At 34.2% G+C, this 442,223-nt stretch overlaps 15 protein-coding genes and 1 long non-coding RNA gene across 19 annotated transcripts; 7 read left to right on the top strand and 9 right to left on the bottom strand.

Moving 5' to 3' along the window:
* Positions 1–2,999: 2,999 nt before the first annotated feature.
* Positions 3,000–5,850, top strand: ppan (Brix domain-containing protein peter pan). Its single transcript, XM_077432723.1, has 7 exons — positions 3,000–3,911; positions 3,985–4,308; positions 4,378–4,562; positions 4,640–4,894; positions 4,980–5,108; positions 5,182–5,288; positions 5,371–5,850. The coding sequence occupies exons 1-7, from the start codon at positions 3,717–3,719 to the stop codon at positions 5,784–5,786; spliced, it is 1,611 nt and encodes a 536-aa protein (XP_077288849.1). The 5' UTR covers positions 3,000–3,716; the 3' UTR covers positions 5,787–5,850.
* A 3,942-nt stretch (positions 5,851–9,792) lies between these two features.
* On the top strand, positions 9,793–14,306 carry LOC143913873 (tRNA (guanine(10)-N(2))-methyltransferase TRMT11). Its single transcript, XM_077433911.1, has 8 exons — positions 9,793–9,971; positions 11,003–11,380; positions 11,489–11,623; positions 11,706–11,895; positions 11,966–12,039; positions 12,114–12,252; positions 13,285–13,483; positions 13,562–14,306. The coding sequence occupies exons 1-8, from the start codon at positions 9,861–9,863 to the stop codon at positions 13,881–13,883; spliced, it is 1,548 nt and encodes a 515-aa protein (XP_077290037.1). The 5' UTR covers positions 9,793–9,860; the 3' UTR covers positions 13,884–14,306.
* Positions 13,814–17,161, bottom strand: LOC143913874 (ER membrane protein complex subunit 2-like). The gene is made up of 7 exons (XM_077433912.1): positions 17,029–17,161; positions 15,729–15,842; positions 15,500–15,650; positions 15,281–15,424; positions 15,051–15,207; positions 14,865–14,960; positions 13,814–14,787 (listed from the first exon to the last, which is right to left on the bottom strand). The coding sequence occupies exons 1-7, from the start codon at positions 17,060–17,062 to the stop codon at positions 14,575–14,577; spliced, it is 909 nt and encodes a 302-aa protein (XP_077290038.1). The 5' UTR covers positions 17,063–17,161; the 3' UTR covers positions 13,814–14,574.
* A 5,770-nt stretch (positions 17,162–22,931) lies between these two features.
* On the top strand, positions 22,932–31,397 carry LOC143913888 (uncharacterized). 3 transcript variants are annotated; one of them, XM_077433932.1, is made up of 5 exons: positions 22,932–23,076; positions 23,416–25,732; positions 25,802–25,929; positions 26,912–27,463; positions 30,355–31,343. In XM_077433932.1, exons 2-5 carry the CDS (start codon positions 23,636–23,638, stop codon positions 31,253–31,255), a joined length of 3,678 nt encoding a protein of 1,225 aa, XP_077290058.1. In that variant the 5' UTR covers positions 22,932–23,076; positions 23,416–23,635; the 3' UTR covers positions 31,256–31,343. The 3 variants fall into 3 exon arrangements, with proteins under 3 accessions (XP_077290058.1, XP_077290057.1, XP_077290059.1); XM_077433931.1 differs by having other exon boundaries at positions 22,935–23,076; positions 23,440–25,732; XM_077433933.1 differs by having other exon boundaries at positions 22,938–25,732; positions 30,355–31,397.
* Positions 31,398–38,201: 6,804 nt separating this feature from the next.
* On the bottom strand, positions 38,202–44,096 carry Mcm3 (minichromosome maintenance 3). Its single transcript, XM_077432252.1, has 12 exons — positions 43,913–44,096; positions 43,164–43,441; positions 42,909–43,083; positions 41,589–41,827; positions 41,276–41,509; positions 41,023–41,187; positions 40,751–40,949; positions 39,547–39,695; positions 39,162–39,468; positions 38,833–39,090; positions 38,607–38,764; positions 38,202–38,533 (listed from the first exon to the last, which is right to left on the bottom strand). The coding sequence occupies exons 1-12, from the start codon at positions 43,982–43,984 to the stop codon at positions 38,332–38,334; spliced, it is 2,436 nt and encodes an 811-aa protein (XP_077288378.1). The 5' UTR covers positions 43,985–44,096; the 3' UTR covers positions 38,202–38,331.
* A 5,684-nt stretch (positions 44,097–49,780) lies between these two features.
* LOC143912842 (uncharacterized) lies at positions 49,781–64,299 on the top strand. Of its 2 annotated transcripts, XM_077432271.1 has the most exons (7): positions 49,781–50,115; positions 50,216–51,942; positions 52,061–52,165; positions 52,289–52,766; positions 52,842–53,030; positions 53,109–54,112; positions 59,780–64,299. In XM_077432271.1, the coding sequence occupies exons 4-7, from the start codon at positions 52,477–52,479 to the stop codon at positions 60,106–60,108; spliced, it is 1,812 nt and encodes a 603-aa protein (XP_077288397.1). In that variant the 5' UTR covers positions 49,781–50,115; positions 50,216–51,942; positions 52,061–52,165; positions 52,289–52,476; the 3' UTR covers positions 60,109–64,299. The 2 variants fall into 2 exon arrangements, with proteins under 2 accessions (XP_077288397.1, XP_077288398.1); XM_077432272.1 differs by lacking the exon at positions 52,061–52,165 and having other exon boundaries at positions 50,216–50,378.
* A 2,271-nt stretch (positions 64,300–66,570) lies between these two features.
* Positions 66,571–67,573, bottom strand: LOC143913161 (tetratricopeptide repeat protein 36). The gene is made up of 4 exons (XM_077432798.1): positions 67,382–67,573; positions 67,137–67,319; positions 66,895–67,067; positions 66,571–66,821 (listed from the first exon to the last, which is right to left on the bottom strand). The coding sequence occupies exons 1-4, from the start codon at positions 67,497–67,499 to the stop codon at positions 66,750–66,752; spliced, it is 546 nt and encodes a 181-aa protein (XP_077288924.1). The 5' UTR covers positions 67,500–67,573; the 3' UTR covers positions 66,571–66,749.
* A 9,505-nt stretch (positions 67,574–77,078) lies between these two features.
* LOC143912848 (uncharacterized) lies at positions 77,079–82,023 on the bottom strand. Its single transcript, XM_077432280.1, has 3 exons — positions 81,851–82,023; positions 81,361–81,722; positions 77,079–77,353 (listed from the first exon to the last, which is right to left on the bottom strand). Exons 1-3 carry the CDS (start codon positions 81,950–81,952, stop codon positions 77,140–77,142), a joined length of 678 nt encoding a protein of 225 aa, XP_077288406.1. The 5' UTR covers positions 81,953–82,023; the 3' UTR covers positions 77,079–77,139.
* A 5,820-nt stretch (positions 82,024–87,843) lies between these two features.
* Positions 87,844–92,809, bottom strand: 128up (GTP-binding protein 128up). The gene is made up of 7 exons (XM_077432278.1): positions 92,578–92,809; positions 91,864–91,984; positions 91,608–91,783; positions 91,292–91,531; positions 88,913–89,081; positions 88,576–88,828; positions 87,844–88,495 (listed from the first exon to the last, which is right to left on the bottom strand). The coding sequence occupies exons 1-7, from the start codon at positions 92,617–92,619 to the stop codon at positions 88,393–88,395; spliced, it is 1,104 nt and encodes a 367-aa protein (XP_077288404.1). The 5' UTR covers positions 92,620–92,809; the 3' UTR covers positions 87,844–88,392.
* Positions 92,810–97,451: 4,642 nt separating this feature from the next.
* On the top strand, positions 97,452–379,606 carry LOC143912683 (uncharacterized). The gene is made up of 6 exons (XM_077431979.1): positions 97,452–97,638; positions 302,161–302,322; positions 343,971–344,146; positions 374,329–374,587; positions 376,303–376,504; positions 379,108–379,606. Exons 1-6 carry the CDS (start codon positions 97,452–97,454, stop codon positions 379,604–379,606), a joined length of 1,485 nt encoding a protein of 494 aa, XP_077288105.1.
* LOC143913688 (ectoderm-neural cortex protein 1-like) lies at positions 131,428–132,935 on the bottom strand. The gene is made up of 3 exons (XM_077433649.1): positions 132,482–132,935; positions 131,756–131,936; positions 131,428–131,680 (listed from the first exon to the last, which is right to left on the bottom strand). Exons 1-3 carry the CDS (start codon positions 132,704–132,706, stop codon positions 131,541–131,543), a joined length of 546 nt encoding a protein of 181 aa, XP_077289775.1. The 5' UTR covers positions 132,707–132,935; the 3' UTR covers positions 131,428–131,540.
* On the bottom strand, positions 132,771–134,423 carry LOC143913759 (kelch-like protein 28). The gene is made up of 8 exons (XM_077433744.1): positions 134,397–134,423; positions 134,175–134,321; positions 133,962–134,101; positions 133,719–133,897; positions 133,450–133,644; positions 133,228–133,383; positions 133,010–133,153; positions 132,771–132,935 (listed from the first exon to the last, which is right to left on the bottom strand). The coding sequence occupies exons 2-8, from the start codon at positions 134,288–134,290 to the stop codon at positions 132,771–132,773; spliced, it is 1,095 nt and encodes a 364-aa protein (XP_077289870.1). The 5' UTR covers positions 134,291–134,321; positions 134,397–134,423.
* Positions 172,049–177,598, bottom strand: LOC143913758 (kelch-like protein 25). Its single transcript, XM_077433743.1, has 11 exons — positions 177,576–177,598; positions 177,350–177,504; positions 177,137–177,276; positions 175,695–175,873; positions 175,424–175,621; positions 175,188–175,343; positions 173,789–173,944; positions 173,556–173,716; positions 173,258–173,480; positions 172,282–172,486; positions 172,049–172,191 (listed from the first exon to the last, which is right to left on the bottom strand). The coding sequence occupies exons 2-11, from the start codon at positions 177,472–177,474 to the stop codon at positions 172,049–172,051; spliced, it is 1,686 nt and encodes a 561-aa protein (XP_077289869.1). The 5' UTR covers positions 177,475–177,504; positions 177,576–177,598.
* Positions 374,238–389,562, bottom strand: LOC143912850 (uncharacterized). Its single transcript, XR_013260662.1, has 2 exons — positions 388,497–389,562; positions 374,238–374,598 (listed from the first exon to the last, which is right to left on the bottom strand). It is a non-coding gene; the product is annotated as an uncharacterized LOC143912850 (long non-coding RNA).
* LOC143912682 (uncharacterized) lies at positions 388,562–389,242 on the top strand. The gene has a single exon (XM_077431978.1). It carries the CDS (start codon positions 388,562–388,564, stop codon positions 389,240–389,242), a length of 681 nt encoding a protein of 226 aa, XP_077288104.1.
* An 8,720-nt stretch (positions 389,563–398,282) lies between the features above and the next one.
* On the top strand, positions 398,283–399,566 carry LOC143912830 (uncharacterized). Its single transcript, XM_077432251.1, has one exon. The coding sequence runs from the start codon at positions 398,346–398,348 to the stop codon at positions 399,021–399,023; it is 678 nt and encodes a 225-aa protein (XP_077288377.1). The 5' UTR covers positions 398,283–398,345; the 3' UTR covers positions 399,024–399,566.
* Positions 399,567–442,223: the final 42,657 nt, after the last annotated feature.

Raw genomic sequence — 442,223 nt, 5'->3', positions numbered from 1 at the left:
AATTGAGCTCATGATGGCATTATCAGAACAATGAAATATATCCAGGACCTGATGTTTTATATTGTACAGAAATTTCACAATAAATAAATTTATAAATATTAATCACAATCAACAAAAAAAAACCACAAACTGGTCAAGTTTTACCTACCCCATCATGGAAATAGCTGAAATGACGTCCCTGTACAAATTTCGTGCAAATAGTTATTCAAATAAACAACTGTTGCTGGTGACAACTTCACAACTTCAACGATCCAGAATCGAGGACGGTGATATTGCAGAACCTGATGATGCAATCGAACTGCTTGCATTTTATGGGGTTGTGGATGAGGTTACAGATCTCGATTCGGGATCGTTGAAGTTGGGTTATACTCTTGAGTAAATCATTTTTCTGCTTTATTTATTTCAGAAAGCAAAAAAAATGTTTAAAGCTGCTGATAAAATTACATCATCCATAACTTAATAACTTAAATTGCAACTTGGCCGTTATTGTAATAGCGTAATTCATTTTAATAAAGAGAACACTAAAAATATTTTAATGCATTTATATTTGACGTATTATTTTGTCGTCCAGTTTTCTGACAACCCTATTTGAGTCCCATGATGTAGGGTTGTCAGATTTCATGCAGACCGTTCAAACTAGTCATAATTTATATTAAATAATAATAATTAATATTATTATTTTATTCCTATTTAAAGGTTCTAACAACGCTCGTGAACATATTGTCAAAAATACCGAGTTTGACCATTGCATTAAAAAAATTTAAATCAATGAACATTAACACAATACAAACTTACGTATTACTTTTTGACAATATGCACACAAACGTTGTTAGACACCTTAATCAAAAGTGATCATACATATATTATGCTCAAAAAGACAAATTCTACCAACAATATATTCGAATCTGTAATTAACCTTTTTCGATTTCGGCTATTATTTATGAGATTATTTTTAATTTTCGACTTTTTCCAGTTTTGATTGTCACCCTATCAATTTTTTTTTAATTTCGACATTTTCCAATCTTTGCGGGAGAACTTTATCCATATTTTTCATTCTGTAGAAAAGTGTATTAGAAAGAGAAAAGTACATCGCTGCAGTTCGCAACAACTGGTTTCAAATTATTTTGAAAAAAATATATATATACATAATATATTATATTTACATTTTTTTTCGTCCAAGACACTATTACATGAAAGTTCGTTAAATTTTCAAGATTTGTATAGTTTTTGAAAAAAATTATATATATTAGAATAATTTTTAGATTAAATAACGGGTTTCCGGAAACCCATGGAAACCATTAAGGTGACACCATTGCAGACACCGACAGTTTATCAATACACAATTCATGTGTATTGATAAACTAGGAATTGCAAATTTCATGTACCAGTAAACTGTAAAAGTTTTTACATACATACAGTTATGAAAAATTCTTAACTGTATGTAGGTAAAAAGTAAAAAAAATACTCGGAGGGTTAAAAGTGCGGGGAGTATTGGATTTTTTTTTATACTTTTGAAGTATCTATACATTATACATTGACTAGTGTTGTGTCCGATGAAATATCATCGCATGGGCTATGGTATTGTTACGTACGCCGCGGATTGAGCGAATTGCACTTAGACCAACGGATATCTGTTATCGGATTAACTAAGTGCTTGCACTTACTTCCAAGGATTATATCTGGACTTTAAGTGCATTTAGGCTAAACAATGACCGTTATTAGTTATTTCTCAGAATCGGTACGGGGAGACCCAATGTCGTGGAAATACATATCCAAATACGTGACTATACAACAGGTTAACAGATTAGGCGTCCTGAGAGATCTACCCTTTATAAGGCGGTACGTAGGCGATATCATGTCATTCTGGACTGATCACTGACAGTGCGTGTATCTCCTTAATCATCAATAAATGCTGGGAAACGACTGTTGGCCTTTTACTTGGATCCTCCACCCACCCCTACGCAACAGTATATTAAGTTATTAAATAAAAAAATAGTAAAAGAAATGTGTCAGCCCTTTGTTCGATCCGCACGCGGTCGTATTTTTTTCAAATACCTTTGAAATAGATTTAATTTAATATTTATATTTAATTGTTTCATATGAAATAAAATGATAAAAACTACCTACCTATCTACATACATATGTATAAAAACATAAAACACCAATAGAAAAATTAATTAATTAAATAAATATTCAATAGATGGTGCTAAATGCCCAGAGTCTTATTGCCCTAGAGGAAAAATTGGTAGCAAACAGTATATATAGAAGTATTTTGTTGACCTGTATGTTCGTATTATAATCGGGTTTGCTACAGCTGTATGTTCATTTCGATTGAATTTTAACTGTTTGAATTTCAGCATGTGCAAAAGACGAAATATTCATGGGGTTGCGCAGATGACATTTCGATGTACATTGATGATTGGCAATTCTTAAAATTAAGTTGGATCTTTCTGGCAAGTTTAAAATGGCAAAAGCCGAGACAAAAGTATGAAATGAGCATGCAGCGAAATAAGCATGCGCCCGCTAGTTTTGCAATCGTTTGTAGCGCAGGGATTATAATTGTACGTTTAAAGGTCTGTTCATACTTAACAGCACTGCACGACTCCGTTTCAAATATGTCATTTTATTATATTTCTATTCATATCTACCTACACGTCACGTCACGTTCACAGCACTTTGGCCGAGTGCAAAGCAAAATCGGCTTACTTATACATTACAGGCCATGACGATACGGCGCAATATTGCTTACGTCGTATTGTCGAGTACTTACAATATGAATGCATACACGTGCATTCGTAGCTACGCGTCAGAATACAAGTCAGCAAAAATGTTTCGACGTTTATCGAACAAAAAATTATGTATAATCGCGCTGTTGTTGGAAGAAGAAGCTCAAGAAGGCAATAAAAAAGCACGGAGGCGTTTTGATGTGCATCCCATGTTAAAAAATAGAAAAACCGAAGGAGAGTTTTGGACACTGTATAAGGAGCTTGTGGATGATGGACAAATTTTTTTTAAATATTTCCGTAAAAAATTAAAAACAATTTTAAATATTTGCGCCAAAACCATATCGAAAGATTGAACAGCTGTCAACTGTCACTATCGATAATTGGTCCAAAACAGCAAAGCGGCAGACTCATGGCACGTAATTCGCGTGTATATTTCCACGATGGCCAAAAAAACGGATCGATACGTTGACGGATGTTGCTGTAAGGTATGAACAGGAAATGTTGGGTACTGCTGTAAGCCTGCCGTGGCGTAAACGTGACGGTTGGTATGAATATACCCATACAAAATGTACCAAAGAATACTTTTCGTACGGCCGGATACCTGCTGAAGTCGGTACGTGCCGACTAGGTATAAACATACCTTTATTGGCAGTGTTTTAGCTATGAAGTAGATAATATTTCGAATCAAAACGACTATTATAGTACGGCGATCGTTATCGCACACAAATAGACACACAGAATATCGCTGTTATATATGTATATGATACAGGGTAATTGGATTATTATTATGAGTCACATCACGATCGTCCAAAAGAAAATTATAATTTGTGTCTGTAATCGTCAAATTTGAAGGCTTAGCTTAGGCGTGATTGTATCGTGTTATGGCCGCGTCGCTCTGACTGACAGTTGACGCACGTGGTTCGCCACAACGCGGCTTTGATATCGAGAAGTTTGTTTTTGCTAATATTCGCGTCCACATCACCCAGGAAAATGGGACGTCGTAAAGGTGGCACTGGTCGATGCTCCAGAAAAAATCGAGCCGCCAAAGCAGCTCCAGAACCGGAAAATATCACCAAAGCTCCTCACTCCTTCGTCATACACCGAGGATTACCATCCAAACATACCACAGAACTCACCAGAGACTTCAGACAACTGATGGAACCCTTTACGGCTTCCCAACTCAAAGTACGTATACATCCTATTTTAGTTATCAGTTTCCCGTAGCTTTATATAAATAATAATGCTCGACGTGTTGCAGGAAAGAAAAAACAACAGTATCAAAGATTTTGTCTCCGTTGCTGGATACCTACACGTGTCTCATATGTGTGTGTTCAGCATGACGAAGCTAGGCTTATATTTGAAAATTTCGAGGATGCCAAGAGGTCCCACATTGACGTTCAAAGTTCACAATTTCTCCTTCTCGCGAGACGTTATATCTAGTTTGAAAAAGCAGTACTTTTTGAAAAGAGCCTTTCACAGTTCGCCACTTATCGTGATGAACAGTTTTTCCGGCGAAGGAATGCACTTGAAGTTGATGGCTAACATGTTTCAAAATATGTTCCCAACAATAAACGTTTCTAATGTAAGTACGAGGGGTTAGTTATAAAAAAGTTGCAGTGAACTTTTAATCATTTTTCATTGATTGTTTCAGATTAAACTTAAAACTATACGAAGGTGTGTTTTGTTGAATTACAATCCAGACACAAAACTCGTCGATTTTCGACATTATTATGTTAAGATGTCGCCCGTCGGATTAACTCGGGGCACTAAAAAGATTGTCCAAGGAAAAGTGCCGAATTTAAGTCGATGTGCTGATATGGCAGAATTTTTCGAAAAGTATACTTGTTGATATATAAGTACTATGTGTATTGTGTTTGATATGTTGGGTTTTCATATTTCTTATTGATTTGTAGGGCTGGAATGTTATCGGAGAGTGAACAAGAGGATGATCCGAGTGCTCAGGTAGTTCTGCCTCAAACTTTGAGCTCTAGAGGGGCTAGAGCTGATGGTCAATCTGCAGTGAGACTGTCAGAGCTTGGACCAAGATTGACGATGCAACTAGTGAAGATCGAGGATGGATTAATGGATGGTGAAGTTTTGTTCCACGAATTCATTAACAAAACTGAAGATGAAAAAGAAGAAATACGAAAGAAAAGAGAAGCTAAACGGTTATTATTTATTATATATTGTTTATAAATATGTATGTATATTTGAATTTGATAATATTACAATATTTTACATTTCAATTTAAAGGAAATTGAAAGAAAATCGCAAAAAAGTACAAAATGAAAATGTCAAACAAAAGGAAGTTATGAAAGAAGAACATAAGAAAAAATCATTAGATGGTATTAAAAAGAAGAAAGAGAAAACTGAAACTCAACGGTATTTTTTTGATATATTTTAATTTGAAGTTTGTTTATTGAATTTTTTATTATGTATGTATCTGTTTTATTAGACTTATGGAAATGGCCGCAGCAGAGTCTCTCAGAGAATCTGGTGGTATGGAAGAAGACGACGATGCCGAATATTATAGACAGGAAGTTGGCGAAGAGCCAGAATACGGTAATTTTGGTTTATTTTGTGTAAACATGTTCAAATGGGAAACAAAACCCAGTCAAATATTATGTTATAATTTTTGTTACAGATTTATTCACAAAGAAGTCCGATAATAGAAAGCGACGACAGCCAAGTGACGATACCAAATTACGGGTGCCTAAGAAAAAAGTTAAATTTGACGAATCTGTCAAAAAAGAATATCGCTCTGCCGGTTCTTCTAAAGATAATCGAAATTCGGGCAAGTTTAAAAAACGCAACGATTCGACAAAACCAGACAGGGACGGTAAGAAATGGAAAGGCGGACGTTCTGGACATCCTAAATATGGTTGGAAAGCGCGAAATGCAGAAGATGAACAAGACAACAAAAGTAGTAAAAACGATCGTGGCCCGAAATTTGGAAAATCTAAGGGGTCGTTTAAAAATAATGATAAGAAACCTGGCAAGGGAAGGAAAGTGCTCGGTTCAAAGGTTCAGAAATTCAAAAAAGGATTTAAGAAGAGATAATTTATGTTACATGTGTTTATTAATTTAATAATGCTAATGTTGTAAAATATAATTATTAATCACAACTGTTTTTATTATGCAAAAAAAAATACACCCTTCCAATTATACATACATATATTTATCAAAATATGAGACTGAAAAAACATGATTGAATAGGGGAACATGCCTATGTAGAAATATACATACGTACACATCTATTATTTTGAATTATATTAAAAAATTCTGGCTATACTTCAAAATTGCTAGGCGTCCGGATTTCAGCAGGAATATCCCGATTAAATCATTGTAGTCTGGTGTCCCGATATGCAGTCTGTGATTCCTGATTTGCTTTTTAATGAAATTTTTTAAATCGAACTAAAGAGACATTAATATAAGGGTAGACGGATTATTCCGCAAAAAGCAAATTCGCGTTAGTCACTAAAATCTCGATCACTCGAGTTCTCGTTAGTACAATATTTCGCGTGGCAAGTAATGAAAACGTAACCAATTTATATAAAATAAGATCCCTAAATTTTTCCCCACTCAAATGCAACATCAGAAATATTTTTAACCTTTCCCTTACGGTGCTAAAAAATTACGCGTGCAGCGGTGATGTCGACTCAGTCGTTCTAGAAATTCGTGATTTTAAAGTCTGATAAATATTAATATTTAACCATTTTTCCTTCTATTCATGACTATAGTAATAGTCCGTATCTATATAAATGAATATATATGTATCAATATTGGTAATATACTGCTAAAAACGATCTAAAAAGCATGAAATTGAAGACGCGTGAACGACAATCCAAGAGGGCCGCCCATCTCCAAGTGAGGACGAACACTAGGCCCCCACTCCGCGACTCGCTGATCAGTGATCACGCCACATCCGCCAGAATTACGCGATGATTCAAAACCTATGCGTAAAAATATATTCAATTTTTTCATCAAATAAAATAAAATATGTTTATATGTACTTTTCATGTATTTATTTTCACAATAATAATTTTAATACACAAATACATAAATTGATAAAAAAAATGAGAAGTAAACGTAAATAAAAAAAATATAAGACAATAAGAAAACGTTGAAAATTAATTGATAAATATAAGTATTCATCCTTGCTATAATACAAGTAGACAATTACAAAAATTACAAAATTCACATGAATGATAAAAATATAAATTGTATGTAAATGTAAGTAAAGAACAATAGCATGAAAAATGTACGAAAACCGAATAACAATAAAATTAAATATTTGTGTCCATTACATAACAATCAGAGCATGAAATAATTTTTTGTTCAATTCTGTGCGTTATACAAACAGGCTTTTGACAAATATGGCACAATAGCCGAGTTATTTTTTTTATCATTGGATAAGGGCAGAATCTACAGTTTCTCGTTTGCACTCTAGAAATGGTAGATGTATTCTCCGATATGCCTTCTTGCGGAATGTTAGTGGAATGTGCTTCTAGTGATTGTCGATCATACTGCGATATAACCATATCAATAGCATCCTGTTGTTGTTTATGGAATTTTACTGTACTTTTTTTTCTCCTTACAATATTGGGCATAGCTAATTCCAAACTAAGTTCTCTAATAAATAATTTTCGTCGACTTCTGTTATTCGCTTTCCATTCTGGATATTTCTGCGCCCATAGCAAATATGCATTTAGCGCAGCTATATCCAGCATCTCCATAAACACTCTAAAAGGCCATCTTCTTGTTGATCTTGCACAAGAATACTCACTTGTCATTTTATCGCCGGTATCTACTGCGCCTTTTGTTTTATTATAAAACATTATTATTTCCGGCTTCTTTTCTTCATGACTACTCACTTCACTGTCATGAAATTGAGTAGACAATAGCAAAACTGCTTTATTTTTTTTTGGCACATACGAAACTAATGTCTTGGTTGATGTAAAACCAAACAAGCTACTGTGTAAAAGTCTATGTTTCGATGGTAAAAATTCTTTGGGAATTTCCCGTTTATTTTTACGTAGGGTACCAGTTAGAGTTAGCCCTTTATCTAAAAGGCTATCAGCTAATGCCACCGAAGTAAAAAAGTTGTCCGTTGTTACACCTCTATTGGTGCCATATTGCGGTTGAACTAAATCCATCACTACACGATTCCCTTGATTTATCTCTCGGCAATTATTAACCATACCTGTATAAACCTGTATATTTAATATATATGCTGTTGAAGAGTCAGCCGATACCCACATTTTTATTCCATATCTACCGGGTTTCGACTTCATATACACGCGGAATGGGCAATTGCCTCTATAGGTAGCCAAACGTTCATCCACAGTAATGTTGCAACTTGGAGAATAATTACGTTTACATTCTTCTACAAATTCATTAAAAATTGTCCTGATAGGTTCTAATTTATCAGACGACACGTGTATTCTTTCTTGTCTGGTTTCTTTGTCGTCAAAACGAATTTGACTGAATATTGTGATGAACCTATCCCGAGACATAGATGCCGTAAAAATGGTTGGCAAAAAGCGCTGTCATTAGTCCACAATTCATTTAAGCTTAATTTTCGGGTCCTGTTTCTGCCAGACGCAAGCATTATTCCAATGAATGCAAGCAATTCTTCTGCCAATATCGGCTCGATAATTTTCGTGGATGTACGATGTAACTGACGATTCGTTTGTTCACATATTTCTCTCACCATATTTGAATTTATAAACAAAGAGAACATTTCTCTAATAGTATTTACAGTAGTGCTACCATTTATAAGTCCTGAATTTTCGGTAACAATATTGCACTCTCTACGTCTTGAGGATGATGGTGGTAATGAATTCCATTGGAATCCATGATTCGATGTATACACTTCTTCGTCTTCATTTTCACTGGCCTCTAATTCCGAATCTGTATCTTCCATATCTTCAATAAAATCTTCCGTATCAGTAAAATTATCATTTATTTCAAAATCGAGATCGCTATCATATTCCTCTTCATTCATCAAATTTCTTTCAGACATTTTTTTCTTTTGTCTTTGAAAATATAAATATAATATACAATGTAGCATAGCAAATTAAAAAAAAATAACATTAAATAATTATTACCGTATTTACTATATAATAATCAAGAAACACAAATAAAGTGCTGGTCCACACGGTACAAAAAAGCTCCGAAACGAAAAAAACAACACGCGCGCACCGAGAACGGGACACGACTGAAAGAAAAAACGTAATAACACACACTGCATTTGCGCATTATGCCCGATTCTTCGATAAAATATTTTTTTCTGTTGCGTCAGATAAATACGTGTATATTATAATAATTCTATCTAATACATTAATGTATTGCTGAGGAATACCCAAAATATGAACTCTGTATTTAGTATATTTACAGAGATATTCACACAATTAGAGTAAATGTCGACTATGTTTCTATCACCGGTAAGGAAAGGTTAATATAATGACGACGGCTTGGCGGAAAGAATCAAATCATCTGTTGCTGAATAGCTCGGAAGTTGAGTAAAAGAAAATTTTATGAAGTTTCGTGAACTTTAAAAGACTCAAAATATGGTTCGGTGATTACTGGTCACAAAGTCACTAAAATCTCTATAACGGAACATCTGGCAGCCGAAAAGTCCTTCATACTAACAAGAACTTGAGTGCCAAATATTGTGTATTCGCGATTTTCATGGCAAAAATTGTCTTTGTGACCACCGCAATGTGACGAAGAGTCCCAATTACCCCAAAATATATATGTTGAAAAATGCAGCAGCATGCAAATTTTTTTCTGGGTTTCATTAAGGAAAATAAACATTTTATGGAAAGTTAGCGTTTGGTGTGAAAGGATTTAAAAATAATGATGATAAAATCCCGACATTATTCTTTGAAAATCTAGCAAACCTGCTACGGACCTAATGTCAAAATCGTTAAAAAAAATATTGCATATATATTTCAGTGACTGAAATTACTTAAGTGTGTATCAATTCATTGAATAAATATTGTTTAACTGAATTTAAAACTTTACTTCTTACCAATTGAAATTGCATTACACGAAATGTCAAAGTAGGCCGAATAAGCAGGTGTTTGGAGTGAATGTTGTGTATTGGGGTCAGTGACGTTTGGCGACCACATGACATTAGTTCGATGTGTCAAATGGTTCAGTACTACAATAACATCAGTCAAGATGCCCAAAAGATATCTGCTGTGGTTTGCTCATGAACATCTTGAGTTTCGTCGTCCTGTTAGAAACTTTTCACATACTATTTTACATTCCATATTTTCTAACCTAAAACATTGCTCATTGCATTCGTAAGCCAGTGGCTCTTCAATATGTGAATCTATTTGGGGTATCAGAACACCAGTAATCGATCATTCAAACCTTCCAATCAAAAACTATTCTCATTCATAGCATATTGATATTAAGGTTAAGATAAATATTGAAATGAAAAAGTTAAATACTCAATCTTAACTTCTCAACATTGTCGTAGTATATTTGATTTGATTTTTAAATGCTTTTTATTATTACTAAATTATGTTCACAATACATCTTATATATATTTTAATAGCTACTGATCATTTTCTATTTTACAATTTTAATTTAATTTTGTTAGTAATCATAATATTATAATGTTAATATATACAGCGTAATAGGAAAAAGAGCTCAAAAACCTATTTACAATCCTTATAAATGTTCATAATACATCTAATACATAATATTAATTAAAGACTGTCTAAAGTCGATGATCTAAAGCAGATTGTGTTTAGGTAATCTGTGTGTTATACCTGAAGGGTATAGACATTTTGTTGTAATCACCGAGACTCTTCACAAGTGTGTTAGTATGGTTATTAGTGATTCTGTCATAGAATCTACTGGTTAGGCAGTTAGTAATGTCTGTAACAAACGGAATATTATATATGGCATGCAGTTTTTTCAAGTTAGTATATATGGGTGTATTATAAATTATTTTGTATTACTTTGAGCTTGGAAAGGTTAGTATTCGAGGCGTTATTCCATACAGGTGAAGCATAGGTCAATAGTAGTATATTTGAAGTATCTACATATATATGTACTTGGACACTTTTACTATAATTATTGATAAGCCTAATAACGTGCTTCACTTTCAAATTAAAATAACATTCTTATAATGAAAAACTCACTAATCATAATCATTCCAATTAAGAGCCATTGGTATTAACTAACCAATCAATACATTCACATTTGGTAAATGATCCAAAATTCTCATTGGATTTCATCATTTAACTCTTTTAAAGGAAATCGACTCAATAATATCACTTTTTGATATAAAATTAAAATTCCTCGAAGAGCCTTTGAACGATGTGCTATATTGGATCGTAGAACTGGAATCTGAAGATTTGGCTAAGAAGATCGCCTCCAGGTCCATCTCGTTACGATGGTGCATCGAATTATGGGGCAGGGCAAAGACCTCGGATGAAATGCATAAAGTTTTGAACGAATCCATCGTGAACAAAACCCAAGATTGGATCTCTTCCGGAGACGAGTTGAATTCTTGCTTAGCGTGTCCGAGGCGTATAATGGAGCCGCACTTTTCGTCCGAAAACACATTTAGATTCACCGTCGAAACCTTCTGCAAACATTTCCAGAGCGAGGACAAAATTAAGAAAATAGAGGTTACTTTTTTATATAAAACAAACTTTTGAATGTAGTAAACTATTTTTTATTCATATAAAAGTGTACATCATATATAAATATTTTTAAATTACTCATAATTTTTATAGAATTTCAATTACATGCCATTCAAAGGATCCGTGTCACTGAAAAACCCCGAGGTGGATATCATGTTCTTAGAATATTACGGATTAGATCCGAATAACATTCCAGAAACACCTCACGACGTGTTTGTCGGTAGACGTGTAAGTTTCGCATACAACTATACACCTTGCAAGAGACAATCTTTAGTTGAATTTAAATTTAAATCGATCATTATTTATGTAGATAGCTGAAGGCCAACGAAATCTTATATCGAAACTGTCGTTAAAACATCGCAAGTTCATCGGGAATACAAGCATGGACGCTCAACTCTCCGTGCTGATGGCCAACCAAGCTCAGGTCAAGTACGGAGACACGGTGATCGACCCTTTCGTAGGTAGCGGGTCACTTTTGGTTGCCGCTGCTGAATTCGGAGGTTGGTTTCATCAATTTGAAGGCATTCACATTCACATTCAATTTTAAAAACCTGTTTTTTTTCCTCAAAGGCTACGTTTGGGGTACAGATATGGACTTTCTAATGCTTCACGCGAGATCAAGACCCACGAGAATAAAACAAAAGGTTAAACATTAATGTTCTAAAATTAAAAAAAGTATTCAAGTCTAACTGTTTTCTAACCGTCGATCCTGTTGCAGATTAGAGAGAAGGACGAAAGTATCAGAGCCAATATGCAGCAGTATAAAAGGCAACATCAGTATTTAGACGTTGTCGTTAGTGATTTTTCAATGCCTTTATGGAGAACTTCGTTGAAATTTGACGCTATTATTACAGATCGTAAGTTATACACTGCACGGAAAATACTATACAGCACCACTCTCATGCTTGTTTTGGACGAGTGCAAGGCAAAATCGATTTACATTTATATAATACAGAAAGCGTCAAGTTGTTATTGTCATAATATGACGTTTCCGAACATTTTCTTGAGTACGGGTGCACTCGCCACCATACGTGAATATTTCCACAATAGCCAAAGTAAATCGATTTTGCTTGGTACGTTTCGGTGACATTCACTGCTGTATAATATGAATGAATCGTGTCGGTTTCGGATACACACTGCGGAACATGAACGTGTCCATGTAGAATGTACTAAAGAATATTTTTCGTATTGATTGTATGAACATTTAACCCATTGCTGCCAAACAACTATATGTATGTATCGGTTCGGTGATTATTCCGCACTAAACGAACTAAAATCTCGATCATGGAACATCTGGCACCCGAAAATTCCATCCCTCGAGAGACACACATGCGAACTATCATACTAATGAAAACTCGAGTGCCAGACATTCCGTATTCGCGATCGTAATGTGCGCAATAATCCGTTTACCGTATGTATCATTGTTTTCAACTTAGTCCAAGATTGCCAAGAGTATCGTTGGTGACGTCACAACTACGAGAAGTATAAGAAAGGTTCTTTAACTGACGCTTTCTAAGAAATAAATACAACTTGATGGGTATTGCTAGTGTGGGATTTAGTTTTATAACCTAGAAGATTGCATGTATGAATGATTAAGTTGGCATGAATGATGAGGTTGGTAACGTGTAATGTGTCGGAACAGTTTAGATCGTTGCGGCGCTCTAGTCAACAATTTTTTAAACCGTTTAACCGGTCTCATTTCACTCCACTGTCTATGTCTCCTGTCAACCGGATCCTACACTTTTACATATCGAGATTTTTTACCCAGATTAAATGCGTCGGTAAGTTTGGCAATCTTGGACAGGCAAGCAAAGGTTTCGACTCGTTTAACGAATACAGTTTTAACATTATTATTGATAAAATTAACTAATGTGTTGTTTTTTCCTTAGCGCCGTACGGAATTAGGGAGTCGACTGAAAGAATAGGAATCGAGCGTCAAAATTACTCACTTTCTCCAGAACATTTAGTGAATCACATTCCCTCCAAAATAGACTACAATTTGCCTGAAATATTTGAAGACTTGTTAAATTTTGCAGCGTTGCATTTATGTATAGGGAAAAAATTGGTTTTTTGGTATCCGTGCTACAGGTAAATTTTTCACAATCAATTTGCGTTAATTTATCATACATTGAATGTTTAATACTGTATGTAATTTGTTTTCTTTAGGGGGGATTACGACGTTAATAAACTGCCACGTCATCCATGCCTTAAATTAAATGCCAATTCAGAACAAATTCTCAGTAAGCTGACTTCTCGACGACTATTGACGTACGAAAAGACAATGGATCTGTCGAATAATAATTTGTACAGCTCCGAGAAGACATTCGATACAAACGGCATTTCCGAAGATGACTTTCGAACAAAATACTTTAACTCACAGGATCAAACTAGGAAAGAAAGAAAAGAAGAGAGCAGAAGAAAGTTGGAAGAAAGTATGAAATATATTAAAATAAGGAATGAACTGTCCAAAAACAACGAAACCCCTTAACTTACATGTAATAAAAAAATAAATACATATTCCACAAATATTGACAGGAAATTCATATATTTTTAAATACACTAATGTGACAAAATGATAACATATTTAAACGATTTTATTCATAACAAACTAGAATGAAAATATATGGTACATAAGGTAACGGTACCACTCACTGTCACGACCCAATCCTTGACATGTTTTCATTAAAATGTGAATAAAACTACACTTTCGACTTTGAAATAATGTTCAAAATGCTGTTTAATACCACCGCTTACTGCAATGCAAGATTAAAAATGAAGACCGGAAGCTAAAATGTTGATATTTGAGATAATTAAAAATGAAAGCAGAGAAAATTTAGTATTTTAACACTTTTAATCAACAAGTTTTTAATCAACGACATCTTTAACTGGATATATACTTCATATATAAATGATAAAATATGTCACACCCGGTTTTTTTTTTCAATCTTTCCAGTGTTTCTTCCGATTTCACTCCAAAATGAAATCCAGATGTAATTTTTCGTATGTTAATGAAAAAGAAAATTCCAAAGATTGGATCGTGTTGTTGAATGGTATCATTTGCTTATAGATAATACAGTTCGGACATAAAAAAAAGCAACGTTTGATCCTTCGGTTGAATCAAATTGTTCCATTTAAGTCCATTCCGTATATAAAATTGCACTACATGAAATTAGAATATATTAACCCATAGTTATAGCTGCGAATGAATCGATTAGATCTTTGACTTGATCTTTTTGTTTATCTTGCCCTTTAGGACCTACCAATACTGGAACGTTTTCTCCGGCCGCTGCGTACAATATTGATATCTGATTCAAAGCCCACAGCGACAACTGCCAAGCCTTCTTTTTGTTGCTTCCACTGCTCTTATATAGAGACGCTAGATTATTACAAACCTGAAAGAAAGGACACAATTTGTACACAAATTCTTCGAATTTAAATAAAATCACACATCACAGCTCAATGATATTACCAAATAAAGTCCGAGCAAAGCGCGCATGTTCTTCGGATTCAATTGTATCGCCTGCCAATAGTACGTTTTTGACAATTCCATGTTCTCAATTCCACCCTATAAGTTAAATCAACAACGATAGTAATGAATTTCACATAGTGTAAATCTTTTATCCAGTTTTCAAGACAATATTTGTAAAGTACGCACCATTGTGTAGCGAATATCGGCGACTCGTTGATGGAAAAGATGCGAGTGGGGTTGATGTAAGAGCAATTCCTCGGCGCAGAAGACGGCCTTCGAATAGTCGGCTTGGCTTAAATACAAATCGCACAACTCCTGCCATGCTTCCACATCCGACATGAACCTACAATGATTTCAATACTCGTCAATGTGAACCGTTCTCCGACAGTCGGTCGACATTATACGAGCGTGCATACTTTTTCAGATATTCCGTCAGCTCTTTGATCGCTTCCAGGATGCGTCCTCTGGCTTTGAAGATGGCCACTCGCCGCTTCCGGGGTGCGGCGTTCGTCTCGTCGCGTTTAATAAGCGAGTCCAAGAATTCCAAAGCCTCATCATACCTATGAATATAAGAAAAAGGAATAATCCATCTACGTATGTAGGCGGTAGGCTGAAACATGCGCAATTGCTATTACTTTTCCATGGCTTCCAGCTTCATCGCTTGGTAGCGATGCACTCTCAAACTTCCCGGAAACTGTGCCGATAGTATGCCGATGCATTCTTCGGCTATGTCAAACATATGACAGTCCAAAGATGCAAATATCATTTGTTCCAATACGACGTGTTCTGGAAACATACGTACATACATACAATGTAATAAGATTTTCGATTTAAAAAAATTAGACACTCGGCGAATGTACACACTTTCTTTTCCCAATTTGTTTGTGTTGTTTTTGATGTGCAACTCCCATATCTCGACAATGTCTTCACTTCTCCGATAGTTATTCTCTCTCCAGCCGCGTAGCAGTGTTTGTATTTCTAATTGAAAATTAAAAAGAAATATATATTGTAATGTGAGAACACGGGAGAGAGTATCCGCTGTCTAAGGGTATTCGGGGGCGAACAATGGACACCCCTGAATTGTAAGTAAGTAGTCACTGGAATTCTCAGAATCCGGGAAAAAGCGTGAGACTCACTTAAAACTGTACGTGTCTAGACTTGAGGTTCTTAACCTTGTTGGAGGTACTGAACACCTTCAATTTCATTTGCGCATTCACCGAACCCTTCTTAATTGGAAAAATAAAATATGATTTTTTTCAAAATCAAAACATAGGTATATATTTTACTGGTGCACAAAATGAACATCACTGTGTTCAAAGAACAAAACCATTAAAACATGATTTTCACACAAATACAAAAACATAATAATGAATATTTACTGTAAATCAGTGTGACTTCTGCTGTTGCCTTTCAGAGACCAGTTCAGAAACCTTGGCAAGTGCCACTCTCATGTCATTTTCGCAACAAAGTCTGTTCCTTTTCTTCGTTTTTATGTCCAGCATCCTCGAAAAGGATTGCTCGCAAAGATATGTATGAAAATATCTAGAGCTTTCTTAGCAATAACAGGTTACGTTACCATTTGTTGACACCAAAACGTTGAGAGCTTTGTTGTTCTGAAGAGTTGCTGTTGAATTTCCGCCGAACCCCTGAGACTGACTCACCAAACCCCTGAGGTTCGATCGAACCAAAGTTAAGAACCACTGGTCTAGACAATAGATATATAAATTTAACCTCAGTATAAAGGAGCAACTTGTCCTTTATATAGAGGTACATATGCCATATCAGATTATTCCGGAGCGAGTGCTAGCTACGTGTGGACCTCCTGAATCATTCAATAAATACTGTGAAGCGACTTTGGCCTTTCATTTAGATCCTGAACTCACCCGTACGCAACAATATCAAGTAACTAATGAAATATTTTCACTGGAGAGTACCTTCTCCATTGTTTTGGGTTTAGAATTATTATTCGAAATGGTTATCAAAGTCGAATGACTTGCTAGAAAGGTGTGGAAGGGTAAGGTCTGTTGTCTCACGACAATTGAGGCTAGCGCATAATTAATCAATTGTCAATCATGAGTATACAAAATATTACAAGTATGAAAAAACGAGACAATGGGGAAAATAGTCTGAAATATGGTTCACGTTTATAAATAATGATTATTACCGGTCAGACCCATCGATTCAAAGTCGTAGGACATTTTGAACCAGAGTTTTCGATCTCCAGTCGTTTCAATCTCCACACGTCAAACGGACTGACCCCATGTTGGTCTTAGCAGGTCAAAGTACAGCTAAAAGAAACACTAAACTCGTACTGAGTATTAAAGGGTGTGCCTCCATTATTTATTTCATTACAACGCTTCCGTAGCCATTTTTTGATTTTCTTCGAAAGTAAATACTAACAACAAGGGTTCCACAACCGATCAGCACAACTAAAAGTACTCACGTAACTGTATGCTGTTCGGCCGCCTGTGTGCAAAGCATACATGTATAATACATAGATCCGCCCTCACGCTTTATACTGGTCTCCCTTTTGGCGCATGCAAAATACGGTTTGGTGATTACTGGTCACAAATTACTCGTCACAAAGTCACTAAAATCTCTATAACGGAACATCTGGCAGCCGAAAAGTCCATCATACTAACGAGAACTTGAGTGCCAAATATTGTGTATTCGCGATTTTCATGGCAAAAATTGTCTTTGTGACCACCCCAATGTGACGAATAGTCCAATTACCGCAAAATACATGGCGCATGCACACTTTCTCTCAGTAGGTAGGTAGGTACCGCTGCGTCGTAGGGAAAAAAACCTTTTTTTTTTCCAACTTCCCCGCTAGTTAAACCCCCCGCACCCCTCAGTTAGTGAAGACAAAATCTCCGACCAAAATCACACGTCAGGGTCCATCTATGTGTATTATATATCTATGGTGCAAACTTAAATCTCATTAAATTAAAGGTCATTATTTATACTAAACGGCCAGTATCCATCGTTCAGTATACAAGTGGTCAGTATAAATAATAAAAGTTCAGTATTTATATTAAATGATCAGTATTAATCAGCCAGCAGCATAGCTCGGTCGTTAAGCTTCTGCTTAGCGTCGAGAGGCGCCGGGTTCGGTCCCATGAGCTGACCTCGATTGAAATGAATTTTTCTGGGTATATCTGTAGTGCTGCTGGTCAGACCTGGATATTTGTGACTCCAGGTCCATCGTTTCCTATCAGAACTTGCCAATTTTATTTGATTTCATTGTTGAAACGGTTCCTGGTAAAATTGGCTAAATATCCTTCCTACCTACTATGTCACCACTATTTGAGATTGATTAATGTTCAATAAAATTTATGTACAATTCATTCTCAATGTCTCGTTAATTTGCGAGTTTGTCAGTGTAACTCAGCGACTTGTATAATAAAAAAAAATGCTGCAATGTTTGTAATTGGCCAGGAAGGGGTTACTTGTAAGGCCTTCCTGGTATATATGTAAAAAATATAATAAATAAATGGTAAGTTTTATTTTGACGAATGGCCGAATATTTATAATGACATTTAATATTATAATACTGACGATTTTGTTTATAAAATACTGATTTATATACTTACCGAAATTGATTAAAATATAGGCACTACTTACTGATGTGAGAATTTGCATAAACTTACATACACACTTTCAATCACGTTTGCGCAAGCATTGTTTGTACAAGTATGCAAATGAAACTTCAATTAAGTATTAACGCGCTTGTACAAACAAAATACTTGCGTAAAATAATAGTACAGACGTTTAAGCATGCTTGTACAAAATGATTGATCATGTAACATGATCTGGAGTTCAGAATGTAAACGATCAATGCATTCAAACATCGCCTTCCTGATTTAATCTTGTAAAGTGAGTTCAGCGTCCCTTGTTTCCACTCCTGCCAACCTCTTTTTAGTCCCAGATCTTGTCTTTATTGTGATTTTATGATCATCTGATTTTATTTATATATATTTATTTATTTTAAAAGCACCTGTTCAATTGCAAACTCCAATAGGTAACCACGCTTCTCTAGTTATCTTCTAGCTAATGATAATAATTGCACCTCACCAATGCCCTTTCATTTAATTATCTTTTTGTATTATGTTGGAGATATTTCTACGAAATTCATGACAATAATCTTATCTACAGACGAACGAATCGTTTCGGCTGTGCATAAATTCCAGGGTTCGTGATTATATCCCAAATGTGAACCACTAACAGGTTTGCTCAAATTTCGTAAAAAAAGCATTTTCTGACCAATATTTGTGCAGTTTTCTGTACGGCAATTTTCCTGTGCGACGAATTTTCGAGTGACTGGAGATCCGCATGAGTGATTTTCGTAGCGGCTGTTATCCTGTTAGCGATTCACATTTGGGATGTAACCCTTTTACCAAATTCCAGTGCAAAAAATATTCCAGTTTGAAGTGTCATTCGTCACTGTTTTCTTAGTGTAGGTAGTGTTTATAGTGTTTATAATCTGCTTGTGGTTACCTCTCGTAGATATTAATGTTCGCTTTCGATCTCCCGATAATTTATACGGTGATCGGATAAATGTATTCAAGAAAGCCGCACTCTCAAGATATCCAAACTTTCAAAGATGCTCAAGAAGAACTAACGCAATAGAATTCCACAAAAAAAAAAGCGTAAAGGGGTATTTGTCAGTGACGGCTCGTCCAAATAGGCTGCAGAGTTGCAGATCTCTCAGTATAGTACATATGCATGCTATTTTTGTTATCTTTTAATAAACGGTATGGCCAACGAGCTACTACAGCCCGATTAATCTCTGCAGCCCCCCCCCCCCCCCCCACTATGAATTCTCACGAGCTGCTACTGGTATTTGTACATGGTAAACGGATTATTGCGCAAATTTCGATCGCGCAAATGACAATCGTTGCCACAAAAATCGCGAATACGGAATATTTATTTTATTTTATTTATATATATTTTAGCTATCAAGCTAATTTAAAAATACATCTTAATTATTATGTACTGTCCCTCACAGAGGTGTCTCTTCGCACCTCGCAGGAATGCATCCATGTTTTTAGCAGACCTGATGCACTCAGGGAGGGCATTATACATGAGCACACCCCTGTGAAAAACACCCCCAGCCGTTTTATTCTTTCTTACTCTACTTACAACTAGTTTGTCCTTATTTCTAGTATAAAAACTATGTTTATCTCTATTCCTTATTATATAATCATCAAAATACTTAGGTAATAACTTATGATCTAACTTATAAACAAAAGACAATGTACTAATATTTAGACTAATTCTAATACTCATCCATCCTAATTCATCTAACATACTTCCAATACTCTTAAATCTACTCACATTCAAAATACCTCTCATAGCTTTATTCTGTATTTTTTGCATTTTTTCTAAATCTTGGCCACTAAACAAATTAAGCACAGTGGCACAATAAACCACATGTGGCAAGACAATTGAATTAAACACTAAAATTTTACTTAAAATATTTCTTAATCTACATAATATACCAACTTTTCTAGCCATTTTTTTTATTATATTGTGGCGGCTCGCTTATACGACATGGTCGAGTTTGGTTGCCTTCCTGCGAGTGGGGACCAACTCGGCTGGGTTCGGAGAGCCGCTACTCACTCTGCCTTTAGCTGTCATATAATAAACACGTGCATTAACATGCCAGTCGTCTCATTTGTTCGTCCCCCATAACTGGTGACCCCCGACATCGAGCCACGCAGCCTCGATCAATTTCAACATGCCGCTCATCCCTGCCTCACCGAGCCAGGCGGGAAAGCTACCCGCCGCGCCGCCATAAACACAGCACGTCGCGGCTCGCGGGTGACAATAAACGAGCAGACACGGCTACCTACCTACCTACCGACTGGAGTCCAGCCACAACGTCGATGACAGGTGCTTAAAAAAATGGGGGAGCGAATGAGACGACGATCTTGACAGCTGGATGTGGAGTCATGCGCGATCCAGTACACATAGAACGGTCATCCAGCACCACAAGATTCATCACACACCACCTCAGCACCATCATCATCATCAAGGCCCCGTACGTCCCCACGAGCGTCGTCACGCCGAGACGGGCGGTAGCGCTACAACACCTCCACGAGCCACAACGACTCACGGTCCAGCTCGGAGTATCATCAACCACATCGATGCCCCTGCCGCCCCCGCCGCCCCACCAACCGACATCAGCCTCGGAAGAGCGGCGCCGGCGCAGCATCGCATCGGCGCGACCATCGGACCAGCCACCGTCCTGCTCGCGACGTCACCGCCCTCGAATGTACCGACCATTCAGGGCGGTACACCTACACAGCGTATGACCCACGTCAACAATTTTTTTCTCCCCACTCAATAATTTTTTTCTTTTGTAAAATTTGTTTCTTTGTAATTTTTGTATCGCTGATGATGGGGGGGGGAGTGATGTGGCGGCTCGCTTATACGACATGGTCGAGTTTGGTTGCCTTCCTGCAAGTGGGGACCAACTCGGCTGGGTTCGGAGAGCCGCTACTCACTCTGCCTTTAGCTGTCATATAATAAACACGTGCATTAACATGCCAGTCGTCTCATTCGTTCATCCCCATAATACCAACTTTTCTAGCCATTTTTTTTATTATATTGTGGCGGCTCGCTTATAAGACATGGTCGAGTTTGGTTGCCTTCCTGCGAGTGGGGACCAACTCGGCTGGGTTCGGGGAGCCGCTACTCACTCTGCCTTCAGCTGTCATATAATAAACACGTGCATTAACATGCCAGTCGTCTCGTTCGTTCATCCCCCATAATATAGTCAGCGTGCATTTTAAAATTTAGTCCTGAATCTATGTATACACCTAAGTATTTTATATTTTCAACTTTTTCAATTAACCCTTTGACTGCTACAACAACGATAAATCGTTGTTTTGAAATCGGCGAAGATTGCTACGACGATCGTTGTTGACGTCATTAATTGTCGTATTTCAATACTTTCTTTGAGCCACCAGCACATCAGTGGCACGAAACATTTTTTTTATATACGTATTTATATTTATTTTTCAATCAAGCTTTATAAATATTTATCAATTTTTTAAATAAAAGCTCTTCAATTTCGGGTTCATCATCAAAGTAAATTTCGGGTTCGTTGTCAATGTCATATAAGGAGTTATTACTTGGGAATTGATTATTATCGATAAATTCATTTTCAGAATCAGTAGAGCTGCTGATTTGTCGAGTTCTTCGGCGAGGAGCTATTATTTCGCTTTCATCACTTTCACTGTCCGATATCATTTTGCAGAGTTAAAATAAATGGCAAAAAACAATAGAAATCCGCTTTCAATTATATAGGTCACGAGACGTCACGAATTCATGCAATCAATCAAATGCAACTGAAATGCATACAAAATGTTTATGATACATGTTGAAAAATTATTTGATTATTAGAAACTTCGCATCCTTGTGTGTCTCGCTCATACGTACACAATTAAAACCAAGAAAGAAAGAGAGAGAGACCGCTACCTGTTTCGAATATATCGCATGTTGTAAGGATACATCGATATCTAAAAATAGATTATTGAAAAGAATAAAGCCTCGGAAAACAATCGTCAAAACTTATTTAGTGTATATATGTAGGTATCTCTTTCGCACGCACGCATGTAAAAGCAAGACAGAAAGAGAGAGCACGAGTCCACGAATGCTTCTTAAAAATATATAAAGTATTATAAAAATTACGAGTGTTCGGCGAAGTAAGTATGTAAAAAAAAATATTATATTTTTTTTTTTTCAAAATAATTACAAATGTTAGCATTTTTCGCTTGGACATTGAAAAACCTCGTAGCAGCCAAAGGGTTAACTTATCATCAATTCTAATTTCATTCAATATATTTTTATTTTTACCATTCTTTTTATTTGGCACTCAAGCTCTCGTTAAAATATATCTCGAGCTATAGATTAAAATAAATCTCACGACGAAGCGAAATGCAAATAATAAATAATTAAAACAGCGACACGTCGAGCGAGGAATTTAAAATACGAAGAAGAATCGAAGAGTGGCAGTGGAGTCGCCGAGTCGGCCATTGGTCATAATGTGTTGGCCACAGAACCAGTGAGTATAATAGTATCGATGTGTAAACATAGGTACGATATAGAGTGTAGATGAGCAGGTGATTGGTGACTGGTGGCTGGTGACAGGTGCCTGGCGATCGCTGACTGCTGACTGCTGACTGGAGATCGCTGACCCCAGCTGGTGGGGGAGCGGCTGCTAGCCTCGGACTATGTCACGCCGACCGCAGCTCCTCGCCCTCACCCTCACCCTCACCCTCATCCACGTCCTCCCGAACGTCTAGACTCGCACTCGCACAAACACACACACACACACACACCCACCCTCACTCGCCATCACCATGGAGTTCAGCGTGCAGTGCCCCGTCTGCACCCTCTACCTGCACGATGGCATGAAGCTGGACGTGCACCTTGACACGCACCCCAAGGACCAGGTGATCAAAGCCCTCTGTGCCCTGTCGGCTTCCTCCAACAACAGACCCTCGAGTAGGGCCTCCAGTCGTGCCTCCAGCCGCCCCCCCAGCCGATCCTCCAGCCGCGCCCCCAGTCGCACCCCCAGCAGGGCCCCCAGCAACTACAGCAGTCGCACCCGCAGCAGATCCAGATCTCCATGCTTCACCAACACCAACTGTCACTGCCCCACCACCTTCCCCACACCCATACCCACGCCCCTGCCCACCTCTCACCCCACGTTCCAACAGCAATTCGCCTCCATAGCTCCTCGTCTCCCCAACCCATCTCCGATGCCCATGCAGCACAACCCGTCTATCCGCTACATGACCCCCGTCAGCTTCGTAGTGCCCGGCTCGCAGTCATCTTTCAACGACCCCACCAAAAAGAACATCCTCATAACGTCCCTCCCCATTACCCAAGACCCCACCAACAAGCTGATGACTCCCGTGTTCAACAAATTCCCGACGCATCAAACCGGACCTTTCCAACCCATGTTCAATCCCACACCTCAAATCATATACCAGAAGATAAACGATTCCGTAAACGGCAACGAGCCCAAGTACCAGAACGTGATGGTGTTCCAACCGTATTCGAAGCCCGACTCGAACAATCTGATGCAAGATTCCGGCTTCCAAAAGAAAGTGCCGGACAACAACGCCAATAGACTGCCCGGATTGAAGATTCTGAGCGACATTAAACTGGAGAATCCGATCGCTAACACTTTGCCGATGCTGTCGGAAGTCATCGATCTCACTTTGCACAATGTCGTGCAGGATAAGATCAAGACGGAGCCGAACTTGCTCGACTCGTATTCGCCGACTCACTTCTCGAACGACTCCGATCGGAGCTATTTGAGTCCGGCGGTGACCGTCGAGACGACCCTGTCGACGCCGAGCGCGATGAGTTCCACATGCGTCAATACTTTCTCTGTGATTAAGAACATCGGGAATCCGAACACGTACAAGTCGATGACTCCGGCTGCAGAGTCGTCGAATCGGTTGAATTTTATCATCCCGGAGATAACGTTGAGGGAGAAACCGGTTCCGTCGCCGAAGGCCAACTCTAATTCTAATTCCAATTCCGTCGAGGACTCTATCGAAATATCGTCGAATTTTATCATGCCCGATATAACTTTGAAGGAGAAAGCAATGCCTTCGACGCCTCCGATGATAAACGACGAATGTGTCGCAAATACTGCAAATATCGTTCCTGATATTACACTCGAAGAGAAGTCGTATGATGAACCTGTCAATGACGTACCCTCTCCGCAGTACGAGTGTCCAAAGACGGCCACCACGGAAATCTTGACCATGCTACCGATCAAAAGAAACATCTATACAAAGAAGACGAAGAAGATTTTGCCTCTGAAAAGCTTGAAGGATAGGATTAAAGTTGCGAATCCGTCGAAGCAAGACGCATCGTCGACTATATCGAGTCAACAGGCGGCGATAGACGACAGAGAGAACTTCCACCCGACCAACTTCATGAAGGACTTCGATGAGATGAAACTGGATAAGAATGCCGAGTCGCCGAAACCTCACACGTCTCAATCGGAATTGGAAGTAGTAAATAATAATTCAAATAATAGCAATGTCTCCGATAAAGACAGTCAAATATTCGCCGAGCTGTCGTCGTCGTCGTCGCATCCTATATACTCCAGTGATAAGAATTTAGAAAATAATTTAGATAATGTTCCTATGACGTGCGACGTCGGCGACGCTAGAAATTTTTTTCCCAGCATAGAAAATATGAAGAATGAAATCGCCGAAGAGCCGTTCTCGAAGCTAGAAGCCATGAGGCCCGGAAACGTGATAACCTTCGGCAACGTGGCCATGCCCACGCCCATCGTCGCGAATCTCAAAGACCTCTCTTCGTTCCCCGACTTCCCGAAGTCGTCCACGTCCGAGGTCGAATCAAAAACCAACGAAAACAACAAACAGATCCTCTCCTTGATGGACAACTCGTACATCAACGAGAACTCCTATTCGGCGACGTTCTCGAACGAAAAGTCGTTCGACACGCCGGAAAATCTACAGAAAGTCGAGTCTCACAATCGGGACGAATGGAACGGCGTCGCTCAGAAGGAAGAGTTTGCGTTCACAAACTTCATGCAGTACAGCCAGAACCTGTACGAAAAGATCGACGACTGCTTGGACGAAGCCGGCCAAGCCAACGTCTTGAATAAGGATTACACCGAGCTGTTGTGTCCTCCCGATAATTATACAGCGCACGCGGACAAGAGCTCTTTCTTCAACTCGCTCGGCAAGGAAAAATGTACTATGAGTGCTGCCGAAGCTTTGAACATTCAGACCGACGAGCAGATGCCGCCCAGAGGGGAACTGTCCGAGCAGGAGAGCAGCGGCGATATGGACGCTCCGTGGGCAGGGGTAAGCCTCTCCTCGACACACTCCGTAATGCGATTTAACGACGATGTTCACGTTTGTTTTATTTTGCAGATGTACCGAGATCCGTCGACGTTCTCCGACATGGTCGGATCCACTTCGTATAATTTGCTGGCGAGAGAAACGTGGCCTTCGGACGGATCCGATGCTGAAATGCCTCCTAGTCCTCATGAAAGTTTATTGTTAGTATTGTACAAATGTAATCTATGTTTACAATGCCATATATAAACGGCGTGCATTTAATTGATCAGTAATTTATTCAGAGCTTTTGATCAACGAAAATAACTAAATTGTCAGTAAATATTTCGAAACTATTGTTGCATAGGGATGGGTGGAGGATCCAAGTAAAAGACCTAAGTCGTTTCACAGCATTTATTGGTGATTAAGGAGATACACACACTGGCAGTGCTCCATCCAGAATGTCTTGATATCGCCTAAGTACCGCCTTATAACGGATCGGTCGCTCAGGGCATCTTCGATGTTTATTGTTTAGGCATGTACCCGGGATATGTATTCCCACGACACTCAGTCCCACGGTATCGTTCACTTCTGAGAAGGGACCAATAGCGGCCAATTTGGTGGCCATTAAAATCGCGAATACGCAATATTTGGCACTCAAGTTCTCGTTAGTATGATAGTGTTACGTAGGGGTGGGTGGAGGATCCAAGTAAAAGGCCAAAGTCGTGTCACAGCATTTCTTGATGATTAAGGAGATACACACACTGGCAGTGCTCAGTCCAGAATGTCTTGATATCGCCCAAGTACCGCCTTATAAGGGGCAGGTCTCTCAGGACATCTTCGACGTCTGATTTGTTTACCTATTGTTATGGTCACGTACTCGGATATGTCTTCCCACGACATTCGATCCCACGGTACCATGGTATAGGTCACTTCCGAGAAGGGACCAAATAGCAGCCATTGTTTAGCCTACTTGCACTTAGTCTAGAGATAATCCTTGAAACCAATTATAACGGTCACACAGTCTCTGGGATGCTACTCGGCCTAATCCTATTGCACTCGGCGGTGTACGTAACACTGTCATTCATTTTTTTACTGACCACTTTTATAAACTAACCTAATAATTTGTTGCCAATATAAACACCCAGATGGTATTTCATCAGGAATATATGTAGACTAGTTGTAATAATATTGAATGTTTTTCAGGACTGAAATTTATTCTGAAAATGTGACGATCGTCGAATCGGTGAAGCTTCCCGAGAAGAAGTACAAGTGTGGAACGTGCGGCATGGGGTTCAACTGTCCGAAGGAGAGACGCGTCCACCGAACGAAAGAGCATTCTGTCATGTCCACGGAGAAAAAAACCGTCAAGAAGAAAAGCGTCGCTCCGTTGAAGATAAAGGTGGAAAAGTCTTCGGAGGCCGAGCCCGTCACTCCGATGCTCATAGACACGGGTCTGATGGTGACCGAGTTAGAGTTCGCCAGCAAGGCTGACATCAAGCCGGTCAATACGATCGAGCCCGAGTTCGTGAGCTGCGGTGATTTGAACCCCAAGGTGGAGTCGATCAAGGTGGAGTCGGAGAAGAAGAAGCCCGACCTGGTGTGCGCCACGTGCAAGGTCGAGTTCCCCGATAATTTTCACTACACGGAGCATCTGAAGATCCACCCGCTCGAGTGTCTGACGTGCGGCAAGTTTTTCAACCGACGCCCCAATCTGCAGCTTCACATCAAACGCCACTTTGGAATCAAAGACTATAAGTATGTCGTTGTGTCGATACTTTGACTTGTCGCCGCTGCTGATCAGCTTGCGGCGCATTTATTTTTGTTATTTAATTCAATTGAAATTGGTTAGTCATTTTCACATTGAATTCACAGAAATCAGGGAATGTTCTATAGAAAGGTTGTTGTTATGAAATAATAATTTTATGGCTTAACCAATTTCAAAAGGTATGTTTACTGTTTTTATATAAAAAAAAATTGGTGCTACTTTAGTATGCGGTCTACCTTCACGTTTTTACTTTAATATGCGGTCTCAGTTCTCGTGTGTGACAGTGAGACTGAATAATACCGACCCTAATAACCCAATCTTAAAAGAATAGGGCCAACCCTAACTTAACGTAACCGAACCTGACCCTTAAATAAATAGGTGTTGAAAATATTGATGAAATAAAACTTAAAACATATCTTAGCAGCCAACACCTATTTATTTAAGGGTCAGGTCAAGTTGGGGTTGGCCCAATTAATTTAAAATTTGGTTGTTAGGGTCGGTATTTTCTTCTTCGAAATGCTTCGACAACATTATGGGGCGGCTGGAAAAAACAAAAATTATAATAAACAGGTCGTTGCTACGGTACAAATAAATAAAAAAATAGTCGACTCAGAGGTATTCAAAGGTAGATCGCATGCTGAGGTCGACTGCATACTAAGTAGCACTAAAAAATTGAACAAAGAAAAATTGAGATAGCCATCAAATATTTATCTATTTATAAGTGTGGACCATTTTGGCATCGGTTCGCTCAAGAGTGCAGTCGATCGTTTGCTCGCAGGTTTAAAAGGTGGAAGCAATTGCTAGTAAGTAATTTGTTCGATCACAAGTAATTATGCTTAATTAGTACTACACAAATAACACTGAGCAACAAAAAATCACGTTTTTTACTTACCGGAGTGTAGATAAGTCAATCTAAACTTATTTGACCCACTGAATTCGAAAATGGAAATATTTTTTGTTGGCTTACTCTCGTTGAAGAGATATGAGCGCTTACAAATATGTGCAATTTTTTACGGATTTTTGGCTTTTGCAGTAATTAATTCAAAATCTAGTATTGCTGTGCCAAAAGTCAGTATTGCTTTCAATAGTCGGATGTTTTTTCTATTGATTGTGATTTTTTATTGTTTTAAAATACCTATAATTAATTGGCTATCGAATTTTAAAAGTGAAAATATACTTTTTTCTGTAAGGTTTTGAGCTTATTTTGCGAATATGTCACTTAACCGCATTTATATGCATTTTTTATTATTATCTAAACGCTCAAGTTCAAGCGGTAAATGATTTTAAATTGAGTTAAAGAGTGAGGTTGTTTAGAAGGTATGCGTATGTCCAGAGCGAGATAAAGAATGGACAGCGCATCACTCCATCTCACTCGCTCACGTTCGCACGTTGGCTTTTGCAGTAATTAATTCTAAATCTAGTATTGTTGTGCCAAAAATGAGTATTGGAATCCATAGTCAGATGTTTTTTTATTGATTGTTGTTTTTAATTATTTTAAAATACGTATAATTAATTATCTAGGGAATTTTAAATGTCAAAAATATTTTTTTTCCGTAATACTATGAACTAACTTCTCTAATTTTTCAATTTCAATATTTTTTTATTTTATTTGAACTTACTAATTCGAGCACCTTTAGAGTAAAAAAATTGCACATTTTCTCAATCGCTCATACATATATAACCAGCAGCGTGGACTAGTGGTCAGCATATATGCTTTCGAACATAGTGATCACGGGTTCGAGTCCTACTGGTTGCTGTTGGCCAGACCTTGGTTTGTGACTCCAGGTCGATCGTTTCCTATCAGAGTTTGTCAATTTATCTGATTTTCATTGAAACGGTTCCAATAAATTGGGCAACCTTTAACCATTTCTCGCAAATTTCGAGTTTTTCACCATCACGAAATTTGACGATTTATATAAAAAAAAAAATGTATATCGTTTGTAATTGGCCGGAAAGGCGCATTGGGGTTTACCTGTTAGGCTTCTTGGTATATATTTATATATGTATGTATGTAAAATATCTCATAAATAAGAGCAATCCAACAAAAATCAATTTCATATTCGAATTCAGTGGGTCAAACTTAATATAGATTGATAATTTCCCTTCCGGTTATGTTTTTTGTTATTATTTGTGTCCGATCTGCCCAACTATTTACTACATAAATAATGACTTGAATAAACTCTAGAGCAGACATGTATAATACATAACAAAAAAATAGTAGCAAAAGTTCAAACAATAATAGAAGTAGTCACAAAACATAGTTAAATTTAAGGAGAAAAATTAAAAATGTCCTTCATCAACAGTCGGCACCAATATATACATGTACAAGAACCAGCCGTACATACAAAACATCCCCACGAGGCCCAAATAGAAGAGACTAGATCAAAATTCACTCGTACATTAACATGCAATTATTAAAATAATAATGAGCGCAGGCTATCAGTCAAATAGGCTAAAATATGAAAAATTTCTGTTCAAAATGACACATATATAATAATATACATACAAATAATATATGGGTGCATATTATAATACAGAAGATCAATATTTCGAATTGTAAAAAAAGCGAATATTCTACGTTTTGCACAATTCGAAATATTGAAATTGTATATTTTTAAATGTTCAAGTTCAATAAGCTTGAATTTAAATGCTTTTTTAGATTATAATATGATATAAATCTCAACTTTCAAACTAACTTTCAAAGGTGCTCAAGAAGAACTTGTGCACTAGAATTCCACACAATAGCTTCAAGTGGGTATTTGTAGGTTATCCGAGGGTGCTGATCCTTTATTGTGGAAGTTGTTCTTGAGTGCCTTTGAAAATTAGTATTTCTCGAGAGTGAATGGTACACGGTGTTAATTTGCTCGCCCGAACGTTTCAGATGCTCGGCGTGCGACAAACGCTTCATCACCAAACAGAAGATGATCGAGCACTACAACATCCACACGGGGAAGACGCCGGTGAAGTGCAGCCTGTGCGACCTGTACTTCAGACGGCACTCGAACATGGTCCAGCACCGCAACCGCCACCACTTTCAGATCAAGAAGAAGCTGCGCGACTACGTGTGCTTCTGCGGCGAGGTGTTCCACTCGAAGAAGAAGCTCGCGTGGCACAAGGAGATCCACGACGACCGACCCAAGGCGTGCCTGCACTGCAACGAGAAGTTCATCCACACGGCGTCGCTGACCCGACACATACGCCGCACCCACAACAAGTACTTCGTGCCGGACGAGAAGCGGAAGAGCGAGAACGTCGAGTGCACCGAGTGCAACAACGTCTACCTGAAGTCGTCGATCGAGATGCACATGAAGACGCACACGGGCGGCAAGCCGCACTCGTGCGTCATCTGCAACAAGAACTTCACCACCAAGTGGAACCTGAAGCTGCACAAGTGGACGCACGCCAACCGCTCCAGCAAGCCGTTCAAGTGCGCCCTCTGCAAGGGGGCCTTCATCCGCCAGGCCGACTACGTGTCGCACATGAACGCGCACAAGTCGGTGCGTCCGTACACGTGCAACTACTGCGGCTGCCAGTTCATCCGCAAGTACAACTGCCAGCGTCACGTCAAGGAGCACGAGAACGAGAAGAAGTTCGTGTGCGACGTGCCCGACTGCGGCAAGTCCTTCCACCGCAGCTACTACCTCACCGAGCATCTGACCGTGCACTCGGGCGTGAGGCCCTTCTCCTGCAACATCTGCGGCAAGGCGTCCAGCACCAAGTCCAATCACAACAAGCACATCAAAATCCACCACGCGAGGGAGCCCGTCACCACCGAAGGATAGATCCTTTCATTAACATATTATAAATATAGGTTTATTTAAAAAAAAAAAAAAATTATAACAATGTGATTTTAGTATATCAATATGTGTGTGTGTGTGTATGTGTGTGTGTTTGAAACAATGATCTCAACACACAGCAACATTTAAAAAAAATCAATAGTTAATTGAAAACTTATATATATATATATATATATATATATATACACATTATTTTTAATTAGTTAATAATGATTTTTAACAGTGCAATTAATATATTCATTATCATTGTGTAATTTTTAAAAATACTTCAGTGTGTCGTATGCCGAGCTGCATCATTGTGAATTTTGTCGAGGCCGACCCGCATGATGATGCAAAATAGTACAATTGAAATGACGTTGCAAGCGCCATTTTCTTGATCCCTTCGTGGACGCCGAGAATACTCGGCTGCTTTAAAAGTATCTTGGGATGTACTGTATGTATTGTATTATACAATGCCCAAAGTTATGAATTTTTTGCAATTATTTGTCCACGAAACGGTTAGTTTTGCTACAAAATTTAAATGTGTGTATAGAATAAAAATATATATATATATATATATATGTATATGTCATCGTTTTACATAGTATTGTTTGTTCTTTGGTTTTTATTCTATTCTTGTGTATTGTTTTATTTGAGATATTTGCAATGATACTTCACCGGTGAGGGTTGCGACTTATTTAAGATATTATATCACAAGGAATTTATCGGCGCTTGCAACGTCATTATTCTTCTTTCTTCCGTTTGATCAGTATGTTGTTGTTTCGAGGCTCTATTTTTGTTTGTTGTTATATTTTGTGTTACATTGTTGATCGATCTTTAGCTATGTCTCCACTTGATCGTCTTCGCCATCAACGTTCGCTTTCAATTTACGATACGGCGCTGGTCGCCACGCGAGCTATACTTGGGCGTAGTTCGTTTTTTCAGGATTTTCTGTAGATGCAGTTGACAGGGGTTTTCAATATAAATATTGTCGAGTAAGGGTGGGTTCACGGTCCAAATGAGAGGGCAAAGTCGATTCACAGCATTTATTCAATGATTCTAGAGGTGCACACGAAACTATCGAGAATAATCAGATGTGTGTACTTGCTTATAAAGGACAAGTTGCACACCACAGCTTCCCCGACCTATTTATGTATCTATTGTCTAGGCGCGTAAAGGTCTATTGTTTACGCACGCACTCGCCCAAGTATGTGAGAACTCCAGCGTATCCTTTGGTTCGGGCGCTTACTGAGTCCCGTTAGCCTAATCCGGGGTCTCTATTGTTCACCTATGAATGCACTCAGACAGTGGATACTCTCTCTCTCTCATGTTCCCACGTTACAATATAATATGTATTGTAATAAAATAAATCAATAACAATGTAAATATTTTAGCTAGAATCTGTCGTTTCCTTTTTTTCTCTGTCGGGGAGGTTTATACCTACTTTTGTATTGAGGCTTGTTCTTACATTTAACCATTCGTCTCCTAGAAAAAAGTACTTAGTTAACAGTAATTTCATACAAAAATAGTCTCAATAAACGGGCAGAGCCGGTACTAAAATGCCACAAATATTCATTGCAGTTATTTCCTTTCAAAGGATGCGAGAAGAATATCAATGTCTTGACTGGCGTTCGTCCTTCATCAGTCGAAAAAAAAGGTTCTCGCCCAAAATATAATATAAACTACGACCCAAAACAGCTCACTGCCTTACGGCGTATGCGTTGACGCATGCAATCAACTGTCCACACTTGTTCAACACCATTGACTGTGCCACTCTTTTAGTTTACTCTTCACTTCTTCAGAGGTTATATTATATTTTGTTTCCAAAACTTAAAGCGTCATTTATATATATTTTTTTTAGTATAGTAGCGGAAAATTTCAATAATATTCTATAAAATATATTATTTCTTCCGATTTGAGTGTTAGACGTGTCGTGAAAGACACGACATGGCGCACGAAAAGTTGCAAGAATACCATAATACGGTTCAGGAGTGCGTGCAATCCGTCGAAACGCGCCCATTCAACTGTAAAGCGCATGCCTTCGCGCATGCGCTACGTCCAACAAGCGCATGCGCTTAAGTTGCACGATAACTGATCAAGTGGGGACATTTTTGTCGCACTCGTTATTTAAGGGAATCTGTTCGGTCTGGCAAAAATTTCACAACGACGCTGATAATATTAGAAAATTACATACATTATTAGCGAGCTATGCTTAAGTAAATGAATAATCAATCTGTATAAATTTCTATTTGGTAAATATTTTTATTTCTGTCAAAGATCAATCTTGTATGATTTGTAGATGACTTTGTATATGTCTTACTTACATAGGTATATTTGTTGTCACAAAGTGTTCCATTTTTATTTGAACTTTTCACTATGAATTGTTTTTTTTTTTTTATTGATATGATTTTACATGTACATAAATATATATATATACAATTTTTTTAATGATAAGTATTATATTTCAAAAAGATAAAAATTGGTTTTGTTTTAAATGTATTGTTATTTATGTATTTTAAAAAAAAAATTGGTTGAGTATATATATATATCATAAATAGTATCTACGCAGAATTCGGCCAGTATGATTTTATACCTATCGCAGTCATGTTATGATTTTATTTTTTATTATATATGTAATGTACATATACTCCGAGTGCTCTTTAAATACGCCGTGTCGAGTATTCCTCTTGTGAATGCATTTTTTCTTTCTTTGTCAACGTAATTCTATCATGTCTAAGTAAATCGGAGAGCGACGCTTATGAAAGCGGACGTTTGTATTTTTTGATACATCCAATTATTGTCGAATCTAAGCTGTTTGTGTTTAAAGTTTGAGCTAAATGCTGCGCTGTCCCGAAAGTGTGTGATATGGCCGCCGTCGATTGATTGTAAAACTCTTTTGATGAGCACTCTTCAATCAGCTTTGATTGTGCAAAAGATTTTATATATCGAAGGTGGCTGTACTTTGTTTTTGTTTTCATACAATTAATAATAAGGCGAAAAGCGGCCAAAGAATGTAATTGTACTTAATTTTAACTACTGTTAAAAGTATGTGTGTATTCGTGTCCGATACCAAGCTTATGCGGCAGATCGTACTCGAACCCTCGGCCGATTGGTGCAATTTCAAGTTATGAACTTAATGTGTAATCAGTCGGCGGCTTGAGTTCGATTTCGATCATGTATGTGTGCTTTGAACTGACTAAAATGAACCCTTTCCACTCGCAAAACTCGCATTAGGTCTGGGTTAGTATGGCAGGTCGTGAGGCTAACCCAGTTCGCCATTTTGTTTGTTGGAATGTAACGCCAATTTTTGTACATTTCCCCCGTCGACGTTTGACATTGGGGATTTTACAGCTTTAAATATTATTTGACGTTTTTATATGATATATATGTGCATACTTTTAATCACTCCATTGCGCCAAAATCGACGCAAATAACCCGGATAGTAATTGATGTGCAATTTTTGAACATTTGTGCCACTCGGGCATCACACCTATCATACATGTGTTCATGATATTCGTAATATGTAATGTAAGTGTTGCTGATTAATTGCATCGTCGGCATTGAATGTCCAGCCTTTATTGTGATTGTATAGTTGTTTGATTTGTTTGCACATCATAGATTTTTTTGGCACGCATCCCTAGTGGCGGATTTACATTTACAAATTTCTGGGGGGGTGCTTTATATTATATATACAGTGGCGGTTTATCATACATTAAAATTAAGCGCCTTTTCTACCAAAATTTACAACTTACAAAATATTATCATTGTTCACATATACATATATAATTTCGAAAGAGAATATTTGTAAGGTTTAATGTAAGTAACTATGTAAGGTTTGGGTTGTAGAATCCGTGATGTTAAATTTAATTAAAAAGAAAATGAATATATTCAAATAAATTTAAATAGAATAAAACTATTTAATAAAATGTTTCAGCGGTTTATATTAAAAATACCGAGCGAAGCCGGGTAAAACCACTAGTAGTAAATAAATAATAATAATAAAAAAGGTTTTGTAAAATCCTAATGAAAAACTATATACTGAAAAGCATGGTAAAAAACGATGATAGCATTTTTTTTTACTGAAGTAGGGGCCTCAAATTCCAAATGCGTTTGGGGCCCCTCATTTACTTGATCCGCCACTGTATATATTATATACAAATATACAGCCCCCCACATTACACATACAATATGTGGAAATTAAACGCTGTTGAATCGAATGTATGATTAAAATAAACGATTTTCAACAGTCGCTTGATGACTAAATATGTGTGTCGGTTACCGAATGAAGAAGAAAGCCGTATTTGATGCGTTTTCGGAAATGCGTACGTGCGCGCATAAACGTAACTCCGCCACTGCGCATCCCCACATTTTGTATGAGCTCTGTGTCTTTTTAAAAGGTGATATAATTTGATGGTTTGTGTTGTATTTCAATTTTAGGCTTCTTGATATAAAAGGTACTGTATATATGAACTTGTTTTACAAAACGCGGTCGACTTAAATTTTGATGAATTTAAAAGAGCCAGAATTGACTCGAGTAGAAAGGGTTAAACAATTGCTTTGACGGGAGTCGTTGATTAGGTTTAAAATAAATTTACGACTCCGATTGTATTATATATCATAATAAAAGTATTAGTGCTAAAATATAAGGTGAAAATTGATCTTGACACAAAAAAAAAATAATACATATTTTGTTGTACATATATAGCTTCATGGTACAAATTACGTGACATAAAAATTCCCTTCATTATTTTATTATTAAATAATAATTATTTACTATACCGAGATTGTTGGAGCATTTTCAATAATGTATTAAATAATAAAAAAAAATATTTTTAAATATACACATACATATTAATTTCTATGTAAAAAGTCTGTGTCCGAAAATGAATTTTCCCCGTTTGTTTTTTGTGCCTTTTCGAGTCAACGATAGCGCAAATTTTGTCTAGTATTGCAAATATTTGTCGTATTGCTCGAGATTTTATATTATTAAAAAAAAATTGAAGCAATACAAAATATGGCAATCAGTTGAATTAAATATTTAATTCTGATCTCATAAAATTCAGTACCTGATGATATATTCTGATAAAAATCGAAATTGGTTATTTTGTGAAATTTTTTCATAGTTTAAATTTAATAAAATTAAAAAAATATCCAAATTGATTACCGTGTTTTTGATAGTAATAAAATAAAGTACTGAATTTAAATATCTACATATTGTATATTTACAATAGTTGATTGTTTCCCAAGTGAATTTATACTTTTTTTTTTGTTGTTTTGCTTTCGTATTGCCAATTTACGTTCGGCTCTTGCATTATGTAAAGGTCCCATTCACGCCGAGATCTGTATCGATACATATCAGTATCAGTATCAGTAGCGCGATACAAATCTCAATCGGTATCGATACAGATCTCGACGTGTATGAAATTTGATCGGTGTTGTCATTGTACGTGATGGGAATGCATGCCACTTTCAATTTTAAAAGATATTCGTACCCATTTTTATTTCCATGTTGTGATGAGTGACTCGGGGACAAAAGCAGCATTTTATCAATACGTGTTTCGTCAACAACTCCGTACTTTTAAAATGACAAAACAACTTTTACTAAGGTTAATATAAATTGTTTGAATTGCTACGCGTGTGAAATGGTTGTTTGCCATTGCACGCGTGTAGATATGTATCGTATACGTTAAGACCAGCCCTTGATTATTTTTACATTACGAAGAAATGTGTAAGATTACAATTCTGTGTAACTATTTTGTGCAATAGTTCAATAATTTTATAAAAATTAAAAAGAAAGTTTTATCCAATGTTGTTTTTGTTTTATTATGAGTATAGAGTGGGTTTTGATTAGGGCCATGACAGTTACAATACACGCTCCAACAGTGTTGAGTGCAAAAGAGCAAAAAAAATCTCCAAAGTTAACAAGAGCCATAGCGCCCCAAAATAATAATATGGGTTCAGGATCCAAATGAAAGGCCAGTCGCTTCACAACATTTATTTAATGATTCCTGAAGTCCACACAAAACCGTCGCTCGCTCCAGAATATCTGCTCTACCGCATGTGCATACCTCCTTATAAAGGACAGGTTGCACAGCACAGCTTCCCCGATCCGTTAGTGTGTCTATTGTCTAGGCACGTAAAGGTCTATCATGGCGAGTCTATTGTTTACGCATAAACTTGCCCAGGTCTGTGAGAATTCCAACGTATCCTTTGTTCAGGCACTTAATGAGTTCGTAATATTTTCATTCTTCATTTTGAAGAATTTCTCAAGAATAACATAATCAGAGCATAAAACATGATAAAAAAAACTGGCACCACTCCGCGTAAACGTTTACCGCCATTATGAAAATTTAATATAAGAAAACTATTCTAATCTCTATTATGTAGATTTTATAGAAATCTGTTTATGAAAAAAAAAAGCATTGAAATTTTTACCATTTTCATACAATCTTTTTCAGAAATTTTAACACCTGAAATGCCGATTACTCCCACAAAGTCCAGGAATTGAAGCTTTGATATATAAATTATTTCAAATTGAAAACGATTAGCTTTTATTCGCATTTAAAAGAATAGGTGACAGGGATCCAGATTCCCGTTTCAGTTCGTTATTCAGTTCCGGTTCTTGATTACTGTTTCAGTTTCGGATTCCAATTTTTTTTTCAGTTCCGGTTCCCGATTCCTTTTTCAGTTCCTGATCTGGATCTGGATTCCTGTTTCAGTTCCGGTTCCCTATTCCATTTTCAGTTCTAAATTCCGATTTCTATTTCAGTCCCAGATCCTGATTCCTATTTCTACTCCAATTCCCGTATATAAAAAAAAAAAACATTCGTTTCTGTCGATGAATATTTTTTTTTTTCGATCAAATAAATTTAATAAAAAAAACAAGTGAATGTTAACTATTGAATTAGAAATGTTTAAGCAGTTTAAAACCACTAGTTAAATAAATATTAATAAATAAAGTGACCATTTTGCAATTGGATTTTTTTTATTAAAAATCGTGAGATTACAGAAAATTTCGATACAAAATAAGGTACACGGTATAAAAATAGACGAAATTTGATTTTCAAGTTGATGATTGAAACTTAAATCAAAAATACAATCTCATCAGCCACCATCACATGGTTGTCTTCGGTCATTTTGTGCAGGGCGGATCCGACTTCGGAATGACCAAACTCATCGTGAGAGTACTGCGCGTTCACATACTCTTTAACCCGTGCAACGGGAAGTGACTGAGTCCGCTCTTCTTTGAACAGTTTAAACAGGGAGCTTTTGAACAACTGCAACCTATCAAATGATAAAACAAAATAAGCAATCCATTAAAAATTAACAAACGAAATCTTTTATATGTTTTCAATACCTTTCAGGAGTGATCGGTCCGATCTCTTGAATAGACGATCCGCTCGGCACTTGCTGATCGGCCACACTAGCAGTAGGAAGTTGTGCTTCGACCGTATCGACTACAGTTTCTTCAGAATCCATAGGATATTCGTAAGGATCGTCAGCGTTAACAGGCCCCTTCAAATTCAAATAATTATAATCGAGTCGAAACAATTGAAAGTGAGCGTACTCGGCGTAAAACTTACATCTTGCCTCGTGCGTTTCGTTTTGGGACGATCGGGAACTTCAGTATCGGAATCAGCCTCTGAATTTTCCCCATCGGAAGACTCTCTTCGCCTCTTCTTCTTCTCTTTTGCTAATACTTTTTTGAAATATGCAAATTGAACGAGTTCAATAGCAGCGTGAGCGTCTACGTTGGTAACTTTAACGCTGAGCCGACACTTTGCATGAGCTGTTGATAAACGGATGAGCGTTTCCAACGTCCTAGCCGTTACAGGTTGGGTCTGAAATTAGTTTGGGTTTATTTCAATGAAAGTTACTTTGTATATAGTGTGAACAAATCGATTCAATTTACCCTCGCTATGTCGCTATCCATCATATCCTGGCTGCGCAGCTTTGAATATTCATCGGCGATCACTTCCGAAGCTTCCGCTGTGAGTTTTGGCTTCACGCCTTTGGCGAGATGTATATATTTTTTCATAAAGTTCATAGACACGATCTGATCCTTTTTGGATCTCGTACTGCCGTGAAGAAGGTCATCGTACTTTTCAAACACGGGCGAATTGTTTTCTTCAGTGTCGTCTTGGTCTGGATTGTTCGTCGATAACATATCGACGGAAGATCCCATCGGCAAAACTTCCCCATCTTGCTCTTTTGGATTTCTAACAGTAACCATCATAAAGATAAACACTCAACTAAATATATATGTATCATAAAACATTGTATAGTGAAGTATTTACCTATATCTATGCATTCTTACGACATGCTCTGAAATCATTTGGTCGTGATCGCTTTCAATCATATCGAGCATTACGAACAGAAGATCGAAACGTGACAGGAGAGAGTCTTGCAAGCCGATATTTTCCATTGGAGTTTTGTATTGATCGTACTGTAAAAATATTAATAAAAAAAATTACAATTGCGACATCTATGGAAAATCATCAATTTTATAATGATATACGGAAAATTTGTGAGAAATACATTATTGCAGGTAGCATTTTATAAGATTCAACAGTCGAGATGCTAATAACTAGTCACCGGACCCAGAAGGTGCCGCGTATTGTTCAATGGTTGAAAATGCATTGTTAAAGGTTTGCCGAACCTTTTTTACAACAATGGATAGCACTGTGACTATCCTACCGCTACTAATAACACTGTTCGACAAATGACGACTTTTTTTTTGGTTCAGAGACGAGATATGACTTTTCTTATAGATCTATGCCCAGTGAACAAGAATCTGGCAATAAAAAATGTTGATTGGCTCGAGATTTGGAGATATGTATTTTTTAAATCGCGCGATTTTTCTATATCTTGGTTTTGTTCGGTCGATGTCTCAAAATCTGTCAATTTCCAGTTCAAAATAAATATTGGAATCTATAGTCGGGTATTTTATCTTTCATTTGTAGCACTTTTCAGCTTTCAAATCTCTCTTAAGTAGTCGTCCAGTTCAAATCAAAAGTCAAAAGTACGTATTTTCACTTGGGATTTTTTCCCACTGTTAATACTATTTTATATTGAGTTTTTTCTATTGAAACATGTTTATTGGGATAGTGTTCTGGCCACACTATTTTTCGTTTTCGTTTAAAAAGGTTAATTGGAAGTGTGCTTAATTTTAAATCGGTAAAATTACGAGCTAAAAGCTCGTACTAGTATTTACACGAATCTGAATTGAATTAATAGGGATAATATATTAAATTGTCTTTATATGAGAATTAAATAAAATTCCACTTAATTAATAAAATAAATGAATTTGGCCGGGACTCGAACCCACAACCTTTCTACTGGTATGCAATAGCCCAACCAGTGCACTAAACTTTGTAATATAATAAAATTATCATCATTGAAAAGATATTTCTTAATACTGGAACATTTTTTTTGTTATATATACTACTAAATACAATCTCAAAGACTTATTTTTGATGTTTCCTAATGTGCAACACTCACTCTTCCATATACAGGATTGGCCGCAGCCAAGACAGAGCAGCGAGCATTCAAACTGGCGTGTATTCCAGCCTTGGCGATAGTCACTCGTCCCTGTTCCATTACTTCGTGAATGGCCGTACGATCTATGTCTGACATTTTATCGAATTCATCGATGCATACAACGCCCCGATCAGCTAAAACCATAGCACCAGCTTCTAATCTGAAGATTGAATGATATTATAATTAATATTGCTGTATTTAGTAATATTTTGTATCAGGTTTTATCAATAGACCTTCGTTCTCCAGTTTCTTGATCGGTTGTAACGGCAGCGGTTAAACCGACACCGCTGGATCCTCGGCCCGTTGTCGGAATCGCTCTCGGCGCCGTTAGTAATACATATCGTAGCAGTTGTGACTTTGCAACTGAAGGATCGCCGATTAACAATACGTTTATATCGCTGAAATAAATACACAGAATGATTTAGTGCTCGGTGGGTTTAAATTAGTAAAAAATGTTGACTTGATGATAGTTTCAAAATTTAGTACCCTCTCAATCTTGTACCGTTAGTTAAAATCTTTTCAACGCCGCCCAATAAAAGACAAAGAATAGCCTTTTTGATGTATTCATGACCGTGTATGGACGGAGCTAAAGATTTGCCGAGCAGATCGAATATATCTTTACGCTTGGCTAGTTTTTTGCACATAGCTATATCTGCCTGGGATATTGTGAGGTTTGAATCTTTGCTCAGCTGTCGGATATTGTTCGCTATCAGTATAGTTCTGCAGCAGAAAGAAATGCAATACAATTTATGTATATATATATATGTATGATGGAAATAAAAATGAAAATTGTTTTTACCTAAAAGTTCCGGCCGTGAAGCTTCCCTGCTTCGCTGGAAGACATCGATAATTGCCGACGATTTGGACTCGGTCTCCTGGTTTACACTTATCGACCAAGTCGTCGTCGCATATCACGTCTACACTCCGTGGGAGTTGACCGGCTGGAGCTTTCTCTGGCATTTCTTGTATGCTGATGGTTTGGTGGTCTTTGTAGTGTGATAATCCGTATTCAGTCTCCAATAAATTACCGTCATCGTCCTAGGAATAAAAAGCGTTGGATGAAAGTCAGTCGAATTTTTACTTTATCTATGTACGTAGTAACGATAGATGAAGTTTTGTGATCATGAGAAAATTCGAACCCGAGATTTTGACTGATTCGAACTTGGAATCGATCACTGATCACGTTTTCAGTGTAGTTTGGGGATTTTTTGAACACCGTTAGTCCTATAGAACTGAAACATAGTATCGGTTACTGAAATTCTAATCGATATGACGTAATTTTTTTTCATATTTTTAATTTGACCGGAAATGGTACCTCTCCTTATAGGTTTCCTCTTTCTTTTTTGAAGTTTTTGAATTCAATTATCTTCCAAACCGCTAACCGAATCAGACTGAATTTTTTTTAAATGTAATAGAAATTATAAATTTTATACCTTAATATTTTTTTAATACTTTTACCTGAACCGGAAGTAGTGCTTTTACTCTAGAGGATCGAAGTTTTTTATATTTTTCTCAGAAACCTTTTGGTTTATTGAGCTGAAGTTTCATATCTAGAAGTTTAAGCTTAATATCAAGTTATGTATAAAATTTGGTAAGCATCCGTCAACCGGAAGTTGCAGTTTAATCTTGTTCGATATTTCTTCCACTATTTTTTTCGACCCTTTAAACATGTGTGCTCTTCACGAAAAAAGTCAAGTGTAATTTTTGAAAAATCACTTAATTGAATAATCCGGAAGTGTGATCTTTTCCTCTTAGAAAAATTAAAATATGTTGTGACCACACGATTTTTTCCACACCCATGAACGTATCAAGCTGAAAATTTATATTTGTATTCTTTGTGTACTAACTTAGAGCTGAAAAGGTTTTGATCAGAATTCGTAAACCGGAAGTAGTACTTTTTTTTAAAACAATATTGAATTATTTTATTTTGACCTTTTAAATTATTTGTATTTTCTTGATATTTAATGTGTATAACAATTATAGTAATTTTAAGTAATAAAAAAATTTCGTATAAAATCCGACAACCGGAAGGAGAACTTTTGTCTTGTGTAAGTTTCCCTACATTCCTCAAATACATAGATAAAGTCATGGGTTGGTCACATGCGAATTTTTTTAATACCTTTGTAGGATAGACAACGCTCGACGGGAAGGCATCAAACGATGTTAGATCAGTGTAGCGCCTCTCCATGATTTTCTTGGTTGCAGCACAATAGTGTACACTCCTTACAACCTTTGGTCTGACTAAAGATACTCTTGTGACTATTCCTTCGACGCATATTAAATTTCCGAGATACCTAAGAGAAGCATAGACGTTATGAAAGGTATACATATATTGGATAGAACCGTAGAATATATTCGGTGGTGTTAAGTTTACCTCGATGTGAGACTTCGGGGGGTTACATGTTTGTTTCCGAAGCTGCCTTCGAATGCGATGAAGAAATCCTCTTGCTCTTTGGCAAAAGTTGGGTCGACGGAAGCTACGTACTCTTTAAGAGCGGCTTGAAATGCGACTTGTTCTTCGAAAGCGTTATTTAATAAGCTCAACGTTCTTACGGGATTCTTTCTTCTTAAGTCATTGACGTTGACAACGAGACGTGACGATTTGTCACCGATCATTATTTTCACCTTTTGCATGTATATCCCTTGATCTTCCTATGTTGTTAAAAATAAAACGAGTTAATATAGTAACAAAGAATGTCATTTAGTTTGACATTATATTGAGAAACAATAAGAGAAAACAAATGTTCCAAGGATGTAAATATTGATGGTGGACGATCCAGGGGCTTATCGTTCAGTCTAATAAAAAAGTTATTGAAGGTCTTCATTCATTCAGACAACCGTGAGCTTCGATCTCAGTTAGTTGAGGTCAAGAAAGAAATCTTGGTCTCAGGCATGCAAGGGACGATAAAGGACCAAAACAAATATAAATTGACAGTGAGAAAGTCACAATCAACGACATCAAAGCTCGTCAAAATAGCCTTGAAACTAAGTCACGAAACAACAATATCAAATTGTAGGCTGTTTCTTAGTCGAGTGTGCAACAGGCATGCTTTGTCACAATTCTGCAATACAATTTTGAGTAGGGCAAAGAAAAAGGATGGCTAAATTGGCAAGATGTATCACCTCATCGTCGAGGAAGTCAAGGTAATCCCTCTGCAAGTCACGAAGTCGCTGATCGCCAGCCGCTGCGTCCATTTTACGCGGGAGATTATGACAACCAGTGCTGTCAACGTGCGAAACTGCGAATGCACTGCTTTAACAGCCGCTGTTAAATTTCTCACTGTCACAGCACGACATCGTGAATTCACTGTCCGAATAAATTATTCACAATTGTGTGCGACAATATTAGGTAAATCGCACTTGAACGACTTGAAATTATGTCGCTATTACGGACGCTATTAAGGTCTGACCGCACTAAGGTCTGTTCATACCTAGTCGGCACGTACCGACTTCAGCAGGTATCCGGCCGTATGAAAAGTATTCTTTGGTACATTTTGTATGGGTATGTTCATTTCAACCGTCACGTTTACGCCACGGCAGGCTTACAGCAGTACCCGACATTTCCTGTTCATACCTTACAGCAACATCCGTCTTTTTGGCCATCGTAGAGATACACACGCGAATTACGTGCGCTTAGACCTTTATAGTATCTTTGATATGCGAGGAAGAAGAACAGTCGAGAAAAGCCAAAAGATTATGGCTACATGCTATTTCAAAGTCACGATATGAAAAAGGAGAATAATTGTAGTAAGGCAACCCAATCCGTCACGTTGCGAACGACATCTTGCGTCAAAGTTGGTCGGAAAGTCAACTTTGTCGCACGGTGTCGTTATACGTCATGCGGTCGTCGCGCAGTGCGTTATGTTTCATACGATTTCATACAAACAATATTTGGTCGCGTACTGTTGTGTCGCGTCATATCGTTCGATTGCGCATAGTGCGGTCAGACCTTAAAACCACTTCTATTATTATAACATTTCTCTGCTAAAGCTACTTCTATTATTATAACTAGACTGCGGATAGAGACAGTGCTTTCTCCAGGAATCGGGGTGGTTTGGCTATATTTACAAAGCTAGATTACAAAAAAAAGGTTGGGCGAACCTTTTACAACAATTGAACAATAGCATTGTAGGCATATAGTACAACTCACACGATCTCATCATCGATCCTGTCCAAACACGCATAAACTCAAGGGCAACGATCCCTGTGACCGTGCCCGAGGAACAAAGGAAGAACACGCGTCTGTAAAGTCATTAACGCAGGGCACACGCTCGCGTCGTAAAAAGGTCGACACGTGCTTCTATACACGTGTCTTGGAAACAAAGGAAGAACACACTGAACCCATAAAACCACGAACCACGTCCAGGCGTATGAACTCATAAAGGTCTGTTCATACCTAGTCAGCACGTACCGACTTCAGCAGGTATCCGGCCATACGAAAAGTATTCTTTGGTACATTTTGTATGGGTATATTCATACCAACCGTCACGTTTACGTCACGGCAGGCTTACAGCAGTATCTAACATTTCCTGTTCATACCTTACAGCAACATCCGTCAACGTATCGTATCCGTTTTTTTGGCCATCGTGGAAATATACACGCGAATTACGTGCCATGAGTCTGCCGCTTTGCTGTTTTGGACCAATTATCGATAGTGACAGTTGACAGCTGTTCAATCTTTCGACATGGTTTTGGCGCAAATATTTAAAAAAAAATTAAATTTTTTACGGAAATATTTGAAAAATTTTTGTCCATCATCCACAAGCTCCTTATACAGTGTCCAAAACTCTCCTTCGGTTTTTCTATTTTTACTTTATCTATGTACGTAGTAACAATAGATGAAGTTTTGTGATCATGCGAAAATTCGAACTCGAGATTTTGACTGATTCGAACTCAGAATCGATCACTGATCACGTTTTCATGATCTAGAAAAAATGTGTGTGTGTGTGTGTATTTTGGGGATATTTTTAACACCGTTAGTCCTATCAAACTGAAACTTAGTATCGGTTAATGAAATTCTTATCGACACGTCGTTATTTTTTTTTCAAATTTTTAAGTTGGCCGGAAATGGTACCTCCCCTTATAGGTGTCCACTTTTTTTTAAGTTTTTGAATTCAATTATCTTCCAAACCACTAACTGAATCAGACTGAATTTTTTTTAAATATGATAGAAATAATAATTTTTTAAACCTAATATTTTTTAAATATTTCTATCTGAACCGGAAGTAGTACTTTTACTCTAGAGAATCGAGGTTTTTTATGTTTTTCTCAGAAACCTTTTGGTTTATTGAACTGAAATTTCATATCTAAAAGTTTAAGCTTAATACCAAGTTATATATAAAATTTAGTAAGTCTCTGTCAACCGGAAGTGGCAGTTTACTCTTGTTTAATTTTTCTTCCACTATTTTTTTCGACCCCTTAAACATGTGTGTTCGTCACAAAAAAATTCAAGTATAATTATTGTAGCAATGTGATGAAAATAAAAAAAAAATATTAAATTTTATAAACCGGAAGTGGGATTTTTTTCACTTAGAAAGGTTGAAAATGTTGTGCCCACTACTCTGTCCACACCCCTGAACGTATTAAGCTGAAAATTTATATTTCTATCCTTTATGTACTAACTAAGAGCTGGTAGGGCTTTGGTCAGAATTTGTAAACCGGAAGTAGTATTTTTTTTAAAAACAATATTTCATTATTTTTTTTTGACCTTTTAAATTGTTTTAAGCTTCTTGATATTTATTGTGTATAATAAAAATAGTAATTTTAAGTAAAAATAAAAAAAAATTACTTAATTTAATGAACCGGAAGTGGGATTTTTTTCCTCGTAGAAAGGTCAAAAATGTTGTGCCCACTACTCTGTCCGCACCCCTGAGCATATTAAGCTGAAAATTTATATTTCTATCCTTTATGTACTAACTTAGAGGTGGTAGGGTTTTGGTCAGAATTCGTAAACCGGAAGTAGTTTTTTTTTTTAAAACAATATTTCATTATTTTATTTTGACCTTTAAAATTATTTTTATTTTCTTTATATTTAATGAGTATGATACTGATAGTGATTTTTAGTAATAAAAAAAATTTGAACAAAATCAGACAACCGGAAGTAGAACTTTTGTTTTGTGCAAGTTTCCATACATTTGCGCTCAATTTGTATCGCTATCATAGCCATCAGTTCAATATCGAATTTTGTTTTGTAACCTTCTTATATTCCTCAAATACATAGATAAAGTCATGGGTTGGTCACACCCGAATTTTTTAACATGGGATGCACATCAAAACGCCTCCGTATTTTTTTATTGCCTTCTTGAGCTTCTTCTTCCAACAACAACGCGATTATACATAATTTTTCGTTCGATAAACGCCGAAACATTTTTGCTGACTTGTATTCTGACGCGTAGCTACGAATGCACGTGTATGCATTCATATTGTAAGTACTCGACAATACGACGTAAGCAATATTGCGCCGTATCGTCATGGCCTGTAATGTATAAGTAAGCCGATTTTGCCTTGCGCTCGGCCAAAGTGATGTAAGCTTGACGTGACCGCGACGTGTAGGTAGATATGAATAGAAATGTTATAAAATGACATATTTGAAACGGAGTCGTGCAGTGGTGAAACCGTGCAGTGCTGTTAAGTATGAACAGACCTTAACTAGGTCAGCGCGAGTACCCAAGAACAAAGGAAAATGCACACGACACACTTCAAGCCAGAAGGTATATAAACCAACGCAGCAACTTCCACTGGCAGAGTGAGCCTCTCACTCTGGGCAACAACCTTTACAAAATGATTGCTGCCAACATCACCCCACACTCAATACGATCTATCGCATCCTTCCCAAGAGAAAGGAAATTTCAGGTCAAACTCAAGGACCACATATCAACCCAGCGAGGCATCTCCGCTGGGGTACCCCAAGGCTCCATTCTCGGCCCCACGCTATTCAACCTGTACACACACAACATACCCACTCCTACACATAGGTACACAAACATCGCACAGTATGCCGATGACACTGCCATCTTAGCGAGCTCCGTCAGCCCCAAGGGAGTCTCGCTCGCCCTCCAGAAGTACTCGGGCCAACTGGTAGCGTGGTACTATAAATGGCTGATGAAAATCAACCCGGACAAAAGTCAGGCAATATTCTTCTCCAGACGTAAAAATCGGTGCAAACCAGCCAAGCCAGTAATTATAAACGACCAACCAGTCAACTGGACCACGTCTACCCGCTACCTGGGGGTAATAATCGATAGCAAATTAACCAGGAAACCCCACATCACTAACGCGGTGCGTAGAGCTAGGGCAGTTGCGTCAAAGCTTTACCCACTATGCAAACCAAACAGCAAACTCTCGCTTAAAAACAAGTGCTTGCTGTATAAATCCATCATCCGCCCACAAATCACGTACGCGAGCCCCGTGTGGGCTCACACTACCATCTCCAACAGATCTATACTCAGACTACAGACAGTACAAAACAAATTCTTGCGTGCCACGGGCAACTACGACTGGTATACAAGAAACACTATAATTCACAATGACCTAAACATTGACTACCTTGACAAACACGTACACAAACTTGCCGTAAACTACTTCAAGTCTCTCGGAAAGGTAGACAGTCCCTTAATAAATTCCCTCAGCAAGACTAAACTAATAATTAACCAAAGGCCCATCGACATTCTGAAGATGGGTATAGGCTAAAATTAGCATCCATTTAACTAACCAGACTCAACCACCTCCAAACGGTCCATAACCGTTAACCACCCACTAACACACTAACCCCGACAGTATCCCACAGATGTTGCACTAATTTTGCTTAGTGTTCCAGATCGACAAACACTCCACAAGCGAGCAGCCGCCAGCCCGCACCACAAACATCACCGAGAGTCCGATCCCATACAACACGTTCGATAGATAGGTTAAGGGAGTGTCACTACCCTATAAACTATCGATAAAACGCAGCCACAAAGAAGAGTGAGTGAGCCTCTAGAGTTCAGCTAGATCACATCTCCGAAGAAACCTCTTCGTACATACAATAACCATTGTACTAATTGAACGAAAATAAACGATCCTCTTTCAAACTACACAACATGTGTTTCGTTAGACCGGGATACGGTCAACATACCTTCCCTGTCTTACAGCATTTACAACAATTGAACGTTAGCTGCAGGAGCTGTACTGTGTGTATATGTATGGGTGACCAGTGGCTGTGTGTGTGTGTCGTCGTCTCTCGTTCAGCTCGCTCTGGAGCACGTGCTGGAACAGGGCCGGGTGGGGAATTAGACACGTCAAGTCGGTTTATCCTTATTTATTAAGGAGTAGATGGCGAGCCGGGGAGTTTCTCGGCGCCTCTCGCCTCTCGCTTGTGCCCCTTTATGGCGGGGGCTCTGGATGAGTACGCTGGCCAGGCAAGGTAGACCAGCCACGCCAAGACCGTCTCGGCCGGCGGATGGCGGGCGTCTGAGAGCTCGAGGCTTGGGTCGAACACGTGGTCGAGCATAGTCGGTGAGGCACGACTATGGAAGAAGCCATACTCCTCGGAGGGCTTCTATGATGCCAATGAGCGCTCGCCGTGATCGCTTGGGTGGATCACGGGGCCAGAGTTCGGGGCTTAGTTCGAGGCCGGCTTTTACGAGGGACGCTGCATCTGGCGGTCCGCGCCGGACCCACGGGAGAATCTAGAGCGACTGACAGATGGTCGGTGTAAAAAAAGAGAAAACAAAAGCCGAAGCCGTAAGAGGACAACCAACGGCCATGAGGGTTTTTGGCTCGGACAACAATTGAACAATAAACGGCGCGCTGTGGATCCGGCCATTAATTATAACATTTCTCTGGCACACACACAGTACAGTACTCGATGGCTATAAAAGCTTTGGTCGAAGTAATTGTGGAAGGTTCGTCGTCTTTTGTTTTCACGAAAAGACGGAAAGTTTTATTTAGCAATCTGGCAACCCTGCGACATCCTTCATATATGCGTCCTACTGAAGGATATCACGTGTACGCATGCCGTCGATGCGCATTTCAGATGCGAGATTACTTTTCAGATTTGCAGAATGGAAATAGGAAAAGGAATAGGAGATGGGAAGGAATTCAGAGCGCAGAATGCAGAAATGTAGAAGTGTAGAAGTGTAGAAGTGTAGAAGTGTAGAAGTGTAGGGGTGTAGGAGCGTAGAAGTGTCAGATTGTCGGAAGAAGTGTAGGAGAGAGTGCGAGCGGGGCGGGCGGGCGACGCTGCCGCCATGGAGACCCCCCCCGGGCCGTTGGCGCCCCCCCCTCGCCCCCCGGCGCCCCCCAGGGCCGGCGCCTCCGCCCCCTAACCACCAGCTCGCGAGCAACAGGTCTTGCACGCCGCCTCTCGCTGCGCACATAACCTCCAAACGCCTATTTACACTATATGGTCTACTTCATACACTCTCTATTTACATTTGCGCATTTCAGATGCATGCTTGCAGGCCGCCACCTCCGCCCCTCAGCCTCAGCCTCAGCCTCAGCCACTTTTCAGCCCTCACGATGCTCCAAAACATGCAACATGGTCCATCCCGTTTTATCTGTTTATCTGCCGGTTGGATCTGAAAAGAGGGCTTTCTGGAACTTTTGAAATGTTAGTACCTGCCCGCTCAGCCGACGGTATCATTCACCCTTTACCTTTAATTCTAATACGAATACAATTTTGGTGGTGTATTTTAACCCTTTGCCCGCGGCAATAAATATAGCGAACAAACCCTGTACGCGGCGGCGCCTTTTTCGCGAATTTGGCAATCAAGTTTTCGACCTTAAATACAGATTTTAATATTCACTCAAGTAACCAGATATGTTAATTAACACATAAAGTATTATTTTAAACAATAAAATACATAATATATCTCGTAGTTTTGGCTTAATTGTCAAATAATCATTCTTCATACAATTGAGACGTATCGTCGCCATTGTTCAACAGACGTGACGTCACATAAACGAGGTTTCAGTATGGTTCCACAAAACCACTAATTTTGACTGGTATATATTCATTTTAAGCAAATCGAATAGATGGCATTCAACTCTCAGTAATATATTCGATCAATTTTGAACCTTGAAACAGTTGAAATAGGCGCATATAAGGCTCAAAATCCCGTGCAAAGTTCAGAAATTCTATGGAAGACAGCCGCGCAAACGACAGACTTGTCGCGCAAAGCTTCCATAGAAGACGACCGCGGGCAAACGGTTAAATACGGAGTACAATCTGAATTCCGGAGACTCGATAAAAGCATTCTTGGAATTGGGCACAATAAATAATCCAAATGGCTTCCGGATTCCCACAGCTTGGACACACTGCTATTCATACGTCTTTTATTGGATTTTTTAGTTCGTTTTGAATTTATTTTTATTTTTGTTAGTACGTTATGGTGACAATATTTTTCAAAATTTACAATAGTCGAGCCGGCACGACCAATATATCACTGTTATAGACGACAAGTAGATAAATGCAATCAATTGTACTTCCTTCGTCTATTCCTATACATGTGAAAATAATCTCACGAAAAAAAAGTATATTTAATATGAATAGTGGAATTGTCATTCTCATCTTCAGTACGTAACTGTTGTACTGAAGATGAGAATCTACATATAAAATAGAACTATTCAAAATGAATGAAATCGATTTAAAACTGTTTTATCAATAATAGTACTCGGATCTTTCTATATATCAATAATTTTCGATTTTATAATCTTGCGAGGTACATGAGAAGAATCCCAAGGCATTTTTCGAAGTCTTTATTTTATTATTTATCTCAGCTAATTACAACCTATATATTAATACTACAAAATAGTATAATATGTAGTATTCATATATAGGTTGTAGAGCATATAATTAATGAATACAAAAGTTAAGCTATCAAAATAATAATTTTTGAGTTTGAATTAATTATATTTATTAATATTGTCTACTATAAACTGCTCTTGTTGGTCGCGACCCCCGCAACCGAGGAAGCGGTGCAGCGAATGAAAAGAGATATGGCAAATGTCAATGGCACCATCCAGTGAATTTAAGAAATGGAGGCCTCGAGGAATGGGAGAATTAAAATAATAAATAAATAATAATATTACTGTAAGCTTTGCTGCCATAACATGACGTTGACAATTACTTTTATCGTCTAAAAGATATAAATCTCCTTCAATATAAAATATAGGTATACGTTTTTCCATAAATAAATTAATAATATCAACAACTTACTTTTTTTATATTAAAATTTTATTAATGTAATTATTTCAAAATACCAAACACAAACTCATTAATAAAAAATAAAGATCAAATTCTACCTATGGCTATATGCACGAACAATACAATGCGAAACTGAAACGAATTGTAATTGGCTAATTGTGGGTCGAGTGGAGGATAAAATGTACATTTACGTAAGTTTAATGCTAGATCGTTCCGATTATAGAATTAAAAAGTAAAAATTGAATAAAAATATTTCTATTTCCATTTTAATGAAAAAAAATTCAGTGCCTTTTAACATTTAAATCTTTTTCTAGGTGAAAAAAAAAATTTCAAAAAAAAATGCCTGCACAATCCAAAAATCCAATAAATTACTACGCATAAACAAAAGACCATACAATGAAATAAAATTCATACAAAAAAAAAAAACAAACCAAGAAACAAAAATCCAAGACAAAACCCCTATTAGGACGCAAAATTTCAAACGAGTTGATGCAAACATATAATGGTCAACTTTTCTGACGACGACAAAGAAAAATCTCCACAAATGGGCGACAACGCAAATTCCGCTTTCGGCGAACCGAAACAAAACACCAATTGGCAAAAATCGTGCGGCATCCTATGCAGGACATGCAACAAAATTTATACCAAACAATACTCATACTTCAGACACTACAAAGAAAAACATCCCGGATGCAAAGTCATCTTCACCTGCACGCTGTGCCGTAAGGACTTCGAAGATTACAACAAATTCCGCAATCACTGCTATCGCCACGTCATCGGTGGCAGATACAAGTAAGCCCGACAAACCTCGAATATATATACACACACCATTTCATCGTGTTTAACATGCTTCAAATTTCTCCGCAGATGTAATATATGCAACAAGGGATTCTCTCAACAAAGTCAACTGAGCAGTCATGTAAACATCACCCATGGGAATCCCTTGTCGTGTAAAATCTGTAACAAAGTATACCATTCAGTATCCAACCTAAACAGACACATCGGCTCTTGTCACAACGGCAATATCCAACACTCCTGCAATGAATGCGGCAAGACGTAGGCCACTTTACATGCTTTTTATACTTGTGTTGTAGTATTTACATGGTTGTTGGTATTGAATTTTGATTTTTTTAGATTACAATCGGCCACCGGTCTCCGTATGCACATGCTGAAGCACAAAGTCGGCCAGTATCTGATGTGCGCTACGTGCGGGAAGAAGTTCACGCAGCAAGCCAATCTCAAAATTCACATGGAGAGTCACGTCAACAGCAATCCATACCTTTGCGAATTCTGTCCGAGAACATTCACCAACAAATCGAAACTCGAGAGCCATCTCGTGGCGCACTCAAACGACAGACAATTCTTGTGCCAGATATGCAACAAGTCGTACAAGACGCGACGGTACCTCAGCGACCACCACAAACTGCACACCGAAGCCGCCACTCTATTCTGTAAAGTCTGCAACAAGGGCTTCTTCAATTCGCTGAAGCTGAAAGATCACATGAACGTACACACCGGAGAGAAGCCATACGCTTGCAAATACTGCACTAGGCTGTTCGCCAACTATCCCAACTGGCTTAAACACGTGCGCCGAGTGCACAAGGTCGACCACAAGACGGGAAAACCGCTGACTTCGGTGGGTCTGGTCAACGCCTCTGTGAAGAAACCTCACGATGAATATCCGCTACCCAACGACACCTTCAACAACAACGACGTCGGAAAGACTGGTAATCTCATTGAGGATGTGTCGTTGGACGACTTAGATCTGAACACGATGTGTGTGGATCTCGGCTTGATCGATCAGAACGAATCTCTCCACAATCTGATCTCCACTTATTCGTGCGGCAGCGAGGACGATAAAGAGCACACCGGAGCTGACCACTGCTCCCCGTTGGACGTTGGTAAATCGGAGCTGGACGGCTCCGTGTATCGGAACGCGTACAGCGACGGTGAGACGTACGACGGCCAGGATCTGCTAGAGTCGTCGGTGGCGGAAGAGCTCATCGAACTGGAGCTGGCGATGAGCGACAACTACGAGAAGGATCCGATTGATTCCTTCGATATAGCTCCAGACATGCCCGATGTCAACGTGCCGTCGCTCATCAACTCGCTCGACGATGATTTATTATATTCCAACGGTGTGTATAATTTCATGTTTTAATAATTTCATATATAAAAGTTTCATGAGAGTGCTTCGAAAAAACAATTATTTAGTTAATTCCTACTAACTATGTAATTACAATATTATTAATTATCAGCACAGTTTTTGGATCGTATAAGTATACAATCATTTCGAACCTTTTTCTCATATGCTATTTCAAAGTCGTAAAATTTAAATGGCACGATAATATACTGCAGCCTCACTTTACTACTATATACGATAATTTAATGTACAAATCGCAACTTCATATATGTACATAAGTACTTGAGGAGATGTTACTGCTTATGTTACATTGCGTTATATGATCATTTATTTTTATTTTGCATCACCTGTCGATACATTCTCTCTCGTCTGCGTCTCGTCGTCCCGCAGCGCCAATTAAAAACATTAAACATAACAAATAAGCAGTGCCCTTCCCTCCCTTAATTTGTATTTTACCCTGGCTCTGAAGTGTGCATAAAGAAGGCACTTTATTGAGCGTGATAGTTGAACGCGCATAACTGAGCGAACCTCGCGCTCTGCGGATTAAAACCACCTCGTAACTTGTACGAATTAGTGTGATGCGACTAACGATCTTCAAAGCGAGATTTTCCCCATTGCGAATGTTTCAATTGGAATCAACATAACTTTTCCGGGATTTTCCTTTGAAATCTTATGAGAATCTGACACATTTTCTTTCCAAATGAAGCATTCATATGTACTTACTACATACATATAATTTCGATAACCGTTTGAAATATTGTTAGCTCAAGTTAGTATAATATTTGTTGTAGACAATTGATAGTTATCTTTTGTATAACTTATCGTTCCCATTTAATCGACCTTTGTATGTCATTATAAATTAATCAATTAATTGTAAAGATAAAAATTTACGTCTTTATCGCTTGTGATCGATTCCACATGCAAATTGATAGTTTGTAAGAGGCAGCGCAGCGCACACATTGTTTAAGGTATGTTTTAATAATTTTAATGTTTTGGCTGGCAGGAAAGTCATGATCTTGGGTGATTTTAATCCTAATGAATTAATTTTTATGTCAGAACTATTTAATATGAGTCAATTGAACTCAATAACTAATTGTAATAATAATTTATTAGATTTAATTTTCACTAATTTAAATTTTATTTCTTGCAATGTATCTAGAAGCCTATTTCCTTTGCTGCCTGAGGATCCATACCATCCGGCGCTTGAGTTAGAAGTAAATACACTTGTTTCGGCTTCCTCTCATTTTCATTCTGTTAATATACCGGCTCCGGGTGGATGGTTGTTTGATGGTGTTGATTTCGTGATCCTCAATAGTATGTTTTTTGCTTGTAATTGGGATAAACTATATGAGTGCGTTGATGTTAATTCTGCCGTTGATTCCTTTTATAGTATCGTTAACTCTGTATTTGATAAATGTTTTATGAGAAAGCGTCAAATTAATGAAGCAAGGGTTTACCCAAAGTGGTATAATTCCCGAATAATTTCATTAATGCACATAAAATATGGAAAAAATATAAAGATCCTACATTTTGTATTGATTTCTGCAACTTGCGTACTCTTTTTAAGCGGATCTCGACTTCCGCTTACGAGGAATACATTACTAATTGTGAAAATTCAATTGCTCAGAATCCGAAAAATTTTTGGAGCTTCATCAACAGCAAACGAATTATAGATTCAAAACTTACGAAAATGCACGATATGGATGAGGACTTTATTGGTCATGACAGCATCGCAAATGCCTTTGCTAACTATTTTCATTCGGTTTTTGATTCGACTACTGTTATGACTTCCCCTAGTTTAGATTCCTCCATGTTTCCATTATTGTCTGTTGACAAGTTCCATATATCTGATTTACGCTACGGTTTTGGTAAAATTAAAAATATTAAATCTTTTGGACCAGATTTCATTCCAGATTTCATTTTAAAGGGTAGTGAGCCTGGACTCTCGTCTCCATTGATTTTTATTTTTAATCTAATGCTGAAGACTTCAGTTTTTCCTGTATCATGGAAGTGTTCGAAAGTAACTCCGATCCATAAAAAAGGAGATAAGTATTCCATTAGAAACTATCGCCTGGTTGCTATAATATCCTCTTCTGCAAAACTTTTTGAAATTATACTTCATAGGTATATTTTCAATCATTGCCAGAGTATGATTATTGATCAGCAACATGGATTTCGTCCACAACGTTCAACGACCACAAATTTTATTTATTTATTTAATATACTTGGGGGAGGCGGCAAAGCCGATAGGCCCAAGGGGTTTGAATAAACATATTTTACAAATTATACATATATGCAATAAAAAAATGAGAAAAATTAAAATACATTAAAAAAACAATATTAAAATAAAATAAAATAAGAGAAGAAAAAAAATATAAAATATATAAACAAAAAAGATAAAAATACAGAAATATGATTATGGGAAAGAAGAATCACAAAAATCCTTTGGTTTTAAAAAAAGTATCAAGTTTATTCTTAAAAATATTAATATTAATAGAGGTTACTAAATCGTTGGGAAGACTATTCCAAACTGAAACCACTCTGTTAGAAAAGAATGTATCTCTGATCAATTTATTAGATTTATCTTTTTGGAGTCTAAGCGAGTGACCTCTGAGGTGAGTGTTTGTTTTTGTCATTTGTTTGTCATTTTCTGTTTGTCAAATTTGTTGTCATTTTCTGGTTTTGTAACAGGTTCCTTGGATGCTAATATTCAAACAGATACTGTTTACACGGATTTCGAAAAGGCTTTCGACAAAGTAAATCACTCCATCCTTATCAATAAACTAATTGGTTATGGTGTCTCATATGGTCTCTCTCAGTTATTCACAAATTATCTCAAGGATCGACGTCAGTTTGTAAAATATGGAATTTATTCTTCTGTTGAATACCCAACCTGCTCTGGTGTTCCACAGGGTTCTAATCTCGGCCCCTTACTATTCATTTTATTTGTTAATGATATTAGGGAAATATTCCACAACTGCAACTTCTTATTATATGCAGATGATCTAAAACTTTTTAGGTGCGTTGAATCTTCTTCCGATGCTCTACTGCTACAGAGCGATTTAGATTCACTCGTTATTTGTTCACACTCAAATTGTCTTCCGATAAGCGTTGACAAGTGTCACATTGTCTCTTTTTCCAGATCTCGATCATCAATTGAATTTGGTTACAATATTGATGGCTCTATTCTTGCCCGTCACACACATATCAAGGATTTGGGAATTACTTTTTCAAATATCTGGAATTTTTATTCTCATATCCAAGATGTGTGCAATAGGGCTACAAAAACTTCGTCATCAGAAACTCACGCGCCTTTAATAGCACCAGAGTGACGCGTTTACTGTATACTACATTGGTGCGCAGTTGGCTTGAATCTGGCTCGGCCATATGGAGTCCTAATCATTTAAGGTACACGCTAATGTTAGAGAGGGTGCAAAGAAAATTTCTTCACTATCTCTACATGAGAGAGTTTGGGCGCTATCCCTACTTATTTCCCAGTAAGTTTGTCATGGGCTCCTTCGGCTTTGACTCCTTAGCTTCACGTAGAAACAATCATCTTGGTAAGCTTTTTCTAAAAATTCTAAGGGGTGAATGTCATCTTCCTGAAGTTCTGTGTAATCTTAAACTTAGAGTACCTGAGAAACTGAGAGAATCTCGCTCCAGAACTCTATTCCTGCCTATTCGGGCCAGAACTAATGTGCTTGATGACTCACCCCTTTCAAGAGCCATTCGACTATTTAACCTGCTTTCTGGGAGTCTTGATGTTTTTACTTCATCATACAGTTCTGTCAGGCAGCATATTTTAAATGACTTCTAGCTACATACATATTTACACATGTTGTTTTCATTTTGTAATTTTATTATTTAGCATAATGTGTATGTATGTTGGTTTTATCTTTATTTATATATGTATGCTATTTTTTATTTTTATATATATATGAGTAATTTAGCTTTATTTATGTGTTTATGTGTATATGCATGTATAATGTTTGTATGTTTATGGATGTATGTAATGTATGTGTATATGTATATTTATATGTGTATGTATGTATATGTGAATATATATATATATATATATATATATATATATATATATATATATATATATATATATATATATATATATATATATATATATATATATATATATATATATATATATATATATATATATATATATATATATATATATATATATATATATATATATATGTGTGTAGGTGTGTATGTATGTATATGTATATATGTGTATTTTATATTTATGTATGTATGTATGTGTATTTGTGTATACGTGTAAGTATTTGTGTATATATGGATGGTGTACATATATGTTTATATAATTGTCTTTGGCCAGGAAGGTGTATTGGGTTTACCTGTTTGGCCTTCTTGGTGTAAATTAAATAAAAAAATAAAATAAAATAAAAATAAAATAAAATGTCAAGTTGAGGTAACCATCAAAAATAAAATTGATCAATATTGAGTATATGTATATCGAAATATTTTCACGATAAAACTCAGCAACAAAAAGTCACGTTTGACCCATTGAATTCGAATATGACAATAATTTTTGTTGGCTTACTTATTTGGGATATGAGCGTTTAAAAATATGTGTGATTTTTACAGATTTTTGGTTCATGCAGTCTTTAATTCAAAATCAAGTATTGCTGTGCCAAAAGTGAGTATTGGTATCGATAGTCAGATGATTTTCCTATTGATTGTGGTTTTTTATTGCTTTAAAATACGTATAATTAATTATCTAGCGAATTTTAAGTCAAAAATATATTTTTTTTCCGTAATACTGATGCGTAGGGGTGGGTTCAGGATTCAAATGAAAGACCAAATTCACTTGACACCATTTATTCAACGATTCGAGAGGTCCACGCGGAACCACCGTTCACTCCATAATATCTGCTCTACCGCGTGTAACTCCTTATAAAGGACAAGTTGCACAGCACAGTTTCCCTGATCCAATAATGTGTCTATTGTCTCGGCACGTAGTCTACCCTGGGGAGTCGCACGCACTCGCCTAGGTCTGTGAGACCTCCAGCGTATACTTTGTCCGAGCACTTAGAGTCCCGTTAGCCTAATCCGGGGTATCTATTCTTCACCCACAAATGCGCTTAGACAGTGGATACTCTCTCTCATGTTTTCACGTTACAATACTATGAGCTAATTTTGTGAAGTTTTCACTTTAATACTAACAAGCGAGATTAAGACTGCGTTAGAAAGTCTTTCTAACGCAATTACTGCTTGAGTTAGTACGTTTTAATGTCAAAAAAATATTGAGATAGAAAATCAATCTTTATGAACGTGGTGAAATAAAAACTGGCAAAATAGCACGGAGAAAAAATCCGTAAAAAAAAATTAATTTTTGACTTAAAATTCGCTATTATCAGTATTTTAAAACAACAAAAATCACAATCAATAGAAAAAACTTCTGACTATTGATTCTAATACTCAATTTTGGCACAGCAACACTAGATTTTGAATTACAAACTGCAAAAGCCAAAAATCTGTAAAAATTGCCAATATTTTTAAACAGTCGTATCTCTTCAACGAGAGGAAGCCAGCAAAAATCATTGTCGGTGATTAGTTTCCGCTCCGGTAGATATTTTTGGTTGCTTGGTGTAATGAAATTAAAAAATATGGATTGATGTTTCAGAAGCCAAGGCTTCCGAGCGAGGATTCCAACCGCCGCTGATGCTCTCGATGTCCACCGCTGCCAGATCGGAAGCGCCGTCGACCCCGCCAATACCCACTGCCGACCTCATCGGACTGACGCTGCTCTCTTCCGATCTGCCGCCGAAGAACAATCTGCGCGATTACATAAAAAGTTTCATTCCGAGTCTCGTCGATCACTCTACAGTCGATGGCAACTTCGCTATCTCACACGTTGATTCTGCGAATGCGGCGAGCGCGGGCTCAACGAGTACAACAGTTTTGCCTAATTGTTTTTTTGATACATTGGGAAATATTTATTATGTTAAATAATAATCATATTACGTTTTCCAAATACTGTCTATTTACACGCCCGGCGGGCTCAACCCCGTCGGCAGATTATATTTTAACGATCGATTTTTCCGAGCAATCGATATATTTTTTTACGATGACGTACTGCAAATTATATTATCCTAATGTGTAATGCCAAAAATATATATGTAATTTGATGGAATATATTTAAGGAATCATCATATATAATTTCGAACGAAACTATGAACACACAGCCGAACGGTACACACTCGACGTTTACGTACGTGAGGTTAAAACAGATTTCTGCTTTATCTGCTATGATTTTTTCGAACAATTTTATAAGATAGAAAACAAATGCATGTCATTGCAATCCCTCACACCCCATATATACAAGTTTTTATATTGATTAAATATTCAAAATGCTCTATTTACAATCTAAAAATACAAAATAACTAATCTCATACGATAAAAATGCTTTCTATGCAGCGACTACTTTGCATATGCCCTCGTTGGGATTGAAAAGAACTTGTAAACGAGGATTGGGGGATACAAATGGATGATTAGTGCAAAATACATTGTTTATATATACACAGGTCTGTTACTGAAAGTTGGCGCGAACAAATGCGCTTGTGCTGTCACACTGCATAATATATATATAAAAACGGACGCGATGTGTATGTGGGTATGTATGTGGCGGACGCGTGGACAAGCCAATCATGGTCCACGTGGACTAAAACCTTTGACCGATAAGAGGAACGTATCGTCATTCTGACCGATGGGTGCATTTTAAGCATCCGCTATAGGTATGTGGCGTGCGATCGTGTCGAGGAGACGTCTGACGAAGGGTGTAGAGCGTCTGGCATGTGCTCCTGATATCGAGCGACGGGTCACATCAGCGTCAGATGCGCCTAAACATGCGCGGTAGCGTACACACACACACGTTCATTCATAATTTCGAACGGGTTGAATGGGTTGGATCGACGAGCGTGTAATGCGTGCACGTGCACCTATTAATTACCTTACATTATATTTATATATAACAACTTTATTTCAGTTCGTTTATCAATTCCTTTGCGAAACCACCCGTTGAATTCAACGGGCACAACACTAGTATAATAATATATATAAAAACGGACGCGATGTGTGTATGTGGATATCAGCCAGCCAATCAGCGTTTGACATGTGTGACGTCAGGCCGAGCGACATCTGACACATACACACATCAACGTAGACACACACACACATTCATTCATCATTTCGAACGGGTTGGATTTAAATCCTTTTCCGAAATCAACGGGCACAACACTAGTTCAATCATAAAAAAAGACGATCTGTCTCTTTCGCGCGCTTCTGTGTGAGTATGAGAGCGCGCCAACTTTCAGTAACAGACCTGTACGTACTGGTCGTTCTATTTTTGAAGGCCTACCCCCTCCACTTGGATAAGGTGCGCAAAGGCAACTCTCAGTATATGATCTTGGCGTGCGCATCTTTTGCGTGCAGTGGTGTGGGTCTTTATAAATTGGCCGACTCTACAGCCATCTTCAATGTTTTTGACCTGTACTTAAATATTCAATTTGCAAATGGCTTACGTTGCAGTCGATGTGTGCAGATGGATAGTTTGTCTATAATAATATTATAGAAATTGGAAGATTAGTAGTGATTTGTAAAACACTTGTCAAAACCTCATAAATTAGTACTACTCTTTATTATTGTCGAAACTTGAATTAATCTGGTCACGTCAGTTATATAAGTATATAGTGTTGTAAATGTGAAAGTACAAATATATTAGAAGTCTTGTCTAAAAAGTAAAATGTAATACATCCTGTACGTATATGTTGACACGGCGAATGCATATACATATATTTACAAAGTGTATTATTGATTAATGTTTAAGTGGGATGAGAAGAAATTGAATACTGTATACGAGTGTATAAATTTATCTAATAAAAGTAAGAAATGCTTAATTATAACGTGCCTAAATGTGGTAATGAATGTTGGGACGACGCACATTCAGATCTGGACGACGGTCGGACTCCGATCGTGGACTTATGTTCATTTTTTCACCGTTACACGAGTCATATACAAAATATATGCATGGAAGACACGACTGTGTCGGCCGCGAGAGTTCATCGCAGACTCAGAACCGGGTGCGGAACGCTAATGTGATATTTTTTGATAGGATGTATGAGTTCGAGGATCTGACGGATCGACGAGCGTCGTTTGCTCTCGCGGTTTTGAATTATATAATGTTGACGTTGAAAATTACACTGATTTTTTTTTTTAATGTACGTATTTTTTTTTTGTAGATTTGTCCTTTTATTTTACAATTTCAAAAAAAGCTTCGATTTTTTTTTTTTAAATATGTTTCACACTTTTTCGCTTTACTATTTTTAGACTTTAATTTAATTAACACTTTGCGAGCGAAAGGGGGGACGTCTCACGGAAAACTAGATCTGGATTTCATTTGGGTGCGATTCAACTGTATGTACATTGAGAAAAATACTTTGTATCTTAAAAAAAATTTTTGTGCATTAAAAATTTGCATTATTTTCGGTGCATTTAAATAATCTCGTATTGTGCATCGAATACAATATTTTGGCATTATAAAGTTATTATTAAAAAATATGAAACGATCATTCGAAAAATAGAATAGACAACTTGACAACTGTCCAAAGAGTCGAAGCCAAGGTCATTCAACTGTACATTGAGAAAAATACTTTGTATCTTAAAAGAAATGTTTGTGCATTGTTTTCGGTGCATTAAACAATCTCGTATTGTGCATCGAATACAATATTTTGGCATTATAAAGTTATTATTAAAAAATATGAAACGATCATTCGAAATAATTGATTTCAGACAACTTGACAACTGTCAAAAGTGTTTACTTTTGCTTACGTATTACGTATGAATGTCAATGATGATGTCAGTCCGTAGAGTCGAAGCCAAGGTTGCAAGCCGAAGAGTAAATAAATAGAAGGAATCCAGTAGAGAGAAGCGTCGGTCGTTGTCGGTTCGTATTTTGGTATTCGCGACGTTGCTGACACAGTTCATCTGTCATTTTAATACACTTTTTAAGTGGCAAATATGTTTTTCAATGATCAAAGCAAAGTTTCTAATGCTATTTGTATCCGTCATTTAAAAAATGCACACAATTTTTTTGTAATAGAAACACGGGATAGATAGATAGATGTTACGACTTGAAATGGTTCTACGAGCGAAAATATACATATAGAACAGATTCTTATTTTTTATTATAAGGCTTTTTCATTTATATATGAAATGTATATCCAGTTATAGAGATGTCGTTGGTTAAAAATATTATTTAAGAATACGAGAATTCTTGTGACCCGCTTGCAAAGTGTTAACCGTGCACAGGCACCGTATTAGACGTTACTGAATTAATTACATATGATCATTTGAATTATTAATTTAAGGTTATGTAGATGAAAAACTATTCAATAGTGATTTAAAAAAAAAACAAAAAAAACTTTAACGCATAACAGTTCCATTTGAACAGATATATAGAACTTTAAGTATTATAATTTTAAGTTGCAAAAATATTTTCATTGAAAAGTTACCAATTATAAATGATACCTGAAATATTTGTAGTTCTTGAAAAAATGTATACATTTATTATTTTTTTTTAAATGCACGTTACATTTTATTTTATCATATACATATAAATATTTTTATTCATTGTTCTTTACCGATGTATAATTGTCCTCGCCCCCCACAATATAACATTGTTGCTGTTTTATTACATTATAAACTCATATTAAATATTAAATATTCTGCTATTTACAATATTGAATTATTATCGTAACGTAATGATATACTATTTTTATCATGTTAATAAATGAATAGTTGATTGAGAAGTATGCCCTTGGTACGGAGAAGTGGGACCAATTTTGAATTAGGAGATTGCTTAAATAATTACGACGTCTCACACAAATTCCACTTCCGCTTGTAACGCAGGCTCGATAAATAAAAAATTAAATAACAGGGCAAACTTTACGTTGCTCAGTTCATCTACCTCTTAAAGATAGTAACTCTAGCTAGTAAGAATGATACATACATACATACTTGTTAATTACTGAATGTTAAATTAGGTATTCTTATTTGAAAAATGTTAGATTTATATTTTGATAATCGCTTCCTCGGATAAAGTCAAAAGCATGTTTGTATTTTGTATACATATAAATATAAAGTAAAGAGTATTATGCTGATCTTTTTTTTTTTGTTTCGATATTTTTTGATCATTAATTATTCAGTGTAATTTATATACTAATAATAAAAACTTCACATTTATCCCTTCGTTTCTTTTATCCTCCTTCGAGAACGTCGGCTTTATCGACGGCTGCTCTAAATATTGCAGCATTTTTTATATATAAATCGCTGTATTTCCAGAGGCTGAAGAACACGAAAGGTAAAATTCGATTCAATAAAAACAATAATTATAAATAAAATGTTATGTTAGCTCGTTTCCATATCTCTTTTTTTTATTTGTTGATATAATTGGATAGTATGATGTAGTTTTAGCATATGAAAATATCTAGTATGCACAGTTCATGTATACAAAAGCTAGAGGTCAGCACCGTAATAGACAATGTCTTACAGCTAAGTTAGGTTAGGTTTGTAAAATATAACAACAGGCGTTGCTCGGGAAAGATAACTCTTCACACGGCTCCGACCACTTTCTAAACCCATCTACAGTATAAATTAGGTAACCATGAGATAATACATCAAACTGTAGACTTACATAACGGGGAAACATACAATCATCGGTGCTACTTTAGTATGCGGTCTACTTTCACATATCTACTTTAGTATGCGATCTACCTGCACGTTTTTACTTTAATATGCGGTCTCACTGTCTCAGTTCTCGCGTTTGACACTGAGACTGAATAATACCGACCCTAACAGCCTAATCTTAAATGAATAAGGCCAACCTAACTTAACCTAACCTAACCTGACCCTTAAATAAATAGGTGTTGGCTGCTAATTTTTTTTTTTTTTCAAGTTTAACTTCATCAATATTTTCACTAAAACAACATATCTTAGCAGCCAACACCTATTTATTTAAGGGTCAGGTTAGGTTAGGTTAAGTTAGGGTTGGCCCTATTCATTTAAGATTAGGTTGTTAGGGTTGGTATTATTCAGTCTCAGTGTCACACGCGAGAACTGTGACAGTGAGGCCGCATATTAAAGTAAAAACGTGAAGGTAGATCGCATACTAGAGTGGATATGTGAAGGTAGACCGCATACTAAAGTAGCACCGATGATTGTATGTGTCCTCGTTATGTAAGGCTATGTACAGTTTGATATATTATATCATGGTTACCTAATTTATACTGTATATGGGTTTAGAAAGTGGTCGGAGCCGTGTGAAGAGCTATTTTTCCCGAGCAACGCCTGCTGTTATATTTTAAAAACCTAACCTAACATAGCTGGAAGCCATTATCTATTACGTTGCTGACCTCTAGCGGGTGTATACATGAACTGTGCTTACTAGATATTTTCATATGCTAAAATGACATCATACTATTTAATTTAATCAACGACAAGAAAATGAAAGACAGATTTAACAGATAGAAATCAGATAAATTGGCAAACTGTGATAGGAAACGATCGACCTGGAGTCACAAATCCAAGGTTTGGCCAGCAGAAACCAGTAGGATTTGAACCTGTGACCACTTTTTTCAAAGCATTATATGCTAACCACTATGTAGTATATTCTGCTGGTTAAAAATTATAAAATATACTTGAATTTGTAGGAATATAGCACGACTTGTGCTATTACGAATCAAAACCAGTGATCTCATCATCGATCCTGTACAAACTCAAGGGCAACGTCCCCTTCGACCATTCCAGAAGAAAGAGTTCATCGCTCGATCGTAAAACGAACGAAACCCAACAGTGATGTCATCAGGCAACCGCGACACATGTCCTGAAAAGTAGTTTACGCTTGGCACACGACCCCATTCTCAAACGAACGACGTCCTGGAGCTGACCTCATAGCTATAAACCACACGTGTACCGAAGACACGTGCGTCGAAAACAGGTCAACACGTGTCCTGGAAACGAAGACAAAGCATCTGCACACTTCAAGCCAGAACGTATATAAAGCGACGCACCAGCTCCCAACACCAGAGTGAACCTCTGGAGTTCAACCAGCTCACTTCTCCGAAGCTCAACCTCTTCGTACATACAATAACCATTGTAACAATTGAACGAAAATAAACGATCCTCTTTCGAACTCAACTGAGTTTCCATAGGCTGGGAAACGGTCGAAACCTTTAGCCCGTCCTATAAATTCAACAATTGAAGACAGCTTTCTTACCTAACATCATGCAGTTGAAGATAAATTCACCGCAAGTACTATTTACTACTCGGTAAGTTCTCCAGTTCGAGGATATTCTGAGGGGAATCTTAATGATGGAAATCTTCATTGTGAGAATGTATGTATATAATGAAAATTCAAATTAACAAATGAAAAATTTATTTACTTTACTTTAAAAAATGTATATAAAAATATATATCCTTATATCTTTTACCTTGTTTTATTCATTTTCTATTGGTCGATGAGCTTTCTTATGAGCCTCTGACTATGTGGTTCCAAAAACACCTCAATTGACTAATTACAGTCATGACTAAGTTTTATTTTAATCAAGTTTATGCATGACTTGGCTCAGCATCTGATTGCAAAGGGCCGCATACGGATTAAGCTCGGTCAACTAGAAATATGGTTACATCACTTGTAATGCGTTTGTAATTTGCACAACGTGCACTTTTGTAATTATAAACTACCTGTTGTTTGGCAAAGGGACTGCCCAACTTGGCAGCCTCTTGGAAGTCTCGCCGAGCTTCATCATCACGGCCGAGCTTCCTGTGCAATAAGCCTCTCTGGCACAAAGCTTGTTTGTACGCCTTTCCATTTTTATCGGAAAACTTCAACGCCTCAGTCAAATCCGAGAAAGCAGCTGTAAATTGTTACATTCAACGTTACAAGCGAAAATATGGTATAAATAAAACAAAAGGACTTCTCAAACCGTCGATGTTTCCCATCAATCGGTAGACTTGAGCTCGGTTGTTGTACGCTGCCGGTCTATTCGGAGACAAAACCATCACTTGTTCTAGAACGTTCAGCGATTTTTCATACTCTTTATTCTCGGCGAATCGAACGGCTTGTATTTCCAACTGTTTTAGATCATCGTCTTGTTCGGAATCGTCGTCTGAAAGGTGCGTCGAATTTGAACAAGATTTAGTGTGTCAATTCGATGATGTTTAAACGTACCTGAATCATCGTTTGATATTTCGTTTTCGTATACATCTTCTCCGAGACTCAACGACGGGTTGAAAATACTGTTGAGTACGGCTCGATCCCGCTCGCTCAGTTTCGATTGGAACGACATTTTGCTTTAGAATTCGCTCTAGGATTAATCTGCGTAATAAGAACCTGCTTATGCTTTCTATTGGAACACGGTTTCCCAATCTATGAGTCACAAGAGGCTACTTTCATGAGTGTACATACGAAGAAGCTATACTAATACAAAACCCACTTGCTTCTCTGAATTTGGTCAGCATTCCTTATAAGTATTGTACGAATTCTTGAATTTGCAGAATGTTTAATTCAACTTTTGAAAATGTTTTAAATATGTAAATGTGACCGTGGGCTTTGATAAAAGGGGGTCACAATTCGAAAAAGGTTGAGAGGCCGTGTGTAGAATTAATAAAATTTGCATAGTTGATATAACCGAGTTTAGAATTCAAGGCTAGGTACATCTGGGATGAAGCAAGCGGTCTCCGCTTTAATAAATGAAAACCTAAGCGTTTTGAGGAAAAATATTTATATTTTTTCAAATAAATTTACTAATAATAATAATGTGCTTACACAAGTAAAAACAAAGCGTCACATAAAATGATTTATAATGAATTATAATTTATCATAACATTGATTACAAATACAATACATATGTATATATATAAAATATCACAGCCTTATTTAATGAATCGTTTGAATATATTTGCTACGCGGGCGATGCTGTATATAATGAAATATTTAAATCAAAACGTTCATTAAATTTTAAAGCCATGTTTAAGTCAATTTAAATACTGAAAGCTTGGCCCAGACTGAAAATATTATATTATTTTTAAATAGACAATTGAATAAAATAGAAAAAATAATACATATTGTAATAAGAATGCCAAATCTGTCTTTCCTTTTTTGTTGTTGATTAAATTGAATAGTATGATGTAATTTTAACATATGAAAATATCTAGTGAGCAAAGTTCATATATAAAACCGATAGAGGTCAGCACCGTAATAGACAATGTCTTTCAGCTAAGTTAGGTTAGGTTTTTATAATATAACAGGCGTTGCTCGGGAAAAATATCTCTTCACACGGCTCCGACCCCTTTCTAAATCCATATACAGTATAAATTAGGTAACCATGAGATAATACATCAAACTTTAGACTTACATAACGGGGAAACATACAATTGTAGGAATCTCGTCGTCGTCATCGTCATCGAAACATTCAAGAATATTCCGCAACAACAAACTACATTCCCGAAACCCAGACGACATGCACCTGTAGTCGTTATATTAAACTCAGGCGGAACGCCCCTACCAGTCGAGTGGAACCAAAACGGTCGAAACACGCCGCCACCATTAAAATACATCGAGCGGAAAGGCGCCAAGCATTCCAGAAAATTCGACGCCTCGACGAAAACAAAATTCCTCTCGTACGCGTCAATAACCACTTCCATCAAGCATTCCAGAAAATTCGACGCCTCGACGAAAACAAAATTCCTTTCGTACGCGTCAATAACCACTTCCACCAAGCATTCCAGAAACCATATAAAAGGAGGTACAACCCAAACAACGACAGTCGACCCAGAGCAGCAAGCGTCGACACACAGCAGCAGACCAGTCAACATACAGCTCCTGACCAGCCACCACTACACTACGCGGACTTGGAAGATCAACCAGCCGGACGAGCCAGCAACACACTGCCGTATCCAGAGACCTTCCGTACATAGCTGAATGCTGAGCCAGCGACACTCTACCATATCCAGAGACCGCTGAACGACATACTTTTGCCCACAAATACCATACCTTTGTACAACCATAGGCAAACAATAAAACTTTATAAAACTAGCACAACAGTGTTTCGTTAGGCCGGGATACGGTCAACACACATGTAACCCGCCTACATTGGTACTACTCCGACGTGATCTACGCAACCTTCTGATCATCCAACAGCGCTGTCAACACATCGCTACCCCGCCTACATTGGTGACCCCATCTTTGAACCACACAACAGTGTTTCGTTAGGCCGGGATACGGTCAACACATCGTACCCCGCCTACATTGGTGACCCCATCTTAGAACTACGCAGCCTTCATAGCAGTCAACAGCGCAGTCAACACGGCAGCCCACAGTGCAGCCCTCACAACAACCAACAGCCGCCACGACAGCAGTCAACAGCGCAGCCTACATAGCAGCCCATATCGCAGCCTACATAGCAGCCCACATCGCAGCCTACATAGCAGCCCACATCGCAGCCTACAAAGCAGCCGACAAACGCCACGACAAGGCAACAGCCAGAAGCCTTCACGCAACCGCAAGCTTCGAGCAACCACAAGCTTCACGCAACCGCAAGCTTCATGCAACCGCAGACTTCACGCAACCGCAGCCTTCAACGCAGTCTACAACGCAACCCTCAACGCAGACTTCAAACGCAGTCCGCTACATGTTCCCACAACTAGTGACCATGTCAAACAACTCCGCAGCTTTCGCCACAACAAGACGCAACCCGGAGACAACAACCAAATGGATCCACTACTGTTGATCCGCCAGCACCGCTCATCACACCTTCGATGATTCATCACCTCGATGAGCCCATGCAGGACGCCGCATCCTGCACAACAGCACCGTCCAGACCACCAACCTTGACTATCAACGTAGCCTAGACAGAATAAGCAACATGGTAGAAAAGAACAACTCGGACTGGTACGTCACGCAAGATCCGCTGTCGAGACAACTAACTCCAGCACAACCAACGAAGACCAGCACTCAACGCACTTCGTCAACCAACGTTCTTCACGCAAGATCCGCTGTCGAGACAACTAACTCCAGCACAACCAACGAAGACCAGCACTCAACGCACTTCGTCAACCAACGTTCTTCACGCAAGATCCGCTGTCGAGACAACTAACTCCAGCACAACCAACGAAGACCAGCACTCAACGCACTTCGTCAACCAACGTTCTTCACGCAAGATCCGCTGTCGAGACAACTAACTCCAGCACAACCAACGAAGACCAGCACTCAACGCACTTCGTCAACCAACGTTCTTCACGCAAGATCCGCTGTCGAGACAACTAACTCCAGCACAACCAACGAAGACCAGCACTCAACGCACTTCGTCAACCAACGTTCTTCACGCAAGATCCGCTGTCGAGACAACTAACTCCAGCACAACCAACGAAGACCAGCACTCAACGCACTTCGTCAACCAACGTTCTTCACGCAAGATCCGCTGTCGAGACAACTAACTCCAGCACAACCAACGAAGACCAGCACTCAACGCACTTCGTCAACCAACGTTCTTCACGCAAGACCCGCTGCCGAGTCAACTAACTCCAGCACAACCAGCAAAACAGTCACGCGAATGACTCCACGCAGAACACAGCAGCCTGCACAACAGCACCATCCAAGCCATCACAAACCTTCACTACCAACGCAGCTCGCCCAAAATAAGCAACCTGGTAGAGAACAAGACTTGGACCGGCATGCAACACAAGACCCGCTGTTGAGACAACTTTCTCCAGCACAACCGGACAAACAACGACGCCATCGAGTCAATAGACTCCAACACATCAAGATTCCCACAAAATCACACACATCGTTAACACTCACCGGAGAGCCATGTAGGAATCTCGTCGTCGTCATCGTCATCGAAACATTCAAGAATATTCCGCAACAACAAACTACATTCCCGAAACCCAGACGACATGCACCTGTAGTCGTTATATTAAACTCAGGCGGAACGCCCCTACCAGTCGAGTGGAACCAAAACGGTCGAAACACGCCGCCACCATTAAAATACATCGAGCGGAAAGGCGCCAAGCATTCCAGAAAATTCGACGCCTCGACGAAAACAAAATTCCTCTCGTACGCGTCAATAACCACTTCCATCAAGCATTCCAGAAAATTCGACGCCTCGACGAAAACAAAATTCCTTTCGTACGCGTCAATAACCACTTCCACCAAGCATTCCAGAAACCATATAAAAGGAGGTACAACCCAAACAACGACAGTCGACCCAGAGCAGCAAGCGTCGACACACAGCAGCAGACCAGTCAACATACAGCTCCTGACCAGCCACCACTACACTACGCGGACTTGGAAGATCAACCAGCCGGACGAGCCAGCAACACACTGCCGTATCCAGAGACCTTCCGTACATAGCTGAATGCTGAGCCAGCGACACTCTACCATATCCAGAGACCGCTGAACGACATACTTTTGCCCACAAATACCACACCTTTGTACAACCATAGGCAAACAATAAAACTTTATAAAACTAGCACAACAGTGTTTCGTTAGGCCGGGATACGGTCAACACACATGTAACCCGCCTACATTGGTACTACTCCGACGTGATCTACGCAACCTTCTGATCATCCAACAGCGCTGTCAACACATCGCTACCCCGCCTACATTGGTGACCCCATCTTTGAACCACACAACAGTGTTTCGTTAGGCCGGGATACGGTCAACACATCGTACCCCGCCTACACAATCATCGGTGCTACTTTAGTATGTGGTCTACCTTCACATATCCACTCTAGTATGCGATCTACCTTCACGTTTTTACTTTAATATGCGGTCTCACTGTCTCAGTTCTCGCGTGTGACACTGAGACTGAATAAATACCGACCCTAACAGCCTAATCTTAAATAGGGCCAACCTTAACTTAACCTAAACTAACCTGACCCTTAAATAAATAGGTGTTGGCTGCTAAGATATCTTTTTTTAAGTTTTATTTCATCAATATTTTCATAAACAAAAACATATCTTAGCAGCCAACACCTATTTATTTAAGGGTCAGGATAGGTTAGGTTAAGTTAAGGATGGCCCTATTCATTTACGATTTGTTTAAAATATATGTATCTGCTGACGATATTTTGATAGAAATGCTTCGACAACATTATGGGGCGGCAGGAAAAAACAATAATTGCCATAAATATTTCGTTGCTACGATACAAATAAAAAAATAGTCTAATGCGATTCAAAGGTAGACCGCATACTAAAGTAGCACCCTATCAAATCTTAATTAAATATACAGACAGATTAAACACTGATACATGTATAATGTAGTCGCCAGGAATTGAGTAGACAGGTGCTGTCCATTGCTGATTAATGAACAGTGACTTGCTCAGGATAGGAATCGGTGAAGATGTAAACTAAACAGGCCTTTCTTAATTGTCTGTACTGTATATACATATTTGTAAATTTAAATGTATGCGAATGTAGTCTTCTGTATAGAAAACGTTGTCATATGCCTCATCTCAGTCGAATTGGCAGTATATAAGAAGAAACTTATGCGATTCTTACTGGTCAGCTGAAATGTTCTGACTGGTATGAATTGAATATTAGTTTAGCCATTGTCAAGAAAATTGAAATGGGGCATAAATCGGTACTTATTTATTAAATGGGCGCAACCGAGCAATGAGTGTACACACTTACTCCAACAATCACACAGTAGTTGAATGAATGACGTCTAGGTGTCGCAAACAGTTTTAGTAAAGTGACAGTACGCATTTAGTGATTGTTGTTATATCGAACAATATATTGAACTAGAGTTGTATCCGATGAAATATCATTGCATGGCATATTAAGTTATTAAATAAAAAAAATTAAAAGAAATGTGTCTGCACGTGGTTGAATTTTTTTCAAATACATACCTTTTAAATATATTTAATTGTTTAATATGAAAAAAATATGGTAAAAACTACCTATCTACTTACAAATTAATAATATAAAACACCAATAGAAAAATTAATTAAATAAACTTTCAATAGATGGCGTTAAATTCAGAGACTTGTCCAGAGGAAACATTAGTAGCAAACAGTATATATAGAAGTTTTTTTCTTTTGCTATTGTATTCGTACGTTTTGTTCGCATTGTTTTATCTGTGACGTACATATGTATGTATGTCGAATAAACTACTATTATAGTATGGCGAGCGTTATCGCAGATACACATAATAGCGATATTATATATATGATTAAACAATGACATTAAGTTATTTGGAAAAACCGGAATTGGTTTTCACGATTGCAATTTTTAGCGTTGTCCAGGGCTGTGGAGTAGGATCAGAATTTATTGACTCCGGCTCCAACTTGAACGATTGTAATAAGATGGACTTTTCTTGCCAACGTATAACATTAGCAGTAATAATTAATTGTCTCTCTCCTGCAACCCCCCCCCCCCTCCCCCTATACCCAGGACTTCCTACATTATTTTTAATAAAAATACCACTATTTTATTTTTCTACCGCCATCTATGTTAAAAACTAATAAACAAACAGTGGATAGACGTCAACGACTATCTCGCCGGGCAGATTTAAAACGCGTCTTACACGATATTTTTGCACCATTAAAATGGCGGAGGATCCATTTACTTATATTGATGACCAAAATGAGCAATATGGCAAAGTACAAAAACGATCGGATAAGAGGCAAACTTTTTCCTGAATTGTAATCGTAAGTGAAACGTAAAGGAGGTATGTAAAAATGATAGCGATTTTCAAAATATAAAAAATTAAAGGAATTACTAAAGAAATCACTAAAATTTGACTTTTAACCCAATTTATTGAATTATTGGTAATAAAATAGGTATAAATAAAAGGTAATTACATTCATAGTATATGTATATGAATTTCATAACAAACAAATCAATTTAATAAAAAAAAAGTATGAGACGGAGGAAACATCAGCTTTGGCCAGAACACATTAAAATATGTGCAATTCAACCATTTTATTTATAATGTAAATTTAATTCACGATTTTTATAAAGAAATGAATAAATTTCAATATGTTAGTCGATTTACTTTAATAAAATTAGAGTCCAGTTGACGCATTCCGTAATATTAAGAAATAAACCTTATATAAAGCCTTGTGAAAATAATAAAAATAAGTCAATATAAAAATAACTTGATTTTTTACGACTCTGACTCTGACTTCATAGTCCTGGTAAAAACTATAACGCAGTTGTCAGTAACCTTTTTAAGGAATAGACAAATTTTGACTCAATATAAATAAAATATGGAGCTGATGGACAGAAAATCAATCAATCTCACAATATTACAGAAAATAATATACTCCGACTGTTGGCCGCTTACAAAGTTCATGTATATGTTTATGTTTGTTCCCGGAAAGATGCACTGAATAGTAGCGCAGTTTCGAGAAGTTATAATTTTCAAAGGCGCTTAAAAAGAACTTTTTAAGCGCCTTTGAAACTCGGTTAACATCCAAATACCCCTTGCCACTTTTGTATGGAATTCTATTGCGTTAGTTCTCCTTTAACATCTTTGAAAGTTTTGATGGCACCGTTTGTGTTAGTGAGTATACTGAATTCTCGATGGAGCCCATATAACAGACAAGTACCTGTAAATCATTAACTTAGTAATTATATTGAGTCGCTTTATGACTCATGTTGGCGTCTTAATGTATCTTCATGATATTCCACAACCATTATGAATAATAGCGCGACATTTACACCATATTGGAATAAATATAAATCGAAAATGTACAGCAAGATGTCCTCCATGCGTGATTTTGGTGAGTTTTTCAATTAATGCGCCACTCGAGTGGTTGTAAGTCACATATGTACATTTGTATAGGATACAATAGTTATACAACGGGACGAATTCAGCATTCGGTGAATCAAATTAGGGGGGGTTGGAAGAAAATTGTACGTAGATTGTGTTAACAAATTGTATGTTTTTATTTTCTTTACAAAAATTTAATAAAATGCCTATAAGTATACATATATATTAAACCTTTGAGACAGTTCACGCAGATAGAATACACATAGGAGAGAGAGAGAGACACCTTTATATTTTTTCTCAATAAATACATACAACGTGAACAACGCCGAGTACAATATAAATATATAATAGTATAATTTACAATTGTTTAAATAGTAATTTTAAAATAAACTTAAAATTAAAATTTATGTGATTCAGTCCGTCATTTACGTACATATATATATATATATACATACATACATATATATACATATATATATATATATATATATATATATATATATATATATAATAAAATCGGTCGGCAGAGCTCCACTATTCAAGAATAGTCTGACTCCGACGCATAATGCTATATCAAAATCCATAAGTATATTAATCATACATGAAAAAATGTCTTACGACTATCATACATTTTACATCGATGTCAGGCTTTTTGCATACATTTAACCAGAAGCCTGCTAACGATACGAATTAAACGAAAACGTTACACGCTGAAGATACAATGACATATATCAGCGTTGTTCCCAACCTATTTGGCTCGCATACATTTGCACTCCTCATATTAGAATTGTCTTATATAGTCGATATTTCAAACGATATCAAAACGTTTGATGAAGAGTTTCTAAGAGGTGATACAGCGAGTCGGCATTGGAAGTCGCCCCATGCAAAGTTTGGTCAGAAAGGACGAAAACAAACAAACTATCGCAGTATTTCTCCTAACATATTAAGTTTTAAGCGACTTCCAACGTGCCACCGGTTGGGAATGACCGAATTACACGAATTTAAATGATTGTGAGACACAATATAATGATTAAATATATACAGTTATATTATATATATTATATTAAACGGTTTCTCAAGACTGTTGTGAAAAGCTCATGATACAATCATTCAAGTTACATATAATATAAAATAATAATAGAAAAAATTAGACAATCTATACATCATCATATCATATAATAAATAACGAGGGATCAACAACTTAAGTAAAATATATTATGCTATAGTCACACATTTTAAAAATAATGCAACAGTATTACAAACTTAATTAAAATTAAACACTAAGCTAATAATATTAAGAATATGATAATATAAGCAGCAAAATATATATTGGTGCATACATATTTTTACATATAAATGTAGACAAAGTATAAAGAGATTTTCTATAAATATGCATACATATATATATTTATATATAGGTTTTTCATTCCAAATTGACCCTTTTTCAATTCAAATTGACCATTTTTCATTTCAAATTGACCATTTTTCATTTCAAAATAAACCTTTTTCGTTTCAAATTGACATTGACATTGAAAAGGAGTCAATTTGAAATGAAATCGGATTCATCCGAATTGAAAAAGGCTCAATTTGAAATGAAAATGGGTCAATTTGGAATGAAAAACCTGTAATATACGATATGTGACACGCACAAGTGAAACTTCAACTAAATAATTAATTAATCGTATTTAAATTACGTCGATTTGTTGTCTTTTAAAAGCGTTCATATTTAATCAAAAACATTTCAAATGTTTCATTGTCAAACTGAAAAGGTGTATAAAAACGATTTTGATATCCGAATTGTTGGATATTTCACAAAATTTAGGTCACTTGGTGAGTTTTTTCATTTCTAAAAATATCCATAAGAAACATCACACAATACAGATTCCGTTAGATACGATAGAAAGTAATATACATATCAGAAGCTGTGAAAGTAAAGTGTGTAATACGAGGGTCATTTATTAAGTAAGAATCGTTTACATGTTCCGATAATGCAAGTTGACGCTTTAGAATGCGACCTGGTCAGAAACTATCAGTTAGTCGTGAATGTCTCGGACTTCAGTAGCATTTTATTGATTGTGTCAATGTTTTGCTGATTGTCATCAGACAGAGCGATTCTTATTTAAAAAAATACCCTCGCAGAAGGCGGCGAGGAGTTTGCAACGAAACCAATACGTTTGATGATGATGCATATCGTTGTCGTGAAATTCCGCTATCTTCTCAGATTGAAACCTCTGGAGTTGTCGGGTCCTTTGGGTGTGCGTAGAAGACTGATGCCGTTGGTTTGATTCTGATTCACTATCCTAGGCTGGACTGATACTATGTTGTTGTGGAGCAGTGTTGGCATTTGTTCGTTTTGCTTCTCTTTCGGCTTATTTACATTTACCAGTCGGTTATTGTCAATCTTTATTTGTACAGTGGGCGCCCTGGAACAAATAAAACAATGTTTTACAATAACATTAGAGAACACACAACGGCAATAATTTGCAATTCGACAACCCCCCCGTATCATATTTATTTATAAATATTTATCAATTAAATAAGTAAAAGTTTGATTTTCTATTTGAAAGTTTAGTTCAATATGAAGTATTCAATTTATGAACGATGAACGTGTTGCGTAGAACGTGTAAATGTCATTGGACGACATAGATCTGAACACAATGTGTGTGGATCTCGGATTGATCGATCAGAACGAATCTCTCTTGAATCTTTTATTATACTTATGTTGTAGTATTTACATAGATTTTTTTAGATTACAATCGACCACCGGTCTCCGTATGCACATGCTGAAGCACAAACTCGGCCAGTGCCTGATGTGCGATACGTGTGGAATGAAGTTCACGCAGAAAGCCAATCTAAAAATTCACATGAAGAATCACGTCAACAACAGTCCCTACCCTTGCGAATTCTGTCCGAAGACATTCACCAACGAATCGAAACTCCAGGACCATCTCGTGGCGCACTCAAACGACAGACGATTCGTGTGCCAGATATGCAACAAGTCGAACAAGACGCGACGGTACCTCAGCGACCACCACAAACTGCACACCGAAGCCGCCACTCTATTCTGTAAAGTCTGCAACAAGGGCTTCTTCAATTCGCTGAAGCTGAAAGATCACATGAACGTACACACCGGAGAGAAGCCATACGCTTGCAAATACTGCACCAAGCCGTTCACCAACTATCTCAACTGGCTTAAACACGTGCGCCGATGGCACAAGGTCGACCACAAGACGGAAAAGCCGCTGACTTCGGCAGGTCTGGTCAACGCCTCTGTGAAGAAACCTCACGATGAATATCCGTTACCCAACGACACCTTTAACAACAACGACGTTGGAAAGACTGGTAATCTCATCGAGGACATGTCGTTGGACGACATAGATCTGAACACGATGTGGATCTCGGCTTGATCGATCAGAACGAATCTCTCCACAATCTGATCTCCACTTATTCGTACGGCAGAGAGGACGATAAAGAGCACACCGGAGCTGACTGCTGCTCCCCGTTGGACGTTGGTTAATCGGAGCTGGACGGCTCCGTGTATCGGAACGCGTCCAGCGACGGAGAGACGTACGACGTGCAGGATCTGCTCGAGTCGTCGGTGGCGAAAGAGCTCATCGAACTGGAGCTGGCGATGAGCGACAACTAAGAGAAGGATCAGATTGATTCCTTCGATCTAGCACCAGACATGCCCGATGTCAATGTGCCGTCGCTCGACGATGATTTACTATATTCCAACAGTGTGTATAATTTCATGTCAAGTTGAGGTAACCATTAAAAATAAAATTGATCAATATTGAGTATACATATATCGAATTATTTTCACAAAAAACCACTGAATTTGAATGTGACATTAATTTTTGTTGGCTTACTTAATTGGGATATGAGCGTTTAAAAAAACGTGCGATTTTTACAGATTTTCGATTTTTGCAGTCTTTAATTCAAAATCAAATATCGTTGTGCCAAAAGTGAGTATTGCAATCAATAGTCAGATGATTTTCCTATTGATTGTGATTTTTTATTGCTTTGAAATACGTATAATTAATGATCTAGCGAATTTTAAAGGCAAAAATATATTTTTTTTCCGTAATACTGTTTTGTAGGGTTCAGGATCCAAATGGAAGGCCAAAGTCACTTCGTAGCATTTATTCAACGATTCAGGAGATCCACCGCTCACTCCAGAATAATCTGATCTACCGTGTGTACTTCCTTATAAAGGACAAGTTGCACAGCACAGCTTCCCCGATCCATTAGTGTGTCTATTGTCTAGACACGTAAAGGTCTACCCTGGCGAGTCTATTGTTTACGCGCACACTCGCCTAAGTCTGTAAGAACTCCAGCGTATCCTTTGCACTAAGACAGTGGATACTCTTTCTCATGTTCCCACATTACAATAGTGAGAACGAGCAGAAACACGTTTACAGCTTAATAAAGTGAAAAAATTCCGAATGGAATCAATTTCACTGTGATAGTTCGTCTTTTTCCAAGGCTCTTTTTTTAAGACTTGCTTTACTGTTCTAAAAAAAACCGCTAGCTACTATACTGGACGCCAGACGTCTAGTTAACCGTTTGCCCGCGGCCGTCTCCTATGGAAGCTTTGAGCGACAAGTCTGTAGCGCGGCTGTCTTCCATAGAATTTCTGAACTTTGTACGGGATTTTGAGCCTTATATGCGCCTATTTCAACTGTTTTAAGGTTCAAAATTGGTTGAATATATTACTGAGAGTTGAATGCCATCTATTCAATATGCTTAAAATGAATATATACCAGTCAAAATTAGTTTTTTGTGGAACCATAGTGAAACCTCGTTTATGTGACGTCACGTCTGTTGAACAATGGCGACGATACGTCTCAATTGTATGAAGAATGATTATTTGACAATTAAGCCAAAACTACGAGATATATTATGTATTTTATTGTTTAAAATAAAACTTTGTGTTAATTAACATATCTGGTTACTTGAGTAAATATAAAAAAGCGGGCAAAGGGTTAATAATGTGTGTCGTAATCATAAAGCACACAACGTGCCGTTCTTCCCTGTGTGATTTCGAACTCACTTTGTGAGACATGTGTATAAGAGGCTACTCGTGAAAATAATTATTTCTGTTGATATTGATCAATGTTTTTGTTTCGTAATGACATAATTCGAGTCATAGAGGTTTTGACGACGAATACATAAAATGTATGAAGAATTTGCATTCAGTATATTTGGAGAAATAAAATAAAATATAAGTCCTGGTCAATCGCTATTAGTGTTCTTAGTTATTCGTAGAGGAAAAAATGACTACTTATACTATAGCTCAAACTTACAATTTTTTATATTCGAGATGAATGAAATCTGATTTAGCTAACCCTTTGGATGCTGACCAACGCCGATTGGCGTTTTAACAACAAGCCGGTGGGCCTGAAAAAAGCCCATAGACATTGAGTATATAAAAAAATAAACAAGAATACAACCAGCCAAGCTTTTCCAGGTAGCATTGAAAAAAAAAAATGCATTGAACATGGGTCGTGTAATCCAGAGCATCGTAACCTTTGCACCGCGGTAATATGTGTTCTCTGAACAGCACTTTGGCCCAATGCATGCGAGTGAGGGAGAAAACCGATGTTAGTTAGTGTTTTGTCCCTATGCATATATACGGAATAACTGCCGATGAAGTACATATGTATGTACGTAGTTGACAAACTCTACAAGTCGTAAACAATATGTGCCACGAATATCCAAAGGTTACGATACTCTGGTGTAATCTGTGTCATTCATTTGTTAACGTTTATAAAGATTCGTTTACACCGGAATCTCTAAATTTATAACCATAGTAAAATTTTCCGATGGAAATCCCTAACTGCCGAGTATTTTAGATTGTGAGCATTACATTTTAACAACAATGAAAAAGATGGAACTAGTTTTGGAAAAATACATTCATCAATAGACTTCTTTCGTTTATTTTATATTGTTGCAAGATAGATTAGAAAGTCTAAGCACACCTTTACAAAACTCGAAACCCTTGTTGTTTGGATAAGCTACAATTTTGTATACCTGTTTCTAAATAATTCTACTTGGAAATGTAGGCGGGCTTTCAACAGAAAAGACATCAGCACTCGAAGGGTTAAAAAAAAGCATCTAAAGAGGCTTGTAAAAAAAGAACAACACGTCCTACTCTGTGTTTTCGCCTCAATACTTTGCCAATAGTTCCATTTCAAATGATTAAGACAGGCTTCGTTTATGTTTAGATTAAAAACTCAAGATATTGCAGTGCGATTCGAATCATCAAATTCCTGATTATGTTCAACTCATCCCAGACTTATATAAACACAACGTTCACTGACAGTACGAGGTCGGTCGTCATGTAACTTTCATTTCGCTAGATGTCATTGGCTGGAATAAATAAAAAAATGATCAGAAGGTGTGGTTGTGAAGTGGTGGTAATACTCACGTGTGTTCGGTGTCGTCGGGGCAGCGCGCCTGTCCCAGGATGCGGAGTCTCGCAGCTTCGTACTCCTGCTGGCGCTGCTGCAGAGTCCGGACGGGGCGGTTGCGCGACTCCACGGGGGGCTCGCCGGGAGCGGGGCCTCCGCCCCCGGGGGAGGGGCGCGCCCCGCCGGCTCCGGGCCTCTTCAGGATGCGGACGGCGGGGGCTGGAACGGCGCCGGCCATGGAGAAGAGCTGCTCCGACATGGGCAGAGGCAGGGGCAGCGGCAGGGGCGCGTGGGCTTGCGGTAGCGGCAGCGGCAGGGCCAGGGGAAGGGCGGGAGCGGCGGAGGGGGGCGCGGCCGCTCGACTCCAAACGCGCTCCAGCTGAAACGAGAGCGAGTGACAGGGGTTAGGTTAGGTTAGGTTGACAGTGACGGCGACGGCAACGGCGTGGTAGCGAGAGAAAGGAGAGAGAGAGAGAGAGAGATTGGTGATTGGCGAGTGGTGTGTACTTGAGAGTCGTCGACCTCTTCCCAGTTGTCGAGGACGTCCAGCTCGTTGACGTTGACGTTGACGGCCGTCATGTTAGGCGGCCGTCGCAGCTGCAGCCGCATTCCACGCCCCTCCACTCAGCCGCACGCGCGCTCCGTTCTGTCACGACTCGCCCGCACCCACACCCACACTCGCACTCGCACTGCTCGAGAACCGCACTCTCGCCTCTGACAGACAGGTGCGCCACACGTCACCGTCACCGTCACCGTCACGGGTCACGGCTGCAACTGTCGAATGTTGAGCGCGCGCTTTTGAGACATCTATCGAAGCGGCCCACACTATTGAGCCAAGCGCTATTTTATTTTATATAAATAAAATAGCGCTTGTTATAAATAAAATATTTTGTGTCATCTGCGCCCTACTTCTAAAAAGATCATCATTGGTGGTGATCTTAATTCTGACTCCCCACTTTGGGATCCTTGCCCCACAAATGATAGTAGGAGATGCGTTTGGGGTAGCGCCCTTGAAGACTTTATCTGTCAAAACGATCTATATATCTGTAAGATCGCCAATTTAGTAGTCGGCGGTCATCAGTGTAAGACAGGTAGTGCTGGCTGCGGCGAAGTTGCGACGTTCGTTGAGGGGGTCACCAGTGTAGAACAGGTGAGGGGGTCACCAGTGTAAGACAGGGAAGGTATGTTGACCGTATCCCGGTCTAACGAAACACGTGTTGTGTAGTTTGAAAGAGGATCGTTTATTTGCGTTCAATTGGTACAATGGTTATTGTATGTACGAAGAGGTTTCTTCGGAGATGTGATCTAGTTGAACTCTAGAGGCTCACTCTGCCGGTGGAGGTTGCTGCGTTGCTTTATAAACGTTTTGGGTTGAAGTGTGTCGTGTGCACATCTTTTGTTCTTGGTACTCGCGAGCGTGGTTTTATGGGTTCATACGCCTGGACGTAGTTCGTGGTTTTTATGGGTTCAGTGAGTTCTTCCTTTGTTTCCAAGACACGTGTATAGAAACACGTGTCGACCTTTTGACGAGGCGAGCGTGTGCCATGCGTTAATGACTTTCCTGGATATGTGTCGCAGTGACATGATGAGATCATTTCAGTTGTACTATATGCCTACATATCCACAACAACAGAGATGATATTCCGACGTTTGAAAGTCCTGCTGGCTCTTCTTATATTGATGTCACTTTGTCTTTGGGTTTAAATGCAGGTGATATGGAAGATTGGAGGGTTCATTCGGGAGAAACTCTGAGTGACCATAACTTAATTACTTTTGACGTAAACTTTGATAGTCCTATTAATTTTGTGTCTGGTTTGCCCTTACCTTTTCGTAACGGCACCGATCTATCTTGGATAAATTTCAAAACTCGTCTCTGTAATTTCTTTGACATATATTCTGCTGCAAACAGTTGCCCTGATTTTTGTGCTCCCGATTTGTGTGCTTCTGCAATTAACCTTGCCACTATTAATATAGCACAAGACGTCTTTGGTAGAGTTGGTGCTGTAGGTAGGCGCTCTACTCCTTGGTGGAATGACTACCTGGCATCCCTTAAATCCTTAGTCAAAAGGGCTATACGTAAATTACGCTCGGCTAAGCGTCGTGGTGTTGGTCCAGATTTGTTAATGCCCCTTGGTATCGAGGTTAGAAGAGCTTCTGCACTTTTTAAGCGTCAAATTTTGGTGTCCAAAAAAAAAGTCTTGGGAGAATTTTGTTAGCTCGCAAGCAGGGTCGGGACCTTGGGGACCAGCGTATAAGGCCATCACTAGGGACCCCGCTTTTATTATGTGTGGAGTTCGTAGTCCTCTTGATGGTCACCTTGCTTTATCTAGTAGTGAAGCGGTTAATAATCTTGTGAATACATTTATCCCTGTTGATCACTTTAACAATGATCTACCTGCTCACGTTCTTATCCGTAATATTGCTTCTTATGTTACTGAACTTAGTTGCTATGAAGACCTTCCGACTTCGGAGGAAGTTAGTGCGATTTTTAATAACATGGCTAGGGGTAAGGCTCCTGGAGTTGATATGATAGGCGGAGATATCGCCAGAGTTGTTTGGTCGGTGGGTAATTTTGAACTTCTCAATGTTTATAGGAATTGTTTTAAATTTGGAACCTTCCCTAGTTGCTGGAAGGTCGGAAAATTGTTTGTCATTAAAAAGCATAATACTGATAGACTGGCTAAGTGACCCTAAGGCTTATCGCCCAATCAGTTTGTTGCCTATTCTTGGGAAGGTCCTAGAGAGGTTAATTTCGAGTCGGCTCAATAGTTTCCTTGACGATAACTCTGTTTTATCCGGTGGTCAATTTGGATTTAGATCGGGAAAGTCTACTGTTGATGCAATTCGCTGTGTCTTAAGGGAGTCTTCGGACTCTCCATCCAAGTATGTAGTTGCTGTTTTGTTGGACGTTGCTGGAGCGTTTGATAATGCCTGGTGGCCCATGCTATTGATCAAGTTGCGTCTGCTGGGACTGCATCCGAATTAACTATGCTTACTGCAGAGTTACTTGTCGGATAGGAAATTGGTTTTCGAACTCGGAGGATAGGTTGGTTTCAGGGATCTCTCTATTGGATGTCCACAGGGCTCCGTTTTGGGACCTATCCTTTGGAACATTCTCGTCAATGACCTCTTTACAATCAATTTGCCGGAGGGTTGCAGGTTGGTTGCGTATGCTGATGACATCGTGTTGTTAACGCACGCAAAGTCCCGTGTTGAGATGGAATGTAGAGCTACTGCGGCACTTCACCATCTAGACGATTGGGCCATAATTAACAAACTTTCTTTCTCGCCCTCTAAGTCCAAGTGCTTACTATTAAAGGGTTCTCTTGTTAGAGCCCCTAATATCAAACTCGGAGACTGTAAGATCAAATTTGTCAACGAGTACACGTATTTAGGTGTTGTTCTCGATGTCAGGCTTACATTCAATGGTCATATTGGGAGAGCATTAGATAAAGCTAAGATTTCCTTTGGTCGTATTGGTCGCCTTTGTGGTCGCTCTTGGGGTTTGGGTTTCCATGAAAAACGCTTGGTATACGATGCTGTGTTTGTGAACTCTTTGACGTATGCATCTAGCATTTGGGGTCATCGTGTCGAATTAAAGACGGTCCGTCCTACATTAAATAGTGGTCAGCGTTTTCCTCTGATCGCTCTTACCCAGGCTTATCGCACTGCGTCTACAGACTCACTACAGATTATTTCGGGTACATTGCCACTTGACTTGGTCGTCCAAATAAGAGCTGCTCGAGAAAAACTTCGTGGTGGGTTAGATGTTTCCGTCTCAGGCGTCCTTTTCCGTGCTCCTAATCAGTCACAGTGCGATGATCCTCGATTCTGGCGAAGTTTGAAGTCTGTTGTTTTAAATTGTGCTATTTCGGCTTGGCAACTTAGATGGGATTGTTCCTCTAAAGGTAGACAAACCTATTTGTTTTTTTCCGAGGGTCACTTCGCGCCTTGAGCGTGATTGGCTGTCGCCTAGTTTTTGGACCAGTCAATTTTTAACTGGTCATGGCCACTTTAACGGCAAGCTCGCATCTATGGGCTTGGTATCTGAGTCCTTTTGTCCGTGTTCTTTTCCGGAGCAGGATGCAGATCATATTCTGTGGTCCTGTCCTGGGATGGAGGCTGAGAGGAGGGTTCTGCTGGACAGCGTCAGGGGTTCTCTCATTGGCCCCCTACATCATGGGGATCTAATAATGAGTAAAGCATAGTTTAGAGCTTTCGAAAAGTTCGCGGAATGCTTTGGGAAGCTGTGTTCCCCTGGATGCTACTACTCCATTTAATTGCAAAAGCATTTATGTGTTGATTTATTATTTCGGTTCGAGACACACACACACAGACATTCATTTTTATATATATATGTATTGTGGCGGCTCGCTATACGACATGGTCGAGTTTGGTCACCTTCCTGCGAGTGGGGACCAACTCGATTATGTTCGGAGCTAGCCACCTCACTCTACTTTCGGCTGTCATAAATAAAACACGTGCATTAACATGCCAGTCGTCTCATTCGTTCATCCCCCATAGTATATAGACTAGCTCAGCCCCGGCATGGGTTGCAATGCCATAATAACGCATGCAATTCCCGTTCCCGTTCCCATTTGTCGGAAAAACGCAGGTTTGAAACAAAAACAAAAACATTTGAAATTATTGCGTCGCAATGACACTCATTCCAATTTTTCCCGTTTCCGTTCCCGTTTTTTATTTCACAGTAATCTTCCCGGACATGCACACAACAAATCCTGAGAGTTTCATCGTAATCGGTTCAGTGGTTTAGCAGCTTATTCGAGACACACACACACACATACATTCATTTTTAATTTTTGGGTGTGACCGATTTTCGGGTGTGACCAGTTTTCTCGTGACCAGTTTTAGGGTGTGACGGGTGATCACGTGTGACCAATCTAGAGCGACCGGTTCACATTTGACTAGTAATCACCGAACCGTTGACCATATCCCGGCCGATCGAAATACAGTTGTGTTTGTCAGAAGCTTCTTTTTATTGTTAACTAGTGTTGTGCCCGTTGAACGGGTGGTTTCGAAAAGGAATTAAAACACAAATAAAAATAAAGTAACATGTTATATATAAGTATAATGGGTGACCGTAAAAAAGTCGAAAATGTTCGTGGCAATTATCAATTAACAATTAGGCAATTAACGTGGAAAAATTATCAGTGGCGTGTGGTAAAACTCTCTCTCCCCCCGTCGTACATCCTCACATAATTTGCGCGAGCAGGATACAACAGGAACAAGAGGAACAGGCTTTTCCTCCCGTATCCTGCGCGCGCACATTAAACAAGCGCGTATGACAAAAAGAGAGATAATTTCACCGCATGCCACTCATATATAATATATTATATATACATAGTACCGTTTACCATGCACCCTTTTTTTTTGATCTTTCGATTTTCGACCTTTTCACTTTCGGTGCCGTGAGGTAGACCCAAATATAATGTAAGGTAATTCGAGGGGCTCGGCAGTAAATAATGGTAAGCGAAATATGTCAATTTTTGAGATAGTGAGAAAGAAACGTTTTAAAAAAATATGTTTTCGTTATTTGCGGCTATAAATGATGGTAGGAATAATTTGAGATTTCACTGCCATGAGAGAATTTGGAACAATTTACGAATATATGTTGTAAAAGTCTCATTATCATTTTTACACTAAAAATTAAATTAAAAAAATTTTGGCGTTTACCATTATTTACTGCTGAGCCCCTAATTTATAGGCGCAGCGCACGTAATAAAAAGTGGCACATTATACACTTAGCAATGCAACCCGTTCGAAATGATGAATGAATGTGTGTGTGTGTGTACCTCTAGAATCCAGAATCGAAAACGACTAGTTTCGGAAAGAAATTGATGCACGAATTACGAAGTGATACGTTTTGTGCATCACCGGCTCCCCGGAGGCTTCGCCCCCCACGCTTCCAGCATCCCAGTGCCTCCAACGCCCCCAACGCTTCGGAGAATTTGTTCTGTACTGTCTGTAGTCTGAATATGGAACTGTTGGAGATGGTAGTGTGAGCCCACACGGGGCTCGCATACGTGAGTTGTGGGCGGATGATGGATTTATACAGCAAGCACTTGTTTTAAGCGAGAGCGTACTGTTTGGTTTGCATAATGGGTAAAGCTTTGACGCAACTGCCCTAGCTCTACGCACCGCGTTAGTGATGTAGGGGTTTTGTTGAGTCCACTGTGGGGGGTTTATATACATAGGTCCAAATGTCCTCTGGATAGGTCGCGTCCTGTACGTAGACGGCTTCTGGCTGTTGTGTAAACAGCGGAGCTCCAGGAACTGTACAGCTACTACTGGGCTCAAACCGCGCTTGGATGTTGGAATATTGGGCAGATGTGATCTCGAGACGGCCACAGGTGAAGTCTGGAGGGAAAACCATCTCCGAAGGCAGTCTCTTCTCACGTGCGTCCGGGGAGTGGGGGTAGCAGGATGCCAACTTAACCATTGGTATTGCGGAAAAAAATTAAGTTTAAAATATATTTTTTAAATAAAATTCCATTGACTATTTTAATAATGATTTTATTTTATTAACCAGTCAGTAATAAATTGTAGGAGCCCTATAATATGATTTAATAAATATACAGGTTCAAATATATAATTTTGAAAGAGACTACGTTTTGGCGTTTTTGTTTGTAATCAAAAAAATCTATTTTTTTATGACAATGATTCTTGATTCCTATATCAGTTCCGATTATGACAATTATTGTTGTTTTATATTATTATTGTGCATATAACTTTATTTTAATGCATACATCGATTATTTTTCTGAAATCACCCGTTGATATATCAACGGGCATAGCACTAGTTTCATATAATTGAAATTCGTTTATAATTTTTGAACAATATATATTTCGTTATTACAATTTGTTTTTCACAAAATAATATGAAGTGGAAAACAATTAATATAATCAATTTTGGAACAAACAAGAAAAGTTAAAAATATAATTGCGTAAAATAAATACGTATATGTATATTTATTCCAAAATCAACGCTTCAAAAATTAAAAAATGTAACAAAAAACCAAATGAAAAGAATCAAACTTTCTTCACAATTTGCACAACGTCTTCATCATTTAAAACATGTTCAATTCCGACTTTTTGAGGCTGATGTTTCACAGATGAACCCCATACGAGCGCACTAAAAAAAAAAGGAAATATGAAAAATAGTAATGTACATATAAAGAACATTATATTACAAAAGAGAAAAGTACAGCATACATTTTGAATTCTTTAACTATGGATCTGTGAAGACGATTGCAGAAATCTTCAACAGTCGTATGTTCACTGTGCAAAACGACCGGAGAGTTATAATCGGGAAGTTGTCCTTTCGGTTTAGTATAAATTCGCACCAATTTCAAATACTCCCACATTTTTTCCAGCAAATCGTCGAAATTCCATCGGTGGTGAGCGGAAATAGGCACACAATGTGGTATCTTATAAATAACGTCTAATTCTTCAATTGATATCTGGTCTAAAAGAACACAACAAATACTATGAACAACATTCACATATGTAGGCGTAAAATCAAATTGAACTGTGATGTAATATACAATACCAATTTTATTAAGTAAGTAAATGCAAGGTATGTAAATGCGATTTCCTTCTATGGCGTCAATCAAATCATCACTGGTCGCATCGAAGCGAAGAGTTATATCGGCATTGTGAATCTTATACTCGGATAAAATGGATTTCACCAGGTCAGAGTCTAATTCAGTTTGAGGACACTATAAAAATTCAAGAATAAAAAAATGTATAATAAATATTATATAGGTATCTGATAAATCAGATGTACATAGATAATAAAATGTTGCATACAATTTAATGAACTCTAAGAAAACATGTCACAATACTTAATAAAAGTATTGTGTATACCCGAGAGATTGCAAGAGGATGCAAGGAAGGACACAAGTGGGGTAGGAATACGGGAGAAGTTCTTGAATGGTATACAAGTAGTTGCAAAAGGACATAACGAAGGCCATAAGTGAGTGGTTAGACAAGATAAGTGCTTGAATGGTACCCAATATATTGCAAGGTAGGTAGGTCACAAGTGGGGTAGGTATACGGGAGAAGTTCTTAAATGATACCTAAAATGTTGCAAAAGGACATAATGATGACCATAAGTGAGTAGTTAGACAAGATAAGTGGTTGAATAGTACCCAAGAGATTGCAAAGTAAGGTCCCAAGTAGGGTAGGTATACAGAAGTTCTCAAATGGTGCCCAAAATGTTGCAAAATAATATAACGAAGACCATAAGTGAGTGGTTAGACAAGATAAGTGCTTGAATGGTACTCAAGAGATTGGAAATAAGGCCACAAGTAGGGTAAGTATACGGGAGAAGTTCTTAAATGTTGCAAAAGGACATAACGAAGACCATAAGTGAGTGGTTATGGTCTTCACAAGTACTTGAATGGAGAAGTACCACAAGTACTTGAATTGTACCCAAGAGATTGCAAGGAAAGCCTAGTGGGGTAGGTATACAGAAGTTCTTGAATGGTACACAAGAAGTTAAAAAAGGACGTAACGAAGACCATAAGTGAGAAGTTAGAAAATGTAAATACTTGAATGATACCCGAGAGATTGCAAAAGGATTCAAGAAAGGCCACAAGTTGGTGGGTGGATGAAGTAAGAAAAAAATGTCTAGGGCTTTTAACCCTTTGGCTGCTACGAGGTTTTTCAATGTCCAAGCGAAAAATGCTAACATTTGTAATTACTTTATAAAAAAATAAATATAATATATTTTTTTACATACTTGCTTCGCCGAACGCGCGTAATTTTTTTAATACTTTATATACATTTTTAAGAAGCAGTTGTGGACTCGCGCTCTCTCTTTCTGTCTTGCTTTTACATGCGTGCGTGCGAAAGAGATACCTACATATATACACTAAATAAGTTTTGACGATTGTTTCCGACGCATTATTTTTTTCAATAATCTATTTTTAGACATCGATGTATTTGTCGTTGTTAAAACATGCGATACATTTGAAACAGGTAGCGGTCTTTCTCTATTTCTTTCTTGGTTTTAATTGTGTATGTGTGAGCGAGACACACAAGGATGCGAAGTTTCTAATAATCAAATAATTTTTCAACATGTATCATAAACATTTTGTATGCATTTCAGTTGCATTTGATTGATTGCACGAATTCGTGACGTCTCGTGACCTATATAATTGAAAGCGGATTTCTACTGTTTTTTGCCATTTATTTTAACTCTGCAAAATGATATCGGACAGTGAAAGTGACGAAAGCGAAATAATAGCTCCTCGCCGAGGAACTCGACAAATCAGCAGCTCTACTGATTCTGAAAATGAATTTATCGACAATAATCAATTCCCAAGTAATAACTCCTTATATGACTTTGACAACGAACCCGAAATTTACTTTGATGATGAACCCGAAATTGAAGAGCTTTTAAAAAATTGATAAATATTTATAAAGCTTGATTGAAAAATAAATATGAATACGTATATAAAAAAAATGTTTCGTGCCACTGATGCGCGGGCAAAGAAAGTAATGAAATACGACAATTAATGACGTCAACAACGATCGTCGTAGCAATCTTCGCCGATTTCAAAACAACGATTTATCGTTGTTGTAGCAGTCAAAGGGTTAAACAATGTTCTGTAAAACTTTAGTGATTAGAGTTTGCTACGAAAGTTCTAGTTTGAAAGAAAAAACTCATCAAACTCTCAGCAAATCAGATAATCACTCAGTGCAAACCAAAAACGACATACTCTTTGATAGATTTATGGTGGTGATTTGGCATTCTCAATATTATAACATTGTAAGTGCTTGAATTGTAACCAAGACTTGTAAAGATGTGTCGAGTTAGATGGATTATATCAGAGGATGGAAGGGTGTTGGAGAGGTCTTCATGGAAGGCTGTAAAAGATGATGGTAAATATAAGTAGCAAATTCAATTTTATATAATACATACGGTAGTATTGAGATTTATCCCGCCTTTGTCCTTTTTCCGATAAGCTATATTAGGCGGCTGTTTGTTTAATCTTAATCCGAAGCCTTCCAATTCATGCTCCAGGAGCTTTTTGTGCTGAAGTGGTTTCAATACGTCCAGAACGATGAATATCAAACTGCACGTCCTCGCAACGGCTATAACTTGCCTACCTCGACCTTTGCCATCTTTGGCGCCTTCTATGATACCAGGCAAGTCAAGCAACTGTCAAGAAGCATTATTATAAAGAACTTAAGATATAACATTACAGTATATTCAGAAAATGTATACAACAACTCACTTGGATTTTAGCCCCTTTATATTTAATACAGCCGGGAACCGTTGTGAGCGTTGTGAACTCATACGCCGCTACTTCAGAATATACTCCGGCGAGGGTAGTCAGTAGCGTCGACTTCCCCACCGATGGAAATCCGACGAAGCCTATTCTAGCGTCGCCAGTTTTCGCCACATCAAAACCTACAATGAGATAGACTCGTGAGCAATTTTAACGGACTCTGTGGATCTTGGGGCTGGTTTCTGACGGCGTCTTACATTACCTTCACCCGTGGCCCCGCCGCCTCCTTTCGGCGTGATCAGCTCCCTACGGAGCTTGGCCAGCCGCGCTTTGAGCAGACCCAAATGCCCGGCTGTGGCTTTGTTCTTTTGAGTCCTGGCCATCTGGAAAATGAAAAGCAGCATGAGTAAGTATTTGCCTGCTAAACGACGGTCAAACAGTTTAGACTGCTGAACGCATCATTGATGTAAGTATGAGAATTTGTCTAATTATTATTCATTTATATCTCTTTTGCCAAACGTTGCATGGAATGGTTTCCCTTGATATCCAATATAAAATTAAGTGAAAAAAAAGGGAAATATATGCTACTTTTTTTATTATTTTTTATTTTGTTCATATTTTTTTTTATTCTCCTTTATATATTTTCAATGTGTGTATGTATTTTATATTTTTATCGTACTGTTTATTAAATTATAAAAAAATTTAATATGAGGGGTATAATTTTTTTTAGTAATGGGCGGCAAAATGGGGGGGGAGAGGTGCAAGTAAAAAAAAAAAGGTTGAGAGTCGCTATTGTAAAATGCCTGTGCAAAAAAGGGTTAAATGCATATTGTGCAGTCTAGATTTTGTGCAATTTTGAAATGTTGTAAAATGACAAGAGTATGAAAAAGTATGGTCGAGTTTTTTTCGTCCTGGTTGGTGTGGGTTGGTGAGCCTGCGTCGGATCCGACGTGCTACATAACCTCTCCTGTCTCACCTCGGACTCGATGGCCGCAATCTTTTCCAGTATCGTACTCATCGTGGCGAATGTGGATTATTCGCGACGGGAAATGTCAAATGTGGCGATTTTAATAAATGAAACGCGGTTAAAATGCCCGCAATGTCGACTACCAGAGACTACTACATGGCTGACGGCAGACACATGTCGCCACGGCGCGGGCCGATAAGGAAGCGAGTTGCTTTACCGACCGGCGTAAAGCTTTCGCCACGCCATTTTCGGCCATCTAATCTATTTTTGCACAATTACTGTATTTTAATTTTATTGTTAAATTTGTGTAGTCGGTCGTTGGACATGCTATTGTTGTAAGCCATTTGGATTTGAAAGTTTAAAAATGAGACTCTTGACATCACTGAATATATTATGTGCCTCTTGTTCACTTCTTCTTGTTAATGCCTTGTCCGCATCCGGACGTTGGCGACCACCTCGTCGATTATTTGAATATATCCGCATCGGTCTTCAGCGGCTCGGAACAGCTCTTCGGCACTCATATCGGTCCACATGCGCATGCTTCGAAGCCAAGATAACTTTTTCCTGCCAATCCATTTTTTTCCTTCTATTTTCGAGAAATTCGTATTTTGGACCCCGTATCATGTGTCCGAGGTACTCCATCTTTCTCCGCTTGATGACAGAAACAAGTTCCCTGCCTCTCCCCATCATGCCGAGGACAGCTTCGTTTGATATCTTTTTGGTCCACGGAATCTTCAGCATACGCCTATAGATCCACATCTCAAAAGCTTCAATGCGGCTGATCATCTTGGTTTTCAGAGTCCACGTCTCACATCCGTGTAGTAATACTGTCCAGACGGAGCTCTTCGCGAATCTCAACCGCGTATGAAGATTGAGATGCTTGTTTGTAAGCGCCGCCTTCATTTTTACAAATGCTGTTCTAGCCATCTCGATGCGGATTCTTAGATCTTCATCTGGGTCCATCTCTTCATTCAGCCAGGTACCCAGGTATTTGAATTTTTTTACTCTTTCTATCACCTCTCCATCCAAGGTTAGATTCCCGGTGTCTGTTTGCATTCTTGTTCACTACTAACCTATAAAAACAAAATCGTGGGAAGAGTGGGGAGGGAGAGGGCAGTGCTGTCATCCAGGGTTTGGTGATTATTGGTCACAAAGCCCTTGCCCAAAATTCACTAAAATCTCTATAACGGAACGTCTGGCAGTCGAAAAGTCCATCATACTAACGATAACTATCGTACTAACGAGAACTCGAGTGCCAAATATTCCGTATTCGCGATTTTTATGGCAAAAATTGTCTTTTGGGCGATCGTGATGTAACTAATAATCCAATAGTGGGCTTCCGAGAATTTTCAGAAACCCATTGTTAAAAATCCGAAGTTTCTAGAAACCCATTGTTCTAATTGGAAAATTTCATTACAGCTTCCTAAAATGCAGTATAGCGTTCAAAAAATCTATAGTTGAGATTAGTTAGATTTACAATTGATAGAGTAGCAGGTAGTAAATGAAATATACACTAATGAACTAGGGTTTCTAGAAAATAAAACCATTTCTTAACGTTACTCACAAAGAGAAGTATTTTTCTTTAAAAAAAAAAAAATAGAAGATGTAGATTTATATCGAATAATAAATTTACTGTTTATTTTATATTTTAATATTTTTGTGTATTTATAGAAATATAGATGCATGATATATATGTATATAGTTCATTGTGCTTTAGTTCCGAGATTTAAAAACTACGAGTTCCTTGGATGACTTACGAGCACTTAAGTGATCAAATATGTGACAATAGTATCAAATGCCCGTGCCACACATGTGAACACTTATTTGATCACTTCTTTGAACTCATGTCTGGCACCGGCTTAATGGCAACCAACATCTAGCCCCGCTTTTCCTGTCGAGCGTTCTCACTTTTACCAATTATTTTTTAATATATTATTTATATCCACCATAGGCATGTTTCTATTTTTTTGATTAATCAAGAAATCAATTAATCAAAAAAAATAAAAACTTGCCTATGGTGGATATCCATAGCAAATTAAAAAATAATTGCTCTAGTGCAGTGGTTCTCAAGTGCGGCCACTAGTGGATTTTACTGCGGCCACTAGCGACTTAATAGTAAATAATACTAATATTTAAAAAAAAAAAAAATTTATTTTAAAAACTATAAAAAAGTAACTTAACAATAATAGAAACCATGCTCATCATTGACAAACTAAAAAATATAGCGAAAAGCCTTGTGACAGAAGTTGAAAATGTCAATTTTTCAATTTTATCTTCTGTTAGTGATTTGATAGATAAGATGACAGGCACAACTTCAAAATTAAAATTAAGACTTAAAATAAGAGTGCTTTAAATCTCTGAATCTGGAACTTGATAAAAGGTTCGAAGAATTGAATTTTTACTATAGTATTAAGTTTTAATATAGTACTAAAAATAGATTAAAATCATTTTCAGTATTGAGATTAATTAACTGGGCTAACGTAAAATATTTATTATTAGAAATTAGTCATGATCAAGTACTTAATAACCATTTTAATAATATTTCGGTTCAAAAATTTTGGTCGGAAATATACGTTGAGAATGAAACAAACCAATATAAAGATTTGGCAACAATTGCTTTATTCATATTGTCTATTTTTCCCACTACCGTATATTGCGAAAGATCATTCAGTATTATGCACTTTATTAAAAACAAATTTAGAAACCAGCTGACAGACGCAAACTTAGAAGCAGCAATGCGGCTTGCATTGGAAGAAAGGAGTATTGAGTATTTCCATTATTATTAAATAAATAGATACCAAAATGTTAAAATTTCTTTTATTTTATGAATAAATTGATCCACTTTTTTTGTAATTTTAATTTATTTGATTAAATTTGGTGCGGCCACCAGACATTTCCATGAGACCACTATTATCACCTGTGCAGCCACGGTAAAATTTCGCCTGAGAACCACTGCAGTCTAGTGCCATAATTGAGGAAGGGAGAAGTCTAATAGGTTTATATGGACAAGGCACTGGGGTCCAGCCTTATTAAAGGTGGTATCCACATTGTAACAGTTTAGTCAAGATCAATTATTTGAGACATATCACGTAAAATATTGTCGAATTATGACAGCGATTTTAATATTTTAAAGGGGATAGTATCATTTTTGGTTAAATTTGGTTTTGCTTTCGGAGGCTTTTGATAAATATTTTGCGAACGACGCCTAGATGGCAGTGAGGAGGTGTGTGGGGGTGGCTTGGAAAAGCACGTGGAGGCTGTGCGAATGGGGTGGGAGGGTGTAAGTTCGACAGGGGTTGATATTTGTTGAGGGTGTAGTTTCAGTTTGCTCGCGCGCGCACTTGCGAGAGCTGCCTCGCACCGAGGCTCCTCCTCACGTTATCACCTTTAAACCACAAAGTACGATATTCATCAATTTGAAACTACGCAACATAACCTAACCTTGCGAATACTCTCTCTTGAGAAAATTTCAATTCTGATTTTTAAATTGCTCGACTTAAAAAAAGTTTAACCATACGAGTAAAAGTTGTTGTATTTTATGGAGTCTTACTAAAATCTATTTAAATGTAATAAATGATACATTTTTTTAAAGAAATTAAATTGGATCGACGTCACAGAATTGAAGCATCATATTCTGCGCTTATAATTTTAGTATTGTGATCACGTTTCGGTTTTGTCGACTTTGATTAAAGTTCGTCGTCATTCTTGACGAAACTTGCAAAGTTTTCTTTGTCTACATAGTTTTATCTAGTTCCGATCTAATGATCATAGTTTGATGGTTAAATATAGACCCACTAGCTAAAAGAAAACGTAAGTACATACTTGAACGATGAAGATAATTATAGTTTGGCTCAAAAAAAAAAAATTGGAATATTATCTTCATCATTATTATCTATGAACGTACTAATAAAAATGCCTCAAATAACTTTTGTAATTATATTAATTTGAACGGCTGTCGTGCAAAAATACGACCTTGAAATACTTTTTATATTGCAGAGTTAAAAATATTAATTTTAATGATTCAATACGATGTATATTGAATTATATACCAATTTCTCTACATGTACAATGCGTAATAGTGTACGTTCGATTTCCAGCAACAGTTAAACGTAAACCTATTGCTGTTTTGCTTAATTTCGCTTAAGTCCTTGCGACAATAGGCTTATCCTTGCATTTGCAAAGTGCGTGAGTTGTAGTAGTTAGTATACACAAAATTATAAAGTACTACACAGTTTGGTGATAAGTGAATCTATCTATATATATAGCCTGCTAATGCTTTTACTTGGCAAAAGCCAAAAAGGAACCGTTTTAACGGACCAAACTGTTCGACAAAGGATTTTACGAGACCTTTAGTATGTAAATTTCCCCCAAAGTGTTGTCGCTTCTTCGGTATTAAACTTTAATTAATTAGATCAGCACAAAGATACACACTGGATGTGGTACCCAAGAGATGGGCAAATTTTTAGACGCAATCGTATCAGTCGCTGTGTATAAATTCCAGATATGAAACTAGGCTCAGAAGCACAGCGAAGAAATTTCAACTATCCCTTTTGGTGGTAGTGCGCCTTCGGGAATTGATTGTAATAGTTAAACAATTTATCTCGGAACCCATCCCCTTCCTAGAGAGTTGAGCCCTGATAATCTAGCTGTATATTATACGAAATTATATCTATGTATACTACATGTAGGACAAAGTCTTTGATGTTTACAATTCGATGATAATAATTTGTTAATTGAATCAAGACGAACCGGTCGTTTTAAATTGACAAGCAGCCTTGCTAATATGATGTGTTAGAAGTGACTGAGGATTTGTTGAGTAAAATGGATGAGTTGAAGTTTTGAAGTGTATATTGTCTGATGATAGTGTCGTACCAGTCGAAAGCATGCCAGGGGGTGGACTATGTCTGAGAGCCCTTTGCTCTCAGAGTGGTCTTCTGGCTGCTGTTGTGTGTTATGTTCTGCTGGGTGCTCTGCTCTTCCATCATTTGGAGTCAGGACCTGAACAGCAGAGGAAGGCCAGCGTCCAGGCTTCGAGGGATGATTGTCTTAGAGAGCTGTGGCTGATTACAGGTAAGACATTTTAGTTCTAACATGAATCCTTAGTTGCGGAATAGTATGCTGCCCGTTGAAAATTAACGGTTTTTTTTATTCATTTTGTTCTTAAATAAACGGTAATCATCGGTTAAAGTAAACAAATCTTAAAAAAAATTGTACAGTCTAAGTTAAAGTACCATGAAATATTAAAGAGAAAGATTTAAACCGTAGATTTGTATAGTGGACCGACATTTATCTATATATACATATGTATCTGCATAATTATAATATCAAAACATTAGCTTCTGGGAATAATTTCTAAATTGCAACAAATAATGGGCAGTGAGACGATGTACATAGTTGAGATTTGACGTTGCAAAAATGACGATGTGTTAAATATGAATTCCCCAATTTGAAATGTCAATTAATTTACTTAATAAAGCAATATGTGTATTCAAGTGCGGTCGCTAGACGATTTTGTTTTGCTTAATTTAAAAAAATAGGTCTATGTGTATTACAAGGCTATTCTATATTTCACTTCGCTGATGATTCAGGCGAAATTCCTACATTCTTCTGATTGGTTTGAAACTTTGCCATTTTGCGCGGTTTGGTCACCGATAGAAATTTAAATCTAGATTCTGATAGTTCGATGGTGAAAAATAATCGTAATAAGCACGTCTCAGATGGCAAAATTTTTAGAGATCTTGAAATTTAGTGGTCAGTACCTTTATATGTTTGACTTTCCGCCACCCACTCATGTTGTCAGATTTTAATTGTTTAAACGCCTATAACTTTATCATTTTCACACTATATCTTATAAAATTTAAATTATAGGCTAACATTATCTCTCATATTATATGTATTTTTACTTCACTAATAGGTTATATAACTATTTTGTTTCTTTTCTGTTATATTTTTGACCATTGTGCGCATTAGGAATTCCTGTAATGCCACAATGGTCCAAACTTTAAATAAATAAATAAATATAATGAATGTTAAAATGTTTATATTATTATTCTTTATTGTACTTAAATACATACATATGTTTGTAGGTATATATTTGTCAATATTTTTTTTGAATAATTAAAATATCCCACGTAAAAAAATATTTTAATTAAAAATTAACTTTATTTGAAATTTTGCTTGAGGCACAGGTTGTTTTTTAATATTAATAATATCTTTAATTTATATAAAAAAAGTTTTTGCCTGCGGTGTACGCTTTTTATTTCATAATTATAAAACTTACATATTTAAAGGGGAATATTTAATTTTTGAAATATTAAAATAGTCCTCTTCCATATCAAAAAATAGCTTTAATTTTAATTCACACTGAAAAAAATGCGGCCACAGAACATTTCTATAAGACCGTTGATGCTGGTAAAATTTTACACGAAAATCACTTTAATATTTGAAATAATTTTAAACAAAAGTTGAAAATGCTTGAAATATGTCTAATTCACGAATTAAAAGTAACTGTATAAATGAAACGAATGTGGCAAAAGTATTTTTTCAGTATTGATCGAGATATTTATGGATGTAAAATGTTAAAAAGGTCAGGTTGAATTCGATCTATCTTTAGTCAGATAGAACTGAAATATCACACAATGACTGAAATATAGAAAAAAATCAATTTATTTATTATATATTTATAAGTAGCTTGATTTTGATACACGGTTGCTTTTTAAAATGAATGCCTGTACGCCGAGTATGCATGCTTATGTAAATATATTAAAAGTTGAGCGTTTCCGAGGAAATTAATAATAATTGATATAATATATTTATTTTTACAGTGTTTTCGATGCCGCTTACGTTATTATATGCCTGTTTAATTATTTTAAATTAAATTCGGTTGAATATTGAGAATTTTGAGTTCGTTAACGAGTCGAGTGGTGTAATTTTACTGACCCAAATAAACATTATTAAACGTGTACATAGACTTTATACGAAATCGTGCCGTATTTTTAATAGAAAATGTAGGCAATTAAGCGATACAACTTATGCAACGGTAAATGCGAATAATTTCGACGTCAAATTCTGAGAACTCAATTTAGAATTATTTTTTTCAGTTGAAATTAACCGAAAGAGGGGCGTCCCGTGAATCATATTCATTGAGACCGGAAGTGTTTAAATCGTATTGTGTGTTTTTTTGTCGGGAAATTTTACTCACTACTCTCGCCATTTTCTTTTGTGGAAGTTCTTCGTCTTTTTTTGCGCACTTTACGCGTTTTGTAATTGAGGAAATAAGATAACTGTGAAATTTCTCGGGAATTTTTCTCGCCCACTCAAACTCGCCGACTTTCAATTCAAGGTTTCAATTATCTCTCTTGCTAAATTTTTCGCTTATAAATATTGACCGTGCTCTTCAAGAAGTAATGAAAAAATATCGTCTTTTTAATAATAATAATACAAGAAAATTTTTGTGAAAAAATCGCGTGCGTGACAATCGGAAAAATCTCACGAGGCCAACAAATAACTTTTCCGAATCCAAATAAAATAGTCCACAAATAAAATATTTTAATTAAATTCACAAGCAATCAATACGCATTCAAAGTAATATGTGGTTGATTTGAAAGCAATTCAAGGTCATCAAAATGGTCTTCTTCTTGGCGACCACCTCGTTGATTATTTGAAGATACGTTGATTATTTGAAGATACAGCCAGCAGTTTGGCTTAGTGGTAGCGTATATATTTAGCACCACTGAGGTCAAAGGTTCGAGTCCTCGTCATCTGCTGGTTAGATTTGGGGGTTTTGTGACTCCAAATCGATCGTTTCTCTATCAGAGTTTGCCAATTTTATCTGATCATTGCTGAAACGGTTCCTGAAAATTGGTAAAATCTATTCCTGTTGTCACAAAAAATCTATATATAGTGTATAATTTGTAATAATGATACACAGTAATCTGAAATCTATAGATATCTCTGTAGACATCTCTATAATTTCGTATTTATTATACGTATAAAAATTGTACACAAAAAAAATCTAAAAATAATCCATAGATGTTTCTATGATTATTATTTCTGATTAATTGTCATATGCTATATATTCTGATTGTATATGTATTACTGTATTTCTGATTTCTGATTGTTTATGTATTCTGTATTTCGTTAACGTACACCCGTCACATTGGAGCAAATCTGTAATGACGAGTGTATATTGATTTGTAATAATAAAATAAAATAAAAAAATAAAAATATCCGCATCGGTCTTCAGCGGCTCGAAACAGATATTCGGCGCTCATATCGGTCCACATGCGCATGTGTCGAAGCCAAGACTAATTTTTCCTGCCAATCCATTCTTACCTTCTATTTTCCCCATGGTTATCAAACGAAGTTCGTATTTTGGACCCCGTATCATGTGTCCGAGGTACTCCATCTTTCTCCTCTTGATGACAGAAACAAGTTCCCTGATTCTCCCTCTCATGTCGAGGACAGCTTCATTTGATATTTTTTTGGTCCACGGGATCTTCAGTATACGCCTATAGACCCACATCTCAAAAGCTTCGATGCGGCTGATCATCCTGGTCCTAATAGTCCACATTTCACATGAAGTAACACTGTCCAGACGTAGCTTTTCACGAATCTCAAACCTGTACGAAGATTGAAATGCTTTTTGTAAGCCTTCATTTTGATAAATGCTGTTCTAGCCATCTTAAATCTTCATCTGGGTCCATCTCTTCATATAACCAAGTACCCAGGTCTTTAAATCTTTTGATTCTTTCTAATACCTCTTGATCTCGATGCAGATTCTTAGATCTTCATCTGGGTCCATCTCTTCATTCAGCCAGGTACACAGGTATTTGGTACCCAAGTATCAAAATGATACAGTTGTAAATAATTTGACCTTGAAGTCTCAGCCAAGCATTACAGTTGACTTTGAGCTTGATTCTTCGATATTTAAGCTGATTACAAGTCATGTAAGTATAGTGCGTCGTATAAGTGAGGAAAGTACCTGTATAAATTAATTATTTAAATACGCCGAGGGTAAGTGGAAATGGCACTTACGAGTTTCGTTGTTTGGCTGAATTTATGTCCGAAATAAAACAATATTTTTATGTTTATTTTTCACGTCGTAAAATTTATGTGTGTGCAGTAAGGTACATATATACATATGTACATATATTATGTGTAGGTTTGCATCGTAAAAGTGTAGGGTGACTTTTCTCGCCGAATTAACACGTCACGAAACTATGTATGTTGGTATTACTATATGTATGTACGTATGTATTTATGATGGGTAAAAGGTTACAAATATCGTACATATGTATTACATATATTTAATGTCGATTGTGTATCGGATTGTTTATACCTCGGCTATTAGTCATTCCTCGTTTTTACCTCGGCCATTTTGCAGAATTTTTTACGCAACCGGCGAACCTTGAGACGCTGAACAACTAGAGAAATTGGGGAGGGAATGACAATTTTTATGAAATTTTATGAAATTTCAATGAAAATCAGAAAAAAATGAAATGGCAAACTCCGATGAGAAACGATCGACCTCGAGTAACAGGCCAAGGTCTGGCCAACAAAGAGACTCTAGTGAGAATTTAACATGTGATACTCTGCTCGAAAGCATAAGATGCTAACCACTAGTCCACGCCGCTGGTTATATTTTATTTTTACATAGATATATACCAGGAAGGCTTGACAGGAAGACCCCAATGCGCCTTCCTGGACAATTAATTACAAAAACAATGCAGAATTTTATTATTACATAAATCACTGTATTTCCAGATGCTGAACAACACGAAATAACAATTAATTAATTAATTAATTATATAATTAATCTATTGAGACATCTATGGATTTAGATTTTGTTCATATTTTTTACAAATTATACACACAATAAATACAGAAGAGTTTTTTGCCAATTTTGAGGAACCGTTTTAACAATGATCAGATAAAAATTGGCAAACTCTGATAAGAAACGATCGATTTGGAGTCACAAATACCCCCAAATCTAACCAGCGGTATAGCGGATTGAACCCACTGATCACTTGGTGCTAAATATACACGCTACCATTGAGCCATACTGCTGGCTGGCTACTGCTACATATGTTTATATACTTAGGGATATTAACTATACTAATAGCTGGGATTAGTGCCAATATAGAATATGATTTAAAGAAAATTATTGCGCTATCTACTTTAAGTCAGTTGGGGTTAATAATAAGAATATTATGTTTAGGATTAAGAAATTTAGCTTTTTTCCATTTGCATCATTGGAAAACTAGGCTAGTCCCCTAAAATATGAAAATATCAACAACTCAATTATAATAAATTCAAATCGTTGTCCATATTGATATTGTTCACTTGGACTAGTGAATTTTAGAAACAGAATCGGCCCTATCTGAGTAATGATAGTGGATTGTTATGGTATGGTCCACTGCAACGTTCGCTTGCACGGACTCGCGAATTATTATGTATGTATAGGCGTTCTGATGAAGAATTTTTTTTTAATTTACTCCTCGCTTCTATCATTTATGGAATTTTTACGAAGAATATTTTGATTTTTGTCTATCAAACATCATTTTTTTTTGTTAAAATAACACGTATTTAAACATAACTCATTGAGTACAAAATGCCAAGGAACTCGGCTCACGAAATGATTTCCCCATAACAAATCAGTGCAGAGCGCACGGAAAAATACAACGAGGTCTTGGAATGCTGCATTCTCGATCGATTGTTCGACAAATCATCCAGAAGATTAAGTTTTGAAGACAAACAAGATGTTATTTAAGAAAGGTAGGCTTCTTGGGATATTTCTGTTAGTACGCTACGGCATGTCACTGATATGTATCATTTAATTCGTAAAGAGACACGCGGTCAAGGTGGTCAATTAGACTCGTACGTAGCATACCAACTTAAACATGTATACTCGAGCCAAGTATGCCAACTTAATCATTTATACATGCGCTCATCTGAAAATTAAATCCTACACGTATGTATGTATTGATACATTTTGAAAGTATTGTAACAACACTGATTATTACTTATCGATCAAACCTGAAGCGTGCATATTTTCCCGTTATTTTACATGTTGAACGAAGTCGACGAGGGCGAGTTTCCCTCGAAAATTTCCCGATTGAATTATTCATGCGATTTTCCACCACGCAATAACGTCGCTACGTTGACAACAGTTTGACAACGATCCGCACTCGTCGTTTTCTATTTCCGCTAATTTTCCCCGCCGAATGTTTCAAGGTCGCACATTTTCTTGCCGAAATGCAATGTTGCGTATGTATTGTGCATGTTTTTCCTTTCGCATAGTGACACACATATAAAACGTGAGACGTTATCGAAAATTGCCCACGTAATAATTTTCCAGAGGACCGTTAAAAACCGCACACTTAAAATACAAGGACACTCGTGAGCTCGAGATTTTCCCCCGACAAATAAAAGAAGGGAGGAAAAAAGAAAACTCATTTCGGTGTCGCTTTTCTTCGACGATTTTTCACCCACCTCGAGGAAGTCACGTACACACCTTTCACTTTAATATTTATACGTAACTTATATAAAAAAAATTCAACTATGTATAGGTATGTGAAAATCGTAGGATCTATTACTGATTTATTCCAGTATTGCTGAAGTAATAATTTCATACTATAACATAGTGTTTAGTTCAAATTAGGATACAAGACGCATATGTGTTCCATCATCTACACAACCAAGCACGAGGTGCACATTGACAAACATCGACACACAAAACACCCACCAATGGCCGCTATCTGCGGATGTGGATGGAACTTCTTGTGTCTTCGTGTTCCTCTTTGTACCTCCTTGTGACAAACATGGACATTCAAGGCGTGCACTGACGAACAATAAGCTATTGACAAACGGACAAATACCATCACCTACGGATGTCGATAGAACGTTTTGTGTCTCCGTGTTTGTTGGTGCGTGCCTTTTGCATCCGTGCACGTCTTGTGCTCTTATATTATTCATTATGTATGCAGCTTTGTGTACAGATGCAAGAAATAGTATTTTGACCATTGATATACATACGTCAGCATCATAGATTTGAATGCTTTCGATTGTGTGATCATGGGTTTTATCCCTGGCTTTGTTACTGGCCAGACCTTGGATATGTGACTAGAGTCGATCGTTTCCTTTCAGAGTTTGCCAATTAATCAGATTTCATTGGAAATGGTTCCAAAAAATTGAAAACCGGTCCTATTTTGCAAAATTTTAGTTTATAGCATCTCATGATTTGTTGATATTTAAAAATCTTTAAAACTTTGTCGTCATAACGACAAAGGGCATGCTTAGTTCGTCAAATGACAATTTTATAAACGGTGCTCACTTTTTAGTAAGGTGTACATAGGATCAGACATACATATGTAGGTGGTAGAGTGAAATGAGACTTATAGAGACGTTTAAAATGTTGCTTATTCGGCGGAGCGCCACTACGATCAAAATCGTTCGACGCGTTGCATGTAGAAGATGACAACTCAACCATTCTTCAACTCATGCATGCCAACTTAATCAATGAAACATGCATTATTCTAGCCCTTTGGCTGCTACGAGGTTTTTCAATGTCCAAGCGAAAAATGCTAACATTTGTAATTATTTTGAAAAAAAATAAATATAATATTTTTTTTACATACTTACTTCGCCGAACGCTCGTAATTTTTATAATACTTTATATACATTTTTAAGAAGCAGTGCTCTCTCTTTCTGTCTTGCTTTTACATGCGTGCGTGCGAAAGAGATACCTACATATATACACTAAATAAGTTTTGACGATTGTTTTCCGACGCTCTATTTTTTTCAACAATCTATTTTTAGACATCGATGAATCCTTACAACATGCGATATATTCGAAACAGGTAGCGGTCTTTCTCTCTTTCTTTCTTGGTTTTAATTGTGTACGTGTGAGCGAGACACACAAGGATGCGAAGTTTCTAATAATCAAATAATTTTTCAACATGTATCATAAACATTTTGTATGCATTTCAGTTGCATTTGATTGATTGCACGAATTCGTGACGTCTCGTGACCTATATAATTGAAAGCGGATTTCTAATGTTTTTTGCCATTTATTTTAACTCTGCAAAATGATATTGGACAGTGAAAGTGATGAAAGCGAAATAATAGCTCCTCGCCGAGGAACTCGACAAATCAGCAGCTCTACTGATTCTGAAAATTAATTTATCGACAATAATCAATTCCCAAGTAATAACTCCTTATATGACATTGACAACGAACCCGAAATTTACTTTGATGATGAACCCGAAATTGAAGAGCTTTTATTTAAAAAATTGATAAATATTTATAAAGCATGATTGAAAAATAAATATAAATACGTATATAAAAAAAATGTTTCTTGCCACTGATGCGCTGGCGACTCAAAGAAAGTATTGAAATACGACAATTAATGACAACAACAACGATCGTCGTAGCAATCTTCGCCTATTTCAAAACAACGATTTATCGTTGTTGTAGCAGTCAAAGGGCTAGGCAAGCAAACTAAATCCCACACTAGTATTACATACAATATTTGAATTCGATAAGTTGACGAAAAAGAAAAACAAATAAGTTACATATAAGCATTGTACGAGTGGTTTCGAATATGTTCGCGAACGCGCTCATGTTCGCGAACGAGAATGCGTAAATGGTGTTCGATGTATGACGTTAATGCTTGCCGCATGTCAAACAGACATGTAACATTACTAGTGTTGTGCCCGTTGATTTCAACGGGTCACTTTGGAAAGTAATTGATACATGAATTAAAATAAAGTTATATATTATATATGTACCTATATAAATATATAAATGATGAATGAATGTGTGTGTGTGTGTGTGTGTGTGTGTGTGTGTGTGTGTGTGTGTGTGTGTGTGTGTGTGTGTGTGTGTGTATGTATCACCTGTCGCTCAGCCTAACGTCGCACATGCCTGTCATCGCTCGGTGTGACGTCACATGACGCTTCCAACCTCCACCACACTTCTCGGCGTCTCCTCGACCACATCACTCTGATTGGCTGTGTGTTGACGGTCTGGCACAAACACACATACCCACACATATCGCGTTCGTTTTTTTATATATTTTTTATTATATTATACACTAGTATTGTGTCCGTTGACATCAATGGCTGGCTATGGAAAGGAATTGATACACGAATTAAAATAAAGTTATATGTTATGTATAAATATATGTATGTAGTGTAAGTAAAAAGTAGAAATGATGAATGAATGTGTGTGGCTTCGTGGATGTGTCTATGTGTGTACGCTACCACGCAGCGCATCTGACGTTGAAGTCACCTATTCCAAGTTAGGTGCTCAATATCAGGAGCACATTCCAGACGCTCCACCTTCACTTCTCTGCTTCCCCGCGTCTCCTCGACACGACCGGTCGTCACGCTACATCCCTATGCATAGCGTATACTCATGGTATTCTAAAATTTGTTGTTTTGAAATCTCCATACTTGTCCACGCTTCCGCCACATACATCCGTTTTCATATATATTATATTGCTCGTTTAATAGTATATGATTAAATTTTATAATACGAATATATATTTCCACGGGTCACTCGGCACGGGTCGTTGAAGGATCCCAGACAATTTTCTATTACTATTATAATATGAAATATTATATGAAGTGTGTGAAATCGCGTGCTTTCGACCGTTTGACGTGTCCTAAGCCTGGGGTACATTGCGTGGAGAAAGAAAAAATTCAATATGGAGCACAATCAAGCATTCACATTATTATCGAAGATAAAAGAATCTCGCAGGGCGAACGGAATAACCGATTTCCATCTTGAAGTTGAATTCTTCCGACATTATTGATGGAATATTGAGCCGCAGATATACACAGTCTATTGTTTCCCTTGCGGAATATTTCCCCTGCAATAATAATAAGGAGATTATATTGGAGAAATTCGCGCTATACATTCATAATGAGGCCGGCTTAATTCCTCGCACCCGAATTTGCTCGCACTTACGACGTTCTGCCGCCAAGACGCAATGTAATCTAGTTAGTGCGGCTGAAGATTCGCCGGTTGAAAATTTATAATTTATACTAAGGTGTCTTTTCGAATCGGGTTGCGTCGCGTCGCGTCGGTCCTCTATGTGCGCTGATTGTTGCTGAAGTTACGTTTTTGCGAAATGATGAGTTTAATGGAATCCGAACGAGTTTTCAAGTATTGTATGTATGTGTGGCGACTTACCTATGTATAGGTAACAAGTTCGCTAACTGTCTGTCGACGGGGAACAAAAGTTGTTAGCGCTTAACAACTTGTAATGGAATAGGTAACAACGTATCCCACTTACCTAACACCTAGCTTTAATGCAATTCGCATGAATAACATTCCATATACGGCTTCTAAGCAATCTCCAAAATATTCTATTTGATTCAATACGACGTTTTGAATCTCCGTAAGTAGCTTTGAAGAGTAAAATTCGCGAGTACAGTAGCGGTCATTGATTTGGATAAATTTGAATAACATTTTTTCAATCTTATATGCATGTTTTGTTATTAGTTTCAAAAAGACAACAAGCAAATTAAATCTTTTTTAAAATTAATCATACGCATTGTACATTTTATATATATTTGTACATACATATATAAATGAGTATTTGTTTGTTTGATCACTATTTACCATACATGCTATGGTCAGTGAGTTCGATTGGTTGCTGCTGGCCAGACCATGTTTATTTTTTTATTTTTATTGTTACAAATCAATATACACTTGTCATTACAGATCGCTCCAATGCGACGGGTTTACGTTAACGAAATACAGAATACATAAACAATCAGAAATCAGAAATACAGTAATACATATACAATCAGAATATATAGCATATAACAATTATTCAGAAATAATAATCATAGAGACATCTATGGATAATTTTTAGATTTTTTTTGTGTAAAATTTTTATACATATAATAAATACGGAATTATAGAGATGTCTATAGAGATATCTATGGATTTCAGATTACTGTGCATAAATATTACAAATTATACACAGGCAGATTTTTGTGACAACATGGATAGATCTAATACCAATTTTCAGGAACCGTTTCAGCAATGATCAGATAAAATTGGCAAACTCTGATAGAGAAACGATCGATTTGGAGTCACAAAACCCCCAAATCTAACCAGCAGTTTGACGAGGACTCGAACCTTCGACCTCAGTGGTGCTAAATATATACGCTACCATTAAGCCAAACTGCTGGCTAAACTAGGTCGGTCGTTTCTAACAGAGTTTGCCAATTTTTATGTTTTTCATTGAAACGATTCCAGCAAAATTGGCTTTCCTTCTCCATTTCTTTCGCGAAATCTTGAGTTATTGTGTTATATCTCAGATTTCACCAGGGTTGCCAGATGTTTATTGTATATAAATTCATATTTTTACATGAACATGTTATTGATTGTATTGTATACGATGTTTATTGATCGTATTCTATACGATGCTTGCAATGTCTGACCATAGATGTCATGCATGAGCTTAGATCTCAGTAATAATTATGTATTAAATATGCATACTTTCTTGAGTTTTAATCTATTTAGTACACTCGTTACTTTGGAGCAATCTGTTAGGCGAGTATGCATGATTTATTATAAAAAAAATAAATAAAAAAATAAATAAACTCAAATTCACCAAATTTGGTTAACTATTATATAGTATGTATCTTAATTTGGGTTTTTGAAAGAGCAAGAGTCCTTGAAAGGGTATTTATTATAAAAATAGGCGATTGAGCTCAAAAATGAATGTTTGTTTGTTTGATATGAAACTCGATTGTTTTAAATTCAGAACCATAAAATTGACCATACTTAAATTTGGATCAATGACTTAAATTTTTTCTGGAACAAAAACGCCATGTAATAATTCGGTTAATAATATACATAAAATTTAATGTTTTGTACAAAATATGGTACACTATTGTACATATTTAAAACCGTACTGTATACCGTGGATATTTTTAAGCTTTTTTTTGTTTCCAATTTCCACCCGCTTAATTGCAATATTATGATTGATACTGTATAGTACATAATAAATACTTAATACGTAGATTTTGTAAAGGTTTCGTGATTCGCCGAGCATTTAATATTACCTTATGAAATGATTCAACTCAATCGGATGTTTTCTCATTATATCCCCCCCCCCCACAACTCTTCCTTCTTTCTCGATTCCAAAATATGAGAATTTTGATGAAATTTATCTAGAAATTGCATGCGACGGACCAATTTCACGTTGTGAATGCGCGAATATAGCTCGATATGTTTTTATATTGTATATTACGTATAATGATAAAGCTTTCGGCTTAATCGTATTGTATTATTGTTATTATGTCGTTGCATACAGATTTGTATTGTAAATATGTACATACATATGTACGTAGAATCATGATAAATATAAATGCATAAATTTTATATCGGTAAATAGTGTCCATACTTCATTTAAATACGAATAAAACGATCTACTGTCAACTATTATTAAAGCTATTGAATCTGAAGTCAGAAATGAAAAGTAGAGAAATGTCTGCCAATTTTTCAGTAGACGAATATTTCGATAGTGGGCAGCTTCGGAATACACATTTTTCAATATATGTATTTATATAACCAGAAGAATAGACTAATGGTTAGCATGTAATGGTTTGAATATATAGATATAGGCCTCAGGTTCAAATGTCACTGGTTTCTGTTGGACGGACCTTGGATTTGTGACTCCAGATCGATCGTTTCCTATCAGAGTTTGCCAATTTATCTGATTTTCATTGAAACGGTTCCAACAAATCGGCAACCTTATCCACTTTCTCACAAAATCTCGAGTTTTCACCAATCTCGAATTTTGCTGAATTGTTTAAAATGCTGCAAATTTACAAATTTGACCATATGTGAATATTAATTAATATGTATTTATGTACTTTGTGCAATACTAATAATATTTGTATCAAATGTACAATGTTTCTGGCCAGAAAAGCGCAATAGGATTACCTGTTCGGCTTTCCTAGTATAAATTAAATATTAAAATAAACAAATGGCGTATCATGAGATACTATATCAAATTAAGTAGCCCTAAATTGAAATAAAAAAAATGTCTATAGACAAACAAACAAAAGTTTTGTAATTGAATCGAGCTTTATTAGTTGAGTGAGAGTTTTATAGGTTGAGTGATCATTATTTAAATCCGAGCATTATGTAATATTACGAGAATTTGATATGAAGCTATATTGAGAGGTACAATTTGGATCTACCTCACGGGCCGGAATGTGAAATTACCGAAAACGCAAATATCGGAAGGCAAAGATCGAAAATCGAAAGATCTTAAGTCGAAATATCAAAAATAAAGGGTGCATGGTAAACGGTACATACTCACTTAATTTGCGCGAGCACGACACAACAGGAACAAGAGGAACAGGCTTTATTAATGTGCGCGCGCAGAATACGGGAGGAAAAGCCTGTTCCTCTTGTTTCTGTTATATCCTGCTCGCGCAAATTAAGTGAGTATGTACCGTTTACCATGCACCCTTTTTTTTTTGATCTTTCGACTTAAGATCTTTCGATTTTCGATCTTTGCCTTCCGATATTTGCGTTTTCGGTAATTTCACATTCCGGCCCGTCACGGAGACCGGTACAATTTATCTATATCTATATATACATATCAATCAATATCTGTGGATATTAATTGATATGTATTTATGTACTTTGTATAATACTAATAATATTTGTATCGAATGTACAATGTTTCTGGCCAGGAAGGCGCATTCAGGTTACCTGTTAGGCATTCCTGGTATAAATTAAAAATAAAATAAAAAATTGATGGGTGGGGGGGGGGGGGGTTTCCAGTAGTGCAGTCGCTCTATTTTAGTAAAAGCCAGTTCCAAAACCAAAGAGAGACAGCTGGCAAAGTCATCATTGTTTGAAAACGAGGGCGCATGTACAAGTGGACGATTTTTCTAGAGCTTGAATGTCGAGTGTGTGCCGACCTCGAAAGTGGCGCTGAAGAAAAAAAAACTTGGGTTGGGTTCGTGTAAATCTTCGAAGGTGTACAGTGGATTCTGGATAGTGGATGGGTGCAAGGGATGGGGTTGTGGAATCACGTGAGTTGCCCGAGGCTATCGTGACCCGGTTTGGGTCACTTCACCTGCTCAATTGTCCCCCTTCACGTAACTCGCGTAACGGAGGCCTTCAATTAAAGAAACCCCAGACTAAGGGGTTTCTCTTTCAGGTTTCACCCGAGTCGGTGCGAACTTGAGCGTGACGCTGGCAATTAAAATGCGACTTCTAATTTAATGTTTTTTTTTTTTTATATTTTTGGGTCAGTGTGTTTGCTTATTTAGCTTGTATTCAACGTGGGTTGCTTTTATCTTCCGTGCTATAATTGTGTTATTTTTTTTTAGTGTATAATATGAGTAAATGTATAAAATGAAACAAACTGGTTGATTACCTGCACTATTGATAGTCTGGTGGCAGCGAATCATTAAATTTGATCACAAGTCAACCGCATAGTAGTTTTATATCGTGTGATTTGTTATGTGGATGCGTAACTTTTATTTTATTTTACATAGATATATATTAGGAAGGCCTATTAGATATATAACAGGTAGACCCCAATGCTAGAAATTCCTAGACAATTAATTTGCAGAATTTTTACTACATAAATCACTGTATTTCGAGAGGCTGAAGAACACGAAATTAACAATTGATTAATCCATTGAGACATCTATAGATTTAGACTTGTACATAATTTTTTTTACATATTGTAAATAAATCAAATTCAGATATTTGTGACAATAGGTAGGATGATTTTTGCCAATTGTCTAGTGGTAAGTATTTATTTTCATTTCCGCCACCCTTTTGCTATGTCAGATTTGAATTGTTTAAACGCCTATAACTTTTTCCTTTTCATACTTTATCTTTTAAAATTTTTATTATAAGTTCTCATTATTTCTCATATATAATTTTACTTCACTCATAGGTTATATATAGCCAGCAGTATGGCTCAATGGTAGCGTGTATGTTTAACACTAAGTGATCAGTGGGTTTGATCCGCTATATGGTTAGATTTGGGGGTATTTGTGACTCAAAATCGATCGCTTCTTATCAGAGTTTTTCAATTTTATCTGATCATTGTTGAAACGGTTTTTCAAAATTGGCTAAAATCATCTTTTCTGTTGTCACAAATCTTCTGTATTTATTGTGTGTATAATTTGTAAAAAATATGTACAAAATCTAAATCCATAGATGTTTCAATGGATTAATTAATTAATTAATTGTTATTTCGTATTGTTCAGCTTCTGGAAATACAGTGATATATGTAATAATAAAATGCTGCATTGTTTGTAATTAACTGTCCAGGAAGGTGCATTGGGGTCTTCATGTCAAGCCTTCCTGGTATATTATTTTTATTTATTTTTATTTTTACATATATACCAGGAAGGCCTTACAGGTAAATCCCAATGCGCCTTCCTGGCCAATTACAAATACAAATACAGCATTTTTATTATAAGTCGTTGAATTGCGAGACACTGAAAAAACTCGCAAATTAACGAGACATCTATGAATTGTACATAAATTTTTATTGTACATCAATCAAATTTTTCAAATAGTGGTGACATAGTAGGTAGGAAGGATTTTTAGCCAATTTTTTTTCCGGGAACCGTTTCAACAATGAAATCAGAGAAAATTGGCAAACTCTGATAGGAAACGATCAACCTGGAGCACAAATCCAGGTCTGACCAACAGCATACTCTAAAAAATTCATTTTCATTCAGGGATAGAACCCGGCACCTTCTTGACGGTAAGCAGAAGCTTAACGTCCGAGCTATGCTGCTGGCTATATATATATATCTATGTAAAGTAAAATATGATGAATGTTAAAATGTTTATATTATAATGGTGATTCGATATGCTTGTTATGGCCAAATACGTCAGTCTCAAATATTATTGTGACATTTGTGAAAGTGACATCTTGCTGTACAAATCGGATTGAATCATTCTGTTGTTGTTTTCATTTACACTATACATATTTTATAAAATTTGCATTATAGGCTCTCATTATCTCTCATATGTATATATGTATATATATTTTAACGTCACTAATAGACTATTTATAAATATATTTTTTCATTTCAAAGGAAAATTTTCTAGTTCATATAACTTTTCAGAAGAAGTTCAAAGTACGAGTATGTAAAAGATCTTCATTATCGAATTGTTTTCATATAAAGTGAAGGGTTGCGTTGCAATTTGATCGTAAGTCGGTGGCCTGGCGTCTAAAGTTAAACCTCCTATCCCGGCCCAACTAATTTTATGGATATTAATGGAAATATTTGATTAATAATGTAACTAAAACATGTTTTCACCCCCTTCCCCGTCGCCTTTGATGAAATTAATCTGTTGCCGACCTTCATTACGGTCAACGGAAGATCAATTTCGGAGGATTTAACTAATTAATTTTGGATAAGGTCGACCGAGAATTGAGTCTTTATACCTACCGTCGAATATTTATTACACTTGCGGTTTTATATTACTGCCGATCTGATCGTCGCAATAATAATTAATTGCCGTTAGTAAAAATTATGTTGCGTGTTGTTGATCGTAATTTACGCACTGTGTCAAATGTCCAATTAACCCCGACAATAACTAGTGAAGTTTCACGCAATTTTTCTTTCGCATTTCGTTTCGCGTATCGAAATAATTTATTATTAGTAAGTTGAGTAATTAGTTGCATGTCGACATTTCAAAGTGAGCAAATTCACGAATTCGCTTGATACGATCGCTGTGCTAATGTATGGACGTACTTAAAAAATGCATGTATATAATGCTTGGTTCTATGTATATATTTTTTTAAATTTTTTTACATATATACCAGGAAGGCCTTACAGGTAAATCCCAATGCGCCTTCCTGGCCAATTACAAATACAAATGCAGCATTTTTATTACAAGTCGTTGAATTGCGAGACACTGAAAAAACTCGCAAATTAACGAGACATCTATGAATTGTACATAAATTTTTATTGTACATCAATCAAATTTCAAATAGTGGTGACATAGTAGGTAGGAAGGATTTTTAGCCAATTTTTTTTCCGGGAACCGTTTCAACAATGAAATCAGAGAAAATTGGCAAACTCTGATAGGAAACGATTAACCTGGAGTCACAAATCCAGGTCTAACTAACAGCATACTCTGAAAAATTCATTTTCATTCAGGGATAGAACCCGGCACCTTCTTAACGGTAAGCAGAAGCTTAACGTCCGAGCTATGCTGCTGGCTAATGTATATATTGTTACGTAGGGGTGGGTGGAGGATCCAAGTAAAAGGCCAAAGTCGTGTCACAGCATTTATTGATGATTAAGGAGATACACACACTGGCAGTGCTCCGTCTAGAATGCTTTGACATCGCCTAAGTACCGCCTTTATAACGGGTCGGTCGCTCAAGGCATCTTCAACGTCCGGTTTATTTACCTATTATTATGGTCACGTACTCGGATATGTATTCCCACGACATTCAGTCCCACGGCACCATGGTATCGGTCACTTCTGAGAAGGGACCAATAACGGCCAACTCGGTGGCCATTGTTTAGCCTACATGCACTTAGTAATCCTTGAAACCAATTATAACGGTCACATAGTCTCTGGGATGCTACTAGGCCTAATCCGATTGCAACTACTCGGCGGTGTACGTAACAGTATCATATAATATTGTAACGTGGACGTGTAGAAGAGTTTTCGAGATTGGAGTGAAATACGCAGCAGTGTGGTAGAGGTAGTTTTTTGTTCTTGACCCGTCAACCTGCCAGCTCCAAATCAAGCACGGACCAAATAGTAATACCCAGAATTTCTTAGTTTTATTTCTCTTTCATTTATTTTTGATTACGTGATTATGATATACCTGATTTTTTGTCTGATCCAAAATTGACATAGACAAGCATCCCCGTTGAAGGGCCGAAGCCGCATCAAGCTCATATCGCCATAGATGCTGAAGTTCTCTACAAATCGTTTACGCATGCGCACAAATGAGCTCTCACTCTTGCGTATGCGCATGAGTGAGACGACTCTATAGCCGTTTCGCTCGCGCAACAAGAAGCAAAATCTCCTTTTGCGTATGTATGGACATTTCGCTTGATTCGTTGATTGATATTTCGTACGTTACGTCCTAAGTTATTTACTTTTATTATTTTATTGTAATTCATTACGTCCTAAATTATTATTTATTATGGCCCTAAATATACAAAGATAGCCAAAGTAACAATGCAAGTGGATTTATCTCCGTTGTTAATTATAATTGCAATTGTTTAATTAAAAATATAGTAAAAAGGACATTTGCTTCTCTACCATATAATGAAAAAAAGATTATTGTTAAGAGCCCAAAACCCACACCAATATTGAATATTCATTCAAAAACGAAAACATATCAAAGACATTTTAATAAATATAAATATGACAAAGTATCTAATAATAAAATAAAACTCATCGGTTTTTGGACAGCATCCTCTGGTTGAAAAGTCACCGCACGCCACTGATTTGTATGTATGTTTTTTTTTATATGAACGGAGATTTAAAAAAAATAAATATGAAAATTATCAGAAGCTAATATGAATGTAGGGGATGCATGCCATGAACACTGACAAGAGCACACATGCTTGAAGGTACATACATACATACACATGCTCATTTGTACGTGGACGGTCAGGTGGGTTGTGGGAGTGCAGGAGATTGCGATACACATGGTCGCTAACATTAAGCCAGCAGTTTGGCTTAATGCTAGCGTATATATTTAGCACCACTGAGGTCGAAGGTTCGAGTCCTCGTCAAACTGCTGGTTAGGTTTGGGGGTTTTGTGACTCCAAATCGATCGTTTCTCTATCAGAGTTTGCCAATTTTATCTGATCATTGTTGAAACGATTCCTGAAAATTGGTATTAGATCATTTCCTGTTGTCACAAAATCTGTGTGTATAATTTGTAAAAATTATGCACAGTAATCTGAAATCTATAGATATCTCTATAGACATCTCTATAATTTCGTATTTATTTTTTGTATAAAAATTGTATACAAAAAAAAAAATCTATAAATAATCCATAGATGTCTCTATGATTATTATTACTGATTAATTGTTATATGCTATATATTCTGATTGTATATGTATGTATTACTGTATTTCTGATTTCTGATTGTTTATGTATTCTGTATTTCGTTAACGTACACCCGTCGCATTGGAGCAAATCTGTAATGGCGAGTGTATATTGATTTGTAACAATAAAAAATAAAAATAAATAAAATAAATTACGAGACACTGAAAACTTGAAACTAACGAGACATCTATGAATTCTAATTTGTATATTAATCACAATCAAATAGTGGTGACATAGTAGGTAGGCATGTTTTTAGCCAATTTAATCGAGTAACCGTTTCAACAATGAAATTAGAAAAATTGGTAAACTTTGATAGGAAACGATCGACCTGGAGCACAAATATTTAAGTCTGACCAGCAGCATTGCAGATGTGTTTATACATTTCGTGTTTATTATATGTATAAAAATTGTAATAATAATTGTACACAAAAATCTAAAAATAATCCATGGATGTCTCTATGATTATTATTTCTGTACTTATTAATTGTTATATGCTATGTATTCTGATTGTATATGTATTATTGTATATCTGACCGTTATCGTACACTCGTCGCATCGGAGCGATCTGTAATGACGAGTGTATATTGATTGTAACAATAAAATAAATAAAATAAAATTTGTGCATGATGCATGCTAACCATGAACCATTAGCGGCAATAGCCTCGGATGTGGTTCATGTATCAATTCCTTTGCAAAACCATCCGTTGAAATATCAACGGGCACAACACTAGCATTCCCACGGTAATAAAATACAATTAGAAAAAATTGAGTTCGAAATTAGTTTGTTACATACATATAATCGTAGTTTACATAATTGAAGTTCTTCGGCACATCTAGGGTCGGTATCAAAACTTCCGACTGCCGCACACAAAATCGAATCACACTTCTGTGGTCGTCGGTGATTTAAAGCACATCGATTAGCAAATGGGGGAATATTGGGAAGGGAGAGGAGTAGTACAGAACACACAAACATACATACATACATATACATTATAGGGATATATGTATATTATATATAGGGATTCGGCACCGTTTTGACATGAGCTATCGCTGGAGGCGCGCTTTATGGCCAACTCATAAAATGGCGCAATCCATATCCGTCACGAACTGTGCGCGCGGTGCATTGCCGTTTTGTTCCTGACCGTCTCCTGATTTATTTCCCATCCTCCCTTGATTCGCTTTGTGATTGTGGGGGTTGGGGTCCATTTGTACGTTGATTGGAACAGGTATGTGCTGCAATTTTTATTGCATTGTTGTTTTTCTGCATGTTATCATAGCCGCGCCTAGCCAGTGTGCAATGCAGCACACGCTCTTTTGATTTATAGGTTAAAAATAACTTTGTTTGTATGTAGATATATATCTATTCTATCTAATATATAATTTCGAAAGTGACTTTGTATATATATGTATGTATGTATGTAAGTATTTTTGGTTGGAAACATCGAAAAAAAGTCAAAGTTTCTATGACGATGATTCGATTGGTTGAATATTATTTTTTTTCGATTCAGAAAAATTTAATAAAAAAACAAATGAATATTTACTATTAGATTCGTCATGTTTAAGATGTTTATATTACAAATGCTGAGCGAAGCCGGGTAAAACAATTAGTGTAATACAAAAATGAAAAGAAAATTAAATTCATTTTAAAAAATTCGTATGTGACCAACCCACGACTTTATCTGTGTATTTGAGGAATATAAGAAGGATAAAAAAAATCGATAACGAAACATACATACACGTTCGCATATACATATACATATGTAGATACATTGCTATGGGAGCATTTTCGATACAAATTTAATCTTACACAAGACAAAAGTGCTACATACTTCCGGTTGTCGGATTTTAAAAATATAATTTATATATAAAATCATTATTTATATTATACACATTAAATATCAAGAATAAAAATAATTTAAAAGATCAAAATCAAATAATGATATATTGTTTAAAAAAAAATTACTTTCTGACCAAAACCTTATCATTAGTACATAAAGAATATAAATTTGATATGTTAGGGGTGTGGAGAAAATCGTCTAGGTACAAAATTTTTGACTTTTCTAATAGGAAGAAATCCCAGTACCGGTTTATTAAATTTAATGATTTTTTTTATTTTCATCACATTGATACAATAATTATATTTGAATTTAACGTGAAGAGCACACATGTTTAAGGGGGCGAAAAAAATTGTAGAACAAAATCAAATAAGAGTAAACTGCCACGTCCGGTTGATGGGTGCTCATCAAATTTTATATATAACTTGGTATTAAACCTAAACTTATATATATATATATATATATATATATATATATATATATATATATATATATATATATATATATTAAATTTATATTCAATAAACCAAAAGGTATCTGAGAGAAACATAAACTTCGATTGTTTTTTCTTCTTCAACTGATTGTTGGAAGCATACGTTTGCTTGCGGTTTGTAATCAGCCATAGCGTAGCTCACTCTAGATAAGTTGAGGATTCAAATACCGGCCGTAATTTTTTCGATGATTATGAGTACGTCTGTCGTTGCTGGCAAGATCTGGGTGATTATTAAATCCAAGTCGGTCGCATTTATCTAACTTTATTAAATAGGAAAATACTTTATTAAAGGGAGGGGAGGGGGGGGGGGGGGCAGAGACCAAAATGGGAAGCGATGTAAGTGAAGCCTGCAAATTTCCGTGTGCCCAAAATTAAAAGTACTTATAACTAATTGTTAATTTTAATTATTTATTACTTTATGGCTTTTAGTTTACGGCTATCGCTGTTGGTAAGATTTTGGTGGTAATTAAATCTCGTATTAGATTTTGCCGATTTATTTAACGATATTGTTGTGATGGATTAAAAAAAAATTGGCATTCTCTCGTCTTTCATGAATTCAGTTAGTCCGAATTTGTTGATTGTTGCAAGTAATACACATTCTTGTCGTTTGAGTAAATATGTGTATATACATATGTATATATGAAAATAAATAAAATTCACATGGCACCGTGAGCGTGCGCGGATGTTCGGCTGTATGTATGTGATGCACACAAGGTGTACAGCTGGGACTAAATTACATATTTGCCGTCTTATGATATTTTTTAAATTAAATGAAAATGAATGGACGTAAATGATACCTTGAAAAAAGTGAATTAATTCGTTGGTTTCTGTTCAGATTTGATTAAGTCCGCAGTCCAACTTGTCATATCGCGGTTAATGAATTATTTCAGTGACGCGACGTTACCTGTGTCAAAGCAAAAAAGGGGAGACGTCGTGCAAACGAAACGGCAAGATTTAATTTCCATTAATTAAAGGCAAACATGGCGATGAGGAGAATGGGATGAGGGATGGAGAGGAAGGGGTGGTCCTCTCGAATTCGACCCGGCCACCGCACACTTCGGATTAATTACATCTCGTAGGGGGCGATACGAATAAAAAGTTAACCTCATAATGATGCTTAAAGGGGGGAGCTGGTAATTTAAAAAAAGAAAGTCTAAAACACGCAGGTAAAAAGATTGGAAGTATAAAAGAGAAAGTATATTAAAACATGCAGGTAAAAAACTGGAAGTATGGCAATCTACGCACGATGGAAGTGTGAATTTGAACGTTCGAATGCAAGGACGGGTACGAAGACCTCTTACTTGATTCAGTAATGAATTTGAACCACATTCATTGGTGTATCTCTAGGAATATGAATTAGTCTGCAAATCCAGATGGCGTTGTCTTATTTATCCAGCTGTTGTTCGAACAAGTTAATTGGAGTGGCTGAAGCTTGTAGTGCAATCGGTGCATGCCACATATTCTGCAACCAATTACTATGACGTGAACATGTATGTATGTATAAATACACTTAGAAAATGGCGTCAGTGTTTCCAAAATGTTTGCGACTCTGTCTACGTCAGAGATATTCAACCTGGTGCCGGTAAGGTTTTGACTTTTGAAGAATGTTCTTAGAAGAAAATAAATAATCGCACCCACTTAGGGTTAAAGCAAAGTTTTAATTTTTTTATGCTTATTCTACTTTCCTAAAAAGAAAAATCAGACCATGAGAATTTTATCAATAAGGTTGTTCTTATTGGAAAAACGAAAACGTGAAAAGCTTTCGACATAGTGAGGATTATATACTCTGGTATAGATAAGTATTATATAAATAATTACATTGCAAAACATTTTTTGAGTAAATATTGTTGCGTAGGGGTGGGTGGAGGATCCAAGTAAAAGGCCAACAGTCGTTTCACAGCATTTATTGGTGATTAAGGAGATACACGCACTCGCAGTGCTCAGTCCAGAATGACATGATATTGCCTACGTACCGCCTTATAAAGGGTCGATCTCTCAGGACGTCTAATCTGTTTACCTGTTGTATAGTCACGTATTCGGATATGTATTTCCACGACATTGGGTCTCCCCTTACCGATTCTGAGAAAAGCCTAATAACGGTCATTGTTTAGCCTAAATGCAGTTAGAGTCCAGATATAATCCTGGAAGTAAGTGCAAGCACTTAGTTAATCCGTTAACAGATATCCGTTGGTCCTAAGTGCAAGCACTTAGTTAATCCGATAACAGATAACCCTTGAACGGTCACATAGTCTCTGGGATTCTATTTGCTTAATCCGCGGCGTACGTAACAATATGTTTAAAGTTTAATTTTTATCTTTGTTCTGAGTATAATTAATTAATATACAACATATGTAAGTATGTAACAATAACTTTTATAAGGGGGGGGGGGTTAATTAAAGTTTTGATAGAATATTGTATTTTTATCGAAAATCCGTATGTATGTATGCAAAGCTTCAAAAAATTGTACATATTTACAGGGCTGAGGAGTCGGTGTCAGAGTCATAAGAAATCAATCGACTCCGACTCTTTTAATTTATTTATTTAATTAATAGTAGGCGTCAACTATTGTCTCTAATTTTATCGAAGTAAATTAACCAATAAATTGAATTTTAAAAATTTCTTTATAAAAATTATAAATTAAAATTGTATTATGAACGAAATCGTTAAATTGCACATATTTTGATGTGTTATGGCCAAAATCGATGGTTCCTCCGTCTCATATTTTTTTATTCCCATTTTTATATTAAAATTAGTGGTGCTACCCGCCTTCGCTCGGTAAATGGAAATTAAATGTTTTTTATTAAATTTATTTGAATCGAAAAAAAATTATATTTTTTACCGACTGACCGACTGACAAACTTCTTTGACCAATCCAGCCAATCAGAAACGACTTTGACGACAGCCAATCAGAAATGCATTACAGACAAAAATTATATTACATATATAAGATTCATACACATATACTATGAATGTATTTACATTTAGTTCATACCTATTTCATTACCATAAATTTACTAAATTGGGTTACTTGTCAATTTTTAGTGATTTTGAAAATCGATATAATTTTTAGTACTAACAATTTTATATATTGGCAAGAAAAGTCCATCTTATTAAAATCATTCAAGTGGGAGTCGGAGTTTGGAGTCAGAGTTGGAGTCAAATCAAGAAATAAAGCTCGAGTCAGAGTCGTTAAATATCAATCCAACTCCACAACCCCGCAAATTTATTTAAGTAGGACAAAAATTGATCGCAAGAATCCAACCACGTTCAAACAATTGTCAAGTTGATGTAAGATTTAGTTTTATAACCTAGAAGAATTCATGTTAGCCATCAGTTTGGCTTAGTGGTAGCGTATATATTTAGCACCACTGGGGTCAAAGGTTCGAGTCCTCGCCACTGCTGGTTAGATTTGGGGGTTTTGTGACTCCAAATCGATCGTTTCTCTATCAGAGTTTGCCAATTTTATCTGATCATTGCTGAAACGGTTCCTGAAAATTGGTATTAGATCTAATCCTGTTGTCACAAAATCTGCCTGTGTATAATTTGTAATAATTATACACAGTTATCTTAAATCTATAGATATCTCTATAGACATCTCTATAATTTCGTATTTATTATATGTATAAAAATTGTATACAAAAAAAAATCTAAAAAAAATCCATAGATGTCTCTATGATTATTATTTCTGATTAATTGTTATATGCTATATATTCTGATTGTATATGTATGTATTACTGTATTTCTGATTGTTTATGTATTCTGTATTTCGTTAACGTACACCCATCGCATTGAAGCAAATCTGTAATGGCGAGTGTATATTGATTTGTAACAATAAAATAAAATAAAATAAAATGTATGAATGATTAGGTTGGCATGCATGAGTTGATTGCATAATGAGGTTGGTAACATGAAATGTGATAAACATATCGTTGTTGTTTTAATTTGATTTTATTGAAATACGATTTATTTACAATTTATATATCAAAACTGGTGGCCTGATGCACGCTTTTATGCATTTGAATCCGCAGATGTGCATTTTTTTGACACTTTTATACAATAACTTGTAACCTTGTGCACGTATTCGTGTTCGTATTCGCATAAAATTGGTTGCATTGAAATAAGTAGTATGGGTAGTGAGATTAATCTATATTTCGGGTTTCAAAGATTACGATACGTTAAAAATGGTTTTATTTATAAGATAATTTAAAGTTATGGAAACACTTTTGTTTTTCCTTTGGAGAGATAATCCAGCTCTTCGAAAGTTTTCACGTTTAAAAAGGAGGTTGAGTACCACCGAACTATGTGATTATTCTTTTTCCACCAAATCTGAATTGCAAAGCGCGCCAAATTTAATAGTCGTGTCGGACAGACAGTATATTTTATAATATAATTTATAGAACTGTGAAAGTAAAGTTTCGCCTCTGATTGTTTTATCAACTCTATTATTCTGCGAGTGACGCGTGCTCTTTTGTGCTCGTGAACGATTTAAATTAATGAATTTTTAACGGCCATACCCCTTTTACACCGGCTCGTTAAAGTGGAAATCTCCCTTCAGGAGTAGGTATATATTCTAGGTGATTTTTTTTTTGTTTGAAACATTCGAAATAACCACCCCACCCCCACCATTTATAGAAAAAAAAGAAAAATGCAAAGAAAAGACTTTAGACAGTCGACCGGCTCATCTCATTTCCGGGATGTTAAAACAGACCTAGGGGTGGAGATGAGGGGGTTGGAAAAATCATCAGGGAGTAGGATAGGAGAGTATCCTTCATTTAATTAAAAAAATCAACGGGCCATGACCGTTATTCAGTCTAAGGGGAACTGACAAAATATATGTTTAGTATTTTTTGATTTTTTTTATTATTTTTCTGGTTGACATTTGAAGTATTATCTTATTTTAATGTTAGTATATACAAAATACTAGAAAATCATATTTAGAATTTAATAAGAACATACATAAGTATGGATATATTAGAATGTGGTGGAAGTCCAATTTTCAGTGCCGAAAACACTATTTCTGTTTGACTTAATTCACAAATTGATATCACATCATTTAATTCGATATTATTATTATTTTATATCAATCGAACATGTACACTCGCCTTTACAGATCGCTCCAAAGCGAAGAGTGTACTAAATCAGATACAATACAATAATACAAACAATACAAGCATTTTATACAATGTGAATGTACATCATCCACAGTGACATCTATGGAGAAATTTTTGCAGCATTTTATTATATAGAAATTGGCGAAACTTAAGAGGGCTGGACAGCAGCGCCTTGTCCATACAAACGTACTATACTTCTCCCTTCCTCAATTATGGCACTAGAGAAATTATTTTTTAATATGCTATGGATATCCACCATTGGGGTGCATCTATCGTTTTATTTTTTTGATTAATTATTTTTTATAGGAGCTAGGAGCCGCCAAACATCTATAAAATCGTCCTTTTTTTACACCCACGAAACGAGTACAGCGTGCTTATTTAACGGTCGATTTAAAAAAAAATACGCCGATAGATGCACAGAAAGTATCTTTCTCATACCGATGATGAAATTTTTTTAAAAATTGGTCCAGTTTTGGAGAAGAAAATAGGAGAATACGAAACCTCGATTTTGTCAATTTAAAATACGTTTTATCTGGTCGAAGCGCAACTGTCGCATTCACTCAATATATATATATATTGATATATATTGTCGCATTCACTCAATATATACATACACTCAATATATATATTGAAGAAAGGAACGGTAACAAAATTAAGGTTTCGGGTGTATAGCCCTCTTAAGGCGCTGAATAGCTTGAGATTTGCAAGATAGATTGGAAAGGAGATGTTAGTTTCAATGAAAATTAGAAAAATTGGCAGACTCTGATTGAAAACGATCGAGCTGGAGTGACAAATCAACGTCTGGCCAACAGCTACTAGTGGGAATCGAACCGTGACCACTCCGATCGAAAGCATAGTATGCTAATTACATAGTACGATTTTCGGAAAAACAGAATAAATGTATTACAGGTCACCACTATTTTTAAATATTGTTAAGCCTAAATCATTATATTTAATGTTTTGCTAGATATTTTTCGAAACGAAGAAAAGTGGACTTTTCAAATATACTTTCAAATATACATTTTAAAAACAATTAATCATCCATTATATATATATTTATATACATATATGTATAGGAGTTCAAAACTATTAGCTAAACATACAAGAGGATCAAAGTAAAAGCTTATCAAATTTTATTTCGATGAATTTAAAAAATAATGAATTAATAATAATAAAAATAAACAATATATAATATTCAATGAAAAAAAAATTAAAACAGGTGAAATTTTTGAACATTGAACGACTTACAACTTTTATTCTAGCTTAATATTTCATTTATTTATTTTGTTCTTGTATTATCGTTTATTTATGATTATATTTATCATTTTTTAACAATGCTGTAAATTTTAGAAAAATAAATAATAAGTATAAATTTCAAAATTAAAACCAGGTCTAAGGTAAATATTTTTCTGCTCTTAAAAGTCGAGTTCAAGGTCGCAGTTTAATTTCAAAAGATAAGAGTGGAGGCTTGCGAACCGGAAGTTATTAAATTAAATTAAATTTGATCTCAATAAAACTGAATTATTACAGAAAGTTCGCCGAGCAATTTATATTATGCCAAATTTGTGGAATTGATAATGAAAAATTTCAATTAAATAATGATGTTCATCCGTCGGTAACATTTTCCAGTCATAGTTTGTTTGCTTTATCACTATTTAAATTGAATTTAACATTTTTAAATATACCCACATAAATATGACTGGATGCATGTATGTATGTAGCAAATTTGTAAGGTATCTACGCAGTGGAAAAGGGTGATGATTTATTTATACGTTCACTTTATCAGATTTTTTTTCGGCAACGAAAAAGAACGGTCTCGGTCAATGTGTAAGATTTATTTCGGTATTTACTATAATCGACTAGGAAAATTCCGTCGAGGATTTTCCTACGGGTTCGCGTAATAAATAACCGGGCAATTTGAAACAGAGCCTCGCTAAACACACGTGTACAATATAATATATACAATTACAATATTATATATGTATGTATGTGTATTAAGATTGGATTCGTGCGGGCCCAGTTTGAGAAGCAATTTCGCGTTGAAAAATGGGCGAATTTTCCAGCGCGGAGTCAGTACTATCGACCGGTTCGTCTGATTTACAACTATCGTTAAAATAAAATTAACTTCTGCCCCCCTGTCGGCGAGTTTCGAAAGCTCGACAAGAGAGAAGCAAATTATTTTTCGCAACAGAGCCTATTTCGCCGGAGGAAAATTCGGTCGGGGCGAAGATTAAGCTCGGAAGGAAAATTGGGCGCGCGATTTTACATAGCTCGAGCTAAGCTATAGCGGCCGTCAAATTTTAAGGCTCCAGCTCAATAATCAAGAAAGTGTGCTATACCCATTATAACTATATGGCACGTAAGCCTACTTTGACACCGTTAGCTTAAGGCTTAAGCGTTGATTCGTCGTCTGCGTCAATTTTGATGAAATTTTCTTGAATGCTGCTGCGATTTTTCAAATATGGTTCATTTCATAATGTACATCTGTACACACACACACACATACATTTTTATATTGATATAATATTTTTAATTATTTTTATTTTACATACATATACAACAGGAAGACTTTACTAGAAGACCCCAATGCGCCTTCTTAGACAATTAATTACAAATAATGCAGCATTTTATTATTACATAAATCACTGTATTTCCAGAAGCTGAAGAACACGAAATAACAATTAATTAAATAATTATTTACATAATTAATCCATTGAGACATCTATGGATATACAAATCCATAGATGTATATCTATGGATATACATCTATGGATTTGTACATAATTTTTACAAATTATACACACAATAAATACAGAAGATTTGTGACAATAGGAAAAATGATTTTTTTCCAATTTTGAGGAACCGTTTCAACAATGATCAGATAAAATTGAAAAACTATGGCGGATCGAATCCACTGATCACTTGGTGCTAAACATACACGCTACCATTAAGCCATACTTCTGGTTATATGTATAGACAAATGGGTAGATACATTTTTAGCAATCTATCCATCGTAGTTGTCTTGTCTGCTAACAACTTCATTCACAATTCAATATAATCAGCCAGTCCCAAAATAAAATTCCACTATGCGAAAAAAAAAAAATGATAGCACGCCTAATCTATGCCATCGCGATCCTTGGAAAAACTCACCCCCTGTAGTGTTTTCGGTGATATTTTATCCTTGTATTGACATGGGTTTGACATCGATTCCTACATTTGAAGACATGTAGGAGAAACTTGTCGAAATAATAAGATCGAAGGAGTTCCAAATAATAAGATCGAAGAATCACGCCCATCACAGCTGGAGTCTACCTAAGCATGCCGTGCCATACGTATGAGTGTGTTCTTACCATACAGTTTCAGTGATTACAGAAAGATTGTCTTAGCTTTGAGGCATAGACGCTTATTATCGAAACATTATTTGTTTCAACCGTCGACACTAATTGAAATCTCTATCGGGGGCCAAACTTCGCAAATGGTTTTGAAGCGATCGGAATAGTTTTAGGAAAGGAATATGTACTTATCGTTATACAATTGTAACTAAGAAAAACTTTATAAAAAATAGCTGTTATCACATTTGAAGTGAGTTGCGAAGGTGCGGTAGTGAAGCCTTGTTGGATAGCTAGCTGTCATCGCTTCGAACTGGAACATGCTGATGTAATTTTTAATGAGTTAGTTAATGATTAATATCTAGCTTCATGTCGGGGATATTAGGTTACTTCAATGTTAGCTAACCCTTTGAATACTGACCAAAGCCGATCGGCGTTTTGCCAACAAGTCCATTAGCCTAAAATACGCCGATCAGTATGTAAACAATAAACAAGAATACTACCCGCTAAGCCTTTCCAGGTAGCATTGAAAACAAATGTTTTGAGCATGGGTCGTGTACTCCAAGTCAATGTTTATAAAGACTGGTTTACACCGTAATTTCTGAATATATAACCATAGCAGAATGTCTCGATAGAAATCCCTAACTGCTGAGTATTTTAGATTGTGGCTTGGCATTTAGATTGTGGGCACTATATTTTAACAACAATGAAGAAGATGAAACTTGTTTTAGAAAAATACATTCATTAATAGACTTTTTTTGTTTATTTTATATTGTTGCAAGTATATTAGAGAGTTTAAACACACCTCTACAAAACTCGAAATCCTCAGCGGTAGCGGTTGTTTGGAGTAGCTACAATTTTTATACCTGCTTTCTATTGGATTTCTAAATAATTCTAGTTGGAAATGTTGACGAAATTTTCAGCGTGGCAGGCTTTCAACAGAAAATACGTCAGCACTCAAAGGGCTGACGTATTTTCCGTATAGGGCTCCGTATGTTGGTAAAATATCAATGCGATCTAAAGAGTGGAATTTCATGGAACCGAGTGGATTTAAAAAAAAAAGCTTGTAAAATGGCTGATATTTAGTAAATTGCTCAGTCTTCATAGTCCTATATATACTTGAGTAAAATCTCACTTGCAGAAGGTAAGTAAAGATCTATTAAAAACATTCAAACCGATTAATGAATTGGAATTGTTTGCAAACTGTTGCGGATACGGCGTCTAAGTAATTCGCGATAATCGCCGCTAGAGCCACAAGTGGCGCTAGCGTCAACGTCGGATAAAGTGTCGTCGTGCAAACATTTGGGTATCGGTGTCGCAGTATCGCAAACAAAATCGACCAAGTGGGTGGATGCTGGGTAGGCTCCATCTCGTATTTGTTTTTGGCCTTACGATACTGTTCCACTCCTCATACTCCTTTCTCTGCTGCTTACCCTTCATTCCCCTCCACTAGGTAGGTATGTACGTGTTTTGTTTGCCTAACAAGGCGAACCTACACATGTACCGACGAATTTCTTAGTCCCACTTGACGTCGATCCTCGTTCCTTATGCCGAGCAAATGTATAGGCACATTAAACGCAGATGAACTCGTGTCGTGTCAATGGTTTTATTTTTGAGAGTGCTCAAGCATTCGGCCTTCAGTTTTGACTAGCATGCGAGACTACCAAAGCACGTGCAAGCCTGATGTCTTACTCACGAAACTGACTAAATAATTGCTGATTGTGTGAAATAGGCAATGTTATATATATAAAAACGGACGCTATGTATGTATTGTCTCGTTCCAATGAAAGATTAATAAATTTTAGTGTACTCATCCCAACGCTGCCACCAAAATTATCACTGCAGCGTTCCGGTGAAAGATTAATACATTTTTAAAACTACTTGGTTAACTAACCAAGATTTATTTATTATTATTATTACGTTACATTTCTCTTATTTTTACAAAGCTCCTTTACGTTTACTTACGATTACAATTCAGAAAAAAATTTGCCTCTAATTCGATCGTTTTCATAATTTGCCATATTGCTCATTTTGGTCATCAATATAAGTAAATGGATCCTCCGCCATTACGATGGAGATAAAATATTGTTACGTACGCCGTGGATTGAGCGAATTGTACTTAGACCAACGGATATCTGTTATCGGCTAACTAAATGCATGCACTTACTTCCAAAGATTACATCTGGACTCTAAGTGCATTTAGGCTAAACAATGACCGTTATTAGTTAGTTCTCAGAATCGGTACGGGAAGACCCAATGTCTTGGAAATACATATCCGAATACGTGACTATACAACAGGTAAACAGATTAGGCGTCCTGAGAGATCTACCCTTTATAAGGCGGTACGTAGCCGATATAATTCATTCTGGACTGAACACTGGCAATACGTGTATCTCCTGAATCATCAATAAATGCTGTGAAACGACTGTTGGCCTTTTACTTGGATCCTCCACCCACCCCGTACGCAACAATATGATATACATATATACATGGCGGTAGTAAAATAAAATTATTGGTATTTTTATTCAAAATAATAATTTATATATCTTAATATTATATACAAAACTAAAAAAGAGTGTTTTTAAAAAACTATTTTTTATAAGGCTATTTAGATATAATAGAAAAACGAATGATTTAATTATGGAACGGAGAATTTAAATCAGATACGTAGAACTTTGTTTCACTATTTAGCTTTTTAACTTTGTTCTGCTGCTGATGTGTTGACTTCCGGGGTCGATATTAATGACTGACTATACGGAGTCGATGGTAATGACTAGTCACCGGAGCCTGAGGGGGCCGTGTATTGTTCAAAGGTTGTAAATGCATTGTTAAAGGTTTGCCGAACAATGGATAGCACTGTGACTATCCTACCTCTAGTAATGACTGTCTCTTTCATAGTCGATGGTGATGACTAAAGCCCGGACCCAGAGGGTGCCACGTATTGTTCAAATGTTGTAAATGCATTGTTAAAGGTTTGCCGAACCTTTTTTACAAAGGATTTACAACAATGGAACAATGAGCGGCACCTTGGCTATCTTACCTCTAGTGATGACTGCCTATATAGAGTCGATGGTAATGACTGTCACTCTCGTAGTAGATGGTAATGACTGCCTATACGGAGTCGATGGTAATGGTTACTATTCTCGGAGGCTTGATGGTGATGACTGTTACTCTCGGAGTCGATGGTAATGACTCTCACTCTCGGAGTCGATGGTAATGACTGACTAATTCTAATAGTAATGAGTTTATATACTCTTCTTTAAAACAACGAAGTGTTGAAGAAACGTGTCGTCCAATTTCGGTTAGTCAGTAAATTAGGTGTGCCATTAATCAATAGTTCTACTTAGTAAATTTGGTGTGCCACACATCAATGGTGTTACTTGTTAAATTAGGTGTGTCACAAATCAATGGTGTATCCCTACTGGTTAGACGACTACATTGATAAGCGAGGTACATAACACTGGGTTGAGCAAACTCTGGCACTCCTGTCATTGATAAACGAGGTAAAATCAGAAAAATTGGCAAACTCTGATAATACACGATCGACTTGGGGTCGCAAACCAAGGTTTGGCCAGCAGCGGGACTCTAGTGGGGCTCGAACCCGTAACCACCACTGCTCGACAGCATAATGTTCCAACTACTAGTCCACGTTGCTAAATAAATATGTTTAAAAAACTATGTAGTGTGGATGTGTAGAGAGTGAATGAGATGAATTTAAATAACCGAAAGTACACATTTTAATGTTTTGATTGCTTTTGTGAGTGTATAAATTAAAAATATTCAAATTTGAAATTATTCACCTCGTTGCGTTGATCAGAATAAGAAAAAGATATTTAAAGCAGAATAGGGACGACTTTAATTACGGTTTATAATAAGCTCGTAATTTGACCGGAAGTGGTGCTTTTTCAAAATCGCGAGTTGTAAGTTTGATTGCTATTAAATTGAAAAATTTTTTTTTTTCTTATTAATATTGTTTTTTTTTATAATATGAGATGCTTATAATTAAATGTACGAATAAATATAATGTGTTATGAAACAAACAGTAATATGTGTTGCTCAAAGAATTGTTTAAAATTACATTTCACATGACAACAGTCAAATAATGGAATGATACGGTATGACAAGTGCGTTTGCTAAATATCTTTTTTTGCTGAGATTTTTCAAAGCTTTCCAAGCACTGTTTATATCGTCGTATTCCCAAACATTGTTTATTTTATCTTTTCCATTATATCCACCTGAAAATTAAAAAAAAACTATGTATATAGACATTAAAAATAGCTTGACCAAATATATTTAAATAAAATATTCACCCATGCAAAGTAATTTATTTCGGAAAAAGCAGAGACTTGGCGAATATGTAGGACTTGGCAGATTACAATAAGCTGTCCACAGATTGGCATCGAGATTGTAGCTTTCAACCCTGTCTAAATTTGAATCTGTTTCTCTAAAAAAACCTCCAGCAACATATAGCATACCTTTGATCTCGATGCTCTAAAAACCGTTGAATATATTATACTTGGGTTAATTTTCAATAATTTCTGGAAACGTATAGTATTGACCGATAGTCATTAATGGAAACCTAATATTCCGTTAGTTACAGACATTATTAACAAACTAACCAATAGATTCTATGACAGAATCACTAATAACCATACTAACACACTTGTGAAGAGTCTCGGTGATTGCAACAAAATTTCTATACACTTCAGGTTTAAACACAGATTACCTAAACACAATCTGCTTTAGATCGTCGACTTTAGAGAATCTTTAATTAATATTATGTATCAGATGTATTATGAGCATTTACAATAATTGAAAATAGGTTGTAATTATTATGCTGTACATTAACATTAGAATAATATAATACTATGATTACCAACAAAAGTAAATTAAAATTTTAAAATAGAAAATGATTAGTAGATCAGTGGCTATTAAAATAGATATAAGATATATTGTGAACATAATTCGGTAATAATAAAAGCATTTAAAAATCAAAATTAATGGAAACCCGTCTATAGTAATCAATAAACGTTCACCGAATGATCTTCTCTCTTCTGAACCATCGGAGCAGCATAAGACCAGGAATTGGACTCCACTGAGTAAACTTGCACTTCATTGATGGATTTATATTTTCCGTCTTTGTTTATACGTCCACCTGTCACATAGATTCTGTCGTTGATGACAGCAGCACTATGAAAATCAACAGCCTTCAACAATGAAGCTACGTTCGTGTCCCAGAACTTTGTCTTGCTGTTCCACATATTCGCAATCAATTTAATAAGTTTAATATCAACGTTAAGTAAGAATTTTTATCGTATTTTTTAATCACCTTTCCACCGATGAAAAATATTCATCGAAATCATAGCCACCGATGACGTAAACATCAGTAGACGAATCATTACGAAGTGTCACTGCTGAGAAGAAGCAACGGCCCTGATTTAACGGCTCCAATGGATGCTTCTGACCGTCTTTCAAATCGATGTAGTCCACCTGAGATTTAGTCAGTTTATTGGAATCAAAGTAGTCGAAGGGATTACTTCTAAGGGTTAAGAAAAATTGATTACTTTATCTAAAGAATAGAATCCGCCGATGATTAAGATCCAGTCATCGACAAGAACTGACACAAAGCTGCTTCTGTTGAAATTGAAATCTTTACTTAAGGACCAACTGTTAGTTTTTTCATCATAAATATCGATACTGCTTGCAAACTGAAAATACAATATGTAATAAAATAATTAAATTTATAATATAATAAAATGCTTGTGGCTTAAAAGTTGCATACATCTGCGTTATAATCTCCGACGAGTGCTATTTTGTAACTTTTTCTGTTTTGATTTGTACGTTGATAATTTGGTAAAATTGTCAACATCGTTTGCTTAAGAATTCCAATACACTCGGGATAAGATGCACAGAATGTCATAACTTCCATGACGAGAAACTGAAAGTATGTAGTACGTATTTTATATGATATAATGAGATTTTAATTAATATTGATCTTTAATACCTCTATCGATAGTGACGTCAAATTTACAAGACTTAACAGCTCTACTGATTCACTTCGACGGTTTGTTTCATCATAGCTTATCCATAATTTCACCGAATGAAAAACTTCTTCAGCTAAACTGTTTAAGTTATCCGACTTCAGGATCTCGGCTAAAGCGGAAGCCGGCAGGTTGAGAAAGTCTGGAGTTTTGTGCAACTAAAACAGAAATTAAAATGTTACAAACTCAAGGTATCCTAATACGTTTTTATATTCATATAATAAACACTTACAATCTTAAAGTTGCAGGGAGTCAAACTCATAGCCTTTTCTCTCGACTTTGGGTCATCCGAGAGGCGCAAAACTTCCAAACAATTCCCTTGATGGATTGTTTTGTGTTGAAGATCAATAATATTGATTTGTAGCTTTTTAGCCAACTCCATGAATTGTTCGAAGTGCTCCTTTTTGATATCTGAAAGTGTATTTAAAATTTAAAACTTAAGAATTTAATGCTAAATAATGAAAGCGACTCTTACGTATCTCTCCCAGGTAGCAATAGATTAACATTGCATCGACAACTGGTTCACGGAAATCAGAAAAAATGGCATCCAAGTTGTTTTTGTTTTTCTGGAAAAATTCACTGCACGAAGCTAGCACTATCATATGTGCGAAAAAGCTGCAATTGTGAAGAATGACCGTTATATTTGACATTTTGGATTTATATTATTTTGAAAAATGATTGAATATACCTCCGATTGCCAACATTAAAATGAACATCAGTGAATTGATCTTTTCTCATGGCATTGTACAAATATTTGAGTTGTTCTGTTGCAAAATCTGGTTTTGCCTTCACTTCTATCATCATCTTTGTTTTAGTCTATTTCGAAAATTATCTCCTAAAAATGAAGCAAAATGCAAGTTGAATGTAAAAAAAAGTAATTGAATATAAAATATAATGTGGTAAGACTTACTAGTTGGACAGAATCTCAGCGTTAACTGATTTGTAGTATAAAAATCCTTTGGTTTCTATTCGGTTTATCTATAGATAAGCTTATCTTGACTCATTATCTGCTGGGTTCAATTTGTTATTGTACATTTACAACTGAGTAGCAATCGACAACAGCGTAATGAATTATTAATTTATTTAAATATATATTCTCCATCTAGGATCCAATAAATAAAATATTACTTGTAATTTAGATTCTAATTTAGTTAATACAGTTGAATCTGATCTTGGAGTGATTTAAAATAGTCAACACATTAAATTATATCATAAAATTGCTATTATTTTCTATATATTATTAAACGTGTAGCTAATTATCTTAATGCAAAACTTTTGTTTGAAATTTATAAAACATATATTAGTCTACAACTTGAATTTCCATATTCCATTTGGAACCCCTATTTTAAAAAAGATGTTGTATGTTTAGAAAGAGTCCAACGAAGAATTATAAAAATGCCTTTCGAACTTAAACCTCTATGAGATTGAAAATAATGAATCTTGGAAACAAGAAGAATGAGAGGCGATCTAATTGAAGTTTATAAAATTATAAATAACCATTACAATTGTTCTATGATAAACCTCATTACTTTTAACAGTAACACTTATCTGAGAGGTCATAAAAATATTTATTACAAAATAATAAGAGAATCCTTCTTTTCAAATAGAGTGGTTAGAGTTTGGAATAGTTTATCCAATGAATTGTAACTTAAACCTTTCTTTAAAAGTAAACTTAACGTTTTCCTTAAAATATATGGGTTCTTTCAGATCTTTCTTTTTTATAAAGTTTATTTTTTGTATTTTCTCTTGTTTGTTTTATTTTCGTCTATTTTGAGTGGTTAATATTTTATTTTCGGTGTTCTTTGTTTTTGATTTTTATTTTTCTTTATTTATGTTTTCATTATCTTATTTAATATTTGTATTTATAGGTACATATGTACTACTGTATGATTATCAAACTCATTGGGTCTATCGGCTTTGTCGCCTTAAATAAATCCAAGTATTCTTAAATAAATACGTATATGTACATATGTATGTATATGAAGTGTCAATAGATGAAGTGTTGTTGTGAGAAAATTTGACTTTGAGTTTCATATGATTTGAATATAAAAATAACATTTATCTCATACGCCGTTGAAACGTCGACACGAATATCACCGAACGAAAGTTTTTCACATTTTCCGTATTCGTGTTGCATGAAAATTAAAATTACTCGCTGTATATTGTACATGTATTAGTATTTTCGTACAAAACGTACATAACATTAATTATTTTTTAGCATTATTTTTAGCAGCTGTTAAACTTTTCATCCGACACGATTTATTATTACAAACGAGAAAGCAGCACGTCCGTCAAATCCAAAAAGAAAATGCAACGTAATATAATAATAAAAACGGCTCTTGCTTTACGTATTATTTGTAATAAAGGGAAATTTCAGAGGCGAGATGAATCAGCTGTAATTATTTTTTAATGTGACGTCTCGTTTTGTACAAATGGACAGGAATGGGCACTCTATAAATATAATTTATTATTCAGATAAAGATTGCCGCTACTTCTAGATGATTGATATTAAAGACAATTTTAAAGATATTTATTTATATATAAAGTCCAATGAACTAAAAGAAGTATGGAACGCTGTACGCTTGGCATTAAGAGGAAATATAGGAAGCGGAGTACGTGAGTGAGAAGTATGACAAGGGTGGGGTGGACATAGTAGATAAAGATATTGAAATGGCAATGGGTAGAAGAATGGAAGAAAGGTGGACAATAGAAGTGCTAGAATGGTACCCGAGAGAATACAAACGGGTAAAAGGAAGACCGCAGGGAAGATGGGTAAACAAATTAGGAAAATGTGTTGGGTGAGATGGATGAGAGTTGTTGAAAGCAGAGATGAGTGGAAGCGTGTTGGAAAGGCCTTCATCCAGCTGTGGATGGTGAGCGGCTGTAGATGATGATGACGATGATGATATATGTGCCTACGATTGTGAGAGTGGCCTAAGTCAGGAAAAAAATCTCTAGAGTAAAAGTACTACTTCCGGTTGAGGTAAAAATATTAGGGTATAAAGTTTGTAATTTCTATTACATGTAAAAAATTTCACCCTGATTCGTAGATAAAAATCGGGTGTGACGAACCCATGACTTTATCTATGTATGTATTTGAGGAATATAAGAAAGTTACAACACAAAATTCGATATTAAACCGTACAGACAGATTATGAAATACTAATAACTATGACAGCGATACGAATTGAGCGCAAACGTATGGAAACTTGAACAAGACAAAAGTTCTATTTCCGGTTGTTGGATTTTTTTCAATATTTAAAATCACTATCAGTATTATACACATTAAATATCAAGAAAATAAAAATAATTTAAAACGTCAAAATAAAATAATGAAATATTGTTTAAAAAAAAAATACTACTTCCGGTTTACGAATTTTGACTAAAACCTTATCATCTCTAAGTTAGTACATACAAAATACAAATGTAAATTTTCAGCTTGATACGTTCAGGGGTATGGACACGATGTGGGCACAGCATTTTTGAACTTTCTAAGAAGAAAAAAAGGTGAAACCTATAAGGTACTGTTACGTACGCCGCGGATTGAGCGAATTGCACTTAGACCAACGGATATCTGTTATCGGGTTAACTAAGTGCTCGCACTTACTTCCAAGGATTATATCTGGACTCTAAGTGCATTTAGGCTAAACAATGACCGTTATTAGTTATTTCTCAGAATCGGTACGGGGAGACCCAATGTCGTGGAAATACATACCCGAATACGTGACTATACAACAGGTAAACAGATTAGGCGTCCTGAGAGATCTACCCTTTATAAGGCGGTACGTAGGCGATATCAGGTCATTCTGGACTGAGCAGTGACAGTGCGTGTATCTCCTTAATCATCAATAAATGCTGTAAAACGACTGTTGGCCTTTTACTTGGATCCTCCACCCACCCCTACGCAACACGTACCATTTCAGTCAACTTAAAAATTTGAAAAAAAAAATACGTAGTGTTGATAGCAATTTCAGTAACCGATGCTAAGTTTCCGTTTGATAGGACGAACGGTGTTAAAAAAATCCCCAAAATACAAAGACACACATTTTTTCTAGATCATCAAATCGTGACCAGTGATCGATTCTGAGTTCGAATCAGTCAAAATATCGAGTTCGAATTTTCGCATGATCACAAAACTTTATATATTGTTACTACGTACATACATAGATGAAGTAAAAAAACCATAATATACAATTTTTCAAAGGATTTTTTAATATCAACCGTCGTACGGCGGGTTAACCACACGATAAACAGATACTTTATATATTGTTTGCGGTTTTTCCTTGAACGTATGTTTTAACAGTCACTGCACGGCACTGGCGGATACATACATATATTATGTACGTACAACATGATAATTCTCTTCGTTTCTTCGCGAGCTCTTAAAGCACACGTCCTCGGAAAATTTTCACATTTAATAAACGGAAACTTCAGAGCGTCTCTATGTCTTCACAATTTCGGCGGCTGATTAATGGCGGCGGATGATTGAAGACAGGCACCACCTCTGACGCGGGATTACGGCATTTGCATATAAATTCGGATATTTATCTCGAAACGGAATTCTAGATTCAAAGATGAAATGTTTATAAGTGTCGTCGCGGCCTGTTGCCGCGGCTAGAACACCCGCCCACCCTCTCCCCACGAGGGGCGCAAAACCCGCCCTCTTCGCAGAACCTTCCGCGGATATAAATTGTCGCCCCCACACCATCCGACACAATAACAATGATGGCCGTTAATAATTTATAAAAGAGGCGCGAAAACGCAAAACATCACTCCGCTTTTAATATGAATGTCACGTATGTATGTACGTTCAAAGGGGTTCCCCCTATCGTAATACGTTCCGCAAACATGGGCTTTTATTAACGACGTGTCATTTGATCGCGGTTCTGCTGCGGTTGCACACGTTCGAGTGTGTTTCGCTCGAATTGAGCTGTCGTTTCTGATGATTAGGCCTCGGGAAATAGGATTCCGTAAATGACGTCATGAAACGATTGATTCTGCTGGTTTGGTCTATAAATCTGTGTTTAATATTGAATAAACGCGTGATGTTTTATAGCGAGTGGGGTTTATCGTTGACGCTATATGGCGTGAGCGGCTCGTAGCCGTTGGTCAGCGTCACGCGTCGTTTGATGTGACCGGCTCGTAAAGTGTCGAGGAAAATTTTTTGTTTTTAGTCATTTTGAAATATGTATGTATTTAGTTTTACATTACGTTTTTTAGGCTTTTTCGTGATAAATATTTGTATCAATAACATGTGACGTTTTACAAATCGTGTTTAACTTGGAAATTGTTTACATATTATATCGAATTGGGTTATAATTTGAGTGTAAAATTGTCGTTGAATCTTTTTTATATACAAAAATTATATTTAATATAATGTTTTCTTTTTCATGCATAAAATTTCTTGTTATTTTTACATTTTTAGTAAATGTGACAGAATATCTAAAAGTTTCCGACGAGAAAATATCCAGAATCATCTGGGAATAAAGTTTGGCCTTTAAAAGATTTATCAGTGATTACAATATACATACCTATATGTATAAGAATCTATGAATAATAGAATATGTGTACTTTTACTTATACGTATAATTGTATATGTAATTCAGGACTGCAATCAGTTTAGTCTTGATGGATTGATTGAATTCTCTATCCAATTATATTATATCACTTTATGCTTTATTTATAATTATGTTTTGTCCTATTTAGTCGTATTTTAGTTTTTATTCTTTTAATTTTCATTTGTCTATATGTACTATATATATTATGTATTTTGTATAAATCTATAATTGGGCTCCGATGTTATTTTGTTATTTATTCTTCATTTTTATGAATTTCCATATCTGAGGCCTGTTGATTTTTCAATAAATAAATAAATAATGTTCTTTGATACATAACTTCCTGACCAAACTTTGTATATTTAGACTCCAAATATTCTGTAAAGGAGTTTAAAAGATTCTGTAAATAATTTATAGCTAATGGCTAAGTTACAAGAATTGTAATAATTGGGCTATTTATATTCTAGAAGTACGTGAATTCTCTTAAGGATTAAATAACGAGTTAATATAATATAAAAATATTGTGTTTTCAACTTTGAAAGAAACGATATTTGAATTAATATATTAACTTTGGTTTAGTAAAAATGTTTCTGCTTTAAATCTAATATGATGTAATTTATATGTGTGTACCTATTTATGCATATGTATAATGGCAATGGAAATGATGTAAATTAAATTCGACATAAAGAATTACACCGAACGACTCACTGGGGGATAAAATGAAGTAAGGGGAGATAAGAAAAATGCTCTAAAGGTATTTTGAATGCAAGTCGTGTTTTTTGAATGCAGTAAATGCACAAAAGAACGGGGAAAGACATTATTTGATAATAGAAAAATTATTCTGCCTATTTTTTTATAGTATTTCATGTATACAATTGCATTACAAATAAATTATTATACATACATATATTTTAGGTACAATCTAGTGGCTTACCATTTCAGAATTTATTCATGATTTACGTAATTCCTTTTCAATTTAAAAACCATCAAATATCAACGGGCAAAGCTCTATAATCAATATCTTTAATTGATAAATATGGTTGTATGATAAAACCAAATTAAAAAATTATGTATGCGAAAAATCGCAATTTCGGTATCCGGTTTTTTCTGAATACAATTTTCGGTTTTTTCGTGAATGTTTTTAACAGATCACTTAAATACATATTAAATATTTGATCAGAAATCATTCGATCATTGTTTCTTCTCCTGTATTTATGCTAAAATTCAATAAAGTGATTTTTAGATTTTTTAATGTTTTTTATTATTACTAAATTAAGTTCACAATACATCTTATATCTATTTTATAGCTACTGACCTACTGCTCATTTTCTATTTTACAATTTTAATTTAATTTTGTTAGTAATCGTAGTAGTATATTATTATAATGTTAATGTACAGCATAATAGGAAAAAGAGTTCAAAAACATATTTACAATTTTAAATAATACATCTAATGCATAATATTAATTAAAGATTCTCTTAAGTCGACGATTTAAAGCAGATTGTATTTAGGTAAATTGTGTTTATACCTGAAGGGTATAGACATTTATTTGAAATCACCGAAACTCTTTACAAGTGTGTTAGTATGGTTATTAGTGATTCTGTCATAGAATCTATTGGTTAGTTTGTTAATAATGTCTGTAACTAACATTAGGTTTCCATTAATGACTATCGTCAATACTATACGTGTCCAGAAATTATTATTATAAGTGGTATTGATTCTTGATTCGAATTTTATGGTTCCACTTTGTCTACTTTTGCGCGGAAGGTTCCATACGTCTGAAAGGAATTCAATCCAAATTAAATATCTAGCATTAATTGGATTCCAGACTTTTTCTCCATTTCCTTCCACCTAAAAAAAAAAAAAATTCCAACCGGATATTGAAATGCCTCACCTCAATATCTCTTTATTGACAGTTGGAATTGATTAAAAATCTTGTCTACCTTTTCATTTTTCATTTATCTAATAGACGGCTCGCATTATTGGAATCCGGACGATTCTTCGAATTCGGTATTGAATTAAATATACATATATATATATTTTCTGCATTGGATTTTATTCCGTTTCGCAAACAGTTCAGTGGCGGCGAAAGCGAGAGAATTTATCTAACAATAGAATCCGAACAGCTAGTTCCTTTGAACGGTTTATCTTTATTGCGCATTCTTCATGCGCGACGCACTGAAAAACTATTTTTCCTGTCTCGGGCAAGCGCTCGGAAAATTTATCGATCGGAAAATGCGTTTCGCGCGAGTTTTCACACCGGAAGTGTTGACGCACGGCTAGACGTTTCGTGCGTGAATTTATTATTCGACGAGCTTTATCGATACACGTCCGTTTCCGGTCGCGTCGTTAGCGCCAAAAAAACGAAGTCGCGTTCATATTTTCCCGGAAAATCATGCCACGTGTACATACGAGTATATCTTTATGCGTGTGTGACTCTTAGATCTTTATTACCGTCGCAGGCGGAGATATAAGTCATAATTTATTACGTTATCCGAGATTTGTAAGGTTGCTTTGTAGAGGAACTGCTGTACACTTACAGGTCACTGCTCATTTGAGTTATCCTAATAAATCCATGTCCACGTAGATATATACGTAAAACCACGTATGTATCTACGATGTTCAAAATGTATTACAACTATGTGTTACGATTTCTTTTTAGAAAAATATCTTGAATTTACATTGAAGTATTTTGTGAAAAACTAGCTGAACTCCGGTATGCGTTGCAATGCCATAGTAACGCATGCACTTCCCGTTCCCGTTTCCGTTCTCGTCCCCGCTTACCGTTCTCGTTTCCGTTCCCGTTTTCGTTCCCGTTCCCGTCCCCGTTCTCGTTCTCATTCTCGTTCCCGTTCCCATTTGTCGAAAAACCGCAGGCAGCGAACACATTTGAAATTATTGCGTTGCAATGACACTCATTCCCATTTTTTCCCGTTTTTCCCATTTATATACGAGTATATTTTTTATTTTATTTTATTTTAATATAAAAGTATGCCACAGTGTCTTTACAGGTAACCCCAATATGACCATGTCACGACATAAGGTCCAAAGCTATAAGATCCAACGACAAGGGCACCACGAAAGAAGATCCACCCGTTAGAATGCTCACCTGCTAAGTGATCCAGATAATAAAAAGCCCAGATGATAAAACGTCCAATCAAAAATGGTCCACCCTGTTAAAGGTCCAGCCACAAAAAGTCCGAAAACAAAATATAAAACATAGATAAAGTAAGTTTTTGGGGAAAAAATCGAAAACCAAAGAATCTCTGAACCTTAATGTTTTATTATCAAATGGTCCACCCTGTTAAAGGTCCAGCCACAAAAAGTCCGAAAACAAAATATAAAACGTAGATAAAGTAAGTTTTTGGGGAAAAAATCGAAAACCAAAGAATCTCTGAACCTTAATGTTTTATTATCAAATGCATGCGATTTGGATTGCTAAAAATAACTATTTGAAAAAAAAATTGCTGCCCGGTTTAGAAACCCTGCTTAAAAATAAATGTTTGCGGTCTTAGTTGAGAATCCCTGCTTGCGTAATATTTCAAGGCACAAAGAGTATCAAATAAATTTATTCGAATTTATGAAATTATCATGTAGATATGGCCGACAATTTCAATACAGTAATTATTTTTGAAAACGCATTTAAAACTTATTGAAAAAATTGATTTTGCGCTGAATTGTCGTTGCGCTGAATAGATTGGCAGCACCTGACTCGATGACAGGTGCTGCAATGATTTAATCCAAAATTATTATTATATTCGGAAATTAATTAAAAAAATTTAAACCCGCGGAGTATTCAATCTAGTATCGAGTCAAATTGACTTGATATCCGATTTATGTAAATATGGAGGGTTTTATTAAATATTATTACTTTGTCTATGTTTTATATTTTGTTTTCGGACTTTTTGTGGCTGGACCTTTTACAGGGTGGACGATTTTCGGTTGGACGTTTTATCATCTGGGCTTTTTATTGTCTGGATCACTTAGCAGGTGGGCATTCTAACGGGTGGACCTTCTTTCGTGGTGCCCTTGTCGTTGGATCTTATAGCTTTGGACCTTATGTCGTAGAACCAAATATGACACTATGGCCAGACAATACATAAAAGATCAAAAACATAAGAAAAAATAAAGCAACAATAATAGAAAAACAAATAAAATAAAACATTAAAAAAAATGTATAGATAGATTAACCACACACAGGGACTTGAACCCACGACTTTTCTACTGGTATGCAATAGATCTACTAATACACTATGCTATTAGAAAGTCATTGACCATGTAGGTCTATTATTCAATAATGGGTTTATTAATGGGTTGTGAATAAAAGTTTTACGAAAAATATATCGGTAGAGACATGTCTGCCAATTTATCAGTAGACAAATATTTTCGATAGTGGGCAGTTTCGGAATTTTCATGTATTTATATAACCAGCAGAATAGTGGTAACTAGTGGTTAGCATATAATGTTTTGAACAGAGTGGTCACGTGTTCAAATCCTACTGGATTCTACCGGCCAGACCTTGGATTTGTGACTCCAGATCGATCGATTCCTATCAGAGTTTGCCAAGTTATCTGATTTTCATTGAAAGTTAAAGTTACCAACGAATTGGCAACTTTACCCATTTTCTCGCAAATCTCGGGTTTTTAGCAGTCTTAAAATTTTGCTGAATTGTTTAAAATGCTGCAAATTTACCACAAATGTGTCTGTTAATTGATACGCATTTACTGAATTTCGCTGAAAAATTTACATACATATCAATTAACAGCCACAGAGATATCTATGGTCAAATTTATAAATTTGCAGCATTTTATAAAATATTTGTATCAAATTTCTGTACAATGTTTCTGGCCAGGAAGGCGTATTGGGGTTACCTGTTAGGACTTCTTGGTATAAATTGAAGATAAAATAAAATAAAAAAAAAACAAATTAGGAAAAATCATTGACCGTTTACCGGTTTATGAAATTTGACGGTAAATTGCAATCTCTAGATGAAACGCTCCGAAGAAGTTTATATTTATTTTAAAACCAACAAGCTATCATCTGGATATTATTATTTTAAATTAAAAACTTTAAAATTACAATTGATTCATATTGGGAATTTACTAAATATAAATTTATTATCAAAAATATGTACAAACTTTTATATTTGAAATTCAGCAAAATGCTACGCGAAAGCTTTCAGCGTTGTGTAAATAAAATTCAAACATTTTGTAGTTTCACATCAAACGGTAAATATTTTTAAATTGCTGTCGAAATATGCGAAATATGAAAAATTCAAATACGCTAGCTGGTTATATCAAATTTCGTTTCGTAAATTAACATGATTTAATAACGCGATCTTATTTCGTAATTTATCTCAATTTTTCGGTTTCGCTCTACGTGTGGAGTGCCGTTTGCCTAAACTCGATACATTAGCAGTTTAATCTGCAGAAAGATTCGAATCATCTGTATTTATATCTGGAGAGTGCTTAAAGAGCGCGGATGTTATCTGTCGAGTCGTAAAATAAAACGGGAGATATATTCGGCCATTAAAGATTAAGTATACTTTGTTTAGGACGCTCGAACATATAATTTTTATGCCATCAAAACGGTCATTATTTCAGTAATTTAGATCGTTACTGAGGATTAAGTGAAAGGGGAAGTTGGGGGTGAAAAATGAAATAAAAACGAGAACGGGGAACGAAAACACTTTTCGACATAAATTTTCTTGAACGGAAATTGATTGCGTTAAAGAAATGCAACGCTCGTTTAGGGAACGTGAGAAATATTTGAATCGATTACGAGAAAAATAACAAGAATCATTTTATGAACGATTTTAATAGTTAATTTATACTTATTTATTTATTTTCGAATACATATTCTGCTACCATTAAGCCAGCAGTATGGTTTAATGGTAGCGTGTATGTTTAGCACCAAGTGATCGGTGGTTCGATCCGCCATACTGCCGGTTAGATTTGGGGGTATTTGTGACTCCAAATCGATCGTTTCTTATCAGGGTTTGCCAATTTTATCTGATCATTGTTGAAACGGTTCCTCAAAATTGGCAAAAAATTATCTTTCCTGTTGTTACAAATCTTCTGTATTTATTGTGTGTATAATTTGTAAAAAATATATACAAAATCTAAATCCATAGAGGTCTCGATGGATTAATTCTGTAATTAATTAATTAATTAATTGTTATTTCGTTTTCTCCAGCTTCTGGAAATACAGTGATTTATGTAATAATAAAATGTTACATTGTTTGTAATTAATTGTCCAGGAAGGCGTATTGGGGTCTTCCTGTCAAGCTTCCTGGTATCTATGTAAAAATAAAATAAAATAAAAAATATGTATATATGTACATATATACAAGGAAGGCCTAACTGTTAAACCCTAATGCGCATTCCTGGCCAATTAAAAACATATAAAAACTTTAGAAAATTTTTAACAAAGCATCATAGAGACATCTATGGATAATTTTTTCGATAAACTTACATTTTCGGAGCATTTTTTTATATTTAAATCGTCAAATTTCAAAGCTAATTTGTGGGATGTCTTACAAATGTTTATGGACAAAGTTGTAGCATTGTTTAATCAGAAAATCATATAAATTGGCAAACTTTGATAGGAAACGATCAACCTGGAGTGGAACTCAAACCCGTGACCACTATGTTCGAAAGCATGTATGCTAACCACTAGCCTATACAACATTCTTTTAAATTAGAGCCCCTTTACCTTTTTTATTATTATGTCAGAATCGTTTGCGATTTTAAATATAAATGGTATCTGTTTACTTTGTTACTTTATCAATGTTTCATTATTATTAAAGTGGATATATTTATAAATACATATATTGTTTGAAAAACACAATACATATTGTGTTTTTCAAATATTTGATGGAATGAAATTAATCTTTATAAATATCAGTTAGAGTACTTTTATTTGTGCGGATACGGCTTTCTTTCCACAAAACAAATATTTATTTACATTTTATTATTAATATTGATTTTTTTTTTATAAATACTCATCACACTGACTTGTACATTGTAAATAAATATGTATGTTGATATTATATTAAATGAAATTTAAATATTTATAATATAAATTCAGTTTTAAGTTTGACATAAGGTAAACATTTTATACTTTAGCTAATATGATTAAATAGACAAACACGTGAACCGTTTATGAAAAAGGAATACAGATACTATTATATCTGTAATAATATTGAAGTCTTTACTTATAATCAGATTTTTTTTATTGTAATAAATAAATATAAAGAAAATAAGCCAAAACATATAGAAAAAAAACTTCAGATTATATACATATATTTACAGAAATATGAAAAGCACTTAAAAAATACTGTTTTCTGAAATTTATTTACTCATTTTATATTTATAATATTTATTTATTTTTATTTTATATTGTAGTATCCATTTATTTATATTTATTAACATCTATGTTTTGTCAACATTGTACATAAGTATTATTCAAGGCCAATTACAAACATTCATCGTCAAACATTACAATCATCATAGAGACATGTATGGATAATTTTTAGAAATATTTTTATAAATACGACAAGATTGCCAATTTGTTGGAAACGTTTCCAATGAAATCAGATAAATTGGCAAACTCTGAAAGGGTTTCCATTTCGACATTGGAGTCACATATTCAATGTCTGGCCAGCAATAAAGCCAGGGATAGAACACGTGACCCCACAAGCGAAAGCATTAAAGCATTAATTAATGTTTTTCAAATTTTTTAATTTTCTCATATTTATTTATTTTACATATTAGCACAGTGACATTACAGAATACTCTAACACGTCACTGTGACCAGACATATAAGCAAAATACAAATACTATATATATAAGAAAATTAGCGAGACATCTATGTTATTATTATTATTATTTTTATACATAGATAAATACCAGGAAGGCTTGACAGGAAGACCCCAATGCGCTTTCCTGGATAATTAATTACTAACAATGCAGCATTTTATTATTAATTAAATCACTGTATTTCCAGAAGTTGAAGAACACGAAATAACAATTAATTAATTAATTAATTACAGAATTAATCCATTGAGACATCTATGGATTTAGATTTTGTACATATTTTTTACAAATTATACACACAATAAATACAGAAGATTTGGGACACCACAAAAGATGGTTTTTTGCCAATTTTTAGGAACCGTTTCAACAATGATCAGATAAAATTGTCAAACTCTGATAAGAAACGATCGATTTGGAGTCACAAATACCCCCAAATCTAACCAGAAGTATGGCGGATCGAACCCACTGATCACTTGGTGCTAAACATACACGCTATCATTAAGCCATACTGCTGGCTAAAGTTATAGATAATCAACTTGGAAACAAATATCTAAGTGTAACCAACGGCATTAAAGATTATACTTTAAGATTGCCAATTTGTTGGAGGAACCGCTACAACAATGAAATCAGAAAAATTGGCAAACTCTGATAGGAAACGATTGAAACGGAATCACAAATATACAGCTGTCTAACCAGCCGCATTAAAGATTATTATAAAGTCTGTTCAATCGCGGTCAGCTCATGGGATCAAACCCGGTAACCTATCGGTGCTTAGTATCAACGCAACCACCGATCCACGCTGCTGGCTAATGTATAAATACATACTTACACCCAATGGCGCTCTGGGGCAATTTTTTCATAACACCCTTAGAAAAAATCTCACCTTGGGCACTCTTATCTAAAATTTTGTATGGATTTTGGCGCTCTAATTTTAAATTTTAAAGCGCCTTTGACGCATCGAGCGGCGCCCTAAATTATTTGGCGCCCTTGGGTGCCGCCCGACCCAGCCCCCCCCTAAAACCGGCACTGTTCGTACCTGAAGCAAAATGAAACCTATCTTTGGGCTTTAAATAATGAAAAAATATACAAGTTGTATTAGATCAAACAAAAATGTATATTCTTGCGTCTAAGTTGAAAAGTTCGTGAAAATTGACTTGGAACGTATCAAATTTGAAATTTGATTCCTCGGCTACCTTGTCGAATTCAAAAACTAATTCTGAAAAATTAGATTTAAGGGGTGAATCCCTTTTGATCTTGTCGGATCGGCTCTTTTTATTCAAGCAACGCACTTTTCAGGTATGTGCGTATGTATGAATGTATACGCTCGCGTGGAAAAAGTTCATCTATTGATCTTTTTTATGAAATTAAATAATGAAAAAAATTCGATACAGGCTTTTTTTTATACATTCGGAATATATTCTAGAATCCTCCCTATTTAATAATAATAATAATCAATATTATCCGTCGGAGTTTCTTTATTCTCTTTTCGAATAATAGAAACGTTGACGTATTCAAACGAGAGGGTATCCATATTTTTTTTGCGTTATCGTTAACGTCAACGTGAATCGATCTTTTTCGGATTTTTTTTTTATTATTTATTTTATTTGCCTTCGCTTGAAAAACTCTCGTATTTATAAGCTTCGGTCTAAATAGAGTACGTTTCGATTCGTCGTTATTTAATGCGAACATATTCTTTGTTCTCGTGCGAGTGCTTTCGCCTCGTGTTATTTTAATATTTCCTAGTGCGGATTTTTTTTGCATTTTTTTTTATTTTACTCCCATCAGGAGCTCTTTCGATAATTTCTTGGATGAACGGTCAAGTTAGGTATACGTCGAACCTTTTTTTTTCTCCTTCTTAAATGGTCTCTTGTGGGTCTCTCTGGCTTATTTGATATATCAAACGAGAGTGTCTCTTTTTCTTCGACGAGTGTTCGTCATCGGTTCCGGGGAGACGTTTCGATTCAATTCAATTGCTTTTTTTGCCGCTTTTTTTTGACGCCAAAAGGTAGGCATGACGTCTGTCCGTCGATGTGGACTTTTATTCTGCTCGTGATACCTTTATTTTCATTTGGAACAACCCTCGGCGTGTCAAATGTGAACAGTTTTTGACGTGTATCTGATAGAATTGTATCGCACCCTATTTCTATACGCTTCTATATCTGATTGGGTACTTTTATGTTATTGTTTCGTCCCTCTGTTCAAATTCTTCAATTGTTACCACTTTTAAGTATATATACACGTGTAGTATATATTTGCATCAATTCTATATAAAATATACAATACTAGTGGTTTTACCCGGCTTCGCTCGGTATTTGTAATTTAAACCTCTTAAACATGACTAATCTTATAGTAAACATTTTATTAAATTTATTTGAATAGCTTTATTTATTTTATTTTTTTACACATACATATACCAGGTAACCTCAATGAGCCTTTCAGGTAGCCCCAATGGGCCTTTCTGGAAAATTACAAACATTGCAGCATTTTTTTTTATTATACAAGTCGCTGAATTACGAGACACTGAAAAACTCGCAAATTAACGAGACCTCTATGAATTGTATATAAATTTTATTGTACATTAATCAACCTCAAATAGTGGTGACATAGAAGGTAGGAAGGATATTTAGCCAATTTTACCGGGAACCGTTTCAACAATGAAATCAGAGATAAGCTTATTGTAAAAAACTAAATGTATGTAAGCTTATTGTAAATCATATTAACAATTAGATACAACATAACTTATTATTGAATACTTATCTCGCAGATAAAACTCCGTGAAGAGATATACTTTAAGCCGTGAAATGTCAGATTTGACATATTTGGCCATAAATCAATATATATCGTGTATTACCCTACAAGAAGCTACACGCCAAATTTGAAATTTATTTATACATATGTGAGTTAAAACTATAAATATTCATATATTAGAGATAACGAGAACCAATAGAGCAAATTTCATAAAATATAGAGTGAATTATAGGCGTTTAAACAATTAAAATCTTATATCGCCATATCAAGGCGAACAGGTTGGAAGATACGGGACGAATGCTTATTAAACGTCAGGGAGATTTACTTTCCGCGTGTTTAAAACGCGTTGTATACGATATTTTATCTCCAACGTAATGGCAGACAATACATTAACGTGTATTGATGACCAAAATGAGCAATATGGCAAAGTATGAAAACGATCGGATAAGAGATAAAAATGACCACTGACACGAAAGCCACGTGAAACGTAAAGGAGGTATGTAATAAAAAATGGGCAAACTCTGATAGGAAACGATCAACCTGGAGTCACAAATATCCAGGTCTGAAGCTTAACTACCGAGCTATGCTGCTGGCTATTTTATATAAATTTATTTGAATATTCATTTGTTTTTTTTTTATTAAATTGACTGTCAAGAACAAACAAACATATATACTAAGTCTCATTCGAAATTATATGTATACCAGAATCCAGCGCCTGCGCCCTTGTAGCATATTTCAATATATTTTCACCAGTGAAAATATATTGAAATATGCTTTCACTGTAACATATATGGCTTAATGGTAGCGTGTATGTTTAGCACCAAGTGATCAGTGGGTTCAATCCGCCATACTGCTGGTTAGATTTGGAGGTATTTTTGACTCCAAATCGATCGTTTCTTATCAGAGTTTGACAATTTTATCTAATCATTGTTGAAACGGTTCCTCAAAATTGTCAAAAATCATCTTTCCAGTTGTCACAAATCTTCTGTATTTATTGTGTGTATAATTTGTAAAAATTATGTATAAAATCTAAATCCATAGATGTCTCAATGGATAAATTAATTAATTAATTGTTATTTCGTGTTCTTCAGCTTCTGGAAATACAGTGATTTATATAATAATAAAATACTGCATTGTTTGTAAATTAATTGTCCAGGAAGGCGCATTGGGGTCTTCCTGTAAAGCCTTCCTGGTATATATCTATGTAAAAATAAAAATAAAATATATAAAAATATAAAAAGATTAGAAGCAATTTTTCGGCGGCAGAAATTTTATTAAACTAACAAAGCGAAGCTAATAAAAAGCTTGTGATAAAACGTCATCAGGGATCGATGTTGAATACAAATCAGATAAAATCTCGAAAGCGAATTTTCTTACGATCACAAATCATCATCTATTGTGATACTATAAAGATAAAGTTCAAGTAAAATCGGCCGTTTCAGTAATGTATGTATGCACATTTATTTTATTCTTCAAACGCAAACAAACCTACTTTCGCAATTGGGCATATTTTCCGAAACCCAAAACAATTCAGACACTATCAGAATTTTATCGGATATCTTTACGACGATAACACTCATGCATATATTCAGTTATACGCCAGAAGCTTTCCCGAGGATTTTGAATATCTCAGATGGAACGATGTAATTGAAATAACGAGGGGGGGTGGGGGGGGGGACAATTTTTTTGCTACAGGCTGACTTTTTCGCTTTCGTGTCGCCATTTCAGGGGTTCCGAGCTACTATCGTCCGAGATGAAGACCTTTGGGAAATCTCAGCGGACCAGTTAGGCAAAATGGCAAGAATTTCCCCTCCAGTTTTCCCCGACATCGATACACCCACACACACACACACACACCTAAACACCAATGGTCTAAAGCCAATCGAGGATCAAACGGAGGGATATTTACTCGCATTTGGGATCACATGGTCTTTCACCTGCAAAACACTCATCAAAACTTTCACAGGCTGCAAAACACTCATCAAACGTCATCTGCAAAACGATGTTTAAACGAGGGTGGGTTGCATTTGATTGCTTAGGACACTGATCCTTAACCTATCGCAGATCTCATCCCATCGTGGATTCGAAGGGTGTTTGGTATTATTTACTAGAGTACGTCTGAGTGTTTTGCTTATTTTGGATCAAAGAAAACAACACAAATTAGACACGAATCTATAAATAAGTACGTATTAATGTTCCAAACTATGATAAGTATTAAGTATATTAAGTATTAAGAGGACTGTATACCCGAAACCTTAATTTTTTTGCCGTTCCTTTCTTCGATATATATGTATGTTATACCGAATCCGTGAAATTGTCTATGACACGCATTCGACAAGAGAATTGCCGAATGCGTGAAAAATGCAAGCACGGTGCCCAGTTCACGGATTCGGCCTCATTCATTCCTAAAAATTGCAAAATATCATCCTAATTGCTATTACAAATCTTCTGTATTTAATGTGTCCAATTTGTAAAAAAATATGTACAAGTCTAAATAACCAGCTAGTGGTGAGTGTTGTATTGTTTCGTGCTTGATGTCACGGGTTCGATTCCCACTAAGAGTCTCGTTGTTGGCCAGACCGTGGTTTGTCGAGGGTGATTGTTTCTTATCAGAATTTGTCAATTTTTCTGATTTTAATTGAAACGGTTTCTGTAAAATTGGCTTTTCCTCTCCAATTTTCTACTGCAAACCTCGAGTTATTATTATATCTCAGGTTTCGCCAGATTTCTCTCTATAGATGTCTCTGTGGATGTTAATTGAATGTAAAAATTCGTATTGTTACATGAAAAATGTTATTGATCGTATATGATGTTTGTAATGTGTGACGATAGATGTCAGGTATTGTTTCGATTTACATGTACATATGTAATAATTATGTATTTAATATATGTAATATATAATTTCTCGAGTCTTAATCTGTTTAGCACAATCGCCGCTTTGGAGCAAATTAATCATGCACACTCTGTTAGGCGAGTGTGCATGATTAATTTAAAAATAAAATAAAATAAATCCACAGATGTCTCAATGTATTCATTTTAATTTCGTGTTCTTCAGCCTCTCGAAATACAGTGATTTATGTAATAATAAAATGCTGGATTGTTTGTAATTAATTAATTGTCTAAGAAAGCGCATTGGGGTCTTCCTGTCAAGCCTTCCTGGTATATATATATATATATATATATATATATATATATATATATATATATATATATATATATACATATATATATATATATATATATATATATATATATATATATATATATATATATATATATCTATGTAAAAATAAAATAATATAACATGTGTTGGGAAATTCGTTTTTTTAAATGATAATTTCTCATTTGAGATTTGTTCAAATTAACGAAACGTTGACAGGTAGATACTTATGCACATATTGTGTTGTATTAAGCACTAAGCATGTAACAAAATATCTGATGGGAGAGCTTCTTATCCGGGGAAGCCTTGAAAGTTGTGTAACTTGAGTATATGTATTATACCTTACATTATTGTATATGTATATTATTAGAAACTTTCCTTAAAAATACCTTTTTCTAGGTGTGTCGATGTTTTCGTGACAAATTTCGATATATGCACAATTTTCAAAGTTAAGAACTCTGATGTATTATATAAATATATCCAGTACTGTTATTTCACGAAGGTGTATTTTACAAATTCCAATTGGTCAACTTTAAATGTAAAAACAAATAAAAATATGTACATTAAAACCGTAATAGTGACCCCTTGTACGTGATGTAAAATACGTCGTCGTGAGATAAAATCTTTGTACATGTTAATTATATACAAAGTATAAATATAGGAGCTTAAATTGTTTTTTGCGTGTTTTTTTTTACGTTTTAAATATATGCTCGCCGGACCAAATTTGCCAATGTAATATTATAATATATACAAAAATTGATCGGTCGAGACGCACGCGACAAAAAAGAAGTGAATAGAATAGGGATGGAACGAAAGAATGGATGAGTAAATAATGGATATTATCGTGGGATTTGAAGGAGAAGCCGCCAGGCATTCCATTTAACTTTTTTTTTACTGTTATATTCTCGTGGAATTCCCTGGCGGGTCGGAATCTTTGTGGTTTAAAACATTTTTCAGATCGAATAGAAATTCACACAAATCACTTTCACGAGCGACGCGACACGACACAACTGACTTTAATCGACTTCAATCGTGCATTTTTACCAGCAACATAGCTCAGTGGTAAGCGTTTAATGTAGAGCGTTCAATCCCTGGCTCAGTGTTGCTGGTCAGACCTCGGGTATATGTGATTCCAGGTCGATTGTTTCCTATGTCGATCCGGAAGATGCTTACATAAATAAATCAGCTGATAAAACTATTACTGTTTGATCTGTGTACATACATATATTAAGCCTGCATTGGTTAGAAAGTTTGTTTTGGAGGGAGAAACAACTGAAATTTGAGGTTATGGGTCAAATGCGGCCCAGCTTTGTTTGTTGGTGGAAATCTTATTGAAAAATGATATTAACAATTATGTAGATACAACATAACTTCTTATTGAATACTTATCCCGCAGATAACGCTCAGTGAAGAGATGTAGTTCTAGCTGTGAAATGTCAAATCCGACATATTTGGCCGTAAATCGATATATAGCGGCTGTATGCCATTACACGAAGCTATACGCCAACTTTGAAATTTATATATAAAAATGAGAGTTAAAAATATAAATATTTATATATTAGAGATAATGAGAATCTATAAAGCAAATTTTATAAAAATATAGACTGAAAAAAGAAAAAGTGATAGGCGTTTAAACAATTTAAATCTGACATGGCGAAAAGTGAGAATAGTCTAAACAAACGCTGGATAAACGTCAAGCACTTTTTCATGGGAGCGTTTTCAAACGCGTCTTACACGTTATTTTTGCACCATCGTAATGGCGGAGGATCCATTTATTTATATTGATGACCAAAATGAGCAATATATATAAGTATGAAAACGATCGGATAAGAGGCAAATTTTTTCCTGAATTGTAATCGTAAGTGAAACGTAAAGGAGGTTTGTAATAAAATCTGATAGTTTAAAAAAATATTTTCAAACCAATTTTCTAAAATCTTAAAAATATCGGTATGCCTTAAAAACATTTGAAAAATTCCAATGAATGAGTTATATATTATTTTTAAGGAAGGCTTGACAGGAAGACTCCAATGCGCCTTCCTGGACAATTAAATACAAACAATGCAGCATTTTATTATTACATAAATCACTGTATTTAAAGAAGTTGAAGAACACGAAATAACAATTAATTAATTAATTAATTACAGAATTAATCCATTGAGACATCTATGGATACGTATTTTGTACATAATTTTTACAAATTATACACACAATAAATACAGAAGATTTGTGACAGCAGGAAAGATGATTTTTTGCCAATTTTGAGGAACCATTTCACCAATGATCAGATAAAATTGGCAAACTCTTATAAGGAACGATCGATTTGGAGTCACAAATACCCCCAAATCTAACCAGCAGTATTGCATATCGAACCCACTTATGACTTGGTGCTAAAGATACACGCTACCATTAAGCCGTACTGCTGGCTAAATTATATTATATATGTAAAGTTGAATACGACACGACACGGTGTGCAGTTAGAATCAATTTTAAATGTCCGCGAAACGAGTGGACGTGCACAATGGGTTGAAAAGGAGGCGGGATGGGGTTGACGACAGACATATTTCTGTCCTTAAGTCGTTTTTGTTCGAACGGTAAATTCAATTCGCTCGATTGATTCTCGTTTCGTTCGCCGTTATACGAAAATTGTAACATTATTACGTGGAACGAGATAATGGATACATATAATATGTATAGGTATACAGTGGCGGACTGGCCATACAAGCGAACATGCCCGATGGCATGTGGGCCCCACTATCCGTTAGAAAATATGGGCCCTCAGTAAAATTAAATAACTTTTTAATTTAACTATTTCACGTGTGTAAAAATTTATAGGATATTGCACTTTGGGATCTAGAGTTTGGGTATTTCAACAAAACAAATTTCTTACGATATACACAAACAACTAATGCCTGCTTTAACAGCCCAAGGATAGGTTAACTTTTTTTACTAGGCTCGAAATGTAAGTTTCAACATTTGCGTGGGCCCTTTTACCGGGCCCATTTCCAACCTCAATATTATGCATATACCAATACCTATGTAATAACTACCTACTGAAATAAATATGGGAATAAACAAATTTCCCTGAATAATATAAACTGAATTGCTTAAAACAATTTTGATAGGACGATTCATCATCAACCAGCGATTTAAATTTACTTCATACATACTATGGAGGATGAACGAATGAGACGACTGGCATGTTAATGCACGTGTTTATTATATGACAGCTGAAGACAGAGTGAGTAGCAGCTGTCCGAACCCAGCCGGGTTGGTCCCCACTCGCAGGAAGGCAACCAAACTCGACCATGTCGTATAAGCGAGCCGCCACATCACTCCCCCCCCAGCATCAGCGATACCAAAATTACAAAGAAACAAATTTTACAAAAGAAAAAAAGTTATTGTTACACAAAAAGCAAAAAAATTATTGAGTGGGGAGAAAAAAATTATGTTGACGTGGGTCATCCGCTGTGTACATAGGTGTACCGCCCTGAATGGTCGGTAGATTCGAGGGCGGTGACGTCGCGAGCAGGACGGTGGGTGGTCCGATGGTCGCGCGATGCGATGCTGCGGCGGCGGCGCTCTTCCGAGGCTGATGTCGGTTGGTGGGGCGGCGGGGGCGGCAGGGGCATCGATGTGGTTGATGATACTCCGAGCTGGACTGTGAGTCGTTGTGGCTCGTGGAGGTGTTGTAGCGCTACCGCCCGTCTCGGCGTGACGACGCTCGTGGGGACGGACGGGGCCTTGATGATGATGATGATGATGATGGTGCTGAGGTGGTGTGTGATGAATCTTGTGGTGCTGGATGACCGTTCTATGTGTAGTGGATCGCGCATGACTCCACATCCAGCTGTCAAGATCGTCGTCTCATTCGCTCCCCCATTTTTTAAAGCACCTGTCATCGACGTTGGCTGGACGTCGGTAGGTAGGTAGGTAGGTAGGTAGCCGTGTCTGCTCGTTTATTGTCACCCGCGGGCCGCGACGCGCTCTGTTGATGGCGATGGGGGCGCGGCGGGTAGCTTCTCCCGCCTGACTCGGCGAGGCAGGGATGAGCGGCATGTTGAAATTGATCGAGGCTGCGTGGCTCGATGTCGGGGGTCACCAGTATGGAGGATGAACGAATGAGACGACTGGCATGTTAATGCACGTGTTTATTATATGACAGCTGAAGACAGAGTGAGTAGCAGCTGTCCGAACCCAGCAGGGTTGGTCCCCACTCGCAGGAAGGCAACCAAACTCGACCATGTCGTATAAGCGAGCCGCCACAATACTTTCAAAATAACATTTGATTATACTTCGACGATATAGTAAGATTTAAATACACAATTTTAAACAGTTTTCGAATATTAAATCTATTCCTAATCTAGACAAATCCATGTATATAGAAACATAGGATAGGGGCCTCCCCAAAATCCTGATTTTCGATTAACATTAATTGAAAATATTATGCATTTTTTGTTTTCAGGGACGTAATTTGGGGGGGCACTCGCCCCCCTAAATTAAGGAATAGTGTGAATTTAGAAAATATTATGGATTTAATGATTAATGAGATACTATGGATCTATGAATGCTGCGTTTATTTCTTATGTACATATGTTACTTTTGGGTAACTAATAAAATAATCGCTGCTATGTGCTTTGAAAAAAAAGATTTTATTATTTGTATGCCATTAGTAACATTCTAAGAAATTGTTCATCCCATGGAGCGAATCGTTAGAAAGGTCCCCTTAACTTTATTTTGTCTCAAAAACAGATGTGTATCGTTTATTTTTCCGAATGTTCGTATATTTTTTGATATAGTGATACATTTTGATGGTCGATTTTTGTTAACCATGTGAAGATTTTTGGAAAAAAATTTTCGCCTGCGGCGCTTTTTTAGCTTTTTACTTTATTATTTTTTCAAAAATAAACTTAATTTTTTCATATTTTATATTTTCCATTTTTATTCCGATATAAAAAAGATTTTTTGAAAAAAAATCCAATTTGACCAATCTTTGCCTGCCCCCCCAAGAAAAAGCTGAAATGACGTCCCTGATTGTTTTCTACCGAAAGTGAAAGCCGCTTTTATGCCGCATTCTTTTATGATGCATTATATGACAAGGATTAAAACGAAATATACAATGTAATTTATGGATCTATTTTGCTTTTGCCATTTTTCTTGTACCTAAATTTGTTTTTTCCCATTTTTGAAAATTTTATTTATTTTTTGCCCTTGATTTTTAGCGTGATGGAAAGAAGAAAATTTTGTTATATGGGGGGGGGGGATTAATTTTTTTAACCCTGGGTGGGGGCCCCCTTTGACTCCTGGCATGCACTGATTTCAGTCCCAGTCCGCCACTGTAGGTATATATTTACACGTTTTTAGAACTCTGCATACTTTTGTATACCCATGAATAAAGAAATATTTTCCGAATAAAACAAAGTTTCGATTGAATATGTATGTAGGTACAAATTATTACAAGGTTTTTATTACTTTCATTTCATCAATCGGTCCAACAAACTTCCTACACTCTTCTGATCGCTTTGAAATTTTGCCATTTTGTGAGGTTTGTCCGCCGATAGAGATTTCAATTGGGTCGGCTAAGTCAACGGTGAAATATAATAATAATAAACTCAAAAAATTTGGAGAAGGTGACAGCGCACCCTTTACCAATAACCAGTAGCCTTGTTTGTTTGAATTTCCACCCCTCACTCCCTTTGTCAGATTTTGATTGTTTAAGCGCCTATAACTTTATCACACTATATCTTATAACATTTGCAATATAGGCTCTCATATATTTTATTTTTCAATTATTCATGCACACTCGCCTAAGATTGCTCCAAAGCGGCGAATGTGCTAAACAGATTAAGAATCGATAAATTATATAATACATATATTATTAAATACATAATTAAACAAATTGAAACAAGACCTGCCATCTATATTTCAGACATTATAAACATCGTAAACAATACGAATAACAACATTATTTATTATGTAACAATACGAAATATTTATATTTCAATAATCATCCATAGAGACATATATGGAGAAAATCTGGCGAAACCTAAGAGATAATAATAACTCAAGGTTTTTGCAATAGAAAATTGGATAATAAAGCCAATTTTACAGAAATCGTTTCAAATCAGAAAACCTGACAAATTCTGATAAGAAACGACCGACCTCGACAATCCAAGGTCTGGCCAGCAACGAGACTCCAGTGGGAAGCGAACTCATGACTCCTAGCACGAGAGAATACAACACTTACCACTAGACCACGCTGCTGGTTATATATTTTATATATATTTTCTTCACTAATTTGTTATATATATAAAGGCGAGTGTGCTTAGTGATAGCGTATATATTTAGCATCACTGAGGTCATAGGTTCGTGTCCTCGCCACTGCTGGTTAGATTTGGGGGTTTTGTGACTCCAAATCGATCGTTTCTCTATCAGAGTTTGCCAATTTTATCTGATCATTGCTGAAACGGTTCCTGAAAATTGGTATTAAAAAATCTAATCCTGTTGTCACAAAAATCTGCCTGTGTATAATTTGTATTAATTATACACAGTAATCTGAAATCCATAGATGTCACTATGATTATTATTTCTGATTAATTATTATATTCTATATATATTCTGATTGTATATGTATGTATTACTGTATTTCTGATTTCTGATTGTTTATGTATTTCATTAACGTTCACCCGTCGCATTGGAGCAAATCTGTAATGGCGAGTGTGTATTGATTTGTAACAATAAAATAAATAAAATAAATAATGAATGTTAGAAAGTTTATATAATAGTGTTGATAATTCGATATGCGTGCTATGGCCAAACGCTAACGGTAACTTTTTGATATTTTGTTTCAACTCTCTGATTTTGGACTGAGAGCAGACATTCGCAACTGCGATATGTTACGAACTTTATATTATACTATTTTTTTTATAAGCCACGTGAAGATTATTTAAGGATATAAGTATATAAGTGTGACATTTTCATACTATATCTTATAAAATTTGCATTATAGGCTCTTATTATCTGTCACATATATTTTTTCTTCACTAATAGGTTATATAAAAGGTTTTTATTAGTTTTCCTTGAGCAACGATAAGTGTTCCCTTCCTAAAACTCTTCGATCGCTTAGAAACTTTGTCATTTTGCGAGGTTTGGCCCCCGATAGAGATTTAAATTTCATCCGCCAAGTCGATAGTGATAGTACGCTCTTTGCTTAAAGCCCATAGCCTTGTTTATTCGACTTTCTGCCACCCACTCGTTTTTCCAGATTTTATTATGGTGACAAAATGGATTTAAAAATAATAAAATGGATTAAAAAAAAATTGTAAAAGATCTCAATTTTTAATTTATCTATGTACGTAGTAACAATAGACGAAGTTTTCTGATCATGCAAAAATTCGAAACCGAGATTTTGACTGATTCGAACTCAGAATCAATCAATGATCACGTTTTCATGATCTAGAAAGAATGTGTGTAGCTGTGTGTTTATGTATTTTGGGGATTTTTTGAACACCGTCAGTCCTATTGAACTGAAACTTAGTATCGGTTACTGAAATTCTTATCGATATGACGTAAATTTGTAAGTTGACCGGAAATGGTACCTGCCCTTATAGGTGTCCTCTTTTTTTTATTAAATATTAAAATATATTTTGTAAAACATTTGTTCAAAATTTACGATATATACATATGTATATACGCATTCTGAATATAGATTAATTGACCAAGGTAACCAAGTTGACATACATATATCATTTATCCAATATGACATGAGGGGTCAATTAAAATTTTAGTAGTGTGCAAAATGTTATGCAAATTCGACAGGGGTCACAGGCTTTTTGGCCACTACAAAAGGGGCCTAAGAATTCGTGGATTAGATAATGAAATTCTCAGAGAGTTACCGCGGATCGCACTTTGAGAATCAGAGGATACATCTCGAATGGACTTACTGATCTCGAATTGGACCAACAGGTGATCGCCGTTGAATGGGTCGAGGTTTTTGAAAGCCTTCCCGTGTATATTTATTATTGTGGGTGACCTGCGAGTTTCTGGCATTCGAAGTCTCTCGATTTTCTGTGGCTTTTCATCGCATTTCGTTTCGCACACAATGATGTATACTTACATATAATATAATATATATTATGTGTATATAACCCCTAGAGCGCGCCAAAACATTATGTGTATGAGACGAAGAATGTGTGGGCTTTTTACAGCACTCAACGGGTGGTCGTTGTGTTTTTTTTTCTTTCTGTGAAAAAAAGGAAAATTTTGACATCATTTTCTTATTATGTTCAAGTGAAAGCGTCGTATATCATACGCTCTGCTTTGAGTTCGTCTCGGGTTGAAATAATATGCTGTGTTTTGATTGTATCGTAATTTTATTTTCGGATCGAATTGGGAATTAATGGTAGTCGAATCATAATAATAAACTCGATTTTCAACTTTTCGTTTGTAATTTTTGAATAATTAGAAGTTATTTGGTTGAATTATTGATATATTTTATCTTAAAATTGACTATATTTTGAATGGAATTACTCATACAATCATCTTGATTTTTGATTTTTAAATGCTTTTTATTATTAGGAAATTATGTTCACAATACATCTTATATCTACATATATTAATAGATACTGATTTACTGATCATTTTCTATTTTACATTAATTTTAATTTAATTTGGTTAGTAATCATAGTATTACATTATTCTAATGTTAATGTAAAGCATACTCGGAAAAATAGCTCAAAAACCTATTTACAATTCTTATAAATGCTCATAATACATTTAATACATAATATTAATTAAAGACTATCTAAAGTCGATGACCTAAAGCAGATTGTGTTTAGGTAATCTGTGTATATACCTGAAGGGTATAGACATTTTGTTGTAATCACCGAAACTCTTCACAAGAGTGTTAGTATGGTTACCAAAATACCATTGAAATAGGTCGATGCCTTGAAAAAACTGGTTTTAATTATTGAAGCTGAAGTGCATTCGACAGCTGTATTTAAATATAGAGCTATAGACGACATTGCTTAAGATTTTTTGTGGAAATCAAACAAAAATTTTAGAAATTGCAAATTTCTTTGTGAACATCCTTGGAATTAGCAAAAGTTTCAGTTATTATGTTAATTTTTTGCATAAGTTTGACGTAACACGTAAATGATCAGGCCAATTGATTGGCACTGTCGTATATAAGCAGTAGTATAGATCAATGGCTAGCGTGTAATGCTTTCAATTGTGTGGTCACGGGTTCAATCCCTGGCTGTGCTGCTGGCCAGACCTTGGATTTGTGACTCCAAGGTCGATCGGTAACCTATCAGAGTTTGCCAATTTATCTGATTTAATTGAAATGGTTCCAACAAATTGGCAAACTTACCCATTTTCCGGCAAATCTCGAATTTCGATGAATTATCATTGATATGTATTTACTGAATTTCGTTGAATTGTATAAAATGCTGCAAATTTACAAATTTGACCATAGATGTCTCTTGTGGATATTAACTTATATGTATTTATGTGCTTTGTTTAATACTGTTGCGTAGGGGTGGGTGGAGGATCCACGTAAAAGGCCAAAGTCGATTTCACAGCATTTATTGATGATTAAGGAGATACACGCACTGGCAGTGCTCAGTCCAGAATGACATGATATCGCCTACGTACCGCCTTATAAAGGGTAGATCTCACGTATAGAGATATAGTCACGTATTCGGATATGTATTCCCACGACATTAGGTCTCCCGGTACCGATTCTGAGAAAGGACTAATAACGGTCATTGTTTAGCCTAAATGCACTTAGAGTCCAGATATAATCCTGGAAGTAAGTGCAAGCACTTTGTTAATCCGTTAACAGATATCCGTTGATCCTAAGTGCAAGCACTTAGTTAATCCGTTAACAGATAACCCTTGAACGGTCACATAGTCTCTGGGATTCTATTTGCTTAATCCGCGGCGTACGTAACAATACTAATAATATTTTTAGCGAATGTATGATGTTTCTGGCCAGGAAAGCGCATTGAAGTTACCTGCAAGGCCTTCTTGGTATATGTAGATTAAAGAAATAGTACAGCTCAGCCAAGGTCGTGCCTATTGTCTGGATACGCACTATACTTCGTCTCGCCATGCAGGTGCAGACATATCTCGAAATGTTCAAACATAATATGTGCACATTTTCATGTCACATCTACAGCGAATGCCTTTCGTAGTTATGTATGTGTCAACAAATCTAGTTGATTTTCTCCTGTTGGATTTTGTTATATGTACGTGACCATTACCGAACAGGTGCGTATTTCAATCCAGGACTTGAGGCTTATCTTAAAGACGCTATATAAAGGTAAGCATACCCTGCACGATATACTAAGTATACACGTACGACTAGCGGGAATTCTTTAGCGCCTAGGTGGCCGTTGGTATGTATGTCGCGCTCGGCAGATAGCTAATCTCGGGATTACTTTATTGTCTGGAAAAAGCGGGACGCCGACAAACTCATTGTTTCCCGGGTAGCTAAATCCCTCCGAGCACGTATGGACAGGAAGATGGATAAGGCGGTGGGGGCGAGGGATGGTGAGGGGGAGGGATGTAGGCACGATCCTGCCAGGTGTGTTCTTCGGATCAAATTAATTATTGGAATCCACGTGTCCCGAACCTCGTCCTGAATAAGAAAGATTCGGCCCAGGATGAGTTTGGCCGTTCTCGAATCAAACGTTGCCCCCCCCCCTATCCCTCTCCATTTCTTAACGAAGGTGAAAAAAAAAGAATCTATTTCCCACGGGTCATAAAACTTTCCAGTTCACGGAAGCGGGAACGAATCGCGCGTCGAAGATTTTCCGTGCTTATTATTTACTAGGCGGCTGGCCTGTCGTGCGACGATCTGTGCGCACATTTATGAAAATACGATTTTTAAAATTCCAACTATTATTTTATATATATACTTTGGAAATGGTGTTTATATTTATAATGTTTATATTTAAAAATAATTTAATTTATAATTTTGGAAATGGTGTTTATATTTTATATTTATACTTTGGAAATGGTGTTAATATTATAGTTATGGTATTTATACTTTGGTGGCATAGGCGATGGACCCAATTTTATATTTTTCTATGATGCCGTTATCGGGTTGCTCCTGAGCAACATAAATTTATCTGTATATATATATATATATATATATATATATATATATATATATATATATATATATATATATATATATATATATATATATATATATATATATATATTTATTTATTTATTTAATAGTTTTGGACCATTGTGGCATTACAGGAAGAACCTAATGCGCCACAATGGCCTACATTTGAAAAATATATAAAAACATGATATAAAAACAAGTAAACTGTAAATAAAGGAAAAAAGCAAAAGCAGAAAACATGGTAAAATAAAATAATAAAAAAAAAGTAACAAAAGGAAAATAATACATCATTCAGAGAGAAAAAAAAATAACAAAAGTGTAAAAATTAAAAATAAAATCCATAAATCCCATTCTTTGTTTACACTGAACAAAATTAAAATAGTATATAAAAATATACAAAGGAGAAAGAAAAAGTAAAAAAGTAAAATAAAACAAAATATGAATAAAAAATAAAATCACAGCGAGGCCCAAATGGAAGAGAGTAGATTAAGATTCCACTCATTCATCACATTCAAATTAAGAAAGTAATGATGAGCGCAGGTTACCAGATAAATATGTTAAGATAATATCCGATAATCTACGCTCCCCAAGGTGGAAAATATCACATTCAGGGACAGCAGCAACGATTTCATTGAGAAGTCGAATAGCTCTTGGAATAGGAGCCATTCGAAAAAGAAGTGTGCGAGCAGCAGGTACAACCATCAAATGATGATGTCTACCACGCACATAATTATTAGGGACATAAAGTCCCAACTGTTCCAGCAACAACGGGCATGACGTATTACCACGCAATAGCTGGAGAACGAAACGAAATAACGAGAAGTTTCTCCGAAGTTCAAGGGAATTAAACCCAAGCATGCCCAAAAGGAAAGGAGTAGGATAGAGATATGGGTAGTACCCATACTCTTTCTTATAAAGAAAACGAAGAAATGCTTTTTGCATATATATATATATATATATATATATATATATATATATATATATATATATATATATATATATATATATATATATATATATATATAAAATTGAATGTCTCTTTGTTTGTCTGTCTGTCTCGTATAGGCTCCTAAAGCAATCAATCGATTACAATGGATCTTTCAGGATTTGTTGTATGCATGTCTGGGTAGCTTATTGTGAAAAATAAACGGGAAAAAAACTCTCAATAATAATATTCATAATTACGATTTTACCGAAGCGAAAGTTTGACTCGCCATTGTGTAGTTAAGGAAATGTGTACGTTGATAACCAACTTGCGCGCACGCATGCCAACGCTTACATTACGTAACACTCATACCAACCTTACATTACGTACCACTCATAACAATCCTACATATATAATTTCAAATGTGTCCACTGCCAGCGTTTTTCCGACAAATGGGAACGGCAACGAGAACGGGAACGGGTGTGGGAACGAGAACGGGAACGGGAATTGCATGCGTTTTTGTGGCATTACTGCTATTGCTGCTTTCTTGAAGGGTGTTAATGGATACCTTTGTGGAAGATGATTTATAATTTTTTGTTGTTATTTTGTTATTTTGTGGTATATGTATTAGCAGTTTTGCTATTTAAATAAATAAATAAATAAATAAATTACAACGCATGCCGGGTTCAGCTAGTCTATATATATATATATATATATATATATATATATATATATATATATATATATATATATATATATATATATATATATATATATATATATATATATATATATATATATATATATATATATATATATATATATATATATATATATATATATATATATATATGTAGAGTTCGAAGATATAGGGAGGATTGCGGGAGAGATAATCAAAGACGATGTTGGTCCATCAATGTACGTTTATTGTACATTAAGTATACACACGTGCGCGTACGCACCTACCGGTGTTTGTACATCACTCCTCAACATTACTCATTACATAATTCACTCACACACATAAAATCCCACATATATATATATATATATATATATATATATATATATATATATATATATATATATATATATATATATAAATATATATATATATATATATATATATATATATATATATATATATATATATATATATATATATATATATATATATATATAAAATTGAACGTCTGTTTGTTTGTCTATCTCGTATAGGCTCCTAAGCCACTCAATCATTACGATGAAACTTTCATTACGATGAAACTAATTATGATGAAACTTTCAGGATTTGTTGTATATGTACATGTACGGGAAGCTTACTGTGAAAAATAAACAGGAAAAAACCTCTTAATAATAATATTCTTAATTACGATTTTACCGACGTGAAAGTTTGAAGCGCCATTGTGTAGCCAAGGAAGTGTGTTCGTTGGTAACCATATTACCAGTTGGTTTATGACGATACGGCGTTGAAGAGACATTATTAGAGCTTCAACCATCACTTGAAACGGGAACGGGAATTGTATGCGTTATTGTGGCATTGCAACGCATACAGGGTTCAGCGAGTGCATACATAAAATCAACTTAGTATATATTATTCATATAATATAACATTTATATTATAGGAATAATATATACGGTTTATGACGACGTTGTTGAGTTCGAACCATCACTTGAAAAGGGAACGGAAACGGGAACGGGAATTGCATGCCTTATTCTGACATTGCAATGCAAGCCGGGTTCAGCTAGTGATTTATAATTCGCTGCACTTTTTTTGCATGTGCGGATTTTCATCAGATACATAGCTACATATGTATGTAATAGCACTCGTCATATACCGGCCGACATTTTAGCTTTCTACCTGCCATGGGACAGGTTTCAATACGGGGGATTAGTGGTGTTGAATAATTGAACGAGACTTGTGTATTATTTGAAACGGTGGATGTATGTACATGGATCTGGGATGCCTAGATGAACAAATGATTGCCACTTGTGACAGGGGAAACAAAAAATAAATGCGGCGACGGTCGGGTAAGGGAATTTTGACAGACTTTCAGTAATCAGGTTTTCCCTACACAAAGGAGATAATAATAATAAAAAAAAGAAGTAGCCGGAGAAAACAAAGCAAAGTAAAAAAAAAACCGAAAACAATTCTTGAGAGCTTTCGCGGTGCTTTTTCGGCTCGAGATTTAGTCCGAGTGGGCTCTGCTCGGTTTGGAATATTCACTTTTGTATTAAGCGTTGAAACGGTGACTTTTTTTGCAGATTAACGTTTCAGATTTATGCGTTCTCGTTCGTATATTTTATACTGGGTGGTAAAACCGTTATGCGACGTTTGGTGTACGAACATTTTACGCCCGTTCGAAAGTATTATCCTAATACATACATATATTATAACTCAATTTTAAATTTTCCACTTTGAGGCGAATATTGCGTAGATTTTTTTACTAAAAACATGTCTGCCGTAGCGGTTTCTCATAAACCAATAACGTGTCTTTCAGCAGAAGGGATTTCATCAATCATCACAATAATATGGTACCCGGCGTTTGCGCGACAGACAAAAGCGCCTGACATAGCCTTCCCGACAAAACCGCGCACCGACAAACCCGCTGAGCACGTGGGATGGTTTTTGATAATTTGATGAATAGCCGTTTCAATAATGAAATCAGATAAATTGGAAAACCCTGATTGGAAACAATCGACACGGAGTCACAAATATCCAAGTCTGACCAGCAGCATTACAGATAATACTCGGAATAAATTCTTTACGATCAAGGTCAACCCTGAGCTTGAACCCATGAACCACTCAGTGGTTAGCATTAACGCAACCACCTATAGCTATACTGCTGGCTAAATATGATTACATAATGAATGCCCATTACAATCATAAGTAGAGGTAGGACCGGAAGCGTGCCGTTTATTGTTCAATTGTTGTAAATCCTTTGTAAAAAAGGTTCGGTAAACCTTTAACAATGCATTTACAACATTTGAACAATATACAGCCCCCTCAGGGTCCGGGCTTTAATCATAAGTTTCTTTACAATGAGGTTTATGTTTTTTTTTATTAATGTATGTATGCCTATGTAGGTACATATATAAATAAATACCTTTTATTTGAAGTAAAGGGAGGGGGTGGCATGGGAAAGAGGCAGGGTGGGAATTGAGGGAGGAGATGAGTTTAAAGCAATTAATTACACTAAATAAAATCAACAGTTTTTTTTAATGTATTATCTTAACTCAATACTTAATGTTTATTTTGGTGCCTAGAGTCGAAGGGCTTATAGACATAAGCGCATGGGTAACGCTGGGCAAGTTTGTTAGTCTACTATACAATTATACAGATTTTAAAATACATACATATATTAGCCAACAGCTTGCTTCGGTGGTTGTGTTGTGTTGAGAGGTCACCTGGTTCGATCCCGTGAAAAGAATTTCTTCTGAGTATATTCTTTAATGCTGCTGGCTAGACTTGGATATTTGTGACTCCATGTGAATCGTTGTCAATTAGAGTTTGCCAATTTATCTGATTGTTGAAACGGTTATTCATCAATTTGGCAAAAACCACCCTACCTAATATGTCACCACTATTTAAAAATGATTTCAAAAATTTACTATCTATAACATATGTAGATGTCTCGCAAATTTTATTAAATTATAATGTAGTATTTTTATTATGCTTATATTATATGTCTGGTCACAGTGACGCGTTCTGTAATGTCACTGCGCCTAATATGTAAATAAATAAATATATAGAAGAGCCAAATTTGGCACACTCGCTCACTTAGACCGCAGATGGTCTTTGGAACGGGTTCGATTATTTTGATGGAACCAAATTCCTTTCACCGGGAAACATTGGGTAAATTTGTGAAGGAACACCTTCAATACTTAACAGTTTTTAATATACATTTAATATATAGTCAAATTTGGCATACCATCTCATGTATTATAGCTTAGACCGTAGACAAACTTTGAAAGGGGTTGCAATCCTTTGAAGGTCCCCTTACCAACTAGTAACGCTTCGTTACTATCAAAGCCATACTCTACCGTTCCTAGAGAAGTTACACTTTATAAATATATGTTTATACGTCTATTTGCTACTACACAAACTAACTGTTTTTAGCTTTTGGTATACAATCTTAACTTAAGACTCTTACTTGGCTAAGTTTGGAGCTTAAAATCGAAGGGTTTCCATTAAAAAACGCCTGGGATTATTTTGTCCAGTATGCAATTCTACGGTTTTCGATATACAATAACCAAATTTGGAATTTTATCTTATTGTGGTTTAACCATAGATCAATTTTGGAAGGGGTTTCCCCTCCCATCCAACTTTCATCCACCCACACAGCCTTGCCTTGTCGATAAATAAATTTCCTACCAATGTAAGATATGTGTAAGTTATATTTACAATACGTATGAATATATATTTATTTTTTACAATTTCGCCATAGTGACATTACAGACTAGCTCCAGATCGTCACTATGGCTAATTAACGAGACAACTAAATACATAATTATTACCTACATACACATGCAAATCGAAACAATACCTGACATCTATGGTCAGATATTATAAGCATCGTATAAATTCTATTAATAACATTTTTCATGTAACAATACGAATTTTTACATTCGATAAACAACTACAGAGACATCTATGGTGCGAAATCTGAGATATAGCAATAACTCGAGGTTTTTGCAACAGAAAATTGGGAATGAAAAGCCAATTTTACAGGAACTGTTTAAATGAAAATCAGAAAAATTGGCAAACTCTGATCGATCGACCTCGACAAACCAAGGTCTGGTTAACAATGAGACTCTTAGTGGGAATCGAACCCGTGACATCAAGCGCGATATAATTCAATACTCACCACTAGACCACGCTGCTGGTTATGCTTATATGTGAGATATGATATTACATTTGGGGTTTTCTTCTGATGAGTGTATCTGAGTATGGGTGGGTAGACGATGCTGTCAGTGTAAATTGCTTACGATTCTCCAGTGGGGAAGATGTGAAAGTTTTCCCGTGTTAACACGACCGGAATTGAAAATGCAATAATAAAATGAACAGGTCGGATGGGGTATGACAAGGGGGTCGTGTGGGTATTATATTATATGCGGAGGAGCGAAATAAAAGCAAAGATATGTCGGATCCTTTTCTCGCCTGTTCTGGGAATTCAGCGTATTACCAATTCCCGCGACTTCTTAAAATTTCATCATCGATTTGCTTACATACCAATTTCGTATCACCGACACGCGGGAAGTCTCCCTTACACAATGGCGCAGAGCAAATTTATCCTCGAGTATTTTTTTTAAATTTCAAATTAATAGTATTGAATAATTTAATATTGTAGCGTGGACGTGTAGACGGGTTTCTGGGATCAGTAGTAGCAGAAGTAGTTTATTGTTCTTGATCTGTCAGCCGGCCAGCTCCGAATGAAGCATGGAACAGATCCGCCTAGTATTTATACCGCTGGGCCTTACGACAGTTGATGAAGACTCGAAAAATGAACTTGAAATAAAATTTATTATTAACACTTTGAGTGAACTAAAAATATATATGAGAGATAATGAGAACCTATAAAGCAAATTTTATAAATTATAGAGTGAAAAAAGAAATAGTTATAGGCGTTTAAACAATTAAAATTTGGAAAAAAAGAAGAGGCTAAAACGAACAAACTGGACAAACAGTCTGAACGATCAATTTGGATGATAGACGTCAGTTAGAAATATGATGGAGTATTTTCAAATGTGTCTATTACGATTATTTTTCACCATCGTAATGGCGGACGTCATTTCCACTTATATTGATAACAAATCGAGCAAAATGGCAAAGTTTGAAAACGATCGGATAAGAGCCCAAATTTATTCACACGACCAAATCGTTTCTGAAGTAAGAAGAGGTTTGTAAAAAATTAACTCGTACCAAAGCAATAAGATTCAGAGTGGGGGTAGACGGTAGACTACCACATGATTTTTTCCAAACCAATGAACGTATCAAGCTGATAATTTATATTGGTATTTTTTATGTACTAACTTAGAGTTGATTAGGTTTTGGTTAGAACTCGTAAGCCGGAAGTAGTAATTTTTCTTTAAAACAATATTTTATTATTTTATTTTGACCTTTTAAATTATCTTCTTGATATTTAATGTATAAGGTATAATAGTTATAGTGATTTTAAGTAATTAACCTTCGGACGGAGCGTAGAGACCGAACGAGTGTCCTGAACCGGGGTCGAGTAAGACCCCAGTATTTTTTACAAACCTCCTCTACTTTTCACTTACTATTACAATTCAGAGGACTTTTTATCTCTTATTCGATCGTTTTTAATCAAAATACAGCTTTTATCAATACAAATGGGTTCTATATATATTTTATTGATCATTTTATACATCAAAATAAAAAGTTTTAGCCTATACCATGTTTTTGACTATTAAAAAATAACGACAAGCATCAAAACGCAAACGCACATAGGTTAGGCCAACAGGTGACTGCATGACTCAATAGCCAAGCGCCAAAAGCGACGGAAAGAATAGCTTACGAAAATATAGCTGTTTCTTTCTCTCGCATTGATTCATCGATCAACAAGAATTTGCAAGCCTACAGTCAAAAACATGACTTATCGCTACCGCCTTTAAATCATATTTTGGAACGTAGAGATGTATAAATGTATTTTTTTACGATGTACCCTTTTTCTAAATCACATAATATCTATTAAAAAAAATTTCTTGTAGTTCATTCTAGGAATACAAGAAATATATGGGTATGGATTTGAAAACCACATATTTATTACGAAAAACGTAAAAATTGGGGCATACTCCACTTCGGTGAGGGAGGGTTAAAATAATTTTAACAAAATCCGACAACTGGAAAGAGAACTTTTGTCGGAAAGTTTCCCTGCATTTGCGCTCAATTTGTATAGAAAATGCTCTCATAGCTGGTATGTGTGACCGTGAATGTATGTTTCACTATCAAATTTTGATTATTATACTTCTTATATTCCTCAAATATATACTGAAGTCACACCCGATTTTTTTTTATTTTTTTATTGATTTTATTTAACATAATAATAGTAATAATCCTCTTCTAACGCTAAATCTGTATTCGGACATAGGCGACTACCATGGAAAGACATTGTTTATAGCAATAATAAAAATAATTTATACCATATTAATTATGATGAAATAAACAAGTATTTATTTAAGTAATTTTAAAATATTACACATCAAATGACGGAATCATATGGTATGACAAATGCAACTGCCTCAGTTCTTCCATTGCTGAGACTTTTTGAAGCTTTCAAACTACCCAAACTTACAATATCGTATTCCCAAACATTTCCCGAAGTAGTCGTTCCATCTTCTCCACCTAGAAATTTAAAAAAAAATGTTTACAGTAAAAATTCGAGAAATTTTCGAAGACGTATTAATTCAAACATTGTTACGAAGAAATACTCGCCCATTAAAAGAAGCATGTTTTGAACAAAACACAGGCTGATTCCACGTCCAGGTTTTGGCAACATGCTATAATATATCCACAGATTTGTATCGGGAGCGTAGCTCTCAATCTTGTCTGAATAAATACCTGTTCTCCATACATTCTTAGAACGCGTTTCCAAAATATAACCACCAACGATAAAAAGTTTTCCTTTGATTACGACACTCTAAAATTTAAAAAACTCATGATGGTCAATGATAAGAATCGAAGCCAGATGGCGCAAAATGCTACTAATTGGCATTGGTTACTCATTAACCTTTGAAGTACGGAGCGTCGAGATCGAACGAGTGTCCCGAACAGGGGTCGAGTAAGACCCCAATATTTTTTAATCAAAATACAGCTTTTCTCAATACAAATAGGTTCAATATATATCTTATTAATCATTTCATACATCAACATAAAAAAAGTTTTAGTCGTATAGCATGTTTTTGACTATTTTTGTATTAAAAAATAATGACAAGCATCGACATGCAAACGCAAATAGGCAAGGCCAACAGGCGACTGCATGACTCAATAGCCACGCGCCAAAAGCGACGGAAACAATAGCTTACGAAAATATAGCTGTCTCTTTCTCTCGCATTGATTCATCGATCAACAAGAATATGCAAGCGAACAGTCAAAAACATGACTTATCGCTACCGCCTTTAAATCATACTTTGAAACGTAGAAATATATAGATGTATTTTTTTACGAAGTACCCCTTTTCTAAATCATACAAAATCTATTAAAATAAATTTATTCTAGTTCATTCTAGAAATAAAAGAAATATAGGTTGTATTAGCTTTGAAAACCACATAGTTATTACAAAAAACGTAAAAATTGGGGCACTTGCATACCCCACTTCGGTGAGGGAGGGTTAAATAAAATAAACACTATCTGAAGGACAGTGGACACATAAAAGACGATCTTTAATCGATAAATGACAGTAGATACTCACCGAATGACCATCTCTTTCCTGAATCATCGGAGCACGATATGACCAAGAGTTGGATTCCGATGAGTACATTTGCACTTGTTTGATGGTCTTCCATTTTCCATTTTTCCATGTCCTCCCACCTGTCACATAAATATTACCGTCGATGACAGAAGCACTAAAATAACACACAGCCAGCAACAATGGAGCGACATTCATCTCCCAGGACTTTTTATTGCTGTTCCATCTATTCAAAATCAATTTAACAATAAGTTAAGTATAAGTCAAAATACAATATCTCAGTCTCTTATTTCAAGATCACCTCTCTACTGATGATAAAGATTTTTTGTTATCAGAACCACCGATGGCATACACATCTGTGAACGATTCATGACGAAGTGTCACTGCTGAGAATTGGAAACGAGCTTGATTTAATGGCTTCAATGGATGTTTCTGACCGTCTTTTAAATCGATGTAGTGCACCTGAAAAGGGTAAAATGTATTATAATATTAAAAAAATGATGAAAATCTTAAAAAAAATCATTCAAATGTTACCAAATTGACTGCTTTATGTGAAGAATCCTTGCCGCCGATAATCATGATCCAGTTGTTGACGAGAGCTGATGCAAACCATCTTCTGTTAAATTGAAAATTTTTACTTAAAGTCCAACTTTTATTTCTTCCATTGTAGATATCAATGATATTTGCAACCTTAAAATATAATAATAATAATATATATATATATATATATATATATATATATATATATATATATATATATATATATATATATATATATATATATATATGTAAAAACGGATGCGATACATGTATATATGTATGTAGGTATGTGAGTATGTGGCGGACACGTTGATCAGTATGGAGATTTCAAAACCAAATTTTAGAATTTCAAGAGTATTTTTGTACCTAGAGATATTTAATAAAATAAATACACGCGAACGAGGGGCACAACCAACCAGCGTGAACTGGTCCACGTGGACTAAAACGATTGACCAATTAGAGCAATGAAGATACATTCTGACCAATGGGTGCATTTTAGGGATGTGGCGTGACGACCGATTGTGTCAAGGAGACTCGGGGAATCGGGGTGAAGGGGGGGGGGGGTTTAGAGGTCTGATATGTGCTCCTGATATTGATCACCTGACTTTGAATGGGTGACGTGAGCGTCAGATGCGCTGCGCGGGAGCGTACACACATACATTCATTCATCATTTCGAACGGGTGAACGGGTTGGATTGGCGAGCGTGTAATGCGCGCACTCAACATTTTACTATTAATACGTGCTCGTCCCTATATATTACTTTACATTATATTTATTTTATTTTATTTTATTATACATCAACTAATCAAGCATACTCGTCTAACAGATTGCTCCAATGCGACGAGTGTGCTAAAAAGATTAAGAAAGGATAAAAGGAAAAAAGTACATGAAATACAAGTAAAAATACATAAATAAAGAAAAGAAAAATAAATAAACATGACTAATTTTATTTTAATTCGTGTATCAATTCTTTTCCGAAACCATCTGTTGAAATCAACAGACACAACATTAGTATGTATGTATGTAATAAAATGAATTAACTTATTTTAATATTATATTAATTTCAATTAATGTTTACATATACATATTTTTGCTTGCATTCTTTGAGCTCTAGTTCGAAAGGCTTCTGTACCAAATCATTTTCAGCTGAAAACTGAAAACACATACTTCAGTTTTGGGCCCACTGTTCTACATATATTTATTTCATATAGCCCCAACTTAGAACCAGAATGAGTTTTGGAAGGGTTTTGTGCCCTAAATTGAAAAACGTGAGCGAAATTTCATAGTTTTCAATATGGTATGGGTTTCTCATATCTTGGAAGGCCTTATTGTATAACTTTTATCCATCTGAGGTACGCCGGTTAACTCAACTAGTAGTAAAATGAAACTCACATCAAGATTTAAATCCCCGACAAGTGCTATTTTGTATCTATTTCTGTGACCACTCATGCTTTGACAATATGAAAAAATTGATTCCATCTCTAGTTGAAGAATTGCAATAGATTTTGGAGATGAAAAATACAAATCCATAGCTTCCGTGACGACAAACTGAAAGTATCTTAGCCTACATTATTCGAAGAAATATCAGATTTGATTCAATAATATGTTATATATGCATATTAAATAACCTCCATTGAGAGTAACGGCAACTTTACAATACGCAAAAGATCTTCTAATTCACTTTGACGGTTTGTAAGATCAAAATTCACCCACAATTTCACAGCATTGAAGACATCTTCTTCCGAATGTACGTTTATATCATCTGATTTAAGAATTTCGACCAGATCAGAGACTGGCACGCTTAGGAAGTCTTGGGTTTTGTACAACTGAAACAATAATCAAACAGTACTGTAACATATTCAATCAAACCATAATGCTTTTTACACGAGCAACCTTTACAGTGTTGAAGTTGTCTACAGTTGATTTCATAGCTGTCCTTTTTGAAATTTTATCGTCTGAGAGTCGCAAAACTTCTAAACAATTTGTTCGATCCACTGTTAAAAATTGAGGGGCAATGCTTTCGATCTTTAGCTTTTCGGCTAACTCCTTAAACTTCTCATAATGCTTTTCTTCGATATCTGAAAGTGTATTTAAGCTATTGAATTAAAAAAATATACATACGTATATATGTATAGTCGAACCAAGTATTCAGTCGGTTCAATCCGAAATATGTACGTAACTGCCAACACTGGCAATAAAACGTACGAATGTAATAACAGATCAAGAAAAAACTTCTATATATACTGTGTGCTACAGAGAAATGTTATATTAATAGAAGTGGCTTTAGGCGTCATATTGTTGTCAAGTGACGATTGTCCGCAGACAATCCTAAATAATTTTAGCATCAGTCGTATTTGATGCTTGTTGCTAGACGTACATATGTCCGATAAAAAGTTTTCTATTTGTTTATATTACTCACAAGATGGGCAAGTGCATCGTTAAAAATTGCACGATGCATTCAAAAACACACAATAAATAACACGGGATACATTTTTATAAGTAAATTGATCATTTAAGTAACATATTATTCAATTAACATCGTAGTTTGGCAGTTTTTAAAAGTGTCATGGTGATTGCCCGCATTCTACATAAAATTTCAGGGGTGGCACCAGAGAAATGTAAAAATTATTTTTAAATAAATTTAAAAACATTTCTCTTGGTGGCGCCGAATACTCAATTATTTAAGTTTAATTAATATATACATCGTTCATTTTATATTATACATATTTTTGTTGAAACTATACATTACACGTTAATTTAAGAGTTCTCAAGGACAGACAAATACAAAAAAGTGGATAAAAATAATCCGCCAACTGAGAAAATAAACGGATTGGCCACCAACGTCCAACACCACCATATTCTCAAATTGTAAATAAATCTATATCAAAATAAAACTTTAATTTCTGCAGTTGATATGTGATGACCCTGATTAAATTCCGTGCGTTGTAGCGTAGTTATGGAGACGTACCGCGTATTATTGACACAATTTATTTATTCGTAAAGGCACTTCTATTATTAAAACATTTCTCTGGTTTGCTAACAATGTTTGTGAACATTTAGCGCCATCTATTGAAAATTTAATTATTTAATTGGGAGTTTTTACAATTTTTTTTATACTAAACAATCTAATATATAAATTTGTATGCATGTAGCTATCGTTGGTTCATAGAATCTGTGACTTTAAATTTAATACAAATACAAATGAATATTAACTATTCAAATAATTTAAATAAAATGTTCACTATTAGATTAGCCATGTTTTAGCGGTTTATATTACATGCTTGGTTATCGGAAGTCTCATCTTATCATCGGATTGACTATAAATAATAAAAGGAACTTACGTATCTCTCCAAGGTAACAATACTTCAACATTGCATCGATAATTGGATATTGAAAATCAGAAAAAATGGCACTCAAGTTGTCGCTATTTTTCGTGAAAATTGCACTGCACGAAGATAGCACTATCATGTGTGCGAAAAAACTGCACTTGTAAACAATGACCATTATAGTTGATACTTTGGATATATATAATCTTCAAAATGGAATAAAAATACCTCTGTTTGCCGACAGTGAAATTAACATCGGTGAATTTTTCTCCTCTCATGGCATCATATGAATGTTCGAGTCGTTTTGTTGCAAAATCTGGTTTTGCTTTCACTTCTATCATTTTGCTTTTCATCTTTTTTTAATTTTCCTTGAAAGTTTTTCCCTGAAAGTGCATCGAATTGAAAGATTGTATTAATAAGTAATTAATGTGAAATATAATATGGCAAAACCTACCTGTTGTACAGAACTTCAGCGATGACTGATGTGTGGTTTTGTGCAAACGTCCTTTGGTTTCTATATTGAATATGTATTATATGTATATTATCATATGTAGATAAGCTTATCTTTGGTTTTGGCGGTTTCAATTTGTTATTATACATTTTTAAGTGAATTAAAAGCGATAGCAATTTGTTTTTATTGGATTAACGTGTATTCATTTGCAAGCAAACAAATTTTTCAAAGAGTGTAGAGTAAGTAAGTATTAATGCAAACAATACATGAAAACAAATTCGTTTTTGTAAATAGGTTTTTGAGCCCTTTTTCTTATTATGCTGTACATTAACATTAGAATAATATAATACTATGATTACTAGCAAAATTAAATTAAAATTGTAAAATAGAAAATGATCAATAGATCAGTAGCTATTAACTCTCCCTCACCGAAGTGGGGTGTGCAAGTGCCCCAATTTTTACGTTTTTCGTAATAACTATGTGGTTTTCAAAGCTATATTTCTTGTATTCCTAGAATGAACTGCAATAAATTTATTTTAATAGATTTTGTATGATTTAGAAAAGGGGTACATTGTAAAAAAATACATTTATACATTTCTACGTTCCAAAGTATAATTTAAAGGCGGTAGCGATAAGTCATGTATTTGACTGTTCGCTTGCATATTCTTTTTGATCGATGAATCAATGCGAGAGAATGAGACAGCTATATTTTCGTAAGCTATTGTTTTCGTCGCTTTTGGCACGTGGCTATTGAGTCATGCAGTCGCCTGTTGTGCGTTTGCGTGTTATTTTTTAATACAAAAATAGTCAAAAATATTGCTATAGGACTAAAACTTTTTTATGTTGATGTATAAAATGATTAATTAGATATATATTGAACCCATTTGTATTAAGAAAAGCTGTATTTTGATTAAAAAAATACTGGGGTCTTACTCGACCCCGGTTCGGGACACTCGTTCGATCTCGACGCTCCGTCCTTCAAAGGTTAAAATAGATATAAGATGAATTGTGAACATAATTTAGTAATAATAAAAAGCATTTAAAAACCGAATACATGAAAACAAAATTCAAAATTTTAATTTAATTCTTCGATTGATTTATTTTATTCGAATTCAGTCTACATCATAGTGTTGAATCGTGTGCCCGTTTTCGACGTTTCGAATCATCGTCAAATGTGATGATTATTATATAATAACAATCAATTCTCTCAAACCGGTCGCGAATGAACCGAGAGATTGTGGCGGAAATTAATCTCGATGCTAATTTCACATGTCGAAAACATTATCTTCGGCGAATCTGTTCTTCAAACGCAGCATCCGGGGATTTCGAATCGGATAAATCATCAGATTTGATTTTCACCACATACGATTGGATACAATTTCGATTCAAAGTGATTCTAGTGTTTGTTCTAGCGCGTCATAGTTTTCTATAATGGCTGACGCCATTTTTTTTTGTACTCCAATTTAAATTCATTTGTTTCTAATGGAAAGATATTTTAAAATCAATTTATGGTCTTCATATAATCAGTGTTGTTTAATTTTCGTGGAATCAATATCGAAGAAATACTTTTGCCAAGGAGACTACATGTAATTGGTGAGTTTTAAAAGTACATACATATAAACATATGTACATATGAATTGCCATATAATTGTACTGAAATTTTTGCCTTATTATCTGTTTAAAATAAAATATATGGGAAATCAAGTTTTGCTTGGTAAATTTATTTGATCTAATTTATGTAATATACGTAAATATTTTTTGGGTGAAAAAAAAAACTGGACTACGATAGGGCTGCCATACGTTCCCGTTGACAGGGACATGTCCCAGTTTCGAGGTCTGTGTCCCGGTGTCCCAGTTCGAGAGTCATTTGTCCCCGTCAATTTCAAAATTTAGACATTTAAAAAAATTATTCAATTATTTTTTAATATCTATCGAACAAGACCTTTTGAACCAAGAAATCTCAGGATGCACTCTCTATACTGTGGTCCAAAAAGGAAAGACGTTTACACGTCAAAAATTGTACCCACATAATATCTAATATGGATACGCGCGCGCATATTGGCAACACCGACAACGAGAGCGGCGGATGCCCACTGCCCAATTTTGCCAGCTGGCAACACCGACAATGACACTGACAAGTACGAAGCGCGCGCAGTTCGTTTACTGTCTGCTGATAATATCCGTTTGTTCTGTTTGTTTCTGATCGAAGAGGACTGATATTTTGATGTACGTTTTTCAATACATAGTAAATAGAATAGTAAATATCTAGGTATTCAAGCAACCCAGGCATACAATAAACTGAAAAAACACATGGACATTACGACGACACAAGTAGCAGCATTTGAAAAAGATGTAGAGAATTTTTACAACGTTAGAATTAATTATTTGGCAAAGTGGTCAGTTCCACTGGCGAAATATGATGTTTTTTCATGGATGCTTCTCCATGAAGTACCCGAATGGGAACATGTTGAAAAAACTATTGCTTATTTAAGTGAAATGGGAATATTGTTCACGGATTCAATCTATGAGGAAGTAAAGTATATGTCATTTATCGAAAATAAAAAAGCCGAAGAATGGAAAACGAAAGATGTGCATGATAAATGGTTATACTATTTCAAAAAAACTGAAGAGACAGAAAGAAAAGCTAATCTACTGAAAATGTGCCAATACTTGTTCGCCATCCCACCGCACAATGCACATGTTGAACGTGTGTTGTCATTAATTAAAAATCAATAGACAGATGAGCGCAATTCGCTTTCTATTGACACAGTAAAAAGCATAATTCAATGTACTTTAAATTATAAAATGTCATGCATTGAATTCTATAATTATATAAAAGGGGAAAAAGAGTTACTTCAAAAAACGAAAACATCGGAAAAATATGATTGGGCAAAGAAGAGCGATGATAATGAAGTCACGGAAATCAGAGAAGAGTGAAGGCGATAGAAGAATAGGTTACTGTACATGAAATAAAATATTAATGTAAGGTTTCATTTAGTTAAATTTATTTGAATCGTCCAATTATCTATATTTATTTATTTTAGATTTGGTACAGACGCTTCCACAAAAAAAACCTATTATCAATCTTTAAATTTTTCTTTCAATTCAATTTTTGTTTAGTTCCAATTACTTGTGTTGAAATGTTGTATGTATTGCAGCCCTTGACTACGATGCTATTATCTCGATACGTTCGGACAGTTTCGACACGTCCAGACTCATGTCTACTCGTCTAGAAGTTAGATTATGTTACTACATGGCTCTTGTATTAACGTGGGCGTGATTTTTTAAGGTTTTTCTTAGTTTTACTTGTGAAACAATAAGTGTTCTCTTCCTATAACACTTCCGATCGCTTTGAATTTTTGCTATTTTGTGAGGTTTGGCCCCTGATAGAGGTTTCAATTGTGTCCCGAGTCGATAGTGAAATATAATTGCAATTAATGTGTTTAAGATTTCTATAACTTAGACTTTCTTTCTCTCTAATAATTAACAATAATAAAAATAGAAAACTTTCTATATATAAGTAAAGGTAAAAATGGTAGCTTTATACCAAGAAGGCCTATCAGGTAATCCCCAATGCGCCTTCTGGCTAATTCCAAACATTGAAATACAAATTTTTAAATAATTTTAACTTACATACAATAATTATTATAGAGACATCCGTTGATAAATTTTTGAATAAACTTACATTTCGGGAGCATTTTTTTAAATATGAATTTAAAGATGCCGAAAAGCTCAAAATTTGCAAAACATTTATGGACAAATTTGCAGCATTTTTTACGAATCAGCGAAATTCTAAATGCCGAAAACTCGAAATTTACATGACATTTATGGATAAATTTGCAGCATTTTTTTTATCCGAAATGCTGAAAACTCAAAAATTGGGAAGAATGGGTTGACAATTTTTTGGAACCGTTTCAATGAAAATCAAATGGGAAAAACATTATCCAAGGTCTGGCCAGCATCAACCAGTGGGACTCGAACCCGTGACCACTATGTTTGATAGCATATGTATATGCTAACTACTAGTCCACGCTGCTTGTTAAAATGGTTCTGGATTTGAAATCTTTTATGAATATTATCGATAAATTCATTGGAAAAAAAGTCGAGCTTTAACCATTTATTAATCGATGCATTGGATTGAAACAGGCAGGTGTGATATTTATGAATGGAAGCTCTAAATTAAATATATTAAATAATATTTTTTTTGTATGAAGTTTGAATGATTTAAAACACACACACATGCTGCGTTGACGGGCTTTGAATGAAGTTTTATTAAAAACACCGCATGTGTTTATGACCCATAGTGAGTTAGTATGCTTTTTTCATAGATTTTATTAGTAAAACATTTTTCGATTTTTTCGTATGAATATAAATTTGAATGCACCACATGATATAATATTTCGTAGAGCCTATAATCTAATATATATGCAATTTCAAAAGAGACTTTGTAAAGTTTAAAGGTTTGTTGGGAGCATCGAAAACAAATCAAACTTTCTATGAGGACGATATAGATTCCGCTTTCGATTCCGAATCCTTTTTCAGTTCCGGATTCTGGATTCCTGTTACAGTTCTGGATCCGGATTCTTTTTTTATTTCCTGTTCCGGATTTTTTATTCTGATCCAGTTCCGGATTATTTTTTCATTTACAGTTCCCGATTATTTTTCAGTTTCGGATTCTGATTCCTTACTCAGTTCCGGATCTGGATTCCTGTTTCAGTTCCGGATCCCGATTCCTTTTTCAGTTCCGGATCAGGATTTCTCATACATATGTCACAGTGAAATTATATTTCAAGTGAAATATATGTTCACTGACGTTTCAGTGAAATCATGATCAGTTACTTGTTCAGGGTTGGTTTTATTAATTTAAGTTAAGTTTGGTATTATTTAAGGGTTAGAATAGGTTACGTTAAGTAAGGGTTGGCCCTATTCATTTAAGATTGGGTTGTTAGGGCTAAAATTATAGAGTTAAACGTTGTAAATTCATTGTTTGATACATTTTCACTGCTTGAATTGGTGAAAATATATTTTCAGTAGTGAAAATATATTTTAAGTACTGAAAATATATTTTCAGTAGTGAAAATATATTTTCACTTGAAATAAGCTTTCACTGTAACATATAAAAAAAAACTATTCGTTGTGTGTGTGTGTGTGTGTGTGTGTGTGTGTGTGTGTGTGTGTGTGTGTGTGTGTGTGTGTGTGTGTGTGTGTGTGTTATTTCTGATTGGCCGTCAATAAATATTTTTTCGATTCAAATCAATTTAATAGAAAACAAATTAATGTTTACTATTAGATTAGTCATGTTTAAGCGGTTTTTTTTAATTTAATTTAATTTTATTTATTGAAAAATCAACAGACAACAGGATGTACATAGATATGTATAAAAAACAGTAAATATATAATAGTAAATATATAATATATGTAGCATCCGAGTCCAATAACAGATTTTTACAAAGATTATAAAAAAAAGAAAAAGATAAAGATAAAAGATGTTATAAATACCGAGCAAAGCCGGGTAAAACCACTAGTTAGTTAATAACTATTAAATAAACTCAATATGTTTTTTTTTATTAAATGCCGTAATTAAAAAGGAATTCAAAAGTAGAGTTATATATTTTTGAATTGATTGGATATTCGAAAGCGATTTTCGAATCATTAACGTAGTATAAGTACGTCAAGTAAGGCGCGTAGCGAAAATTAAAGTTGGCGCGTTGCGGTTAGCCGCAGCGATTGGATTAATGCAAATTAAACCGGATGCTGATATTTAAGGAGGCCCGAGCTGATTATGGAAAACCCCCGATGATCCTGACGACGGCGAATTTCCAGGATTTTGCTGAACACGACACGACGCGACGACCGTATTAACCTTAACGTGTCGAAATTCGCGGTCACGCGGCAGCTAATTGACATATTTTATGTATGCATGCACATATGCTAATATTTTAGTCGGTTATTCTATTATATGTATGTATGTACAAAGGTTGAAGCTAAAACATTTTTTAATCGATCTTTATTAAAAAAAAAAATAGAGGAAAACTTTGAATATTTGATCCTTTTCGAGGAAAGTGATTGAACATCAGCCGTCGTATGACGAGCTTACTGCAAATCATATATATAAAGACGGTAATCTGTGTGTGTGTGTCCTGACGCTCGCCGAACATAATGAATGAATCGATAAAAATCGACAAATTCATTTTTCAACGAGACGACTTTGCTGCGAGTCGAACCTGCGATCTCAAAAAGCCTCATATAGGTCTAATTGAGTTTCACGGTCTCAACCACGACACCAAAGCCGCTTCTTGATTTTGCCCTTTTTTTTTTTAAACATTAATTGAAATATTCCTTCTCGCCATATAAAAATACGTAATTATGATAATTTTATTTAGCGAGGTTTTGAACCATTTTTTTTTCTTTTCATATAAAACAATTAAATATATATTTTTAATTGAAATTGTTGAAATTAATTTATATTTTAACGAAATTTGAAAAAAATTGATTTTACGAAAATACGGGCGGGCGCCGGGAATCGAGCCTCGGACCTCTGATTCCAAACGCGATGTGCTCACGGGCCCGCTCCGCACGCCATATCCTCGCCCAGGATATGTGTTGTAAATACACATCATATGAATATGTACTTAATTTGTTATGTGTAATAATAATATTCAACGCTACGAGGTCAATGACCGTTTGTGTATAATCGGAAAATTTTACATTTCGTTAACTTTTATTAACATTTTGTTAACGTTTACTTTAAGAATTGAAACATATTACAAATAAAGAATTGAAAACTATCTATGAGAGTCTACGAAAATAACGGTTCCGGCTCCGGATTTTTTTTTATTAATATTTTATACCCATGCGATGATGTTTCATCGGGCTATTCACTAGTTTTAGTATATTTATGTATGTCAGAGTGATATTCTGGAGTGTGCTCAGGTATGTATTTGTCGAGTGCGAGTCGCGTAGTTCCAGTACCAGTGAGTGTATATCTTTCACCCGTTGGAAGTTTTCCGAGCGTGCGTTTCCTTTTCCGGTCGAGTGCATCATCCACAACGGGGGCGATACGCGTCCGGAAAAACCGGGCGTTTTTCCGGACGCGACTCGATGAGGCGTTCCCGTCTGCTTTTCACGGCAGATAAATAATACAAAAATAACGAGCGACTCTGCTCTCTCTCTTTCTCTGCCTTTTTCTACGACGGCCTCACCCTACAACAGTGTTGAGAGTTTATAGCTTCGACCTTGATCTTTAAACGTCGTGTTTATGATACGTTTTCAATATGGAAATCATCGTCAGCGTTTTGCCATTTTCTAGAATGTTGTCTGTTTTGAGCAATTTTCATCGCGAATACCCACAAGAAATCTTAAGTCTTTAGTTTTACGTTTAATTACAACTGTTGGATCCACTTCGGCTCTGATAACACTGGAGGGAAAAAAAATCACATTTTTTACGTACTGGAGTGAAGACTAATCAATCTTGTTTGACCCATTGAATGTGAATATGAAAATAACTTTTTTTGGCTTGCTCTTGTTTAAAAGATATGTACATACGTATAAGCGTTTATCAATTATTTTAGTATGGATTTTGGATTTTGCAGTTTATGTTTTTTCTATTGATTGTGATTTTTTGTTATAATTATTTATGTACCGAATTTTAAAAGTACATTTATTTAGCCAGAAACATGGCTCGGTGGTTGCTTTGATCCCGTGAGCTGGCGCGATTGAAATATATATATATATATATATATATATATATATATATATATATATATATATATATATATATATAATATATATAGATATACACATATAAATATGTATGTTTATACAATACATATAAACATACAGCCAGCAGCATAGCTCGGTCGTTAAGCTTCTGCTTAGCGTTGAGAGGCGGCGGGTTCGATCCCTGGGCCCGAGCCTCGAATGAAAATGGATTTTTCAGAGTATGCTGTTGGTTAGACCTGAATTTGTGACTTCAGGTTGATCGTTTCCTATCAGAGTTTGCCAATTTTCTCTGATTTCATTGTTGAAACGGTTCCCGGAAAAAAAAATGGCTAAAAATTATCCCTCCTATACGATATGTCACCTATAATTTGTTATTAATTAATGTACAATAAATAAGTTTGTGTACAAATTAATAGATGTCTCATTGATTTACGAGTTTTACAGTGTCTCGTAAATCAGTGATTTATATAAAAAAAAAGCTGAATTGTAATTTGTAAATTTGTAATTGGCCAGGAAGGCGCATTGGGGTTTACCCGTAAGGCCTTCCTGGTATATACATATGTAAAATAAAATAAAAATAAAAATAAAATATATACATATGTATATATTTATATACAAGATTAGCTCGCTTAACAACATACAGCCAGCAGCGTGGCTCAGTGGTTGTATTGATACTTAGCGCCGAGAGTTCGCCGGGTTCGATCCCAAAAGCTAGCTGCGATTGATTAGAATTTATTCTGAGTATAATTTTTAATAATGATGGCTGGATCAGAGTTTGCTAATTTATCTGATTTCATTGTTGAAGCGGTTCCTCCATCAAATTGGCGAAAACCATCCTACCCACTGTGTCACCACTATTTGAATATGATTTCAAAAATATATTATCTTTAACATATGTAGATGTCTCGCTAATTTTTTTATACAATATGTAGTATTTGTATTATGCTTATATATATATATATATATATATATATATATATATATATATATATATATATATATATATATATATATATATATATATGTTTGGTTATAGTGATGCGTTAGAGTATTCTGTAATGTCATTGTCGCTAATATTTAAATAAATGAATACATACACACTTTTTTTCCGTAAAACCATATTTATAAGGGTTGGTTTTCAATTTCAATATTTTTTTTAATTTTGTCTGAACGTACTACGTCGAGCAGTAAATAATTTGAAATTACAATATGAAATTTTCTAGGCAATGCACTAGTTGCTTGAAAGTTAGCGTGAGCGAGTGAGATGGAGTGATGCGCTCTCTATACATCATCTCGCTCTTGAATTATCCCATAAAACAACATTGTCAAAATCATTGTCCTACTCGAATTCAGTGGGTCAAACTTAGTTAGGCTTGATTAATATCCGCCCTGGTATTTTTTTTTGTTGCTCAGTATTATTATACCTCTAGTTTTTTCAAAGTCGACATCTACACCATGTTTGTTGCAGAAAGGGGTAGAATGGGTTATTTGAATAAAATCGTTCGGTAAATTTACAATAATACGAGTAAAATAACAATTTCAAAAATTATATTATTATATATTATAACGTGGCTACGATTCTATTTTGAAATTTTAGTTAGGAATTATTCATACGAGGTATTCCGCGTATTGCGTTAAATGAAAATATATATAATATATAATATCATGATTGAAATATTAATATATTATTCAGCACGTATGAAGCAGGTATGGAATTACACACGGTCGAAGTGAAAACGTGAAAATTTACGAGTCAGCAGTGTAGAGGCCTTTGGAAAACTCGTGAAAAACTTTAGCAAAACGATATTTGAAATCGTATTTCTCCGTATGCGTATACTTTGTAAGAGTTTTCCACATTTTCACGTAGAAATGAGAAGCTGTAAAAAGTTTCTGTTTTTTTTTTTTGTTCCCCTTCTGTTAACCGCAAGTGAGGATCGATCGTTACTAAAGATGAACACATACACGCACTTATATATGTATTTATGTGTATATTTGTGTAGTAACATATTCCGGTTAAACGATAATATAATGCTAGTCTAAAAAAAAGCAATAATATAATACGGATGCTGCTTCATTACGAGCCATATTGAGTTTGTGCTTATTTGGAGCGGAACTAATGTGATTTTTTTTTGACACGTTTAATGTATTTTCTTGGCTAAAACTATTATATTATAAATAAATATGAAATAATGAACCTATTAATTTTATATAATCTTCGTTTTTTTTTACGCTTCAAAGGATAATCAATAAATAATACGCGGAAATGTATACGTAGATGTTTTTTATGAGACCGTAAATTGCAAGCCGATTGAAATATCGTCGGTTTTTTTTTTAGATTCGTGTAATATATTGGCTCGATTACGGATTTATTGATTTTTGGATTATTTTCGTATTAATTAAAATTTAAAGGCTGTCAGTATCGGAAGCATTGGCTTTAAAGCTGTGTTTGTCTCTATGCTCTCATTTTCTTACTATCCTCTTTTATTAAAAATGTATTTAAATTACGTCATGTGTATGTGCCACATTTGGTAAGATTATTTTTATAACTAAGAACTTTTAGAGTTTTTAGAATATAACAGGACATAGAAAACAAAACAACATATGTATATGGACATTAGCTAGCAGTTAACATGGTGGTTGCGTTTATGTTTAGGACCGAGAGGCTACCGGGTTCGATCCCGTGCTAATTTTTGCAATACTGTTGGCCAGATCTTGGTTTGTGACTCCAGGTCGATCGTTTCCTATCAGAGTTTGCCAATTTTTACACATGGTTTTTGTGTTAGTGGTCATTTTTTATATCTCTTATCTCTTATCCGATCGTTTTCATACTTTGCCATATTGCTCATTTTGGTCATCAATATACGTTAATGTATCGTCTGCCATTACGTTGCGTGATACCAATGCGTATCAAATATCCACAATTTTGGGTACGGTGACGTCTATGACGGTGACGGCAAGCTACTAAAATCTTCAACCTTTTCGCCGTGATATGGCCATATCAGATTTTAATTGTTTAAACGCCTATAATTCACTCTATATTTTATAAAATTTGCTCTATACATATGTTCTCGTTATCTCTAATATATAAATATTTATAGTTTTAACTCTCATATGTATATATATATATATATATTTCAAATTTGGCGTCTAGCTTCATGTAATGTAATACACGATATATATAGCCAGCAGTTTGGCTTAGTGATAGCGTATATATTTAGCATCACTGAGGTCATAGGTTCGTGTCCTCGCCACTGCTGGTTAGATTTGGGGGTTTTGTGACTCCAAATCGATCGTTTCTCTATCAGAGTTTGCCAATTTTATCTGATCATTGCTGAAACGGTTCCTGAAAATTGGTATTAACAAAAATCTGGCTGTGTATAATTTGTATTAATTATACACAGTAATCTGAAATCCATAGATGTCACTATGATTATTATTTCTGATTTGTTTATGTATTTCATTATTGTTATATTCTATATATTCTGATTGTATATGTATGTATTACTGTATTTCTGATTTCTGATTGTTTATGTATTTCATTAACGTACACCCGTCGCATTGGAGCAAATCTGTAATGGCGAGTGTGTATTGATTTGTGACAATAAAATAAAATAAAATAAAATAAAATATTGATTTTTGGCCAAATATGTCAGATCTGACATTTCACTAATGAAAGTATATCTCTTCAGTGAGTTTTATCTGCGAGATAAGTATTCTATAAGAAGTTATGTTGTATCCAATTGTTAATATGATTTACAATAAGCTTACATACATTTAGTTTTTTACAATAAGCTTACATACATACATATATCACATACAATTAGTTCAACAGCTACCCATAACCTCAAATTTCATTGTTTATTTCTCCAAAACAAACTTTCTAACCAATACAAGCTTAATATATGTACACAGATCAAACAGTGATAGTTTTATTTTTCGTTATCAGCTGATTTATTCTAATTCTCACTGAAACGCGTCCTGAAAATTGGCATCTGCTTTCCAATTTCTCTGGAAAATCTCAAGTTATTCAGCGCTTTAATGTTCGCCAATTTCTATTTAGTAAAATGCTGCAAGAATGTCTTCATAGATATCACTGTGGATGATGTTTGTGTGAATTCGCATTGTATACAAATTAATTGTATTATTTTAATGCATTTATATTAATACACCTGTCGTAGTACTTTTACATTCGATAAAACTTGAACATCAATGATCGCTTCTTATAAATGTATGAAGTATGATTTACAGCGCTCTTTCCATCAGAACTTTTTGAGGAAGATTTAATTAATACTTTCCAACAGTCAAACTTTCGCTAAGCCGACTCCGCGTTTGAACTCTCGAACTATTCAAGTGTTTTATTAAAAGGAAACTAAAGAAGCAACAAGTGTATGTTCCACATAGATATACGTACATATGTACATACGAAACCGTGATCGATGAAAACGTTGACGTTTATTATGATTTATTGCGACAGACATTATGGGAACAGACATATTCAAAATCGATACGATATTTTGTTTGCCTTTCGTCAACTCGGATTCGACGTCGGAATTATGGACGTTTTTTTTTTTCGTGTTATTTTATTTTATTGGATAATCAACGATAAAACATACCCACTCACCCACCCACCCACCCACCCACCCCGCTTGAATAAATTACGGGAAGATACTATCGGTCAATATTACATGTACGAGTACGATTCGAATGATGATTGATGGCGGGCATTTGAAACGTTCAATTCGAATGGAGACATTTATTCGAATTGAGATTACGCAATTGTTTGGATCTATCGAGTGTGTGTGTGTGTGTGTGTGTTTTAGATCGCTATTTTCATTTATTGAGTAATTTATTTATGTAGTTGTATAATATAGTGTGTGAAAATGGAGTCAATAATGGGAAATTTATGGGAGACGCGTCATCCATAGGAAACGAAACACGAGGCCAGGTCGAAACCGGAAACCGAGATGTGTCGTGCAAAGTTCGACACACTTTAGGAGCCTTTCTGTGTTCATGTTTAATGGACTATTTTCATGATTCGAATCCCGAATTGAAATCATTGTCGAAAAATGAATCGTGAAAATGTTATATTATAGGAATAATATATACTAAGTTTATTTTATGTACGTGTACTAACTAGCCGAACCCTGTATGCGTTGCAATGCCACAATAACGTATGAAATTCCCGTTCCCGTTTCAAGTGATGGTTGGAGCTCTAATAACGTCTCTTCAAAGCCGTGTCGTCATAAACCAACTGGTAACGTGGTTACCAACGAACACATTTCCTTGACTACTCAATGGCGCTTCAAACGCTCGCGTCGGTAAAATCTTAATTACGAATAATATTAAGAGGTTTTTTCCCATTTTTTTTCACAGTAAGCTTCTCGGATATGTATAAAACAAATCCTGAAAGTTCCATCGTAATCGGTTGAGTGGTTTAGGAGCCTATACGAGACAGACAGACAAACAAATATATAACCAGTAGCGTGGTCTAGTGGTGAATGTTGAATTATTTATTTATTTATTCTAAACAGACCATTGTGGCATAACAGGAATTCCTAAAGCGCCACAATGGTCAAAAAATATAACACAAAAAAAAAAACAAAATAACAATTAAACATAAACATAAATACATCCATACATAAACATAAAAAATAGCATTTAATAATAACAGATAAAGTAAAAATATCAAATAAAATATAGCATAAGGAATGCCTTGCACCTACAGCCAGTTTCAATAAATATGTAAGAAACAACTACAAATACAAAACATCCCTGTAAGGCCCAAATGGAAGATAGTTAATCAAAATTTCACTCATAAATCACAATCAATCAATTATCTCGTACTTGATGTTACGAGTTCGATTCCCGCTAAGTCTCGCTGTTGGCCAGACCTTGATTTGTCTAGGTCGATCGTTTCTTATCAGAATTTGCCAATTTTTCTGATTTTCATTGAAACGATTCCTGTAAAATTGGCGTTTCCTTCCAAATTTTCTGTTGCGAACCTTTAGTTATTGTTATATCTTAGATTTCGCCATATTGCTCACCGTAGATGTCTCTGTGGTCGTTATATCGAATATAAAATTCGTATCATTACATGAAAGTTATTCATCGTTATTTATCGTATTAATACGATGCTTGTAATATCTGACCATAGATGTCAGATATTGTTTAGATTTACATGTATCTATGTAATAATTATGTGGACCAGGAAGGCGCATTTGGGGTTAAGCCTTCCTGGTATATTTGTATATATGTATGTAAAAATAAAATAAATATATATTCAATTTTATATATATGTACATATATACATATGTATATACATATATATAGATTTGGAAACATATGGGTAAATCAAAATCAACTCACAAAATGTCAAACCCCTTCTAACAAGCAAGCTTAAAAAAATCGATTTCTTTCTGAATTCAGACCCATGACCTTTTAAACCTTAAAAAATTGAAAGCCTCAAAAGCTCTTATTAAAACCTATAAATCGTACGAAGGAATAAATATTCAATGGCAATATTTCGATGCGGTGCGTCTATATGTAATGGTGAAGATCAAAAGCTTTTCTTACAAATGTAAGAAGAGAGCACATAAAAAAATCAAGTAAAAATTGATTGCAACGTTTGGGAAACAAGTAGCAAGATACATACATATGTACGTATGTATGCATGTATTATATGTATAAGACAACGGCAAAGTACAGAGCACGCTCTCGGAGGAAAATTGAATTCAATTGAATTTCAGCTTTGTGCCTTTGATTCGCCGATCACTTATATCTTTCATATTCAAATAACAATTTCGCGAAGCGTAATGTAATTTGTACTATCTAAGTGAATTTATCTCTGTCGAGTTTTGATAGCCGCAAAGGAAGTGTGCATACATACTCGTACATATTCTCGTAGGTATTCCGGGAGAAAGATGGCTCTCGCTGCACGGCTCCCGTTTTTGATATACACATACCTATATAATGTACGGTGTATTATTATTATTATACAGGTTGAATTTACGGCTCGATATATAATAAAATTTAATGTTATTTAAACGCTCCCGTATACGGAGTGAGTTAGTTTGCCCGCGCTGGAACAATAAGTCTAGTGGAGTTTGTCGGGCTCGAGTTAGAGAGTGTGTCATGTGCAGTGGGGTTATTGTCTTTCTTTATCACTTCGTCTAGTGGTTGGTTGCTTGCTGCTTACTTATCCTACTTACTTATACTCGAGTATATATCGTGGAGGCTTCTGCGCCTAAACGCTCCGTATAATTTCGCATCATCTGTCTTCTATGTATTATACAAAGTACTGTCACGTTCCAATGAAAGGTTAAATAATTTTTCGTTTTTAAAACTACATCTTATTATTTTTATTTATATATATTTTAGCTATCAAGCTAATTTAAAAAAAATACATCTTAATTATTATACTTAACTCTAAAATTTATAATTAACTTATATGTACTGTCCCTCACAGAGGTGTCTCTTCGCACCTCGCAGGAATGCATCCATGTTTTTAGCAGACCTGACGCACTCAGGGAGGGCATTATACATGAGCACACACCCCTGTGAAAAACACCCCCAGCCGTCTTATTCTTTCTTACTCTACTAACAACTAGTTTGTCCTTATTTCTAGTATAAAAACTATGTTTATCTCTATTCCTTATTATATAATCATCAAAATACTTAGGTAATAACTTATGATCTAACTTATAAACAAAAGACAATGTACTAATATTTAGACTAATTCTAATACTCATCCATCCTAATTCATCTAACATACTTCCAATACTCTTAAATCTACTCACATTCAAAATAGCTCTCATAGCTTTATTCTGTATTTTTTGCATTTTTTCTAAATCTTGGCCACTAAACAAATTAAGCACAGTGGCACAATAAACCACATGTGGCAAGACAATTAAACACTAAAATTTTACTTTTTTTACTTAAAATATTTCTTAATCTACATAATACACCAACTTTTCTAGCCATTTTTTTTTATTATATAGTCAGCGTGCATTTTAAAATTTAGTCCTGAATCTATGTATACACCTAAGTATTTTATATTTTCAACTTTTTCAATTAACTTATCATCAATTCTAATTTCATTCAATATATTTTTATTTTTACCATTCAACCACATCATTTTTGTTTTATTCACATTCAACTTTAATTTATTTTCACACAACCAGTCATTCACATAATTTAATTCTATATTTAAAATCTCAGACATTACATCAACATTCTTTCCAATTATATATATCAATGTATCATCTGCAAACAAATGTATTTTACACATCTTAATTACCTTAACAATATCGTTTATATATAATATAAATAATAAGGGTCCCAATTTGGACCCTTGCGGCACTCCATGAGGTGTTACAAATTCAGAGGATAACACCTTATCAATTTTTACTATTTGCCTTCTATTATTCAAGTATGATTGAAGCCACTTTAATACTATACCATTTATTCCTAACTTATATAATTTTTGTAATAAAATACTATTGGTAGGATTTGATTATGGAACGGAGAATTTAAATGAGGTACGTAGAACTGTTTCACTTTAACTTTGCTTCTGCTGCTGATGTGTTGACTGCTACTCTCGGAGTCTCGATGGTATCGACTACCACTCCCGGAGTCTTGATGGTGATGACTAGAGGTCGGAATTTGAAGGGGCCGAAAACGTGCCGCCTATTGTTCCATTGTTGTAAATCCTTTGTAAAAAAGGTTCGGCAAACCTTTAACAATGCATTTACAATATTTGAACAATAAACAGCCCCTTCAGATTCCGGGCTCTAGTGACGACTACCACTCTCAGAGTCTCAATGGTGATGACTAAAGGGCGGATAGGAAGCGTGATTTTTCCAGGAATCAGGGCGTTTTGGGTCTATTTGCAAAGCTAGAGTGCAAAAAAAAGGTTATTCATAAAATTAAAAAAAGCACAGCGAACAATCAACAATGAACGGCACGCTTCCGGTCCTATCTCTAGTGATGACTACTTAAATTCTAACATTCTTAACTTTGTTCTGCTGCTGATGTGTTGACTGTCACTATCGGAGTCGATGGTGATGACTGCCTATACGGAGTCGATGGTATTGACTGTCACTCTCGGAGTCGATGGTAATTTTATTTATTTATTTATTTAATAGTTTTGGACCATTGTGGCATTACAGGAAGAACCTAATGCGCCACAATGGCCTACAATTGAAAAATATATAAAAACATGATATAAAAACAAGGAAACTGTAAATAAAGGAAAAAAGCAAAAGCAGAAAACATGGTAAAATAAAATAATAAAAAAAAGTAACAAAAGGAAAATAATAAATCATTCAGAGAGGAAAAAAGTAATAACTGCCTATACGGAGTCGATGGTATTGACTGTCACTCTCGGAGTCGATGGTAATAACTAAAGAGCGGACCCAGAGCGCGTTGTTCATTGTTCAGATGTTGTAAATGCATTGTTAAAGGTTTGCCGAACCTTTTTTACAAAGCATTTACAATAATGGAACAATAGACGTCGCGCTTCCGGTCCTACCTCTAGTAATAACTGCCTATACGGAGTTGATGGTAATGAGTGCCTATACGGAGTCGATGGTAATGCCTACCATTCTCGGAGTCTTGATGGTGATGACTATCACTCTCGGATTCGCTGGTAATGACTGTCACTCTCGGAGTCAATGGTAATGACTGATTAATTCTAACAGTAATGAGTTTATATACTCTTCCTTAAAACAATTAAGTGTTGAAGACACGTGTCGTACAATTTTGGTTAGTCAGTGTTTTAAGCTGTGCTTTAAATCAATGGTGTGAATTATTAAATTAGGTGTGCCACAATCCACTTTTACAGGAACCATTTCAATGAAAATCAGAAAAATTGAGAAACTCGATCCAGAGTCATAAACCAAGATCTGACCAACAGCGGGACTCTAATGGAACTCGAACCCATGACCACTCTGATCGAAAGCATAATATGCTAGCCGCAAGTCCACACCGCTGGTTATATTATATTGTATGTATACATATACATAGTATATATATATAACCACCGAATTTGGTACAATTTCTTCGAGTAGATTTTGGATGGACTCGAAGCCCAGAGTGACGATCATACAAAAACGCCCGAGCAACGCCGAGCAAGTGTACTGTTACGTACGGGTGGGTGGAGGATCCAAGTAAAAGGTCAAAAGTCGTTTCACAGCATTTATTGATGATTCAGGAGATACACGCATTGCCAGTGCTAAGTCCAGAATGACCTGATATCGCTTACGTACCGCCTTATAAGGGGTAGATCTCTCAGGACGTCTAATCTGTTTACCTACTGTATAGTCACGTATTCGGATATGTATTCCCACGGTATGAGAAGTGCAATCATTGTTTAGCTTTCATGCACTTAGCTTGTCGCTAATCCTTAACCCCTTATACCAGTCGCACGGTATGCATTTAGTTAATCCGTTAACAGATATCCGTTACAGATAATCCTTGAACGGTCACACAGTCTCTGGGATTCTATTCGCTTAATCCGCGGCGTACGTAACAGTACTTTCCATTTTTTTTTCTTCTTTCATCCGACTTTTATCTGGTTTTTCCTTCTTTCATCCGAATTTTATCCGGTTTTTTTTTACTTCTTTCATCAAAACTTTCATCCGACGGGTGAAGCTCAGAAATGCTTGGTTTAGCCGAGCAACGCCGTCTGGTATTATATATCATACGTAATATCGTTTGACGTGGAGCTCGTCCTCATGTGAAAGTTTGCCATGACGTATCCGGTGTTGGATATATGTACGTAAGTCCGTGGTCGAATCTGTCTGTGATGAAGTTTCAAGGTCATATATGTGTATAGGTGATTGGTATTATGTGGTGTTTGTGCTTCGATATGTGTGAGGATATTGCTGAAGCTCAACTTGCCGAGAGCTTTTCTAAAGCTTCTACGGATTTCTCAGTGGATTCGTTGAAATTTCATTTTATTTCTTATGGATATATGTATGTATTGCGATTGATGTTTTTATCCGATCAATCTATGTATATATGTATATATATATATATATATATATATATATATATATATATATATATATATATATATATATATATATATATATATATATATATATATATATATATATATATATATATATATATATGTATGTGTATATATATATGATATAAAGTATTCAGAATCGACCCCTGATAATGATTTTAAAGTGGAACCTAACCTAAATAATTTATTTCTCCTAAGCCGTTGAATGGATTGAGACTTTGTACAAATAGTTTTCAGTTCCAAAAGTACTATTTCTGTTTGACTTAATTCACAAATTGTGATCACTTCTTTTAGTTCGATATTTATTTATTTTTTACAATTTCGCCATAGTGACATTACAGATTAGCTCCAGGTCGTCACTATGGCTAATTTATTACAAGATATTGAAAACTCATAATTAGCGAGACAACTACATAATTATTATATACATACACATGTAAATCGAAACAATATCTGACATCTATGGTCATATATTACAAACATCGTATAAATACGATTAATAACATTTTTCATGTATCAATACGAATTTTTACATTCGATAAATAACCACAGAGACATCTATCGTGATAGATCTGGCGAAACCTGAGATATAACAATAGCTCAAGGTTTGCAACAGAAAATTGGGAAAGCCAATTTTACAGGAACCGTTTCAATGAAAATCAGAAAAATTGGAAAATTCTGATAAGAAACGATCGACCTCGACAAACCAAGGTCTGGCCATTCTTGGCCACATAATTATAGGACTGTTAGTGGGAATTAAGCACGAAAAAATTCAATACTCACCACTATGTAGATCACGCTGCTGGTTAATATGATATGTCCATAATCTCGGAAAAGCAGAATAAACGTATAAGAGGCCACCATTATTATTTTAAATATTCTTAAATGCAAGACATTATATTTAATATGTTGCGAAATATTTCTCAAATTAAGAAAAGTGGATTTATGCCACTTTTTAATATAACGGCTTATATGCATATGAAAAAAAAAAAACAATTCTTCCACGTTAAGCAAAACTTGTATTTAAATTGTACATTTTTCATATCGTCTATGTACTTATCATCATTGGAAAACATTGACTAAGCCTACCAATTAAACTCTATCCTAATTTCAAGGGACGCACATTAGCGTTTGAATCCTAAGTAGTTCTAAGTACATACATATAAAGGACTAACTTTCTTTGTCGATTCTGCCTCGATATAAAGTTCATCTTTGTTAGAATGGAAAATTATAAAAAAAAATTTCCGCACGGATGTATTTTAAGAGGATATTTTTTATAACACCCGAGTTATAAAAATATCATCGTTAAAATCAAATGTGGCAGTTCTATATTGAAACCTGTGAAATTTCATAGTGGAAAATTACTTATTAATAAATCAATATAATAGTTCTTCGTTAGGATACATACATTGAGCTTACATGCATACATCTAAATTTTTCTTTCGGTTTGCTAAGAAAATTTTAAATTTCTTTACATTTTCATTTCTCTAGCTAGCTTAGAATGTCCGATTTTGGGTTTTTTGGAAAAAACCTGATCGTTATAATGAGATCTTGACACAGTGTTCTTTTCCTTCTTCTTCTTCCCGTTTTTGATTGCTTTTTTAGAGAACCAATCTTACTGTATCCTTTTAATGTCGTTTGGACCGTACATTGCAATCATTTAATTTGCTTAGAATTTTTTTATACATATATATCATCACCCTTGAAATTGTATTAAAATATTCTGAACCCTATTCCTTTCATTCGGTTCCCGTATTTTTGACATTTATCAATAAAAGTAAATGCACTTAATTTAAAAAGACTAAAAAAAAAAAAACAACAGAAGTGCAAACGATAAAAACTCTCGAAACACCGATTTGCGTAAAATGGACAACTTCTAATTTTTTTTTATAAATAAAAAGCAACCCATGGTAGAAAAAGTAAGGTCAAACAATAAATATATTATATAATTCTATTCAGATACGATGCAGGTAGAGACTTCTTCAAATATAAAATATATATTTTCAGCCTACAGCATTTTTAACAAGTGACCTAATTTTATTTTTACATAAAGATATATACCAGGAAGGCCTGACAGGCAAACCCCAATGCGCCCTCCTGGTCAGTTACAAACATCAATGTACATACATTTTTTTTAAGAATAATTATGATAAAGCATCATAAAGACATGTAAAGTTAAATTTTTTGATAAACTTACATTTTCGGAGCATTTTTACTTTATCTATGTATGTACGTAGTAACAATAGATGAAGTTCTGTGATCATGCGAGTTTTGTGATCACAGTAATATTATTATTTATTTATTATTTTAATTCTCCCATTCCGTGAGGTCTCCATTTCTTAAATTCACTGGATGGTGCCATTGACATTTGACATATCTCTTTTCATTCGCTGCACCGCTTCCTCGGTTACGGGGGTCGCCACCAACAAGAGTTTATAGTAGACAATTTTAATTTTTAACTGTTGATTTGGCTCTTATATTTACTTTATCTATGTACGTAGTAACAATAGATGAAGTTTTGTGATCATGCGAAAATTCAAACTCAAGATTTTGACTAATTCGAACTCGGAATCGATCATTGATCACGTTTTCATGATCTAGAAAAAAATTGTGTCTATGTATTTTGGGGATTTTTTTATATATAGCGTAAAATTTTGAGATTCTGAAAATTCGAAAAGTGCGAGAAATGGGTAGAGGATGTCAATTTGTTGGAACCGTTTCAATTAAAATATAAAATGATAAATTGTCAAACTCACAAACCAAGGTCTAGCCAGCATCAACTAGTGAGACTCGAACCCATGTTATGTTCGAAAGCGTATATGCTAATCATTAGTCTGTATATGTACATACATATATTACTTCTTTGCCCATTGATATTTCAATGTGTGGTTTTGGAGAGAAATTGATGCGTGTTTTGTAAAGTTAAAACTTTGTGCATTGTATCTATTGACAAAAAAATAGGATATTATATATGTATTTATAAAAGCTTTCGATGTGTTCTTTTTGGTGGAGTATAAAAATGAATTAATAATTAAATTGTGGATTTATCAACTTTGCGCATTAGAGACCCGATTATTTTATTTTATTTTTACATAGAAATATACCAGGAAGGCTTGACAGGAAGACCCCAATGCGCCTTCCTGGACAATTAATTACAAACATTGCAGCATTTTATTATTACACAAATCACTGTATTTCCAGAGGCTGAAGAACTCGAAATAACAATTAATTCATTAATTAATTACAGAATTAATCCATTGAGACTTATATGGATTTAGATTTTGTACATAATTTTTACAAATTATACACACAATAAATACAGAAGATTTGTGACAACAGGAAAGATGATTTTTTGCCAATTTTGAGGAACCGTTTCAACAATGATCCGATAAAATTGGCAAACTCTGATAAGAAACGATCTATTTGGAGTCACAAATACCCCCAAATCTAACCAGCAGTATGGCGGATCGAACCCACGGATCACTTGGTGCTAAACATACACGCTACCATTCTGCTAGCTAAAATATGTACGTTAATAAGGAATGTTGTTTAAAAAGTGCTTGAAGGACAAAAACAATGAGTTAAAATTGCCGTAGAAAGGTTTCCTGAAAAGCTTCGGCCGCTGAAAAGGTGAATGATGTCACAGCGGTGTGAAGATAATGTCCTCTTGCTTCGGATTTAGTTCCGTTCTAGCTATGAAAACTTGTTCCGTTCTATGGCTTATCTTAATGGATTATTATCTCCAGATTATAGATCAAAGTTAACAATTGGCTTCGGGGGAAAACGAGCCGACAGTTTAGATTAGGACGAAGTAGGGGTTTCGCTTTTAATTCGATCTGAACAAAAACGACTATCTATTGCATACATCTTTATGCAAATTAATCACTCCTTGTGTGTGCCTAATAATATTACACGGGAAATTATAAAGGTGAGGCCGAGTTATTATCCGTTTAATGGTTTAAAGTGGTTTAATTGTTGGAAAGTTGGACGTGATGTGGATTTTGTCGCATGATTGTATATGTATGTATGTACATGGTAAGTAATAAACTTGCCTTTGAAATGTTGAGTGGTTCTAAGCGTGACGATTGTGTTTGATTGTAGTTTAAATTATTACAAATTATATTTTAGTATTGCGTTATTTGAAAGTTTAACGAGCTTAATTATAAATAACTGCCTCAACTTTCTTTGAGCTTTGTTGGCTAGTTTTAACGCTCTCGTATTGTATGTGTGTTTGTTTACTACGAAAATGGTGGATTTTATGCCAACATAAAGTGAAATTTATGGTTATGTTAATTTAAATAAATGTTAAAGAAGACGTAGTTTTATATGCTGTTAATAAAACTTTATAACTGTTTGTGATAAATTTTTGAAAATATTGAATTTCAAAGAATTTAAATGAAAAATAAAATATTGCTTAATATGAAATTACTAGTGTTGTATAAATTACTTATATTTATACATAACATATAAAATAAAGTTATATGTTATGTATAAATATAATGTAAGGTAATTATAAAGTATTAAACGTGAAAAGTTGAGTGCGCGCATTACACGCTCGCCGATCCAATCCGTTCACCCGTTCGAAACGATGAATGAATGTGTGTGTGTGTGTGTGTTCGTAGATGTGTGTACAAACCCGTCGCTCGGCCTGACGTCGCACATGTCAAACGCTCCACACCCCCACTTCCCCGCATCTCTTCGACACGATTGGTCGACGCGTCCGCCACATATCTACAAACACACATACATCGCGTCCGTTTTTATATATTATATAGTCATTGTCGAATAAAAATTTCCACTTGAGTGACGCCAGGTGTATACATATACTCTTGTTGATTAATCTACCTTTATATTTTTTATTAATATATGCATTTACGTATATTTGTCAATTTTTTTTTGAGAAAACAATTGACAAACTGACAATTTTGTCAATATTTTTCATTTCCTTAATATTTGAGCTAAATTTTGTAAAGTAATGGGTCTGCTAATTTGTCAAATCTTCATCTCAATGTCCGACCTAACTGATCTTAGGGATTATATAGATGGATAATGATTGAGGAAGTGCAAAAATTATTTCATCGTTCCCTATATAGGAATGAGTATGGGTATAATCCATGTATGTATCTACCCTACTCATTTCCTTTTCGGCATGCTTGGGTATAATTCCCTAGAACTTCGGAGAAACTTGTCATTAATTTGTTTTGTTCTCCAGCTTCTATGTGGTAATACGTTATGCCCGTCGTTGCAGGAACAGTTGGGACTTGTCCCTAATAATTATGTTCGTGGTAGACATCATCATATTTTGTACCTCCTGCTCGCACAGTTCTTTATCGAATGGCTCCTATTCCAAAAACTATCCGACTTCTTAATGAAATCGTTGCTGATAAGCCTGAGTGTGACATTTTCCACCTCAGTGAGAGTAGTTTATCGGAGATTATTTTAAACTATTTTTCTGGTAGCCTGCGCTCATTATTTTCATAATTGAATGTGACGTATGAGTGGAATTTTGATCTTCTCTCATCCATTTGGGCCTCGTAGGGATGTTTTGTATTTGCGGCTGGTTCTTATATATTGGTGCTAGCTATATGTAGGTGCAAGACATTCCCATTTTTACTTATTCACCATCGTACTGACGGAATTGATTTGAATATAAATTGTTGATCAAACTGCGCAAAATGACAAAGTTTCAAAATGATCGGAAATATGTAGGATATAATATTATAATATGTTGTCAGACCAATAAGCGAAGTGAAACATGGAAAAGCATGAAAAAATATTGTAAAAACATAAAATAAAATAAAACCCTGATCTACTGAAAGATAAGGGTTTCTAAGAAACTATTTTTGGTTTCTAAAAACCCGCTAGTTGATAACTGGCTTACCTCGATAAAATAAACGAATTTTTGTTATTAATCCACAAGAATAGTGGAAATATGTTTTTTCTAAGTGCAATTTTATTTAATTCTCATATAAAGATAATTTAATATATTATCCCTGTTAATTCAATTCAGATTCGTGTAAATATGAGTAAATACTAGTACGAGCTTTTTGCTCGAAATTTTACCGATTTAAAGTTCAGCACACTTCCAATTAACCCTTTTAAACGAACACAAAAAATAGTGTGGCCAGAACACTACCTCAATAAACATGTTTCAATAGGAAAAACTCAATATAAAATAGTATTAACAGTGGGAAAAAATCCCAAGTGAAAATACGTACTTTTGACTTTTGATTTGAACTAGACGACTACTTACAGAAATTTGAAAGCCGAAAAGTAGTACAAATGAAAGATAAAATACCTGACTATAGATTCCAATATTCATTTTGAAAAGGAAATTGACAGATTTTGAGACATTGACCGAACAACACCAAGATATAGAAAAATCGCGCGATTTATAAAACACATATATCTCCGAATCTCAAGCCAATCAAAATTTTTTATTACCAGATTCATATTCACTGGCCATAATTCTATAAGAAAAGTCATATCTCATCTCTGAACCAAAAAAAAAGTCGTCATTCGTCGAACAGTGTAATCAAGGATTTTTCGTAATAAATGTTTTTCAATATCAAAGCATCGATTTTTTAAATTTGTTTTAATTTATTTTATATTTTTTCCCTGTAGACTTAGCTTAGTGTGCCGTTGATGGATGCAAACTGATAGGTCTCAGCTGTTCGTGGCTTCGACGAATCAAATTTAGAAACGACGCTGGGGCTGATTTAACCAAAATTTTCCAGACACATCCGCTCTCGCACCGGATTGATTGCTTCGAGACGTATAAATTGTATCGGATCGCGCATCCACTCGACTTTGTCACTGTTTCGCTTTAATTTTCCACGAAAATTTTCATAGATTTTCATGAAAAACGAGCAGTCAAATCTAGCGTGCTCTTTCAAACGAATACAGAATAATCTCTTATAGTCAAATTTAAATATTGACTTTGTCACTAGTAACCAGTTGCACGATAAAATTCGAGAGCTGTTAAAACAAGTTTGATTACAAAATATGTGGATGCACTTTCTATTTTTCATTATTTCAACAATGAAGTTATGACAGTGTTCTAATCTTCGACGTGTGGGAATACAAAAACGAAGTTGGACGTTGACTTGTATTCGAATATTAATGGCCTAAAACGTCAGTTGGCATATATTACAACTGAAAACACACTTTAACACTGTAACATTTATTTATTTATTTATAATAATAATAATAGTAAAATGACCAGTGTGATCTGAGAGGTTGCCCCAAAGCGTCACACCAGTTTTACTAAACAAAAGAAAGAAAATAATAAAATAAAAACAATAACAAATTGGCAATCATTCATCTCATTCAAATAGTCTCAAAAAACTAACCAGCTCATCAACATGACATTTGAAGAGGTTCAAATGCCCATCAATCAAATTGAGGAACCGGATAGCCTTAACGAGTTATTGAAAGCAGTCGTTTTCGCAGGAATAGGTTGGAAAAGTAAATGATGAAGCAAAGCTCTACCGCATTCAGGCGCCGAAAATTTAAATTCCAATAAAATCGAAGGGTTATCGATTTTTCCCTTTAATTCTCCAAAGAAATATTTATAAATGGCAATAATTCTTCTCGAAGATAGTGAGTCAAAGCCTAGCATACCTTGTAAAAAGGCAGTGGGATGTATATTTCTTCATATAAAGGCATATAAGAATTTTTTTTTGATCTCTTTCTATCAAGAGAGAGAATTTAATTTCAGTGGGACTCCAAATTACAGACCCAAGCTCCAATGTGCTCCGGACAAGCGAACAATAAAGTAACACCATTATACTTGGATCTTGGAAGTAGTGAGAATTGTGCAAAACCGATCCAAGCATTTTGGTAGCCCTACAGCACATATCATAAAATATGAGTCGAAATTTTGAAGTCACTCCTAAACAGTATACCAAGATCAACAGTTGAGTCAGTTCGCGTTAACTGATAGTTCCGAAGGCTATAAGGAAACTCAATAGGGGAAAGAGACCTTGAGAAGGAAATAACATGGCATTTAATCAAGCTGAATGGTAGATTATTATTTAAAGACCATTCAGATAGTAATTCTAAGTCATCCTGCAATCCCACACAGTCGGAATGACAACCGATCGCTCTAAAAATCTTCAAGTCATCTGCAAAAAGGGGAAATCCAGAGCGACTAATCGACAAACCAATATCATTAACATATGTACATCTGTCATACAAATGTAATACGTCACAAAAAATCAGCAATTGAAAGCGCGTCCCGTGCATTCATCACATTTTCCGAGTAATTAGCAGTGTTCGTCAACCTTTTCATCGACCGTATATTATATTGTGGATGTGAAATATGTGAGAGAAGCCGTATTTTCAGAACATCGGTATGGAGTAATCCGCGTCTGCGGTTGACATGGCCGATAACAATATCACACCAGCCGACCACTTCACAAGCCTTCAACTAGGCCACTCCACACCTTACCACCCCCCCCCCCCACCCACCCTTCCACCCCCTAGTGATTGTCAAACGGTGGTGCACATCTCTCAAAATATCAAATTCAACGTCTGTTAATCTTCTAGCGAGGTATGAGCAGAATGGAACCGAACACTCCACATATTTAGTTCGAATGTGTGCAATTTTTACAAACCTCCTCTTAGTTCAGAATCGATTTTGCCGTCTGACCAAGTTTGGGTTCTTATCCGATCGTTTTCAAACTTTGCCATTTTGCTCGGTTTAGTCATCAATATAAGTGGAAATGGGAGAGTATGGGCGCTATCCCTACTTATTTCCCAGTAAGTTTGTCATGGGCTCCTTGGGCTTTGACTCCTTAGCTTCACGTAGAAACAATCATCTTGGTAAGCTTTTTCTAAAAATTCTAAGGGGTGAATGTCATCTTCCTGAAGTTCTGTGTAATCTTAAACTTAGAGTACCTGAGAAACTGAGAGAATCTCGCTCCAGAACTCTATTCCTGCCTATTCGGGCCAGAACTAATGTGCTTGATGACTCACCCCTTTCAAGAGCCATTCGACTATTTAACCTGCTTTCTGGGAGCCTTGATGTTTTTACTTCATCATACAGTTCTGCATTTTAAATGACTTCTAGCTACATACATATTTACACATGTTGTTTTCATTTTGTAATTTTATTATTTAGCATAATGTGTATGTATGTTGGTTTTATCTTTATTTATATATGTATGCTATTTTTTATTTATATATATATATATATATATATATATATATATATATATATATATATGAGTAATTTATCTTTATTTATGTGTATTTATGTGTTTATGTGTATATGCATGTATAATGTTTGTATGTTTATGGATGTATGTAATGTATGTGTATATGTATATGTATATGTGTATGTATGTATATGTGAATATATATATATATATATATATATATATATATATATATATATATATATATATATATATATATATATATATATATATATATATATATGTGTAGGTGTGTATGTATGTATATGTACATATATATGTGTATTTTTATATTTATGTATGTATGTATGTGTATTTGTGTATACGTCTAAGTATTTGTGTATATATGGATGGTGTACATATATGTTTATATAATTGTCTTTGGCCAGGAAGGCGCATTGGATTTACCTGTTAGGCCTTATTGGTGTAAATTAAATAAAAAATAAAAATAAAAATAAAATAAAAATAAAGTATACGGTGACACGACAACTCGTTCACAGATTTTCCGTAAACCGAGGATGCGCTCCAGGCATTACGTATACGGCCATCTCTTTCTCAGACCGTCTGTTATCGGTGAACAGACGGTCTGTGAAAGAGGTGGCTGCATACGTTATGGCATAGTAAACGAGATCTTGGTGAACAGACGGAGTGAGAAAGAGATGGCCGTATACGTAATGCCTGGAGCGCATCCTCGGTTTACGGAAAATCTGTGAACGAGTTGTCAGGTAACCGGTGAAAAATAATCGTAATAGACACGTTTGAAAATACTGCATCTTCATATACTAACCAAATAATTATATAAAGTATGTGAATTAGTATACACATGTATGCAATTTTGTTGGTTTGTTTGCGTTGGTAATGCTATTAGTTGCATTATAAGTGGGGTGACCATACGTCTCGTTTAGGCCGGGACAACTCCCTTTTTACAAACCTCTTTTATGTTTCACTAATTACTAGCCTTTTCATAGCTTGCTTTCGATTTTTTATTAACCTCTTCTTAGTTCAGAATCGATTTTGCCGTCTGACCAATTTTGGGTTCTTATCCGATCGTTTTCAAACGTTGCCATTTGGCTCGGTTTGGTCATCAATATGAGTGAAAATGACGTCCGCCATTACCATAGTCAAAAATAATCGCAATAGACACGTTTAAAAATACTGCATCTTCCTTCACGGTGACGTCTATCGTTGACGGTGACGTCTATCGTCCACACTGTCCCATTTGTCCACACTTTTCTGATCGTTTTTCCCTTTTCGCCCCCTTCTCGCTATGGCAGATTGAGGTCTTTACCATACTCATGATCAAAGTTTACGGAGGGAATTGGTGATTTCTTAATTGGTGGTTTTTTTATATATTGTCTTAATTTTATAAACAAAATATAGAAGAGGTTAGTTTTTAAAAAAACATTTTTTTTATTTCTTGTTATTACTAATAAGTAAATAGATTTTTATTATTTAATAATTCTATTTTGTAATGATCTGAGATGATTCAATATTGGGTATATTTATTTATTTTATTTAAATTGGCACACGTACAGAATAATATATAAACAAGAAAGCAGTAAAGTGAGACAAAAAAATAAAATAAATACAAATAAAAATATAATATTCCATGTACAGTGAGCACCACATGGTAATATAAGAAAAAAAAAAAGAAAAATTACAAAAACATATCAAAAGGGAAAAAAAAACAATGAAGGTGAATAAGCAAATCAACCACAGATTAGCTTCTTCACCATAGCCCTAATAAATCAATATATATCGTGTATTACATTACATTAAGCTAGACGCCAAATTTGAAATTTATATATACATATGAGAGTTAAAACTATAAATATTTAAATATTAGAGATAACGAGAACCTATAGAGCAAATTTTATAACATATAGAGTGAATTATAGGCGTTTAAACAATTAAAATCTGATATCGCCATATCAAGGCGAAAAGGATGAAGATAGATTTTGGTAGCTTGCCGTACCGTCATAGACGTCACCGTATCCGAGATTCTGGATATTTGATACGCATTGTATACGATATTTTATCTCCAACGTAATTTATTTATTTATTTTTATTTTTTTTTATTTAATGGCAGACGATACATTAACGTATATTGATGACCAAAATGAGCAATATGGCAAAGTATGAAAACGATCGGATAAGAGATAAGAGATATAAAAAATGACCACTAACACGAAAACCATGTGAACTTAATAAGAGGCAAGTAAAAATACTGAAAGAGTCAGCAAAAAGACCGGGACAATCATCTAAACCATCACAAAGACGGCATATACGTGCGATTGCACTATTAAAAGAAGTGTTATTGGTAGACAAATTGGTGGATAAAAAAGCTTTTTACATCTGGTGAATCGGGCATTAACGTTAAAATTAATTTCGTTCAATACAGATGTGTCAAGGATACCATTAGAAATCCTGTATAAAATTAACAAATCAGAGACCCTTCTGCGCTGAGACAAACAATTGCGATCTTGAAAAAGAGAGAGTCTGTCATTATAAGATGGTAACAATATCATGCATCGCCTATAAATATCAGTACATATATAAAGTTTGCAAGCAAAATAAAATTCTAATCTTGTATGTGAATTAATTATGCACTTTTTTCGAATAACAAATTTCGTAATCAGCTAATGAGACGATCGACGATAAACAACTACATGAATTAACAATGATTCGCGAACGGGTTACAATCGATCAGCGTCCGGTTATTTCGCTAGGTCAGTAAGCATATACATACATAGTTGCTAATGATAACCAGCTACAATACAGCTGGTTATAATTAGCTGAAACCTCAATTATTATTTACTAGTATTATATACATAGTAAGCTATGTGGGGCGCGTTAACACTGCAATGGAAATTATAATTAGTGGGATTTGATTAAGTTTAAAACTGAACGGTTCGTTGTGACGCAGTGTATCATATTTCGTGTCGGTTAACCCTTTTCATTCGGGATTAGGCGGTGCATTAAAAATGAATGTCTTGTGTATAAAGTACGTATATACGGGGTGCTTAACCTGGGGTTATATTCGCCCAGGATTAGCGGATACGGTTAGTAATCCTGTATCAGTAGTGAGTTGCGGCCGTGTAGTTACAGCTTTATCGCCATTCCACCTGACTGGGTCTCTCCGAACTGGATTTGACTGCAAATATAGCTACACGCTCGCCATAAAGTGTCAAACTAATTTATTTATATTAATTCGATAGGTATGAAGAGTGGTTTTGCGAGATAAGATGATAAAAATTGTCTATAGTGAAAAGTATGTCGACACTCAAAATAGGGTGATTGATTATGGTCCGTCTAGAAGATGCGTATTTTGTATTGAGAGAATTATTATTTATAGATATTTTGTTTATTATATGATAATGTATTTTATGCTCTTAAATGTGCTAATCTTGTATAGTTGTATATATGTACTATATACATATGAATAAGTGTGTATCTATGTATACACACTTTTACAATATTGTCATGTACGGATGTATGTATGTATATAAATTCGTAACAAAAAATGAATTTTATTTTTTATTTATGGCCAATCATATTTATTTATTTAAAGTTTAGACTATTTGAAAGTTTCGATCATAATTGAAACAATCGTTTTATTACAAAATCCTAATCCTACTAAATCATCCTACAAAAGCAATCTGAATTCAGTAAAAGTTTCGCAAAAAATTATTATAAAAGTAATACTTAAAAAAAACTCTACTTTCTCGATAAAATCGCTTTTTAAACTATTTCCAGTACCAAATATCGATGACATATTTAAGCAAGCTTCCATTATGAAAATGTGTAAAGAAAAAAATAACAAAGAATATCAAGAATTTTATAAACTAATGAGAAATGGAAACCAATTTATCACACCAAATTTTAAAACAACACAAATGCAAAACCATTATATTTTCCAAGCCATAAATAACTATAATAATCTCCCTTCTGAATTGCGCTGTATTGTTAACCAAACAGAACAAGTGAAAAAAAATTAAACACTTCTTCAAAAAAAACTTGCACTGAAAAATTTTAATGTAATTTTTATATAAAAAATATTATAATAGATTTTAAGAATTTATAATAGAATCGTAGCTCCCTTATCAGGCACAAGAGCTACTCTTATCTGATAAGGAATACATGTCCAACTTTGAAATAAACATTATATCCTGTAAATATATGTATATGAATAAATAAAAAAAAAAAAAAAAAAAAAATTACAATTTGGTTGGTCTGTGTTGCCAGTAAGTTTATCAATTTAAAATGGCCTCATTTAATACTGAAAATAAACAAATTTCAAAAAACCTAATCAACAATACGCCATTTGCATCGATTTTTAATGCAATATTGTGCAATTAAATGCATGTATATTTACATAATTCGAAATAAAATAATTTCCGGTAGTTTTAAAATGGGTTTGGTGCATCCGCTCTAAAATCGCCAGATTAACACAACGGCAGCTTTAAACGTAATTCTCGTTTTCTCGAATGATAGATTGCACATCAGATGACGAGTAACCTTTCGATGTGCACAGATGCAATTATTAAAATTGAGTTGGATCTTTCTGGCGAGTGTAAGAGATTCGGAACTTATCGAATCTTCCCTTATTAAACTCGCCTGAAAGATCCAACTCAATTTTAATAATTGCATCGAAAGGTTACCCGTCATCTGATGTGCAATCTATCATTCGAGAAGACGAGAATTGCATTTAAAGCAGCCGTCCGTTAATCTGTCGTTCAATTTGTCTGGCGATTTTAGAGCGGATGCACCGCATCCTTTTAAAATTTACCGGTGTTTACCCATGGTGAAATTTTCTCGATTTACCGGTTAACCAGTATATCGGTAAACCGAGAAGTATGAACATATAATATAGAAATGTATATATATAACTGGTTGTTTTACCCGGCTTCGCTCAGTATTTGTAATATAAACAGCTTAAACATGGCTAATCTAATAGTAAATTTTCATTTATTTTTTTATTCAATTTATTTGAATCGAAAAAAATGTATATCTAATCGTCGTTATAGAAACTTTGTTTTGTTTTCGAAGTTCCCAACCAAAAATACTTACACACATGCATACAAAGTCTCTTTCGAAATTATATATGAGATATATAAATTTGAAGTCATAATCAAACAGTGGTAGCTAATTTGTAAGTAAATGTTTCAACAATTAAATCAGATAAGTTGATAAAGTTGTAAAGAAACGATAGACCGAATTTTCAGATCTGACAGTAATTCATAAATATTTCAAATCATATATGTATATATATGATATTTTTCAATCAAGGACTACACAGGGATCGAACCTGGGACCTTTCACACAATTGTCTAAAAATTACAGAATAATTGGATTTAATTTTGCTTAAAAACTCATTTCAAAGGTTAAATGAACTTTTATACTTTTTCGAATTGCTTTGAAGCTTTTGACGTGACCGCAGCATCTCGACTCGCAGCAAATGTCAAAAGATTTTGCATCAGTGTTTTAATTATGTGATCGGTTCATTTTGATGGTCGTTTAGATAATCTGTTAGCGATTTGTTAGGGTTTTGTTCATTTTTGTGCGAAGCGTGTCGTCTCACGTCCCTCCACGGAAAACTTACAAATTCGCATGGATTCGAATACATTATGGATACGTAAATCACACGAAAAGACCTTGATTTATTGAGATTGCCCAAAATACAAAAGGAAATTCGACACTTTTGAACTTTGGCGATGATCTTAAATAGAAAAAGTTGCGAAGTTTCGCGATCTTGAAGCTCTTCGGCGATGTTTGTGACTCTCAAGTTTTATTAAAAAGAAAAAAATCAAACAATCCCATAGTACTTTTCGATATTCATGTATGTATGTAAATATATACCTAAATATACGATTTAATACTGATTTATGATTTTTGAACGATGAGATTGTTATATTTAAAAGGAACGTATTGTGTTTATACGATCGAATGTGATTAAAAATGAACATTTGGCAAAATTTTCACGTGCGAATTTTCCGACACGACAAATTGTGCTGCTTTTCCGGATCAGCGGGGGTGTGAATTATGTTCAGGTTTTTAGATTTTCACGTGATATTTACACAGCTCTATCCGAACGGAAATTAATCTTGATTTGCTTATGAGAAGGCTCGGAGTCTTAAAAAGCGGAAAATGCTCTAGTGGAAAATTTTCAACGTAAAGATTTTTTCCAACAATGCGTATGGCTTTTATCCCTTATTATAAATAATGGAAGTATCTACATATTAAGCTGCGTCCATATTAAGATACAAAATGAGCACGGAAAAACACTGCGCGTTCGTGTGCGTCTGTGTTTGGCTGGGAGCTAGTTGTGTGTTCGTGCGCGTTCGTCTAGTCTGAACGCGGCTTTACATGTGATGTTTTAATTCGGAGTTGAAAATCGCCAGGTCTTCGCGGGTCGAATTAAAATAGCTTTTAGTAAAGCCGATTTACTGGTAAATAGCAATCTGCACACGTGAAGGTTTTCTAATCCGCAATGTGATTAATTTTAAATTTAAAAATGTTTCAAAAGAGTCTTTTGAGTGATTTCACAACCAGCAGCGTGAAATCTAGTGGTTGAGTTTTGTATTATTTCGTGCAGGGTGTCACGAGTTTGATCCCCACTAGAGTCTCGTTGTTGGCCAGACCTTGTTTTGTAGACGTTGATCGTTTCTTATCAGAATTTGCTAATTTTTCTGATTTTCATTGAAACGGTTCCTGTAGAATCCTTTTCCTCTCCGATTTTCTATTGCAACACCTTGAGTTATTGTTATGTCTTAGGTTTCGCCAAATTTTTCTCCATAAACATACGTCTCTGTGCATGTTTATTGAGTATGAAAATTCGTATTGTTACATGAAAAATGTTATTAATCGTATTGTATACGAAGTTTGTAATGTCTGACATAGATATCATGTATTTGTTTCGATTTATGTATTAATTATGTATTTAATCTATATATATATATATATATATATATATATATATATATATATATATATATATATATATTTATTTTATTTATTGTCACAAATCAATACACACTCGCCATTACAGATTTGCTCCAATGCGACGGGTGTACGTTAATGAAATACATAAACAATCAGAAATCAGAAATACAGTAATACATACATATACAATCAGAATATATAGAATATAACAATTAATCAGAAATAATAATCATAGTGACATCTATGGATTTCAGATTACTGTGTATAATTAATACAAATTATACACAGGCTGATTTTTGTGACAACAGGATTAGATTTAATACCAATTTTAAGGAACCGTTTCAGCAATGATCAGATAAAATTGGCAAACTCTGATAGAGAAACGATCGATTTGGAGTCACAAAACCCCCAAATCTAACCAGCAGTGGCGAGGACACGAACCTATGACCTCAGTGATGCTAAATATATACGCTATCACTAAGCCAAACTGCTGGCTTAAATTGCTGAAATTGTATATATACATATATATATACATATATGTATATATACAATTTCTTGAGTCTTAATCTGTTTAGCATACTCGCCGCTTTGGAGCAATCTGTTAGACGAGTGTGCATGTATAATTGAAAATAAAAAATAAATAAAAATTTATAATTTTGAAAAGTGTGAGAGGGTGAAAAAAAATCAATAAGCACGGAGTTCGTTAGGCTGAAGTTTTTAACGATTGCAACAGGTTTTTTTTCTTTCAAGATCTGATCTTTAATTATTAACTTGCTGAGAGCACAAAGGATGTAAACTTTCGACTTTTTTCGACTTGGAGGCAAACTTCGTTTTTTTCCCCGATTGACTTCGTTATTCCAATAATAAGAATAAAAATTATATGATAATTTCTTAATATAAGTCATAAGAAAATATTGTACCCATAATAATATTGATTTTTTTGTTTGTTTCAGGTATGGAGTTTTATTGTTGAATTTGGTACGTAATTTATTTAATTATTATATTTCAAGATTTAAGTGATAAAACAGGGTTGGATATTTTTATGTTAACAAAACTTCTTCTATGCATATAAAATATCAAACAAATTAATATTTCCACTTTTATCTACATATATACATATATACAAATGTTTGTCTATCCATCTGTCTTTCACGTATGCGTTCCTTTACCATTCAACCGATTGCGATGAAACTTACATAAGCTATTGTGTGTTTGCCCGCGATGGTTTCTGTAAAAAAAAATCCCCCAAAAACGGGAACGGGAACGGGAAAACAGGAATGAGTGGCTTTGCAATGCAATAATTTCAAATGTGTTAGCGTTGCCACCTGCGCTGTTAGGGTAAAATAAACAAACAATTTAATAATTTCAAATGTGTATATCGAAATTCAAATATCGAGTTGTTTAGCGATAATTTATGTAAATGGATTTCTTAAGGGTACACGAGTCAAATATGGTTGGTAAATACATACATACGTACATTGTATATTGTTTCTAACTTAGGCCATTGTCATTATCACTGACTTAAATACGACAATAAAATCAGGTTGATTGAATATAAAAATGTCAATTATTTAAGTATTCTCCAGTAAACTCATTTCAAATGTAATTTTCATTTATTACTACAGTCATGATGTCACGTGAGATTTATGAGAACCGAGCATGCTGTCGCATTCATACAACATGTTGTATTATTAAATGATAAAAAAAAAATTTAAATTATTTCTTATTTAATTATATAATATTATTAGAATATATGTAATTCAATGCTACATAAGTCTTTAATAATCTTACTGTAAATTTTGCTGTCCATAACATGACGTTGACATTTATTATTATCGTCTAAAAAATGGAAATTTTCGTTAATATAAAATATATACGTATTCCACAAATTAATAAATAATATCAACAACTTCCGTATTTTATATTAAAATTTTATTAATGTAAATATATTAACACTAGTGGTTTTACCTGGCTTAGCTCGGTATTTGTAATATTATATAAGCCGCTTAAATATGACTAATGTAATAGTAAACATTTTATTAAATTTATTTGAATAGTTTTATTTTATATAAATTTATTTGAATGCTCTTTTGTTTTTTTATTAAATTGACTGTTACGAACAAACAAAAATACTAAGCACACTTTAAAGGTCAATGAATTTGACCCTTAAAGCCCTCAACATGAGGCCACCACCCCCCCCAACGATTTCAGTCTAAGAACGAAAATTACATTCGTCGGAGAACGAGACGGTTGTTCATGAATATCGCACAAGAACAACCGCACATCACTGTTCTTATAAAAAAAACCACACTTTACATAACCAAACAAACATGTATACCAAGTCTCTTTCGAAATTATATGTATACCAGAATCCGGCACCTGCGCCTCCGACACCTACGCCCCCGGGGACTTCAAATTCTTTGAATCGAAAAAAATATGAATCTGCACCTATGAATCGAAAAAGAAATAAATCGAATGTGTTGTGTACGAACCAACGAACGAAGGTTACATATATGCAAAGTCTCTTTGGAAATTATATATTAGATACGAAACACGAACTCAAAACTAACAAAAAATAAAAGTAAAATTCTACCGACCGCTATGCGCACGAAAAATGTTGTATTTCTTGACAAAATTGCAATAAGAAACTGAAACGAAATGTAATTGGCCATCGCGAGTCGAGTTGAATGCGATAGCATGTACAGTTTAAGTATCATGTTAGATCGGTTCCACTACAGTGTTGTGTCCGTTGACGTTACAACGTGTGGTTTTGAAAAGGAATTGAGATGAGATTTGTCGCTTGTATGATATTGTTACGTACGTCGCGGATTAAGCGAATAGAATCCCAGAGACTATGTGACCGTTCAAGGGTTATCTGTTAACGGATTAACTAAGTGCTTGCACTTACTTCCAGGATTATATCTGGACTCTAAGTGCATTTAGGCTAAATAATGACCGTTATTAGTCCATTCTTAGAATCGGTACGGGGAGACCTAATGTTGTGGGAATACATATCTGAATACGTGACTATACAATAGGTAAACAGATTAGACGTCCTAAGAGATCTACCCTTTATAAGGCGGTACGTAGGCGATATCAGGTCATTCTGGACTGAGCACTGCCAGTGCGTGTATCTCCTTAATCATCAATAAATGCTGTGAAATCGACTTTGGCCTTTTACTTGGATCCTCCACCCACCCCTACGCAACAGTATTATACAAAGTACATACATAAATACATATAAGTTAATATCCACAAGAGACATCTATGGTCAAATTTGTACATTTGCAGCATTTTATACAATTCAACGAAATTCAGTAAATACATATCAATGATACTACAAGTATTATACAAAGTATGTAAATACATATCAATAAACATTCACAGATACATTAATGGACAAATTTGAAAAATTTGCAGCATTTTATACAATTCATCGAAATTCGAGATTTGCCGAAAAATGGGTAAGTTTGCCAATTTGTTGGAACCATTTCAATTAAATCAGATAAATTGGCAAACTCTGATAGGTTACCGATCGACCTTGGAGTCACAAATCCAAGGTCTGGCCAGCAGCACAGCCAGGGATTGAACCCGTGACTATACAATAGCTAAACAGATTAGACGTCCTGAGAGATCTACCCTTTACAAGGCGGTACGTAGGCGATATCAGGTCATTCTGGACTGAGCACTGCCAGTGCGTGTATCTCCTTAATCATCAATAAATGCCGTGAAACGACTTTGGCCTTTAACTTGGATCCTCCACCCACCCTTACGCAACAATATATAGGTAAAAAATAAGTTGCATTAAGAATTGAATTTACTCGAATCGTAGATTTATCACCATCGGCAGGACACAGTATGTAGGTCCTTATATGTATGTATATATTTTCTGCTATATTCCTTTTCAATAAGGTGAAGGTCGTATCGGGGGCGTATCCGGTCGTGGGGGGGGAGGGGGAAGGGTGCGGGATAAATGAGTGAACCTTCTTCCCCGGATCCGGATATCCGTATAAATCAAGATTTTTAATCAGGGTGACGTTTCGCCGTGACGTTAAATTCATTAGTTCGGGGGACTCCCCGGGAAGAAAGGGATCAATTACAACGTGACAAGCGTGCCCCCCCCCCCCGTTGGGCCGAAATTAGCGCTAAAACGAAACCCACCACTCAAAATCGAACCTTTACATTTCGTGTATGTTCATATAATTATATTTTATTGTATAACATTACATATTATGTACGTTGACTTATTTATACTGCACCTGTATGGAATAATGCCTCATATACTAACCAAATAATTATTTAAAGTATGTGAATAAGTATACATATGTATGCAAAGTATCAATTCTGTTTGTGGTAATGCTATTAAATGCATTATATGTATTTAGGGTGACCATACGTCCCGTTTTGGCCGGGACAATCCCGTTTTTAATAGCCTCTTCTTAGCTTGCTTTCGATTTTTTACTAACCTCTTCTTAGTTCAGAATCGATTTTGTCGTCTGACGAAATTTGGGTTTTTATCCGATCGTTTTCAAACTTTGCCATTTTGCTCGGTTTGAAAAATAATCGTAATATACACGTTTGAAAATACTGCATCTTCACATACTAACCAAATAATTATATATAGTATGTGAATGAGTATACACATGTATGCAATTATGTTGGTTTGTTTGTGTTGGTAACGCTATTAGTTGCATTATAAGTAGGGTGACCATACGTCCCGTTTTGGCCGGGACAACTCTCTTTTAACAAACCTTTTTTATGTTCCACTTATTACTAACCTCTTCTTAGCTTACTTTCGATTTTTTACTAACCTCTTCTTAGTTCAGAATCGATTTTGTCGTCTGACGAAGTTTGGGTTTTTATCCGATCGTTTTCAAACTTTGCCATTTTGCTCGGTTTGGTCATCAATATAAGTGGAAATGACGTCCACCATTACCATGGTGAAAAATAATCGAAATAGACACGTTTGAAAATACTGCATTTTCGTTCACGGTGACGTCTCTCGTCCACAATGTCCCATTTGTTCACACTGTTCTGATCGTTTTTTTCCTTTTTCGCCCCTCTCTCGCTATGGCAGATTGAGCACTTTGCCTTACTCATGATCAAAGTTTACGAAGAGAATTGGTGATTTCTTAATTAGGTTTTTTATATTTATTTTTTATTTTACAAAATCAATTAATCAAGCACACTCGTTGCTTCAACAGATTGCTCCAAAGTGACAAGTGTGCTAAAAAGATTAAGAAGTACAAAAGGAAATAATATAAGTTAAATAAACAAATTATATATACAAATTACATAAGGAAAAGATAACTAAATAAAACATGAAATCATAATAAAAAACTAACTCAACCTTTCTAAATGGTCGCGACCTCCATAACTTGGGAAGTGGTGCAGAGAATGAAGAGAGACGTGACAAATGTCAATGGCACCATCCAGTGAATTTTAGAAACGGAGGCCACGAGGAATGGGAGAATAACTAAAAGCCACAGTTCTAGCCAAAGGAGTGTGAAAAAGGGGACGATGGCGGGTCCATATCACACTCTCTGGAGCATGAAGGCCCAACTCAGCCAGGATAGACGGACAGGAGATACAGCCTCTTAATATTGAAAACAAGAACTTGATGAGGGCAACACTTTTCCTGTGGTCAAGAGAAGTGTAGCCGACCATACCCACGACGAATTTTGAAGGAAATAAGTATGGGTAAATCCCATATTGCTCCTTATAAAGCAGTCTGAGAAATCGTCTTTGGACAAGTTCAAGCTTCACAGATAGAGACTTAGTGTAAGGATTCCAGATCATAGAGGCGTATTCCAAGATACTCCTAACTAGACCATTGTAGAGCAATCTCAAAACAGCGGGATTATGGTAGTGTCGACAATTACGAAAGACAAACCCAAGCATTCGTGAGGTAGAGCAACACACAGAGTCGATATGAACAGAGAAATTTAGGTCACTCTGGAATGCAACCCCAAGATCAACAGTTGAATCGACCCAGTTCAATAAAAAGTTACCAACAAGATATGGAAAGGTACAATCGGGGGTGGATCTGGATCTGGAGTAACAAATAACCTTGCACTTGGAGACATTAAGAGGCAAACAGTTGCTTAAAGACCAATCATGAAGAGCATTAAGATCATCTTGTAAAAGCTCACAAGAACGTTCAGAATCGAGACTCAAATAGAGCTTTAAATCATCAGCGTATAGTGAAAAACGACAATTGACCATTTTATTACTAATATCATTTACAAATAAATTGAATAACAAGGTATAATATTTATTGTTTTAATTTTATAAACAAAATGTAGAAGAGTTTAGTTTTTAAAAAACTTTTTTTTTATTTCGTATGATGAAATTTGGGTTCTTATCCACACTCATATACGAACAAATATAAGCTTTTAAAAATCTGACGGAATAGTATCGTGTTTTACGTAAAACTAGACTTAAAAATCTTAAACTCTCTGCAGTAACTAAATTAATGAATAGGTAACTACCTATATAATGCTCAGTCGGTTTATTGATTTAGTCAGTCAGTCGTCAATATTAAGTCAAAGTGATGTGAAAAAAATGTCGGAAATGAAGCGCGTTTGAAAAAAAATGGCGTCACGGCCGCAGGACAAAACAGCGAAAATAACGACCATCCGGGTATTCAAATTCTAGTCGTCTATTTGAGCGTGATTGCCAGCTCACGTCGTTTGATCCTTACCGCTTTTACCGGTTGCCATAAAATATACCTGTATTGAACACGTATACGGATTTCGAAGGGGAACTGTAAATTACATACGTTCTATAAGTATGTATATATGTAGTACATACGTATGCTTATACATATGTATCTATTTCATTCTCAAAACGTTCTATATAATGTTTGTATTTTATTTTGACAATGAAAATTGATAACAATGTCAATTTGGCACTACCTTGTCATAAAACTATGTACATACCTATGTTAAAATAAAATATTGTAACGTATGCGATATGAGCCGTCGTTTTAATTGGTTTTGAGGATTAACTCCAAAGGTAAAGGCTCCAGAGGCTTAAATGCAAGTCGACTAACAATGGAGACCCCCGTATTGACTAAGTGGTTGGTAACAGCACTCGGTCGCTTCCCACTAGATTTCTCAGAACTGACACGTGGAACTGAGGACCGTGGGACTGCATATCCGTGTACGTGTCTAAGCAATGGGGAAGTAAACGGACGTCGAAGATGCAGTGAGTGACCTGCCCTTTATAAGCAGGTACTTGAGCCATATGAAGGCATTCTGGACGGAGCACTGGCAGTGCGTGGATCTCCTTAATCACACAATAATTGCTGCGAAGCGACTTTTGCCTTTTATTTGGATCCTCCACCCACCCCTACACAACAATATTATAAAAAAATTGAATTATTTTCTAAAAGCATGAAATTTCAACTAGCAAAATATTATATCAGTAGAAAATAAAAGTTAAACAAACTTTTATTTGAGTGAATTATGAAAAATTCTTATTTTTTTATTGTATTACAGAACGTATAGTGTTCTATATTTTATTTTTGCCATACTAAGTTTGAAAGTTAGAGTTTGGCAATTGGAACCAAGTGCACCAGATGCTTGTAAAGAGTTCTTCTATTTGTTTAAATGAAATTCGTTGGAATGAAAATTTCATTAGAAAAACTACAAAAACTTTAGATAAGCATCTAGTGCACTTGATACCGATTGTCAAAAATCGGTATTTTTGCCGTTTTGGATAATTACAGAGAAATTTGGACGCAATTAGAATAACTTCTATTGTGTATATAGTTTTTTATATATATTTCATACGGTTTTCCAATAAAATCGAGGGGACAAAGTCGCTTGGACGAAACCACGCAGCGACAAAATTGCGCAATGTATATATTAAGAAATATAAATATTACATAGGTTTAATGTATAAGACAAATCCAATCAAATTACGGGATCCGATTTCTATGTTCATTGAATTCTCTCAAAGTATTGTTAGCTTTTGCATATAAAATAAAGTATTTATTCAATTCAGATGTAAGGTGTTCGACTGTATTTCAATTATAATAATTTGATCTTGATTTTATGTACATATATATATATATATGATTGCTGTTGATAAAGTTTAATTTAATTGTAAAAAAAAGGTTTTTTATTCACATTTTATTGAAACTTGAAAAGCAAGAATTGAACAAGAAGGATCAGCACAAATTCAGTCAGTTAGTCTGACAAACTTCCTACACTCTTCCGATCGCTTTGAAACTTTGCCATTGTGCGAGGTTTGGCCACCGATAGATATTTCAATTGGGTCCGCTAAGTTTAAGTTTTAATAAACACGTTTAAGAATCCAAAATATTTAGCTCAGGAAACTAATTTATTAATTTATTTATTGAAAAATCAACAGAAAACAAACAAAAATAAAGAGTTAAATGTAAAAATTAACATTTGAGCACAATTATAGATTTTTGCAAATTACATAATATAATATACATAAAGAAAGACATACTTTTATATACCTATATAAAAATAACAAATATACAATACAATGCTATCAATATTGTTAAAATTATTGTAAATCATATTAACAATTAGATACAACATAACTTATTATTGAATACTTATCTCGCAGATAAAACCCAGTGAAGAGATATACTTTTAGCCGTGAAATGTCAAATCTGACATATTTGGCCAAAAATCAATATATATCGTGTATTACCCTTCAAGAAGCTACACGCCAAATTTGAAATTTATATATACATATGAGAGTAAAAACTATAAATATTTATATATTAGAGATAACGAGAACCAATAGAGCAAATTTCATAAAATATAGAGTCAATTATAGGCGTTTAAACAATTAAAATCTGATAATGCCGTGTCATGGCGAACAGTTTACGGCTTGTTAAACAACGCTTGTTAAACGTCAGGAAGATTAACTTTCTCCGTTTTAAAAACGCGTTGTATACGATATTTTATCTCCAACGTAATGGCAGACGATACATTAACGTGTATTGATGACCAAAATGAGCAATATGGCAAAGTATGAAAACGATCGGATAAGAGATAAAAACGACCACTGACACGAAAGCCATGTGAAACGTAAAGGAGGTTTGTAATAAAAAGAGAGAAAGAATAGAATAATTATCATTAATATTATAGTCTAAGCTTGTATGTATGAAGGTTCCATGAGTTTCTAGAACATGATTAAATAGAACAGTGCATGACTAAACATAAATGATATGAATAAAAGTAAAATTATGAGATAGAAATATAAGCGGATCAATCAAACAAAACTCGTTTAATTAATATGTATAGTTATTTTATTGTGTACATATGTATGTACATATATGCGTTGCGCAATTTTGGTTAGCTTTTGAATCATCTTATTATTCGAATTTGGTATCAATTCCGAGATTTCCATTCAGGACGTTTATAGTATTATAAGACAAGAAATTTATGCTTAAAATTCATATATTTGTGTAAAATGTTCGCAAGCTGTCAAATTAAAAATAAGTGTATTTTCAAACTCGTTACAGCGTTTCGATATTTAAAATCTTACACGAAGTTTTCGCCGTAATACAATTATCGGAAAACGATTGCTATAACGTTCGTAAATTAATTAAGCAAAAAAAGTCTTCGAATTACAAGTCGATTCATTTCGATACTCGAATTATGAATATTTTATGTTACGGCATCGAACGAAAAGCTGCTATTATTAAGATTGTTCTTTTATGCAAAGTTGGGCGGCTGAAACTTATTGGAAATTCCACGTTGAAAAGTCACATAATTGTCATGGGAAAATATGTACATATATCAGTACGCTTCAGAAGAACGTCTGCTGTAAAATGTTTCATTTTTTTTCAATGGTAATTATTTCATAATAATATTCAATGGTCATATCGTGCGTCAATGGTGTATCTAAGGTCACCCCACGTTTCGTTTTGGTCATCCCAAATGTTGAAGATTAGAACTGTCAAAACTTTGTTGTTCAAATAGTGAAATAGAAAGTGCATCCATACATTTCGTAATAAAACTGGCAAGGTATGTACAAAAAAATGTTATCCAAACCAGACCCATATATTATTTTTAGTATTTTATTTATTTATTTTTTATTTATTTTTTTATTTTTACATACATATGTATATACAAATACACTAGGAAGGCTTAACAGGTAAACCCCAAATGCGCCTTCCTGGTCCACATAATTATTACATAGATACATGTAAATCTAAATATCTGACATCTATGGTCAGTATACATATATTACAAACATCGTATTAATACGATAAATAACGATGAATAACTTTCATGTAACAATACTAATTTTATATTCGATAAACAACCACAGAGACATCTATGGTGAGCAATATGGCGAAACCTAAGATATAACAATAACTAAAGGTTCGCAACAGAAAATTGGGAAGGAAACGCCAATTTTACAGGAATCGTTTCAATGAAAATCAGAAAAATCGGCAAATTCTGATAAGAAACGATCGACCTAGACAAATCAAGGTCAGGCCAACAACGAGACTTAGCGGGGAATCGAACTCGTAACATCAAGTACGAAATAATTCAACATTCACCACTAGACCACGCTGCTGATTTCGTTTGACAGTCATCGGCGAATACACACATAACCTCAAATTTATAAATCGATCTGTTTCTTCAGTTTCTGATTGCTTTGATCAGTTTCAATTTTCTCCAGCATATTAACACATTGCTTTGACCCACAAATTAGTTTTATTATCAAAGTATTTTTAGTATCTATATGTAGGTATTTATATAAAATTGAATGTCTGTCTGTCTGGTATAAGCTCCTAAACCACTGAACCGATTACGATGGAACTTTCAGGATTTGTTGTATGCATGTCCCGGAAGCTTAATGTGAAAAAAAAACCTCTTAATAATAATATTCGTAATTACGATTTTACCGACGCGAAAGTTTGAAGCGTCATTGTGTAGTCAAGGAAATGTGTTCGTTAGTAACCACGTTACCAGTTGGTTTATGATGACACGGCGTTGAAGAGACGTTAGTTGAGCTCCAACCATCACTTGATACGGGAACGGGAACGGAAATTGCATGCCTTATTCTGGCATTGCAACGCCTGCCGGGTTCAGCTAGTTAAAGATAAAAAAAAAACTGTAGTAAAAAAAAAGTTTTTTTCAATTATTTCAACAATGTTATAGTTTGTTCTGAATTTTGAGCGACACACGCAGAACGAATACGCTTCGAAACGTCAGAAGCCCCACTAAACGGTCAAACTTTTGAAATAAATCAACAGGTGTCGCCAGTGTGACTTTCCAGGCGTTTCGTTTCACTTTCGGTATATATTTAGTTACTCCACTCGCTAAATAAGTCAGAACTTTGAAAATTTAAGCCAATAACAAATCGACTTATTACCATTGCCCTCTGAGTACATGATATTTATCTATGTATGTACTTTTCAATTGAAGTGCTGATTTTCAATTAATGTCTCCGCTATGCTATATTCGATATGGATTGATTAAAATTATATTCGGCCGTTTGGGTATTGAAGTCGAGTCTCAACACTAGAATCGCTTGGAGTCTGGAAAAAACGCAATAGAGTCCTGAGCCCCTCGTCCCGGTCGGAAAAATGAGTTATTTTCCACACTCAATTAAACATTCACCGCGAATATTCCCTTTTTTTTCCTTCTGTGGAAAATTTCGCCCAACGCTTTTTGTCCTTTTGTGTTCGGCATTGCCTCCTCCTCTAACCCCTCTAACCTACCCCTCCGATCCGCCCTCTCTTTCGCCGAAATTGAGCATCGTAATTTCGGTGGGATTTGAAAGGGCGGGCGATTTTGTGACTACTATGTGAATTGTTCCCGAGTGTGTGTATATTTCATAATAATATGATGAAATCGTTTGTATTATTTTGTGCGCGTCTCGTGTGTGTTTTGATTTTTTTTCCGGATGGATGCGACGCGGTGTTGGCACGTAGTGTGGCTATTTTAGAATGCGGAAAAACCGGGAAAATCTATGCGAATATTGACGCGGTTTTCCCACAGGATGCAGTCGAAGCGTTGTGGCATACAAAATATGTATTATACGTATGTGTGTAGCTACTCAATATACTATGTATGTGCGATTCACAGCTCAAAATGAGACTATATGTAGATAGGAATAAACATATGGGGTTCGGTTTCAGAAGATCTCAAATACGTATGTATGTATGTTTAGATTTAGAGATAAAAACGTGTGAAATATACATTTGATAATTTTCATTTTTTTAAATCTTGCGCTATTTTGTGTTTAATAAAATGAGTACGGTTTTATTAAATTGTGAATTATAATTATAGTGCTACGATAATTTCCGAGTCAAATATATGTCTAAATACTTAATATAATAATAATTACAATAATACAAATGTCATATGTCCAATCTCATTACATTCACGGAAAACACTCACCTCAGAGGTCACTCGCTTAGACTCCAAAAAGAAAAATCTAATAAATTGATCAGAGCTTCCTTCTTTTCAAACAGAGTGGTTTCAGTTTGGAATAGTCTTCCCAATGATATTGTAATTTCCGATAACCTGAAAATGTTTAAGAATAAGCTTGATTTATTTTTTTAAACTTAAAGGATTTCTGTAGTTCTTCTTTCCCAGTATCTTATTTCTGTTTCTTGTTTACTTTTTTATTTATTTATTATGTGTTTTTACTTTTTTCTCATTTAATTTATATATATATATATATATATATATATATATATATATATATATATATATATATATATATATATATTCATATTATATATATATATATATATATATATATATATATATATATATATATATATATATATATATATATATATTCATATTATATATATATATATATATATATATATATATATATATATATATATATATATATATATATATATATATATATATATATATATATATATATATATATGTATATATATAATAAAAAATAAAAATAAATTTAGAAAATTTAAATCATACATAGTTATAAATTTTAAATTCACAGTAAACTTTTGGTCTGTTTTTTATTTGTCACTAGTTTTTGGTGTTTTTGTCAACTAATGATTTATTATAATTGCATATATAAAATTATCATAAAATAAAACAAAATGGTCAGTACATTCGTGTCCGTAGAAAAACGGTTAATAATTATAATCAATGGCTATTTATGTATATGTATATATGTATGTATGTATGTATATGGTAACCCAACTTTTGCGCGACAGACAAAAGCGCCCCGACATAACCACGCGGCGACAAAACCGCGCCAAATTTAATGAAAAAATTAAAATGTCAATTTCGATTTTGGCTTTCGTGGGAATGTTCAAAATAAAATCTTTCTTTGAATAAATAGTGCCCCCAATATACATTTATGTACATTGATTTCATATATTTTACGTGATTTTTTTCATCATATTAAAACTGTGAACTCAATAAAAATAAATATGTTTGTATTACACATCTTAAAATTTTAAGGATTAAGAAATTATTTATTATAAATATATATCAGCTTATATGTTTGTACGTGTGTTTTAAATATTATCAGAACTACGTTTCAGAAATTAGTTCCATTTTTGATGTATCGAATTTCACACGTTGAAATTTTTTAACGAATAAAATACATACACGTATATTTTTATGTACATACGTATGTATGTATGTATGTACTTTCAAACAAAATATTTCGAGTTATGAATTTGTAGTAATTTAATATTTTTCCCTTCGATTACAAATGACTTTTCATGACGCGACCTTATATTATATTGCATACACGTTATTTTTTCATTTTTTTGTGCAAGTCACGTTATTAAATGCGACGTTGAGAAAAACCATTATGCGAGGAAAATTGCGTCCGATGACAAAGAAAATTGATCGACGATATTGCATTACAGAAATAAATTAACGTTGTCGTTTTTTTTTTTTTTTTATTTTGCAACCGTGCAAATGACGGTATGTGCTTTACATGTAATTTATGCATAGGTATTGTGGGAGTTTTAAAATCCAATTTATATATGTATATATTTTTTATATCTGCAGTGCTCACGGACGAGAAGAGTTTCGGTCTAATCGAAAAATTTTTATTTTTAAAAAGAATCGTTAAAAAACGCGTAAAATTCTATTTCCCCGGTTTTCGTAACAGATGCGTCTTTATTATCCAAACAAATTGTGTATAGTTTATCTTGCCGAAGGTATTCAAATAAAAGCTCCAGAAGGGATGGGCGGGTGGGTGTTTTAACCCTCAAACGACGACCACGAAGGATAAAGAATAAAAATGCATAAATTTTGCAGTAGAATTTTTTGCGTGCTGAATTAGTAAGAGCGCATTTTTTATACGTACAAAACCTGACCTAAAAAAATCATTGTAAATACTGTAAAAACCAAGCTTAAAAAAGGTTAAAAAAATTTTATATGAAAATCGATTGTGTATTTTAAATCATACACTATAAAAGTGAAACTTTCTTACGCAAGATCATATAAAAGGAGTTAAATTTTTATTCCAGACGATAAGGAGAATAGTGAAATCCCCATCGTTCATATAAATAATATTTAGATAACACAAGTGAATGATAAAATACATAAATATAATATAATTGCATAATAATAACATATGTACTGTTACATATGTACCTCGCTTATCAATGACAGGAGTGTCGGACTTTGCCCAACCCAGTGTTACATACCTTGCCTATCAATTTAGTTGACTAACCAGTAGGGACACCATTGCTGTGTGGCACACTTAATTTACTAAGTAGCACCATTGATTTGTGGCACACCCAATTTACTGACTAACCGAAATTGTACGACACGTGTCTTCAATACTTCATTGTTTTAAAGAAAAGTATATAAACTCATTACTGATAGAGTTCAATTCAGTCATTATCATTGACTCCGCAGATGACAGTCGTCAGTCATCATCAAGACTCTGAGAGCGTTAGTCATTACCACCGACTCCGTATAGCCAGTCATCACCATCAAGACTCCGAGAATGGCAATCATTGCCATTCTCGGAGACATTGACAGTCAACACATCAGCAGCTGAACAAAGTGAAGCAAAGTTAAAGTGAAATAGTTTTACGTACCTCATTTAAAGTCTCCGTAACATATTACAATCATTCGTTTTTCGACTATATCTAACAATAAGATAAATGTAACTTAATAATAATAATAATAAAGAAATCTTGGTAAGTTAACCAAGTAGTTTTAAAAAATTATTAATCTTTCATTGAAACGCTGCAGTGATATTTTTGGTGGCAGCAGTGGGATGAGTAAGCTAAAATTTATTAATCTTTCATTGGAACGTGATAGTACATATAATAATAATATTAAATAATAATTAATTAAATAAATTCTATGTACATAGCCAGCAGTTTGGCTTAGTGGTAGCGTATATATTTAGCACCACTGAGGTCAAAGGTTCGAGTCCTCGCCACTGCTGGTTAGATTTGGGGGTTTTGTGACTCCAAATCGATCGTTTCTCTATCAGAGTTTGCCAATTTTATCTGATCATTGCTGAAACGGTTCCTGAAAATTGGTATTATATCTAATCCTGTTGTCACAAAATCTGCCTGTGTATAATTTGTAATAATTATACACAGTAATCTGAAATCTATAGATATCTCTATAGACATCTCTATAATTTCATATTTATTATATGTATAAAAATTGTATACAAAAAAAATCTAAAAATAATCCATAGATGTCTCTGTGATTATTATTTCTGATTAATTGTTATATGCTATATATTCTGATTGTATATGTATGTATTACTGTATTTCTGATTGTTTATGTATTCTGTATTTCGTTAATGTACACCCGTCGCATTGGAGCAAATCTGTAATGGCGAGTGTATATTGATTTGTAACAATAAAATAAAATAAAAATAAAATAAAACATGTACATACAAACATATATTAATTTATTTAAAAAAAAAATCAAGAAAAAAAAATATGTAGGTCCTATTTGGATAATACAACTTTTAAACATAAATGAATTTAAAGAATAATTTATATATTAATAATTTAAAGAATAAAATTACATGATAAATATTAGAAATCCCCTATTAAATCGTACGTTGTAAAAAATCAACGGGCAAAATACTAGTCGCTAATGAAAATTCGAAAAAATGTCACTGGAACCGTTATTTTTAAAGTCATCGGCTATCGTCGTTTTAAATTGTATTGTCTGTCCTCGATTCTAATACAATGCAATAATTCTACTTACACACAAACATAAATACACTTATTTCACGCCTTTTCCCCCTTGCACAGTGGCGTACCGTATTTTCGAATGAAAATAAAAAGAGTAAACCAGAATTTTGTATTATTAAATTGTAAGCGATCGTAAAATGTGAATTCAAAAGGAAGAAGAACAATGTTCGTATATATTATAATATGATATATTACATGTATTTCAGTCGTATACACACGTATACAGGTCGCGTGGGTGTTGTTATATATGAAATACCGCTAAATGTAATACGCTACGAGTTAGCTTTTTACGTTCGAAGCTTACATTATATTGTGTGTATGTGTATTTCAAAACTTTTGGTATATTGCTGTCGATGGTGCATTTATATATAAACCATAATAGCATTTATATATAAACCAGCAGCGTGGACTAGTATGCTCATATTATGCTTTCGATCGGAGTGGCACGGTTCGATTCCCACTAGTAGCTGTTGGCCAGACCTTGGTTTGTGACTCCAATTCAGTCGTTTCCTTACAGAGTTTGCCAATGTTTCTGATTTTCATTGAAAAGGTTCCTGTAAATTGGCATTTTCTATCTTGCAATCTTATTCAGCGTCTTGAGGTTTGTCAATTTCTATAATGAAATGCTGCAAAAATTTCTCCATATACTCACTGTGGATGATGTTTGTATGAATTCGCATTGTATAAAATGCTTGTATTAATTGCGTTATTGTATTTTATCTGTATTAGTACACTCGTCGCTTTGGAGCGATCTGTAAAGGCGAGTGTACATGTTCGATTGAAATAAATAAAGTATTAAAATACCTGGAAGACTGAGCTTTGATCGATAAAGTTTAATTTGTGTGTTTTCAATCTCAGGCAACGTCCTGTTTTCGTTTTATAACTTAATTGTTATTTTATTTTATTTAACATAGTTTTATTTTACATAGCCAGCAGTTTGGCTTAGTGGTAGCGTATATATGTATTTAGCACCACTGAGGTCAAAGGTTCGAGTCCTCGCAATCTGCTGGTTAGATTTGGGAGTTTTGTGACTCCAAATCGATCGTTTCTCTATCATAGTTTGCCAATTTTATCTAATTATTGCTGAAACGGTTCCTGAAAATTGGTATTAGATCTAATCCTGTTGTCACAAAAATCTGCCTGTGTATAATTTCTAATAATTATACACAGTAATCTGAAATCTATAGATATCTCTATAGACATCTCTATAATTTCGTATTTATTATATGTATAAATATTGTACACAAAAATCTAAAAATAATCCATAGATGTCTCTATGATTATTATTTCTGATTAATTGTTATATGCTATTTATTCTGATTGTATATGTTTTACTGTATTTCTAATTTCTGATTGTTTATGTATACTGTATTTCGTTAACGTACACCAGTCGCATTGGAGCAAATCTGTAATGACGAGTGTATATTGATTTGTAACAATAAAATAAAATAAAATAAAATAGATATATACTAGGAAGGCTTGACATAAATACCCCAATGCGCCTTCCTGGACAATTAATTACAAACAATGCAGCATTTTATTATTACATAAATCACTGTATTTCCAGAAGCTGAAGAACAGGAAATAAGAATTAATTAATTAATGAATTATAGAATTATTCCATTGAGACATCTATGGATTTAGATTTTGTGCATAATTTTTACAAATTATACACACAATAAATACAGAAGATTTGTGACAACAGGAAAGATGATTTTTCACCAATTTTGAGGAACCGTTTCAACAATTATTAGATAAAATTGGCAAAGTCTGATAAGAAACGATCGATTTGGAGTCACAAATACCTCCAAATCTAACCAGCAGTATGGTGGATCGAACCCACTGATCACTTGGTGCTAAACATAAACGCTACCATTAAACCACACTGCTGGCTTAATATGAACAAGGAGAGGCAGTCAGGATGCTCTTACCCAAAAAAATGGGTTCACTATTGTCAATTTCTATTGTCGATCTTTTTTGCTCTCTAGCTTTGTAGGACAATAGTAATTGACAGTAGTTATAGTTAATAGTTTTTCTTGGGAAATGGAAACTTCACCGTCGAAGACTAGTTATGACGGTTCCAATATATTAAAGATTAAAATGTATTAAAAGTCTTTGCATTTTTCTCGTGCAGTACTGACTTTCTCAGCTAAGATTGTGTGGATAAAAAGAAATTTTCTCCGTTTAAAATTCTTTTGTTCGTCATATTGTGGAGACAAAAGGCACTGTCGTTTTGCTGCATTCTGTTGAAAAAGGAGTCCAACCCCTTTCGCAGACATAATACATAGATAGATAGCGTCAGGCATAAATATTTTTTTTATATCTTGAGCCGACAAAACAAAAGATAATAATGGTTCTGTTTGTCTTTGGCGTATTTGTCGATTGCTTTTCTCGTAAGGTTACAGAAAAATAATTTTTTCTTTGTGTTCGTATATAATATAACGATTTTAACTTCATATAAATATATTGGACTTTAGTTTTTATAAATTTTGTGGGGAAAAATTCGCCTTCATGATGAATTTTATAAATAAACGCAGTGGTTATTTAAGCTTTGCTCCCTTTCTTTACCTTATTAATTATAAAAAGATTTTTTTTTAATTTTGTGAGGCTATCGAGGCCAACTTGTATCAGATAATAAATGAAAAAAATATTAATATATTTTTTTAAATATTAATATTTTTTAAAAATTTTTTATGTGTCAAACGGTTGCTGAAAATTGTGCATTGTTTATTTTAACATCGGTTATTTTTAAAGGAATGTTGCTCTACATACATATATACAAACGCAAGAATTAAAAATAAAACGATTTTTACATTTTATTATTTACCTTCATATCCAAAAAAAGTGAAAAGGTTTCATATGATTAAAACAAATCGGCAGTCATATCTAGCAATTTTCTACCGACGAGAAATTTGTCAGCTTTAGACCACTACACACTAAAAATCAATATGTATGTATATTAGTGCTTCCAATCCCGGAAGGTTACTTCAGCACCGGGATTGCGGTGCTGGGAATTTCCGATCCCGGGATCCCGGTGCCAGCACCGGGATTTCAAATGTATAAGAACAAAAAGTTCAATTGCATGTTTTCATATTTCAAAAACGTTCAATTGCATTTTGCAAACTCTCCCGATGTTTCAAGCAAAAAATACTCCCATATTGGCGTACTAATTTTGAGAGTTTGGCTACATTCTGTAAATTTTCGGTTCGCATCCATAAATTTCTAAGATTAAATAAAACACATCCGAAAATGTAATAAAATAAAGTAAAAAACATCGCTTTGATTCATTGATTTGTTTTTTACAAATAGTTGAAATAATCCACCTAATATTAAAAAAAACTCCAATTCCAAGTAAATTTGAAAAAAAATTTCGGTGTATCGATAAAAAATTTAGTAACCTATACTAAGTTTCAGTTCAATAGGACGAACAGTGTTCAAAAAATCCCCAAAATACACTGACACACAATAAACATACAGACACTCACACAGAAACACAGACACACACACATTTTTTCTAGATCACGAAAACATGATCAGTGGTCGATTTTGAGTTCGAATCAGTTAAAATATACTTCAAATATAATTGCGGTTGAGCACAATATCTGCGACAAAATACAGGCCGTTCATACCATTTCGTGGAAACGGCAAGCCGGCGTCGAAACGGGTGGAAAAAACGGGTAGCAAACAAATGGACTATGACTGTCATTGCTCATCCCACCATTGTTCATTATATAATGTTGTTTTATGTTTTTTTCCATATTATTTTTGTAAAAATAATATTTTTAAAGAAATTTCTACCAGCACCGTAATCCCGGATTCACGGTGCCAGAAAACACCGGGATCCCGGGATTGGAAGCCTTAATGTATATATATATATATATATATATATATATATATATATATATATATATACATTAAGGCTTCCAATCCCGGGATCCCGGTGTTATATATATATATATATATATATATATATATATATATATATATATATATATATATATATATATATATGTATATATATTTTTTTTACACATGTAAATGTATGTTCATATATACCCAATGCGCCTTCCTGGCCAGAAACATTTTTCTAATTTCGTCTACCCATCTTCCCTGTGGTCTTCTTTTTACCCTTTTGCATACTCTCGGGTGCCATTCTACCACTTATTTTGTTCACCTTTCGTCCATTCTTCTAGCCACGTATCGCGCCCATTGCCATTTCAATCTCTTCACCCTTTCCACTATATCTACTACTCTTGTTATTCTTCTACATACGTATTCCGTTTCCTATATTTTCTCGTTATGCCATACATACAACGTTCCATACTTCTTTGATAGCATTGGACTTTGTGTAGCATCTTGGCATTCAGTGTCCAAGTTTGACATCCATACGTCATCAATGGCAAAACGCATTGATCGAAGATCTTTTTCTTCAGGTAGAGTGGCATTTTTGATTTAAAAACATTATTCATTCGTCCAAATGAACTCCATCCTAATTTCACACGTCTCTTTATCTCTTCATCTTTACTACTGGACATGTCAATTAATTTAACTAAATATAAATAATTATTTATTACTTCTACTAGAGTACATGTACATATGTATATGTATTATACAGTTAATAGCTGAACTTCTAATTTGCGGCTCATTGTAATTTTTTAATTGAGGCGAAAGTTTTCGACGCCACCTTTTCTTGCCGACCTATCTATGTATAATAAAATAAATTAAAATGTCAAATTGTAACTACGAGAGACTTGTTTGTGGATAAAGTGATAATTAAACACTTGTTCTAAAAGGAGATCTAATAAAAAAAAACAGTATTTTATAAAGCAAATAGCGTATATATTATATTATATATCGTATATACAAAGGTATTGCGGTCAAGGCATCAAAAGAAAGTCGGAAATCTAATATGGAATTCTTTCAGTTTCAGTATTTGGTCTGTGAAGGGGAGGAGAGGGCTTGTTTGTATAAAAACGCGACGGGAGCAGAACAAATAGAGGAGAAAGGGGGCGTCACGATCGATATTAACTTTTGTCAAAGGAAAAAACACCCCCACCCGCTTACCCCATCGTTCGATTATATTATTTATTATTCCGATCACTCCGACAATAATCCGAACGAAAGGTTTGCTTTAATAATTTGCGATTGTTTCGCCGAGCCGATCACGTATTGCGTTATCGAACAATAGACAAATTTCGCACGCCACCCACCCACCCACCCCACAAATTAAATGACGAACGCCATTCTCGTGTCACGTATAATTTACACGTGCTTATGACACTTATACACATACTATATTTATGTGTGTTTAATATGCGCGAAGCTCGGGTATGTTTCCGCATACGTCGCGGCGGTTTCGTGGCGTAAACTTGACGCTCGGAATGCAGATCTTCGAATTTCGCAATTTGATCCGCCATTGCGATTGGTGTGTTTGTGTATTCTGGGCGTGGGGAATTTTGATTGGTTTATGTACATAATGTTTGTTTTGTTTTTGGTGTAAAAACTTCTTTAAAGACGGTAGAGTGAATTGCAAGTATGCAAAGTTGCAATGTTGAGTTTGCTCACGCACACTTTGCTCAAGGAATTAATGTAAAAAAATACGCGGTTCATAGATTATGTAATTGGTGTTCGTTGACCGTTGGTTTACTATCACTAATCGCCTGATAGCGCGTTCGCGCCAAAAAGGCCTCGGCGAATAAACGTGCCGTTTACAACAACCAATAAGGGCTCGCGACACATCGACCAATGATCTCTCTGTGCGGAGAGTACCCGATGGGATTTTTTGTCCGTGCTTCGTTCAGAGCTGGTGGGCTGACGAATCAAGAACAATATACTACCTCTCCAATACTGCTGCGTTTTTATTTACTCCTATCTTGTAAGTCCTTCTACTCGCCCAAGCTACAATATTTTGTTCTATATTAAGATGAATGTTTGTTTGACTAATAAGTAAATGAACAGTTTTCAATTTAGAATACGGAACTTTTTCAACAACATTTTATGGTATATGAAATATATTTATTTAATTTATTATTTATAATAATAATAAAAATAAAATGACCAGTGTGACCTGACAGGTTGCCTCAAAGTGTCACACTAGTTTTACAAAACAAAAAAAAGAAAATCCAATCATTCATCTCATTCAAATAGTCTCGTGTTGAATCTTACGAACCTAGCCAGCTCATCAACATGACAATTGAACAGGTCCAAATGCTCATCAATCACAATAAGGAACCGTATAGCCTTTACAAGAGACGAGTTATTGAAAGCAGACGTTTAGGCAGCAATAGGTTTGAAAAGTAAACCATGACGCAAAGCTCTACCGCATTCAGGCACCGAAAATTTTAATTCAAATAAAATCAAAGGGTTGTTGATTCTTCCCTTTAATATTCCAAAGAAATATTTGGAAATGGCAATAATTCTTCTCGAAGATAGTGAGTCAAATCAAAAAAGGCAGTGGGAAATAAATAGGGGCAATATTTATATTTCTTCATATAAAGGCATCTAAGAATTTTTTTTGAACTGTTTCTATCAAGAGAGAGAATTTAATTTCATAAATACAAAATAAATCCCTTAAAATAATTTATAATACACCCATATATACTAACCTGAAAAAACTGCATGCTATATATAATATTCCGTTTGTTACAGACATTACTAACAAACTAACCAGTAGATTCTATGAAAGAATCACTAATAACCATACTAACATACTTGTGAAGAGTCTCGGTGATTACAACAAAATGTCTATACCCTTCAGGTATAAACACAGATTACCTAAACACAATCTGCTTTAGGTCATCGACTTTAGATAGTCTTTAATTAATATTATGTATTAGATGTATTATGAACATTTATAAGGATTGTAAATAGGTTTTTGAGCTCTTTTTCCTATTATGCTTTAGATTAACATTAGAATAATATAATACGGTGATTACTAACCAAATTAAATTAAAATTGTAAAATAGAAAATGATCAGTAGATCAGTAGCTATTAAAATAGATATAAGATGTATTGTGAACATAATTTCGTAATAATAAAAAGCATTTAAAAATCAAAATAAAATTTCAGTGGGATTAATTAATTAATCTATCAATGTACCATGAGATACCCGGAGATACATCAATGTACATGTTTTGATGATTTTGCAATGGATTGAAAACTGTAGATTTGTATTGTGGACAGACAGTCAAACAAACGTTCCAATCTTTTTAAAAAATTGATTCCATCTTTAATAAAGTTTATCTTTTAATGTGATGTAATTACGGTTTGCTTTGAGTGATGCTTATGGTATTCTACTCGTACATATATAAGTTTTTGAAATCATTTTCAAATAGTGAGAAATCATATAACCAGCAGCGTGGACTAGTAGTTATCATATTATTCTTTCGAGTGGTGTGGTCACAGTTCGATTCCTACTAGTAGCTGCTGGCCAGACATTGGTTTGTGACTCCAGTTCGATCGTTTTCTTTCGGTGTTTGCAAATTTTTCTAATTTTCACTGAAACAGTTTCTGTAAATTGGCATCTTCTTTCCAATCTCTCTTGCATATCTCGAGTTAGTCAGCGTTTTGATGTTCGCTAATTTCTATAAAATAAAATTCTGCAAAATTTCTCCATAGACGTCACTGTGGATGATGTTTGTGTGAATTCGCATTTTATAAAATTGGTTGAATGTATTGATTGTATCTACATATATAATAATACACTTGTTTGCTTTGGAGTGATATATGTACTCCAACTCCAGTATGAAACAATCGACTTGTCAATATACAAGTCTGACCAGCAGAACTCCAGAACCATTCGGAATAAATTCATCGAAATCAAAGTCAATCTAAGGATCGAAATTCTAGCAAATCCAACTCTAGGTGGTTAACATTAATGAGCTATATTGCTGGCTATATTAAAAAAATGATTCGTTTCATTGTAATAAATAAGATTTATTCAGAACTGACTTCGTTATTTTCGCATGTAAAATTATTATAATCAGTCGGATTTTTTTCTTCGAACTTTCTTTAATACAATATTAAAAAATCGGAGCCGCTTTTGATTGCCTACATCACACTTTTTTTTGTCTCGGTCTTGTTTTTTTATTAATGTTTTTATTATTTTTTAATTTTTTCGCAGCGAACTCCGCGGGCAATTTTGAACTTTTCAACCGGGCCGAAACAAAAGGCTGCGAAGGACGGATTGTTCGCTTAAATAAATTAGTAGGTGTTGTTGTTTGCTCTCCCTTCAAGTAATTATGCAGTGAAACGTCCTGAAAAATCGGACGACGACCGTAATTTGTATTCATTAAGCGCCATAACCGGCGATGAGACCGAGGTAAAAAAAGCGTGACGAACACAATTAGAAACGCTCCCTTCGATCAAACTAACCCTTTTTTAACCATTTCCTTTGCGATCGTAAAAAAACATATAAAGCTGCACCCGAATTAGGACACAAAGCGTGCATAGACACACATGGCGCGCGCTGACGAACACTGATAAAAAATCACAGCCTTGTGTGACGGCTTTTATCTGCGCACTGTGTCTCCATCAACGTCCAATATGGGCACAGCTTAATGTCGCAGACACATTAAATCATACGGCACGCCATGCTTAGGTAGACTCCAGCTGTGAGGGGCGTATTCTCATGGGATGCGGTGCATCCGCTCTAAAATCGCCAGACAAATTGAACGACAGATTAACGGACGGCTGCTTTAAATGCAATTCTCATCTTCTCGAATGATAGATTGCACATCAGATGACGGGTAACCTTTCGATGTGCACAGATGCAAATATTAAATACTTTAATAAGGCAAGATTCGATAAGTTCCGAATCTTGCCTTATTAAACTCGCCAGAAAGATCCAACTCAATTTTAATAATTGCATCTGTGCACATCGAAAGGTTACTCGTCATTTGATGTGCAATCTTATCATTCGAGAAAACGAGAATTACGTTTAAAGCTGCCATTCTGTTAATCTGGCGATTTTAGAGCGGATGCACCAAACCCATTCTCATGTTATTGTTTCGACAAATGACTTCTACATTTCAACAAATATGAGACCTCAAAATTTTCGAATCTTTAATTATATTAATTCCGATTATATTTCACTATCGACGTAGCGGACATAATTGAAATCTCTATCGAGGGTCAAACCTCACGAAATGGCAAGTTTTAAAGCGATTGGAAGAGTTTTAGGAAGGGAACATTCGTTGCACAGGTGAAACTAATGAAAACCTTGTAATAATAACTTTTGGTCGAAACACGCGAATATGTCAACCATATCGAATCTAACATTTAAATGTTTTAACATTATATAACGTATGAGTTAAGTAAAAATTATATATGACAGATAATGAGAGTCTATAATGCTTAGAGATAATGAGAGCCATAATTTTATAAGATATAGGTGTGAAAATGAAAAAGTTATAGGCGCTTAAACAATTAAAATCTGACAAAGCACGAGACGAGATATTCATGGGGTTGCGCAGATGACATTTCGATGTACATTGATGATTGGCAATTCTTAAAATTGAGTTGGATCTTTCTGGCAAGTTTAAAATGACAAAATCCGAGACAAAAGTATGAAATGAGCATGCGGCCACGTGGTTTGCAACCATTTGTAACTTAGCGTACCAATTAGACGTCAAGAAGATTGAAATTGTGCATTTTTACAAACCTCCTTTACGTTTTACTTACGATTACAATTCAGGAAAAAATTTGCCTCTTATCCGATCTTTTTAATACTTTGCCATGTTGCTCATTTTGGTCATCAATATAAGTAAATGGATCCTCCGCCATTACGGTAAAGATAAAATATCGTTTAAGCCGCGTTTGAAGTTTGTAAATTTGAAATCTGGGTGACGTCTATGTAGTCTTTAGTTTTATACATAGATGGCGGTAGTAAAATAAAATTATTGGTATTTTTATTCAAAATAATAATTTAAACGTGTCTATTACGATTATTTTTCATCATTGTACTGGCGGATTTGATTTGTATATATACTGTTGACCAAACCGAGCAAAATGGCAAAGTTTGAAAACAGTCAGAAGAGTGTGGATATAATAAATTAAATCAGCTGATAACTAAAAATAATTGTATGTACATATGTAAGCTTATTGTAAAAAACTAAATGTATGTAAGCTTATTGTAAATCATATTAAAAATTAGATACAACATAACTTCTTATTGAATACTTATCTCACAGATAAAACTCCGTGAAGAGATATACTTTAAGCCGTGAAATGTCAGATTTGACACATTTGGCCATAAATCAATATATATCGTGTATTACCCTACAAGAAGCTACACGCCAAATTTGAAATTTATATATACATATGAGAGTTAAAACTATAAATATTTATATATTAGAGATAGCGAGAACCAATAGAGCAAATTTTATAAAATATAGAGTGAATTATAGGCGTTTAAACAATTAAAATCTTATATCGCCATATCAAGGCGAACAGGTTGGAAGATACGGGACGAACGCTTATTAAACGTCAGGGAGATTTACTTTCCGCGTGTTTAAAACGCGTTGTATACGATATTTTATCTCAAACGTAATGGCAGACGATACATTAACGTGTATTGATGACCAAAATGAGCAATATGGCAAAGTATGAAAACGATCGGATAAGAGATAAAAATGACCACTGACACGAAAGCCATGTGAAACGTAAAGGAGGTATGTAAAAAGATCAACAATCAGACGAAAAATCGAAAGCAACCTGATATAAAATCTAAGTGGCTCATTGCTCGAAATAAATTCGTCAATGATAATACCTAGACTGGGGGGGGGGAGGGAGGGGAGAGAATTTGCGAATTACGTTGATTGTTTATTTTATTATTATTATTAATAGAATCAATATATTTATGATTGTCGTTAAAATTCACGATATTATTGACATGCGAGGTACACGTCCGAAAGTCACGCATATGTTATAAATCGACGCGAGAACAATATGCTAATGTCGACGGTTACGATCAGAGAATAGTTTTACTCGAAAGTTGGACAGCTTGATGTGCCTTCTGAATTCGTTGTCATGTATTATGTAAGTGAATGGCGAACTTTGTCGTTTGATATAAACAGGTATGTTTATCATATGGTATCCAAAATGAAGACGTGTCCTCCTTTTCGAATTGGACCTAATATTTTAAAAACGATCCCTTTTTATCATATATTTAAAGTTGATTTCATACGAAAAAATAAATACGCCTTGTAATACGCCTTGGTAGGCAAGCTACGGCATGAGCAACTAAGCCCTTTGGATGGGACATTTTTTTATTATTTTATTTTATCTTAAAAATCAATGTTACAGTGACTTGATATATAGCCCAATGTATCACTGTGGTTATAATACAAATATATAATACAATAATGACAAAATTAAAAATTAAATCAGCTGATAACTAAAAATAAAACTATCACTGTTTGATCTGTGTACATGTGTATGTAACTTGTATTTGTTAGAAAGTTTGTTTTGGAGGATTAAACAATTAAATTTGAGGTTATGAGTTGCAGCCGGAGATACATATGTATACTCGTTTATGCAGTTAAGAATAGGTTATTACTACTAAGATTGCTTTAATGATTTGCTTTAAGAATAGATTATCAATGAGTGATTGTCCATAAATGAGTTTATGTATTTACAGAAATGAACTTTTCAATCATCAGATAAATTAAATCAGCTGATAACTAAAAACAATTGTATGTGATGTATGTATGTAAGCTTATTGTAAAAAACTAAATGTATGTAAGCTTATTGTAAATCATATTAACAATTAGATACAACATAACTTCTTATTGAATACTTATCTCGCAGATAAAACCGACTGAGGAGATATACAGTGAAATGTCAGATTTGACATATTTGGCCAAAAATCAATATATATATCGTGTATTACATTACATGAAGCTAGACGCCAAATTTGAAATTTATATATACATATGAGAGTTAAAACTATAAATATTTAAATATTAGAGATAACGAGAACCTATAGAGCAAATTTTATAAAATATAGAGTGAATTATAGGCGTTTAAACAATTAAAATCTGAAATAGCATATCAAGGCGAAAAGGTTGAAGATAGATTATGGTAGCCTTACGTACCGTCATAAACGTCACCGTATCCAAGATTCTGGATATTTGTTACGCTTTGTATACGATATTTTATCTCCAACGTAATGGCAGACGATACATTTACGTACATATATTGATGACCAAAATGAGCAATATGGCAAAGTATGAAAACGATCGGATAAGAGATAAAAATGACCACTGACACGAAAGCCATGTGAAACGTAAATGAGGTATGTAATAAAAATATATAAAGCATGTAAGGCATGTATAATAAAAAAACAAATAAATAATAATAATAATGATATATATCGTGATACGTAAGTAGGATGTGTTCAACCAACTAAAGATTACTGGCATAGAAGAGCGAAGGAATTTGCCAGTAGGTTAAGGAGTCGAACAGCTCTCGAGAGGGGCGAGTTCATGAGCATGTTTGTTCTAGCCCTAATGGGCAACAAGATCTCATATTTTCGTAAAACCCTATGATTTTCCGGGGCCAACAATTTTATCTTCTCCAGGTTAGCCGGGGGGTTGTGAATCTCTCCCTTAAATAATTTTATGTAATTCTTCCCAAGAAATAAATCTCTTTTCTTTGCCATGGAGTTGAACCCCAAAGATCCCAAGACAAAGGTACTAGTGAACAGGTATGGAAAAAATCCAATTAATGTCTTCAGATATAAATATCTGATGATTTTTTTTTTGGAATCGTTTCAACATTAGCCAGCAGTTTGGCTTAGTGGTAGCTTATATTTTTAGCACCACTGAGGTCAAAGGTTCGAGTCCTCGCCACTGCTGCTTAGATTTGGGGGTTTTGTGACTCCAAATCGATCGTTTCTCTATCAGAGTTTGCCAATTTTATCTGATCATTGCTGAAACGGTTCCTGAAAATTGGTATTAGATCTAATCCTGTTGTCACAAAAATCTGCCTGTGTATAATTTGTAATAATTATACACAGTAATCTGAAATCTATAGATATATCTATAGACATCTCTATAATTTCGTATTTATTATATGTATAAAAATTGTATACAAAAAAAAAATCTAAAAATAATCCATAGATGTCTCTATGATTATTATTTCTGATTAATTGTTATATGCTATATATTCTGATTGTATATGTATTTATTACTGTATTTCTGATTGCTTATGTATTCTGTATTTCGTTAACGTACACCCGTCGCATTGGAGCAAATCTGTAATGGCGAGTGTATATTGATTTGTAACAATAAAATAAAATAAAATAAACATTAGGGCGTAACGATCTTGATAGGGTGACCATATAATAGAGCCAGACTCAAGTAAACTGCGAACTAATGTATAATATAATAGACGAATAACAGTGAGCCCTTGATCTGTTGAATTACAGATCACGAATCCAAGGATTTTTTTGCCCTATCACAAATATTCCTAATGAGGATGTTGAAACTTCAACTGTTTTCGAAAACCATTCCCAGATCTGATATAAACAATTGTCTATTTAAATATCTGATATAAATTTCGAGCTGCTGTGCATGTGCTGTTGAATTTTTTTGAAGTGGTTTTAAAAATAACCCACCATGCATTCTAGGTATTAAAAAAAGTGGGACACATTTAATACCACTATGCCCCAAAGAGTAAAAAGAAGATAATCATGAAATTTGTACGGATACTCAATAGGAGATCGTGAACGAGAGTAAAAAATGACCCGACGAGTATATTGACATTAGCCCATTCAAAAATAGAATTAAAACCATCTTGCAAATAAAGAGCGTCAGGTAAATCAATAGTTCTCCTATAAATTTTTAGGTCATCCGCATATAATAAAAATTTAGAATGGCGAATAGATAAATGAATATCTTTAATTAATAATAGTGTTGCGTAGGGGTGGGTGGAGGATCCGAGTAAAAGGCCAACAGTCGTTTCACATCATTTATTGATGATTAAGGAGATACACGCACTGGCAGTGCTCAGTCCAGAATGACATGATATCGCCTACGTACCGCCTTATAAAGGGTAGATCTCTCAGGACGTCTAATCTGTTTACCTATTGTATAGTCACGTATTCGGATATGTATTCCCACGACATTAGGTCTCCCCGTACCGATTCTAAGAATGGACTAATAACGGTCATTATTAAGCCTAAATGCACTTAGAGTCCAGATATAATCCTGGAAGTAAGTGCAAGCACTTAGTTAATCCGTATCGCCTTATAAGGGATAGATCTCTCAGGACATCTTCGACGTCTAATTTGTTTACCTATTGTTATGGTCACGTACGGATATGTCTTCCCACGACATTCGCTCCCACGGTACGGGTCAACTCTGAGAAAGGACCAATACCAGCCAACTCGGTCGCCATTATTTAGCCTACGTGCACTTAGCCTGTCGCTAATCCTTGACACCACTTATACCGGTCACACGGTCTCTCAGGACGCTACCCGGCCTAATCCAATCGCAATTACTCGGCGGCTCTTTTTAGTATACGTAACAATAGGAATAATAAAGTGCCAAGATTTGAACCTTGGGGAATCCCAGAAGTGGCAAAATGTGGCGATGACGATGGAATGAGACTTAACTATTTAAGTTCATGTTCATTGACATAAGCATTAGTATTTAGAATAATTTCCGACACATTTTTCAATACTTAAATACATATACGGTTGATTTTATCCCAAACGGGACTGGTTGTTTTCGCTATATGGACTTGAAGTGTCGCCAATATTTTCGATTAAGGCACTTCGGTCGTTCGAATACGAGTATCATTGTACGAAATGCGAACCCTCTGAAGAAGTGACCCTCGGAATTAAACGAACTGTTACGTTTTTTATGTAACGCCGTTTGCGTAACAATAAAGGACATTATTGCTTTTGATATAAATAAAATATCTATCGCCGTAGTTTCGTTCCGGGGATTCGACACAACACTCTCGTAAAGTAACCAATGTTTTTATTTTTCGAGTCGAATTTATTCTCCACTCATCTCTTCCCTCCATCACGTACTTGAAATTTCCAGAAAAACGACGGAAGGCCTCTCGAAACTTCAACGGCGACATTTAAAACTTTCTTTTTGAAAAAAAAATTACATACATACAGGTACGTTTATACGAAATAAATAGCCTTCGTCAAATTGAGTACGACGACGTAAATAAAAATTTATATTTTATATTTCGCAGTCCATTACTCCGTATTGGAATTTCGTTTTAATGCGAAAAACACTATATGTATATATATATGAGTGGAGTGGGGGTATATTTAAGATTCTAACGAGTTCGTGTCGTGGAAAAATATCGTGATATGTAAAAATATTTCGGTGAAACACTAAAGCACGTAAAATTTTATATTTTGTCTGTGTATTTCGTGTTTCGCTCGAACGATTTATGATTTCCTTGACTTTTCATTGCCTTGAGAATTGAAAACGGTCGTAAAATTCTCCAGGGAACGTTTAGGTTTGATTTTAACGAGCTATTGGTTCAAAAGTTCATATTTAATACAGTATATGACAGTAATGTCGGTAATGCCCGGCTTTGCATGGGTTCATTTCAAAGTAGGTGTATTTTTGAAGATTTTTTTAAATAAATATTAAAACTAACCATCGACTGAAATTAATTTGACTTTACACGACTGAAATTAATTTGATTCAAATCGTTACGATAGATTTTTTTTTTAATATGTCAAATCATATGAACTATTACAATGTAATACACGAATTTCCATTTACGATTGAATTAAAATTATGCTACAAACATAAATAACTTGACGTTTAATTGAATCGTAAATAGCACGAGAATTCGAAGAACGAATTTGACTCGTAAATGGAATGACGTTCCATTTGCACGAAGATTGCTTAATTTATTTACTCAATAGTTGTAAAGTTTGAATGCAAACGAAAAATATGCCCCTTCAGTTATTCGAATCGATTTGAAGTTATATTCATAACATACATATGTATTTATAATATATGCATATAATTCAAATTCCGTGTCGAAAATTGAAAATAAACTAGACGGTCGACATTGCCATAAAAGCAATGCAGGATTTCTGCCTTGAAGGGTTTTCGGGGACCTTTTTTGCCGAAATGGAATAGGACCTTTTGAATTTGGCGACTAAATCAAATATTTCAATTGATTCCCGGTCCATTGTTATTTACACGACGTTTGATATTATGTATAACATAATAAAGGGTACAACGCGCATCTTAATAAGGGTCGGCAAGAAAAGGTCGCGTCAAAAACTTTCGCCTCAATTAAACAATTTCAATGAGCCGCAAATCAGACGTTCAGCTATTAATTGTATATTACATATACATATGTACACATATGTATGGAAAGAAGTATGGAACTTTGTATGCTTGGCATAACGAGGAAAGGCAGGAAACGTAATACAAGGGTGAGTATGACAAGAGTAGTTGATTTATAGTGGGAAGAGTGAAGATATTGAAATGGCAATGGTCGGACCACGTGGCTAGAAGAATGGACGAAAGTATGCAAAAGGGTAAAAATAAATTAGGAAAATGTGCGAGGTGAGATGGATGACAGTTGCGCAAAACAGAGACTTGTGGAAGCTTGTTGGCGAGGCCTTCATCCAGCAGTGGATGGTGAATGGCTATATATACCGTTATCCAACAGTATGGCTTAAGGGTAGCGTATACATATATATTTACCACCAAGTGATCAGTAGGTTTGATCCGCTATACTGCTGTTTAGATTTGGGGATTTTGTGACTCGAAATCGATCGTTTCTTACCAGAGTTTGTCAATTTTATCTGATCTCTCATTTTCCTGTTGTCACAAATCTTCTATTTATTGTATGTACAATTTGTAAAAATTATGTACATAATTTAAATCCACATATTTCTCAAGGATTAATTCTGTAATTGACTAATTAATTTTTATTTCGTGTTCTTCAACTTCTGGAAATACAGTGATTTATGTAATAATAAAATGCTGCATTATTTATAATTAATTGTTCAGGAAGGCGCATTGGGGTCTTCCTGTCAAGCCTTCCTGGTATATATCTATGTAAATAATAAAAAATATGAAATATGTTATTTCATTTTATTTTACATAGATATGTATATACCAGAAAGGCCTGACAAGTAGATACAATGCGCCTTCCTAGACAATTAATTAGAATCATTGCAGCATTTTTACAACCTATACATATGTAAATCGATGTTTTTCAAGAGTCTAAAGAACACGAAATTAACAATTAATTAATTAATCTATAGATACATCTATGGATTTTGACTTGTATATATTTTTACTTTATCTATGTACGTAGTAACAATAGATGAAGTTTTGTGATCATGCGAAAATTCGAACTCGAGATTTTGACTGATTCGAACTCAGAATCGATTACTGATCACGTTTTAATGATCTAGAAAAAATGTGTGTGTGTCTGTGTGTGTGTCTGTGTGTGTGTCTGTGTGTGTGTCTGTGTGTGTGTCTGTGTGTGTGTCTGTGTACTTTGGGGATTTTTTCAACACCGTTAGTCCTATCGAACCGAAACTTAGTATCGGTTAATGAAATTCTTATAGACACTACGTAATTTTTTTTACATATTGTACATAAATCAAATTCAGATATTTGTGGCATAAGCGGGTAAGTTGATTTTTGCCAATTTGATGGAGGAACGAAATCAGATAAATTGGCAAACTCTGATAAGAAACGTCATTAATATCCAAAATATACATATGTAATATCGTAATCGATACAAATTATCATTTGAATTTATCTGTAAGAGTGATATTTCTTTCATTCAAACAATCCGGCAGATTTTTGCTTGAAATACATACGAATGAAAAGGGTTTTTGTTTTTAGCTCGATTTCAATACACATTTACAACATGTATATGTATGTAAATACGAGTCTAGTTTGCGAGTAATATGATTTTTGAAGTGTCAAGGTTTATATACATATTCGTTTTAATTTGGATTAACTAAAAACACTCGTTTATTAATAAGAGGAAACTTTTTAGCCTTCAGCGTCGACTCGGAGTGGCACAGATAAGCGTCCACGTGAGCTTTCACACCTCATGAAACTTTCAATTTTCATCATAATCCGGGGCTAGCCCACTCTAACCCTCGACAGAGTAAAAAGCTGCAATTAACCAGAGTGGGAGATGGGTGGGTGTATGGGGTGGGGGGATGAGGGAGTGCTTCCATCTGCCGTTTATTTGTGTTCATTACGTTAATCCGGGTGACAGACAGGTGTGTTGCGGATTTCGAGTGCCAAAAAAATAAAGAAATAAAACCGCAGGGTATGCGGGATGAAAGGCGGGGCATAAGGGGAGGGTCACGTATACTTTTCTATAAAAAAAAAACCAAAAAAAAGTGAATAAAACACCGCAAGTGGTAAATTTTTCGGGTCGCGTTCTGGTAAGTGGTGCGAATTATTCTCGGGTCAAAGATCATAGGTAACGTTCTACGCGCCACTCTAGCTGTATTAAAAACGATACTTGAATCCGAAAAAATGTAAGTTTGTCTTCTTAAAATAAATAAGACATCTTCTGTTTGTTTATTTTCGTTTGCGGTTAAGTGTTCGAGCTTGTTTATCATTCGTATTTGGTGGAACGTTGAAAAAATATTCAATAATCTATTTGAAGTTATGGGTAGTGTTTTTTTTATATTATATATATGTACATATGTACATATATAGTTGGAGTGAATCGCAAAGGTCGTAGTTCGATATAAAATTGGAGAGCTTTCGACACAACAAATCATATCGGATGTTATTTTAGTATTATATAATATTATAAAAACATATACAATATATTGGTTTTTAGTGCTTGTATGATTTTATTCGTAAATGCTAATTTTGAATATACAATGTATTGTATTTTCATTTATTGGTACGTAATTTTATATTTCATTTATTGGTACGAAAGCTTAAATTAATTATATGGAAATATATTTGTATAAAATTTTTGCTGAATGTACCGATAAATTCATCGAAACTTTATTCAAATTGAGATATTAATTGAAATTTAGACTAATTAAATCAGAATTTATAGTTAAAGTTTATTATGGATAAATTTTTGTACTGTTTTATTAGGCTAATATATTTCTGTTGTGGGTTAAATATTATAATCCATTTTTGACGCACTTGCAGGTTTTATTGAAATTTCGCACATGTATGGATTTCCAAATTTGATCTGTATATAATTGGTGAGTAAAGTTTAATGTTTTTGGCGGACTGCTTATAATAAATGGCGGATAATTAAAATAAATGATCCGTAAATAAAACAAACGGTCAGTAAAATTTGAGTCAGTATTCAATGTGTCAATTATTATAATAAATTGTCTATTATGAACTTTTGGTTCAATTTATTTCGATAGTTCGTTCGTGATTTGACGTATAGACATGAGGGTAGTTATTTCATATAAATAATCGTTTAAATATATAAATTTATTATACATACATATATGAATATATATCGGTTAATATTTTAATATAATTATCAGCTTATTTGATAGTTAATTCTTAATTTGACAAGTTCAATTCTTTTGGTTTAGTAACTACATACATATTCAGTACATTCGCATAAATAGACAAAAGAACATTAATTATGATAATATTTATTTGTCCATTTTTATTTATAAGTTAGCACTTTAATTAAATAATCATATTTTGACAGTCAGTTTGAAATTTTGATATAATTATTTTTTAAATGCTTTTTATTATTCGTATGTTTACAATGCATATTAGGTCAATTTCATAATAATGGCTACTAATCCAGTGATCACTATCTATTTTTTCTTGATTGTGTTTATAATTTCATTTTTTAATGTGGGGGTATACCAAATAGGGAAAAACAAGCTCAAAAACCTATACGTATTTTTTTTTACTTGGAGTTGTAGCCCAAAACCGTGTGAGTAGGGATTGCAATACCGGTATACCGGTTTTCCGGCAAAACGGTGAAATTTCGCCATTTAAACTAAACTATTTTATCGAGAATTCAGTACATTTACAGGCATATTATTGCATAATATTGAAAATCAATAATTATAATTATAAAAAAATATATACATAAAAAAAAGTTTTTTAAAAACATACCTCTCCTATAATTTGTATATAAAATTATTATTTTGAATAAAAACAATAATTTTATTTTACTACCGCCATCTATGTTTAAAACTAATAAACAAACTAATAAAAACGTCAACGACTATCTCGCCGGGCAGATTTCAAACGCGTCTTACACGATATTTTTGCACCATCGTAATGGCGGAGGATCCATTTACTTATATTGATGACCAAAATGAGCAATATGGCAAAGTATAAAAACGATCGAATAAGAGGCAAAATTTTTCCTGAATTGTAATCGTAAGTGAAACGTAAAGGCGGTATGGAAAAATGGTGCATTGTGGAATTTGTCTGTCAGGAATTTGTTAATTTTCAATATCAAATGTGGCCATTTTTAATTGCACAGACCAACCAAATTATAATAAATGTGATCAGATGTTGGTTTCAATTATTATCAAAACTTTAAATAAGCTTATTGTAAAAAACTAAATGTATGTCAGCTTATTGTAAATCATATTAACAATTGGATACAACATAACTTCTTATTGAATACTTATCTCACAGATAAAACTCACTGAAGAGATATACGGTGAAATGTCAGATCTCACATATTTGGCCAAAAACCAATATATATCGTGTATTACATTACATGAAGCTAGACGCCAAATTTGAAATTTATATATACATATGAGAGTTAAAACTATAAATATTTAAATATTAGAGATAACGAGAACCTATAGAGCAAATTTTATAAAATATAGAGTGAATTATAGGCGTTTAAACAATTAAAATCTGATATGACCATATCATGGCGAAAAGTTTGAAGATATATTATAGTAGCTTGCCGTCACCGTCATAGACGTCACCGTATCCGAAATTGTGGATATTTGATACGCATTGTATACGATATTTTATCTCCAACGTAATGGCAGACGACATTAACGTATATTGATGACCAAAATGAGCAATATGGCAAAGTATGAAAACGATCGGATAAGAGATAAGAGATATAAAAATTACCACTAACACGAAAATCATGTGAAATGCAAAGGAGGTATGTAATAAATAAATATGATTGGTTATAAATAAAAAAAAACATAGATTTATTATTACGAATTTATTAAATACATTTATATGATTTAATAAATTCGTAATTTAACATTATTTACCCGAGGTTCATTTTTAATTATACATATACGATTCAATCAAGGTTAACGTTTTTGAGAAATAATTGGAAACAATTCTAATCCACGTATTCTGGAAATACAGTGATTTATGTAATAATATGCATTATTTATAATTAATTGTCCAGGAAGGCGTATGGGGTCTTTCTTTCAAGCCTTCCTGGTATATATCTATATATCTATGTAAAATAACAGTCAAGGAAACAACGAGTTTCATAAAATCGTATAACTTCGAGTTTCTACATGGAAGTGAGCCTCGCATTCCATTGTCTTAGCATCTGCCATATTTTACAGAGCTTATGATATTGAAGTCTACCAAAAAATGAAAATTGCGAGTGCATCACTTCATTCGTATATAAACAGGACGGGCGAGAGGGGCGATCGTTTTATCTGCATGCACCGAAGTCGTTTTCCAGTGAACAAAAACGAAGTAAAGAACCGCTAAAAAGCGTCAAAAAAAGAAACGCAAGAAATATTTTGTATGAGAAAGCGTTTCGTTATTCAAATTTTCCGCTCCGTCTCGGAAAATCGTAACAAAAACTCGTACGTATCTATCTGTACGGTTATGCGCTCACGTAGAATACATTTTCCGTTTCGCCTCTGCGAATGCAAATGTTCGTGTAGCGGCGCCTTTAGTCTCTTTTATGTCTCTCGAATTATTCTTTAAATAGTAAAGGACCTAAAAAGGTCTAAAACCCCAACCCCCCGCCCCCCAAAAATAAATAAAGTAAAAAACCCGGAGACCTCGTAAACAAATTACGAGGTATATCCCACTTCGGATCAAGTGCCGAGAGACTCGGCTCTCAGTAAACTTTTTTCCGTTTTGTTTTGCCTGTGTTAGGGACACTATTGCTTTTATTTGGAGAAGTTTCACCGGAGAAAGAAGAGCATTTAAGGCTTTCTTGTGAAGCGTGTTTATTCGTTTATTTATGTGTGTTTTCGAAAATGTGTAAAGCCTCCCGCGGAAAAGTTTTCGGCCCCGGCGCGCCTAATTAATTAATTTCGATTTGATTGATCATAAACAAAAGTAAATATCGGTTTTGTTGAATGTGTATGCGGGAGTTTTGCCGAATTAATTTCTCACTTGGGTGAGTTAATCCAACGCCAATTATTAATATTTTATGATATGCAGTTTGGGTATTATTCGGTAACGCTATTGATATTCTCATTATATCGTTCGAACGATAATGCGAAATGTTTTTTAATTGAAAATTAATCGGATTTTTACACACATCCTTTACGTTTCACTTACGATTACAATTCGGGAAAAAGTTTGCATCTTATCGGATACTTTGCCATATTGCTCATTTTGGTCATCAATATAAGTAAATGGATCCTCTGCCATTACGATAGAGATACAATATCGTTTAAGAAGCGTTTCAAGATCGAAAATTTTTAATCTCGGTGACGTCTCGTAGTCATTAATTTTATACATAGATGGCGGTAGTAAAATAAAATTATTGGTATTTTTATTCAAAATAATAATTTTATATACAAATTATAGAAGAGGTATGTTTTTAAAAAACTTTTTTTTACTATTGCGTGATTAAATTATTATTATTTATACCTTGAAAGATTTTCCTAAATCAAGGTTATCCAACCTTTTTGAGGTTGGGAGTCTTGTAAGAATTTTTATGTTGTTGCTTTTTTACTAACCTCTTTTTAGTTCGGAAACGATTTTGTCGTGTGACGAAGTTTGGGTTTTTATCCACACTCATTTTGAAACTTTGCCTTTTTGCTCGGTTTGGTCAACAATATATGTATATTCAAATCAAATCCGCCAGTACGATGGTGGTACGATTTCGATCTTTGCCTTCCGATATTTGCGTTTTCTGTAAATTAACATTCTGTCTCGTCACGGAGACCGTTATTTTTTACATACCTCCTTTACGTTTCACATGGCTTTCTTGTCGGTGGTCATTTTTATCTCTTATTCGATCGTTTTCATACTTTGCCATATTGCTCATTTTGGTCATCAATACACGTTAATGTATCGTCTGCCATTACGTTGGAGATAAAATATCGTATACAACGCGTTTTTAAAACGGAGAAAGTAAATCTTCCTGACGTTTAACAAGCGTTGTTTAACAAGGCGTAAACTGTTCGCCATGACACGGCATTATCAGATTTTAATTGTTTAAACGCCTATAATTCACTCTATATTTTATGAAATTTGCTCTATTGGTTCTCGTTATCTCTAATATATAAATATTTATAGTTTTAACTCTCATATGTATGTATATATAAATTTCAAATTTGGCGTGTAGCTTCTTGTAGGGTAATACACGATATATATTGATTTTTGGCCAAATATGTCAGATTTGACATTTCACGGCTAAAAGTATATCTCTTCACTGGGTTTTATCTGCGAGATAAGTATTCAATAATAAGTTATGTTGTATCTAATTGTTAATATGATTTACAATAAGCTTACATACATTTGAATGAGATGAATGATTGGAATTTTTATTGCTTTTTCTTTGTTATTTTCTTTATATTTTTCTTTTTTTTTTGGAAGAACGGTGTGACGCTTTGGGGTAACCTGTCAGGTCACACTGGTCATTTTATTGTTGTTATTATTTTAAAATAATAAATAAAATAAATAAATAAATTTAGTTTTTTACAATAAGCTTACATACATACATCATATACAATTATTTTTAGTTATCAGCTGATTTAATTTATTATATATTTTAATATTATTTATTGTTGTTTATTCTGTGTTTATTGTTTATTGTTTATTCTGTGTTTTTGAATGTATTGTGCAATTTTTACCGATGCTTGCCCATCTTGCAAGTAATATAAACAAACAGAGAAGTTTTTATCGGATATACGTCGAGCACCAAGCGTCAAATACGACTGATGCTAAAATTATTTAGATCTGTCCGTGGACAGAATGACAACAACAGAACACCTAAAGCCACTTCTTTTAATATTACATTTCTCTGCTTCCTGGTATATATTATGTAAAAATAAATAAATAAACTAAATATACATATGTCTAACATATCACGATTGTATTATTTGTACATGATGTAAATATTTATAGTATTTCGTTTGAAAAATATTCACATTTATTATAAAAAAATAAGCATATGTACACATGTATATTTAAAACGATGTATTTATTTAGTGTCAACGTTGAAGGATCGAGTTTAACAACGTGTTGTTTTTGTAATTCGGTAAACGTTGAAACATCTTTGGGTAAACGAACGGACGCGGATGGGGCGTTCAATCAATAGCGATTGGGGTATTGACGTCGTATCTCGGCAGGGAAACGCCTAGGAGCCGAAGCTGATTGAAGGTAAACAGACAAGGATCATATTCAATTTATTGGCATAATTGGTAGAAATTGGATCTGCCATTTTGCATGGTAATTTGACGCGTTCCAATCGAAGCCCGTCTCCGGTCCTCGCCATTGTGACGCGCAGATTTCATCCTCCTCGTCTATTATAAAATGTCATCACGACACATTATCTAATCACGTGTCTGTTTATTATCATCAGATAGCATAGAATGTGAGTCGAGCGTGATCATTTAAACGATTACCGTTCGCTTTCGTGATCGAAGTTGGCGCTTAAGTCAAATTGGCGTTAATGGATTCGAGTTTGGTTTTTGTCGGCTTGACGTAAATTTGGTCTGTTTTTTTTAAGTGGGGTACGCAAGTGCCCCAATTTTTACGTTTTTCGTAATAACTATGTGGCTTTCAAAGCTATACACTCTATATCTCTTGTATTAATAGAAAAAAACTACAAGAAATTTATTTTAATAGATTTTGTATAATTTAGAAAAGGGGTGCATCGTAAAAAAATACATTTATACATGTCTACGTTCCCAAGTATAGCTTTAAAGGCGGTAGCGATAAGTCATGTTTTTGACTGTTCGCTTGCATATTCTAGTTGATCGATGAATCAATGCGAGAGAAAGAGACGGCTCTATTTTCGTAAGCTATTTTTTTCGTCGCTTTTGGCACGTGGCTATTGATTCATGCAGTCGCCTGTTGGCCTTACCTATGTACGTTTGCATGTTGATGTTTGTCGTTATTTTTTAATTAAAAAATAGTCAAAAACATGTTATAAGACTAAAACTTTTTTATGTTGATGTATAAAATGATTAATAACATATATATTGAACCCATTTGTATTGAGAAAAGCTGTATTTTGATTAAAAAATACTGGGGTCTTACTCGACCTCGGTTCGGGACACTCGTTCGATTTTGACGCTCCGTCCTTCAAAGACGCAAATAATAAATAAATCAAAACCTATTTTAAATTTCTCCCCGGCGTATTCAACAGCTACCGCTTTTATTGATGTATCCCCTGTTATGTATTAAATAACAATTGCCTATTTTAATTTATTTTTTTGTTACCTTCTTTATTCATTGCGATAGTACATATAGACGTTGCCGCAATATAAAAAGTGTTTTCCCACAGGAATATATTGTCCTTAAACGAACCCTAAATGCACCTCTCGCATTAACCAATATGTCGCAATGTTTTACCTATTTTAAAATATAAATAAAAATAAATCAACAGAACCATTTAATGATCCTTATGTACTTAAATAACTTTATTTTTCCCTTGTAAGGTCTTACCTTGAATTTGCGTCAATTGTCTGGTCACCTTTTTATTTATCCCATTTTAATTGTATTGATAAATTCCAACTAAAATTTATTAAATCCTTACCGTTTTCCAACCTACGCCCAATTTACTGTTCCCGATATTTTAAAAATCCTATCCTTTGACAATCTTTCTTTCAGGCGACGACTCACTGATGCTACATTATTTTTTAAGCTATTATTATTATTTTTTTATAAAGCTAGCAGTTTGGCTTATACAACAACCAATAAGGTGACGCGACCAATTGACCAATGATCTCTCTGTGCTGAGAGTATATACGTGCCGTGTATGAATATGTTCCGTGAATATATCGGCGAATATGTTCCGTGCTTCTTTTGCAGCTGGCTGGTCGACGGATCAACAACACTAAACTACCTCTACCACTCTTCTATAATCTCGGAACCCATATCCTCAATATACCCAATATTTAATCGCCATGGTTCTTTATCAACTCAAAATTAAATAAAATTATATCGAGCGCTCATATTACCATTATTAACCTATGCTTCAACTGTATGGAATAACGTCTCGAATACTAACCTTTCCAAGCTCCAAGTAATACAAAATAAATCCTTAAAAATAATTTATAATACACCCATATATACTGACTTGAAAAAACTGCATGTCATATGTAATATTCCGTTCGTTACAGACATTACTAACAAACTAACCAGTAGATTCTATGACAGAATCACTAATAACCATACTAACATATGCACTTGTGAAGAGTTTCGGTGATTACAGCAAAATGTAATTACCCTTCAGGTATAAACACAGATTACCTAAACACAATCTGCTTTAGGTCATCGACTTTAGAGAGTCTTTAATTAGTATTATGTATTAGATGTATTATGAGAATTTATATGAATTGTAAATAGGTTTTTGAGCTCTTTTTCCTATTACATATGCTGTACATTAACATTAGAATAATAAAATACTATGATTACTAACCAAATTAAATTAAAATTGTAAAATAGAAAATGATCAGTAGATCAGTAGCTATTGAAATAGATATAAGATATATTGTGAACATAGTTTCGTAATAATAAAAAGCATTTAAAAATAAAAAATAATAATCTCGGAACCCCTCTACACATTCACGTTACAGTCTCTTAAATGAATTTTGTAAAAGATAAAATACATCATATGTATAAAATTATGAATCTAATTTCAAATTCGAATAGTATTTGTCAATCGAAAGCATCACAGGTGAGAAATTCGATCAAACCTGTCCGTTCCGAACGAAATATGCCACTAGTCGGTTGTTTCGAGGTGTTCTTTATTCTTTTGTCCCTTCAAACATTACAGGACACCGGTCAGTGTTTCCCGTGGGAGGCGGAAAAGCCCTTCGGGATTTACCTTATCACTTAACGGAGCCGTTATCGTGACCCACCGTTTTTCCACCCGGAAAGATTCGACCGTCGTATAAAGATGATCCTAACGAAGTCGCCGTATAATATTGACCGTGCGGTCGGTTTTTCCCCTCCTACACGCTGTTGACTCAATTTCGAGTCAATATTTCTTATATAAACCGCAAATATTATGTACACACACGTACCTATTTTCTTAAATCTTGGCCAAATTCAAAAACAAAACTCTTGATGGCAATCAAATTTATATCTTTGTGTAGGAATATATATATATATATATATATATATATATATATATATATATATATATATATATATATATATATATATATATATATATATATATTATATTATTATACCAGTGAAATTTGAAATTATTTATTTAATTTATTATTTATAATAATAATAACAATAAACTGACCAGTGTGACCTGACAGGTTGCCCCAAAGCGTCACACTAGTTTTACAAAATAAAAGAAAGAAAATAACAAAATAAAAACAATAAAAATTCCAATCATTCATCTCATTCAAATAGTCTGTGTTGAATCTTAAGAAACTAACCAGCTCATCAAAATGACAATTGAACAGGTCCAAATGCTCATCAATCACATTAAGGAACCGGATAGCTTTTACAAGATTTATTGAAAGTAGACGATTTCGCAGGAATAGGTTGGAAAAGTAAATGATGACGCAAAGCTCTACCGCATTCAGGCGCCGAAAATTTAAAATCCAATAAAATCGAAGGGTTGTCGATTCTTCCCTTTAATACTCCAAAGAAATATTTGGAAATGGCAATAATTCTTCTCGAAGATAGTGAGTCAAAGTCTAGCATACCTATGGCTATGGTTCGTAGTTTTATTTTTAAACACAGTGGACAAATCAATTTTGTGTTATTTAAGATTTAAAATAAATATATCCCTCACCATATAAAAATTTTGAGTGAAAAAAGAAAAAGTTGTAGGCGTTTAAGCAATTAAAATCTGACATAGCGAAAGGGTGGTGAAAAGGGAAAAAACTATCGGAACAGTGTGGATAAATGCGACAACGCGGATAAATACGGCAAATAGACGTCACCTAGAGTGGTAATGGAGTATTTTCAAACGTGTCTATTACGATTATTTTTCACCATCGTAATGGCGGATTTGATTTACACATATATTGATGACCAAACCGAGCAAAATGGCAAAGTTTGAAAACGATCGGATAAGAACCAAAATTTCAAAGAGGATAGTAAAAAGATGATTTATGAATTATCTTTAACATAGATTTCTCGCTAATTCTTATATACATATAGTATTTGAATTATGTTTATATGTCTGTAAATTCTGGAAGGAAATATATGGTAAATTCTGATAGGAAACGACCGACCTTGGAGTCACATATCCAAAGGTCTGACCAGCAGCACATACCAGGGATATAAACCGTGACCATACAATTGAAAGCATTGATCTATGATGCTGTATATTTACATAGTTAAATTGCTGAGTACTGTTCGTCTGCTTTTTAGTTGATTTACTTCTGATAGTTCTGATATTTGACTTACTTATGTATATATTTTTGCCCCAGATTTTATTGCAAAAGAATCCCTCATGTATATATCTGTGTATTTAAGACTATTCGAAAATGATGAAACTTACTGATGTTGGATTTAAGCAGAGCTAAAGTCAAATATGGAAATCCTGATCTGTATTCGAAAAAATTGGTCGATTTTGATGATCTACATATGTGCATATGTGTGTCGATGTTCTGTTTTGTGTTTCTTTGATGTGTTTCTCATTATTTCGTACAAGTCAAAGTAACCAGATGCTGTATAATTTTTTCAGAACATTCTCCCTTTACTCTTATAATATATTTTTGAACCGTATAACACGCTTTAATTAATCATGTTCCGTATAGAGAGAGGGAAACACGCATATTAGGCATTAGGCGTAAGCATGTCGTTTGGCGAAATAAATCACGCGTATTTAGACGTTAAAAATACGGGTGACAGGTGTGACCGAGGCCTTAGGAATGTGTGGGTAGGTTTGGTGACATATAATGGTCGAGTTATTGGGAATAGTGCGGTTTCACATTTCAGTTCAATTAAGGCCATATACGCAAAACATGACCCGTTTCCGCTCCAACGCGACTGTTCGTGTTTTAATCATTTCGATTAAATTCGTTTCACTACACGTCATTTTTATGAAATCGCTGAATCGAAAAGTATTGTATGACCAAGCTTTCATTTCGTTTTGTACTTTGTTTCACTCGATTCATCTATTAATATTACTATGAAAGTACATATGTGCAACTTTATATACATAAACGGAAGGGGTGTGTGGGTTATATGTGTATACACATACATGCTTATTTACAAGTGGATGGCCGGACAAATGTGCAAGGATGGAATGAGGTGTGGTTTATTTATCAACTGCTATTCAAAACCACCCGTTGTAATCAACGGGCACAACACTTGTTTGTTACAAAGTAGTCCATTGGCTGAAAGATTTGTCTGTAGACGACAGGGCTGTGGAGTCGGAGTCGGAGTCGTAAAAAAATAACCGAGTCCGACTCCTTTTTATTACATACCTCCTTTTTCCATACCTCCTTTGCATTTCGTGTCAGTGGTCATTTTTATCTCTTATCCGATCGTTTTCATACTTAGCCATATTGCTCATTTTGGTCATCAATATACGTTAATGTATCGTCTGCCATTACGTTGGAGATAAAATATCGTATACAACGCGTTTTAAAAACGGGGCCCGTAGACCTTCCTGACGTTTAACAAGCGTTGTCACTTGTATTGTAACCTGTTCACCATGATACGGCCATATCAGATTTTAATTGTTTAAACGTCTATAATTCACTCTATATTTTATAAAATTTGATCTATAGGTTCTCGTTATCTCTAATATTTAAATATTTATAGTTTTAACTCTCATATGTATGTATATATAAATTTCAAATTTGGCGTCTAGCTTCATGTAATGTAATACACGATATATATATGTGCGTGTAGACATCATCATAAGACACTATAGATATAAGACACTATGTGCGTGGTAGACATCATCATTTGCTGGCTGTACCTCCTGCCCGCACAGTCCTTTTTCGAATGGCTCCTATTCCAAGAGCTATTCGACTTCTTAATGAAATCGTTGCTGCCGAGACTGAATGTGATATTTTCCACCTTAGTGAGCGTAAATTGTCGGAAATTACTCTAACCCATTTATCTGGTAGTCTGCGCTCATCATTGTTTTCATAATTGATTGTGATTTATGAGTGAAATTTTGATTAACTCTCTTCCATTTGGGCCTTACAGGGATGTTTTGTATTTGTAGTTGTTTCTTACATATTTATTGAAACTGGCTGTAGGTGCAAGGCATTCCTTATGCTATATTTTTTATTTGATATTTTTACTTTATCTGTTATTATTAAATGCTATTTTTTATGTTTATGTATGGATGTATTTATGTTTATGTTCAAATGTATTTTTTATGTATAATTGATGAGTACATTATTTTCGTTATGTATTAATTTATGTTTAATTGTTATTTTGTTTTTTTTGTGTTATATTTTTTGACCATTGTGGCGCTTTAGGAATTCTTGTTATGCCACAATGGTCTGTTTAGACTAAATAAATATTGATTTTTGGCCAAATATGTCGGATCTGACATTTCACTGCTAAAAGTATATCTCTTCAGTGAGTTTTATCTGCGAGATAAGTATTCAATAAGAAGTTATGTTGTATCTAATTGTTATTATTATTACTTACTTCGCCTTACGATTACTATTAAGGAAAATGTTTGCCTCTTATCCGATCGTTTTCATACTTTGCCATATTGCTCATTTTGGTCATCAATATAAGTAAATGTATCCTCCGCCATTACGATGGTGAAAAAATATCGTTTTAGACGCGTTTGAAATTTGAATTTCTGAAAAGTGCCTGACGTTTATCCAGTTTTTAGTTTTAAATATAGATGGCGGTAGTAAAATAAATTTATTGGTATTTTTATTCCAAATAATAATTTTATATACATATTATAGAACAGGTATGTTTTTAAAAAACTTTTTTTACATACCTCTTCTTATTTCGCCTAACGATTTCTATTAGGGAAAAATTTTGCCTCTTATCCGATCGTTTTCATAATTTGCCATATTGCTCATTTTGTTCATCAATATAAGTTAAGGTATCATCCGCCATTACGATGTTGAAAAAATATCGTATCATGCTGCGTACGGACCAAACCAACGACGATTTTGGTCCAACGTTTTAACCAGCAGGATAAAACCAGTAGCGTACACAATATCGAAATAAAAATTAAATTTAAAAATTGAAATTAAATATCAAAATTAAAAATATTAATATTATATTAAAATTAAATTCAAATATCAAAATAAAATTATAATTAATATATTAAAATTAAAATTAAATATTGAAAGTTAAAACAGAACATGCCCAATTTAAATAAATTTTCGAGATTGACCTAAAATTAGATCATCAACAATCACATACAGGTAATCCTCGACTTTTGTTTGTCAAAGATGTTTTGACTTACGAAGATACGCACTAAGATCGAAAAAAAAAATCAAAGAATTATTATTTTTACTTCCCTGTAATGCGCAGTTACTGAGAATATCTCATGTATAAGTATGGGTGACCGAGCGATGGTCCTAACCCGCTACGTTGTCGGTTTATCAAACGAAATATTTTTTAGTCTTCAATTGTTTCTCTCGTCGAAATAAATCAATTAATTAAATCATTTCAGAGGTAAATATTATCGGATAATGTGTGGTTATTAATTTTATTTCGACGAAAGAAAAAAAACCCTTTGACAAATCACCGACATCCGACACCGCGTTTTTTTATGAATTGTTTTTTTTTATCGATCGTCGACGGTAGAAATACAGTAACATCTCGTGACGACTTAAACAATATTTTTTTTTCGCTCGTAAGCAGAGAAATTATAATATTTCTCTGGTTTTAAATGCGTATCGTCGTAATTCAAAACATTGTTGTAATTCAAAACATCAACGATGATCTAATTTTAGCTCAATCTCGCTCTTTAGCTTGATTTTGATATTTAATTTCAATTTTAAAATTTAATTTTTATTTCGATATTGTGTACGCTACTGCTGGTTAAAAAGTTGGCCCAAAATCGTCGTTGGTTTAGTCCATAAGCACCATTAGACACGTTTGAAAATTCTCCCACTAAGATCTTCCTGACGTTAAATCGCCCGAAATGTTCGGTCGCATTGTTCGCCTACTGCGATCGCTTTGGCGTCTTCTTGCTATTCGCCGACCTCTATAGGTTGTATAGATATACGTATAGGTGGATTGAAAATCATATTTTTGATTTTATATAATACAATAGTGAAATAAATGTCTGTTGAAAAGTTAAGCTTTTGTGTTTTATATAGGTATATAATGTCTTAGAAGTATTTCTTAGTAACAATTGTGTTCAATTTGTCGTCATAGCATCTATAGAAATAAATTCTATTCAATAGGATTTAATGAACAATTCAAAGAAGACAGTTTTTTTTGAAAAATTTATATTTTTTCATCGAATAAATTAAATATATTTTCGTCACAAAAATAAAATAGATTTATATACCATTATATAATGTAAATTATGTAGTTGTAATGGGAAAGTAATATTGTAAAAATCACATCATATGTGTGTACTTTATATTTTTGCGATACATGTTATCGTTTTGATATTTTACATTTACATGATAAAATATTATCATAAATTTCAATGAAAATGATTATATACTATTTCCTACATTGTACGCACATAAAAAAAAATCGCAAAAGAAACGTGATCTGTTATATCACATGTATATTTTCCGGGTAGCTTTGGATAGCATAAATCAGACGTTGCTACTTTGGTATATCCGAACATTTTTCAGACACCTTTCTCCATTTTCATATTTCCGATTGATGTTTTTTCACATTCAATACTTTCCCAGTTCTTTCGTCGGTATATGTACAAGTGAATATTTCACTATAGAGCTAAACTATTATATATATAATATGTAGAGGGTGATCCAGTGGTTATGTTAGAAGTTTATCTGAATAAATCACATCGAATGTCTTTATTGTAACTAAAAGTTTAGTAGTTGACAACTATGTAGATGTGGGAAATAATATCATTCATATTAGAAAGCTAAGATTCTGTTGCTTTTCATATTAAATGTTGATCAATGGTACCTATAGGTATATCTGACAGATACAGTGTTATATTTCAATTGTTGAAGTGTTTGATCACTTTGAAACATTGCCATTTTGCGATAATGATTTAAATTGTGTCCGCTAAGTCGATAGTGAAATATAATCGTAAGTAACATGTTTAAAAATTCGAAAATTTTGGAGTCGGTGACATCTCAGTCTTTGCATTTTATTTGTTTGACTTTCCGCCACTCACTCGTTTTGTCAGATTTTGATTGTTTAAATGCATATAATTTTTACAATATATCGTATAAAATTTGTATGATAGGTTCTCATTATCTTTAATATACATTTTTACTTCACTAATGGCTTATAGTGTTGTGTCATCGATTTCGTTTGACAGTCATTCAAATCTGTTTCTATAGTTTTTGATTGCTTTGATCAATTTAAATTTTCTCCAGCATATTTACATGCTGCGTTGACTTAGAAATTAGTTTTATTATTAAAGTATTGTTGCGTAGGGGTATATTCAGGGTCCAAATGAAAGGCCAAAGTCGCTTCACAGCATTTATTGAATGATTAAGGAGGTCCACACGTAAGCAGCGCTCTCTCCAAAATAATCTGATATGGCGTATGTGCCTCCTTATAAAGGACAAGTTGTTAAGAAAGTGTTTAAAATTTAATACTACTATATTTTCAGTGTAGTATTTCATCCATATTAGGTGTATTAATGAGTCACGTACTATTTGGAAAAGAGGCGAATGGTCCAGAAGTTCGTAAAGTGTTCGAAAGATTGTTCGCGTTAAAAATTCAAAGTGTTCCGACAGAATTATTTAGACGTAGCAGTGTAAAATTTTTCTCCGGAAAAAAGAAAAGGCTTCTCCCCTCTTTGCCTCCCCTCTACCTCTTTCCGTCTTCTGTGTGTATTCTTTTATTTAAACATCGCCAATACAAAATTCGTTCCGTAATTTGCGTGAAAATTTAGTCAAATTTTTTCGCGCTTTCCAACCCCTCTTTTTATGTATTTTTTTTTGTTCGACTAGACTGAAACCCCCTCACTTTTTGCTCGAAGAGATTGTAAAGTTAAATAAACGGCGGGTAATTGAATTACCAAACTTTGAGATTATTCTATAAATGTCTTTCTTTGAAAGACTATCACAATAAATCACGAGAATAAATTGTTTTTCTTTTTTTTTCGTCATTGAAATTCGAAAATTCACCTTCGCCTTTTCTTCTGCGAAACTACGATTCTTGTAACGATATGTAAATTTTAACAATAATTCTTTATATTTTATTGAATTTATACATCACTGAATTGTAATTGAAAATATACATTATAAAATAAAAAATAGTTTCAAATTTGTTCATTTTAAATACATAAAGAAGCAAGTAATAATTTGAACGAAACTCGTTGAATTAACATTTAAGAAATTTCAATTTGAATACATATTTGTCTACTATTTCAATGCCGCTCACTTTTTCAAGTATAGAAAAAAATGAAGTTTCAATCTTATACTATTTATTAAACAAGATCTTTTATATATGAATGCATTTTTATATACATTATATGTACGTAAAAATTTGTCAATATTTACATGATGAAGTTATGTGACCGTGAGAAAATTCGACTCAATAGATTCAACAAAATAGATTTTGACTTATTTAAACCAATCAATGAACACATTTTTATATTATTTTGAATACTTGTAGTTGTGTCTGTATATTTCAGAACAAACACCACAAATCTTTTGAAACTGAAACTTAGTATCGGTAATGAAATGCGTATCGCTAAGTCGTAATTTTATTTCAAATTTTTATATCAACCGGAAGCCGTATCTTTTTCTATAGGTTTCGTCCTTTTTATATATTGGATTTTTGTTGAAATTGTTATAGGTCTTTCAGTTGACGAAGTCTTATCTATTAATAGCATGTGTACGTATTGGAAATAAGTACGTGTAAATTGTATACCGCTAGAAACATCATTTGGCCAGCAGCAAATATTGTTTAGTTATATTTCATGGTACACATTTATTTGTTTTATTTATTTACATACCTCTTATGCATTTCACATGGTTTTCGTGTAAGTGGTAATTTTTTATATCTCTTATTTCATAGATATAAACCAGGAAGGCTTGACAGGAAGACCTCAACGCGCCTTCCTGGACAATTAATTACAAACAATCCAGCATTTTTTATTATTACATAAATCACTGTATTTCCAGAAGTTGAAGAACACGAAATAACAATTAATTAATTACAGAATCGATCCATTGAGACATCTGTGTATTTTGATTTTGTACATAATTTTTACAAATTATACACAGAACAAATACAGAAGATTTTTTGCCAATTTTGACGAACCTTTTCAAAAATGGCAAACTCTGCTAAGAAACGATCGATTTGGAGTCACAAATACCTACAAATATAACCAGCAGTATGGCGGATCAAACCCACATCGATCGAACATGTAGGCATAACATAATAAAAACTACAATTCATTAATTAATTACTTTATATTTTGATATAATGAATTATATATTTTTTATTATATGCCTACATGAGTACCATAAAATAAAACTGATGGCTAAACGATTTTTCTGCCGGTATACAATTTATACGCATTTGTTTCCAATACATACACAAGTTATGAATAGATAACACTTCATGAAATGAGAGGTATATACATATGTAACTCACTTGCATGTATGAAAGCAAGACGCCTTGACGCAAGATGTGACAGCCTTGTTGATTTTTAAACCACAATCTCAACCACAGATCATTATATACATAAATCATGCTCTCTCTCTAATCACCTCTTTACCGAGAAAATCTTTATACTTTTATTTAACCTTATAATCAATCAGTTTCATTAAATTTTGCACGCATACGGATATACATATACTATTGTAGCGTAGACGTATAGAGTGGTTTCTGAGATCGGAGTAAAAGGTGCAGCGAATAGTGGTAAATGTAGTTGATTGTTGTTTCGTCGACGATCCAGCTCCGAATTTATTTATTTATTACATTTTATACCAAGAAAGCCTTACAGGTAAACCCTAATGCACCTTCCTGGCCAATTACAAACAATACAGCATTTTTTATTATACAGGTCACTGAATTACGAGACACTGAAAACTCGCAAATTAACGAGACATCATACATTAATCATACTCAAATAGTGGTAACATAGTAGGTAGGAAGGATTTTAGCCAATTTTTAATCGGGAACCATTTCAACAATGAAATCAGAGAAAATTGACAAACTCTGAAAGTAAACGATCGACCTGGAGTCACAAATATCTAGGTCTGACCAGCAGCATTACATATATAGCCAGCAGCATAGCTCGGTCGTTAAGTTTCTGCTTAGCGTCGAGAGGTGCCGGGTTCGATCCCAGGGCCGGGCCTCGAGTGAAAATGAATTTTTCAGAGTATGCTGTTGGTCAGACCTGGATTTGTGACTTCAGGTTGATCGTTTCCTATCAGAGTTTGCCAATTTTCTCTGATTTCATTGTTGAAACGGTTCCCGGAAAAAATTGGATACAATCCTTCCCATACAATAATGTTACCTATAATTTGTAATTGATAAATGTGCAATAAATAAGTTTGTGTACAATTTGATAGATGTCTCATTGATTTGCGAGTTTTTCAGTGTCTCGTAATTCAGTGACTTACATATATAAAAAAAAATGCTGCATTGTAATTGTAATTTGTAATTGGCCAGGAAGGCGCATTGGAGTTTACCTGTAAAGCCTTCCTGGTATATATGTAAAAAATAAATAAAATAAATATATGTACATATATGATTAATATGATTTATATAGACGATATGGATTGCCCCACCATTTTCATAGCTTGGGAAAAAAAATGTGAATAATACTCGACGATGAAGCTGTTCTAATTCTGAAAAATTCTTTCCAATCGAGGTCAGCTCATGGGATCGAACCCGGCTCCTCTCGGTGTTAGGCAGAAGCTTAACGACCGAGCTATGCTGCTGGCTGGCGAATGAATCATGGAGTAGGTTCGCGCGAATATTTATACACAGCGTGTAATTTCCGCACAGAGATATCATTGGTCGATGAGTTGAGAGATCTTATTGGTTGTTATATGCGGTTTATTCATAGAGCGAGGCCTTTTTGGCGCGAACGCGCGATCAGCTGATTAATGATAGTAAACCATTGGTCAACGAGCACCAATCACCCAATCTCTACATTGCATTATGATGACAATTTTGTATTCTATCAAAATTTATTTCATATGAATCTTTGAATCATCCGAATTCTATCCAGATTAAACCAAATATAACTACCTTTGAAATATCGTGGTCATCGTGCTATTGTTTGTCTGGTATGAACGGGTCTTTAGATAGTGTTTGCATTATAAAATAATAATGTTTTATCAGAAAAAACTAAAAAAGTGCTTTAGTGCGATTTCCAACATCATAATTGATTCAGTACATAATTGATTCACGTAATATAATATCAAAATGTGGGCATTCAATTGAGAAACACTCGATAATTATTATAGCTTATCAACGTCAAGATACACTCGTCAAATTAGCGAAAGCAATATTCAATAGTGTACGGTGAACAAAGGTAGGGAACAAATTTAAATTTCACTATTCAAAATATTATACGCAAATATGTACCTGCATAAGTAATTCAATATAGTTTATATTAACTTCATTATGGATTGATGCGAGCGTTGAAAGCTATTAACTACGATTAAGTTCGAGTACGGTATTGATTTTAGAGCTTAATTGAAGCGTGGATAACTACTATTATATAATATATATGTATGTATGTAAGTATGTATATAATACATAAATCTATTTTGATGAGATTTTGCGGTTTTTCAATATCAGAGAGTGGCTGTATCGCATTTGGGGCATTCAACTTGGGGCAATGTGGTCTTCTGAGGGCCACAGGTGCAAAATGGACTGCTTAGGGGAAATTTCAGAGTGAACTTTGTCTCATTTTTCATTTGAAAATGCATAAAATGTGATACTAAGTAAGCTTTTATATTCGAACCGATCTAGCATGAGTCTAACGTAAAATATACATGCTATCGCATTTACCCCCACTCGACTCGCAATGACCAATTACATTTCGTTTCAGTTTCGCATTGCATTTTGGTCAAGAGGTGCAACATTGTTCGTACGTCTATATTGCGGTCGGTAGAATTTGACTTATTTTTTGCTAGTTTTGATTTCGAGTTTCATTTTTTGAAATTTTTACATTAAAAAAAATTTAATTTTAAATACGTATGTTGTTGATATTATTAATTTATTTATGGAAAATGAACATATTTCATATTAATGAAGATTTATATTTTTTAGACGGTAAAAGTAATTGTCAACGTCATTTTATGGACAGTAAAACTTAAAGTATTATTTTTAAAGACCTTGCATTGAACTTTATTGTAATAATATTATAAAGTTAGATAATAAATAATAAAAAAAAAAATAATGAAATTATTTTACGTCCTTACAATGTTACAACACATTGCACGAATGCGACAGTATGCTCGGTTCTCGTGCAACATCAGATCTATAAAAAACTTATTTTTCTATATCTATTCGATGTGCGTAGATTGAATATGATATATGTAAGAATCTATTATTATTATATATGTGAATTGAGCAAAACATACTTTATATATAAAGCATCAATATATATTTTAATATTATTACTTAAAATTGGCTTGGGATCTAAAATTACATACCAATAAACAAATTTATTGAAGTACACCAATCAGAACGGTTAAGTAGCCGACGCCAGTCTCTATGATCGTTGAGTTAACCATTTATCTGCCATTGTTTCGACCCGTCCGGGTAGTTTTCGACACATCTAGACATATCTTGATTTTCCAGACATCACAGTATTGCAATGTAGAGATTAGTTGATTGGTGCTCGCCGAAAACTGGTTTAATACTGCTGATCTACTGATCTCGCGTTTACGGCAAAAACGCCTCGACGTATGAACAAGCTGTATACAACAGCCAATTAGGTCTCACCACCCATCGACCAATGATATATCTGTGTTGAGTTTATACGCTGGGGTATAAATATTACGGCGGTTTTGGTCTGTGCTCATTCGGAGCTGGCAGGCCAACGGATCGAGAACAATAAACTACATCTACGACTGCTGTACATCTTTCATCTCGTTCTCCAAAACCCTTTTACATGTCGGCGCTACAGTATTATGATGGAAAAGAAACTGCTCTAAATTTCTCACAAAATTAAGCTCTACTCTTTAACCTTTGAAGGATGGAGCGTCGAGATTGAACGAGTGCCCCGAACAGGGGTCGCGTAAGACCCCAGTGTTTTGTAATCAAAATACAGCTTTTCTCAATACAAATGGGTTCAATATATATCTTATTAGTCATTTTATACATCAACATAAAAAAGTTTTAGTTATATAGCATGTTTTTGACTATTTTTGTATTAAAAAATAACGACAAGCATCGACATATGTATGTATGTTCGCGCGGGTCTACGTGACGAGCCAAAATGTTAAATTACAGAAAACACAAATATCGGAAGGCAAAGATCAAAAATTGAAAGATCTTAAGTCGAAAGATAAAAAATAGGGTGCATGGTAAACGGTACATTCTCACGTACATACTCACTTAATTTACGCAAGCAGGGTACAACAGGAACAAGAGGAACAGACTTTCCCTCCCGTATTCTGCGCGCGCACATTAATACGGGATGAAAAGCCTGTTCCTCTTGTTCCTGTTGTATCCTGCTCGAGCAAATTAAGTGAGTATGTACCGTTTACGATGCACCTTTTTTGTTTTGATCTTTCGACTTAAGATCTTTCGATTTTCGATCTTTGCCTTCCGATATTTGCGTTTTCTGTAATTTAACATTCTGGCTCGTCACGGAGACCGGTTCGCGCATAGGTAAGGCCCACGGGTGACTGAAGTCATGCGCCCAAAGCGACGAAAGCAATAGCTTACAAAAATATAACTGTCTCTTTCTCTTGCAGTGATTCATCGATCAACAAGAATATGCAAGCGAACAGTCAAAAACATGACTTATCGCTACCACCTTTAAATCATACTTTGGAACGTAGAAATGTATAAATGTATTTTTTACGATGTACCCCTTTTCTAAATCATACAAAATCTAACAAAATAAATTTCTTATAGTTCATTCTAGGAATACAAGAAATATAGGGTACATAGCTTTGAAAACCACATAGTTATTACGAAAAACGTAAAAATTGGGGCACTTGCATACCTCACATCGGCGAGGCATTATTACGGCGAGGCAGGGTTAATATATTTATTTATTTATTTAACATATTAGCCAAAGTGACATTACAGAGATCTCCAACGCGTCACTGTGGCCGGTCATTCAGTAAAAATAACATCATAACAGTAATAATAACTTATAAAAATAACAATATTGACACAACATCATTAAAATCATAAAATCATAAAAAAAAAAAACATAGATAAAGTAATAACAATCATTCATATTTAATAGGCAAAATCAACCACTGGCATTCCTCAACAACCACTCAACCAGATTAGTATATTTTATATTGAAGAGGTCAATTTCACCAGAAATCCGGTTGAGCAGATATATAGCCCTAGATATAGGAGTCGTTGTCAACATATTTGTGCGAGCCACAGGAGGAACAAACAAATCACGATATCTCAAGTCCCTGAATTTGCTAGGTGCATTAAACCTAAATTCATTTAGAACCTGAGGATTGTGAATTATCCCATTCAACAGCTTAAAAAAGTGCCTTCCCAGTAACATATTCCGACGAGACTCCAATGAGTTGAAACCTAACGCCCCTAATAGGAATGCACTAGGATATAGCCAAGGATAATAACCATACTGTTTCAAATAAAGATATCTGAGAAACCGTTTTTGGATTCTCTCAATCTTCAATGAATGAGTTATATGGGTAGGATTCCATATAATAGAAGAAAATTCTAGAATACTACGTACTAAAGATTCATAAAGAATTTTAAGCACCAACGTACTCTGGAAAGGTTTGCTAACTCTTAGTAAGAATCCCAGCATTTTTGTGGCTCGCAAACAAATATTGTCTATGTGTCGTTTAAATTGAAAATTATTCGAGAACAAGACCCCCAAATCACAATATTCATCCACAAACTTTAATTCAACACCACTTAGGCGATATGGATAAATCAAGCGATTTGAAGATCTTGCCACATTGAGAACACCGCATTTTTGAATGCTAAAAAATAATTTATTATCGACAGACCAACTTGACAGCGCATCTAAGTCCAATTGGAGAAGGGCTGCGTCACTATGAGACTTAACTGTCATAAAAATCTTAAGGTCATCGGCGAATAAAAGATAGTCTGAATACTTGATTATTTTTGAGATGTCATTAATGTAAATTAAAAAGAATAATGTCCCTAAGTTGGACCCTTGAGGTACCCCAGAATGTGAAATAAACTCATTTGAGGAATTAGGGTGAAAATAGACAAATTGCCTCCGATTTTCAAAGTAATTTTGTATAAGTTGCATCAAGCCATTTGATAACCCAAAATTTCTTAACTTCACAAACAAAACATTATGGTCTACCATATCAAAGGCCTTCATGAAATCGGTATATACTACATCAACTTGGTTTCCCGCATCAACCGATTTGGTTACATAATTGGAAAAACATAATAAATTAGTAACTGTTGAACGAGAACTTCTAAATCCATGTTGTTGATCGATCAAATATGGTTCACAGTGATTGTAGATATACCGATGTAAAATTGCCTCGAACACCTTGGCAGGAGCAGAAAGTAGCGCAACCGGTCTATAATTTGTAATCGATAAAATGTCACCTTTTTTAAAAATGGGAACAATTTTTGTGATTTTCCAAAAATCAGGAAAAATTCCCGAATTTAATGACAAATTGAAGATAAAGCATAGTGGTTGCGTTAAAGGAGCTTTGCAAGCTTTCAACACATACGCAGGAATGAGATCTGGACCAGCCGACAGTTTTGGTTTCAGTCTGTTAAAACCATAAATTAAGTCATTTTGATTGCAGCAATCTAGGTTTAGAAAAGGGAACCAGCCATTGTCTGATATACTGTTAGACTGACCTTGTACAGATTGACAACTCCGCACAATATTGCTAAAATGTTCACCAAACTTATCAGCAATATTTTGGGAACCATGTACCTCACAGTTTTCATAAATCATAGTGCCAGGCATATTTTTAGTAAAACGTTTAGAATTAATAAGTGACCAGAAAGCAGAAGGCTCCTTAGATAGTGCAATTTCACAATTTAAAATATATTTTTTACGGCATTCATCCATAGTTGATTTTACTAATTTACGCAGATATACAAAATCAGCACGTGCTATGCAACATTTCGTTGTTTTCCAAATTTTATGGACGTAAATTTTTCTTTGAATAATCTTAATTAAATCTTTTGAAAACCATTTAGGATACTTATAATTGTTGGATAACTGGGCAAATTTCTTTTTATTAAAAATGCCATTACATTCATTATATACAATATTATAGAAGGTGGAAACAGCTATATTTACATCACAACACTTATACAACTCATTCCAATTACAATTGGCCAGACTATTTCCTAATTTAACCAGCTTATCTCCATATTCAAATTTCCATCCAGGTATCATTTTTCCATCAGAACACAACATATTATTAATATTAACTTTAGCTGAATTAAAAATAATATCAACATCAAGTGCTGGATGAAAAATATCCTCTGTAACTAAAGGATTAGACGCTCTTGATACAGATATATTAACACAATCAATATTAGTGAAGATTAAATCTAAAATAGAACCATTATAATTGTTTTTAATAAAATTGATTTGACTTAAATCTAACAAAGATAAAACAAAATTAAGATCCTCACTCGAACAGTTCGAGGAGATTAAATTAAAATCCCCAATCAAAATTACACGCCCCTTGGATAAATCTAAAACATTTGAGACAATCAAATTAAAAAAATCCCTATAAGATTCAGGCGTTGATCTAGGCGGAAAGTAAACAACACATATATATATAATAAGAATGGAATACAATACAGTTTCAACTTAAGCCACACACATTCACTTCCTTTCTCTAAACGATCAAGTCTCTCTATTGTAACATACTTGTTGCGTTTCACTGCTAACAAAACTCCTCCACCTCTCGTAGGTCTGTCCTTGCGGAAGATTGAGTAAGTTCCGTCCAGCAATTCCGCATTATGCACAGAGTCGTCAAGCCAGGTTTCCGTTAGTACCAGGATATCAGCACATTGTATAGCCGAGTTAGAACCTAATTCATCCAGTTTAGACTTAAGGCCTCGTACATTTTGATAAAAAATGGATGTGCTTATATTATTGCCGATCAATTGAGACTTTCTCGGAAGAGGACGTGGGCATCTTTGTACTTCTCCGAAAAAACCACTCCCTTATACCGGTTCCCTCTGGCCAAAATTCGGACACATTAATTAATTTAAAATTATCCACATCCACTGTAATTTTAAAAGATGTACTGTACGTAAAAGAAGTCTTTCGTAATTGATCTACTGAAACGTTATCATGGCCCAGTTTTTTTGATACATATTCCTTAACTGCTTCCACAGTACAATCGTTCGTTAGGTGGAAAATATGTAGATATTTTCTAATTTTCGTCACCTGAAGATTGGCATGTGGTGCTCCTGAACCACGCATAAACGGTCTAGTAGAACGAGGTAGCGAGGGCCGCAAGGGTTGAGATGTCGCCAAAGGATCAGTAGAAGGCTGGTCGACATCGTGAGTGGATGGCACTGAAGCAGGAACAGACACAGGTTCTGAGCGTGGTAGCGAGGGCTGCGAGGGTCGTAATATGTACAACGTATGATTATATGTACAACGTATGATCCAAAATGTTAATAATTTTTGTTTATTATATATTAAGTATTCTCAGAATATTCTCGACACGTCAATGAATGCTTATCATCTATCAACAAAGTTTTGTGAAGTGTTTGACCTAGTAATTATAGCAAACGTGTGCTAAAAAGCAGTACTCGACCATTACCGCCTATTAACGCGTACGTTCATAGTTCAAAAATACATACATACAGAGTTGTGCTTTGAAAGCTCTCGTTATTAAATTGAATCGACGTTGAACTTTTTTTTAATTTGTTTATCAAATAAAGTGGTCGTGCTTGAACTTCGACGGCAGGAGTTTATGCACTTCCTGTTTGTATTACTGGTAAATTCAACGCTCCTATAACCAGACAAGATTTTTCCACTCCAGGGGGGGGAAGTTGTACAGTTGGAAAATTAGATTCGAAAAATATTGTATGTTCAATAGCGACCTCGACATAATATTGTATTATTTTTACGGACGCTTTATTTTTAATGGCACAGTCGGTAATTGATATTGTGTATTTATTTACATGTATACGTACGTAGTCGAGGCATAGTCTTTTAACGAAGCTGTTTATTTACATAGCTTTGCTTTTGTAATCCGATTTACAATGAGGACTTCTATCGTCTGCTTGGAAAGATAGACGTTTCGAGTGGTTTCTATTGTATAGTATAATGTAATATAATGATGCACTTTCTGCGACATCGGATATAATGGCGAGGTTAAATGTCATGGAAGAGCTCTAATTATCGTGTTCAGTGTAATGGCAAGATTCAAATGTATAGATTATATGCACGTACGTATTAAGTGTTTTTTTTACGTCTGTGTAAACTTTGTGCAATTTAACGATTGAAATTTAATTAATATTAACGTACTTGGGAACGTGTTTTTACAAGCTTTTTATTAGCTTCAAAAATTCTTGATATGATTTTGAACCACTTCCATACTATACATCGCTTTAATATTTTACCAACATAGGGGAGTTATCCAACATTGAAGTAAGCTTATGTTTCCGAAATGAAGCTAGAGGAATTTAATCATCAACGAACATTATACTGGATTCTTGTGTCAGTTCATTGCGATGACAGCTAGCTACTAAAACGCGGCTTTCTACCGCCCCTTCACAACTAAATTAAACAGCAGAAAAAGTTTCTTTTTTCACTCTCATTTACGTTCATTTTATATTTATTGATTTGGTTAATTTTTTTTATTCGACACGATCCAATTCAGATATTTTATATATTTTGACTCATTTTAAATGAGACACTTTATGTATTAATTTTAATTTTAAATCACATATAAATTTCTCTTCAAAAAATACGCGATGAATGTCATCGGGTAAAATTCTGGTTATGTATATGCATTGGAAAATATGTACATACAATTATTTTGATAATGACTTTATAATAACAAATTTTTAAAAATACGTATAATTGTATAATTTATTGCATAAACAATTTCATAAATAAATATTTTCAGTATTATAGACTTGTTAATATTTTTATCAATTAGTGGTGTGTTGCAAATAGTTGAACAATTTATTTCAACGATTTATGTCACTAGTAAGTAGTATGTACATGTATGGCAGGGTTTTCAAATACATACATATAGCCAGCAGCATGGCTCGGTGGTTGCATTGATTCTAAGTACCGTAATGTCACCGGGTTCGATTCCGTGAGCTGACCATAGTTTATTCCGAGTATAATCTTTAATTCTGCTGATCAGACTTGGATATTTGTGACTCCAAGTCGATTGTTTCCCACCAGAGTTTGTCAATTTATCTAATGTCATTGTTGCAGCGGTTCCTCCATCAAATTGGCAAAAAACATCCTACCCACTATGTCACCACTGTTTGAATATGATTTCAAAAATTTATTATCTATAGCATAGATGTCTCGCTATTTTTTTATATATAAAGTATTTGTATTATGCTTATATGTCTGGTCGTTAGAGTATTCTGTAAAATCACTGTGGCTAATATGTAAATAAATATATATTTAAAATGTAATTAATTAATGCACCAGGATTTTATTACTTTAAATATATTTTTGACGACGATTCTTTGGATAAATTTGCATAAGTACATATTTATTAATCGGAGTATGTCGCAGTTTAATTTTTACTAGGCTCTTCTTCGATTTTTTCGTCTAACAAATTTTGGGTTCTTATCCGATCGTTTTCAAACTTTGCCATTTTGCTCGGTTTGGTCATCAATATATGTGGAAATCAAATCCGCCATTACGATGGTGAAAAATAATCGCAATAGACACGTTTGAAAATACTCCATTATCGTTCTCGGTGACGTTTATTACCCACATTGCCGTATTTATCCACACTTAGTTTTTACCCGATAGTTTTTATCCTTTTCGCCATATAACTTTTACTTTTTTCACTCTATATTTTATAAAATTTGGTTTATTTTTTTCAAAATATGTATTTAAGTCTTGTTCGGGTCCGGTATGAATGACCATGTTCGGGCTTGTATCAGGATTGTGTTCGGGATCCAGAATGATGTAATGAAATGCTTGCTCCTCTCTTTGTCATACATTTATTTGTAATTTAAAAGTACACTTTCCATTGTTGCTCCATAAGGTGCGTGCCAACGACTGTTGTGTGTATGATCTGGTCTTGAGTGACTTCTTTAACGTGTTTATGCTTCCGACCTGCTCAGTATAGTTTGTCTAAGAGGAGTGTATCGGTTGATCACCTCCACGTGTCTGGTCGACTGTGCGTGAGCATTGCACCTTATAGAGCATTACACTGAATGGAGGGGGAAATAGGTCGTAACAGCCATGAATGCAAGTCTGTCCAAGTCTAATGAAATATTCCAAAAAGTTGGATGATTTATATGATCTCAATTTGGTATAGAAAGCAGTTCAATCTTACACCTATCTTACACTAAATCTGGCACTAAAAAGTGTCGATCGTTCTACGAAAACTATCAGAATGAAGCCAATTTCAATAATACCAATATTATTAGTATTATAATATTATTAGTAGTTTATAGCTTACAGGTGAAAAAAATCTATTCTCCAAAATAAAATCATAAGAATACACGTTGCCGAATTCGATCAACTTTTTCTTTCTAAATAAATGTGTCTATATGTATGTATGTATGTAGCACATATGGGAAGACGAAACAGGTCGTTGTGTATCCCTTCAGAACTTTTTCGCGTGCCAAAATCTCATAGGTATCAAAAGTTCCTAGAGAGAGAGAAAGAGAAATCGAGATCGTCCAACGTTATTAATACCCTTAGAAGGATAGTTGTTGAAAAAATAGTATTTTTTTTTTGGCCCTTTGGAGTTGGCGATTTTCCTAGTGTAGTTTTCATGTCATACGAACCTCAAATAAAACGTGACCCTCGTAAAGCGCCGTGTTTATGTGCTGTTTTTACTGTTTCCACGCTGTTGAGCTTTTGAAAGCTCCAGCGGTCAGGACTACCAATGGGTTCACATCAAATGCAGGCACCCTCCCTTACATTTTACCCCTTGATTTCGATACAGGTAGCTCAATGCAATTCTTTAATGTGTATTTCCCCTATCAAAATGTTTCTATATTTGTTTTGTATGTAGGTTGTATTTTTGTTTGACACAAATTCTGCATACTGTGTATTTCATATGAACTTAACTTATCACCAGAGGCAAGCTTTGGAAGGAAGGAGATTAAGGAGCATACAAACAATCTGTGCAATCTGAGCCAATTGCCACCAAGTATGGTAAATTGTCTTGTAGTAACTTGGCTAATGACTTATAACCAAGGTAATACCGTTAAGCCAGCAGTATGGCTAAACGGTAGCGTACATATATGTTTAGCACCAAGTGATCAGTGGGTTCGATCCGCTATACTGCTGGTTAGATTTGGGGGTTTTGTGACTCCAAATCGATCGTTTCATATCAGAGTTTGCCAATTTTATCTGATCATTGTTGAAGCGGTTCCTTAAAATTGGTAAAAAATCATCTTTCCTAGTGTCACAAATCTTCTGTATTTATTGTATGTACAATTTGTAAAAATTATGTAAAAAATTTAAATCCATAGATGTCTCAATGGATTAATTCTGTAATTAATTAATTAATTGATATTTAATGTTCTTCAGCTTCTGGAAATACAGTGATTTATGTAATAATAAAATGCTGCATTATTTGTAATTAATTTTCCAGGAAGGCACATTGGGGTCTTCCTGTCACGCCTTCCTGGTATATATCTGTATAAAATAAAATAAAAATAAAAATAAAATAAAATATAACCAGCGGCGTGGACTAGTGGTAAGCATATTATGTTTCCGAGCAGAGTGGTCACGGGTTCAAGTCTCACTTGAGTCCCGCAGCTGGCCAGACCTTGGTTTGTGACTCCAAGTCGATCGTTTCTTATCAGAGTTTGCCAATTTTCATTGAAACGGTTCCTGTTAAATTGGCATCTACTTTACTATCTCTCTAGCTAATCTTAAGTTGTTCAGCGCTTTAAGGTTCGCCAATTTGATTATAAAATGCTGCAAAAATTTCTCTACAGATGTCACTGTGTATGAAGTCGCATTGTATTGATTGATTGTATTGTATCTCTATGCGTGCACTCGTCGCTTTGGAGCGATCTATAAAGGCGAATGTTCATGTTCTATGAAATAATAAAATTAAAAAAATGGGCTTTGGACTTGTATATACAAAACTTCAGTAAAATGAAGGGCATGTATGTTTTTTCTGCTTTGCAATTCCACAGTTTTTAACTTTCAGATACCAAGTTATCCTATGGTATATTATCTTATGGTATGTATATTATCTTATGGTATATTATGCTGCGTACGGAACAAACCAACGACGATTTTGGGCCAACGTTTTAACCAGCAGGATAAAACCAGTAGCGTACAAAATATCGAAATAACAATTAAATTTAAAAATTGAAATGAAATATCAAAATTAAAACTATTATTATTATATTAAAATTAAATTCAAATATTAAAATAAAATTATAATCAATATATTAAAATTAAAATAAAACATTGAAAGTTAAAACAGAACATGCCCAATTTAAATAAATTTTCGAGATTGACCTAAAATTAGATCATCAACAATCACATACAGGTAATCCTCGACTTTTGTTTGTCGAAGATGTTTTGACTTACGCTTATAAGCACTAAGATCGAACAAAAATCAAATAATTATTATTTTTACTTCCCCGTAATGCACAGTTACTGAGAATATATCATGTTTTAGTATGGGTGACCGAGCGATCGTCGCAATCCGATGCGTTGTCGGTATCGATCGAAATTTTTTTAGTCTTCAATTGTTTCTCTCGTCGAAATAAATCAATTAATCAAATCATTTCAGAGGTAAAATTTATCGGATAATGTCTTCAATTGTTTCTCTCGTCGAAATAAATCAAATAATTAAATCCATCTCAGAGGTAAAATTTATCGGATAATGTGAAAAAAAACCCTTTGACAAATCACCGACAGTTTTTTTGTTAAATGTTTTATCGACAGCCGAAACACAGTAGTATATCGTGACGACTTTTAATAAGAAATAACAACAAGGTTTTTTTCGCTCGTAATCAGAGAAATTATAATATTTCTCTGGTTGTAATGCGTATCGTCGTAATTCAAAACATTGTTGTAATTCAAAACATCAACGATGATCTAATTTTAGCTCAATCTCGCTCGTTAGCTTAATTTTGATATTTAATTTCAATTTTTTAATTTAATTTTTATTTCGATATTTTGTACGCTACTGAATATTAAATATGAAACCAATTCAAATTTAAATATGTTGCTGAATTGTCATCAGAAATCGAAATGAGTGCTAAGTTTCAATAAAATCGACTTAGTAGAAGTGGATCTAAAATTGATTACAATCCAAATAATACCCTTCTTCAATCATAAAACTATTTCTATTCTGAATTTAACAACCTTTCTGTATTGACCAACCCACTTTTCACACCCCAACAAGGAAAATTGAAGTTCGGAATCGAACGCACACACACAAACATATGCTGGTATATCCATGGAACATTCTATTTGCGTAATATCGATATACATAATACACGTAGTACACAAGCAATATGAAAAATCAAACAAGGCTGTCAGACGCACGTGCCTTTTGGTCGTCGACGCTTTCAATCACACCCTTCCCCCCTTCAACCCCCATTCAACCCCCCACAACCCCCATACACCTCTAACCTAGGGGTACCCGTGCAAACTCCACAAATCTATATAGACTTTGTGAATAACAAGCAGCGGGGACCCCACGAGAAACGAACGCCGTGACCACACACATCTACCTGTGCTCGAATTATATTATATACATGCATAATACGGGGAAAATTTTCGGAAAATGTGTACATATGTATGTATGGCACATGTAGCTTTCTCATCCCCAGGGGGAAAACTTTAAAACGCCAACTCGGACGTAATTAGATTGCCGTGTACAAATTTGCATGGCAATCTGAGCATGTTATTTGCTTACTTTCAGTGTCGAATTGAATGCTTGAATTTGTATTATAGCAATAAAATTATTATAATTGGAGTCGAAAAAGGTTCAAACATATTGCTAAAAATTAATTTTTCTACATTTTCCGTTTCAGTCGAAGCATCTTTCTGATCAGATTGTTCTAAATAAGGGTTCCTACAATGTCAATTGCGTTTTATGTGTCGATTTAATTGACGTTTAAAAGTGTATTCAAACTACATAACTAGCAAAGCACGTATCGGCATTGCACGAAGCCAGCAGTATGAAAAGTATTATTTTGTACAATGTATATGGACACATTCATATCCAACGTGACGTAGACGTAACAGCAAATAACAGCAGTAGCCGACAAAATCTATTCATACTACACACCAGTACATGTCAACGTAACGTATCAATATAAACTGGTTCTTTTGGTCCACTGTGGAAATATTATCGCATGAAATGACGTCATAGTAGCTAGTGCATGCGTACTGATGGAAGTGCGCATGCGCATACGAATATTTTTGTTTTGTTTGCCGTTTCAGTTAAAGCATCTTTCTGATTATATTGTTCTAGTAACTAGCAAAGCGCGTGTCGGCAATTGAACGAAAACAGCAGAATGAAAATTATTCTTTTGAATATTTAATATGGACACATTATGACGTAACAACAAGTAACAGCAGTAGCAGACAAAATCTATTCATACTATACAGCAGTACATGTCACCGTAGCGTATCAAGCAATACCGGTTTTCTTTGCCCGCTGTGCAAATATTCACACACGATGTGATGTCATAGTAGCTAGTGCACGGGTAATAACGAAAGTGCGCAAGCGCATATAAATATTTTCGGAAACGTCATGTTGTGTCAATATTAATTCGAAGATATGACGCAAACAATATTGTGCCATATTGTCACACTCTGTAATGTATATGTAAACCGATTTTGCCTTGCACTTGGCTTAAACTTGTCTCTAAACATTTCAAAACGTGCGTTGCTGAATAGTATGTATAGAAACTGTCGTTTACGTTAGCCACTGTGCTATGATGTTGCCGTTAACTGCTGGATAATATGAATAGACCTTAATTTGGATTATTTTTTTATTTATACTTCAAATCTAATCAAAGAATAATCCAAAAAAATACACAATAGCTATCGTGTTTTTTTTTTAATATTATTTATTTAAAAATAGAGTTTTTAGACACTCAAAAGCACAAAGTGCTCTTTTCATTTGTAACTCACTTCTTTAAATGACATCCATGTACAGTTTTTGCAAGATCGTTCCATTGCAGACAAACAATGTCTACTTATTTCATCGAAGGGTGCGTACTTGTAAATAAAGGGGTGGTGAAGGAGGACCGAGAGGGAGAACTTTTCATTTTAACTAAATCCTTTGTCACAACAAAGGAGGAAAAATTTTATGTGACCACTTAAGCTCGCATAATGCGACTTGGGAAAAGAAAAACCATAATTTTCAATGAAACTAAGAATTCCATTCATAGTAGAGTGGAGCAAAATAGACTTTAGCAATTTGCAGAGGGCCGCCGAAATTCATTATTATGCGACGAAAGTCATTTTCAGAACCCGAAAGTAAGAAATTTGCAAAAATCACATATTTAATGTATAATATAATTTAGTTTCGGCATCTAATCATCATAAGCGCTTACGCTTTTGTCGAGTGCACGAATGCGTACATCAAACCACTTGTAAGTAAATTAAATCTACTGTGGTTACAAGGAGATTCTAGGTATGGCGCCGTCTCAAAACCGCTCAAACAAGAAAATAAATATAAAAACAATTACTATAAATATTAAAAATAGGTCTAATGTATAAGAAAAATCTGATAAAGCACATTAATGATAAAAAATGTGCTACTTTAACCAAAAATATCCCATGTCAATGAGTTGAAAACAAAATAAATAGATCGACCGATTTGCACAGCGAGATACAAGCTCAAATGTCACATTGACAGTTGAGCTAGACATATTTGGCCATAACAAGCATATGTATACAATCATCATTATAATATAAAATTTTTAACATTCATTATATAACCTATGAGTGAAGTAAAAATATATGTGATATATGAGAGATAATGAAAATATATGTATGTATAATGCAAATTTAAGATAAAATGTGAAAAATAAGAAGTTATAGGCGCTTAAACAATTAAAATCTGACAATGTGAGAGGGTGGTGGAAAGGCAAGAAGAAGTCAAGATGGTCAAAATTGTAGTATTTTTTAAACGTGTCTATTACAATTATTTTTCACCATCGCATTGGTGGAATTGAACAAACCACACAAAATGGCAAAGTTTCAAAACGATCGGAAGAATGTAGGATATGGTAGCTTAATGGTAGCGTATATATTTAGCACCACCGAGGTCGAAGGTTAGAGTCCTCGTCAAACTGCTTGAGTTTTGTGACTCCAAATCGATCGTTTCTCTATCAGAGTTTGCCAATTTTATCTGATCATTGTTGAAACGGTTCCTGAAAATTGGTATTAGATCATTTCCTGTTGTCACAAAATCTGTGTGTGTGTATAATTTGTAAAAATTATGCACAGTTATCTGAAATCTATATATATATATATACATATATATTAAATATAATATTATTAAATGCTATTTTTTATGTTTATGTATGGATGTATTTATGTTTATGTTCAAATGTATTTTTTTTATGTATAATTGATGAGTATATTATTTTCGTTATGTATTAATTTATGTTTAATTGTTATTTTGTTTTTTTTTTTGTGATATATTTTTTGACCATTGTGGCGCTTTAGGAATTCCTGTTATGCCACAATGGTCTGTTTAGAATAAAATAAATAAATATATATCTCTATAGAAATCTCTATAATTTCGTGTTTATTATATGTATAAAAATTGTAATAATAATTGTACACAAAAAATCTAAAAAAATAATCCATAGATGTCTCTATGATTATTATTTCTCTACTGATTAATTGTTATATGCTATGTATTCTGATTGTATATGTATTATTGTATTTCTGACCGTTATCGTACACTCGTCGCATTGGAGCGATCTGTAATGACGAGTGTATATTGATTGTAACAATAAAATAAATTTAAAAATAATATCCATATTTTGTCAGACCAATGAGTGAAGTGAAACATATGTAGAAGAGCCTTGTTAGTAATAATAAGAATCGTTTATTCATTTTGAATAACAAGAATAGACATATTAAATATAGTTAGATCTCCTTAATTAAAAAGAATATCGAGAGACGCGCACAAAATCAAAAGTTTTTAATATTTATATAACTTGTTTTTGTATTTATTTTTATGCTTATATTTGTTTATATACATATGCGTTACGCGTTTTTGTCGCTTCGCTATTTCGTCGCTACTGCGCTATTTCGTCCAAGCGACTTTGTCCCTGCGATTTTTTCCCTGCGTATTTGTCTATATAAACACTTTATCAAATAAATATATATATATATATATATATATACATATATATATATATATATATATATATATATATATACATATATATATATGTATATATATATATATATATATATATATATATATATATATATATATATATATATATATATATATATATATATATATATATATATATATATATATTGTTGATTAAATTACGTTTGAGCATTTTTTTTTAACGAATTGAATAAAATTTAACTCATTTCATACAAATACACGAAAAAGCGGTTCTTTAAGTAGCGAGTTTTTCAAATGTTATTTAAAAAAAATACAAGTGCTTCATTATGTGTTTATTTTACTAATATTAAAACATCTCTGTCGTCCTTTTCGACTTTCCACGACTGGATGGAGATTTAGCGTAATACCTTAGGTATATTTTATCCCAAAGAGAGCGCGATGACAAGACATTCTCTTTTCGCTTTTTTTTCCTCTCCAGCTTTCATTCCGACTGAAAATGTGGTCGGTAAATCTGAGAAAGTATTTAAAATTTTGTAGGGGATTTATGCGTGATCCCGGCTGATATAGGATTTGCTCTCGAGGTGGGCAAAGGAGCACAAATTGTGGAGGGGTTTTCATTCGAAAAAAAATCTCCTTTGCTCTTCTTCGAAAACATTTTTAAATCGTAAGTATCTTTGACTTTTTTTTCATTTACCCAAAGATATCATAAAATTCCTTTTCGGCATCAATATTCTAGATTAATGCGTCGTCGACTTACAATATACATATTAAATAGTATCGATTCAAATCTTACAGATTCACTAGTTGAACAATTGAGTTTTTGAAAACTACGATGTTTCATTCACATATACCGATGGACTGTATGTATTATAATTGGGCAGTGGTTCCCAACATTTTTAAACATAAAGTATATCTCTCGATATACTCGCCACTCGATCGTATTAAATTTACAAGTTTAATAATACAAGATGTCACATGTTCAACTTTTTACACATTTTTGTACAATACTTGTTGATGTATAACACAATGAATTATAATTAAATTGTAATCAGGACAATTTTCGCAAATTTTATCCTGGATTAAATTTGATCTTTAAGTGATTCCAATGACAAAAGCTCTTCAATAATTTCAAATTTAGAGTTAAATCCGCGTATGACAATTAATAACTGTGCGGTATCTTTTCGATCATTACTTTCGAGAGCTATCGAGTGCCATGTGATCGATTCTAATATTGATGATAATTGCTCATTAAAGTTTGTAGTCTAGGTTGGCCCAAATTCGGATTGTATCTTATGTCAGACACGATAAAACATTTTTCAAAATTTTTTCTAGATCAGAAAAAAGTAAACTTTTTTTGAATTTTGCTCGCGGGCCGCACCAAAATACTTGGCGGGCCGCTGTTTGCCAAGGCCTGACTTACAGGAACCATTTCAATGAAAATCATAAGAATTGGTAAAATCTGATAAGAAACGATTGTCACAAACTAAGGTCTGGCCAGCAGCTACTAGTGGGAATCGAACCGTAACCACTCTGCTCGAAAACATAGTCTGCTAACCACTAGTCCACGCTGCTGGTTGTGTGTCCGTGTATTGCAAAAGATGAAACACTTTTTACAAAGCTCTTTTTTTTAGTTTTACTTCGCCTATTGGTCCGAAACGATTTCCTACATTCTTCCGATCGCATTAAAACTCAGCCATTTTTACTAACCTCTTATACGTTTCACATGGTTTTCGTGTAAGCGGTAATTTTTTATATCCCTTATCTCTTATCCGATCGTTTTCATACTTTGCCATAATGCTCATTTTGGTCATCAATATAAGTTAAGGTATCATCCGCAATTACGATGGTGAAAAAATATCGTATTAGACACGTTTGAAAATACTGCATCGTATTACACGGTGACGTTTATCTGTCACATTCATCATTCACATCGGTAGTTTCATTACTTTTCGCCCTGCCATCTCGCTGTCAAATTTTAATTATTTAAATGCCTATAACTTTTTCTTTTTTCACTCTATATTTGATAAAATTTGCTTTATAGGTTCTCGTTATCTCTAATATATAAATATTTATAGTTTTGTGGAGGCTTGCTGAGCCAACGGTCTTGGGTGTTGCCACACCGGCCTTTATGCAGAGTGGCAACACTGTTCGGTGAGTGTGACAGAATAACGTTTAACCCATAACCTCAAATCAAAACAAACTTTCTAACCAATACAGGCTTAATATATGTACACAGATCAAACGGTGATAGTTTTATTCTTAGTTATTAATTATCAGCTGATTTAAAAGTTTTACTCCGGTTATATAACTTGTAAACTAAAAATTTTAAAATAAAAACCCTGGTAAAAAAAACTTTTTTAAATACTAACCTTTTGCAAAGTTTGGCCCCTGATATAGATTTATTCTATTATCATTTAATCTAATCGCAATAAACATGTTTGAAAATTGAAAAAACCGAGAGAGAGTGACGGCTACATACTTGCCTGTAGTAGCCTTATATGTTTGACTTTCTGCCACCCACTCGTTTTGTCAGATTTTAATTGTATAAACGCCTACAACTTTATGTGTCTGAACGATGGGATACGTTTTATACGTCTTCGTGCATTTCTTGTGCCCTAATTTAGATGGGCCCTAAAAAATCACAAGCTTGAGTGGGAGTAGGAAGTCATCTCATGCAACGTTTGGCAAAAAAATATCGAAATATTTTGAATAATTTATACAATTATTATTTTTTCCACGATCTGTATACCTGAGGTACTCGTACGGATATCGCCGGTTGGGAATTAGCCCACTTAGAGATATTTAAAAGGGGAGTAAAAAAAAATTGGGGACGTCGAATTTCGATTCCGAGTATTCGGTGTCTACCAATGGCCATCCCGTACATAAAATATATATCTGTGGAAACGTCATTTCGTTATTAAATACCTGGGGGGTAGGTAGTGATGAAGGGCCGGTGTGGAGAGCGGGGGCCTCGCCCTAAAGTTCACAATGGGACAATGGGGGTCCCGCGGGGGCCCCCGGGAAAAAGGGGCCGCTAATTTACTCGCCCGCCCGATACTTTATTCTGCGAGATATTAAATATTTCAAAGGTCTCCACCTCCTGCTCCTCTATAGGTTCGATATTAGGTCGTATTTCAAACGATATTATTTCACATCTGGAAGAGAGTTGGGGCTCGGGCCCGAGTGTCCTTTTTGCGGGGGGGTTGGGTGGGGCCCCATGATTGAGGCCCCCATTCATCGAGCCGCGATCGTCTTTGATTGCCGCTCGTATGGTGGTTGCGACAATGGTGCAACTTTGACCCCAGCTCTCCCCTTCGTCCCTTTTGTGGAATAGTCGATTATAATCCAATACAAGAGTGTCTATTGAGTGTTTGGGATTTTCTAAATTGTGAAGGTTTTGATTTTTTACTTACCTCCTTTACGTTTCACATGGCTTTCGTGTTAGTGGTCATTTTTATCTCTTATGTCTATTAGTGAAGGCATATAATTATATTATATCTATGATATTTATTTATTTAAGTTTAAGTTTGGACCGTTGTTGCATTACAGTAGTCCGTAATGCGCCACAATGGTTTAAAAAATCAGAGAGATGAGAAAAAAACATACATATATAAACCAGAGAAATGTAATAATAACACTGTTCGACAAATGATCACTTTTTTTGGTTCAGAGACGAGATGTGACTTTTCTTATAGGGGCCACATTAGAAATTAAAAATAAGCGGCGGGCCGCAAGTAAAATACTATTTTTAGATATATGTACATTATTCATTATCGTGAAAGGATTCGGCACAATTCTTTTAATTTTTTTAAAATTTAATGCCAACATCCATGCGATGATATGTCATCGGGTACAACACTAGTTTATACAAGATTGTAAAAGACAATGGCATTATAATAATAGCAGATGAAGTAAAAATATCAAATAATAAAATACAAAGTAGGGAATGTCTTGCACCTGTACCCAGCGTCAATACATCTCGTATGTATACTATAAGAACCAACCGCAAATACAAAACATCCTTGCGAGGCCCAAATGGAAGAGAACAGATCAAAATTCCACTCATATATCACATTCAATTATGAAAATAATGATGAGCGTAGTCTACCAGACAAATAGGCTAAAATAATCTATATATATATATATATATATTATATAACTATATAACCAGCAGCATGGACTAGTGAATGCATGTCTTGCTATGGTCAGTGTGGTTGTGAGTTCGAGTCATACTGGTTTCTGCTGGCCAGACCTTGGTTTGTAACCAGGTCGGTCGTTTCTTATTAGAGTTTGCCAATTTTTTTGATTTTCATTGAAACGATTCCTGCAAAATTGATTTTTCCTCCCCATTTCTCTTGCGAAATCTTGAGTTATTGTGTTATATCTCAGGTTTCTCTCCATTGATGTCTCTGTGGATGTTTATTGTATATAAAAATTCGTATTGTTATATGAAAATGTTATTGAACGTATTGTATACGATGTTTATTGATCGTATTTTATACGATGTTTGCAATGTCTGACAATAGATGTCATGTATAAGTTTCGATTTATGTAATAATTATGTATTAAAAAAATATATATAATTTCTTGAGTCTTAGTCTGTTTAGCAGACTCGTCGCTTTGAAGCAATCTGTTAGGCGAGTGTGCTTGATTAAGTGAAAAAAATAAAAATAAAAATAAGGTAAGTTGTATGCAATCCTACGATTAAATATGGTTGGCGTATGCGTTTCAATTTTTTTTTGAGCGCCGTTGTCATGTAAAAGTTTGTCCGAGAAGGTGTTGAAATTTTGAATTTAATTTTCCTGCCCCATTAAAAACGTTTTATTTTTAATTTATTAAGTGAAACAAAATACCGAGTGAATTAAAATATTAAATATTTAAAATAAAAATTTAATAAATAAAACAAAACACCGAGCGTTTTAATCTAATGTATTTTAAGGCTAATTTTAAATGCACATAGTTCCATTAAAAGGTTTTCAACCGCTGATCTCCAGGGGCGAATACAATATCGAAAAATTCTCTTGAGGAACTCCGCCTTAAAAGCCATTAAAGGTTCAATTAAATGGAAATGTGATAAACGGTGTTCATTTTAATACGCAACCCTGAACTTTGTATGAATATTATAATAATATTTATTTATTTAAGTTTGGACCATTGTGGCATTACAGGAATCCCTAATGTGCCACGATGGTCGAAAATAAAATAGAGAAGAGAAAAAATAAATTATGAAGACAAAAATACATTAATAAATAATCATTAAAAAAATAGCATTAATAATATCAAATACAATAAATATATCAAATAAACAGAATACATAGTATGGAACTTCTTGCATTTACAGCTAGCACCAATATATAAGAAACAGCCGTAAATACAAAACTAAAAATAAATAAAATATATAAATGTAGGTATAAAAAGTGATGCATGTATGTATGTTTTGTTTTGCATGGACAAGTATGGAAATTTCAAAAATAAATATGAATTTTATTAAAAGATTATTTAAGGAAATCCACATGTTTATTTATACGTGGACGGCCGGGTGAGTTGCGTGAGTACATAATAATATCGGTAATTGGATTATTAGTCACATTGCGGTGGTCACAAAGAAAATTTTTGCTATTAAAATCGCGAATACGCCATATTTGGCACTCAAGTTCTCGTTAGTATGATAGTTATCGTTAGTATGATGGACTTTTCGGCTGCCAGATGTTTCGTTATAGAGATTTTAGTGATTTTGTGACCAGTGCTTTGTGACCAGTAATCACCGAACCAATAATATCACTGGCAAATTCGCATATGTATGTACGTACATATCAGTGGCGTGCCGTCTTTGGACTAGAAGGACTAGGCTAGTCCCCCTAAAATTTAAAAATATCAACAATTTAATTACTATAAATACAAATCCTAGTCTATATTGATATTATTCACTCGGATTGGCGAAGTGTATAAATCAAAATCGACTCTACCTGAGGTAGTCGATTGTTATGGTATTAGCGGTCTCAATTCTGTTCCAATCTGTTCAATTCTGTTCCAATCTGTTCCAATCCAATTCTCAATTTTGATATGTGTCTATCACATATCATTCTGATTTTTTTTTAATTATATTGATTGATTGAACCATGATTTATATTGAATATGAAATGCAATTGACGGCAATGGACTCTGCAAGCTGAAGCCACTAGTGACAAAAACCTTGATCAATTCCTTTCCAAAACCATTCGTTGAAACATCAACAGGCATGACTTTAGTATATTTATAATATTTGTATGAATAATTTGATAAATATCGAAAGTTGCGTTTTAAAATGAACATATGTATGTAAATATTTGACTGTTAAAAAAATATAATATATCCAGTCTTTTTACAGAGGATTTAAAAATATAATGCTTACGTTCATAATTTACGTTTTAGGGAAGGAATTATGTGGGTGAGAGGGGTGGTGAAGGGGATGAAGGGTGTGCTTCAAAATGCAAATGAGAAGGGATTGTGCATTTTTTTTCTCTCCACAAAAGCGGGAGGTTTTGAATAAAAAGAGCAATAATACAATTGTCGTGCAAGACTGTTCTTGTTGGCAAACGGAGTACATTTTTATTATATTATTATTTTATTATTACTCGGCAACTTTTAGTAATAAAAAACCGACAATAAACGTCACACTTTTAACGTTATATCTAAATTAATTTTATATTATTGTATGTTTATATAAATAAAATGTATGAGTAGGATTTTTTCAATATATTACATTCATACGAAACATGATTCTTGGATCAATGATTCTTGTCAGTGATGATTTACATATATATGTTAAACTTGGGCATTGAACGCCAGAATGCTGCATAATATCCAGTATGGAACGCTGCATGCTCGGCATAACGATGCAATATAGAAAACGGAATACGTGGGTTGGAAGAATGACAAAGGTGGTTGATGTGATGTTCAGAGTAAAAAATTAAAAGGGCAATGGGCGGGTCATGAAGCTAGAAGAACGGATGTTAAAGGAATGAAAGAAGTGCTAGAATGGTACCCGAGAGAATGTAAAAGGGTGCAATGAAGGCTACGGGCGAGATGTGTGGAGGAAATAAATAAAAAATGTGGAATAAAACGAGAGTTCCTTGAAACTGAGACAAAGGGAAAAGCGTTGTAGAAGCCTTCATCCAGCAGTGGATGGCAAATGGCTGTGAATGATGATGATGCTGATTATTCTGAATTTTACGTACATTTTAAGGCTTAGCATAAAATCCCAAAACAAAAATATATTAATAATTTTGAATAAAATATAATTTTAACACCATTTTCTCAATAAGTGAATGAAGTCCTTCAGTTGAGCTGTTATATTTAAAAGTGGCAAAAGTCCAATTTTCAGTTCAAATACCAGTATTTCTGTTTGACTTAATTCACAAATTGTTGTCACTTCTTTTAATTCGATATGTCCAGAATCTGGGAAAAGTAGAATAAACATATTAGAGGTCAACAGTATTTTTTAAATATTGTTAAACGTATAACATTACATTTAATGATTTGTGAAATATTTCTCGAAATGAAGAAAAGTGAACTTTTAGTACGTAAATATAATAAATAAATATTAATACATGTACATACATACATACATACGTCTCATATAAACCTTTTGCTGTATTCATATGTTTATTTATATTCGGAAAGAGCGTAGGTAGGTAATAAATATGAGGAATTTCATAAAGAATTCGCAAAAAAATATGACATAAAAATTTTCTAATATCGCAAGTTCGTCAAAGTTGGCAAAAATTGTAATTCTCTTTATAAATTTAAGCATTGCTTTCATATTTTATTTATAACTAGTCGTTGGATAAAACCTTTCAAAGGGCTTCGACCCCTTTCAAAACCGGTCGGTTTAAGCTTAGGTACCGCGAATTTCCAAAAGCTTCATTTTTTTTCCAAATTTCACCCATTCGAGCAACGTAGGGCAATTTAGCTAGTACTATTATTTTTTTTTAATTCATACTAGTGTAATGCCCGATGAAATATTATCGCATGGGCTATGGCCTATTAAGTTATGAATAAAAAAAAAATTAAAATAATGTGTTGGTCCTGTGTTCGATCCGTACGCGGTCATATTTTTTTCAAATATCTTTTAAATAGATTTATATTTAATTGTGAATAAAAAATGGTAAAAACTATCTACTTAACTACATATAAAAAATATAAAACACCAATAGAAAAATTAATTAATTAAATACATTTTCAAAAGTTGGCGCTAACTATGACATAGCCTAGAGGAAACATTGGTAGCTAACAGTATATATATATGTATATGTATATATGTTTTTTGTTGATCTTTTATTTTGTTTGTATTATATTCGTTCGTTTTGTTGGTAGTGTTTTACATACGTCGAATAGAAATGACTATTATAGTAAGATCAGCGTTATCTCACACAGACACATACACATACAAAGGCACATACATAGGCACATACACAGACACATACACATACACATACACATACACATACACATACACAGACACATACACAGACACATACACAGACACATACACAGACACATACACATACACAGACACATACACAGACACACAGAATAGCGCTATAGTATATATATACTAGTGTTGTTCCCGATGACATATCATCGTATAGCTGTTGGAATATTAAGTTATCAAATAAAAAAAAATTAAAAGAAATGTGTCATCGGTCATGAGTTTGATGCCCCCGCGGTCCAATTTATTTCAAATACTTTTAGAAATACATTTAATTTAATATTTATATTTAATTGTTTAATATGAATATAAATGGTAAAAACTACCTACCTACATATAAACAATATAAAACACCGATAGAAAGATTAATTAATTAAATAAATTTTCAATAGAAGGCGGTATACCTATTATTTCTAAATTATTTTGTTCTATTTTCCTAGCGGAAACATTTGCATCGAACAATATATATATAGAACTTTTTTTTGTTATTATTCGTATTACATTCGTACGTCGTTTTGTTGGAAGCGGTCTTGCTTACGAACAAATTTATTTCGAATCAAAACGACTATTTCCAGACACACAGATGGAATAGCGAAATTATAGCCAGCACCATAGCTCGGTCGTTAAGCTTCTGCTTACCGTTGAGAGGCGCCGGGTTCGATCCCATGAGCTGACCTCGATTGAAAAGTATTTTTCCGAGTACATCTGTAGTGCTGCTGTTCAGCCTTGGATATTTGTGATTCCAGGTCGATCGTTTCCTATCAGGGTTTTCGAATTTTCCCTGATTTCATTGTTGAAATGGTTCCTGTTTAAAAATTGGCTAAAAATCCTTCCTACCTACTATGTCACCACTATGTACAATTCATAGATGTCTCGTTAATTTGCGAGTTTTTCAGTGTCTCGTAATTCAACGACTTCCAATAAAAATGCTGCATTGTAATTGGCCAGGAAGGCGCATTGGCGTTTACCTGTAAGGCTTTCCTGGTATATATGTACATATGTAAAAAAATGTATATGATTATTACGATTTATATAGACGATATGGATTGCCCCACCCTTCTCATAGCTTGGGAAAAAATATGTAAATAATACTCGACGATGAAGCCGTTCTAATTCCGAGAACGGAATCAAAACGAAGCACGTGATTTTGAAAATAAAAAAATGACCATCATGAGACCTTTTCTCGACAAAAAAAGGTATGATATATAATGGTCTTGAAGATTTGTTTATGAGCCCCTATTCCATTGGAGCGTTAATTGTCAACAATTTTCTATTGTAGCGTGGAATCCCTTAAACTGAGCGACAGACAGAGAGAGAGAGAGATAATAATTATGACGACAAAAGCTTTGAGTGCTTTTTATCGACGCTTGGAAATTTTCTTATTACGTAGCGAAAGCTCCCGCCGTGCAAATTGAAGCTTTCACCTGTTACTCGAGCAAACGAGCTTTGCTTTGATGAGGTGTTATGACGCTTTCGCCTGCAACGCGAGATAAAAATACTTTATTGATTATACACACATATACATACATATATATATATATATATATATATATACATGTATATCCCAAAAAAAAATCCAGACTTACCCTGCGGCTTGTACTTCATTCTCTTCGCATCCTCGACTTGTGGAAAAACGATCCGTACGCAATTCGATAAGGGATTTTTCCTCGGGCCAAGCAAATTACGGTTATGGTTTATTTTTCGCGAGAGAGCGCCAAAAGGGCATTAAATAGTAATTTCGCCTTCGAGTCGCTTTAAAAATTCAATCGTTAATGCGGAATAAATTAAATCGCATCGATCCGTACATTAGTCTGCCGGAAATTTATTTTTATAATATGTTATGTACGTCGGGTAGAATATTTAAATAATAAAATATGTATAAACCGCATTTCCATATCTTTATTGTACGCGTATTAAATTAAACACGCACATAAATTTTACTATCGTCAAATTTAATCGGCGATTAGCTTAAGCGAAATGTTTTTTTTTTTTTAATATTTAAATTCATCTGTGGAATGGTTAATTTATAAAATTGTAGATAAATCCTTAGATTGGTTTTGGATTTAATACAATTTTGTATAATGTATAGTTTAAAATAAATGCCGAATTATGTATATTTAAAGTGATTTGATTTTTGATTTTTAAATACTTTTTATTATTACAAAATTATGTTCACAATACATCTTATATCTATTTAAATAGCTACTGATCTACTGATCATTTTCTATTTTACAATTTAATTTAATTTGGTTAGTAATCATAGTATTATATTATTATAATGTTAATGTACAGCATAATAGGAAAAAGAGCTCAAAAACCTATTAACAATAATCTTATAAGAAAAGTGATTAACAGTGTGTTTCAGTTCGCAGGGATTCCTCTATATTATTTAATATTCATTCAAAGCTGGAGTTTTTATATTTGCAATACATAGAATTCTTTTTATACGGTATTATATTTTGGCGTCATTTTAAAATGAAGCCGTGTTTGCTGTTCGTATCTATTTTACATTAACGGAAATTAACATTTTTTAGACGATAAAAGTAATTGTCAAACGTTATGTTAAGAACAATAATCCTTTTTAATAAGACTTTTTTTCACTATTTCATATAATTTATCAAATATCACATTGAAAAGTACCAATGTGATATTTATTTTCAATACGTTCAACAAAAGATTGACAGAATCGAAACCGAGAGGTTTATCTTTCCATATATCTGTCGAAGAGTCTCTAGAGACCTTACGATAGAATTATCCGCTGACAAATCTCTCCATCAATGCCTACTTTAAAAGTATTTTCAATACTATGCTTTTTACCAGAACGAAAGGAAAAAAGTCAAAGAATGTGTGAATATTTTTTTATACATACCACATACAGTGTATAATTCCTACAAATACATTAGAGTACACTATTTATATACCGTAGACTGCATATTACAATAATATTATTCGTCACCTATATGGAATAACGCCTCGAAAACTAACCTTTCCAAACTCTAAATAATACAAAATAAATACCTAAAAATAATTTATAACACACCCATATAGACTCACTTTGAAAACTGCATACCATAAATAATATTCCGTTAGTTACAGACATTACTAACAAACTAACCAGTAGATTCTATGACAGAATCACTAATAACCATACTAACACACTTGTGAAGAGTCTTAGTGATTACAACAAAATGTCTAAACCCTTCAGGTATAAACACAGATTACCTAAAAACAATCTGCTTTAGATCGTCGAATTTTAGAATATTTAATTAAAATTATGTATTAGATGTATTATGAGCATTTATAAGAATTGTAAATAGATTTTTGAGCTCTTTTCCTATTCTGCTGTACATTAATATTAGAATAATATAATACTATGATTACTAACAAAATTAATTTAAAATTATAAAATAGAAAATGATCAGTAGATCAGTAGCAATTCAAATAGACATAAGATGTACATATTATGAACATAATTTAGTATTTATTTATTTTTATTTATTTATATATATTTTAGCTATCAAGCTAATTTAAAAAAAAAAAAAAAAAAAAAAAAAAAAAAAAAAAATACATCTTAATTATTATACTTAACTCTAAAATTTATAATTAACTTATATGTACTGTCCCTCACAGAGGTGTCTCTTCGCACCTCGCAGGAATGCATCCATGTTTTTAGCAGACCTGACGCACTCAGGGAGGGCATTATACATGAGCACACCCCTGTGAAAAACACCCCCAGCCGTCTTATTCTTTCTTACTCTACTTACAACTAGTTTGTCCTTATTTCTAGTATAAAAACTATGTTTATCTCTATTCCTTATTATATAATCATCAAAATACTTAGGTAATAACTTATGATCTAACTTATAAACAAAAGACAATGTACTAATATTTAGACTAATTCTAATACTCATCCATCCTAATTCATCTAACATACTTCCAATACTCTTAAATCTACTCACATTCAAAATAGCTCTCATAGCTTTATTCTGTATTTTTTGCATTTTTTCTAAATCTTGGCCACTAAACAAATTAAGCACAGTGGCACAATAAACCACATGTGGCAAGACAATTGAATTAAACACTAAAATTTTACTTTTTTTACTTAAAATATTTCTTAATCTACATAATACACCAACTTTTCTAGCCATTTTTTTTATTATATAGTCAGCGTGCATTTTAAAATTTAGTCCTGAATCTATGTATACACCTAAGTATTTTATATTTTCAACTTTTTCAATTAACTTATCATCAATTCTAATTTCATTCAATATATTTTTATTTTTACCATTCAACCACATCATTTTTGTTTTATTCACATTCAACTTTAATTTATTTTCACACAACCAGTCATTCACATAATTTAATTCTATATTTAAAATCTCAGACATTACACAACATTCTTTCCAATTATATATATCAATGTATCATCTGCAAACAAATGTATTTTACACATCTTAATTACCTTAACAATATCGTTTATATATAATATAAATAATAAGGGTCCCAATTTGGACCCTTGCGGCACTCCATGAGGTGTTACAAATTCAGAGGATAACACCTTATCAATTTTTACTCTTTGCCTTCTATTATTTAAGTATGATTGAAGCCACTTTAATACTATACCATTTATTCCTAACTTATATAATTTTTGTAATAAAATATTCCTATCTACTGTCTCGAACGCTCGCTTAAAATCTAGAAAAACTGCTCCAACAACCATGCTAGATTCATCCATCGTCTCCATCCAATCAGAAACCACCAATTGGATAGCGGTTTCTGTTGAATGTTTCACTCTAAATCCAGACTGTTCCACAACCAAACAATCATTTATACTAATGAACTCTTTCAATTGAATCATAACGATTTCCTCCAGCATCTTCTCGACAATTGGTAACATATTGATGGGCCTCATTTCACTGGCTTTATGTGTGCCCGTAACCTTTGGTACCGGTACAATAGTAGACACCTTCCATGCATCCGGGACGGATCCCACTTCTAACGATTCATTTATTAATTTCAGTAACTGAGGTCCAACCATGTCCCAAGTGTTGATTAAAATATCTAGAGTCAATCCATCCATACTAGAAACTGATTTCATGCCCTTCAATACACCATTTAATCCCTCCATTTCCACTAATTTAAACCTTTCAAACTTATTTAAACCCAAATTAATATCATCATTCACACTATTATGCCTTGTTTGTATTGAATTAACTATATCATTCACACTATTGATGTAAAACTCATTCAATCTTTCAACCATATCCTCTTTATCATTATATACTACTCCCTCGACTTCTAATTCATTCAAAGAAACATTTTTTCCCCCGGAAATCAAAGTTTTAATTATTCGCCACATTTTTGTGGGATCTTTTTTTGCACCATCAATATTTCTTTCATGCCAATCCCTCTTCGCATTACGTAAAACATTCACACATTTATTCCTCTTTCTTTTATACTCTAACCAAGCCTTTTCTAATTGGATTCCATCCATAGCCTTAATAATTTTATATCTTTTATAACTAACATTCTTATCAACTAAGCTTTCCTTTACTTCCTTGGTAAACCAAGGTTTCAGCTTATGCTTATGCATGATTCTTGTGGTTTTTACGCATTTACTTTTAGAATATGTTATATTACGATACATTATCTCCCACATTTCATTCACACTATCACCATCCTTTCCCCATACACACTCCTTTAACAATTCATTCATCAATTGATAATCAATGTTTTCTCTTTCAGTCACCTGCATATTTTTAAGTCCTCCGTTACTAAACCGCTGTCCCAAAAACATGTTGACAATAGAATGGTCTCCTATTTTCGGTACATCTTTCACCTCACACCGCAGATCCATTATATTTGTTATAACCAAATCAATGAGAGAGCTTGATAAATTATTCACTCTCGTTGCTTCCGTCACTTTTTGTTTAAAACCCAATTCATTTACCCAATTTCTCAACTTTTTTACATAAAATTCTTCTGTCTGTAACCAATTAAAATTCCAGTCCCCAAACATAATTATATTTTTACTCACATCTATACTTCTTTCACTCAATTCTTCTAAAAATTTAAGAAATCTTCCACTTCTACCATTCGGAGAGCGGTAAATTACTAGCAAAAACACAGTAACTCCATTCACAAGCAGATCCACACCAATTGTCCAAAACTCACCATCAACCTTATTAACTATTACATTACCGTAACTTAAATCATCCCTTAAATACAATAGTACCCCACCCGTATGTCTAGAATTAGAGTCACATCTCAAAACACAATATCCATCTATATTCAGCTCAAAATCTTCAAAATCACTAGTTACATGCGTTTCACTTAAACCTATAAATAATGGTTTTTGACTTACAGTTAAACTCCAAACCTCATCCTTGTGAGCAAAAAAACTTTGTACATTTATACCGATACCTTTTGGTGGTTGCTATATATTATTATACTTAATTCTATTTCTCATTAATTCTATATTTCTTTTATATACACTGCACTTAGTGTCCAACGGTCCGTGATTTGTGTTCAAATTTAATTTTAATTTATTATTACTTTTAAAGCAATTATTACATTTTATTATTTTATTGTTACATCCCTCGCTTTTGTGCCCTTCTTCTCCACATTTCGCACATGTCACCTTGTTTCTACAATCCACCGCTTTGTGATTAAATCCGTAACAATTTAGACATCTTAGAATATTAATTTCTTCAAAAACCCTACATCTATCCCAATTTATATTTACTTTTCCATCTTCAATAAATCTTTTAAATGTATTGCAATCTACTTCCACTATCGCATTATATTTATTATTTTTTCTACTTTTCCATATTTTTAACACCTTCAGTTCACCATCATTTATAACTTCTTGATTTTGATTCATCAAACACTCAGCCAACTGTTCACTTGTAAGTTCCTCCGACATATCTACAATTTTAATTTTGGGATTTTTTAATTCCCCTCTTTTAACATTATAATTCTCCCCTAATTTATTTTCTACTTCTTTTATTAATTTAATACTATCCTGTGCACTGTTACACGTTACAGCAATGCCCCCTTTACCGATTTTTTTAACCCCTTGTATTCCTATTTTTAGTTCCTTGGGTTTAATTAAACTTTTGCATTCTTCCTTTGTTTTGTCCGTTTCTTGGATTTTTTTCGGAACAATTATTGTTATGTCTTTATTATTCTTCTTAAGTGCATTTGCATAATTTAAACTATTTTCACTCTTATTTACACTTTTTAAAATGTTTAATTCACTGTTGGTTTTTATTATATTTATGTCTTTTTGTATATTGTTTTTCAAATTTTTAAATTCACTTCTTAATTCACATATTACATCCAAAAATTGTTCCTTATCATTATTTTCATTTTCACAAATATATTCAACTAATTTTTTTACTGATGTAATTAAAAATGTCTTATTGTCATTTGATATACTGTTAGTTTTTGTGGTCAAAATGTCCATAATTTTTTTTTCAATTGTTATTACTTCACTTATGCGTTCTGATGCCATTATTATACACTTAGAACGTACACATAATTATATATTACAAATTTATTTTTAATTTTTTAATTGTTACAATTTCGTTGTCCAAATCGCCACACACGTAATCAACGTCTGTACACGATCACGACACGAACGATAGTAATAATAAAAAGCATTTAAAAATCAAAAACAATAATATTATTCATTGTAAGCTATAATAATACATACTTTTACATATTGAAAAATTGAAACTGACAAAGTATAATATTTTTTTCATTTAATATTTTTAATATAAATAAACGTACATATGGTAAAAGTTGTGTGTTGGCAACACCCATTATATTTAAAAATAATGCTCACAACCTCAATTAGATAAGTATCGCAGTTTCTGAAACGGTATACGCCAAACATTAAACAAGCGAAACATATAGTTTTATTAACGCTATTTTCCCATAAAATCCTAATCTTTAACTCATATACACTGCTTAATACACAAGATTGCTTAATACATACTTGCTTCGGAAAAACGATACGTACATATAAGTATTTTGAGTTGTATATATATATATGTGTATTTTTTTTTTTTTGGTTAAATTGTTCTCTTGGCGAACGATCGGCGATATACTAATTACAATAATCCCAGTCGCATTTATTTTCTCCCCTTAATTTCCTTGGAGCTAAAAAAGGAAGAGCTGCCCACTCAATAAATACAACCCTGGCTTAGTAGACCGTTTACTGTGGTGGCAATTATCCTTATGTACACCCTCCCCTCTTTACTTTTTTTTTTACCTATAATTGTCCACTTTGAGGTCTTAATAATTGCCAAGGTAAACATTTCATTTGGTCTAGTAAGTGTGGACGTTTGGGCACGTCCTTACCACTGATAAAACATTTGAATTTAATCAAATAGTGCATACAGTAATTTAAATTATATTCTTTGGTGTCTCATAATGGTTGGAAATGTTTCAGGGATTCAGAAAAGGCAAAGCGACGCAAACCTTTGCTAAAAAAAACTCTTAATGCAACTGTAACAGAATAAAATTTTTCTGCCTTTAATATTGACATTGGCAACTTTGAAATTCAATTGGTGGATTTAAAAAAGTAGTCTGCATTGAAAGACCTGGAGAATGAACACATGCTGATTTTTAATACCTGGAATAGTATTCCTGACTCATATGATCAGTTGAAAAATTGGCGTTTTCTGTTCGTTCCCTTTTCGGTTCTACATATTAATGCGAACAATCTTTTTCAAGCATGAACCTATAAAAGTAAACCGAGATTCGTCTTATTGGTGAGAACCTGGAATCGTGCCTAAAATTAAAAACTACAACAAATAGGTATGAACCTGACTTACTATAAATTTTCAAGGAGATGCAAGGCCATTGTTCACATTAAGGGTTTGTCAATCATTGTCATGATCTAATTTTATGGATACCTTACTTACAATCTAATTTTTATTAATAAATAAGATTATTATTAGGTATGATATCCAATTGTATTCAGTGTTCCGCTAGTCTAATTAAAACAGTGTACCTACATATGTATCTATGTACATATATAGTTAAAGTTAACCTTTGAAGGACAGAGCGTCGAGATCGAACAAGTGTCCCTAACCGGGGTCGAGTAAGACCCCAGTATTTTTTAATCAAAATAGAGCTTTTCTCAATACGAATGGGTTCAATATATATATATATATTATTAATCAATTTATACATCAACATAAAAAAGTTTTAGTCCTATAGCATGTTTTTGACTATTTTCGTATTAAAAAATAAAGACAAGCATCAACACGCAAACGCACATAGATAAAGCCAACAGGCGACTGCATGACTCAATAGCCATGCGCCAAAAGCGACGAAAACACTAGCTTACGAAAATATAGCTGTCTCTTTCTCCCGCATTGATTCATCAATCAACAAGAATATACAAGCAAACAGTTAAAAACATGACTTATCGCTACCGCCTTTAAATCATAATTTGGAACGTAGAAGTGTATAAATGTATTTTTTTATAATGTACCCCTTTTATAAATCATACAAAATCTATTAAAATAAATTTATTGTAGTTCATTCTAGGAATACAAGAAATATAGGTTGTATAGCTTTGAAAACCACATAGTTATTAGATAAGACGTAAAAATTGGGGCACTTGCATACCCCACTTTGGTGAGAGAGGATTAAAGAAGTTTGCCTCTCAAAACAAATCTCAATTGTTGTACTGTTGAAATTTGGCTCTGCTGACTAATAAGTTTGCCGACATCTGGGCTAGAGCTACCTTATATATGTATTAAGGCTTCCAATCCCGGGATCCCAGGCACCGGGATCTCGAGATCCTGGTGTTTTCTGGTACCATGAATCCCGGTGCTGAAACTAGTCTGAATACCGGAATTACGGTGCTGGCAAAATTTATTTTTAAATATTATTTTTACAAAAATAATAAATAAAAGACATAAAACAACATTATATAATGAAAAATGGTGGGATGAGCAATGACAGTCATAGTCCATTTGTTTTATTTGACCCGTTTTGACGCCGGATTGCCGTTCCCACGAAATGGTATCAACGGCCGTGTGTTGTGTCGCAGATTTTGTGCTCAACTGCAATGATATTTGTAGCATATTTTGACTGATTCGAACTCAGAATCGATCACTGATCACGCTTTCACGTGTTTCTGTGTTTCTGTGTGAGTGTCCGTATGTGTGTTTGTACGTCAGTGTATTTTGGGGATTTTTTGAACACCGTTCGTCCTATCAAACTGAAACTTAGCAACTCTCTTTTTTACTAGCCTCTTTTCAGCTTGCTTTCGATTTTTTCGTATGACAATATTTGGGTTCTTATCCACACTCTTTTGTGTCGATGAATAATTACTAGACGGTACAAACTATTTGTAGAAAACGAATCAATGAATCAAAGTGATGTTTTTTTACTTTATTTTATTACATTAATGGATGCGAACCTAAAATTTAAAGAATGTAGCCAAACTCTCAAAACAAGAACGCCAATGTGAGGAGTATTTTTTGCGTGAAACATCGGGAGAGTTTGCAAAATGCAATTGAACGGTTTTGAAATAGGAAAATATGCAATTGAACAATTTTTTCCTTTTTTTTGTTATACATTTGATTCCCGGTGCCAGCACCGGGATCCCGGGATTGGAAATTCCTAGCATCGCAATCTTGGTGCTGAAGTAATCTTCCGGGATTGGAAGCACTAATATGTATATATATGTATATACATATATATATATATATATATATATATATATATATATATATATATATATATATATATATATATATATATATATATATATATATATATATATATATATAAAGTTGTTTTTTTCGTATTTTTCTCTGAATGCTCGGAACTGGTGTTGCATATATAAATATTCCCGCTAAAATTTTGATTTTTGTTTAAATTTCAGAACGACTGAACGTGTTGTATGAGCGAAACTGGACTAGATTGGTACATGCCCAGCTAAGAAGATTTGAAAGGGCAGTAGTTGCCGGGGCCAGGGCTGACCGCGACCCTCAGTGGGGCCTCCCTGGAAGTCTCCTATACGCCCTAACCTTAGTCACGACAGTCGGTGAGTACCTCAAACACGCAATATTGGGATAACATTTATATTTGTATCGCGATTCTGATCTGAGATTAGCTATCAATCATCAATAATTTCATATTGTATTGATACAAGTTGCCATTATCCAGTATCGCGATACAAATTTCAACGTCAATTTTAGTGTTTCAGTAACGATATCAGTTTGGGTTTAACGTAATCTCACAATTTGATGTAGTTTTACATAAATGTATATAAAAAAAGCTAATGTAGTAAAATATAAAAAATAATTACAAAATAAAATAAAAAGACAATTTAAACAATATTTCAATAACAAATGTACGTATGCGGTGCATCCGCTCTAAAATCGCCAGACAAATTGAACGACAGATTAACGGATGGCTGCTTTAAATGCAATTCTCGTCTTCTCGAATTGTAGATTGCACATCAGATTACGGGTAACCTTTTGATGTGCACAGATGCAATTATTAAAATGGTAATTATTAAAATTGAGTTGGATCTTTCAGGCGAGTTTAATAAGGCAAGATTCGATCTCGCCTTATTAAACTCGCCAGAAAAATCCAACTCAATTTTAATAATTGCATCTGTGCACATCGAAAGGTTTCTCGTCATCTGAGGTGCAATCTATCATTCGAGAAAACGAGAATTACGTTTAAAGCTGCCGTTCTGTTAATCTGGCGATTTTAGAGCGGATGCACCAAAACCCAAATGTACGACTATATAAACTATAAATATATAAAATGTGTGGGATTTCATGATTAGGATTTCAATCAAAAAGATTTCAATGATTGGGATTTCAATCAAAATTATGATCTCGTCTTAAATTAATGTAATTAAATATATTACTAAAAGGCTTGGATCGCGAAAGTACGTACGTAATGATATAAAGGTAATAATATAATAATAAAAGATATAAATCGTAATGGCGGATTTGATTTCCACATATTATACATATACATATATTGATGACCAAACCCAGCAAAATGGCCAAGTTTGAAAACGATCGGATAATTTCGTCAGGCGAAATCAGACGAGGCGTAATAAAAAAAGGATTAAGAAGAGGCTAGTAATACAAATAATAAAAAGAGGCTAGATAAGAAGAGGCCAGAATAAGAAGAGGATAGTAATAAAAAGAGTCCATCCACTTTTTCATATTTTTATTCTGCGATTATATTTAAAATGAAGTGGCCAATGACTATAACTATCCCTTGGAGTGTTTTCGGTAAAATTTTATCCTTGTATTTATCCTTGCTTGACAATGATCGTTAACGGGGTATTCCATATTTGAAGAAATGTAGGGGAACCCCCCACAGCGGGGAGCCAAGCACACGACGTGCCGTTCTTCCCTGTGTGATTTCGCCCTTATAGGTATTGCGCTTGCGCGCGTCACGATGTTGAGCGATGGCACTGTTCGACACGAAAAATGGTTCAGAGACAAGATATGACTTTTCTTATAGATCTATGCCCAGTAAACACGAATCTGGTAATAAAAAATGTTGATTGGCTCGAGGTTCGGAGATATATGTTTTTTTTTTTAAATCGCGCGATTTTTCTTTATCTTGGTGTTGTTCGGTGGATGTCTCAAAATCTGTCAATTTTCATATTTTCCATTGAAACATGCTTATTGGGGTAGTGTTCTGGCCACACTATTTTTTGTTTTCGTTTAAAAGGGTTAATTGAAGTGTGATAAATTTTAAATCGGTAAAATTGCGAGCAAAAAGCTCGTACTAGTATTTACACGAATCTGAATTGAATTAATAGGGATAATATATTAAATTGTCTTTATATGAGAATTAAATAAAATTCCACTTTAATGTCAACCTTTATACTTTATCTATGTACGTAGTAACAATAGATGAAGTTTTGTGATCATGCGAAAATTCGAACTCGAGATTTTGACTGATTCGAACTCAGAATCGATCACTGATCGCGTTTTCATGATCTAGAAAAAATGTGTGTGTGTCTGTGTGTGTGGCTGTGTATTTTGGGGATTTATTGAACACTATTAGTCCTATCGAACTGAAACTTAGTATCGGTTACTGACATTTTTATCGACACGACGTAAATTTTTTTCAGATTTTTAAATTGACCGGAAATGGTACCTCCCCTTATAGGTGTCCTCTTTTTTTTAAGTTTTTGAATTCAATTATCTCCCAAACCGCTAACTGAATCGGATTAAATTTTTTTTACATGTAATAGAAATAATAATCTTTATAACATTATATTTTTTTGATATTTTTATCTGAACCGGAAGTAGTACTTTTACTCTAGAGAATCGAGGTTTTTTATGTTTTTCTCAGAAACTGTTTGGTTGATTCAACTGAAATTTCATATCTAGTTTTTTTTTTGCTCTCTTGCTTTGTAAGACAATAGTAATTGACGATAGTGAACGATATTTTGTGAGCAAAAGAAACTTGTCCGTCGATCTCTGCCCCTCACCCCCCCCCCCACAAGCGTAAGAAAAATTCTGAAATCGGATATTGTCGAACTTTTGAAAACAACCGATTGGCGCCGCTTCGGTCAGTGAGTAAGTTTCGTAACAATGACAACTTCCTGTATGATTTCGCAAGAGTCGATGTAGAAGTGTTTGCACTTTAAAAAAAATGATTGCCCGTCATCGAACTAATTTTCCGATGTTGAAAATCGATCGGTTCGAGGTTATTACGGTCGCATACAAATTTAGGTCGTCTTGAATGGTCGTCGAAGGGGGTGAGAAGACGAGGGGTTGGCCGAGGTGTTGTTGGAGCTTTCCAGTGCTTCTAAAACGAATGAATGAATCGGTATAAACACCGTCTGAAAGCTACACGGTCGAAAAGCTTTACAATTCACCCGATGATTAATCGAGGCTATGCTGTGTAGGCGACGACTTGTGCCGTCGCTAAACTTCGCTCAATTATTTTAACTTCAATTTTCAATACCTTTCTGTGCGATGTGTATGATTTTTTTTAGTGTAGTACATACATACATATATAGTCTATGTATGTGCTATTTTCATGAGAAGGTATTACTGATGGATATCTATCGTATTCATATATCATATGTATATGTATGCTTGAGTAAATTCGTTAAAGGATGTGTGATACAGGTAGCAATGAGACTCGTTTGTATTAAATTTTATTTTTATTACTAACCTCTTATACGTTTCACATGGTGTAAGCGGTCATTTTTTATATCCCTTATCTCTTATCCGATCGTTTTCATACTTTGCCATATTGCTCATTTCGGTCATCAATATAAGTTAAGGTGTCATCCGCAATTACGATGGTGAAAAAATATCGTATTAGAAACATTTATCTGTCACATTCATCATTCACATCGGTAGTTTCATTACTTTTCGCCCTGCAAATTTTAATTATTTAAACGCCTATAACTTTTTCTTTTTTCACTCTATATTTTATAAAATTTGCTTTATAGGTTCTCGTTATCTCTAATATATAAATATTTATTGTTTTGTGGAGGCTTGCTGAGCCAACGGTCTTGGGTGTTGCCACACCGGCCTTTATGCAGGGTGGCAACACTGTTCGGTGAATCTGGCAGAATGACGTTTACCCCATAACCTCAAATCAAAACAAACTTTCTAACCAATACAGGCTTAATACATATATGTACACAGAAAAATAGTGATAGTTTTATTTTTAGTTATTATTTTTAATTTATACTAGGAGGCCCAACAGGTAATTTCAATGCGCCTTCCTGGCCAGAAACATTGTACATTTTATACAAGTATTATTAGTATTGTAGCATATGCTACTATATATATATATATATATATATATATTGGAGCCGCCGATATAACACGAATGGACTTATTGGTCGGTAACGGCATTCGGTCACTTCCCGCTAGAGTTCTTAGAACTGACAGCGCGAAAGCGTGGGACTGCATGCCGAGACCGTGGGACTGCATATCTGGTACGTGACTATAATAATAGGTAAAAAAACGTGTCGAGAAAGATGCACTGAGCGACCTGCCATTTATAAGCAGGTACTAAGGCCATATGGAGGCATTCTGGACGGAGCACTGGCAGTGCGTGGATCTCCTTAATCACCCAATAAATGCTGTTAAGCGACTTTGGCCCTTTTTTTGGATCCTCCACCCACCCCTACGCAGCAGTATTATACAAAGTAAATACATGTCAATTAATATTCACAGATCCAATTTATCAAATTTGTAAATGTGCAGCATTTTCAAACAATTCAATGTAAATATGTACATATCAATTAACATCCACAGAGACATTTATGGTCAAATTTGTAAATTTGAAATTTATACATACAAGTCAGCGAAATTCGAGATTGCTGAAAACTTGAGATTTGGAAGGTTGCCAATTTGTTGGAACTATTTCAACGACATTCAGATAAAGTGGTAAACTCTGATAGGAATGATCGACTGAAACTATCAAGGTATGCATAAACCAGTGGGATTTGAACCCGTGACCATTTTGTTCAAGCACTATATGCTAACCACTAGTCTATTCTGCTAGTTAATGGATGTATGATCATGCTATTATTGTGTTTATGAATTTTGGAGATAAATTGATTACACTGAGCAACAAAAAAATCACGTTTTTTACTTATCGGAGCTGAAAGAGATCAACCTTTACTAAATTTGATTCAAATTTGACAACGATTTTTGTTTTTGTATTAATTCGAATATTGTATATAATTGAATACTTCAATTATATATTTTAAATCTGATTTTTCCAGACTTGAAGTAATAGTAATCATATCCATAAGTTTTTCGAAAACAATTTATGAAACCATTTGCCTATTGTAATTAAATACCGAAATGGTGATAAGAATATTTTATTTTACTTTTACCGTCAAAAGATTTAAATTTATGTTAATTAATTGTATTAAAAGGTGTTGTAGTACAAGTACATACAAGTTAATCGTTTAATGAAATATAAAATATGATTAATTTAACAACTATTAAAAATTCTTATAGAATTTAAAAAATCATAGCGTATCATACCTATACATATTTTAGTTAAAAATAGTTATTACGAGATTGAAATTTGTATTCTTTATTTGAAAACAAATTTTCCACACTCCATACTGTCAATTATCACAAGCTGTGCTTCTCTTCCATTCACTGTATTAATTTCAAATAAATCAAATGATGAAAAATGGGTCACTTGCCACATCGTTCAAACAAAGCGTTTATTTTTATATCACATTACAAGTACACATTATACACACACGCTCTATTAAAAGCCTTTAAAACACACTTCCGTTTCAATGTTTTCCGTTGAAAGTCTCGGACGTGAACTAATGGAAACTAAGTGCTATTAAGCGTATATATTTTTTTAAGTGCATTATTTTATGAGGAATATTGTTTGGATATAAATTTTAGAATTGTGTAGCAGGGGTTCTAGTTTTAGGCTTGGGAGTCAATCTCGAGAGACCTAAAGTTTACGTTTTAGAGCCGCGTAATTGAAGTTTAACGTACATATATTTAATAGGAAAGTTAATTTTTGTAGTCAGCTTGGCTGCGGTTCTAAAACTTTCAACGTTTCATTGGAGTCTTTCAAATAAATTGTTTATATTATACAATGCATATATATTTCATGTTATAGGCGATACGGTTTTTACCCGGCTTCGCTCGGTATTCGTAATATAACCGCTTAAAAATGGCCTATCTAATAGTAAACATTTTATTTAATTCATTTGAATAGTTTTATTTTATTTAAAATTATTTGAATATTTATTTGTTTTTCTACGAACCATCAATAGTTACATATAAAGTCTCTTTCGAAATTATACATATATTAGATATATGTATTCCATAAATAAATTAGTAATATCTACAACTTACTTATTCTATATTAAAATTTTATTAATGTAAATATTTAAGAACACGAATCACAAACTCAATACTAACAAAATAAAATTCGAATGTGAACAAATGTGTGTATTTGAGGAATATAAGAAGTATAAAAAACGAAATTCAATAATAAAACATGTGTATGTACATACAAGTTCACACATACCGTCCTTGAGACCATTTTCTATACAAACATAACGCAAATGTAGGGAAACGTATACAAGACAAAAGATCTACATACTTCTGGTTGTCGGATTTTGTTCAAATTTTTTATTATTTAAAATCACTATTATACACATTAAATATCAAGAAGATAAAAATAATTTAAAAGGTCAAAATTTAAATAAATATTGTTTTAAAAAATATTACTACTTCCAGTTTACGGATTCTGACCAAAACCTAACCAACTCTAAGTTAGTACATAAAGAATACCAATATAAATTTTCAGCTTGGTACATTTAGGGGTGTGGAAAAAATCGTGTGCCAACAAAATTTTTGACTTTTCTTAGAGGAAATAATCCCACTTTCTTTTTTATTTTCATCACATTGACACAAGGATTATACTTGAATTTTTATTGAAGAGCACACATGATTAAAGGGTCGAAAAAAATAGTGGAATCAAAATCAAACAAGAGTAAACTGCCAATTCCGGTTAACGGTTATTCACTAAACTTTATATATATTTTTTATTCATATTTTGTTTTATTTTATTTTACTTTTTCTTTCTCCTTTGTACATTTTTATATACTATTTTAATTTTGTTCAGTGTAAACAAAGAATGGGATTTAAGGATTTTATTTTTGATTTTTACACTTTTGTTATTTTTTTTTCTCTCTGAATGATGTATTATTTTCCTTTTATTACTTTTTTTTGTTATTATTTTATTTTACCATGTTTTCTGCTTTTGCTTTTTTCTTTTATTTACAGTTTACTTGTTTTTATATCTTTTTCAAATGTAGGCCACTGTGGAGCATTAGTCTTCCTGTAATACCACAATGGTCCAAAATTATTAAATAAACTATTGAATAAATATATCTTGGTATTAAGTTATGTAAAACTTCTAGATATGAAATCCCAGTTCATTCCCAGTTTATTATGTGTAAAAAAGCTTGAGCCGTTGAGTGGTTTGGGAGATAATTGAATTGGACAGTACCATTTCCGGTCAACTTATAAATTTAAAAAAAAATTAGGTCATATCGATAAGCATTTCAGTACCCGATACTAAGTTTCAGTTCGATAGAAATAACGGTGTTCAAAAAATCCCCAAAATACACAGCAACACACATATTTTTTCTCGGTCTCCGTGACGAGCCAGAATGTTAATACGGGAGGAAAAGCCTGTTCCTCTTGTTCCTGCTGTACCCTGCTCGCGCAAATTAAGTGAGTATGTACCGTTTACCATGCACCCTTTTTTTATCTTTCGACTTAAGATCTTTCGATTTTCGATCTTTGCCTCCCGATATTTGCGTTTTCTGTAATTTAACATTCTGGCTCGTCTCGTAGACCCATTTTTTCTAGATCATGAAAACGTGACCAGTGATCGATCAAGTTATACGAAAGAACAATGTTATATATTATTTCTTGACCAAAATGCAATGCGAAACTGAAACGAAATGTAATTGATCATCGCGGGTCGAGTGGGGGGTGAGAGCGATAGCATGTATATTTAATAGTCTCATTCTAGATCGTTTCGAATATAATCATTATTATTTATGTATATAAAATGTTATTTGAAGTACTTAGTAAATATTTGAATATTCACCGTTTCTAAAGAAGTATGTAGAGTGATGGTAAACTTTGAAGTGAAAGATTATATTAAACATTATATTCATACAATTCACCCGTTATTTATCTCAACGTTTCTAGGAATTTCACAAACTTAATGCCCGGATTATAGACTTTGTTGGCAGTGTATATAATTCACGACGAATATTTGGACATACATACACATATTATTCAGCGGAAAGCACTTAAAACCACCCCCCCCGAGAAGCTTTGATAGTGCTGAGGTGTGCGGTTTTTAGATCGAATTTTATTCTGGTCCGATAGAAAAGGAAGGAATTCAACGCAAGCGAAACGGTTTAATCTCGTTCCTATGAATCAATTTCAATCGAATTCCGACTCAACACTAGTGAATGTGGGCGTTTGCGAGCCACAGTTGTGAAAGCTCTAAGCCGCAAACACTACACGTCTCCAGAACTCACAATGGCACTGGCAAATCGAAGAATACGTATTCACACTGCAAAGTCTGTTGAACATCGAATTAATTCTTCGACAAGATTTTCAATTGCTTCGGCGATTAATTCGACACACGTTTCGAGTATTGTTATTAATAATAAAATTTTGCAAAGTTAATTAGGTGAAAGTCCAATAAAATATGACCCACTTCTGGTGAATACGGAGTGTTTAATTAAAAGGTGAATTAAGACGCACCTGATGATATTATTTTACATGGTTTTATCAACCTTTGAAGGACGGAGCGTCGAGATCGAACAAGAGCCTTGAACAGGGGTCGCGTCAGACCCCAGTGTTTTGTAATCAAAATACAGCTTTTCTCAATACAAATGGGTTCAATATATATCTTATTAATCATTTTATACATCAACATAAAAAAGTTTTAGTCCTATAGCATGTTTTTGACTATTTTTGTATTCAAAAATAACGACAAGCATCGACATGTGTTCGCGCATAGGTACGAAGTCACGCGCCCAAAGCGACGAAAGCAATAGCTTACTAAAATACAGCTGTCTCTTTCTCTCGCATTGATTCATCGATCAACAAGAATCTGCAAGCGAACAGTCAAAAACGTGAATTATCGCTACCGCCTTTAAATCATACATACTTTGGAACGTAGAAATGTATAAACGTATTTTTTTACGATGTACCCCTTTTCTAAATCATACAAAATCTATTAAAATAAATTTCTTATAGTTCATTCTAGGAATACAAGAAATATAGGGTGTATAACTTTAAAAACGTAATAAAAATTGGGACACTGCATAACTCACTTCGGTGAGGCAGGGTTAAGATTAATGCTTCTGTTTGTTTTTATGCAGTTTTGGCTGAACGATTTCCTGAAATTGTATAATATTATAGCATATGCGAAAAGGAGTCGCCGTTTTAATTGGTTTTCGAGGATTATCTCCAGGCTTAAGTGCAGTCGGCTAACAATGGAAACCCCCGAATTGACTTAGTGGTCGGTAACGGTAATCGGTCACTTCCCGCTAGAGTTCACAGAACTAACAGCGTGAAAACGTGGCACTGCATATATGGTACGTGACTATAACAATAGGTTAACAAACGTGTCGAGGAAGATACACTGAGCGATCTGCCATTTATAAGCAGCCATACCAAGGCATTCTGGACGGAGCACTGGAAGTGCGTGGATCTCCTTAATCACCCAATAATAGCTGTGAAGCGACTTTGGCTTTTTATTTGGATCCTCCACCCACATTACTAAAGACCTTGCATTGAATTATATTGTAATATTTTATTTTATTTTATTTTATTGTCACAATCAATACACACTCGCCATTACAGATTTGCTCCAATGCGACGGGTGTACGTTAATGAAATACATAAACAATCAGAAATCAGAAATACAGTAATACATACATATAGAATCAGAATATATAGAATATAACAATTAATCAGAAATAATAATCATAGTGACATCTATGGATTTCAGATTACTGTGTATAATTAATACAAATTATACACAGGCAGATTTTTGTGACAACAGGATTAGATTTTTTAATACCAATTTTCAGGAACCGTTTCAGCAATGATCAGATAAAATTGGCAAACTCTGATAGAGAAACGATCGATTTGGAGTCACAAAACCCCCAAATCTAACCAGCAGTGGCGAGGACACGAACCTATGACCTCAGTGATGCTAAATATATACGCTATCACTAAGCCAAACTACTGGCTTATTAGACCAACCAGCAGCATAGCTCGGTCGTTAAGCTTCTGCTTAACACCGAGAGGCGCCGGGTTCGATCCCATGAGTTGACCTCGATTGGAAAATAATTTTTCTGATTACATCTGTAGTGCTGTTGGTCAGACTTGGATATTGTCAATCGGTTCTCGTAAGTCTCACGCTAATCGATTATAATGTATAAAGTGAGTGAATGTTTTCTGATACAAAAGCAAACCTTAATAAAATGTATAGGATAAAAGTCGCGATTTTATTACTTGGTGTCATTTTGGGGATGCGTATTATTAGAATTTATTGTATGAAGTGGTGTACATATACACGTGTTCGGGTGAGTATAATGGGTTTGTATACGTATATAAAGGGGAGTAGTGTTTGGGTGGAGGAAGGGTGGGGAGGTGGGGGGGGGGGGAGCTGTAAGGAGAGAGCATCATTTGTAATATGTCCGTTTCATTCCCGGCGTATTATTATTCTGGAAATTGTTTTCAGTTCCGGGGTCTTTGTTTCGTCATCATACCCCGCTGACCGAGTCATCACTGGGGTTGACCTATCGTGACCTGCCTATGAAAATTGAATTAATCATACCTACTGTTGACCGCTTGTTTGTAATTTTACATAGCGTGATAGCTATGACGTTGTCATTTCAGTCATACGTATCTTTCAAATATAATTTCAAGGAAAATGTACTCAAAATAGATTTAAACGTTTCGAATTGTATAATAGTTGTGGGAAAGTTGTTGGGTGTTCAATATGTACTTTATCTATGTACGTAGTAATAAAAAAAATAAATGTATATAAAAAACTTTAGTAAAAACTCATGTAACAAAATAAATGTATATAAAAAATAATGTACTAAAATATAAAAAATAAATGTATATAAAAAACTTTAGTAAAAAAACTATATTAAAAAAACTCAAGTAAAATAAATGTATATAAACAAATAATGAACTAAAATATAATAAATAATTAAATAAATACATATATAATAAATTAAATACAATTAATTAATTAAAATAAAAAGGCAATTAAAACAATATTTCAACAAGAAATGAACAAATGTGTGGGATTAAAACTTCAATTAAAATGATTTCAATGATTGGGGTTTCAATCAAAAAGATTTCAATGATTGGGGTTTCAATCAAAATTATGATCCCGGCTTAAACTAATGTAATTAAATATATTACTAAGAGGTGTGGGCCGCTTTTAGATCATCACATACGGCTTATTGTAAAAAGAACTAAATGTATGTAAGCTTATTGTAAATCATATTAACAATTAGATACAACATAACTTCTTATTGAATACTTATCTCGCAGATAAAGCTCAGTGAAGAGATGTATACATATGAGAGTTAAATATACATATGAGAGGTAAAACTATAAATATTTATATATTAGAGATAACGAGAACCTATAGAGCAAATTTTATAAAATATCATTGTCATTTTTTATATCTCTTATCTCTTATCCGATCGTTTTCATACTTTGCCATATTGCTCATTTTGGTCATCAATATACGTTAATGTATCGTCTGCCATTACGTTGGAGATAAAATATCGTATTCAACGCGTTTTAAAAACGAGAACTAGCATACTTTCAATACTCTTAAATCTACTCACATTCAAAATACCTCTCATATCTTTATTCTGTATTTTTTGCATTTTTTCTAAATCTTGGCCACTAAACAAATAAACCACATGTGGCAAGACGATTGAATTATACACTAAAATTTTACTTTTTTTATTTAAGATATTTCTTAATCTACATAATATACCAACTTTTCTAGCCATTTTTTTTATTATATAGTCAGCGTGCATCTTAAAATTTAGTCCCGAGTCTTTGTATATTCCTACGTATTTTATATTTTCATCTTTTTCAATTAAATTATCATCAATTCTAATTTCATTCAATATATTTGTATTTTTACAATTCAACCACATCATTTTTACATACCTCATTTCACATGGCTTTCGCATTTGCATTTCACATGGCTTTCGTGTTAGTGGTCATTTTTTATATCTCCTATCTCTTATCCGATCGTTTTTATACTTTGCCATATTGCTCATTTTGGTCATCAATATACGTTAATGTATCGTCTGCCATTACGTTGGAGATAAAATATCGTATACAACGCGTTTTAAAAATGGAGCACGTAGACCTTCCTGACGTTTAACAAGCGTTCGTCCCGTGTCTTCCAACCTGTTCGCCTTGATATGGCCATATCAGATTTTAATTGTTTAAACGCCTATAATTCATTCTATATTTTATAAAATTTGCTCTATAGGTTCTCGTTATCTTTAATATTTTTATAAGTAAATTGATCTGATTTTATTCCGTGCGTTGAAGCGTAGTTATGGAGACGTACCGCGTAATATTGACACAATTTATTTATTCGTAAGGGCCCTTCTTTTACTATAACATTTCTCTGCATATCAACGTCTATATAGTAATTCTATAATAATTAATTGATATGTACCCACTGGACGGATATTTTAAATAATTTAAACCGAATTTCGCCAAATGTAGGCAAGTTATATTCACTATAACAATATTCAAAAGCCGAAGGAAACTTTCAAAATGTACATGCAAACATATTATATAATATAATATAATATTTGCAGCTAACGTTTCGAAGGAAAATTTACGCACAATTTGATATTAATCGTAGCGTGTAAACCGTTAAGGCAGCAACGTCAACTGTTTACACTGTATTAAAATTATATTACGTACGTATAATATGTATATTAATATTATAATCTCGTATCCAAAGTGTGCCCCGTTTATTACGTAACGGATGTAATAAATTCGCATCGGCATAGTTCTTTGACGAAATTATGATTTAATTTGTCGTTTTCCAACCGCAAACAGACTTGTATTATAACTCAAACATCTTAAAAGGAGGGGGGGGGGGATGATTAGAGTCGCTTTAATTAGACGTCCTCGCGTTCAAAAGGCTTTGATCCTTGCCGGAAGGTTCTAATTATTTCCTGCCGATTCAGGAAGCCATTTTCACAACTGTCGACTGTGGGAAGTTTTATGAGATTCATGAAAGTAGTCGCGGAACGATTTCGTATAATTAAATTCATATTTCATATATGTATGATTAATATATGTATGTAATATATATATTTTTTGTAGTAGAATCTTATTATTACTAAGTTTCTTTTGGATCATATTACAAATAGGGTAGCTTTATTATGTTCGTTTTTAAAATTGGCTAAATTATTTCGATGAAATTACTCTTACTACCCTTTTCTATTTATTTATTTATATATTATCTTAGCTATCAAGCTAATTTAAAAATACATCTTATTAAAAATAACTCTCACAGAGGTGTCTCATCGCACCTCACAAGAATGCATCCATAGTCTTAGCAGACCTAATGCACTCAGGGAGGGTATTATACATGAGCATACCCCTGTTAAAAACACCCCCAGCTGTCTTATTTTTTCTTACTCTACTTACAACTAGTTTGCCCTTATTTCTAGTATAAAAACTATGTTTTTCTCTATTCCTTATTATATAATCATCAAAGTACTTAGGCAATAACTTATAAACAAAAGACAAATATACTAATATTTAGACTAATTCTAATACTTATCCATCTCAATTCATCTAGCATACTTTCAATACTCTTAAATCTACTCACATTCAAAATACCTCTCATAGCTTTATTCTGTATTTTTTGCATTTTTTCTAAATCTTGGCCACTAAACAAATAAACCACATGTGGCAAGACGATTGAATTATACACTAAAATTTTACTTTTTTATTTAAGATATTTCTTAATCTACATAATATACCAACTTTTCTAGCCATTTTTTTTATTATATAGTCAGCGTGCATCTTAAAATTTAGTCCCGAGTCTTTGTATATTCTTACGTATTTTATATTTTCATCTTTTTCAATTAAATTATCTTCAATTCTAATTTCATTCAATATATTTGTATTTTTACCATTCAACCACATCATTTTTACATACCTCATTTCACATGGCTTTCGTGTTAGTGGTAATTTTTTATATTTCTTATCTCTTATCCGATCGTTTTTATACTTTGCCATATTGCTCATTTTGGTCATCAATATACGTTAATGTATCGTCTGCCATTACGTTGGAGATAAAATATCGTATACAACGCGTTTTAAAAATGGAGCACGTAGACCTTCCTGACGTTTAACAAGCGTTCGTCCCGTGTCTTGATATGGCCATATCAGATTTTAATTGTTTAAACGCCTACAATTCACTCTATATTTTATAAAATTTGCTCTATAGGTTCTCGTTATCTCTAATATATAAATATTTATAGTTTTAACTCTCATATGTATATATAAATTTCAAATTTGGCGTGTAGCTTCTTGTAAGGTAATACACGATATATATTTTATTTTATTTTATTTATAGAAAAATCAACAGACAACGGGATGTAAATAGATATGTAAATACAAATACAAAATAAACAAATGAAAAGGAAAAGAATGAAAGCTATAATATGATTAAATAGCACATTACATAACTAAACTAAAGTATAAAAATATTGTAAATATTGGACAAAGGTTATAAAATAGAATAGGAGAAGAAATTAATCAATCGCTCAAGATTCTCTTCATGTTAGACCTGAATTGATGTAGGGAAATACCAAATAGATCAACCTCATTCAGCTCTCCGTTAAACATACGATAAACGCGCTGCAGATAAGAATATTTTTGCGAATTAGTATTGAAAGGATCTAGTGAAAAGAGTGCAACGCGTCTAGAGTACCGAACTGGGATTCTAAAATTAACCTTATTCAGTAAATCAGAACAATCAAGGAAACCATTTATGAGCTTAAAGAAGAATATAGCATCAGTATGTCGTCGCCTGACAGAAAGATTGATAAAAGAAAGGATTTTTAAAATGTCGGAAACAGTAGAATGGGTATAGGTAGGAAAAAGGTAGTGTAAGGATTTAATAAATTTAAGTTGAACTTTCTCAATACAATTAATATGGGATAAATAAAAAGGTGACCAGATAATTGAGGCAAATTCAAGCTGAGACCTTACAAAGGAAAAATAAAGTAATTTAAGTACATAAGGATCATTAAAGGGTTTTGTTGAGCGGAGTAGGAATCCAAGAGATTTAAATGCTTTGTTGGTAATAAAAGAAATATGTCCAGAGAAATCTAGTTTATTATTGATCTCTTCACTGGGTTTTATCTGCGAGATAAGTACTCAATAAGAAGTTATGTTGTATCTAATTGTTAATATTATTTACAATAAGCTTACATACATTTAGTTTTTTACAATAAGCTTACATACATACATCACATACAATTATTTTTAGTTATCAGCTGATTTATTGTTTTATTCACATTCAGCAAAATATCTGTCTTAAAGTACATATACATATATGTACATATATAAGAATAGATTTTGACTCATGAACCAGATTAGTATATTTTAGATTAAACAAATCCAAACCAATAGAAATCCGGTTGAGACGCTTAATATATGTACATATGTCATGGCAACGAAGTTAACAAATAAATCAAACAAAAAATTCTAAGGGGCATCGTGAAATTTCTAAGAAGTTTCTAAACCACTTTTATTTAAACACTTTTTATTTAAATGTATTTTAATTGACAGATGTAATATATATGTATGTATGTATGTAAATCTCATAATTCAAAAGAGCATCAGGCGTAGACCGCATACTTCACCCAAACATGATCACCGTAAAAAATCTACACGGCTTTGACCGTGTGCCAAGAAAACGCCCAGCGGAAAACTCTCCACGTCCATATTTTGTATTGCGCTGGGAAAAGCGAGTTTCCCGGCAGCCCACCAGGGGTTCTCAACCGTTGAAGTACGACCCACCGGGGACCCGTTCTGACCACCCCCTGCAATTCTTAACCGAAGATTACGACGACGACGACATCCCACCAAACTAACATAATACCTGCGATATATACGTACATATTATATACAACACGTATGTATGTATGTATGTATACGACTGAATTCTTAACAAGTGGGTTTAAATTTATAAGCAGCGAATGGTACCCCTCCATCAATTACAATGGCTCTGACACTGAGCTGGATTTCACCGGTGTCAGCCGGGGAATAGTCCTGTCGAAATGGAACACGATTGCTTAATCCAACCCTACATGTGTGCGTCTATTATAATTTATCATTAATGTATTAGAATTTATCATTAATGTATTTGTACATATTATATAATATAATATTTATGTATGTTCGGGTATACTATATGTACATTTATGAGCATCGCTCGGTAAAGACACATTCATTTTCAAATTTTATTTTATTCATATCTACGCCTTCTATGTATATACATACATTTTGATTCGATATACATGTGTATGTAAGCTAGACCGCTTCCAACAAAACGATTGTAATACGAATAATAACGAAATAAAAAAAGTGCTATCTGTACTGTTCGATGCGAATGTTTCCGCTAGGAAAATATACCGAAATAATATACCGCGATCTATTAAAAATTTATTTAATTAATTATTTAATAATATTGTTTTTTTTTATTTTTTTTTTATTGTTACAAATCATCAATATACACTCGTCATTACAGATTTGCTCCAATGCGACGTGTGTACGTTAACGAAATACAAAATACATAAGCAATCAGAAATCAGAATCTATGGATTATTTTTAGATTTTTTTTGTGTACAATTTTTATACATATAAAAAATACGAAATTATAGAGATGTCTATAGAGATATCTATAGATTTCAGATAACTGTGTATAATTATTGCAAATTATACACAGGCAGATTTTGTGACAACAGGAATAGATCTAATACCAATTTTCAGGAACCATTTCAGCAATGATCAGATAAAATTGGCAAACTTTGATAGAAAAACGATCGATTTGGAGTCACAAAACCCCCAAATCTAACCAGCAGATGGCGACGACTCGAACCTTTGACCTCAGTGGCGCTAAATATATACGTTACCAGTAAGCCAAACTGCTGCCAAACTTTATATGTAGTAGGTAGATAGTTTTTACCTTTTTTTTCACATTAAACAATTACATATAAATTTTAAATCTAATATATAATTTCGAAAGAGACTTTGTATATATGCATGTATGTTTGTATCATTGTTTGGTTGGTTGGAAACAACACATTCGATTTATTTTTTTTTTCGATTCATAGGCACCGATTTGATTTTTTTCGATTCAAAGGATTCGAAGGCCACGGGGGTGAAGGGCCTGGGTGGAGACCTGAGGGCGAAGGCCTAGGGGGCGAAGTCCCCAGAGGCAAACTCCCCGGGGTCGAAGGCGCCTTCGTTATCAAATTTTAAAGTCTATGCTTTACTTAGCCTACGCTGTATTTAAATTCTTAACGTCCCATAGAGAATATTCAGATATAATATTTAAATTGAATTGTTTTTAATTAAATTCTAAACTGTTCCAACTGTAAGTACGTACAAACATATACATATGTATGGTAGTTTATCTGCAAAACTTTCAGCAAAACCATCTGTATATACTGCACACGTTGGATCATCGTAAAAACTTGTATAGGATTTTTATATTAGAGAGCTTTGTTACTTCTTCGAGCGAGAAAATTACATGTGAGTGACGCGCCGTTGAAATTAAGACACTCTATCGAGGAAAACTGTACACTTTTGTTACAATTGCATTTTTTTTGCCAAGGAAAATGGACGATTGAACGAGTTGGACGTGGTACCACGTTTGGACAAGTCGTTTACAGCAGGAAATTGCTTCTGGAACGAAACGAGACATTTCCACAATGTACCTACCACCTGTTATGAGATGAGATGGAATTACGTTCGAATTGTTTGTTTTCATTTTCAAACTCTAATTACAGATGAAAAACACATTCAATTTTGACGAATCCAGAAGTCAGATGCCATCTGGATTGTATGTATACAAATGTATACCGAGTGTGGTTTTGTGTAGTATAATATAATATAATACGAGTATTTCATTGTGGCTCGTATCTATCTGTGGAAACTTTGCGGGTTGATTGTTTGAATGTGAAAACTTGCTCTCGCCCAGTTTAAGTTCTTTGTAAAAAGTTTAAATTTGTCGTTTGGTATGCTGACTACCGTTATAATTTTCCTGCTGTGAATTTATAACTTTCGTGACTCGAACAGGACGAAAAATTGAAAACTGTTCCCAATGACGACTATTCGCTGAATGAGCGGTCAAAATATCGAACTATTCACGAATTTGGTCAGTAAATGATTTTATTATATATGTATCATACATAATGTATGTACTATGGTCGATCCAATGAGCGTGAGACTTACTAGAAATAAGCATGCTATCGCATTCGTGCAATATGTTTTATCATTTTAAGGACGTAAAATTATTTATTTATTTTAATTAAACTATATTGTATTTTACTACATACATATATACTATTATTAAAATATATATAATTCAATGCAAGGTCTTTAATAATATTACTGTAAGTTTTGCTGTCCATAACATGACGTTGACAATTACATACTTTTATTGTCTAAAAAAAGTTTTTTAAAAACAAACCTCCAAACCTTTAGATCCAATTGAATGCAATGATCATATTATTATTTTGAATAAAAATACTTTAAAAATTTTATTTTACTCATACGCCATCTATGTTTAAAACTAAAAACTGGATAGACGTCAGGCATTTTTCAGAAATTCAAATTTCAAACGTGTCTTACACGATATTTTTGCACCATCATAATGGCGGAGGATCCATTTATACTTAAATTGATGACCAAAATGAGCAATATGGCAAAGTATGAAAACGATCGGATAAGAGGCAAACTTTCTCCTGAATTGTAATCGTATGCGAAACGTAAAGGATGTATGTAAAAATATAAATTTCCATAAATATAAAATACTGTATTTTAAGTTATTAAAAAAAAAAAAATTAAAATAAATGTTTCGGTCCACATCAGGGTCGTATTTTTTTCAAATACATTTAAAATTTAATTTATATTATATTTAAATTTAATTGTGTAATATGAAAAAAATGGTTCAAAACCGCGCTAAATCAAATTACCGTTATATATTTTTAATATGGCGTGACGTAATCAATTTATATCAATGACAGGCATGTGCGGTGTCAGGCCGAGCGATGGGTTACACATACACAGACACACATTCATTCATCATTTCGAACGGGTTGGATTGGGGAGCATGTAATGCGCGCACCTTTTAAGATTCATATTACGTGCGCACACGCGCCTATAAATTACCTTACATTATATTTATATATAACATATAACTTCATTTTAATTCGTGTATCAATTCCTTTGCGAAACCACCCGTTGAAATCAACGGGCACAACACTAGTTAATATTATTTAATGACCGACCAATCACAACCGTCTTTGACCAATCCAGCCAATCAGAAACCACTTTGACGACAGCCAATCAGGAACGAATTATAAACGCCGTTTTGGTTTTATATATGTATAAGATACGGTCTCGTCGTTTTTTATACGAAAATTTATTTGTCGAGTGCATAACGAGTTAAAATAAAAGTTATTCTGATCCTGGTGGGTTTAGCACGTGCGGTTATTGTGCAATATTGCAACTGTTTCAACCGTTGCATTTACAATGCAGTCACGCCGCCGACATATTTTCAATTTTGCTGATATCCCAGTTGCTAAATGCGATTTTCAGCTTTGGCCAAACAAACTACGACAATTAACGAACGTTTGTTACTGACACGATAATTGTAATTTGTTTCCAAACTATTCTACGCGGTCGGTTCCCCGTCGTGTATTTTTAATTGAAACCAAACCCGTGCAACAACTTCATAATAAAATATTACAATATATGTACATATACATACTTTACACTACGGAAGCTAAATTATACTATGCAATATATCAATATACAGCAGGATATTATATCGTCATCAAAATATGTATCAGCGCTGTGAAAGTGGGTTCAAAATTGACTACAACATTTGATCGGCACTAATACAAATGTCAATACAAATAAAAGCGTGTATTTTTAACCTTTGAAGGACAGAGCGTCAAGATCGAACGAGTGTCCCTAACCAAGGTCGAGTAAGATTCCAGTATTTTTTAATCAAAATACAGCTTTTCTCAAAACAAATGGGTTCAATATATTTATTATTAATCATTTATACATCAACATAAAAAAGTTTTAGTCCTATAGCATGTTTTTGACTATTTTTGTATTAAAAAATAACGACAAGCATCAACATGCAAACGCACATAGGTAAGGCCAACAGGTGACTGCATGACTCAATAGCCACGCGCCGAAAGCGACGAAAACAATAGCTTACGAAAATATAGCTGTCTCTTTCTCTCGCATTGATTCATCGATCAACAAAAATATGCAAGCCAACAGTCAAAAACATGACTTATCGGTACCGCCTTTAAATCATACTTTGGAACGTAGAAATGTATGAATGTATTTTTTTACGATGTACCCCTTTTCTAAATCGTACAAAATCTATTAAAATAAATTTCTTGTAGTTCATTCTAGGAATACAAGAAATATGGGGTGTATAGCTTTGAAAACCACCACGTAAAAATTGGGGCACTTGCATACCCCACTTCGGTGAGGGAGGGTTAAACAGTATTCAGCAGCTATAATCGATGAGACGTCTGTATTGATTATGACGAGTAATGGGAGTGTGATTTTATTATGTAAATTTGTAAAAATTGAAGAGGGACACGCTCAGATGACTAATTTGCGAGGTACAAAAGGAGAAAATTTAATATTGACATCTTCAAATACTCCATTTCCATTTACATTGGAGTCTCTTCTTTCGTTCGCGAACGCACATCTGTCAATCTGGCGCACTTAATAAAATAAAAGCATTATTTTTATCGAACAGAGAGTCGACTCGTTTCGACAGCTCAAATAGTAGTAGAGGAAAATTCGTACGAAACATCGTCAGATATTATAATATGTGTTGTTAATTTATAAGGTGGCATTTTCACGGTTGAATAAACACAATTTGTACAGGCTTTATGTGTGTGAGTGTGTTTTGGAGTTTTTTTTTTCTTTTTCGTTGTGAAGAAAAGCGGAGAGTATTTTATTTGTAAGTGTGTTGTTATTTGTAGTTTGAAAACTGAAAGCGTAACTTTCTTCAGACACAGTTATGTGCTCGTGCGTTGTCCCCTTTGCGAACTTCTCGTATTTTCTCTTTATTTTTTATATATATACATATGTATATATATATATAAAAATAAGTATTTATCGAAGTATATTCATTCGTACGAAAGTAATGAAAAATGTTCACATTTGAAAATATGTTGCGACAACATTTTATTTATAACGAAAGATCAATCAAAAATTTCCTCCGAATTTTTTCAATGCGATGCGAAAATGTGTTGACGAAACGTTAATTTGATTTTTTTTTCGTCAGACTAAATTAGACGCTTTTATGTATGTATATTTGATTTTTTTTCGTGTGAAATCAAATTAATATCCGCAAAGTATTGTAGTAAATAAATAAATGTAATTTTTATACTATATTTTGTCATTATACATATACTACGCTCATATTACCATTATTAACCTATGCTTCACCTGTATGGAATAACGTCTCGAATACTAACCTTTCCAAGCTCCAAGTAATACAAAATAAATCCCTAAAAATAATTTATAATACATCCATATATACTAACTTGAAAAAACTGCATGCCATATATAATATTCCGTTTGTTACAGACATTACTAACAAACTAACCAGTAGATTCTATGACAGAATCACTAATAACCATACTAACACACTTTTGAAGAGTCTCAGTGATTACAACAATATATCTATACCCTTCAGGTATAACACACAGAACTAAACACAATCTGCTTTAGAGTCTTTAATTAATATTATGTATTAGACGTATTATGAGCATTCATAAGAATTGTAAATGCTCATAATACGTCTCCTATTATGCTGTACATTAACATTAGAATAATATAATACTATGATTAATAACCAAATTAAATTAAAATTGTAAAATAGAAAATGATCAGTGGATCAGTAGCTATTAAAATAAATATAAGATGTATTGTGAACATAATTTAGTAATAATAAAAAGCATTTAAAAATCAAATCAAAATACATATACTAGTGTTGTACCCGATGACATATCGTCACATGGGTGTTGGCATATTAAGTTATTAAATAATAAAAAATATATGCATGTCAAATCGAAACGACTTTTATAGTACTGCGAGCGTTATCTCAGACAAGCAGACAGACACACAGACAGACAGAATAGCTATATTCTATGTATGATGATGCTCGGCATAGCGAGAATATAAGTATGGAAACGGAATCAGTGGGTGAAAAGTATGATAAGGGTTGTTGGTATAATGGAGAGAGTAAAGATATGGAATATGAAAGAATGAAGAATAAAAAATGACGAATGAATGAAATGACCAGTTCAAATCAAAAGTCAGAAGTACGTATTTTCACTTGGGACTTTTTTCCACTATTAATGATATTTCATATTGAGTATTTTCTATTGAAACATGTTTATTGGGATAGTGTTCTGGCCACACATTTTTTTTTTTTTTGTTTAAAAGGGTTAATTGGAAGTGTGCTGAATTTTAAATCGGTAAAATTGCGAGCTAAAAACTCGGACATGGTTTTGTGTTGTGAAACATTTTCATGTCGAACAGTGTTATCAATATTAACCAAGTGTACGCCACCAGGTGTCCTTACAATTACAATGACATTTAAAGGCAAACTGAGGGCTAGAAATATAAATAAAAATAAAATGTAATTACTAATAATAATACTAAAAATTTAGCCATATTGAAATATATAAGAAAGAGTATGGGTACTACCCATATCTCTATCCTACTCCTTTCCTTTTGGGCATGCTTGGGTATAATTCCCTTGAACTTCGGAGAAACTTCTCGTTAATTCGTTTCGTTCTCCAGCTATTGCGTGGTAATACGTGATGCCCGTTGTTGCTGGAACAGTTGGGACTTTATGTCCCTAATAATAATTATGTGCGTGGTAGACATCATCATTTGATGGTTGCACCTGCTGCTCGCACAGTTCTTTTTCGAATGGATCCTATTCCAAGAGCTATTCGACTTCTCAATGAAATCGTTGCTGCCGTCCCTGAATGTGATATTTTCCACCTTGGGGAGCGTAGATTATCGGATGTTATTTTAACATATTTATCTGGTAACCTGCGCTCATCATTACTTTCTTAATTTGAATTTGATGAATGAGTGGAATCTTAATCTTCTTCTTCTTGTTAATGCCTTGTCCGCATCCGGACGTTGGCGACCACCTCGTCGATTATTTGAATATATCCACATCGGTCTTCAGCGGCTCGGAACAGATCTTCGGCGCTCATATCGGTCCACATGCGCATGTTTCGAAGCCAAGATAACTTTTTCCTGTCAATTCATTTTTTTACGTATTCGGAGAAATTCGTATTTTGGACCCCGTATCATGTGTCCGAGGTACTCCATCTTTCTCCGCTTGATGACAGAAACAAGTTCCCTGCCTCTCCCCATCATGCCGAGGACAGCTTCGTTTGATATCTTTTTGGTCCACGGAATCTTCAGCATACGCCTATAGACCCACATCTCAAAAGCTTCAATGCGGCTGATCATCTTGGTTTTCAGAGTCCACGTCTCGCATCCGTGTAGTAATACTGTCCAGACGTAGCTCTTCGCGAATCTCAACCGCGTATGAAGATTGAGATGCTTGTTTGTAAGCGCCGCCTTCATTTTTACAAATGCTGTTCTAGCCATCTCGATGCGGATACTTAAATCTTCATCTGGGTCCATCTCTTCATTCAGCCAGGTACCCAGGAATTTGAATCTTTTTACTCTTTCTATCACCTCTCCATCCAAGGTTAGATTCCCGGTGTCTGTTTGCATTCTATCTACTATCATAAATTTTGTCTTCTTTAGATTTATGCGTAGACCTCTTCGATTGCTTTCTTGATGTACACGGTCTAGAGATCTTTGCAGGTCTGCTAAATTTTCAGCGACTAGTGCCGTGTCATCAGCATATGTTATATTGGTGATCGTCTCGCCGCCCACCTTGATGCCCTCCGCCTCTTGGAGAGCATCGTGGAAGATGGATTCGGTGTAGGTGTTAAAAAGAGTAGGTGATAGGATGCATCCTTGCCTGACGCCCCATTCTATAGGAATCTCATCAGTGAATTGATCATCGACACGTACTACTGCAGTCTGATTCCAATAAATATTTCGTAGCAATCTGACATCTCTTCAAAGGCCTTTTCAAAGTCTATAAAGTAGATGTACACAGGTTTACGGACTTCTCTGCATCTTTGGAGTAGTGTTTTCATACAGAAAAGGGCCTCTCGGGTACCCAAGCCTTGTCTGAACCCAAACTGCTCTCTGCTAATCGCCTCTTCACACCGTGAGCAAATTCTGCCCTGTATTATCTTTAGTAGGATCTTCAATGTGTGACTCATTAGGCTAATTATTCTGAAGTCGCTACACGTCCTCGCGTTACTCTTTTTGGGCAACGGGATAAATATGGATTGTAACCAATCGCTAGGTACTTCGCCTGATAAATATATTTTATTGAAGAGTTTTGTTAATCTTAATCTACTCTCTTCCATTTGGGCCTCGCTGTGATTTTATTTTTTATTCATATTTTGTTTTATTTTATTTTATTTTTTCTTTCTCCTTTGTACATTTTTATATACTATATTAATTTTGTTCAGTGTAAACAAAGAATGAGATTTATGGATTTTATTTTTGATTTTTACACTTTTGTTATTTTTTTTTCTCTCTGAATGATGTATTATTTTCCTTTTGTTACTTTTTTTTTTATTATTTTATTTTACCATGTTTTCTGCTTTTGCTTTTTTTCTTTATTTACAGTTTACTTGTTTTTATATCATGTTTTTATATATTTTTCAAATGTAGGCCATTGTGGCGCATTAGGTTCTTCCTGTAATGCCACAATGGTCCAAAACTATTAAATAAATAAATATTGAGTCAGAGTGACACAATTAAAAGGTACCATTCTAAATCCTTCATAATTAAAGAAAATATTTCATTCTGAAAAAGTACTGACACAAATTAAAAGCAAACACAATACACTTCGTATTTGCATCACAGATCCCGTCTCTGAATATAATAGAGATTATTTAACAGATGCACAGCTCGCGACGGCGACAAAATTAAAACGGCCGCGATAAACAACACTTCCACAGAACCGGAAGTTGTGGGTCTCGTTAAAGAAACATGGCGGACACACACACACACAGGCAGACCCACTTTAAATATTCAAACTACTATTTATTCAGAAAGTTTTCTTGGAACGGAGGCGAGCGCGTAACTCGCAAACAAAACATCGTCAGGTGAGCGCTTCGTCGCCTCCCCTGCAAACAAACCTTGCAAATCCAAACCTCATACCCCACCCATATTTAGCGTCTGTTATACTCCCATTCTGTACCCTATCCCATTTCCGTCTCCGTCTCCGCACACTATCTAGTACCATAAATACTCAATTATATAACCTATTAGTGAAGTAAAAATATATTTACTTTATTTTTACATAGATATATACCAGGAAGGCCTGACGGGAAGACTCCAATGCGCCTTACTGGTCAATCAATTACAAACTATGCAGCATTTTATTATTACATAAATCGCTGTATTTTATTAAACAATATTTCATAATTTTATTTTGAGCTTTTGAATTGTTTTTATTTTCTTGATATTTATTGTGTATGATGACTATAGTGAGTTTAAGTAACAAAAAAATTTCCAATCAAATCCGACAATCGGAAGTACAACTTTTGTCTTGTGTAAGTTTCCCAACATTTGCGCCCAATTTGTATCGAAAATGTTTTCATAGTCGGTATTTGGAACGTGTATGTATGTTTTAATATCAAATTTTGTTTTCTAACCTTCTAATATTCCTCAAATACATAGATAAAGTCGTGGGTTGGTCATATCCGATTTTTTTCTAATTATTAATTATGTTATTTTATAACTTTGTAATGCGCTTGAGATATAATTTACTAGTTGAATTGTATTGGAATATGAATGACCATAAACACCAATTGGAATATAGTACAACTGAAAATAATCTTACACTGTAACATATATTTTATTATTTTTTTTTTACATTGATATATACCAGGAAGGCTTGACTTAAAGACCCCAATGCGCCTTCCAAGATAATTAATTACAAACAATGCAGCATTTTATTATTACATAAATCGCCGTATTTCCAGAATCTGAAGAACACGAAATAACAAATAATTAATTAATTAATTGCAGAATTAATCCATTGATACATTTATGGATTTAGATTTTTGTACAAATTATACACAAAATAAATACAGAAGATTTGTGACAACAGGAAAGATGATTTTTAGTCAATTTTGAGGAACCGTGGACAATCTTCATACTGTTATGGTCGCTCCCCACCAGATATATAGTATATATGTATATGTATAAATAGAGGGCTACCGACAGTATACTGATATCTAATAGCATAGTGTCAATCTAACATTAATTGGTGATGTGCCAATCACCATACACCAGCCGGCAGTCCCTCTTCCGCACTATTGAATAAAGGAAAGTAAAAACGAACAGAAAGGAATTATTATTAACAATATCAACTACACATTTTTCCAAACCGTTTCAACAATGATTAGATAAAATTGGTAAGCACTGATAAGAAACGATCGATTTGGAGTCACAAATACCCCCAAATCTAACCAGCAGTGTGGCGCATCGAACCCACTGATCACTTGGTGCTAAACATACACGCTATCATTGAGCCATACTGCTGTCATATGAGAGATAATGAGAGCATATATCTATCTAATACACATTTTATAGTATTTAGTGGCAAAATCATAAATTTATTGGCAATTAAACAATAAAAATCTGACAAAATGAGTGGGGGGGCGGGGGGGGGGGGATAGAAAATCAAACAAATAAGGCTACTGGCTATTATTCTTCAAAATTGTAGGAAGTTTGTCAGACTAATTGATGAAGTGAAACTAATAAAAAACCTTTTGATAAAAATGCTTAAAAGCAAACATCAAGGCTGAAATGTCTAAGTTGAGAAATATGTATTTACTCAAAAGCTTTAGATCTAACTAGAGTTAACTAAGCAAATATTTAAATTATAAATTCAAGGTCTGGCCAGTGGGATTTGAACCCGTGACCACTTTGTTCAAAGCATTATATGCTTCCAACTAGTCTATTCTGCTGGTTTATTTCAATGTGTTTATTAAAGCAGTCATACAGGTGACGAAAGCAGAGCTGACGAGAGGGGAAAAGGGGGGGGGGGTAGAAAAAAGCCCCGGACCCGTGCTATTGAAAACTAGATTCTGGAATAATTTGTATATAAAATTATTATTTTGAATAAAAACACCAATATTTTTTTTTTACTACCGCCATCTATGTATAAAATTAATGACTACCAACTGTCACCGAGATTAAAAATCTTCGGACCTGAAATTCTTCTTATACGATATTTTATCTCTATCGTAATGGCGGAGGCTCCATTTACTTATATGGATGACCAAAATGAGCAATATGGCAAAGTATGAAAACGATCGGATAAGAGGCAAACTTTTTCCTGAATTGTAATCGTAAGTGAAACGTAAAAGAGTTATGTGAAAATCAGAACTACAATGTACAAAAAATAATTAAATAAAAAACCGACCGCTAACAATTGTCCACACGTTCGGCTTTTTTATTAAAAAATTAGCTTTCTTTTAAAAATGTTGCGTCATTTTAATCTTAAATATACATATGTGCATATGTAGATAGTATTGTAGCGTAGGCAAAAAAGGAGCCGGCGGTTAATTGCATTTGGAGATGTTAATTGAATTCGACAGTGGACAATGGAGACCCCCGGTTTAGACCGAGCGGCATCCCCGGTAGTTCCTAGAATCCAGATGAAAGCGTGAGACTGCGTACCTGAGACCGTACGTGACTAAATAATAAGTAAAAAAATGGGTCGAGGACGCTACAGTGAGCAACCTGTCCTTTAAATTGTAGTACACTTGGCGTGGGGGGGCATTCTGGAAGGAGCACTGGCTGTACGTGGACCTCTTTAATCACCCAATAAATGCTGCGAAGCGACTTTGACCTTTCATTTGGATCCTCCACTCACCCCTAGGCAATAGTATTTAGTATTATGTATATGCTAACCACTAGAATATTTTGCTGGATATGTGCATATACAGTTAGCCATAGTGATTTATTTGTTTATTCATTTACATGTCTGAAATGGCAGTCAGTAATAAAATATTTAGGAGTAACGTTCGATAAAAGAATGAGATGGGCACCTCACAGTGAGGCAGCAAAATGCAAGGCGATGCGGGGTATATCCTCAATATATCCAATATTTAATCGCCATAGTTCTTTATCAACTCCAAATAAAATAAAATTATATCGCGCGCTCATATTACCATTATTAACCTATGCTTCACCTGTATGGAATAACGCCTCGAATACTAATCTTTCCAAGCTCCAAGTAATACAAAATAAATCCCTAAAAATAATTTATAATACACCCATATATACTAACTTGAAAAAACTTCATGCCATATATAATATTTTCAGAATTCAAATGTACTATTATTTGCTGATGATATGAAGATTTTCAAGAGAATAGACAACCGAAATGATACTTTGGCCCTACAAGATGATTTGTTCAGGCTAGAGGCTTATTGCAGCATAAATAAGTTGGAAATTAATGTAGCAAAATGCTCCTGCATAACCTTCACCAGAAAACTATGTCCAGTTGACTTTCCTCATTCAATCAACGGACATAGACTCACAAGGGTATCGGAAATTAGGGATTTGGGAGTCTTTTTAAACTCTGATCTATCCTTTAGTAAACATATTGACAATGTTGTAGCTCGAGCGTCGAAGGCCCTCGGGTTCGTCATCCGGTCCTCCAAATGCTTTACTTCTATAAAATCATACAAAATACTATATTGTGCATACGTAAGAAGTATTGTTGAGTTTGCATCCCAAGTTTGGAACCCAGAGTACTCTGGTGCAAGAGACAGATTGGAGCGCATTCAGAAGAGATTCTTGAGGTACGTCAGTAGCCGTTTTGGATTAACCTATACTTCCTATGAAGATGCTTGTAGGTGTCAGCATATACTTCCTCTTGTCAAAAGAAGGGAGATAGCTGACATCTCAACAATTTTGAACATCCTTAACGGCTCGATCGACTGTCCTCAATTATTGAGCAGACTATCATTGCGTGTACCAAATAGAATGACTAGATGTAATGAGCTCCTTTACATACCTAATACTTTTTCTAATTATGGAAGAAGCTCATTCATCTGGCGTGCAAGCTCCACCGTCAACACACTAATCTTAACAATTTCTATGTTTGACTTATTTAATATTAATGCTATACAAGCTAGAGTAATTATTGCAAATTTGTTTTTCGATGATTAATTTTAATGAAAATTTACGATTGTGATTATGAATTTTTATTTTGATGTATTTATTTTGTCTTTTTGTTTTTTGTTATATATTATATTTTTTTTATTATTTCATAATTTTTATCATATTATTATTCTTATTATTTTGATATTTTTATTATACTGTTATTTCTATTTTTTTGTTTTTTTGTTTTCTTTAACTATCTTACTCTATTATCATTTTTGTTTCTTATTTTAAATGTTTGAGCTTTTCTTTTTTTTACCTATATGTGAAAATTATTAATGGTTTACTTAACATAATTATATTTTTTTTACTATCAATCTATGTAACTTAATAAACTGTAAATTTTCCAAATAAATAAATAAATATTCCGTTTGTTACAAACATTACTAACAAACTAACCAGTAGATTCTATGACAGAATCACTAATAACCATACTAACACACTTGTGAAGAGTCTCGGTGATTACAACAAAATGTCTATACCCTTCAGGTATAACACACAGATTACCTAAACAGAATCTGCTTTAGGTCATCGAATTTAGAGAGTCTTTAATTAATATTATGTATTAGATGTATTATGAACATTTCTAAGGATTGTAAATAGGTTTTTGAGCTCTTTTTCCTATTATGTTGTAGATTAACATTATAATTAGAATAATATAATACTATGATTACTAACCAAATTAAATTAAATTGTAAAATAGAAAATGATCAGTAGATCAGTAGCTATTAAAATAGACATAAGATGTATTGTGAACATAATTTCGTAATTATAAAAAGCATTTAAAAATCAAAATAAAATTCATTTACATACATATCTATCATATATACTTGTGCGAGTATTTCATTTTCGCCAGCTCTTTTAATTACATACCTCTTTTATACTTCACTTACGATTACAATTCAGGAAAGAATTTGCCTCTTATCCAATCGTTTTCATACTTTGCCATATTGCTCATCAATATAAGGAAATGTATCCTCTGCCATTACGATGGAGAAAAAATATTTCTGAAAAGTGCCTGACGTTTATCCAGTTTTTAGTTTTAAACATAGATGGCGGTAGTAAAATAAAATTATTGGTATTTTTATTCAAAATAATACTTTTTTATAGTTTGGGTCCACAGTGCGCTGTTGTGATAAACCGTTGCCGGTGAAATTGCATCCGTCAAGTTTTGCCACGGGACTGTAGCGAATACCTACCTACATAGGTACATGGAAGATTCGAGACAATGTCGACCGAGCGTTGGCTTTGAATTTCTTTTCATTTTTTTTATTTATTTCTTCACCCTTCTTCTCTCCCCTCTCGCTTGAAAAGATACGAAGGAAGAAAAGAAAAGCTCGCCCGCGAAATAATAATAGACGTGGCGCAATCCGCTGCAAATGACATTTGCATAAAACGACGCCGACTACGTGCAATTCGTGGCTAAATGCAAGTCGCCATTATCTGGCCGAGACCGATGCTTTTGTGCTGTGCAATTGTATTATACGTTTGCAGAACGAAGCGACGGGGAAGAAATTAACGTCGTTATGGCGTTGAAAACAATATATTTATATCACGCTAGGTAGCTCGGCGTTTCTCGGGCGGACGAAAGCTGGAAACTTATTAGCCAGCAGCATGGTTGCGTTGGTACTAAGCACCGAGGGGTCGTTGGGTTGGATCTCGTGAGCTGATCTCGATTGAAAAGAATTAATTATGAGTATAATCTTTAATGCTGCTGGTCAGACTTAGATATTTGAGACTCCAAGTCGATCGTTTCCTATCAGAGTTTGCAAATTTATCTGATTTCATTTTTGGAACGGTTCCTCATGAAATTGAAAAAAAATTACCCTACCCACTATGTCACCACTATTTGAATATGATTTCAAAAATGTATTATCTATAACATAGATTTCTCGCTATTTTTCTTATATATAGTACTAGCTGAACCAGGCATGCGTTGCAATGCCAGAATAAGGCATGCAATTCCCATTCCCGTTCCCATTTTAAGTGATGGTTGGAACTCTACTAACGTCTCTCCAAAGGCGAAAGTCTCTTCAAACCAACTGGTATCGTGGTTACAAACAATCATATTTCCTTGACTACACAATGGCGTTTCAAACTTTCGCGTCGGTAAAATCATAATTACGAATATTATTATTAAGAGGTTTTTTCCCGTTTTTTTTCCACGCTAATCTTCCCGGACTTGCATACAACAAATCCTGAAAGTTAATCTGGTTAATTTGAAAGGCTAATCTGTAAATAAATAAATAAATGTAAATTGACCTTGATTTTATAATATACTAGTTGTTTTACCGGGCTTCGCTCGGTATTTGCAATATAAACCACTTAAGCATGGCTAATCTAATAGTAAACATTTTATTAAATTTATTTGAATATTTATTTGTTTTTTTTTTATTAAATTTAACGTCGTGGATTCTACGAACCAAAACATACAAAGTCTCTTTCGAAATTATATATTAGATGTATAAAGTTTCTCAAAAAAAATATTAGCTAGCAGCACATGTAATTTGTTGGTTGCGCTAATTCTAGAGGTTGTCGGGTTCGATCCCGTGGGTTGACTTTGATTGAAAAAAATAATTTATTATCAGTATTTATGTAAAGCTACTGGTCAGTCTTGGATATTTTCTACTCTAAGTCTATTCTTACCTATCAGAGTTTGTTAATTTATCTGATTTTACTATCGAAACTGTTCCTCATAAATAATATTATATATGAGCTGTTATATTTGAGAGTCCTATTTTCTTCATTTCGAGATATTTAATGTTTTGCGTTTTATAATATTGGTAAGTTATTAATTTATTTTGCTTTTTCCAGATTCTGGGCAAATCAAATTAAAAATAATAACAACTTGTGAATTAAGTCTTACTGAAATGGTGTTTTTGAAACTTGAAAATGGACTAAAAAAATCAATAATAAATAAGCAGATGCTTTGTAATTAAATGTGAATTTATTATAGGGACATAACCTGGATTTGACAATCCTTTGTAAAAACCTATGAGTCTTTTGTTTAAATTAATTTTGTGTTCTTAAAAAAAAGTATACAACAAACATAAATTTTTTAATTAATTATGCATTTTATATTAATTATTAGTACCAACTTTAATACAAAAGTAACACACAAAGTTTTGTAAAACACGTGTCAACTAAAGCGAACGTGTTTCATTACACACTAAATCTACGAATTAAGTCTGATTTATGACGAAAACGTGCACAAGTCAAATTTCATTTAGATTTTTAATTAGTGTATTTTAAATTACAGGTAAGTCCTAATCTCAAAAATAATGTGCGGACAAAACAATTACATACCCTAATCTTCGAAAGTTACGTGACCGATTATGAATATTATTTCTGTACTATTACATATATTTTAATTTAAAATAACACTAGATGCTTTTTATTACAGTACTTTAAATTGACCAATTCAATACAAAAAACCACTGGTTTGCACCGTTTATGAATGAGGACGAAAACACACTGAATAGTACGGAACGTCACGTCCTTGGCTCCACGCTGTGACAGTGGGTAATCCCCAAATTGAATTCGTGTGTAGTTGCACGTTCAGAATGCATATGTATCTCTTACATTTATTCAAATATGGGATTCACCATTATCGATCACTGTCAATCATGGATAAATACAAGGATGAAATATCACCGAAAACACTCCAGGGAGAGATTTTTGGGATTGTGTACCATATACCTCGTACCACGTGTATTTTTCGTCCGTATTATAGTTTTCGCCCTTAAACTTTGAATAACGGAGCGTCGAGATCGAACGAGTGTCCCGAACCAGGGTCAAGTAAGACCCCAAGATTTTTTAATCAAAATACAGCTTTTATCAATACAATGGGTTCAATTATAATATATGTATATCTTATTAATCATTTTATACATCAACATAAAAAAGTTTTACTCCTATAGCATGTTTTTGACTATTTTTGTATTAAAAAATAACGACAAGCATCAACATGCAAACACACATAGGTAAGGCCAACAGGCGACTGCATGATTCAATACCCACGCGCCAAAAGCGACGAAAACAATAGCTTACGAAAATATAGCTGTCTCTTTCTCTCGCATTTATTCATCGATCAACAAGAATATGCAAGCGAACAGTCAAAAACACCACTTATCGCTACCGCCTCTAAATCATACTTTGGAACGTAAAAATGTATAAATGTATTTTTTACGATGTACCCCTTTTCTAAATCATACAAAATCTATTAAAATAAATTTATTGTAGTTCATTCAAGGAATACAAGCAATATAGGGTGTATAGCTTTGAAAACCACATAGTTATTACGAAAAACTTAAAAATTGGGGCACTTGCATACCCCACTTCGGTGAGGGAGGGTTAAGCATATTTCGACCATTTTATGTAACAGTACGATTTTTGACAGGTGTAGACGACCTTTTATCCCTTGATATATACAATTCCCTAACGATGAAAAATACGGACTTGATTTAGACACATCGTACAGGTGTCGGTACAAACACCGATAATTTTCCCCCGCGTTCGGGTACTTTCATCTCCCCAGATAGGCATCATTTACATTCACGTTAGTACCCCTGAGGGGCAAAACATTTGTCCTTTTACCCTTTGGTTACATCCACGGCTTTTAGTGTAAAATGCAACGGTGGAATTTTAATATCGATGGAATTTTTCATCGAATGCTGGAGCATCAATTACTCTCTCGTATGCTGTGAATATATGTATGTACATATGTATGTATGTACATGTAGGTATTTTGTTCTCGTCTGGGGTTGGGTTGTAGTACTTATTGGTGCATATATAATACTATAGAACGTACCTTTTATTTCACTTATCAAATTGTAGTACTTGTAGTTTCTAAAAAAGCGTTGTATAATGTGCTTCATACGTAAGACATACATAGTTAACTTACCAAATTGTAGTACAACCTATGCTTCACCTGTATGGAATAACGCCTCGAATACTAATCTTTCCAAGCTGCAAGTAATACAAAATAAATCCCTAAAAATAATTTATAATACACCCATATATACTAACTTGAAAAAACTGCATGCCATATATAATATTCCGTTTGTTACAGACATTACTAACAAACTAACCAGTAGATTCTATGACAGAATCACTAATAACCATACTAACACACTTGTGAAGAGTCTCGGTGATTACAACAAAATGTCTATACCCTTCAGGTATAACACACAGATTACCTAAACACAATCTGCTTTAGATCATTGACTTTAGACAGTCTTTAATTAATATTATGTATTAGATGTATTATGAGCATTTATAAGAATTGTAAATAGGTTTTTGAGCTATTTTTCCTATTATGCTGTAGATTAAGATTATAATAATATAATACTATGATTAATAACCAAATTAAATTAAATTGTAAAATAGAAAATGATCAGTTGATCAGTAGCTATTAAAATATATATAAGATGTATTGTGGACATAATTTCGTAATAATAAAAGCATTTAAAAAGCAAAAAAAATAAATGTATAGATGCTATAGAATGTCCTTTTTCTTCGATTATAAAATTTATGGATTACATTTATTGATAGCTTATCAATTTCGATACCATTTTGATTTTTAAATGCTTTTTATAATTACTAAATTATGTTCACAATACATCATATATCTGTTTTAATAGCTAGTGATCTAGTGATCATTTTCTATTTTACAATTTTAATTTAATTTTGTTAATAATCATATTATTATATTATTCTAATGTTAATGTACAGCATAATAGGAAAAAGAGCTCAAAAACTTATTTACAATTCTTATAAATACTCAAAATACGTCTAATACATAATATTAATTAGACTCTCTAAAGTCGATGACCTAAAGCAGATTGTGTTTAGGTAATCTGTGTGTTATACCTGAAGGGTATAGACATTTTGTTGTAATCACTGAGACTCTTCACAAGTGTGTTAGTATGATCCATTTTGATTGGAGATTATATTACGTATATGGATAATAGTAAATTGGAGGGAAAAAAGCACGAACGGTTACGTATGCGAGTTTGTACAATGTGTAGTTTCGTTCCGATTGGTCGACTTCGGTGATATACAAGCTTATTTTTCCACAACGAGAAAGCTTTCAGAAACTATAGTTATTATTATTTGACCTGAATTAGTTATCGACGCGGTAGTATTATACGCGAAAGGAAATATTTTCCCTTATCCGAGAAAAACACGAGAATAAATTATGACGCGCTTAAGGGACGTTCCCGCTATTGAAAGTGTCTTATCGGCGCACATCTTAATAACGCGAAAATGTGAAGAACACCCGGAAGGAATTCTAATCCTCGTTTCCTTGAGCCGTCAAGTGAATAAATTTCATGGATAATACCCACCTCCCGGATAGCTATTCGAGCGAGAAAATACAAAAAAAAAAGTAGTGAAAATATTGAAAAAATAAATTACATCCTCGCGTCGCACTTTCAAAACTTTTACGGACTTTTTAAAATTAAATATTTAATTTTTCGTCTATTGGCTTACTATCGCTGATTATCCAATCTCGCGTTCCACATAGTTATTACGTTTTAAGTAATAACTATGTATGTGGTTTTCAAAGCTTTACACCCTATACTCCTTGTATTCCTAGAATGATCTACAAGAAATTTATTTTAATATATTTTGTATGATTTAGAAAAGGGGTACATCTTAAAAAAATACATTTATACATTTCTATGTTCCAAAGTATAATGTAAAGGCGGTAGCGATAAGTCATGTTTTTGACTGTTCGCTTGCATATTCTTGTTGATCGATGAATAAATGCGAGAGACAGCTATATTTTTGTAAGCTATTGTTTTTGTCGCTTTTGGCGCGTGGCTATTGAGTCAAGCAGTCGCCTGTTGGCCTTACCTATGTGCGTTTGCGTGTTGATGCTTGTCCTTATATTTTAATACAAAAACATGCTATAGGACTAAAACTTTTTTTATGTTGATGTATAAAATGATTAATACGATATATATATTGAACCCATTTGTATTGAGAAAATCTGTGTTTTTATTAAAAAAATACTAGGGTCGAACGAGTGTCCCAGTTCGGGACACTCGTTCGACCCCCGTCCTTCGAAGGATAAGGTCTCGCGACCTATCGACCAATGATCTCTCTATGTTGGGTGTACACGCTTGGTCATAAATATTAGGCAGTTTTAGTCCGTGGTTCATTCGGAGCTAGTAGACCGACGGATCAAGAACAATAAACTACCTCTGCATTACTGTTGCGTCTCCCTGATCTCGAAAACCTCTCCACATTTTTGTTTTCTGAACCATTGATAATAAATCGATATGATAACCAAGCAAACGTATTCCTATCTAGAAGAAAAAAAATTAAAAAAAAGGGCCACAGGCAAGATTCAAGATAAATGTGACGTAAGATCAAATGAGGTAAGAGGCCGTATGTTGGGGAGCTTTGGTATATGTTGTATTTTTATTTTTCGTCGTAAGAAAGTTTTACTTCTCGTTTGAATTGCCACTGGAGTCTTTGCTTCCTTAGCAAAATGCCTCTTTGTCGTGGCCTTGTTTAAGTTATCGAAACTACTTTAAATACTATTTTATTAGTTTATGACCTAGACCTCGCCCGTTACTAAATCTTAAAGCATCCGCTAAGTGCTGTCCATTTTTTTGTTGTTGTTCAAAGAAATATACGTCTATTTCCTTAGAAAGTGTATATATGCTCATTTTTTCGTTATTTCATATAATTGTTAGCTTTCAGAAAAAAAATTTAGAAAAACATTTTTCAGTTTCGGTTTTAGTTGGCTTGGAAGCTCTATTCCTATACTATAAAATGAGCTAATCCCTATAAATAATTATACTACAGGGTGGATTTGCAAACAATCCTCCCTGTTTCAGATATTGTACCATTTATCCAAGATGACTTCTATTAATTATTGCTGGCAATTCAAACTTTGTACCGACTTTGTAATCAACTTTTATAAATGAAAAAAGGGGGGGGGGGGGTGGGTGCCAGTAAAAATTTTGATGCAATATTTAATTGTCATCCTAAATCCCCAAGAAAATCAACTTTGGCAGTAAATTAATTTAGGATCTAAAAATAAATCACAAAATTTGATACACATAAAACATGCATATTAAAATCATGGACTAATTTATTTTAAATAGATGTTTGAAGGAATAAATGAATGTGGATATTTTGAATCAGTATTATTTTCTTCAGTATACAGAAAAATAAGCAAAGGATTCATTATTACATTCTATAAATGTAGCCAGCATTCCGTATAAAGCACAAGAAGAATTCTCGGAATCGTCTCCTTTATGTTATAAAAATAAATCAAATATTAAAGACAAGAAACATACAGAGTTTTGAGAATAACATTGGGTTATCTTTGACAAATTTTGAAGTAGATTTCTCAGATGTAATATTATAAAAACATCGCATTTAATAATTAGGAACGAATATGTTCAAGAAAATCAATTCAAAACAAGTCTTCCTTATCCAATTAAAACTAAACCTTTTTATATAAATAAGATAACAGGTTATTCTTGGACAAGTTATTCGTAACAAGGAAAATTCGTAATAATTGCAATCGCAAGAAAAAAAGACGATCGCAATTAGAATACGTCTGGGAATTATATCTACACGTACGCACAATGTATAGATACTTATGTAAGTAAATGTGAAAGGTGAAAAAATTGTTTTGGAAATTATAAAATACAATAATAATACAGGATTCGGCACTTATTTGATTTATTCTTTATATAATAAGAACTAGAAAGATTTTTCCGCGTCGTGGTAAAATGAAATTTCCCACGCAGATTATGAAATGATCCCAGTGTGCGCTGGTTTTGATATAAGGCTAAGCCGCTTTCAATGATAAAAATTCATTCCGGCGATACGTTTTTGAAGAACGACCCCGCTTTTCCATCTTTCGTAAATATGGAAAATTCACTGTTCGTCGAGTGAACTGCGGTTCGCTTCAATTACCGGTCTCCCCACTTTGAGAACAAAAGCTCTAAAAATGGACCTCATTCGTTTGGCCCCTTCTCTTGGCCTTTTCCCCTCTTTTTTTTGTATTTTGTACATGTATAAAGCTCGGAAATTCAACACCTATTTATTGCAAAGTGAACATTTATTACGTTAATAGAGCCATTCGGCTGTGCGAGCGTTTGTATGGAGCTGGCGTACCTACTTTTCCCAGACTGAGGTAATTTATGATGCCAAACAGCGAGATGTTAACGTTTGAAATTTAGATTTATTTCCATTTTTTTTGGCAGAAAGGTGTGTAATGAAGTACATACCATCAATATTTTAAGATTTTTGATCAAATGTTGAATTGTTATGTATGGCTAAATTGCTCGGGCGGATGAAATTTGAACGAAAAACCTTTCAAAGCGCTTTGCCTCTTTTCAATGACACTCTAGAGAGGTTTCTAACGGTTATAATATACTAAATTTGTCAGTCATAAGTTGTAAACTGTTTATTTGTATAAATAAAAACGGTCAGCGTGACGAGACAGAATGTTAAATTACAGAAAACGCAAATATCGGAAGGCAAAGATCGAAAATCGAAAGATCTTGAGTCGAAAGATCAAAAAAAATGGTGCATGGTAAACGGTACATACTCACGTACATACTCACTTAATTTGCGTGAGCAGGATACAACAGGAAAAAGAGAAACAGGCGCGCGCAGTCAAGATTATAGTAAAAGTATTCGAAATTTGCTGGTTTTAAATGGAAAATTTTAGATATTTTAGTGCATAAGCAGAGAAATTATATCTATCTTTATATATGTACATACATACAAAGTAAAAGATGTAATATTTTGGATGTTTTATACGAATACGAATGTTTGTATAATGCCATGTAATGACAAGTAAAATGTATTTCGATCAATTTTGCTTCTAATACACTATAATTCTATTCAAAACGACGAATTATATTTATTTGAAGGTCGCAACAGAAAGTTTGAAAAGCTCTCTTGTATAGTGAATGGAATAAAATCAATCATTCCGTAATACATATATATTCATACATATGTATTATCCTCGAAACATTAGTCGTCTATTATATTGATTTTCTTTAGATATTGAAATACTTTCTCATAGTAAATTTTATAAATACCAAATTGATTTAAAATTGAAAAAATTATAAACTAATTATAGCTGAAAGACCGAGCACTAAAACTTCATATTATAATAAAAATATAAAAATGAACACAGAAATAAAGCCGACCAAGCAATTAATTAGTCGAAATGGATTCACCGCACAAACTTTTCAATTGATTTATTTTGATTGTTCAATCACAATCGGTAATAGATTTATGCAATCGGATATTTGTAATTTTTAATTGAGCCACAGCGTACCTCATTGGTTTGAAATTATTTTGCAGTTGATAGGTCATGGGTTAATTTGCAAGTCGGAATAAAAAAAATATCTGACAATAATTGTCTATGTAATGGTTGCCATAAAAAATTTGCATCTGTTTAGCAAAATTATTTATTTATTTTATAGTTTTTAACCATTGTGACATTACAGGAAGAACTTAGTGCGCCACAATGACATACATAAGAAAAAAGTAAAATATGATAAAAAAACACAAATATAAAATAAAATAAATACACAATAAAAAATCAAAAATAAATATCAAAGAACAGAATACATAGTAGAGAATGTCTTGAATCTACACCCAGCTAGCACTGATATTTAAGAACCAGCCATAAATAAAAAAAAATACAGAAAGATCAAAATTCCACACACACGTTACATCAATCATGAAAATAATGATGAGCGCAGGCTGCCAGACAAATGGGCTAAAATAATCTCAACTAACCTACGCTCACTGAAGTAGAAAATATCACATTCAGGCACGGCAGCAACTATTTAATTAAGAAGCCGGATAGCTCTTGGAATACAACCATTAAATTATAATCCATTCCCACTCGCTAGCATTTATGTCCTATAAAGCAAATGAGAAACCACTTCAAAAACGACAATTTCTTCAAATTGCAAATTAATTTCATCATCATTGAAGTCCTTTACGTTGAAAATTGAGTGAATATACCGATTTTGGGCGCAATAAAGCAATTCAGCGAGGTCTCAACTTTGCGAGAGTACATTTGAGAGAATCGAAGTCTGTGTGTGTGTATGTCTGTTAGTGAAAGGCTTCGCACGGTAGCAGTGAACTTCAAAATGTTTCTTCATGGATGGCAGACGACTATCAAATTTCAATAAGGCGTGTTTGAAACCTTACGTGGTAGAAGTGAAACTTTTGAAAAAAAAAAATGAAGGAGACAGGGTCTTGAGTTGACATGGATTAAGAAAATGGTGTTAGTGGTGTAACCAAGTAGCATTCGATTTACACGAGTGTAGGAGTATGCTAGGAGTAGCGATGAGGATAAAGACTGAGACCAGAATGTTGATAAAACGAATCAATCAAAAGAGAGAGAGAGAGAAAGAGAGGGAAAGTGCATTTTCGTTACATCATTTTCGTAACAGTTTCGCAATGCAAAGAAATAAGGACTTTGAATTTTTAAAAATAATTAAATTTAGCCAGCAGCATGACTCGGTGGTTGCGTTGATACTAAGCACCAAGAGGTCACTGGATTCGAACGCGTGAGCTGACCTCGATTGAAAAAAAAATATTCTGAGTATAATCTTTAATGCTGCTGGTCAGACTTTGATATTTGTGATTCCAAGTCGATCGTTTCCTACCAGAGTTTATCAATTAATCTGATTTCAAAAAAAAATTTCAAAAAAAATCCTACCCATTATGTCACCACTATTTGAATATGATTTCGAAAAATTTATTATCTATAACATAGATGTCTCGCTAATTTTCTTATATATATAGTATTTGTATTATGCTTATATGTCTGGTGACAGTGACGCGTTAGAGTATTCTGTTATGTCACTGTGGTTAATTTGTAAATAAATAAATAAATATAAATTGACCTTGATTTTATAATGTTTCTCAAAAAGGGGGAGGGGGTAACTATTTCAGTTTTGTGCAAATTTTAAATATTACAAAACCACAATCAATTCATGTGATTTTGAACCCTTCGAAAACCCATTTACAGTTAAAATGGGCGTATGTTGAGAGAGCAAATTTATAGATTCCATATTGCAAAACGTGGAATTACATTGTATATTAGCTAGCAGCAAGTGTAGTTCGTTGGTTGAGCTAATTCTAACCACCGAGAGGTTCTGAGAGTATTCTGTGTAATGTCACTGTGGCTAATATGTAAAATAAATAAATACATTTAATATTTATTGGTAAACAGACCCACAGCGGAACGGCTAAGACGTCTCACAGTCAAGTTATTTATATCGACCGTACGAGCAACCATTCCTTAATTACTTGTGCCGAAGTTATACCACATCCGACTCTCTGAAGGGAAAGCGAGTCTACAAACTCGAGACCAACTCAAATTTGCCGACTTTGTATTATAAAATCTGGCGGCCAACACTGCCAGCTTAATAAGAGAAGTGTATTTTGAAAATTTGTATTAATTTGGATTACTTTTTTCCAGGATGGGGGAGTGCAGCCCCTCGTACCGCAGCCGGTAAGGCTGCAGGGATGATATACGCCCTGTTAGGGGCGCCACTGTTGCTCTTATGGTTGGCGGCCGCTGGTGGACTTTTGGCACGTGCTGCTAGAAGGGCTGCTGCCAGATGTCGTCCTCAGGCTGTGCTCAATCATCATCAGGTGAGACGAATGCTCTCTCTAAATGCAATTTCATGCACGACGTCAATGTTTGGATAACGTCCCTCCGTATGAAAACTGGCGGAAAACTACCCAAACAGTGTTTGGAAAATGAACCAACTGTACATATTTGTTCATTCGGCGAGTGTGTAGATGCCTATTCCAAGTCCCGACCTATCTACTGTCGTCCGTATATTTGATTGCAGATAGTTCGCCATAAGTGGAGTAGATATGATATCGTGATGAGTAGAGACACGTATGTATTTTGGGCGGGTCTACGTGACGAGACAGAATGTTAAATTACAGAAAACGCAAATATCGGAAGGCAAAGATCGAAAATCGAAAGATCTTAAGTCGAAAGATAAAAAAAAATGGTGCATGGTAAACGGTACATGCTATGCTATTAATGATAATGAATTATGCTATTAATTATTTAAAAATATGAATTATTACGATTTGTTTCATTTGTTTTTTGATACAGCACATCACTTGCAAAATGCATTGATGGAAGATCTTTTTCTTCAGGCAGAGTGGAATTTTTGATTTAAAAACAACATTCAAATGCACTCCATCCTAATTTCATACGTCTCTTTATTTCTTCTCCTTTTCTACTGAACATGTCTATTATTTGAAATAAATATAAATAATTATTTAATACTATTTTATCATCCAATGATATGCTATCAGGTATGCAATAACTATTGAACATTATCAAACACATGTAAAACTACAAATCTAAATTTGCATCCGTTCGAAACTAACTGGTTTTTCTACGAGCCTGAATTTTGTGCACCGAGCCACTAGTTTTGAATAAAATTTAAATCAATTTTGAGAAGGTAAATGTTAGTACAATATAAAATTTGACTAAGTAATTTATATGTTGAATAAATTTGAATCATCAACATATAACTCAAACTAAAAGAACATTTGGGTACAAAGTTACAACCTTAATAAAACAGCATCACAGCATAGAAATAGCGTGTAGTAAAAATTAAATTAAATATTTATTTTCAAAAAAATATGGAAGGTAAATAAATGGATGATATTGGATAAAAGTGCATGATATTGGCAGAGGCCTTTCACAAAAATGAAACACACACAATGTTCATTTTCAAAGTGCACTTCGTACATTTCGATTGGATTTTCACTTCATTCGGCACCATTCGGATTTATTTAATGTGCAGATTTGCCGCAAACTGTCGCTCGAACTTTAATTAATCAGTAAAATGAATTGCGAAATGAAACGGCTCGACATTTGAATGCGGTTGATCGGTTTGAAGTTACCTAGAAAATATGAACTGCAAAATTTAATACAAGTCAATATAACTCTATAATTTGTTTGGATTTGCGGTATTTGTATGATAAACTTTGAGGGAAAAAGGTTAAATGGGTTTGGTGCAGACAGACTGAACCACAGATTAACTGGATGGCTGCTTTAAACGCAATTCTCGACTTCACGAATGATAGATTGCACATCAGATGACGAGTAACCTTTCGATGTGCACAGATGCAATTATTAAAATTGAGTTGGATCTTTCTGGCGAGTTTAATAAGGCAAAATTCGGAACTAAAGTATCAGAAGCACAGAACGTATACAGGGTAGGTATGTCGGGACTTCGGGTAGATTTCGCTTAGTGTAAGTGCGAGCAGTGCGCACGTATAAGGTACATTTTTGCAAATTTTTTATTTCACCACGTTTATATGGATTGGTTTTCTATCTCAATATTTTTTTTTTATCTAAACGTACTAACTCAAGCGGTAATTGCAATTTAAATGCTTTCGTTGTGTATATGGTTGTAGCGCGTAATATTTTGGGTGCAAGCGAGATGGCATGTAGTCCGACCGCTGTACTCTGTATCCGTAAAAAAAAAAATATTTTTGACTTTTAAAATTCGCTAGACAATTAATTAGAAGTATTTTAAAGCAATGAAATATAACAATTAATAGGAAAAATATCTGTCTATTGATTCCAATACTCACTTTGAGCGTAACAATCCTAAATTTTGAGTTAAAGACCGCAAAAGCCAAAAAACTGTAAAAATCGCGCATTTTTTTACAGTTTTTTTTTTATTTTTTACAGTTTGACTTTTAAAATTCGCTAGACAATTAATTAGAAGTATTTTGAAGCAATAAAATATAACAATTAATAGGAAAAATATATGTCTATTGATTCCAATACTCACTTTGAGCGTAACAATCCTAAATTTTGAGTTAAAGACCGCAAAAGCCAAAAAACTGTAAAAATCGCGAATTTTTTTACAGTTTTTTTTTTATTTTTTACAGTTTGACTTTTAAAATTCGCTAGACAATTAATTAGAAGTATTTTGAAGCAATGAAATATAACAATTAATAGAAAAAATATCTGTCTATTGATTCCAATACTCACTTTGAGCGTAACAATCCTAAATTTTGAGTTAAAGACCGCAAAAGCCAAAAAACTGTAAAAATCGCGCATTTTTTTAAACGCTCATATCTCGTAAATGATCACCCACCAACAAAAATCAATATCATATACGAATTCAGTGGGTCAAACTAAGTAAAGATTGGTTAGTCTGCACTCTGGTAACTCAAAAACGTGATTTTTTGTTGCTCAGTGTCATTTGCAGCAAATCCGAAAAGTCATATCTCGCATCTGAACCAAAAAAAGTCGTCATTTGTCGAACAGTGTAATTAAAGATCGCTACCACCAGTAGGTCATAAAAGGTCAACTCGGAAAAACAGTTGGTTTCCAAATACGAAATTTCACATTTAGAACATCGAGCCCCTCTTATTTATACGCCGTAGGTGTTTCTCACATGGGGTGTAATTTGGGGATGTACGCCCCTGATGCCGAAATAATTGAGGATTTGCAAGACGAGGAGAGGAGAAGGAGACCCGCATGGTCTCATGGTTAGGAGAAGTGACACACCTGGGTGCGCTCCCGTTACAAAGGACCTGCACACCTGACAAATGGCGACTAGGATCAGGCAATTTGTTCCTGTGACGTTTCCGTAAGCGGGCTATACTCCTTGGAAAATACACATTTTATATCATACATACGTACGTTGCACGGGCTGTGATGAAAAATATAATCATGTACAGTTTCCATTTTAAGTTTTACTATCCAACAATCTAAGAAGTTGTTGAGCCAAAAAGCTGCTGGCAAGATGTGGATAGTTATTAAATTCAGTTCGACCGTTTCTTTTAGAGTTTTTAGCCAATTTATCTAACTTATTTTTTGTGACGGTTCCAATAAAATTGGCTTTTCCTTTCACAAATTCAATTAGTTTCGATTTTTTGATTGTTTATAATAAACTAGCTGTATTACCCGGCTTCGCTCGGTATTTCAAATTTAATCCGTTTAAACATGACTAATCTAATAGTAAACATTTTATTAAATTAATTTGAATAGTTTTATTTTATATAAATTTATTTGAATACTTATTTGTCTTTTTTATTACATTGACTGTCACGAACAAACAAACATATATAGTAAGTCTCTTATTGAAAATTATATGTACACCCCCGCCCACGGCTTCTGCGCCCCCTAAGGCTTCACCCTCGGTACCTACGCCCCGGGAACTTCGAATCCTTTGAATCGGAAAAAAGCGAATTATTTGTTCGATGGCGTCACGGATTTCTACGAACGAAGTATACATACATACATACATACATACAAAGTCTCTTTCCAAATTATATATTAGATAATGTGCTTAGAAACGTACACAGTTATGTATGGTCTGATTATCGAATAAGTTACATATTCTGATAACACTGTTCGACACGAAAAATGGTTCAGAGACGAGATATGGTTTTTCTTATAGATCTATGCCAAAAATTCGTTTATTTTATCGAGGTAAGAAGGTTATCAATAGAATTTTTGTTATTAATCCACAAGAATAGTCGAAATATGATTTTTCTAAGTGGAATTTTATTTAATTCTCATATAAAGATAATTTATTATATTATCCCTATTAATTCAATTCAGATTCGTGTAAATACGAATAAACACTAGTACGAGCTTTTTGCTCGCAATTTTACCGATTTAAAGTTCAGCACACTTCCAATTAACCCTTTTAAACGAAAAAAAAAATAGTGTGGTCAGAACAGTATCTCAATAAACATGTTTCAATAGAAAAAACTCAATATAAAATAGTATTAACAGTGGGAAAAAATCCCAAGTGAAAATACGTACTTTTGAATTTTGATTTGAACTGGATGACTTCTTAGAGAGATTTGAAAGCTGAAAAGTACTACAAATGGAAGATAAAATACCCGACTATAAATTCCAATATTCATTTTGAACAGAAAATTGACAGATTTTGAGACATCGACCGAACAACACCAAGATATAGAAAAATCACGCGATTTATAAAACACATATTTATCTCCGAATCTCGAGCCAATCAACATATTTTATTACCAGATTCGTGTTCACTGGCCATAATTCTATAAGAGAAGTCATATCTCGTCTCTGAACCAAAAAAAAAGTCGTCATTTGTCGAACAGTGTAATCGAAATAAGATTCAAATTTATATTTATACTGAATTTTTTTAAACTAAAACGCTCTTCTTGCTTTTAGCAAAATTGCAATTTTTTCAGTCAAACTAAAATGGGGTATATATTTTTCGCAAGAAAATGGAAAAAAAGCAAGAATGGAAAAGAAACTTGTTTGAAAACTTGAAAATGAAATTAGAAAGTGTGATGCTCTTTATTAAATATTTTTATTTTATATTGTAAGGGAGTGGGGGTGAATAAATGAAATTATATTATATGTATGTCATAATTATGACATGCATATATAACAGTGTATCTTACAGCTAATATCTTAACAGCCAACACTTATTTATTTAAGGTTAGGTTAGGTCGTGCGAGCTATTCTAGAAAAGGGCACTCTTTTTATTTGCAGGGCGAAATGTTTTAGAGTTTCTAATTTGCCTATTGTGTCGTGATAAATACCTAATTTGTCTGGAAATAGGGCTATTTTACCGGGCCGATAAATGATACCATAATTTTTATACTGTAGTACTTTTATTTAATTAGAAACAAATAAAATTACATACTTTTAACTACCGGAACAAATGCATCATCTACATGCAATACCCAACAAAAACGGCACGGTAAAAGTGCACAATTACCGATCATTAGAAACGGGTTTGTTTATCGCTGTGCTATTTCGAACAAAGTGCCTCGAACCTCTACTTAGCCGTACAAAACGATTATTCCATTTACAAAGTTCATCGACAGGCGTTCGCGAGGCCTAAATAATTCTCCATTGTGTACTTAAATATTATATAGCGAGGGGAAATATCTCAAACCTGCCTATCCGTCACGCAAACACCACTCATAACATTATTATATTACATATATTATGCTTACACACACACACAGTGGAGATAAGACAGACTGTCTAATTAATTAACGCGTATGTTTGAATTTAATTTATTTTTTTTAAATTGTCAGTTCCGGATCATTGAATTTGTTTGACGCGAACGCGTTTGCGAAGTATAATATATATAGGTAATATATATGAGCTCTCGAAGTCTTAATTAGCCGGGGAGATGATGGGTTATTAAGGGGTTATTTATGACCCTACCACACCGCAACCAAATGCAAATTCATTCAAACGGTTAATTGTGATATATGCGACTTTATATAATACACGGGTATAATTTTCGCGTAATTTATAATGGGTCTGGCTTCGTTTGTTTGCGTCTTATGTTGGCCGAATTGCTCGGTAAGCTGAAAAAATATTAAGTTTAAAATCTTCAAGTATGAACTTATTTGGCAAAAAGTTATATATGTATATTTATATTTTATTTTATTTTATTTTATTGTTACAAATCAATATACACTCGCCATTACAGATTTGCTCCACTGCGACGGGTGTGCGTTAACGAAATACAGAATACATAAAAAATCAGAAATCAGAAATACAGTAATACATACATATACAATCAGAATATATAGTTTATAACAATTAATCAGAAATAATAATCATAGAGACATCTATGGATTATTTTTAGATTTTTTTTTGTTGTATACAATTTTTATACATATAATAAATACGAAATTATAGAGATGTCTATAGAGATATCTATAGATTTCAGATTACTGTGTATAATTATTACAAATTACACACAGGCAGATTTTGTGACAACAGGATTAGATCTAATACCAATTTTCAGGAACCGTTTCAGCAATGATCAGATAAAATTGGCAAACTCTGATAGAGAAACGATCGATTTGGAGTCACAAAACCCCCAAATCTAACCAGCAGTGGCGAGGACTCGAACCTTTGACCTCAGTGGTGCTAAATATATACGCTACCACTAAGCCAAATTGCTGGCTATGTATATTTTATTTAATTTTTTATTTTTTACATATGGCTTAATAGCCAGCCGTATGGCTTAATGGTAGCGTGTATGTTTAGCACCAAGTGATCAGTGGGTTCGATCCATCATACTGCTGGTTAGATTTGGGGATATTTGTGATTCAAATCGATTGTTTCTTATCAGAGTTTGTCAATTTTATTTAATCATTGTTGAAACTGTTCTTCAAAATCGGCATTAAATTATCTTTCCTGTTGCCACAAATCTTCTGTATTTATTGTGTGTATAATTTGTTATTGTCGCGGGTTGAGCGAGCTCGGTGCGGACGTGTGTTTGTGTGTTGTTCCCGATAAGTATGTAGAATTTTGTGTTAAATTGGAGCTAAAGAGGAGGTGCTGGGATGAGTATGTAGCTCTTCTGGCGCCTCGCAAGTTAGTACATATTCAGAATCATTACCTATGCTTGATTTCATATTTTTTAAATGGAATTTAAATTTATAATATTTTCATATTTACATAATTACCCACATAATTTCGATCACATTTCTTTTGATAATAATTTACTATTAACGTCGATTGATTTATTAATGATAGTATTGATAATATTTAACGTTGAATTATTTCATATTTAATATTGAGTGAATGGTTTGATATTTAATGTTGAATTATTTCATAATTGATTATTTAATGTTGAGTGTTGAATTATTTCATAATTGATTATTTAATATTGAGTGTTGAATTATTTAATATTTAGTTTTGATAATTTAATATTTGATATTGGATACTTGTACTCAACGTTAACGTTATTGTTTGGTACTAATTTCATAAATATTATGATTGTGAATAAACTGTCTATATATGTAAATATATCATAAATGGAAACACACGTCCGTCCGCACGGAGTAATTAATAAGCTCAGAGCAGAGCTCCATGCAACCGCTCAGGTCCCCAAGTTGCAAATAGGGGAACGACTCTTGCAGTCAACTGCCATGGCGACATGGTGGTCCTGGACAAGGAGCGCTGAGATAAGAGTGGTGATGAGTGAATCCGTGGTAAGTTTCACTCTATAAAATGTCACACAACACTATGACGGTCTCAGGTCAGCGGCGAGTAAGTGCCGCCGCTTAACAAAAGCACAACCCGGTTTTCAAAGGTACCGTATCATCTTTGACAGAGAAGGAAACTCTATAATAAATCCCTGGTAGTGGGCAGCAGCTCTGCCAGTATAAGATGTCAAAACATTTACTGCGCTGTAGAAGGAAGTGGGAATCCACTGCAGTATTCTCCCAAGATAACTATGATGTACAAAAATAAAAGTGTGAAGAAGTCTGACTCTCCGGCTGACACCCGGCGCCTTCGAGGTTCCAGGTCTCACGGTGTGAAATTGGCTACTGGCCACATGCATGTGACTCACCAGGCATCATGTGGAAAATATGCGACTGGAGAAACTTTACGGAACAAATCCAAAATAGGTACTTGGAACGTTAGAGGACTCCTGAATCCTGGGAAAACACTGGTTGTTGAGAAAGAGATGTACACTCATGGGCTAGATATACTCGGAATCTCGGAAACGCACTGGAAGAACAACGGCCATTATAAAACTTCAAATGGAAATACGATATATTTTTCTGGTAACCAAGATTCGTCACATAGCGGTGTCGCGGTGATCTTAGCATCTAAATTAACCAGTGCACTAATTGGCTACAACCCCATAAGTGACAGACTTATACACTTAAAACTCAACACGCATCCGTATAAACTAAACATCCTTCAAATATATGCTCCTACTGCAGATGCCGAAGATATTAAAATAAATGCGTTCTATGCTTCACTACTCGATACATTGTCAAATATCTCAAACAAAGAAATGACCATCATTCTTGGTGATTTTAATGCCAAAGTCGGTAATAATAGCAACATTGATAACATAGTAGGTAAATATGGATTGGGTATTCAAAATGAGAGAGGAGAGAAACTTATAAGTTTCTGCATTGAAAATAAAATGTCCATTATGAATACTTGGTTTCAACATCATCCTAGGCGATTGTACACTTGGATATCTCCTGGGGATCGTCACCGCAACCAAATCGATTATGTATTAATAAATTCTAGATGGAAATCATCGATACATAACGTCAAAACATATCCAGGTGCAGATTGCGGATCGGACCATAACTTACTTGTTGCTAAATTTCGACTGAAATTGAAAATGATTAAAAGACATCAAAATAAAGCAATTAAACTCACCAATGATGATGTAATTAATTTTGGCAATGTAATCAGAGAAAAAGATGCAGAATTCCAAATAAATCCTAATGTAGATGTAGAAGAGTCTTGGAAAATTTTTAAAGATCTCATAATTCGGTATGCCAGAAAACATCAAACACCGCAAAATGAACATCGTAAGTCTTTTATCTCTGATTCAACTTGGGTTAAGATAAAAGAACGTAAAAGACTTAAACAAACTGGCATAACATCGACAGAATATCTTGAAAGGTATGCAATATTACATAAAGATATTCAAAGGAGTTGTAGGCGGGATAAAGCTAAATATATAAATGACATATGTGAGGAGATAGAAAAACACGCATTAAAGAATCAGGCAAGGGATATTTTTCACAAAGTAAAAATCGTCACTCAAAAATTTTCACCCAAAACTTGGACAATAGATGATCAATTTGGAAACACGCTTACAGATATTGATGTGATACTCAACCGATGGAAAGAATACTGTTCGGAATTGTACAGTGGTAGTTCGTCGACCTCAATTGTTTCCCTAATTGATGATGTCAGGGAGCCTGACATCTTGACATCTGAAGTTGTAAATGCCATAAAGAAACTGAAATGTAAAAAGTCTCCTGGCAGCGATGGTATACAAGCTGAACTTCTGAAAGAGCTTGGTGAAACTGCGATAAAGGCGCTATGTAATATGTGCAACAAGATCTGGGTAAACGGAGTATGGCCGAAAGATTGGGTCAATTCAATATTCATTCCCTTACACAAGAAAGGATCTACAAAAAAATGCGAGAATTACAGGACCTTAGCCTTAATATCGCACTCTAGTAAAGTATTGCTGTATATAATTAAAGATCGTTTGAGCAGTTACCTTGGATGGCAAATACCGAACGAACAAGCAGGGTTTGTAAAAGGCAAAGGGACGAGGGAACAAATACTGAATATACGTCAACTCATTGAAAAATGTCGGGAGTTTCAAACTCCAGCCGTTCTTTGTTTTATAGACTATAAAAAAGCTTTTGACTTTGTGAACTGGGACTATCTGTGGAAAGTTCTACTGGACATGGGAGTCCCCATGCATCTTGTAAAGATAATACATAACTTGTATAATGATAACAATGCAGTAGTTCGAATCAATTCGCTAAACTCGACAAATTTTCGAGTACAACGTGGAGTAAGGCAAGGGTGTATATTATCTCCAGACCTATTTAATATATATGGAGAGTATATAATGCGTAGAGCACTGGATGGTTGGAAGGGTGGAGTGTCCATTGGTGGAAAAAAACTATCCAATCTTCGGTATGCGGATGACACAACGCTCATAGCTAATAATCATGAAGAAATGGCCGAACTGATCCGTCGTGTTGAGACAGAGAGTAATGTGCTTGGCCTCCAGATAAACCGCCCCAAAACAAAAATTATGATAATTGACCGTCACCAACAGCTGCAAAACAACAACTCAGCTTTAAACGGTATAGATGTGGTTGATAATTTTGTCTATCTGGGGTCACTCATATCTAACAACGGCGGCAGCGAATTGGAAATACGGCGCCGGATTACATTAGCAAAATCGGCAATGTCACAACTAACGAAGATTTGGAAGAATAGAGCCATTACAACTGCTGTCAAAATCCGTCTCGTGAAGAGTCTCGTTTTTTCTGTCTGCCTTTATGGTGTCGAGACGTGGACCATGAAGGCGGCGGATAGACGGAGAATCGATGCCTTCGAGATGTGGTCCTGGAGACGGCTACTGCGCGTGCCTTGGACCGACAAACGCACGAATGTGTCTATTCTTGAAGAATTGAAAATCAAGGATAGATTGTCAACAATATGCCTGAAACGTATATTGCAGTTCTTCGGCCACATTGCACGAAGAGGTGAGGAGAGCCTGGAGCGGTTGGTTGTGGTTGGTAGCGTCGAAGGCAGAAGAGCCAGAGGCAGATCCCCCGCACGCTGGACTGACCAAGTATCTGCAGCGACGGGCGCTTCCACGGTAGCAAGTCTTCGCCTGGCCGAATTTAGAACTGAATGGAGGCAGCTGGTTGACCGCACATCATAGTCACGATCCTCAGTGATGAGGGAACCGACAGCAATAATAATTTGTAAAAAGTATGAACATAATCTAAATCCATAAATTTCTCAATGGATTAATTATGTAATTAATTAATTAATTAACTTTAATTTCGTGTTCTTCAGCTTCTGGAAATACAGTGATTTATTTAATAATAAAATGCTGCATTGTTTGCAATTAATTATCTTGGAAGGCGCATTGGGGTCTTTAAGTCAAGCCTTCCTGGTATATATCAATGTAAAAAAAATAATAAAATATATGTTACAGTCTAAGATTATTTTCAGTTGTACTATATTCCAATTGGTGTTTATGGTCATTCATATTCCAATACAATTCAACTAGTTAATTATATCTCAAGCGCATTACAAAGTTATAAAATTACATAAATAATAATTAGAAAAAAATCGGATATGACCAACCCACGACTTTATCTATGTATTTGAGGAATATTAGAAGGTTACAAAACAAAATTTGATATTGAAACATACATACACGTTCCAAATACCGACTATGAAAACATTTTCGATACAAATTGAGCGCAAATGTTGGGAAACTTACACAAGACAAAAGTTGTACTTCCGATTGTCGGATTTGATTGGAAATTTTTTTGTTACTTAAACTCACTATAATCATCATACACAATAAATATCAAGAAAATAAAAATAATTCAAAAGGTCAAAATAAAATGATGAAATATTGTTTAAAAAAAAAAATACTACTTCCGGTTTACGAATTCTGACCAAAACTCTGAGTTAGTACATAAATAATATACATATAAATTTTCAGCTTGTTAAGTTCATGGTTGTGGAAAAAATCTCACTTCCGGTTTTTCAAATTTAATGATTTTTTTTCAGCACATTGATACATGGATTATACATAGTTGAATTTTCTTGTATGTACGTAGGTATGTCTTATCATGAAACGCCCGAAAACGCAAATATCGGAAGGCAAAGATCGAAAATCGAAAGATCTTAAGTCGAAAGATAAGACAAGTGTGCATGGTAAACGGTACATACTCAGTTAATTTGCGCGAGCAGGATACAACAGGAACAAGAGGAACAGGCTTTTCCTCCCGTATTCTGCGCGCGCACATTAATACGGGAGGAAAAGCCTGTTCCTCTTGTTCCTGTTGTATCCTGCTCGCGCAAATTAAGTAAGTATGTACCGTTTACCATGCACCCTTTTTTTTGATCTTTCGTCTTAAGATCTTTCGATTTTCGATCTTTGCCTTCCGATATTTGCGTTTTCGGGCGTTTCACATTCGGGCTCGTGACGGAGACCGGTTTTAGGTACATCTCTTTCATTTTTATATATTAAATATAACCACAAGCTTGTTACAATGCTTGGCTGAACATATAACCAGTGTGATTTATGTTTGTTTGAAAATAAATAAAACAAATTTGTATTTATGAAAATTCATCTTCAAAATAATTGATTCTATAATAAGGTTCTGCGTAAGTACATAGCTTATGTTGTATATTAAATGTTTCGCATCATTCTCGATTCACTTTGTAATTATATTATAACATTATATAATGTAATCTAAATATACTTCACATTGAAAATTAATATCTAGGATTACATCCTTTTGTTTCTCCGTCGTTTCTGATCCAACTGATCCGTACTCGGCAAAATAACAGACCGTGAATATCGACTTTGGTTTTAGCCTGAATTTGCCCCAAGACGTGAATTCTTAATAATTCTCTTTTGATAAGGATCAAAAGAGTCCGTTTCCTTATTTTTATTATTGTTATTTTATACCCACAAAGGAAAATTATTCAATTTCCATATCGAACGTCATCGTAGATTTTCCATATCTATAATATAATATGTTTGCGTTGAGTTTTTCGCGAATGAAAATTGGTATGTTGTCCAATTAAAAATGGCCGACGTCGTTCATACAGGGATGTAAAATTTTATCGACGTTCGCAGATTGGAATGCTGTAGGATTTTCACGTTAAAAGTGGACCAAGCTGCAAAAAATACATACATACATATATAGCATTTTTTTTGACAATTTCGTGAATTTAATTAGACATATTCAATACATATAAAGCAGATTCACTTCGGAAGGCTTCGTGTCAGATTAATTCAAATATACGTATACGCACATATATTCCTAATATATATCCTAAAATTCGCAGGGCGTGTTGTGAACTTGTGAAATACCCGATTTCAATAAATGTCTTAAACGCCCGTCACCCCTATTAGAGAGTGACACGTTAAATCAATTCGAATTACGCGCCGCGAAATCAATTTTGAAACTCGCGAATTCCCCATACGTTCGATTCTACAAGATACACATATATATACATATATAAGATAAGTATATGTAGCAGAGATTTAGAATGTATGGTTTGCGAGCCGAATGCAGTGTCAAAGTCACTTTGGAATGAAGCGCAGTACTTCAAAAGGAAATCTAGTAAAAACGCCATGCGCTAAATGCGATCTAATTTCAATACAAATCGTGGGGATGTTATGTGAATGGTACGAAAATTTATAACGAATCTATTCATATTCACGACATTGTACAATTGACTTAATAAGATGAAAAAATCAATTGACTTAATAAGTAACAATGCATGTGGATTTATCGCCGTTGTTAATAATAATTGCAATTATTTAATTAAAAATGTACTAAAAATGACATTTGCTTCTCTACCATATAATGAAAAAGAGATTACTGTTAAGAGCCCAAAACCCACACCAATATTGAATATTTATTCAATTAAAAACGAAAACATATCAAAGACATTTTAATAAATATAAATATGACAATGTTTGTTAGGCTAATGATAAGTAGGCGTGTCAATAACAAATCAGGCGTGGAGCCGCTCGAGTAAGAAAACATTGCAGAAACGAAATCTTACTTTAAAGTTTAGACGAAACCACTTTGGTGTTGAATCGTATATATGAGAATGTAAGTAAATTACGAAATTCATACGTAGAAATAAAATCAGGAGCGAACAAACTGGCCAGGAAGTGGGGAGAAATATTCAAACATCAGGGCCCAAAATTTCTAGCTACGCCACTGGTGCTAAGGGGTTAGTAAAGAGTAGTAAAATATGTCACCACACTCATTGAGTCGCGGTACGATTTTTACGGGCGAGTGAAGAGCCCACTTTAGAATAAAATAAAATTTAAAAAAATAAATTGATCATTTTTTGGACAGCATCCTCTAGTTGAAAAGTCACCGCACGCCACTGATACATACATATAAATTATATTGAATTTAATAATAAAAACTCAAAATACTTCCAAAGTAGGTTGGATCTTTTTACATCGTGCTTAAGAGGGCTGGACACCAGCGCCTTGTCCATACAAACGTATTACACTTCTACCTTCCTCAATTATGGCACTAGAAAATACATTTTTTGATATGCTATGGATATCCACCATTGGGTTGCATCTATCGTTTTATTTTTTTGATTAGTTATTTTTTATAGGAGCTAGGAGCCGCCAAACATCAATAAGTCTCTTTTTTACACCCACGAAAAGAGTCCAGCGTGGTTATTTAACGGTCGATTTAAAAAAAAATACGCGCATAGTTGCACAGAAAATATCTTTCTCATACCGAGGCTGATTTTTTTTAAATTGGTCCAGTTTTGGGGGAGAAAATAGGAGAATACGAAACCTCGATTTTGTCAATTTAAAATACGTTTTATCTGGTCGAAGCGCAACTGTAGCATTCACTCAATATATATTCGAAGAAAGGAACGGCAACATAATTAAGGTTTCGGGTGTACAGCCCTCTTAACAAGATCTCCGAGCATGTTTACTTTCATACAATATTTAAATCTACAGTCTGAACTTTAGAACCCTGAACTTTGGTACAATATCTCATGACTGTAAAGTTTTCTGAAAAAAAATATTTTTTCCAACGATCACCCGAGCGAGCAACTCCGGAAAAACCTACTCCGATAACAAAACCAACACTTTTTTAATCATTCAAGCGAGTTTGACACCCCTGCCGTAAATACATACAAACACACACCCATATTATATTAAACAGCGTGCAACTGTATGAAACGATGATTTATTACCCTGTTCTGCGGCAAAGACACATCGTGTTTAGGCGAAAAGGCACATCTTGCAACCCCCCATCCCCCCACCTCCCATTTCCCCCTCCCCTCATCTCGATGTACACAAAGATACGGCTGTAAAACGACGACACTGTAAAAGTGTAATGCTCTTGTGACGTTTCGAAACGTAGCTCGGCATCCATTATCGCGCGGCGTCCATTATCATAAGCCCGCTTGATGGATACCGGATCATATTCCCGAATATCAACGAGAATAAAAAAAATAAAAATATATTCCACTTTCCTTTCCACGGGAATAAAGGACCGTTGTATCTATGTACGAGAGCGTGTATGAAAATTTCAGCGTAATTACGATTTGTAACATACATATGTACATATGCGGTCTCCGTGACGAGACAGAATGTTAAATGACAGAAAACGCAAATATCGAAAGGCAAAGATCGAAAATCGAAAGATCTTAAGTCGAAAGATAAAAAAAAGGGTGCATGGTAAACGGTACATACTCACTTAATTTGCCTTCCGATATTTGCGTTTTCTGTCATTTAACATTCTGTCTCGTCACGTAGACCCATACATATGATATGAACACTATTGCTATGTCCGATGAATTATCATGGGGTGCATTGTTAATTAAATTTTAAAATTAACATTCAAATGAACAAATATAATAATTTGTCAAAATGAAAATGTTTAATTAACCCTCCCTCACTGAAGTGGGGTATGCAAGTGCCCCAATTTTTACGTTTTTCATAATAGCTATGTGGTTTTCAAAGCTATACACCCTATATTTCTTGTATTCATAGAGTGAACTACAAGAAATTTATTTTAATAGATTTTGTATGATTTCGAAAAGGGTTACATAGTAAAAAAATACATTTATATATTTCTACGTTCCGAAGTATGATTTAAAGGCGGTAAAGATAAGTCATGTTTTTGACTGTTCGCTTGCATATTCTTGTTGATCGATGAATCAATGCGAGAGAAAGAGACAGCTATTGTTTTCGTCGCGTGAATATTGAGTCATGCAGTCGCCTGTTGGCTTTATCTATGTGTGTTTTGCGTGTTGATGCTTGTCTTTATTTTTTATACAAAAATAGTCAAAAACATGCTATAGGACTACAACTTTTTTATCTTGATGTCTAAAATGATTAATAAAATATATATTGAACCCATTTTTATTGAGAAAAGCTGTATTTTGATTAAAAAATCCTGGGGTTTTACTTGACCCCGATTCGGGACACCTTCTTCATCCTTCAAAGGTTAATAATATTTTATTTTATTTTTACATAGATATAAACTAGGAAGGCTTGACAAGAAGACCAATGTGCCTTCCTAGACAATTAATGAGAAACAATGCAGCATTTAATTATTACATAAATCACTGTATTTCCAGAAGCTGAAGAACACGAAATAACAGTGACTGTGAAAAAAAAAACGGGAATGAGTATCATTGCAACGTAATAATTTCAAATGTGTTCGTTGCCTGCGTTTTTTCGACAAATGGGAACGGTAACGAGAACGGGAATGGGAATGGGAACGGGAAAGAGATAGAGAACGGGAACGGGAACGGGAATTGCATGCGTTATTGTGGCATTGCAACGCACGCTGGGTTCAGCTAGTCGTATATATGTAAATTGAAATTCAATACAATAAATTAAGTGCTCTACCACACTTAATTTATTCTTATTTTTTAATTTACTTTATTATTAATTATTAATTATTTATTACAATTTTTATCCATGGCGGGGGCTTTATTCACGGGGGGTTAATGTCTAGGGGGTTTTTGGCCGGTAAATCACATGTCCGGATACCGATACGTCCACCTGCATTCAATTATATACGCCTCTATGATCTGGAATCCTTACACTAAGTCTCTATCTGTGAAGCTTGAACTTGTCCAAAGACGATTTCTCAGACTGCTTTAGAAGGAGCAATATGGGATTTACCCATACTTATTTCCTTCAAAATTCGTCATGGGTATGGTCGGCTACACTTCTCTTGACCACAGGAGGAGTGTTGCCCTCACCAAGTTCTTGTTTTCCATATTTAGAGGCTGTATCTCCTGTCCGTCTATCCTGGCTGAGTTGGGCCTTCATGCTCCAGAGAGTGTGATATGGACCCGCCATCGTCCCCTTTTTCACACTCCTTTGGCTAGAACTGTGGCATTTAGTTATTCTCCCATTCCTCGCGGCCTCCGTTTCTTAAATTCACTGGATGGTGCCATTGACATTTGTCACGTCTCTCTTCATTCTCTGCACCACTTCCTAAGTTATAGAGGTCGCGACCATTTAGAAAGTTAGTGAGTTGAGTTAGTGTTTTAAATTATGATTTCATGTTTTATTTAGTTATCTTTTCCTTATTTAATTTATATATTTGTATATATATTTTGTTTATTTAACTTGTATTTTTTCCTTTTGTACTTCTTAATCTTTTTAGCACACTCGTCGCTTTGGAGCAATCTGTTATACGAGTGTGCTTGATTAATTGATTTTGTAAAATAAAATAAAATAAAAATATGTGGTGTACAATTTCGATGTACAGGTAATGTATTAGTACGGGTGTTGATTTACAAAATTTTACTATTTTCCAGATTTAAATTAATTTCAAATGTATAAAAAAATTAAATTGGTCCGTACTATTTTTTTTTTGGGAAATATGTCATGGCGTAAGGACATGTCTTACGAATTCTCATGGCGTTTGTGACCGGGGTCAGTGGTATTGTTACGCTCCTGTCCGCGGTCTAAACGCCAGATGTCTCGACGAGATTTATGGACCGCGTACCGCACTTTGTTACCCCCTCCAATACACTTGGTCGCAATTCTGTAAAATGGAAACGGAATTTTCCCGATGAGCGCGGGTCGGGTGGAAAAACCCGTGAAAATTGCGCGCTCGTTGGGGAAAATCTGATAGCGCGCGAAGTTTTATAGCACTTATATGGATTAGGTGGATTTCATTTAAAGTTACGAGTATTACTATTGGTTTTTTTTTATGACCGAACTAGATACTAAATGTCTCACACGGACCAAAGGTGTCGGTTGACATTCAAACTACTAATGCAATTGTAAATAAAGTATAATGTGTTGGAATAATAAATACAATAATTATTGATTGAGGTCTCAAAGAAAGATCTAACGGTTAGTGTTTCATTTATTCATATACATATTTTATAAGCCAGCAGTATGGCTTAATGGTAGCGTGTATGTTTAGCATCGAGTGATCAGTGGGTTCGATCCACCAAAATGAAATAAATCAAGTCATTAGTCACCAAGTCACAGACCATGGTCATGCCAACAGCTACTAGTGGGAATCAAACCGTGACTACTCTGCTTGAAAGCATGATATGCTAACCACTAGTGCACGCTGCTGGTTATATATATATATATATATATATATATATATATATATATATATATATATATATATATATATATATATATATATATATATATATTCGCAAAGTAATGGTTTGTCGTTTTTTACAGAAAAAAAAAATATGATTGATTAAATCGCAACAATAGAGTACATACACAGGCAATGTAATTTCATTGAAAATACAATATTGACGTTCGGCACGTAATGAAATTAATTTTCAACATATAAAAATATTTTATACGAGTACATATAAACGTACATAATACATATTCAAAAAATTGTGGAAATTTTCCTATTCAACTTTGCGTTTGTTTTCCTATATACATATGTATGTAGGTAAATACAATTTTCGGTCGAACGCAAAACACATACATAAGTAGGCGGTTCAATCGATTTTTCATTAAATATTCTGTTTCAGTTTCAGACCTTTCTGAATTGACTGAAAATTTCATTAGAAAGGGATTTGATGCGGCTTTGATGACTCCAACGATCTTTCAAACTTTCGTGTTTTGTATGCGAAAAAATAAACAAAGTTGGATCGTGACAAAAACTCACCTCAAAAAGATGAAGTTCAATTAGTAGCTTACAGTAATGTTAACATGAATCGACTGGGATCGAAAAATAAACTGAATGCTTTGCTTGTTATATAGATAAACATTTTTTATTTGAGAGCAATCTCATTTTGGACTTCATGATCTTTTAAAACGTACGAACTATTTACATATAGAACTACTTATATTCGTAAGAGTCAATATTACTGGTAATGGGGATACGAAAAAGTCTCGACTTTAAGGTCGCTTCAAATCCAACATTATACAAAAATATTGGATTATAAAAATGGACGCGTTGTGTATATGTGATGGACGCGTGGACAAGTATGGATATGTATTTATTTTAAAAAATAAATACACGCGAACGAGGCGTACAACCAATCAGCGTGTAGTGGTCTAAAACGTTTGACCAATCAGAGCAACGACGATACATTCTGACCAATGAGTGCATTTTAAGCATCCGCTATATGGATGTGGTTTCACGACTGATCGTGCCAAGGGAAGCGGGGTAGTGGGGAAGTGGGGACCAAACCAGCTCCTGATATTGAGTACATGATTTGGAACGTGTGACGACATCGTCAGATGCGCTGCTCGGGACGGTACACACATGCACACATCCACGAAGACACACACATGTTCATTCATCATTTCGAACGGGTGAACGTATTGGAATGACGAACGAGTAATGCGCGTACTTGACTTTTTCTATTAATACCTGAGCGCGCGTGTCTATAAATTGCCTTATTTAATTTTTATTCTATTTTATTTTATTTTTACATCGATATATACCAGAAAGGCTTGACAATTAATTACAAACAATGCAGCATTTTATTATTACACTGTCATCACTGATTTTTAGATATTTCCAGAAGCTGAAGAACACGATATAAAAATTAATTAATTAATTAATATTACAAATTATACACACAATAAATACAGAAGATTTGTGACAACAGAAAAGATGATTTTTTGCCAATTTTGAGGAACCGTTTCAACAATGATCAGATAAAATTGGCAAACTCTGATAAGAAACGATCGATTTGTAGTCACAAATACCCCCAAATCTAACCAGCAGTATGGTGGATCGAACTCACTGATCACTTGGTGCTAAACATACACGCTACCATTAAGCCACACTGCTGGCTTAATGGTAGCTATATTTATATATAATATATAGCCTAAACCACACGTTAAAATCAACAGGCACAACACTAGTACGTATATAAATATACAATAGTACGAAAAGGTTAAATTAATAATTAGTTTGTATGCGAAAATTGTGAGATTTCCTCAACACGCAAACATCGAACGTTTGTTCTTTTTATTCGCATTTGCCTTACTTTCGATGCGGAAAATCTGGTATTTAAAAATTAATTGTATAGTAATCGCGTTACGGGTGAAAAGCAAAAAAAAAAAAAAACACCAGTAACCATAATCTTGGGGCCAACATCTAATATTTATGTTTATGGTGCGGACGTGGCGTTAACTTTTTAATGGTGAACATAATATATGAAGTTCACTACGTCAGCGGAGACCGTCATTGTGGGATTATTGGAGGGTTAAAAAAAGGGTAAACTCGTAATGTTGAATTTTTAAAAATGTACAACACATATGTACATATGTTCGTACGAACGAGGGTTGAAGTAATCATCGTTCGTTTTCGTATTTTATTTAATTGGATTGTGTTGGCTCGCGAGGGAGCGTCCGTCAGAATTGACGGGTGGGCCATTTAATTTACATTCTTAAATTCATTCTTCGTATTTGCCGGGAGCATCGCGTACCACCGATTGGGAAGCACTAAATCAAACTTTCTGTTGAATGCACGACTAGTTTTGATAGAAAGTGTACTAATTTAAATTCGAATCTACTGAATCCAAACATTCTTAAATGCTTTTTATTATTCACAATACGTTTTAACTTTATTTTGATAGCTACTGATTCAGTGATCATTATTTATTTTATATATTACTTTTATTTTTAGTATTTTTTTATACATGTACTAGCTGAACCCGGCATGCTTTGCAATGCCAGAATAAAGCAAGCAATTCCTGTTCCCGTTCCCTTTCCCATTTCTAGTGATGGTTGAAAGGAGTTCTACTAACGTCTCTTCAACGCCGTGTCGTCATAAACCAACTGGTAACGTGGTTACACATTTCCTTGACTACACAATGGCGCTACAAACTTTCGCGTCGGTAAAATCGTAATTACGAATATTATTAAGAAGTTTTTTCCCGTTTTTTTTTCACAGTAAACTTTCCGAATATGCATTCAACAAATCCTGAAAGTTCCATCGTAATCGGTTGAGTGGTTTAGGAGCCTATACAAGACAAACAGACAGACAGACAAATAGATAAACAATCTACAAGGTGTCTCAAAAGAAAAATTATATTTAGTGGATCGATTAAAAAAAAAGTAAGCCGTGTATCGAAAAAATGTTTATTAATTATTAAAGTACACAATTTGGGAATTTATTTCTTAAAAATAATACCGTCCAAATGTAGACCCTTGCGTTCGCAGCACTCATTTAATCGAACAGTAAAATTACTTATGACGGCTCGGCAGGTGGACTTAATGATGGCTGCCATTTCGTGACGGAAATTTTCTTTCAAATGCACCAGGGAAGTCGGTTTATTGACTTTAGATTTAAGATAACCCCATAGGAAAAAGTCCATAGGGGTTAAATCAGGATTGCGTGGAGGCCAATTTATGTCACCTCTCCTGGAGATCAATTTGCCCGAGAAAATTTCACGAACTCGTGGCAGAGACGTATTGGATGTGTGTGACGTTGCTCCGTCATGCTGGAACCATGTTCTTTGGTTATAGCCAGGAAAGTTTTGCAGTTCAGACACCAAGAAGTCGTCTAACATCTCCACATAACGCTCTGAATTCAATTATAAACTTTTTTTTGAGACACTATGTATATAAATAAAGTTTTTTAAAAACAAACCTCTTTTTTAGTTTTGTATATATTATAATATTATGATATATAAATTATTATTTTGAATAAAAATACCAATAATTTTATTTCACTACCACCATCTATGTATTAAACTAAATACTACATAGACGTCACCCAGATTTCAAATTTGCAAACTTGAAACGCGTCTTAAACGATATTTTATCTCTATCGTAATGACGGAGGATCCATTTCCTTATATTGATGACCAAAATGAGCAATATGGCAAAGTATAAAAATAATCGGATAAGATGCAAATTTTTTCCTGAATTGTAATCGTAAGTGAAACGTAAAGGAGGTTTGTAAAAAAATTAATGTCTGTATGTATGTCTGTCTGTCTCTGTGTCTCGAATAGGCTCCTAAACCACTGAACCGATTATGATGGAACTTTCAGGATTTGTTATATACATGTCCGGGACGATTACTGTGGAAAAAAAAGGGAAAAAACGGGAACGGAGACGGGAAAAACGGGAATGAGTGTCACTGCAACGCAATAATTTCAAATGTGTTCGCTGCCTGCGTTTTTCCGACAAATGTGAATGGGAACGGGAATTGCATGCATTATTGTGGCGTTGCAACGCATGCCGGGTTCAGCTAGCTTTATATATATATAGATACACCAATTTTAACTTTATTAACATGACATCTATGGTCAACATTGTACATAAGTATTTTTCAAGGCCAATTACAAAAATCGATCATCAAACTGCTCAAATTTTTGTAGCATTTTAAATATCAACAAATCATAAGATGCTGTTAACTCATAATTTGCGTGAAAAAAGACCCCATTGCCAATTTGTTGGAACAGTTTCTTATGAAATCAAAGAAGGCAAACTGAAATGAAACGGTCAAGTCATATATCTAAGGTTTTGCCAGCAGCAAAGCCGGGAATTGATCCCGTGACCCCATAATCGAAAGCATTACATGCAAACCACTTAACTATGTATGTTGCTGGCTAAATTTAAATTTACATATTTTTTTTAAATAGCAGAAACTCGTTAAAATTTATCCAAAACCCCCCCGGTGTGAGACATCTTTTTCACCACAGAAGGCCAAGAACGTGCCCGTGCCGTATGATTTAGTGTGTTTGCGCTCTTATCCGTTTTACAGATAAGCCAATCGTCGCTGAGAAATGACAAAGACAAACAATCATATCAATTACAACAATATGTATACCTTTCAGGTATTATCGTAGATTAAAGTTAACACAATTTAATTCAGATCGTCGACTATAAAAATATAAATAGTACATATGTATAAAATATATTATGAAACTTTATGAAAAATAGTTGTAAGCATTTTTTTCGACATTGCTGTTTATTAAAATAATGCTAAAATAAAAAAATCTTTTAAATAGATAATGATCACTGGATCAGTAGCTACTAGAATTGACATAATATGACTCTCAGGCTTTGAGTTTGTGACACTAAATTCAAAGTTGATACCGAAATCACATATACATGTATAATTTAAAAGGGTGGGTTTAGCTCACTTTCACGCATGTTCTCGCCAAGAAAATGAAACCGTAATTACGTTGGCGGTTCGGGACGTTTATTTTTTTTGCACGTTTTATAATAAATGTTTGCGTGGCACGCCACGTGCGAGACGCGCGTGAAAGCTCGCGTGCCACCCCTAACAAGGCGCCTATATTAAAATGCTCATATTTTCACATTAAACTATCGCCTTATAATATTTATATTAGCGGTGCACACTCTACTTTTAAACACATTTATATAATAGATATGCACATTGTTACATGCCGGCGAGTGTGATATACGACCTTTCCATTTTTAAGCACTTTATAAAATTTTCAAAAGGTACACATATGTTCATATTAAATATGGATTGCAGATTATATGTGAAAGTATATTTTAGCATAGACGACGATCGGTTATAAATAATGTACTTAGAATCAATTTGTTTTAATTTACTTATGAACGCAATGGCGATAATTTTACAAACATTTTTCATTTTACATAGTTATAACAGCGACTGATAATAAAAATGAAAATTTGTCATATTTGAAATTTTTCATTTGTCCGTTGGTTTATTATTTTGTTTCATTTTTTCATTTGTTTATTATTATTTTTTTTATTTGTTTATATTTTGTTGCATTTGTTTATTATTTTGTTTCATTTGTCCATTTTTAATTATTTTGTTTTATTTGTTCATTTGTTTATTATTTTGTTTCATTTGTCCAATTGTTTATTATTTTTTTATTTGATCATTTGTTTCATTTGTTTATTATTTCGTTTCAGTTAGTCATTTGTTTATTATTTTGTTTCAGTTATTCATTTGTTTATTAATTTGTTTCATTTGTTCATTTGTCCAATTATTTATTATTTTGTTTCAGTTATTCATTTGTTTATTAATTTGTTTCATTTGTTCATTTTTCCAATTATTTATTATTTTGTTTCAGTTATTCATTTGTTTATTAATTTGTTTCATTTGTTCATTTGTCCAATTATTTATTATTTTGTTTCAGTTATTCATTTGTTTATTAATTTGTTTCATTTGTTCATTTTTCCAATTATTTATTATTTTGTTTCAGTTATTCATTTGTTTATTAATTTGTTTCATTTGTTCATTTGTCCAATTATTTATTATTTTGTTTCATTTGTTCATTTGTTTATTATTTTTTATATTTGTTTATATTTGTCCGTGTATTAATTATTTTTTTTTATTTGTTCATTTGTTTATATTTTGTTTCATTCGTTTTAGTTACTTTTTTGTTTCATTTGTTTCGTTTGTCCAATTGTTTATTATTTTGTTTCATTTGTTCATTTGTTTATTACACTGGTATATTATATTATTTTATTTTATTACAGGTTAACCCATTTTTATATAACAAACATTACAAATACAATTATATTTATACAATATCATAAGAGACATTTATGGACAATTTCGACATAAGGCAAATTTTCTTGAGAAATACATACATTTTTACAAAATATATAGGTGGGTAATATACATATTTACAATAATTAAAAAATTTGAGATGTTCGACTTTTTGAAAAACGGGAATCAATTGCCAGTTTGTTGGAACCGTTTCAGCAATGAATGGTGAAATAAGATAAATTGGCAAAGTTTGATAAGAAAGGATCGACCTAAAGTGACATACATACATACATATGTATGTATATCCAAGGTTTGGCCAGCAACCCCGGGCCAGGGAATTAATCCATGACTCCTCTTGCTATGATGCTGGTTTCTGTTTTTCTTTTGTATATTTCATAAAATTTTATTTTTAATATAAAAAAATATAATTGAGATTGCAATCTAAAACATCAATAAAATGAAATTTCTACAAATGTACAATGTAGATTGTATGGAATCCACACAAATACAGCATAGTATACTTGACTCGTCTGCAAAACAAAAACATGCAAAATCAGAGGCGGCCAAACGAAAACGCGAAGCACTAATTAGAGTGTACATACAATGTATACAAGCTATATATGTATGAATGTACGTTTATATAATTTCAAGGTGTGCTTCAGCACCTGGGGAAATACTCGGTTGAGGTGCAACATTACAATGTTTTAATTTAATATTACTATGAGTGTACGTACGCGCAGTGCATTATCATATCGTTTCCATTGCACCATGTTTTGCATATCTTTTTGGCATACGAAATTCAAACATTGATGAAGTTTAATTAGAAATTCAAACTATAGTTGGGAAATTGTTAATTAAATTCAAAAGCTTCTAACCGAAACACAAATTTCGAAATAAACATTTATTTTCGTATACAATTTTATAAATTATTAGTTCGTTGTGAATGAAGAGGTTCATATATCTATACATATTACATAGAAATGTTAATGGAAAATACTTTGAGCAAAATTCGTAATTAGAGTTGTAGCTAGATTAGTTTTTCTTTCTAATTACATTAAGATAAGTACGTGTAATACAAACATAAATACATATGTATATAAATAACTAACCGGCATTACCCGGTAAAGCCGATTATTTTTGGACTTTAAGCCAATGAAAGTTGTAAAACAACCTTCCCAAATGCGATCACTAGCTTTATGTAAAAAAGCCGTGGCATTGAATAGCGGAAAAATAAATTAACCCGGCGTTGCTTGGGCATTTTGTATGGGAGTCTTGCAATCTCAGGCTCCGGAGTCATTTTAAAACACAGTTAGAGTATTGTGAGTTACTTACATTCATACATTTATATTTAAATTACTATTATTACTGGAATAATATACATACATATGTACCTATATATTTAAAATTATCGAAAAAACACGGTGTTGTTGAAGAAGATCGATAACGGTGTATCCCATATTTGAAGAAATGTAGGATGACTTATCGACGTTTCACGTGCCACGTTCCGTGCTGTGTGTTTTCACCCTTAAGCTACTATAGTTGGTAATCTAGTTTAGGTGGCTTTGAATCTAAGTTGAAATCTGACATATGTTCGTACATAGTAAAAGACTGCGATTATAGGTTTTTGAGCTCTTTTTCCTATTATGCTGTACATTAACATTAGAATAATATAATACTAGACGATGCAAGGCGATTTGGGGCATATCCTCAATATACCCAATATTTAATCGCCATAGTCCTTTATCAACTCAAAATATAATAAAATTTTATCGCGCGCTAATATTAGCATTATTAACCTATGCTTCACCTGTATGGAATAACGCCTCCAATACTAACCTTTCCAAACTCCAAATAATACAAAATAAATCTCTAAAATAATTTATTACACATCCATGTATACTAACTTGAAAAAACTGCATACCATAAATAATATTCCGTTAGTCACAGACATTACTAACAAACTAACCAGTAGATTCTATGACAGAATCACTAATAACTAGTCACCGGACCCAGAAGGTGCTGCGTATTGTTCAAAGGTTGTAAATGCATTGTTAAAGGTTTGCCGAACCTTTTTTACAAAGGATTTACAACAATGGAACAATTGATAGCACTGTGACTATCCTACCTCTACTAATAACCATACTAACACACTTGTGAAGAGTCTCGGTGATTACAACAAAATGTCTATACCCTTCAGGTATAACACACAGATTACCTAAACACCACAATCTGCTTTAAATCGTCGATTTTTGAGTCTTTAGTTAATATTTTGAGTAAAGGTAGGACCGGAAGCGTGCTTTTTTCAGGAAATAGGGCGTTTCGGGTCTGTTTTCCAGGAAACAGGGCAAACTACAAATCAAGAGAGCATAAAAAAAGGTTCATTATAAAAATGAACAAAGCTCGACGAACAATGAACAATGAATGGCGCAAATTTGGTCTGCTCTTTATTTATGAGTATTTATAAGAATTTTAAATAGGTTTTTGAGCTATTTTTCCTATTATGCTGTACATTAGAATATGATTACTAGAAAAATTTAATTAAAATTGTAAAATAGAAAATGATCAGTAGATCAGTAGCTATTAAATTAGATATAAAATGTATTGTGAACATAATTTAATAATAATAAAAAGCATTTAAAGACCCCGCGACAGAGTTTGTCTGTCGAAAAATCTCCCAATTATATGACGGTTTGACAGTCGTTATTATTTTAATAGCATAACAGCCTTATAATACAAACAATACTCATGTCAAGTATGTACGTACATATATCATCTAAATCGTCGATATCAAAACGACATAAATCACCGATATTATTAGGCGTGGAAGTGCGCGCTATGGTGAGGCGTTATCAAACGAATAAACGATCGTTGTCGGGAATCATTGTCGTTAATTTATGATCGGTCCCGAATTTAAGTAAAGAGGGTGGGATAGGGGATCCTTGGCCGTGTCCTGGCTGCTGGAAAACTCCACTCACAAAGCGGTCATAACCATTTATCACGGCCTTTAAACTGGCAACAGAAAACGTTCGCAATTATTGCGGTGAAAATTCGCCCGTGGTGGGGAGGGGGGGGGAGGAAAACTTCCATAATTTTCCGACTTTAGTCACCTACCTCCTCCTTTTCCCGTCCATTTTCCATTTTCCATTTTCCATCCCCGTAGAGACAGTCGTTGGTATTATTTGTCATACAGGGGCGAACTTGGGTACCCTAACCCCCCCCCTGAAAGTGTCACTCATTGGCCACAACGAACAGAGAATGTGACAAAACAAAACATGGCAGACGAGTGCAACGCTTTCCAAACTTTAAATTTTATTATAATGTCGTGGTTTTGTTGAAAATACACAGCACTGTTCAAACGTGTACAAAATTGTTTTGTGGTTTTGAAACGGGGCATTCGTCTACGAACGAGATGAATTATTATTTATCGCTCTTATGCTATTTATATGGATTTGGAAGAGTGATGTGACGTTGACAGGAATGTATGTACATATATGTATGTATGTAGTATCTACATACATAGTATACATACATATGTATGTAGATTTTTGATTAATAACCTATTGTAACTAATTAAACCATTGTGTAATTCTTCTTTGGTTAAAAATCAATCATTTCGTACTATCATAGTTTCAACAACTCACATATGTATATACAAGTTCTGAGGTTATGAAATTGTGTAATATTTATCATTATGAGATAGTGAATTAAGCTAAATTTTAGTGTAAAGTAGTCAGCAATTTTCGGACGGTTGAAAGTTGGAAAAAAAGTTCTTCCACCTTCGCCAAAACAAGATAAGTAGGTCTATATTGTAAAATTTCAAAATGCATAACGCACAAAATTACTTGCCAGTTGCCAGTCGTCGCTCAGGCGTATTTGCATGGGAGCTCTTCGTATTCTAAAATCTGTTTACAATCTACGGTAAAGCCAAGCTAATCAGCATTATAGCTCGATGGTTAGCGTTTAATACTGATAAACAAACCGAGCAAAATGGAAAAGTTTGAAAACGATCGGATAAGAATCCAAATTTCGTCAGACGAAAAAATTATTAAAAAAGGCTATTAAAAAATATGGAATCGCATGCTCCAGGAGATTTTTATAGGAGCCCTTCCAAAAGGTTTACCGGAGTTGGTGGTCTTAAATTTTAATCTGTGAATTTGTATAACGAACAAACAAACAAATATACATATATATACACTAATGTTGTCCCCGTTGATTTCGGAAAGGAATTGATACACGAATTAAAGTAAAGTTATGATTTATATAAATATAATATAAGGTAATTTATAGGCGCGCATGCGCACGAAACACATTACACATTCACCAATCCAACTCGTTCGAATAAATGAATTAATGTGTGTATGTGTGTGTGTATATATGTTTCACCTGTCGCTCGGTCTGACGTCACACGACGCTTTACACCCCCACCCCCCATTTCCCTGCTACCATGCTTCCCTGTGTCTCCTCAACTTGACTCTGATTGGCTGTGTTTCCACGGTCTGTCACAAACATATCCACACACATCGCGTCCATTTTTATATATCAACTAGTGGTTTTACCTGGCTTCGCTTAGTATTTATAATATAAACCACTTAAACATTGGTAATCTATTAATAAACAGTCATTTGTTAAAGAAGTTTGTTAAAAAACAGTAATCGACATCCGGAACTGAAATAGTATTGAAATCCGGAATTGAAAAAGGCATCCGGATTCAGAACTGAACCAGTAATTGATATCCGGAACTGGAACAGTAATCGGCATCCAGAACTGAAACAAATCGGGATCTGAAACTGAAACATTAATCGGGGATCCGGAATTGAAAAAAGCATTCGGATCTGGAAATGATAAAAGAATCTACAAATAGAACTGAAAAAGTAATCCGGAAACAGAATCGAAATCAAAAGCGGAATCGATATCGTCGTAATACAAGCTTTGATTTGTTTTCGATGTTACCAACCAATATTACATACATACATACTTACAAAGTCTTGAAATTATATATTAGATTATATATTGAACTTCGGAGAAACTTCTCATTAATTCGTTTCGTTCTCCTGCTCTTACGTGGTAATACGTCATGCCCGTTGTTGCTGGAGCAGTTGGGACTTTATGTCCCTAATCACTATGTGCGTGGTAGACATCATCATTTGCTGGCTCTACCTCCTGCTCGCACAGTCCTTTTTCGAATGGCTCCTATTCCAAGAGATATTCGACTTCTTAATGAAATCGTTGCTGCCGAGATTGAATGTGATATTTTCCACCTTAGTGAGCGTAAATTGTCGGAAATTACTCTAACCCATTTATCTGGTAGTCTGCGCTCATCATTGTTTTCATGATTGATTGTGATTTATGAGTGAAATTTTGATTAACTCTCTTCCATTTGGGCCTTACAGGGATGTTTTGTATTTGTAGTTGTTTCTTACATATTTATTGAAACTGGCTGTAGGTGCAAGGCATTCCTTATGCTATATTTTATTTGATATTTTTACTTTATCTGTTATTATAAATGCTATTTTTTATGTATGTATGGATGTATTTATGTTTATGTTTAATTGTTATTTTGTTTTTTTTTCTTTTTTGTGTTATATTTTTTGACCATTGTGGCGCTTTAGGAATTCCTGTTATGCCACAATGGTCTGTTTAGAATAAATAAATAAATAAATATATGTTAAAGTTTGGCCATAAGTATAAATTTGGTGAAACTAATAAAAAACGAATTGAAAAAGCATTATGTTTACATTTATTTTGTATTTCACAAATAAATCATATCGTGTATCCTTAATCCTTATTAATTTTGGTAATTGTTTCAGATGGACAACCACTTTCAACTGCATGAGCAGCATTCGCTATTGGGCAGCAGCCAAAGATCCTCTCAATATGCGTCCCGAGAGAGCCAATGTTCGGGGGCCGGGGGCGGAGGCGCAGTCGGGCACTACGCCCCCCAGCACATCGTGCATGCTGCGGGGACCCGATATTCCCACGTGTTCCAAAGGGCACCGGCTAGCCCTAGGAACCCTGGGGACACTCTTAACAGAACCAAACATTCCATCAACAACGCTATGGATGACGGTAAACATAACCTAAAATTGAGAAAGCATACATGTAGGAAATATTTATTTTATGATTAAATTCAGATCATTGTAGCGAACAGGTGCTACAATGATACAATGTAACAGGATGTGTCATTAAAAAAACATCATAATTTGATGGTTGTTCCCGCACTACACTTTATCGGATGGCTCCCATCGCAAGATCCATCCGATAAAGTGCAGTGCGAGAACAACTGTCAAAATATGATTACAGGCACATATTTATTAAGGACATCTCGTTCATTAACGATTATTATGTATTAACATAATAGTCGTTAATGTACATATATTTTATTTTTATTTTATTTTACATAGATATATACCGGGAGATGCTGATAGTTTCATGTACATATTCATAAAATATTTATAAAAATCTGTAGAAGTGAAAGAACAATAGCAATAGACTGATTTACATATTATGTCTTCAAATGTAGACAACTTATTGGATGCGCCAGCAAATTTCTAGCAGAAAATTTTACAAATCAAAATAACACAGCTGTTGGTCTTAACAACATAAAATACGGGAAAATTTTCACATTGACGGTATCTTATTTTTACATACCTATTATACAGTTCACATGGTTTTCATGTAAGTGGTAATTTTTTATATATCTTATCTCTTATCCGATCGTTTTCATACTTTGCCATATTGCTCATTTTGGTCATGAATATACGTTAATGTATCGTCTGCCATTACGTTGGAGATAAAATATCGTATACAACGCGTTTTAAAAACAGAGCCCGTAGAATTTCCTGACATCTCTTTAACATCAACAAGCGTTGTCACTCGTCTTGTAACCTGTTCGCCGTGATATGGCCATATCAGATTTTAATTTTTTAAACGCCTATAATTCACTCTATATTTTATAAAATTTGCTCTATAGGTTCTCGTTATCTCTAATATATAGTTTTAACTCTCATATGTATATATAAATTTCAAATTTGGCGTGTAGCTTCTTGTAAGGTAATACACGATATATATTGATTTTTGGCCAAATATGTCAGATCTGACATTTCACAGCTAAAAGTACATCTCTTCACTGAGTTTTATCTGCGAGATAAGTATTCAATAAGAAGTTATGGTGTATCTAATTGTTAATATGATTTACAATAAGCTTACATACATTTAGTTTTTTACAATAAGCTTATTTTTAAATACATTTAAATATTTAATTTGATTTGTAAAATGTTTAATTTGATTTGTAATACACACATATATATATATATATATATATATATATATATATATATATATATATATATATATATATATATATATATATATATATATATATATATATATATATATATAAATAAAATCTGTATATTTTTAATGTTAAGTTTAAGAGTGGGCAATGTTAAGAGCCACACTTGAACATATAAAGAGCCGCATGCGGTTTCAGAGCCGCTGGTTATTTTAGTTGATTGATTGATTTTTGTTTGATTTTTTTATATTGACAAAACATAAGACGTCTACCAATGAACGTGTGTTGTGAATGCGTGTTCTAATTTGGGCGCGCCTTTAGTAATAAACACATTTCGTTACTTACGACGAATCAAGTTTTCACCTAAACAATAAAAACTTGTATAAATTGATTATAAAATATATGATGTTTCAGTTCTCTTGGGCTACCGAATTTCTCAAATTTTAATTCGATAATTTAATGTACCCGAATATTGTATGTATATATACAGAGTGTCATCAAACAGCGACGACTTCAGCTTCCGGGACGCCTCGCAGATGTTGTCAACCGGGAATGGGCATATCGGGAGGATCCTCGACACCCCGGGTTCCTGGAACTCCAGCCAGAATTAGAGGGGTTCCTGCCACTCATCAGACCGGAGACCTAAATAGCATAGACGACACCCTCGACACCGACGACTCGGATGGGGAGTGGTAAATGTCATATTATTTCCATTTAAGATAACTGCAAATACCAAGTCACTAGTAGATGATGAATATATTGCATTTGAAGACATTTCCATATTACATTTAAACAGTGCCATATTGCATCCTTGGAGCGCAATGGTTATTTATCAAAATTGAGCTGTTATATTAATGCAGTTTTCATATTCCATTAAGAGGGCTGGACCCCAGCGCCTTGTCCATACAAACGTATTAGACGTCTCCTTTACTCAATTATGGCACTAGATAAATTATTTTTTAATATGCCATTTATATCCACCATAGGCATGTTTCAATTTTTTTATTTTTTTTGATTAATCAAAAATAAATTTTAAGTCGACAAAATCGAGGTTTCGTAGACTCCAGTTTTTTCCTCCGAAACTGGACCAATCAGTATGAAAAAGATATTTTCTATGTTTGTGTCCTAGTATTTTTTTAAAAATCAACCGCTAAATTCGCACGCTGGACTCTTTTCGTGGGTGTAAAAACGAGGCGATTTTATAGATGTTTGGTGGCTCCTAGCTCCTATAAAAAATAACTAATCAAAAAAATAAGATGTCCATAGCATATTAAAAAATAATTGCTCTAGTAACATAATTGAAGAAGGTAGAAGTTTAATACGTTTGTATGGACAAGGCGGTGGGATCCAGCCCTTTTAAAGCACGTTGGTAATTTTTTATAATAGTATCATTTTTTCTGTGAAATCATCATCATCATCATTCACAGTTATTAATAATCCAATTCTGGATGAAAACTTCTCCAACATGCTTCCATTCGTTTCTGTTTTGAGTAACTCTCACCCATATCATTCCACACATTTTTCTGATTTCATCCACCCATCTCACCTGTGGCCTTACTTGCACCCTTTTACATTCTCTCGGGTATCATTCGAACAGTTCTTTTATCCGTATATCGTCTGTTCTTCTTGCTGCATGACTAGGGATAGGCGCTAGAGTGCTATTTCCCAGGAAAGAAGGGTTGCTTATTGTCAATTTCTATTGTCCTACAAAGCTAGAGAGCAAAAAAAAAGGTTGACAATAGAAATTGACAAAAAGTGATCCCTCTTTCCTGGGAAATACCACTAGAGCGCCTATCCTTATACATAACATGTCCATTTCCTCTCACCATTACATTAATCATACTTCTATCCCACGTATTCTGTTTTCTATCTCTTCTCGTTATGCAAAGCATACAGCGTTCCATACTTTTTTGTGGGCACTTGACCTTAATATGCTAAAGGTTGAGTTTTTTATTAAATTTTAAACCACGTATAAATAAATTCCTTTTTAAAACTACCCATAGGAGGTGTTCTGACAAAACCGCGCGGATCAAAATCGCTTGGACGAAACCGTGCAGCGACAAAATTGCAAATATAAAAAAAATATAAGTAAGAAAATAAATACAAAAACAAGTAATATAAATATTTAAAACAGGTATAATAAAAATGCGATAGAACACAATAATAAGAATCGTTTATTTATTTTGAAAGTGTACTTTTATGTAAATTTGTGCTGATCCTTCAATATTATTTTAAATTTAGATTCCGATGTAATTTTAATGAGTTTGTTAATGATCAAATTCTTTTAGCTTTTTGGTGGAGATATTAATTAACTTCGTTAGCTAGCTCAAGTACATATGTCTGTAAAATATCAAAGCGATCTAAAAAGTTTTTGATGGGCAGAAACTAACAGAGTGAAGCTAATTTATTTCATTTATTTTTATATATGTATGTACATACATATATATCAGGAAGGCCTAACAGGTAAACCCCAATGTGCCTTCCTGGCCAGTTACAAACAATGCAGCATTTCACATAGTTGGTGGGGTGGTTTTTAGCAAATTTGTTGAAAGGAGGAACCGTTTCAACAATGAAATCAGGTAAATTTTCAAACTCTGATAGGAAACGATCGACTTGGAGTTACAAATATCCAAGTCTGACCAGCAGCATTACAGATAAAATAAATTCCTTTCAATCGAGGTCAACCTGGTGAACTCTCGGTGCTGAGTATTTTATTTTTTACATAAAAATATACCAGGAAGGCCTTACAGGTAACCCCAATGCGCCTTTCTGGACAATTGTAAACAATTCAGCCTTTTTGTTATACAAGTCGCTGAATTACGATATACTGAAAAACTTGCAAATTAACGATACATGAATTGTACACAAATTTTATTGTACATTAATCATACTCAAATAGTGGTGACATAGTAGGTAGGAAGGATTCTAGCAAATTTTTTAATCGGGAACCGTTTCAACAATGAAATCAGAAAAATTGGTAAACTCTGATAGGAAACGATTGACCTGGAGTCACAAATATCCAAGTCCAACCAGCAGCACTACAGATGTACTCAGAAAAATTCTTTTCAATCGTGGTCAGCTCATGGGATCGAACCCGGCGCCTCTCGGTGTTAGGCAGAAGCTTAAGGACCGAGCTATGCTGCTGGCTAGTATCAACGCAACCACCAAGCCATGCTGCTTGCTAATAAAAAGCATGCAAAAAATTAAATCGATCTTGATGAGTTAGGAGGTGGGGGTGGGAGGGGGGTTAAAAAGCCAAAATCAAATCACTAATCATACAATTTAAACATTGCAGTATGTGCTCCCACGACACACCATCGAGAGTGCCACTAATATGGAGATCCCAACATGGACAGACCGTATGCAAGGAGGAGAAGCAAAAGTCCTGCGCCAGCACACCTGCCAGTGCCATATCCCACGAGCACCAGACCATCCTGCAACAAGGACCCCCGTTCCCAGTAGCAGTAGTTCTGCTGTTTTTAACCGGATACCTGTGCTTGGGAGCCACGGTCTTCTCCGTGTGGGAGGGCTGGAGTTTCCTAGATTCCGTTTACTTCTGCTTCATAACCATATCCACGATAGGCTTCGGGGACTTTGCCCCGGGACAGAGTGGCTCCAAGCTGGCCGCCAGCACTTCGGACTCCAACAAGAGCGAACACATTCATCTGTTTGCGTGCTGTGCCTATTTGATATTCGGACTGGTGCTCGTGGCCATGTCGTTCAGCCTGGTCCAGGAGGAGGTGATGGCCAAGTGCGCCCAGGTCGCTAACGCTCTGGGTCTTGTAAAACACTGATATTGCGCCAAAAGTGATACCGTAGTTGTGGACAGTGAATTAAGGATGTTATGATTGGGAATGGTGTAATGGAAGCGTCGTCGCATTATTATCACTGGTTGTCTTTGGGCTAGTGCGCAATTTCTCCACAGGGCAGACCATAAGTAGTGGTTCCGTTAAAACAAAACTAACGTTGCAACAATAATCATGAATACACTCCGTTGATATATCAATGGGAAAAACACTGTTTTAACCTTTGAAAGACGGAGCGTCGAGATCGGACGAGTGTCCCGAACCGGGGTCGAATAAGACCCCAGTATTTTTAAATCAAAATACAGCTTTTCTCAATACAAATGGGTTCAATATATATCTTATTAATTATTTCATACATCAACATAAAAAAGTTTTAGTCGTATAGCATGTATTTGGCTATTTTTGTATTCAAACAAAACTGACGGCCAACAGGCGACTGCATGACTCAATAGCCACGCGCCAAAAGCGACGAAAACAATAGCTTACGAAAATATAGCTGTCTTTTTCTCTCGCATTGATTCATCGATCAACAAGAATATGCAAGCGAACAGTCAAAAACATGACTTATCACTACCGCCATTAAATCATACTTTGTAACGTAGAAATATATAAATGTATTTTTTACGATGTAACTCTTTTCTAAATCATACAAAATCTATTAAAATAAATTTCTTGTAGTTCATTCTAGGAATACAAGAAATATAGGGTGTATTGCTGCTTTGAAAACCACATAGTTATTACGAAAAACGTAAAAATTGGGGCACTTGCATACCCCACTTTTGGTGAGGGAGGGTAAACTATAAAAGTATACATATTTTGAGAAACTCTCCGGTAAAAATCTCAGATTGAATCCGCAGTTGAAAGTTTTGATGAAGATAACGAATCCACAACTTATGGTCCATGTTGAATCATCTTATTTGGTAATGAATAGCCTTTCAGTTTCTCGGAATTTGTTTGTGTACAAATAAGCGTGTATATAATATGTACATGTTTTGAGAAGCGCCGTGGGGTGTCGAATTATAAGAAATTTGCGATTGCCCAAAAGGAAAGTTTCGCGATTGAAGTGAAGTGAGAGGCGTTTTTGCGCTGTTGGTGTTTTCACTTTACTTTACTTTACTTTTTATGTTTTCCTTTCGAAAGCGTGTTCCGTGTTTTAAAATTTGGCAAGGAAAATAAAATGATTTTAATAAATTATTCATTGAAAATTTTCAGGCCGCTATCGAATTGCGCGACGTAATTGATATGATCTCTAAAGTTGAATATTTTAATACATTAAAGCAAATGCAAATACCTTCTATTCTTCGCCTAATTCATTTATGGATTGTTTAAGGCCAGATTGTGCTTATATTTCATTTCAACAGTCTTTGCAGGAACAAATCTCTGTAGCTTGATTTCGATTGGTTGAATAACTTTGTTATGAAACGCAAAAGAAGCGAGTCTAACATTATTACATTAGAAGTTTATAACAAAGCTTTTCAACCAATAGGAAGTGTCTATTAATCTACTACAAACATTCGTAAAATGAAGAAGTAAATATGCATTTTTAATCAATAAAAAAAGTAAGTCAAATATATAAATTCTGATGATTTGATTTTGCTTTTAGAATAAAATAATATTTAAATCTATTACATTTTGTCACTGGTATATGAGTTTTACTTTTAAAATAATGAAAATTTTCATATGAATGGTTGCATTGTAATCGCCGAATATGGTAAACGGAATCGCACGAAAGAAGAATCATAATTAATTAGGCGAAGGTTAGTAACATCAAATGTCAGGAAAAACCCAATGAAATCCATGGATTTATGATCATTTACCAAAAACCAAAACTCAGTTTATGTCTTAACAGCTCTATCATTTTCTCAAATTTTAGATTTTTTTTGCCTAACTTTGTATATGACAGCTTCTTTTATCCACTCGTTATATGACTTCTTGTATAATTACATTATGCTTATCAAGCATTTAAATAAGCTTTTCAAATACGAGGGATAAAAATTATTAAAATGGACTTAAGAGGGATAGAAAGTTGAACAAAGATTGGGCTTCCCTGCTTTATACAATACTTCAAATATTTTTGCACTAGCCTCAGATCTTTTTTCCAGTAAAATTTGTCACCTCACTATGTATTTTAAAAAGTAAGCAAAATTTAAAAATATTGTTAGGTTAACCCTTTTCCCGTAGATGACCGCTATAGACGTCGTACGTAAAATTCCAGTAGCGCGAATGCCGTGATTCACTATTTACAAGACTTTATTTTTAAAATCATTGCAGGTGTCATAATTTGGTCACTCGAATAAATATTATACTATATACATATTTATGGTCGAAATCTCAATTAAAAAATTCACTAAAAAAGTACCGTGAAAATGAACGCGGGCAAAGGGTAGAAACCTAATCTGATAAATTAAGAGAATCAGTTTTCCGAAAACATGTAAAATGTTACTTTCCTTCACTTCGTATTATATATATTTTTTTTATTAATGAAAAACTTCACTTATTAATAAAAAAATTAAATAAAAATTTGGGACTGAGTATCATTCGAAATTAAATGCTTTGATAATAATGATAAGAGAAATATTTTTGATATAGACAAAAATGTGACTTTTTTCACGTTCGTATCGGTGGTATCGCTTTTGGCTTGCAATTTTTTTTTTTGACATTTAAATAAATATAATATTGTGTAAAAGTGAACGTTTTAGTGTTTGAGCCTCAACATTTAAACACTAAGAGAGAAATGTGGCTTTTAAAACGCACAATTAATTATTTCAAACAAGAGACGTGCTAATTTGATTAAATGCCGAATTAATTAATGTCACATCTCTCGCTGTATCGTGTGTATATATTTGAATAAATCTAACATTAATAAATATTGTAATAATATTATATTATAAGTGAGTAATTAATATAATATATGAAATACATCATGTTTTTGCTAACATACAAGTTGTTTTATTGCCTTTTCAATATTGAAATACATCTAGTTAATTAATTAGTTTATCGTTTACTTCCTAACTAATTTGACTAATTGCTGATGGGATGGCCATGATTTTGCATTTTATTTTATTATAGAAGGTTTTTAATATGAATTATGAAAAATACAGCATATTGGAAACTAAGCCAAATACACACAAACATACACACATACATACATACATTAAGCATATGTTATGGGCCAATTAATTTTCGGTAAGTAACTTTAAAATTAAATGGCCAGTAATTTAAAAATAATCAGTGCATGTAATTGTTATTATGTACATACATATATATCGTCGGTTTAGTGGTCGAAAGCTTTAAGTCAAAAATTGGGTGTTTAAACAGTGAGTCGGATCAAAATTTACTGACTCCGACTCCAATTTGAATGATTTTAGTAAGATAAACTTTTTTTATTTAAAATCTCATTTCAATTCATGATTTTTATAAAGAAATTATAAAATTTTAATTTATTAGTGGATTTACTTGACACATTAAATACTATAAATAAATAATGTGTAATAATAATAATAATAGTAAGGTGTTTTTAATGTGTATAAATTAATGAAAATAACGTAGTAAAAAAATTATATATGTACTAGTATTAATATATATATACTAGTATTAAAATATTAAAAAATATATATTAGTATTAAAAGTATATATATATATATATATGGGAGTTCGGTCTATCGTGTCATGCGGGGAAGACGTGCTCTGCGTTCTCCCCGCTACTACTCGCTTAAACCCGGCTATTGCACGAAATTAAATCTAAAAACTTAACCATCCACTCACTTATTTTACTAATTGCATCCTAGTATAATTTAAGTGTAAAAATAATCAGCAGATCGGTCGTAAAGCGTATTTATATCAGTGAATTCGTAAAATTTTGTCATATTAGTTTTTTTTTTTTTTTTTTTGTGTCTAAAATCTGTGCAAAGTCAATACGGCCGGGGTATATTCGTAATATCTCCCTACCTGAATACAAAAAAAAAGGTCGTCAATAGTTTGTCCCACAGAAGCAATAAATCTTCCACATAATTGCTTCCAGCAAAATTTTTAACGAACTTTATTTAATAACAAGCAGAAACAGTGTTTCCCAACTGTCTATCAGTTATTTTTCATATTTAAATTATATCAAAGTAATTCGTGTAATTTTATATTCTTTACTAAAGTTATTATTAAAATATTAAATTGCAAACCGCACTCACATATATAAATCCGTTGTCTCCAAAGAGGCGTCTCACGATAAAGATTTGTAAAAGTAGTATAACAATTGCTAATCTATTATTATCATAACTAACTACTTCCACTTACAAAGTAACCCTGTTAAATGGCATGTAATAACCCATAAGTGATCCAAGTGATACCTAGGATGAAAATCCGACACCTGACCTGAATACAGAGAAGAGTCTACGGCGGTTATGACTCAATCCTTGAATGGAACTCTCTCTCAAGTACCGCCTTTTTCTCAACACATCTTGGATAAATGCGAGAAAAATAATATCCAAACCTCCAACAAGGTAAGAGTGACGATGGATGATAGCTTAGCTAATAGAAATCTGTATGTAGCTACATACAATGTAAGAACGTTATCGAGTGAAGGAAGTGTGCTTGCATTAGAGAATGAATTAGAAAATATCAAATGGGATATAGTAGGACTTAGCGAAGTAAGACGAAAACAGCAAAACCAAATAATCCTAAAAAGTGGTAACTGTCTCTACTGGAGAGGGCTACCAAATGGTAGAATAGGAGGAGTAGGGTTTCTTATCAATAAGAGAATAGAAAGAAATATTATAGAAATAAGCGACATATCGGAACGTATATGCTATATAGTATTAAGAATCTCGAGCAGGTACACTTGTCAAATCTTCCAAGTGTACGCCCCCACATCTAGCCACCCAGACGAGGAAATAGAAGACTTCTACGAAAAAATACAGGGCGCATACGATAATAGCCGTCACCACTTTAAAATAATCATGGGCGACTTTAACGCAAAAATAGGACAAAAGGCAAATACAGAAAGAGCAGTAGGCAATTTTGGTACCGGCCAAAGAAACGACAGAGGCGATCGCCTCATAGAATTCGCAGAACACAACAGGCTCTTTATCACTAATTCATTTTTCAGGAAAAACACCAACAATAAGTGGACTTGGGAGAGTCCTAAAGGAGACAGAAACGAGATCGATTTCATCCTAACAAATGCCCTGCACTCCGTTAAAGACATTAGTGTTTTAAGTAAAGTAGATATAGGTAGCGATCACAGATTAGTCCGTGCCAAGATGGCCATTAATATAAATTGCGAACGTAGGAAATTAATAAAAGGATGCAGTAGCTCTCCAGATTTCGCTCAACTAAGGTCTAGGAAAAAGGAATTCGAACTCGAACTTGGAAATCGATACGGGAAATTAAACCCAGAAGCAGACATCGAGGAATTGAACACTGTAATTAGTTCGGTTCTAACCTCAACAGGTAAGAAATTAGTTGGACTCAGGAAACAGATTAAGCTAAGTAAAATTTCAGAGGAAACCAAAAATCTAATTAAGCATAAAAGGAAGTTAGATAGGGATAATAATAAACAAGAATACAATCTAGTAAATAAGGAAATTAAGAAGAGAATAGTCAGGGATGTCAGGGATTTTAACAGCAAGCTAATAGAAAATACCATTAAGAATAACCGTAGCCTGAAAAAGTGCAAACAAGATCTTTTCTTAGGCAAAAACCAAATGATCGCAATCAGATCAGAGAGCGGAGTAATAATTAGAAATAGAGAAGAGATCATAGACAGAGTTTATACGTTCTATGCAAAACTTTACGAGAACAACAACGGTCAATTTCCCGCTCCGGAATCGACACACGGCCAAAGGGTTCCTGCAGTATTGCCTAGCGAAGTAGAGGCCGCGCTAAAAACTGCAAAGAACGGTAAAACCCCAGGGGAAGATAATATTCCCATTGACTTACTAAAATGTGGCGGCCCCCCCCTAATTAATATCTTAGCTAGGCTTTTCAGCAAATGCATCCAGAACCAAGCTATACCAGAAGGATGGAATAACGCAACTATCATTTTAATACACAAAAAAGGCGACAAAAGCGATATCAAGAACTACCGACCAATTAGTTTACTTTCAGCGGTCTACAAGCTCTTCACGAAGGTTATTACAGAAAGGCTGAAGAATATCCTCGACGAGAACCAACCTATAGAGCAGGCAGGGTTTAGGGCAAATTTCAGCACAATGGACCACCTCCAAGTAGTTGGCGAACTAATCGAGCGCGCCAACGAATATCAACGGCCATTGTGCCTAGGTTTCGTCGATTATGAGAAAGCCTTCGATACAGTTAGTCATAATGCAGTACTTAACGCTCTACAAACGCAGGGAGTGCCGGAACCCTATGTGGGACTGTTAGCTGCAATATATAAGAATGCCACAGCTTCGGTTAAAATTTTTTCAGGTACAGATAGATTTAGCATAGGAAAAGGAGTAAGACAAGGAGATACAATCTCGCCCAAGTTATTCAATGCGGTGCTTGAGGGAGTTTTCAGGAACTTGGATTGGGATACAGCCGGAGTAAGCATCAATGGTCGCTTTTTGAGTCACCTTCGGTTCGCAGACGATATAGTTTTAGTAGCTGGTGATTCAGCTGACCTACTTATCAGACTAACACAGCTGGACAGTGAAAGTAGAAAAGTAGGATTAAAAATTAACGTAGATAAGACTAAACTAATGTTCAATAGTTATTGCATGCCTGATAGCATCCCCTTAGATGATAAACCAGTAGAAGTAGTAAATAATTATTTATATTTAGGTCAAATAATTGACATGTCTGGTAGTAAAAATGAAGAGATAAAGACACGTATGAAATTAGGATGGAGTGCATTTGGACGGATGAATGCTGTTTTTAAATCAAAAATGCCACTCTGCCTGAAGAAAAGGATCTTTGATCAATGCGTTTTGCCAGTGATGACGTATGGATGTGAAACTTGGACACTGAACGCCAAGATGCTAAATAAAATCCAATGCACTCAAAGAAGTATGGAACGCTGTATGCTTGGCATAACGAGGAAAGACAGAAAGCGGAACACGTGGGTGAGAAATATGACAAGGGTAGTGGACATAGTGGATAGAGTGAAGAGATTGAAATGGCAATGGGCGGGTCACGTAGCTAGGAGGATGGACGAAAGGTGGACAAAAGAAGTGCTTGAATGGTACCCGAGAGAAGGCAAAAGAGTAAAAGGAAGACCGCAAGGAAGATGGGTGAACGAAATTAGGAAAATGTGCGGAATGAGATGGATGAGTGTTGCGCAAAACAGAGACGAGTGGAAGCGTGTTGGAGAGGCCTTCATCCAGCAGTGGATGGCGAATGGCTGTAAATGATGATGATGATGATATATATATATATATATATATATATATATATATATATATATATATATATATATATATATATATATATATATATATATATATATATATATATACTATATAAAAGTATATACTAGTATTAAAATATTTTAAAAAATATGAAAACAATATGTGTATTAAATATAAATATAAAAAATGTATATAGATATATGTATGTATGAGTACTAAAATAATAAAAATAAATATAAAAAGTACTACGCTATAAAAATTATAGTCCCGGCTTAGGTGATATAAATATTTTATAAATCTTAGAGAAATTTCTTTATATGAATTAAAAATAATATGCATTAGTGTAATTAAATATATTACTTAAAACCCTGAGTCGCGGAAAGTTGATATGATATAAAGTAGAAAAGAGTTGGAGTCGGTTGATATTTATTTACGACTCCGCTTGAAATGCTCCGACTTCACAGCCCTGGTTTTAATGGAATCGTTAGATTTCAACACGTTCTGTCTTTTGACAAAACAAGCTGAAATTTTTCATATAGTGGATAGGTAATGATTTAGGTTACAAAATAGAAATCTTCAAACTTCTTCATTTTCGAAAAAGCCGATTTTGTCAGAACAAGAATTTCGACTAAGCCGACGATATGTGATAGTGATAAGGTAAAGGTAAGGTAGATAGTAAATTTTATAAGATGCAGTGTGAAAATGAAAAATTTATAGGGGTTTAAACAATTAAAGTGCGAGGGTGGCAGAGAGGCAGATAAATACGGCAACTTACCATTAGACGTTGAGAAGATCGAAATTGTAGCAATGTTTAAACTTGTCTATTACGATTATTTTTCACCATCATACGGATTTGGTTTACACATATATTGATGACCAAGCCGAGCAAAATGGCAATGTTTTAAAACGATCGGAAGAGTGTGGATATCAAACCCAAATTTTGTCAGACGAAAAAGCGAAAGCAATCTGATATGAGGCTTGTAATAATAATAAAAATGTTAAAAACACGAGCCTCAAACGATTCATCATGGAGTATCATAGAGGAAATTTGTAATAATTAGTAGTAATTTACTTTATTTTCAAATTTTATCACAGTGAGGTTACAGGTAGATCCCATTGATCTAATTATTATTTTGAATAAAATAACCAATAATTTTATTTTACTACCGTTTTACACTGTTTAAAACTAAAAACTGGATAAACGTCAGGCACTTTTCAGAAATTCAAATTTCAAACGCGTCTTACACGATATTTTTGCACCATCGTAATGGCGGAGGATCCATTTACTTATATTGATGACCAAAATGAGCAATATGGCAAAGTATGAAAACGAACGGATAAGAGGCAAATTTTTTCCTGAATTGTAATCATAAGTGAAACGTAAAGGAGGTATGTAATAATCAATAAGCATAACAATAATAAAAAATTAATAAACGCTATAAACAGGATAAGCATATGAAATTTAAATTAAAAATTTTCCACAAATAATTCGCAATCAATAAAAAAAGCACACACAACTGTTTTTTTTATTTACTTACATGTATTATATATAGCTGGAATCGTCAATTACGAATGCCATAAGTGTCTATACATCGCCATAAAGATGAACAAGATCATTTTTATTGTGTTGCTTTTTGCTTCGCTGGCAGCTGCAGAAGATCCAGAACAACCATCGACAACAACGGAAGTGACAACACCTAAACCGGAAGAAAAATGTGGAATAAACGAAAAATATGACTGCAGATGGGATTGTGATAGCCAATGTGCCACTATGGGACAACCGTGCTACTCATTTGGATTTTGGTGTACATATGGGTGCTATTGCATTGAAGGACATGCCAGAGATTTCCAGGGAATTTGCATACCCATCAAGATGTGTCCAGGTCGTACAGTCTGTCCCAAGAACGAGGTGTACGACACTCGCATACCTAATTGTCCTATACAAAGGGATTGCTACTTCCTACTAAATGGTGATGAGAAATGCGAGAACCCAATCGAGTACTATGCTTCATGCAGGTGCAGAAGTGGCTACGTTAGAGAGGACTACGTCAGAGGTAGAGGTATATTAACCCAAAGGAGCAAATGTGTACGTAAATCCAAGTGCTGTAAAGATCCTAATACCATGCTGGTGAGAGATTCTTTGCAGTGTTTGGGAAACACATGTCAACAACCGTATTTGTCTAATTGTACTGAGCCTGTGAAGGAGTGGGACTGTCAGTGCAGAGATGGATTCGTTAAGGTGTCTGATAAAAATAGCACTTGCATTAATTGGTTTGATTGTTAACTTGAAATATTGTAATAAAGATTTCAAACAAAATAATGCGTGTTTTATTCTTATGAATATGCTTATGCTTACAATAGATTTTGAATAAACTTTTGTGAATTGGCCTTGCTCATTGATTTAAAATACGTAATAAATATTTTAAACAAAACAATGCTTGTTTTATTGTTATTGATATACCTATGCTTACAATAGATTTTGAATAAACTTTTGCTCATTGATATAAAATACGTAAGGAAAGTTTTTTCAAATTCATCCACCAATCTATTTGAAGCAAAAGTCTATTAAAATGCTGTTATTGAACTTTAAATATATCTTCAAATGACATGGTAATGCATTAATCAGTGTTTCTTATATTTACATTTGATTTACATACACTTATATATGGTTGTATCGCGTAATATGTTAGGTGCAAGCGAGATGGCATGTAGTCCGACCGCTGTACTCTGTGAGGTGGATTATACGCCATCTCGCTTGCACCTAACCAGTTACGCGATACAACCATATATACAACGAAAGCATTTAAAATGCAATTACCGCTTTAGTTAGTACGTTTAGATAAAAAAAAAAATATTGAGATAGAAAACCAATCTTTATAAACGTGGTGAAATAAAAAATTTGCCAAATAAATGAAAAATAGCACGGGAAAAAAATCAGTAAAAAAATATATATATTTGACTTTTAAAATTCGCTAGACAATTAATTAGAAGTATTTTAAAGCAATGAAATATAACAATTAATAGGAAAAATATCTGACTATTGATTCCAATACTCACTTTGAGCGTAACAATCCTAAAATTTGAGTTAAAGACCGCAAAAGCCAAAAAACTGTAAAAATCGCGGATTTTTTAAAACGCTCATATCTCGTAAACGATCACCCACCAACAAAAATCAATATCATATTCAAATTCAGTGGGTCAAACTTAGTAAAGATTGGCTAGTCTCCGCTCTGGTAACTCAAAAACGTTATTTTTTGTTGCTCAGTGTAATCAGTAATGCTTATTATAAATTTTGAATAAAGTTTTCTGAATACGCATTACTCATTCATTTAAAATGTGGGCCACAGATTAAGAAATTTTTTTTGCATATTCATCCACCAAACTATTTGGGAATGAATATGCAATTTCGCATTTTAAATATTTCTTCGGGTGACATGGTAATATACATAGTATTAATTTTGACGGCAACGACTGGAAAATAAATTAAAATCATCAATAATCAGAAGAAAAGGAAGGAATGGTCAGATTTGACGAACAGGGTACTGCGACTTAAGCGAGCGGTACAAACAGGCGCCAACATAAGCGCGCTGACATAACAGCGCGGCATCAAAACTAGATAAGACGAAAGAACGCAGCGACAAAAGAGTGCATTGTCAAAACCACGTCAAAAAAACTCGGATGTGACCAATCCATGAGTTTATCTATTAATTTGAGGAATATAAGGAGTATAAAAAACAAAATTCGACAATTAAATATATGTACATATATACACGTTCACACATACAAAACATTTTCGATAAAAATTGAGGATAAAAATAGGTCGGATTTTGTTCAAACTTTTTATTATTATTATTTCAAATCACTATAAATATTATACACTTATCAACTCTAAGTAAGTTTCAGTTCGATAGACGAACGGTTTGAACGGTGTTTATCATAGACTATAAGTGACTCTTATATCGCCATTTAAATAATTGATTGTGTTTAGTCAGTTGTTAAATTATTATTAATACGCATTGAAATATATCACTGAATAAATGTATGCACGTAATATTTGCACATCTGTTAGATGAGGGCTCGGAAAAAGAAGTAATGTTTGTATTTTACTGTTGATTTAAGTAAATTTATAGCATATTGTATGCGTAAACATTTATTTTAATAAATTCAAAGTAAATGTGTATATTAAATTTTATTTATTGGGTGATATATTGTTTTGAATCTTAAATATAATCTGTTGGCTTTATCTAAATATTAATTATTTTTATTTATTTTATTTCATGGTACATAAGATTTTATAGAACTCGCCTTTACAGATCACTCTAAATCGACGAGTTCACTTAAACAGATACAGCACAATCAATCTACATAAGCATTTTATTCAATGCGAATTCATACAAACATTCACAGTGACATCTATGGAGACATTTTTGCAGCATTTTATGATCAAATTGGCGAACCTCAAGACGCCGAATAGCTTAAAATTAGCAAGAAAGATCGGTAAGGAGATGCCAATTTTACAGGAACCGTTTCAATGAAAATCAGAAAAATGGCAAACTCTGATAAGATACGATCGACCTAAAGTTACACACCAAGGTCTGGCCAGCAGCGGGACTCTAGTGGAACTCGAACCCGTGACCACTCGAAAGTATGATATTCTTGAAGTCATTATATGCTAACCACTATTCTACGCCACAGGTTCATAACATATAGTCTAAGAACAAAGCATGCGTGTACAAAGCTTGCAGTTTGACAAATCCTGCATTGTCACTATGTGATTAATATATTTAGAGTTTTTAATTTAGGCCTACTGAATTCGATATACATATACATATTGTCACGTTCCAATGAAAGTGTAAATCATTTTCCTTTTTCAAAACTACTTGGTTAACTAACCAAGATTTCTTTATTATTATTATTACGTTACATTTATCTTATTTATTTATTTTATTTATATATATTTTAGCTATCAAGCTAATTTAAAAATACATCTTAATTATTATACTTAACTCTAAAATGTATAATTAACTTATATGTACTATCCCTCACAGAGGTGTCTCTTCGCACCTCGCAGGAATGCATCCATGTTTTTAGCAGACCTGATGCACTCAGGGAGGGCATTATACATGAGCACACCCCTGTGAAAAACACCCCCAGCCGTCTTATTCTTTCTTACTCTACTTACAACTAGTTTGTCCTTATTTCTAGTATAAAAACTATGTTTATCTCTATTCCTTATTATATAATCATCAAAATACTTAGGTAATAACTTATGATCTAACGTATAAACAAAAGACAATGTACTAATATTTAGACTAATTCTAATACTCATCCATCCTAATTCATCTAACATACTTCCAATACTCTTAAATCTTCTCACATTCAAAATACCTCTCATAGCTTTATTCTGTATTTTTTGCATTTTTTCTAAATCTTGGCCACTAAACAAATTAAGCACAGTGGCACAATAAACCACATGTGGCAAGACAATTAAATTAAACACTAAAATTTTACTTTTTTTACTTAAAATATTTCTTAATCTACATAATATACCAACTTTTCTAGCCATTTTTTTTATTATATAGTCAGCGTGCATTTTAAAATTTAGTCCTGAGTCTGTGTATACTCCTAAGTATTTTATATTTTCAACTTTTTCAATTAACTTATCATCAATTCTAATTTCATTCAATATATTTTTATTTTTACCATTCAACCACATCATTTTTGTTTTATTCACATTCAACTTTAATTTATTTTCACACAACCAGTCATTCACATAATTTAATTCTTTATTTAAAATCTCAGACATTACATCAACATCCTTTCCAATTATATATATCAATGTATCATCTGCAAACAAATGTCTTTTACACATCTTAATTACCTTAACAATATCATTTATTGGTAGAATTTAATTATGGAACGGAGGATTTAAATGAGACACGCAGAACTGTTTCACTATTTAACTTTATTCTTCTGCTGATGTGTTGACTGCTACTCTCGGAGTCTCGATGGTATCGACTGTCATTCTCGGAGTCTTGATGGTGATGACTGTCACTCTAGGAGTCGTTGGTGATGACTACCACTCTCGGAGGTTTGATGGTGATGACTACCACTCTCGGAGTTTTGATGGTGATGACTAGAGGTAGGATAGTCACAGTGCTATCCATTGTTCGGCAAACCTTTAACAATGCATTTACAACCTTTGAACAATACACGGCCTCCTCAGACTCCGGTGACTAGTGATGACTGACTGTCACGTTCGGAGTCGATGGTGATGAATAACTTAAATTCTAACAGTAATAAGTTTATATACTCTTCTTTAAAACAATGAAGTATTGAAGACACGTGTCGTACAATTTCAGTTAGTCAATGTTTAAGGTGTGCTATAAATCAATGATGTTACTTATTAAATTAAGTGTACCACAAATAAATGGTGCTACTTATTAAATTAGGTGTGCCACAAATCAATGGTATGTCTTATTCCTACTGGTTAGTCAACTACATTGATAAGCGAGGTACATTACACTGGGTTGGGCAAAGTCCTGCACTCCTGTCATTGATAACACTGTTCGACAAATGACGACTTTTTTTGGTTCAGAGGCGAGATATGACTTTTCTTATACATACATGGATCTGTGCCCAGTGAACACGAATCTGTCGAAATATGATTTTTCTAAGTGGAATTTTATTTAATTCTCATATACAGACAATTTAATATATTATCCCTATTTATTCAATTCAGTTTCGTATAAATACTAGTAAATAATAGTAGCGAGTTTTTAGCTCGCAATTTTACCGATTTAAAATTCAGCACACTTCTACTTAACCCTTTTAAACGAAAACAAAAAATAGTGTGGCCAGAACACTATCCCAATAAATATGTTTCAATAGAAAATACTCAATATAAAATAGTATTAACAGTGGAAAAATCCCAAGTGAAATACGAACTTTTGACTTTTGATTTCAACTGGACGACTACTTAGAGAGATTTGAAAGCTGAAAAGTACTACAAATGAAAGATAAAATACTCAACTATAGATTTCAATATTCATTTTGAACAGGAAATTGACAGATTTTGAGACATCAAATGAACAACACCAAGATATAAAAAAATCGCGCGATTTAAAAAACATATATCTCGGAATCTCAAGCCAATCAACAGTTTTTATTACCAGATTCGTGTTTACTGGGCATAGATCTATAAGAAAAGTCATATTTCGTCTCTGAACCATTTTTCGTGTCGAACAGTGTAATCGAGGTACATAACAATATGTACATACATATTATATATACTATTTAATCATACTCTTACGTTTGTTTTTTACGAATTTCGTATTCAAAATTTGAAAATCCCGGGTTTGTACATTCAATATGGTAAGATGACTAAAATTACCCACTATTGTATTGACAGCAGAAACATATTAAATTAAATTTTATTGTATTGAAACAACTGCTACGCGACAAATAACAAACGTCGGAAAAATGCAAGTATTAAATTTAAATATGTACATGATGAATACACAGTTGCATTTATGATAGCAAACAGTACAACCTTATTGGCCGTAGATCGACTTTTGAGTGGCACACTTTTTACATGAATAGATTTGTATTTAGATAACATTCTATCTAATATATAATTTGAAAGAGACTTTGTATGTATGTATATATGTATCCTTCGTTCGTTGGATCGTAGAAATCCGTGACGTCATCGAACAAATATTTCGATTTTTACGGTTTCAAAGGATTCGAAGTTTCCGAGGGCGAAGCCCTAGGGCTCTGCCTCCTAGGAAGCGCAGGCGCCGGATTCTGGTATACATAAAATTTCGTTTTTTATAAGAGACTAATAATATGTACATATATGTTTTTTATAAGAGAAAACTTTTATAAGAGACTTACTATATACATATGTTTATTTGTTCGTGACAGTCAATTTAATAAAAAAAAACAAACGAGTATTCAAATAAATTTAATAAAATGTTTACTATTAGATTAGTCATGTTTAAGCGGATTATATTACAAATACCGAGCGAAGCCGGGTAATACAGCTAGTATATAATAATATAACATTTAAGATTTTTGGGTATATACAATAGAATCTATGTAGAAGTATTTAGGTCATCGACTTTAGAGAGTCTTTAATTAATATTATGTATTAGATGTATTATGAACATTTATAAGGATTGTAAATAGGTTTTTGAGCTCTTTTTCCTATTATGCTTTAGATTAACATTAGAATAATATAATACTGTGATTACTAACCAAATTAAATTAAAATTGTAAAATAGAAAATGATCAGTAGATCAGTAGCTATTAAAATAGATATAAGATGTATTGTGAACATAATTTCGTAATAATAAAAAGCACTTAAAAATCAAAAAATCAAAATGTAGAAGTACATATTATATTGTATAACGGTAAAACGAGCAATTTATGTAATAGCTACTAATCCCGTCAAAGGTGACGCGTTGATGTTTCCGTATAAGGGACTCGTTATTCGTCCCACGGGTTGAGAGGCTGCGGTGAGCCATTGATTTTCCCGAGACTATAATTTCCATAGACGAGAACAATGAAGTTATTAAACGTCCCCGAAGCAGTTGTACAATTATTGTATTGTATTATAGAATATATGTATATGCGGATATCTGTGAATGCCACAAGGGAGCGGTCTGCTGGTCGGATTTGGGTACTATTGACCATCTCGCATAATCCATCTCGTAAGTTTACGCTGAGATGGGACGACAAGATCTCTCAATAATATCTAGACAGCTGCTAGTCTCTCTCACGTGTTGACAATCGCTGTTTGTTGTGTTTGTTTTCAACTATTCCCGCTGCCGTTGGGAAACCGCGGAAGAGTTGATTTGTCCAGGAACAAGTTAAGTAAGTAACTTGACGTGAGACTGAAGATAATTAATATTCGCCTTAATATACAATACTATTGGAAAATGTTATTTCATTATAAATATCAACGAAATGTTTAATTGTTTCCGATTTAGAAGAAAAAAATAAAAAATTCAAACTCAAACTAACTAACCATTTTCTTTTTCATTTTTATTTTAAATTAAATTTAGACCATAAAAAGTTTACAGGTTGCCCTAGAGTGCCACTATGGCCGGAAACATGTAAACAAGATTCTTTAAAAAAATTGTTATACCATGCCATAGTGCCATGACAAGTCAGTAGGGATCCCAAATATTAGAATATATTCGAATATCGAATAGTAGCTTTAAATTATTTATTTGCAGTTTTAAGAAGTTCAAGATATTATTAAAATTTTAAGAGAAGAGAATAAATGTGCTGTAGATTGATAATAAAAAAATAAGTTCGAATAAAAAGTAATCGAATATTCGAATTTGGGATCCCTACAAGTCACCTTAAATTGACCCTACGGCTAACTGCTTACATATTCAAAACCATTATAAAATGTACATAGATATAGGTCTTGCAATACCTGACAAAATATCAATACCAGTATTTCAGTATTATACATAAATACTAAAATTTATTTATTTTAAATAATTTCTTATTTAACTATATAATATGATTACTAGTAATTTAACTACAATCTTGAGCTACAATAATTGATTACTGCAATCTGAGGTTGAAAATGCAATCAAAAAGGCCAAAAATAAAAAAGCTCCAGGAAAGGATTCTATTCCTGTAGAATTATTAAAATTATTGGATGAAGAAGGCATTCGAATACTGACGAAAATTTTCAATCAAATATATGAAACTGGTAAAATCCCTCAAGAATGGTTGCAGTCAACATTTATTCCCTTACCAAAAAAAAATAAGCCAACCGGCTGCAATGACTATAGATTGATAAGTTTAATGAGCCTCACCCTTAAAATACTTCTCAAAATCATCCAAGAGAGAATAAGGCGTAAGTGCGAAAGTATGATAAGCGATTCGCAATTTGGATTCAGAGGAGGATTGGGAACGTTGAAGGGAACGAGGAAGGGAAGCGTTGTTCTGCATGAAGGTACTCCTACAAAATTGTAGGGATTTCAAAAAGAGGATATACGTCTTTTTCATCGACTTTGAAAAAGCATTTGATAGAGTGGAACATGATAAATTAATCCATGCACTAAACCAAACTGGTATAGATGCAAAGGATATCGCCCTTTTGAAGAACCTATATTGGAACCATCTGCTGTCGTGAAGGTTGAAGATTTGGAAACTGAAAAAGTAGAAATTAGTCGAGGGGTGCGGCAGGGATGTGTATTGTCGCCCATGCTCTTCAATCTGTATTCGGAAATGGTGTTCAACCAGGCAGTCGATAGTCGAATAGGAGTAAAAATAGGTGGCGAAATTATAAATAATATCCGTTTCGGTGATGATACAGCAATATTTACTGAGAGTGCCGAAGACCTACAATCGTTATTGATCGCAATTGATCATTCATGTCAAAAATGGGGTCTGTCTATTAATATCAACAAGACAAAATCAATGGTAATATGTAAAGAAAAGACGGATCCAGTAAACCTGAGTGTGCGCGGACAAATGATTGAACAGGTCGAACAATACAAATACCTAGGAGCGATGATCAATACGGACGTCAGTTCCGAAATGGAGATAAGAAGAAGGATCGAAATAGCAAGAAATGCCTTCGGCAGCATGAAAAATGTTTTATGTTGTCGAAGGCTGTCTATGAAATGGCGTTTAAGAGTCCTGCACTCCTATGTTTGGTCGGTGTTGCTGTACGGATGCGAAACGTGGACACTGTTAGTGGCATCCATGAACGGGAGTCCTTTGAAATGTGGTGTTACTGGAGGATGCCAAAGATCTCGTGGAAAGAGCATGTAAGAAACGAAACAGTCCTCCAGCTTCTTCATAAAAAGAGAGAGCTTCTTGAAACGGTGAAGCGCCGTAAGATGGAATACTTTGGCCACATTATTCGCGGCCCCAAATATCGCCTTCTACAAACAATCATAGAAGGGAAAATAGAAGGCAAACGGTGGCTTGGAAGAAAGAAGCTCTCTTGGCTTCGGAAAATCAGGTCATGGATGGGACTCGGTCTCGAAAAGCTATTTCAGCTTGCCCATGATAGGAAAGAATTCGCACGGGCCATAAACGATGTCTGCCCATGGTAGTCGCCTACGTCTGAATACGGATTCGGCATTAGAAGAAGAAGTAATTTAATTTATTTTCAAATTTTATCACAGTGAGATTACAGGTAGATCCAACTGAATGCAATGATCTAAAAATCAATAAGCATAACAATAATAAAAATTAAATTATAAACACGATAAGCATATGAAATTTTCCACAAATGATTCGCAATCAATAAAAAAGCACACACAACTGTTTTTTTATTTACTTTACATGTATTATATATAGCTGGAATCGTCAATTACGAATGCCATAAGTATCAATACATCGCCAAAAAGATGAACAAGATCATTTTGATTGTGTTGCTTTTTGCTTCGCTGGCAGCTGCAGAAGATCCAGAACAACCACCGACAGCAACGGAAGTGACAACACCTAAACCGGAAGAAAAATGTGGAATAAACGAAAAATATGACTGCAGATGGAATTGTGATAGCCAATGTGCCACTATGGGACAACCGTGCTACTCATTTGGATTTTGGTGTGCATCTGGGTGCTATTGCATTGAAGGACATGCCAGAGATTTCCAGGGAATTTGCATACCCATCAAGATGTGTCCAGGTCGTACAGTCTGTCCCGAGAACGAGGTGTACGACACTCGCATACCTAATTGTCCTATACAAAGAGATTGCTACTCCCTACTAAATGGTGATAGGGAGTGCGAGGACCCAATCGAGTACTATGCTTCATGCAGGTGCAGAAGTGGCTACGTTAGAGAGGACTATAAAATTGCTGGATCTCTAAAAAAAATGAGCAAATGTGTACGTAAATCCAAGTGCTGTAAAGATCCTAATACCATGCTGGTGAGAGATTCTTTGCAGTGTTTGGGAAACACATGTCAACAACCGTATTTGTCTAATTGTACTGAGCTTGTGAAGGAGTGGGACTGTCAGTGCAGAGATGGATTCGTTAAGGTGTCTGATAAAAATAGCACTTGCATTAATTGGTATGATTGTTAACTTGAAATATTGTAATAAAGATTTCAAACAAAATAATGCGTGTTTTATTCTTATGAATATGCTTATGCTTACAATAGATTTTGAATAAACTTTTGTGAATTGGCCTTGCTCATTGATTTAAAATACGTATGGAAAGTATTTACACATTTATCCACTAATCTATTTGAAACAACAGTCTATCAAAATGCTGTTGTTGAAATTTAAATACATCTTCATATGACATGGTAATATATTCATTATTTCTTCTATTTCCATTTGATTTACATACATTTTTTTTCATTTTAAATTAATCTAGTGGTTTTACCCGGCTTCGCTCGGTATTTGTAATATTATCTTCTTAAAAATGGCTAATGTAATAGTGTAAACATTCATTTGTTTTTTTATTAATTTTATTTGAATCGAAATAAAATAATATCCAACGATATCGATATCTTCGTGATAGAAACTTTGATTTGTTTTCGATGCTCTCACGCAAAGTTTACATAGTTACAAAGTCTCTTTTCGAAATTATATATTAGATTTAACGGTAACGACTGGCAAAATAAATTCAAATAATCAATAATCAGAAAGAAATTAAAAGTAGGTCAGTAATGAGACTAATGACCAAAGATTGACGGCCAGGATTCTTTTCAGCACAAAAAATGGTTCACTATTGTCAACCTTTTTTTTTGCTCTCTTGCTTTGTAGGACAATAGTAATTGAAAAAAGTGAACCATTTTTTGTGCTGAAAAGAATCCTGACCAATCTCTGGCTAATGAATACCATGGTACTCCGATTTAAGTGTGCGGTGTCATAACTGCACAAGATGACAGAACGCAGCGACAAACGAGCGCGATAAAAGAGAAAACCGCGCAACGAATATATTCGTTTTCAAAATTTAGTTGAAAATTTTGATTTACTGATGCCTATTAAAAATAAAATATGTTATAATTTAAAATGATTGAGAGATTTTGTGGTCTTTTTGACAGTATTTTCATTAAAAAAATAAATAGTTGTGTTGAATTCCGACATTCACTCTACCCATAACAATCATTTACGAGACTAATTAAATAATAAAATAATACTATTAATTGACCATTTTTTTTTCATATATGCATATATGAAGTCAAAACTGTTTGCATATTAAATGCACATTAAACAATGTAGGTATGCAGATATTAATATAATTAATATATATTTGCTGGCTGCACCTCCTGCCCGCACAGTCCTTTTTCGAATGGCTCCTATTCCAAGAGCTATTCAACTTCTTAATGAAATCGTTGCTGCCGAGACTGAATGTGATATTTTCCACCTTAGTGAGAGTAAATTGTCGGAAATAACTCTAACCCATTTATCTGGTAGTCTGCGCTCATCATTGTTTTCAAGATTGATTGTGATTTATGAGTGAAATTTTGATTAACTCTCTTCCATTTGGGCCTTACAGGGATGTTTTGTATTTGTAGTTGTTTCTTACATATTTATTGAAACTGGCTGTAGGTGCAAGGCATTCCTTATGCTATATTTTTTATTTGATATTTTTACTTTATCTGTTATTATTAAATGCTATTTTTTATGTTTATGTATGGATGTATTTATGTTTATGTTCAAATGTATTTTTTTATGTATAATTGATGAGTATATTATTTTCGTTATGTATTAATTTATGTTTAATTGTTATTTTGTTTTTTTTGTGTTATATTTTTTGACCATTGTGGCGCTTTAGGAATTCCTGTTATGCCACAATGGTCTGTTTAGAATAAAATAAATAAATAAATATAAAAACGGAAAGCATGTGAATTAAAAAAATAATTTACTGTATATTTTTTGTATGATATTTCCTGCCATGAAATAAAATATGTAAACACTAATAGAGGGCCTGTATTTAGTATTTTAAACACTAAAAAAGAGGCCATTATAAAGTTGAAGTGGAGCAAGACGTGGAACATTCACTCTGCAAGCGTTATTTATTATTTACAACAATTCTGCTCTTGCACTCTCTTCCTCTCTCTGCTTCTAGACCAGTGGTTCTCAATTGCGGTCATCGAAGATTTTGCCACAGTTATCGGTGAGTTATCAGTAGGAGTTAACAACACAAACTTGTTACGTATCTAAACAAGCAAATAAACAGACGGAATTGAGTTATTATATGTTTATGTATGTACTGGCGGCTCCGGTGTATGAAAATTTGTGCTTGTAGTTTGTAGCTATATACAAAACACGTCCAACTGCACGCACGCTTCGTGCTCTATTGGTTTATTTTACATAACTCCACGATATGCAAAATGCACTCTTATTTCAAGCGTGAAATACATATTAGCCAGCAGCATAGCTCGGTTGTTAAGCTTCTGCTTAACACCGAGAGGTGCCGGGTTCGATCCCATGAGCTGGCCTCGATTGGAAAACACTTTTTCTGAGTACATCCCGATTATTTTTTCAGTTCTGGATCCGGGTTCCTATTTCATTTCCAATTCCGATTCACGGTTCCAATTTCAGTTTCGATTCCTTTATGTATAAAAAAACCATTCGTTTATGATCGGCTGTCGTTGAATATAATTTTTTTTCGATTCAAATAAATTTAATAAATGAATGTTTACTATTAGATTAGCCGTGCTTAGGAAGGTTTATATTACAAATATCGAGCAAAGCCCGGTAAAAACGACTAGTATAATATATTTACTACCAAAAATTTCTTTTGAGATTGTAAAATCCGGTAATTTACCGGTTAACTGGTGATTTGTAAGATTACCAGTAAATGTAAATTACGATTAATTAAACTCCCTAGTCTGTACATATGTACAATTTATATTTTAATATCGAAATAAGGAAATATTTCATTTTCGAAATTCGAAAACAAGTCCCATTTCTCAAAAGAGTAGATAAAAATAGTTTGAATTTAAAATCAAACCGAAAAAAAATTTGGTGCGTCTACGGGACATTTTTATTGGAGCTCTGATGCCAATTGGCTATGGTAAAATTTCACGTGAGAACCACTGTTTTAGACGACGAATTTCAACTCTACGCTGTTGGTTTCTTATTTTCACCGAAGGGTCTCAGCGGTGTGGGTGGTTGGGTGGGTAGGGGGGCTAAGGGTGGGACTGTCCCCCCCCCTTATTTTGCATAATGTGAGTGCACTCGTTGCATAATGGCGGTGCATTGCCGGGCAAAAGGAACCACCACTTATACTTTGCACCAAGGCTTCACTCCACCATATAATGCTCACGTCGCGTGTGCTCTCCACCTTTTCCAGAAACTTTTTTTAATTACTCAGCTGAATAAGAGCAAGAATAATACCTTTCGGGTACGCCAGGTCATATTTATTTTAATTTGATATTTAGTGATAAAATTTAATGAATAAAATTTCCGTCGTGTGTGAGAGCCACATACGGTAGAAAATATAAACTTCTGATTTTGTGATCATAAATATCTCAAAAATTATATTTTATTTTATTTATTTGTTTCGTTTGGGAAATTTACAGTTGTATTGCATATAAATGACTAGTTGTTTTATTTCATTTTTATTGTTACAAATCAATATACACTCGCCATTACAGATTTGCTCCAATGCGACGGGTGTACGTTAACGAAATACAGAATATATAAACAATCAGAAATACAAATACAATCAGAATATATAGCATATAACAATTAATCAGAAATAATAATCATAAAGACATTATTTTTAGATTTTTTTTTGTATACAATTTTTATACATATAATAAATACGAAATTATAGAGATGTCTATAGAGATATCTATAGATTTCAGATTACTGTGTATAATTATTACAAATTATACACAGGCAGATTTTTGTGACAGCAGGATTAGATCTAATACCAATTTCAAGGAACCGTTTCAGCAATGATCAGATAAAATTGGCAAACTCTGATAGAGAAACGATCGATTTGGAGTCACAAAACCCCCAAATCTAACCAGCAGTGGCGAGGGCTCGAACCTTTGACCTCAGTGGTGCTAAATATATACGCTACCACTAAGCCAAACTGCTGCTTTTACCCGGCTTCACTCAGTATTTGTAATATGAACAGCTTTGACTTTGATTTTTAAATGCTTTTTTATTATTACTAAATTATATTCACAATATCTATTTCAATTTTAATAGCTACTGAAATTTAGATGTACGATGGATGAGAGGGGGTAATTATAGGCATATTATTTTAGGAAAGAACTCTGTTGACTTTAGCCGTGCATAATTGTATAATAACACATATGTACATTACATATGGCCCATAATCGACTAATTCAATTTTTATAATCGTTTTATTTGATTTTTAAATGCTTTTTAATATTACTAAATTATATTCACAATATATCTTATACATATCTATTTTAATAGCTACTGATCTACTGATAATTTTCTATTTTACAATTTTAATTTAATTTTGTTAGTAATCATAGTATTATATTATTCTAATGTGAATGTACAGCATAATAGGAAAAATAGCTCAAAAACCCATTTACAATACTTATAAATGACTCTCTAAAGTCGACGATCTATATCAGATGTTGTTTAGGTAATGTACATATTTATACCTGAAGGGTATAGGTAGACATTTTAAGGGTATAATCTACATATATAAAAATTAATGTCTGTGTGTGTGTGTCTCGAATAGGCTCCTAAACCACTGAACCGATTACGATGGAATTTTCAGGATTTGTTTTATGCATGTCCGGGAAGATCACTGTGAAAAAAAATCGGGAAAAAACGGGAACGGAAACGCGAAAAACGGGAATGAGTGTCATTGCAACGCAATAATTTCAAATGTGTTCGCTACCTGCGTTTTTCCGACAAATGGGAACGGGAACGGAAATTGCATGCGTTATTATGGCATTGCAACGCATGCCGGGATTCAGCTAGTATTTGTTATATAAACAGCGTAAACATCCATTTGTTTTTTTATTCAATTTATGTGAATCGAAAAAAAATAATATGCAACCAATGGAATCGTCGTCATAGGAACTTTACTTGTTTTGTTCCCTATCAAAAATACTTGCATACAAAGTCTCTTTCGAAATTATATATTAGATATATAACAAAATAAATATATTAAAAGATAAACCATAAAACAATTTTCCTATATATGTAGGTATGGGAAAAATAAAAGAAAAAAAAGATGTGTATTAAAAACAAAAATAAAGAAAACAATAGAATAGTAAAGTAGCATATGCTAAAAGGAGACGCCGTTATAATTAGTTTTTTTGAATTATCTCCAGGTTTAAGTGCTGTCAGCTAACAATGGAAACCCCCCGAATGGACTTATTGGTCGGTAACGGCACCCAGCCACTTCCCGCTAGAATTCTCAGAACTGACAGCGAGAAAGCATTGGACTGCATGCCGCAACCGTGGGATTTCATATCTAGTACGTGACTATAACAATAGGTAAACAAACGCGTCGAGGATGATGCATTGAGCGACCTGCCCTTTATAAGCAGGTACTTATGCCATATCAAGGCATTCTGGACGGAGAACTGGCAGTGCGTGGATCTCCTTAATCACCCAATGAATGCTGTGAAGCAACTTTGGCCTTTTATTTGGATCATCCACCCACCCCTACGCAACAGTACTAATGATAGTGGTAAAAATAATGGTATAAATAATAATATGAATAATAACCTAGATTATAGTTACAATAATAAACTAATAATAATAATTAAATTCAAATTAATCAGATTAGTAATAAATTAAGTATGTAGAACAATTAAAAAAAAACACTAAGATAAAAATAATAAACAATAAAAATTTTATCTAGAAATAAAACGTCAGAAGCTTAGCTTACGGATCGTTTTTCTTTAAAAAAGTCTGTATACGTAAAAAAATCTTGGTTGCTTTGAACCGTATTGACAAGCAAATGACATTGATGTATGTATTTGGGTGTAAATTACGAGTGAGAATACATTTAAAATTTGATTTTAGAAAGGTTTTTGGACGTGTGGTCAAAAAGGTTTGCAACTGCTAGATTGTGTAAGCTCTCTCTTAAATAAAAGTTAGTATTTTGAATGAATAGCAAAAATTTATTTATGAAATTTCATACGTTCCTGTTTTCTGAGAATTGTACTATACTTTCTTGTGGCGTCTACAAAAGGCTCACACAATCGATAAAAATGATAAATGTGGATAATAAGTAAGAGTTTGCAACAAAAGGATGCTAAGGCAATTCTGCACTATTTTGTCATGGAAATATTATACACGTGTATTGCTTCGTTTCGGTCTTGGGAAAGGAAAAGCCCGGAAAAATGATACCTTTTTGAGATGTTGAGCAGTACAAATGACTTGTAATAAAATATTCTACATATAGAAAGTACTTTTTTCCGGTTTTAATTTTTGGTGGGTATGTATATTATATTATATGTATTATAAATGGAAAAGTAAGGATAGAAACTATTGAAAAAAATAAAACATTTTCATATGAAAAATCCAAACGCGAAAAAAACACACTTACAGAAATGAAAAGTTTTTTTCTTGTAAGAATTTCTTTATGTATGGTTTCATCATAGTATAAAACCATTTATTATATTTATTATGTACATAATTTAATTGAAAAATGTGTCAAATCAATCAAATCAATTAAAGATGAAGCTTTGAGTGCAATTTTCGGAGTTCGTTTCTTTTGTCTGTATTTTTCATGTGCGATTTTATTCGTTTTATAAACGAATGAGAAATAATGTAGACAGCATTCTGCAGTAATTTTGTGGTAAATATGCATGTGATGGCTTTCAAATTATGTAATTAAAATGTGATAAATCTGCGGTGGAGCTTCGAACTAAAATTTTTGATAATTAATCATGTGAACGATAAACTTTTCCCATTTTCCTTTATGGTGAAAAGTTTCGCCTTAACTTCAGGCTCACTGTAAAAATGTAGACAAAAAAAAGAATGAATAAATAATAAAGCCGAAGGCGATGAAACGTACGGTGTATATTATATAACAGTTGATGATTTTATTTGACTTACATACATTATTATGTCGTATTTTATGCGCGTTTAAGTAGTTTTCGGTGCACATTTTTGCGCTAATTTATACGCATATTTTTACGACTCTGTTATATGGGGCATTTTTTTAAAACGAAAATTTTCCATAAAAACTGTCACCTGAAGCGATTCTTATGAGAATTTATGAAAAAAATAAAATATTCCGGAAAAAAGCGACGTGGGCGAGGCCTATATGTGTTTCTGGCACGCGACTTTTACATTTCACTAAGAGTTGAAATATGTCATTAGTGACAATTTTGCAATTTGTCATTTGCGTTCACACACGTGTCTGAACGATTTCGAACTGTGCTTAAAATATTCGTACATATAAATCTGTATATATTACATGTAAATTGCAAATCGACAGGAAATTGAATGTTTAGTATTAAAAAGAGCAGTATAGAAAATCCACCAGTAAAATATAACATTCTCATTATTTGATAGCATTTTATAAATTGCGTTTTACATTATTGATTTTATCATCATATATATTTTATTTTTACATAGATATATTTTTATTTCATGCACATTCACCTTACAGATCGCTCCAAAGCGGCGAATGTGCCAAACATATTAAGAATCGATACATCATACAATACATATGTATATTATAACACCATTATTAACCTATGCTTCACCTGTATGGAATAACGCCTCGAATACCAACCTTTCCAAGCTCCAAGTAATACAAAATAAATCCTTAAAAATAATTTATAATACACCCATATATACTAACCTGAAAAAACTGCATGCCGTATATAATATTCCGTTTGTTACAGACATTACTAACAAACTAACCAGTAGATTCTATGACAGAATCACTAATAACCATACTAACACACTTGTGAAGAGTCTCGGTGATTACAACAAAATGTCTATACCCTTCAGGTATAAACACAGATTACCTAAACACAATCTGCTCTAGGTCATCGACTTTAGAGAGTCTTTAATTAATGTTATGTATTAGATGTATTATGAACATTTATAAGGATTGTAAATAGGTTTTTGAGCTCTTTTTCCTATTAGATTAACATTAGAATAATATAATACTGTGATTACTAAACAAATTAAATTAAAATTGTAAAATAGAAAATGATCAGTAGATCAGTAGATATTAAAATAGATATATGATGTATTGTGAACATAATTTCGTAATAATAAAAAGCATTTCAAAATCAAATCAAAAAAATATTATAATACATACAAACAAATCGAAATAACATCTGACATCTATGGTCAGACACTAATATAAACGTCGTAAACAAATACGAATTATAACATTATTTATTTTTTGTAACAATACGAAATATTTACATATATTTCAACAATCATCCATAGAGACATCTATGGAGAAAATCTGGCGAAACCTAAGAGATAATGATATCTCTAGGTTTTTCGCAATAGAAAATTGGATAAGAAAGCTTTTACAGAAAGAATTTTACAGGAATCGTTTCAAAACGACCGACCTCGACAAACCAAGGTCTGGCCAGCAACGAGACTCCAGTGGAAAGCGAAATCGGCACCTCTAGCGCGAGAGAATACAACACTTACCACTAGACCACGCCGCTGGTTTATATACCAGGAAGGCTTGACAGGAAGACCCCAATGCGCCTTCCTGGACAATTAATTAAAAACAATGCAGCATTTTATTATTACATAAATCACTGTATTTCCAGAAACCGAAGAACACGAAATAACAATTAATTAATTAATTAATTACAGAATTAATCTATTGAGACATCTATGGATTTAGATTTTGTACATAATATTTACAAATTAAACACACAATAAATACAGAAGATTTGTGACAAAAGCAAAAATGATTTTTTGGCAATTTTTAGGATATAATATCGAAAGAAGAAAATTATAAGGAGAAGAAAGAATATAAGAAGGCCACAAAACAAAATTCCATATTGAACCGTACAGACACATTCACACATACCGGCAGCATTATGACTAGTCACCGGAGCCTGAGGGGGCCGTGTATTGTTCAAAGGTTGGAAATGCATTGTTAAAGGTTTGCCAAACAATGGATAGCACTGTGACTATCCTACCTCTAATTATGACAATCCTCAAATTCATAGATAAAATCATGGGTTGGTCACATCCGAATTTTTTTCTTTCTATATTGTATTAGTACGATTTGTTCGCAGTGGTTTAGCTGTGACGTACATACATGTGTATGTCGAATCGAAACTACTAGTATAGTAGGATGAGCGTTATCTTACACAGATACACAGAATAGTGATATTATGTATATATTAGCCAGCAGTATGGCTTAATGGTAGTGTGTATGTTTTGCACCAAGTGATCAGTGGGTTCGATCCGTCAAACTGCTGGTTAGATTTGGGGGTATTTAAGACTCCAAATCGATCGTTTCTTATCAGAGTTTGCCAATTTTATCTGATCATTGTTGAAACGGTTCCTCAAAATTGGCAAAAAATCATCTTTTCTGTTGTCACAAATCTTCTGTATTTATTGTATGTACAATTTGTAAAAATTTAAATCCATAGATGTCTCAATGGATTAATTCTGTAATCAATTAATTAATTGATATTTCATGTTCTTCAGCTTCTGGAATGTGTGTATAATTTGTAAAAATTATGTATAAAATCTAAATGCATATATGTCTCAATGATGCAGCCTTTACCAATATACGACCTTGACCGGCCCTGACACAATCGACTCACAAAATGTGTGTCAAACGAATTTTCAAAACTGAAACATGTACAATATGCTTTACTAGAACACTGTAAAATTGAAACCAAACTAAATAAAATGTAAAAAAGTCATAAAAGTCAATCGTAAATGAAATAATTTCCACTACAATACAATATTGCAATATAAACGTGGAAATTTATCGACGAACCGTTTCGAATTCAATCTCCGTTCTAACAATATAAAATAGTCGATATATAAATACATACATATATGTATATATTTTAACAATTGCCGAGTAACGGTTATCGTGTGGCAGTAATTTAAACCGAATCGAACTGCTTCGAAGCCTTAACAGGTGAACCTCGTGGCACTCGACCAGCTAAATCGCACCGATCAAGCGTAACTGTAAAGTGGATCGCTCACGGTAATATATGTATATATTTTCCTTTAGGAAAAATCCTATACACTACATAAATGCATACATGTTCAGGTAGAAATGTCGACTTTGTCCACGGATTCAATCAACCGGGGGATCGGTGATAAAGAACAATCGCCTCAGGTGAAACGGGAACCGGTCCGTTCCCATAAACGGCTCCCACAACACTCCGACTCGATTCTATTATATAGTTTTTCCGACCGTTCGAGCGGAAAACGCTTTTCCAAGTCGATTCGATCCGGTGGAAATCAAAGGAACACTGTTGCATTCCGTCAATGTTGAACTGTTTGATAAGATTTGCCGAATCGAACTGCTTTAATGCATTGTGATATTTAAGGATTCGTATACATTCTGGTGCAGGCTTTCCCAAACGGTGTTGTATGTAGCATACATTGTCAAAGTATGCTACATACAATAATGACAATGTTGTATAATAATATTAAGATATATAAAATTATAAAATAAAAAAAATCAAATAAAAAAAAACTATAGTAAAAAAATAAATGTATTTAATAAAACTATAGTAATAAAATAATGTACTAAAATATAATGTTACGTACGCCGCGGATTGAGCGAATTGCACTTAGACCAACGGATATCTGTTATCGGATTAACTAAGTGCATGCACTTACTTCCAAGGATTATATCTGGACTCTAAGTGCATTTAGGCTAAACAATGACCGTTATTAGTTATTTCTCAGAATCGGTACGGGGAGACCCAATGTCGTGGAAATACATATCCGAATACGTGACTATACAACAGGTAAACAGATTAGGCGTCCTGAGAGATCTACCCTTTATAAGGCGGTACGTAGGCGATATCAGGTAATTCTGGACTGAGCACTGCCAGTACGTGTATCTCCTTAATCATCAATAAACGCTGTGAAACGACTGTTGGCCTTTTTACTTGGATCCTCCACCCACCCCTACGCAACACTGGTGTCAGAAGTGGGATCCAAGATGAGCAACAAGAAGACAGAAGTCGCCAGCAATCGAAGAGTTGCCACAACGGAGTCAAGCCAAGGAGTTAGACGAGAGACTTCGGGCCATGGAGGAGAAAATGGCAGCGCTTCCAAGTTCACAAAATCCAAAAATGCAGTTTGCACTGCAACGTGACTCAATTTTGGTTAATGAGTCAAATTCATCACCACGACATTGGGTCTCCCCGTACCGATTCTGAGAAATAACTAATAACGGTTATTGTTTAGCCTAAATGCACTTAGAGTCCAGATATAATCCTTGGAAGTAAGTGCATGCACTTAGTTAATCCGATAACAGATATCCGTTGGTCTAAGTGCAATTCGCTCAATCCGCGGCGTACGTAACAATAAATAAAATAAAAAGGCAATTTAAACAATATTTCAACAACAAATGTACAAATATGTGGGATTTCATGATTAATATTTCAATCAAAGTTAAGTGTCAGAGCGTTTACCGCCATCTATTGAAAATTTATTTAAATAATTAATAAATTAATAAATGTTTCTATTGGTGTTCTATATTGTTTACATGTAGGTAGGTAGTTTTTGCCATTTTTTTAATTAAATATAAATCTTAAAGTAAATATTTTTAAAGCATAATATGCTTACCTAATAGTCCACGCTTTTAATTCCCTTATAGATAATTTGTCTTTTAATTTTATGAATTTCCTCCGCGTCAAAAAGTCAAGATCAAGTGGAAATTGTCCGACTTTCCAAAAAAACTCACTCGGCTAGCAATAAAACTTTTGAGTTCACATCATAAGCACAGCCAGCAACCAGCAGTATGGCTTAGTGGTAGTGTGTATGTTTAGCACCAAGTGATCAGTGGATTCGATCCGCCATACTTCTGGTTAGATTTGGGGGTATGCGTAATGTGACCATTTATTTTTGTCCTCAAACGGGACATTTACCAATTTTTACGTAATAGTACATATGTACATATGTGTATTCAAGAAAACGTGTATTTTTTCATAGTTTTTATTTATTAATAAAAAGAACAGGAATGTTGATGAAGAAAAGAAAAGAACAGGAATGAATAATGTAATATAGCCAGCAGCATAGCTCGGTCGTTAAGCTTCTGCTTAGCGTCAAGAAGGTGCCGGGTTCAATCCCTGAATTAAAATGAATTTTTCATAGTATGTTGTTGGTCAGACCTGGATTTGTGACTCCAGGTTGATCGTTTCCTATCAGAGTTTGCCAATTTTCTCCGATTTCATTGTTGAAACGGTTCCCGGAAAAAAAATGGCTAAAAATCCTTCCTACCTACTATGTCACCACTATTTTTGAAGTTTGATTAATGTACAATAAAATTTATGTTCAATTCATAGATGTATCTTTAATTTGCAAGCTTTTCAGTGTCTCGCAATTCAACGCTGCATTTGTATTTGTAATTGTAATTTGTAAAATGCTGCATTTGTATTTGTAATTGTAATTTGTAATTGGCCAGGAAGGCGCATTGGGATTTACCTCTAAGGCCTTCCTGGTATATATGTAAATAAATAAATAAAAAAAAATTATGTTGTTTTATATTTTTCTAATGAACAAATTTTCTTAAATATTACTGGGTTTGATTTTAAATAAGAATGAAAATCTTGGCAGGATTTCTTAAAATTGATTTTAATTAATGACATCGCTTTAAGAACTGAGACTTTAAGACCACAACTTGTTCATCTGCGAAAAAACTCTTTCTACGGGTGTATTAGTTCCGGGCAGGCATAAAATGTATTCAATAATTTTACGATATATATATATATATATATATATATATATATATATATATATATATATATATATATATATATATATATATATATATATATATATATATATATATATATATATATATATATATATATATATATATATATAATAATTCAATAAATATACACTCTTTTTGAAAACGGGACATTTCGACATCCCGAAGCTGTGCTTGGAGACAACAGGACAGGCTACCTAAAAACGGGACGTATGGTCACTTTAGGTATGCGTGACTTAAAATCGATGGTTTCTTATCAGAGTTTACCAATTTCATCTGATCATTGTTGAAACGGTTCCTCAAAATTGGCAAAAAATCATATTTCCTGTTGTCACAAATCTTCTGTATTTATTATGTGTAATGATTTGTAAAAAATATGTACAAAATCTAAATCCATAGATGTCTCAATGGATTAATTATGTAATTAATTGATTAATTAATTGTTATTTCGTGTTCTTCAGTTTCTGGAAATACAGTGATTTATGTAATAAGAAAATGCTGCATTGTTTTTAATTAATTGTCCAGGAAGGTGCATTTTGGTCTTCCTGTCAAGCCTTCCTGGTATATATCTATGTAAAAATAAAATAAAATAAATAAACGTGACTAAACTAGAAGGGAAGTAAGGGGTATGTTTTCATTGTTTTATACTTGCTCAATGAGTATTAAGAAGCTGAAGAACTTATACATATGTGTGAACTTTTTATATTAAATACGTGAGTTCTTTTTTCTTTAGATAATTATTAATCAGATCGTGTCGCACGTTTGACTTTTAAACGCCACCATAAATCGGATATTAAACAATTTAACGAGCAATTAACAATGTCTTAAGTTTTATTGGGAAATCGAAGGATCCTCCTGGAGGAAGGATATCCAGGGGTGGGAGGGTGGCGATTTGACGATAACAACAGGAGAGGGAGTCCTCTTGGGAAATCTGGAAGCCAGCTGACACCGGAGGCTGCCCTCACACCGTAAAAACAACCCTCCCCTACCCCCACCCTTAATCTGCGATTATTCCTCCATCTCCGCATAATACTAATGGCGATTTTTGAAACTTGAATTATTGCAAATACGAACAAGTTTTGATCGGACTAATTTATCCGGTCGGATCCGCTCCGGCTCGTCTCGAAATTTTATATTTTGAATTATCTATCCCATTCATTTTTCGATTGCAAAAGTTACGAAGAGTGCTGAATTAGTGTTTTTATCTATAGTACCAAAAAAAAAGATTCGTTTTTTTATGACACGTTTTTCTATGACAGAATGTTATTAATTACAATACGATGGGTGTTTTGTACGTGAAAGTTCAAAATTCTCCAATTTAGCACCAAATAAACCGTACTGTCCAAAAATACCGTCGTATTTGATTATATGTAATTTAGTATAACTAATTATATGTTAACCTGTTTGAAGTAAACTGATTAGGATCTGTTAGCACGCCTAGGTATAAATGATTGATATAAACGTCATTCAACTTTTGACCGAAACACCACGCTATTCGACTTAAAACCACGCTTTTTAGCATTAATTTTAATAAATATTATATTACCAGACATATAAGCATTATACAAATACTATATATGTATAAAAAAAATAGCGAGACATCTATACTATAGACCAGAGCCACGTAACCCTCACACACTATCTCGCTCGCACGCGTTAAATCAATATGGGGCTATACGCTTCTACGTGTGCCGCGGCACACACGTTGCGATACTCTGCTATAGATAATAAATTATTGAAATCATATTCAAATAGTGGTGACAAAGTGGGTATGATGATTTTTGTAAATTTGATGGAGGAACCGCTGCAACAATGAAATTAGATAAATTGGCAAACTCTGATAGGAAACGATCGACATGGAGTCACAAAGCCAGAAGCATAGCTCGGTCGTTAAGCTTCTGCTTAGCGTCGAGAGGCGTCGGGTTCGATCCCATGAGCTGACCTCGATTTAAAAGAATTTTTCCGAGTAAATCTGTGTGCTGCTGATCAGACCTGGACATTTGTGACTCCAAGTCAATCGCTTCCTATCAGAGTTTGCCAATTTTCTCTGATTTCATTGTTGAAACGGTTCCCGGTAAAATTGGCTAAATATCCTTCCTACCTACTATGTCACCACTATTTGAGATTGATTAATGTACAATAAAAGTATGTACAATTCATAGATGTCTCGTTAATTTGCGAGTTTTTCAGTGTCTCGTAATTCAGCGTCTTGTATAATAAAAAAAATGCTGTAACGTTTGTAATTGGCCAGGAAGGCACACTGGGGTTACCTGTAAGGCCTTCCTGGTATATATGTAAAAAATAAATAAATAAATATCCAAGTCTGACCAGCAGAATTAAAGATTATACTCGGAATAAATAATTACAAATTTCGTCAGAGTTTTAAATAATTACAATTTTCGCTAGTAAAAATACTGAAAATTAACCTAAAAAATAAACAATCAAACGCATCCAATGGTTGGGAACCCCCCCCCCCCCACCTTGTCTCTAATTAACGCAGATTTATAAAACTATTCACGTAAAATAAAACAGTTACATTAAGAGATATGTTCGCTCAACGAGACGTTTAACTACGCGGTCGCTTTTAAGTACGGTACTACCTACTGTATGTACGTGCGAACTTAACTAAAATAAAATTATAATTCAACATAAATTACGTCAGCTTTCAGGGGCTGAAGGGTCCGAAGCTGAGGAAGACCGGGAAGAAGGGGGAGGGATGCTGTGGGGTTTCGTTTAAAGGAGACGAGCCAGCTCAAACGAGGTCTCTCTATTGTGACCTCACTTAAAACTTGCATACGAGTTACACAAATTATCCCCGACTAGTTATTTAACCCGGGGCACATTCGTTTTAATCGTTTCTTCCGGCCTACACGTCTCTCAATTTAAAAAAATCGCTCAAACGACATGCATTCGCATTCATTAGTGTTTTTTTTAATAACCTCTTATACACTCTTATACGTTTCACATGGTTTTCGTGTAAGCGGTCATTTTTTATATCCCTTATCTCTTATCCGATCGTTTTCATACTTTGCTATATTGCTCATTTTGGTCATCAATATAAGTTAAGGTATCATCCGCAATTACGATGATGAAAAAATATCGTATTAGACACGTTTGAAAATATTGCATCGTATTACACGGTGACGTTTATCTGTCACATTCATCATTCACATCGGTAGTTTCATTATTTTTCGCCCTGCCATCTCGCTGTCAAATTTTAATTATTTAAACGCCTATAACTTTTTATTTTTTCACTCTATATTTTATAAAATTTGCTTTATAGGTTCTCGTTATCTCTAATATATAAATATTTATAGTTTTGTGGAGGCTTGCTGAGCCAACGGTCTTGGGTGTTGCCACACCGGCCTTTATGCAGGGTGGCAGCACTGTTCGGTGAATCTGACAGAATGACGTTTAACCCATAACCTCAAATCAAAACAAACTTTCTAACCAATACAGGCTTAATATATGTACACAGATCAAATAGTGATAATTTTATTTTTAGTTATTAGTTATCAGCTGATTTAAAACTTCTACTCCGGTTATATAACTAGTAAACTAAAAATTTTAAAATAAAAACCCTGGTAAAAAAAACTTTTTTAAATACTAACCTTTTATTTTTAATATGTACAATGTATGTTTGTATACTTTTGTAGGTGAAAAAGTGAGTGCGGATTGGATGTGACGCGAGCTGAGAATAAACTGTCACTTCCGGTTGACTGGTTTTGGTTGAAATTTTCACCGCATATTATGTATATTTGTATAAGAGAAATGTCGAGGTTTATTAATACTTTGGAGACATTTTCACAGTGTTTGGATTTTATATCATTGCGACGTTTCTTGGTCTTAATTTTCTTCTTCGAGAAAATTAGAAGTATTTTCTAGGGTTTTCTTATCATGCACACGTTTTTTATATGATGATTTATTTGATAGAATTGATATATAAGCCCACTTTAAAGGTCAATGAAGTTGACCAATAAAGCCCTCTACAACAGGCCACCACCCCCCAACAAATACAGTCTGAGATACCCTATATGGGTATATATAGGAATAAACTAAATCTAATATATCATTTCGAAAGAGACTTTGTATGTATGTAAGTATGTACATATGTATCTTTGGTTGGAAACTGTTGGGAAAGTTTCTATGACGATAATTCGATTTTTTTTTTCGATTCAAATAAATTTAATGAAAAAACAAATGAATATTTATTATTAGTTTATATTACAAATACTGAGCGAAGCCAAGTTAAACAACTAGTTATATATAAGCCTCTTTAGAGGTCAATAAAGTCAACTAATAAACCCCTCTAAATGAGGCCATCCCCCCGCCCCCAACGAATATAGTACTATAATTAAGCTTCGACATTTTCTGAAAAGTTGTCATCACTGGTCTTCGGCGTTGGCTTGGTGTTAGCAAAAAAGCATGTTTGACAATAGTAATTTTATTTTATTTTATTTATATATTCAATTAACCAGGTTCGATTCCCGGCGCCCGCGGTGAATGAAATCAATTTTTTTCTCGAATATCGTCAAAATATAAATATTTTAAATTTAATTAAAAATAAATCTATAAAAAAATGGTTCAAAACCTCGCTAAATGAAATTATTAAAATTACGTATTTTTATTTGGCGAGAAGGAATATTTCAATTAATGTTTAAAAAAAAAGGCGAAATGAAGAATTGGATTTGGCGTGATGTACGTGACCATTAGCTCTATTTAGACCTATATTCCGGCTATTTGGGGTGATCGGTTCGAGTCGCGACAAAGTCGTCTCGTCGAAAAATGAATTTATCGATTTTTATCGATTCGTTCATTATGTTCGGCGAGAGTTAGGACACACACACACACACACACACACACACACACACACACACACACACACACACACACACACACACACACACACACACACACACACACACACACACACACACACACACACACACACACACACACACACACACACACACACACACACACACACACACACACACACACACACACACACACACACACACACACACACACACACACACACACACACACACACACACACACACACACACACACACACACACACACACACACACACACACACACACACACACACACACACACACACACACACACACACACACACACACACACACACACACACACACACACACACACACACACACACACACACACACACACACACACACACACACACACACACACACACACACACACACACACACACACACACACACACACACACACACACACACACACACACACACACACACACACACACACACACACACACACACACACACACACACACACACACACACACACACACACACACACACACACACACACACACACACACACACACACACACACACACACACACACACACACACACACACACACACACACACACACACACACACACACACACACACACACACACACACACACACACACACACACACACACACACACACACACACACACACACACACACACACACACACACACACACACACACACACACACACACACACACACACACACACACACACACACACACACACACACACACACACACACACACACACACACACACACACACACACACACACACACACACACACACACACACACACACACACACACACACACACACACACACACACACACACACACACACACACACACACACACACACACACACACACACACACACACACACACACACACACACACACACACACACACACACACACACACAGATTACCGTCTTTATATATATGATATGTATATACTATATGCAATGTTTGACCATAGACCATATCTATGGTCAAACATTGCAAAGTTCATTGCATATTTGCTATATTTTATCCCAAATATCTGAAATAGTAATAATCATTTTTTTTTTATCTCATTTAAATTTATTTATTTATTTTATTTTACATAGATTGTATATACCAGAAAGCCTAACCGGTAGACCCCAAAGCGCCTTCGTAGACAATTAATTACAAACATTGCAGCATTTTTATTATGTACATAAATCAATTAACAATGAATTAATCCATAGAGACATCTTTGGATTTAGACTTGTCATAATTTTTTAGATATTGTACATAAATCAAATTCAGATATTTGTAGCACAGCAGGTAGGATAATTTTTTCCAATTTGATGGAGCAACCGTTTGAACAATGAAACCAGATAAATTGGCAAACTCTGATAAGAAAAGATCGACTTGGATTCACAAATATCCAAGTCTGATCAGCAGTATTAAAGATAAGCACGGGATCGAACCCGGTAAACTCTCGGTGCTAAACGTAAACGCAACCATCGAGCCACATACTGCTGGCTAAATGTACTATTTTTATCATTTAATTTTGCAGAACTTTGAAAATGCATAATCCTAAAGTAATTTATATATTTTTAATTTTTTTCTGAAGAACGTATGATTCTCTCAATTTTATTTTATTTTATTTTTTTACATACATATTTTTACATACATATATACAAATATACCAGGAAGGCTTAACAGGTAAACCCCAAAAGCACCTTCCTGGTCCACATAATTATTACATAAATACATGTAAATCTAAACAATATCTGACATCTATGGTCAGATATTACAAACATCTTATTAATACGATAAATAACGATGAATAACTTTCATGTAACAATACGAATTTTATATTCGATAAACAACCACAGAGACATCTATGGTGAGCAATATGGCGAAACCTAAGATATAACAATAACTAAAGGTTCGCAACAGAAAATTGGGAAGGAAACGCCAATTTTATTTATTTATTTATTTAATATACTTGGGGGAGGCGGCAAAGCCGATAGGCCCAAGGGGTTTGAATAAACATATTTTACAAATTATACATTTATGCAATAAAAAAATGAGAAAAATTAAAAAAAACAATGTTAAAATAAAATAAAATAAGAGAAGAAAATAAATATATAAACAAAAAAGATAAAAATACAGAAATATGATTATGGGAAAGAAGAATCGCAAAAATCCTTTGGTTTTAAAAAAAGTATCAAGTTTATTCTTAAAAATATTAATATTAATAGAGGTTACTAAATCGTTGGGAAGACTATTCCAAACTAAAACCACTCTGTTAGAAAAGAAAGTATCTCTGATCAATTTATTAGATTTATCTTTTTGGAGTCTAAGCGAGTGACCTCTGAGGTGAGTGTTTGTGTTGAATGAAATAACATTAGACATATGACAATTATAGTGATTATTAAGAATTTTATAGACTTCGATTAAGTCACCTCTAGTTCTTCTCGTCTCCAATGTAGTGAGATTCATTATTTCCAATCTTTCATTATAAGTAAGTGATTTGAGTTCAGAAGGAATCTTTGAAATTCTCCTTTGAACCCTTTCAATACATGTAATATCCTTTTTAAAATGAGGATTCCATATGTTAAAAGCATATTCAAGTCTAGGTCTGATGAAAGTTTTATATATTTTTGTTAAAATAGTTAAATTTAGAAAATTGAATACCCGCTTTATAACATACAAAAATGAGTTTTGTTGACAATATGATTTATATGTGCGGACCATTTTAGGTTGCAAGTGGTGATGATATTTACAGGAATCGTTTCAATGAAAATCAGAAAAATTGGGAAAATCTGATAAGAAACGATCGACCTTGACAAACCAAGGTCTGGCCAATAGCGAGACTTAGCGGGAATCGAACTCGTAACATCAAGTACGAGATAATTCAACATTCACCACTAGACCACGCTACTGGTTAATCAATGTTTTGTTATAATAAATAAATAAGGTAATTAGTTAATAAAGGAAGTGGTAAAAGGATATTATTTTTAATAATTGAGCTATTGAAATTTTAATAGGCGAGTGCTCCAGATAAAGGTAAAATTGTTGCATTATTAAATTTTACTTCTGTTTTATTCCGTATTTTAGAAGTATGTAGTTAAAAGCGATTTGAGCAAAGAAAGAGAGCGTAATACAAGTGGGAATTTATCGTCGAATTATATTATATAAAATTGTTACAAATGAGCCGGGATGAGCTTTTCGTGTTAACCTCTCGACTGGCCACTCGGCGAGTTAATTGCGACAAAAAGTGTATTTGGGTTAAAGGGAATGGGCATGGGGAAGAGGGGCCATTACCGGGCTTCGAAACGTGGCTGAAACTCCTCTGCTCACTTCCCCTAGTGCGATAGTGCCTTAAATACTCCTTGATTACCCATCCCGAGTGCTTGCTTACCCAAATGGCTCGAAAAAAGACGTGGCTCAAGATGGTCATCGTTAGTAGGGATTTTTTCCCATTGGCAATACTACTAAATACTAACTGTATACCTATACATACATATGTGTGCAAAAAGCGAGGTCAAATCTTTTTGATGTTTTTAGCGCTGTCCATAATCAGTTTAGGCACTTTTTCTATTGTGATTGTTATATAAACTACATAGTTTTTCCCAAATATATTTTTCGAAATTCTCATTAAGAGGGCTGGACACCAGCGCCTTGTCCATACAAACGTACTATACTTGTCCCTTCCTCAATTATGGCACCAGAGAAATTATTTTTTAATATGCTATGGATATCCACCATTGGGGTGCATCTATCGTTTTATTTTTTTGATTAATTATTTTTCATAGGAGCTAGGAGCCGCCAAACATCTATAAAATCGCCTCTTTTTTTACACCCACGAAAAGAGTCCAGCATGCTTATTTAACGGTCGATTTAAAAAAAAATACGCCAATAGTTGCACAGAAAATATCTTTCTCATACCGATGATGAAGTTTTTTTAAAAATTGGTCCAGTTTTGGAGGAGAAAATAGAAGAATACGAAACCTTGTATTATCTGGCGGAAGCGCAACTGTCGCATTCACTCAATATATATGTATATATTGATATATATTGTCGCATTCACTCAATATATACATTCATTCAATATATATATCGAAGAAAGGAACGGCAACAAAATTAAGATTTCAGGTGTACAGCCCTCTTAATACCCGGTCATACAATAAAAATCTTTACTGTTGTAAATATCTATAAATAGTCTCATCAATAGTGAAAATAACATAACATACACAAGTAAAGAAAAGTTCAATATTTGTCGATAAACACTTTAGGAGGATGAGGGATATTATGAACCTACATATCTATGTATATATGTATATAAAAATCAATGTTTGTCTGTCTGTCTGTATGTCTCGAATAGGCTCCTAAACCACTGGACCGATTACCATGGAACTTTCAGGATTTGTTGTATCCATGTCTGGGAAAATTACTGTGGAGAAAAACGGGAAAAAACTTCTTAATAATAATATTCGTAATTACGACGCGGAAGTTTGAAGCACCAGTGTGTAGTTAAGGAGATGTGTAAGTTGGTAACCAACTTGCGCGCCCGCATGCCAACCCTTACATTAAGTACCACTCATAACAAACCTATTAACCATACTAACACACTTGTGAAGAGTCTCGGTGATTACAACAAAATGTCTATACCCCTCAGGTATAACACACAGATTACCTAAACACAATCTGCTTTAGGTCATCGACTTAAGAGAGTCTTTAATTAATATTATGTATTAGATGTATTATGAACATTTATAAGGATTGTAAATAGGTTTTTGAGCTCTTTTTCCTATTATGCTGTATATGAACATTTGAATAATATAATACTATGATTACTAACCAAATTAAATTAAATTGTAAAATAGAAAATGATCAGTAGATCAGTAGCTATTAAAATAGATATAAGATGTATTGTGAACATAATTTCGTAATATTATAAAAATTGAATTAGTCGATTATGGGCCATATGTAATGTACATATGTGTTATTATACAATTATGCACGGCTAAAGGCAACAGAGTTCTTTCCTAAATTAATATGCCTATAATTACCCCCTCTCATCCATCGTACATCTAAATTTTAGTGTGCATTCAAAAGATTGATCGTCTCGTCAAAATTTAGCACGAAAGTCGTTAATAACGGCCGTTAAATTGCGCCTCAGTTACAACCGTGAAAGCTCTAAAGACAGGTCGTGAACTTTTCGTACCCAATTAACCACTGTCTGACGAATTATCAATCCTTACAGTCGAATACACAAATAATTATATATATGTATATATACTAAAAATAAAATATGGTCAAGTTCATGTGGAAATTTTAAAATTGAACTAGGGGCTTATCTTGTCGGGGAACAGGAAGAAGGACATGGGGTTTCCAAGTCGAGGGTTAATCCTTTTTCCCTCGGTTTCCGTTTTATCAATATAACCTTCCGGTTAGATAATTACGCATTATGCGATCTCATCACGTTCGTGTCAAAAGCTTACTTTGATAAATGTCGCAAATTAAATCCAACCTTGTAATATCACAATCCTTATTTATGATATTTTTATTATAGAAATGTATAGCAAGAATTTATTCGTACAAATAGCTAGCTTAAGATTTTTGGCGAAAATGAAAGTGTCACATTTGATCTTTAACAAAGATTCATTTTTTGTCATTTGCTTTATGAACACCATTTTGTAAGTCAATGCAAAATTTCACACATATTCTGATCTGGCTGTAAGTCACCAGGCCAACTAATAAACACTGTTCAAAATGCCATATGTACACTCGCCTTCAAAGATCACTCCAAAACGACGAGTGTACTAATGCAGATACAATACTATAGTACAATTAATACAAGCTATTTTTTTCGATGCGAATTCATACAAACATCATCCACAGTGACAACTATAAGGAAATTGGTGATCCTTAAGACGCTGAATAACTTGAGATTTGCAAGAGAGATTGGAAAGGAAATGCCAATTTACAGGAACCGTTTCAAATAAAATCAGAAAAATTGGCTTACTTTGGAAGGAAACGATCGACCTTGAGTCACAAAACAAAGTTCTGACCAATAGCTACTAGTGGGAATCGAACTGTGACCACTCCGCCCGAAAGCATAATATGCTAAACATTTGTACACTTTGCTGGTTATGAAATCTCCATTTCTACCTATGTATATACTTATCTTGTCAGCTTAGAGCTAGGATTATCCAGGGAACGAAATACGCAAGAGCGTGAATTTTGGCTATTCTTGTGGATTGATAACAAAAATTTTATTGATAACTGGCTTATCTCGATAAAATAAACGAATTTTTATTATTATATCCACAAGAATAGTCAAAATATGATTTTTCTAAGTAGAATTTTATTCAATTCTCATATAAAGACAATTTAATATATTATCCCTATTAATTCAATTCAAATTTGTGTAAATACGGGTAAATACTAGTACGAGCTTTTAGCTCGAAATTTTATCGATTTAAAATTCAGCACACTTCCAATTAACCCTTTTAAACGAAAACAAAAAATAGTGTGGTCAGAACCCTATCCCAATAAACATGTTTCAATAGAAAATATTCAATATAAAATAGTATTAACAATGGGAAAAAATCCCAAGTGAAAATATGTATTTTTGACTTTTGATTTAAACTGGACGACTACTTAGAAAGATTTGAAATCTGAAAAGTACTACAAATGAAAGATAAAATACCCGACTATAGATTCCAATATTCATTTTGAACAGGAAATTGTCAGATTTTGAGACATCGACCGAACAACACCAAGATATAGAAAAATCGCGCGATTTTAAAAACCCATATATCTCCGAATCTCGAGCCAATCAACATTTTTATTACCAGATTCGTGTTCACTGGGCATATATCTATAAGAAAGGATATATCTCGTCTCTGAACCAATTGTCGAACAGTGTCATTAATCGTATTGAAAATTGATGACAAATTATATTCAAATATAGAAACGAAAAATTAATAGAAACGAAACTAGACTTTATCTTGATATGCTAAAGATAATTTTTAATCATTTTGCGGTTTCTCCTTATATTATATATGCCCTCACTAATAGACGTTATACTACGAATTATATTCATGTGAACACATTTTGTGGCATACTATAGATATGTACATATATTCATATAATATTTAACAAGACCACAATATTGCTCAATCCCGAAGTCGATGTAATAATGTATTTTGATACGTTTACCCAAAGCTATGTATACTTATTCGTATAAATTTATATGTATATATGTATGTACATATGTAGTGTGCTCGTGTGTTTTAACTGTTGTTGTACAAACAAAGGGCAAATCGATTCCGGATTGAATAATATGCGAGAGCGTTGAAATTTCATGGAACCCCCCCCCCCCCCCACCCTCTTCACACCTCCCCCTTTTCCCGGAGTTAAACCTTAGAAAACTGGGAACAATCAATTTTCACTTTTCCCGGTAGCGGAAAAGCGATTTACTCGTGAAAAACCTCGACACTCGATTTGCATTCCGGGCCGTTCGCCGCTGAAGGGGCCCTTTTCCTCGAGTGGCGTTCCTGAAAAATAGGCATTCGATTAGAAAATATTTATTTCGGCCCGTTTGCTTCTCTTTTTAACTTTATTTTTATTTTCGGCCGAGCGTGCATAAATTTTTCACGGGTCAGAATAAACATGTTCAACGAGTAGTCGCCAAGAAAGGAATTGAATTAAGCAGGGGACGAATGAATAAACATCTTTTATAAATGTTGGGTGGAATTTACACCAGTATCAAAGAATCAACCCTAAACCTTTCTTTCCAAATAATAAAAAAATATATACATATATATAATAAAATTTATCCCTTTTTGCGGTTCGGGATAAAATAAATCAATAGGAGAAGTTCTCAGAGACGATATTATACATATTTATTTTTACCACAACGCTGTGTAAGATTGCCTCAAATCTACACTATGATTAAAAGTTTGGTATATGTATATGTATAATAAAAAAATTAAATAATGAAATCATTGAAGACAGAATGTTGACTTGGACAAATAGCGTGAAATGGCTCAAGCGTTGAATCATATTTTAAAATAATTTGGAAAGTGTGCCTTAAAAACATTATTTATTTATTTTAAACAGACCATTGTGGCATAACAGGAATTCCTAAAGCGCCACAATGGTCAAAAAATATAGCACAAAAAGGAAAAAAAAACAAAATAACAATTAAACATAAACATAAATACATTCATACATAAACATAAAAAATAGCATTTATAATAACAGATAAAGTAAAAATATCAAATAAAATATAGCATAAGGAATGCCTTGCACCTACAGCCAGTTTCAATAAATATGTAAGAAACAACTACAAATACAAAACATCCCTGTAAGGCCCAAATGGAAGAGAGTTAATCAAAATTTCACTCATAAATCACAATCAATCATGAAAACAATGATGAGCGCAGACTACCAGATAAATGGGTTAGAGTAATTTCCGACAATTTACGCTCACTAAGGTGGAAAATATCACATTCAGTCTCGGCAGCAACGATTTCATTAAGAAGTCGGATAGCTCTTGGAATAGGAGCCATTCGAAAAAGGACTGTGCGGGCAGGAGGTACAGCCAGCAAATGATGATGTCTACCACGCACATAGTGATTAGGGACATAAAGTCCCAACTGCTCCAGCAACAACGGGCATGACGTATTACCACGTAAGAGCAGGAGAACGAAACGAATTAATGAGAAGTTTCTCCGAAGTTCAAGGGAATTATACCCAAGCATGCCCAAAAGGAAAGGAGTGGGGTAGAGATATGGGTAATACCCATATTCTTTCCTATATAGGGAACGAAGAAATGCTTTTTGCACTTTCTCAATCATCAGAGAGTAATTTGCTTCATGCGGATTCCACACAATCGCATTATACTCTAGCTTACTTCTCACAAGCGAATTGAAAAGCAAGCGAGAAGACAAAGGATTGGAGAATAATCTTGCATATCTCAAAACAAATCCAAGTCGACGAAAGGAAACGTCAGCGACTTTCTTGATATGGTTGTGAAAGGTGAGCTGAGGATCAAAAGTGATACCCAAATCGACAATAGATTCCACACGCTTCAACAAGACGGATCTAATGGAATATCCGTGACAATAGAGCGAATGTGCACGTCCATAGCTCATAATTGCACATTTGTTTAAATTAAGTTCAAGGCCTAAACTAGAACTGAACTCCAAGACAGCGTTAATATCAGCTTGAAGGAGAGAGGCTTGCCTCTCATCCTTGACAGCAAAAAATAATTTAACGTCGTCAGCAAACAAGAGACATGATGCATTACATAAAACTCTAGGGAGGTTATTAATAAGAATTGTAAATAGTAATGGGCCTAAAGTGGACCCCTGAGTAACACCAGATCGAGTAAAAAATGAAGGAGATTCATAAAGACCATATCTAACAAATTATAATATGTTCCTTCCGAATAAAGCGTTTCGTAAAAAATCAGCTGATAACTAAATATAAAACTATCACTGTGTGATCTGTGTACATATATGGAGCTTGTATTGGTTAGAAAGTTTGTTTTGGAGAAATAAACAATGAAATTTTAGGTAATGAGTTGCTGCCGGAAATATGTATACTCGTTTATGCCGGGAACCTTACAGTTTAGAATAGTTTATTAATACTAAGATTGCTTTAATGATTTGCTTTAAGAATAGTTTATCAATGTATGATTGTCCATAAATGAGTTTATGTATTTACAGAAATGAACTTTTCAATCATCAGATAAATTAAATCAGCTGATAACTAAAAATAATTGTATGTGATGTATGTATGTAAGCTTATTGTAAAAAACTAAATGTATGTAAGCTTATTGTAAATAATATTAACAATTAGATACTACATAACTTCTTATTGAATACTTATCTCGCAGATAGAACTCCGCGAAGAGATATACTTTTAGCCGTGAAATGTCAGATTTGACATATTTGGCCAAAAATCAATATATATCGTGTATTACATTACATGAAGCTAGACGCCAAATTTGAAATTTATATATATATATGAGAGTTAAAACTATAAATATTTAAATATTAGAGATAACGAGAACCTATAGAGTAAATTTTATAAAATATAGAGTGAATTATAGGCGTTTAAACAATTAAAATCTGATATGGCCAAGTCAAGGCGAAAAGGTTGAAGGTAGATTATGGTAGCTTGCCGTCACCGTCATAGACGTCACCGTACCCGAGATTCTGGATATTTGATACTCATTGTATACGATATTTTATCTCCAACGTAATGGCAGACGATACATTAACGAATATTGATTACCAAAATGAGCAATATGGCAAAGTATGAAAACGATCGGATAAGAGATAAGAGATATAAAAATTACCACTAACACCATTTGAAATGCAAAGAAGGTATGTAAAAAATGCAGCAGCCTCAATTTTTGTTAAGAACGTGGTACACATTACTTTTCGTGTTCATCTTTCATGCGATTGATTAATAAGAAATTGTATCATTCAATATTTATGACGCAAGATATTTAGTTCGTATAGGGATATTCTTTTAACATTTAAACTTGTATCATATTTATTTTATTTAACTACATTTTTTTTCGTATATTTTATCAATCAGCGTCGTGTGCATGGCAGTGGGTGGTCTCCTACATTTCTTCAAATATGAGATACACCGTTATCGATCACTATAAAGCAAAGATAATAAAAGGATAAATAACAAGGATTAATACAAGGATACAATTTTACCAAAAACACTCCAGAGGGTCATTTTGGGGTGGGGCGTGCTGGGCGTTCCATGAATACGTGCAAGGTGGGGCCCATTTTTTTCCCATGTTTAAAAGTATCTAAAAAAAAAACCACGTGCCACGTGCATGACTGTGTGTTTTCGCCCTTGAACGAACTTGAACGCCCTTGATTTGAACGGACGCGTTTTAACATAATGCACTGGAAGCGCACGCACTCCGTGTCGGTATTCTTGCAACTTTTCATGCGTCATGGAACAGACGATTAATGAAATTTATTTTATTTTATTTTTATTTATTCAATCAATCATGCACACTCACCGAGTTAACAGATTGCTCCAACGCGACGAGTGTGCTTACAGATTATGAATTGTTTATACAGATATACCGCCATTTTTATTTTCTGGTTAAACATTGTACAAATACAAACATCGATTAATATCCACAGAGAAATCTATCGACAATTTTTTGCAGCATTTTATAATTAAAAGGTGAAACATACATCAATTCAAGTCAATTTTCAGTCAACGGTGTTGAACAAGTGCAGACGGTTGATTGGCATGCGTCATGTTGAATGTTGAAATGAAAACGAATAAGAGTAAAAACCTAGCTTTTTACATACCTCCTTTACGTTTTACTTACATACGATTACAATTCAGGAAAAAGTTTGCCTCTTATCCGATCGTTTTCATACTTTGCCATATTGCTCATTTTGGTCATCAATATAAGTAAATGGATCCTCCGCCATTACGATGGTGCAAAAATATCGTGTAAGACGCGTTTGATATCTGCCCGGTGAGATAGTCGTTGACGTTTATCCATCGTTTGTTTATTAGTTTTAAACATAGATGGCGGTAGTAAAATAAAATTATTGTTTTTATTCAAAATAATAATTTTATATACAAATTATAGAAGAGGAATGTTTTTAAAAAACTTTTTTTTTATTATTAATTATTATCTTTGGTATAAACATCTCCTAAACATATTTGATCATTAGGGCTTGCAGAATTAAGACCAGCTAAAATAACTATTTTTCAATTAGTTTTTGATAAAAAAATATATAAAACCCAGCAGTATGGTTCAGTGGTTGCATTTATGTTTAGCACCAAGAGATTATTGGGTGCGGCTCAAGCTAATCAAGCTGGTTAGACTTGGATATTTGTGACTCCAAGTCAATCGTTGCTTATCAGAGTTTGTCAGTTTTATCTGATTATTGTTGAAACGGTTCCTCAAAATTGGCAAAAAAATCATCCTTCCTACTGTCACAGATCTTCTGTATTAAATGTACATACATATATGTACAATTTGTAAAAAATTATGTACAAGTCTAAATCCATAGGTGTCTCAATGGATTAATTAATTAATTGTTAATTTGGTATTCTTCAACCTGATTTATGTTATAAAAATGCCACATTGTTTGTAATTAATTATATTGGAAGGCGCATTGGGGTCTTCCCGTCTATCCTTCTTGGTATATATCGATGTAAAATATAAATAATTTCAAAAAATTAATTCGAATTTTTGAACATTATGAGGTTGTATACATTTGATCGGACCAACGTGTTGAGAAGCTCTTCCACTTCAATAATCACTTCAAGTCTTTCCAGACTTCTTTCTCCGTTTTATTTGCAAAGGCACAAAGAGGATGATTTATCTTTTATCAAAGAAATAAAGAAAGGAGTACTCATATTATACATACATATATAAATTAATATACGGTACATTTTGGTTTAAAAAAAACTAGTTATTTTGGTATTTCAGAGAAGATTGTGTAAACGCAAGTCCAGCACATGAAAAATGTGCATCTTCCGGCCACAATACAAATCTCCGAGGAATAGCAATGGAAGGGAGGAGTGTTTCGGCATAAAAATCCCTTACAAGGGTCCGATCGTGTCGCGACCTCAGCCTACTATTTTTTCCTTATGAAATATTTAAGCCATCTAAAGGGTCAACCGACAAATGGCCACCGCTACGATCCCCGAGCCACACTGAAATATTTAAAACCACTCATCTCGGTTCGACTGCGAGAATTCGTATCTCAGACTATGGGTGAGGGGACTCGGGGGAGGGGGGATGTGAAAGGGATGACCCGTGTTTTTAACGTTTAAGGGGGTGTGGCGCACTCCGAACAACCCTTTTCGTATTAAGCCGCTTGTTGCTTTATGCTAAAATTTGGAACACCCATCACTACCCCCACCCACTCGCCCCCCTTTTACTCCGAACTCCACACCACGAAAAAAAGATAATTCGAACTTTTTTAAATCGTATCGATTTGAATTTTCTATTCGGATGATTCGAATTTAATTGTGATATTTTAATTTTTGGAAGTTCGATCAAATTTAAACTTTTGAATTCTAATCGATACGCAAGCAATGAAAAGTTGAAAGTTGAAGTTGAAAAAAGTACTTCAAAGAATCAAGCTCCGTCTACGGCCTAAATTATGTTATCTTGAGATAGTTTGCAAGACTACCAAATTTGGCGGCCCTAAGTTGAAAACTGTGAATTTGCATAACTGATAAATGTTTGTATATATGTACATATGTATAATATATATATGCATATTACTAGCTGAACCCGACTGATAAGGCATGCAATTCCCGTTCCCGTTCCCGTTTCAAGCAATGGTTGTAGCTCTACTAATGTCTCTTCAAGGCCATGTCGTCATAAATCAACTGGTAACGTGGTTACCAACGAACACATTTCCTTGAGTACACAATGGCGCTTCAAACTTCCGCGTCAGTAAAATCGTAATTACGAATATTATTATTAAGAGGTTTTTTTTTCACAATAAGCTTCCCGGACATGCATACAACCAATCCTGAAAGTTTCATTTGAATCGGTTGAGTGGTTTAGGAGCCAATACGAGACAGACAGACAAACAGACATTCAATTTTATATATGTATGTATATAGATGTATATATGTATATAATAATGATATCATTTATTTATTATCATTAGATATATAATATCAGTATTCTGTGTGTCTGTGTTGCTGAGATAACGTTCGCCGTACTATAATAGTCGTTTAAATTCGACATACCTATGTATGTACGTCACAGCTAGCACACTGCCAGCAAAATGTACAATATAATACAAATATATTAACGAAAGAAAAAAATCTTCTATACATACTGTTTACTATTAATGTCACTACTGTTTACTACTAAGTCTCTGACCATTTAGCGCCATCTTTTGAAAATTTATTTATTTTTTCTATTGGTGTTGTATATTGTTATGTAGGTAGCTTTTACCTTTTTTAATATTAAGCAATTAAATATAGATATTAAATTAAATATATTAAAAATATATTTGAAAAAAAATCAACCATGTGCGGAGTGGTCACGGTTCGATTCCTATTAGTAGCTGTTGGTCAGACCTTGGTTTGTGACTCCAGGTCGATCGTTTCCTATCAAAGTTTGCCATTTTTTACTTGGCCCCTTCTTACTTCGCTTTCAACTTTTTCGTCTGACAAAATTTGGGTTCTTATCCGATCGTTTTCAAACTTTGTCATTTTGCTCGGTTAATCAATATATGTGGAAATCAAATCCGCCATTACGATGGTGAAAAATAATCGTAATAGACACGTTTGAAAATACTCCATTATCGTTATTTTGTTTCACATTTATTTATCCACAATGTTCCGATCGTTTTATCCCTTTTCGTCACCCTCCCACTATGAGAGATTTTAATTGTTTAAAAGCCTATAAATTTTTCTTTTTTCACTCTTTATTTTATTTTACATCATTAAAATTAACGGTTTCACGGCACAGTGTTTTACAATTTACTTTATTTGTATATTTCAAAATTTTTGCGGGTTGTGTTTAATACTACATATATTTCAATAGATTACACTGTTCGACAAATGATAAGTTTTTTTTTGGTTCAGATACGAGATATGACTTTTCTTATAGAAATATGCCCAGTGAACACGAATCTGGTAATAAAAAATGTTGATTGGCTCGAGATTCGGAGATATATGTGTTTTATAAATCGCGCGATTTTTCTATATCTTGGTGTTGTTCGGTCGATGTCTCAAAATTTGTCAATTTCCTGTTCAAAATGAATATTGGAATCTATAGTCGGATATTTTATCTTCCATTTGTAGTGCTATTCAGCTTTCAAATCTCTCTAATTAGTCATCCAGTTCAAATCAAAAGTCCAAAGTACGTATTTTTACTTGGGATTTTTTCCCACTGTTAATACTATTTTATATTGAATTTTTTCTATTGAGACATGTTTATTGAGATAGTGTTCTTACCACAATATTTTTTTTTTCGTTTAAAAGGGTTAATTGGAAGTGTACTGAACTTTATATGGGTAAAATTGCGAGCAAAACGGTCGTACTAGTGTTTACTCGTATTTACACGAATCTGAATTGAATTAATAGGGATAATATATTAAATTATCTTTATATGAGAATTAAATAAAATTCAACTTAGAAAAATCATATTTCGACTATTCTCGTGGATTAATAACAAAAATTCGTTTATTTTATCCAGGTAAGCCAGTTATTATTATTTAAATATTGATAGAACTAATATACATACTTATGCAATAATCTTGAAGAGTATTACACCTAGTTTAATCGAGCACATATTGAAATGGATTCATTTGAAATTTCTGCATGAAACAAGTTTACAAGCCTCGCTAGGCTTATTTTTGAACGTCTAGACTTTAAATCCGAATCAAATCAGCTCGAGGGTTGTTTTTTGAAACCTGAGGCATTCTATGAAGCCTGAAAAATCCGCATTTGCCAATGTTAAATTGAATATAAGAGGGGATTTCTCAATTTTGCTGTCACGTCATGTCGATCTCGTCTAAAGGTGGCAAAGGTTCACAATCGTCTCTTATCAGAGAGGTGGTCCTCTGTGAGGAGCTCGCCCTCTCCATCATCATCATTATGACAGTGCGCAGTCCCTTCGAGATTTATTAATGCTGAAAGTTTTCTAATTAAACTGCGGTACAATGTTTGCGATACAAAGATGAATTTCGCAAACGCGGTCTGCGACACGACGCCAAAAACAAACTTTTGTTTGTGAATTCAAAGACCTTTCAAAAAATTTCGAAGAAGTAGGACGATCTTTCCGGTGGCTGTGACGTGTCGTTTCGTCGTAAATTTGAAATTTGGAACATTGCGAAGAAGTCAAATTTGAATAGGAAAAATGTGGTCTCATTATATTTATAAACATCGGGAAGGTCAGGCTGTGCTCGGTGATTAGAGAAAAGATGATTTATTTTCAAAATAATTTTATTTATTTTTTATTTTTTATACATACCGGTTGATTTCAACGAGTGGCTTCGGAAAGGAATTGATACACGAATTAAAATCAATTTGTATGTTATTCCGTCTATGTTTCTGTGTGTCTGAGATAACGCTCGCCATGTGTACGTAAGGTAGACCACTTCCAACAAAACGACGTACGAATTTTATACGAATATTATACGACACTCAACATACTCTGGAAGCAAAATCTCCTTTTGCCTATGTATGAACTTGATTCGCTTTTTATGTATATGTTAGACTTTCGCTTGATTCGTTGATTGATATTTCGTACGTTACGTCCTAAGTTATTTACTTTTATTATAATTTATTATGCCCTAAATTATTATTTATTATGGCTCTAAATATAGATAGCCAAAGTAACAATGCAAGTGGATTTATCGCCGTTGTTAATAATAATTGCAATTGTTTAATTAAAAATGAACTAAAAAGGACATTTGCTTCTCAACCATATAATGAAAAAGAGATTATTGTTAAGTTCCCAAAACCCACACCAATATTGAATATTCATTCAAAAACGAAAACATGTCAAAGACATTTTAATAAATATAAATATGACAAAGTATCGAATAATAAAATAAAACTCATCGGTTTTTGGACAGCATCTTCTGGTTGAAAAGTCACCGCACGCCACTGATTTGTATGTATGTTTTTTTTTATATGAACAAGAACGGAGATTTAAAAAAAAATAATAAAAAAAATAAATAAATAAAAAATAATTGCAATTATTTAATTAAAAATGTACTAAAAATGACATTTGCTTCTCTACCATATAATGAAAAAGAGATTATTGTTAAGACCCCAAAACCCACACCAATATTGAATATTCATTCAATAAAAAACGGAAACATATGAAAGACATTTTAATAAATATAAATATGACAATGTTTGGAAGAATAAAATAAAATTTAAAAAAATAAACTGATCGTGTTTTGGACAGCAACCTCTGGTTGAAAAGTCGCCGCACGCGACTGATAGGTATATAGTGTAAGCAAGTAGATGAAAAAAAGGACATTGTTGAAAAATATCGAACGAGGTTAGGTCAAATAGACTTTTAAGGAAGACGATTGATGGAACTTTCGGAAAATACCTACGTGAGAGTGTATTGGAGAGGCTTTCATCCAGCTGACAAATGGTTGAAGCCGTTTTGAAATACAACGCTTTAATAAAACATTATCAAAGACAATCTGTAAGCGCACCGAAATTTAATTAAAGCTCTATTGAAAATTTCGACGAACGTCGAAAATATGTTGTTTCTTGAAAAATATCATATATTTTTGCGTGCAAGGGAATACAATGGCTCGGAAAACAGTGAGAGTGCAAAAGGGAGAAAAGAAAAACCGCACACACACATTGTGTTGTGATAATAATAGATAGAAAGACGTACATACATCGCATAATGGATGCATTAGATACAAAAAGAAAAGAATGAGGCTGCGAGTATTGAAGTGGCCCGTCGAATGGAAAAACGAATGAGTGATGGCGTCCAGCTGTGTAATTATTTTCGCCGGTGGAAAATTGAAATTTTTCACCCGTATGAAGATAGGGGATGCATTCAGCAGCCGTAGACTATGTACGTCGTACGTTCAAAAAGTCAAAGGAATAAAAATGTAATTTCATTGCAACAACGTGATCTCATAAAAGTGTCATGGCCGGTTGAGAAACGGGCGCACAGAACACACGACCTACTATCTCTTCTGTTTTTGAACGAGATTAGGCTCGTATACTTTTATTTTTTAAGGATTTCGCCAAAGTAACGAGCGCGCGCCAATTTTGAAACGTCGTAAAAGCCAACCCATTCGATGCGAAATGTTACATCCCCTACAAATTTACAATCGACGCGATACGATAACGTTTTATTTTATTTTAAAAAATCAAACATTTGAAAAATTATGATTATCGGCTATATTATATCGTTCTGGTTAACCCTTTGAGTGCTGACGTCTTTTTTGTTGAAAGCCCGCCACGCTGAAAATTTTGATGTCATATTTATTTATTTTTATTTTCTTCTATTTATTTTACTTGTATTTATTATTTTATTTATTTAATATACTTGGGGGAGGCGGCAAAGCCGATAGGCCCAAGGGGTTTGAATAAACATATTTTACAAATTATACATACAATGTTAAAATAAAATAAAATAAGAGAAGAAAAAAAATATATAAACAAAAAAGATAAAAATACAGAAATATGATTATGGGAAAGAAGAATCACAAAAATCCTTTGGTTTTAAAAAAAGTATCAAGTTTATTCTTAAAAATATTAATATTAATAGAGGTTACTAAATCGTTGGGAAGACTATTCCAAACTGAAACCACTCTGTTAGAAAAGAAAGTATCTCTGATCAATTTATTAGATTTATCTTTTTGGAGTCTAAGCGAGTGACCTCTGAGGTGAGTGTTTGTGTTGAATGAAATAACATTAGACATATGACAATTATAGTGATTATTAAGAATTTTATAGACTTCGATTATGTCACCTCTAGTTCTTCTCGTCTCCAATGTAGTGAGATTCATTATTTTCAATCTTTCATTATAAGTAAGTGATTTGAGTTCAGAAGGAATCTTTGAAATTCTCCTTTGAACCCTTTCAATACATGTAATATCCTTTTTAAAATGAGGATTCCATATGTTAAAAGCATATTCAAGTCTAGGTCTGATGAAAGTTTTATATATTTTTGTTAAAATAGTTAAATTTAGAAAATTGAATACCCGCTTTATAACATACAAAAATGAGTAAGTTTTGTTGACAATATGATTTATTTCGCGTACTTGTATTTTTATTTTATTTTATTTAATATACAGAGAGAAACTTACAGCTAAAATAAAGATAATAAAATAAATAGTTAAACATAAGCCAATTAAAAGTTTCTTCACATAGCATGAAAAATGGAACTTGCTATGAAGGATTTGTAAATCAAACAAAGGAAAAAAAAATTATGAAAAATTCGTAAATAATAGTAGATTATGATAAGGAACAGTAGAAAATTAAGCGAAAAGGATTAAAGTAAAAAACAAATTTATTTCAAAAACAAAAACAAAAGTATTTCATGTACTTTTATTTATTTTACTTGTATTTCATGTACCCTTTCTTAATTTTTTTAGCACAATCATCGCTTTGGAGCAATCTGTTAGACGGGTGTGGTTGATAAATTGATGTATTATAAAATAAAATAAAATTTATTTACAATTTGAGCATATCCGTTTCCGTTTCTTTCCTCAATTGGGGGTTATTTTTATCCACTTTTTTTTGTATTTTTCTGTCCTTGGGGACTCTTAAATTAACGTATAATGTACATATATGTAGTTTCAACAAAAATATAAAATGAACGATGTTTATACACATAAATTGAACGTAAATAATCGGTTATTAACCCTTTGAATGAAAGTCCTTTTGTATTGTATTGAAAGTCTTTTGTATTGAAAGCCCGCCACGTTGCAAATTTCGAACTAGAAAGCAGGTATAAAGATAAGAGATATATAAAATGACCCCTTACACGAAAACCATGTGAACTGTATAAGAGGTAAGTAAAAATTGTAGCTCATCCAAACAAACCATAGGTAACTGCCACCGAGGATTTCGAGATTTGTAAAGGTGTGTTTAGACTCTCTAATATATCTTGCAACAATATAAAATAAACAAAAGATGTCTAATGAATGTATGTATATTTCCAAAACTAGTTTCATCTTCTTCATTGTTGTTAAAATGTAATGCTCACAATCTAAATGCCAAGCCACAAACTGAAATTTTCAGCAGCTAGGGATTTCCATCGGGAAATTCTGCTATGGTTATAAATGAAGAAAATCCGGTATAAATCATTCTTTATAAACATAGACACGGATTACACGACCCATTTTCAATGTATTTTTTTTCAATGCTACCTGGAAAGGCTTAGTGGGTAGTATTCTTGTTCATTTTTTACATACTCGAAATATTTATCGTTATCCTATCGGCGTATTTTAGGCTCATAGACTTTTTGGCAAAACGCCGATCGGCGTTGGTCAGCATTTAAAAGGTTAAGTGTTTGCTTATCAAAGAAGTAGAGGGTTTGAATCGCAAATCTTAAAATTGACCCTAGTACCTCTATCACTACTGACAAATTCTGGATGATGTTTAAATCCCGATCTTGTAAGAGTTTGCCAATCTATGTAGTTTAAATCCTATGTATTTTATTTTATTTCATAGAACATGAAACTCGCCTTTACATATCGCTCCAAAATTATGAGTGCAATTGTACAGATACAATACAATCAATACATATATGTACATAAGCATTTCATACAATGCGAATTCATACAAACATCCACAGTGACATATGTACATATGTATATGGAGAAATTTTTGCAGCATTTTATAATCGAATTGACAAACCTCAAGACGCTGGATAACTTGAGATTAGCAACAGAGATAGCAAAAGAATTTTTCAGGAACCATTTCAATGAAAATCAGAAAAATTAGCCTGGAGGCACAAACCAAGGCCAGAGCCAGCACCGAGACTCTAGTGGGACTCGAACCCGTGACAGAGTGGTCGAAAGCATAATATGTTATACGTTAATATTGTTGCGTAGGGGTGGGTGGAGGATCCATGTAAAAGGCCAAAGTCGTCTTCACAGCATTTATTGATGATTAAGGAGATACACGCACTGGCAGTGCTCAGTCCAGAATTACATGATATCGCCTACGTACCGCCTTATAAAGAGTCGATCTCTCAGGACGTCTAATCTGTTTACCTGTTGTATAGTCACGTATTCGGATATGTATTTCCACGACATTGGGTCTCCCCGTACCGATTCTGAGAAAAGCCTAATAACGGTCATTGTTTAGCATAAATGCACTTAGAGTCTAGATATAATCCTGGAAGTAAGTGCAAGCACTTAGTTAATCCGATAACAGATATCCGTTGGTCTAAGTGCAAGCACTTAGTTAATCCGATAACAGATAACCCTCTGAACGGTCACATAGTCTCTGGGATTCTATTCGCTTAATCCGCGGCGTACGTAACAATATGTTAACCACTGGTTATAGTTACATACATCAGAATAATGTGATTTATAATATCAACATACACACTAGGGATTTCAATACTGGCACTACCGGTTTTGACTAAAATGTTTCTTTCGGTACTACAGGTATTAATGTATTATATATTCTTATGAATTCAGAAGAAAACGTTATATTTGCTAGTTTGTATGGATAAGTCAAATAATGTGTTTACACTCAATAAAATTTTTGACCCACCATTCAAAGGAGCCACTAAATACATATATCATAAATTTTAAAACATTGTAAAAAAAAATGAAATTTTAGCGAACAAATTGCTTTTAGAAAATTTAAAGCTAAAATATCATACAATTTTTTTAAGTTTCGTATGTACTTTGGTTTGTTGCAATAAATCATGTCTTGAACAATTAGATTTTTACATTTTAAGTGTAAAATGTATTACATATTAAAGCTTACCAACTACAAATGTTTAACGGTAATTTGAGTACTTTTTATCAACATCTCGCAATTTATATTATAATATTAATCAAAATTAGTATTTTCTTCGTACTTTTTATTTTAAAATCTGTTAATAACAAATGAATTTAACGTAATGTGAAAAATAAAATGTGTCGTGATTCAGCTAACATAAATTTAAAAAAATATATAAATTTATTTTAAAATAAGGAAAATCAAAATTAAAAGAAAAATAGTGACTATTCAGACTAATTGAACGTTTATTATTTATCTCAAGCTATGTATGTAGATATAGTCAGTGGTTGGGAATTGATGGCTCTTTGCATGAAAAAAATGTCACTCGGAATGTCAACTACTTCAAAAATAAAAATAAAATAAACATAAAGCGTTTCACAAACGTATTTATTTTTTTTTTTTGTATGAACGCCTTTTTTATATTTCATTGTTTTCTCTGGAATTGAATTCTGAGGAGACGTAAAAAATATGCGGAACTATTTTTTTCATTATAACAACGTCAACTTTCACGAGTGGTAATACTTTCAGGAATATTATATTTCAAATATTTTCCGGATCGGGATACGCAAGAGTTTCAGATTATTATACAGGTCAAATTGGAAGCTGACGTTACAAATTTGTTTTTGAAATTGAAAACTTTGACTGGGTGGAAAAAATGTGCTTAAAAATAGAAGACAAAACAGACTTACAGGAGGAGACTCAAAAGTTAGTTGCAAATGCATAGAAAACATAAAAAAATCAACAAAGATCAGGTTTTTTATAAAAAAATCTATCACAAATTAACAGATATGACATTTCAAAATTTATAACATTAAGAAAACGCGTTGAAAATTTTGAATAAGTATTATACTGGTGAGTTGGGAAAAGTTTACGGGTTAAATCTTTATTTTGCCGTGTTAATTATACGGTTAAGATAACTACACGATTTTTACTCAAATTAATGGAAGAAGTTGAATGCACGCGTCAGAAAATCTTAGCTTTCCCTTGAAAAAGTTATAATTACACAATTACACCTGAGTGAATCTAAATCCAGGCACGACTGAGAAACTTAATTCGAATCGAGCCATTTTCCGACTCGGACTCACCTAAGAAAAAATATATAAATAATTTATTAATAAAAATACGCGCGTAAAATGATCTCATTGAAGAAATTTTCATATAATATTCTCGTGTCGTAAATTTCAACAAAAATCTCAAAATTAATGTTGAGAAAAAAAAAGACAAACAATTCCAGGTGTATCTGCTGTGTGTACTAACCTTATTATTTTAATTATATATGTCACAGTGATCTTATAACAGCAGTGAAATTATAATTACACCAACGTTTCAGTGAAATCATATCTAATTACATTATCACTGGTATAATATATATATTGAGTGAATGCGACAGTTGCGCTTCGACCAAATAATGCGTATTTTAAATCGACAAAATCGAGGTTTCATATTCTCCAATTTTCCCCTCCGAACCTGGACCAATATTTAAAAAAATTTCATCATCGGTATGAGAAAGATATTTTCTATGCAACTGTGTGCGTATTTTTTTTTAAATCGACCGTTAAATTAGCACGCTGGACTCTTTTCGTGGATGTAAAAAAGAGGCGATTTTATAGATGTTTGGCGGCTCCTAGCACCTATAAAAAATAACTAATCAAAAAAATAAAAGCACAAATGCATGCCAATGGTAGATATCTATAGCATATTAAAAAATAATTTCTCTAGTGCCATAATTGAGGAAGGGAGAAGTGTAATACGTTTGTATGGACAAGTCTCTGGTGTCCAGCCCTCTTAAGAGTGTGATTAAATTTATATTCATCTGAAATCTTCGATCTTCATTTCTATACTCCGACTTAAAGCTCACATTTCATCTTCTTGGCTCTAGGACTTTTATAAAAGGGATTTTAATGTTACGTCACAATTAAAGCTGTACTTAGATACTGGCATAGGTTAGGCTGAGGCTTTTAACTTTACTTAATTAATTAGAAGAAAAAAAGTACAAAATTAAACATAAGCAATGAACATTTTGCCACCGAAATGAGCGAATGTTAATCTACTGGGTGCGTAAATCGCATCGAGAGCAATAAACCCTTGGGGTCAGCTCGTAAAATACATACGATTTCCAAATGTCCCCGAAAGCGGTATACCTCGTCCTTTGGTACCGAAAGGTCTTAAGAGTTCAACTCGGCTAATTCTATATGCCACCTCTAAGCACACACATATGTATGTGCAAACCCTTTTAATAATGCAAGCTTTTACCCCAACCACGAATTTGTGCAATGTTTCCAAAGGAAACACAGGAAAGGCGAAAGCCTGACGATTTTCAAAATGAAATTATATAATGAGGATTCTTTCAACACAATACATATATATGTACCTCGCGAGATTCGCTCTGAGATCTGTATCGATACAAGAAGCGAAACATGCATCTAAAAATACCATCTGATATCTGACAAATATAAACGAAACATTTGTACTGCAATCATGAAATTTGAGATCTGATGAAAATATATTATGAGGATTCTTTCAACATGCTATATCTACCTTATATATGTACATATGTACATATTTACTTTATCTATGTACGTAGTAACAATATATGAAGTTTTGTGATCATGCGAAAATTCGAACTCGAGATTTTGACTGATTCGAACTGAGGATCGATTACTGGTCTCGTTTTCATGATCTAGAAAAAATGTGTGTCTGTGTATTTTGGGGATTTTTTGAACACCGTTAGTCCTATCAAACTGAAACTTAGTATTAGTTACTGAAATTTTTTTGGACACGATGTAAATTTTTTTCAAATTTTTAAGTTGACCGGAAATGATACCTCCCCTTATATGTGTCCTCTTTCTTTTGAGCGTTTGAATTCAATTATGTCCCAAACCGCTAACTAAATTGGACTGAAAGTATTTTACATGTAATAAAAATTATAAATTTTATAACTTTATATTTTTTGAATATTTTTACTTGAACCGGAAGTAGTACTTTTACTCTAGAGAGTTGAGGTTTTTTATGTTTTTCTCAGAAACCTTTTAATTTATCGAACTGAAATTTCATATCTAAAAGCTTAAACTTTATACCGAGATATGTATAAAATTTGGCAAGCATCCGTCAGCCGAAAGTGGCAGTTTATTCTTGTTTTTTTTTCAATCGAATGTGTACACTTGCCTTTAAAGATTGCTCCATAGTATACTAGATAATACAGATAAAGTACAATAACACAAACAATGAGAGCATTTTAAACAATGCGAATTCACACAAACATCATCCACAGTGACATCTATGGAGAAAATTTTGCAGAATTTTATTATATAGAAATTGGCGAACCTCAAGACACTATAACTTGAGATATACTAGAGAGATTTGAAAGGTAATGCCAATTTACAGTAACGGTTTCAATGAAAATCAGAAAAATTGGCAAAATCTGAAAGGAAACGATCGACCTGAAGTCACAAACCAAGGTATGGCCAACAGCTTCTAGTGGGAACCGAACCGTGACTACTCTGATTGAAAGCATTAAAATTTTGATTAAAATTTTTGCAATTGTGATTAAATACAGTGGTTAAACTGATTTCTAAGGTTATATTTTAAAGATAATTTTCACTTGAAAAAAAAAAAAAAAAAAAAGAAGAAAAAAAAAAAAAAAAAAAGTTCTTTTGTTTCTTCAAATAATATTCGTTTGGCAACGAACGTGATCAAACTGATTTCTGAAATTATATATTAACTCTCGAACCCAGAGCATATTTACAATATTACAGCATAATGCAACATTGTTAAACAAAAAACTATTTATTTCATACATATTTTTGTGCGAAATTTTGAGAATATTCTCTTATTTAAATTATAAATTGTGACGCTAATAACTAATAATACTTAACAATGATTTGCTATAAATGCAAAAGTGTTGTGTTGTTGACTAATTATGTGCTGTGCGAGCTTTGTGAAGAACCTTTCCACCATGATTGTGTGGGGATTTCGGAAACAAAATACAAAAAAATGACGTCAAAGAATAAGGAAAAATGGCGATGCGTTTCTTGCCGTATCCATCCTAACCCCCTTCCGCCGTCTCAG

The sequence above is a fragment of the Arctopsyche grandis genome, chromosome 6, assembly GCF_051622035.1.
Source record: "Arctopsyche grandis isolate Sample6627 chromosome 6, ASM5162203v2, whole genome shotgun sequence".
Lineage (NCBI taxonomy): Eukaryota > Metazoa > Arthropoda > Insecta > Trichoptera > Hydropsychidae > Arctopsyche > Arctopsyche grandis.
Note: the sequence above shows the minus strand (reverse complement) of the source record. Positions and strands in the feature narration are given on the sequence as shown.

Coding starts and splice junctions, on each gene's coding strand:
- ppan (XM_077432723.1), top strand. CDS start 3,717: ATGGGACGTCGTAAAGGTGGCACTGGTCGATGCTCCAGAAAAAATCGA. Junction 5,109..5,181: donor GAGAAAACTGAAACTCAACG/GTATTTTTTTGA, acceptor CTGTTTTATTAG/ACTTATGGAAATGGCCGCAG. Junction 5,289..5,370: donor TGGCGAAGAGCCAGAATACG/GTAATTTTGGTT, acceptor TTTTTGTTACAG/ATTTATTCACAAAGAAGTCC.
- LOC143913873 (XM_077433911.1), top strand. CDS start 9,861: ATGACATTAGTTCGATGTGTCAAATGGTTCAGTACTACAATAACATCA. Junction 11,381..11,488: donor ACAAAATTAAGAAAATAGAG/GTTACTTTTTTA, acceptor TAATTTTTATAG/AATTTCAATTACATGCCATT. Junction 11,896..11,965: donor TGCCGCTGCTGAATTCGGAG/GTTGGTTTCATC, acceptor TTTTCCTCAAAG/GCTACGTTTGGGGTACAGAT.
- LOC143913874 (XM_077433912.1), bottom strand. CDS start 17,062: ATGTCCTACGACTTTGAATCGATGGGTCTGACCG. Junction 15,425..15,499: donor AAGCTGGAAGCCATGGAAAA/GTAATAGCAATT, acceptor TTATATTCATAG/GTATGATGAGGCTTTGGAAT. Junction 14,788..14,864: donor CTTTGCTCGGACTTTATTTG/GTAATATCATTG, acceptor CCTTTCTTTCAG/GTTTGTAATAATCTAGCGTC.
- LOC143913888 (XM_077433933.1), top strand. CDS start 23,234: ATGGAGTTCAGCGTGCAGTGCCCCGTCTGCACCCTCTACCTGCACGAT. Junction 25,733..25,801: donor TGGACGCTCCGTGGGCAGGG/GTAAGCCTCTCC, acceptor TTTATTTTGCAG/ATGTACCGAGATCCGTCGAC. Junction 25,930..26,911: donor AGTCCTCATGAAAGTTTATT/GTTAGTATTGTA, acceptor AATGTTTTTCAG/GACTGAAATTTATTCTGAAA.
- Mcm3 (XM_077432252.1), bottom strand. CDS start 43,984: ATGGACGCAGCGGCTGGCGATCAGCGACTTCGTGACTTGCAGAGGGAT. Junction 43,084..43,163: donor CCCCGAAGTCTCACATCGAG/GTAAACTTAACA, acceptor TGCTTCTCTTAG/GTATCTCGGAAATTTAATAT. Junction 41,828..42,908: donor GCGTTGTCTATCCTACAAAG/GTATTAAAAAAA, acceptor TTTTATTCCTAG/GACGATGACGGTAATTTATT.
- LOC143912842 (XM_077432272.1), top strand. CDS start 52,477: ATGGTCAACTTTTCTGACGACGACAAAGAAAAATCTCCACAAATGGGC. Junction 52,767..52,841: donor GTCATCGGTGGCAGATACAA/GTAAGCCCGACA, acceptor ATTTCTCCGCAG/ATGTAATATATGCAACAAGG. Junction 54,113..59,779: donor TGATTTATTATATTCCAACG/GTGTGTATAATT, acceptor TTGATGTTTCAG/AAGCCAAGGCTTCCGAGCGA.
- LOC143913161 (XM_077432798.1), bottom strand. CDS start 67,499: ATGTCGTTCCAATCGAAACTGAGCGAGCGGGATCGAGCCGTACTCAAC. Junction 67,320..67,381: donor AATATCAAACGATGATTCAG/GTACGTTTAAAC, acceptor CGCACCTTTCAG/ACGACGATTCCGAACAAGAC. Junction 66,822..66,894: donor GTCCCTTTGCCAAACAACAG/GTAGTTTATAAT, acceptor CCATATTTCTAG/TTGACCGAGCTTAATCCGTA.
- LOC143912848 (XM_077432280.1), bottom strand. CDS start 81,952: ATGCGGCTGCAGCTGCGACGGCCGCCTAACATGACGGCCGTCAACGTC. Junction 81,723..81,850: donor AAGAGGTCGACGACTCTCAA/GTACACACCACT, acceptor CTCTCGTTTCAG/CTGGAGCGCGTTTGGAGTCG. Junction 77,354..81,360: donor CCCGACGACACCGAACACAC/GTGAGTATTACC, acceptor TATTTGTTCCAG/GGCGCCCACTGTACAAATAA.
- 128up (XM_077432278.1), bottom strand. CDS start 92,619: ATGAGTACGATACTGGAAAAGATTGCGGCCATCGAGTCCGAG. Junction 91,985..92,577: donor TTGCGGCCATCGAGTCCGAG/GTGAGACAGGAG, acceptor TTCATTTTCCAG/ATGGCCAGGACTCAAAAGAA. Junction 91,532..91,607: donor ATAAAGGGGCTAAAATCCAA/GTGAGTTGTTGT, acceptor GCTTCTTGACAG/TTGCTTGACTTGCCTGGTAT.
- LOC143912683 (XM_077431979.1), top strand. CDS start 97,452: ATGCCAGGGGGTGGACTATGTCTGAGAGCCCTTTGCTCTCAGAGTGGT. Junction 374,588..376,302: donor CAACAACGCTATGGATGACG/GTAAACATAACC, acceptor GTATATATACAG/AGTGTCATCAAACAGCGACG. Junction 376,505..379,107: donor GACGACTCGGATGGGGAGTG/GTAAATGTCATA, acceptor TAAACATTGCAG/TATGTGCTCCCACGACACAC.
- LOC143913688 (XM_077433649.1), bottom strand. CDS start 132,706: ATGTGGAACAGCAAGACAAAGTTCTGGGACACGAACGTAGCTTCATTG. Junction 131,937..132,481: donor AGAAGAGAGAAGATCATTCG/GTGAACGTTTAT, acceptor AACGGTTTTTAG/AGCATCGAGATCAAAGGTAT. Junction 131,681..131,755: donor AAATAAATTACTTTGCATGG/GTGAATATTTTA, acceptor TTTAATTTTCAG/GTGGATATAATGGAAAAGAT.
- LOC143913759 (XM_077433744.1), bottom strand. CDS start 134,290: ATGATGATAGAAGTGAAGGCAAAACCAGATTTTGCAACAGAACAACTC. Junction 133,898..133,961: donor TTGCTACCTGGGAGAGATAC/GTAAGAGTCGCT, acceptor ATACACTTTCAG/ATATCAAAAAGGAGCACTTC. Junction 133,384..133,449: donor TGACGTCACTATCGATAGAG/GTATTAAAGATC, acceptor ACATACTTTCAG/TTTCTCGTCATGGAAGTTAT.
- LOC143913758 (XM_077433743.1), bottom strand. CDS start 177,474: ATGAAAAGCAAAATGATAGAAGTGAAAGCAAAACCAGATTTTGCAACA. Junction 175,874..177,136: donor TTGTTACCTTGGAGAGATAC/GTAAGTTCCTTT, acceptor ATACACTTTCAG/ATATCGAAGAAAAGCATTAT. Junction 173,717..173,788: donor CACATAAAGCAGTCAATTTG/GTAACATTTGAA, acceptor TACCCTTTTCAG/GTGCACTACATCGATTTAAA.
- LOC143912682 (XM_077431978.1), top strand. CDS start 388,562: ATGAACAAGATCATTTTTATTGTGTTGCTTTTTGCTTCGCTGGCAGCT.
- LOC143912830 (XM_077432251.1), top strand. CDS start 398,346: ATGAACAAGATCATTTTGATTGTGTTGCTTTTTGCTTCGCTGGCAGCT.